We start from the raw sequence: 576,716 nt of genomic DNA, 5'->3' as shown, positions 1-576,716 counted from the left end.
CCAACAAAGACCATACACTCCCCCAAAATTACAGACCAATCTCTGTCATAAATAATGACCTTAAAATATTCAGCAGACTCCTAGCTAACAGACTTTCCTCTATTATCCCTACTCTCATTTCCCCCTTCCAATCAGGCTTCATCCCCGGAAGACAAATCACAGATAACATCAGGCTAGTCACAAATATAGTCCAGGATGCCAAGTTACATTCCAACCCTGTTTTGTTACTCAGCCTTGATATAAACAAAGCCTTCGACAGTGTACATTGGTCATTCTTGGACAGTGTTCTACATAAATATGGCTTCACTGGCGAATTCTTACACGCATTTCATGCACTCTACCATAATCCCTCCACCAGAATACGTCTCCCGGGTTGTAACTCTGAATTTTTTAAAGTAGGCAAAGGTACTAGACAGGGCTGTCCCCTTTCCCCTTTACTTTTTGCACTAGCAATTGAACCACTTTCCACAGCAATCCTCACCAACCCAGATATTAAAGGTTACTCATCTGGACCCGATACATATAAACTAAGCATGTATGCAGATGACATGCTACTCTTCCTCACACAACCGGTTAATACACTTCCTAAACTTCTACAAACCCTCAACAATTTCGCATCCGTTTCAGGCCTCACAGTCAACGTCTCAAAATCAATAGGCATGCCCATCAACATCCCCCCACTGGAATTAGACTCCATACGCTCCTCCTTCGAATTTTCTTACACCCCAGACTCTCTTCCATACCTAGGTATTTATCTCACCCCTAATCTTGATGACCTAGCAGGTAAAAAATACATCACAATGATTCAAAAATTAAGGGCGACACTTAAAATGTGGAAATCTTTTAAGATCTCTTTCCTCGGTAAAATCACAGCGATTAAAATGACACTCCTCCCAAAATTACTTTATCTATTTAGAGCACTCCCCATTAGAATTAATAAATCCCTTATCACCAAATTCCAATCTGATATTAACAAATTTGTTTGGTCGGACTCTCATCCCCGTTCTCCTAGACAAGTCTTGCACAACTCTCAGAGATCTGGCGGCCTCGGCCTCCCAGACCTTTGGTTATACTACCTTTCAGCAAGATGGACCCAAACAGCACAATGGCACATCCCGCATTCCAAGATCCCATGGATAGCTTTCGAGAAATCCTCAATATCCCCATTCACCATCTCGGGTATTCTCTGGGGAAATAAAATCTCAATTCCATCCCTAAACTCCCGTAACCAAATTGTAGCACATTCTTATCACTTATGGAAGCTCCATAATGGAAAATATAACCTCATCTCTAAATCCCCACCGTTTGCTACATTTTTAGGAGACCCAAAATTCAAACAAAACTCTCCAATAGACCTTTCATGGTGGAAGACTAAAAACCTCACTACACTTAACAAATTTATTATAGGTACGAACTTCATCCCCTTCTCCACCCTGAAAGCTAAATATCAGATTCCGGACTCGGAATTCGACAATGTCATCCTTATTAAACAATTCTTCGAAACTCACTTCAAAACCACAAACACCCAATCCCCCTCTCATTTTGAAAAACTCTGTCGCGATTCCCCCAGGAAGAAAGGTTTCATCTCAGAACTTTATTTCATCATGTCTAACAACACAGAGCCCAATAAATTATCATATATGCTAAAATGGGAACAAGACCTTAACTTTACGTACTCCCCATTAAACTGGGACAACTGTATAACCAATTTACACAAATGCACCAAATCTATTGCAATCAAGGAAACAGCCCTAAAAGTGTTTATCAGATGGTATTATACCCCGACCAAACTCCACGCCATTTTTCCCTCAATCTCCTCCTCATGCTTTAGAGGATGCGATGAACCGGGTTCTTTCCCCCACATTTTCTGGTCTTGCGATAAGGTCAAGAATGTTTGGTTACAGCTTGAAAGCTTTGCCTCCAAAATTTCAGATAAACCAATCACCCTTACAATACATAACTGTTTACTTTTCTCCCCCATCACGGACCTTTCCACATGCCATATGAGACTCATCCATACAATATGTGTAGCCATACACTGGCTGATTGCATCTCAATGGAAATCTCCAATAATACTCCTAAATCCACTCAAACACAGGATTAACGAGATAAATTTGATGGAAAAAATCTCACATACGCTACAAAACACCATGCACATTTTCAACAATAAATGGTCCCCCTGGTCTGAATATTCACCTCTCTTTTTTAATACAAACTAATTCCTTTATTATACCACATTCCTTTTAACATGGCTTCCCTCAATATTCTTTCAAGATCCTCCATGGTTTTTTCCCATCTCTAAGAAAAGCCTGTTAACCCCAATTGCTTTGCTGTGTCATATTATATTTCTGTTTCTGATAAGAACTTACCGCAACTTTTATAATTATGCTGTATTTTTATATATTTCCAACTATGTACCGCTCTCTATCTTTTGCAATAAAAGTTTGTAAACAAAAAAAAAGTACAGTGGATCACAAAAAAACATGCGGTTTAGTAATTATGCATATGAGCGTATCATTTTTTTTTTTGGTGGAGGAGTGGATCTTGGGTGGGAGTTCCCACACTTTTTTCCCCAGGACTTGACCCCTGTTCGCGAACGATCGCAAATGTCCGCGAACCGCAAGTTGGCGGCGGGCCCTATTGACTTTAATGGCAGACGAATATTTAAAACCTTCAGGTCATATTTGCAGCCACAAAATACTTACTACAGTAGGTGTTTGTGATATTGTGCTTTTAGCACGACAGCGTCGCGCTGATACTCGGCGACATGGTGCCGAGATCTCGCCGACACCTCGCACTCACTGGAATAGTGACAGCACATCCCAGCAAGCGCGTCATAGAAGCGACGGGAGATCCGACTTGGATTCCCGCCAATTCTACACGTGTGCGGCGTTTGTTATGAATCCTGAGGGGGAAGTCCCCGCCGGATTTTAAATAAAAATCCGGCATGGGTCCCCCCTCAGGAGCATACCGGGCCCTTAGGTCTGTTATGGGTTGTAAGGAGAGCCCCCCCCTACGCCGAAAAAAACGGCGTAGGGGGTCCCCCTACAAGCCATACCAGACCCGTATCCAAAGCACGCTACCCGGCCAGCCAGGAAGGGAGTGGGGACGAGCGAGCGCCCCCCCCCTCCTGAGCCGTACCAGGCTGCATGCCCTCAACATGGGGGGGTTGGGTGCTCTGGGGCAGGGGGGCGCACTGCGGCCCCCCCACCTCAGAGCACCCTGTCCCCATGTTGATAAGGACAGGGCCCCTTCCCGACAACCCTGGCCGTTGGTTGTCGGGGTATGCGGGCGGGAGGCTTATCGGAATCTGGGAGCCCCCTTTAATAAGGGGGCCCCCAGATACCGGCCCCCCACCCTAAGTGAATGAGTATGGGGTACATCGTACCCCTACCCATTCACCTGCAAGAAAAGTGGTAAAAACACAAATAAACCACACAGTGTATTAAAATATTTTATTAGTCTGCTCCGGAGGCCGCCCCCTGTCTTCTTTATTAGCTCTTTTACCAGGGGGGGCTTCTTCTTTGACGTCTTCGGGTGGGTGGGGGCCGCCGTCTGGTTCTCTTCCACCGCCGGGGGGGGGGTGGCTTTTAAAAAAGCCCCCACCCCCCCGGCGGGTTTCCTCCGGCGTCTTCGGCGGGGCTCTTCTTCTTCCGCTATCCCGACGGGTCTTCTCCGCTATCCGGGGGGTCTTCTCAACTCTCCGGGGTTCTCCTTCTGTCTTCGCCGCTCTCCGTTGTTGACTCGTCGCACCCCGGTTCTTCGTCTCGCAGTCCGGTCCCTTCTTCCGTGCTGTACGTCTTCTTCTCCTTCCGTGCTGTGATGAGTTCTTCTTCCGCGCTGTGACGTCATGTTCTTCACGTCTCTCCTTCTCCCGATGTTGACACGTCGCCTTTCCTCTCTGCAATGACGGGTGCGCGGGTGCATCGGACCTATATAGGCCTCACAGTCCCATCATGCTCTGTACCTACCCATGTGATACCTACCCACGTGGGTAGGTATCACATGGGTAGGTACAGAGCATGATGGGACTGTGAGGCCTATATAGGTCCGATGCAAGGCTCGCATCCGTCATTTCAGCGAGAAGGACCGGCGTGTCAACATCGGGAGAAGAAGAGAAGTGAAGAACATGACGTCACAGCACGGAAGAAGAACTCATCACAGCACGGAAGGAGAAGACGTACAGCACGGAAGAAGGGACCGGACTGCGAGACGAAGAACCGGGGTGCGACGAGTCAACAGCGGAGAGCGGCGAATATAGAAGGAGACCCCCCGGATAGCGGAGAAGACCCGTCGGGATAGCGGAAGAAGAAGAGCCCCGCCGAAGACGCCGGAGGAAACCCGCCGGGGGGTGGGGGCTTTTTTAAAAGCCACCCCCCCCCGGCGGTGGAAGAGAACCAGACGGCGGCCCCCACCCACCCGAAGACGTCAAAGAAGAAGCCCCCCCTGGTAAAAGAGCTAATAAAGAAGACAGGGGGCGGCCTCCGGAGCAGACTAATAAAATATTTTAATACACTGTGTGGTTTATTTGTGTTTTTACCACTTTTCTTGCAGGTGAATGGGTAGGGGTACGATGTACCCCATACTCATTCACTTAGGGTGGGGGGCCGGTATCTGGGGGCCCCCTTATTAAAGGGGGCTCCCAGATTCCGATAAGCCTCCCGCCCGCATACCCCGACAACCAACGGCCAGGGTTGTCGGGAAGGGGCCCTGTCCTCATCAACATGGGGACAGGGTGCTCTGAGGTGGGGGGGCCGCAGTGCGCCCCCCTGCCCCAGAGCACCCAACCCCCCCATGTTGAGGGCATGCAGCCTGGTACGGCTCAGGAGGGGGGGGGCGCTCGCTCGTCCCCACTCCCTTCCTGGCTGGCCGGGTAGCGTGCTTTGGATATGGGTCTGGTATGGATTGTAGGGGGACCCCCTACGCCCTTTTTTTCGGCGTAGGGGGGGCTCTCCTTACAACCCATAACAGACCTAAGGGCCCGGTATGCTCCTGAGGGGGAACCCATGCCGGATTTTTATTTAAAATCCGGCGGGGACTTCCCCCTCAGGATTCATAACAAACGCCGCACACGTGTAGAATTGGCGGGAATCCAAGTCGGATCTCCCGTCGCTTCTATGACGGCTCTGTCTCCATCGCGGCAAGCCAGCTCGGCGCTGGCTCCCGCGATGGGGCTCGTAGGTGCTCAATCTCGCCGAGAAAGAGAGCGAGATTGACACAAAATCGGGTTCACCTACTGTAGCTGTGCACAAATAGTCCCACAACATGGACACTGACCTACCAGAAGTATTAAGTGAAAAACCGGATACATAAGTAAGTGTCGGCCATTACAGGCCCCAAAAATTAGCCGACAGGTGTTCACCTGACAGCAAACAACTTTGTATTCTGTGGCTGGAGGTACATTAAGCTATTCACCGGATACAGAAGTAAGTGTCGGCCATTACAGGCCTTAAAAATTAGCCGACATGCGTTCACCTGACAGCAAACAACTTTGTATTCTGTGGCTGGTGGTACATTAGGCATTCACCGGATACAGAAGTAAGTGTCGGCCATTACATGCAAAAATTAGCCCATGGCCACAGGCATTCACCTGACAGCAAACAACTTTGTATTCTGTGGCTGGTGGTACATTAGGCATTCACCGGATACAGAAGTAAGTGTCGGCCATTACAGGCTGCAAAAATTAGCCCATGGCCACAGGCATTCACCTGACAGCAAACAACTTTGTATTCTGTGGCTGGTGGTACATTAGGCATTGTAACAGCACTGGTGAACGGCGTGAACCACAAATGCGTTTAGCAAGGAATTCAATGCGATTCTCTATGCGACAACTCAGTATTAGGCCCCAGGCGTCACTCCTTGCAACAGGAGTTTGGAGGATCTATACATCATCTCTGTGTCACATAAAGAAAGGCGTTGAGCTACTAAGCATGGACACATTACAACAATGCGACCAAGGCTTAGCGTTTAAAATTAGTTCAAGGTCAATATCCCAATACACCACTACATGCAGGTGAATCTCAGTAAGGGACCCCAGGCGTCACGCCTAGAAACAGGAGTTTGGGGGTTCTCTACATCATATCAACCTTAGCATGTAGAGATTTATTTAGGCCACTAGGGGAGATGCTATGAAATAGCATCAACCCCTTGCATAGAAAAGTTAGAGCAAACATGTTCAACAATTAGGACAAGGCCTATAAGTATTTTATACTTCTGTCAAGCACGTAGTAAATTGTATTTGTAGTAACAAGTATTAATTGCATACGAGAGATAGTGTAGCTCAGGTACTTTGAGGATACATGTATAATACACAAGTTGTACTGGCAACTAATAGAAATGTATGAGAGGCAATATAGCTCAGGTACTTTGAGTGTACAAATAGTATTAGTAGTAACAAGTATTAATTGTGTATGAGAGGCAATATAGGTCAGGTACTTTGAGAGTACATATAGTATTAGTAGTAACAAGTATTAATTGCATAAGAGAGGCAATATAGCTCAGGTACTTTGAGAGTACATATGGTATGTGTAGTAGCAAGAATTAATTGCGTATGAGAGGCAATGTAGCTCAGGTATTTTGAGAGTACATATAGTATTAGCCCACGGCCACAGGCGTTCACCTGACAGCAAACAACTTTGTATTCCGTGGCTGGTGGTACATTAGGCATTCACCGGATACAGAAGTAAGTGTCGGCCATTACAGGCCCCAAAAATTAGCCCACGGCCACAGGCATTCACCGAGCAGCAAACAACTTTGTATTCTGTGGCTGGTGGTATATTAGGCATTCACCGGATACAGAAAAAAGTGTTGGTCAGTACAGGCCCAAAAAATTAGCCCACAGGCGTTCACCAGAATTTGAATTAAATATGGTCTACTGGTCACATGTGTTGAATTCCTCCGTGATCCATGCTTCATTCATCTTTATAAATGTGAGGTGGTCAACACTGTTGTGAGCTAGGCGAGTGCGCTTATCGGTCACAACCCCCCCTGCTGCGCTGAACGTCCTTTCGGACAGGACACTGGACGAGGGGCAAGCCAACACTTCCATTGCAAATTATGCAAGCTCTGGCCCGAGGTCAAGCCTGCCCACCCAGTAGTCCAGGGGTTCATCACTTCTCAGTGCGTCCATATCGGCCGTTAACCCGATGTAGTCGGACACCTGTCAGTCTAGGCGTTCCCTGATGCTGGATCCGGAGGACAGCTGTCGATTGGTCGGCTGAAAGAATGATCTTGTATCATTAGTGACTAAGACAACTTCAAACCGCCCTCTTCTTGCAGGCGCTGTTGGATTGGTACCCAAAACTGTTTCTCTGTGAGTGGAAATTCCTCTGCCAGCGCACGCAAAAGCAGAATGCAGCATTTCTCGAAGCAAGGCCTGGAAGTGCTGCATTCTGACAGCCCTCTGTGATGGTGGTAACATTTCCGCCATGTTTTGTTTGTACCGGGGGTCTAAGTACGTTGCCACCCAGTACTGGTCCTTGCCCTTTATACAGGGGTCCCTCTTAAAACACCGGAGCATGAAGGCTCCCCTTTGCACTAAACTGGAAGCGCTGTACTGGCCTGGCTCCTGCTCATCATCCAGGATAATGTTGTCCTCGTTCTCCTCCCCCATCCACGGACAACACCAGGGATCCCAGAAAGGTTTAAAGCATGCACTTCTTGCTCCTCCTCCTCCGCCCCGGCACCATCCTCCTCTGACTCCTCTTCAGACTCTCGTTGTTGACTTGTCTCAGGTGGAGTAGCCCCCCCCAGCACTGCGACTTCCTCATCTTCCTGCTCCTCGAAGGCTTGATCAATGACACAACGCAATGCACGCTCCAGAAAGAAGGCATAAGGTACGATGTCACTGATGGCGCCCTGGCTGCGACTGACCAGTTTGGTGATCTCATCAAATGGCCGCAGAAGTCTGCATGAGTCACGCATGAGCAGCCACTGGCGCGGTGCAAAAAAAAACAAGCTCTCCAGAACCTGTCCTGCCGCAGAGTTCATACAGGTAGTCGTTAACTGCACGTTTCTGCTGGAGCAGCCTATCAAGCATATACAATGTTGAGTTCCATCGCGTCGGGCAATCACAAATAAGACGTCTGACGGGCAGCTGAATGTCAGCAAGGCGAGCCATGGCTGTGTAAGATCTTCTGAAATGGACCGAGATTTTCATGGCCTGCCGCAAGACGTCCTGGAGCCCAGGGTATTTGGCAACGAATCGCTGCACGACCTAGTTCAGGATGTGTGCCATGCATGACACGTGTGTAATTTTGCCCTGTTTCAGCATGCTCAGCAGATTGGCACCGTTGTCGCACACCACTTTACCAACTGTCAAATTGAGCGGTGTTAGCCACTTATCTGCCTGTGAACGCAAAGCTGAAAGGAGTGCAGGACCAGTGTGGCTCTTGTCTTCCAGGCACAACAGATGCAGCACAGCATGGCAACGTCTCACCTGGCATGTCGAATAGGTCAGTGGCGGTTCGTCCATAGAGGGCGCTGGAGCGCCGCCCCCTCTGGCTCTCAACGCCACTGAGTCTAATAACAGATTCATTGCATTGCACAAATCTATGTTATTATCGCCGCTGCCGCTGTTCTATTCAGATGGTCGGCGCTCATGTCCGGCCATCTGAATAACGGCAGCTGGTTGGCTGTACAGAAGTGCCTATCAGAGCCAACGGCTCTGATAGGCTTTCCGAGTACAGCCCTCTGGTCCGGGAAGCTTATACAAGGAACGCACTAGGGATGCGCTCCTTGGATAAGACAGGCGTCTCAGCCAATCAGGTTGGCCTATTCTGGCTAGTTTAACCTGATTGGCTGAGACGCCTGTCAGTCATCGAGGGCGGTAGAAGACATCGATGGGACGTGGATGGCTGACTCCAGTAAAGGTAAGTGCCGGGCAGGGGGGGGGGGGAAAGGGGCACTTTACAGGGCACAGCAGCAACATCAATGTTCACAGTGGCGACAATAGGCACAGTGGGGACAATTAAAGGGCACAGCGGTGACAATTAAAGGGCACAGTGGTGACAATTAAAGGGCACAGTGGTGACAATTGATGGCACAGTGGCTGTGTTTGATGGCATGGCACAGTGGCTGCGTTTGATGGCATGGCACAGTGGTGACAATTGATGACACAGTGGCTGCATTTGATGGCATGGCACAGTGGCTGCGTTTAATGGCATGGCACAGTGGTACGAATTGATGGCACAGTGGCTGCGTTTGATGGCATTGCACAGTGGTGACAATTGATGGCACAGTGGCTGTGTTTGGCATGGCACAGTGGTGACAATTAATGGCACAGTGGCTGCGTTTGATGGCATGGCACAGTGGTGACAATTGATGGCAGAGTGGCTGCATTTGATGGGCACAGTGAGGCTGCAATTTTTTTTTGTTTGCGCCCCCCCAAAAATTTTGAGCACCAGCCGCCACTGGAATAGGTTCTGGGATCTTGGGCGGTGTAGCGGAAGACATGGTAGCATCGGAAAAGGAGGAGTCAGCCGAGGAGGAGAGGGAGGATGGAGTAGGAGGAGGAGGAGAAGAAGGGGCAGGCCTGCATGTAATCCGTGGCGGTAAAACCAAATCTACATGGGTGCCACGGTTTACATGCTTGACGGCCGTCAGAAGGTTCACCCAGTGGGCAGTGAAAGTTATATACCTTCCCTGTCCGTGTTTGCTAGACCACGTGTCTGTGGTCAGATGTATCTTGGCATCTGGGATGCCCTTCTGTGAAAAAAATTCCTTCCTGGAACCTTCCATTGTGGTGTTCCAATGGCCACAAATTTTCAAAAGGCCTCAGACTCCACCAGATTATACGGCAGTAGTTGGCGGGCTATCAAAGGGGACCCCCCAGATCCCGCCCCCCCCATGTGAATTGGTAAAGGGGTACATTGTATTAAAATTTAAAAAAAACGCACACACCGAGTTGTGACAAGTCCTTTAATAAAATAAAACAACTCCAGCGCTGTAATCCTTCTACGATCCCGGTCCCGGACCCACCACTACGAATGATACCACCTCCACCGGAGGCACCAGGCCGAATGACGCGCAAGCTGTTTGACAGTTCTTTTATAACCGAGGGCGGGGCCACCTAGATTTAGGCCACCTAGACCACCTGGTGTGATCATTTAACCGCCACTATATATCTATGGTCCTTCAAAAACATTTGGTGAACCCTTTAGGTGGACGAGGAGAGAAGATGAACCCCCCCTCCCCCATTTATATGTGACATTACGCACATCAAGAGGAGATGAAAGAGGAAGCTGTGGATACATAGTTCCCAGAAATTCCATTGTAACAATCTGTAATTCTGTATTTATAGAATGTTGTAATGCTGGAGATGTTTTTGCAAATAATATAGTTGGATGGTGATGGTAAAAACAGGGCGAGAACCCAGAACTTAGACAAACCTTCATATGTACCGTGACACGGGTAATGCTTTTGCTCTCTGATATTTGTATCTATAGGTAAAGCTACATTTATATGTCTATATCAGTATACAGTGGAACCTCGGTTTACGAGTAACGTGGTTAACGAGCGTTTTGAAAGACAAGCAACTTTTTTTAAATAAAAATCTGTCTCGATTTGCGAGTGCTGTCTCGCAAAATGAGCAGAATTCAAGCTAATGGGGTGTGCAGTACTGCATTTGGCCAGAGGTGCGGGGGCGCCGGAGCCGTTTGGAAATACTTGGAAATACTCCGTTCCCGGGTGTTTCCAAGCCTTTCCGAGGTCAGCCAAGCTGCCCCTGAGTATTTCCAAGGCTTTCCGGCCCCCACCTCTGGCCACATGCGGTATTGCATGCCATTTAAGTCAATGCGGAACAAATTATTTTCGTTTCTATTGACTTCTATGGGGAAACTCGCTTTGATATGCAAGTGCTTTGGATTACGAGAATTCTCCTGGATCAGATTATGCTCGTAATTCAAGGTTCCACTGTAGCTACTTAAAGTGGATGTAAACCCTGACAATTAACTGCTCTTATCTGCTCTCTTTTCATCCGTTGAATACACAGTAAAAGCTTTATGTTGTATCTGTTAAATAAGTACCTATTGATCTTGCCAGAAATCCAGTGAGCTTGTAACTTCCTGTGTTCTTTGTTAAGATTAATAATAACCCACCTGGGCCTAGGTTGTTGCCAACATCCCAAATTTGGAACCATATAGAAAGGGTATTCCCTAATACACAGAGGGGGCCAGATTCACAAAGAGATACGACGGCGTATCTCCGGATACGCCGTCGTATCTCTGAGTTCCGTCGGTCGTATCTATGCGCCTGATTCATAGAATCAGTTACACATAGATATCCCTAAGATCCGACAGGTGTAAGTGACTTACACCGTCGGATCTTAGGCTGCAATTCCAGGCCGGCCGGTAGGTGGCGTTTCGTTTTTTTTTACGTGACGAATATGCAAATGAGGATTTACGCCAATTCAGAAATGAAACGAACGACCGCCCGGCGCATTTTTTTACGTTGTTTGCGTTCGGCTTTTTCCGGCGTATAGTTACCCCTGCTATGTGAGGGGTATCCTATGTTAAGTATGGCCGGCCTTCCCGCGCCGAGTTTTGAAATTTTACGTCGTTTGCGTAAGTCGATTCAGAAAAGAGCTGGACGTAAGTTACGCTCACGTCGAAACCAATGACGTCCTTGCGACTTCATTTGGAGCAATGCACGCTGGGAAAGTTTATGGACGGCGCATGCGCAGTTCGTTCGGTGCGGGGACGCGCCTGATTTAAATTTTAAACGCCCCCTACCCAGCAAATTTGAATTACGCCGGGGGATTTACGATACGCCGCCGCAACTTTACAGGCAAGTGGGCCAGATTCAGAAAGATCAGCGGATCTTTCTGCTGGCGTAACGTATCTCATTTACGTTACGCCGGCGCAAGTTTATCAGGCAAGTGCTTTATTCACAAAGCACTTGCCTGTAAAGTTGAGACAGCGTAGCGTAAATCCCCCAGCGGAATTCAAATTCCGCGGGTAGGGGGCGTGTAAAATTTAAATCAAGCGCGTCCCCGCGCCTAACGAACTGCGCATGCGCCGGCCGTGACAGAATCCCAGTGTGCATGCTCCAAATCACGTCACTACTTGTCAATGAAAGCAACGTAAGCGTAACTTACGCCCAGCTCAATTGTGAATCGACTTACGCAAACGACGTAAATTACGTCTGTCCCGACGTCCATACCTAACATTGGCTGCGCCTCACTATAGCAGGGGTAACGTTACGCCGGGCGTAAGCCTTACGCAAACGATGTAAACAGATACGGCGGCCTGGCGTTCGTTCGTGAATCGGCGTATTTGCTCATTTGCATATTTAACAACGGGAACGCCACCTAGCGGACATCGTAAATATGCATCTAAGATACGATGGTGTAAGTGCCTTACGCCGGTCGTGTCTTAGCAACATTTAAGCGTATCTCATTATGAGCATACGCTTAAATTTGCGCGGGGGCAGATTAGGCCTTACGACGGTGTATCTAGTAAAACGCCCGTCGTAAGTCTTTCTGAATCTGGCCCAAGTGCTTTCTGAATAAAGCACTTGCCTGAAAAACTTGCGGCGGCGTAACGTAAATCTGCCCCCCTGTGTTCTTTGTCAAGATTAATAATAACCCACCTGGGCCTAGGTTGTTGCCAACATCCCAAATTTGGAACCATATAGAAAGGGTATTCCCTAATACACAGAGGGACTTTTAAGGCAACTAGTATACAAATATGATTAATACATTTTATTTACACCAGGGTTTGACAAATTTGCTTGGAATCTAGGAGCCAGCTAAAAAAGTTAGGAGCCAAAAAACACGCCCCGTCCCGACGAGCTCGCGTGCAGAAGCGAACGCATATGTGAGTGGCGCCCCCATATGTAAATGGTATTCAAACCACACATGTGAGGTATCGCCGCTATTGGTAGAGCGAGAGCAATAATTCTAGCCCTAGTCCTCCTCTGTAACTCAAAACATGCAACCTGTAGAATTTTTTAAACATCGCCTATGGAGATTTTAAAGGGTAAAAGTTTGTCGCCATTCCACGAGCGGACGCAATTTCGAAGTGTGACATGTTGGGTATCAATTTACTCGGCGTAACATTATCTTTCATAATATAACAACAAAAAATGGGGATAACTTTACTGTTGTCTTATTTTTTTATTAAAAAAAGTGTATTTTTCCCCAAAAAAAGTGCGCTTGTAAGACCGCTGCGCAAATACGGTGTGACAGAAAGTATTGCAACGACCGCCATTTTATTCTTTAGGGTGTTAAAATAAAAAAATATATATAATGTTTGGGGGTTCTAATTAGAGGGAAGGAGATGGCAGTGAAAAAACACATTAGGCCCCATACACACGAGAGGATTTATCCGCGAATAAGGTCCAGCGGACCGTTTCCGCGGATAAATCCTCTCGAGGATTTCAGCGGATTTCCATGCGATGGAGTGTACTCACCATCGCATTGAAATCCGCGCCGAAATCCTCTGGCGATGACGTGTCGCGCCGTCGCCGCGATTATGACGCGGCGACGTGCGCGACGCTGTCATATAAGGAATTCCACGCATGCGCCGAATTATTACGACGCATGCGGGGGATCCCTTCGGACGGATGGATCCGGTGAGTCTATACAGACCAGCGGATCCATCCGTTGGGATGGATTCCAGCAGATGGATTTGTTTAGCATGTCAGCAAATATTCGATCTGCTGGAATCCATCCCAGGGGATAAATATCCACGGAAACAGATCCGCTGGAGTGTACACACCATAGGATCTATCCGCTGAAACCCATTCGCTGGGATTTTTCAGCGGATGGATTCTATCGTGTGTATGGGGCCTTAGAATTGCTGTTTTTTGCTACTTGTAATGTAACCTGTAATGCCAACGGCCACCACAAGATGGTCACTCCTAGATTCCTTCTGCAGGCCTCAGCTTCCTTTTGTGAAGGCCGCAAAGTAGCGGCCTCAATTACCAGCCGGTCCGCGCCGGCCGGTAATTGAGGCCGCGGCTTTGCGGCCTTCTGCTGGCCTCAGCTTCCCCAGGTGCCAGGTCACCATTTCTTGTCGCAATTGCGACCTGGCGCCCGGATTTTGTTGAGGCCTGATTTACACAATATAAAAAAATGGTGCATACATCACCATATAGCAGTGATGGCGAACCTTGGCACCCAGATGTTTTGGGAGGTTTATTCTGTGCTCTGGCCATCAGGTTGCGGTAGATTTATGTTAGTTGTGGGTGGGTGTTTTTTTCTGTGCTCTGACCAGCAGGTGGCGGTAGATTTATGTTAGTTGTGTGTGGGTGGTTTATTCTGTGCTCTGGCCAGCAGGTGGGGGTAGATTTATGTTAGTTGTAGGTGGTTTATTCTGTGCTCTGGCCAGCAGTTGGCGATAGACTTATGTTAGTTGTGAGTGGTCTATTCTGTGCTCTGGCCAGCAGGTGGCGGTAGATTTATGTTAGTTGTAGGTGGTATATTCTGTGCTCTGGCCATCAGGTGGCGGTAGATTTATTTTAGTTGTGGGTGGGTGATTTATTCTGTGCTCTGGCCAGCAGGTGGCGGTAGATTCATGTTAGTTGTGGGTGGGAGGTTTATTCTGTGCTCTGGCCAGCAGGTGGCAGTAGACTTATGTTAGTTGTAGGTGGGAGGTTTATTCTGTGCTCTGGCCAGCAGGTGGCGGTAGATTTATGTTAGTTGTAGGTGGTATATTCTGTGCTATGGCCATCAGGTGGCAGTAGATTTATGTTAGTTGTAGGTGGTTTATTCTGTGCTCTGGCCAGCAGGTGGCGGTAGACTTATGTTAGTTGTGGGAGGGTGATTTATTCTGTGCTCTGGCCAGCAGGTGGCGGTAGATTTATTTTAGTTGTGGGTGGTTTATTCTGTGCTATGGCCAGCAGGTGGCGGTAGATTTATGTTAGTTGTAGGTGGGAGGTTTATTATGTGCTCTGGCCAGCAGGTGGCGGTAGACTTATGTTAGTTGTGGGAGGGTGATTTATTCTGTGCTCTGGCCAGCAGGTGGCGGTAGACTTATGTTAGTTGTAGGTGGTTTATTCTGTGCTCTGGTCATCAGGTGGCAGTAGATTTATGTTAGTTGTAGGTGGTTTGTTCTGTGCTCTGGCCAGCAGGTGGCGGTAGACTTATGTTAGTTGTGGGTGGTTTATTCTGTGCTATGGCCAGCAGGTGGCGGTAGATTCATGTTAGTTGTAGGTGGTTTATTCTGTGCTCTGGCCAGCAGGTGGCGGTAGACTTATGTTAGTTGTGGGTGGGAGGTTTATTCTGTGCTCTGGCCAGCAGGTGGCGGTAGATTTATGTTAGTTGTTAATGGCTTATTCTGTGCTCTGGCCAGCAGGTGGCGATAGATTTATGTTAGTTGTGAATGGTTTATTCTGTGCACTGGCCAGCAGGTGGCGGTAGATTTATGTTAGTTGTTAATGGCTTATTCTGTGCTCTGGCCAGCAGGTGGCGATAGATTTATGTTAGTTGTAGGTGGTTTATTCTGTGCTCTGGCCAGCAGGTGGCGGTAGATTTATGTTAGTTGTAGGTGGTTTATTCTGTGCTCTGGCCAGCAGGTGGTGGTAGATTTATGTTAGTTGTGAGTGGGAGGTTTATTCTGTGCTCTGGCCAGCAGGTGGCAGTAGACTTATGTTAGTTGTAGGTGGGAGGTTTATTCTGTGCTCTGGCCAGCAGGTGGCGGTAGATTTATGTTAGTTGTAGGTGGTTTATTCTGTGCTCTGTTCATCAGGTGGCAGTAGATTTATGTTAGTTGTAGGTGATTTATTCTGTGCTATGGCCAGCAGGTTGCGGTAGATTTATGTTAGCTGTAGGTGGTTTGTTCTGTGCTCTGGCCAGCAGGTGGCGGTAGACTTATGTTAGTTGTGGGTGGGAGGTTTATTCTGTGCTCTGGCCAGCAGGTGGCGGTAGATTTATGTTAGTTGTTAATGGCTTATTCTGTGCTCTGGCCAGCAGGTGGCGATAGATTTATGTTAGTTGTGAATGGTTTATTCTGTGCACTGGCCAGCAGGTGGCGGTAGATTTATGTTAGTTGTTAATGGCTTATTCTGTGCTCTGGCCAGCAGGTGGCGATAGATTTATGTTAGTTGTAGGTGGTTTATTCTGTGCTCTGGCCAGCAGGTGGCGGTAGATTTATGTTAGTTGTAGGTGGTTTATTCTGTGCTCTGGCCAGCAGGTGGTGGTAGATTTATGTTAGTTGTGAGTGGGAGGTTTATTCTGTGCTCTGGCCAGCAGGTGGCGGTAGATTTATGTTAGTTGTTAATGGCTTATTCTGTGCTCTGGCCAGCAGGTGGCGGTAGACTTATGTTAGTTGTAGGTGGTTTATTCTGTGCTCTGGCCAGCAGGTGGCGATAGATTTATGTTAGTTGTAGGCGGTTTATTCTGTGCTCTGGCCAGCAGGTGGCGGTAGACTTATGTTAGTTGTAGGTGGTTTATTCTGTGCTCTGGCCAGCAGGTGGCGGTAGATTTATGTTAGTTGTAGGTGGTTTATTCTGTGCTCTGGCCATCAGGTGGCGGTAGATTTATGTTAGTTGTAGTTGGTTTATTCTGTGCTCTGGCCAGCAGGTGGAGGTAGATTCATGTTAGTTGTAGGTGGTTTATTCTGTGCTCTGGCCAGCAGGTGGCGATAGATTTATGTTAGTTGTAGGTGGTTTATTCTGTGCCATGGCCAGCAGGTGGCGGTAGATTTATGTTAGTTGTAGGTGGTTTATTCTGTGCTCTGGCCAGCAGGTGGCGATAGATTTATGTTAGTTGTAGGTGGTTTATTCTGTGCCCTGGCCAGCAGGTGGCGGTAGATTTATGTTAGTTGTAGGTGGTTTATTCTGTGCTCTGGCCAGCAGGTGGCGGTAGACTTATGTTAGTTGTAGGTGGTTTATTCTGTGCTCTGGCCAGCAGGTGGCGGTAGATTTATGTTAGTTGTGAGTGGGAGGTTTATTCTGTGCTCTGGCCATCAGGTGGCGATAGATTTATGTTAGTTGTAGGTGGTTTATTCTGTGCTCTGGCCAGCAGGTGGCGATAGATTTATGTTAGTTGTAGGTGGTTTATTCTGTGCTCTGGCCAGCAGGTGGCGGTAGATTTATGTTAGTTGTAGGCGGTTTATTCTGTGCTCTGGCCAGCAGGTGGCGGTAGACTTATGTTAGTTGTAGGTGGTTTATTCTGTGCTCTGGCCAGCAGGTGGCGGTAGATTTATGTTAGTTGTTAGCGGCTTATTCTGTGCTCTGGCCAGCAGGTGGCGGTAGACTTATGTTAGTTTTAGGTGGTATATTCTGTGCTATGGCCAGCAGGTGGCGGTAGACTTATGTTAGTTGTAGGTGGTATATTCTGTGCTATGGCCAGCAGGTGGCGGTAGATTTATGTTAGTTGTAGGTGGTTTATTCTGTGCTCTGGCCAGCAGGTGGCGGTAGACTTATGTTAGTTGTAGGTGGTTTATTCTGTGCTCTGGCCAGCAGGTGGCGGTAGACTTATGTTAGTTGTGTGTGGGTGGTTTATTCTGTGCTCTGGCCAGCAGGTGGCGATAGATTTATGTTAGTTGTAGGTGGTTTATTCTGTGCTCTGGCCAGCAGGTGGCGGTAGATTTATTTTAGTTGTGGGTGGTTTATTCTGTGCTCTGGCCAGCAGGTGGCGATAGATTTATGTTAGTTGTGAATGGCTTATTCTGTGCTCTGGCCAGCAGGTGGCGGTAGATTCATGTTAGTGGTAGGTGGTTTATTCTGTTCTCTGGCCAGCAGGTGGCGATAGATTTATGTTAGTTGTAGGTGGTTTATTCTGTGCTCTGGCCAGCAGGTGGCGGTAGATTTATATTAGTTGTAGGTGGTTTATTCTGTGCTCTGGCCAGCAGGTGGCGATAGATTTATGTTCGTTGTGGGTGGGAGGTTTATTCTGTGCTCTGGCCAGCAGTTGGCGGTAGACTTATGTTAGTTGTGGGTGGTTTATTCTGTGCTCTGGCCAGTAGGAGGCGTTAGATTTATATTAGTTGTAGGTGGTATATTCTGTGCTCTGGCCAGTAGGTGGCGGTAGATTTATGTTAGTTGTAGGCGGTTTATTCTGTGCTCTGGCCAGCAGGTGGCGGTAGACTTATGTTAGTTGTGGGTGGGAGGTTTATTCTGAGCTCTGGCCAGCAGGTGGCGGTAGACTTATGTTAGTTGTAGGTGGTTTATTCTGTGCTCTGGCCAGCAGGTGGCGGTAGACTTATGTTAGTTGTAGGTGGTTTATTCTGTGCTCTGGCCAGCAGGTGGCGGTAGACTTATGTTAGTTGTAGGTGGTTTATTCTGTGCTCTGGCCAGCAGGTGGCGGTAGACTTATGTTAGTTGTGTGTGGGTGGTTTATTCTGTGCTCTGGCCAGCAGGTGGCGATAGATTTATGTTAGTTGTAGGTGGTTTATTCTGTGCTCTGGCCAGCAGGTGGCGGTAGATTTATTTTAGTTGTGGGTGGTTTATTCTGTGCTCTGGCCAGCAGGTGGCGATAGATTTATGTTAGTTGTGAATGGCTTATTCTGTGCTCTGGCCAGCAGGTGGCGGTAGATTCATGTTAGTGGTAGGTGGTTTATTCTGTTCTCTGGCCAGCAGGTGGCGATAGATTTATGTTAGTTGTAGGTGGTTTATTCTGTGCTCTGGCCAGCAGGTGGCGGTAGATTTATATTAGTTGTAGGTGGTTTATTCTGTGCTCTGGCCAGCAGGTGGCGATAGATTTATGTTAGTTGTGAATGGTTTATTCTGTGCACTGGCCAGCAGGTGGCGGTAGATTTATGTTAGTTGTTAATGGCTTATTCTGTGCTCTGGCCAGCAGGTGGCGATAGATTTATGTTAGTTGTAGGTGGTTTATTCTGTGCTCTGGCCAGCAGGTGGCGGTAGATTTATGTTAGTTGTAGGTGGTTTATTCTGTGCTCTGGCCAGCAGGTGGTGGTAGATTTATGTTAGTTGTGAGTGGGAGGTTTATTCTGTGCTCTGGCCAGCAGGTGGCGGTAGACTTATGTTAGTTGTGGGTGGGAGGTTTATTCTGTGCTCTGGCCAGCAGGTGGCGGTAGACTTATGTTAGTTGTAGGTGGTTTATTCTGTGCTCTGGCCAGCAGGTGGCGATAGATTTATGTTAGTTGTAGGCGGTTTATTCTGTGCTCTGGCCAGCAGGTGGCGGTAGACTTATGTTAGTTGTAGGTGGTTTATTCTGTGCTCTGGCCAGCAGGTGGCGGTAGATTTATGTTAGTTGTAGGTGGTTTATTCTGTGCTCTGGCCATCAGGTGGCGGTAGATTTATGTTAGTTGTAGTTGGTTTATTCTGTGCTCTGGCCAGCAGGTGGCGGTAGATTCATGTTAGTTGTAGGTGGTTTATTCTGTGCTCTGGCCAGCAGGTGGCGATAGATTTATGTTAGTTGTAGGTGGTTTATTCTGTGCCATGGCCAGCAGGTGGCGGTAGATTTATGTTAGTTGTAGGTGGTTTATTCTGTGCTCTGGCCAGCAGGTGGCGATAGATTTATGTTAGTTGTAGGTGGTTTATTCTGTGCCCTGGCCAGCAGGTGGCGGTAGATTTATGTTAGTTGTAGGTGGTTTATTCTGTGCTCTGGCCAGCAGGTGGCGGTAGACTTATGTTAGTTGTAGGTGGTTTATTCTGTGCTCTGGCCAGCAGGTGGCGGTAGATTTATGTTAGTTGTGAGTGGGAGGTTTATTCTGTGCTCTGGCCATCAGGTGGCGATAGATTTATGTTAGTTGTAGGTGGTTTATTCTGTGCTCTGGCCAGCAGGTGGCGATAGATTTATGTTAGTTGTAGGTGGTTTATTCTGTGCTCTGGCCAGCAGGTGGCGGTAGATTTATGTTAGTTGTAGGCGGTTTATTCTGTGCTCTGGCCAGCAGGTGGCGGTAGACTTATGTTAGTTGTAGGTGGTTTATTCTGTGCTCTGGCCAGCAGGTGGCGGTAGATTTATGTTAGTTGTTAGCAGCTTATTCTGTGCTCTGGCCAGCAGGTGGCGGTAGACTTATGTTAGTTTTAGGTGGTATATTCTGTGCTATGGCCAGCAGGTGGCGGTAGACTTATGTTAGTTGTAGGTGGTATATTCTGTGCTATGGCCAGCAGGTGGCGGTAGATTTATGTTAGTTGTAGGTGGTTTATTCTGTGCTCTGGCCAGCAGGTGGCGGTAGACTTATGTTAGTTGTAGGTGGTTTATTCTGTGCTCTGGCCAGCAGGTGGCGGTAGACTTATGTTAGTTGTGTGTGGGTGGTTTATTCTGTGCTCTGGCCAGCAGGTGGCGATAGATTTATGTTAGTTGTAGGTGGTTTATTCTGTGCTCTGGCCAGCAGGTGGCGGTAGATTTATTTTAGTTGTGGGTGGTTTATTCTGTGCTCTGGCCAGCAGGTGGCGATAGATTTATGTTAGTTGTGAATGGCTTATTCTGTGCTCTGGCCAGCAGGTGGCGGTAGATTCATGTTAGTGGTAGGTGGTTTATTCTGTGCTCTGGCCAGCAGGTGGCGGTAGATTTATATTAGTTGTAGGTGGTTTATTCTGTGCTCTGGCCAGCAGGTGGCGATAGATTTATGTTCGTTGTGGGTGGGAGGTTTATTCTGTGCTCTGGCCAGCAGTTGGCGGTAGACTTATGTTAGTTGTGGGTGGTTTATTCTGTGCTCTGGCCAGTAGGAGGCGTTAGATTTATATTAGTTGTAGGTGGTATATTCTGTGCTCTGGCCAGTAGGTGGCGGTAGATTTATGTTAGTTGTAGGCGGTTTATTCTGTGCTCTGGCCAGCAGGTGGCGGTAGACTTATGTTAGTTGTGGGTGGGAGGTTTATTCTGAGCTCTGGCCAGCAGGTGGCGGTAGACTTATGTTAGTTGTAGGTGGTTTATTCTGTGCTCTGGCCAGCAGGTGGCGGTAGACTTATGTTAGTTGTAGGTGGTTTATTCTGTGCTCTGGCCAGCAGGTGGCGGTAGACTTATGTTAGTTGTAGGTGGTTTATTCTGTGCTCTGGCCAGCAGGTGGCGGTAGACTTATGTTAGTTGTAGGTGGTTTATTCTGTGCTCTGGCCAGCAGGTGGCGGTAGACTTATGTTAGTTGTGTGTGGGTGGTTTATTCTGTGCTCTGGCCAGCAGGTGGCGATAGATTTATGTTAGTTGTAGGTGGTTTATTCTGTGCTCTGGCCAGCAGGTGGCGGTAGATTTATGTTAGTTGTGGGTGGTTTATTCTGTGCTCTGGCCAGCAGGTGGCGATAGATTTATGTTAGTTGTGAATGGCTTATTCTGTGCTCTGGCCAGCAGGTGGCGGTAGATTCATGTTAGTGGTAGGTGGTTTATTCTGTTCTCTGGCCAGCAGGTGGCGATAGATTTATGTTAGTTGTAGGTGGTTTATTCTGTGCTCTGGCCAGCAGGTGGCGGTAGATTTATATTAGTTGTAGGTGGTTTATTCTGTGCTCTGGCCAGCAGGTGGCGATAGATTTATGTTCGTTGTGGGTGGGAGGTTTATTCTGTGCTCTGGCCAGCAGTTGGCGGTAGACTTATGTTAGTTGTGGGTGGGAGGTTTATTCTGTGCTCTGGCCAGCAGGTGGCAGTAGATTCATGTTAGTTGTAGGTGGTTTATTCTGTGCTCTGGCCAGCAGGTGGCGGTAGACTTATGTTAGTTGTGGGTGGGAGGTTTATTCTGAGCTCTGGCCAGCAGGTGGCGGTAGACTTATGTTAGTTGTAGGTGGTTTATTCTGTGCTATGGCCAGCAGGTGGCGGTAGACTTATGTTAGTTGTAGGCGGTTTATTCTGTGCTCTGGCCAGCAGGTGGCGGTAGACTTATGTTAGTTGTGGGTGGGAGGTTTATTCTGTGCTCTGGCCAGCAGGTGGCAGTAGATTCATGTTAGTTGTAGGCGGTTTATTCTGTGCTCTGGCCAGCAGGTGGCGGTAGACTTATGTTAGTTGTGGGTGGGAGGTTTATTCTGAGCTCTGGCCAGCAGGTGGCGGTAGACTTATGTTAGTTGTAGGTGGTTTATTCTGTGCTCTGGCCAGCAGGTGGCAGGATGCTGGTGTTGGAGGGATGATTCATTCTTTCCTACAGTCAGCTGGTGGTGGTGTAAAGTCTGAAGAAGGGGTCTACAGCATCCTGAAAGCTTGCATCTATAATAATTAGCCATCAAGGATCAGCACTTAAACTCCTAACTGACTGCAGTAATCAATGAATAAGGCAGTACAGTACAGCACTACTCCTAAGAAGGAAATCATAGAAAGGTATTGGTGTAATCATTCATAATATATTGCTGGTATTTAAATAGCGGGATAAAATAGTTTAAGTTGTCCACTGTAGCTGATATTATTGGTGGTCTGTATTGCACAGCCTAGGGTGACCACATTTCCAAACTACCATTCAGGGACACAGTGGCGTCACTAGGGTTGGTGTCACCCGGTGCGGTAAAACATGGTGTCACCCCCCCCCTCTGTCTAGGCTGCCCAGCACCAAGCAGGCAGCCCACAGGCACGGGGCGCACCCAAAACCAGCCCCTGTAAATGATAGTATAGGGCAGTATAGTGGCAGGTTAGGGTAGTATAGAGTGGTATAGTGGCAGGTTGGTGTAGTGGGGTGGTATAGGACAGGTTAAAGCGGTGGTTCCCCCTAAAACACATTGCTAACAATAGATTCGTAAGACCCGTTACACTGCGGGTAGGCTGGCTTTTTTTTTTTTTTTTTTAGTACATACCGATATCTCCCCGTCTCGTTCCTTGTCGGTGGGCGTTCCTAGTTGATTGACGTTCCTCGGACGGGCGCGTACGTGACGTCACGACTTTCCGAAAGAAGCCGAACGTCGCTGCGCATGCGCCGTATAGAGCCGACTCTATACGGCGCATGCGCAGCGACGTTCGGCTTCTTTCGGAAAGTCGTAACGTCACGTACGCGCCCGTCCGAGGAACGTCAATCAACTAGTTCCGCCCACCGCCTAGGGACGAGACGGGGAGATCTCGGTATGTACGAATAAAAAAAAAAAAAAAGCCAGCCTACCCGCAGTGTAACGGGTCTTACGAATCTATTGTTAGAAATTAGTTTTAGGGGGAACCACCGCTTTAAGGTGGTATAGGGCATGTTGGGGTGATATAGGGTAGTTTGGGGTGGTATAGGGCAAGTTAGGGTTGCATATGGCAGGTTGGGGTGGTATATGGCAAGTTATGGTGGCATAGGGCAGATTGGGGTGGTACAGGGCAAGTTAGGGTGGCACAGGGCAAGTTGGGGTGGCATGGGAAAGTTTGGGGTGGCACAGGGCAGGCTGGGGTGGTACAGGGCAGGCTGGGTGGTACAGGGCAGGCTGGGGTGGTACAGGGCTGTTGGGGCGGGGGTACAGGGCAGGCTGGGGTGGTACAGGGCTGTTTGGGGGGGGGGGTACAGGGCAGGCTGGGGTGGTATAGGGCTGTTTGGGGTGGTACAGGGCAGGCTGGGGTGGTACAGGGCAGGCTGGGTGATACAGGGCAGGCTAGGGTGGTACAGGGCAGGCTGGGGTGGCACAGAGCAGGCTGGGGTGGTACAGGGCAGGCTGGGATTGCACAGGGCAGGCTGGGCATGTCAGCTAAAAAAAAAAATAAAAAAAACAAAAAAAAACGGGATGGTGTCACCCCTCTAGCGGGTGTCACTCGGTGCGGACCGCACCCCCTAGCAACGCCTGTGCAGGGACACCCTCCCTTCCCAAAAATCAGCATGTGGTGTAACGAATCACAACACTGTGATTGGACACAAGAGGCGGGATTTATTATTTCTCCAATCACAAGCAGAGGGCGTGGATTGTGTTCTTCCAGGCATTCCCGGCCAGTACTGTCAGTGAGTAAAGCGGTGATGTGGCGGCCTTTTTTTGGGGGCATCAGATTGGCCCGGGGGGGGGGGGGGGGGGTTGGCTGTGTCAGTTTCATTCCGGGACACTGTATTGTCCTGGAATGAAGATGCCCGGGACAGACCTGCAAAATGCGGGACTGTCCCGGGCAATCCGGGACACGTGGTCACCCTAGCACAGTCTGATGTTCTACCTATATGTGGAAAGCTTTTGGAACAATCCGTTGGAATTTTTGTATTCTTGGCAACCACTTTGTATATTTTTTTCGGCAATTTTACCTAATTGCCTACACAGCCCCTGAGATGAAGCCGGGGATGGCAGTCCCCACACTGATCATCACTGACTGAGCGGTGTGATCGTTCAGCCTCCACCTTATGTCTAATGCACTCCAATCAGGCAACCCACTTTCTATGGACAAGCAGAAAAGACACCCTCCCCTGTGTACTGTGACATTGTGTGCATGTGGGAGAGGAAGAGGAAGCTGCGGGCACATGGTTCTCCGAAAATCCATTCTGTTGTAACCGTCTGTATTTATAGAATGTTGGAAGTCTGGTGAAGTTACATTTTTTCATATGGTTGGATGGTGAGCCGAGAACAGGGCGAGGAACTAGATCCTACACAAACCTCCCCGTGTGCAATACACAGGTAAGGGTTCTGCACTTATGTATTATGTGTTATTCCTATCTATATGTAGATTTATATTTGTATATCAGTATATCTACCTATAGGAAGAGAAAAATGGCAGGCTTGAACCTCCCACTCAGCTCCATAAATCTGCCTTTGGATTCTGATCAGTGGCGGCTGGTGCTCAAAAGTTTTGGGGGGGCGCAAACGTAAAAAGAAAAAAATTGCAGCCTCACTGTGCCCATCAAACACAGCCACTGTGCCATCAATTGTCACCACTGTGCCATGCCATCAAATGCAGTCACTGTGCCATCAATTGTCACCACTGTGCCATGCCATCAAATGCAGTCACTGTGCCATGCCATCAAACGTAGCCACTGTGCCATCAATTATCACCACTGTGCCATGCCATCAAATGCAGTCACTGTGCCATGCCATCAAACTCAGTCACTGTGCCATGCCATCAAACGCAGTCGCTGTGCCATGCCATCAAACGCAGTTGCTGTGCCATGCCAAACGCAGTCACTGTGCCATGCCATTAAACGCAGTCACTGTGCCATGCCATCAAACACAGCCACTGTGCCATCAATTGTCACCACTGTTTCATGCCATCAAACGCAGCCACTGTGCCATCAATTATCACCACTGTGCCATGCCGTCAAACGCAGCCACTGTGCCCCTCAATTGTCGCCACTGTGCCAATTGTCACTACTATGCCCCTCAATTGTCGCCACTGTGCCAATTGTCACCACTGTGCCCTTTAATTGTCGCCACTGTGCCCATTGTCACTACTGTGCCCATTGATGCCACTGTGCCCATTGTCACTACTGTGCCCATTGTTGCCACTGTGCATGTCACTGTGCCCTCTAATTGTTTCCACTGTGCCCATTGTCACTACTGTGCCCTTTGTTGCATCTGTGCCCATTGTCGCCGCTGTGCCCTGTAAAATGCACTCACCTTAATCCTTCCACGTCCCTCGATGTCTTCTCCCGCCTTGGTGACGCCTCAGCCAATCAGGCGAACCTGATTGGCTGAGACGGCCATCAGTCTTATCCAAGGTTCCCTGGATAAAGCATCCGGGAGACGAGGGCTGTACTCGGAAAGCCGCTGGCTCTGATAGGCACTTCCGCACAGCCAACCAGCTGCCGTTATTCAGGTGGTCGGCACTCAATGTCCGGCCACCTGAATAGACCAGCGGCAGCTGGCAACAATTACATACATTTATGCAATGCATGAATGTATGTTTATTTCAGTGGCGGTGCGGAGCCAGAGGGGGCGGCGCTCCAGCGCCCTCTATGGACGGAGCGCCACTGGTTCTGATGTACTGTTGGGTACAGTAGGCATTTGTCTATAGGCAGCGGAGGAGAAGAGTTAACTTTTCCTTTAGTGTAGCTACTGACCACACTATTTTATTCATAAGTATTAATACAAACATCTAACATACTGTAAGTATATTTTGCACATTGTTACCAAATTCTTGGTCGGGTAAGACCAAATTTACACCATTGAATTATGGCAATGGTCAGTAACAAGCATAAGTTGTAATCCAGGGGTGCCCAGCCAGTGGCCCGGGGGCCACAGGTGGACTGCGGAGCCCTCTGATGTGGCCCGCGACCTCCTGCTCTTGGGAGGCTGGTTGGCAAGCCCAGATTGCCGACCCGCCATCCAAAAGCATCAGGCCGCGTACACACGATCAGTCCATCCGATGAAGCTGACTGATGGTCCGTCGCGCCTACACACCATAGGTTAAAAAACCGATCGGGTCAGAACGCGGTGACTTAAAACACAACGACGTGCTGAAAAAAACGAAGTTCAATGCTTCCAAGCATGCGTCGACCTGATTCTGAGCATGCGTGGATTTTTAACCGATGCTTTTGCATACTAACGATCGGTTTTGACCTATCGGTTAGGCGTCCATCGGTTCAATTTTAAAGCAAGTTCTAAATTTTTTGATCGAAGGTTAACTGACGGATGGGCCATACACACGGTCGGTTTGGACCGATGAAAGGGTCCTTCAGTCCGTTTTCATCGGTTTTGACCGACCGTGTGTACGCGGCCTAAGTGTTGTAAATGAAGCCGGCGGCAGAGGAAGCAAGCGGCTTTTCAGAAAGTGCACCACACCTGCAGGATATAATAGACGTCTATGGCAAAGTGCAGCTAACCGGCGGGAAAACCATACACTGCGCCACAGTAGACTGCAGACCCACATTGTAGCTATTTGTTGCTGTTGTCATTGGCCCGGATTCACAAACAGCGGCGCATATTTATGCCGCCGTAGCGTATCTTCTTTACGCTACGCCGACGCAGCGCAGAGAGGCAAGCACTGGATTCACAAAGCCAGTGCTGCCAAATCTGCGTTGGGTTTCCTAGGCGTAAGCCGGCGTAGGTGGAAGTGTGCGTGAGCCATGCAAATGAGGCGTGACCCCATGCAAATGATGGGCTGAGTCTCAGACAGATGCGTATAATGAACGGTGCATGCCCTGTCCCGTGGACGCATCCCAGTGCGCATGCTCAGAATCACGTCGGATCTACTCCCTAAGATACGCCGGATCACTGCCTACGGCGTGAACGTAACCTACGCCTAGTCATATTCACGCCCTACGTAAAATACGTCGGCTTGTGCTCCCTGGTGCAGCCCTTTGCATGGATGCTGCTGAGTTACACCTCCTTTATGGGGCTTAACTTTACACCGGACGTATGACTTTACGTGCACTGCGTCGGACAGACGTACGTTCGTGAATCGGCGTATCTCCCTCATTTGCATATGTGAATAGAAAATCAATGGGTGCGCCAAATACTTTGGGACAGATTCTCGTAGAATGGCTTAAAAATGCGGCGGCGTAACGTATCTCATTTACGTTACGCCGCCGCAAGTTTTACGGGCAAGTGCTTGATTCACAAAGCACTTGCCTGTAAAGTTGTGGCGGCGTAACGTAAATCCTCCGGCGCAAGCCCGCCTAATTCAAATGATCCGGGTAGGGGGCGTGGATCATTTAAATTAGGCGCGTTCCCGCGCCGAATGTACTGCGCATGCGCCGTCCCTAAAATTTCCCGACGTGCATTGCGCTAAATGACGTCGCAAGGACGTCATTGGTTTCGACGTTAACGTAAATGGCGTTCAGCGCCATTCACGGACGACTTACGCAAACAACGTAAATTTTCACATTTCGACACGGGAACGACGGCCATACTTAACATTGACTGCGCCTCATAGACCCAGGGGCAACTTTACGTGTCGCAAATTTTACGTAAACGTCGTACCTTCACTGCGTCGGTCGGGCGTACGTTCGGGAATTCGCGTATTTTGCTAATTTGCATACTCGATCGGGAAAACGACGTCGGCGACACCTAGCGGCGAAACAAAAAAATTGCATTTAAGATCCGACAGCGTAAGAGCCTTACGCCTGTCGGATCTAATGGTTTTCTATGCGTAACTGATTCTAAAGAATCAGTCGCATAGATACGACGGCCCAGATTAGGACTTACGACGGCGCACATGGCGTTGCGCCGTCGTAAGCCCTTTCAGAATCTGGGCCGTACAGCGTAAATATGCGCCCACTCTAAGCCGGCATAGGCGAGTTATGTCGGTCGGATGAAGCCTATTTTCAGGCGTATCCTAGTTTTGTGGGCACGGCGCACAGATACGACGGCGCATATTTGCACGTATCTCGAGATACGTCGGCGCAAGTGCTTTGTGAATCCGGGCCATTGTATTTACTAGAAAGCAGCGTGATGTCTATTCTTCTCCAGGTAAGCCCCGGAGGAATGTTGGTAGGTGCGTGTGGAATGTTCTTCCGTTGTCTTGTAGCCGCGGAGTAACTGTTTGCGTGACATCCAAGCCGTGTTGACAAGGCAGCCGGATCATTTCTACACTCTGTAAGACGTGTTGCTGAGACATCATACAGATAAAGAATATATAATGATGTACTACTGCTAACTCCAATTAGTGTGAAGATTTATTTAGAGAAAGAGCACATCTCCTACGGGACGCATGTTCTGCCCCTGATGAATTTCACCCATAATTGGGATTAGTTGAGTAGAAGGAGAATTACAACGAAGCCCAATTAGAGGTGAAATGCATCGGAGGGGGAAGCCTGCATCTGGCAGGCGATGCACTCATTCTCTGAATGAACGATGGACTGGCTGGATTAAGCAGAATGTTGGCTCTGGTCTTCTCCATTCTTGCTATGTTTGAATCTGGGAGAGTCTTGGCAACGTCATAGCGATAAGGCAGGATTGGATGATGCCATTTTTTAAGCCAGGCTTTGGGAGGTATGTATATGACCTACACCTACAGAAAAGACATTATTAAAGTGTTACTAAACGTAGGACCCTGCATTCACTATATCTGGTCTCCCCAGGACTCTGCATTCACTATATCTGGTCTCCCCAGGACCCTGCATTCACTATATCTGGTCTCCCCAGGACCCTGCATTCACTATATCTGGTCTCCCCAGGACCCTGCATTCACTATATCTGGTCTCCCCAGGACTCTGCATTCACTATATCTGGTCTCCCCAGGACTCTGCATTCACTATATCTGGTCTCCCCAGGACTCTGCATTCATTATATCTGGTCTCCCCAGGACTCTGCATTCACTATATCTGCCCTGGTTACTGCTGATACTAGTGCAGCCTGGGGGTGCAGCATTTACTAGAACTGGGCTGTATTTTTACAACCGCTGTGCCCATTAGGGGTTCCCACCATCCCTGTGCTGAGTTCCCAGGTCTGTACACCTGCTGTGCCCATTATGAGGGGGTCCCACCATCCCTGTGCTAGAGCACACGTCAGTCAGGGGCGCCGTACTGATGCCCCCCACCACCTCCAGCCTCAGTGACTGACCTCCCCCCCCAAAAAAATGGTAGCAATCTAAAAAAGATGGGGTATAGATGGGCAGGAAAAAGGGGGTGGAGTCAGGGGTGGAGCCAAAGGGGGGGCGCAAAATGAGGTTTCGCCTAGGGTGTCAAAAATCCTTGCACCAGCCCCGTCTGCCCCCACCCCCCCCCCCCCCCAGGACACTGCATTCATTATATCTGGTCTCCCAGGACTCTGCATTCACTATATTTGGTCTCACCAGGACCCTGCATTCACTATATCTGCCCCCCCCAGGACACTGCATTCACTATATCTGGTCTCCCCAGGAACCTGCATTCATTATATTATGTCTCCCCAGGACCCTTCTTTCACTATATCTGGTCTCCCCAGGTCCCTGCATTCACTATATCTGGTCTCCCAGAACTCTGCATTCGCTATATCTGGTCTCCCCAGGACCCTGCATTCACTATATCTGCCCCCCAGGACACTGCATTCATTATATCTGGTCTCCCAGGACTCTGCATTCACTATATCTGGTCTCCCCAGGAGCCTGCATTCACTATATCTGGTCTCCCCAGGACCCTGCATTCACTATATCTGCTCTCCCCAGGACTCTGCATTCACTATATCTGGTCTCCCCAGGACCCTGAATTCACTATATAATGTCCCCCCAGGACCCTTCTTTCACTATATCTGGTCTCCCCAGGACCCTGCATTCACTATAACTAGTCTCACCAGGACTCTGCATTCACTATATCTGGTCTCCCAGAACTCTGCATTCACTATATTTGCCCCCCCCCCCCCAGGACAGTGCATTCACTATATCTGGTCTCCCCAGGACCCGACATTCGCTATATTTGGTCTCCCCAGGAGCCTGCATTCACTATGTCTTGTCTCCTCAGGACTCTGCATTCACTATATAATGTCTCCCCAGGACCCTTCTTTCACTATATCTGGTCTCCCCAGGACCCTTCTTTCACTATATCTGGCCTCCCCAGGACCCTTCTTTCACTATATCTGGCCTCCCCAGGACCCTTCTTTCACTATATCTGGTCTCCCCAGGACCCTTTATTCACTATATCTGGTCTCCTCAGGACCCTTTATTCACTATATCTGGTCTCCTCAGGACCCTTCTTTCACTATATCTGGTCTCCCCAGGACCCTGCATTCACTATCTCTGGTCACCCACAGTACACAGAACATGGAAATGCAATTATTTTAGTAACTATAAACTGCGAAATACCTTTTCTCATCAGCAGTGTCTGGCCAATCACTGGTTAAAGCTTGTAGGAGGAGTTTTCATTCCCCCCTGATTGACCTATGAGGATGCAGGACTCCTGACCCTCTATATGAACAGCGCTGATTGGCCCTGTGCTGATCACATGCACCCTCCCAAGAAAGGAATAAAATAAATCCCTAGCAATACACACCAAACTGAGCATGTGCAGAGTGCTCCCCAAGGCTCTGTACCAACAGGGGATGGACTGGTGACAGTGGAAGAAGGGGAGGATTAGAGAAGACAGGATCAAACAGCCTTTTTACACAATGCGCAGGATTAAACCTTTAGGTTCCAGAGTGAGTATAACAAGCATGCTTTACGGCACGTACATATGATATGCATATGATTTTACTGTTGTTGGTTTAGTAACACTTTAAACTTTAGTTACAGAGCAGAACCCTTTACATTGCAGCCCCCCCCCTCTTAAAGAGTAGTCCCCTTTTATTACAGTGCCCCCCTTTAAAGAGCAGTTGCCTTTACATCGAAATGCCCCTTAACAGTGAAGTCCCCTTTACATCACAATATCATTAATACAAAGGGGACTGCTCTGTAAAGGGGACTACTATGTAAAGGGGGCACTGTCATAGGTGTGCGCAGCCTATTGCATTAAGGTGTGCACTCCAAAGCTCAAACACACACTACCAATCACTTACTGTGCTCATTCATAAAGTGAAGGGGCTGGTAAATTATATATTTACCGGCCCCTTCCCCCACTCCTTTTAAAACTTCCCATGTGTGCCAGCAGCCGCAGCAGCTTTTGGGAGAGAAGAGGAATGAGCCAGGGCAGTAGGGGCGATCTGCACTGCACAAGGTGATTAGGGTGTGCCCAGGCACACCTGGCACACCCTGTGCGCACGCCTATGCTTAGAACCCTGCACTCTGTACAAAGCTCATCCCAGAACCCTGCACTCTGTACAGAGCTCATCCCAGAACCCTGCACTCTGTACAAAGCTCATCCCAGAACCCTGCACTCTGTACAAAGCTCATCCCAGAACCCTGCACTCTGTACAGAGCTCATCCCGGAACCCTGCACTCTGTACAAAGCTCATCCCAGAACCCTGCACTATGTACAAAGCTCATCCCAGAACCCTGCACTCTGTACAGAGCTCATCCCAGAACCCTGCACTATGTACAAAGCTCATCCCAGAACCCTGCACTCTGTACAAAGCTCATCCCAGAACCCTGCACTCTGTACAGAGCTCATCCCAGAACCCTGCACTCTGTACAGAGCTCATCCCAGAACCCTGCACTATGTACAAAGCTCATCCCAGAACCCTGCACTATGTACAAAGCTCATCCCAGAACCCTGCACTATGTACAGAGCTCATCCCAGAACCCTGCACCCTGTACAAAGCTCATCCCAGAACCCTGCACTCTGTACAAAGCTCATCCCAGAACCCTGCACTCTGTACAGAGCTCATCCCAGAACCCTGCACTATGTACAGAGCTCATCCCAGAACCCTGCACTCTGTACAAAGCTCATCCCAGAACCCTGCACTCTGTACAGAGCTCATCCCAGAACCCTGCACTCTGTACAGAGCTCATCCCAGAACCCTGCACTATGTACAAAGCTCATCCCAGAACCCTGCACTATGTACAGAGCTCATCCCAGAACCCTGCACCCTGTACAAAGCTCATCCCAGAACCCTGCACTCTGTACAAAGCTCATCCCAGAACCCTGCACTCTGTACAAAGCTCATCCCAGAACCCTGCACTATGTACAAAGCTCATCCCAGAACCCTGCACTATGTACAGAGCTCATCCCAGAACCCTGCACTATGTACAAAGCTCATCCCAGAACCCTGCACTATGTACAGAGCTCATCCCAGAACCCTGCACCCTGTACAAAGCTCATCCCAGAACCCTGCACTCTGTACAAAGCTCATCCCAGAACCCTGCACTCTGTACAAAGCTCATCCCAGAACCCTGCACTATGTACAAAGCTCATCCCAGAACCCTGCACTCTGTACAGAGCTAATCCCAGAACCCTGCACTATGTACAAAGCTCATCCCAGAACCCTGCACTATGTACAAAGCTCATCCCAGAACCCTGCACTCTGTACAAAGCTCATCCCAGAACCCTGGACTCTGTAGGTAGCTCATGCCAGTACTAATGCACTCCAAAACCCTGCATTCTTTTATCCTTTTCTTTAAATGAACGTGCTGGGGTTTGTATGTATCCATGAGACTTGCTTGTGGAACACTAATAAAAGCATATTTTATAGGTTCGAGGTGTTGCAGATGCAGATGTCTGGCGTGTTGTCTAACAATGCTTGACCCGCATGCGTCACTACATTCCATAGAGTGTTATGCTGACTAGGCAAGATCCAGCCCCTTCTTCATAGTGAGGCTTGACCCACATGCACAAGCGCCATTTTGTGAAATAGAAAGTGACCACAGTTATACATAATGTGGATGCTCCATTTATTTAATCATTACAGTGCCCCTTTACAGTACAGACAGCTTTATATCGCAGTGCCCCCTTTACAGTGCAGTCCCCTTGAAATCACAGACCCCCTTTACATTAGAATGTCCCCCTTACAGAGCAGCACCCTTTACATTACAATGTAGTCCATTTTACATTACAGTGCCCATAGGCGTGCGCACAGGGTGTGCCAGGTGTGCCCAGGCACACCCTAATCACCCTTTACAGCACAGATTCCCCTATTTCCCTGGCTCCCTCCTCCCCCCTGCAGGGCTACAAGCTTCCCTCCTCTCCCGCCAGCTGGTCCTGCAAGGATGTTTTAGGATGAGTGAGGGAAGGGGCCGGTAAATATGTAATTGACCATCCCCTTCCCTTTCTGAATGAATATCGTGAGTGATTAGTAGTGTGTGTTTGAGCTTTGGGGTGCACACCCTAATGCAAAAGACTGCGCACACCTATGTAGGAGAACCGATCCTTCTCCTGCAGCTTCTGAAAGTCATTCCCGTACCTATGGCGTACCTATGGCCTCTAGCCCCGCCTCCCACCTCCGCCCCCAGCTCAACAAGTGCACTCCGCTGAGAACGCTGGACCTCTCTCATAGTGCTGGTGTGCTTGTTCCCGGCAGGAGAAAGATCGGGGTCAGGTAAGTAAATCGGGGGCTCAGGGGGGGGGGGGGGCCTGCAGCACCACAGAAGGTTTTTTCACCTGAAAATGTTAATTTATTGGGTTTAGAGACACTTCTCTGTTCTTTGTAATGTATTGAAAGATTTGGGTAAAAAAAGAAAGAAATATAAGCCGAGGCACCTAATTTTACCACAAAAAAAATGGGAAAACGTATTGACTCCAGTATAAGCCTAGGGTGTCCATCTGCATGCCTCACTGTGCCTCACTGTGTCTATGTGCATGCCTCACTGTGCCCATGCCTCACTGTGCCCATGCCTCACTGTGTCCATGCCTCAGTGTGCCCATGCCTCACTGTGCCCATGCCTCACTGTGCCCATGCCTCACTGTGTCCATGCCTCAGTGTGTCCATGCCTCACTGTGCCCATGCCTCACTGTGCCCATGCCTCACTGTGTCCATGACTAGACCAACGTTTAACATAGGAGTCAATGGAAGGGGTGCCCGGTTTGAATAATATGTGCTCCCCGGTCGTAGGTCTCCCAGACAACAAACTTTGTAGAGGAGAAATGAGCAGGGCCGATCCTAGGGTCACAGGCGCCTGGGCGCAAAAATATTTCTGGCGCCCCCTCATGGGCGTCGTCATGTTACTAACTCCTCCCCTTTACAAATGATTTCTATGGCAACGACTCAACCACAGAGATGCTCCCCCACAAAGTCTTCATTAACCTGGGATCCTTACATGATCTCTTAACAATAAACAAAATACAGGAAGAGGATACAGAGAGGGCTTCTGTTAGAGAGTCTGTTAGATGTTTGGCGCCCCCACCTCTGCAGGCGCCTGGGTGCAATGTACCCTGTGCACCCTGCCTAGGATCGGCCCTGGAAATGAGGCTACACGTGTGCCAAGTTCCGGGTCTAGGAAACCTACGACTGGTCGGTACCGGGTCCCCAAATTCACTGGAGAAAGGAATATGGAAGGGGTGCCTGGTTTTGAAAATCAGTGCTCCCCGGCCGTAGGTCCCCCGGACAACAAACGGTGCACACTTATAGAGGAAGAGTGGGGCTATATGTGTGCCAAGTTTGCGGTCCATGGACCTACGGCCGGCCGGTACCAGGTCCCCAATTTTGGGAGATCAGGTGCAAAAAAGGTGACCCGAGTATAAGCCGAGGGGGGCATTTTCAGCACAAAAAAATGTGCTGAAAAATTCGGCTTATACTCGAGTATATACGGTATATTAGAAGAAATAGGAACGAGATTAGCATCAAAAGGGTTAATTAACTGAGAACACCTACTAATAGCCTAACAAGACACACCCAATTAGATGAAATGAACCAATTGTATTGGGCGTGTGTGCTATTATCAAAAAGAAAACCACAGTCACCATAGCGCCAGTTGCAGTTTAGATATGCAGGTATTTATTATCGCTATTTGCGGTGCAACGTGCGCTGGTTTGCACGTTCGATTAACAATTTTGGCGCACCAATTAATGTATGAACTGGTGCAGCGCCTTCTCCTTAGTGAATGACCCTCCCCGCTGCTGTTTTGCCCATCTGGTGCCTCTAAGGTCTCGCACATACGACCGAACATGTCTGCTGAAACTGGTCCGTCGGGCCAGTTTCCGCGGACATGTCCGACCGCGTGTAGGGCCTACCGGACAGTTTTCCGGCCTAGCGGACAGGTTTCCAGCGGACAAAAGTTTTTTAGCATGCTAAGAAACTTGTCCGCTGGAAGCCTGTCCGTCGGACATGTCCGATGGTTAGTACGACGCATCGGACATGTGCGCTGGCCCGAAATCCCGCACATGCGTCGAATTGCTTCGACGCATGCGTGGAAGCATTGAACTCCCGTGTCAGAGAACGTCGGTGTCTTCTACGTCACCGCGTTCTCTGTCCGCGGGGATTTTGGTCTGATGGTGTGTACACACATCAGACCAAAAGATCCCAGCAGACATGTCCGATGAAAACGGTCCGCGGACCGTTTTCATCGGACATGTCTGCTCGTGTGTACAAGGCCTAACTTTTTAATATTTTTCCTTACAGGATAACATGCCTAGGTGAGATTCATAGAAACGCATATAATGGAAAACACGAGAAGGAAAGCCAAAAGTCTGGTTCAAGCGGACAGCATAGAGCTTCAGGATTCCAACTTTCAACAAGCCAGCTTTTGTACCCCGTACCAACCCACCACTGCTAAAGCCAAGAAGAAGAAGAAGAAACAGAAGAAGACCAACCCACTCCTCCTGGATGGAGCCAAGGTTTGAAACATCATGATCAAAATACTTATGCCGCGTACACACGACCGTTTTTCGGGTTGTAAAAAATTAAGTTTTTAATGGTCTAGAAAAAACAACGTTTTTTTCAACCTGATCGTTAAAACAGCGTTGCCTACACACGATGGTGAAAAAAAATGCTCCAGCAAAGCGTGGTGACGTACAACACGTACGACGGCACTATAAAGGGGAAGTTCCATTCGGATGGCGCCACCCTTTGGGCTGCTTTTGCTGATTCTGTGTTAGTAAAAGACGATTTGCGCTTTTCTGTCTGTTACAGCGTGATGAATGTGCCATCTCCATTACGAACGCTAGTTTTACCAGAACGAGCCCTCCCGTCTCATAACTTGCTTCTGAGCATGCACGTTTTTTTCACGTCGTTAAAGCCCACACACGACCATTTTTTACAATGGTAAAAACGACAACGTTAACCACTTAAGACCCGGACCAAAATGCAGCTAAAGGACCAGGCCCCTTTTTGCGTTTCAGCACTGCGTCGCTTTAACTGACAATTGCGCGGTCGTGCGACGTGGCTCCCAAACAAAGTTGGCGTCCTTTTTTTTCCCACAAATAGAGCTTTCTTGTGGTGGTATTTGATCACCTCTGCGGTTTTTATTTTTGCGCTATAAACAGAAATAGAGCGACAATTTTTGAAAAAAATTAAATGATTTTTTACTTGTTGCTATAATAAATATCCCCCAACAATATATAAAAAAACTATTTTTTTCCTCAGTTTAGGCCGATACGTATTCTTCTACCTATTTTTGGTAAAAAATAATCGCAATAAGCGTCTATTGATTGGTTTGCACAAAATGTATAGCGTTTACAAAATAGGGGATAGTTTTATTGCATTTTTATTATTTTTTTTTTTTTACTACTAATAGCGGCGATCAGCGATTTTTTTTCAAGACTATGGCGGACACTTCGGACAATTTTGACACATTTTTGGGACCATTGTCATTTTCACAGCAAAAAATGCATTTAAAATGCATTCTTTACTGTGAAAATGACAGTTGCAGTTTGGGAGTTAACCACTAGGGGGCGCTGAAGGGGTTATGTATGACCTCATGTGTGTTTACAACTGTAGGGGGGTGTGGCTGTAGGTGTGACGTCATCGATTGTGATTCCCTATATAAGGGATCACACGATCGATGACAGCGCCACAGTAAAGAACGGGGAAGCTGTGTTTACTCACACCTCTCCCCGTTCTTCAGCTCCGGGGACCGATTGCCGGACTCCAGCGTCGATCGGGTCCGCGAGTCCCGCGGTCACGGAGCTTCGGACCGGGTCGCGGGTGCGTGCCGTGGGCACGCGCCCGCGACCCAAGGCTGGGCATTATACAATCACGTACAGGTACGTGATTGTGCCCAGCCGTGCCATTCTGCCGACGTATATCGGCGTTAGGCGGTCCTTAATTGGTGAAAAACAACGTGAAAAATTAGAGCACATTCAAAAAATTTTAATGCCCATTTGTGAAAAAAGCTCTGGAGCCCACACACGATTGTTTTTCATGACATTAAAAAAATATATATTTTTTTACAACCCGAAAAACGGTCGTGTGTACGCGTCATAAGAAATATTAAAGAAACACTAACCTAAAATATATATATATATATATACAGTGGCCCAGATTCAGGTAGAATCGCGCAATATTTGCGTGGGCAAAGAGCAAATTTTTTTCTCTGCGCCCACGCAAATATTGCGCTTTGCCCGCGATTCACGGACCTTTTGCTCCGTAAATTGTGCGGGCAATATGCTAAACAGCCGGGCGCAAGGCTGCCTAATGTAAATGATCCCGCCGGGGGCGGGAATCATTTAAATTAGGCGCGCTCCCGCGCCGAGCGAACAGCGCATGCTCCGTCGGGAAACTTTCCCGACGTGCATTGCGGCAAATGACGTCGCAAGGACGTCATTTGCTTCTAAGTGAACGTGAATGGCGTCCAGCGCCATTCACGGTTCACTTACGTAAACGACGTGAAATTTAAATTTCACGGGCGGGAGGCGCAGCTATACTTTAGCATTGGCTGCGCCTGCTATTAGCAGGAGCAGCCTTATGCTAAAGGCGCCGTACGGAAACTCCGTACCTTGCGTACGCAGGGCCCGCGCAACTTTTGTGAATCGGTGGTAGTATGCAATTTGCATACTATACGCCGATCACAAAGGCCGCGCCCCCTAGCGGCCAACGCAAGAATGCAGCCTGGGATGTGAAGGCATAAGGAGGCTTATGTCTGTCACATCCTAGGCTGCAGTCGGTGTAACGAGGTTCCTGAATCAGGAGCACTCGTTACACCGGAGCAAGTAAGCACTTGCGCCGCGCAACTATGGTTGCGCGGGCGCAAGTGCTTCTTGAATCTGGGCCAGTGCCTTGAAAAAGTATTCATACCCCTTGAAATTTTCCACATTTTGTCACGTTACAACCAAAAACGTATATGTTTTTTGGGGGATTTTGTGTGATAGACCAACACAAAGTGGCACATAATTGTGAAGTAGAAGGAAAATGATAAATGGTTTTCAATTTTTTTTTACAAAAAAATATCTTAGAAGTGTGGCATGTGCCTTACGGCAACGTTGTGACATTTTGCATTGGACAAGACCCCTAAGTGCTCACACATGAAGCTCCCTCATATGTTCAGCACCGTACAGCACCGAAAAAAGGGGTCCTGATAGCTATCAGGGATACTGTCTCGTTAAGGCTTGTTTTGGACGAGCATGGCAGATTCATTGTTCTTATTGTTGAAGTGAACAATGTGTTAGGCCGCGTACACACGATCTGTGCTGTCACACAGCTTTTACTGTCTAGCAGTTATTACATGTTATGTTATTATGTTATTTGGTATGATCCTTACCCCCCCTGCTGTTCTGACTAGTTTGGTTGCTCCCACCCACCATTTCCTGCTGTAAACCCCATCTTTGCTTAGTTGCTTGAAAAGTCTGCAGAGTGTGGGAGCTGTGTATCTTCATTGGAAATTTACCTATGGAAAAGCCTCTATGTTTATACCCTTGTTACCTTGAAGCATAAAGAAGCATTGGAAAACACCTCTGGAGTCTTTATTCATTGAGTAAGCTGTCTGTTAAAGTCATCATTCAACCTGCTGCCTACATCCTTACAGACTGGGTCTACAAGAAGCTTGTCACAGGTACAACCGATGCTGATACAGAACAGTAAATTTCCAGTAAATTTCCAGAAGAATCCATCACACAGCTATCTCTGCAGCTTCAGAAACGTGAGTAACCACGTGTGTGTGTGAAGAACAAACATCCTAACACAGGATACCATCTGCAGGCTGTGCACTGAGAGTTAGGCCCGAGTGTCACTGCTGCAGCCCCAGAAGCAATACTGTATGAAGCCAGCCTTCTACTGAATGCTCCATAACTGTTCACTGCCAGGGACTTTTGCCTTTATTGGAGAGCAATGAGTACCTTTTGAACTGCTCAAAGACTGTATCATAGCTTCATCAAGTCCCTAGGATTTATCATTGTCAAGCTGTTTTTGGTTGTGAATCCAATACCTGAATCTACTGAAATAACTGTGTATTCCTGCCTGTATAAAGTGATAGTGAGCTGAGCCATCCAGTCTGAAACAGTTGCAGCACTAGATGTCACAAATATCCAGCTCCTCAGTTCAATCTGCCTAATATCAGAAGTCACTACAGAGCTCAGCTCTGGCAGATTTGTAACAAGACACCAAAACTACAGCACTTGTCATTATGTCTGACAGAGATCCCACAGAGTCACCTGCATTTAGCCAAGATAAAGCAGACTCCTTACTTCATTCTGCTCGTCCCGCTAGAGGCCCTCATCCATCCTTGAAGGCAAGAGAGGTTTATGAAGCAAGTAAGGAAGAAACATATAGTAACCTGACTGCATTATGGCATAAGACTTTAAGTTGTATAAAAAACGCTAACGAAACTAGCAACAATCCTGAGCAATTGAACACTGCTCTCTCAAGGGTTAAGAAGGCATTTGAGAATTATAAAAGACTTTCTGAAAAGTTCTTTTCCCTATTGTCACATTCCAGCATGGAGGAAGCCGCAGTGGAATTAAAGGACTTTACTTCTACTGACCAGCAGAGGCATAGCACATATCTTGAAGCAAAGGCACAGATAGAAGGTAGATTAGCACAGCTACATGAAACTACATCCTGTAAATCTGCTTCTTCCAGACACTCAGGAAAATCTTCTAGATCTGCCCGCTCCTATCATAAATCCTCTTCTAAGTCACTGCGGTCCTGCTCTGTAAGGTCAACACTGAGCCACCAAATAGTCAAAGCTCGCCAGAAGGTCGCAGCAGCCCAGGTTCAAGCCGCCTGCTCTGAAAGAGAAGCAGCCATCAAAGCTCAGCTAGAAATCCTTCAGAAGAGTAAAGAAAAGGAAGTAGCATTGGCGGAATTATCCGTCTTGGAACAAGCCCTATTGGAAGAAGAAGGAGCAGCTTGTCCCAGCTTGGCTGCTTGTCAAGACCCCATTGAAAGGACCCTACAGTTCGTCTTAAGCCAGAACCACGACATCACAGTCCCACCTACAGTTGGAGATTTTTCTCATAATCATCCAGCATGTGGACCAGAAGGCAACGCGTCACAAAATCAAGCTGGTCAACTAGACACACCTGCTAACAGAGACACTCCGCAACTACCGCATGTCACAAAATCAAGTGAGTCAACCTACGCGGCACACGTGCCACCGCAACCCTATGCGAATAGAGATTACAAGGGTACAGCAAAAGACTACAGGATGAACTCTATGACCCCTGTGATACAGTTCTCTTCAACTTCAAATGCTCAGAGACATTCAGACATCAGACCCTTACCTAGATTGAACCCATCTGCAACACCTTTCGCTCCACCAACCAGCCAACTTCAGATACCAACCATGGCTCAAGTCGGCGCACCATCAGTATCCCCGGTGGCTATAAAAACTGAAAGCATCAACGCTACGGAGCTCAGCAAGAGTATGGCTCTACAAAAATTGATCACAACTGGACTGTATAAATTTGATGACCGCCCAGAGAACTACAGGAGTTGGAGATCTACATTTAAGGCGGTAATCAAGAGCTTGCCCGTTGAACCTCAAGCAGAACTCGATTTACTAATAAGGTATTCGGGGCGACAATCTTCAGAACAAGTAAAGAGACTTAAATCTGTTTACATCTATAACTTTAACGCAGGCCTTGATGCTGCCTGGGAACGTCTAGATCAAGACTATGGGAGTCCCGAAGTCATTGAATCTGCCTTATTCCAGAGACTAAACGACTTTCCTAAGATCTCTGTTAAGGACAATCATAAGCTTAGAGAGTTAGGCGACCTCCTTCATGAACTTGAAATTGCTAAGCTAGATCCTAGTTTACCAGGTCTTAGCTATTTAGACACTGCTCAGGGCGTGAATCCTATTGTAGCAAGGTTGCCTAGTTATCTTCAGGGAAAGTGGACTAGTGTAGGATCAAAATATAAGTATGAACATCATGTTTCCTTCCCTCCCTTTTCTTATTTTGCAGAGTTCGTGCGGAAGGTTGCAAAATCCAAGAATGACCCAAGCTTCTTCTATCCAGATACAACCACCACTCCTTTAACCACCTCAAGGGGTATTGCCACCAACAGTAAGTTCAAGGATTTAAAGTATCCTATTGCCGTGAGGAAGACAGAGGTAGCATCCAACGTCTTGGCTACAGGCATTAAGGCAAGCAATCTCAATCAACAGTGTCCTATCCATAATGCGCCACATTCTCTCTCCAAATGCCGTGCATTTAAGGATAAGCCTATTGAAGAACGCAAGTCATTTCTCAAAGAGCATAATATCTGTTTCAAGTGTTGTGCATCCTCCGATCATTTAGCAAGAGACTGTAAGATCACCATCAGATGTTCTCTGTGTAACAGTGCCAAACATGTGGACGCTCTTCATTCAGACCTGTTCAAAAGGAAACCTTCACCCGGCAGCAACCCCAAGCCTACATCAGATGATGGCGGGGAGAGAAGTGAGCAACATGCCAACCCCGTAACCACAAGGTGTACAGAGGTATGTGGAGAAGGGCTTCATAGCAAGTCTTGTAGCAAGATATGTCTTGTAAGGGTTTTTCCTGAAGGATGCCCACAAAATTCCATAAAAATGTATGCCATACTCGACGATCAGAGCAATCGCTCATTGGCCAGTCCAGAATTCTTTGACCTATTCAACATTCATGGAGAGGCCTGGTCCTATACCTTGCAGACATGTGCAGGAAAGATCAATACTTCTGGAAGAAGAGCCCATGGCTTCATAGTGGCATCAGAATATGAGGACATAGAGTTTCCTCTTCCGACTCTAATCGAATGTGATCAGCTACCGAACAACAGAGAAGAAATCCCCATACCAGAGGCTGCACGTCATCACCCCCATTTAAGCCACATTGCTGACTACATTCCACCACTTAACAAGGATGTTAAGATCTTGATTCTACTAGGGAGAGACGTTCCTAGAGTCCATAAAATAAGAGAGTTATGTAACGGTCCAGACGATGCTCCTCAGGCCCAGAAACTTGATCTTGGATGGGTGATAATAGGAGAAGTCTGTTTAGACCAATCTCACAAGCTCTTGGATGTAGCTTCTTACAAAACCAATGTTGCCTATCGGTCGATGAAATGTCCATTGCATTATTATGTGAAGGAAAGACTTGATTTTAAAAACGAAGTTCCATATCAACCACTCCAAAGTATAAACTGCAAGCTCACTTCTCAGAAGGACCTTGGCGATTCAGTGTACCAGACTACTTGCGATGACAACAAGATTGCCCCTTCAGTCGAAGACAAGGAGTTCATCAAGATTATGGTTGAAGAGTTCTTCAAGGACAATTCCAACAGTTGGGTAGCTCCATTATCCTTCCGAGTACCAAGGCTTACTATCCCTAACAATCGAGGACAAGCTATAACCAGATTTGCTGCACTTAAGAAGACTCTCTGTAACAAACCTGAGATCCAAGAGCATTTTCTAGCATTTATGCAGAAGATTTTAGATAACCTTCACGCTGAACCAGCACCAGACCTGTTGCCTAAATGGGAGAAATGGAGAAACTCCATGAAAGTACTGAAAAAACTTAATATCCCACGCTGCTATTCACCCACTTCAACTTCAAGAAGTCTGAGGAAAGAGATTCACGTCTTTTGCGATGCATCTACCGAGGCTATAGCGGCTGTCGCTTATCTCAAGATCATAGATCCCTCTGGGAGATCCAATGTCGGTTTTCTACTAGGAAGAGCCAAGTTAGCTCCAAAACCTGCTCACACTATTCCAAGATTAGAATTGTGTGGCGCAACCCTAGCTGTCGAAGTCACAGAATTCCTGCAAAATGAAATGGACTCTGAAATTGATCAGGTTAAGTACTACACCGACAGCAAGGTCATACTTGGCTACATATGCAACAGCGTAAGGAGGTTCTATGTGTACGTGGCTAACAGGGTAGAACGAATAAGAAAAGTCAGTAGACCTGAACAATGGAACTATGTCCCAACTGGTTTGAATCCCGCAGACATTGCAGTGAGGTCAGTGCCAGCAGGTGTCCTCACGCAAACCATTTGGTTTTCAGGACCCAAGTTTTTATCGGACCAGTCTTCTACAAACTCAAAAGAAGATATCGATTTCCACCTGGTGGATCCAGATACTGATCCAGAAATCCGCCCTGAAGTGATAACATTGAGTTCCAACATCTGCTCAAGAAGAAACTTGGAAGCGATACGCTTTAAACGTTTCTCTTCTTGGAAAAGATTGGTCAAGATTATAGCAAGATTGAGACATATTGCTCAGACTTTCCGCAAGCCCAATCAGACATCGTCTTGTCATGGATGGCACACTTGCAAGGAGTCACCCAATGCGTTAGAGTACGAGAACGCAGAATTGTTCGTCATACGTCTTGTGCAAGAAGAAGTCTTTGCAGAAGAGATTAAATGCTTGAGAGGCAATAGACCAGTCTCAAAGAGTAGCCCACTATTCCAACTGAATCCAATAATCGACAATGAAGGCATGCTTCGAGTCGGTGGATGACTAAATAAGTCAAACCTGCTAAAAGACCAGAAAGCTCACCGTATCCAGTGGCCAGTTGGACTTATTACAAAGGCCATCACCAGTGATGATGGAAGAGTCCGAAGTGTGGAAGTCAGGATCGTTAAGGATGGGGCTTCAAAAACCTTCCTGAGACCAGTCACAGAGACAGTCCTAATAATGCCTGCTTCCAAAAATTCTGATTCAGTGTTATGTGAAGGAGTCACTTAAGACCTTTAATATAGCCAGCTTATAGACTTGAGAAGGCTAGATAGCATGTTACTGTATGCAATGTTAATAATATGTAAAAGAAAACAGAGTATAGTGGTATCTCACGATACCAGGCGGGGAGTGTGCTGTCACACAGCTTTTACTGTCTAGCAGTTATTACATGTTATGTTATTATGTTATTTGGTATGATCCTTACCCCCCCTGCTGTTCTGACTAGTTTGGTTGCTCCCACCCACCATTTCCTGCTGTAAACCCCATCTTTGCTTAGTTGCTTGAAAAGTCTGCAGAGTGTGGGAGCTGTGTATCTTCATTGGAAATTTACCTATGGAAAAGCCTCTATGTTTATATCCTTGTTACCTTGAAGCATAAAGAAGCATTGGAAAACACCTCTGGAGTCTTTATTCATTGAGTAAGCTGTCTGTTAAAGTCATCATTCAACCTGCTGCATACATCCTTACAGACTGGGTCTACAAGAAGCTTGTCACAGGTACAACCGATGCTGATACAGAACACGATCGGTCAAACTGATGGACTGTTTTCATTGGACCAAACCGATCGTGTGTAGGCCCCATCGGTTATTTATCCATAGGTTAAAAAAAAGCAATCTTGTTTTAAATTTAACCGATGAATACCTAACCGATAGAAAAAAAAATGATCGTTAGTAGGCACGTCCATCGGTTAAAAATCCACGCATGCTCAGAATCAAGTCGACGCATGCTTGGAAGCATTGAACTTCATTTTTTTCAGCACGTCGTTGTGTTTTACGTCACCGCGTTCTGACACGATAGTTTTTTTAACTGATGGTGTGTGGGCGCGACGGACCATCAGTCAGCTTCATCGGTTAACCGACAACAACGGTCCTTCAGACCGTTCTCATTGGATGGACCGATCATGTGTACAGGGCATTATACACCATAGTTAATTTATATGCCCCCAATAAGCACCCCATATGCGTCCAATGGGATTGCCTGTCCTTTCAGCCAATCGGGTGACGGGTCTCAGGACCCGCTCCCTGATTTTCTGTGAGGAGGATCAGTGTGACAATGCAGAACATTCATTTGATATTGTCCCACGACTGGTTGGGCTCAGGGCGTAGTGCTCTGCGCCCTGTGCCCACCCTCTTTTGAAGCCTATTAGAGCCTCTGGCTCCAATTACGTGCTTAAAAAACAAACAAAAAAACATCGGAATTCATGCGTCCGGCGCCCTTCATGTAGATTAGGGGCCGGACGCATGGATGGAGGGGGGGTGGCGCCCGTGCACCCCTAATGGATGGGCTGCCACTGTCGGCTACTACTGTTTGGTGTACCAACAAGGCATATACGAGTGGCTCAAAGCAGAGTTCCACCCAAAAATGAAACTTCCGCTTTAAGTGCAGGTGACCCCCAGATTTTGCATGTCATTTTTTGGGGGGAGGAGCAAGTACACTGTTTTTACTAACACCCAGCTCCCACTTCCTCCCCTGGCTCCTCCGCGCTGGAGGGAGGTTCACCTCTAGCCCCCTCCCTCCCTGCAAATTTTCTCGGAAACGTCACAGGTCCCAAAAGATTGCCTGGCCATTCACAGGGCGCAGCGCGGTGAGCGGTAACACAGTGCGTACCCGGCTGTGAAGCCACAGCCAGACGCCCACAATTGGAATGCCGGCGCCTCGGAGAGGAGGGGGAGAGGAGCAGGGCTTCATGCGCCCGTAACGCTGGACCGTGGGACAGGTGAGTGTCTGATTATTAAGCGTTTGGCGACTATTATTAGGAACTACAAGGCCTCCAGGATGGACGACCCAAGTATAATAGCCGCATTAACTGCATGGTCCCTCCTTACTGCATTTATACCCCCAACCAGTTCAAACATATAAGGTCAATATTCCCCTTAAAGCAAACACTTTCCTGATTCCTTACTTCTATTTCCAGAGCTGGGCAGAAAGGTGTGTAAACTTCATAACAGAAGTACAGTATTGCACCTCTGGATCTGACACTTCCGCAGAAAACTAAATTCTGCATTTTCATACTGATCAACCTAACCGAAAGGTAGACGTCCCCCTACTGGTTTGAAAATATACTGGTTCAGAAAACTAACACCACACATCACGCTGAACACATCATCCCCACTGTGAAACATGGTGGTGGCAACATCATGTGGTGGGGATTCTTTTCTTCAGGAGGGACAGGGAAGCTGGTCAGAGTTGATGGGAAGATGGATGGAGCCAAATACAGGGAAATCTCAGAAGAAAAACCTGTTAGAGTCTGAAACACACTTGAGACTGGGGTGGAGGTTCACCTTCCAGCAGGACAACGACCCTAAACATACAGCCAGAGCTACAATGGAATGGTTTACATCAAAGCATATTCATGTGTTAGAATGTCCCAGTCGAAGTCCAGACCTAAATCCAATTGAGAATCTGTGGCAAGACTTAGAAATTGCTGTTCACAGCAATTTTGCATAGACTAATGGGCAAAAACTTCACTATCTAGCTGGTAGAGAAATACCCAAAAAGATTTGAAGCTGTAATTGCAGCGAAAGGTGGTTCTAGAAAGTATTGACTGAATACAAATGCATGCCACACTATACACATATTTATTTGTAAAACATTTTGAAAATCATTTATCATTTTACTTCCACTTTACAATTATGTGAACCAACAATGCACTAGCTTAACCACTTCCCGCCCGGTCAATAGTAAATTGACGTCCGGGAAGTGGTTGTGTAATCCTGACTGGACGTCTATTGACGTCCAGCAGGATAACATGCCGACACAAGCCCGTGGGGGCGCGCGGCGATCGGTGATGCGGGGTGTCTGTCTGCCACCCTGCATCTCCGATCTTGGTAAAGAGCCTCTGGCACTGACTGGCAACATGGGCACTGACTGAAGTGATGCCCAGCAATGCCATCAGTGCCACCCCTCAGTGTCCATCAGTGACACCTCTGAGTGCCCATCCATGCCCAGTGCCCACCAATCAGTGTCCATCTGTGCCACACATAAGTACCCATCAGTACCACCCATAAGTGCCGCCTATGAGTGCCCATCGGTGCCGCCTATGAGTGCCAATCAGTGCCGCATACTAGCGCCGCCTTTCAGTGCCGCCTATCAGTGCCCATCAGTGCCACCTCATTGGTGCCCGTAATTGAAGAAGAAAACGTACTTATTTACAATGAAATTAACAGAAAAAAATAAAAAGGAATTTTTTTTCAAAATTTTCGGTCTTTTTTTAGTTGTTGCGCAAAAAACAAAAAGAGGTGATCAAATACCATCAAAATAAAGCTCTATTTGTGGGAACAAAATGATAAAAAAATTGTTTGGGTACAGTGTAGCATGACCACGCAATTGTCATTCAAAGTGCGACAGCGCCAAAAGCTGAAAATTGGCTTGGAAGGTGCGTAAGTGCCCGGTATGGAAGTGGTAAAAGGAATCTATTTAGAAAAAAAACAAAAACCTTTACAACCCCTTTAACTGTTTACTAGATAGTGTCCTTGGTTAGGTTTAATTGCTCCAAGACCCACCCTAATCCCTATTCTAGTTCTTCAAATAATAAAAAAAAAAACATAAAAAGACATTAAAAAAATCTGCCAGCTCATCGTGTGAAAGACTGAGTGAAAATTTGTGCACCCTGTTAAAAATACCTGGTAAATGACTGTTCTGCACTAAATTGGGATCAGAACCTGGGTTAAAGGAGAAGTCCAGCCTGAGCTGGTTTTGGCTCGGCTTCCCCTATGAATCACAGGAGTGCAATTCGTTTTGCACTCCTGTGATCCGTTTTCAGCAGAGAGTGGTCTGAAGTCCACTCTCTGCTGACATCACAGAAATCAGTCCACGCTTGAAAACCGTCGGATGGAGAAATGTCCGCCGAAAAATTTCCGCTAGGCCGTACACACAACTGGATTTGTCTGCTGGAACTGATCCGCGGATAAATCCCAACGGACAGATCCGGTCGTGTGTACGAGGCCTGAACCTTGTTGCCTGTTATATTTTTGAAGGGCTAGATTCAGGTAGGGCGGCGCATTTGTACGGCGGCGTAACGTATCGTATTTACGCTACGCCGCCGTAAATCAGAGAGGCAAGTGCTGTATTCACAAAGCACTTGCCTCCTAAGTTACGGCGGCGTAGCGTAAATGGGGCTGGCGTAAGCCTAATTCAAATGAGTATGAGGGGGGCATTTTTTATGTAAATGGGTGGTGACCCAACGTGATTGACGTTTTTTTACGAATGGCGCATGCGCCGTCCGTGTACATATCCCAGTATGCATTGCTCCAAAGTACGCCGCAAGGACGTATTGGTTTCGTCATGAACGTAAATTACGTAAAAAATTCACAACGTCCATACTTAACATTGCGTACGCCTCATAGAAGCAGGAGCAACGTTACGCCGAAAAAGCCTTACGCAAACGGCGTAAAAAAATTCCGCCGGGCGCACGTACATTTGTGAATCGGCGTATCCAGGTCATTTGCATATTCTACGCCGAAAACGACGGAAGCGCCACCTAGCGGCCAGCGTAAGTATGCACCCTAAGATACGACGGTGTAAGAGACTTACGCCAGTCGGATCTTAGCCTAATTCCAGCGTATCTTGCTTTCTGAATACAGAAAGAAGATACGACGGCGCAGATTTGAATTTAGGCGGCGTATCTATAGATACGCCGGCGTAATTCAATGCTGAATCTAGCTCGAAGTTTCTGGTGGGATTCTGATGTCAGATTGACGTCACAGGGTGGGGGCGGTGTAGTGATATAAATGTATAGTGGAGTCAGATCAGATAATTGATATTTAGGTATTAGTATGATGACTATAAGTTATGTCCCGCAGCAATACCCCAGGCTCTTCAGAGAGTGCATTTATTTGATTTCCAATACAGAACAAAGTCCAAATTCCACAGATGATCCAACAGAGTAATTCAGAATCCCATCTTTTCCTAGACCTGTGCCATATTTCTCAGTGACAAGACTGACTGAATGCCAGCTTGAATGTCTCAAATACTGGTCTCACACTGGAGGGAGGGGTTCTTCCAGGTGGACCAAATGTTTCCCTGAATGAATACCCCCTCAAGTCTAATTACCATCAATAAATACTTCCTAGGTTGTCTTGCATAAGATTAACACATCAAAGGGTCTTCAGCTGTCCCTTTGATATGTTAGAATTCAGCTGGCTTGGACAGTTCAACTGAATTCCTGGTCAATATGGTAATGCAATACACTATATTGTGCAATACATACCTACACATAAATATTAATAATACTACAGGCGGTACCATTCTCTTCTATTTATTTCAATTTTTGCATCTTCTGATTGGTGGATAATGTATATATATTCTGCTCTGACACTGTTGCACTTTATCACATGCCTGACAAAGGGGCCCTGCGCGGCTCTGAAACGTTGGATCTTCCAGGTGCCTGGACTGATGCCGCCTCAGCCTCTCAGCGAGCCGCTGAGACGGCCGCTCCCCGTCCCTCCACAGTTCATTCTTACAATGAGCAAGGACTCGGAGGAGCAGAGCGGAGAGCTGCTGATTGACAGTCAGCAGCTCTATGCTTGAGGAGCTGTGAGAGCTGAGCCATTGGCGGTGTTCAACCGCTCGGTTCCCAATGCAGAGGCATCAGGGGACAAATGCTGCATCCACCGAGGTAAGTATAAACCTGCAAAAAAAAATCCTTTACTTCTCAGCTGGACCAAGTAAAAGGTCTGCACTACATTTCTGTGAAGCCTTTTTTTTTTCCTTTTTTTATAATCAGAATGTTTTGTTTTTTTTTGGTCGCTTTCAAATTTACTATCATTCATTGACAGGCTGGTGAACTTAATTCCTGGGTTTCAAAACATATTAAGAAAAAAGAGTGTGTTGTTTTCATCCCACAAGAGTCTAGCAAAGAGTAAGTACATCATCTGCCATAAAGTTCTTTTTTTTTATATATTTTGGCTGAAAGTGATAAAAAATATTGATCTATTCTTTAAAGCTTCATTACTACATATTACTCTACTATGCTAGGTCACAGATGTTCTGTCCCTTTAACCAGTTCTATAGCCAAAAGACTGCTACATGGTCGTCCATTACTGGGAGGGCATCCATAGGCATCCTCCCAGAAGCCCGCCCCCGAGCACCTTCTGCTGCACACATCTGACGCGCTCTGTGATCGCTTTTTGTTTCGGACACAGCTGGTCACAGATCAGGGTAAAGAGCCAATCACAGGGGCCCTTTACCATGTGATCAGCTGTTTTCAATCACAGCTGATCACATGTAAACAGACTTGCCAGTTATCAGCTATCCTCTCCTCCCACACTGTGTCTGTGTGAGGAAAGGAGAGCCGTTAACTGGCATGCCCGTCAGCACATCATTTACATTGATTATCAGTGTAGCCCCCATCAGTACAAAAGCAAAACAAACGTATGTGCTGCACGCTGGTAAACTGGGTTGTCCAGGAATATAATAAAAGTAAATGGATGGGAGGGTAAAAAAAAATCTTTCTTTCAAGAAATCCATAAAGTACTTTTCTGTGTGTAGCAATGAGATAAGAATGCAGGGCCAGATTCTCGTACATCCACGTATCTTTGCGACGGCGTTTACGTATCCGATTTACGTTACGCCTCCGCAACTTAGACGGGCAAGTGCTGTATTCTCAAAGCACTGGCTCTGTAAGTACGGCGGCGTAGCGTAAACCGGCCGGCGTAAGCCCGCCTAATTCAAATTTGGAACAGGGGGGCGTGTGTTATGTAAAATAACCATGACCCGACGTGATTGACGTTTTTCACGAACGGCGCATGCGCCGTCCGTGGAAATCTCCCAGTGTGCATTGCTCCTAATACGCCGCAAGGACGTATTGGTTTTGACGTGAACGTAAATTACGTCCAGCCCCATTCATGGACGAGTTCCGCAAACGACGTAACATTTTTAAATTTTGTCGCAGGAACGACGGCCATACTTAACATTGGTACGCCGCACTTACGCCACCATATAGCAGGGGTAACTTTATGCCGGGAAAAGCCTAACGTAAACGGCGTAACTTTACTGCGTCGGGCGTACGTTCGTGAATTCACGTATCTAGCTGATTTACATATTTTGATGCGTAAATCAGCGTACACGCCCCTAGCGGCCAGCGTAAATATGCAGTTACGATCCGACGGCGTAAGAGACTTACGCCTGTCGGATCTAAGGGAAATCTATGCCTAACTGATTCTAAGAATCAGGCGCATAGATACGACGGCGCAACTCAGAGATACGGCGGCGTATCTGGTGATACGCCATCGTATCTCGGTTGTGAATCTGGGCCGCAGTCTTTGTAAAAGTGTGCAGTCATTTTTTTTTGGTTTACTTGCGGTAAAATCAAGGGTCTGTAAACACATACCAGCCAGGGAAAGTCCAAAGTAAACACACCAGGTTGCGGCCACTGGAGACGTCTGGCTCTAATTCAATGTGTAAACAAGCAAGGACCCACCAAAAAGATGGCCACTCTGTGTAATCCACAGGACCTGGAAGTGATGTCATAGGCAGTGCTGTGGAACAGGGGTGATTAAGTCACCGCCAACCCGCAGTGGGTTGTGGGAGTGAACCCAGGGCCACTCTTTCACCAATGAGATGACGCGTTTCAAAGCTCCTCACCTTATCAAATCCAAATAGGTGAGCAAGAGAGGGGAATAAATAATCACTACAGATCACATGGGGAGATGGAGTGACCAGCTTATTGGTTCACGGACCCATCTATCCTGACACCAAGCACTGTTCACAAATACTCAAGTCTAGTACACACCACAATATTTTATTCCTTTAACACAGCTCCAGTCTGAGCCGCTGTACTAAAGCTTAGTACACACAGGCCAAATGTTGGTCAATATTGGCCGGTTCAATAAAAAAAACGGCCAACATTCGGCCCGTGTGTATGACAGCCGGTCAGACAGAAGCAGGCCTATCTGCCAGCTTCTCTCGGACTTTGTCACGTACCTTACCAGAGGCCGAAGTGCTGAGAGGGCTTCCCTTGCGACTAAGTGCAGAACGCCCCCTGGAGGTGACACAGGGGAAGCTATGCCCAGAGATGCAGGAGTTGCCAGCTGCGACTTGCTGAGTAGATGTTGGCGATCAGCTGTAGACCAGGATACGCAGTCAGGCAGGGGTACCACGGAAGTAGTAGATGAGGTGGACTGGCAGGAAACCCAGGGGTGGGAGTCAGGAGCCGAGCCGGTAGTCATACACAGGAAGCAGGAAGTGACTGGAACAGGTCAGAAGGCAAGCCAGGGGTCATGCACGGAAAAGTCTGGTCAGGCAAGCCGGGTCGTCAACAGGAATACAAGGAGAACAGGAACACGGATTCAGGATCACATCAAGGGCTGAAGATCATGCAGCAGTTGGTGACTGCTGCAACAAGCTTTAAATAGGGCACTGACGCCAGGAGTCCCGCCCGCATTGCGTGCGTAATGGCGCACGCGCGTGCGTAGTAAAGAACAATGGGCTGGATTCATGAAGCAATTGCGCCTGTGTAACCAATTGCCCCGGCGTAACGAATGCTCCTGATTCAGGAACCTCGTTACGCCGACTGCAGCCTAAGATATGCGCAGCATAAGGCTCTTATGCCCGCATATCTTAGGCTGCATTCTTGCGATGGCCGCTAGGTGGCGTTCCCGTTGTGCTCAGCGTATAGTATGCAAATTGCATACTAAGGCCGATTCACACCGTTATGCGAGCCCTGCGTACGCAGTATACATCGTTTCCGTACGGCGTCTTTCGCGTAAGGCTGCCCCTGCTATTAGCAGGGGCAGCCAATGTTATGTATACCCGTCGTTCCCGCGTCGCAAAATTTCAAATTTACGTAGTTTGCGTAAGTGATTCGTGAATGGCGCTGGACGCCATTCACTTTAAAGCAAATGACGTCCTTGCGACGTCATTTGCCGCAATGCACGTCGGGAAAGTTTCCCGACGGAGCATGCGCTCTACGATCGGCGCGGGAACGCGCCTAATTTAAATGATTCCCGCCCCCTACGGGATCATTTCAATTGCGCGCGCTTATGCCGGGCATTTTGCCGGCGCGCCCACGCAATTTACGGAGCTACTGCTCCGTGAATCAAGGGCAGCGCAGTAAATTTGCGGGGGCGCAGGGCAAAAACGTTGCCCTGCACCTCCGCAAAAAAAGCGCAAATGTACCTGAATCCAGCCCAATGTATTTATGGTGTTGTTGCCCGTATGCGCGCGCATGCGCCTTGTGCTCGTATGAGCGGGCATTGTGCTCGTATGCGCGCGCATGCGCACTGTGCTCGTAGGTCCGTGCAAGACAGGTCTGCCAGTTCTTCCACGGTTGGTTCTCTGACAGACTTGCATGTTGGAAAACCAGCATCTGAGTGGCTCCAAATCAGCACTCTCAGCCAAATGGCTGAGAGCGTTGTCCGAAGTGTTCTGGCGGGGGGCACCATCCCCTTGTCAGAACACCCCTTCTCAGCACCCCTTCTCTACCCGCCCTCAGCTTATTTCCACTCTCCCAATGTGAGCAGTAGGGTGGGAATTTTGAGGGTTGTCTATAGGGTCCTATACATTTATTATTTGATGTGTGGTGGGATAGGTCTTAAGTGCTGGGTTCAATTTGTCTATTTAAATATAGCAATCACATTATGTTGAAAATATTTTATAGATGCTCTATTGCTCACTTAGGGAGACCTGTGGATGTGGTTACACCAGAGGAACCCATTTACATGACACCTCACATCCTATTAGGCCACCTGAAACCAGTTGGGACCCTCAGAAACATGTCGAAGAATTCCCTAGTGATGCACATGGGGACATGTCATTTACAGGAACCACCAGGACCCGGGCCAAGGTAAGCTTGTTGGGTGGTGTAACGGTCACCACCGTTTACTACCTTCCATCACATCCAAGACAGCTTATCGACACTCCAACCAACAGGACCCGATCCATCCCATTTGCCCAGAATCAAGACGAGACACGCAGCTCTGTACGTGTTCCAAATGTAAGACAACTTTTAATGGTAACTTTCAGTCTTATATACAGTACAAGGCATTAAAGGAACAATCAACTCCCCACCCACACATCACACCGTGGGGGGCTTCAATCACATTCTTTGAGCTAATTACTAAACATTCTAGACATGTCGGCGCCGGCCTATAATTATCATGACCTAATCACTGCACATTCCTTCATTAACAGAACTCAAACAAAACACCATCACACAATGAGTTCCCTTCAATCCACATCTTTAGACAGATGTTCTGTCTCCGACAGACAGGTAGTCACACCTTTACACAATGGACAATGAAATGTCTAGGAGTAGATGCAATTAACACCTTTCAACAGAATGTGTCCCCACATTGAATAAGCCAACAACTTGTGATATCTCAAGACATAATTTCTCAGTCACCCTATGGCCCTATCGGACATAAGGTGACCCTAGACATAAGACTCCTTGGTGACGCCTGTAACGGTCACCACCGTTTACGACCTTCCATCACATCCACGACAGCTTATCGACACTCCAACCGACAGGACCCGATTCCCATTTCATTTGCCCAGAATCAAGACGAGACACGCAGCTCTGTACTTGTTCCAAATGTAAAGATTTTTTAATGATTTCTCTCAGTCTTTTTATATAGTACAACAGGTCACAGAATTTACAGGAACAATCAAACTGTCCCCCCCCCCCCCAATCACACACTAAGGCTAATTACTAAACATTCCTCAATTACTAACAACAAAAGCCTTCACCCACTCCGTCTCCGCATACCTCTTGACACCTCTGAGCATCAATAGATTGTAGACAGGGTTATCACACGTAAGCAGTCTTTAGTATGCATAATTAGAGTTCTGGGAGCAGACCTGGGATTAACACCTGTCCGTTACAACACCTTTACACAAGGACAATGGAATGTCCTCCAAGCCCTGATGCAATTAGCATGTCACTAGACTAATCATAGAAATGAGTGATAGAATATTGACTGGTTGGGGTCACAATTAACCAACATCTTGTAGTCTCTCAAGATCCTGCAATATGAACTGTCCGTGATGTCAAATCTCATGTAATCCATGAATTACGATTCACTTGCCACTCCATGCCCAAAGGGCACAGAGTGGACTCAGACCCAAGAGTTATCAGTGACGCTGACACAGGAGTATCCTCCATCCTCACAAAGTCTCTGTTTGTCCCGGGTCATTCCGTTACATCTCTCCCCTTTCGGTGGGAGACTGACACAGGAGGAGACCCCGAACGGGTTGACTCCGAAGTCAGTCAGTAGATCCAGTCCTCCAATGCTGGTATCCATACCGTACCCCAAATAAATGGCTCCAAACAGAGCATTACTCACCCAACCAACCTCTGTCTCTCTCAGAGAATCTGCCTGCCGCTGGGGAGAGGCCTGGACTGGCCCTTCTCCCTGGAGTCCTTTCAGCCGCTGGAGAGAAGACAGGGTGACTGGGCTCAGTTCCTCATGCTGCTGGGGATCTGGGCCAACTGCCCCCCATCCCTGGGGTATACCAGTGGAGACTGAAGTCCCATCCACTGGTGGTAGAAAATCCCCTGATGCTTGCAAAGCCAAGCCGACATCCTCCTGTCTCGGTGACGCACCATTTTCTGGGGTTGTGTCAGTGGAGACCACAGTCCCATCCACTGCCACAGGAACTCCCTCTTCCATTAGTAGAGAGCAGAGGCTTGTGGCACTCTGCTCTGTTGCCAGCTCTTCTGCTGGGTCGCTTGGAGTGGAGACCACAGTCCCATCCACTCCCACAGGAACTCCCTCTCCTGCTAGGTGAGAGCAGAGGCTTGTGGTGCTCTGCTCTGTTGCCAGCTCTTCTGCTGGGTCGCTTTGGGGGGAGACCACAGTCCCATCCCCCGATGTCAGCTCAAGCTGCAGTTGTGTGCCGCAGCCAGTAGCATCCTGCCCTGCCGCCAGAGATTCAGCTGGGAGTAAATGCTTTACCACCACAGCTTGTTGCTGGGGAGAGGGGCCAATTGCCCCGGCTCCCTGGAACTCCACTTCCATGGTGACTGGCATCTGTACCTCTCCCCTCTCTTCAGTTGGTGCTGCTGTGACTTCTGCTGCTGCAGCACCTCTTTGCTCTAGCCAAGTGGCATCCACAGCCGCTATAACCCGGTCTATGATCTCCGGTGGAGGATTAGGTCCATACTATGCCAGTCCACGTCTAACAGCCCGGTCCCAAAACTCTTCATCGGGTGTCCTGTCTGTTACGCTGGGCCTCTCAGCTCTATCCATTTCGACAAGTTGTGCGATAATGTCCCTTCTCTTACGGTTGCAGGCCGATCTGCCCCGGCTCTCCAGTAAGTCCTTGAGGGAAGAGAGCTTCAGCCGTTCATACAGCGTCTCCATCGTCCTGTGTCCTTGTCGCCGTCCTTTAAGCGATGGAATTATCCCACTGCTGTGCCACCACTGTAACGGTCACCACCGTTTACGACCTTCCATCCCATCCACGACAACAGCTCATCTGACACACAGACAGACCAGCAGGCATCCCATTTTCCCAGAATCAAGACGAGACACGCAGCTCTGTACTTGTTCCAAATGTAATGATACTTTAATGATTTCTCTCAGTCTTTTTATATAGTACAACAGGTCACAGAATTTACAGGAACAATCAAACTGCCCCCCCCCCCCAATCACACACTAAGGCTAATTACTAAACATTCCTCAATTACTAACAACAAAAGCCTTCACCCACTCCGTCTCCGCATACCTCTTGACACCTCTGAGCATCAATAGATTGTAGACAGGGTTATCACACATAAGCAGTCTTTAGTATGCATAATTAGAGTTCTGGGAGCAGACCTGGGATTAACACCTGTCCGTTACAACACCCTTACACAAGGACAATGGAATGTCCTCCAAGCCCTGATGCAATTAGCATGTCACTAGACTAATCATAGAAATGAGTCATAGAATATTGACTGGTTGGGGTCACAATTAACCAACATCTTGTAGTCTCTCAAGATCCTGCAATATGAACTGTCCGTGATGTCAAATCTCATGTAATCCATGAATTACGATTCACTTGCCACTCCATGCCCAAAGGGCACAGAGTGGACTCAGACCCAAGAGTTATCAGTGACGCTGACACAGGAGTATCCTCCATCCTCACAAAGTCTCTGTTTGTCCCGGGTCATTCCGTTACAGGAGTACCCCTCATCCTTACAAAGTCTCTGGGTGTCCCGGGTCATTCCGTTACATCTGGTAAAGCACATTACTGTATGCAGTAGAAGACTAGACTGCCGCTGGCCACCTTTTATCATATTAATGGTTAGGTTTAAACATCTTGCTGTTTAAGTGACTTTAGGCTCTGTTTCTCAACAGTATGTGCGCGCATCCTGCGACACTCATCCCAGCAAATTGTTTGAGCTGATGACAGAGCAGTGGGAGCTTTGTGTACCAAGTCTCCTTATATCTGTGACAGGAGGAGCCAAAAACTTCAACATCAGTCCAAGGCTGAAGACTCAGTTCAGTCGGGGCCTTGTGAATGCTGCACAAAGCACAGGTAACGGTGGCCTTCTACAATGACCATCCTTCTGTTTAACTGTCACTGCTATCCTCACTTGTAATCAGTGGCGTCGGGAGGGGGGGCTGGAGCCCCAAATGGGGCTCCAGCCCTGTGTTTGATGGCACAGTGGCTGTGTTTGATGGGCACAGTGGCTGCGTGTGATGGGCACACTGGCAGCACACTGGTGGCAATTGATGGGGCAAACTGGCAGCACACTGGCGGCAATTGATGGGGCAAACTGGCGGCAGTTGATGGGCACACTGGCGGCAGTTGATGGGCACACTAGCAGCAATTGATGGGCACACTGGCGGCAATTGATGAGGCAAACTGGCAGCACACTGGCTGCAATTGATGGGCACACTGTCGGCAATTGATGGGGCAAACTGGCAACAATTGATAGTTACAGTGGCTGTGTTTGATGGCACAGTGGCTGCGTTTGATGGGTACAGTGGCTGCGTGTGATGGGCACAGTGGCTGTGTGTGATGGGCACAGTGGCTAAGTTTGATGGGCACAGTGGCTGCGTGTGATGGGCACAGTGGCTGTGTGTGATGGGCACATTGGTTGCGTTTGATGGGCACAGTGGCTGCGTGTGATGGGCACAGTGGCTGCGTGTGATGGGCACACTGGCAGCACACTGGTGGCAATTAATGGGGCAAACTGGCATCACACTGGCGGCAATTGATGGGGCAAACTGGCAGCACACTGGCGGCAATTGATGGGCACACTGGCAGCACACTGGTGGCAATTGATGGGCACACTGGTGGCAATTGATGGGCACACTAGTGGCAATTGATGGGCACACTGGCGGCAATTGATGGGGCAAACTGGCAGCACACTGGTGGCAATTGATGGGGCAAACTGGCAGCACACTGGTGGCAATTGATGGACACACTGGCGGCAATTGATGGGGCAAACTGGCAGCACACTGGTGGCAATTGATGGGGCAAACTGGCAGCACACTGGTGGCAATTGATGGACACACTGGCGGCAATTGATGGGGCAAACTGGCAACAATTGATGGTTACAGTGGCTGTGTTTGATGGGCACAGTGGCTGCGTGTGATGGGCACAGTGGCTGAGTTTGATGGGCACAGTGGCTGCGTGTGATGGGCACAGTGGTTGCGTTTGATGGGCACAGTGGCTGCGTTTGATGGGCACAGTGGCTGCGTGTGATGGGCACAGTGGCTGCATTTGATTGGGACAGTGGCTGCGTTTGATGCGCACAGTGGCGACATGTGTTGGCACAGTGGCTGCATGTGATGGCACAGTGGCTGCGTTTGGTGGCATAGTGAGGCTGCAATTGATGTTTTTTTTTTTTTCTTGCTAGTCAGAGAAGGCAAGCATGGCTCAAAATAACACACACAAAAACATTTTTTTTTATCTGCCATTTTTTATTAACAAAGTGCTGGTCACCTCAGTCAGACACCACCCAACTTAAGTAAGAAAGTGGGTGATGATATGGGTGGGCACAGAGGATTACAGCGCAGAGAGTGAAATGATCCCAGGCACTAGGAATACTCTGTTTTTCCTATAACCGATCTCTCCTCCTTTTCTTACATACAGGGGCCTGGATCATCACCGGAGGGACTCACGCTGGGGTCATGAAGCACGTAGGTGAGGCCATACGAGATTTCAGTAGAGGCGAAGAAGACTCAGAGATTGTCCTGATAGGCATTGCCACCTGGGGCATCGTCCACAACCAAAAATCACTGCTCAGTGAGGCGGCAAGTATACATATTCTACAGCATATAGAATATTACCTTCATAGAAATACTCTGAACTAGCTGAGGTTACAATTAATCAGCGTTGTTTGTGACCTTTTCTTTATGGAACACGAGATTTAAGAATTAGGGGAAGCTACACATCTGTTATTTAGCTTAGAAAAGAATTCTCCAATAAAATGTTGGAGTTTAATGTCCTGTACACACGAGCGGAATTTCCGTTGGATGTTTTTTTCCGACGGAATTTCGCTCAAGCTTGGCTTGCATACACCACGGTCACACAAAAGTTCTCTGAACTTTCAAGCGTTAAGAACGTGGTGACGTACAACACTACGACGAGGCGAGAAAAAGAAGTTCAATGCTTCCGAGCATGCATGATTTTATTCCCGTTGGAAAAGCATACAGACAAACGGATTTTATGATAGGAATGCAAGTCCGTCGGAAGTTACGTCAGAAAAAGTCAGATGAAAAGCTCCCATCAAGCTTTTTCCATCGAAAATTCTGACCGTGTGTACACGGCATTAGTGAAAGTTAATCGTGTGACACAATGCTGCTTGTGTATGGCGGCTACTAGCCTTTACAGTGTAGTATCTCTATGAATAAGCTCCGGCAGGAATGAAACGTGTGGCGGCTTGCAGCACCGGCTGGAACAGTTTGTGCATTGAGCTTTTGATTAGGTATACAAGGGGCTTCTAATGCATAGGGCTTCCTTCATTTTCCTTTCTTGTTCCATTCGGCCCCACATCCAATCAATATCCAAAATGCTGCCACCTCAACCTCTGCAGCATCTCTAAAATACGCCCCTTCCCTTCCTAACCAATTACACCGCCAAGCTCCTAGTTCACTCCCTGGTCATCTCTCACTTTGACTACTGCAACTCCCTCCTCATTGGGTTAGCTTTACATAGGCTACCCCCCCCTTCAGTCCATCAAAGTTACATAGTTAGTCAGGTTGAAAAAAGACATAAGTCCATCAAGTTCAACCATAAGAAATAAAATAATAATAATAATAATAATAATATCGTACAATCACATATACCCAATTCTATACCCACAGTTGATCCAGAGGAAGGCAAAAAAAAACAGCAAAGCATGAGATCCAATTTGCTACAGCAGGGGAAAAAATTCCTTCCTGATCCCCCGAGAGGCAATCGGATATTCCCCTATAAATGTTGGTACTCAGTTATATTATGTACATTTAGGAAAGTATTCAGGCCTTTCTTAAAGCAGCTTACTGAGCTGGCCAGAACCACCTCTGCAGGGAGTCTGTTCCACATTTTCACAGCTCTTACTGTGAAGAAACCTTTCCGTATTTGGAGGTGAGATCTCTTTTCCTCTAGACGTAAAGAGTGCCCCCTTGTCTTCTGTGTTGACCGTAAAGTGAATAACTCACCACCAAGTTCACTATATGGACCCCTTATATATTTGTACATGGTGATCATATCCCCCCTTAATCTCCTCTTCTCAGGAGTGAATAAATTCAGTTCCTCTAATCTTTCCTCATAGCTGAGCTCCTCCATGTCTCTTATCAGTTTGGTTGCCCTTCTCTGCACTTTCTCCAGTTCTCCGATATCCTTCTTGAGAACTGGGGCCCAAAACTGAACTGCATAGTCCAGATGAGGTCTTACTAATGATTTTTACAGATGATATTCTCTCTCTGGAGTCCATACCTCTCTTATACAAGAAAGGACTTTGCTCGCTTTGGAAACCGCAGCTTGGCATTGCATGCCATTATTGAGCTTATGATCTACCAAAACCCCCAGATCCTTCTCCACTACGGATCCCTCCAGTTGTACTCCCCCTAGCATGTATGATGCATGCATATTCTTAGTCCCCAAGTGCATAACTTTACATTTATTAAAATGAAACCTCATCTGCCACTAAGGCCGCGTACACACGATCAGTCCATCCGATGAGAACGGTCTGAAGGACCGTTCTTATCGGTTAACCAATGAAGCTGACTGATGGTCTGATGTGCCTACACACCATCAGTTAAAAAAACGATTGAGTCCAATGCGGTGACGTAAAACACAACAACGTGCTGAGAAAAAGAAGTTCAATGCTTCCAAGCATGCGTCGAGTTGATTCTGAGCATGCGCGGGTTTTTAACCAATGCTTTTGCATACTAACCGTCGGTTTTGACCTATCGGTTAAGCGTCCATCGGTTCAATTTAAAAGCAAGTTCTAAAATTTTTGAGTGAAGGATAACTGACCGATGGGGCCCACACAGCATCGGTTTGGACCGATGAAACGGTCCTTCAGTCCGTTTCCATCAGTTTTGACCGCCCGTGTGTACGCGGCCTTAGTCACCCAATTAGACAGAGCATTGAGGGCGGCTTGTAAATTGGCGACATCCTGTAAGGACGTTATTCCACTGCATAGCTTGGTGTCATCTGCAAAGACAGAAATGTTACTTTTGATCTCAGACCCAATATCATTTATAAATATATTAAAAAGTATGGGTCCCAGCACTGAACCTTGGGGTACACCACTGATAACCTTGGACCATTCAGAGTATGAATCATTAACCACAACTCTCTGAATTCTGTCTTTTAGCCAGTTTTCTATCCATTTACAAACTGATATTTCCAATCCTGTAGACTTTACCTTACACATGAGCCGTGTGTGGGGAACTGTATCGAATGCTTTTGCAAAATCCAGGTATACCACGTCCACCGCCAGGCCTCTGTCCAAGTATACCACGTCCACCGCCTCCCCTCTGTCCAAGTATACCACGTCCACAGCCACGCCTCTGTCCAAGGTTATACTTACCTCTTTATAAAATGAAATCAGGTTTGTCTGACAACTTCTGTCTTTCTTGAATCCATGCTGTCTGTTGCTTGAATAGTTTTTTTCCATCAAGAACTCATCCATGTGGTCTTTTATTAACCTGCCTGGCGGTATTCCCGAGTCTGACTCAGGGTTAGATTTTCCTGCTGCGAGCGGTAACCCCGAGTCAGACTCGGGCTTGCCTCGCTAGATCCACAGGCACTGTTTACTTACCTTGTCCCTGGATCCAGCGATGCCACCGCGCTGTGTGAGCGAGCGGGACCTCGCTCGATTCACACAGCGTCCTCCTGTGCCGCCGATCTCCGTTCCCTGCGACGTTACGACGCACGGGGATGGAGAACGGCGCCAAATTCAAAAACGTAAACAAACACAATACATACAGTATACTGTAATCTTATAGATTACAGTACTGTATGTAAAAAAAACACACCCCCCTTGTCCCTAGTGGTCTGCCCTTTGTCATGCATGTTCTTTTATAAAATAAAATCTGTTCTTTCTCCCTGCAAACTGTAGATTGTCCATAGCAACCAAAAGTGTCCCTTTATGTCAAAAATAGTTTAAGATCAGCTAAAAAACAGCGATAATAAATTATAATCACTTGCAGAATTGTGCGATAGCGATTTGTGGGGAAATTCGTCATAAAAAAAAAAAAAATAATGACAGCGACAATTCTGCAACTGAGCAAATTTCAGTGATTTTGATTTGATTACATTATTGAATATTTTTTATTATAATTATATTATTATTTGTTATAATTATTTATAATTATTTATTATATTATAATTTATAATTTTGTTTTTAAAAAAATGTCATACCCGGGATGCCTATTAGAATCTTCTTTGGTCAGATTTAAGTGAGTTATTTCTAAAAATTACAGACCTACAATATAAAACTCCAAATTTCCTTGCAAATAATGGTACCGCTTTCAGCATGTTTTTCCTGAAAGAATCATACCGCCAGGGAGGTTAATCTCTCCAGTATCTTCCCAGCTATAGAAGTTAAACTAACAGGTCTATAGTTACTTGGTAAAGACTTTGTTCCCTTTTTAAATATGGGCACCACATTGGCTCTACGCCAATCCAGTGGTACTATTCCCGTCATTAATGAGTCCCTAAAAACTAGATACAGTGGCTTTGAAATGACAGAGCTCAATTCTTTTAGGATCCATGGGTGGATGCCATCTGGTCCACCCATAAAGCATCCACCTTTATTCTGTCTAAATATTTCTGGACCATATCACTTTTGAGCCATTGTGGATCATTTGGGACTTTGTCACTACCACCCCCATTATGGACAAAAGCTCCCCCATGCTCCTTTGTATACACAGAGCTGAAGAAAGTATTTAATAAATTTGCCTTCTCTTTGTCCCCAGTGACCCACTCTAGAATATTTTGTAAAGGGCCTACATGCTCAGACTTCACCTTTTTACTATTAATATATTTGAAACATTTCTTGGGGTTTGTCCTTCTATCTTTTGCAATCTGTCGTTCATTTTGAATTTTTGCATCCTTGATTTCCTTTTTACATATTCTGTTATATTCTTTATAACATTTAAATGACACTAGTGTTCCTTCATTTTTATATTTTTTAAAAGCTCTTTTCTTATAGTTTATAGCTTTTTTAACTTTGGCCGTGAGCCACAAAGGTTTTATTTTTAGCCTTTTAAACTTATTGCCCATGGGAATATACTTTGCAGTGAGTTCACAAACAGTCTTTTTGAGGAATTCACATTTCTGTTCTGTGCCCATTGATGCCAATTATTCTCTCCCAGTCTAAGTCCTGGAGAGCAGCCCTCATCTTTGGAAAATTTGCTCTCTTGAAATTGAGTGTTTTTATCTTTCCCGTATGTGGTTTTTGCTTACAGCTAACATCAAATGAAATCATGTTATGGTCACTGCTACCCAGGTGTTCCTTTATCTGAACATTAGTAATACGTTCTGCATGGTTTGAGATTACCAGGTCCAACAGAGCATCATTCCTAGTTGGGGCCTCAATAAGCTGGACCATAAAATTGTCCTGCAATAGGTTTATCAATTTTTGCCCTTTAACTGTCCCAGCAGTGCCATTATTCCAGTCAATTTCTGGGTAGTTAAAATCCCCCATTATTATCACCGTCCCAGCCATTGCAGTCCTTTCCATCTGTGCAAGGAGCTGAGTCTCCACCTCCTTATTAACATTGGGTGGTCCATAACAAACTCCAATGATTAACTTTGAACTACGCACATCTGTATGCAGTTCCACCCATAATGCTTCAGACTCATCACACCACCAGGTCCTCTTTCACACTCGCTTTAAAGCGGATGTGCCACTAAAAAACTATATTAAAAGCAAGCAGCTACAAATACTGCAGCTGCTGACTTTTAATATAAGGACACTTACCTGTCCTGGAGTCCAGCGGTGATCGCAGCAGATGACGAGCCGATCGCTCGTCACCCTGCTGCTCCCCCCTCCATCCACGGTGAGGGAACCAGGAAGTGAAGCGCTCCGGCTTCACTGCCCGGTTCCCTACGGCGCATGCGCGAGTCGCGCTGCGCCCGCCGATTGGCTCCCGCTGTGTGCTGGGAGCCGAGTGTTCCCAGCATACAACGGGGGGGGCGACGGGAAGCGGAGGAAAAACCCGTCCTTTGCCCGTATCGTAGGGCCGGAAGTGGGTGCAGATACCTGTCTGTAGACAGGTATCTGCTCCCCCCTCCCCCCTGAAAGGTGTCAAATGTGACACCGGAGGGGGGGAGGGTTCCTATCAGCGGGACTCCACTTTAGAGTGGAGATCCGCTTTAAGATCACTTCTCACATAGAGACAGACCCCTCCACCTTTCCTTTTTACCCTGTCTTTCCGAAAGAGAGCATAGCCAGGAATATTAATAGCCCAGTCATGTGAGGAATGAAGCCAAGTTTCAGCAATACCGATTACATCATAGCTCTCCTGAGCTTCCAACTCACCTATTTTGCTTGGCAGACTTCTGGCATTGGTAAACAAACACTTTACTGCATTAATATATTTTGACCGGTCACATACTATCCTCTTGGATGTTCCGAGATTGCTGATGCCAGACTCTTCCACCTTACCAGCCGCTCAGTGTCTGCCACCTCTCTCCGCCAATCCCTCTACTGGCTTCCACTCATAAAGTGAATTAATTTCAAAATACTAACAACAACTTAAAAAGCCATCCACAACTCGGTCCCCAGCTATGTCTCTAACCTAGTTTCAAAATACAAACCTAAGCTTTCTCTTCGTTCCTCCCAAGGCCTCCTGCTCTCTAGCTCCCTTGTCACCTCCTCCCATTCTCACCTCCAGGACTTCTCCCGAGCCTCTCCGACTAGCTCCTACTCTGTTCACTTTTAGATGATCCCAGAAAACTCTCCTCTTCAGAGACCTACTCTGCCCCCCCCCCCCCAGCAACTGTTTTTCCACTTTCTCCATCAGCTCATTCCCCACAGTTAAGACTGCAACGAGCCCCTGCTCACTCAGTTCCACTCTCAGTATTCCAAGGTTCATGACAATACTCCCCCCTGGGAAATAGTCCAACAGCCACAGTGGGACCCCGAACGGGTCAACACGAGCATGTTGGAAAAGTAGTCTTAAGGTTCCAGGTTCGTCTGCCGGGATAACCCATCCGCCTTCCCGTTTTGAGGCCCTGGCCCATAATCGAAAGCCAAGAGGCTAGCATTCAGTCCTCTCCAAAAGCCTCTGTCTCGGCTAGGTCTGTCACAAAGACCCTTTGGCCCAGATTCACAGAGATCGGCGTATCTCATTTACGTTACGCCGCCGCAAGTTTTTCAGGCAAGTGCTTTATTCACAAAGCACTTGCGTGTAAAGTTGCGGCGGCGTAACATAAATCACCCGGCGGAATTCAAATTCGGCGGGTAGGGGGCGTGTATCATTTAAATGATGCGTGTCCCCGCGCCGAACGAACTGCACATGCGCCGTCCCTAAAATATCCCAGCGTGCATTGCTCTAAATGACGTCGCAAGGACATCATTGGTTTTGACGTGGATGTAAATTACGTCCAGCACCATTCACGGACGACTTACGCAAACGACGTAATTTTATAAATTTTCGACGCGGGAACGACGGCCATACTTAACATTTACTGCGCCTCATAGACCCATGGGCAACTTTACGCCGGAAAAAGCCTAACGTAAAATGTCGTAACTTTACTGCGTCGGCCGCGCGTACGTTCGGGAATTCGCGTATCTAGCTAATTTGCATACTCGACGGGGAAATCGAAAGAAGAACCGCAACCTAGCGGGCAAAAAAAAATTGCAGTTAAGATCCGACGGCATAAGAGACTTACGCCTGTCGGATCTACTGAATATCTATGCGTAACTGATTCTATGAATCAGACGCATACATACGACGGCGCAACGCAGAGATACGACGGCGTATCTGGAGATACGCCGTCGTATCTTGGTTGTGAATCTGGGCCTTTGTATCTACAATGTAAAGTAGTGAGTGTACAGCTTGCATAACAGTGTAAATGTTTCTGTCCCCTTAAAATAACTCAACACACAGCCATTAGTATCTAAACCACTGGCAGCAAAAGTGAGTACACTCCTAAGTGAAAATGTCCAAATTGGGTCCAAAATTTCAATATTTTGTGTGGCCATCATTATTTTCTAGCACTGCCTTAACCCTCTTGGGCATGGAGTTCACCAGAGCTTCACAGGTTGCCACTGGAGTCCTTTTCTACTCCTCCATGATGGCATCACGGAGCTGGTGGATATTAGAGACCTTGCGCTCCTCCACCTTCCGTTTGAGGATGTCCCACAGATGATCAATAGGGTTTAGGTCTGGAGACATGCTTGGCCAGTCCATCACCTTTACCCTTAGCTTCTTTAGCAAGGCAGTGGTCGTCTTGGAGGTATGTTTGGGGTCATTATCATGTTTGAATACTGCCCTGCGGCCCAGTCTCCGAAGGGGGGGGGGGGAACATGCTCCGCTTTAGTGCTTTAGTATGTCACAGTACATGTTGGCATTCATGGTTCCCTCAATAAACTGTAGCTCCCCAGTGCCGGCAGCACCCCTGCAGCCCCAGACCATGACACTCCCACCACCATGCTTGACTGTAGGCAAGACACACTTGTCTTTGTCCTCCTCACCTGGTTGCAGCCACACACGCTTGTCACCAAATATGTTTATCTTGGTCTCATCAGACCACAGGACATGGTTCCAGTAATTCATGTCTTTAGTATGCTTGTCTTCAGCAAACTGTTAGCAGGCTTTCTTGTGCATCATCTTTAGAAGAGGCTTCCTTCTGGTATGACAGCCATGCAGGCCGATTTGATGCAGTGTGCGGCGTATGGTCTGAGCACTGACAGGCTGACCCCCCCACCCCTTCAACCTCTGCCGCAATGCTGGCAGCACTCATACGTCTATTTCCCAAAGACAACCTCTGCATATGACGCTGAGCACGTGCACTCAACCTCTTTGGTTGACCATGGCGAGGCCTGTTCTGAGTGGAACCTGTCCTGTTAAAATGCTGTAATGTCTTTACCACCGTGCTGCAGCTCAGTTTCAGGGTCTTGGCAATCTTCTTATAGCCTAGTCCATCTTTATGTAGAGCAACAATTCATTTTTTCAGATCCTCAGAGAGTTCTTTGCCGTGAGGTGCCATGTTGAACTTCCAGTGACCAGTATGAGAGAGTGAGAGCGATAACACCAAATTTAACACACCTGCTCCCCATTCACACCTGAGACCCTGTAACACTTAGGCCTCGTACACACCAGCGGATCTGTCTGCTGAAAACGGTCCGCCGGACCGTTTTCAGCGGACATGTCCGCTGCCGGATTTCTTTCTGATGGTTGTACACACCATCAGACAGAAATCCGCACGGACACGATACGCGGTGACGTGGCCGCGATGATGACGCAGCGACGTGCGCTGCCCTGGAAGGTCAATGCTTCTACACATGCGTCAAATCACTTCGACGCATGCGAGGGCTTTCGGCCGATCGGACATGTCCGGTGAGTCTGTACAGACGACCGAACATGTCCGACGGACAGGCTTCCAGTGGACATGTTTCTTAGCATGCGAAGAAACATTTGTCCGCTGGCAACTGTCCGATCCGCCGGACAATTATCCAGTCGGCCGTACACAAGACTGAACATGTCTGCTGAAACTGGTCCGTCGGACCAGTTTCAGCGGACATGTTCGGTCGTGTGTACGGGGCCTAACAAGTCACATGACACCAGGGAGGGAAAATGGCTAATTATGCCCAATTTGCACATTTTCACTTTTGTTGCCAGCGGTTTACACATTAATGGCTGTGTGTTGAGTTATTTTGAGGGGACATTGGGAAGAGTCCAATTTAATGTGGAGAGGAAACTACATATCGGACAATTGTTTATGGTCGTCCCCAAAATGGACACTGCAGCAGGCAATTCATTTAACTCTCCTTGTGTCACAGGGAAGGAACAAAGCTTCCAAACATGGAAAATCTTTAACCATCGGCAAACCTGGCAACATAAATTTTCTCTTTTTTATGTAAAATTTTCTGGAGGGGGGAGCTCCTGCCCTGTACCCCATGGATGAAGGATCACAGGGGAAGTTGTGCTGTCTGGACAACAATCACACACACTTCATACTGGTGGATGATGGGACACATGGACGCTATGGGGTGGAAATCCCACTGAGAACTCGCCTGGAGAAGTTTATCTCTGAACAGACAATGCACAAAGAAGGTGAGTGAGTGAGTGAAAAACTTATATAGCGCAACACATGCAAACTGAATCGCCTCTGGGCGCTTAGTATCCATTCCCTGAGTAAACTTTTTGATCTCAGAAGAGATATTTTTTGATCTTTCTTCTGAAGGCCAAGTGGTTCACCTCCAACCGGATGGTGGTTGGTAGAGCGTTCCACAGTCTAGGTCCTTGGACTGCAAATCTTCGTTCTCCTTTGGACTTGTATCTGGCTTTGGGTATCTGGAGTAAATTTTGGTTGGTGGATCGCAGAACGCGATTGGGTTTGTGAGCTTTTAGTTTTTCGCATAGCTATTGGGGGGCGTTTCCTTGGATACACTTATGCTTTAGACAGAGTGCTTTGAAAGTGATTCTGTCTTTTACTTGCAACCAATGAAGGGATCTCAGAGAAGGTGAGATTGATTCCCATGTTTTTTTGCCAGTCACTAGTCGAGCGGCCGTATTTTGAACGACTTGCAGACGAGTGATTTGGTATTTGGGGAGTCCGAGATAGAGGGCATTTGCATAGTCAAGGTGAGGGGGAGATAGCATGGAGGTTTAGCTGGCAAATCAAGCAGATTTGGTGACACAATGAATAAACACGGAAGAGATTGTATGGCTTGGTACCTTGAGTTAAGAGGTATCTTAACTACTTGCCGACCTGCCGCCGTCATTTTACGGCGGCAGGTTGGCTCCCCTGCGCGAGAGCCCGTAGCTATACGTCGACTCTCGCGCAGGTCACTAGGGGCGCGTGCGCACCGCTGGAGGCGCACGCGCCCCCCGCTCGCCCCTGATTTCCCCTAGTGAGGCCACCCCCCCCTACAGTTAGAACACACCCAGGGAACATACTTAATCCCTTCCCCGCCACCTAGTGTTAACCCCTTCACTGCCAGTGGCATTTTTATAGTAATCCAATGCATTTTTATAGCACTGATCGCTATAAAAATGCCAATGGTCCCAAAAATGTGTCAAAAGTGTCAAGTGTCTGCCATAATGTCGCAGTACCAAAAAGAAATCGCTGATCACCGCCATTACTAGTAAAAAATATATATTAATAAAAATGCCATAAAAATACCCCCTATTTTGTAAACGCTATAACTTTTGCGCAAACCAATCAATAAACGCTTATTGCGATTTTTTTTTTTTACGAAAAATAAGTAGAAGAATACGTATCGGCCTAAACTGAGGAATTTTTTTTTTTATATATATATTTTTGGGGGGTATTTATTATAGCAAAAATTAAAAAATTATAATTTTTTTTTCAAAGTTGTTGCTCTATTTTTGTTTATAGCGCAAAAAATAAAAACCGCAGAGGTGATCAAATACCACCAAAAGAAAGCTCTATTTGTGGGAAAAAAAGGACGCCAATTTTGTTTGGGAGCCAAGTCGCATGACCGCGCAATTTTCAGTTAAAGCGACGCAGTGCCGAATCGCAAAAAGTGCTCTGGTCTTTGGGCAGCAATATGGTCCGGGGGTTAAGTGGTTAATATAGCGCAGTCTTACCCCGAAGGGTCCCGACGCGCATAGCAGAGTTCCTGGGAAAAGAGGACCCAGGAACCAAAAGCAACACAGAGCGGCAGAAAGGGTGGAAGAGAGAGCGTAGCAGGAAAGGCTTGCGTGAAAAGCCAAGTCTTTAGTAACCTGCGGAAGACCGGGATAATAGGGGCCTCCTGGAGCATGGCAGGGAGGCTATTCCATAATACGGCACCCTGGTGGGAGAAGGCCCGACCACCACGTAGGATCTTCTTGGGCACCGAGATGTAGAGGAGATCTCTGCCTGTAGATCTGAGAGATCTAAACTTGAAGGCCAACTCATCAGAATTATCCACTCCTGCCATTATATTGTAGAGCAGGGGTGTCCAAACTTTCTAAACAAAGGGCCGGATTACTGTCCTCCAGACTTTAAGGGGGCCAGACTGTGGCCATCATGAGTACACAATCCCCCATCATTGGTGTCATTGGGAGGAATTCTGCCCCATCACTGGGAGGAATTCTGCCCCATCACTGGGAGGAATTCTGCCTCATCATTAGTGTCATTGGGAGGAATTATGCCCCATCATTGGTGCCAATGAATAAAAAAGCAGCACCCCAAGGGCCAGATAAAATCAAGCAACGGGCCACATTTGGCCCCTGGGCCGCAGTTTGGAGACCACTGTTGTAGAGAGACATATTATAAGGACCATTCAGAAGACACACTTGTTTAATAAAACTAATAATAATAATAAATAGATAAACATAGTCAAAACATAGCCAGAGTTAGAGCCGGTTCACACAGGAGCAACACGACTCTGGCGAGATTTTGCGAGGCGACCTGGACACGACCTGAGCGTGCACCACAGCGCAACTTGGGGCGACTTACAAGGCGACCTCAAGTCGCCTCCAGGACAGGCGACCTCCCAGTTGACAATCAAACAACAATCAGCTCTGTGGGAGGGAGGGGTTTGCCTGAGAAAATAATTTTCTCTTCCTGTATTGTTGCTTCAGTTAAAGTGGATGTAAACCCACTGTCATCATTTTTAAAGAATTGCCACATTTCAAATATATAAGGCTTTACATGCCCCCTGCAGTTGTCCTTATATTTTTATTGTCACTCCCTCACCTGCTAGGAGCCCCCGCAATATTCCCGAATCTGTTTTAGTTCTCGGCGCTCGGTGGGTGGAGTCGTGACGTCAGACGACTGCTCCGCCCACCACTACACTGCCCTGGCCAGCCAGCGTTGGGAGGACGAGCCTCGCGCCTGGTGACACTGCCGTGCATGTGCAGGAGTGACAGAGCGCGTTCTGTGAAGAAGCAGAATGCGCTCGCGGCCCCCTGTCACTTCTTCACACATGAGAATGTCCATGGGATGGGATGATCGGTGCGACGCTTCTTCTCTCCCTCCCGCGGCTTTCACCTGAAAAGCTATGTATGGGGGATCGCGGTGTTCACAGCTATCCCTGCTGCACCGATCATCCGCGACTTTCCTCCATTTCTGCCTCCTCAAGCACCCCCCTTCTTCTTCTCTGGCCCCTTCTCATCCGCCTGCTGTGTCTTTCCCCTCCACCTCCTCAGCCGCCAGCTTCCCTCTCCTCTCCCGCAGGCTGGGGGGGGGGTTTGGGAAATCTGTTACAATGGAGAGCGGAGAAACGGGCCAATTACCAGCCACTGACACCGACCACTGCCCCACTGACACCGACCACTGCCCCACTGACACCGACCACTGACACCGACCACTGACTCACTGACACCATCCACTAACACCGACCACTGCCCCACTGACACCATTCACTGACACCGACCACTGACCCAGTGACACTGTCCACTGACACCATTCACTGACACCGACCACTGCCCCACTGACACCGTCCACTGACACCATTCACTGACACCGACCACTGACACCGACCACTGACACCGACCACTGACACCGACCACTGACACCGACCACTGACACTGACCACTGACACCGACCACTGCCCCACTGACACCGACCACTGCCCCACTGACACCGACCACTGCCCCACTGACACCGACCACTGCCCCACTGACACCGACCACTGCCCCACTGACACCGACCACTGACTCACTGACACCGACCACTGACACCATCCACTGACGCCGACCACTGCCCCACTGACACCGTCCACTGACACCATCCACTGCCCCACTGACACCGACCACTGCCCCACTGACACCGACCCCTGACTCACTGACGCCGACCACTGCCCCACTGACGCCATCCACTGACACCGACCACTGCCCCATTGACACCGACCACTGACACACTGATACCGACCACTGACACCGACCACTGACACACTGACACCGACCACTGACACCATCCACTGACACCAACCACTGACACCATCCACTGACACCATCCACTGACACCAACCACTGCCCCACTGACACCGACCCCCTCAGCCGCCAGCTTCCCTCTCCTCTCCCGGGGGGGGGTTGGGAAATCTGTCACGATGGAGAGCGGAGAAACGGGCCAATAACCGACCACTGACACCAACCACTGACACCGACCACTGACCCACTGACACCGTCCACTGCCCCACTGACACCGTCCACTGCCCCACTGACACCGTCCACTGCCCCACTGACACCGACCACTGACACCATCCACTGAGACCGACCACTGCCCCACTGACACCGACCACTGCCCCACTGAGACAGTCCACTGACCCACTGAGACCGTCCACTGACACCGACCACTGCCCCACTGACACCGACCACTGCCCCATTGACACCGACCACTGCCCCACTGACACCGGCCACTGCCCCACTGACACCGGCCACTGCCCCACTGACACCGGCCACTGCCCCACTGACACTGACACCGACCACTGACCCACTGATTCACTGACACCGTCCACTGACATCATCCACTGACATCGACCACTGCCCCACTGACACCGACCACTGACCGATTGACTCACTGACACCGACCATTGCCCCATCCCCCACCCCCTTTCCCAAAAGCACTGTGAAAAAATATATTTAAAAAATAAAACCCCACCCTCCCTTCAATAGTACAAAAATAAATAGTAACAAAAATTAAATTGTAAAAATGTATGAAAAAAAAAAATCCACTGGTCTCAAAAAACCTTTTGAAAAAAAAAAAATTTATTGTAAAATAAAAAAATAATCTGACACTATCCACTATCCTGACACCATCCTGCACGTACTACTCACCACTGTACACTCTGCATTCCTGTGGTTCGCACCGCATTGCTGTTCAGATCACATGCAATGTCTGTGCGATGCGATTTCAGCCATACAAACTGTATGGCTGAAATCGCATCACATTCGGACCAAACACGCACAGGACCCTTTTTTTGGTCCGCACCAGAATCGCATAGGTGTTCACACCTATGCAATTCGATTCATGTCGAATCGCACCAGTGTGAACCAAGCCTCAAAGCATACAGCCTACAAATGTCACCTGACTGCTCCCACCAAGGCTCGGTTCACACTGTGGGTTCCCACATCGCACCCGACTCGCACGGCAGTTCACACTGCCATATGCAAACTGCTGGAGAGTGTCATACAATGGTAATGACACCCCCATTTCAGCTCGCATATCGCACTGCAAACTGACAGTTAGGACATGAATCGGATCGCATGGGTGTGAACACCTATGCGATTCTGGTGTGGACCAAAAAAAGGGTCCTGTGCGTGTTTGGTCCAAATGAGATGCGATTTCAGCCATACAGTTTGTATGGCTGAAATCGCATCGCACAGACATCACTTGCGATCTCGCACAGCGCACTAATGTGAATCAGCCCTAAGTTCATTCAGCCTTACTGGGTGTAAGTATAAAAAGTGAGAAATCCACCCCTCCCCCACATAACACATCCTGGTAATATAGGTGACCTCCGACACACACACTGCAATATAACAATAATAAGATCACTCAAGCTCAGACTAAATACATCTCCCCTAATCACTTGTCTATGTATATTCTGATGGCTGTTCACTGGAGAATTTCCTCATCACACTGAACTGTAAATCACCCCATATTTTAAAAACATTTAATCAAAACACAGGACAGACAGCCAATCCTAGGAGAGCTGGAGGGGAGGGGAGAGGAGAGGAGGAGAGGGCATGGGGATGTGAATTGTGCACTTTTTACAGAAGCTGTGCATGTCTGCAAGCTAGTGCACAAGATATGTAAATAACCTGTCACTCAAAGCAAGGACTTTGTTTTTTTTTAGCGGCAAGTCTGTTTTATTTCACTGAACAATAAAAATAGGATTGCTCAGAGCTGGATTAACTCTGTGTGGCAAGACTGGGCACAAACGATAGAAAAACGTATTCTCTACATTGTGACATCAAAAATAAATAAATAATTTTTTGGGTTTACATCCACTTTAAGACACGATCCGACTTTGGAGGCGACTTCCATTGAAATCAATGGGTACCAGTCACCTAGAAGTCGGATTAAGGTAGTACAGGAACCTTTTCTGAAGTCGGAGCGCCTTCAGTAGTGTACATTAAGACGGGTCTCATTGACTAACATGGAATTTAAAAAGGCCCCTGTGTGAACCGGCTCTTGAGGAACTGGATAGTCAGACAAGCCAAACGTCAGGGAGCCAAAGAAGAACGTAGTAGAACAGCAAGCAGGATCAGGAGCCAGAAGGGGTGTCAGCCAAGCAAGTCTTCAACAGGAGATAGTCACTGTGATGTTGACCAAGGCGAAGGCAGAGAACATCTGAGCTGGACGTCTTAAGTAGGCAGGACTGACGAGCAGGATCATCAACAGGTGGGTCACTGTGGAGAGATAGGAGCTGGCAATTAGTCGACAGCTGAGCGGCCAGCTCAGAGAAGGAAGGGCTGAGCCCAGCCCTGGCAATTGACCATTGTCTTGGAACAGAAAACAATAGGAAGTTAAATAAATGTCAACAGTAAACAGGGATTAAAAAGGCAGAACAGGGATTAAAGGGAAATCTTTGAATAGAGACACCAGTTCTGGTGCCATCCTAAAGGGTTATCTCGCTTCTTAGCAAATCTAGAACAGTGGGACACAGAAAAAAAAACAAAAAATCATGAGTATGGTTTCAAACATTCCCTTCCCACCCTATCAAAAACAAAAAAAAGGTTTGACATTAGATATGTTATCTCTCCAGCATCCACCAGACAGCGAAATGTCAGTTCTGGGTTAAGATCATTATCTGCTTGCCGACCAGTGCACGACTATATACGTCGACAGCATGGCACGGACAGGCAGAAGGACTGTAATCAGAAGCGGTGATCACTGTCTTGTGACACGTAGCCCATCCCCCCTACAGTAAGAACCACTCCCTAGGGAACACTTAACCCCTACAGAGCCACCTAGTGGTTAATCCCTTCACTGCAAGTGTAATTTTCACAGTAACAGTGCATTTTTATAGCACTGATCGCTGTAAAAATGGCAATGGTCCCAAAAATTTGTCAAAAGTATCCGATGTGTCCACCATAATGTCGCAGTCACAATAAAAATCGCTGATTGCTGCCATTACTAGTAAAAATAATTAATTAAAAATGCCATAAAACTATCCCCTATTTTGTAGACGCTATTAGCCAGATTCAGAGAGAGTTACGCCGGAGTATCAGTAGATACGCCGTCGAAACTCTGAATCTGCGCCGTCGTAAATTTAAGTGTATTCTCAAATTGAGATACACTTAAATCTAGCTAAGATACGACCGCGGGCGCCGTCGTATCTTAGCTGTCTATTTAGGCCGGCCGCTAGGGGCGTGTACGCTGATTTACGCCTAGAATGCGTAAATCAGCGAGATACGCCTATTCACGAACGTACGCTTGCCCGTCGCAGTAAAGATACGCTGTTTACGTAAGGTGTTTTCAGGCCTAAAGTTATTCCACCAAAAAGATGGTGCAGCCAATGTTAAGTATGGACGTCGGACCCACGTCGAATTTTTACATTTTTACGTCGTTTGCGTAAGTCGTCTGTGAAGGGGGCTGGGCGTAATTTACGTTCACGTCAAAACCAATAAGTCTTTGCGGCGTAATTTGGAGCATGCGCACTGGGATATGTCCACGGACGGCGCAATCACGTCGGGTCACGATTCATTAGCACAAAACACGCCCACCTCTTCACAATTTGAATTAGGCGCGCTTAGGCCGGCACATTTACGCTACGCCGCCGTAACTTAGGACGCAAGTGCTTTGTGAATACAGCACTTGCCTCTCTAACTTACGGCGGCGTAGCATATATGAGATACGCTACGCCTGCCTAACGTTAGGCTCATCTACCTGAATCCAGCTATATAACTTTTGCGCAAACTGATCAATAAACGCTTATTGCATTTTTTTTTTTTACTAAAATTTGTAGAATACGTATCGGCCTAAACTGAGGGAATTTTTTTTTTTTTTATATATTTTTTGGGGAATATTATTATAGCAAAATAAAAAAAATATAAAATTTCTTTCAAACTTGTCGCTCTATTTTTATTTATAGCGCAAAAACTAAAAACCACAGAGGTGATCAAATACCACCAAAAGAAAGCTCTATTTGGGGGGAAAAAAGAACGTAAATTTTGTTTGGGAGCCACGTTGCACGACCGCGCAATTGTCAGTTAAAGCGATGCAGTGCCGAATCCCAAAAATTGGCCCGGTCATTGACCAGCAAAATGGTCTGGGGCTTAAGTGGTTAAAAGGATATCCGCACAGATTATTCATTTTAAATATATATATACAATGTGCTCACAGATTGCCAATTTATGACAGTAACAGTAGGATGTATCCATATCACAATAAGCTGAGGTGTATGTTTATGTTATTTTGTTTCTTCCCAGGAACCGCCATTAAAACAGTGTGTGTGGTGCTGGAAGGAGGTCCTGGAACATTGGATGTAAGTTCCTAAATGCCCAACCAGGTCTATATTTGCTGTATTGTAAATATAAATGCATTTTTTGAGCACCAAATGCCTTTGCAAGCTCAGTCACTACCCTGTAAAAATAGCATCAAGATTCAAGAAAGTATATACTGTACATGCCTCTTGTAGATATACAATACCCGCTAACCCCAGAGTTCATCTTCTACTGAGAAGCCTATATGTCCTTATAAAGCCACAGTTGGCCTTCCAATGCCCCCTGTACTTGGATCTGACCACTATTGTTTCTTTTCAATAAAGCTACGCACTACACATTGTAACTATTTTGAATTCTATTTCCGTATTTTCCGGCGTATAAGACGACTTATTGCATCTAAAATCATGCCCCAAAAGTCGGGGGTCGTCTTATACGCCGGGTACCTGTCTGTCAGACGGCGGCCATCCATTATTCAAAAGCCGCGCCTCCTCCTCAGACTGTTCCGTGACAGGCGGAACACTAATTTTCCAAGCAGAGCCTCTGTTCAGTGTTCCGCCTATCATGGATGCCTTCTCATCCTCGGACGAGAGGACATCCGTGATAGGCGGAACACTGAACAGAGGCTCTGCTGGGAAAATTTGTGTTCCGCCTATCACGGAACAGCCTAAGGAGGAGGTGCGGCTTTTGAATAATGGATGCCCACCGTCTGACATACTCTGCAAACAGGGGAAGGTAGGGAGATCGTCGAGGCAGGGAATGGAAAGGTACAGTGAGGTCAGCAATGGCACAGTGAGGCATGTAATAATTGCACAGTGAGGCATGTAATAATGGCACAGTCTGGCATGTAATGATGGCACAGTGAGGCATGTAATGATGGCACAGTGAGGCATGTAATGATGGCACAGTGAGGCATGTAATGATGGCACAGTGAGGCATGTATAATGGCACAGTGAGGCATGTATAATGGCACAGTGAGGCATGTAATGATGGCACAGTGAGGCATGTAATAATGGCACAGTGAGGCATGTAATGATGGCACAGTGAGGCATGTAATGATGGCACAGTGAGACATGTATAATGGCACAGTGAGGCATGTATAATGGCACAGTGAGGCATGTATAATGGCACAGTGAGGCATGTATAATGGCACAGTGAGGCATGTATAATGGCACAGTGAGGCATGTAATAATGGCACAGTGAGGCATGTAATGATGGCACAGTGAGGCATGTAATGATGGCACAGTGAGACATGTATAATGGCACAGTGAGGCATGTATAATGGCACAGTGAGGCATGTATAATGGCACAGTGAGGCATGTATAATGGCACAGTGAGGCATGTATAATGGCACAGTGAGGGGTCGTCTTATACCGTGAGTATATCCCAAAACCAACATTTTAGCTGGAAAATTAGGGGGTGGTCTTATACGCTCAGTCGTCTTATACGCCGGCAAATAGAAAAAGAGAAAGTGTTGGGACTTTAAATGAGATGCGTGTTGATGGAAACAGTATGTTTAAATAAATAAGTAAAGTTGTATAACGTAATAACCAGGCTCGAACTTACCAACCAAACTGCAAGCCGAATTCAACTATCTAACTTTGCAAATATATGAATAAGCCACAGGCCGCTTACAAGGCTCTCTGCATTCCTGTGGTCCTAACTAAACTTTTTTCTCAGTGGAGGCATACAAGTGCTAATGAGTAGATGGAGAGCAGGTGACTAGGGGTGTGTGTCACCAGCCGGCTCCATCTAGCATTGGTATAGCAATAAAGAGCACTGGAAAAAACGCATGAGGCCCCGTACACACGACCGGATCTATCCGCTGGGATTTATCCACGGATCAGTTCCAGCGGATAGATCCGGTCGTGTGTAGGCCCGAGCGGACAATTTTCGGCGGACATTTGTCCAGCCGATGGATTCCCAGCGGATAAAAATTTCTTCGCATGCTAAGAAATCTATCCGCTGGAATCCTGTCCCTCGGACTTATCCGGTCGTCTGTACAGACTCACCGGATAATTCCGTCCGATCCCCATCCCTCGAATGAGTCGGAATGATTCGACGCATGCGTGGAAGTATTTACCTTTCAGCGTCGCGCACGTCGCCGCGTCATTGTTGCGGCGACGGCGCGGACACGTGACCGCGGATGTTTTCCGCGCGGATTTTGATCTGATGGTGAGTACAAGCCATCAGATCAAAATCCGGAGGAGAAATGTCCGATGGAAACGGTCCGGCGGACCGTTTCCATCGGATATCTCCTCGTCTGTACGGGGCCTAAGAGTAAATAAGAGGGGGTGCCCAAGAAGGACAGCAATCTGGCAGTTATGTTCCCCCAGCTGCAGCATGCTGCCAGGTTTTCTACAGTGATGAGGAGGGAGGGGATGATGAGGTCACTGACTCTACGTGGGTGCCTGATTGGAGAGAGTAGAAGGAGGAGGCACATCTCCAACGAGGCAGGATGCCCTAAAGGGGCCAGCTTATGGGCAGCACACCGACTGCATCACAACGCATGTGCAGGGCGCTGCTGTCTCTCAGCGTTATTCCAAAAGTTCTTTGGTGTGGGCTTTTTGAGACGAGTACATCAGATCGCACCGCTGCTATTTGCAACATATGTCTCACGCGTATCTCGCATGGCCAAAACATCACCTGCTTGGGCACCACATGCTTGACCAGACATATGTCGACTTGCCATGCAGTTCATTGGCAAGCGTACATCAAAGATCCACACCAAAGAAAAAAGCGGACCTCTCCTTGTTCCTCATCAGCTGGGATCTCCAACCCCACTATACCCTCAGTCCTCTCTGAAGCCTGCACTGATAGGACTGAAGGTGTAGAATTAGGTGTGTCACAGCCAAGTACTTGCGGGCAATCTACTATCGGTACACCGATGGCAGATTGTACCAGGCAAATTTCCCTGCCCCAGCTGCTGCAGCTCCAAAAGAAGTTCTCTCCCAGCCATCCACATGCCCAGCCGTTGAATGCTAGCTTAGCTAAATTGCTAGCACTTCAACTGCTGCCTTTTCAGTTGGTAGATTCTGCCCCCTTTCGTGAGTTTGTGCAGTACCTCAGTGGCAAGTTCCCAAAGGCCACTTTTTCTCACGGAAGGCGATTCCGGCTCTCTACCGGCATGTAGAAGGCAATGTGCATGCCTCATTGGACAGAGCAGTCAGTGGTAAGGTGCATATTACCGCTGACCTGGACAGGGACATTTTCTATCTTTCACGGCTCATTGGGTGACTCTGCTGGTAGCTGGGAGGGACACAGGACAAGGTACAGTGGTGTTGGAGGTTGTTCCGCCACCACGCCTCCAAAATGCTACTACTGGTTGTGACACACCTCTCTCCTCCACCCCCTCCTCTTCTTCCTCTGTGGCCTCTTCCTGTGCGGATATGTTCTCGGAACCAGCGGTGCTTCGTAGGCGTTCAAGGGACTACGCAGGTACGCAGGCAAAGAGATGCCATGCGTTGCTTGAGCTGGTGTGCTTGGGGGACAGGAGCCACACTGGGCCAGAGGTTCTGTCAGATCTGCAGGGGCAGACTCAGAGGTGGTTGACGCCACGCCAGCTTAAGCCAGAAATGGTGGTTTGCGACAATGGCACCAACCTCCCCTCCGCCCTGCAACAGGGACAACTGACCCATGTGCCCTGTTTTCCTCATGTCCTTAATTTGGTGGTGCAGTGGTTCCTGGGCAGGTACCCAGGCTTACAGGATGTCCTGAAGCAGGCCAGGAAACTCTGTGTGCATTTACGACGGTCATATAATGCCAGTGCTCGGCTGGCAGACCTCCAAAAGGAATACAACCTGCCCAAGAACCGCCTAATCTGTGACATGCCCACCAGGTGGAACTCTACGTTGGCCATGCTGCAGCAGCTGCACACGCAGCAGAGGGCCATCAATGAGTATCTGTGCCAATGTGGCAGCAGGACAGGGGAGCTTGTTTTTCCCCCACGCCAGTGGGCCATGATCAGGGATGCATGCACTGTCCTGTCACCATTTGAGGAGGCCACGAGGATGGTGAGCAGTGACAGTGCATGCATCAGTGAGACTGTCCCTCTTATTCAGCTGTTGGAGCACACGCTGCGTGGAATAATGGACATGGCCCTTGAGGCAGAACAGAGGGAGAAAGAGGACGGCCTTCCTTACCTCTCAAGGCCCCCTTTATCCAGATAGTGTTCCTGCTTGCCCGCCTATCACACAGGAAGAGGACAAGGAGGAAGAGGAGGAGGAGGATTGTGTCGGCATGGAGGTGGAGCCTAGCACTCAGCATCAGCAGCAGTCTTCAAGGGATCAATTACGGTCCCAAGAAACCCATGGACTTGTACGTGGCTGGGACTAGGTGGCTGCGGATCCTGTCGCCCTCAGTGACCCAGAGGACTCCGCACCAAATGCCTCAGCAAACCTACGCTGTATGGCCTCCCTGATCCTGTAAAGCCTGCGGAAGGAGATCCTCGTATTCGTGCTATCAAGGAGAGTGTTGATTACTGGCTGGCAACCCTCCGTGATCCACATTACAAGAGTAAGGTTGCAGACCTTATCTTGCCGGCGCAGAGGGAGCAGAAGATAAAACATCTTCGGGAGGCCTTGCAGAAAGGTCTGTGCAATGCGTTCCCAGAGACTGGGAGGTTACAAAATCCTGGTCCTGGACAACATGTTGCTGAGGCTTCGGTCAGTTACAGAAGGAGCGGTGGAGAAGGTGGCCGTCTGACCGATGCATTCAGACAATTTTTAGTCCGCAGCCCCAAGGTATGACCGGTTCCAGCAACCATCGCCAGCGTCTGTTTTACATGGTGCGGGAATACCTAGGGGCAAGATCAGACTTGGACACCTTTCCCACCGAAAATCCTCTGGCTTACTGGGTCTTGAGGATGGATCACTAGCCAGAGCTTGCACAGTACGCAATTGAGCTACTGGCTTGTCCTGCATCGAGCGTTCTTTCAGAACGCACATTCAGTGCTGCTGGAGGCTTTGTGACCGATCACAGGGTGCGCCTCTCCACCGACTCGGTCGATCGACTGACCTTCATAAAAATGAATCCGGCTTGGATCACCACCAGCTACCAAGCACCTGATGCTGATGTAACTGAATAATTGTTTTTGAAATGTCAGATCCCTTCAAGACTGCCTATGCTGATGCTGAGTGACTATCCTTTTATGCTGAGTGACTATCCTTTTCCTCCTCAATGATCATGCTGATAGCTTGTAAGAACATTTTTGGTTCTGGGCACTGCCACCAGTGCCTAAGGCCCAATTTTTCTGCCCCTGTTTAACAGGGGTGTGTAATTACAATATTTGATGCAATACTTTGCAGCGGGCTCATTCCTGTGCTCCAACTAGAGTATCTGTGAGGGGTTGCAGTGTTGTGGCACCAGTGCCTAAGGCCCTATTTTTCTGCCCCTGTTTAACAGGGGCGTGTAATTACAATTTTTGATGCAATATTTTGCAGCGGGCTCATTCCTGCGAGCAGGGCCATCTTAATAGCATCATGGGCCCCTGGGCAAAGTAATGCACTGGGGCCCCTGCCAGCCTGCCCCAAATGTACGCACCTACTCAAGAATTAAAGTATAAATAGTTGATAGAATTAAACATATATATATATATATATATATATATATATATATATATATATATATATATATATATATATATATATATATTAGTACTTTTAATAAAATTGATTTTAAACAATAAGAAAACATGCCATAATTCAAAGACTTAATCAACACAAAGAGCACAGGGGGGGGGGGGGGCAGAAGTGCAGAAGGAGAACAAAGTACAAGTTCTGGGAAGGCCATCCTAGGAAAACTTAGTAAAATGCATAACTATCCTAGCAGATATAGGACTTTTGGCAAATATGATGTAATGCAAGACTATCATGGGGCCCCCATGCACCTGGGGGCCCCTGGGCAGTGCCCAAGTGTGCCCAGGCATTAAGACAGCCCTGTCTGTGAGGGGTTGCAGTGTTGTGGCACCAGAACTAGTGCCCAAGGCCCAATTTTTCTGCCCCTTTTCAACAGGGGCATGTAATTACAATTCTTGATCTAATATTTCACAGCCCATTCCTGCGCCCACCAAGAGTATCTGTGAGGGGTTGCAGTGTTGTGGCACCAGCACCAGTGCCTAAGGCCCAATTTTTCTGCCCCCGTTCAACAGTGGCATGTAATTACAATTCTTGATCTAATATTTCACAGCAGGGCCCATTCCTGCGCCCACCAAGAGTAACTTTGAGGACTTACAGTGTTGTGGCACCAGCACCAAAGGCCCAATTTTTCCACCACTGTTCAACAATGACATGTAATTACAATTCTTGATATAATAGTTCACACAGCAGGGCGTTCCAGCGCCCACCAAGACTAACTGTGAGGGCTTACAGTGTTGTGGCAACACCAACACCTAGGGCCCAAATTTATGCAGAGTATATACGGAAGGCCCCTACTTTCAAACATCCAACTTACAAATGACTCCTACTTGCAAACGGAAGGACACAACAGGAAGTCAGAGGAAATCTACCCCTAGGAAGGGAAATTCTCTTCTGTAAGAGGTGTCTCCTGTCCACTGATGCTTTATCACCAATCTTTGTTTCACTAAAAAATTTTTTTTTTCAAAAAATCATTTGTCATTGGGACAGAAAGTGAATTGAAATCTTCTGAACAGATGCACACAGACAGCAAAACAAATGTTACAGGGGTGATAACCCTTCTCTATGTTTTCAGAAAAGCTTAAAAATTGATTTTATGGCAGTGAGGCCCGGAGCAACTGGAAGTCAGTGTAGGGCCGGCCATGACAGGGTTAACAGAAACCCTAGTAGCTGTGGGGGGAGGAGCAGAGGAGGGGAGGAGAGATCACAGATATCTCTTACCCTCAGTTTCCCGGGCAGTGGCAGCGTGGGGGAGCGAAGTTGCTGCTGTGTCTGCTCAGCCTGCAGTGAATTCGCTTGTCCCAAATAGTCATGGCGATGGCGGCGATCGAGGATTTGTTTGGGAGATTGAGGGCGGAGGCGGCTATCCGGGGTGAGGACTGGCTGCAGAGGCAGTTGGGGGCACTTTTACCGCAGGATGGAGGGGACATGGGGCGCATGGCGTCGGGGCCTAGCCGCGTCCAGACCGGACAAGCAGCATCGGGGCCGGAGCACACAGGTGCGGTGCGGGCGGAGTCGGGGGCCTGAACGGTCAGTCCGGGGGGCAGCGCGGGCACACGGGGACACAATTCAGGCCGCATCGGGGCCTGATCACACAGGCGTGGGAGCAGCGTCGTCGGGGCCTAGTCACACAGGCCGGGGGGCCTCGCGGACGCGCTCGTCCCGCCCCCCCCGCCGGTATTCGCCCAGTATATCCCCGGGACGGCAGAGGGGGGATAGTGGACATAGCAGGGCCCCTTCGGGCCCCCCCGCGAAGCGTGCGGCGGGTACTGTGTCGGAAGGCCCAGCCGGGGGCACCAGGAGTAGCGTGGGTGCGAGGGGGGGACGGCCAGGGGGCTCAGATGCGGCGGCCTTGCCCGCCCGGCGTGTGGAGCAGGCAGTGACGGGCCCGGTGGTGGGGTCTCGGCGAGTGGGATCGCAGGCCACGGTGGCTAGCCCCCCAGCTTCCTCGGCTAGCCACTTGCAGGAGGTGGAGCGCGTCGGCAGCAACAGGGTTACGCCAAGCAGGAAAGCTTCGGCAAAATCGCCGCACGGGTCCAGGGCCCGCAGGGGGAGTGAATCCGGCCCTGGGCCTTCGGCCTCCGGGACCGAGCCGCCTGGTGGGTCATCATCGGAGGAGGATCGGTCGGAGGGAGAGCGGTCGGGATCTGAGGACGAGGTCTTGCCCAGGACGGTACCAGCAACGAGGGATTCGAGACGGTCGGCTGATGGGATTGCTTCCACGCAGCCCGGTAAGTCATTTTACACTGATGTTTCTAATAGGCAATGTGTTGATGTGGTTGAGAGGAATGTGGTTGTTGCACCGGCGTCCCAGGTTACGGATGCACAGGTGGGTATTGCTGGAGGGGATGTGGGTTTGCAAAGGTTTTTGTCGGGGTTAGAGGCTCTGGTCAGTCAGCTAAAAGGGGGGGACAGACCTCCCGCAAGCCCGGCGGCGGCTTGGGGGCCGGTCGGGGGAGCTACGGGGGTGGCGGCGGTGGCGGCTGCCACTACGCCGTTGGTGGTAGATGGAAAGGAGGCAAGTGGGGGCGGCTTGGGGGCCGGGGCATCGGTGCAGCCGGAGATTACTGCCGAGTCTGCGGGGGCCGCTTCTAAGAAACGGGATTTAGTACGGTTAGCGGATGAGGCTAGGGGACAGGTTTACACCTGTTACGATGCGCCGCTGGGGTCGCATCTGAAACAGGAGGTACGGGAAAAGATCTGGAAGAGCGAGTACGTGGAGATATTCGCGCTGTTACCGCTGGAAAAATTCAATTTGGACAGGGTAAAACCAGAGGATTCCAAGAAGGAAGATGAGGAGAAGAGGAGGTACAGGCTAATACCTCGCACGTTTGCAAACTGGTCGCAGGTGTATTCCATTTTGGCCAGTGTGATTGGCGAGAAGAACCCCGAGCACTGCTCGGCGCTCTTCAGTTACCAGGAGGCGATCAGTGAGGCCTACAGGTGCTATGGGGGCACAGGTTGGCTTAGATATGACGAACAGTTCAGGCAACGTCGGGCGATCAGGCCGGAAATTCGTTGGGACGCCAAGGACATTAGCCTTTGGATGCGGCTTATGACGGCTCCGAGGACGTCGGCGCCGTTTTTTCAGGGGGGGGGCGGCGGAGCCTCTTCCCTGGGACAGTCGGCCGGAAAGAAAAAGGGGGTTTGTTGGCAGTTCAACGAGGGTAGCTGCAAGTTTGGGGGGTTGTGCCGATACAAGCATGAGTGCTCCGGGTGTGGGGGTAATCACCCCTCTTCCCGCTGCTTCAAGCAGGGCAAGGGACGTCCCGGGGATTCTTCAGGTAAGAGGGAGCACCCCGGTGAGGGTGAGAAGGATGCTGCCGTTTCTCGGTAGGTATCCGGACAGAGCGGCGGCTCAGCTCCTGGAGGAAGGTTTTACTGTGGGGTTCCGTATTCCTTGTAGCTTGACGGTGGTTCCGCCGCTGTCTAAGAATTTGCGTTCGGCTCTCCAACACCCCGAAGTGGTTTCTGAGAAACTACGGAAGGAAGTGGGGCTAGGCCGCATGGGGGGCCCGTTTGAATCCCCCCCTTTGGAGGGTCTGGTGGTATCACCGTTGGGGGTGGTACCGAAGAAGGAACCAAACAAGTTCAGACTCATTCACCACCTCTCATTTCCGAAAGGGGGGTCGGTCAATGATGCGATTGATGCGGGTGATTGTTCGGTGTGCTACACATCGTTTGACGCGGCGGTGGGATGGGTCAAGAAATACGGTCGGGGGGCGTTGATGGCCAAGTCGGACATCGAGGCGGCCTTCCGGCTGTTGCCGGTGCACCCGGACAGCTTCAGATTGTTGGGGTGTCACTGGGGAGGGGAGTTCTATGTGGACAAATGTCTGCCCATGGGCTGCTCGGTATCCTGTGCGTTGTTCGAACAATTCAGTTCCTTTTTGGAATGGGTGGTGCGAGACGTGGCGGGAGTGAATTCAGTCATCCACTATCTGGATGACTTTCTCTGCATTGGACCGGGGGGGTCACGGATTTGTGCGGTTTTGTTATCTACGCTAGAACACATAGCGGAACGTTTTGGGGTGCCTTTGGCGCCCGAAAAGACGGAAGGTCCTAGGTCTGTCATTCAATTCCTGGGCATAGTCATAGACGCCGAGAAGATGGAATGCCGTTTGCCGCAGGATAAGCTAGAAGGCCTCAAGGCGGAGGTCAGGGGTATGATTGGAGTGCATAAGGTGCAGCTGCGGGCTTTGCAGTCGTTGTTGGGTAAGCTGAATTTTGTCTGCAGGATTATCCCGATGGGGAGGGTTTTTTGTCGTTGGCTGTCGGCTAGCACTGCGGGTGTTAGGTTGCCCAATCACTATGTGCGGCTCGTGAAGGAGCATAGGGAGGACCTGCCGGTATGGCACTCTTTTCTAGAGGGTTTTAACGGCAGGGCCTTGTGGATGTCCGGCCCGGTCAGCAATTTTGACCTGGAGCTGTATACGGATGCGGCCGGGGGTGCGGGCTTTGGGGCCTTCTTTCAGGGTCAGTGGAGCGCTGGCTCTTGGCCGCAGTCTTGGGTGACTGCGGGCTTTACAAAGAATTTGGTGCTGCTGGAGCTGTTTCCAGTGGTGCTGGCGGTTGAGTTATGGGGCACGTCTTTCCGGGATCGGAAGGTGCGCTTCCATGGGGATAACTTGGGGGTCGTGCAGGTGATCAATCGAGTTACCGCGTCTTCTCCCCCAGTGATTCGTCTCCTGAGACACTTGGTGCTGCACTGTATGCAGCTGAATGTGTTTGTGTATGCGGTGCACTTACCGGGTGTGGACAATGTCATGGCTGACGCTTTGTCTCGGTTTCAGTGGGACAGGTTCCGGGAGCTGGTGCCGGAGGCAGAGGAACGGGGGGTCCCTTGTCCGGAGTGGCTGTGGCAGATTCCATTGGAACAATCTCCACCTGGATTAGGAAATCGTTGAGTGCGGGTACTTGGGCGGCCTATGAGAAGGTATGGTCGGAGTGGAGCGTTTTGGTGAGGGAATCGGAGGTTCACCTTTCGGGACCGGAGGTGAGGACACTGGTTCTGTATTTTTTGTCTAGAAACATGGAAGCGGGAGTGTCGCCGTCGGCGTTGGATAAGAAATTGGCCGGGTTGGCATTTCTGTTCAAATGGCAAGGGTGGCCGGATCTTACAAAGGACTTCTGGGTGCGACAAGCTCTGAAAGGGTACAGGAAACAGGGGCGGCGACCTGACGCTCGCCGCCCGGTGTCTTTCGAAGTTTTGAGAGGAATCCTGGCTAAAGTGGGGGCGATATGTTCATCCAGGTTTGAAGTTACATTGTTCCGCGCGGCATTCGCGCTGGCATTTTTTGGGGCCTTTAGGGTGGGCGAGCTGGTGAGCCCGTCGAAATTGGTCCGGGGGGGCATGGGAGTCGCGGTTGTCGGTTGGACCCCGGAGGGGGTCACGTTGTGGCTCAGAAGGTCCAAAACGGATCAGAGTGGCAAGGGAAGGGCGGTTCACGTGTTCCCAATTGAAGGGTCGGAGTTGTGCCCGGTCGGGCTGGTAAGGGACTACCTGGACATACGTCCGGGGGTGGGGGGCGCTTTTTTGGTACACGAAAATGGGTCTCCGATGTCACGATATCAGTTTGTGGCAGTGTTTAGGAAGTGTCTGGGGGCATTGGGCCTGGTGGCAAAGGAGTTCTCGGCTCATTCCTTTAGGATCGGGGCAGCTACGGAAGCGGCAAGGAATGGACTGGGTGAAGAGGCAATAAAGAGGATAGGGCGTTGGGAATCCAGGCGGTTTCAATTATATGTTAGGCCGCAGCTGGTGGCTAGTTTGGGTTGAAGGTCTGGGGAGTGGGTTTTGAGTTACGGGTCAAAGGGGGTGACAGTGATTACTCAAAAGCGGGTTATCTCTATGTGGGTATGTTGGTGACGTGTTTTTTGTTTACTGTTTTTCAGGTACTGGACCGCTTTTGGTCTGGATAATGGGCCACTCCTATGTGGTTCGGGGGGCCAGACGGGCGGACGATCGCCCGACCGGTCGCCAGCTGGGAATATCGAGACAGGAGGCGAGTGTAAGGTGGTTGGGGGTCCCCGGGATGTTATGGAGCAAGGTGGTGCCGGAGGTGCACAAATTTGCTCGGCTGGACAGGCCACCGGAGGTTCTGGTTATTCACGCCGGGGGGAATGATCTTGGAGTGAGATCGATGATGGAGATAGCACGGGACATTAAATTTGACTTCCAACGGATCCGGATGTCCTTTCCGGATACGATAGTGGTGTGGTCAGACATGGTGGCCAGGTCAACATGGAGGATGGCCAGGTCGGTAGAGGGGGTGAATCGGGCGCGCAGGAAGATAAACAGAAATGTGGGGCGGTTTGTGCTCAGGAACGGGGGGCTAGTGGTTCGGCACCCCGAATTGGAAGTGGACACATGGAGATACCTCAGGAGTGATGGTGTTCACCTCACGGACGTGGGGATTGATATGTGGGTGTTGCGTTTAGAGGAGGGGGTACAGCAAGCGATGAGGGTGTGGAGGTGCTCCCATAGGTAAGGGGTTACCTTTGGGTGCTGGTGGCGGGTGTTTTTGGACTTTGCAGGAGAAGATATTACCCCAAAGATGGACGCCAGTACCCAGCGGTGGGAGGGGTCCTGAAGGGGTTTCTAGTTGCCAGTCTACTAATGTAGCTGGAAGGTTGGTGAATGGGGGCACTGCGGTCAATGGTCGTCTTTGAGCCAGCTTCGGCTTGAGGCCTATGACCAGAGGTTAGGACACAGCAGTGCCAAAAAAGTGTTACATAGTTACAAAGTTTAAAGGTTAACGAGTTAAGGGTTAATGGGTCCTGCAAAGTCCAGCACCATGTTAGAGAGGTTATTATCTCAGGAAATAAGTGTTTTTTCTCTATGTGTTATTGGTTTTTGTTATTGGTTATTTATGATTATTTAAAGAGTATTTAAAATAAAGGAGGCTGCTACGGCCAGTTTTTACTCCAACACTAAGTAGTGGTCTCATTATTTATTAAAGGTTAAGTGGGGGGTATTAACTGTAAAGGGGCTTTAGCGGTCAGGGTGAATTCTGGTATACCATAGTCAAGTGAGGCCCGGAGCAACTGGAAGTCAGTGTAGGGCCGGCCATGACAGGGTTAACAGAAACCCTAGTAGCTGTGGGGGGAGGAGCAGAGGAGGGGAGGAGAGATCACAGATATCTCTTACCCTCAGTTTCCCAGGCAATGGCAGCGTGGGGGAGCGAAGTTCCCACCCACCCTCCCTTTATTCTGGGGTTTTATTGATTACGGTATTGATGGTATATGGATAAATTGGTATGTGGTTTGGTGCTGTTTTGGTGTTTTCTTTTCTTTCAGGTTTATGGATCACGTTGTCGTGGCAGTGGCGGGTGTTTTTGGACTTTGCAGGAGAAGATATTACCCCAAAGATGGACGCCAGTACCCAGCGGTGGGAGGGGTCCTGAAGGGGTTTCTAGTTGCCAGTCTACTAATGTAGCTGGAAGGTTGGTGAATGGGGGCACTGCGGTCAATGGTCGTCTTTGAGCCAGCTTCGGCTTGAGGCCTATGACCAGAGGTTAGGACACCGCAGTGCCAAAAAAGTGTTACATAGTTACAAAGTTTAAAGGTTAACGAGTTAAGGGTTAATGGGTCCTGCAAAGTCCAGCACCATGTTAGAGAGGTTATTATCTCAGGAAATAAGTGTTTTTTTCTCTATGTGTTATTGGTTTTTGTTATTGGTTATTTATGATTATTTAAAGAGTATTTAAAATAAAGGAGGCTGCTACGGCCAGTTTTTACTCCAACACTAAGTAGTGGTCTCATTATTTATTAAAGGTTAAGTGGGGGGTATTAACTGTAAAGGGGCTTTAGCGGTCAGGGTGAATTCTGGTATACCATAGTCATGGAGCTACACTTTAAAAAAGTACCAGTTCAAAATTATAAACAGATTCTACTTAACAACAAACCTACAGTCCCTGTCTTGTTTGCAGCGCCTGTATACTGCTGTTCAAAGTATATAGGGCCAAAGGGGCTTGTAATGACCTGCTATTTTTCTCAATGATTTTCATCCATATTGCAGGGACCAGACATTACATTAAAGCCGCAAGCAGTTTTAAATGACATTTTTCTTATAGTAATCTCATTTTGTGCAGGGACAGTTCTAAACACGTGCCACTTTAGGAAACATATTATAGACACTTAGCAGGTACGATATTTAAAGACATTTTTCATTTTTTTTCTTTCACTTTAAGCATCATTAAAATCACTGCTCCAGAAAAAACGACCGTTTTTAAAACTTTGTTTTACATTGATACATGTTCCCTGGGGCAAGACTCGGGTTCTTAAACCCGTTTTACGACAATAACTTACATATTAGGCTTTAAAATTAGCACTTTTGAATTTGAACGTTCGAGTCCCATAGACTTCAATGGGGTTCTAAATGTTCGCGCAAACGTTCGGTCCGTTCGAAGGTTCTGGTGCGAACCGAACGGGGGGGGGGTGTTCGGCTCATCCCTACTTGCAAACACAGAAACCAGACTTCTGTGTTTACAAGTGATTGTGGTGAGCAGGCCCCCCCAAGGGTCTGAGCCAGAGGTGGTGGAACTGAGTTCCACCAAGTTCCCCCTGAAAAAAAACCCTGGCCAAACTCAATGTGATAGTACCAGAAATGGAGCCAAAGGTGGTGGAGAAATGGCTGTCCCGCTTCCGTGAGGGCTGTGGACAGAAGGGGCTACAGACCAAAAATGGGAAGCCTGAAAACACTTTCCAACAGCTGGGAGCGGTGACCATAACCATAGACAGGCTACATCAGAGAGGGGAAAGGCTGGATCCAGATCCAGGAAGCACGATCACTGTATGACCAGAGTGGAAAATGGCAGCGCCGCTGCAGTGGCAGGTGAGACCAAAGATGGATTCTGGAGGTGTAGCGGGTACGAGGCTGAGCTGCAAGGTGTCCGGACACCACAGAACTCCTCCCCGGCCACATCACATGCTCTGAACGCAGGCAGACATCGGCAAAGCCTGATGGATCACACTGGCGTGTTATCTGAGGAAGGGGTTAAACCCCAAAACATGCAATCCTATACTACTCATCACATCCCCTCCTCTGATCCATTTGATCCATCAGGCTTTGCCAATGTCTGCCTGTGTTCGGAGCATGTGACGTGGCCGGGGAGGAGTCCTGTGGTGTCCGGACACCTTGCAGCTCGTTCCCGCTGCCCCTCCAGCATCCATCTCTGTCTTCACCTGCCGCGGCAGCAGCTCTGCCATTTTCCTCTCTGGTCATACAGTGATTGCGCTTCCAGGATCTGGACCCAGCCTTTTTTTCCCTCTCTGATGTAGCCTGGCTATGGTTATGGTCACCGCTCCCAGCTGTTTGAAAGTGGTTTCAGGCTTCCCATTTGTGGTCTGCAGCCCCTTCTGTCCACAGCCCTCACAGAAGCAGGACAGCCATTTCTCTGCCACCTTTGGCTCCATTGCTGGCACTATCACAGTGAGTTTGGCCATTCTGACGATTTTTCCCATTTGTACTGTGTATTGGTTACATATTTTATCAGCAATAAACTGTTTTAAATGTCACATGGATTCCATTTCCAATTGATTCCTTGCCACCTCCTGGATCTGCGCTTCCCAATTCTTTTGTTTTTGACTGATACGCATACACCTTCACAGGTTGAACTGGATGGACTATTGTATTTTTTCAGCCTTACCGACTATGTAACTATGAGCCAGATTCAGTAGATACGCCGTCGTAACTCTGAATCTAGGCCGTCGTAAATTTAAGCATATTCTGGAAACCAGATACGCTTAAATTAGGCTAAGATACGAGCGGCGTAAGTCTCCTACGCCGTCGTATCTTAGGGTGCATATTTACGCTGGCCGCTAGGTGGCGCTTCCATTGAGTTCGGCGTAGAATATGCAAATTACTAGATATGCCGATTCACGAACATACGTGCGCCCGTCGCAGTAAAGATACGCCGTTTACGTAAGGCGTTTTCCGGCGTAAAGTTATTCCAACAAATAGCTGGCCAGGCCAATGTTAAGTATGGTCGTTGTTCCCGCGTCGAAATTTGAAAATTTTACGTTGTTTGCGTAAGTCGTCCGTGAATGGGGCTGGACGTAATTTACGTTCACGTCGAAACCAATACATCCTTGCGGCGTACTTTGGAGCAATGCACACTGGGATATGTACACGGACGGCGCATGCGCCGTTCGTAAAAAACGTCAATCACGTCGGGTCACCAATCATTTACATAAAACACGCCCCCCTCATCCTCATTTGAATTGGGCACGCTTACGCCGGCCCCATTTACGCTACGTCACCGTAACTTAGGAGGCAAGTGCTTTGTGAATACAGCACTTGCCTCTCTGACTTACGGCGGCGTAGCGTAAATACGCTTCGCCGCCTGAAAGATGCGCCGCCCTACCTGAATCTAGCTATATGTATGTAACTATGAAATTAGTAGGTCTAGCAAAGCATTATTTAGAGTTGGGGCTTCCACCAAAGGATACATTAAATTGTCCTGCAAGACATTCATGGAAAAACAAGCCCAGTCAATATTAAGATAATTAAATTCCCCCATGATAATAACATTGCCCTGATCACACAGCTCCTGGCATCCTTACATGGACCTTGTTGTCCTCTTCTCCTGTTCCCGTTCGCTGATCACATGGCCCCAGGTGTACTTTTCTCTTGCTTTCACTCTCTGTTCACATAGCCCCCTGTCTCCTCTCCTCTTGCTCACTGATGACACAGCCCCTGGCATCCCCTCCTCTTTCCGTTTGAAACAGCCATTTACCACGAGTGTACCAAAACCCATTTCCCACAGTAGAGTGTTGTAGGTAACCTTCTTCTCTCCAATGTTTTAATTGTTCCCTCTTACAGACCATCTACAATTCAATGTGTAACAACACACCGTGTGTCATTGTGGAGGGATCTGGTCGAGTTGCTGACATCATAGCACAAGTGGCAAATCTTAGTTCCTCCAGGATTACCGTCAACCTCATTAAGGAGAAGCTAAAAAATCTTTTCTCAGAGTCGTATGACAGTTTCACAGAGGATCAAATCATCATGTGGACCAAGAAAGTGAGTGATGGTCACACAATAACTCATCTTTCCCTTTTTCACTTCTTCAATATATATTGTTTAATACCTTTTACAAAGTTCAGCCATGTGCAATATCATGGTTACCCCAGTGTATAAGTTTACTTCTGAGTTCACATTAACCACTTGCTGACCACAATACGTATCCATACATTGCAGTTTGCAAGTGGCTTACCGGGATCATGGCTGAAGATATTAACCATAACTCCGGTACTGTTTTTTGCAGCCGGCGGTTGGCTTTCTCATGAAAGCATTCCGAGCGACTCATGAGCTGCTGAAATAGTTTCCAAAGTGCCGGGTGGGGACGTCCCCTCACCTCCAGCTGCTCACCGGTGTTTCTCGGGCTTGCCGCTTCCGCAACTTTGCCCGAGAAACGAACCAACAGTGCTGCTGGCTGCTCCCATTGGCGATCAAAAAGTAGATACTCTTTGATCAACTCTATGGCCTTGGAGAACTGGAGTGATGTCCTGGTCCAGGCTGAAAGAAAATATACAATATGGCCCAGATTCACAAAGCACTTACGCCGACGTATAACAAGTTACGCCGACATAAGCGCAAATGTTTTTTTAGGTGCTGAAAGCGGTACAATTATTTTTGCATGAAAATTTGGCGTTTATATATTGTAGGCCTGTAATTCTTAGGAATAACTCACTTAAATCTGCCCAAACAAGAGTCTAGTAGACATCCCGGGTATGATAAAGTTTGAAACACAAAATCATAAATTATAATATAATAAATAACTATAAATAATTATAACAAATAACGTAATTCTAATAAAAATTATTCAATAATGTAATCAAATCAAAAACACAGAAATTTGCTCAGTTGCAGAATTGTCGCTGTCATTACTTTTATTGTTTGATGACGAATTTCCCCACAAATCGCTATCGCTCAATTCTGCAAGAAGATTCTAATTTATTATCGTTGTTTTCTAGCTGATCTAAAACCACTTTTGACATAAAGGGACACTTTTGGTTGCTATGGACAATCTACAGTTTCCAGGCAGAAAGAACAGTTTTTATTATATAAAAGTGCATGTAGGACACTGGGCAGACCACTAGGGACAAAGGGGTGTGTATTTATTTCATACAGTACTGTAATCTATAAGATTACAGTATACTGCATGTGTACTGTGTATTTACTTTTTTGAATTTGGCGCGGATCTCTGCCCCCGTGCGTCATAACGTCGCAGGGAACGGAGCTCGGCGGCACACGGGCACTGTGTGAAGCGTGCAAGGAGGCAGCTCGATCACACAGCGGGGAGGCATTGCAGGATCCAGGGGATCCAGGGGACAAGGTAAGTAACTCTGCCTGCCTGGATACTGTGATGCGATCCCAAGTCTGGCTCGGGGATACCGCTAATGGTACAGGATTTCCACCCCGAGCCAGACTCGGGAATACCGCCAGGGACGTTAAAGTGCACTTGCAAAACCACTGCACAAATACCGTGTGACATAAAAAAATCACCATTTTATTCCCCAGGGTGTCTGCTAAAACAATGTATAAAGTTTGAGGGTTGTAAGTAATTTTATAGCAAAAAATACGGATTTAAATGTGTAAACAAAAAGTGCCAGAAAAAAACTGGTCTTTACTACAATACCTAAAGGTTCTGGTTTTGTTCCTCTACTAGCTCTGAACGATGACCAGATTGAGTCTTTGCTTTGGCTAAAACATACTGCAGATATTCATATGTCTCCAAATTTCTACACAGATTCAAGATATTGTCCGCATGGAGTCTCTGCTCACTATCCTCCGGGAAGAGAAGGTTGGGGATCAAAGGATGGATGTAGCAATCCTACAAGCTTTGTTGAAAGGTCAGAGATTGACACCATCAGAAAAAACATTGCTCTGAGGCTCGTTGCAGAGAAAGTATCCTCTTTCCACTAAACATTTTGGGGCAGATCCACAGAGCCAGTACGCCGGTGTATCTACTGATACGCCGGCGTACTTTCAAATTACCCGTGTCGTATCTTTGGTTTGAATACTCAAACCAAGATACGACTGCATCTGGGTTAGATCCGACAGGTGTACGGCTTCGTACGGCTTCGGATCTAAGATGCAATACTTCGGCGTCCGCTGGGTGGCGTTCACGTCGTTTTCCGCGTCGGGTATGCAAATTAGCTATTTCCGACAATCCACGAACATACGCGCGGCCGTCGCATTCTCTTACGTCGTCTCTAGTCGGCTTTTTCCGGCGTATAGTTAAAGCTGCTGTTTTGCGGCGTATAGTTAGACTTGCCATGTTAAGTATGGCCGTCGTTTCCGCATCGAAATTTTTTTTTTTTTTTTTGCGTAAGTCGTCCGTGAATCGGGATGGACGTAATTCACGTCTAAGTAAAAAAATGGCGTTGTTGCGATGTCATTTAGCGCAATGCACGGCGGGAAATTTAGGGACGGAGCTTGCGCAGTTCATTCGGCGCGGGGACACGCTTCATTTAAATGAAATACGCCCCCTAATCGCCAATTTGAATTCCGCCGCCAGAGATAGAATACGCGCCGTAAGTTACGGCGGCGTAGTGTTTCTGGATTCAAACCAACAAAAAGTAAGTTACAGCGGCGTAGCGTATCTCCCATACGCTGCGCCGGTGCAGATCTCTGTGAATCTGCCCCTTTGTAGATACCTGACTTGCACATTAAAGTGAATCCACAGACAGATTTTTTTTTTTTTAGTTTTAGATAGATGATTAAAAATTGTGGCCTAAGACAGGGGTCCCCAACCCCCGGGCCACGGACCAGTACCGGTCCGTGGCTAAGGTATTAACCAGGCTGCCGCCGCACAGTAGGGATGAGCCAAACACCAACCGTTTGATTCGCACCAGAACCTGCGAACAGACCAAAAATTTGTGTGAACTTTAGAACCCCGTTAAAGTCTATGGGACTCGAACGTTTGAAATCTAAAAAGCTCATTTTAAAGGCTAATATGCAAGTTATTGTCCTAAAAAGTGTTTGGGGACCCGGGTCTTGCCCCAGGGGACATGTATCATTGCAAATAAAAAATGTTTTAAAAACTGCAGTTTTTTCGGGAGCAGTGATTTTAATAATGCTTAAAGTGAAACAATAAGTGTGAAATATTTCTTTAAATTTCGTACCTAGAGGGGGGGGGGGTGTATAGTATGCCTGTGAAGTAGAGCTTGTGTCCCGTGCTTAGAACTGTCCCTGCACAAAATGTAATTTCTGAAGGAAAAAAAAGTAATTTAAAAGTACTCGCGGCTATAATGAATTGTCGGCTCCCGGCAATACAGAGAAAAGTCATTGATGAAAAAAAAATGTGTGGGGGTCCCCCCAAATTCAATTACCAGGCCCTTCAGGTCTGGTATGGATATTAAGGGGAACCCTGCGTCAAATAAAAAAAAAATTACGTGGGGTTCCCCCCAAAAATCCATACCAGACCCTTTATCCGAGCAAGCAACCTGGCAGGCCGCAGGAAAAGAGGGGGGGAAAGAAAGCGCCCCCCCTCCTGAACCGTACCAGGCCACATGCCCTCAACATGGGGAGGATGCTTTGGGGGGTCTGTGACCCCTTAAAGCACCATGTCCCCATATTGATGGGGACAAGGGCCTCATCCCCACAACCCTTGCCCGGTGGTTGTGGGGGTCTGTGGGCGGGGGGCTTATCGGAATCTGGAAGACCACTTTAACAAAGGGGACCCCTAGATCCTGCCCCCCTATGTAAATTGGTAATGGGGTACATTGTACCCCTACCGTCTCACAAAGAAAGTGTAACAAATTGTAAAAAAAAAAAACACAGACACCATTGGGAAAGTCCTTTATTAAAAATAAAAAAATAAAAATAAAAAAAAGATTCCAGCGGTGGTAATCCACTCTCGGTCTCCGCTCCAACGCTGTCGGTATCCTGCGATGGGTGAGATGTCCGCAGCGCAGCGCATCCTGTCTCCACCGGAGACAACCCGGGGAATGATGCGGCGGGAGCCAATGACAGCTTTTTCTAGCAAAACAATTATAATTTTTACATGAAGGAGACAAGTGCAAGAATAGGCCCGCTATGGAAGTGGTTAATGTGTACAAAGTCCAGAAAATAAACAGGGGGTCATAAAAACACGATGGTAACCCGATAAGTAAAGTCCTCATAGAAGTAAGAAAACAACATAATGATGACTACTGATATCTGTTTTTCAGCCTCTCACAATGCTAATCACAATGGCCAGGAGAACTGGGACCATCAGCTGAAACTCGCCGTGTCCTGGAACCGACCAGAGATTGCAGAGACTCAGATCTTTTCTGAAGATTGGATGTGGAAGGTAGTATTGTTAACATGGTTAGGTTGTATATTTAAAGGCCAAACCTATTTTGGCTATATTTCTCCTGTAGGTCACAGGAGTGCAGTTTATTCTGCACTCCTGTGACCCATTCTCAGCTCACAGTGGGTGTCACGGAACCGCTTGGCACCCCGACTGGATGCTCCCTTCTGCCAATCAACGCTTCCTGCCCTCCAAACATTTTCGAGCAGACAGAGAGCTAATACCAGCCAAACATTGTACACAGACGTGGGGTAAAATCCAAAGAAATTACTGTTTATTGAACAAAAATACAGGCTTTTTATACACTTCAAAAGTAGGTCAGTCATCACATGAACAATAACCCAAATGTAGCACTACCCCCGAAGAAGCTGCTGATTATTTTTGGGTGGCATGTTACCTCTATCTTCTCGCCGTCCAGGGTGAAGTGAAAGTCTGAAGACTTTCAATGTCCACACAATGCACTTATTTTTTTGGGATTTATTTGTAGAACTTCAACAGAAAGAAGTGGGAAGGGGTAGAAAGGTAGATAGGTTTAGGTGTATAGTCACAAAAAGGAAACAGTCCTGCTTCCAGCATGCACAGTTCTCTTCACCACTCTAGCCAGAGTGGGTATTGCTCACCCAGATAGGTCCCTCTCACTGGCCTAGCAGCCAGGATGGCGCACAGAATAAAGTACAGTCTCTGCCACAGACCTTCCTTTATGAGGAGACACTTTTGGTCCAAAATCCCCTGCCACAGGATTCAGCACCCGGAACTCTCCAGCTTAGCTTCAGTAAAACTTTAGACCTGACAGGCGACACTGTCAAGCCTCTCAGTGCACGGTGCATCCTTTGATTAAGTTTCCAGGCTTAAGTTTCCCAAGATACCAGCCTCTTGCATGGTCCTCCCCTGGCTTCCTTCATCAAGTGGCTTCCTCCCACAGGACGGACCACACATGATCACCTCTGAAAAAGAGCAGGCCCCAGTCTGACTACTGGGCCTACCAGGCGAAGCCGCGACCCCTGACCAATGTGGTCCCGGGGCCAGAACACAGGACACGCACCCTAGGCCAGGCTGGCCACGAGGCGTGTACGCCGGACATTGCACCAATGGCGTCTGTCGCTTAAGTACCCCTCCCCAGCATGCACAGTAGGGTGACCACTCCCACTGATTCGCTGCCAAGGGGGACACCCAATACACCCTGACCTTGCTGCTCTAACCCTTGGCCTGGAGTGGTAATGACACCCCCAGGCGACCAATGGTCGGAACTCCCAACACAGCCAGGGCTGGAACAGAGGCTAAATTTGCCATTAATCAAATTAGTCTGAGCCCAGATAACAGCTCAGACCCCACTAAATTTAAAGAAGTGCCTGTTCAACAGGACCAGGCCGCTACACAAATATTTACCCAAAACATCACACAATGGTTTAGATCAGGGGTCTCCAAACTTTCTAAACAAAGGGCCAGTTTACTGTTCCTTAGACTCTCTGGGGGCCGGAATGTGACCAGTGTGGGTAGAAAATGCGTTGGCGTCAGTGGAAGTATACAATGCTTCATCATTGGTGTTAGTAGTAGGAATAGTGCCAATTGTTGGTCTCAGGGGAAGGATTAGTGCCCCATCAATGGTGTCAGTGGAAGAAATGGTTCCCCATTGTTGGTACTCAAGTGCCAGATAAAGGCAAGCAAAGGGCCACCGGGCCGCAGTTTGGAGACCACTGGTTTAGATCATCTCCAGTCCTCATGGCGCCCCAACAGGGCTTATTTCAGGCTTTGCATTATTTTGCACAGGTGATTTGATCAGTTTCACTGCCTTAGTAATTATCACAGCCATTTAATCTAAAGAGAAATCCTGAAAACATGACCTGTTGGGGTTCCTTAAGGACTGGAGTTGAAAAACACTGGTTTAGATAATGAGGCAAACCTGACTCATGGCTAATCCCATCATAGAGGATCCTCCAAGAGTTAGTCAAATTAGCCAACATACTAGAAACATTACGTTGATTAAACAACTAGTCACCTGGACAATGTTGTGATCAATCAGAGATCTCATTCCAGGTCAGACTTCCCGGCCCCAAGGTCACAAACAAAGTACATTACACATAAAAAAAGAGAATGTTGGGACTTTATGTGAGGCCATGACTATTGCAATACATTGGTCTCCATCCCTAGTTATTTGTAAAGGAAGAGGAAATGGGGAAAGTAGTGGGACTTTATATGAAACACATCACTGGGGTAAAACAAATCAATATTAATATATGTAGTATTTATTAGTACAAATGAGCATAGTGCAAAGTAATATAATATTAATATAAATTCAATTAGTACAATACAAAATTATAATAAACATGATTAGTAAATCACATAATATTAAATTGAATTGCATAATATTACATTGTTTCACATGATTAATAATAGACTAGCAGTATATCCTGATATGTACAAACATGATTAGTGATATATATATATATATAATTTAATTGATGATTCAAACAGGTAAAAACCCATAGTAAACGCATGATTGCTGTGACATAGCATCAATGAGAGCTCAACGTGTTTTGTGGATTATTTCCACTCATCAGGAGCAGCTGTACACTGGATGTGTCTATAATAAATTGTAAATTGATTGTAAATAATAATTACTAAAACAGGAAGAGAGAGAACAAAAAATCTATGGTACTAGCACTCTTAGCTATGGGTAGAATCTAAATTAAAGGGTGTAGATAAGGGTAATAATGATTGGAGGCACTGTGGGAAGAATCCCACTACACCCTTCTTTTCCCCATTTCCCCTTCCTTTATAAAGTACATTACACATCCCATCCCACAATAGTTTGCTAACAGACAGAAACAATAGGTGAGTTAATTAGCACAATAAACAATGGTTGAAAGACACTTGGGAGGCACACTAGACCTACTTACGATAAACACATTATATTAGGTGACCCTAAACAGGTGGCCTGAACTGATGATCTCAACTTCTGCTATGAGTCTCAGTCAGAGAAAGTGTAATTCATTCATCTTCACATATTTCTTGAGGGATATTCTTGATAAATATTTCTGTCCCAAGAAATAATCCAAACCAGGCTCTCAGGGTACATTAAGTAATTGTCCCTCACTTTCTCGGTCACCCTGTGCCCCTAATAGACACATGGTAGCTTACACATAAGAGGGGCCTGGGGAGCTGAAACAGGAGTTTCTCAACCTCTCTAAGGTAAGCTGGGTTCCACAAGCCCCTCCCCCCGCCCAAAGTGTACTAAAGCTTGCTGCTGGCTGACATCACTTAGCCGGTCCAGGCTCTAGAAAGATCCTGACTTTACAGTCGGGATACACCCAGGTGCCTGGATTGGCAGCTGGCTCAGCCTCCCAATGAGCCGTTGGCCGACTGAGCCAGCTTCTCCAACCCCCTCCACAGCCCAACACTCCAGTGAGTGCTGGTGGGGCAGAGCAGAGAGTCAGTGTCTGATGGTCAACTCGCTGAAAGCTTAGAACCAAACGATCAGCAATCTTTGATCGCTCAGTTCTCAGTTTTAGAAGCGGCGGGGCAGAGAGGATTAGTGATGTATTGTTTTTTGTTTGTTTTTTCCATAATACATGTATTGTTATGTTATTTACTGATGTTGATTTTTCAATTCAGAGCTTCTTCTTGCTTGTCTTCTAGCCCTCCGATCTGTATCCCAGCCTGACATTGTCACTCATTGAAGACAAACCTTCATTTGTGCGCCTGTTCCTGGAGCGTGGAGTCAATCTGGCGCAGTACCTCACCTGGGACACTCTCACCGAATTGTACAACAATACAGACCCGTCCAGTTTAATTCACAGCAAACTTGAGAGACAAGCCAAAGCAGAGAGATCAAAGGAAGTAACTAAAATAGAACTTCATCACGTCTCCCGTGTCCTGCAGGATCTTCTGGGAGACGTAACAGAATTATTATATCCAGAAGCCAAGCCTAAACACATTTGGAGCCTAGCAGAAATCAGCATCAAGGTCAGCAATGTGGCCTTATTAAAGTGAGAAGAACCTCAAATTCTCAGACATAAGATGTCATTCATAGAACCTGCCAGGATTTTAGATAGTGGGAAATGTTCATGGAAATTTTTGGATTTAGTGCTATTATATAACAGGTTATGGTCGCCTGTGTCTCAAAAGAGTGCCTGATATGGTGGCTTTGCAGCAGATACAGATGTAGCATTTACCCCCCCAAAGGAGCCATTGTTTTCTCAGTTCCCCTGTTCTCAGTGCCCATGACTCTCTAAACAGTACCATGCACTTTGACACACAAGAGATTAAGGGTAAAAATTTTATATATAATAATAATTAAACAATCAAAGATGGAAAATGGCAATAAATACTTTAAAGGGGGTTGTAAAGGTAATAAAAAAAAATCCCTAAATAGCTTCCTTTACCTTAGTGCAGTCCTCCTTCACTTACCTCATCCTTCCATTTTGCTTTTAAATGTCTTTATTTCTTCTGAGAAATCCTCACTTCCTGTTCTTCTGTCTGTAACTACACACCGTAATGTGAGGCTTTCTCCCTGGTGTGGAGAAAGCCTCTTGAGGGGGGAGGGGGCGAGCAGGAGTGTCAGGACGCCCACTACCACACAGCTCCTTTCTCTATCTGCCTGCTCGCCCCCTCCCCCCTCCAGAGGCTTGCCCCCTCCACACCAGGGAGAAATTACTGTGTGGAGTTACAGACAGAAGAACAGGAAGTGAGGATTTCTCAGAAGAAATAAGGACATTTAAAACGCAAAATGGAAGGATGAGGTAAGTGAAGGAGGACTGCACTAAGGTAAAGGAAGCTATTTAGAGAACAAAAATTACCTTTACAACCCCTTTAACAAGTATGTGAAACAGTTCTAAATGAACATTGTAATGGTCAGGGGTTAACACCGTTTACGATATTCCATTCCACCAACCCACGACATGCTTATATGACACTCCACAATCCAGCAGACACGATCCATATGTATTTTGCCCCCCAGAATAACGAGAAACAAGCTCTGTCTCTGGTTCCAAACGAATGAATCTTTAATAGTAAACTCAGCTTGTTATATACAGTTACAAAGCATGCTGCAGTAAGAAAATGGACAATGACACTCCACCCACAACATCACACAAAGGGGTGCTAACGAGTCCCCCTCAATCCACATCTTAGACAGACTTTCTGCTTCCGCGATTAACTATTCCCACCTGCTACATAATCCACATTCCTTTAGTAAACATAATTGACATGCTAATCCACTACACCTGAAAGGCCAGACATCTGACCTTTCAGACTGCCAACACATATCTATCATCAACAGAACTTTCACACAATACAGGGTTAGTTAGCATAGCACCATGAAATATCTTAAGAGCCAGGCTTAATTAACACAATAGACAATAGAATGCAATCACAGCAAGCTTTCCTCACTACAGCCAGGTAGCTGGAGGCGATTAACATCAATTAACATCTTAACAGTAGCAGACTTAATTAGCGCCTCAACAGTCTATGTTCCACATTGAAGGAGACACTCTCCTATTGATCTGTTGTGGTCAGAATTAACAACTTGTAATATTTCAAGATATCCTGCAATACATGAATTATCATTACTGTCCCATCTCATGTAATGCATGATATCATTTCTCAGTCATCCTATGCCCTTTTGGACATAGGCTGACCCTAGACACAAGAGTCATTAGTGAAGCTGGCACAGGAGTACCCCACATCCTTCAAAAGTCTCTGGGTATCACAGGCCATTCCGTTACAAACATATTCACTTGTCATAAACAAGCAGACCAGTGACTGTCTTCTTATCCCTACACTATAGAAGGTGCTGTCTAAGGGGAGATGCTAGGACAATGGTCTGGCAGTCTTTGGCAAACCCTCCTCCACTGGCCAGTGTGTTAGGACCTAAATCCAGCATTGCAGAGCTCAAACTTAAGTCCCAGGTGTAGGTGTGTGAATGGTGTCCCCAGTAAGCAATACTGTTTCTCTAAGTAGGGTAAGACCAGCAGGCTCTCACTAACTCCCAGGGTGATGACCTTTCTCCTCCCGTTTTCCACCTGAGGCTCAGCAATGGCAGCTGCAGTGATGTCCTCTCTATGATCAGGCAGAATTTTGTGGAAATTGAGCTGCTTTAGCCAAAATTTGCTGTTTTTTTAAAGAATTTTCATTATTCACAGGGTGTTTGTTTTTAGAGAGTGTATTTAGAGCACTATTTTTATACTGTTGCTTACGTTCTTTTAATTTGACTTTTTTTCACTGTCTGTGCATTCTTTTTGTGAAAAAAAGATTAATAAAGAGCTGTTTTTTTTTCCATAAGAACAGATCTGGGATAGGTAAAAATGAGCTTCTGTCCCTCAGTAGCAATTTAAAAGTAATTGCACCCTTAAAACCAGCAAACACTACCTCTAATGTCCTTATGGCAACATGTCACCTTAATCTTCTGATTACCACTGACATTTCAGGGAAATAAAAACTCTCCATTTCCTTTATCCATATCTTAATTGATTGGTACCTGTCTCTTAGGCCCCTTTCACATGTGCGGACCGTATGTCCGCATTTTCATCCATTCGTTGCGGATGAAAACGGGACATACATTGGTCCCTATGTGATTGCGGGTGTCAGCGGATGACCATCCTCTGACACCCGTAATCACCCGCCTCCACAAAGATCCGATTTTTCGGACGGAAGAAAATCCTATTTTTCTTCTGTCTGGTGGATCGAATCGGGTGAACACGGACATACGGTCCGTGTTCATCCGATCCCTCCATAGGGGAGAGCGGAGGAAAGACAGGGCCGTCCCTGCACAGTGTGCGGGGACCGCCATGTCAGCCGACGACTCAGCAGGGATTTTACAGAGGATCCCCGCTGAGCTTGTTGGACACACGGAGGCGGATCATTACTGATCCACCCGGTGTGAAAGGACCCTTAGGCCTCATTCACACAGGCGGACAGTGTCATCTTAAGAGCATTATAGGCCCCCGGGCAATACAGTGCACTGGGGCCCTGTCTACACAATCACGCACGAGAATTTACTGACAAAAATTATAAAATTTACTGGCAGAACCACATTTTTTACTGCCACTGCAAAAAAAGTAACTAAAATTACAGTTTTCAGTGCCGAACAATGCAAATGTCAGTATTTAAACTATAAACATATAGCTAATGCTATTAGCAATGTGTTTAAGTTAAACAAAAGTAAAACAAAAAAAATGTCTTCATTGACATGAAGGTCAGGTTACTATAACCCAGCCAGCACAGAGTTTCCTCTTAAATCAGAGTCTGCAGGATTCCCCCTTACAGTGAAAGGGAACTCTTATGTAAAGGGGAACGCTGCAGATCATGATCTAAGGGGGGAACTCTGATGTGGAGGGGGGCTCTAGTGACCAGAGACCACCTTATATCAGAGTCCACTGCTTTCTCTTTCCCACTTACATCAGATTGCGCAGACTGAGTTCCCCCTTGCATTTTAAGGGGGGATCCTGCAGACTCTGATGTAAAGGGGAACTCTGATGTGGGGGGCACTCTGGTGACCAGAGACCACCTTCCGTAGAGTAAATACACTAAGGTAAGGGGGGTCACTAATATAGAAGGGGGAACCTTTATATCAGTGCCCCCTTACATTTTTGAATTCACTCCCCCCTTACATCAGCAACCCCCCGCATTAGTGGAGGACCTGATCTTCTCTGTGATTTCCGCAAACTGGGCATGGGCAGTTCTAACCCGTCACTCTCCACAATTTTTTACTGGGGTTGCTGGGCAGCCGGTGGGGCCCCCCAGGCAAGCAGGGCCCCCGGGCAACTGCCCAGCGTGCCCAATGGAAAAGATGGCCCTGCAGGCGGACTCTGTCCCTACGGAGTCCGCCTGCTCCCGTCAGCTCAGCGGGAGATCAGTCCGCAGATCTTCGCTGAGCCGACGGATGACAAGCTCCTCTCTGCTCACTGAGCGGGGAGGGGCTTGTCGGGGCACCGCTGTCTCCCTATGGAGCGATCTGATGAAAACGGACAGCATGTCAGTTTTCATCAGATCTTACCCGATCCGATCCGCATGGACGGATAGGGACGTGGCCCCCATACGTCTGTTTTTTAGCGGATCGGATTGGGTCAGATGTCAGCGGACATGTCTCTGCTGACATCCAACGCTCCATAGGGATGCATGGAGCTGCCGTTCAGGTCCGCCGTCAAAACTGACAGGTGGACCTGAACGGTCCGTAGTGTGAATGAGGCCTTATTTGTACTCCTTCCAAACTCTTCTAACTTTTGTTTCTCTGTAGCTTTTAGTTCTTTTTTTTTTTTATTATTATTATTATTATTATTATTCAGATTTTATTTCGGAAATTGTTATATCAAATAAACAGCAAAATAACAAAAAACCTTTAGTCCTTAAACAGGCTGTGACGGAGTTTGTGATGGGAGTCACTCAAGGGGGGCGGGTGGAACCCAGCTTACCTTAGAGAGGTTGGGAACCTGTCTCGGCTCCCCATGCCCCTCTAATGTGTAAGTTCTCCTGTGTCTATTAGGGGCACAGGCTGACCAAGCAAATAATGGACAACTTCTTAATGGATGCTCAGAATGTGGTTTGGATTACCTATTGTCTGCTAGCAAACTACTGTGGGGATGTGCTTACACTTGTAATAATGTGTATAGTACAGGTCTCGACAAAATCCGGTCGCAATTGCGACAAGAAATTGTGACCTGGCGCCCACAAATTGTGGCCTGGCACCACAAGATGGCGCCAGGTCACAGAAGGAAGCTTGGGCCTGCAGAAGGCCCGCAAAGCCGCGGCCTCAATTACCGGCCGGCACGATCGCGGTGGGGGAGGTGGGAGGCGCCGGTAATTGAGGCCTTCTGCAGGCCCAAGCTTCCTTCTGTGACCTGGTACCATCTTGTGGTGGCCGTTGGCATTACAAGTAAGGCCCCGTACACACGACCGAACATGTCTGCTGAAACTGGTCCGCGGATCGGCCGCCATCCCTCGCACTGATTCGACGCATGCGTGGAAGCTTTGAACTTCCAGGGCCGCGCACGTCGCAGCGGCAACGGCGTGGCCACGTCCCCGCGTATTGTTTACGCGCAGATTTCTGTCTGATGGTGTGTACAACCATCAGACAGAAATCTCCGGGCGGACATGTCCGCTGAAAACGGTCCGGCGGACCGTTTTCAGCGGACTGTCCGTCCGTGTGTACGAGGCCTAAAACAGCAGTTCTAATGTGTTTTTTCACTGCCATCTCCTTCTCTCTAATTAGAACCCCCAAACATTATATATATTTTTTATTCTAACACCCTAGAGAATAAAATGGCGGTCGTTGCAATACTTTCTGTCACGCCGTATTTGCGTAGCGGTCTTACAAAAAATACACTTTTTTTAATAAAAAAATAAGACAACAGTAAAGTTAGCCCATTTTTTTTTATATTGTGAAAGATAATGTTACGCCGAGTAAATTGATACCCAACATGTCACTCTTCAAAATTGCGTCCGCTCGTGGAATGGCGACAAACTTTTACCCTTTAAAATCTCCATAGGCGACGTTTAAAAAATTCTACAGGTTGCATGTTTTGAGTTACAGAGGAGGTCTAGGGCTAGAATTATTGTTCTCGCTCTAATGATCACGGCGATACCTCACATGTGTGGTTTGAATACCGTTTACATTTGTGAGCGCTATTCATGTATGTGTTCGCTTCTGCGCGCAAGCTTGGCGAGACGGGTCGCGTTTTTTGGCTCCTAACTTTTTTAGCTGGCTCCTAGATTCCAAGCAAATTTGTCAAACCCTGGAATAGTACTTTGTGAGCTTGATGCTGGCAAGTCTGACCTGGAATGAGATATCTGATTAGTCACAACATTGTCCAGGTGGCCAGTTTAATTAACTTAATTTTTATAGTGTTAATTATGTTTCTGTATACAGTTGCATTTGCATGTGATAATGTGATCAGCCTCACCTGAGTGTGTAGTGTATAAAAAGCCTGTATTCTTGTTTAATAAGAAGTTGTGCGTTCGGCATGAAAAAAACGATGTTTTTCGGCATGTAGAAAAAACGAAGTTTTTCCAACTTCATCATTAAAACGCCGTTGCCCACACACCATCGTTTTAAAAAAATGCTCTAGCAAAGCACGGAGACGTACAACACGTACGACTGCACTATAAAGGGGAAGTTCCATGCGGATGACGCCACCCTTGGGGCTGCTTTAGCTGATTCCTTGTTAGTAAAAGACGATTCGCGCTTTTCTGTCTGTTACTGTGCGATGAATGTGCTATCTCCATTACGAATGGTAGTTTTACCAGAACGAGCGCTCCCGTCTCATAACTTGCTTCTGAGCATGCGCGGGTTTTTAACATCGTTTTAGCCCACACACGATCATTTTTTACAACCCGAAAAACGACATAGTTTAAAACGATGTTAAAAAATGCAGCATGTTCAAAAAAAAAATTGTGTCGTTTTTCAGAACCTGAAAAATTATGTGAAGCCCACACACGATCATTTTAAATTACATTTTTTAAAAACAACGTTTTTTTCATGCCGAAAAATGATCGTGTGTACGCGGCATTACAGTTTTGCAGCTAAACTAGTCCTGCCTAGTTCTTGGTTGAAATATGTGACTATAATATCTGATTTCTATATTGATACTGACGGAAGCACTCAAGCAGAGTGTGGGACGCTTCCGTCAGAGAGTTATCGGCCCGGATTCAGAAAGCAGTTACGACGGCGTATCTCCAGATACGCCGTCGTAACTCTGAGTGCGGACCGTCGCATCTCGGCGTCTGATTCATAGGCCGCGTACACACGGTCGAACATGTCCGCCGTGTGTACGGCCTAGTGGACAGGTTTCCAGAGGACAAAAGTTTCTTAGCAAGCTAAGAAACTTGTCCGCTGGAAACATGTCCGTCGGACATGTCCGATGGTTAGTACACCTAGTCGGACATGTCCGCTGGTTATGACGTGTAACCAGCGTCCCGAAATCCTGCGCATGCGTCAAATTGATTTGACGCATGCGTGGAAGCATTGCACTTCCGTGTTTGAGAACGTCGGTGTCTTCTACGTCACCGCGTTCTCTTTCCGTTGGGATTTTGGTCTGATGGTGTGTACACACATCAGACCAAAAGCTCCCAGGAGACATGTTCGATGAAAACGGTCCGCGGACCGGTTTCATCGGACATGTCTCCTCGTGTGTACGGGGCCATAGAATCAGATACGCCTCAATGTTGCCTAGATACGAGCGGCATAAGTCTCCTACGCCGTTGTATCTTAGGGTGCAATATTTACGATGACCGCTAGGGGCGCTTCCCTAGACTTCTGCATTGAATATGCAAATTAGGTAGATACGCGGATTCAGAAACGTACGTCCGCCCGGCACATTTTTTGATGTTGTTTGCGTAAGGCTTTTTTCGGCGTAAAGTTACCCCTCATAAAGCAGGGGTAAGTCATGTTAAGTATGGACGTCGGAAACGACCGAACAGTGTCGTATTTTACGTCATTTACGTAAGTCGTTCGCGAATAGGGCTGTACGTAAGTTACGTTCACGTCGAAAGCATTGACAGTTTGCGGCGTAATTTGGAGCATGCGCACTTGGAAACGTTCACGGACGGCGCATGCGCCGTTCGTAAAAAGCGTCAAATACGTGGGGGTCACAATTAATTTACATAAAACACGCCCACATCATCCACATTTGAATTAGGCGGGCTTACGCCGGACCACATACGCTACGCTGCCGTAACTTAGGGCGCAAGTTCTTTATGAATACGGAACTTGCGCCCTAAGTTACGGCGGCGTAACGTATCTGAGTTACGTTACGCCCGCCGATAGATACACTATTGTATCTGAATCCGGCCCCTCATCTTTAATGTTGTTGTGCTTTTTTAAGGTCATATTTACCTGCACAGTAATTTACTTTGAATTCTTTTATAATGAAGATATTTTTAAATACAAGACAATCTATATGCCATAGTCTATAATATGAAACTTATTCACGGAGACGTATGATCATATAAAATAGCTAATTTATTGGTAGACAAATTATGAATATTTACATGAAATTAAAATACCAGTTGCGTTACATTAATGACTTGAAAATCAATAAAATACCCCCAAAATGGGCATGCAATACCTTTGATTTGTGTCATGGTAAGTTCTCAAGATAACTTTATGTAAATGACAATGAAAAAAAGCGTCTATTTCACAACCGTGTGAAATATATTGGACGTTTGTTTTGTCAATAAAATTGGAACTATGTAAAAATAAAAATATAATAAAAATTGTACTCTTTAAGAAAAAATTACCAGTTATTGATGAGAACAAACCATAACTACAGGATATTCAATACTTCAATATTTCACCATTTCTAGGGAGCAACAATAGATTTCAGATAAAATCAAAAATGACATAGTTACCAATTCCCAAAATGGCTATTTCCTACTGGCAAGTGACCAGAGCTAAAATGGTTGCAGTCTGCATGCATTGTGCTTCAGTCATTGCTCCTGGGCGCTCATGGGGTGCTCCTATTGATGGGGTCTTCCTTCATTGATCCCCTGGGCTCCCTCCCCCAGGCTGATCCATTCCTTTCTTTTTTCTCCTTTTTTTAGCTCTCTCACTCTCTAATTTTATATTGATCAGAACAATAGGACCATAAAGATCATATTCATTTCTGCCCATCTGACAACTGTCCTTAACTCATAGGCCTGTGGCACATATGGGCGTTCCTGTCAAGACGTGTCTGGTTTCTATTGGCTGACAGCTTAATAATTAACTTGTTCTCTGGGATTGGAGAACCTCAAGTAATATCACTTCCAACCACTAGGTGTCTCACCTTTATTGTGAGGTAATCCATTCGCTAATATTTATATTTTTGGGGAAACTATCTATATATATATATATATGTATACATAGATATATCTATATATACCTATACACATACCCATTCTGGCAACTCTACATTTCATAAAATACAATTAGTATACCTTTGCATCCCACATAAAATGCTTATTTATATTCCTGTATAACCGCATATTTCCCAACAACATTCTTTCCAATCATGCATAGGTTTATATTTCAATCAATGCGAAATAATTATTAATGTGGATACATGAATCATTTTTATATGTGTTTTATGGATATGTGTTACAGGTTAATTCACATTTTTATCATCACAATGTGATATCTTTCATCATGTTGATTAGCTTCTTCAATGCACTTCTATTTATAAAACATTTCTCATATAATTCTTTCTTCTACAAATTTCTAAATTAGCGGATGCGATTGTCATATATTTCCCTCGGTCCTAAGATGTCATTGATCATCTAAACATAAATTTTTATGTCAACGTTAAAATATATCCTTTTAATATCAAGCGTATTTTAAGAGAATTTTGACTAGTTTCAGTTCAGACTTTGGGCTAGGCATCATTCAAGGATATTTTAAGAGTGACACAGCGTGTTTAAACATTTCTTTACTTTAACACAATGGTTCTTGATGTGAGATGAACTGGGTTTCTCTGCTATTGTCTAAAAGGCAGCTGAGACAATACTGCCCGTTTACCTTAGGGCCACCTGAAGCTGTTATCATTGTTTTTCAACTTTCTGAGTACACATCAGGCCTGGTCAGTTTTAGCTATCTGTAGAAATATCCCTTATTGTGGCTTGTCTCCTTAAACATCGCTTGTTTGCCTGCGAAAAGAGGTCATTGTTCTAACTTTCACCCGAGCTTGTAAAAGTTATAGATAGCTGATTTGTTGGGGCTTTGTACATCTGAGCCAAATGTGGTCCTTCTTCACTGACTGAATGACTTCCATATATAATTGTTACGATCAAATTTGAGGCCTAATGGCCTTTTCATATTTTTGCTGAATAATATTGAATATATTATTATTATCTTCGCCAAAACCCATGACAATGTGTATATTAGCTTTTATCATTTCCCCCATTTCATCTTCTCCTAATATTCTCACCCCCTATTTGTTTAGCTCAATTGGTGTTGATGTGGTTGAAGTTAATAGAACAGGAAAATGACATGATGTTGACCACTTTTGTTGAGTGCTAGAAGTAACATTTGATATCCTTTACTGTTGATATCCTGAAGTGGTGCATGAAAGGAAAATAGCAATATGAATTAAATGAATTCTGTATCCTCAGATGACTGGGAAAGTAAGAACTATGAAGCACAGAAACTACCAGTTGGACCACCCTGTGAGGGATCTCCTCATCTGGTGTATCGTGCAGAACCGTGCTGAAATGGCAGATGTTTTCTGGAATCTGGTAGAGAAATGTTGTTCCCTCTTATCCAATCATTTTTTTTCCAATCTTTTCCCGAATTGTTGCTGTTTTGTACCCGTCCTTAGTGATCAGAAAATTATAAAAATGGACTTTGATTATGGTGGGCTTTGACACTCACGAAAAAAATAAATGTCTATAAACCAAAATTATTTTGTGTCCATAAGCTGCTGACCTGTCCATGACTCCTATGGCACTGTCCATGAAATATTATATAATGGTTTGTCTAGACAACACCATCAGATAGTTGTTATGGGTATGTATGGGAGAACGGTTTTGCCCAAGCATTCGTTTCAGCCGTGGCGTACTTAACAACCGATGAGTCATTAGCTGTCAATGGGTTTCTCCGCTCAACAATTAAAAAAAAATGGTGGTTAAAAAAATCAAGAAAAATAAATGTATGGGGTCCCCCCTAGTCCATACCAGGCCCTTTGGGTCTGGTATGGATTTGAAGGGGAACCCCATGCCAACAAAAAAAAAAACGCTGTGGGGGTCCTCCCCCCAAAATCCATACTAGACTCTTATATGGGCATTCAGCCTGGCAGGTCAGGCACTTTCTTGTCCCCCACTCCTGAACCATACCAGACCACATGCCCTCAACATGGGGGGGTGCTTTGGGCAGGACCCCTACCTCAAAGCACCTTGTCCTCAAGGGCCTCATCCCCACACTTGTGACCAGTTGTTGTGGGGGTCTGTGGGCGGGGGCTAGCACTCCTACTTGGTTCTAATCAAGGCATTGCACTCCCTGGAGCAGCAGATTCCTCTTCTTTTTATTTAGAAGCCCCCTTTAAGATGGGGGGGGCAGATCCCGCCTCCCCCTCTTATGTGTACATAGTACCCCTACCCATTTGTCCAAAAAGTAAAAAAACATGAGACAGTTTTTGACAAATTCTTTATTAAAAAAAAAAAAGTGTCCCCCAATGTTGTGGGGTTAAGGCCCTTGCCCACATCAACATGGGGACAGGCACCCATGTTGAGGGAATGTGGCCTAGTATGGTTCAGGAGGGAGGGGGCACTTGCTTGCCCCCCCTTTCCTGACCTGCTGGACTGCATGTCTGGATAAGGGCCTGGTATGAATTTTGGGGGGAACCCCACGCCGTTTTTTGTCTTATTTTGGTCTGGGGTTCCCTTCCAAATCCATACCAGTCCCGAAGGGTGTTGCTGTTCAAGAGCCATGGCAATTTGGAACATTGTGTAATGCCTCAAAGGAGCATGATGTGGGTGATGCTACTGCAAGACTGCTGCTGTAGGCCAGGCCTTTTGTGTCCTATACAGAGAGCCAGAAAAACATTTTCTGGTATTGTGACATCAGCTTTTTCTCCCAATCTGTCTCCCAGGCAATACACATCATCTGTTAATGCATCCCATATAATTCTGTGCCTACTTCACTAATGCCGTGTACACATGGAAAGTCTGCCAGGAAAAGTACGATGTGAGCTTTTGATCAGAAATTCTGACCGTGTGTAGGCTCCATCGGACTTTTGCTGTTGGAATTTCTGCCAGCAAAAGATTGAGAGCTCGTTCTCAAAAAAAATTCCGATCGTCTGTGGCAATTTCGACGCGCAAAATTCAGACGCATGCTCGGAAACAATTTGACGCATGCTCGGAAGCACTGAACTTAATTTTCTCGCTCGTCGTAGTGTTGTACGTCACCGCGTTCTTGATGGTCGAAAGTTCCTAGAACTTTTGTGTGACCGTGTGTATGCAAGCCAAGCTTGAGCGGAATTCCGTTGGAAAAACCATCCAAGGTTTTTCCGACGGAAAATCCAATCGTGTGTATGGGGCATAAGAGTCCAAAGTGATATATTTATTAAATTTTACGTTGCACATATGTAGAGCTACCCCCGAAGGAGCCACTTGGTAGATTGGCTGGAGTGCTTTCCCCAATAGTTGTCCCGCAGCCAGGCACACAGTCACAATCACCCTTTGGTTCAATGAACAGCCCAGAGGTTTTCTTTCTGATGTTTTTGGGGTAGGTTAGTAAATACACAATATGCTTAGTGATGCATGTGCAGAAATGTTTAATAGGATACACACATCTGCCACATGTGTCGTACTGGCACACCACACTTTTTACATGGGTACTAGCCAACCAATTTGTTATCAAGCAATGTCCTTTCACTAGGGATGAAACAGATTAAGCTCTTCAGGAAACTGGTCATTATGTCCCCTTTACACATGCAGTTTCCTCTAACACATGAGGGATAGCCCTTGCCCACAGTCTCTAGGATCTCCCCGTTCTTCAGCTCCGGGGAGCGATCGCGACGGATCGGCTATAAATTAATAGCCGCGCCGTCGTCCCGGATCGCTCCCCGCGGGAATCCGACCGCCACATGTAGCGGGGGGGGGGTCCCGATCGGACCCCCGTCTAGGCAGGGACGTACAGGTACGCCCATGTGCCTGTACGTGCCATTCTGCCAACGTATATCTACATGCGGCGGTCGGGAAGTGGTTAACTGGATACAGTGAGCCATAACTAAATTTACCTAATCATAGCACCTATCTACAGAGGCGGCTCTTTAATTAGGTGGTCGCCTAAGGCCTCACACTCACAGGGGCCTCGTGGCCACCTAACTTGCCCAATGCATTACTGCAGTTTTGAGGGACAGGGGACCTTAACACTGATGTGCTCAGGCAGCGTTAAGATACCTGACTCAGGAGCGGGGCCGCCAGCGTCCCTAACAACCAGTGAATATCGGTGGCACCACCCCTTGTGATGTCAATGACTCAGCATGCCCTCAGTCAATGATATCACAAGGGGGTGGGTTCACAAGGTGACATCACCGGGTGGCCCCCGGACCCTTAGTTAATAAAGAGCAGGATCTGGGGGCCACCTTGTTAAAGGGGGCTTCCAGATTCCTATAAGCCCCCTGCCCCCAGACCCCCACAACAACTGGCCAGGTGTGTGGGGAAGAGGCCCTTGTCCTTGAATTATTTTTCCCATCATAGGTGTGAGTGGGGCCCCATGTCAAGTTTTTGCCTAAGGCCTCACAAAGCCTAGAGCCGCCTCTGCCTATCTATCAGAAAGTATAAAAATCATTACTTCTGTGTCATTAAAACTGTCATGGTGTCATGCTTTGACTTGTTATTTTCTCCTCCCAACAGACTCAGGATAGTGTAGCTGGAGCCCTGGCCTGCACCAAGATCCTGAAGGCTCTCTCTAAGGAGGAGGAAGACTCTAAGGAAAAAGAGGAGATGACAGCACTTGCCGACCTTTATGAGGAACACGCTGCAGGTAAGACAAATGTGTTAAGATGATAGTTTACTATCTAATAGGGAATATATGAGAGTCCAGAAAAGCCCGGAGCCAATGGAAAGCGGGAGTTCACCCGGAAATTTTTTTTTACCCTTAGGCCCCGTACACACGACCAAACATGTATGCTGAAACTGGTCTGCGGGCCAGTTTCAGCAAACATGTTCGGTCGTGTGTAGGCGCGAGCGGGCCGAATTCCAGCAAACATTTGCCCGCCGGGCCTTTTCCCAGCAGACAAATATTCCTGGACGTGTTTTAAAACCGTCCGCTGGAATCCTGCCCGCTCGGACATGTACGGTCGTCAGTACAGACCTACCGTACATGTCCGAGCGCCCGCCATCCCTCGCATGCGTCGAATGACTGACGCATGCGTGGAAGCCTTTAAATGGCAGGCCCGCCCACGTCGCCGCGTCATCACCGCGTCGACGACGCGGACACGCCCCGCGTATTGTTTATTGGTTAGTACAACCATCGTACAGAAGCCCTCTGGCAGGCATGTACGGTGAAAACGGTCCGACGGACCGGTTTCATCGTACATGTTTGCTCGTGTGTACCGGGCCTTAGATTGATGCTTATTTTGTCTAGGGGAATCGGGTAGTTTTTTTTTTTAAATCGAAGCAGTACTTACCGTTTTAGAGAGCGATCTTCTCCACCGCTTCCGGGTATGGGCTGCGGGACTGGGCATTCCTATTTGATTGACAGGCTTCCGACAGGCTTCCGACGGTCGCATACATCGCGTCACGAGTAGCCGAAAGAAGCCAAACGTCGGTGCGGCTCTATACGGCGCCTGCGCACCGACGTTTGGCTACTTTCGGAAAATCGTGACGCGATAGATGGGACCGTCGGAAGCCTGTCAATCAAATAGGAACGCCCAGTCCCGCAGCCCATACCCGGAAGCGGCGGAGAAGATCGCTCTCTAAAACGGTAAGTACGGCTTAGATTTGAAAAAAAACTACCCGATTCCCCTTGACAAAATGAGCCTCAATCTAATGTTAAAAATTAACTTTTCGGGGGAACCTTCACTTTAAGTGCAGGGCTGGCATGACTAGGGGAACGGTGGACGTAGTAAGGGGTAACAGGATTGGATGGCTAACGGGGGGTGGAGACAGAGAGGCTAGAAAAGGAGCTGTTCCCGCCCCCTGGGTACGCAGTGAGGAGCAAAGTTCCGTCCACCCTCCCCTGAGTTTTTGTTACGTGTATGTGTGTCAGTTTGTGGTTGTGTTTTGTGTTCTGCTTGGTTTCATACAGGAGTATTTTGCTGAGTTGTCGTGGCAGCGGCGGGTGTTGGTCTCTGCGGGTGAAGGATGACACCTCGGAAAGGAGAGTTCAGGACCAGTCGGTGATGGGTACTGATGTTGGGATTTCAGATAACGGAGGTTAGCTGGAAGTATTGGTAATGGGGCACTGCGGTCACAGTTTGTCTCTGAGCCAGCCGGTCGGCTTGAGGCCTATCAGCATATTGAGAGAGACCGTAGTGCAATTTATTTACATGATGGTGATCGAGGTTTTCCTGCAGAGACCAACACTAGTTTGGATTTACGGGTTATAACAGATGTTTTTTATGTTAATGTTAATTTATGAGTTGTGTTAATAAATAAGGCTGCTACGGTCTATTGGCTAGATACAAAGAGATGGGCGCAACTTTGCGGCGGCGTAGATTAGCGTGTTTAGGCTATGCCGCCGTAAATTAGCGAGGCAAGTACTTGATTCTCAAAGTACTTGCCTGCTAAATTACGGCGGCGTAGCCTAAAGCGGGCGTGCGTAAGGGCGCCTAATTCAAATTCGGCTGAGGGGGCGTGTTTTATGATAATGAGGCTTGACCTGACGTGATTGACGTTTTTTTTTAACTGAGCATGCGCCTGGCGCCTACATTTCCCAGTGTGCATTGCGGCTAAGTCCGCCGCACGGGCCTATTGATTTCGACGTGGACGTAAACGACGTAAATCCCTATTCACGGACGACTTACGCAAACGACGTCAAATTTTCGAATTTCGAAGTGGGAACGGCGGCCATACTTTAACATTACTATTCCATCTAATAGATGGAATAACTTTAGGCCTGATAATGCGTTACGGAAACGGCGTAAATGTACTGCGGCGGCCGGGCGTACGTTCGTGAATAGACGTATCTACTGATTTACATATTCTACGCCGACCGCAATGGAAGCGCCACCTAGCGGCCAGCCTAAATATTGCAACCTAAGATAGGACGGCGCAAGCCGTCGTATCTTAGATATGTTTAAGCGTATCTCTGTTTGAGAATACACTTAAACATAGGTCGGCGCAGATTCTGAGTTAGGTTGGCGTATCTACTGATACGCCGACCTAACTCTTACTAAATCTAGCTATATGTTTTCCCCAACCTACGGTGTGGTCTCAAATTAATGAGGTTGGGGGTTTTGGGAGGTTTGGAAATAAATGGGTTGGTTACAAAGGGAAGTGCATCTGTTATACTATAGTCATGCTCACTACAGCTTACATCCAGTGAGGAACTGGAGGTATGAGGTTGCTACTCATTACAGCTTTCAGTCTAAAATGAAACAGGAGATATGAGGGTCCTACTCATTAAAACTTACAGTCCAATAGGGAACAGGAGGTATAAGGATCTTGATTGTCACAGCTTACATCTAATAGAGAAGAGATGGAAGGTCATATTTATTACATCTTTGAGGCTAATAGAGAACAGAATGAATGTCAGGAATCCTTAAAAGCAATGTATACCCTGTTTCCCCGAAAATAACACCTACCCCTAAAATAAGACCTAGCGTACTTTTCCAGGAGGACTGCAATATAAGCCCTACCCCGAAAATAAGCCCTAGTTTAAAATCCTATAACCCACTCTATTACAGTAGTACACAATGTACAATGTGTGTGTTTCTGTAACATAAATGTAGGGAAAAGAGCTCCGGCAGGTCACAAAAGCGCAGAGCGGCGCTATAATGAAGGTATTTGGCACAATTATATTACATAAATACACACATTGTACATTATATAATACTGTAATAGAGTGGATTACAAGATTTTACAAGCATTTTAACTAAGTTCACACTGGGGATTCCTAACAGCCAGGGAGGGAGAGGGGAAGAGAAGACAGCACATTACATGATAAGACCTACCCCGAAAATAAGCCCTACTGTGTCTTTTGTTGCCAAAATTAATATAAGACCCAGGCTTATTTTCGGGGAAACACGGTATAGACCCCAAACTGAACATTTAAATAGAATGTATATTTACTTATATATGTTTTCTTTATTTGGCCTCTCACACGGTCTGTCTGATCTGCTCTGATCAGCAGTGGATCTGTGAGAGACAATACTTCTAGTTGCTGAAGTACCTCCCCTTAGGGAGAGAGCCCACCAAAGCCATATCATACACTGCCATGTTTGAACACATGTGTAGCACCCTGCTCCCGTTGAGTGGGCGCTATGTGTAAAATTATAGTTGCCTGAGCAGTGATCCAAACACAGTGGGCGGAAGGTGTTTAAAGCTAAAGCTTTGTTTTTTACATAGTTGCATTGGTCCAATGTAAGCATACTCTGTCACCTTCCATGGGATCCCACAGGTATGTCAATCACTATACTAGGCACCGCTACTACAGTGGGCCAAGCTGGACCAATGTAATGGTCTTAAAATTGCCCTACCTACACTTCATCTTTAAACTTATTTTCCACTTTCTCATTTTACTACATTTTAAAAAATGCTCATCAATCTTTCCATGCATCCATTTCCATCAATTTCTCTTTTCCTGTACTCTGAACAGGAGTGTTTTCTGAATGTTATCACAGTGATGAGAAACGGGCAGAACTTCTTTTGATCCATGTGACCCCCAAGTGGGGAAGGACCACGGCCCTGAAACTGGCTCAGCAGTCTCAAGCTCTGTCTTTTATGTCACAAGGAGGTGTCCAGGTTTGTCAGAAATGCCTTTTTACCTTACCTGATACATATCCAAAACAGAAAGTTGTAGCCTTTATGATGAAGAGACAAAAAATAATTAGTGGTCTAACAATTACTAGTAAAACAATGGATAGAATTGTACAAAAAGTGTCCAGAGGAGAGACTTAAACTCAAGGGCCCGGATTCACATACATTGGCGCATATTTATGCCGGCGTAGCGTATCGAATATACGCTATGCTGACGTAGCGCACAGAGGCAAGCACAGTATTCACAAAGCACTCGCCCCCAGTCGCTGTTAAAGATACGCTGGGTTTCCTCAGCGTAAGCCAGCGTAGGTGGAAGTGGGCGTGAGCCATGCTAATGAGGCGTGACCCCATGTAAATGAAGGACTGAGCGTCATAAAGTTACGAATAACGTACGGCGCATGCGCCGTCCCGTGGACGCATCCCAGTGCGCATGCTCAGAATCACGTCAAAACAACTGCCTAAGATACGTCGAATCACTGCCTACGACGTGAACGTAACCTACACCTAGCCCTATTCACGTACTACGTAAACAACGTAAAATACGACAGCTGTGTTCCCTGGTCCATACCTTTTGCATGACTTGCGCCTCCTATATGGGGAATAACTTTACGCCGGACGTAGGACTTACGCAAATCGCGTATATTATGTGCCGGGCGCAAGTACGTTCGTGAATCAGCGTATCTCCCTCATTAGCATATGTGAATAGGAAATCAATAGAAGCACCACTTGCGGCCAGCGTAAATATGCACCCAAGATACGCCGGCGTAGGAAAGTTAGTTCGTTTGGATGAAGCCTATTTTCAGGCGTATCTCAGGTTGTGGGCACGGCGCATAGATACGACGGCACATAGATAGACTTACACGGCGTATCTCGAGATACGTCGGCGTAAGTGCTTTGTAAATCCGGGCCAAGGTTGGCAGTGTATATTTGGCTATGTAACATGATGTCACAATGGCTTTTTATGTAGAAAATCTATTCCAACACCAAATCTTAATGCACAATCTATATTCCTCCTGTTACAGTTGTAACATTTGGAAAATTAAGTAACCCCAGTGGATGTTATGAGGTAAAAAAAACACCAGTCTTAACAAGCATTAACCAGTTCCCTTGAGTCACCTTTTTATCCCCACCAGTAAATCCCAGTATTCACAAGTCACCTTTTAGTTTCCATTCAGCACCTGCATTCTCCTCCCATTCCTCCTAGTCCTCTGGAGTCCCCACCAGTCTTCAGCAGCCTCCTCATATTCTGTCCAGTCTCTTCTTGTCCCCTCCAGTTTCCTCCAGTCTTTACCTGTACCCTCCAGCTTCCTATAGTATGTATTCTTTTCTCATCCAATTACTTTCAGTCTTCTCCTGCCTCCATCCAGTCTCATCCCATTCCCTACAGTCTTCTTCTGTGCCTTGCAGTTTTCACTTGTCCCATTCAGTCTCCAACAATCGCCTCCTGTCCCCTCCAATCTCCCTTATACCCCTCCAATCTCCTCCGGCCTTCTGTTTCCTCCAGTCTCCTCCATCTCTCTCCAGTCTTCTCCTGTATTTTGTTGTCTATTCCAGTCCTCTATTGACCCCTCCAGTCACACTATGTCTCCCCTAGTCTTCACCAGTCACAACCAAACTCCATCAGTCTTTTTTCTCAACTCCCGTCTCCTCAAGTCTTCACCTGTCCCATTGAGTCTCCTCATGCCCCCCTCCCATTCTCTTCCAGCCCTCTCCAATCATCTTCAGTCACCTCCAGTCTTTCCTGCCTCCTCCTGTCCCTTCCAGTCACTTCCACTGTCTTCCAGCACTTTCCAATTATCATTTGTCCGCTCCAATATCCTTTAGAATTTTTCTGTCTGCTCCAGTTTTCCTCATCACCTCCAATTTCTTCCAGCCTCCTCTAGTCAACTCCTGTTTCACCGTTCTTCTTCAGTCTCTTCCAGTCTTCTTTGTTCTCCTCCAATCACTTTCATTCTCCTTCAGTCTCTTCCAGTCCCCTCAAGTCTTTTATTCTCCTCCAATCACTTTCATTCTCCAGTCTCTTCTGTGCTCCTCCTGTCACATCCAGTATTCTCCCTCTCCTCCTGTCCGTTCTAGTTTTCTCCAGGCTGCTTCAATTTCCCTTCCCAGTCATCTCCAGTTTCCTCCAGTCTACTTTAGTGTTACCAGTTTCCTCATGTCCCCATCAGTCTCCTCCACTCTCCTCATGACTATGGTATAACAGATGTCCCTCTATTTTTCACCACCCTCTTTATCCCCAATATCCAACCAATCCCCCGTACTTATTATAAACTGAAAACCACACCGAAAGTTGGGGGAAATATATAGGCCGTAGCAGCCTTACTTTATTAATGAATTTAAATTAACATAAATATTAGACATCTGTTATTCACTCCACCTCGTGTTGATCTCTGCAGGAAACCTATCCAATATATATAACTATGAATTGCCCTGCGGTCTCTAAATCAAACTGACTGGCCTCAAGCCGACCGGCTGGCTCAGAGACAAAACCGAAACTAATATTTTCCGATAACCTCCTCTCTCTGAAAATTCCCAATATACGGACCTATCTCACCGACAGGTCCTAACTTCTGTTATTGAAGGTACCATTCCTCACCCGCAGAGACCAAACACCCGCTGCCACGACAAACTCTCCATCGATTCCTGTGCAGTGAAACAAAGCAGACACAAACTACACCGAAGACACACACACACACAAAAAAAAAACATAAACATAACCATAGGGGAGGGTGGGCGGGAACTTCTCCTCACGCCGTGTGGTCACGAGGGCAGGCTCCGTCCCCCCTTTATGACCTCCCATTCTCCCCCCACCTCCTCCAGTCCAATCCCGCTGCTTGTAACAAAGCAGCCAGCTTACCAAGGGAAAAACACCATCCAATCCAGCTGCTTGTAACAAAGCAGCCAGCTTACCAAGGGAAAAACACCATCCAATCCAGCTGCTTGTAACAAAGCAGCCCCAGCTTACCAAGGGAAAACACTGTTCCCCGTTAACCCCGTCATGCCAGCCCTTCTCCTATTTCACTATGTTTCATTGCTCCAGGCTTTTCTTGTCACTTCCAGTCTTCTCCAGTACCTTTCAGCCACCTCCAGTACTTTCCAGTCTTCTTCTGTCTTCTCTAGTGTCATCCAGTCTCTTCAGCCACCTACAATCACATCAAGTTAGGTCTAGCCTTTTCCTGCCTCCCCAAGTCACTTCCAATCCTCTCCAGTCACTTCCATTCCCCTTCAGATACCTACAGTAATTCAAGCAGTTCTTGCCTATTTTAATTTTGACCATAGATTCAGTTTAAGTTTAATAGGTAGTTCAAATTATTGAGCTTACAGATTAGCCATATCGATAATTATTCTGCAGCTCATTGGTCTGATTTCTGGCGCCACGTTAGACAATAAAACCATAGCCTGTCTATTGTATTTTCACAGACATTCCTCACGAAGACCTGGTGGGGGAAACTTTCCGTGGACAATGGCTTCATCCAGCTTTTGCTGTGTATGTTGCTTTTCCCTCTAATCTACAGCAACTTCATCATCACCTTCAGGTCAGTCTGCCATCATTTCTTAGTGATTTATGGATTTTGGCGTATACTGCTGTCAAGATGTCTGGTCTATGGAAAGCCAGGCTGTTTGAATATAAGTGGTGAAAGGTAGATGGATGGTTAGCAATGATAGATACTTTTGGAATCAGGGCCCAGAGCCAGAGGCGGCTCTAGGCTTTGTGAGGCCTTAGGCAAAACTTGACATGGGGCCCCACCCACGCCCATGATGGGAAAAATAATTCAAGGACAAAAGCCTCTTCCCCAATACCCTGGCCGGTGGTTTAACAAGGTGACCTCCAGATCCTGCTGTTTAATAACTAAGGGGCGGGGGCCACCCGGCGATGTCACCTGCTGAACCTGCCCCCTTGTGACGTCATTGACTGAGGGCATGCTGGGTCATTGACGTCACAAGGGGTGGTGTCACCGATATTCACTGGTTGTTATGAACACTGTTGGCCTCGCTCTTGAGTCAGGGCTCTTAACGTTGCTTGAGCACAGCAGCGTTAAGGTCCCCTGTTCCTCAAAACTGGGGTAAAGCATTGGGTAAGTTAGGCTGCCTGTGAGGCCCCTTTGAGTGTGAGGCCTTAAGCGACCGCCTAATTTGCCTAATTTAAGAGCCGCCTCTGCCCAGGGCATGCAGAGCACTTTCCACGTCTGTAGTAACTAGTGAGGAAAAGACATCAATGCTTGTTAGTTTTCTTACATATTTTGCTTTTCTTTTTTTACTTTCGGGTAACTGTTTGGACAAATCTTGCAATAATGCAGAGGAAATCAACCTAATTGTATATAAATGTGCTTTTAACAAACAAGAATGCTGCATGAATATGCATCTACTTACAGGTACAGGAAAACATGACATACAAAGAACAACAAATATGCATAGTGGAGACATTAATAAAATGTCTTGTTATGCTTAGATATGCACTCAGTTTCTATTGTTTATTTCAGACAATTCTACCTGTGCTTTTTTTGTTGTAGGAAAGGCTTTACAAATTCCCCATCATTGCTCAATGAAGGTCCAAATGAGCGGAGAAAACAAAATATCCGTGAAGATTCCAGAAACAAACCAAAAAGGTAAGACAGAGAGAGACTGTTATTATTTTACAAAGTCATGATTAAAGATTATCAGTGCTGACAATGACAGCTTTTATATGGCTGAGCATAGATGATTCGTTTTTTTCAATCAGCCACAGGACTGATAAAAAAAAAGAACTGATTCCCCCATCCAAGTTACTGCGACGCTGATCAGTTTTGTCATGGATATGCAATAGTCTGGCAGCTTACCTGTTTCCATCTGTCCATTAAGAGGCCTGACTATGTTATGGTTACCTTCTTATCTCCTCTACTTCCTGTATGGCCCCACCCAGGCCATCCCAGGAAGTCTATATTAACTGTTGCACTACAGGCCTGCAGTGCTGTTCAACAGTGTTGCTTTGCTTAAGTTCCTGTTTGCAGTGTGCTACGTGTATCTCCCTGTGTACCGTTTTTGGCTTGTCCCTGACTTCTCCCGTTTGCCTGTGCCCTTGACCTGTCCCCCGGTTACCCTGTCTGCCTGTTGCCCTGACCTCGGCTTACCCATCACTTCTGTTTGTCTTGCTTGCTGCTTCCCCTCTCTCTCTCTGTGGAGCATGACTAGGGTTGCCACCTCATCCCTTTAAAACAGAACACATATGAATTACACAGGTTCTGAGGCTAATTTAATTTAGATAAGGCTCCACTTGAGTTCAATTACCACCTTAATCAGCCACAGAACCTGTGTAATTCATATGTGTTCTGTTTAAAAAGGGATGCAGTGGCAACCCTAAGCATGACCTAGGGAATCCTGTATCCAGCTGCGGCGAAGGCCATCCTCACCACTAGAGGCTCTGGTGAACACAAAGCTGGGTCTTAGACTCCGCGCCCTGGGCGATCTTGGGTTCACGCTTCCTCTCAGATAGCAGCAGTCCGCTATAGGGTTCACTACCCTGAGGTGCATCCTTGACCCCAACGGGGTGCACTTGTCACCTGGCCACAGGTGACATGACAAGTGTATTCTGACATTGGAGGAACCCCTGCAGTCAGAATACAATAGCACAGCAAGAATTCCTCCTCTGTCATAATACACTAATCAGCGCTGCAGCTTATTAGCTGCAGCTACTGATCAAATGCAAATTTTCCAACATTCCTGATTGACAAAAGTCAGTTGTGAGGTTGACCCCGGCCCGTGTGCCAGTATGCATTCTTTCATGGCATTCAGTAGGCGTTTAAGAGGTACATTTTGTTTATATTATATTTGCGTATCATTTAGAAGATAATTGGCTGGTGAATCTGCAAGATAACTGGCGTTCCTGGCTCCTCCTCTTCATCGGGTGCCCCGACGGAGTGCCGCTTTCCATGAGGGCACCTGTGCGGGCGCGCTCCCGAGTCCTGCTGCTGCGTCCATTGACACAGGCAGCAGGACTCAGCCCCGCCCCCGGCTCCTGTGTCACTGGATTTGATTGACAGCAGCGGGAGCCACTGCTATCAATATATCCAGTGAGGACCCAAGACAGCGGCTGGAGCTCCTGTGCTTGTGCTCATCGCTGGAACAATTGGGTTCAGGAAAGAAAAAAGGGGCTCTGGGGGCAGCTGCAGTACAGAAGGTTTTTCACCTTAATACATAGAATGCATTAAGGTGAAAAACCATGAGGGTTTACAACTGATTTAATTTCAGATCAAAAAGTAGTGAGCACTGGTCATTCTTTTGGTGGTATTTAATCGCCACTGTTTTCCTGCTTCTTTCTTACAAAAAACGACAGAATAAAAAATGTGTTTTTCTTAGTTTCTGTTACAGAATTTTGCAAATAAAAAATCTTTCTTCACAAAATGTATTCTGCTACATTTCTTGGAAAGTAGACGGTCCAAGATGTTTAGTAAAAGGCATGGCAATTTTTTTAAAGTTGTAATTTTTTGTCACAATTATTTGGAAAATAAAGACATTTTAAAAAACACACTGTCATCAGTGCAGTACAGCGTTATCATATAAGGGGCGTGGCAGTGATTAGGGACACTGACTGGTGACAGTATGTAAAAAATAAAATAATAATACAGTAAATATGTATTTTTGTTTGAATTTTTTTCTCTTTTTTTTTTTTTACAATATTTTTTTTCTAATACACCGTGACTAGAGCACCTCCATTATCAATACCTCCACCCAGGTTTCCATTATAAACACCTCTACCCAAGTCTCCAACATAAACAACTTATAATATCTTATATCCATTGTGTCAGTCCATTTTCTGATTTACTCAGTTGGGGCCAGATTCACCAAAGAGATACGACGGCGTTTCTCTTGATACTCCGTCGTATCTCTGTTTCTATCTATGCGACTGATTCATAGAACCAGTTACGCATAGATAGCCCTAAGATCTGACAGGTGTAATTGTTTTACACTGTCGGATCTTAGGATGCAATACCGCGGCCGCCGCTGGGTGGAGTTCGCGTCGTAAACCAGCGTCGGGTATGCAAATTAGCAGTTACGGCGGATCCCCGACGGATTTTTGCATTTGCTACGTCGCTGCTAGTCTAGTTTCCCGTCGCAAAGTTAGTCGTCGTTTGACCTGCCCTAACTTTAGTCAGCAATCGTATTGCTGTCTAAAGTATGGCCGTCGTTCCCGCGTCGAAATTTAAAATTTAACGTCGTTTGCGTAACACATCCGGGAATACGGAAGTACGCTACGCGCGTTGCCGTTCGAAAAAATTACGTCACGGCGCGCAAAGCACGGCGGGAGTTAGGAAACGGAGCATGCATAGTAGGTCCGGCGCGGTAGCGCGCCTAATTTAAATGGCACGCGCCCATTTGAATTGGCCCGCCTTGCGCCGTAGTTTTTATCGCAAGTGCTTTGTGAATCAGGCACTTGCGATGAAAACTTGCGGCGGTGTAACGTATCTACGATACGTTACGCCGTCGCAGTTCTATGTGAATCTGGCCCATGGTGCCCAACATCCTCTCCAAAACAACCATTCATCAAATACATTCACATCTTTGGACTCATCACCCAAAGTTCTTTGAGTTCTGCTCAGGCCCCCAGTACTGAAGATGATTGTGAGGACTTTGACTTGGAGGACGACACTATAGTCCCTGTATCTGATGCCCCACGCAATTCCAATCTTAGAATAAAATCATTAAAGATGCCGGCATTGTCAAAACACAAATGGATCCAGCTTTTCCTGGAACAGGTACAAAAAGACCTGTCCAGGATTAATTGGAACTGGAGAGGGATTGATAACATTACCAAAGAGGAGAGAAAGGCATGTAGGGAGCTGGAGATGGCTACAGATATAGTTATCAAGAGTAGTGACAAGGGGGGCAATACGGTCCTACTGCCCCAACAAATGTATGAAAATGAGGTGATGCGCCTTTTGGGCGACAAAAATACCTATCAAAAACTTGCGAGTAACCCCTTTGTCGCTATTATTGATGATCTCAACTATAGACTTAGGTTCGCCCTTGAGGAACGTTTACTAACAAAGCGAGAATATGAATATATAAGGGTCACTGAATTTAACACTCCCACCTTTTATATTATTCCTAAGCTCCACAAATCAGCCACTAATCCCCCTGGGAGGCCTATAGTGTCAGCAGTTAAAGGACCCCTGGAGAGAGTCGGGAAATATATTGATGCACTCATCAAAGATCTGGTTCATGGGCTATCCTCTTATGTTCAGGATACTCGGGATGTTCTGAGTCATCTTGATGGGGTGGTCTTACCCCACGGGGCCCTACTCGTGGGGATCGACGTTGAATCCCTGTATACGTCGATACCCCATGAGTGGGGACTCAGGGCGGTGGACCACTTTCTTTGCCAAAAGTTCCCCAACCTGGCAGCACAGAATGAGTTCATCATTGACACTCTGCAATTCATGCTTGAGCATAACTGCTTCCAATTCATGAATACAAACTATCGCCTGACTAGGGGAACCTCAATGGGAGCCCCTTGGGCTCCATCCTATGCATGTTTACATCTAGGGCTTTGGGAACATGAAATAGTGTACGCCTCATCTTTGTACCTCGGCCACTGCTGTCTGTGGCTGAGGTACATAGATGACGTGATCATGATCTGGGTGGGTACCCCCCAAGAGCTAGATTCATTCATGGAAGAACTAAACCAGAATGAGAGGAATATAAGGCTGACCTATACTTGGCATAGGGAATCCTTGTCTTTCCTTGATCTAACCCTATTCGCCCAAAATGGAAAAATCCTGACCAAAACCTTTAGAAAAGAGACTGCGGCGAATACACTCCTCTATGCTACCAGTGACCACCCTAGATCGCTTATTCATGGTATTCCAGTTGGACAGTTCCTCCGAACTCGAAGGAACTGTTCTAACGAAAATGACTTTGCATCTGAATCGCAAGACCTGTACAGCAGGTTTAGGGAGAGAGGATACTCCCATAACTGCATTCGTAAAGCCAAGAAACGTGCATACCAAACGGATAGAAAGGATCTTCTTGCTAAACGAAGTGTGGATAGGTTACAAGCACCTAAAACTCAAACCACCCCAATCAGAATAATAACAAAATATGGTGAACAGTGGGAAAAGGTAAAATCCATACTCAATCAGCACTGGCACATATTATCTGAAGCACCCATCTTGGGAAGTTTTGTTGGTGATCGTCCCCTTCTAACAGCAAGAAGATCCACTAACTTAAAAGACTGTCTGGTACACTCTGAGTACCAGAGAACTACTAAACCCAACTGGCTTACAGATCTGCCACCTCTAAAAGGGATGTATCCCTGTGGTAGATGCTCCATGTGTAAATATATAGAAAAAACTGATACCTTTCATAGTGCCGATGGCACTAAACACTTCAGAATCAACAGTTTCATTAACTGCTCGACTACTCGAGTAATCTACCTACTCACCTGTCCGTGCGGTCTGATGTATGTCGGTAAGACTAAACGTCAACTGAAAATCCGCCTAAGTGAACATGTCCAAAGCATTAACAAAAAAGATGACGATCGACCACTATCTCTACATTTTCTAAAATACCACAATGGTGTCCCGGATGGACTTAGATGTAGGGGTATCTACAGGCTTAATCTACCCCCAAGGAGGGGCGATTTTGACAGGATTCTCTATCGCAAAGAGAAAATGTGGATATACAATATAGGCAGTCTCCAGCCTCAGGGGTTAAATAATGAATGCAATCTAGCGGTCTTTTTGGACCCCTAGATCGCCCTTTATGGGTCACAGGTATTACTATGGTTGTTGAAATACCCTCTATGTCTAGCTTAAATTACCTAGGGTACATGACCTATGCTGCCATATTGAATGGAATATTACTGTGGGTCATCCTATCCTCTTCAAGTTTAGCTGATCTTTTGCCTATATATACCCCCCCATTTTAATGGGATGACTCTAAAAAAATGTTCAATCTAAGTATTCTGTATGTTTTCATGAAAAAGGCATCCATTACTGGCAATTTGTTATTCTACTATAGCTAAACTCCCTGCCTCATCTCACCCCATAATACTCCATCTCCTCCCCCCCCCCTTTTTCTTTCCTGATCTGCCTGTACATGAGACTTATACCTGAGTGCCTTCAAACTATATGCAATACCTGTGTGCAAAATCGGAAGATATGGCACTGAGTGAGGAATGGAAATCTATGTAAATTATCCCTTTGCGACGTAAATGGTTAATAACCTCATTGGTTGATATATACCTTTTAGATTTACCTATACCATTTTTCCTCAAACCAGTGTCATCTTCCCTATTTACAGGATACACCCTGCTATACAATCTTTATTTCTAATGTGATAAGATAATAATTATTTATATTCACTACTTTTATTTTATTTTTTACTTGGGTATTTAAAAAATTCCGGCAAAAGCTACCATATCACTCCACTAGTTAGTCTGTTTGTCTTGAATGTCACTGTGTTGGATGTATCTGATTTCTAATTAACCCAGCTGAAATCAAACAATTACTAATGACCCTGGGCTATTTAATGGGAGATCTTGAACACACATCTATGCTCCGATGAAGATCTGTTAGGATCGAAACATGTAAGCATCACGCCTATCAGCGATGAAGCAGGACTGACCACCACTACAGCCACCTGATTATATTTTTACTGGGGGCCTTCTCTCCCAACTTAAGAATCTATTTTTACTGCAGCATACACCACTGCACGGACATCACTTTGAGACATACAGCAAGTATTTAAAACTGCATGCTGACTTCTTATTGCCTATCTACACTGCCATCTACTGGCATTCAAAGACATTACAAAGGCATCTATTCACCCTGGAACTGAATGGTCTGGCCTTGGTATGCAGAGGACCTGATTTGAGGGCGCACCTCCCACCATACCACTGAAGGAATCTGCAAAAAAACGCCGGCCTCTGTAACCAGAGGAATCTCTGAAATCTACAGATACTGACTACTTTCCAAGGGTGGTAAGATCTAAGCAATAAGCAGTTTTTGATATTGTGATCTGGTTTTTCAGCTGTACCGAAGTATGGTACATCTTGCCAGGGCTGGACTGGGACAAAAATTTGGCCCTGGACTTCATCCAGACCGGCCCACTTTAATTCAATAAAATGTGGGAATGAGAGCGAGAGAGAGGGAGGGTTGAGGGAAAGGGGGTGAGTGTAAGAAAAAGAGAGTGAGTGTAAAAGAGAGGGGGTGAGTGTAGGACCCCTTTCACACTGAGGCGTTTTTTAGGCGCTTTTGGGCTAAAAATAGTGCCTGTAAAGCGACTGAAAAACGCCTCCGCTGCAGTCCCAGTGTGAAAGCCTCAGTGCTTTCACACTGGGGCGCTGCCAGGGCGTTAAAAAAGTCCTCCAAGCAGCATCTTTGGGGCGGTGTACAAACTGCTCCTGCCCATTGAAATGAATGGCCACCGCAGCTGAAGCACCTGCAAAGCACTTCGGCAGCAGCGCTACACAGGCGCATTTAACCTTGAATTCGGCTGCTAGTGGGGGTTAAAAGCGCCTGCTAGACGCCGAAAAGTGCAGCTAAAACGACAGTAAAGTGCTGCTAAAACTAGCAGTGTTTTACTGTCAATGCCTGCCCCAGTGTGAAAGCAGCCTAAGAGTCAGGGAGTGAATGAGACAGAAGAGGGAGCTGAGAGACAGAGGGGGGGTCTGAGAGACAGAGGGGGGGTCTGAGAGATAGGGGGGGTCTGAGAGATAGAGGGGGGGTCTGAGAGACAGAGGGGGGGTCTGAGAGACAGAGGGGGGGTCTGAGAGACAGAGGGGGGGGGACTGAGAGACAGAGGGGGGGGGGGACTGAGAGACAGAGGGGGGGGGACTGAGAGACAGAGGGGGGGGGACTGAGAGACAGAGGGGGGGACTGAGAGACAGAGGGGGGGGACTGAGAGACAGAGGGGGGGTCCGAGAGACAGAGGGGGGGTCCGAGAGACAGAGGGGGGGTCTGAGAGATAGAGGGGGCTGAGAGACAGAGGAGGGGGCTAAAAGAGGGGGGGGACTGTGAGACACAGGGACTGAGAGACAGAGGGAGGGGACTGAGAGACAGAGGGGAGGGGACTGAGAGACAGAGGGGAGGGGACTGAGAGACAGAGGGGGGGACTGAGAGACAGAGGGGGGGACTGAGAGACAGAGGGGAGGGACTGAGAGACAGAGGGGAGGGACTGAGAGACAGAGGGGAGGGACTGAGAGACAGAGGGGGGGGACTGAGAGACAGAGGGGAGGGGACTGAGAGACAGAGGGGGGGACTGAGAGACAGAGGGGAGGGACTAAGAGACAGAGGGGGGGGACTGAGAGAGTCTCCGTTTAAAAAACGGCCCACTGAGCCATCGGCCCACCGGGAAACTCCCTGTAGTCCCTATGGCCAGTCCATCCCTGCATCTTGCTGATTGCAGCCTCTACAGCAATCCTTGCTTGGTTCAAACAGATCCCATTATATGGTAAAAAGTGAAAAAGTGCGCTTCTCTAAAACAATACAAAACAGCTGCAAACTCAAAATGTTTATACAAACAAAAATTGCTATGAAAAGAAGGAATGGAGTTGCGCTAAAAAAGTGACTTATCAAAAAATAGTGAGCACTATAAAGTCCCAAAGAGAAAAGAAAAATCTTCTTTAGTCAAATATAAACTCTGTGAAAGTTCTGTGTATAATTAAATTTTCATTAAGAATCACAACGAGTGAAAAGATCTGGATCCCTGTTCCCTGAACATACTGACCCTTACCAGATTTTCAGATCCAAAGGATCAAGCCAAGCAGAATAGCCAAACACCTGGGCTGCACAGGAGATCAGGATCTTGATAAAATCTTCCCAGCAGTGGATCAGTGGAACATCCAGAAAGCAAACAAAGAAAAATAAAACTAGATAGTGTGATATTGTCAGGTAATCACACAACAACAACTCCCCTGGTGACTGGCAAACGGACAGTGTGACATGCAAACCACCACCAATATGCACACTGACCCTTACCAGAGTTCTGAATTAGATAGATCGAAAACACAGGGGGGATGTAGGCAGCCACTGCAAAGAACTTCTCCCAACTACAGTCCTCGGATTCACCAGGATGCACCAGACCATCAGCAGTCATGGAGGAGAAACTCACAATGGTGTGATAACGTTTAAGGCATTTATTAAACAAAAACGTAGTACACTTACATCAAATGACTTAAAAACAGCAAAAAAGGATCCGGCCGGCAGTAGAACGTGTAGTCCTCAAATTTCGGTGACGTCAGTACGTCTCTCCAGGGAGGAGACGTACTGACGTCACCGAAATTTGAGGACTACACGTTCTACTGCCGGCCGGATCCTTTTTTGCTGTTTTTAAGTCATTTGATGTAAGTGTACTACGTTTTTGTTTAATAAATGCCTTAAACGTTATCACACCATTGTGAGTTTCTCCTCCATGACTGCTGATGGTCTGGTGCATCCTGGTGAATCCGAGGACTGTAGTTGGGAGAAGTTCTTTGCAGTGGCTGCCTACATCCCCCCTGTGTTTTCGATCTATCTAATTCAGAACTCTGGTAAGGGTCAGTGTGCATATTGGTGGTGGTTTGCATGTCACACTGTCCGTTTGCCAGTCACCAGGGGAGTTGTTGTTGTGTGATTACCTGACAATATCACACTATCTAGTTTTATTTTTCTTTGTTTGCTTTCTGGATGTTCCACTGATCCACTGCTGGGAAGATTTTATCAAGATCCTGATCTCCTGTGCAGCCCAGGTGTTTGGCTATTCTGCTTGGCTTGATCCTTTGGATCTGAAAATCTGGTAAGGGTCAGTATGTTCAGGGAACAGGGATCCAGATCTTTTCACTCGTTGTGATTCTTAATGAAAATTTAATTATACACAGAACTTTCACAGAGTTTATATTTGACTAAAGAAGATTTTTCTTTTCTCTTTGGGACTTTATAGTGCTCACTATTTTTTGATAAGTCACTTTTTTAGCGCAACTCCATTCCTTCTTTTCATACCCATTATATGGTAATCACACCTATCACTGCCAAACTAGCAGTGTTTCCAATAACTTACTTGCTGCTGTCTACCATTGAATTGTAGTTCTATCTACTTCATCTCCATGTGGAATTTGTCCTCTATGAACTGGTGATAGAATTGATTGGAACTGTATCCAGCTTCACAGATTTTTTTGCAGCTATACTATCCTCAATCTAGCCCTGTGATTTATATATTCTTTATCATGCCCCAGTTTTTTGATTCCTGCAGGTGTATGTAAGCTGTGCGTATGATTGTGGTGGCCACTTGTCCTTGTTTAGACTAACGTCTAATTTTATTAGTGCTGTGGAGATACTGGCACTTTTTGTGTTATTAATGTGTTTTTTTATGTGGATAATTAATAAATTGCAGTCATATTTATCCGTATTCCTTTTTGACCAATTCTTTTTTTCTCTCCCAATTTTTGATATGCAGTACTAATTCAGAGGAATGCAGATGGTAGTATTTAATATTATATCTATGACCACCATCAAATCGGATAAGATGATCTGGTTAGTGTGACTAATGCAGGATTGCCTCTTGTCACCTAACTTTGACTGCTTTGGATGAGTCACCATTGCCTATATTTTTGTGAATTATTTTGGTTACTGAAGATGATTGTTTCTGTATATTAGTAATTAGTGAATTAGGTCATTGCGCAAACATTATAAATAGATACATAATAAATGTGGATAAAAAATGTGGAAAAGTGGTAGAAAGTGGTATAAGTGACCGAAAAAAATTCTAACATAAACAACCACGAATGAAGTCCATAAGTGAAATGGCAGTCAACACTGCTAAAGAAATAGATGTCCACCAGTCCCAAAGAGAAATGAGAAACTCCACCAAAGACACCGGTCTGGTCTCCCAGAACTCTCACCTCAGCCAAGGATTAAATCAGCAGTACAGCGCAAAATGTATCCACCACACACGTGGGCAGACGTACACCAGGAGTGACGTGAGACGGCGCAGAGGACGCCACTGTTCATGATTTTATGCATTAGTTTATGTTCTTTCATGTAAGCGCATTTTTACGTAAATAAATGTTCCTTTAATCTTATACTACACCATTGGAGGCCCTTGTTTGTCCCCCTTTTGTTCCCTGGTACGGAGAGCATACAGGTACTTTGTTAAGGGACCGGGTGTAGCATCTGCTACTTGGACCGTGAGATACCAAGGAAACCAGTGTGTGGTGGATACATTTGGCGCTGTACTGCTGATTTAATCCTTGACTGAGGTGAGCGTTCTGGGAGACCAGACCAGTGTCTTTGGAGTTTCTCATTTCTCTTTGGGACTGGTGGACATCTATTTCTTTAGCAGTGTTGACTGCCATTTCACTTATGGACTTTATTCGTGGTTGTTTATGTTAGAATTTTTTCCGGTCACTTATACCAGGGCTCGACAAATCCCGGTCGCCAGGTCGCCATGGCGACTAGAAATAGCATCCTGGCGACTTGGCTTGGAAGGTGGGCAAAAAAAAAAAAAAAAAGTTTTATTTATTTTGTGAGCTGGCGCCATCTGGTGGTGAGCCTTTGGTATTACAAGTTATTACCACCAGATGTGTGAGCTGGCGCCATCTGGTGGTGGCCGTTGGTATTACAAGTTAAGCATTACAAGTTAAACAGCAATTCTAATGTAATTTTTCACTATTTTCACTGCCATCTTCTTCCCTCTAATTAGAACCCCCAAACATTATATATATTTTTTATCCTAACACCCTAGAGAATAAAATGGCGATTGTTGCAATACTTTCTGTCACGCCGTATTTGCGCAGCGGTCTTACAAGCGCACTTTTTTGGGAAAAAATTACACTTTTTTAAATTAAAAAATAAGACAACAGTAAAGTTATCCCCATTTTTTTTAATATTATGAAAGATAATGTTACGCCGAGTAAATTCATACCCAACATGTCACGCTTCAAAATTGCGTCCGCTCGTGGAATGCCGACAAACTTTTACCCTTTAAAATCTTCATAGGCAACGTTTAAAAAAATCTACAGGTTGCATGTTTTGAGTTACAGAGGAGGTCTAGGGCTAGAATTATTGCTCTCACTCTACCAATCGCATCGATACCTCACATGTGTGGTTTGAACACCGTTTACATATGCGGGCGCTGCTCACGTATGTGTTCGCTTCTGCGCGCAAGCACGTCGGGACGGGGTGCGTTTTCTGGCTCCTAACTTTTTTAGCTGGCTCCTAGATTCCAAGCAAATTTGTCAAACCCTGACTTATACCACTTTCTAACACTTTTCCACATTTTTTTCCCACATTTATTATGTATCTATTTATAATGTTTGCGCAATGACCTAATTTACTATTTACTTATTATTGTTGTGTACAGGCATACCCCACTTTTAAGTACACAACGGGACCAGAGCATGTATGTAAAATGAAAATGTACTTAAAGTGAAACAATACCCTTTTTCACTTCTAGGGTGTAGTGGGGGGTCAGGGTCTGTAGTGGGGGTGTCAGGGGCACACTGGAACAGGGTGGGGTATGCTCTCAGAGCTTCAGCTCCTTCTACTGCGGCTGCAAAATGTCCGTACAGTACTTGTAAGGCACTTTACATACACTTTCAGGTATGTCCTTACTCGCGAGTGTATGTAAAGTGAGTGTACTTAAAGCGGGGTATGCCTGTATACACTGCGTAGTTGTTGCTGCAATCATTCTATACTGTATATTTTGGTTGATTTATTCACTCAGTAGCGCAGAAGCTTTTTCACATTATTGTACATTAGTAATTACTGAACTCTGCTGACCAACTCTGTCCTAATTTCTCCTACAGACTTAAACCGTACAGCTGTCTCTGGAAGCTTCAAGCTTTCTTCAACGCTCCGATTGTGAAGTTCTATTATAATGTTGTGTCGTATATTGGATTTTTGTGGCTTTTTGCATATGTTTTAATGATTGATTTCCAAACCTATCCATCCTGGAGGGAATATCTCTTGTACGTTTGGGTCTTTTCCATCTTTACCGAGGAGCTACGTCAGGTATTGTTATTATATTGGATTTCTATAGCTCCATCAGTTTTCTCAGCGCTTTACAAATTAAAATGAGACATTAGAGTTACAATACTGTTCAAGACATGAGGTTTAAAGGGGTTGTAAAGGTAAAAAAAAATTCCCTAAATAGCTTCCTTAGTGCAGTCCTCCTTCACTTACCTCATCCTTCCATTTTGCTTTTAAATGTCCTTATAGTGGAGTTCCACCCATAAATATAACATTACATCAGTAGTTTTAAAAAAATGTCATTAGTCCTTTAAGAATTTTTTTTTTTTTTTAGATGCCTTCAAAGTGTTGTTGCTAGGCAGAATAGTTAATCTTCCCTCTTCCTGCACCTAGGTGCTTAAGCTTCCTAACCTACACTGCACAGACTCCTGGGAATGTAGTGAGTGTAACTTTCCAGGAGTCTGTGCACTCCCCAGTCTTGAAGAATCATGTGACTTGGACAGTACAGGTGCTGAAACCTGATTTGAAACCTATTACACTGCTTGTGCAGCACTGAGCATGTGCGAGATCTGCAAGGCTGAAATCCAGGAAGTCATACAGTCTGGCTTCATGATGCCCACACTTAAGATGGCCCCAGTCAATTTCTATTTTATAAAGTGTCTAAATGCTGTAACAACCTAACAAAACGGACCTTAGTTTACAGACTAACTTTACTAGAATACATTAAGCTTGTGTATTACAGGGGTATTTATATTTAAAAAGTGAAATTGTGGCCGGAACTCCGCTTTATTTCTTCTGAGAAATCCTCACTTCCTGTTCTTCTGTCTGTAACTACACACAGTAATGCAAGGCTTTCTCCCTGGTGTGGAGAAAGCCTCTTGAGGGGGCAAACAGGAGTGTCAGGACGCCCACTAACACACAGCTCCTTTCTCTATCTGCAAAGTAGAGAGTGTCCTGACTTGCCTGCTTGCCCCCTCCCCCCACAAGAGGCTTTCTCCACACCAGGAAGAAAGCCTCGCATTACTGTGTGTAGTTACAGACAGAAGAACAGGAAGTGAGGATTTCTCAGAAGAAATAAGGAAATTTAAAAGCAAAATGGAAGGATGAGGTAAGTGAAGGAGGACTGCACTTGGGTAAAGGAAGCTATTTAGGGAAATAGGATGCCCACACTGGACCACCAGGGAAGCCGCCAGGACCACCAGGGAAGGGGGCAACAATAAAAAAAACAATAAAAAAATTAGCACAGTAGATGCCAATCAGTGCCCACAAATGGGCACTGACTGGCAACATGGGCATTGACTGGCCCAAATTAGTAAAAAAAAACAAGTGATGCCCAGCAATGCCATCAGTGCCGCCCCTCAGTGTCCATCAGTGCCACCCCTCAGTGTCCATCAGTGCCATCTCTCAGTGCCTATCCATGCCCAGTCCCCACCTATCAGTGCCCATCAGTGCCGCCTATGAGTGCCCATCAGTGCTGCATACCAGTGCCGCCTATCAGTGCCGCCTCATCGGTGCGCCTCAGTGCCGCCTCAATCGGTGCCCATCAGTGCCACCTCATCGGTGCCCATCACTGCAACCTCATCGGTGCCTATCACTGCCACCTCATCGGTGCCTATCACTGCCACCTCATCGGTGCCCATCACTGCCACCTCATCGGTGCCTATCACTGCCACCTCATCGGTGCCCGTAATTGAAGAAGAAAACGTACTTATTTACAAAAAAAATTAACAGAATAAAAATAAAGAAAATAAATAGTCGCGCTAGATCAGATGGCTTATGTAATAAATATATATGCTACCACTGAGGGAGTATAACAAGTCTATACATTTGACCCATACAGTATGTATATGTGTACCTAATCTATATATATAAAACTCAACGTGTGTGTGTATGTATGTATGTATGTATGTTCCAGCATCACGTCCAAACGGCTAAAGATATTAACATGAAACTTGGCACACATGTTACTTGTATGTCAGCCACAAACATAGGATAGGTGGTTTAACCCTTACCACCCCCATTTGCCATGGTCGGGGTTTTCCTTTAAAGTCCCATTCAACCCTATGTGAAATACATGTTACTTCATAACTTCCAAACGGCTGTAGATATTTCGATAACACTTGGTCACATGTTACTTATATGTCCACTTAAACTATAGGATAGTTAATTTATCCCTTAACTACCCCCATTTGTGAGTGTCGGGGGTTTTTGTTTAAAGTCCCATGCAAATCAATGGGAAATGTATGTTCCGACATAACTTCTGTACGCCTGGAGATATTTCAATAATACCTGCTACACATATTACTTATATGCCAAATAAAAATATATGACAGTTAAATTAACCCTTACCTACACCCTTATATAAAAGATGGGTATATTTATATTACTATGATTTTCCTCCCCAAAAGGTTAAGATAGGAAGACCGGGCAACGCCGGGTATTCAGCTAGTGTTAAATAAACTTGAGTAAATTACACATGAACCATATAGTGATAAAGTATTAAGCAAGAGATACTACCACTGAAGAGACATATCTTATGCATATATCACCAAATTAATAAAAAAACGTGAAACAATACAACATAAGTGCTAAATCTTCAGTAAACGACTTATGACAATAAAGCAAAGTCCTTGTGAATCTATTAGGTATATTGAACGGTGACACATAAAGTCCATCAATTTAGATATGTGAAAGAGTCCATAAAGTTGTGTGACATCTTATACACCCGTGCATACTCCAAACGACTGTATTCTTGTGATCCCGTATGGAGCCCAGTGTGAATCCACCACCATTATCCAAATAATCTGCTTACCAGATCCTAAGGTCCTAATGGACCAAAATCAGCATGTAAAATCCAGCAGGATAATGATATCAGCTGAGTCCGCAGTGTGGTATCATGTCAGATGGACTCCAAACTCAAATCTCTCAATGGCAGTTCGATCATGTAAGGAAGGAGAAGCCTCACATAGCATAAAACCAGGGTGATTTATTAATAAAAAGTAAAAACAGTATACAACTCACATTTCTGTGAACTAAGACAAGCCTTGAGCCTGTTGCGCCGGCCAGACGCTAAACAGGCAAACCCGTCCGTATAGAGATCAAGCGAATGAGGGTGACGACGTCATTGTTAATTGTTTATTGTTGTGCCCTTATAATGTGGATGTTTTACTGTATTGTAATGATCTGATGTTGTTGTCGCTGCGGCACGTGCGTGGGCCAGTTCCCCTGACATAAATAAAAAAAAAAGCAGAAATCCATCATTGCACAATATATTTGTGCTTTATTATATATAAAAAAGTATAAAAAATGCTCACTCGTGGAAGGCTGACCGCAGGTGTTTGTAGGAGGAGTCTGGCCATATAAAGCCTGCCCTCCTTTCACCTCCTCGTCCGTGGTCGTTGGGTCTCGTATGAATAGCCTGTCTTTGGCCGGGCGACGCTGACGTCATTTTCGCGTGCCGCATCGTCACTTCCGGTCTCGAGATACGCGTGGAGGTGTCGGACGGCGGCGGTGTGTCTCTCGGCTTTTTGATCCGGATAGCGGAGGTCTTTCCCAGCTGGGTCACGTGCGCCGCGGGCGCAGGTAGGGGGAAGGCTGTCTTCCCAATTCAGTTAGTTCGGGGTCCACGTCGGGGGGGGTGCGGGGGGTCTGCTGGTTGGGGATTTGCCTGTTGATTTTATCCCGCAGAAGGTTCACATGTCACTTCACGGTCAGCTGGGGTCATCCATGGGGTCTGCTCTAGGCTTGAGGGTCACAGGGGTGGGCTGTTGAGCCCCCACACCAGGCACGGACTATAGCAGGGGCTCGCTTGTTCTTTTTTCTGTGGTTCCTGAATTACGTTCATTAGGCTTCATGTTCCTTTTTCCCTCAGTTGGTGCTATTTCTGCCGGAAGCACAGAGTTGCATTCCTGAGTGGGCCTTGTTGTTCCAGTCAGGTAGGCATTGGGGCTTCCCTCACTCCTGGTCAGGAGTGACGTCTTCTTATATTCAGAGAGGGGGCAGGGGTTAATGGTTCAGGTTCTTCATATTTCTTTTAAATTATTGTATATTGTGTTCTTTCCCCAGTGGTGGTGTTCCTAGCTGTTCAGGTACGTATGGCCTGATGTGACTCATTTCACACGGCCGGTAGTATTTTTTATTTTCCACTGCAAATTTCCCATCACGTCTATGGGTTCAGCTGGTTGTTTCGTTTTTTAATTGGCTTGGTTCAGTGGCAAGTCTTCTCATCCGCTTCTCACGCAACTCATGTTTCACGTAAAACTCACGTCTCGTTCCATGTTTCTGTATCATACAATTTGGGGTTCTCATGCGGCCACATTTCTCATGCATTCACGTTCTCATACTAATTCACGTTCCTCATGCAATGCACGGTTATGCAATTTACGTTTTCATGCGATCTACGTTTCTCTTACGATTTACGTTTCTCTTGCAATTCGCGTGTTTCGGGCGATTGGCGTTTCTCATGCGATTCACGTTTCTCATGCGATTTATGTTGCTCATGCGATTTATGTTTCTCATACGAATCATGTTTTTCATGCGATTTACGTTTTTCTTTAGGCATTTTACGTTTCTCTTGCGCTTCACGGTTTTCATGCTTTTCACGTGTCATGCCTATTTCGTGTCTCATGCCATCCACTTTCATTTCCATGTGTCTCACGGTTGCATAGGTATCACCTTGCTCACACCAATTTTTTCATGTCTCATGCTGTACACATACGTTTTCTCATGCGATTTTACATTTTTCGTGTTTATGTTCTCGAGTGGTTTTTACATATTCTCGGGCAAGTTACGTTCTCATGCGATTTTACGTCTCTCATGCGATGTTACGTTTCTCGTGCAATTTACGTTTTTTTTTTTAAGTTACATTCTCGTTGTGTTCTCATCACTCCTGGGTAGGCAGTCTGCAGTTCACGGCTTGTACACGCATCTTTTATACACTCATGGGTTTCATCCAGGCTCTACCTCATCTCATGTATGTTGTTATCATTCATGCCTACCTGGTTCATCATCTTTAGGTTCAGGCGGCTCCACTGCTCGGCTCCACTGCTCGTTTCCTATCACGTTTATAGGATCACATGGATTGAGCTGTTCGTTTTTAATTGGCTTGTTCAGGGGCAAGTCTCCTCATCCATGACTCATACGTTGCATTATGTGCATTTCATGTTACCTCACTCATACATAGCCTGACACGTCTTCAGGTTCACAGGCCTGAGTTTACGTTTTTAATTCACCTGTCACGCCGCAGGTAACTCGGCCTGTTCATTTATTCAGTTTGTCTGTTCATTTTCACATAGTCTCAGGTGTGGGGGGTTGTGGTTACTAGATAGTAGGTCATGTGATTTTTGTCATTTCTGGCATGTTCTTTTATTTTTGGTTTTTCAGGTCATGTCGCAGGCTGGAGACATTGAGGAATTCGCCTCTAACACAGCTTCTCCAGCCAGGGTGTCGCACCGCAGCAGTTCACCTTCTCTTAGGTCCTGGACCATCCCAAGACTCACGGCGGAACTTCGCAGTAGGGGTATTCCTTTCCCGGCGACCGCCCGGAAAGCCCAGCTCTTCAGATTGCTCTTCCCTAACACACAGGACGCTAGTGCAGAACAAGTTTCTCTGCGGACTGTAGTTGCTTCGTTGGCTCAAATTCATGCGACCCTCACTACCCTGGCCACGTCTTGTCAGGACCTTCAAGATAGGGTACAGGTGTTAGAGAATCCACTCATCGTTGCTCCAGCAGTTGCGGCAGGTCCAGGGGTAGTGGCAGGTTCCAGTATTCCCCCGGTTCCCTTACCTGTTCTTGCAGGACCAGGTAATCTTTCTGCTCCCCCGGTCACGCCTGCTCATTTCATCCCTGCTAACCTCAAGAAGGACATCCTGGAGGGCAAGGATGTCAATTTGGCATCCCTGTTGATTGCAGCGCATGATGTAGCAGACAATAGGTCCTACGCTTGCGGAGATGCCTCTGTTGTGGTAAAAACCAGGGATCATAGACTCAACCGCAAATTGTCCATCCCCGAATTCGTCCTAGCATTCAGTCTTTACAGAGACATCATGTTCTGTCAGTCCTCTCAGGAGGGAGGAGTTGGACCTATATCTTTTTACTGTGGTCGAGTTAGGCCACAAGTACGGGGGGTCCAACTTCTACGACTATCATCGCTCTTTTTCGGACAAAGCCGCGGCCCGGTTTGCCCAATTCAAGGTAGCCACGCTATGGAGCAGCATTGACACCGAGTTATTTTGCCGACACTTTGCTGGGCTCAGATCCCCTGTGTGCTCGACGTGTCAATCCTCTTCTCATACCGCGTACTGGTGCCCGAATTCGGAGGTTCCGGCCCTACCCAGTACATCCAGGGGTCTGGGGCTTCCTCCCCCGGCGGCAGGCCTTCCTGCTCCGGTGGATAAATTAGGCCGGCCCATTCACTTTCTTGGTAAGTCCCAGTTGTGCAACAACTATAATCATGGCATATGTAATTTCAGCCAGTGCCGGTTATTGCACATTTGCACAGGGTGCTTCAGGGCTCATCCCAAGTCGGCCTGCTCATTAAGGCAGCCCAAAGCTCCATGACTAAGCCGCATCAATGTGGCTTTGTTGCAGGAGTACTTAGCCGACCATCCGTCACCTTCCTTGAGCTGTTTTCTGGTCAAGGGGTTTTCGGAAGGGTTCCACACCGGGTTAGTGTCCTTACCCTTAATTAGCGTAGAATGTCCCAATCTCAGGTCTTCGGCCATGGATTCCGAGGTGGTGGACCTACTGTTGCAAACTGAGTTGGATAAGGGGTTTATCATTGGGCCATTCACAACTCCTCCTTTTCTAGTTTGGAGGGTTAACCCACTGGGGTTGGTGAGGGGCAAGTTTTCTAATAAACCTCAGTTAATTTACGACTTGTCTGCCCCTCATTCTTCGCACACACCTAGCTTGAATTCACTGATACCGTCAGAAGAGTTTTCCCTCAAATACGCTTCGGTTGACCAGGCCATTCAGTCCATCATCAGGGTAGGCCCTGGCGCTTGGCTGTCTAAAGCAGATATCGCTGACGCGTTTAAGCTGCTGCCAATTGCACCTGCACTTTGGCAATGGCATGGGATCAGGTGGAGAGGCAACTATTATTTCGCCACCAAGCTCACATTTGGGTCCAAAAGCAGCCCTTGGTTGTTTGATTCGTTTGCCCAGGCCCTTAGCTGGATCCTGACGTACAGGGTAAGTTGCAACAAGGTTATTCATTACCTCGATGACTTTCTCCTTATTGAAAGGGGCGGTCAGAGGCCCACCGATCTCCTGAAACTCACGTCCGTTTTCTCGGCTCTGAATGTCCCTCTGTCAGTTAAGAAGGTGGAAGGTCCCGTCACCAGGTTGACGTTTCTGGGTGTCACGCTGGACTCGCAATCTATGCAGGCCAGTCTCCCTCCAGACAAGCTGGATAGGATCAGAGATCGCATCCATGTTTTTTCTGTCTCTCAGGTTTGCACCAGGGTAGAATTACAGTCACTTCTAGGGATGTTAAATTTTGCAATGAGAATCATCCCCCAGGGTAGGACTTTCATCGCCAGGTTGCTTTCCTTGTTACCGTCTGCACCTTGTCCTGAGTCTCGGGTCATCCTGGATCCATCCGCCCTATCAGATCTCCTGATGTGGGATGAGTTCCTCCAAGGGTGGAATGGGGTTTCCATGTTTATCCCTATTGTGTCCAGTTTGTCTCCTCGGGTATCAACAGATGCAGCAGCCTCTAAAGGGTATGCGGCTATTTTTGGGTCACACTGGCTGGCTGGGTCTTGGTCCAAGGAAGTCTTGGCTATTCCCCGGTTTGCTGAAACTTCGGCTATGTTTGAGATCTACCCCATTGTTGCAGCAGCTCGGGTTTGGGGGCATTTGTGGGCAGGGCAGACGGTGTTTGTTTCCACAGACAATCAGGCTACAGCTGATATCATCAACAGTGGCAGGTCCAAGTCATTGCGGATCATGGGGTTTGTTCGTAGGCTTGTTTGGCTGTCTCTCCGCTTCAAATTTCATTTACATTGTAGTTTCATTAGTGGTTCTCTTAATGTGGCAGCTGATGCTTTATCAAGGTTTAATTTCCCACTTAATTTTTCAGCAGGTCCCGGACGCAGACGCTTGCGCTACACCTTCACCACCATTCCAGCTGTTAGTGTTGGATTGAGTACCCATCGAGCAGACGCAGCGGCCTTGATCGATAAGTCATTATCTGTCAATACCAGCAAGGCTTACCGTACTGCGTGGAATGCGTTTCTGGCTTTCCAATCGTCTTTTCCTAGTCCTGACTGTTATAATATCCAATACCTGTTAGCTTTCACTGCTTTTTGCCACTCCCAACTAAAGTTGGCCCATGGTACCATCAGGACATATCTTGCTGGCATTCAGCACTTCATGGCATTAGAGGACCCTAGCAGACCCTCCATTTTCACGGCACATCCCATCAAAGCTATACTTAGATGAAGTATAGCTAAAGAGCAGTCCCTCTACTGGGGTCATTAGACTTCCTAGCATGTCGGATATCCTCACGAGGTCCCCATTTGGGTTCCTGCCTAGCCTAGTGCTCAAGGCGGCTATATACCTGGCATTTTATGGGTTCTTGAGGCCGGGGGAGTTCACAGTTTCGGGCCCAGGTTCACGGGTTCTCCTGGTCAGCCATTTAGTCAGACACCCCGGCCTCTTCTGCTTGCATCTACAAGCCTGCAAAACACAGCAGACGGGAGGGGGCACCGACATTAGGTTTTTTGAGACCGGCAAGACTTGGTGTCCAGTGTTGGTGTTAGACCAGCTCACCAGGGCTTTGTCGGACAAGCCCAAGGAGGGTCCTCTTTTACCTTTCCCGTGTGCTCCCCTCTCCGCGGCTCAGTTCATTTTGCATTGCCGCATTCTTTTGGCTGGCATGGGTCTGGACCCCAAAGCGTACTCTGGCCATTCGTTCAGGATAGGCGCGGCGTCTGCAGCATCTCGCCAGGGGGTCCCGACCCATATCATTCAGAAATTGGGAAGGTGGAAGTCTTCTTGTTATGCTAGGTACATCCCGGAACCTCTGGTAGAGATGTCTCAAGCCTTTGTTAACTTATCAAATTAAATGATATATGTGTTGCGCACAATACATTTTTGGAGTTACTTCCTCCTACTGTGGTTATTTTTGCCCCCTTTTAGGCATACCGTCCAGGTGACCTCAGCACACTTCAGGTCTATGTGTTGGGTTCTGTGTTTTGTTGTGTTCTGTGTTTTCGTTATCTGTTTCCATCCTCGGGTGGACTACGAGTACAAGTGGAAGGCTGACCGCAGGTCAGCCTGTGTTTGTAGGAGGAGTCTGGCCATATAAAGCCTGCCCTCCTTTCACCTCCTCGTCCGTGGTCGTTGGGTCTCGTATCCCACCCACCCGTTCCCCTTTTTTTCTTTTCATTTCATTTCATTTCATTCATTCTTGGGTATGCCCCCTTTTAGGCATACCGTCCAGGTGACCTCGGCACACTTCAGGTCTATGTGTTGGGTTCTGTGTTTTGTTGTGTTCTGTGTTTTCGTTATCTGTTTCCATCCTCGGGTGGACTACAAGTACAAAGTTTATGTGCCTAAAGACCGCCACCAATACTCTATGGAGCTGGTGTGCGGTCCAAGCCTTGATTCCATGCGGATTACGGCAGGAAGTGACGTTGACGTTATCCAGAAGCCTCTATGCATTTCGCAATCAGTCTTCGCCAGCCACGGGGAAACACACCCTATACACCAGCTCCATAGAGTATTGCTGGAAAGACTCGGTTCCAGTCTTTAGGCACTTAAACTTGTGAGTGAGCATTTTTTATACTTTTTTTTATATTTAATAAAGCACAAAAATATTGCACAATGATGGATTTCTGCTTTTTATGAGATCTTGAGATTGACAATTACGGCGATATATGAAGTGAATATTGGTATGCCAGTTGGACAGACTACAAATTGGTTCCCAATTGTGGACTAGTTAACCCTGAGATAGACCAAAGGCGTTTTGGCATCCAATTTGAATACAGGATACAGTTGAGCATCTCTGAAGAGATACACTGGCACTATTTATAATTATAATTTGACACAAGTTTGGATTTTTGTTTTATTTCCTCTAGGTATATGTGAATGTACATTAGTCCAGTAGTGTTCGTCTAAATGCATTTTCGTACGAATTTCGTGTATTTTCATTATCGTTTTAACAAATGAATGCGCAGAATCTGAAATCCGAAAGATCCGACATAAAAAATACTTTATTTTCGTTTTCGTTGCTACAACAGTTCGATATAGATAGGAGATTTCGACATGACGCTGACAATAGCAATGTGTGTCTATCGAATCTGCGGTCAAATGTGCCTAACCTTAACTCTATTAGTCCAAGATTATTCTACATAGAGGGCCAGATTCGCGTAGATCAGCGGATCTTTAGATCCGCTCGATCTACCTGATTTAAGATCCGCTCCCGCAAGTTTGCGAGGCAAGTTTGTTATTCACAAACCACTTACCTCCAAACTTGCGGCGGCGGATCGTAAAACCCCCGGCGGAATTCAAATTCCGCGGCTAGGGGGAGTGTACTATTTAAATCAGGCGCGTTCCCGCGCCGATTTAAATGCGCATGCGCCGTCCGCGAAATTTCCCGGCGTGCATTGCTCCCACTGACGTCGCTAGGACGTCAGTGGTTTCGACGCTTACGTAAACGACGTCCATCCGTATTCGAGAACGACTTACGCAAACGACGTAAAAAAATTCAAATTCGACGCGGGAACGCCGGCTATACTTAACATTGGCTGCGCCTCATAGAAGCAAGGGTAAGTATACGCCGGGAAAGCCGATACGGAAACGACGTAAGAACACTGCGTCGGGTCCGCGTACGTTCGTGAATTTGCGTATCTCGCTGATTTACATATTATTTAACGTAAATCAGCGGGAACGCCCCCGGCGCCATTTTTTTAAAATTGAAAATAAGATCCGACAGTGTAACACAGTGTAACACAGTCGGATCTTAGCCCTATCTATGCGTATCTGATTCTATGAATCAGGCGCATAGATAGGACCAGTTTAAGTCAGAGATACGACGGTGTATCTGGAGATACACCATCGTATCTCTTTGTGAATCTGGCCCAGAGAGGGAAGATTCGACATTATAGATACAGTGTTGGGGTAGACCATTCGACATGAACGACGAAGCAGCGAAAAACATACAAACGTTGAATCTGTCATTGAAGGCTTATGGTGTCTGTCGAAAGTTCTAAGAAAATTCAACGGCGCAGCTAAACTGTAATCATTCATTTCCGGGCACATGCTCGGCCCATAGGCTATAGAAGAATTTGAATTTTAGTTGACTAGTAATAATAATTAATAAATATAATTATTACTAGTCATACAACATTAGAATTCTTCTAGCTTGTAGGCTGGATATTCGACCGGAAATGTACGATTGCGGTGTAGAACTGTTTAGCTGCTCCATCAAATCTTCTTAGAACATTCGACAGACACTGAGGGCCAGATTCTCGCACCTGCGGCGCAGCGTAACGTAACCCGTTTACGTTACACCGCCGCAAGTTTTCAGTCTAAGTGCCCGATCCACAAAGCACTTACCTGTAAACTTGCGGCGGTGTATTGTAAACACGTCCGACGCAAGGCGGCCCAATTCAAATGGGGCGGGTACCATTTAAATTAGGCGTGCTCCCGCGCCGGACGTACTGCGCATGCTCCGTTCGCAAATTTCCCGACGTGCTTTGCGCGAAATTACGACGCGCCGACGTGTTGAGAATCGCGACGTGCGTAACGTACTTACGCCGGGAAAACAAAAAAATTCAAAAGCAACGCGGGAAAGACGGGCATACTTTAACATGGTGGAGTAATTTTACACCATGTTAAAGTACCCCTAACTTTGCGACGGGAAACTAAGACTTGCGCCGACGTAACGACGGGAAAAACCTTCGTGGATCGCCGTAACTGCTAATTTGCATACCCGACGCTGGTTTACGACGCAAACTTCCCCCAGCGGCGGCCGAAGTATTGCATCCTAGGATCCGACGGTGTAATTCAATTACACCTGTCGGATCTTAGGGCTAGCTATGCGTAACTGATTCTATGAATCAGTCGCATAGTTTATGCTATATTATTTTTTCTTTATTTGCTATTTATTTTTTTCCCCCACAATAGTGGAGATACCCTTTTTTTTTTTTTTTTTTAAACTTTTTTTTATTAGTTTTCACAAGTACAAGTACAGTTACAGTGGTCCAAAAAGTATTGGCACAGTAGTTGGAACAATACAGGCATATCATGGCACACAGAAATGCAACCAATTCCCTTCCCTCCACTGTACTTCCCTCCCACATCAGTCGCATAGTTAGAACGGCCCTAAAACAGAGATACGACGGCGTATCAGGAGATACGCCGTCGTATCTCTTTTGTGAATCTGGCCCTATAAGCCTTCAATGACAGATTTGACCTTAATTCGGATTTTCGGGCGATTGCATTTTTTAACGAAACAAAGTAAAGAAATACAAATTTCGGGAGTAACTAAATACATTTATTTTTCGGACGAAAACTAAATTTCTGAAACAAAATATTTCAGTGTGCACATGTCTAGGGGACATCACTTGTTTTAGAGGTTTTTCCCTTTTTTTCATTTTTGTCCATGGAATAGCACTATGCTAATTATTTGTTAATTAATATTTAATGCTATTCACAGTGGTAAATATAAGCATTATTATTAAATGGTTGGCACAGTTACTACTTCTTTTTACATGAAGTAAACATACCCTTGCAAATTTTTTTTTTTTTTTTTTCTATCTTCTTGTCTATCATCTCTGTTATGTTCCTACCAGCCTGGCTGTTTGTATAGATCTTAGGACACATTCTAATTCTTTGACTGCCCTGTCCTCTGCCTCCCAGCTGTTTTATGACCCGGAGCATCGTGGCTTTGTGAAGAGTTCTATCCAATACATCTCAGAGTTTTGGAACCAGGTGGATTCGCTGGCTTTGGGGTTATTCGCTGTTGGGCTGATATGCAGGTGAGGAATTTAGCAATAGTCCTTTCACTGTAACTTTACAAAAGTGAACTTCTATTTAAGCAGTAAGAAACAAAAATTATTCTTGGGATTTTTAAGGTGCCAAACAACTATACATAACGGGCCAAATTCACGTAGAATCGCGGCGGAGTAACGTATCCTAGATGCGTTACACCGCCGCAATTTTTTATCGCAAGTGCCTGATTCACCAAGCACTTGCGATGAAAACTACGCCGGCGGCCTCCGGCGCAAGGCGGGCCAATTTAAATGGGCATGTGCCATTTAAATTAGGCGCGCTCCCGCGCCGGACCTACTGCGCATGCTCTGTTTCTTAACTCCCGCCATGCTTTGCGCGCCGTGACGTCATTTTTTTGAATGGCGACGCGCGTAGCGTACATCCGTATTCCCGGACGGCTTACGCAAACGACGTTAAATTTTTAATTTCGACGCGGGAACGACGGCCATACTTTAGACAGCAATACACTTGCTGACTAAAGTTAGGGCACCCAAAAAAACGACTAACTTTGCGACGGGAAACTAGACTAGTGGCGATGTAGCGAACGCGAAAAGCCGTTGTGGATCCGCCGTAACTCCTAATTTGCATACCCGACGCTGGTTTACGACGCAAACTCCCCCCAGCGGCGGCCGCGGTATTGCATCCTAAGATCCGACAGTGAAAAACAATTACACCTGTCGGATCTTAGGGATATCTATGCGTAACTGATTCTATGAATCAGCCGCATAGATAGAAACAGAGATACGACGGCGTATCAGGAGAAACGCCGTCGTATCTCATTTGTGAATCTGGCCCAACATTTTTAGTAGATGTTTCCATAAAATCAGAAAGTATCTTTAAATCATCCAAAAAAAAAATGCACAGCATATTGCATGATTTCAATAATGCGTATGATACGTTAGACAGTTTTTAAAAGTATGTTGCTCCAAGTAATTCTCTCAACATGTTTTGCCTTATATACAGCTTCCTCAGGAGAGTATGCTGCAAAATACAGGTTGCATCAAAAAACTCTAAATAGGATAATATAGGAAAACAATTGTTTAGGACTAGACGACATACTGTATACATTTTATACAGCAACTTAAAAAAAAATACATAATAATAATTACTGGAGTGTTATGAATGGCTTCTCCCTAAATTACTATATGCAGATATGTAAAAAATCAGACAACATGAGTGAAGAAAGTGGTTGGTTCATACAACTACATTGACACCAGACGAGACACCCGACAACCTCCAGGTGGTGTAAGCAAGCCTGTGTCTCTGGAGGTCATTAGGTGTCAATGTAGTTATAAGGCCCTTTTAATATGATTTCTCCCATCTGGCCGGAGAAGACAGCACAGGGTCAGGTAACCTTTATAAATGGGATAGACTCCGATGAAAAAGTCAAATTACAGATGTCATTCTGTATAAACCAGGGGCGGATCCAGAGTCTAGTCTCGGGAGGGGCACTGCCAGAAAATATGGGGCTAGATTCAAGTAGCCCGCTGTAAGTTTGTGCGGGCCGCAACTTAGACGGGCAAGTGCAGTATTCACAAAGCACTTGCTCCGTAATTTGCGGCGGCGTAGCGTAAATCAGCCGGCGTAAGCGCACCAAATTCAAATTTGCAAGAGGTGGGTGTGTTTTATGTAATTAAAACATGACCCCACGTAAATGACGTCTTTAACGAACGGCGCATGCGCCATTCGTGAAAGAATCCCAGTGCGCATGCTCGAAATTCCGCCGCAAATCGTCATTGCTTTCAACGTGAACATAAATTACGTCCAGCCCTATTCGCGAACGACTTACACAAACAACGTAAAAAAATTCAAAATTCGACGCGGGAACGACGTCCATACTTAACATTGCGTACGCCTCATAGAAGCAGGAGCAACGTTACGCCGGAAAAGCCTTACGCAATCGACGTAAAAAAATTCCGCCGGGCGCACGTACGTTTGTGAATCGGAGTATCTAGGTCATTTGCATATTCTACGCCGAAAACGACGGAAGCGCCACCTAGCGGCCAGCGTAAATATGCACCCTAAGATACGACGGCGTAAGAGACTTACGCCGGTCGGATCTTAGCCTAATTTCGGCGTATCTTGCTTTCTGAATACAGAAAGAAGATACGCCGGCGCAGCTTTGAATTTACGCAGCATATTTATAGATACGCCGGCGTAAATTCTTGCTGAATCCGGCCCATGATTTTTTGCGGGCAATTTATTGAGGAAATGGGTAGTGTTGGTGCTTCAATCATCCTGGCAACATGGTTGTTATGGTGTCAGGATGATTGAAGCGCATTATTTCTATTATTACATTGTAATATAAAATGAAATAGTTCAACTCACCATAATGCAGAATCAGTGGGAGCCATGAGTGTGTCACTTGCCACCATCATCTGCCACAAGTTGCGGATTGTCACTTGCCACGTCGCCTGTCACCAGATGCAGATTACCGCTTGCCACATCACCTGCCACAAGTTGCGGATTGTCAATTGCCACGTCGCCTGTCACCAGATGCAGATTACCACTTGCCACGTCACCTGCCACAAGTGAGAGTTGATGTCATCTCTCTGCTCCCCCTCCCGCCGAGCCGCCTGCTCACTCACCCATGCACCGAGCTGCCCACCCTGAACTGCTTACTATAAGAAAGTCAGAATCATTTTGATTTTGCTGTTTCATATAAATGAAGCCCTGTGTAAGGAAAGGACGGAGTGTCAAGGAAATGTCCGTAGAAGAAGTACTGGCAATCTTGCCAGTAGAAGAAATGGCCATGGAAGAAGTACTGGCAATCTTGCCAGTAGAAGAAATGGCCATAGAGGAAGTACTGGCAATCTTGCCAGTAGAAGTAATGGGAGCCATAGGCTCATCATGTGACAGGAAGATCCTTCCTGCTGCCTATTTAAAGAGAGCTCTGATCATCAGGCGGTGCTGACTGGTCTTCAGCAGTTCCCTGATTTCCTGACACCTGTATTATCTACCAGATTCCTGTTACCGACCCGGCTTCCTTGACTCTCCCTCTGGACCCTGATTCCTCCTGAATACCTGGCTTCTGATCCCGGCTATCCATTTGACCTTGCTCCTGCTGATCCTTGTGTACTTCGCTGCCCGTCTGTTATCAAACCCGGCTATCCTCTGACCACTGCATTCCGGACGTTCCCGCTACTTGTTCAACTTGACTCTGCAAGTGGGTTGGAGTTCCTCTTAACTCCAGCTGTTCTCTTCACACCACCTTGCCCGGTGCCTGCTGCTCTACCAGTGTCTTCTGTCTTCACCTCCACCTGACAGCACTCCAAGCAACACTCACAGGCACTCGTGTTCCTCCTAACCTGAACCGCCATCTGTCCCATCCTCAGAGGGGTTCTGGGCTGGAGATACAAGGGAGGCCGACCTCGTCACATCAGACTCCTACCAGGTACGTGACAGTACCAGTCAGCCAGGAATGGAGTCTGAAAGGGAGGCTTCTCCATCAAGGGACATTCTTGGGACAATTTCTGCACTTGCTCATATTGTGCAGAATTTACAGAAGGACCTCAGTCGCATGGACGAGCGATTCTCGCACAAAGAAAGTGTTGCACCAGCCCCTGATTCTCCTTCAGTCGCAGATGCCTCTACTCAAGTTGAGTCAAGCTCTCCCTATGGATTTATTCCTCCTCCTCCGGAACCCAGGGTGCCTATCCCCGAGCGATTTTCTGGAAATCGTGAAATGTTTAGAACTTTCCGCAATTCCTGTGAACTTTACTTTTCCCTGTTACCCCGGACCTTTGTTTCTGAGGACATTAAGGTGGGGTTTGTAATCACACTCTTGTTGAATGAACCCCTTTCCTGGGCTCATCACCTCCGTGAGCAGCTTGACCCTGCCCTGGCTACCATCGATTCTTTCTTCTCAGCCATGGCTCAGTTATATGCCGATCCCTTCTGTCAACAGTCGGCAGAATCCAGGCTTCATAAGCTACAACAAGGGTCAAGACCCGTCGAGGACTATATCACAGACTTCCGTGTTCTAAGTACTGACACCCAATGGAATAGTCCTGCCCTTCGCCACTGGTTTCGTCATGGTCTTTCCGATTCCTTAAAGGATGAACTAGCCAGAGTTGAGATCCCAGCATCCTTGGAAGATCTGATTAGTCTGACCACTCAGATCGACCGCCGGTTACGTGAAAGACAGGTGGAGAAAACTGAAGGGATCCTTTCTGTGGCTTCAAGGCCTGATCCATCTACCACACCTCCCAGCCAGAAGGCTCTACATAAGACCTACAACAGGAGCTTTCCAAGAGCACCCCTTACCCCGGCAGAACGTCTCAGACGACGACGTGCTAACTTGTGTCTATATTGTGGGGAGGCAGGTCACTTTTTACAGACTTGTCCAGCAAGGACCACCAGAGCCTGTTTCCAACGACCCCACTTGGAACATCTTCTCGGAGAGGGTCGGTCCCAACTTTCCCTTCCAGTCATCCTCCAGTTTGCCGGAAAGACTCTCCCTGTGTCAGCAATTATAGACTCTGGGGCCTGCAGCTGTTTTGTGGATTCCACATTTGTCTCTCTGCATCAGCTTCCCGTTTGTACTAAGAAACAAGAATTCCATGTCCACTTGGCTGATGGCTCTGGCATCAAATCTGGCCCGGTCACACAAGAGACTGCACCTATTTTTTGTCACACCCCTTCAGGTCACCACGAATTCCTCCGGTTGGATGTCATAGCCTCACCCATGTTTCCCATCATCCTTGGTGTTCCATGGCTAAGAGCCCATAACCCGCACATTGACTGGCCTACCGGGGTTGTCACCTTCTCTTCCAACTACTGTCTGGAGCACTGTTTTCCGGAAAAGCCTGTTAACACCGCTCCCCTTCTGAGTCTTCAACCTGACCCTGAAACCATTAAACTGGTACCTCCGGCTTACCATGAATACCTGGGCGTGTTCAACAAGAAGGGTGCAGACACTCTTCCGCCCCACAGGACATATGATTGCCCTATTGAGCTATTACCAGGAGCCGAGATTCCTTTTGGCCGGATCTACCCACTCTCGGAACCCGAACTGGAAGCCCTACGTGCCTACATAGATGAAAGTTTGGAAAAAAAGTTCATCCGACCCTCCACGTCACCTGCAGGTGCCGGTATATTCTTTGTGGAGAAGAAAGATCACTCCTTAAGACCCTGAATTGATTACCGGGACCTTAACAAGATCACTGTTAAAAACAGGTACCCTCTTCCCCTGATCCCCGAACTGTTCCAGAGGCTGCGGGGGGCACGGATATTCTCAAAACTAGACTTGAGAGGGGCATACAACTTGGTTAGAATCAGGGAAGGGGATGAATGGAAGACGGCCTTTCGAACACGCTTCGGTCACTTTGAGTATCTAGTCATGCCATTTGGACTCTGCAATGCCCCAGCCACCTTCCAACATCTAGTGAATGATGTTTTTCGGGACTATCTTGACTTATTTGTCATAGTTTATTTAGATGACATCCTGATCTTCTCTGAATCCCTCGAATCTCATCAGATCCATGTCAAGAAAGTCTTGGACCGACTCAGGAAACACTCTCTCTACGCAAAAGCTGAAAAATGCGATTTCGAAAAACAAATTACACATTTCCTTGGACTTGTTATTTCCGCTGATGGGATCTCAATGGACCCGCAGAAAGTTACATCTGTTCTGGAATGGCCTGCTCCTACTGACAGGAAAGCCGTTCAGCGGTTCGTGGGATTTGCCAATTTCTACAGGAAATTCATTAAGAACTTTTCTGGCATTATTTCCCCCATCACGCAATTAACCAAGCAGCATATTCCTTTCCAGTGGACACCCGAAGCTCAAGAGGCCTTTGAGCAACTAAAGATCTTATTTACCTCAGCTCCCATCCTGAAGCACCCCGACCCTGCCTTGGCCTTTGTATTGGAGGTTGATGCCTCCGAAAATGCAGTCGGGGCTATATTGTCCCAACGTCAGGGTCCTAAGTCCCTGCTTCACCCTGTGGCCTTCTTCTCCAAGAAGCTAAACCCGTCCGAGAGGAACTATGACGTTGGGGACCGGGAATTGCTTGCTATTAAAGCTGCACTTGAAGAATGGCGCTACCTCCTGGAAGGAGCCTCTCATCCGATTCTCATCTTCACGGATCACAAAAATTTAGAATATCTAAGGACGGCTAAACGGTTAAGACCTCGACAAGCAAGATGGGCATTGTTTTTCTCTCGTTTTGTGTTTCACATCACCTTTCGCCCCGGCTCTAAGAACGGTAAGCCAGACGCCTTGTCTCGAATGTTTAAAGATCCTGTGAATTCCGCAGAGCCTGATACCATCCTCCCGGCTAAAAATTTTTTGATCCTTCAAGCAGATCTGATGTCTCAGATAAAGGCAAGTGTGATCAACCAACCACCTCCACAGGACTTAGCGCTTCAACTAAAGAATGGCCTTTATCTCCATGGGGAACAAGTCTTTATCCCTGAACAATTCAGAGTATCCATTTTGGGACGTTGCCATGACCACCCCTTAGCCGGTCACTACGGAATCCGTAAGACTGCCGATTTGGTCGCACGCTCCTTCTGGTGGCCAGAATTATTGCAGGACTGTAAGAGATATGTTAAATCTTGTATTACATGTCTTCGAAATAAGACGGACAGAACCAAGACTTGGGGTCTTCTGGAACCTCTCCCTGTACCTAAGAAACCATGGAGCATGATCTCCATGGATTTTTTCGTGGAACTTCCCCCATCTGAGGACTTTAATACCATCTTTGTCGTGGTGGATCGCCTCACTAAGATGGCTCACTTTGTACCCTTGCAAGGCACTCCTTCTGCTACAGAAACGGCTACGGCTTTCATCAAGGAGATTGTCAGATTGCATGGTATTCCCGACAGTATTATTTCCGACCGAGGGGTACAATTCACCTCTAGATTTTGGAGGGCCTTATGTGAAGCACTAAATATTGAACTTCGTCTGTCCTCTGCATATCATCCACAAACCAACGGTCAGACTGAGAGGACGAACCAAACCCTTGAGCAGTACCTACGGTGTTTCTCCTCCTTCGCACAAGACGATTGGCTATCCCTCCTTCCGCTTGCAGAGTTCTCATATAACAACACCATGCACTCAGCAACCAATCAATCCCCTTTCTTCGCTAATCTTGGCTATCATCCATCCTTTCTACCAGAACTACCTGTTGAATCTCCCGTACCTGCTGTACAAGACCGGTTAAACTTATTTTCTACCAACAATCAGGTGCTACAGGATGCAATCTCTAAGTCTCAAGCAAGTAACAAAAAGTTCTTTGACAAGAAGAGAAGAGGCAATCTGAACCTGGAGCCTGGGGATAAAGTCTGGCTATCCACGACCAATCTTAAATTAAGTTGTCCCTCGAGGAAACTTGGTCCCAAATTTTTGGGCCCCTTCCCTGTGAAACGGAAGATCAATGCAGTGGCTTTTGAATTGGTGTTACCCAAGAATCTGAAGATGCACCCGGTATTCCACGTTTCCTTATTGAAACCAACCATGCCAAACCCCTTCCCTAACCGGGTCTCGGAAGTTCCCTCTCCTGTGCTAATTGAAGGGAATGAGGAATTTGAAGTAGAGTCTGTATTGGACTGTAGACGTAGAAATAATCTTACTCAGTTCCTTGTCAAATGGAAGGGCTACGGCCCGGAAGAAAATTCTTGGGAACCGGCTTCTAACATACATGCACCAAGATTGGTGCAAGCCTTTTTTCAACGCCACCCAGAGAAGAGAGCCCTGAGGGGCATCCAGAGGCTGCCCGTAAGGGGGGGGCAATGTAAGGAAAGGACGGAGTGTCAAGGAAATGTCCGTAGAAGAAGTACTGGCAATCTTGCCAGTAGAAGAAATGGCCATAGAGGAAGTACTGGCAATCTTGCCAGTAGAAGTAATGGGAGCCATAGGCTCATCATGTGACAGGAAGATCCTTCCTGCTGCCTATTTAAAGAGAGCTCTGATCATCAGGCGGTGCTGACTGGTCTTCAGCAGTTCCCTGATTTCCTGACACCTGTATTATCTACCAGATTCCTGTTACCGACCCGGCTTCCTTGACTCTCCCTCTGGACCCTGATTCCTCCTGAATACCTGGCTTCTGATCCCGGCTATCCATTTGACCTTGCTCCTGCTGATCCTTGTGTACTTCGCTGCCCGTCTGTTATCAAACCCGGCTATCCTCTGACCACTGCATTCCGGACGTTCCCGCTACTTGTTCAACTTGACTCTGCAAGTGGGTTGGAGTTCCTCTTAACTCCAGCTGTTCTCTTCACACCACCTTGCCCGGTGCCTGCTGCTCTACCAGTGTCTTCTGTCTTCACCTCCACCTGACAGCACTCCAAGCAACACTCACAGGCACTCGTGTTCCTCCTAACCTGAACCGCCATCTGTCCCATCCTCAGAGGGGTTCTGGGCTGGAGATACAAGGGAGGCCGACCTCGTCACATAAGACTCCTACCAGGTACGTGACACCCTGGAACCACAATCTTAGATTCTACCGGTAAGAATGTTCTAATATTTCACACTTCTAACGGCCCTTTTTCTGTTTCCAGATTGGTTCGGCCAGACACTGTCTATCTGGGCCGTGTGTTCCTGTCTCTAGACTACATGATATTCTGCATCCGCCTCATGTACATGTTCACTGTCAGCAGAGTTCTGGGTCCTAAGATTATCATCCTCCGCCGAATGGTAAGATAGTGATCTAAAGCAGGTTGTAAATATCTACTTATTATTCTTGAGAGATAATTTGTCATCCTACAGTTATGGTATATGACTAATGTTTGTGCACACCTGACCATCACACCTACATGAGCTTGTTGAATATCCTGTTCCAAAATCATAAGCATTAAACTGGGTTCCTCTCCATTCCTCTTTGCAGTTATAACAGCCTCCGCTCTTCTGGAAAAGCTTTCCAAAAGTCATAAAACCTTGTCTTTTTTAGAGTTGGCTTTGTGCACAGGTGTACACATAGCTCCCAACTGTCCCTGATTTGGACAATGTCCCTCTGTCCCTCTTTCTCCTCATTTGTCCCTCATTTTGGTCTGATCTATATAGTTGTATATAAAATCAGGGCCGGCGCTAGCGCAAGGCAACATGGGCACTTGCCTTACGGCGCCAGCGCCGGCCCTGGGGGGGCGCCAAAAAAAGCTCCTTGCTCGTAAGAAATTAAAACCGACTCCTACGATGCAGCCGCCTCCCGCACTATAGCCCCGGCGGCACGGCACTTCACTTGGGCTCCGTTCTGTTTTTTTTTCCGTCTGGTGGTCTGTCTCCCGGCCTGCTGTAAACACAGCACCACGTCCCATATGGCCAATCACCACAGAGGCACAGCGCCTCCCACTCTGCCGCCCGCCAATCGTGCACAAACAAACCTAGAAAAAAAACTTTCCCCGCCCACCTACATCTAAAGCATCCAGCAGCACGGTAAGCAGGGGAGGGAGAGACAGTGAGCAGTGCTGAGTAGAGAGCTCTCAGCTGCTGAAGCTAACATAAGTAAACCAGCAGGTGATTGCCCTCTGTTCAGAGCTGCTCACTGTCTCTCCATCTGCATGATTAATGTAGGAAGGGACAGAGCTGGGGGGTGTCTGTGTAAATCTAAAGGGGTCTAGTGGTGCTGTGTAATGTAAAAGTGGTCCAGAGGTGCGGTGCTGTATAATGCAAAAGGGGTCCAGCGGTGCTGTATAATGTAAAAGGGGTCCAGAGGTGCGGTGCTGTATAATGCAAAAGGGGCCCAGAGGTGCGGTGCTATGTAATGTAAAAGGTGCTCAGAGGTGCAGTGCTGTGTAATGCAAAAGGTGCCCAGAGGTGCGGTGCTGTGTAATGCAAAAGGGGCCCAGAGGTGCGGTGCTGTGTAATGCAAAAGGGGCCCAGAGGTGCGGTGCTGTGTAATGCAAAAGGGGTCCAGAGGTGCGGTGCTGTGTAATGCAAAAGGGGTCCAGAGGTGCGGTGCTGTGTAATGCAAAAGAGGTCCAGAGGTGCGGTGCTGTATAATGCAAAAGGGGTCCAGAGGTGCTGTGTATTGTAAAAGGGGTCCAGAGGTGCGGTGCTGTGTGATGTAAAAGGGGTCCAGAGGTGCTGTGTATTGTAAAAGGTGTCCAGAGGTGCAGTGCTGTGTGATGTAAAAGGGGTCCAGAGGTGCTGTGTATTGTAAAAGGGTTCCAGAGGTGCGGTGCTGTGTGATGTAAAAGGGGTCCAGAGGTGCGGTACTGTATAATGCAAAAGGGGTCCAGAGGTGCGGTACTGTATAATGCAAAAGGGGTCCAGAGGTGCGGTGCTGTGTAATGCAAAAGGGGTCCAGAGGTGCGGTGCTGTGTAATGTAAAAGGGGTCCAGAGGTGCGGTGCTATGTAATGTAAAAGGGGTCCAGAGGTGCGGTGCTATGTAATGTAAAAGGGGTCCAGAGGTGCGGTGCTGTGTAATGTAAAATGAGGTGAGGTTTCTGTGGAGGACAAGACAGAGAGAAGACTTGCAATTAGGGGAACCCCAAAGCCAGGCAGGGCAGCAGCACACTGGGATGTGGCGCCATCGGCAGTAAAGCGCCGCTATTTTAGCGGCACTTTACTGACGTTTTTGCGGTGCTGTGCATGTGTGCCGGGGGGGGGGGGGGGGGGGGGGGGGGGGAGGCGGCAAAATGCACCTTCGCCTGAGTTGGCAAAAATCCTTGCACCGGCCCTGTATAAAATGCACTTTTTAGTTCTCATGCCTTGTACCCACGATCGATTTTCATGACGAGAAAACTGCAATTTTTTATATTGGTCGTGAAAACCGGTCGTGTGTATGCTCCCTAGCAGTTTTCTCAATGAAAAAACTGGCTGCAAAAAAAATTGAAACCAGCTCTCTTTTTTCTCGTGTTTCCCGTCAGTCTCTTTCTCGTCGCGAAAAACGGTCGTTTGTATGCTTTTCCGAGGGGAAAAAAACTTGCATACTCAGAGTCAAGTATGCAGCCCAAAAGAAGCCCAAATGGTGGCGCCATTTGAAAGGAACTTTCCCTTTATAGTCCTGTCGTACGTGTTGTACGTCACCGCTCTTTGGTCGCATTTTTTTTTTGCATGAACGTGTGTATGCAAGTCAGGCTGGATAGGAATCATATCGGGAAAAACGTCGTTTTTTTTTCCTGCCGAGAAAAATGGTCGTGTGTTCGAGGTAATGCTCTCCCGCCACTCTATTTATTTATTTTTCCTTTCTGCTCGCTCTGAGCCTCTGCTTCTTTCTTTCCACTTCTTCAGATTTTTCTCTACTCAAGTGTTCTATGGTTTAGAGGTCATGGGCCAGATCCACGTACATCGGCGCATATATGCGTCGGGCGTAGCGCATCTCTGATACACTACGCCGCCGTAACTTATTATTATTTTTTTTAATCCTCAAAGAATGTGCGCCGTAAGTTACGGCGGCGTAGTGTATCTTTGGTGGCGTAAGGGCGCGCCATTCAAATGGATGTGATGGGGGCGTGTTTTATGTAAATACGTCTTGACCCAACGTAAATGACGTTTTTTTTCAACTGCGCATGCGCCGTCCGTGGGGGTATCCCAGTGCGCATGCTCGAAATTAAACCGGAACAAGCCAATGACCGGTGATGTAATTCTACGCAAAGCCCTATTCGCGAACGACTTACGGAAATGACGTAACATTTTCAAAATTCGATGCGGGAACAACGGCCATACTTAACATTAGCTTTGCCTCATATAGCAGGGGTAACTTTACGCCGAAAAAAAAAGCCGAACGCAAACGCTGTAAAAAAATGCGCCGGACGTACGTTCGTGGATCGCCGTATCTAGCTAATTTGCATACTTGACGCGGAATTAGACGGAAACACCACCTAGCGGCCAGCGGAAAAATGCACTTAAGATCCGACGGGGGTACTAAGACGTACGCCTGTCGGATCGAGCCCAGATGCAGTCGTATCTTGTTTTGTGGATACAAAACAAAGATACGACGCGGGAACTTTGAAATTACGCGGCGTATCAATAGATATGCCGGTGTAATTCGTTTGTGGATCTGGCCCCTAGTGTGCAATATTTTGGGTTGTGTTCTGAAATTGAAGTTCCGATATGAGTCTCTCCCCGGCTGATGGGGTTTGGAAGAATGTGAGGGTCTAGGATCCCCCCTCCAGCACAGTTAGATCCCACTCGGGAAGTTGGGGGGGCGGAACCCGCCTCCAGTATTAATTTGTTTCTCTATAGTCTTGCCGACAGTTGCTAATATATTACAATTCAGAACGGTCCAAAGACCTGAGCTCTTGTTCCTATCTGTTACAGCTATTCACAGTTTCCACTCCTCTGCTTGTTTACTGCCGTTTACTTATGTATGACTTATGCTTAATGTTTAACTTATGCATTTTGAACTAAAAAAAATTGACATAAAAAACAAAAACTTTCAAAAAGTGTTTCCCAGTGCCAAATCTTTCATCCAATTTCAAAATGTCTGCATTTGTCAATTTTAAAAGCCAATATAGTGGTAAAAAAAAGCCCTTGTGGATTTAACTATCCTTTTTTCTGGGATAATTCTCCTTTAAGGGGGTGTGGCAGTGGGCATGTCCCATGCCTACATACATTTGCTGGTAGGTGTCCCTCATTCCCATCTCAAAATGTTGGGAGGTATGGGTCATGCTGGAACGTAAATAGAACTTTTCCAAACTGCTGCAACAACATTGAAAGTGCATCATTGTCTAAAAAAAATTGTATGTTGTAGTATTAAAGGGGTTGTAAAGGTAAAACATTTTTTCCCTAAATATCTTCCTTTACCTTAGTGCCGTCCTCCTTCACTTACCTCATCCTTCCATTTTGCTTTTAAATGTTCTTATTTCTTCTAAGAAATCCTCTCTTCCTGTTCTTCTGTCTGTAACTCCACACAGTAATGCCAGGCTTTCTCCCTGGTGTGGAGAAAGCCTCTTGAGGGGGGAGGGGGCGAGCAGGAGGGTCAGGATATTCTCTACTTTGCAGATTGAGAAAGGAGCTGTGTGTTAGTGGGCGTCCTGACACTCCTGCTCGCCCCCTCAAGAGGCTTTCTCCACACCAGGGAGAAAGCCTTGCATTACTGTGTGTAGTTACAGACAGAAGAACAGGAAGTGAGGATTTCTCAGAAGAAATAAGGACATTTAACCACTTCATTACTGGGCACTTAAACCCCCTTCGTGCCCAGACCAATTTTCAGCTTTCAGCGCTGACGCATTTTGAATGACAATTGCGCGGTCATACAACACTGTACCCAAATTATATTTTTATCATTTTTTTCCCACAAATAGAGCTTTCTATTGGTGGTATTTGATCACCTCTGCGATTTTTATTTTTTGCGCTATAAACATTAAAAAACAGAAAATTTTGAAAAAAACACAATATTTTTTACTTTTTGTTATAATAATAATAATATCCCAATTTTTTTTAAAAAAAATATAAATTTCCCTCGGTTTAGGCCGATACGTATTCTTCCACATATTTTTGTTAAAAAAAAATCGCAATAAGCGTATATTGATTGGTTTGCGCAAAAGTTATAGCGCCTACAAAATAGGGGATAGATTTATGATTTTTTTTTTTTTTTTTTTTTTTACTAGTAATGTCGGCGATCTGTGATTTTTTTTGTCAGGGCTGCGATATTGCGGCGGACTTATCGGACACTTTTGACACAATTTTGGGACCATTCACATTTATACAGCGATCAGTGCTATAAAAATGCACTAATTACTGTATAAATGTGACTGGCAGTGAAGGGGTTAACACTAGGGGGTGAGGAAGGGGTTAAATGTGTATCCTGGGTGTGTTCTTACTGTGTGGGGGGAGGGGACTGACTGGGGGAGGTGACCGATGCTGTGTCCCTATGTACAAGAGACACAGATCGGTCACCTCTCCTCTGACAGCACGTGGAGCTCTGGGGAACCCCAAAGCCAGGCAGGGCAGCAGCACACTGGGATGTGGCGCCATCGGCAGTAAAGCGCCGCTATTTTAGCGGCACTTTACTGACGTTTTTGCGGTGCTGTGCATGTGTGCCGGGGGGGGGGGGGGGGGGGGGGAGGCGGCAAAATGCACCTTCGCCTGAGTTGGCAAAAATCCTTGCACCGGCCCTGTATAAAATGCACTTTTTAGTTCTCATGCCTTGTACCCACGATCGATTTTCATGACGAGAAAACTGCAATTTTTTATATTGGTCGTGAAAACCGGTCGTGTGTATGCTCCCTAGCAGTTTTCTCAATGAAAAAACTGGCTGCAAAAAAAATTGAAACCAGCTCTCTTTTTTCTCGTGTTTCCCGTCAGTCTCTTTCTCGTCGCGAAAAACGGTCGTTTGTATGCTTTTCCGAGGGGAAAAAACTTGCATACTCAGAGTCAAGTATGCAGCCCAAAAGAAGCCCAAATGGTGGCGCCATTTGAAAGGAACTTTCCCTTTATAGTCCTGTCGTACGTGTTGTACGTCACCGCTCTTTGGTCGCATTTTTTTTTTGCATGAACGTGTGTATGCAAGTCAGGCTGGATAGGAATCATGTCGGGAAAAACGTCGTTTTTTTTTCCTGCCGAGAAAAATGGTCGTGTGTTCGAGGTAATGCTCTCCCGCCACTCTATTTATTTATTTTTCCTTTCTGCTCGCTCTGAGCCTCTGCTTCTTTCTTTCCACTTCTTCAGATTTTTCTCTACTCAAGTGTTCTATGGTTTAGAGGTCATGGGCCAGATCCACGTACATCGGCGCATATATGCGTCGGGCGTAGCGCATCTCTGATACACTACGCCGCCGTAACTTATTATTATTTTTTTTAATCCTCAAAGAATGTGCGCCGTAAGTTACGGCGGCGTAGTGTATCTTTGGTGGCGTAAGGGCGCGCCATTCAAATGGATGTGATGGGGGCGTGTTTTATGTAAATACGTCTTGACCCAACGTAAATGACGTTTTTTTTCAACTGCGCATGCGCCGTCCGTGGGGGTATCCCAGTGCGCATGCTCGAAATTAAACCGGAACAAGCCAATGACCGGTGATGTAATTCTACGCAAAGCCCTATTCGCGAACGACTTACGGAAATGACGTAACATTTTCAAAATTCGATGCGGGAACAACGGCCATACTTAACATTAGCTTTGCCTCATATAGCAGGGGTAACTTTACGCCGAAAAAAAAAGCCGAACGCAAACGCTGTAAAAAAATGCGCCGGACGTACGTTCGTGGATCGCCGTATCTAGCTAATTTGCATACTTGACGCGGAATTAGACGGAAACACCACCTAGCGGCCAGCGGAAAAATGCACTTAAGATCCGACGGGGTACTAAGACGTACGCCTGTCGGATCGAGCCCAGATGCAGTCGTATCTTGTTTTGTGGATACAAAACAAAGATACGACGCGGGAACTTTGAAATTACGCGGCGTATCAATAGATATGCCGGTGTAATTCGTTTGTGGATCTGGCCCCTAGTGTGCAATATTTTGGGTTGTGTTCTGAAATTGAAGTTCCGATATGAGTCTCTCCCCGGCTGATGGGGTTTGGAAGAATGTGAGGGTCTAGGATCCCCCCTCCAGCACAGTTAGATCCCACTCGGGAAGTTGGGGGGGCGGAACCCGCCTCCAGTATTAATTTGTTTCTCTATAGTCTTGCCGACAGTTGCTAATATATTACAATTCAGAACGGTCCAAAGACCTGAGCTCTTGTTCCTATCTGTTACAGCTATTCACAGTTTCCACTCCTCTGCTTGTTTACTGCCGTTTACTTATGTATGACTTATGCTTAATGTTTAACTTATGCATTTTGAACTAAAAAAAATTGACATAAAAAACAAAAACTTTCAAAAAGTGTTTCCCAGTGCCAAATCTTTCATCCAATTTCAAAATGTCTGCATTTGTCAATTTTAAAAGCCAATATAGTGGTAAAAAAAAGCCCTTGTGGATTTAACTATCCTTTTTTCTGGGATAATTCTCCTTTAAGGGGGTGTGGCAGTGGGCATGTCCCATGCCTACATACATTTGCTGGTAGGTGTCCCTCATTCCCATCTCAAAATGTTGGGAGGTATGGGTCATGCTGGAACGTAAATAGAACTTTTCCAAACTGCTGCAACAACATTGAAAGTGCATCATTGTCTAAAAAAAATTGTATGTTGTAGTATTAAAGGGGTTGTAAAGGTAAAACATTTTTTCCCTAAATATCTTCCTTTACCTTAGTGCCGTCCTCCTTCACTTACCTCATCCTTCCATTTTGCTTTTAAATGTTCTTATTTCTTCTAAGAAATCCTCTCTTCCTGTTCTTCTGTCTGTAACTCCACACAGTAATGCCAGGCTTTCTCCCTGGTGTGGAGAAAGCCTCTTGAGGGGGGAGGGGGCGAGCAGGAGGGTCAGGATATTCTCTACTTTGCAGATTGAGAAAGGAGCTGTGTGTTAGTGGGCGTCCTGACACTCCTGCTCGCCCCCTCAAGAGGCTTTCTCCACACCAGGGAGAAAGCCTTGCATTACTGTGTGTAGTTACAGACAGAAGAACAGGAAGTGAGGATTTCTCAGAAGAAATAAGGACATTTAACCACTTCATTACTGGGCACTTAAACCCCCTTCGTGCCCAGACCAATTTTCAGCTTTCAGCGCTGACGCATTTTGAATGACAATTGCGCGGTCATACAACACTGTACCCAAATTATATTTTTATCATTTTTTTCCCACAAATAGAGCTTTCTATTGGTGGTATTTGATCACCTCTGCGATTTTTATTTTTTGCGCTATAAACATAAAAAAACTGAAAATTTTAAAAAAAAAACATAATTTTTTACTTTTTGTTATAATAATAATAATATCCCAATTTTTTTAAAAAAAATAAAAATTTCCCTCGGTTTAGGCCGATACGTATTCTTCTACATATTTTTGTTAAAAAAAATCGCAATAAGCGTATATTGATTGGTTTGCGCAAAAGTTATAGCGCCTACAAAATAGGGGATAGATTTATGATTTTTTTTTTTTTTTTTTTTTTTACTAGTAATGTCGGCGATCTGTGATTTTTTTTGTCAGGGCTGCGATATTGCGGCGGACTTATCGGACACTTTTGACACAATTTTGGGACCATTCACATTTATACAGCGATCAGTGCTATAAAAATGCACTAATTACTGTATAAATGTGACTGGCAGTGAAGGGGTTAACACTAGGGGGTGAGGAAGGGGTTAAATGTGTATCCTGGGTGTGTTCTTACTGTGTGGGGGGAGGGGACTGACTGGGGGAGGTGACCGATGCTGTGTCCCTATGTACAAGAGACACAGATCGGTCACCTCTCCTCTGACAGCACGTGGAGCTCTGGGGAACCCCAAAGCCAGGCAGGGCAGCAGCACACTGGGATGTGGCGCCATCGGCAGTAAAGCGCCGCTATTTTAGCGGCACTTTACTGACGTTTTTGCGGTGCTGTGCATGTGTGCCGGGGGGGGGGGGGGGGGGGGGGAGGCGGCAAAATGCACCTTCGCCTGAGTTGGCAAAAATCCTTGCACCGGCCCTGTATAAAATGCACTTTTTAGTTCTCATGCCTTGTACCCACGATCGATTTTCATGACGAGAAAACTGCAATTTTTTATATTGGTCGTGAAAACCGGTCGTGTGTATGCTCCCTAGCAGTTTTCTCAATGAAAAAACTGGCTGCAAAAAAAATTGAAACCAGCTCTCTTTTTTCTCGTGTTTCCCGTCAGTCTCTTTCTCGTCGCGAAAAACGGTCGTTTGTATGCTTTTCCGAGGGGAAAAAACTTGCATACTCAGAGTCAAGTATGCAGCCCAAAAGAAGCCCAAATGGTGGCGCCATTTGAAAGGAACTTTCCCTTTATAGTCCTGTCGTACGTGTTGTACGTCACCGCTCTTTGGTCGCATTTTTTTTTTGCATGAACGTGTGTATGCAAGTCAGGCTGGATAGGAATCATGTCGGGAAAAACGTCGTTTTTTTTCCTGCCGAGAAAAATGGTCGTGTGTTCGAGGTAATGCTCTCCCGCCACTCTATTTATTTATTTTTCCTTTCTGCTCGCTCTGAGCCTCTGCTTCTTTCTTTCCACTTCTTCAGATTTTTCTCTACTCAAGTGTTCTATGGTTTAGAGGTCATGGGCCAGATCCACGTACATCGGCGCATATATGCGTCGGGCGTAGCGCATCTCTGATACACTACGCCGCCGTAACTTATTATTATTTTTTTTAATCCTCAAAGAATGTGCGCCGTAAGTTACGGCGGCGTAGTGTATCTTTGGTGGCGTAAGGGCGCGCCATTCAAATGGATGTGATGGGGGCGTGTTTTATGTAAATACGTCTTGACCCAACGTAAATGACGTTTTTTTTCAACTGCGCATGCGCCGTCCGTGGGGGTATCCCAGTGCGCATGCTCGAAATTAAACCGGAACAAGCCAATGACCGGTGATGTAATTCTACGCAAAGCCCTATTCGCGAACGACTTACGGAAATGACGTAACATTTTCAAAATTCGATGCGGGAACAACGGCCATACTTAACATTAGCTTTGCCTCATATAGCAGGGGTAACTTTACGCCGAAAAAAAAAGCCGAACGCAAACGCTGTAAAAAAATGCGCCGGACGTACGTTCGTGGATCGCCGTATCTAGCTAATTTGCATACTTGACGCGGAATTAGACGGAAACACCACCTAGCGGCCAGCGGAAAAATGCACTTAAGATCCGACGGGGTACTAAGACGTACGCCTGTCGGATCGAGCCCAGATGCAGTCGTATCTTGTTTTGTGGATACAAAACAAAGATACGACGCGGGAACTTTGAAATTACGCGGCGTATCAATAGATATGCCGGTGTAATTCGTTTGTGGATCTGGCCCCTAGTGTGCAATATTTTGGGTTGTGTTCTGAAATTGAAGTTCCGATATGAGTCTCTCCCCGGCTGATGGGGTTTGGAAGAATGTGAGGGTCTAGGATCCCCCCTCCAGCACAGTTAGATCCCACTCGGGAAGTTGGGGGGGCGGAACCCGCCTCCAGTATTAATTTGTTTCTCTATAGTCTTGCCGACAGTTGCTAATATATTACAATTCAGAACGGTCCAAAGACCTGAGCTCTTGTTCCTATCTGTTACAGCTATTCACAGTTTCCACTCCTCTGCTTGTTTACTGCCGTTTACTTATGTATGACTTATGCTTAATGTTTAACTTTGCATTTTGAACTAAAAAAAATTGACATAAAAAACAAAAACTTTCAAAAAGTGTTTCCCAGTGCCAAATCTTTCATCCAATTTCAAAATGTCTGCATTTGTCAATTTTAAAAGCCAATATAGTGGTAAAAAAAAGCCCTTGTGGATTTAACTATCCTTTTTTCTGGGATAATTCTCCTTTAAGGGGGTGTGGCAGTGGGCATGTCCCATGCCTACATACATTTGCTGGTAGGTGTCCCTCATTCCCATCTCAAAATGTTGGGAGGTATGGGTCATGCTGGAACGTAAATAGAACTTTTCCAAACTGCTGCAACAACATTGAAAGTGCATCATTGTCTAAAAAAAATTGTATGTTGTAGTATTAAAGGGGTTGTAAAGGTAAAACATTTTTTCCCTAAATATCTTCCTTTACCTTAGTGCAGTCCTCCTTCACTTACCTCATCCTTCCATTTTGCTTTTAAATGTTCTTATTTCTTCTAAGAAATCCTCTCTTCCTGTTCTTCTGTCTGTAACTCCACACAGTAATGCCAGGCTTTCTCCCTGGTGTGGAGAAAGCCTCTTGAGGGGGGAGGGGGCGAGCAGGAGGGTCAGGATATTCTCTACTTTGCAGATTGAGAAAGGAGCTGTGTGTTAGTGGGCGTCCTGACACTCCTGCTCGCCCCCTCAAGAGGCTTTCTCCACACCAGGGAGAAAGCCTTGCATTACTGTGTGTAGTTACAGACAGAAGAACAGGAAGTGAGGATTTCTCAGAAGAAATAAGGACATTTAACCACTTCATTACTGGGCACTTAAACCCCCTTCGTGCCCAGACCAATTTTCAGCTTTCAGCGCTGACGCATTTTGAATGACAATTGCGCGGTCATACAACACTGTACCCAAATTATATTTTTATCATTTTTTTCCCACAAATAGAGCTTTCTATTGGTGGTATTTGATCACCTCTGCGATTTTTATTTTTTGCGCTATAAACATTAAAAAACAGAAAATTTTGAAAAAAACACAATATTTTTTACTTTTTGTTATAATAATAATAATATCCCAATTTTTTTTAAAAAAAATATAAATTTCCCTCGGTTTAGGCCGATACGTATTCTTCCACATATTTTTGTTAAAAAAAAATCGCAATAAGCGTATATTGATTGGTTTGCGCAAAAGTTATAGCGCCTACAAAATAGGGGATAGATTTATGATTTTTTTTTTTTTTTTTTTTTTTTTACTAGTAATGTCGGCGATCTGTGATTTTTTTTGTCAGGGCTGCGATATTGCGGCGGACTTATCGGACACTTTTGACACAATTTTGGGACCATTCACATTTATACAGCGATCAGTGCTATAAAAATGCACTAATTACTGTATAAATGTGACTGGCAGTGAAGGGGTTAACACTAGGGGGTGAGGAAGGGGTTAAATGTGTATCCTGGGTGTGTTCTTACTGTGTGGGGGGAGGGGACTGACTGGGGGAGGTGACCGATGCTGTGTCCCTATGTACAAGAGACACAGATCGGTCACCTCTCCTCTGACAGCACGTGGAGCTCTGTGTTTACATACAGAGCTCCACGTCCCTGCTGTCACCGCCGATCGCGGGTGTCTGGCGGACATCACGGCCACCAGGCACACGCATCGGCTCCAGAGCGATGCACCGGGCACGTTGTTTCCCCGCTGCGCGCCCCCAGCGGCGCGCACGGGGAATGACAACAACAGGACGTCCAAAGACGTCCACTTGGCACTTGAGAGCCGCGTTGTGGACGTCTTTCGTCCATAGCGCGGATCCCAAGTGGTTAAAAGCAAAATGGAAGGATGAGGTAAGTGAAGGAAGCTATTTAGGGGGAAAAAATTCCTTTACAACCCCTTTAACAGGACCCTTCACTGGAAAAGCCTGAAATCAATAATTTGGAGGTATGCCAGCATAATTATGTTCATGTAGTAGGTGTGATGGTCAAATGTTTGTAAACCTTTGGGCATACAATGCATAACCATCAGTTGATATAATACAACTGGGTATTAAAGTGGAAGTAAACCCTCCTATCGTTTTCAGTCAAGGAAGCGGCCATCTTGACCTCTGTTTAATCTGCAACTGCCATGATGCTGTACATGTGACCTGTTATGAAACCAGCCATTGGATGGTTTGGCAGTTTGGTTGCGAGCACAAACAAAGGTGACAGCTAGCATTTCCGGCATGCCGGGAATGTTAACTGTTTTTGTAACTATCAAATTGAAGGGTTTACTTCCACTTTAAGTAAAAAAAAAAAAACATATGCTATAATTTTAAGATCTTTAATTATTCATCACATCCAGGTTAAAGACCTCTTCTTCTTCCTCTTCCTCCTGGCCATTTGGATTGTGTCGTACGGAGTGGCAAAGCAGGCGATTCTAACCACCAACGAAGAAAGGTTGGACTGGATTTTACGCAACGTGATCTATGACCCCTACCTCACCCTCTTTGGCGAAATCCCATTAGATATAGACAGTAAGTTGGCTGGTGCTTTTTGTGGTGAGTTGATGACAAGATGGTTGAAGGTCATTATGATTGGGTGTACATAATCTCTGTGTTTTTCAGGTTTACATTTTGACCCAACAAAATGTTCTGAAAATGGCACCGACCCAACCATGCCTAAATGTGTTGTCAATGATGGAACCAATGTTCTCTTCCCAGAGTGGCTGACCATAATTCTCATGTGCCTATATCTTCTTATGGCCAATGTCCTTCTGCTCAATCTACTTATTGCCATATTCAGGTAAGAAGAGGACTGTTCATTTACAACTGGTGAAGTACACTGTATAGTGCAGCTACACTCTGCAGGTAGAACTTTGGTTTAGGGTTGAGCTTTTTATAACAGGTGAAAAACACTGCATCCAGTTCTTGCTGTTATACAATTATCTTCTTCCTGACACTGTTCCCTGAAGACTTGCAACAAATCCTACACCCTACCATGCAGAAACAGGCAGTTGAAGGGATAAAGAGTGAAGCTAAATTACAACAAATGGTTGATGAGCACCAACCAATATATTTGAGGACTGGCTGGTGAGCAAGCATTTCCGTCCTTGCAACACACGGGCGGATCAGTAATGATCCGCTCCGTGTGTCCACAAAAGCTCATCGGGGATCCTCCGTAAAATCCCTGCTGAGCTGGCAGCTGACAGGGCGGTCCCCGTCCTGTCTTTCCTCCCCTCTCCCCTATGGGGTATCGGATGAACACGGACCGTATGTCCGTGTTCATCCGATCCGATTGGGCAGACGGAAGAAAAATAGTATTTTCTTCCGTCCGCAATTGCGGATCTTTGCGGAAGCGGACGATTAAGTGTGTCAGCAGATGGTCATCCGCTGACACCCGTAATCACATAGGGACCAATGTACTGTATTTATTCGCGTATAACAATCAGGGCCAGATTCACAGAGCAGATACGATGGTGTGTCTACAGATACACCATCGTATCTCTGATTTTTACTGGTCCTATCTATGCGCCTGATTCATAGAATCAGTTACGCATAGATAGGGCTGAGATCCGACAGTGTTACACTGTGTTACACTGTCGGATCTTTTTTTGGATTTAAAAATGGCGCCGGGGGCGTTCCCGCTGATTTACACTGAATAATATGTAAATCAGCGAGATACGCGAAATTCACTAACGTACGTAACACGCTGTGTTCTTACGTCGTTTCCGTAGCGCGGTACCCGTCGTATACTTACCCCTGCTAAAAGCAGGGGTAAGTATTGTTAAGTATGGCCGTCGTTCCCGCGTCGATTTGTATTTTTTTTACGTAGTTTCCGTAAGTCGTTCTCGAATACGGAACTACGTAGTTTGCGTACGCATCGAAACCACTGACGTCCTAGCGACGTCAGTGGGAGCAATGCACGCCGGGAAATTCCCCGGACGGCGCATGCGTATTTAAATCGGCGCGGGAGCGCGCCTGATTTAAATAGTACACTCCCCCAGCCGCGGAATTAGAATTCCACCGGGGGAGTTAGGATCCGCCGTCGCAAGTTTGGAGGTAAGTGTGTTGTGAATTTGACACTTTCCTCACAAACTTGCGAGGGCGGATCTTAAAACACATAGGTTACACGGATCTAAAGATCCGCTAACCTTTGTGAATCTGGCCCTCACTTTTTTACCCTGAAAATAGAGGATAAACTGTGACTGCGTGTTATACGCAGGGGGCTTTGGAAAGTTTTTTCCCTGAAACTTCTCTCCTAAAGTTAGGGTGCGTGTTATACGCCTGTGCGTGTTATACGCCGATAAATACGGGTATGTCCCATTTTCGGACATACGGTCCGCACGTGTGAAAGGGCCCTAAGTGTGACAATGGTTTTAATGTGAAGCAGTTGAGTTAGAACCACTGCCAGGTGTAAATAACCCAATAATCCCAACTGAAGACACAGCAAGAGGTGGTAAGATGCACATGAAAGGGCAACACACATCACAAACAAACAGAGATTTCCCAGCACACTAACCAGCTAGCCTGCAAAACAACAAAGTTGACCCTGTCTAGTTGGGGTCAGTGTGGTTGTTTTGCAGGCTAGCAGGTAAGTGTTATGGGAAATCTTTGTTTGTGATGGACTCTGAAACTACAGACCAAGCAAAACCTTTATTTTTAGGTACATTTATTTTACTGGCTCTAATCGGGCGCTTCCAAAAAACACCCCTGCCGCTGTAATTTAGGTGCCCGGCGCTGGAAAAGGGGTTGGACACCTGAATAGGGGGTGTCAGCAATGCATGAATCTATCTATGGTGATAGAGCGGTGATTTTGTGCAGGGACAGTTCTAAGCACGGGAAACAATCGCTACTTCACAAGCATACTAAACACCCCCCTAGGTACGAAATTTAAAGGAATATTTCACTTTTATTGTTTCACTTTAAGCATTATTAAAATCACACCCAAAAAAAATTAAATTTTTAAAACTTTTTTTTGCATTGATACATGTCCCCTGGGGCAGGACCTGGGTCCCCAAACACTTTTTAGGACAATACCTTGCATATTAGCCTTTAAAATTAGCAAATTTCGATTTTAAACGTTCGAGTCCCATAGACTTTAACGGGGTTCTAAAGTTCACACAAACTTTTGGTGTGTTCGGCTCATCCCTAACGACCGGTTTTCCAGATGGGAAAACTGCCATCTTTGCTTTTTGTCTGGAAAACCGGCCATGTGTATGCTCTGTAGCAGTTTTCCCGAAGAGAAAACAACTTGTGTGTTTGCTTTTCCGAGGGGGAAAAAAACGTGCATGCTCAGAATCAAGTATGATACGGGAGCGCACGTTCTGGTAAAACTAGTGTAGCGCCTCCTTACTTTCAGTATGGGCACTACGCTAAAGTTAATAGGAATGGGAGAGTTAGTTTACTTCCATTCACAATCTATTGAAATTTGGGCTGTTGTCAATTTAGAACTGTCCTGTAGGTCAGTCTGCGCTCCAGGGGTGCGTTACCACCTAGAGACCCACCTTCCCCAGCAGCCAATCAGAGGAGTGTTTCCCTCTTTGGGCATGCTGCAGGGGGGTATATCTGTGGCAACCGCCATGTTCTGTTCTGTGCGGGGCCCGAGTTCCAGGTGCGGTATCCACCTTCAGGGTACGCGCATCCATGGGCCCCACCACCGTGGTCTACTTGACCGAAGTTGCGCACCATGCGGAGCTTCACCCTGACATTGAGAGGGGCCCCAGCGACTTGCTGGGTCCCAGACCTTCATTGAGAGGATCCTAAGCTGAGAGCTGCACGGTGGGGGAACGGCTCGGGGAGAACCTAGAGATAGAGGTTGTCCAGGAGTCCTAGACGAACCATCGGGGATCCGGTCATCACGTTGCATGACAGGTACACTAAAGCTGTCAATTGGTGACCCTTATTTAAACTAACTGGGAGGATTAGCTCCATTCAATCCTTCATATCCAAAATTGTTAAGCCTGTGGCAGAGGCCTTGAGTCGGGCCTGTGGCAGAGGTCTGTTCCTCCCAGTGATTTGCAAGTGGCGCTCCGGCTGCCAGGTCTGTGACAACCGCCTGTCCGGGGGCACTTTACCCACTCTAGTTGGAGTGGCGACGAGTTGAGCTAAATTATTGCCGAGAGCAGGCTTGCTCTCCTTCATATCCAGGGCCTGATACTAAAGTTCTCTCTATGCTCATCAACCTTTCTCTATTGTGTGCCATGTTGATGTTGGCCGTGTTGGGCCTTGGAATAAAGCATTTAAAACTTAATTGATGTCTGGACACTCGCTCTGTACCTACACTCACAAGTGTCACCCCTAGACTAAAAGAAAGAGGGTAACTTAATACGCCGATCCCAAACTATCCAGCGGCTCCTTCGGGGGTGAGCGCTACACTAGCTTTCGGAATGGAGATAGCACATTCGTCACGCTGTAACAGACTAAAAAGCACGAAGACTGAAAAGCGTGAATCGTCTCTCACCAAACTTTTACTAACACAAGGATCAGCAAAAGCAGCCCAAAGGGTAGCGCCATTTGAATGGACCTTCCCCTTTATAGTCCCGTCATACATGTTGTACGTCACCACGCTTTGGTCGGGCGGAATTTGGCATGGCAGGCTGGAGAGGAATCACGTTGGGAAAAACATTGTTTTTTTTCCTGACAGGAAAAACGGTGGTGTGTACGAGGCATTAGAGTTGCATTTTTAAATAATACAGTGTGTTTCAGTAGCTGAATCTGTAATAGGGTGACCAGACATTCCCGGTTTCCGGGGACAGTCCCTGTATTGAGGACACTGTCCCCCGTCCAAGTCTGTCCCGGATTGGATTTGAACAGGGGCTGGAGCAATTTCAAAGACTAATCAGTACAGAATAAAAAAAAAATCTGAATTACACACCTTGGCTCCACTAGCTTAGGGGGGTGTATTTTTCCAGTTGTCTGTGCCCCTTTCTGATGATCATGTGCTGGTCAGAGCAGAGGGAATATTTCTTTGGTTTCGGGTGCATGCCCATTCAGCTCCACTCACATTTTCTTCTGCCTTGACTCAAGCCCCAGGCCAGCTGCCTGCCTGCTTATCTCATTTCCTTCCCTGGCGGAGGGATCTTCCTCCACTCCCCACCCAGTAGTAGCCGGGGCCCGGAGAGTAAGACTTGATAGGCTGTGAGGCGGGGGGCAGAAAGTCGCTGATTGCCGCCATTACTAGTACAAAGAAAAATATGTCCCCGGATTTCATTTTAAAAATCTGGTCACCTTAATCTGTAAGGATGTTATAAACATAATTCTGATAGCAGTGGAGGGTAACCACATTTTCTTTTCTGTCTGACAGTTACACATTCGCAGATGTGGAGAATAACACAGATCAGGTTTGGAAATTCTACAGATTTGGTCTCATTAAAGAATATAATGAGCATCCCGCAGCTCCTCCTCCTCCGTTCATCCTACTCACTCACTTATATGACCTCCTTAAACATGGAATTTGTAGGTACCCAGCCCACGGCCACAAAGTTTTAAGTAAGTGTGAATCAGTGGGAACACCAAACACATCACCAGGCACGTTGCTAATAATACTGGCCTCACTTTGGCCTTTGCCATTGTGCTCCTTCCAGATGACCAGATGTTTGGGGATAAACCAAACATCAAACTTGGGATAAGAAGCTAGAGCTGCATAAATGCTATTCTGGACTTTCAGATTTGTTATGTTATGGGCTTATTCCAAAATGGATTAAATTCATTGGGCTAGATTCACGTAGCTCTTACGTCGGCGTATCTATAGATACGGCGCGTAAGTAGAAAGATGTGCCGTCGTATCTATGCGTGCCATTCTGGGAGCTAGATACGCCTGAATTCTAGCTTCCTCCGATCGACATAAGTGTTAGTACGCCGTCGTATCTAGGGTGCATATTTACGCTGGCCGCTAGGGGCGCTTCCGTAGATTTACGCGTAGAATATGTAAATGACCTAGATACGCCGATTCACGAACGTACTTGCGCCCGATACGCCATTTACGTAAGGCTTACGTCTGGCGTAACGTTACTCCTGCTATATGAGGCGCAGCCAATGTTAAGGTATGGATGTCGGAACAGCCGTTGAATTTTACGTTGTTTACGTAAGTGGTACGTGAATGGGGCTGTGCGTAGGTTACGTTCACGTCGAAAGCATTGAGCCAACGTACGGCACCAGATCTTTCTGAATACTGGTCTGGGCTCACTATTTTACGTCGGCGTAGCGCATATGAGATGCGCTACGCCAGCCAAACTATACGCCGAGCTACGTGAATCTAGCCCATTATTTTCCAAAAAATTCTACAAACAATACCCCATAATGACCACTTAAAAGAAGTTGGTTTGAAATCTTTGCAAATTTATAAAAAAAAAAATCTGAAATCCCATGTACATAAGTATTCACATCCTTTTCTCAATTCTTTAGTGAAGCACCTTTGGCACCAATTACAACCTCAAGTCTTTTTGAGTATGATGCTTGGCACACCTATGTTGGGGCAGTTTCTCCCATTCTTCTTTGCAGGACCTCTCAAGCTCCATCAGGTTGGATGGGGAACGTAGGTGCACAGCCATTTTCAAATCTCTTCAGAGATGTTCAATCAGGTTAAAGTCTAAGCTCTGGCTGGGCCACTCAAGGACAATAATAGAGATGTCCCATAGCCACTCCTTTATTATCTTGGTTGTGTGATTTGGGCAGGGATGGACTGGCCATTGGGACTACAGGGAGTTTCCCGGTGGGCCGATGGCTCGGTGGGCCGGCTTCAGTGACAGCGGACTGCCGCCCCCCTCCGCTCCTCTGTCTCTCCCTCCCCACAGCGATCACCTGGGGGGGAACAAAGAAGCAGGGGGAGGACCAGAGGAGCAGGGGGGAAGACAGAGGTGCATGGGGGGAGGGGACAGACAGCTGTCTTAACAGCTATGGCCTGGGAGTTTCTCACTTCTACCTAATCTTGTCCCATAAGGGGGGGCACCGAACTGATTCTTTGCCCCGGGTGAAATAATGTCTAGCTTCCCAACTGGTACTGCCTATAAGAGTACCAGTATCTAATAAAGTAGAATGGCTAGTGGCTAGTGAAGGGGAAGAGGGGGTGCGGAAGTTGTCCGGCCGTCAAAGTGGGCCAGTCTGGATGAAGTCCAGGGCCAAATTTCTGTCCCAGTCCAGCCCTGGATTTGGGTCATTGTCCTGTTGGAAGATGAACCTTCCCCCAGTCTGAGGTCCAGAGTGCTCTGGAGCAGGTTTTCATCAAGCATGTCTCTGTACATTGCTGCATTCATCTTTCCCCCTATCCTGATTAGTCTCCCAGTCCCCCCTACAGTATGATACTGCCACCACCATGCTTCACTGTAGGGATGGTATTGGTCGGGTGATAAGCGGTGCCTGGCTTCCTCCAAACATGATGCTTGCCATTCAGGCCAAAGAGTTCAATCTTTATTTCATCAGACCAGAGAATTTTGTTTCTTATGGTCTGAGAGTCCTTCAGCTGCCATTTGGAAAACTCCAGGCAGGCTGTCATGTGCCTTTTATTGAGGAGTGTCTTCCATCTGGCCACTCTACCATACAGGCCTGATTGGTGGATGTAGTGATCTAGATGTATAGTGTCCAGTAGTCCGGTTAGATAATTGATATCTTAGATGTTAGTATTATGACTATAAATTTGTTGTTTCGCAGCAACACACCAGGCTCTCCAGAAAACGCAAAATTTAATTAACTTCCAATAACATACAAAGTCGATACAAATCCAACAGAGTATATAATTCCTAGACATGTGCCATATTTCTCATTGAAGACCAGACTGAATGCCAGCTTGACTGCCTCTAATGCTGGTCTCACATAGGAGGGAGTGGTTCTTCCAGGTCAATGGAAACTTCCCCAAGTCTAATTACCATAAATAAATACTTCCTTATGTATGTAAGGAAGTACCAGGCCATTTCACACACCTAGTCTTAGATAAGATTAACACATCAAAGGGTCTTCAGCTGTTCCTTTGATCTGTGTTTGACCACTAACCCCTTTGGTCAGCAAACACCCTTTGATGAGTAACCTTGAATGCCTGTATGTCACACATAAATACCATGCCATACACATAACACAATATTTTAAATACCTACACATCTATATTAATATTACAACAGTGGAGTGCTGCAGAGATGGTTGTTCTTCTGGAAGGTTCTCCTCTCTCCACAGAGAAACGCTGGAGCTCTGACCATCGGGTTCTTGGTCACCTCCCTGACTAAGGCCCTTCTCCTCTGATTGCTCAGTTTGGCAGAGAGGCCCACTCTAGCAAGAGTCCTGGTGGTTCAAAACTTCTTCCATTTCTGGATGATGGAGGCCACTATGCTCATTGGGACCTTCAATGCTGCAGAAATTATTCTGTATCCTTCCCCGGATCTGTGCCTCGATACAATCCTGTCTTGGAGGTCTACAGGCAATTCCTTGGACTTCATGGCTTGGTTTTGTGTTTTGACACGCACTGTTACCTGTGGGACCTTCAATAGACAGGTGTGTGCTTTTCCAAATCATGTCCAATCAGCTAAATTTACCACAAGTGGATGCCAATCAAGTTGTAGAAACATCTAAGGCTGGGTTCACACTTGTCCTACAACGGTCCTACATTGGGAGCTCATGTAGCATGACGTGTGAAAATCAATGTTTCCCTATGAGAGCTGTCTTAACTGGTCCGACACAAGTCGGTCCGACTTTGAAACTACTCCCTGTACTACTTTGGTCCTACTTTGATCCTACATCAGCCCATTGAATATCATTAAAGTAGGATCAAAGTAGGAGCCTTGTCCTAACCATCCGACTTTTGACATCCGACTTGTGATTACAGCAGCAGTAAAAGGAATTTATCTCACTCTGGGATTGTTTTGATTGGTCAAAGAACAAGTCAGACTATCACAAAGTCGGATCAAAGTAGTATCCTGTTCATGAAAGTAGGATGGATGTAGGACCAATGTAGGATCAATGTAGGACCAATGTAGGACCAATGTAGGATCAGTGTAGGACCAATGTAGCAGAGCAAAGTAGGATGAAAGTAGTGTAGTAGTGTGAACCCAGCCTCAGGCTGGGTTCACACTACTACACTACTTTCATCCTACTTTGCTCTGTGTTCAATGTTTCTCTATGAGAGCGTCTTGTAGCGTCCTACACAAGTCGGTCCGACTTTGAAAATGCTCCCTGTACTACTTTTGGTCCTACATTGATCCTACTTCAGGCCCATTGAATATCATTGAAGTCGGACCAAAGTAGTATCCTGTTCATGAAAGTAGGATGGATGTAGGACCAATGTAGGACCAATGTAGCAGAGCAAAGTAGGATGAAAGTAGTGTAGTAGTGTGAACCCAGCCTCAAGGATGATCAGTAGAAACAGGAGGCACCTGAGCTCAATTTTGTGTCATGGCAAAGGCTGGGTTCACACTTGTCCGACAAACGGTCCTACATTGGGAGCTCATGTAGCATGACGTGTGAAAATCAATGTTTCCCTATGGAAGCCGTCTTAACTGGTCCTACACAAGTCGGTCCGACTTTGAAAATGCTCCCTGTACTACTTTGGTCCTACATTGATCCTACTTCAGCCCATTGAATATCATTGAAGTCGGACCAAAGTAGGAGCCTTGTCCTAACGATCTGACTTTTGACATCCGACATGCTGATTACAGCAGCAGTAAAAGGAATTTATCTCACTCTGGGATTGTTTTGATTGGTCAAAGAACAAGTCAGACTATCACAAAGTCGGATCAAAGTAGTATCCTGTTCATGAAAGTAGGATGGATGTAGGACCAATGTAGGATAAATGTAGGACCGATGTAGGACAGATGTCGCAGAGCAAAGTAGGATGAAAGTAGTACTGCTGTCCTGTAGTATAGTGTGAACCCAGCCAAAGGCTGTGAATACTTATGTACATGTGATTTTTTTTGTTTTTTTTATAAATTTGCAAAGATATCAAACAAACTTCTTTCACATTGTCATTATGGGATATTAATTGTAGAATTTTGAGGAAAATAATGAATTTAATCAATTTTGGAATAAGACTGTAACATAACAAAATGCGGAAAAAGTTAAAGGGGTTGTTAAGGTTAGTTTTATTATTTTCTAAATAGGTTCCTTTAACCACTTAACCCCCGGACCATATTGCTGCCCAAAGACCAGAGCACTTTTTGCGATTCGGGACTGCGTCGCTTTACCTGACAATTGTGCGGTCGTGCAACGTGGCTCCCAAACAAAATTGGCGTCCTTTTTTTTCCCACAAATGGAGCTTTCTTTTGGTGGTATTTGATCACCTCTGCGGTTTTTATTTTTTGCGCTATAAACAAAAATAGAGCGACAATTTTGAAAAAAAATAATATTTTTTTCATCTTTGCTTTAATAAATATAAGCGTTTATTGATTGGTTTGCACAAAAGTTATAGCGTTTACAAAATAAGGGGTATTTTTATGGCATTTTTATTAATATTGTTTTTTTACTAGTAATGGCGGCGATCAGCGATTTTTTTTTCAGTACTGCGACATTATGGCGGACACTTCGGACACTTTTGACACATTTTTGGGACCATTGGCATTTTTATAGCGATCAGTGCTATAAAAATGCATTGGATTACTATAAAAATGCCACTGGCAGTGAAGGGGTTAACATTAGGGGGCGGGGAAGGGGTTAAGTATGTCCCTGGGTGTGTTCTAACTGTGGGGGGGGGTGGCCTCACTAGGGGAAATCACTGATCTTCTGTTCATACATTGTATGAACAGAGGATCAGCATTTCCCCCCCCCCTGACAGGACCGGGAGCTGGCACGCGCTCGCGACCTTAGTATCCTGCGAGAGAGCCAACATAGAGCTACGGACTCTCACGCAGGGGAGCCAACCTGCCGCCGTAAAACGACGGCGGCAGGTCGGCAAGTAGTTAGGCTAGTGCATTGTTGGTTCACTTACCTTTTCCTTAAATTTCCTTTCTAAATGTTTTTTTTCTTTGTCTGAATTTCTCACTTCCTGTTCCTCCTCAGTAAGCTTGCCCCCATCATCCGAGCCGTTCTGGCTGGAGGTTAGTAAGCGTGCTCGTCCCCTCCCTTGGGACTACATCCCTGCGGGGAGATGCTGTGAACATAAGGATGAAGTCCCAAGGGAGGGGACGAGCACGCTTACTAACCTCCAGCCAGAACGGCTCGGATGATGGGGGCAAGCTTACTGAAGAGGAACAGGAAGTAAGAAATTCAGACAAAGAAAAAAAACATTGAGAAGGGAAATCGAAGGAAAAGGTAAGTGAACCAACAATGCACTAACTTTAACCCCTTAACGCCTGCCGCACGACTATTTATGTCCGCACAATGGCACGGACAGGCAGAAGGGCGTATATATACATCCTTGCCTTCTAGCGGGTGGGGGGTCCGATCGGGACCCCCTCCGCTGCGTGCAGCGGGCGGATCCCCTCGGGGAGCGATCCGGGACGACGGCGCGGCTATTCGTTTATAGCCGCTCCGTCGCGATCGCTCCCCGGAGCTGAAGCACGGGGATAGCCGTATGTAAACACGGCTTCCCCGTGCTTCACTGTGGCGGCGTATCGATCGAGTGATCCCTTATATAAGGGAGACTCGATCGATGACGTCAATCCTACAGCCACACCCCCCTGCAGTTGTAAACACACACAAAGTGAACCCTAACTCCTACAGCGCCCCCTGTGTTTAACTCCCAAACTGCAACTGTCATTTTCACAATAAAGAATGCAATTTAAATGCATTTTTTGCTGTGAAAATGACAATGGTCCCAAAAATGTGTCAAAATTGTCCGAAGTCTCCGCCATAATGTCGCAGTCACGAAAAAAATCGCTGATCGCTGCCAATAGTAGTAAAAAAATAAAAATTAATAAAAATGCAATAAAACTATCCCCTATTTTGTAAACGCTATAAATTTTGCGCAAACCAATCAATAAACGCTTATTGCATTTTTTTTTTACCAAAAATAGGTAGAAGAATACGTATCGGCCTAAACTGAGGAAAAAATAATGTTTTATATATGTTTTTGGGGGATATTTATTATAGCAAAAAGTAAAAAATATTGATTTTTTTTCAAAATTGTCGCTCTATTTTTGTTTATAGCGCAAAAAAATAAAAACCGCAGAGGTGATCAAATACCACCAAAAGAAAGCTCTATTTGTGGGGAAAAAAGGACGCCAATTTTGTTTGGGAGCCACGTCGCACGACCGCGCAGTGCCGAATCGCAAAACCTGGCCTAGGCATTTAGCTGCAAAATGGCCTGGGGCTTAAGTGGTTAAGGAACCTATTTAGAAAAAAATAAAATAAAATTGACAACCCCTTTAACCTCCCTGGCGGTCTTCCCGTGTCTGACACGGGGTTAGATTTTCCTGCTACGATCGGTAACCCCGTGTCAGCCACGGGCTTGCCTCGCTAGATCCACAGGCACAAGTTACTTACCTTGTCCCTGGATCCAGCGATGCCACCGCGCTGTGTGAGCGAGCAGGACCTCGCTCGATTCACACAGTGCCTCCGTGTGACGCCGATCTCCGTTCCCTGCGACGTTACGACGCACGGGGACGGAGAACGGCGCCAAATTCAAAAAAGTAAACAAACACCTTACATACAGTATACTGTAATCTTATAGATTACAGTACTGTATGTAAAAAAAAACACACCCCCCCTGTCCCTAGTGGTCTGTCCTGTGTCATGCATGTCATTTTATATAATAAAAACGTTTCTTTCTCCCTGCAAACTGTAGATTGTCCATAGCAACCAAAAGTGTCCCTTTATGTCAAAAATAGTTTTAGATCAGCTAAAAAACAGCGATAATAAATTATAATCACTTGCAGAATTGTGCGATAGCGATTTGTGGGGAAATTCGTCATAAAAAAAAAAAAATAATGACAGCGACAATTCTGCAACTGAGCAAATTTCAGTGATTTTGATTTGATTACATTATTGAATAATTTTTATTATAATTATATTATTATTTGTTATAATTATTTATAATTATTTATTATATTATAATTTATAATTTTGTTTTTAAAAAAATGTCATACCCGGGATGCCTATTAGAAGCTTGTTTGGTCAGATTTAAGTGAGTTATTTCTAAAAATTACAGACCTACAATATAAAACGCCAAATTTCCTTGCAAATAATGGTACCGCTTTTAGCATGTTTTTTCTGACAGAATCATACCGCCAGGGAGGTTAAGCACTGTGAATACTTTACAGATGTACTGTATGTTAGAACATTTCTATTCCTTCTTGATTGTACATAACACTTGCGCAGGTTGTAATACATTTCTATACATTATAGTCATTCTTATAATTATTATTATTTTTGCTTATACAGGATTTATATAGCGTCCACAGTTTGCACAGCGCTTTGCAACATAAGGTCAGGCAGTACAATTACAATATAATTTAACACAATTGAAATCAGAGAGCCCCGCTCGTTAGAGCTTACAATCTAAAAGGCAGGGTCAAGAGATACAAAAGGTATGGGCTGATGGTGAAAATAAATGTACAGTTGTTATGTGGGGGCCGGACAGACCTCTCTGAAGAGATGCGGTTTCAGGGATCGTCTGAAAGTGGACAGAGTAGGAGATAGTCAGACAGATTGGGTTAGGGAGTTCCAGAGGATGGGAGAGGCTCTGGAGAAGTCCTGCAGGCGAGCATGGGAGGAGGTGACATGGAAGCTAGAGAGCAGGAGGTCTTGGGAGGAATGAAGAGAATGATTTTGTTGGTATTTTGAGACTAGGTTAGTGATGTAACTGAGGGCAAAGTTGTGGGTGGCTTTGTAGGTTGTTGTTAGTATTTTCAATTTAATTTGTTGGTTGAGCAGAAGCCAGTTGTGGGGTTGTCAGAAAGGGGCAGCAGATACTGAGTGGTTTGTAAGGTGGATGAGCCTGGCAGCGGCATTCATGATGGACCGAAGGGAGGGATAGCCTATGTAAGGGTAGAGGAGGGAGTTGCAGTAGTCGAGGAGAGAGATGACTAGGGAGTGAATTGGCTTTGTGGTGTCATTGGTCACGGAGGGGAGTATCTTGGAGATGTTGCAGAGGTTGAGGCGGCAAGCTTTAGGTAGTGATTGCATGTGGGGCAAAAAGAATAGTTCAGAGCGCAGAAATATACCTAGCACCCTGGCATGTGGAGACGGCATGATTACACTGATTGGTGCCACTTTCTACCTTCTGGCAGGGTGGGAGCTAGATGAAGAACAAGAGGCCTCGCTGCTCTCCTGGGAGTCCTACATGAAGGACAATTACCAGCAGATGAAGCAACAGGAACATAATGAAAGGTAAGATATGTAATCTCTGCTGCTTATACTTTAACCACTTAAGACCCGGACCTTTAGGCAGCTAAAGGACCTGGCCAGTTTTTGCGATCCGGCACTGCGTCGCTTTAACTGACAATTGCGCGGTCGTGCGACGTGACTCCCAAACAAAATTTGCGTCCTTTTTTTCCCCACAAATAGAGCTTTCTTTTGGTGGTATTCGATCACCTCTGCGGTTTTTATTTTTTGCGCTATAAACAAAAATAGAGCGACAATTTTAAAAAAAATGCAATATTTTTTACTTTTTGCTATAATAAATATCCCCCAAAAATATATAAAACATTTTTTTTCCTCAGTTTAGGCCGATACGTATTCTTCTACCTATTTTTGGTAAAAAAAAATCGCAATAAGCGTTTATCGATTGGTTTACGCAAAATTGATAGCGTTTACAAAATAGGGGATCGTTTTATTGCATTTTTATTATTATTTTTTTTTTTACTACTAATGGCGGCGATCAGCGATTTTTTTCATGACTGCGACATTATAGCGCACACTTCGGACAATTTTGACACATTTTTGGGACCATTGTCATTTTCACAGCAAAAAATGCATTAAAAATGCATTGTTTAATGTGAAAACGACAATTGCAGTTTGGGAGTTAACCACAAGGGGGCGCTGAAGGGGTTAAGTGTGACCTCATTTGTGTTTCTAACTGTAGGGGGTGTGGCTGTGGGTGTGACGTCATTGATTGTGTTTCCCTATAAAAGGGAACACACGATCAATGATGGCGCCACAGTGTTTACACACAGCTCTCCCAGTTCTTCAGCTCCGGGGACCGATCGCGGGACTCCAGCGGCGATCGGGTCCGCGGGTCCCGCGGTCACGGAGCTTAGGACTGTTGGCACTTCAAGAGGACGTACCTGTACGTGCTTGTGCCCAGCCGTGCCATTCTGCCGACGTATATGTGCAGGAGGCGGCCCTTAAGTGGTTAATGGGTAACTACAGAGAATGGTTTTATTTAAGACACTGTAGGGCCCAGGGCAAACCAGGACATGTTCTCATGTTGTCTGCTAGCATGGCAGAGTGCTTTAAATTGTTTGTGCACGTTAAAGATACATAGTAGGTGAGCTTGAAAAAAGACACAAGTCCATCAAGTCCAACCTATGTGTGTGATTATATGTCAGTATTAGTGAATGTAAACCTAATTCTTGCCTACCCTGTGCAGTGGTTTTGCAGCCCCAATCCTCCTCTTCTCGGGTCCCTGGCTGGAGCTCCTGTCCCCTCCCCCTTTTTCAGTGCCCCCACAGCAAGCAGCTTGCTGGCTTGCTGGCCTGCATGCTCATATAAGGGGTTGGTATGGACCAAGCCCTGGCTGAACACGGACTGATAATCACAAGAAAATCCAGGAGGCTGGTTGTACTCAAGTTGATCGATCGATCAACCGGGTACAATTAGTCTTCCCATTAACAGTACGAATCTTGTCCGGTTCCTGCTGAACCAGGCGAGATTTGAACCACGTATGGCCGGCCTTAGACTGAGCATACAGACACTGGCCCAGATTCAGTAAGATTTGCGCATAAATTACGGAGGCACAGGGCAACGATATTGCGCCGCTGCCCTCGATTCACGGAGCAGTAGCTCCGTAAATTGCGAGGGCGCGCCGGCAAAATTGACGGAGCAGTAGCTCCGAAAATTGCGAGGGCGCGCCGGCAAAATTGCCCGGCGTAAGCGCGCGCAATTTAAAAGATCCCGCAGGGGGCGGGAATCATTTAAATTTAGGCGCGTTCCCGCGCCGATCGTAAAGCGCATGCGCCGTCGGGAAACTTTCCCGACGTGCATTGCGGCAAATGACGTCGCAAGGACGTCATTTGCTTCAAAGTGAACGTGAATGGCGTCCAGCGCCATTCACGAATCACTTACGCAAACGACGTGAAATTCAAATTTTGCGACGCGGGAACGGCGGGTATACTTTAGCATTGGCTGCCCCTACTATTAGAAGGGGCAGCCTTACGCTAAACACGCCATATGGAAATGACGTAACTTGCGTACGCAGGGCTCGCGCAACATTGTGAATCGGTGTTAGTATGCAATTTGCATACTACTCACTGAGCACAATGGGAGCGCCCCCCTAGCGGTCATCGCAAGAATGCAGCCTAAAATCTGCGTGGCATAAGAGCCTTATACCACGCAGATTTTAGGCTGCAGTCGGCGTTACGATGTTCCTGAATCAGGAGCATTCGCTACGCCGGAGCAAGCAAGCAATTGCGCTGCGTAACTTATGGTTACGCAGGCGCAATTGCTCTCTGAATCCGGGCCACTGGTAACAAAATGCAACTGTAACGGTATGGACCGTGGGACCCAGAGGCTCTTGAAGGATATGGGGTACTCCTGGTTCAGCTTCACCAATGACTCTTGGGTCTAGGGTCATCCTATGTCCACTAGGGGCATAGGATGACTGAGAAATTATATCTTGAATTACATGAGATGGGGACAGTAAGGATAATTCACAATGTATTGCAGGATATCTTGAAATATTACAGGTGGTTAATTCTGAAAACAAACGGTCAATAATAGTGTTACATAGTTACATAGTTAGTCACGTTGAAAAAAGACACAAGTCCATCCAGTTCAACCACAAAAATAAACAAACACAATAAAAAACACAATACAATCCTATACACCCAACTCCATACCCACAGTTGATCCAATGGAAGGCAAAAAACCCCAGCAGAGCATGATCCAATTTGCTACAGCAGGGGAAAAGAATCCTTCCTGATCCCCCCGAGAGGCAATCGGATTTACCCTGGTAGTGCGATTCATTCAATGTGGGGACACATACTGTTAAGATGTTAATTGATGTTATTCACCTGCAGCTACCTGGCTGTAGTGATAAAGCTTGCTGTGATTGCATTCTATTGTCTATTGTGTTAATTAAGTCTGGCTCCTAAGATATTTAATTGTGCTGTGCTAATTGACACTGTATTGTGTGAAAGTCTATTGATGATAATATGTGATGTGAGTTGGCACACTCTAAAGGTCAGACGTCTGACTTATGTTTACTAAAGGAATGTGTATTGTGTAGCAGGTGAGAATAGCTTATCGTGGAGTCAGATAGCCGGATTCAGGAAGAGCTGCGTATGTTTAAGCCGGCGTAACGCATCCCATTTGCACTACGCCGACGTAACACAGTGAGGCAAGTACTTGCCTCCTAAGTTATGTCGGCGTAACCCCATCTAATTCAAAGTAGGCATGTAGTGGGCGGGCTACATTTAAATTACCCGTGACCCCATGTAAATGAGGGCCGTTCGTACTGCGCTTGCGCGCGCATGCTCAGAATCACATCGCAAATACGTCACGACGTCGGCTCAATGCTTTCAACGTGAACGTAACCTACGCCCAGCCCCATTCACGTACGCTTACGCAAACAACGTAAAATACGACAGCTGTTCCGTCGTCCATACCTTGCATGGGCTGCGCCATCTTTTTGGTGGTTTATCTTTACACCGGCGTATGTCTTACGTAAACGTCGTATCTTACTGCGACGGGCGTACGTATGTTCCTGAATCAGCGTATCTTGCTCATTTACATATTCTAGGCGTAAATCCACGTACAAGCCCCTAGCGGCCAGCGTAAATATGCAGCTAAGATACGACGGCGTAGGAGACTTACGCCGGTCGTATCTTAGCAACAGAGAAGCGTATCTCAGTTTGAGAATACGCTTAAAGATACGACGGCGCGCTTTCGGACTTACGACGGCGCATCTACTGATACGCCGTCGTAAGTCTACCTGAATCCGGCTAAGAATGTCTGTCTAAGATGTGGATTGAGGGGGACTCGTTAGTACCCATTGTATGATGTTGTGGGTGGAGGGTGTCATTGTCCCTTTGATTACTGCAGCATGCTTTCAACTGTATAAAAAGAGCCTAAGTTTACCATTAAAAGGTCTATCCGTTTGGAACCAGAGAACAGAGCTGTGTCTCGTTTGTCTGGGGAATTCTTATGGGTCCTGTCTGCTGGATTGTGGAGTGTCGAGAAGCTGTCTTGGGTTGGTGGAATGGAATATTGTAACAGCGTTCTTAGTTTAGTACTCAGGAGTCATCTATTCATTTTAAATTTTCAAAACCGTACACAAATTACATGTACAATGATACAGTTACAAGAAAAAAAAAGACAAAATGTGTCTATCAAATGAAAGAGAAGAACAGAAATAAGCTTTACCGTTTGGGCATATGAATTATTCTGCTAGTGTAGTGGAAGCACGCCAAGAAAACTCCGCAGTCTGCTGTGTTCAGAATAGGCTCCCAGACTTATACAAAGCCTATGATTCTTGTGCATTAATTTATTAAAGGGGTTTTCCACCCTTTTTTTAAGTTTATTAAAAGTCAGCAGCTACAAAAAGTGTAGCTGCTGGCTTTTAATAAACAGACACTTACCTGCTCCACGGCTCCAGCGACGCGCCGGCCGCGGCTCCGCTCCTCGCCCCCCCTCGCCGGCCGGCGTCTTCATGCCTAGTGTGGGCACCCGGCAGTGACAGCTTTCGGCTTCACGGCCGGGCACCCACTGCGCATGCGCGAGCGGCAGTGCGCATGCGCGAGCGGCACGGCACCGTCCGATTGGACAGGCACTCGCCTACAGGGAGGGGCTGTGAAAAGGCGATTAAGCTAATCACCTTTCCAGTCCCTCGGCGGAAGGAGGAAGTCCCCTTCTCCTGAAGCCCCCACTCCCCCCCCCAAAAAAATTACATGCCAAATGTGGCATGTAAGGGGGCGAGGAGTGGGTTAAGAGGAAGTTCCATTTTTAGGTGGAACTCCTCTTTAAGGTATAGAGGTGGGTTGGAATCTAACTTTTGGGCAATCCTATGTGGGGGGACTCCATCTCACCTTCTGGGAGGAGAGGTTCTGTCTTGTGAAGTGGCCATAGGTAATATGGAACAGCCGGATCTGATGACTGGATCGGTGTAATGATTTCCAACATGATCGAAACAAGACCTCTCACAGCATGGCTGCTGCAAGTAGGCCCCATATAATCTTTGTTGGTCACTAGAGGATCCATTACAAATAGTGGCGTGCCGTCCATTAGGGGCGCTCGAGCGCTGCCTCCCATATCCATGCGTCGGCCCCCTGATCTACATACAGGATTTCCATGGGGGGGGGTTAAGCAGGTGATTAGAGCCAGAGGCTGTAATGGGCTTCAAAAAAGGGTGGGCTCCGGGTGCAGGGCACTGCACTCCGAGCCCACCCAGTTGTGTGACAATAGCGAATGAATGTCACATTGATTCTCCTCCTGGCCAATCGGGAATCGAGTCGTGAGATAAGGGATAAGGGGAGGAGGTGTGGGGACAAGAAAGCCCCAAGTGTCTCTAGGGTGTGCAAGGTGGGCAGGGCAGGACTTAGGGTGGTGGGGCCCCTGGGCTTAATAATCGGAGAAGGGGGGGTGACCGCCGACCGATCATGGTTGTTGAGAGCGGGGGGGGGTAGTGTGCCGACCGATCATACTTGTTGAGCGGGGGGGGGGGGGGGCAGCCGCTGGATGGACTGCTTACCTCTTCCCAGGGCCGCGGGCCCTTACACAGCTGGAGCATCGGAGTTGTTGAGGGGGGGGCTGCTGAGAATTCCATCCATCCACCGAAGTTGTTGAGCGGGGGGTGCTGAAATTTTTGCGATTGCTGCGAAATTGCGGGAGGGGATTGCCGCGAACAGGGGATTACCGCGGAATTGTGGGAGAGGATTGTCGCAATTGCCACGAATGGGGGGTTTCCGCGATTGAGCCCGGGGCCCCCTATTGGGCGGGGCACATGTGCTTGAGCCCAGTCAAGCCCAATGGTACGTCCTGCCCTGAAGGTGGGGCACATCAAGGAACTTTCCATTAACCACTTGATCACCGCCTCCATGGACGTCCTCCCAGAATCGCGCTCCAGAGGACCCGGCGCATCACGGATCGCGGTAAATTGCCGCTGATAGCGGCCGTTTACCACGTGATAGCGCCTGCAAACTGCGCCAGTGTGAAAGGGGTCTTAATGTTTACATTTCATGTGTTCTAGGATTTGCAAACAAATTTTTACTTTTGTATTAACTTTAATGTGCTGGACTATTTCTAGAATTTAATATATTTTTGACCCTATATAATTTTGGGGACTAATGCCCGGCCTATTCACAATTCAGCGTTTTGTAGCTCAAAGCCCCAAAATGCTGGTTCCCATCTCTACTCCAAGTGGCCAGAAGCTCAAAAAAAGTTCTGGAATTTTTTTTTCGTAGCTCAAATTGGGCAGATTTATGCATTTTTGATGAGTTTTTATTCCCATGAAAAAATAAAAATCGAAACGTACATTTTTGCACGATTTTCTGCACAAATATTTTTTTGGGGATATTATATTAATAAATATGAATAAATAAATGTATAATAAATACACAAATAATTAAAAATCATTATAAATAATACATAAATAAATTACATAGTTGCATAGTTGGTACAGTTGAATAAAGACAACAATCCATCCAGTTTAACCTGTGTGTGTTAATAATATGAAATAATAAACAACTAATAATGAACCCGTAGCCTTAAAAATAATATTAATAAAATATTAATAAATAAAACACCCCCCCCCCCCCCCCAAATGAAATAAATAATAATTATATTTATTTATTTTGTGCTAGGGTGTTTATGTATTAATATTTTAATAATAGTATTATTTTTATTTATTTTTTAAGGATTAAGAGGTTAAGGTTAAGGGTTAATTTTTTATGTATTACATAGTATTCATGTATTGTATTTATTTACGATTATTTTTGTGTATTCATTTTACATTTATTATTTTTAGTAGTTGAAGTAACATCCTAACCCTAAAAAAATAAATAATAATAATAATAATAATAATAATAATAATAATAAGACCATAAATAAAATATTAAACCCTAATCCTAAACCTAACCCCGAATCCTAATCTTATTCTAGCTCTAACCCTTTACCCTAAAAAAATATATATATATTAATAATAAATGAATAATAATAAAATAAATAAAAGCTGATGGAAAAGCTAAAAAAAAAAAGCTGAAAAACCTAGCAACAAACGATGCAACAAATAATAGTTTTCTCTATTGGCTAATAAAAAAAATTCTACGTGTAAATGCAGCCTAAGAAGTAGAGTCTACACCGAGGGCCAGATCCACGAAGCGCGGCGCTTCTTTACGGCCGGCGTAGTGTATCTCAGATACACTACGCCGCCGTAACTTACAGCGTATTTCCCGTATTCTCAAAGAATTTGCGCCGTAAGCTATGGCGGCGTAGTGTAACTGTGTCGGCGTAAGGGCGCGCAATTCAAATGGATGAGATGGGGGCGTGTTTTATGGTAATACGTCTTGACCCGACGTAAATTAATTTTTTTCTGAACGGCGCAAATGCGCCGTCCGTGGGGGTGTCCCAGTGCGCATGCTCGAAATTAACCCGCAACAAGCCAATGCTTACGACGTGAACGTCATTCTACGCAAAGCCCTATTCGCGAACGACTTACGCAAAATTTTCAAAATTCGACGTGGGAACGACGTCCATACTTAACATAGGATACGCCTCATATAGCAGGGGTAACTATACGCCGAAAAAAGCCTTACGGAAACGACGTAAAAAAATGCGCCGGATGTACGTTCGTAGATCGCCGTATCTAGCTAATTTGCATACTCGATGCGGAAATCTACGGAAACGCTACCTAGCGGCCAGCGTAAATATGCGCCTTAGATCCGACGGCGTACTAAGACGTACGCCTGTCGGATCTAGCCCAGCTTCAGGCGTATCTTGTTTTGTGGATACATAACAAAGATACGCCGGAGCAAACTAGAAGTTACGCGGCGTATCAATAGATAAGCCAGCGTAAACGCTTTGTGGATCTAGCTCCAGGTTTTTACTGAATATTTTTAATACAATAACTGATATATACCACTGACTCCTCCTCAAAAGAATATCTAAAATTAAGCAACTTTGATAAGTTTCTTACAGTAATTCATGTTTGAAGTCAGTGGGCTTTGAGGACTTTTTATTATTTTTTTTTTTTGCTTATTCTAAACTGTGACAAATTGCTACACTGACCGCCGAATTAAGAAAATGCTGTACCTGTAATCTCATACAACTTTTACATGTTATATAATGTATTCCTGACATGTCATATTTGTTTTTGGTGCAGTGTCTTCGCTGTGCTGCGTCTGCTGGAGAAAAGGGTGACTGCGCTGGAAGAGCAGGTAATATTCCTCAGTTCCCCTCTACAGTCCTATAACGGAGGGTATGACCCCCTCTACAGTCCCATAACGAAGGGTATGGCCCCCTCTACAGTCCCATAGTGGAGGGTATGGCCCCCTCTACAGTCCCATAGTGGAGGGTATGGCCCCCTCTACAGTCCCATAGTGGAGGGTATGACCCCCTCTACAGTCCCATAACGGAGGGTATGGCCCCCTCTACAGTCCCATAACGGAGGGTATGGCCCCCTCTATAGTCCCATAGTGGAGGGTATGGCCCCCTCTACAGTCCCATAACGGAGGGTATGGCCCCCTCTACAGTCCCATAGTGGAGGGTATGGCCCCCTCTACAGTCCCACAGTGGAGGGTATGGCCCCCTCTACAGTCCCATAGTGGAGGGTATTGCCCCCTCTACAGTCCCATAGCGGAGGGTATGGCCCCCTCTACAGTCCCATAATGAAGGGTATGGCCCCCTCTACAGTCCCATAACGAAGGGTATGGCCCCCTCTGCAGTCCCATAACGGAGGGTATGGCCCCCTCTACAGTCCCATAACGGAGGGTATGGCCCCCTCTACAGTCCCATAGTGGAGGGTATGGCTCCCTCTACAGTCCCATAACAGAGGGTATGGCCCCCTCTACAGTCCCATAGTGGAGGGTATGGCCCCCCTCTACAGTCCCATAGTGGAGGGTATGGCTCCCTCTACAGTCCCATAACGGAGGGTATGGCCCCCTCTACAGTCCCATAGTGGAGGGTATGGCCCCCTCTACAGTCCCATAACGGAGGGTATGGCCCCCTCTACAGTCCCATAATGGAGGGTATGGCCCCCTCTACAGTCCCATAACGAAGGGTATGGCCCCCTCTACAGTCCTATAACAGAGGGTATGGCCCCCTCTACAGTCCCATAGTGGAGGGTATGGCCCCCCTCTACAGTCCCATAGTGGAGGGTATGGCTCCCTCTACAGTCCCATAACGGAGGGTATGGCCCCCTCTACAGTCCCATAGTGGAGGGTATGGCCCCCTCTACAGTCCCATAACGGAGGGTATGGCCCCCTCTACAGTCCCATAATGGAGGGTATGGCCCCCTCTACAGTCCCATAATGGAGGGTATGGCCCCCTCTACAGTCCCATAACGGAGGGTATGGCCCCCTCTACAGTCCCATAACGGAGGGTATGGCCCCCTCTACAGTCCCATAACGGAGGGTATGGCCCCCTCTACAGTCCCATAACGGAGGGTATGGCCCCCTCTACAGTCCCATAACGGAGGGTATGGCCCCCTCTACAGTCCCATAGTGGAGGGTATGGCCCCCTCTACAGTCCCATAGTGGAGGGTATGGCCCCCTCTACAGTCCCATAGTGGAGGGTATGGCCCCCTCTACAGTCCCATAGTGGAGGGTATGGCCCCCTCTACAGTCCCATAATGAAGGGTATGGCCCCCTCTACAGTCCCATAACGAAGGGTATGGCCCCCTCTGCAGTCCCATAACGGAGGGTATGGCCCCCTCTACAGTCCCATAACGGAGGGTATGGCCCCCTCTACAGTCCCATAGTGGAGGGTATGGCTCCCTCTACAGTCCCATAACAGAGGGTATGGCCCCCTCTACAGTCCCATAGTGGAGGGTATGGCCCCCCTCTACAGTCCCATAGTGGAGGGTATGGCTCCCTCTACAGTCCCATAACGGAGGGTATGGCCCCCTCTACAGTCCCATAGTGGAGGGTATGGCCCCCTCTACAGTCCCATAACGGAGGGTATGGCCCCCTCTACAGTCCCATAATGGAGGGTATGGCCCCCTCTACAGTCCCATAACGAAGGGTATGGCCCCCTCTACAGTCCTATAACAGAGGGTATGGCCCCCTCTACAGTCCCATAGTGGAGGGTATGGCCCCCCTCTACAGTCCCATAGTGGAGGGTATGGCCCCCCTCTACAGTCCCATAACGAAGGGTATGGCTCCCTCTACAGTCCCATAACGGAGGGTATGGCCCCCTCTACAGTCCCATAGTGGAGGGTATGGCCCCCTCTACAGTCCCATAACGGAGGGTATGGCCCCCTCTACAGTCCCATAATGGAGGGTATGGCCCCCTCTACAGTCCCATAATGGAGGGTATGGCCCCCTCTACAGTCCCATAACGGAGGGTATGGCCCCCTCTACAGTCCCATAGTGGAGGGTATGGCCCCCTCTACAGTCCCATAGTGGAGGGTATGGCCCCCTCTACAGTCCCATAGTGGAGGGTATGGCCCCCTCTACAGTCCCATAGTGGAGGGTATGGCTCCCTCTACAGTCCCATAACAGAGGGTATGGCCCCCTCTACAGTCCCATAGTGGAGGGTATGGCCCCCCTCTACAGTCCCATAGTGGAGGGTATGGCCCCCCTCTACAGTCCCATAGTGGAGGGTATGGCCCCCTCTACAGTCCCATAGTGGAGGGTATGGCCCCCTCTACAGTCCCATAACGGAGGGTATGGCCCCCTCTACAGTCCCATAATGGAGGGTATGGCCCCCTCTACAGTCCCATAACGAAGGGTATGGCCCCCTCTACAGTCCTATAACAGAGGGTATGGCCCCCTCTACAGTCCCATAGTGGAGGGTATGGCCCCCCTCTACAGTCCCATAGTGGAGGGTATGGCTCCCTCTACAGTCCCATAACGGAGGGTATGGCCCCCTCTACAGTCCCATAGTGGAGGGTATGGCCCCCTCTACAGTCCCATAACGGAGGGTATGGCCCCCTCTACAGTCCCATAACGGAGGGTATGGCCCCCTCTACAGTCCCATAATGGAGGGTATGGCCCCCTCTACAGTCCTATAACGGAGGGTATGGCCCCCTCTACAGTCCCATAACGGAGGGTATGGCCCCCTCTACAGTCCCATAACGGAGGGTATGGCCCCCTCTACAGTCCCATAGTGGAGGGTATGACCCCCTCTATAGTCCCATAGTGGAGGGTATAGCCCCCTCTACAGTCCCATAGTGGAGGGTATGGCCCCCTCTACAGTCCCATAGTGGAGGATATGGCCCCTTCTACAGTCCCATAGTGGAAGGTATGGCCCCCTCTACAGTCCCATAGTGGAGGGTATGGCCCCCTCTACAGTCCCATAGTGGAAGGTATGGCCCCCTCTACAGTCCCATAACGGAGGGTGTGGCCCCCTCTACAGTCCCATAACGGAGGGTGTGGCCCCCTCTACAGTCCCATAACGGAGGGTATGGCCCCCTCTACAGTCCCATAGTGGAGGGTATGGCCCCCTCTACAGTCCCATAGTGGAAGGTATGGCCCCCTCTACAGTCCCATAACGGAGGGTATGGCCCCCCTCTACAGTCCCATAGTGGAGGGTATGGCTCCCTCTACAGTCCCATAACGGAGGGTATGGCCCCCTCTACAGTCCCATAACGGAGGGTATGGCCCCCTCTACAGTCCCATAGTGATATGGCCCCCTCTACAGTCCCATAGTGGAGGAGCTTAAGGCTCAAGACCTCTCCGCTCTTCTCAAGATGTCCTACTCTCAAGCTCTCTCGTCTCCTCCTCCCATGCTTGTCTCCAGGATTTCTCTAGAGCCTCTTCCATCCTCTGGAACTCGCTACCTCAACCTGTCCGGCTATCCCCTACTCTAGCTACCTTCAGGCGATCCCTGAAAACTCTTCAGGGAAGCCTATCACACCTCCAACTAATCTTTCACCACTTCCATCAGCTCACTTGTCCCACAGTTACAACCTTTTGTACCACCTGCCCCACCCTATTAGATTGTAAGCTCTTCTGAGCAGGACCCTCTTAATCCTCTTGTATTTTATTGTATTATAACTGTATTGTCTCCCTTTTATATTGTAAAGTGCTGTGTAAACTGTTGGCACGCTATAAATCCTGTATAATAATAATAATAATAATAATAATACAGACTGCTGCAGATAAACAGGTACAACTTAGGAGCATGTGCTTCATCTCTGTATATCTCCTGAGGCCAGTCACTTCGCTGGGTATACGTAAGGGTTTATATAACCACTTTAAAGTGTTTACCCTTACAACACACTTTCACCTACAGGTAAGCCTAGTTTAAGACTTACCTGTAGGTGCAACAAATATCTCCTAAACCTCCATAGATATTTGCAAAAGAAAGGCACCTCTGTCTCCGGCCCATGCGTCGTAGACAACGGCACGCAGGCGCACTCAGAGTGAAGAAGCCGTGATGGGAAGCCGCAAGTGTTGGCACCCACGCGCATGCGCGGGATTGACGTCATCGCGGCTCCGGACAGTCACAGTGTCGGAGCCGCGATATGCGGAAGTGAGACCTGAAGAGATGGCGCAGAGGGAGGAGGTGTCCGAGCACCGCTGCGGGGGCTTCGATCTCAGGTAAGTGCTTCATAATGAGCAAGTATGCTATGCATACTAGCTCATTATGCCTTTGCCTTGCAGGGTGACTTTGTAAATGTAATCACATAGGGGGTCTGTCTCCTTTAAGCCAAAGCAGTCCTGCACCCCTGTAATTCTAAAGCTGACCACACACAATATGATCATGCAATCCCCTTTAGATCCACCATCAGCTATGTAGAGCAGTGGTTCTCAACCTCTTAGTGCCGTGACCCCTTGATAGAATTTCAAGGGTTGTAGGGACCCCTAACATTATTTTCAGCACCCAAGGCAAGTAATTTGCGCCCCCTAACCTGCGGACATTTAGCTCTCCCCGAGTCCCTTCCACTCGTACAGTATTATAACCCCTTATGCAGTGCCGGCCCAAGACATTGTGCTGCCTGGGACCAAGAATAAAATGCTGCCCCCCCCCCCCCCGAAAAAAAATCACGCCAACCAAAAGGCCCCCACATTCATTATTTTATATCATGATAACTAAAGGGGACCCGTCATGGCTCTATACATGCATAAAGAAGTATAAAGAGGACCCGTCATGGCTCTATACATGTATAAAAGAGTATAAAGAGGACCTGTCATGGCTCTATACATGTATAAAGGAGTATAACGAGGGCCTGTCATGGCTCTATACATGTATAAAAGAGTATAAAGAGGACCTGTCATGGCTCTATACATGTATAAAGAAGTATAAAGAGGACCTGTCATGGCTCTATAAATGTATATAGGAGTATAAAGAGGACCTGCCATGGCTCTATACATGTATAAAGGAGTATAACGAGGGCCTGTCATGGCTCTATACATGTATATAGAGGACCTGTCGAGACTCTTTACATGTAAAGGAATATAAAGAGGACCTGTCATGGCTCTATACATGTATAAAAGAGTATAAAGAGGACCTGTCATGGCTCTATACATGTATAAAGGAGTATAACGAGGACCTGTCATGGCTCTATAAATGTATATAGGAGTATAAAGAGGACCTGCCATGGCTCTATACATGTATAAAGGAGTATAACGAGGGCCTGTCATGGCTCTATAGATGTATAAAGAGGGCCTGTCATGGCTCTATACATGCATATAGGCGTATAAAAGGACCTGCCATGGGCTCTATACATGTATCCAGGAGTATAAAGGGACCTGTGAATTGCCGGCGGCCACAATGTCTTTTGCGCAAACTAATCAATGTACGCTAATTGTGGGTTTTTTGGTACCAAAAATATGTAGAAGAATACATATTGGCCTAAACTGAGAAAATAGTTTATTTTTCTAAATTTTGGGGATATTTATTATAGCAAAAAGTTAAAAAATATATATATTTATAGCACACAAAATTAAAAACCGCAGAGGTGATCAAATATCACCAAAAGAAAGCTCTATTTGTGGGAAAAAAAAGGACATCAATTTTATTTGGGTAGCGGAGCTGGCGGAACGGGCTGGTGGGCATCAGTATGCTGCCCCCCTAAAAGTGCTGCCTGGTACCCATGGTACCACCCGGTCCCATCATAGGGCCGGCCCTGCCCTTATGGTATATTTTAGGATGTTCCCCTCTTTCTCTTTGTTCTCCTTTCTTTCCCTTTTATCTCTCTCTATCCCAATTTCTTGTTTTTTTTCCCCCTCATCCCTCTCTCTAGCCGTCTTTCTTGTTCTTTCTCTTATTCTTCCTCTCCCTTTTTCTTTGTTCCTTCCCTCTTTTCTCTCCAATCCATGTATTCTCTATTATCATTCCTTCTCTTACTCCGTGGTGGGTGGAGGGAATGGCATGAGTGGCAGTGCAGGGGGGGGGGGGGGGGTTCTGATCAGCCAATTTGGGTGCTCTTGATGAAGGTCATCTGCTGATCTGAGAACTGCAGTGGGGACTTTAAATGGCAACTCTAATCACGTTACTCATGTTAATAACTGTGTCTTCGATATTGTGGTGTCTTGCAGCAGTGACACCTATCCCAAAATCAGGGGATAGGGTCTCCTCCAGCCCCTCCCACTTCACATTCCTCACCAGTCAGCTGACCTCTAGTCTCTGCCCCCCAGCCACGCCGCAAACTGAATGGGTGGCTGCAAAGAGGCTGAGTGGGTGGCACAGGCTCCAAGAACAGCCCAGGATTTGGTGACCCCTGGCAAATCACCATTTGACCTCCAAGGGGGTCCCGACCCCCAGGCTGAGAACCACTGATGTAGAGCAAGGACCTGTCTCATTTGATAGAAAAGTATTTGGTTGTTTTGGTTTTCCTTCATATCATATAGTTTTGGTAAATCTAAATGTAATTGTATAGAGATTGTCCATCTTAACTGTGGTTTCTTGCATTACATATGGATCAGTCTACACTAAAACTGAACTGGATCATCACAGCCCTGACGGAGAAAGGTGCCAGCACTAAGACACACATATTAGGTAAGATTGGTCTGGTCTGTATTGCATATAATGATATGGTGGGTTCTGTTATTATATCTCTCTTGTCTTCCCGGTCAGTAGATAGCAACTCCCAGAACAAAGAAGATAAGACTGCAGCAAGCCCAAATGGAAGTGGAGAGAAGCACTGTCTGTACCACGTGAACTCTCGGATCCTGCAGTACCCAGACTCTAAAATGACCCGCTACCCAGTGCCTGATGAGTTTGTGCCTTGGGAGGTGAGTATCATAACAGTGTCTAGTTATGATTGAAAGCCAGAGAGGTGGGCTCCTGATCATTGGACAATTGTGACAACCGATTGGGAAGTCCATCCCAATCCCACCCCCCACCACCCTTTAAAGGATAAGTTCACCCTTTTTTTTTTTTCTAAATTCCAGCTCTCCTTTGTACCAATATACCATTAGTGTACTTCTTTTTCAGAAGTAAAAAGCTTTTTATTTATCTTACACACCCCTTAGTTCTGTGTCTGGCACATTTTTACTGGTATTTCACAAAAGTTCCAAATTTACATTTTTAGGTGCACATTTCAGTATTTAGGCTACAAACAAGTACACTAGGCAAATAGCAATGTGATTTAAGGTAGATATTAAGGTAAAAAAACATATTTTTGTTATTTTCGACATATTAAGGGCAAATTATTTAGTCCAATCACCTCCTGCCCCCATCATCACCTGCCACAACCCCCCTCTGCCACCATCACACCCTGCCACCAATGTACCATTCCCCTCTGCCACCAACGCATCATTCCCCTCTGCCACCACTCCCCTCTGCCACCACCACACCATCTCCCTCTGCCACCATCTCCCCCTGCCACCAACACCCCCTGCCACCAATGCACCATTCCCCTCTGCCACCATCACCCTCTGCCACCAATGCACCATTCCCCTCTGCCACCACCACCCCTCTGCCAACAATGCACCATTCCCCTCTGCCACCAATGCACAATTCCCCTATGCCACCATCCCCCTCTGCCACCACCCCTCTGCCACCATCATCCCCTGCCACCAATGCACTATTCCCCTCTGCCACCATCATCCCCTGCCACCAATTAGAGCCGATCCGCCCTATAGGCTCACTATGCAAGGCACTTAGGGCCCCGCCAAGCTGCGAAGGGCCCCCCAAATTACTAGTGGCCCTGCCTGGTGAGAAATCATTTTCGCCCCCTCACCCCGCTTCTCAACTCGCTGGCTGCATGGGAGAAGAGGTAAGAAGTCAGCAGCACCCCCCGCTTCTCAATTTAATGTAAGATGTCATTTCCGACAGCAGAACACCCCCTCCCCCCCGCTTCTCAACTTTCTTTAATGTGACATGTCTCTGTCGTCAGCGCCCCCCGCTTCTCATTTTTAATGTGCCATGTCATTTTGCTTAGGGCCCCCAAGGAGGTCAGGATCGGCACTGCCACCAATGAACCATTCCCCCCCTGCCACAATTGGCTACGCACAATCGAAATTTCCGAGCAAAACTTTTGTTGTCGGAAAAATTGAGAACCAGCTCTCAAACATTTGTTGTCGGAAATTCTGACAGCAAATGTCCGATGGTGCCTACACACGGTCGGATTTTCCGACAACAAGCTCACATCGAACATTTGTTGTCAGAAATTCAGACCGTGTGTACGCAGCATTATGGTATAATGGTACATAGGGGAGCTGGAATAATAAAACAAAATGAACTTACCCTTGAAGACCCAGTTGAAGGACTGCATTGGGTGGGCAGAAAGGGGTTATTGACTAAGGCCTCGTACACACGGACGGACTGTCCGATGAAAATCCGTGCGGACACGATACGCGGTGACGTGGCCGCGCCGTCGGCGCAACGATTACGCGGCGACGTGCGCGGCCCTGGAAGCTCAATGCTTCCACGCATGCGTCGAATCACTTCGACGCATGTGAGGGCTTTCGGCCGAGCGAACATGTCTGGTGAGTCTGTACAGACGACCGAACATGTCCGACGGACAGGCTTCCAGCGGACATGTTTCTTAGCATGCTAAGAAACATTTGTCCGCTGGAAACCTGTCCGATCCGCCGGACAATTGTCCGGTCGGCCGTACACACGACCGAACATGTCCGCTGAAACTGGTCCGCGGACCAGTTTCAGCGGACATGTTCGGTCGTGTGTACGAGGGCCTTAGAGGGTGAATATCTTGGGGCATGTAAAAGACTACCACAGAATGACGGCAACACAGAGGAGAAGTGGTGACCATGGAGAAGTTCCTGATATGAAAGTGATCAGCTTACCTCGTACATTATCCACAGGTGGAGTTCCCAGGATATAATCCTCCCCTATACAATGCTGAGCGGAATGACCGTGGGATGTATGATCCAAAAACTGAGTAAGTGGTTAATTTTTTGCATTTTATCACTTCAATTTACAGAAAAAAATATTTTGGTAAATTTAGAAGAGAATTGATTCTTCTTTCTTTGTATTGTGGATAAGGCCTCGTACACACGATACGTTAACCAGAGGACAACGGTCTGAAGGACCGTTTTCATCGGTCAAAACCGATCGTGTGTGGGGGTTATTTAACCATAGGTTAAAAAAAAGACAACTTGCTTTAAAATTAACCGATGGATTCCTAACCGATAGGTCAAAACCGATCGTTAGTAGGCATGACCATCGGTTAAAAATCCACGCATGCTCAGAATCAAGTCGACGCATGCTTGGAAGCATTGAACTTCGTTTTTTTCAGCACGTCGTTGTTTTTTACGTCACCGCGTTCTGACACGATCGGTTATTTAACCTATGGTGTGTAGGCGTGACGGACCATCAGTCAGCTTCATCGGTTAACCTATGAAAACGGTCCTTCAGACCGTTGTCCTCTGGTTAACCAATCGTGTGTACGAGGCTTAACATTACCAAGGGGGACAGACAGCAATTTGACAGCATGAAGAGCAGAGTGGTTTATAAGAGAGACTAAGGGCCAGATTCACATACCTTTGCGGCGGCGTAACGTATCGTCTTTACGTTACACTGCCGTGAGTTTTCAGCGCAAGTGCCTGATTCACCAAGCACTTGCGTGTAAACTTACGGCGGTGTAACGTAAAGCAAGCCCGCCTAATTCAAATGGGGCGTGTACCATTTAAATTAGGCGCGTTCCCACGCCGAACGTTCTGCGCATGCTCCATTAGGAAATTTCCCGACGTGCTTCGCGCGAAATTACAGCGCCCCGACGTATTTTTTGAACGGCGACGTGCGTTACCTCGTTTCGTATTCCCGGACGTCTTACGCAAAAAAATAAATAAATTGAAATTCGACGCGGGAACAACGGTTATACTTTAACATGGCTGTTCTAAATGTAAGCCATGAAAAAGCAGGCCTAAGTTTGCGACGGGAAAAACCGACTAGCGACGACGTAAGAGATTGCGACGAACGCGCGTATCTTCGTGGATCGCCGTAATCAGCTAATTTGCATACCCGACGCTGGAAAACGACGCAAACTCCACTCAGCGGCCGCCGGAAAATTACACCTAGGATCCGAAGGCGTACGCCTGTCGGATCTTAGCCAAAAGCCGTTGTATCTTTTTTGTGAATTACAAATAAAGATACGACGCGGCAAATTTGAAAATACGCCGGAGTATCAGTAGATACTCCGGCGTATTTCCTCTGTGAATCTGGCCCTAAGTATATTGCTGAAATGAAACAAAATCTTAATATCCAAAGAATACTCTGATGGCCCCGTACACACGATCGGATTTCCCGTCGGAAAAACCTTGAATTCCGCTCAAGCTTGGCTTGCATACACACGGCCACACAAAAGTTCTCTGAACTTTCGGCCGTCAAGAACACTACGGCGAGCCGAGTAAATTAAGTTCAATGCTTCCGAACATGCGTCAAATTGTTTCCGAGCATGCGTCGGAGTTTTGCGCGTCAGAATTGCCGCAGACGGTCGGAATTTCCGATCAGAATTTTTTCCGTCGGAAAAATAGAGAACCTGCTCTCAGTCTTTTTTTGGTGGAAATTCCGACAGCAAAAGTCCGATGAAGTATACACACGGTCGGAATTTCCGACGAAAAGCTCACATCGGACTTTTGCTGGTGGAAATTCTGACCGTGGGTACGGGGCATAATAATATGAATCTACTATATGATGGGAGAAAGAATAGAGAATTTTGCCAGCATACAAGACTTCATGAAAACTAAATATGACACAATGCACATTGTGATATAAGTATCCATAAACACTATTAGCCAGATTCATAAAGACTGGCATAACTTTGAGGCGGCGTAGCGTATCGCATATACGCTACGCCGCCGTAAGTCAGAGAGGCAAGTGCTGTATTCACAAAGCACTTGCCTCTTAAGTTACGGCGGCGTAGCGTAAATGGGCCGGCCTAAGCGCGCCTAATTCAAATGTGGAACAGGGGGGCGTGTTTTATGTTAATGACTGGTGACTCGACGTGATTGGCGTTTTTTACGAACGGCACATGCGCCGCTCGTGAAAGAATCCCAGTGCGCATGCGTCGGATAGAACGCCTAAGATATGTCGAACACTGCCTAAGACGTGACGTAACTTACGCACAGCCCTATTCGCTTACGACTTACGCAAACAACGTAAAAAGATAGGCCTGTTCCGACGTCCATACCTTGCATGGGCTGCGCCACCTAGGTAACAGCTTTATTTTTACACCGGCGTATCTCTTACGTAAACGGCGTAACTAATTGTGACGGCCACACGTATGTTCGTGAATCGGCGTATCTTGCTCATTTGCATATTCTGCGCTGAAAATCTAAGGAAGCGCCACCTAGCGGCCATCGTAAATATGCACCCTAAGATACGACGGCGTAGGAGACCTACGCCGCTCGTATCTTAGCCTAATTTAAGCGTATCTGGTTTTCAGATTACGCTTAAATTTACGACGGCGTAGATTCAGAGTTACGACGGCGTATCTACTGATACGCCGGCGTAACTGTCTCTGAATCCAGCTATATACATTATATATGCTATATGGCATAGCATTGTGGACATATGACCATCACACCCACTTATATGGCCAAGTGTAGTAGAATCTCCCCTTCCAAGTTATTCAGGTGTTTACAGTGAAGGGTACTGGTAATGCATCAGCATGCAAATACATTTTAGACAAAAAAAAGTTATAGCGCCTACAAAATGGGGAACAGAATTATGTTTTTTTTTTTTACTAGTAATGGCGGCGATCTGCGATTTTTATTGAGACTCCGATATTGCGGCGGACGTATCGGACACTTTTGACACAAATTTGGGACCATTCACATTTATACAGCGATCAGTGCTATAAAAATGCACTAATTACTGTATAAATGTGACTGGCAGGGAAGGGGTTAACACTAGAGGGTGAGGAAGGGGTTAAATGTGTATCCTGGGTGTGTTCTAACTGTGTGGGGGGAGGGGGGACTGACTGGGGGAGGTGACCGATGCTGTGTCTCTATGTACAAGGGACACAGATCGGTCTCCTCTCCCTGACAGGATGTGGATCTCTGTGTTTACACCCCATCATTACACACAGAGCTCCACGTCCCTGCTGGGTTCCCGACGATCGCGTGTACCCGGCGAAAATCGCGGCCGCCAGGCACACGCATCGGCTTCCCAGCGATGCGCCGGGACAGTGTTTACCCGCTGCGCGCCCCCCAGTGGCGCGCGCGGGTAATGCACATAAAAGGACGTCTAAAGACGTCCACTTGGCACTTGAGAGCCGCGCTGTGGACGTCTTTTGTCTATAGCGCGGATTTCAAGTGGTTAATATAACTTTACGATCTCAGGGAACCCCAGGTAAAAAAAATTGGATATCTACAACTCACGATACATTGGTCAGTGAGAAGGATGCTCCTTACACATGTGGCCATTGTGAAGAATTCTCCCCGTTACCGATAACTAAAAAGATCAAGGGGGTCAGTGGGAACTTATCTGAGAGACAGAAATTGTTTATTGCTCTTTGTTTATGAAGAAGGACATTATGCATGTTACATGAATATTTTATAGATAGAATTTGTTATTTTGATGTAGGTTTTGTCATGCATGTTATATTTTGAATACGTTTGATCGCATATCATAGGACAGCGCTGCACTGAGATAACAAAATGCTCAAGGAACCCAACTTGAGAAACCCTAGTCTACACACTTATGGACATATAGCTGGATTCAGGTAGGGTTACGCTGGGCGTATCAGTAGATACGCCATCGTAACTCTGAATCTACGCCGGCGTAAATTTAAGCGTATTCTGGAAACCAGATACGCTTAAATTAGGCTAAGATACGAGCGGCGTAAGTCTCCTACACCGTCGTATCTTAGGGTGCAATTTTTCCGCTGGCCGCTAAGTGGCGCTTCCGTTGAGTTCGGCGTAGATTATGTAAATGACTAGATATGCCGATTCACGAACGTACGTGCGCCAGTCGCAGTAAAGATACGCCGTTTCCGTAAGAGGTACGCCGGCGTAAAGATAAAGCTCCTCCCTAGGTGGCGTAGCCAATGTTTAGTATGGCCGTCGTTCCCGCGTTGAAATTTGAAATTTTTACGTTGTTTGCGTAAGTCGTCCGTGAATGGGGCTGGACATAATTTATGTTCACGTCGAAACCAATACGTCCTTGCGACGTACTTTGGAGCAATGCACACTGGGATATGTACACGGACGGCGCATGCGCCGTTCGTAAAAAAACGTCAATCACGTTGGGTCACCACCCATTTACATAAAACACGGCCCCTCATCCTCATTTGAATTAGGCGCGCTTACGCCGGCCCCATTTACGCTACTCCGCCGTAACTTAGGAGGCAAGTGCTTTGTGAATACAGCACTTGCCTCTCTGACTTACGGCAGCGTAGCGTAAATACGATACGCTACGCCGCCGCAAAGATACACACATGTACCTGAATCTAGCTAATAGAGCGTATTTCACATGTAGTTTTGCCTCTCTATTTTACGTTGGCGTAGCGCAAATGAGCTGCGCTACGCCTGCTTAAACATACGCCGATCTACGTGAATCTGGCTAAATGCGAACATTTGCTGTGCTGTCTGCATTCATATGTTGAGGAAAGGTTACATAATTTCTTCACGTAACCTACAGAGGGCATCACACAAAAAACTTTTGGTGACAGTGTCTAATGCCTCGTTTCCACTGAGCGGATCGGTTCGGTACGGTTCGGTACGGTACGCTTTTTTGGGTGTTTCCATTATGAAAGCGTGCCATAAAAGCGAACCGTACCGGACCATTCTGGGTCCTGCTTCAGATGTGGGGCCATAGAGAATGGAACGGTTCCATTAGGGCGGACCTACAAATACATCTCACTAATTGGTGGATGTGCTAGGCTTTTTTTCTAAACCTTGCATGGTCCCGGATGGTCCGATTTGCAGTGGAAATGCTCTGCAGAATAGACCGGACCATTCTAACCCGTTCCATTCTAAGCGACCCGAACCGATCCGCTCAGTGGAAACGAGGCATAAGAGTAATTGTATAAATGAATAAAGAGGTCCTGTCCTGTGTACAGCCTCTGCACTTAACCTGTGTTCTCGTCGTATCTCTCCTGAATCTAGGATGGAGCAGAAGAGCTGCAAGTACAATTCTATAGATGGACTCCATGACTTCCGCAGTTGCTGTGGCACCTGTACAGTCAAGGATGGTTTGCCCCTGTGAGTCCAATGTGTTTAATGTTGTCTTTTGTCATTTAGAGCAGATCTGTATCTGTCCCAATCCCTGACCCTGACCCCCTTTAGAGGTGTCTGGGGGGCCCCCTGACCTCATATATGTACAAATGATAAAAGAAGAAAATGGTGAAAGTGAATTTTATTCATGTGGATTGTACAGAGTCCAAGAGAGGGCAAGCAGCTGGTCGGAGCAAGGCAGTCACCCACTTGTGGTTTGTAACAGGGCTCAAGTCCTGCGGGAACGCGTGGGAACAGAGTTCCTGCACTTTTTTCACAGCAGGAACGCAGTTCCCTTTGCAGGACTAGAGCAGCCGAGCCGCCCAAGCCAATTCTTCATTAAGCGGCGATGCCCAGCTCGAGTCACTGTCAGGGGCAGGGGCAGGCAAACCTTAGTAATCCTTTATGTTACTGCCCGCTTCCTGTATATGGATTCATCGGGTAGTGTGCGGGTATTCCGCCACTTCCTCGATGCCGCAATGTCTCCTGGGAGCTTTTCATTGTTCCCAGGAGGCATTGCGGAGGTCTGCCCAGAGTTATCGTGGAATTTAGAAAGAACTTGCGGTTTTGTAATTATGCATATGAGCGTATCATTTTTTTTTTTTTGGTGGGGGGAGTGGATCTTGGGTGGGAGTTTCCACACTTTTTTCCCCAGGACTTGACCCCTGGTTTGTAATCAAGATGTCTCCAAACTAATGATAAGGTCTTTGGAGGACAAGACTATGGCAAGTGTCAAAAACTTCGGGTTTGACACTTGCCATAATTGTAACAGTGGCTTTACCCTAAATCAACAATGTACCAGGGGCTTTATCACTGTCTGACCACCAATGTCACAGGGCTTTGATCCTGAGTACCAATGTCATCAACAATATACCAGGACATAGTCAATGCCATGACCACCAATGTCAAGCAGCCATCATCACTGGCCACCAGTGCAGCAGGGCCTTTGCGACGGATTAGCCATTTAACAATGGCTTTGCCACTGGTCACCAATGTAACTGTGGTTTCTTCACTGATCACAGTGAATTGGAGACCTCGCCACTGACCATTAAGTCAATGGGGGTTTTGTTACTGGCCACCAATGTAATGTAGGCTTTGCCACTGACCTCTAATCTAACAAGGGCTTCACTACTGACCACCAACGTAACTGGTGTTTTGTTACTGACAATCAATCAAAAAATGGCTTCACTGCTGGTCAGCAATATTATTGGCTTTTCCATGGACTACCAATATAAAAGGGGCTTTGTCATTGTCCACCAATGTTATCAGGGCTTCGCCACAAACCACCAATACAGTATGTAGGAGGCTTTGAACAAAGAAGGACAAAGGTGGGACTTTAATTGAGGCAACAACCATGTATCCATGAGGCCGCCACTTGGGACTTTTAGCTCTCCACTGGATATTCCATAAGTGTGGCGGGGTCAGTCCACCTCAGCTCCCGGGGGCTGTCACCTTCCCGGCCACCTTTCTGCCCTCCTAGCCTATGCCCATAGTCATTGACATATCTGTATGTACCTTGGGGAATAGTTACTACTCTATCTCTTTCTCCATAACTGGATCTACTATATATATCTTTACCTAAAATGATATTGTTTAAATATTTACAGACTTCTACTTCATACTTTGCTCCTGAAGAGTGGCAGTAGCCACGAAACGATAGATAGCCAATAGATGCCCCCCTTCATACTCGCTGCTACTGTACCACCTATCATTTTATATATCGATTTAATTTATTTATCATTCAATCATGGCTATAATTATTACGGAGACATTTTAATTAATTTGGTTTTGTACAATGTCTATATTATGAACCAATTATATATTACTAGGAGCCAATAGATGCCCCCTTGGTCAATATATGACATTTTAATTACCAACCATTTCTTTCTATATCAATTGGACTGTACCAACGTATCAAGATTATATTTATATATCATGGAGACACGTTCCAATGATTTGGCTTCTTTTTATTGTTTCTAGTATGAAATAATCATGTTATTTTATCTCTATTATTGATACTATGAATTATTGGAATTTATGCAATATCAAATTCTTTGACTATTGTACCAGGGTTATCATTCTATTATTGTATCTGTTATATTGTTACACTATTAAATAACAGACTGTCAATTGTTGTTATGCAATGCCTTCATGTTATGTGTTTAGTTCTACTGGATCAGTAACCTGCCATATTCAATTGTCATCGTTAATCTCCTGGGGTGCATGCCTCAATTAAAGTCCCACCTTTGTCCTTCTTTGTTCAAAATATTGGGGATGGAAGTGCTTGGCTTTATGCCTTGCGCCTCATTTAAAGTCCCACCCTTTTAGTTTTTCATATACATGTAGGAGGCTTTGCCAATGCCCACAAATGTAACAAGGGCTATACAAATGACAACCAGTGTAAAGGGACTAACCCTTTACAATGATGGTCCATGTGGAAGCCATTAACATAAAGCGGGCTTCGCTACTGACCACCAACGTAAATGAGGCTTGGTCGCTGACAAGGGGCTACACCAATAACCACCAACCTGAATGAATCTTCACTAGAGTTGAGCGGACACCTGGATGTTCGGGTTCAGCGGGTTCGGCCGAACTTCGGAAAAAAGTCCGGGTTCGGGACCCGAACTTGACCCGAACCACATAAAAATAAAATTAGAACTGTCCCTGCGCAAAGTGTCATTTCTGAAAGGAAAAAAAGTCATTTAAAACCGGCTTTGCGGCTCTAATGAATTGTCGGCTTCGGCAATTCAGAGAGGATTCATTCATAAAAATTCAATTACCAGGCCCTTCAGGTCTGGAATGGATATTAAGGGGAACCCCACCGTCAATTTAAAAAAAAATTACGCGGGGTTCCCCCCAAATATCCATTCCAGACCCTTCAGGTCTGGTGTGGATTTTAAGGGGAACTCCACCCCATTTTTTTTTTAAAATGGCGTGGAGTTCCCCCCAAAATCCACACCAGACCCTTATCCGAGCACGTTAACCTGGCCGGCTGCAGAAAAGAGGGGGGGACAGAGTGCGCCCCCCCTCTCCTGAAACGTACCAGGCCACATGCCCTCAACATGGGGAGGATGTCCCCATGTTGATGGGGACAAGGGCCTCATCCCCACAACTCTTGCTCGGTGGTTGTGGGGGTCTGCGGGCGGGGGGCTTATCAGAATCTGGAAGACCGCTTTAACAAAGGGGACCCCCAGATCCTGGCCCCCCCCATGTGAATTGGTAATGGGGTACATTGTACCCCTACCATTTCACAAAGGAAGTGTAAATTCTTGTAAGAAAAAAAACACACAGACACCGTAGAAAAAAGTCCTTTATTAATAAAAAAAAAAAACTCCAGCGGTGATAATCCTGCTCCAATGTTGTCCTGATCCAGCGACGGGTGCGGGTGATCTCCAGCGATGAGAAGATCCATCCATCCAGAGCGCAGCATCGCCGACCTCCTCTCACCGCTGGACACAGCCCAGCGAGTGACGCGTCTCAAGCTGTGACATTTCTTATATAGGGGAGGCGGGGCCACCCGTCATGTGACCCCCGCACCCTCTGACGCACCCTCTGCTACGTCACTGGGGAAGCCCAGGAAGGGGGAAGATATTTGGGGGGAACCCCGCGTAATTTTTTTTTTAAATTGACGGCGGGGTTCCCCTTAATATCCATTCCAGACCTGAAGGGCCTGGTAATTGAATTTGGGGGAACCCCCACGCTATTTTTTAAATTTATGAATGAATCCTCTCTGAATTGCCGAAGCCGACAATTCATTATAGCCGCAAAGCCGACAATTCATTATAGCCGCAAAGCCGGTTTTAAATGACTTTTTTTCCTTTCAGAAACGACACTTTGTGCAGTGCCATTACATAGCCGAACTCCGAACCCGAACCCGAACTTTCAGCAAATTATTCGGGTTCGGGTCAAAAAAAAAAAAAAAAAATTCAGTACGAACCCGAACTTTACAGTTCGGGTTCGCTCAACCCTAATCTTCACCCTTTTCCATCAATGTATCATGGGTTTTGCCTCCAACTACCATTGTAATGAGGACCTTTATCCTGACACCAATGTATTGGGCCACTTTGGAATGTGTGTGCCTCTCATTGACATTTTGTTATGGGACTCTGCGAATAGTAGTTTTGACTGTAATCAGAACTGATATTTAAAAAAATGATATATTGATTTTTCCACATTTATAAATAGCCTCTCTCAGCATGCCACACAGCTCCACTGTCGTTTTACATATCATGACTGCCATTTATCCCTTTAACTCTATGTCATATTACAGTGGAGTAAAGAGGTGGCAGATAATTTCTTCACTTACAGTAGACCAGGGTCGAGGTAGCAGCCATGATGGTTTAGTGGCATTATCTTCCTGCAGGGTAGTCCTAGCTATGACTTCTCTACAGAATACAAATGGTGGCTTTAATAGGCCAGTTATATGAATTACAAAGCACAGTCAGTATGTACTACTTTTCTGCTCAGGAGAAGCCCTTACACTTTCTAAATGCTGGAAATCATATGCAGAGTTTTTTCAGGGCTAATAACTGGACAAGGAATTCCCCCTGTCCTCATCATTTGAATGATGAACAATGGGACCAGGTATACTCTGTGCTCAAAAAGACAATCTTGTCACTTTATGCAGAAACCCGATGGGACGAACTGGGCTGAAAGGAGTTGGGAGTCTGCGTTGGTTTGGACCAAACCATTCTTTGCACCCTGTACTGACACGGTGAGCGGCAATCCATGATTTTTTTTTTGTATACCCTTTTCTGTATAGTTGATGACTAGATATGCATCTCAGAAATTAGAACTGAGCACGATAGTATAGAAGGAAAGAATAGGGAGGATTGAGTAGATCTTGGCAGTACAGCACAGAGGGCAAAGCAGGAGCCCACATGTGGCAGAACAGAACAGCACAGAAGGCCAAGCAAGACAGCACAGAGGGCCAAAGAGAACAGCTAAGAGGGCTGAGCTGAACAGCTAAGAGGGCCAAGAAGTACAGCACAGAGGGTTGAGAAGAACATCACAGAGGGATGAGCAGGGTAGCACAGAGGGCTGGGCAGGACAGCACAGAGGGCCGGGCAGGACAGCATAGAGGGCCGAGCAGTACAGCACAGAGGGCCGAGCAGTACAGCACAGAGGGCCGAGCAGTACAGCACAGAGGGCCGAGCAGTACAGCACAGAGGGCCGAGCAGTACAGCACAGAGGGCCGAGCAGTACAGCACAGAGGGCCGAGCAGTACAGCACAGAGAAACCGAGCAGTACTGCACAGAGGGTTGAGAAGAACATCACAGAGGGATGAGCAGGGTCGCACAGAGGGATGAGCAGGGTCACACAGAGGGATGAGCAGGGTCACACAGAGGGATGAGCAGGGTAGCACAGAGGGCTGGGCAGGACAGCACAGAGGACTGGGCAGGACAGCACAGAGGACCGAGCACTACAGCACAAAGGGTTTAGCAGAACAACACAGAGGGCCGAGCAGTACAGCACAGAGGGCCAAGCAGTACAGCACAGAGGGCCGAGCAGTACAGCACAGAGGGCCGAGCAGTACAGCACAGAGGGCCGAGCAGTACAGCACAGAGGGCCGAGCAGTACAGCACAGAGGGCCGAGCAGTACAGAACAGAGGGCCGAGCAGTACAGCACAGAGAAACCGAGCAGTACAGCACAGAGAAACCGAGCAGTACAGCACAGAGGGCCGAGCAGTACAGCACAGAGAAACCGAGCAGTACAGCACAGAGAAACCGAGCAGTACAGCACAGAGGTCCGAGCAGTACTGTACAGAGGGCCAAGCAGTACAGCACAGAGAAACCGAGCAGTACAGCACAGAGAAACCGAGCAGTACAGCACAGAGAAGCCGAGCAGTACTGCACAGAGAGCCGAGCAGTACTGCACAGAGGGCCAAGCAGTACAGCACAGAGAAACCGAGCAGTACAGCACAGAGAAACCGAGCAGTACAGCACAGAGAAACCGAGCAGTACAGCACAGAGGGCCGAGCAGTACAGCACAGAGGAACCGAGCAGTACAGCACAGAGGGTTGCGAAGAACGGCATTAAGGTCTAAGCAGGACAGCACAGAATACACAGCAGGACAGCACAGAGGGCAGATCAGGAAAGTCCAAAATTCAGGGTAGACAGTGCAAAGGAGCCAGCAGGACAATACAGAGGACAGAGCAAGACAGCACAGAAGGCAGGGTAGACAGTATAGAGGGAGCAGCAGCACAGTAGAAAGAATAGAGCAGATAAACCCGTAGTACACAGCAGAGAGAACCACATAGATCAGTGCAGATGATGGAACAGATATAGGACACAGCAGGGCAGCACAGAAAATTGAGCAAGATAAAGCACAGTGTTGCACAGCACAAAAGACAGTATGCAGAATCCTTGTACAGTATACATACCTCTGGGCAGGCTGATTTAAGACATCTAGTAAGAGGGTCCAGAACAGAGTTAGTGGCTCCTGGGGTAAATTGCATCTTTTCATGGTATCTAACATTCTTGTTTTCGGCAAACACATTGTAATGCGACTGCACTTACTGACCAATTTGTCTTGTGACTTCATTGCTAGATGGAGCACCAGCTTGGACAATGGCCCCAACCGGAAAGCATCCAAGAATATGCTGGAAGTTCTGGTAGTGAGGTGGAGAGGGAATGAGCTTTGGTCATTACCAGGGGTAAGGTAAAAAGATATACTAAATAATTATTATTGCTCACAGAGGGAATAATGTATGCCAGTTTGATATTAAGTAGGTGTTTGGGGACTCTGATGCCGCGTACACACGATAATTTTTCGGGTTGTAAAAAACAATGTTTTTCAGGCTCTAGAAAAAACAAAGTTTTTTTTCAACCTGATCATTAAAACGGCCTTGTCTACATACGATCGTGAAAAAAAAAATGCTCTAGCAAAGCGCGGTGACGTAAAACATGTACAACGGCACTATAAAGGGGATGTTCCATGCGGATGGCGCCACCCTTTGGGCTGCTTTAGCTGATTTTGTGTTAGTAAAAGACGATTCACGCTTTTCTGTCTGTTACAGCGTGATGAATGTGCTTACTCCATTACAAGGTAGAGCATCGTAATCTATCTAAGGAGTTATCCAGCACCGTATTATAGTCCCCCGCTATCAATAAAGGGCCCTCCGCTATCGCCAATATGGAGTTCATCACCCGTTCAAAGAACAGTTTAGTGAAGGGTGGCGGGGGATATATACTAGTCACCGTGTATGGCCTACCCATAAGCTCAAGCACAAGAATTACGAAGCAACCATTAGGATCGAGTTTGACATGTTTTATACTAACAGGTGCTGATTTGGCTATGAGGATGGAAGTGCCCCTGGCATATGTGGAGTATGTGGAATGGATTGCGTAACAGGCAGAACAACCCTAACCCTCCCGGCCCCCAATACCCAACACATGGGGGCTTTGATCCCAGGAACAGAACCGTGAAACAAGGGGGACATGGTGTAATCCCGTACGCATTGGCACCTTCACATTGTAACCCTATAGAGGCACTCTTGATGAAACAGGTGCAGAAAAATTGGTCTTGCTTTGGGTGTTAATTGTGCCCATGAAACCTACGCCCAAAAAATTATTCCAGATGAAAGCAACACCCACAATGCTAGGCAGCCTAGAAGTCCTGCAGAGATTCCACATCCCAAAAACACTTAACCAGCGAAATCAGGGGCTTCATAGCTGCTGGTAATCCAGGATTGATTCATTAAAAAAAAATGTCAGATGGTCCACCAAGTCTGTGAACAGACGCTTTCTATTATTGGTAACAAAACCTCAAGCAGCACTGAATGCCCGTTCGTAAAGCACGTTGGATGCAGGGCAGCCCAGCAGCTTAATTTCATACTGGGCAAGTTCTGGACAGTGGTCTCTTCGACTGGAAAGCTCTCCATCTCTGTTTTCGTCCCTAGATAATCATCCACCATGTGATGTAGATTCTGCAGATGGGATGTGGAAGCTGACAGCCCTGGCTGGCGAGGACTAAAAAAATTGTAAAATGCATCACTTTGGGGAGGCCACCTTCTCTACCACTCCTCTCTTGACCAACAGAAGCCTCAAAATGACGTTTTCCACAACACTGTAACCTACCAGAGTCGGGAAAAGCATTAGATAAACTCCTCTTTAAGGTGTCCTCAAGAGATTTCATCTTTTGCACTCTCTGTGGGGACGGGATGAGTTCTTAGACTTTCCCCTTGTAACGGTGGTCAAGGAGGGTTGCCAACCAATAGTGATCCTTCTCCTTTATGCCACGTATTCTTGGGTTCTTTCGCAGGCTTTAAAGCATGAGGGAGCCCATGCACCGCAGACTTGCGGAGGCGTGAGTAGCAGACTCCTCGGGGTCACTGAGGATTATAAAAAAATTGAGAATTCTAGTGGGTGTGGCGCTGCTCTGTTTTAAGTGTATTCTTATTTAGGTGCTATTGCTTACATTCAATTCTTATGCAGTTAAAAACTTTGTGACTCTGTAGTGCAATACAGTTTAAAACAATTCATTTTTGTAATAGACATATAGATATGCACTTACATTGGTTTAAAATGAGTTAGCAATAAGAAACTGGAAGTCCTTGATTCCCATGCATTCCACGGACCAAACACAAAGTGACGCAATGACGCTATGGCTCTGCCCTACGTGTTTGGTCATCAAGACGTCATTGGGAGCAGCTGAATAGACGAAAATATGTCTATTACAAAAATAAATCAAGTTAAATAGTATTGCACTACAGAGTGTTATTTCGGTTTGCATATACTGTGCATTAACGAGGTGAAGGGGCCGATAAAGAATACTACTATCGGAGGTCTGTGTCTAATTATACAGCAGTGTGGCTGTAACGGCACAACACCCCCTAGAGGGGGAATAGCTCCTTGAATGCTTAGGGGGTACTTGTGGTTCCTAGAAAAATTCAGCAGAGGAGGGCATGGAGGAGGAGGAGGAGGAGGGGGTAGAGCTGACAAATCTTGCATCATCACCATTACTGTATGGAGATGTGGGGGCACAACAAGCTATAGCACTGAGCCCTGTCCTGGATTCCTTCTGAGTTGCAAGCAGCATTACCCAGTGTGCTGTGAACAAAATATATTACCCCTGACCATGCTTGCTGGACCACGTTGGCAGCAGTAACATGGACTTTGTGGCTGACTGCCTTGGCCAACAATGCCAAAACATGGCCTTCCACGTGATGATATAGAGCTGGAATGGCCTTGCGTGAAAAGAAATAGCAACCGGGAACCTTCCATTGTGGTAGAGCACATTCTGCAAATTCACGGAAGGAGGCAGAATCCACCAGATGGAAAGGCAAAAGTTGTAGAACCAGCAGCTTTGACAAGCTTGCATTTGGACACTGGGCATGTGTGTGGCAGTAAATGTTTTTTTTTTTCCTTTGCTGCGGCAAATGGGACAGAGAAATATGCCGGCTAAAGTCTTCAGCTGATGGTGTGCTTCTGGCAGATGTGCTGCAAGGACCTGGGACACCCTGCACTATACCATCAGTGGCTGGGAGGTCAAAGCCACTGGTCTATAATCCTTGAAGCCACAAGGACAAGTCGAGCGCCCAGATAATTTGGCTGTTTGGCGAATGTGCGAACAGCCAATGTTCGGCCCAAACTCATGCTCAGGCCGAACTGTTCACTCATCCATAGTAACTAGATACACTGTATAGCCAAAGGTTTGTGGACACCTGACAATAACATCTATATGAACTTGCTGGAAGACCTTTTCTAAAACCATACAGTGTTGCCCACTCCCCCCACCCCATGCCTTTGCAGCTATAATGGCCTCCGTTCTTTTGGGGAGGCTCTTCAAAAGATTTTGAATTGTGTCTGTGAATATTTGTGTGCATTCAGCCAAAGGAGCAGGTAATGATTTTGGATGAGAAGACCTGGATCATCAGCATTCTAGTTCATTCCATTGGTATCCAAAGTGGTTGAAGCCAGGACTCTGTGGAGGACACTTGAGTTGTTCCTTGCCACACTGGTCAAATAATGTATGTACTATGCTGCAGTCCCCTTTGCTGTAAATGCCAACTTCCAATGCAGAGCATACTGAGTAATATATTTCTTCTGTATTCTGTGGTTATTTTTTTCAGGGCACACTAGATCCTGGACAGCAGGTTCCCAGTAAGGTCCAGGCACTGCTAGATCATAGATACTTGAGCGAATTTCTGGCATTGCTAGGCTCTGGGACAGAGGTTGGTATTCTGCTGCTTCAATGTTGGTACACTGATCAGGGTAATAACTGTAAGATACAACAACATATCTGTCTTCTCTAATAGGTCTTCCATGGGTACCTGGATGATCCTCGAAACACAGACAATGCCTGGATAGAGACTCTTGCCATCAGCATCCACCTGGACACAAAGGAAAATTTGGACAAAGTGCTGCAGGTACACAAACATTTTGTTTTATTATTGCCACATCTCTCCTGACGCTGTTGTGTCCAGGTGTACTTATGAGCTGTGGGACACCTGGTTGTATTCTAATTGACGAAATATTGAAAAGCAAAGAGCATGGGGAGATGGATACTGCCAGTAGGGACATAAACCAAAAAAAATGCAAAAAACAACTTTAAAAATACCATTCGGTAGACAACATTAAAAATAAGCAAATAATTTAAATAACATGCTTTACAGATGCATTTATCTGTTATGTTATATTAAAGAACATTACAATTCTCTGGGACAGCACCAGTGCCACTGTATTCTGTCATCACATAAATTGCATGTGTAATAGTTTTATTCACTTTTACAATATTGCTTGGTTTTCATACAGCAGCAGCAACCCAACATTATTGACTTCCACAAAAAAAATATTTATTGGGCAGCTGCTGCAAAAACAACAGATTTTTTTAATGTTACAATAATAGGACAGAATTGAGCAGTGGAAGTAGCAGACACAATTGCCCGGATTCAGAAAGGACTTACGACGGAAGTTACGCCTGAATTTGGCCAAGATACGACCGACGTAAGTCTCCTACGCCGTCGTATCTTGGGTGCATAGTTACGCTGGCCGCTAGGGGCGCTTCCGTTGATTTACGCGTCGAATATGCAAATTACCTAGATACGCCGATTCAGAAACGTACTTGCGCCCGTCGGATTTAGCTACGCCGTTTATGTAAGGTGTCGGTCCGGTGTAAGTTTACCCCTCATAAAGCAGGGGTAAGTCATGTTAAGGTATGGACGTCGGAAACGTCGGAACAGCGTCGTATTTTACATCGTTTGCGTAAGTCGTACGTGAATGGGGCTGGGCGTATGTTACGTTCACGTCGACAAAGCATTGAGCCGATGTATCTTAGGGAGTATTTGCGACGTGACTCTGAGCATGCGCGCGCATGCGCCGTTCGATCGGCCATGCATTTACATGGGGTCACGCTTCATTACAATACAACATGCCCACTGCCTTGCTACTTTGGATTACGCGGGCAGCCATGATTCAAAAGCCGCGCCTTCTCCTCAGACTGTTCCGTGATAGGCGGAACACAAATTTTCCCAGCAGGGCCTCAGTTCAGTGTTCCGCCTATCATGGATGTCCTCTTGTCCGAGGATGAGAAGGCATCCGTGATAGGCGGAACACTGAACAGAGGCCCTGCTGGGAAAATTTATGTTCCGCCTATCACAGAACAGTCTCAGGAGGAGGCGCGCCTTTTAAATCATGGATGCCCGCAGCCTGACGGAGTCACGGAGACTGTCATCTGCGTATAAGATGACCCCCGACTTTGGATGCATTTTTTTGCATTTTTCGAAAATACGGTAATCATTAATTGGTATTGCATTTTGGTGGTCATGACAATAAAATTATGCCTACTGCTCCTCAGTGGGAATTTTTTTTTGGTCTGAGGCAGGCTAAATGATGCTGTTTGTGTCAGGACCCAAATCTGAGCCCAGGACCTCTGTAGCATTTGGCAGTAGCCTTCTTACTGTGCCACCTGAGGTGTTGAACAGCTCCCTGCCTGATCGCTTGGAAAACCTTACTTTTGGTCTTGCTTCTGGTGAACCTTGAAAGCCTTACTCCTCCTATGGATTTCCTATTTAAGCTATGCCTTTGCACTTTCTGTTTACCAGATAATTGTGCTCTTCTCCAGCAAATATCTTGCTTCTTGCACCCCTGCTGCTATCCATATCTTCAGTACCACCTTTGGCTTGTTTTCCCACCTCTTAGTGGGGAGATCCTGAGGAGCGCAACTTTGTACTAGTATGTGGCAAAATCTCAACAGCAGTAGCTCTGGTAAGACTGGAAAATGCTTAGACCCTTACGCCTCAGGTAAGCCCATGTCACCTGCCGGGGACCGGCTTGTGCACTATCCTGTTGGTTTCTGTGTCACTTGCCCCCACTGTGCCATCACTTGCCATCACTTGCCCCCACTGTGCCATCACTTGCCTCCACTGTGCCATCACTTGCCCCCACTGTGCCGGCCAAGACGATCTCCCTACCTTATTTTTTTGCAGATTCTGGCTTCCAGGCACCATCAGGTTGAGTAAGTGTGCCAAGCAAGGCAAATGTATGATCTTTTTTTCGCGAAGGGTGGACAGCTGGTTGGTTCCATTGTCACACACAACCTTTCTTGGCACAAGACAACATGAGGTTAGCCACCCCTGGGTATTTCCCTGCAAAACTGACAAAATCGCTGCCCCAGTGTGGCTCCTGTCCCCCAGGAATAACAGACGCAAAACAGTGTGACAGTGTTTTGCTTGAGGTACAGTAGGTGTTTGTGATATTGTGTTTTTAGCACGACAGCATCGCGCTGATTCTCGGCGACGTGGTGCCGAGATCTCGCACTCACTGGAATAGTGACAGCACATCCCAGCAAGCGCGTCATAGAAGCGACGGGAGATCCGACTTGGATTCCCGCCAATTCTACACGTGTGCGGCGTTTGTTATGAATCCTGAGGGGGAAGTCCCCGTCGGATTTTAAATAAAAATCCGGCATGGGTTCCTCCCTCAGGAGCATACCGGGCCCTTAGGTCTGTTATGGGTTGTAAGGAGAGCCCCCCTACGCCGAAAAAAACGGCGTAGGGGGTCCCCCTACAATCCATACCAGACCCGTATCCAAAGCACGCTACCCGGCCGGCCAGGAAGGGAGTGGGGACGAGCGAGCGCCCCCCCCCTCCTGAGCCGTACCAGGCTGCATGCCCTCAACATGGGGGGGTTGGGTGCTCTGGGGCAGGGGGGCGCACTGCGGCCCCCCCACCTCAGAGCACCCTGTCCCCATGTTGATGAGGACAGGGCCCCTTCCCGACAACCCTGGCCGTTGGTTGTCGGGGTATGCGGGCGGGAGGCTTATCGGAATCTGGGAGCCCCCTTTAATAAGGGGGCCCCCAGATACCGGCCCCCCACCCTAAGTGAATGGATATGGGGTACATCGTACCCCTACCCATTCACCTGGAGGAAAAATGTAAAAGTTAATAAACACACAAGGGTTTTTAAAATAATTTATTTTTCAGCTCCGGAGGCCCCCCCTGTCTTCTTTATTAGCTCTGTTTACCAGGGGGGGCTTCTTCTGTGACGTCTTCGGGTGGGTGGGGGCCGCCGTCTGGTTCTCTTCCACCGCCGGGGGGGGTCGCTTTTAAAAAAGCCCCCACCCCCCAGTGGGTTTCCTCCGGCATCTTCGGCGGGGGGGCTTCTTCTTCCGCTATCCCGACGGGTCTTCTCCGCTATCCGGGGGGTCTTCTCAACTCTCCGGGGGTCTCCTTCTATGTTCGCCGCTCTCCGCTGTTGACTCGGCGCACCCCGGTTCTTCCTCCAGCTGTCCGGTGCCTTCTCCTTCAGCGCTGAACGTCTATCTTCTTCTTCCGTGCTGTGAAGTATTCTTCTTCTTCCGGGCTGTGACGTCATCTTCTTCACTTCTCCAGATGTTGACACGCCGGCTCTTCTCACTGAAATGACGGATGCGCGCCTTGCATCGGACCTATATAGGCCTCACAGTCCCATCATGCTCTGTACCTACCCATGTGATACCTACCACGTGGGTAGGTATCACATGGGTAGGTACAGAGCATGATGGGACTGTGAGGCCTATATAAATCCGACGCAAGCCGGGCACACGTCATTGCAGCGAGAAGAGCCGGCCGGCGTGTCAACATCTGGAGAAGACGGAAGACGAGAAGAGAAGAAGATGACGTTACAGAAGAGCGGACTGACCGCCGCCAGTATAGCGGCGGCCAGCCCTGAAGGAGAAGGAACCGGATAGCGGGAGGAAGAACCGGGGTGCGCCGAGTCAAGAGCGGAGAGCGGCGAATAGAGAAGAAGACCCCCCCAGAGCTGAGAAGACCCCCGGAGCGGAGAAGACGTCACAGAAGAGCTGAGAAGACCCCCGGAGCGGAGAAGACGTCACAGAAGAGCGGTGAAGACCCCGGAGAGCAGGAGAAGACCCCCGGAAATCGGAAGAAGAAGCCTACCCTGGTAAAAGAGCTAAAGAAGACAGGGGAGGCCTCCGGAGCAGACTAATAAAATATTTTAATACCCTGTGTGGTTTATTTGTGTTTTTACCACTTTTCTTGCAGGTGAATGGGTAGGGGTACGATGTACCCCATACTCATTCACTTAGGGTGGGGGGCCGGTATCTGGGGGCCCCCTTATTAAAGGGGGCTCCCAGATTCCGATAAGCCTCCCGCCCGCATACCCCGACAACCAACGGCCAGGGTTGTCGGGAAGGGGCCCTGTCCTCATCAACATGGGGACAGGGTGCTCTGAGGTGGGGGGGCCGCAGTGCGCCCCCCTGCCCCAGAGCACCCAACCCCCCCCATGTTGAGGGCATGCAGCCTGGTACGGCTCAGGAGGGGGGCGCTCGCTCGTCCCCACTCCCTTCCTGGCTGGCCGGGTAGCGTGCTTTGGATACGGGTCTGGTATGGATTGTAGGGGGGCTCTCCTTACAACCCATAACAGACCTAAGGGCCCGGTATGCTCCTGAGGGGGAACCCATGCCGGATTTTTATTTAAAATCCGGCGGGGACTTCCCCCTCAGGATTCATAACAAACGCCGCACACGTGTAGAATTGGCGGGAATCCAAGTCGGATCTCCCGTCGCTTCTATGACGGCTCTGTCTCCATCGCGGCAAGCCAGCTCGGCGCTGGCTCCCGCGATGGGGCTCGTAGGTGGTCAATCTCGCCGAGAAAGGGAGCGAGATTGACACAATATCGAGTTCACCTACTGTATTGCATAGCCTACGGTACAAAAAAGTGGCAACCAGCCGAACCTATACCCATTTTTTGCAGGAAGGTACACATTTGCATATATATGGCAGCTAGCTAGCTGCTGCCATAACAACGATATTCCTCTTCAAAGTACTGCCATATAAAGACGGTGGGCGGTCCATAAGAAGTTAAGTTGGCACAATTGGATTTTGAAAATGTTGGGTTGTCGTGGAAACAAGGATTGGTGATAAAGCGTCAGTGGAGACATCTTTTTCCCATGATAACTCTTATAGGAGTGAATTTCCCTTCCTTGGGGTAGCTTGCCTCTCACTTCCTGTTAGGGACAGGAAGTGAGATTAACCACTTCCCATTGTCGCTGGACTTTCGGTGGTTATACCAGGATGATGCCTACAGCTGCAGACATCACTCTAGTTTAATTTTTTAGAGTCGGCAGTCTGCTCATTTGTAAAAGCAATCAAAGTGGCTATCTAGCCACTCAATTTCTATTACAATCAGTGGGAGGGGACACCCCCGCAGCCTTCTGGGTTTTTTTTGGGGCTCTCCCGTCCTGCTGGGAGACTCAAGTGACCAGACAGCGTGTCCGCTGGTTGGCCAAACAGCTAAGCAATGCCAGGATTGGCTTTGCTTGGCTGTTTGTAATGGTAAAACAGAAGGAAAGACATTACATATTTTCTGGTTTACTCTAAAACAATTGGCGCCATTTAAAAAAAATCTAAAGCATTCAAAAACACAGGTCTTTGTGTTTTTGAATGTTTTTAAGTGCAGAGAAGGGACTTGGAGTCTTATATTCCCCAGATCTCCCCATAAAAAGGACCTGTTACATGCCTGTTGCTGTCACAAAGATGTTTACATTCCTTGTTACCAAAAGTGATACAATTTTTTAAATAAGGCAACATTGTAAAAAAAAAAAAAAATAATAAAATAAATTATTAGTTAAAGAAAAATAAAAACAATTTAAGTGCCTCCATCCTCCCATGCTCACGCGCAAAGGCGAATGCGTTCGTCAGTCACGCACGCACGCAAACATTGATTGTTCCCCACATGTGAGGTATCACCGCAAACGTCAGATCATGGGCAGTAATTCTAGCACCAGACCTCCTGTGTCAATCAAAAAGTGGTAACATGTAAAGGCTTTTAAAGCGTCGCCTATGGATAATAACATTTACGTTGTTTTACAGGGGTGCGCAGTTTTAAAGCGTGACATGTTTGGGATCTATTTACTCGGCATAATATAATCTTTTATATTTTACCCAAAAATTGGGTTATGTGTTTTTTTTTGCATTAAAATTAAAAAAAGAAATTCCCATGAATTAGTACTTGAAAAACCTCTTTGCAAATACCATGCAACATAAAAAATTGCAAAAACCCACCAATTTATTATCTAGGGCTTCTGCTTTAAAAACATATAATGTTTGGGATACAGACAGCAGTAAAAATCAGTACTGCTTGGACCTCGAAGAAGGGGGCATACCCCGAAAGCTTGTCCTGAAAAATAGTATGTTAGTGCAAATAAAAAAAGTATCACGGACAGTACACAATTGTTCCAGGGCTTCCAATAATGTTATAGGTAGTCAGGAAATTAGATGCATAATTTATGCTCCTTGAAAGCCCAAAGGTGCTCCTTAGATTTTGGGCCCCTATATGCATCTAGGCTGTGATAAAGTCTCACACGAAAAATTGTGACAAAAAAATTACAACTTAAAAAAAAACTCACCATGACTCCTACGTGGATTGTGTACTTTTTTTTGTTTCAGAACCTTAAGAAATCAGATGATGAGATAACACTGCGATGGCAACTCCTGGATTACAAGATTCCTCTTTATGCCAATGAGAATGAGATTCTTCAGAGGACAGCTGAGCACCTCCATGCTCATTATAAATGTATTGTTTAAAGCTGTTTTTTTTTTGTTTGTTTTTTATGGTTATATCTTATGTCCCTGATTTTTTAAATACCATATTTTTGATTCAGTGGCATTTTCACTGGGTTTTTGTTCTCAATTCAAGGCAGGCAGATCAAGGCTGGATAAAGCCAGGGGTGCTGATCAAGCAGACATTTTCCAACAGGGCGGTTGTACAGAACCCTGCCCAAACATGGATCAAAATGTTCCCAGTCTTTGCTTAAAGGAGTTGTAAATGACTGTTTACAGGGTATAGAGACATAATAGTTAACTGATTCCTTTTAAAAACGATTAAAAATAGATAAAATCAATCATATAATGTACCTGTAGTTTCTAGTTTCGTTTTTGCATGTTGTTTCCTGCTTCTGTGATGTACAGAGCCACAGAGCCAATACAGGGCAGTGATGGTTTGGAAAACTAAACTGATTGGTGCTGAGGGGTTTTAGACACACACAGTAATCACACCTCCTTGATTAGTGACCACAGAGAGAAAGCTCCCAGTACTGTGGTTATCAGGAAACAGACAACCAGGAAGTGTGGAGATCAGAGAAGAATTACAGCAACTTGAGAGCAAAAATGAACAATGAGGACATGAAAACAGCACTTTATTAAGGAAAAGGGAAGCTATTAATATAAAAAAAAAATCCTTTACAAACCCCTTTAACCTCTCCTTGCCCGTAGAATGTCATACGACGTCCTGGACTTTAAGTGGGTGTACCGGGTTGATGCCTTCAGCTACAGGCATCATCCTTTTTTTTTTCAGCCAGCAATTCCCTGTCATGTAATAGCCATCTGAGTGGCTAATTAGCCACTGGGTGGCTTTTACAAGCAACAGGAGGAGAGGTCCCCCCTCCTTCCACCCACTGGAGCCTCTCCAGTGTGATTGGGGAGCCCGGTATCCAATACAGTGGTTTGGCAGGGTTATCATAAAGCTGGCCTTGGATCGGATGGTCTCCGGCCATCTCTATGGTCATGGGTGGCCAGAAGCGATGTTATTATATTGCTTCCGGTTCTGACAGTTGTAAACACTGACATTTTTTTGCAGAAATCAACAGGGAACCTGGACACGTGAACTAACTCACCATGCGGGCTTAGTGAAGGCAACCCCATCTATTCATGTGAAGCATCAATAGGATGATATAAATGGTAAGGAGGGGTGATGGCGCTACCTCACATTAAATGCTCGTCAAATATCAGTGAGAGAGGTGTCTAAACACCAATATGAAATATAAATCCTCGTATATTACCAACAAACAGTGAAGCCTCCTGACGGGGCTGAAAATACAAACAAATGTGATCCTCAGTAGAATCTATATATAGACCAGCAGTTGTGTATATATAATACAATGTATAGACCATGCACAAAATTAACTAAAGTGCATCAATATAATAAAAAAGTGTCCATCATAAATTTTGCTCTAGGCTCATTTGTATTAAATTATCCACCCATATGATCTCGTTATTGTGTGAAGGGAGAGCGGTGAGGCAGGTTTTTTTCAATCACCCAGGGTTACATTGGTAAATAATTTAGTCCGCATAGAGGACAACCCTATTGGCGTGGCCAGTATGGTCTCTCACTCGCGATTGGATCACCTTTTAGTAATGGGAGGGCCCCGCATCACCGCCCTTCTTAAAAGGCGTAGTGGGAATTTGCATGGCACCGCCTCAGACGACGTCCAATGACGAAACGCGTAAGTGGGAGCTACGCAAAAAACGTGATCACGCCAGAAGGTCCTGAGAGCAAGTGGTTGGAACACACGGTGAAGCGCACGCCATGTCACCCATGCTCCGGACCATAGAGACTGTCTGAAGTTTTTAATGTATCTGCTGTTGCGGTTTGTATACCGCTGTGCTTTTTATAAATCTTGCTTTTTTGATTTTTGATTTTATAAACATATTTTTAATAAATGGCTACTGTTAATATGGATTACACTATGGGAGCCTTCTTTTTGCCTTTGTGAGGAACCGCTATTTGCCCTGGCCAGTGGATCTGTTTTCTGAATACCTGTATGAGCGCAGGAGTGACCGCTTCAGTTTGGACACAAGGACCCTCTGGGTGGACAAGTCAGAACTTTACTCGATTTGCCTGATACCCCTTTAGGGGTTCTAGGAGGTGGTAAGCGGGGACACAAGATGGGTCACAGAAGTCACCTTTGCCATTAAGAGCACCTATGTCACTTGGAGCCATTTTGAGGAACTTACCTGTTTTGTGTTTATTTATTGAATTCAATCTGGATCTTATACCATATAGCTGCCATTTAGTACATTTCTTTGGTGGTACGCACCATTGCTGCCTTGGACACTTTATAATTTTATATTTATTAATTGATGATTTAATTTATGTTGATGGACACTTTTATTATATTGATGCACTTTAGTTAATTTTGTGTGTAGTCTATACATTGTATTATATCAGACATGTGCACACCGAAATATTTTGTTTCGGAATTTCGTTAATTAATTTATTTAGTTACTCCCGAAATAAATTTTTATGTATTTTGTTTTTCGTTAGAAATTGCATTCGTCCAAAAATCCGAATGAATTAAGGTTGAATCTGCCATTGAATACTTATGGTGTCTGTCGAATGTTCAAAGAAGATTCGACGGAGCAGCGAAACTGTACGTCGAATCGTACATTTCCAGTCGAATGTTCCGCCTACAAGCTATAGAAGAATTCTACTGTTGTATGACACTAGTAATAATTATATTTATTAATTATTATTACTAGTCAACCAACATTCAAATTTTTCTATAGCCTATGGGCCGAGCATTTGACCAGAAATGTCGTACAGTTTAGCTGCGCCGTCGAATCCTCTTTGAACGTTCGACAGACACCATAAGCCTTCAATGACAGATTCGACGCTTGTATGTTTGTATGTTTTTCCATGCTTTGTCGAATCTTCGTCGTTCATGTTGAATTGTCAAGTTAGTTCTAGCTATTTTACTGCTCCTCCTCTTTGGTTTACAATCAGCCAATAACATTCATCATCATCATCATCATCATTATTTTTATTTTACTTCCCCCACCCAATTCCAGCAGCGATCTTTTCTCTCTATGTCAAATCTTTTCTCTCTCTAATGTCGAATCTTTTCTCTCTCTAATGTCGAATCTTTTCTCTCTCTAATGTCGAATCTTTTCTCTCTCTAATGTCAAATCTTTTCTCTCTATAATGTCAAATCTTTTCTCTCTATAATGTCAAATCTTTTCTCTCTATAATGTCAAATCTTTTCTCACTATAATGTCAAATCTTTTCTCACTATAATGTCGAATCTTTACTCTCTATAATGTTGAATCTTTTCTCTCTATAATGTCGAATCTTTTCTCACTATAATGGCGAATCTTTTCTCACTATAATGTCAAATCTTTTCTCACTATAATGTCGAATCTTTACTCTCTATAATGTTGAATCTTTTCTCACTATAATGTCGAATCTTTTCTCACTATAATGGCGAATCTTTACTCTCTATAATGTTGAATCTTTTCTCACTATAATGTCGAATCTTTTCTCACTATAATGGCGAATCTTTTCTCTCTATAATGTCGAATCTTTTCTCACTATAATGGCGAATCTTTTCTCTCTATAATGTCAAATCTTTACTCTCTATAATGTTGAATCTTTTCTCTCTATAATGTCGAATCTTTTCTCACTATAATGTCGAATCTTTTCTCACTATAATGGCGAATCTTTTCTCTCTATAATGTTGAATCTTTTCTCTCTATAATGTCGAATCTTTTCTCACTATAATGTCGAATCTTTTCTCACTATAATGTCGAATCTTTTCTCTAATGTCGAATCTTTTCTCTCTCTAATGTCGAATCTTTTCTCTCTCTAATGTCGAATCTTTTTTCTCTCTAATGTCGAATCTTTTCTCACTATAATGTCGAATCTTTTCTCTCTCTAATGTCGAATCTTTTCTCTCTCTAATGTCGAATCTTTTCTCTCTCTAATGTCGAATCTTTTCTCTCTCTAATGTCGAATCTTTTCTCTCTCTAATGTCGAATCTTTTTTCTCTCTAATGTCGAATCTTTTCTCTCTACAATGCCAAATCTTTTCTCTCTATAATGTCGAATCTTCTCTCTCTATGTAGAATAATCTTGGACTAATAGAGTTATGCCCTGTACACACGATCGGTTCGTTTTTTTTCCCATCGGTGAAAAAAAATAGAACCTGTTTTAAAATTTTCTGATGGTTAAAAAACTGATAGAAAAAAAAAACGATCGTCTGTGGGGAAATCCATCGGTCAAAAATCCATGCATGCTCAGAATCAAGTCGACTCGGAAGCATTGAACTTCATTTTTCTCTGCGCGTTGGACACGATCGGATATTTAACTGATGGTGTGTAGGCAAGACTGATGAAAGTCAGCCTTATCGGATATCTGATGAAAAAATCCATCGGTCCGTTTTCATCAGATGAACGGATCGTGTGTACGTGGCATTAAGGTTAGGTTCATTCGACCGACGAAAAACGAAAATAAAGCAATTTGTTTATGTCGGATCTTTCGGTTTTCATATTCTGCACTTTCGTTTTCGTTTGAGAAAACAATAACGAAAATAGCTGAAATTCGGATGAAAATGTATTCGGACGAAAACGACTACACATGTCTATATTATATATACACAATTGCTGGGCTATATATTGGCATATATATATAGATTCTACTGAGGATCACATTTGTTTGTATTTTCAGCCCCGTCAGGAGGCTTCACTGTTTGTTGGTAATATACAAGGGATTTATATTTCATATTGGTGTTTAGACACCTCTCTCACTGATATGTGATGAGCATTTAATGTGAGGTAGCGCTATCACCCCTCCTTACCATTTATACTCTTAGGCCCGGATTCACAAAGCACTTACGCCGACGTATCTCGAGATACGGCGCGTAGGTGTAAATATGCACCATCGTATCCATGCCCACGCCGTGCCCACAAACTGAGATACGCCTAAAAATAGGCTTCATCTGACCGACGTAACTTGCCTACGCCGGCGTATCGTGGGCGCATATTTATGCTGGACGCATCTGGCGCTCCCATTGATTTCCTATTCAAATACGGAAATGAGGGAGATACGTCGATTCACGAATGTACTTGCGCCCGGCGCATAATATACGCGGTTTGCGTAAGTCGTACTTAAGTTATTCCCCATATATGAGGCGCAACCCATGCAAAGGTATGGACCAGGGAACTCAAGCCGTCATATTTTACGTTGTTTACGTTGTATGTGAATATGGCTGGGCGTAGGTTACGTTCACGTCGTAGGCAGTGATCCGTCAAATCTTAGGGAGTATTTCTGACTTGATTCTGAGCATGCGCACTGTGATGCGTCCACGGGACGGCGCATGCGACGTTCGTTATTCGTATCTTTATGGCGCTCGGGTCATCATTTGCATGGGGTCAGGCCTCATTTGCATGGCTCACGCCCACTTCCACTTACGACGACTTACGCCGAGGGAACCCAGCGCAGATTTGGTGGCGAGTGCATTGTGAATTAAGTGCTTGCTTCTCTGTGCTACGTCGGCGTAGCGTATATGAGATAAGCTACGGCGGCATAAATATGCGCCGATGTCTGTGAAGCTGGGCCTTATTCTCCTTAGGGAGTCTCTAGGGGGGCTGCAACCTTTGTTTGGCTTACCTAAGCGCGGATTTATCACTTTTTCTTATCAATAGGATGATCATGTCCAGTTTGGATGATTTGGAAGTGACTTTTTACTATGAATGAATGACTTGTATAGCGCAACTCATGCGAACTGAATCGCCTCTGGGCGCTTTTTCCAGCCAGAGTCTGCTTGGCTGGTGCGTTCATTTTACCCCGTAGGATTGTGACACGCTTGGGACACACAGTCATACACACAGAATACATATACTATGATAGATGTTGCAGGCCTTTTTATCTATTGATTATACAACTGTGTCCTTAATTGCTCTTATTCCCTCAAATCAAGTGGATGGATAGTATATTAACTGCTACTGGACCTACACAAGTTGAGAATCTGTCACCATTTATTCCACACTTGAGGAGGGTTTCCCTCTATGATCCAGCACCCGCCCCAGGGAACCACTGTGCCGGTGCTATTCTGTGCGGAGATGAGTGCTGCATGGTTTTCATGAACCCTGATGAAGCAAAAGTCGGTGAAATGCGTCAGTACATAAAGACCCTTTTGTATTAGCATTCATGCCTGATGCATATCTAACACACAGTGAATTGTATCAGCACTGTTGTTGTTTTAAAATACTGGGACATATATGTTTGTATGAACTCTTTTTATCTGTGTTATCAATAAATTGTATGATTTTATAACGATTTTCGCTCCTTGTGTGGCCTGTACAGCCCAATATCTTTCTGCCCATTTTCTATATCTAATGTTCTTTTTTTTGTTTTGTTTTTTATCTCATGCTTTCCAGAGCAGAGGAGAGATGTCTCCATAAAGATGACCTGTCATGCCTTACTTTTATCACAAGGGATGTTTTTACGTTTCTTGTCATATGAATAAAAGTAATAAAATAAAGGGACAGTGTAAAAAAAAAAATAATATTTTTTAAAAATGTAAGTGCCCCCGTCCCCCCCGTGCAGTGTTGAACACATACGTAGGTCGTGCCCACATGTGTAAACGGTGTTCGCACCACACGTGAGATATCGCAGCAAACGTGTGACATTGAATGAATGACTTGTATAGCGCTACACATGCAAACTGAATCGCCTCTAGGCGCTTTTTGCAGCCAGTGGGCTAGATTCAGGTAGCTGTTACGGCGGCGTATCTCCAGATACGCCGCCGTAATTTCAAATCTGCGCCGGCGTATCGTTACGCCGATTCTCAAAGGCAGATACGCTTAAAAAATAGGCTTCCTCCGCCAACGTAACTTGAATGCGGCGGCGTATAATTGTGTGCAATATTAAGCTGGCCGCTAGGGGCGCCTCCGTTGTTTTCGGCGTAGAATATGCAAATTACCTAGATACGCCGATTCACAAACGTACGTACGGCCAGCGCAATTTATTTACGCCAGGCTTTTTCGGTGTAAGGTTGCTCCTGCTATTAGGTGGCGCAGCCAATGTTAAGTATGGACGTCGTTCCCGCTTCGAAATTTGAATTTATTATGTCGTTTGCGTAAGTCGTTCGCGAATAGGGCTGGACGTAATTTACGTTCACGTCGAAAGCAATGACGATTTGCGTCGGAATTTCGAGCATGCGCACTGGGATTCTTTCACGAACGGCACATGCGCCGTTCGTAAAAAACGTAAAATACGCTGGGTCAACCTAATTTAAATAAAACACACCCCCCTCAACATCATTTGAATGACGCGCGCTTACGCCGGCCCCATTTACGCTACGCCGCCGTAAGTTAGGAGGCAAGTGCTTTGTGAATACAGCACTTGCCTCTCAAACTTACGGCGGCGCAGCGTAAATACGATACGCTGTCGCCGCTGTAAGAAGGGGCTCAGCTACCTGAATCTAGCCCAGTGTCTTCCTGGCTGGTGCCATCATTTTCCCCATGGGATCTCGACATGCTTGGAACACACAGTCAGGGCCGCCATCAGGGGGGTACAGGCAGTACACCTGTATTTTTTTAATTTCTTTTTTTTTTTCTTTTTATTAAAGGGCCCAGAGGTCCCCAGAGGCCCGAGGTCCTCAGGGCCCCAGATGGCAACCACCCTTTTTGTTGAATTTTTTTGTTCATGCTTTTTTTCTATTACAAGGAATGTTTACATTCCTTGTTATAGGAATAAAAGTGACACATTAAAAAAAGAACAGTGTGAAAATAAAAATAAAAAGGTAAAATACAGTTGTAAATAAGAAAAAAAATGTTTTAAGAGAGCCCCGTCTCTCTGAGCTCGTGTGCAGAAGCAAACGCATACATGAGCAGCGTCCGCATATGAAAACGGTGTTCAAACCACACATGTGAAGTATCGCCGCGATTGGTAGAGCGAGAGCAATAATTCTAGCCCTAGACCTCCTCTGTAACTCAAAACATGCAACCTATAGAATTTTTTAAACGTCGCCTATGGAGATTTTTAAGGGTAAAAGTTTGTCGCCATTCCACGAGCGGGTGCAATTTTTGAAGCGTGACATGTTGGGTATCAATTTACTTAGCATAACATCATCTTTCACAATCTAAAAAAAAATGGGCTAACTTTACTGTTGTCTTATTTCTTTATTTAAAAAAGTGTATTTTTTGCCAAAAAGGTACGCTTGTAAGACCGCTGCCCAAATACAGTGTGACAAAAAGTATTGCAATGGCCGCCATTTTATTCTCTAGGGCACAGGTGTCAAACACAAGGCCGGCGGGCCGAATCCGGCCCTTCAGGCTATTTCATGTGGCCCTCGCACGTCTCCTGCAGCTGCGGGAGAGCTCCAGCCTTCATTTGGTCCTTCTCCAGACCAGGGGCCCTCAGCCAATAGGAGATTATGGGCCCCCCAGGCAATAGGAGATTATAGGGCCCCCAGGCAATAGATTATGGGGCCACACAGTATACACACACACATACAGTAGTATACACATACAGACACACAATAGACACAAACAGTATATACGCACAGTATACATGCAGGGGTCTGGAGCAGAAAACACATACACACACTGGCCCAGATTCAAGAAGCTATTGCGCCCGCGCAACCATAGGTTGCGCGGCGCAATAGCTGTTTTGCTCCCGCGTAGCGAATGCCCCTGATTCAGGAACATCGCTACGCGGACTGCAGCCTAGGATATGACAGACATAAGCCTCCTTATGCCTTCATATCTCAGGCTGCATTCTTGCGTTGTCCGCTAGGGGGCGCGGCCATTGTGATCGGCGTATAGTATGCAAATTGCATACTACCACCGATTCACAAAAGTTGCGCGGGCCCTGCGCACGCAAGGTACGGAGTTTCCGTACGGCGACTTTAGCGCAAGGTTGCTCCTGCTAATAGCAGGGGCAGCCAATGCTAAAGTATAGCCGCGCTTCCCGCTCGTGAAATTTAAATTTCACGTCGTTTACGTAAGTGATTCGTGAATGGCGCTGGACGCCATTCACGTTCACTTAGAAGCAAATGACGTCCTTGCGACGTCATTTGCCGCAATGCACGTCGGGAAAGTTTCCCGACGGAGCATGCGCTGTTCGCTCGGCGCGGGAGCGCGCCTAATTTAAATGATTCCCGCCCCCGGCGGGATCATTTACATTAGGCGCCCTTACGCCGGGCTATTTAGCATAGCGCCCGCGCAATTTACGGAGCTACTGCTCCGTGAATCGCGGGCATATCAAAATATTTGCGTGGGCGCAGAGCAAAACTCGTTGCCCTTTGCCCACGCAAATATTGCGCGGATCTACCTGAATCTGGCCCACTGAAAACGTAATGGAGAGGCGGGGGATTTTTTTAAAAAAACATAGATTTTTACATACTGTCCCTGGTTTTACTGAGGCTGGCAACCCTGATGGGGCCCCCTAGTGGCATGGGGACCTCGGGCAGTGCCCGAATAGTCAGTCCACCCCTGCTCCAGACCCCTACTTTCTGCTTTCAAGCAATGCATCCAGCTTCTTCCCAGCAGTAGCATAAGGAAAGGGGGGTGCCCTGTGATGTAAGGGAGAGTGGGGGACTCAACTTCTGATGGTGGGGTGGGTCTTGGCATCTAATGTTTGGGGGTTCTAAGTAATTTTCTAGCAAAACAAAAATGTTTTTAGCTTGTAAAGAACATATGTGAAAAAGAGGCTCGCTCCTTAAAGGGGAGTTCCAGCCTTTTTTTAAGTTTATTAAAAGTCAGCAGCTACAAAAAGTGTAGCTGCTGGCTTTCAATAAACAGACACTTACCTGCTCCACGGCTCCAGCGACGCGCCGGCCGGGGCTCCGCTCCTCGCCCCCCCCTCGCCGGCCGGCGTCTTCATTCCTAGTGTGGGCACCCGGCAGTGACAGCTTTCGGCTTCACGGCGCGGCGCCGTCCGATTGGACAGGGAGGGGCTGTGAAAAGGCGATTAAGCTAATCGCCTTTCCAGCCCCTCGGCGGAAGGAGGAAGTGGGACAGGAAGTCCCCTTCTCCTGAAGCCCCCACTCCCCCCCCCCCCCAAAAAAAATGACATGCCAAATGTGGCATGTAAGGGGGCGAGGAGTGGGTTAAGCGGAAGTTCCATTTTTAGGTGGAACTCCGCTTTAAGTGGTTACTGATTGGAGATGGAGTTAAAGGGGGTACTACTAACCCTGTACTGAGCGGAGAGTTGGGGGGGTCTAGTAATTACATTTCGATAACCGCCATTTAGCCTAGGTTCACACTGCTGCGAATTCAAAATCGCGGTAAAATCGCGCATTTTACCGCGATTTCGCGGCTGCGATTTTGCCGCGATTTCGCGGCTGCGATTTTGCCGCGATTTCGCCCGCAATTTAATGTAAATCGCGGCCCGAAATCGCAAAAAGTAGTACAGGAACTACTTTTTGAAATCGCAGATGCGGCGTCGCACTGATTAGGACAGTGCCATTGCCGACAATTGCCGCCGATTTGAGATGCGATTTGACATGTCAAATCGTTCCAAATCGTACCCCGTGTGAACCAGGGCTTACTCTTGACTGATTGGAGATGGAGTTAAAGGGGTACTACTAACTGAGGGGTGATAGCAGGGGCGGACTGACAACTCATGGGGCCCCCGGGCAATAGAAGATTATGGGGCCCCCCCCCCGGGCTTACAGATGGCCACCACGCCAGGAGGCAGTGCAGAGGCGGGGCAGCTAAAATCTCGGGATTTTCACATCAAAAGCATGTCATTTTCGGACATATCGGGGACAGATGTAAAAAAAACACAGATTTTTACATACTGTCCCTGGTTTTACAAAGCCTGGCAACACTGATGGGGCCCCCTAGTGGCATGGGGCCCTCGGGCAGTGCCCGAGTGACTCAATGGTCAGTCCGCCCCTGGGTGATAGGGTTTTGGGGTCTAGGAATGGAATTTACATAATTAACCCTTTATTGATTGGAGATGGAGTTTAGAGGCTGCACTACTAACCCTGTACTGAGCGTAGATGGCAATAGGGATCTAGTAATGGAACTTGTTTTACCCACCATTAACCCTTTACTGACCAAAGAAACTGATTAGGTTGCAGTGTAAGTATTATTATTATTTAGTACTTTAAACCTTTGCTAACTAAACCTAGGATATTATAGGGGATTGCACAGTATAGTATCTAGTATTACCTAGAGTTGCCTAATCCTAACCCTTGTATTACCTAACCCCTTCCTCACCATACACACTATGAAGGGTGCCATTATCCAGAACAATTAACCCTTTATGGACTAAAGCCAACTTAGGAGTTATTGGGGTCGATTCAGGTAGGGGCGCGCACTGCTACGGCGGCGCAGCGTACCGTTTTTACGCTACGCCTCCGTAAATTACTGGAGCTACGCTTCATTCACGAAGCATTTGCTCCGTAATTTGCGGCGGCGTTTCGTAAAAAGGGGCCGGCGTAAGCGCGCATCATTTAAATGATCCCGTAGGGGGGCGTGGATCATTTATATTGGGCGCGTTCCCGCGTCGAACGTACTGCGCATGCTCCGTCGGGAAAATTTCCCGACGTGCATTGCGGTAAATGACGTCGCAAGGACATCATTTGCTTCGACGTGAACGTAAATGGCGTCCAGCGCCATTCACGATCCACTTACGCAAACGACGTAAATTTCTAAAATCGCAACGCGGGAACGACGTCTATACTTACCATTGGCTGCGCCTCCTAGTAGCAGGAGCAGCCTTACGACGAAAGCGACGAACGCAAACTACGTAAAACACGACCGCCGGGCGCGCGTACGTTTGTGAATCAGCGTGAGTATGCAGTTTGCATACTCTACGCTGACAACTGCGGGAACGCCATCCAGCGGCCAGCGGCAGAATGCAGCCTAAGATACGACGGCATAAGAGCCTTATGCCAGTCGTATCTTAGGCTACAGTCGGCGTATCGAGCTTTCTGCGCTACTTAGCAATTACGCTGCGTATCTATGGATACGCAGGCGTAATTGCTTGCTGAATCTACCCCACTGTTCCCTGGCACTGCCATTTACTGATTTAATCCTGAATAATAGATTTTATTATTTAGCAATCTTAACCATTTCCTGACAGAAGCCAGAATTGTAGCTACTAGTGCCCAGCGATATTAACACGTTATTGACTGAAGCCAGAATAGGAACTATAATTGCCTGACACTGTTAGCCTATACTGCATTATTAACCCCTTACAGACTAGAGCCAGTGATTTATTTAATTATTTTTTTGGGGGGGGTGGGGGGGGTGTTTCTAGTATAACAGCTCTTGTGATACTTTTGGCCAGGGTCCAATGATGGGAAGCTGCTGTACAATATAGGTGCAATTACTACATGGCACTATTAACCCTTTACTCACACCTCCCAACTTTCTGAGATGGGAATGAGGGACACCTATCAGGAAAAGTATGCAGGCATAGCACACGCCCCATTGCCACGCCCCCTTAAAGGAGAATTGTACAAAAAAAATAAGATTGGTTAAACCCACAGGTGCTTTTTTTACCACTACTATTCCTTTATATTGGCTTTTGGAATTTACAAATGCAGCCATTTAAAAATCAGATGAAAGATTTAGCACCGGGAAACACTTTTTGATAGATAAAAAGTGCATTTTATATACAGCTATATAGATCAGACCAAAATGAGGGACAAATGAGGAGGAATGAGGGACAGAGGGACATTTCTCCAAATCAGGGACAGTTGGGAGCTATGTTTACTGACAAAAGCCAGTGTTAGAGGGCATAGTATAGATTCTTTAATTACCAAGCACTATTACCACTTAAGACCTGGGGCCTGATTCTCAAAAAAGTCTGCCTAACTTAACTTTCAGCAGTTAAGTTACACTGACTTAAAATCTCTACCTAAGTGCCCGATCTTCAAAGCACTTACCTAGAAATTTCAGGCCGTGTAACTTAAGTGCCGCCGTCGCAAGGCGGTCCTCCTCTCCGGGGGGCGTTTAAAATTTAAATGAGGCGCGCTCCCGCGCCGGCCGTACTGCGCATGCGTGTGACGTAATTTTCCCGACGTGCAGCGCGCGAACGTAATTGACGCCGGGCGGCTTTGAAGATTGCGACGGGACACTAAAGTTGCGACGGGTGAAAAAAAATATACGCGCCGGGAAAACAAATAATTATAAAAAAAAATGACAGCATCGCTCAGCATGCATTCCTGAGAGGGAGAACTCCATGCCAATTTTCAAAGAAAAAACCGGCATTGGGTCCCCCCCCCAGGAGCATACCAGGCCCTTAGGTCTGGTATGGGTTGTAAGGAGACCCCCCCATGCCGAAAAATCGACGTAGGGGGTCCCCCTACAATCCATACCAGACCCGTATCCAAAGCACGCTACCCGGCCGGCCAGGTGATGGGAGTGGGGACGAGTGAGCGCCCCCCCCCTCCTGAGCCGTGCCAGGCCGCATGCCCTCAACATGGGGGGGTTGGGTGCTCTGGGGCAGGGGGGGGAAGTGCGGGCCCCCCCACCCCAGAGCACCCTGTCCCCATGTTGATGAGGACAGGACCTCTGCCCGACAACCCTTGCCGTTGGTTGTCGGGGTCTGCGGGCGGGGGCTTATCGGAATCTGGGAGTCCCCTCAAATAAGGGGGCCCCCAGATACCGGCCCCCCACCCTAAGTGAATGGATATGGGGTACATCGTACCCCTACCCATTCACCTGGAGGCAAAAAGTAAAAGTTAGTAAACACACAACACAAGGGTTTTTAAAATAATTTATTATTCTGCTCCGGAGGCCCCCCTGTCTTCTTTATTAGCTCTATTACCAGGGGGGGCTTCTTCTTCCACTCTCCGGGGGTCTTCTTCCACTCTCCGGGGGTCTTCTTCCACTCTCTGGGGGGGGGGGTTTCTTCTTCCGCTCTCCGGGGGGCGGCTTCTCCGCTCTCTGGGGGTCTTCTTCTCTCTTCGCCGCTCTCCGCTGTTGACTCGGCGAACCCCGGTTCTTCTCCAGCTCTCCGGTGCCTTCTTCTTCAGCGCTGGCTGCCTGCTATGTTTGTGTGTTAGCTCAATTAGTAACAGGCAGCCGGCGCGGTCTTCTGTGACGTCAGGTTCTTCTTCTCCCCTCTTCCGATGTTGACTCGTCGCCTCTTGTCGCTGTAATGATGGAAGCGCGCCTAGCATCCCATTTATATAGGCATCACCGTCCCATCATGCTCCGGTAGGTACCCACGTGGTGGGTGCACGTGGGTAGGCACCCACCACGTGGGTACCTGCCGGAGCATGATGGGACGGTGATGCCTATATAAATGGGATGCTAGGCGCGCTTCCATCATTACAGCGACAAGAGGCGACGAGTCAACATCGGAAGAGGGGAGAAGAAGAACCTGACGTCACAGAAGACCGCGCCGGCTGCCTGTTAGAAATTGAGCTAACACACAAAGATAGCAGGCAGCCAGCGCTGAAGAAGAAGGCACCGGACAGCTGGAGAAGAACCGGGGTTCGCCAAATCAACAGCGGAGAGCGGCGAAGAGAGAAGAAGACCCCCGGAGAGCGGAGAAGCCCCCCCCCGGAGAGCGGAAGAAGAAACCCCCCCCCGGAGAGTGGAAGAAGACCCCCGGAGAGTGGAAGAAGAAGCCCCCCCTGGTAATAGAGCTAATAAAGAAGACAGGGGGGGGCCTCCGGAGCAGAATAATAAATTATTTTAAAAAGCCTTGTGTTGTGTGTTTACTAACTTTTACTTTTTGCCTCCAGGTGAATGGGTAGGGGTACGATGTACCCCATATCCATTCACTTAGGGTGGGGGGCCGGTATCTGGGGGCCCCCTTATTTGAGGGGACTCCCAGATTCCGATAAGCCCCCGCCCGCAGACCCCGACAACCAACGGCCAGGGTTGTCAGGAAGAGGTCCTGTCCTCATCAACATGGGGACAGGGTGCTCTGGGGTGGGGGGACCCGCAGTGCGCCCCCTGCCCCAGAGCACCCAACCCCCCCATGTTGAGGGCATGCGGCCTGGCACGGCTCAGGAGGGGGGGGGCGCTCGCTCGACCCCACTCCATTCCTGACCGGCCGGGTAGCGTGCTTTGGATACGGGTCTGGTATGGATTGTAGGGGGACCCCCTACGTCGATTTTTCGGCGTAGGGGGGGTCTCCTTACAACCCATACCAGACCTAAGGGCCTGGTATGCTCCTGGGGGGGGAACCCATGCCGGTTTTGAATTTAAAAATTGCCGTGGAGTTCTCCTTCAGGAATGCATACCAAATGCCGTCGCTTGAATGGGCCTTTACAAGGTGTGACTAACTTTACACATTGTAAAACCAGCCCTAGTTTTGCGCAAGCAAAATCGGAACTTACGCAGAAATCACAATGCTGAAAAGCGTTGTGGATCTGCTTAAGTCCTCATTTGCATACTCAAAGCGGCATTTCAATGAGAAATGCCCCCAGTGGCGGATGCGGTACTGCATCCTAAAATCTGACCGTGTAAGTGTCTTACACATGTCAGATTTTCTGCCTAACTTTGGAAAAAGCCTTTTGAGAATCGTTTCCAAAGTTAGGCACAGGGATACGCAGGCTGAACAGCAGTTAAGTCTGCGTATCTCTTTTGGGAATCAGGCCCCTTGACCTTTAGGCAGGTAAAGGACCTGGCCAGTTTTTGTGATTCGGCACTGCGTTGCTTTAACTGACAATTGCGCGGTTGTGCGACGTGGCTCCCGAACAAAATTAGCGTCCTTTTTTCCCCACAAAAAGAGCTTTCTTTTGGTGGTATTTGATCACCTCTGCGGTTTTTATTTTTTGTGCTATAAACAAAAATAGAGCGACAATTTTGAAAAAATGCAATGGGCTAGATTCAGGTAGGGGCACGCATTGTTACGGCAGCGCAGCGTATCGTATTTACGCTACGATGCCGTAAGTTAGAGAGGCAAGTGCTGTATTCACAAAGCGCTTGCCTTCTAAGTTACGGCGGCGTAGCGTAAATGGGGCCGGCGTAAGCGTGCCTAATTTAAATGAGGGTGAGGGGGGCGTGTTTTATGTTAATTCTTGGTGACCCGACGTGATTGACGTTTTTCCCGAACGGCGCATGCGCCGTCCGTGGAATTTTTCAGTGTGCATTGCTCCAAAGTACGCCACAAGGACGTCATTGGTTTCGACGTGAACGTAAATTACGTCCAGCCCTATTCGTGAACGACTTACGCAAACGATGTAAAAAAATTCAAAATTCGACGCGGGAACGACGTCCATACTTAACATTGTGTGCGCCTCATAATAGCAGGAGCAACCTTACGCCGAAAAAGCCTAACGTAAACTACGTAAAAAAATAGTGCCGGGCGTACGTAAATTTGTGAATCGGCGTATCTAGGTAATTTGCATATTCTACGCTGAAAACGACGGAAGCGCCACCTAGCGGCCAGCGTAAATATGCACCCTAAGATACGACGGTGTAAGAGACTTACGCCAGTCGGATCTTAGGCTAATGTCGGCGTATCTTGCTTTCTAAATACAGAAAAAAGATACGCCGGCGCAGCTTTGAATTTACGCGGCGTAAATTCAAAGCTCTACAAAGCTTTTGTAGAATGTAGAGGACCCAACGAGCCCACCTGATACAGCTGGGCTCATCAAGTCCTCCCAGCAGGACTCCCAGCACTCCCCCTAGAGGTACAAACTGGAATAAAGCCTGAACCTAGGTGATATATACACTGCATCCTGGATGCAACCAGGGAACGGAACCTGCCTGCTGCCACACTAGATAAAAGAAAGCCCGTAGACGTGGTGTATCTGGATTTTGCAAAGGCATTTGACACAGTTCCCCATAAACATTTACTGTACAAAGTAAGGTCCGTTGGTATGGACCATAGGGTGAGTACATGGACTGAAAACTGGTTAGAAGGGCGCGTTCAGAGGGTGGTGATAAATGGGAAGTACTCGGAATGGTCAGGGGTGGGTAGTGGGGTCCCCCAGGGTTCTGTGCTGGGAACCAATCCCGTTTAATTTGTTCATAAACGACCTGGAGGATGGGGTGAACAGTGCAATCTCTGTACTTGAGGACAATACTAAGCTAAGCAGGGCAATAACGTCTCCGCAGGATGTGGAAACCTTGCAAAAATATCTGAACAAATGAATGGGGGGGAGGGGGGGGCAACTACATGGCAAATGAGGTTCAATGTAGAACATTTTTAAAAAATGCATTTGGGTGGCAAAAATATCAATGCAATCTATACACTGGGGGGAGAACCTCTGGGGGAATCTGGGATGGAAAAGGACCTGGGGGTCCTAGTAGATGATAGGCTCAGCAATGGCATGCAATGCCAAGCTACTGCTAGCAAAGCAAACAGAATATTGGCATTAAAAATGGGATCAACTCCAGAGATAAAACGATAATTCTCCCGCTCTACAAGACTCTGGTCCGGCTGCACCAGGAGTATGCTGTCCAGTTCTGGGCACCAGTCCTCAGGAAGGATGTACTGGAAATGGAGAGAGTACAGAGAAGGGCAACAAAGCTAATAAAGGGTCTGGAGGATATTAGTTATGAGGAAAGGTTGCGAGCTCTGAACTTATTCTCTCTGGAGAAGAGACGCTTGAGAGGGGATATGATTTCAATTTACAAATACCGTACTGGTGACCCTACAATAGGGATAAGGGAGTTTAACAAGATACGTGGCCACTCATTAAAATTAGAAGAAAAGAGGTTTAACCTTAAACTATGTAGAGGGTTCTTTACTGTATGAGCGCCAAGGATGTGGAATTCCCTTTCACAGGTGGTGGTCTATTAGATAAGCACCTGAACGACCACAACATACAGGGATATACAATGTAATACTGACATATAATCACACACATAGGTTGGACTTGATGGACTTTTTTCAACCTCACCTACTATGTAACTGTGTGACATTTGCTGACAGAAGCCAATGGTTAGTGGGGTTAGTAAAGGACGTGATTTTGTATTGTTATTATCATTATCTATTAACCACTTAAGGACCAGTGCATGACTATTTACGTCGACACAGTGGCTCCTGTAGGCATATGGGTGTACAGGTACGTCCCCTTTAAGAAGCGGCATTGTGGACATGCGCGCGCCTGCCGCCGCAAGCTCCAAGAGTCCGACCGCCGGTCCCGTGGACTCGATGTGCACGGGAATACCCGCAATCGTCTCACGAAGAGGAAGAACAGGGAAATGCTGATGTAAACAAGCATTTCCCCAGTCTTCCTAGTGACAGGACACTGATCACAGCTTCCTGTGATCGGGAGCGGTGATCGGTGTCGTGTCACACACACAAAACCCTTTCAGCACCCCCTACTGGTTCACCCCTTCACTGCCAGTGTAATTTTTACAGTAATTAGTGCATTTTTACAGCACTGATCGCTGTATCAATGACAATGGTCCCAAAATGGCGTCAAAAGTGTCTGATGTGTCCGCCATATTGTCGCAGTCACAATAAAAATCACTGATCACCGCCATTACTAGTAAAAAAAATTATTAATAAAAATGCAATAAAATTTCCCCTTATTTTGTAGACGCTATAACTTTTGCGCAAACCAACCAATAAACGCTTATTGCGATTTTTTTTAACAAAATATTTAGAAGAATGCGTATCGGCCTAAACTGAGGAAAACATTGTTTTTTATATATATTTTTGAGGATATTTATTTTAGCAAAAAGTAAAAAATATATAGCCAGATTCACGTAGTCCGGCGTATTTTTAGGCGGGCGTAGCGCAGCTCATTTGCATTACGCCGACGTAAAATAGAGAGGCAAGGGCAGTATTCACAAAGCACTTGGGGCCAGATTCACGAACAATTACGGTGGCGTAACGTATCCCCTTTACGTTACTCCGCCGCAAGTTTTCGTCGTAAGTGCTTCATTCACAAAGCACTTGCGTGTAAACTTGCGGCGGCGTAGCGTAAAGCCGTCCGGCGCGTGCCCGCCTAATTCAAATGGGGCGTGTACGGCTGTACATCCATGATGCGGATCTCCCATTCAACCACATCCCAAAGGTCTCTATTGGATGAGATGTGGTGAGTGTGGAGGCCATTGGAGGACAGGGACCTCATTGTCCAGTGGTGAGATGATTGGAGCTTTGTGACATGGTGACATTATCCTGCTGCAAGGAGCCATCAGAAGATGTGTACTGTGACTGTAGTCATAAAGGGATCAGCAACAATACTCAGGTAGGTCGTGGTTTTTAAACGATGCTCAGCTGGTATTAAGGGGCACAAAGGCCCAGATTCTCAAAGGGTTTACGATGGCGCGACGCCATGTACGCCGTCGTAAGTCCTAATCTGGGCCATCGTATCTATGTGACTGATTCTTAGAATCAGTTACACATAGATAAGCATTAGATCCGACAGGCGTAAGGCTCTTACGCCGTCGGATCTTAAATGCAATTTTTTTTTTGTCCGCTAGGTGTCGCCTCCATCGTTTTCCCCGTCGAGTATGCAAATTAGCTAGATACGCGAATTCCCGAACGTACGCGCGGCCGACGCAGTAAAGTTACAACGTTTCCGTTAGGCTTGTCCCGGCCGTCGTTCCTGCGTCATTTGGAGCAATGCACCCTGGGATATTTTACGGACGGCGCATGCGCAGTACGTTCGGCGTGGGAACGCGCTTAATTTAAATGCTACACGCCCCCTACCCGCCTAATTTGAATTAGGCGGGTTTGCGCCGGATGATTTACGCTACGCCGCCGCAACTTTACACGCAAGTGCTTTGTGAATAAAGCACTTGCATGAAAAACTTGCGGGGGCGTAACGTAAATGAGATACATTACGCCCGCCCAAATTTACTCCATTCTACGAGAATCTGGGCCAAAGTGTGCCAAGAGAATATCCCCCCCACCATTACACCACCACCAGCCTGAATCAGTGACACAAGGCAGGATGGATCCGTGCTTTCATGTTGTTTATACCAAATTCTGACCCGACCATCTGAATGTCGCAGCTGAAATGGAGACTCATCAGACCAGGCAACGTTTTTCCAATCTTCTATTGTCCAATTTTGGTGATCCTGTGCCAATTGTAGCCTCAGTTTCCTGTTCTTGGCTGACAGGAGTGGCACCCGGTGTGGTCTTCTGCTGTTGTGGCCCATCTGCTTCAAGGTTGGATGTGTTGTGCGTTCAGAGATGGTATTCTGCATAACTTGGTTATAGCGGGTCTTTTTTTGAGCTACTGTTACATTTCTATCATTTCAATCGTCTGCCCATTCTCCTCTGACATCAACAAGACATTTTCATCCACACAACTGCCGCTCACTGGATATTTTCTCTTTTTCTGACCATTAGCTCCAGTTAGTGAAGGGTTAATAGTACTTGGGTAACAACAGCTCCCAGACTGGACCTTGCCAGCTCAGGTTAGAGCAACTAAAAGGTTAATGGGGCAGGATAGTGCTGGGTAATAGGAGTTCTAAAACTAGACCCCCCGCCAAGTACCTGGCCGCACTCATTAAATGGTTACTAGCACCAGATAATAATGGCTCCTATACTAGACCCCATTATTGGCTCCAGTCAGGAAAGGGTCAATATCTCTGGATGATTATGGCAGCTGCTATGATGGGATATTACAGTAATGGGTTTCAGACTGTCTACTCAGCAGAGCCCTCCATGTCATGTGTTCAATGTATGATTACCAGTGCAGAGCTGTGCGAGGATTGTCCATGTCCATGCATCTGAAGTGCTGATGCCAGTGAGTGTGTGGGGTCTTCCCATCTATAGGTACGTGCAAAAGAGGGGCTGGGGTGCCACTGATTCTAGAATTAGCATTACCTGTGTGCCACCCCCTACATTCTGCCACCCAAACCCAGCAATTCCTCCTCCTCCAGCCCTCCAGTAATCCTTCGATCTTCCCACTATTCTACCTTCCTATCCACCTGTCTTCCAATCCTTCTACTCTCCAATCCTCCCACTCTACAGTAATTCTATCCTCGTATCCCCCACCCTTCATCCCTTTATTCCCAGGTGCCCTTCACCTTTTAATCCTTGTGCCCTCTTACAGCATACCCTCCAATAATTCTACCCTCCTGGCTGTCCACCCTCTACTCCTACTCTCCATTCCCCTCCTATTTGTCTTCTCTTCAATCCCTCCACCTACCAATCCTTCTACTCTTCAATCCCTCCACCTACCAATCCTTCTACTCTTCAATCCCTATCAATCCTTCTACTCTTCAATCCCTATCAATCCTTCTACTCTTCAATCCCTATCAATCCTTCTACTCTTCAATCCCTCCACCTACCAATCCTTCTACTCTTCAATCCCTATCAATCCTTCTACTCTTCAATCCCTCCATCTACCAATCCTTCTACTCTTCAATCCCTCCACCTACCAATCCTTCTAGTCTTCAATCCCTCCACCTACCAATCCTTCTACTCTTCAATCCCTCCACCTACCAATCCTTCTAGTCTTCAATCCCTCCACCTACCAATCCTTCTACTCTTCAATCCCTCCACCTACCAATCCTTCCACTCTTCAATCCCTCCACCTACCAATCCTTCTACTCTTCAATCCCTCCACCTACCAATCCTTCCACTCTTCAATCCCTCCACCTACCAATCCTTCTACTCTTCAATCCCTCCGCCAACCAATCCTTCCACTCTTCAATCCCTCCACCTACCAATCCTTCCACTCTTCAATCCCTCCACCTACCAATCCTTCCACTCTTCAATCCCTCCACCTACCAATCCTTCTACTCTTCAATCCCTCCACATACCAATCCTTCTACTCTTCAATCCCTCCACCTACCAATCCTTCTACTCTTCAATCCCTCCACCTACCAATCCTTCTACTCTTCAATCCCTCCACCTACCAATCCTTCTAGTCTTCAATCCCTCCACCTACCAATCCTTCTACTCTTCAATCCCTCCACCTACCAATCCTTCTAGTCTTCAATCCCTCCACCTACCAATCCTTCTACTCTTCAATCCCTCCGCCAACCAATCCTTCCACTCTTCAATCCCTCCACCTACCAATCCTTCCACTCTTCAATCCCTCCACCTACCAATCCTTCTACTCTTCAATCCCTCCACATACCAATCCTTCTACTCTTCAATCCCTATCAATCCTTCTACTCTTCAATCCCTCCGCCTACCAATTCTTCTACTCTTCTTCAATCCCTCCACCTACCAATCCTTCTACTCTTCAATCCCTCCACCTACCAATCCTTCTACTCTTCAATCCCTCCACCTACCAATCCTTCTACTCTTCAATCCCTCCACCTACCAATCCTTCTACTCTTCAATCCCTCCACATACCAATCCTTCTACTCTTCAATCCCTCCGCCAACCAATCCTTCCACTCTTCAATCCCTCCACCTACCAATCCTTCCACTCTTCAATCCCTCCACCTACCAATCCTTCCACTCTTCAATCCCTCCACCTACCAATCCTTCTACTCTTCAAACCCTCCACATACCAATCCTTCTACTCTTCAATCCCTCCACCTACCAATCCTTCTACTCTTCAATCCCTCCACCTACCAATCCTTCTACTCTTCAATCCCTCCACCTACCAATCCTTCTAGTCTTCAATCCCTCCACCTACCAATCCTTCTACTCTTCAATCCCTCCACCTACCAATCCTTCTAGTCTTCAATCCCTCCACCTACCAATCCTTCTACTCTTCAATCCCTCCGCCAACCAATCCTTCCACTCTTCAATCCCTCCGCCAACCAATCCTTCCACTCTTCAATCCCTCCACCTACCAATCCTTCCACTCTTCAATCCCTCCACCTACCAATCCTTCCACTCTTCAATCCCTCCACCTACCAATCCTTCTACTCTTCAATCCCTCCACATACCAATCCTTCTACTCTTCAATCCCTATCAATCCTTCTACTCTTCAATCCCTCCACCTACCAATCCTTCCACTCTTCAATCCCTCCACCTACCAATCCTTCTACTCTTCAATCCCTCCACATACCAATCCTTCTACTCTTCAATCCCTCCACCTACCAATCCTTCTACTCTTCAATCCCTCCACCTACCAATCCTTCTACTCTTCAATCCCTCCACCTACCAATCCTTCTAGTCTTCAATCCCTCCACCTACCAATCCTTCTACTCTTCAATCCCTCCACCTACCAATCCTTCTAGTCTTCAATCCCTCCACCTACCAATCCTTCTACTCTTCAATCCCTCCGCCAACCAATCCTTCCACTCTTCAATCCCTCCACCTACCAATCCTTCCACTCTTCAATCCCTCCACCTACCAATCCTTCCACTCTTCAATCCCTCCACCTACCAATCCTTCTACTCTTCAATCCCTCCACATACCAATCCTTCTACTCTTCAATCCCTATCAATCCTTCTACTCTTCAATCCCTCCGCCTACCAATTCTTCTACTCTTCTTCAATCCCTCCACCTACCAATCCTTCTACTCTTCAATCCCTCCACCTACCAATCCTTCTACTCTTCAATCCCTCCACCTACCAATCCTTCTACTCTTCAATCCCTCCACCTACCAATCCTTCTACTCTTCAATCCCTCCACATACCAATCCTTCTACTCTTCAATCCCTCCACCTACCAATCCTTCTACTCTTCAATCCCTCCACCAACCAATCCTTCTACTCTTCAATCCCTTAACCTACCAATCCTTCTACTCTTCAATCGCTCCACCTACCAATCCTTCTACTCTTCAATCCCTCCACCTACCAATCCTTCTACTCTTCAATCTCTCCACCAACCAATCATTCTACTCTTCAATCCCTTAACCTACCAATCCTTCTACTCTTCAATCGCTCCACCTACCAATCCTTCTACTCTTCAATCCCTTAACCTACCAATCCTTCTACTCTTCAATCGCTCCACCTACCAATCCTTCTACTCTTCAATCCCTCCACCTACCAATCCTTCTACACTTCAATCCCTCCACCTACCAATCCTTCTACTCTTCAATCCCTCCACCTACCAATCCTTCTACTCTTCAATCCCTCCACCAACCAATCATTCTACTCTTCAATCCCTTAACCTACCAATCCTTCTACTCTTCAATCGCTCCACCTACCAATCCTTCTACTCTTCAATCCCTCCGCCTACCAATTCTTCTACTCTTCTTCAATCCCTCCACCTACCAATCCTTCTACTCTTCAATCCCTCCACCTACCAATCCTTCTACTCTTCAATCCCTCCACCTACCAATCCTTCTACTCTTCAATCCTTCCACCTACCAATCCTTCTACTCTTCAATCCTTCCACCTACCAATCCTTCTACTCTTCAATCCCTCCACCTACCAATCCTTCTACTCTTCAATCCCTCCACCTACCAATCCTTCTACTCTTCAATCCCTCCACATACCAATCCTTCTACTCTTCAATCCCTCCACCTACCAATCCTCCTACTCTTCAATCCCTCCACCTACCAATCCTTCTACTCTTCAATCCCTCCACCAACCAATCCTTCTACTCTTCAATCCCTTAACCTACCAATCCTTCTACTCTTCAATCGCTCCACCTACCAATCCTTCTACTCTTCAATACCTCCGCCTACCAATTCTTCTACTCTTCTTCAATCCCTCCACCTACCAATCCTCCTACTCTTCAATCCCTCCACCTACCAATCCTTCTACTCTTCAATCCCTCCACCAACCAATCCTTCTACTCTTCAATCCCTTAACCTACCAATCCTTCTACTCTTCAATCGCTCCACCTACCAATCCTTCTACTCTTCAATCCCTCCACCTACCATTCCTTCTACTCTTCAATCGCTCCACCTACCAATCCTTCTACTCTTCAATCCCACCACCTACCAATCCTTCTACCCTTCAATCCCTCCACCTACCAATCCTTCCATCTACTCTTCAACCCCTCCACCTACCAATCCTTCTACTCTTCAATCCCTCCACCTACCAATCCTTCTACTCCTCAATCCCTCCACCTCCCAATCCTTCTACTCTTCAATCCCTCCACCTCCCAATCCTTCTACTCTCCAAAGCTCTACCTTTTAATCTTAGCACTATACAAATAATACATGCAAAAAACTTGCCTCCTATCACTCACCCTTTAATAATTCTACATTTCAGCACCCCCCCCCTTCCAGTCTTACTCCCCAATTCCCTTCTGTTCTGATCTCTAATGCTCTCCACATTTCAACCCATGTACTGCCCCTTCCCCCACCCTCCCAATTTTCTACTCTAGAATCCCCCATCCAAACCTTTCACTCGCAAATATCCTCACTATCCAATTCTTGTGCTCTCTAATCCCCTCCACTTTTCAACTCTTGTATCTGCGCTCACCCTACAATAATTGTACCCTCCTATTCCCCTACCCTCCAACCCTTTTACAGTCCAATCCTCTTCATCTTTCAAAATGTGTACCCTCCTTTCAGGGCTGGGACAAGGCCATTTGGTGCCCAGGGCGAAGATGGCAAACTGCGCCCCCCCCCCCGTTTTTAAGAAAGAATCAATGTTGTTTCAAAACTGGCGGTAATTGATGGGGCAAACTGACAACAAGTGATGGTTACCATTGTTGCCAGTTTGCCCCATCAATTGCCGCCCGTGTGTTCTGCCTGTGTGCCCATCAATTGCCGCCAGTGTGCTGCCAGTTTGTCCCATCAATTGCCGCCAGTGTGACCATCAAACGCAGCCACTGTGCCATCAAACACAGCCACCTAGTGGCTGTGTTTGATGGCACGGTGGCTGCGTTTGATGGGCACAGCTGAGTGGCTGCGTTTGATGGGCACGGTGGCTGCGTGTGATGGGCACAGTGGCTCCGTGTGATGGGCACAGTGGCTGCGTGTGATGGGCACAGTGGCAGCGTGTGATGGGCACAGTGGCAGCGTGTGATGGGCACAGTGGCTGCATTTGATGGGCACATTGGCGACAATTGATGGCACAGTGGCTGCGTGTGTTGGCACAGTGGCTGCATGTGATGGCACAGTGGCTGCATGTGATGGCATAGTGAGGCTGCAATTGATGTTCTTTTCTTTTTTTGCTAGTCAGAGAAGGCAAGCATGGCTCAAAATAACACAAACACTTTTTTTTTATTTGCCATTTTTTATTAACAAAGTGCTGGTCACCTCAATCAGCCTCTTCCACCAGCATACTGGTGGCAATTGATCGGGCAAACTGGCAGCACGCTGGCGGCACTTGAGGGGCACAGTGTGGCAAACTGGCAACAATTGATGGTTACAGTGGCTGCGTTTGATGGGCACAGTGGCTGTGTTTGATGGGCACAGTGGCTGTGTTTGATGGGCACAGTGGCTGCGTGTGATTGGCACAGTGGCTGCGTGTGATTGGCACAGTGGCTGCGTTTGATCGGCACAGTGGCTGCGTTTGATGGGCAAAGTGGCGAGAATTGACGAGTGGCACAGTGGCTGTGTGTGTTGGCACAGTGGCTGCGCGTGATGGCACAGTGGCTGCGCGTGATGGCACAGTGGCTGCGCGTGATGGCACAGGGGCTGCATGTGATGGCACAGGGGCTGCGTTTGATGGGCACAGTGGCTGCGTTTGATGGGCACAGTGGCGACAATTGACGAGTGGCACAGTGGCTGCGTGTGATGGCACAGTGTCTGCATGTGATTGCACAGTGGCTGCGTGGGAGAGGCACAGTGTCTGCATGTGATGGCACAGTGGCAACAATTGATGGCACAGTGGCTGCAATTAATGTTTTTTTTTTTTACAGAAAAGGCAAGCTCAAAATAACACAAAATCATTTTTTTAAACTGCTTTTTTATATTAAAAAAATTCAAATTTTTTTATTAAAAAAATTATGGTCATCTCAGTCCAATAACCCCCCCCCCCCCGCCCCCCCCGCCGGCCCGCCGATAAAAAAATGAGTTTGTTATTTGTATTACACTATTTTCTTACTTTTTACAGTCAGTAGTAGCAGGCGCAGCTAGTGAAGGCAGGCGCAGCTCTGCAACAAGCTCCTCGTGGCTTGTTCTTCACGCGCCGACACAGCGAGTCCCTGTAGGCTGCGCGAGTCCTCCTCCCTCTCTCACCTCTCACCTCGCCTCCGCCGGATTCAACCAAATTAATCCTCCATGGGGGGGGGGCGAGGAAACGCAGAGGAGGAAAGGGAGCCCGAGCCAGGAGCGCAGTCGGTCGGCACAAAATTTCTAAAGTGCCACTGCGCTGTCTACGAAACGCACTGCCACTGACACACTGATCCAACTAGTGTGTCGGCCGCGGCTGATTGCGCCCGCCTCTTGTACAAAATGGTAGCGCCAAGGGCACTCGCCCCTCCCGCCCCTGCCTTGTACCGGCTCTGCCTCCTTTGCTTGCACTCTTCAGTAATTCTACGCTCTTATTTCCTCACACTCCTACTCTATAATCCCCTACCCTCCAATCGTTCTGCTCTCTAATGCTCTCTACTTTTAAATCCTTGTAATGCCCGACTTCAACCCTCTAATCTCCAGTCCCACCACCCTCCCACACTTTCTACTCTAGAATCCCCCACCCTCCAATCCTTCTATTCTGCACCCCCTCACCATCCAACATTCATACTCTCTAATCCTCTCCACTTTTCAATGATTGTACCCTCCCCACCCTACAATAACTCTACCATTAATTCTCTCACCCTTCAAACCTTATTTTCTCAAATCCTCTTCATCTTTAAATAGTTGTACCCTTTACCCTTTAATCCTCACCCTCCAGTCTTTCTACTGTCCAGTCCCACCACCATCCAATTCATCTACTCTCTATCCCCCCACTTCTCAATCTTTGTACCCTCCTTATTCCCCACCCATCAATAATTTGGCCCACCAGCCTCCAATTCTTCTGTTCTCCAATCCCACTACCCTCCAATTCTTCTACTCTCCAATCTCCCCACCCACCAATACCTCTTCTCTCCAGAGTTTGATATCCTTGTTTCTTCCTATCACTCACCCTCCAATAATTCTACTTTCTAGTCCCCTCCCCTCTCCTTCCTCCAGTGCTTCTATTCTTGAATCCCCTACTCTCCAATCCTTCTGCTCTCTAATGCCCTCCACTTTTCAATCCCTTTACTGCCCCACCCCAACCCTATAATCTCCTGTCCCACCATCCTCTCACCATCCGACACTTCTACTCTTTAATCCCCACAATTTTTTAATTATTGTACCCTCCCCATCCTACAATAACTCTACCATTAATTTCCTCGCCCTCTAACCCTTCTATTCTCCAATCCTCTTCATCTTTCAATATGTGTGCCCTCATATGCCTGCACTTTCCAGTAATTCTATCCTCCTATTTCCTTACCCTCCAGCCCTTTTAATCTCAATCCCCTCACCCAGCAATCATTCTACTCTCTAATCTCCTTTACACTTTAATCCTCATACCCTCCTTTCACTCACCCTCCAGTCCCCTCCCCCCCCCCCCACCATCCAATCTATCTACTCCCTACCCCCACTTCTCAATCTTTGTACCCTCCTTATTCCCCACCCACCAATAATTTGGTCCACCAGTCTCCAATTCTTCTTTTCTCCAATCCCACTACCCTCCAATCCTTCTACTCTCCAATCCCCCGCCTCCAATTCTTCTGCTTTCCAGTCTCCTCATCCCCCCCCCCCCCAATCTTTCTACTCTCCAGTGCCCTTCACCTTTCAATCCTTGTTCCATCCCATCCCTACCTTCCAATAATTCTATTCTTAAGTCCCTTTTCCTTGAATCCTTCTACTCTCCAATCCCCCTACAATTCAATCCTTCTACCCTTTAATGCTCTCTTCTGGTTCTGATTCAGGAAGTCAATGCATTTCTCTATGATCATGTATGTCCCCTTGAACCTTTTAGTTGTTAAAATTGCTACAAAATATTGAATATTTTTAGACTTTTGGATAAAAGATTGAGATGTCCACCAAATGCATAAGTGTCAGAGTCTAAAAGTGCCCTGGGGCCTTAAACCAGGCACACATCCTTCTTAAACAGGTCCCTAGGAGCAATTATCTTCAGGAAAAGTGTCAAAAATGAATGTAAAGAAAAACAGCAAGGCTGCTAGGGATTCTGGGCCAGATTCACAAAGCAGATACGACGGCGTATCTCTCCTGATACGCCGTCGTATCTGTTGTTCTATCTATGCGACTGATTCAGTTACGCATAGATAGCTATAAGATCCGACAGGTGTAATTGTTTTACACTGTCGGATCTTAGGATGCAGTACCGCGGCCGCCGCTGGGGGGATTTTGCGTCGTAAACCAGCGTCGGGTATGCAAATTAGGAGTTACGGCGATCCACGACGGATTTTCGCGTTCGCTACGTCGTCGGTAGTCTAGTTTCCCGTCGCATAGTTACACTTTTTTTTTTGGTGCCCTAACTTTACACAGCAAGCGTATTGCTGTGTAAAGTATGGCCGTCGTTCCCGCGTCGAAATTTAAAAAATAACGTCGTTTGCGTAAGCCGTCCGGGAATACGGAATTAGGCTACGCGCGTCGCCGTTCGAAAAAATGACGTCACGGCGCGCAAAGCGCGGCGGGAGTTCGGAAACGGAGCATGCGCGGTAGGTCCGGCGCGGGAGCGCGCCTAATTTAAATGGCACACGCCTATTTAAATTGGCCCGCCTTGCGCCGGAGGCCGCCGGCGTAGGTTTTCATCGCAAGTGCTTGGTGAATCAGGCACTTGCGATGAAAAATTGCGGCGGTGTAACGTATCTACGATACGTTACGCCGCCGCTGCCCTACGTGAATCTGGCCCTATATTCCTACATTAGTAGTGGATAGAGTGTGAAATGGGAAGAGCTCCATTCAGGTTTTTATTGTAGTCTGTGTCCCCGTGGGGAAAACTCATCCTCTCTATTTGTTGTCACCAAGACAGAAAGTAATGGACAATCCAAAATATTACTGTTATCATTGCAACAGGAGGTGAGGGAAGATCATCCAATGAGGACACCGGTTTCAGTAATTCAGTGATGACCGTCTAAGATGGTATTTCCTCACTTTGGGAAGATTTCCGCTCCCTTTCTGTTGTGTCTATCGGAAGGAGAGGAAGGGAAAGCTTTTCAATGTCACATGAAATGCAACTACCTCTACCTGTTCCTTACTCTTTCCAAAAATACACTTTAATAATGAAATGCCTGGGCTTTGGTCAGATCTGTTGTTTCAAGTCAGTTATGGACTGAATTCAAGCAGGACTTCTGTGAGCAAGTTTACTCAACGCCATTCTCAAGGTACATGCGGTGGACCCAAAGGGTTATTGGTAGACAATATTAAAGTTGGATGGTAAAAGGATAGATGAAATATTTTCAGAATGTCCACTCCACAGTGACAGGCACATAGATAATTTTTTTTCTGGTGGTGAAGTCATAATACCAGATGAAAAATGTATAAAGCAACAGTGGAAAAGTGATGCCGCGTACACACGGTCGTTTTTCGGCATGAAAAAAAATGTCGTTTTTCAGCATGTCCAAAAAACAATGTTTTTCCAACTTCATCATTAAAAACGATGTTGCCCACACACCATCGTTTTTGAAAAATGATGAACAAAGCGCGGTGACGTACAACACGTACGACGGCACTCTGAAGGGGAAGTTCTATTCGCCTTTGGGCTGCTTTTAGCTGATTCCTTGTTAGGAAAAGACGATTCGCGCTTTTTTGTCTGTTACAGCGTGATGAATGTGCTTACTCCATTATGAATGGTAGTTTTACCAGAACGAGCGCTCCCGTCTCCTAACTCGCTTCTGGGCATGCGCGGGTTTAAAACGTCGTTTTAGCCCACACACGATCATTTTTTACAACACAAAGCCGAAAAACGATGTGAAGCCAACACACGATGATTTTAAATGACGTTTTAAAAAACAAAATTTTTTTTCATGCCGAAAAACAACCCTGTGTACGCAGGCATGAATGTTCCTTACTCCACACTATTAGTAGAAAGCATACCTCCAACTTCTATACAACCCTTCCAGATTACAAAGTCACTCACAGGCTAAATAGCAAAGGTCCTACAGTAGAAATTACTCTCCAACATTCTAATAAAAACTGTCTGAGATATACTTTGTTTTAAAAGAAACACAGCCATCTTTTAAATTTAATTTTTTTAATCTGTATGGAACAAAATAAAAGCTAAGGTTGTTATGAACAATGGCACCAGTTGACATCTTGACCAGTTGAGAACTTGTCTCAAACACTTTTTATTAATTCCCCTTACTGTCTCTCAGCATAACCCTCCCATAAGCCCATTTGCACTTGAAGCCTCAATTCCAGTCCAACAGTACCAGAGCTCACTCTCAATGGCAGCAATAGACACTTATGGACATCCACAGACCTTCCAGGGGTTCCACCATCACTTCTGATAAGTTGCTCCTTCCCTACCTTGCACGGAATACTCCAGAGAGCTACCTGCCAGTGTTGTGGCTAGAACCTAGCTTCTGCACTACAGATGCTCTGGAATTTTCCCTCCCTTCTCTCCCCTCCAGCACAGTGGAGCTCTTATTAACCCAGCATGGGGTGCAGAATAGACAATGGACTGGTCCGCCAGCTGACTGGTGCATTTCTATTTCATGGGGGGAGATAAAAAAACCTCTCAAAGATTAATGTGGCAGAGACGCCCTTGGTCATGTGGTATAATGATCATGGAGGGTTCAAAGTTATCGAAAGTATAAAAAACAAATTTATTGGTAACACCTGTAGCGCTACCCCCTCAGGAGCCGCTGGTTAGATTTGGGATCGGCATATTTAAGTAGTGTTGAGCGGAATACGCCATATTCGATTTCGCGATATATCACGAATATATAGCCGAATATTCGTGAAATATTCGCTAAAATCGAATATTCGTGATATTTTATCAAAAAAAAATTATTGCGAAATTTCGCTAATGCGAATGCGAAACTGATTGCGAAATTTCGCTAATGCGAAATTGATTGCGAAATTTTGAAACATTCAATTTCACCTGCCCTTTGGAAAAAGTGTGGTTTTACGTAATGGACCCTGCAACTAACAAGGTATTAATAAAATAAATACATTATTATATAGATTTGAGGGTTTACTTTGACCAATTTGTATATTGATTAGTTTAATAAATATTGAATAACGATAGATTTGGAAAATACAAGTAAACCGTTTACGTTGACATCTCTTAAATGTCTTTATGTTAAACAGTTATTATTCTCATTAAAGAGGTGAAATGCAAATGATGATGACACGGGACAAAAGATGGAAAATTCTCTGAAGATGTGATACACTGGAAAAACGCACAGGAACACTCCACTCTCTCCTATGACAACTGTGGTAGGAGAACTCTGATTGGCTCTGATGCAAAAGAAGGGCGGAGAAAGTATTCGCGAATATTCGGAAATCGAATATTCGCGATTGCGAATATTCGGCAACATAAAAGGATCGCCTCAGCTTAGCTACTCGGCCCAGGGTCTCTAATCATACCAGCAATGCTTTTAGACGTCGATGGAGATCACTAGGATGTGATCTGTTTTAAAAATAAAATTGAAAAAATACGAATATTCGGAATAGCGAATATTGGCCGCGAAATTCGAGTTATTCGCGAATATTCGAATATGCCATATTCGTAACGAATATTCGCAATGCGAATATTCGTGAGCAACACTATATTTAAGTTACCTCCGTGATGTGTCTAGGGGTGATGATGGCAGTGAGAGCAGTGACAGAATGTCCAGACAGTTGGTTGACGTTTTCAATGCTTTTATTCTGGCCCAACACAACCAACAGTCAACTTAAGGTAGATAGGACAGATTGGTGAAAGAAAGAATAACCTTGCAGATCCAGGCAATGGATGAACAGAAGCAGTCCTGCCTCTTGTAGTAACTCTTTCTCGTCGCCACTTCAGCTGAAGTGGGTAAAGTGCCCCTGGACAGGTCCCTCTCACAGGCCTGGCAGCCAGAGCGTCACTTAGCTTTCCCGGGAAGGAACAAGTCTCTGCCACAGACTTGGCTCTAATAGAATTAGGATTTCTGGGTAAGACCTCTGCCACAGGCCTAGTGCTTCAAAAGTTAGATAGTAGAGCGAATCCTCCCGGTGTGTAAATTGGGGCCACCGACTGACAGTTTGCCACATACAACCTGTCAGTGTCCGGTGCCCAGATCCCCGATGGTTCGTTCAAGCCCCGTTGGATCACCTGCCTCCGGGTTCTCCTCAGACCGACCCCCCACCGAACAGCACAACTCGCTTGGGATCCTCTCAATAGAGATGGGGAACCCAGTAAGTCACTGGGGCCCCTTTGCAGCATCAGTTGCTCCGGGCCATGAGGGCCCAGAGTCAGGAACTCCGCGTAGCACGTGCGCCTCGGCCTGGTAGGCCATATCGCCGGGGCGCGTGATGTGCGCACACCCTAAAGGTGGGTGCCGCACCTGGAACCAGGAACCCGCGAAGAGCCCCGAGCAAAGGCCTCCGCCACAGAAATACCCCTCCCCAGCATGCTCCGCGAGGGAAAACATCCTCTAATTGGCTGCTGGGGAGAAGCGGCTCCGCCCGGACCCCTCTGGCGCCACATGCCTCCCAGAGACGAAACTGCATCTCTGAAACACAGAATGACCCACAGGACAGTTCAGGGCTGGCGACAGCCAAATTTAAATGAATCAACACAGATGAGAGCAAGTAAGTCTCTCATCCTACTAGATTTAACAATAGCACCTGTACTGATAAGTACACAGGCGCTACACACCATAGACATACACCAAGAATTGATAAGCAACCAGGAGGCACTGAACCTCTGTAAAGCTCCACATAAACTGATGAATTAGCTTATCAACCATGAAAAACTTTGTTGGTGTTACCAATAAATGTCTGTTTCATACTTCTGATTACTTTGACCCTTCCATGACCATCCCACCACATGATAAAGGACCAAGTAAATCAAAATACAGGTCATTTGAGATCAGGGAAGGAGTTCTTGTGGAATTGAAGGAAGGATTTAAGGAACCATGGGATAGAACCAGGTGTTCTGGGGTAAGGAGGAATAGAATGGGGTGTTCTGATTAGTTTAAAGAGGGTTTCTGGGATCTGCTGGGATTGGAGAAGGAGTTTTGTCATTAGGTGATAATGAAGAAGGCGCTTTGGGAACCAGTGGGATAAAACAAGAGTTTCTGGGATCTCGTGGCATAAAAAGGGGTTCTAGAATTGGGTGGTATCAATTGAGCGGTTTTAGGATCTGGTGGAATTATGAGAGACATTTTTGGATGTATTTGAATCTAAGGCCCCGTACACACCATAGAATCCATCCGCAGATAAATCCCAGCAAATGGGTTTCAGCGGATAGATCCTATGGTGTGTACATGCCAGCGGATCTTTTTCCGCGGATATATCTCCCCTGGGATGGATTCCAGCAGATCGGATATTCGCTGACATGTACAGACTCACCGGATCCATCCGTCCGAAGGGATCCCCCGCATGCGTCGTAATGATTCGACGCATGCGTGGAATTCCTTATATGACAGCGTCGCGCACGTCGCCGCGTCATAATCGCGGCGACGGCGCGACACGTCATCGCCAGAGGATTTCGGCGCGGATTTCAATGCGATGGTGAGTACACTCCATCGCAAAGAAATCTGCTGAAATCCTCGAGAGGATTTATCCGCGGAAACGGTCCGCTGGACCGTATCCGCGGATAAATTCTCTCGTGTGTATGGGGCCTTAGAGAAAGTTCAAGGTTCTGGTGGGATGGGGGGAGGGTCTCTGGGATCCAATTGGGATAATTAGAATGGTTCTGGGGTTTAGTGGGATCAAAGAAAAGGTTCTAGGATTAGGTTGTATCAATGAAGAAGTTCTGAGATCTGGTGGGATGGAAAGAGAGGTTCTTGGGTATACTGTGAGGAAAATAAAGGATTCTGGGATCAGAAGAGGGGTTCTGGGTTCTGGTGGGATCAAAAGATGGGTTCTAGGATTAGGTGATATCAAAGGATAGGTTCTGAGATCTGGTGGGATCAGAAGAGGATTCTGGTCAGATCAAAGAAGGGTTAAAGGATATGGGGGGGGGGGGGTAGGAAGAGGTGTTCTAAAGAGTTCAAAAGGGATTCTGCTATTTGTTGGGATCGGAGAAAGAGTTTTCTTATCAGATGGTATTGATTGATTGGTTTGAGGCTCTGGTGGGTTTAGTAGAAGGGTTTGGGGATCTAGTGAAATTAGGGTAGGATTTCTGGGGTCTGATGGGACCATAGTAGAGGTTTTAGAATCCAGTATGTTCAGATGAGGAGTTCTGAGCACTAGCGGGGTTAAAAAAGGGTTCATTGGATCACTTAAGAACAGGAGGTTTTAATGGATCAGAGAAGGGATGCAAGGATTAAGTCGGACTGAGCTAGGACTCTCCTGTGCTTTCCTAGAACGTTGAATTGGTATTGATTTTATATGCAAGAAATTGATGGAGTCAGATATGCTTTTATAATGTAAAGGAAAGATCACATTACACACTCAGACCAGACATATAGGCTCCTTAATGGAAGGCCCTCTGTGCTAATAATAACGGAATGAAACAGGATTAACCCACTCCCAGAATTCCTCTATCACCAACCTGCAGACAATGGCTGGGTTGGATGCATTATTAGACCTATCATGACCCAAGTATAACAGATGTACATTACCCAACTTAAATAACACCTTAAACCAACCCCAACTTAATTCCCCCCCCATTAACATGGAGACCACACCATTTTCTTGGGTAAATAATAGGCCGTATCAGCCTTAATTTATTAAAGATAATAATAATAATTTTTAACAATTTTAACGTAAACACCTGTCATACTGACTAACTGCCTATTTGGTCTCCGCAGGCGAAAGCCTATAATTGTAAAACCTAAATTGTATATATAAACATATATACATAAACATATATACATATAAACATATGTATCCCAACTCTCTAATTGCACTGCGGTCCCTCATGCCCTTCTGACAGGCCTCAAGCCGATGCTGGCTCAGAGACCTTACGACCGCAGTGCTCCATGCTCATTCCCCAGGTAACCTCCGTTCTCTGGGCATCATATATCCCCTGTCACCGACAGGTCTTCAATCCTTTATTGTAACCCGGCTCCTCCTTCACCCGCAGAGACCAAAACCAAGCCACAGCACCCAAGGGTAAAACCTTATCTTTGGGTGCCCCTCCACACCCTAATGGCCCTCTGAATCCCGTCCTGTAATCCCAGAACCCACATGTCGATGCCCACATCTGTAAGGTGCACCCCATCGCCCCGCAGGTATCTCCAGGTCTCTTCCTCCAATTCCAGATGCCGGACAACCAGTCCCCCATTTCGAACCATAAACCTGCCCACGTCTCGGTTGATCTTCCTTCGGGCCCGATTGATTCTACTGACTGACCTCGCTAGTCTCCATGCGGTCCGAGCAATAATGTCGGACCAAATAATTACCATATCCGGGAAAGCCATCCTCAATCTGAGGACATCAAATTTGATGTCCCTCGTGATCTCCAGCATGGACCTGACCCCCAGATCGTTTCCCCCCACGTGTACTAACAGCACGTCGGGTGCACGGTCCAGGCGTGCATAGCGGTGCACCTCTCCCACCAACCTTCCCCACAGCATTCCCGGGACCCCCAGCCAGCGAACACAGGCTTCCTCCCTTGGGAAGCCCATCTGCCGACCTTCCGGCCTAGCATCCGCCCGCCTAGCTCCCCACGCCACATAGGAGTGGCCCAAGATCCACACCAGGGCCGGAATCCCACCTGTAAAGAGATTTGTACAAACGGGGAAATACACTGCGCATCCTCACACCGACATACACACACATCACCACCTTCAAAAACCCCCGAATGCTCCACCCTCTTCCTCTGCCCCCCCCCTTACCGGAATTAACCGTCCAGGAGGTGGGGGCGCACATAGCTCTGGAATCGCCTGGATTCCCACCTGCCAATCTGTTTCACTGAATGAATGAATGAATGAAGAATTTATATAGCGCGACGCATGCGAACTAAATCGCCTCTGGGCGCTGGTTGTTCCTGTCTCCTTTGATATCAAAAGAGATGAGTTTTGATCTTTCTCCTGAAGGCTAGGTGGTTCTCCTCCAACCGAATGTTGGTTGGTAAAGCGTTCCATAGTCTGGGACCTTGGACCGCAAATCTTCTTTCTCCTTTGGACTTGTAATTGGCTTTCGGTATTTGGAGCAGGTTTTGATTGGTGGATCGCAGAATGCGATTGGAGTTGTGAGCTTTTATTTTGTCGCATAGATAATGGGGAGCATTTCCATGGATACATTTATGCGTTAGACAGAGTGCTTTAAAGACAATTCTGTCTTTTATTGGCAACCAGTGTAGAGTTCTCAGTGAAGGTGAGATTGATTCCCAAGGTTTTTTCCCAGTCACAAGTCTGGCGGCCGTATTTTGATGGACTTGCAGACGAGCGATTTGGTACTTTGGGAGTCCGAGGTAGAGGGCGTTTGCATGATCCAATCTGGAGTTTACAATAGCTCCCACCACGGCCGCTATGTCTTCTTTGGGAATAAAAGGAGTGAGTTTGCGTAGTAGGCGCAGCAGATGGTGAGATCCGCTGACTACTGACCCTATTTGAGCGTCCATTGTCATGTAGGTGTCAAAGATGACCCCAAGACTTTTGACTTTGGCGCTAGGGGTGATGATTTTGCCCAGAATGGGCGGGGGTATCCATGTTGTTGCAGGTTGATTCATGCGCTTGGCGTGAAACAGGAGAAGTTCTGTTTTTGCTCCGTTGAGTTTAAGGTAACTCTTATGCCGCATACACACCATCACTTTATGTGATGAAAAAAAAAACGACACTTTCTGTGAAGTAAAAAATGACGTTTTTGAAACTTCAATTTTCAAAGACGAAGTTGCCTACACACCATCGTTTTCTCACAATGATCTTGCAAAGTGAGGTTACGTTCCACCACGTTTTACCATTGAAGCTTGCTTCTGGGCATGCGTGGATGAAAAAACGTCTTAGAAAACGACGTTTTTTGCTACACACGGTCAATTTCTGTGAAGTAAAAAGTGCACTTTTGAAAAACGACACATAAAATTGAAGCATGCTTCAATTTTTTTTGGTCGTTTTTTACAAGACATAAAACGACGTTTTCCCCCACACACAGTCAATTAAAGTGACGTTTTTAAAAACGTCATTTTTTTTCATCACATAAAGTGATGGTGTGTACGCGGCATTAGTCATCCAGTTCTCTATCAAAGAGAGGCATGTCTCTAGATTGAGATGGTGATCTTTTTTGTTGCAAATACGGAAATACAGTTGCGTGTCATCAGCATATGAGTGATAAAGCAGTTTTTGGCTGCTAATGATTTTAAAGAGGGGACGAAGATAGATGTTAAACAGCACCGGTGATAGAGGCGATCCTTGTGCGATACCGTGCGTTTCTCAGAAGTGAAAGGTCCCAGTTTCAATGTTTGTGATCGGTTTTCCAAAAAAGAGGAAAACCAAGATAAATCACCTTCTGCGACTTTGGCTACGTCCGTTAGCCGAGTTAGTAATAGTTTGTGGTCTACCGTGTCAAAAGCCGCGCTTAGGTCCAGCAGAACCAGGAGACAAGATTCTCCTTCGTCTGCGGCCTCGAGAGCGTCGTCCCATATTTTGAGCAATGCTGTTTCCGTACCGTGTCCGGGACGGAAGCCAGATTGAAATGGATCAAGTAGGTTGTGGGTATCTAGATGCTGTTGCAGCTGTTGTACCACTACTTTCTCCATGACCTTCGAAAGAACGTTTAGACCTGTTATGGGATGGCGATGAAGTGGGTCCTTGGGGTCTAAGGTGGGTTTCTTCAAGATGGGTTGGATTATGCCCTCTTTCAGCTGGGAGGGCACCATGCCCTCCTTGAACGAGTGGTTTATAAGCTGCGTGATAGGAGATGCCAAGATGTCGGCGCATTCCTTCAGCAGTTTAGTGGGGATGATATCATTTGGCGGGTGCTGTTTCGCAGAGTACCGATGATATTTTTAGTGGCCTCGATGGAGATGGGTTCTAGAGTGAACTTTCCTAATTGCGGTGAATTTCTGTGGGTGTTGTGTGAGTAATTGTGGGGGGGGTTCAGGGGGGTATTGTTTTGCTGAATGCTTTCCCGGATTCCCTCGATTTTATTAATGAAGTAATCCGACAATTCATTGCAAAATTCTTGGGTGTCAGAATTGGGGGCTTCAAGACAGACAGGATTCATGGTCTGAGTGACCAGCTTGAAGAGTTCGCGGGGGCGATTTAAGGCGCTGTTGATAGCCTTGGAAAAATAATTTTTCTTGGCTTTGAAGATTTCTTTATGATATTTTCTTGTTGCTACCTCCACTCCCAAACCACTCCTAGCTGCTTCAGTTGCCACACCAATGCGAAAAGAGTGAGAAGAAAAACCTTTCTCTGTCACTCCCAACGCCCGTAGACCTTTCTTAAAGATGGCTATGAATTGGTACTTAGACAGTGGAGACCCGTCCCCATGTATCAGAAACGAACCTCCCACTTGTGGGCGCATATTTAGGAAAGCCTGCACCGCCCCCACTGGGCACAACGGAGAACCTGGTAACGCAAAGACCAGCACCTCCCTACCCTTACCTGCCTGGTCCGTCTTGGACCTGCGCAGCCATATGGATACCCTGTCCTCACCGCAACTCACCTCATGGGCTCCCAAGCCATCGTGTTTCTTCTTGGACGGACTAACCAGCTCCCCTATCCTAAAGGCCCCGAAGAAAGCTAACGAGAAAGCCACCGTAAATAGCCCCACTTCGTACTCCGAAGAACATATTGACGGCAATTTCTCCAACAGCCCCTGTAGTACTGAAAACGACACCGGGCGTCTCGAGTCTCTAGAAACATTCGCCTTCCTATACCCCTTTACCGCTTGTCTCACCCAAAAATCCTTGGTAAAGTCCTGACAACCCCTTAGCTTAAATAGAAACGCCAGCCCCGCCAGCTTTTTATTTAACGCCGCCACTGACACCCCATCTTCCATGTTCCTAGAAACAAAATAAAACAACAAACCCCGCGCCTCCGACCCAAAGGGTTCCGCTGCTGCCCAGTCCGCCAAGGTCTCCCAGTCCCGCCATACCTTACTGTACGCCACCCATGTGGTCTCGCTCACCGACTTTCTAAGCCAACCAGAGATCACGCCAACGCAATCCTCCATAGCCCTTCCGGACAAGGTACTCCATGTTGTTCCGATTCCGGCATCAACTCTCGGAACCTGTCCCACTGAAAGCAAGACAATGCGTCAGCAATAACATTTTCCACCCCAGGGATATGCACTGCATGAATAAAAACATTCAATTGCAAGCATCTAAGTACCAAATGTTGCAGAAATCGCACCACCGGCGGCGACGATGCTGATACCCGATTAATCGCCTGCACCACCCCCAGATTGTCGCAATGAAACCTCACCTTCTTGTCCCTGAAATCCTCCCCCCACAGTTCCACTGCCAGCACTACTGGAAACAATTCCAGCAGCACCAAGTTCCTTGTCAATCCCGCCGCCACCCAGCTCGCCGGCCACGGGCCCGCACTCCACCTGCCCCTAAAAAATGCCCCAAAGCCTGAGGAACCTGCCGCGTCGGTGTAGAGTTCCAAGTCAAAATTGCTAACCGGGCCGGACATCCACAACGCCCTACCATTAAAGGATTCCAAGAAGGAGTGCCAAACCCGCAAGTCTTCCCTGTGTACTGTTTGTAAGGTAACGAAGTGGTCCGGGGACTCCACCCCCGACGTGCTAGCCGACAGCCGTCAGCAAAAAACCCGTCCCATCGGCAAGATGCGGCACGCAAAGTTCAGCTTGCCCAGTAAGGACTGAAGCTCCCTTAGCCGAACCTTGCGTACCCCCAACATGCCTCTAACTTCCGTCTTGAGCGCCAACACTTTGTCCTCCGGCAGCCTACCTTCCATGGCCTCGGAATCCAACGTGATCCCCAAAAACGTCATCACCGTGCGCGGACCTTCCGTTTTTTCAGGGGCTAAGGGAACCCCAAAATAGTCAGCCATATGCTCCAGCGTGGCCAAAAGTATCGCGGCCACTCTGGAGGAAGCCGGCCCTATACACAGAAAGTCATCTAAATAATGGATAACTGAATTGAGGCCCGAAACATCCCTCACCACCCACTCCAAAAAGGAGCTAAACGTCTCAAAAAACGCACAGGAGATGGAACACCCCATGGGAAGGCACCGGTCTACATAAAACTGCCCCTCCCAGTGACACCCCAACAATCGGAAGCTGTCCGGGTGTACCGGCAGCAAATGAAACGCCGCCTCGATATCCGATTTCGCCATCAACGCCCCCTGCCCATACCCGCGAACCCAGTGAACCGCTGCATCAAATGACGTGTAACTGACCGCGCAAGCCTCCGGATCAATGGCGTCATTGACCGACCCCCCCTTCGGAAACGAGAGGTGGTGTATCAACCTAAACTTGTTGGGCTCCTTTTTGGGCACCACCCCCAATGGAGAGACTACCAAATCCCCCCCCCCATGGAGCTACCGGAAAGGGATCGGCCATGCGCCCCAGCGCCACCTCCTTTCGCAGTTTCTCCGAAACCACTTCGGGATGAAGCAACGCCGATCTCAAATTGCGCGGCACTGGAGGGACCGTCTCCATCTTACACGGAATAAGGAACCCCCTGTCCGGATATCTACCGAGAAACGGCCGCATCCTTTCCACCCTCACCGGCGTCTCCCCCCTTGTTCGCAGGCTCTCCTCCACGGCCCTTGGCTTGCTTGAAGCACTTGGAAAGTGGGTGGGAGCCTCCGCAACCTGAGCATTCGTGCTTGAACCGACAGTTGCCCCCAAACTTACAGGTGCCAGAGTTGAACTGCCAGCACACCCCTTTTGCCCGACTGGCCGGTTGCCCCTGGGTAGAGGGACCACCGGCCCCTCCCTGAAAAAACTGTCCCGGGGCCCTGGCCGCCGTCATCAAGCACAACCACAGGTTCATGTCCTTTTGATTCCAGCGCAGGTCCGGGCGCACGGCCATCCTCTGACGAAACTGTTCGTCATAGCGTAGCCACGCCGATCCCCCATAGACCCTCTGAGCTTCCCCGATTGCATTTTGGTAGATGAATAAACCCGAACAGCACTCCGGCTTTTTCTCACCCACCACACATGCCAAGATACTAAAGGCCTGCAACCAATTTGCGAAAGTGCTGGGTATCAGCCGATACCGGCGCCTCTCGTCCTCCTCTTTTTTAGACTCATCAGGCTTCCCCCTATCCAGATTAAATTTTTCTAGCGGGAGGAGAGAAAAAATTTCCACATACTCACCTTTCCATATTTTTTCCCTGACCTCCGCCTTGAGGTGGGTCCCTAACGAAGCCTCGTAACATATGTAAACCTCACACTTAGCTGCGTCCGCTAGACGTATAATCTCTTGTTTTGCTGCTGCATCCCCCGCCCCCTTTCCCTCCCCGGACACTCCTGCTGACGCCGCACTTGCCGTGGCCACAGCGGGGGCTACCACCGGCGGGGGCAGGCTTGCCCCCACCGGCGGAGCCGCAGACGCCGCAGAAGCCACCACCGCACTAGGCCCCGGCCCGGCGGGATCCACCCAAGCGGCCGCCGGCCCCGGAACCCCCCCCCCCTGTGCCTTCAAACTGACCCACCAGTGCCTTTATGCCCGCCAAGAACCCTGCAAACCCCCCCAACCCCGAGTCCACCCCCCCCAAACCCGTGCCAGGAGGGGAACCCCCCGCCGCCCCCGATACCACAGGCACCCCTTGTCCCAACATACCCAACCCCGCATTCAAGATAGCAGGAGAAGCTGACTTACCATGCTGCCTAGGGGTCGGACCACTAGCCGATCTCACAGTCTCCACCGCCGCCACCCCCCTCCTGGGGGGGAGATCCTCCTCCGATTCACTCAGCTCACCCTCCGATCGGACCGTAGCAGGCCCTTCGCCCTCCTCGGACAGCCCGCCAGGGGAAGGATCCCTGGCTGCCGCGAGCCTGGCGGCGACAAGCGCGCCAGACCCGTTCGCGGATTTCTCCGACGCTTTCCGCGGGCCGGGGGAGGCGCCCCCAGCCCCGACGCCTCGAACACCGCTGTCACCCACAATCGCTCCATCCGTCTCCACCTGAGCCGTGCTGCCGGCAGTGGAGGATGAATGCCCAGCAGCAGTGCTCCGCTGCCTCCCCCGCTGAGGCCCCGCACCCCGCGCTGCAACGCAGGGGGGGAGCCCGCCGATTCCGACTCAATGCGCCGTGCGGGATTAGGGGCCGCCCCAGGGCTGGCGGAGCGGCCGCCCGCCGAGCCCCGTCCTCGGATGGGATTCCTCCCGGTCCCCCCCCCTGCCTGTCACTGCTACGCGCTTCGCGGGGGGGGCCCGGATTCCGCCCCCCCTCGGTATTTGCCGTGGCTGTCCCCCCCAGAATGGGCCGCAGCTGGTCCTGGAGCCAATCCGGGCCGTGGATCGCCGCTTCTGCCTGCAGCTGGGCCCAAATAGTATCAAGATCAGCCATGGTGTCTCTATCTAAAACTTTCCTGCGCGTTCTGCTTACTCTGGGGGCGGGGACTTACCCTTTTATCACCTCCTTTCTCGGCCCCCCCGCCCCCCCCGAGAGCCAATGGTTAATTTGCCCTGTTAACTGTGTCATGTGTGCCCTCCACCAAGTCCCCTTGGTCCTAGCTCCGGGCTGTCTGGACCAGAAAGCATACACAGTCACACTGTGTGTTGTTTCACATTTTATTCCTCATACCTGTTGGTGAATTGGGGAGCACACGGTATAACGTTTAGAGTTTCCCCAGGTTCCCAGTCTTTCATAGGGTAACATGTTCTTGATCTTGACAAGTCTGTCATTGCCTAGAATAATATAACAATGTTCATTGTGCAGAAATCATAAAGTAGGCGTTACCCCCAGGGGTCAAGTCCTGGGGAAAAAAGTGTGGGAACTCCCACCCAAGATCCACTCCCCCACCAAAAAAAAAAAATGATACGCTCATATGCATAATTACTAAACAGCATGTTTTTTTTCCGATCCACTGTAAAGATACAGGTCTGCCGCGAGTTATCGCGGGAACTTTAAGCAAGTTCTTTCTAAATCCCGCGATAACTCGCGGCAGACCTCCGCAATGTCTCCTGGGAACAATGACAAAAGCTCCAAGGAGACATTGCGGCATCGAGGAAGTGACGGAATACCCGCACACTACCCGATGAATCCATATACAGGAAGCGGCCAGTAACATAAAGGATTACGAAGGTTCGCCTGCCCCTGACTCGAGCTGGGCATCGCCGCTTAGTGAAGTATTGGCTCGGGCGGCTCGGCTGCTCTAGTCCTGCAAAGGGAACGGAGTTCCTGCTGTGAAAAAAGTGCAGGAACTCCGTTCCCACGCGTTCCCGCAGGACTTGAGCCCTGGTTACCCCGCATTTTCCGGATCTAATAAAGAGAACACACAGCCACTTGACCTCCAGAAGATTTACCCCTCTTCATAACCAGGTCATTTTTTGCAATATGGCACTGCGTTACTTTAACTGACAATTGCTCAGGATTAGGGTTGAGGGAACCCAAACTGTAAAGTTTGGGTTCGGTACAGACTTTGGTTTTTTTTGTACCCGGACCCGAACCCGAACAATTTGCTGAAAGTTCGGGTTCGGGTCCGGTGTTCGGCAATGTTATGGCGGGCTGCAATCGCCATTTGTTTTAGTACTGTGACTAAGAAGAGATCACAGCCATGCCTACTAATGGCATGGCTGTGATTGGCCAGTGCAGCATGTGACCCAGCATGTGACCCAGCCTCTATATAAGCTAGAGGCACATTGCACTCTTCTTTAGTTAGGTGAGGGAAAGGCTGCTGCTGCTGATGCTGCTCTCAGGGAGAGATTTAGATAGGAGTCAGACTGTCTTGTCCTGCTTCAGAAACACCAGCACTGCATATGTCACTATGAGATACTCTGCAAGATAGGTTAGGGGAAGGTTCCTGTTTGTGCTTCTAGGGAATAGAAATATATAGGAGTCTGTCCTGTTTCTAAAATCTAATTACACCAGCACTGCATATGTTACTGTAAGATACTCTGCAAGATACTTTTCTTCTATTGTACTATTCAAAAAACATCCATTTAGGGCAAACAAATATATTTTGCAGTTTTCCTCCAGTGTTTGCCGTGTTTCCTCCATATCTGTAAGTGTGAGATAAACACTTTAGCTACTGTTCTTCTGTTGTTCTATTCAAAAAACACCCAGTTTAGTGCAAAAAACATATTTTGCAGTGTTTCCTCCAGTGTTTGCAGTGTTTCCTCCATATCTGTACGTGTAAGATAAACACTTTAGATACTGCAGCCAGTGTATTATCTGAACGTGTATTTAGCACGGCAGGGGGCGTTTTTACAGACAAGCGCAGCCGCCTGTCCAGAGACAATGTGGACAAGCTCACGTTCATTAAAATGAACCAGGCATGGATCCGTACCTTGTGCAGAATAGACACCGGGCCGGCCTTACCCAGCCATTCTTGTTTTTCTGATCTTTCTAGGGTTGCCACCTCATCCCTTTAAAAGCGAAAACATATTAATTACACAGGTTCTCTGGCTAATTAAGGTGCTGCTAATTAAACTCACTTGGTGCCTTATCGACATTAAATTAGCCCCAGAACCTGTGTAATTACTATGTGTTTGGGTTTAAAGGGATGAGGTGGCAACCCTAGATCTTTCTCACTCTTTTGGGGTGTACCCTAATTTAAAAAATAAATCAATTAAAAACCAAAACCTGCTGTGTTGGCTACCTCGTCCTCCTCCACCGCCGCTTCCACCTACACCGCCACATCCACCGCCACCTCAACCTCCTACTCCATATGGACCTCGTCCTCCTAGGTCAAGATTCTTTTTTTCTTTTTTTTTCTTTTTTTTATGTTATTTTAAGTTATTTCCCTATCCACATTTATTTTCAGAGTACTTACATGCTCTTACCGACATTGTGCTGCCATTTGCAGCCCTCTAGCCCTTTCCCTTAGTGTTTTAGAGACATTTTTGTACTGAAAAGTTCGGGTCCCCATTGACTTCAATGGGGTTCAGGGTCAAGTTCGGGGCCCGACTTTTTTCCGAAGTTCGGCCGAACCTGTCGAACCCGAACATCCAGGTGTCCGCTCAACTCTACTCAGGATACTATAAAGGGGATAGGAGGGAAGTCTGGGGACAATTTCAGGGGTAGGGTATAATATAAAGGGGATAGGAGGGGAGTCCAGGGACATTATCAGGGGTAAGGTATAATATAAAGGGGATAGGAGGGGAGTCCGGGGACATTATCAGGGGTAAGGGATAATATAAAGGGAATAAGAGGGGAGTCCAGGGACATTATCAGGGGTAAGGGATAATATAAAGGGGATAGGAGGGGAGTCCGGGGACATTATCAGGGGTAAGGGATAATATAAAGGGGATAGGAGGGGAGTCCGGGGACATTATCACGGGTAAGGGATGATATAAAGGGGATAGGAGGGGAGTCCAGGGGACATTATCAGGGGTAAGGGATGATATAAAGGGGATCGGAGGGGTGTCCAGGGCACATTATCAGGGGTAAGGGATAATATAAAGGGGATAGGAGGGGAGTCCGGGGACATTATCAGGGATAAGGGATAATATAAAGGGGATAGAAAGGGAGTTCGGGGACATTATCAGGGGTAAGGGATAATATAAAGGGGATAGGAGAAGTGAGCGGAGAGTCTCTAGAAGTGTGTGTCCTGCACGGCGGCGGAGTATTTGGGACTCTCTGCCTCAGGTGGTCATTAGTGCTGTCAGTCTCGGGAAGGGTGTGGAGAGATCTCTGCACTCTGACAGTGTTGGGTGTCACTTGTTTGGGGTCTTTTGTTCAGAATGTAATGCGACTCCTTAGTTACAGGTGAAGGTTGGTGACACAAAAGTGTGACAAGTCTGCAATGTCACCTCTCTCCGGCACGGTGACATCTGACTGTGAGTATCATTTCATTTCCTCTGACCACCCACTGATAGCTGTATGAGGGGGACGGGTACTTCCGGCACTATACCTATATATTCCAATATACACATAGTACAGTATAGAGTCTGGCTACATCATATCACATCACATAGATCGTATTCAGTCACGTATAAGAATGGTATAGTAATATCTGCCAGCTAATCTCCCACCTCTCTAATGCCTGTCATCTGTATCATGTGTATAATATTAAAAATGGATATGCAGCTAACATATTCTGTAGTACTGAACACCAAGACAGTCACATCAGTCTCTGCACCAGAGGAGCTTACACTCTAATGTCCCCCCACAGTCACACACTATTATTATTATACATTTATATAGCTCTGACATATTACGCATGGTTGTTCAGAGAACACAGAGGCATAATGCACCAGAGGTTCATACATGCTAACAACTCACTAAAGTCACACACTATTATTATACATTTATATAGCTCTGACATATACCGCAGTGCTGTACAGAGAACACAAATCGAGGTCACATCAGTCTCTGCACCAGAAGAGCTTACAATCTAATGTCCCCCCCCCCCCATAGTCACACACTATTATTTTTTATAGTACATTTATACAGTATAGCTCTGACATATAGCGCAGTGCTGTTCACAGACCGCTGAGCCAGTCACATCCGTCTCTGTACCAGAGGAGCTTACACTCTAATGTCCCCCTCAGTCACACACTATTATTATTATTTATTTATATAGCTCTGTCATATACTGTAGTTCTGTACAGAAAACACTGAGCCGTTCCCATCAGTCTCTGCATCAGAGGAGCTTACACTCTAATGCGATTTTTTTTATTATTATTATTATACATTTATTTATCTCTGACATATAATGTAGTGCTGTACAGAAAACACTGAGACAATCACATCAGTCTCTTTACCAGAGGAGCATAGGCGTGCGCACATGGTGTGCCAGGTGTGCCCAGGCACACCCTAATCACCCTGAGCAGCACAGATTCCCCCTACTGCCCTGGGTCCGAATCTTTCCCCCCGCAGCGCTGCCAGCTTCCCTCCTCTCCTATTGGCTGTTGCTGCTGGGATGTTTTAGGAGTGGGGAAGGGGCCAGTAAATATGTAATTTACTGGACCCTTCTCTTTCTGAATGAACATCGTGAGTGATCGGTAGTGTGTGTTTGGGCTTTGGGGTGCACACCCTAATGCAATAGGGCTGTGCACACCTATGCAGAGGAGCTTACACTCTAATGTCCCCCCCACAGTCACACACTATTATTTTTGTTTTAAATGTTTTTATTGAAAAGAATGGTTACAGAACAGGGGATGCAATGCATTGTCATTAGTCAGTAAAATGCATATTTGCGGGCGCAGCCGCTGCGTAAAGATTATAGTGAAAACAGTACAAACAGTACAAACAATCACGAAGGCATAGAAAATCAAAACTCTCAATGAAAACATGCGTGTGGTAAGTGACGCATCAAAGGGAACAGGAACCAAGAGGAAGTGACCTAGGGGTCGTTGATTGGTCATCCAAAGTCAAGGGCCTATGAGAACAGTGAGGAAGTAGGTCTATTAGTAAGGCTGCATTCACACCTGAGCGTAGGTCGTTCGGTCGTTTATTCGGGCGTTTTTTTTTCAGCATTTTGTCGCGTGTATTCATGCTTATTTGCACGTTTGCATACAGCGTCGTCCGACGTTTTTGTACTTCGACGTTTTTTATTTTAGCCAATAGGAAAAATGATCATCTTTTCATCACTTGTTGCTATATTGGTAGATTTTTGTTATCTTCTGCCTGGGTGAAATGTTCTATTGATTAAAGCGGCGAAACGCCCGTAGCAAACGCTTGTTGTCGCGCTAGTCGCTTGAATCAAGCGTTTCCATTACTTTCTATGGGAAATGGAAACGCTCAAAAACGCCCAAACCGCCCGATAAGCGCGACAAAAAAGGGTCCGGAACTTGTTTGAGCTTCAGGCATTCGGCCGTCGGGCGTTTTGGAGTGGAGATGTGAACCATCTCTATAGGGAATAATGTATTTTTTCCCCTCTAGCGTTTTTGAGGGTCACGCTTCAGGCGACAAAGCGCTCAGGTGTAAATGCAGCCTAAGGCTGCATTCACACCTTGGCGTACAAAATCGCGGCGTTTTATCCCGCGAATTGCAGCGTTTTGTACCGCGATTGTGAATGCAGCCTTACCCCCTCTATGGAGATGGTTCACATCTATGCCGAACGCCGGAAGCCGCCTGAAAAAAAGGTCCGGGACTTGTTTTCAGGCGGCAGGCGTACGGCGTTCAGCGTGGAGATGTAAACCATCTCCATAGAGGGCAATGTGAAATCATCCCTCCAGCGTCTCGGGGACGGCTGCGGCGTCGCACTACAGGCGTATATATACGCCTAGGTGTGAACGGGGGCTTAGAGTAGGGTTAAACAACCTGGAGAGTGAGAGGGTTGCATGGGAGAATGTATGTGGACGGGTCAGGATAAGGAGTAGGTACGGTAGGTAATAGGAGATCTGAGAGGGGTGTCATCATGTGTATATGTGTATTAGGTTGGCACTGGAGAGAGAGGGGTGGATAAGAGAAGGGAGCATGGAAGAGTAGTCCAGAAGGGGTGGAAATTATAAAAAGGTGTGGGAGTCGTGCGGTTTCCCACCACAGCTCTCGGAAATCGATCACGAGTTAGAAGCTTTATATTCGTCCGTCGTGGTAAAATGTAGCCAGCAAGCCCATATTTCGGTGTATTTAGATGGCGTGTCGTGTGCCTGATGTATCAGTTCCTCCATGTCAGATAAAGATGGTGGCTCTGGTGATTTCCATTTTGAAGGGATACAGAGCTTTGCTGCGTTAACTAGGAGCATGGCCAGGGACCGTATGTAGGTCTTTGGTGGTATGTTGGAGTGGTGGAATAGAAACTGTGCTGGCGAGAATTCAAGGTTGTAGGTGGTGATATGGTTAGTAATTAGATGGACCTCCTTCCAGAAAGGTTGCCGTTTAGAACATGACCACCAGATGTGGTAGGAGCGAACCAATCTCAGCTCCACATCTCCAACATTGTGGGGAAACAGAGGGGTAGATGTTATGTAGCCTAAGGGGGTCCTGTACCATCTTGAAAATATTTTAAAAGCATTTTCTTGGGTACATTTACCATTCCCTTATGTATGCAGGAGTATACAGCTTCCCAGTCCCGGTCCGTTAGGTCGATGGAAAGTTCTGTTTCCCATTCATGGCTAGCCCAGTTGAGTTTTAGACGTTGGTCTAGGAATAGAATTGCATATATAGACGAGATCAAGTGAGTTAGAGGTTCAGCACTCAGGCAGAGTGCCTCGAAGGGGGTGTGTCGTCGGGACCACTCAGGTTTTGGGTTGGGTCTGTCAAAAAAAATTCTAATTTGAACATGAGTCCAAAAGGGAAATGATCCATTCACCATTTTGGTTTCTAGATTCGCATGGGAAACGAGATGGTAATTTTCCAAAAAGTGTTCCGCACGGACATGTGTGTGAGGCCAAATATCTAACTGTAGCGCTACCCCCTCAGGAGCCGCTGGTTAGATTGGGACAGCATAATTATGTTACCTCTGTGATGTGTTTAGGGATGATGATGATGCAATAACGCAATGTCCAAACAGCAGGGTGTCGTTTTTGGTGCTTTTATTTCTTGCCCAACATGGCAAACGGTTAACTCGAGGTAGATAGGGAAAGGTTGGTGAGAGGAGAATTTGCAGATTCAGGCTTTTGGATAACGGAAGCAGTCCTGCCTCCAATGGGACTTTAACTCACGTCGCCACTCCAGCCGGAGTGGATAAAGTGTACCTGGACAGGCCTCTCACCCCGACCTGGCAGCCAGGGTATCACTTAGAACTTCTGAGAAGGAACAAGTCTCTGCCACCGACTTGGCTCTAATGTAATTTAGAATTTGAAGTGGAACCTCTGCCACAGGCCCTCTACTCAGGAACGTGGATAGTAGAGCGAATCCTCTCAGTGAATATAATTTGCCTGAATTACTTCTTAGTTTGGGGTCACCGACTGACAAGTTACTGCATACAACTTCTCAGTGTCCGGCTACCCAGATCCCCGATGGTTCGTCTAAGCCCTATTGGATCACCTGCCTCCGGGCTCACCTCAGACCGACTCCCCACCGAACAGCACAACTCGCTTGGGATCTTCTTCATAGGATGTGGGGACCCAGTAAGTCACTGGGGCCCCTTTGCAGCTTTAGTTGCTCCGGGCCATGAGGGCCCAGAGTCAGGAACTCCGCTTAGCACGTGCGCCCCGGCATGGTAGGCCATCTCGCCGGGGCCCGTGATGTGCGCACACACTAAAGGTGGGTGCCGCACCTGGAACCAGGATCGGGCGAAGACCCCACAAAATGGCGTCTGCTACAGAAATACCTTCCCCCAGCATGCCGGCAAAGGGAAACACTCCTCTGATTGGCTGCTGGAGAAAGACGCCTCTGCCTGGACCCCTCTGGCGCCACTTGCTAACCAAAGATGGAAACTAGGGCTGTGCAAATTAACTTTTAATTAATCGATTAATCTTTAATTTTTTTGATCGATCAAAATCTTTTTGATCGATTAAAATTCTTTTGATTGGTACTCACCTCTCTGCCGGCTTCAGGGAGTTCCGTCGGAGATCCAGTAACATAACGGACACCGGCAGGGCTTGCCGTGTCCATCTGAAGGGCTCCTTTGCTGTGCCTTCATATCTGCATGCCGGCGGGACCTTACTATCTGCCACACACAAGGGCTGTTACACTTCCCTCTATCACTTCCCTCTATCAACCTGGAATTCTACAGCCATCCACTGGGAGTTGTGATAGTTCCCTTCATGGGACATCTACATGCCGACGGTCTGATGTTAACCCCTCCTCATCTGGATTCAGCAGTGGTATTGTTGTACACATTTTTATACCAGTATCATACCTAGCTACATGTTTTTATGACTGCTTTTGGTACCGTTTAGTATTACTCGCACCATTTTTACAGTTTATGTAGCTACATCGATTTTATCTCCAGTGCAATATTTATTTGGTTACCTACTTGAAGACTATAAAAGTTGTAATGCTATTCCCATCGAGCGCTGCCTTTGTGTGTTTTTTGTATCCTGCTATCCATTTGTCCAGTGGTTGGTAGCTGCACTGGCAATCAGCCTGCAAGGAGATCAGCTAAAAGTAGTTGGATCTGTATGTGCGTTATAATTAATCGAAATTAGTCGATTAATCGATAATCGACTAATTGCTTGGGGCCCCCCCTCGCAACTCTATCGCTGCACGGGAGGAATAAGGAGGATGAGGGAGGAGGAAAAAACTAAGATGTCATTTTCGACAGCAGCACCAGCCCCCCAGCTTCTGAACTTGAAAAAACTCAGCAACACCCCGCTTCTCAACTTGAAAACAAATGTCATTGTCCATTTTGCTTGGGGCCCCCAAATTCCTTCAAATGGCCCTGATTGCGGCTGCTCTGCCAAACCAAGAGAAGAGCCCCGTGGACCAGTTTTTAAGGTCTTTCAGTATGTTTTGTAGTAGCAGGAGATAGTTAGTGGAATATAGATCCATCAAGGAGGATGGGAGATGGATACCCAGGTAAGTAAGCGAGTGAGCGTTCCATTTGAATGGGAAATTAGCTTGACATATGTCGGGGGGGGGGGGGGAGAGTGATATTGAGGGCATTGGATTTCGCAAAATTGATTTGCAAGTTAGTCAAATGATTAAAAGTGTTGAGATCTGCAAGTAGGTTAGGGAGCGTTGTGATAGGTTCCGTCAGGAAGAGGAGAATATCGTCGGCGAAGGCCGCTACTTTGTAGTTGTGGTGATCGATATCAATCCCCTTGATATTCGGGTTGGCTCTGAGGCGACATAGGAGTGGTTCAAGGTCACACACTATTATTATACATTTATATAGCTCTGACATATACTGCAGTGCTGTACAGAGAATTGTGTATAGTGTTCAGGGGTTCTAAGTAGGGATGAGCTTCGAGTTTGAGTCAAACTCATGTTCGACTCAAACATTGTCTGTTTCGCCGATTTGGGGTGTTCGCAGCAAATTCAAAAAGCCACAGAACACCCTGGAAAAGTTTATGGGAGAAATCTAAAGTGCTAATTTTAAAGGCTTATATGCAAGTTATTGTCATAAAAAGTTTTTGGGGACCTGGGTCCTGCCACAGGGGACATGTATCAATGCAAATTTTTTTTTAAAAACAGCAGTTTTTTCGGGAGCGGTGATTTTAATAATGCTTAAAGTGAAACAATAAAAGTGAAATATTCCTTTTAAATTTCGTACCTAGGCGGGGTGTAAAGTATGCCTGTAAAGCAGCGCTTGTTTCCCGTGCTTAGAACTGTCCCTGCACAAAGTGTCATTTCTGAAGGATAAAAAGTCATTTAAAATCACTGCCCCCGAAAAAACTGCAGGGGGGTGGTGGACGGCTCATCCCTAGTTCTAAGTAATTTTCGAGCAAAAAATACTGGGGTAGATTCAGGTAGGGGCGCGCAATCTAACGGTGGCGCAGCGTATCGTATTTACACTACGCCGCCGCAACTTACAGGAGCAAGTGCAGTATTCACAAAGCACTTGCTCCGTAAGTTGCGGCGGCGTAGCGTAAATGGGGCCGGCGTAAGCGCGCCTAATTCAAATGTGTAAGGGGGGGCGTGTTTTATTTAAATTATGGTGACCCCGCATTTTTTACGAACGGCGCATGCGCCGTTCGTGAAAGAATCCCAGTGCGCATGCTCGAAATTCCGACGCAAATCGTCATTGCTTTCGACGTGAACGTAAATTACGTCCGGCCCTATTCGCGAACGACTTACACAAACGACGTAAAAAAATCTAATTTTAAGGCGGGAACGACGTCCATACTTAACATTGGCTGCGCCACCTAATAGCAGGAGCAACGTTACGCCGAAAAAGCCTTACGCAAACGACGTAAACAACTAACGCCAGGCGCACGTGCGTTTGTAAATCGGCGTAACTAGGTAATTTGCATACTCTATGCCGAAAATGACGGAAGCGCCACCTAGCGGCCAGCGTGAGAATGCACCCTAAGATACGACGGCGTAATAGAAATACGCCAGTCGGAACTTAGGTTAATGTCGGCATATCTAGCTTTCTGAATACAGAAAGTACATACGCCGGCGCAGCTTTGAATTTACGCGGCGTATCTATGGATACGCCGGCGTAAATCGTTGCTGAATCCGGCCCACTGATTTTTACAAAAAGTGTCAGAAAAAAGGCCTGGTCAGCAAGTGGCTGGCTCCTCGTATTTAATCTTTTTCAGGTCTTTCCTATTTATCCAGAATAGTCTATTTTTATTCCTGATAACATTGTAGCAGATCGTTGCTGTTTGCATTGTATTAGTTACTGAAAAGCAGCACAATGACTATTCTTCTACAGGTAAGCCGGTGAGGAATGTTAGTAGGTGGGTGTAGAATGTTATTCCGTTGTCTTGTAGCAATCTCCCTCTGTACAATGAAGTTGGACATTTTCCGTTGTTGCCTAGGGGGTAACTGTTGACACGGCATCCAAGCCATGGCTGACATGTCACACATAGAAAGAAAAATAGAGATGCACTACAGCTAAACCCAATGGGCTAGATTTAGTAAGACTTACGACGGGCGTATCAGTAGATACGCCGTCGTAAGTCCGAATCCGCGCCGTCGCAACTTTAAGAGTATGCTCAAATTGAGATACGCTTAAATGTTGCTAAGATACGATCAGCGTAAGTCTCTTACGCCATCGTATCTTATAGCTAGATTCACATAGAGTTAGGCCGGCGTATCAGTAGATACGCCGACCTAACTCGGAATCTGCGCCGACCTAAGTTTAAGTGTATTCTCAAACAGAGATACACTTAAACCTATCTAAGATACGACGGCTTGCGCCGTCGTATCTTAGGGTGCAATATTTAGGCTGGCCGCTAGGTGGCACTTCCATTGCGTTCGGCGTAGAATATGTAAATCACTAGATACGCCGATTCACGAACGTACGTCCGCCCGTCGCAGTAAAGATACGCAGTTTACGTAAGGCATTTTCAGGTGTAAAGTTATTCCATCAAATAGCTGGACTAGTAATGTTAAGTATGGCCGTCGTTTCCCGCGTCGAAATTTGAAATTTTCACGTTGTTTGCGTAAGTCGTCCGTGAATAGGGCTGGACGTCATTTACGTCCACGTCGAAACCAGTACGTCCTTGCGGCGTACTTTGCCGCAATGCACACTGGGATATGTACACGGACGGCGCATGCGCCGTTCTTAAAAAACTTCAATCACGTCGGATCACAGTTAATCAACATAAAACACGCCCCCCACATCCTCATTTGAATTTGGCGCGCTTACGCCGGCCTATTCACGCTACGCCGCCGTAACTTAGCAGGCAAGTACTTTGTGAATACAGTACTTGCCTAGCTAACTTACGGCGGCGTAGTGTAAATACGGTACGCTACGCCGCCGCAAAGATGCGGCGGTCTATTTGAATCCACCTATCAGGGTGCATATTTACGCTGGCCGCTAGGTGGCGCTTCCGTTGATTTTGGCGTAGAATATGCAAATGAGCTAGATACGCCGTTCAGAAACGTACGTGCGCCTGGCGCATTTTTTTACGTAGTTTACGTAAGGCTTTTTCCGGCGTAAGGTTACTCCTGCTATATGAGGAGTAACCAATGTTAAGTATGGACGTCGGGACAGCGTCGAATTTTGCGTCGGTTGCGTAAGTCGTTCGCAAATAGGGCTTTGCGTAAATTACGTTCACGTCGAAAGCATTGACTATTTGCGACGTGATTAGGAGCATGGGCCGTTCGTTAGAGGCGTCGTTTACGTGGGGTCATGTTTTATTTACAAAAAACACGCCCACCTCTTGACAATTTGAATTTGGCGCGCTTACGCCGGCAGATTTACGCTACGCCGCCGCAACTTACGGAGCAAGTGCTTTGTGAATACTGCACTTGCCTCTCTAAATTGCGGCGGCGTAGCGTAAATAACATACGCTACGCCCGCACAAAGTTACGTCGCCCTACCTAAATCTAGCCCAATCAGTCCGTAGTTTATTTAGCGAATGAGTATGCGTCCGGAAGAATATGTACAAATTTTCTGAATAAGCTGCTCACTGATTGGATTTAGCAGTAGTGAGGCTCTATTTTTCTTTATTCTTTCTTCATGGGTATGTTCTGTAAATGGTATAGATAGGCAACTCCTATCCTCGTATTGATCAGTGGTTCCAATTTTACATTTTCAGTACATTTACTGCGGCAGGTCGGCTCATAGAGGCACGGTCACTTACCTTTATGGCTTTTTTTCTGAGCAGTGGTGGCCGGTCCATAAGGGGGCGCAGGGGTGTGGCTCCTCCCCCCTACTCTCTATGTGGGGCGCCGGACGCATAGAATTCTACGGGCCAGATTCTCAAAGAGATACGACGGTGTATCTCCTGATACGCCGTCGTATCTCTGAGTTCTGCCGGTCGTATCTATGCGACTGATTCATAGAATCAGGTTACGCATAGATATTCCTAAGATCCGACAGGTGTAACTGTGTTACACCGTCGGATCTTAGGCTGCAATTCCAGGCCGGCCGCTAGGTGGCGTTTCGGGGTTTTTTTACGCGACGAATATGCAAATGAGGAGTTACGCCGATTCAGAAACGAACGACCGCCCGGCGCTTTTTTTTACGTCGTTTGCGTTCGGCTTTTTTGATAGTTACCCCTGGGTCTATGAGGCGCAGCCAATGTTAAGTATGGCCGTCGTTCCCGCGTCGCGATTTGAAAAATTAACGTCGTTTGCGTAACTCGTCCGTGAATGGGGCTGGACGCCATTTACGTTCACGTCGAAACCAATGACGTCCTTGCGACGTCATTTAGCACAAAGCACGTCGGGAAATTTTAGGGGCGGCGCATGCGCAGTACGTTCGGCGCGGGAACGCGCCTAATTTAAATGCTCTACGCCCCTTTCCCGGCTCATTTGAATTACGCGGGCTTGCGCCGGAGGATTTACGCTACGCCGCCGCAACTTTACAGGCAAGTTCTTTGTGAATAAAGCACTTGCCTGTAAAACTTGCCGCGGCGTAACGTAAATGAGATATGTTACGCCGCCACAGAGATACGCAGATCTCTGAGAATCTGGCCCTACAAGTTTTTTTTTTTTTTTAAGCACATGATTAGAGCCGGGTCTCTAATTGGCTTTTAAAAGGGTTGGGCTCGGGGCACAGAGCACTTCGCCCCGAGTCCACCCACTTGTTACATTAGCGAACCAACATTCGCTATTGTCTTCCTGCTTCTCCTCCCGGGCCAATCAGGACAGGAAGTGGGTCCTAAGACCGGATTGGCTGGGAGGAGAAGCGACCGGATTGGCCGGGAGGAGAAAACAGGGAAGCCGCCCGTGACCTGGATGGGGTAAGTGCGGGGCTGGCGAGCAGGCAAGCGGGTGAGTCAGCGGGGGGGGTCATGGGGGTTTGTTTGCCGCCCGTCCCAAAAAATTTAGCGCCAGCCGCCACTGCTTCCGCGTCATGCTGTGCTGTCATTTGCTGCAGTACAAGCCGGTCAGCGGGTCTCAGCCAGTGATTTAAGGCTGGGATCAGCTGAGCGAATGACAGAAGAGAGCCCTGTGTGAGTAAACAACACAGGGCTCTCTACAGACAGCAGTAATGTGCCATTTTGTTTCTCCCTACTCCCCTACTCAGCACATTGCTGAGTAAAATCATCACACAGTACACAGACATTGGGCTAGATTCAGGTAGCTTTGCGCATTGTTACGACGGCGCAGCGTATCGTATTTACGATACGCCGCCGTAAGTCAGAGAGGCAAGTGCTGTATTCACAAAGCACTTGCCTCCTAAGTTACGGCGGCGTAGCGTAAATGGGACCGGCGTAAGCGCGCCTAATTCAAATGAGGGGGCGCGTTTAATGTTAATTATTGGTGACCCGACGTAATTGAAGTTTTTCCCGAACGGCGCATGCGCCGTCCGTGGAATTTCCCAGTGTGCATTGCTCCAAAGTACGCCGCAAGGACGTCATTGGTTTCGACGGGAGCGTAAATTACGTCCAGCCCCATTCACGGACGAGTTACGCAAACAACGTCAAATTTTCAAATTTCGACGCGGGAACGACGGCCATACTTAACATTGCATACGCCTCCTAATAGCAGGAGTAACCTTACGCCGAAAAAGCCTAACGTAAACGACGTAAAAAAATAGCGCCGGGCGTATGTACAATTGTCAATCGGCGTATCTAGGTCATTTGCATATTCTACGCCGAAAACTACGGAAGCGCCACCTAGTGGCCAGCGTAAATATGCACCCTAAGATACGACGGCATAGGAGACTTACGCCGCTCGTATCTTAGCCTAATTTAAGCGTATCTGGTTTCCAGAATACGCTTAAATTTACGACGGCGTAGATTCAGAGTTACGGCGGCGTATCTACTGATACGCCGGCGTAACTCTCTCTGAATCTAGCCCTATATATTATTAGTCACACTTTTTACCCCTTCATCACCCTAGATGCTAACCCCTTCACAGCCAGTAGGGCTACTGTTAGAAATAGTGGGGCCCCATACAGCCTACCTGACAGGGCCTGCCCCCCCCCCCCCGAGGACCTAGATTTATCATTCGTTTTCTCTGCAGTCTCAGCGGCACAGATGAATAAATAGGAAATGCTCTGAGGCTTCCTGTTCATTCACGAAATGAAGCATAGTAAATACTTTACTATGCTTTAAAAAAAACACTCACTGCATTCATTCAGGAAGGGAAGGTGGCCTCACCCCTTAGCTTTTTAAGAGCTATCAGATGGTGGAGTTGGCAGGCAGCGATGAGACCGAGGTTTTTTTCTTTTTTCGGGTCGGCGGTAGAGGCGGGCGTTGTCATTGACGATAGATCTACACCTGGGGACATTGTTTTGGGATTTTAAATTTTTTTAATAAAGGACTTGCCAAAAACTTGTGTTTTTATTTACTTTTTACATTTTTTAGTGAATGAGTAGGGGTACTATGTACTCCTACTCATTCACATAGGGGAAGGGCTGGGATCTATTAAAGGGGACTTCCAGATTCCAATAAGCCCTCCACCCACAAACCCCCAAAACTACTGGCCAGGGATTTGGGGAAGAGGCCCTTGTTCCCATTAACATGGGGACAAGGTGCTTTGGGGTGGGGGGCCCCCTGCCCCAATGCACCCCCAATGTTGAGGGCATGTGCCTGGTATGGTTCAGGACAGGGGTTGACAAATTTGCTTGGAATCTAGGAGCCAGCTAAAAAAAAGTTAGGAGCCAGAAAACGCACCCCGTCCCGACGAGCTTGCGCGCAGAAGCGAACACATACGTGAGCAGCGCCCGCATATGTAAACGGTGTTCAAACCACACATGTGAGGTATCGCCGCGATTGGTAGAGCGAGAGCAATAATTCTAGCCCTAGACCTCCTCTGTAACTCAAAACATGCAACCTGTAGAATTTTTAAAACAATGCCTATGGAGATTTTAAAGGGTAAAAGTTTGTCGCCATTCCACGAGCGGACGTAATTTTGAAGCGTGACATGTTGGGTATCAATTTACTCGGCGTAACATTATCTTTCATAATATAAAAAAAATGGGGATAACTTTACTGTTGTCTTATTTTTTTATTTAAAAAAGTGTAATTTTTTTCCCAAAAAAGTGCGCTTGTAAGACCGCTGCGCAAATACGGCGTGACAGAAAGTATTGCAACGATCGCCATTTTATTCTCTAGGGTGTTAGGATAAAAAATATATATAATGTTTGGGGGTTCTAATTAGAGGGAAGAAGATGGCAGTGAAAAATACTGAAAAATTACATTAGAATTGCTGTTTAACTTGTAATACCAACGGCCACCACCAGATGGCGCCAGCTTACACATCTGGTGGTAATAACTTGTAATACCAACGGCTCACCACCAGATGGCACCAGCTCACAAAAAAAAAATGGCGACCTGGCGACCGGGATTTGTCGAGCCCTGGTTCAGGAGAGGGGGGGGTGCTCGCCAGATCCCCCCCCTTTCCTGGCCTACCAGGCTGCATACTTGGATAAAGGTCTGGTATGGATTTAAGGGAGGACCCCATTCTGTTTTTTTTTTCAGAATTTTTAATTGCTGGCATTCTTTTGTTTACATTTCATCTGTCAGTGAAGCCTGCTGACAGCTGATGAGTCAATGGTTGGTAAGGACACAGCAGCCAGCTTCCCTGCCGGCTCCTTAACAACCAGCTAGTCTTCACACAGAATTTGAACCGGTCGATCATTTTTCCACCGATCAGAATTCAAATCTTTCCGAAAATTTGAAATTCATTAGAAAATGTATAAACGAAACAAGATAAAATGAAACAAAAATAAACCAATTCTGAATTGAATCGTCGAAAAAAAAAATTGTAATATATAAAATCAATCCACAACTAAACAAAACAAATGTTTCCGTTGTGCACATGTCAAGTATGAAGGGACTTTATGAAAGAATGAATGAAAAGAATGACTTTCACCCCAAGGGATGGAGTCTTTGGGCCAGATTCTCGTAGAATCGGCGTTGGCGTAGCGTAAGCCATTTACACTACGCCACCGCAACTTACTGGAGCAAATGCCGTATTCCTCAAGCACTTGCTCCGTAATTTGCGGCGGCGTAGTGTAAATGGCCCGGCGTATGGCCGCGTAATTCAAAGGGGGCGGCTTGTATTCAAATTAAGCGCGCCCCCGCACCGATTGAACTGCGCATGCGCCGGGCTAAAAAATAGCCCAGTGCGCATGCTCCAGCTCACGACGGAAAACGTCAATGACGCCGACGTGTGCGTCATTGACGTAAAGTCGTATTCAAGAACGACTTAGTAAAACGACCTACCCGACGGAAAAAGACGACGCGGACCCGACGCCATAATTAACATGACATACGGCGGACTGGCGTAAGGTTACCCCTCGTATAGCAGGGGTAACCTTACGCTTACGGAAACGACGTACGCGACGACTACGCGACGCAAATTCATTCGGGAATCGGCGTATCAGGCTCATTCGCATAGTCAAATGAGACCTGAACGTAAACGCCACCTAGCGGTCAGCGTTGTATTGCATTTAGGATCCGACGGTGTAAGTGACTTACACCAGTCAGATCCTAGCCTAATTCGGGCGTATCTTGTTTTGCGAATACAAAACAATGATACGCCGGCGGGAAATTCGAATTACGCCGGTACATCTGTAGATACACCGGCGTAACTCTTTTGAGAATCTGCCCCTTTATTTTTGCCTCTATTGCTGTTTTGCCCATCTGGTACCTCTAACGCCCTCATCTGTTTCCTTTCAGAATGACATGCTTGGTTGGGATCCAAAGAAACACAAATAATGGGGAATACAAAAAGTAAAGCCAATGGAAAGGATCAAGTGGATGGCATACAGCATCACCACCAAGCCAACTTACATCAGGCCAATTTACGTTCCCCATACCGACCCATGACTGCCGATGCCAAGAAAAAGAAGAAGACTACCCCACTTGTCCTGGATGGAGCCAAGGTTCGACACATCATTATAAAAATACAAGGAATATCTCAGAAACCTAGCGCTAACTACTCATATTTAAAACCCAACTCTAGTCCAAAAAAATGTTTTTTTTTGCATGGAGCAGGGAGGGATTAGAGCCTCTTTTTTTCATTGGTGTCTGTATTCCCACTGGTTATTACTATTAGTACTGTATATATACTCGAGTATAAGCCGACTCTAAATATAAGCCGAGGCACCTAATTTTACCACAAAAAACTGGGAAAACGTATTGACTCGAGTATAAGCATAGGGCAGAGGTCGATAATATCCGGGCGCCAGGTCGCATTGGCGACAAGAAATTGTGACCTGGCGCCCGCCAGTATTTAAGGGCACGGCTTTGCGGCCTACAAGGCCGCGAAGCCGCGGCCTCAATTACCGGCCGCCGCTTTGCGGCCTTGTGAAGTCCCAAGCTCTTCGGAAGCTTCTGTGAGCTGGCGTCATCTGGTGGTGGCCGTTGGCATTACATTGCATTGGCAATGGCATTGCAGCAATTACCGTATTTATCTTGCTATAACGCGCCCAGGCGTACAACGCGCACCCTCGAACTTGAAGGAAAATTCCTGGAAAAAAAAAATTCTTACAGTTTGGATGCCCCTCGTCGGTGTCTTGCCCGTCGTCCATCGCGTCCTGCCCGTCGTCCATCGGCGGCCTCGTCCGGTCCGGCGTCCTTCTGCGGCCATCGTGGTGTCCTCCCCGCTTCCCGCGCTGTGTTTAAACCACTGCGCCGACGTATACCGAGCGCAGTACACTCGTGTATAGTCGGGCAGGCTCGGCTCCTCTCGCGTAAAGGACGTACAGGACGTGACCGCGAGAGGAGCTGAGCCTGCCCGACTATACCCGAGTGTACTGTGCTCGGTATATGTCGGCGCAGTGGTTCAAACACAGCGGGGGAAGCGGGTATCGGCGTATATCGCGCACCCACGTTTTTGCCCTTTCAGGGCAAAAAAGTGCGCGATATACGCCGATAAATACGGTATGTGTGTCATTTTTCACTATTTTCACTGCCATCTCCTTCCCTCTAATTAGAACCCCCAAACATTATATATATTTTTTATTCTAAGACCCTAGAGAATAAAATGGCGACCGTTGCAATACTTTCTGTCACGCCGTATTTGCGCAGCGGTCTTAAGGCCGGGTACACACGGACAAACATGTATGGTGAAAGCGGTCCGTCGGACCGTTTCCACCATACATGTCTGCCAGAGGGCTTCTGTACGATGGTTGTACACACCATCGTACAGAAGTCCGCGCGTAAACAATACGCGGGGCGTGTCCGCGGTGTCGCCGCGTCGATGACGCGGTGTCGCCGCGACAATGACGCGGCGACGTGGGCGGCCCGCCTTTAAAATGCTTCCACGCATGCGTCGAAGTCATTCGACGCATGCGAGGGACGGCGGGCGCCTGGACATGTACGGTAGGTCTGTACTGACGACCGTACATGTCCGAGCGGGCTGAATTCCAGCGGACTGTTTTAAAACAAGTCCAGGAATATTTGTCTGCTGGGAAAAGGCCCGGCGGGCAAATGTTTGCTGGAATTCGGCCCGCTCGCGCCCACACACGACCAAACATGTCTGCTGAAACTGGCCTGCGGGCCAGTTTCAGCAGACATGTTTGCTCGTGAGTATGGGGCCTTACAAGCGCACTTTTTTTGGGAAAAAAATACACGTTTTTTAATTAAAAATTAAGACAACAGTAAAGTTATCCCAATTTTTTTTTTATATTTTTTTTTATATTGTGAAAGATAATGTTACGCCAAGTAAACGCTTCAAAATTGCGTCCGCTCGTGGAATGCCAACAAGCTTTTACCCTTTAAAATCTCCATAGGCAACGTTTAAAAAAATCTACAGGTTGCATGTTTTGAGTTACAGAGGGGGACTAGGGCTAGAATGTTTGCTCTCGCTCTAACGATCGCGGCGATACCTCACATGTGTGGTTTGAATACCGTTTACATATGCGGGCGCTACTCACGTATGTGTTCGCTTCTGTGCGCGAGCTCGTCGGGACAGGGCGCATTTTCTGGCTCCTAACTTTTTTATCTGGTTTCTAGATTCCAAGCAAATTTGTCAAACCCTGGCATTGGGGTGTCCATCTTCATGCCTCACTGTGCCTCACTGTGTCCATGTGCATGACTCACTCTGTCCATACCTCACTGTGTCCATGCCTCACTGTGCCCATGCTTCACTATGTCCATGACTAGACATGGGGGGCATTTTCAGCACAAAAAATTTTGCTGAAAAACTTGGCTTATACTCAAGTATATTTGGTATATTATTATACAGGTTATTACATCTATTAAAAAGATTCCATCAGTGACATAATTTTACTTCAGAATATATATCAATATCCATTTGTACCGATACCCCCATAGGAGCTGCTGGATTAATTTTCGGGTCACTTTTCACCGTCCCAGAACTAAGAGTCTATGTTAGAACAATGTCAGACAGATGTAAGCGCCAATCGTTTCAGTTTTTTTCCAAATGCTTTATTAACCACTTGCTTACTGGGCACATATACCCCCCTCCTGCCCAGGTGAAATTTCAGCTTTCGGCACTGCATCGCTTTAACTAACAATTGCGCGGTCGTGCGACGTGGCTCCCAAACAAAATTGACGTCCTTTTTTCCCCAGAAGTAGAGCTTTCTTTTGGTGGTATTTGATCGCCTGTGCGGTTTTTATTTTTTGCGCTATAAACAAAGAAGTGAGACAATTTTGAAAAAAATACAATATTTTTTACTTCTTGCTATAATAAATATCCCAATTTAAAAAAAAAAAAACATATTTTTTTCTCAGTTTAGGCCGATACGTATTCTTCTACATATTTTTGGTAAAAAAAAAAAAAAAATCGCAATAAGCGACTGGTTTGCGCAAAAGTTATAGCGCTTACAAAATAGGGGACAGAATTATTTTTTTTTAATTATTTTTTTTTACTAGAAATGGCGGCGATCTGCGATTTTTAATGGGACTGCGACGTTATGGCGGACACATCGGACACATTTTTGGCGCCATTCACATTTATACTGCGATCAGTGCTATAAATATGCACTAATTACAGTATAAATGTGACTGGCATTGAAGGGGTTAACACTAGGGGGTGAGGAAGGGGTTAAATGTATCCCTGCTTAGTGTTCTAACTGTAGGTGGAGGGGGGGTGACCGATCTGTGTCTCTATGTACAAGAGACACAGATCGGTCTCCTCTCCAGAGACAGCACCGCTGTCTCTGTGTAAAACGGCAATGAGAGATGATCTCATATGTTTACATATGAGATCCTCTCTCATTGGCCGCACAGATCGCCTCACGAACGGCCACTCTGATTGGCCGTTCGCGGCGATCTGTAATTGGCTGTGTCCGAGGGACACGGCCAACACAGATTTTCCCCGCAGCGCGCTCTGGAGCGCGCGCGGGGAACGCCCAAAGGGGCGGCCGTCAATTGACGGCAGTTTGGAAATTGGGATCCGCACTGTAGCCGTCAATTGACGGCAGTTTGGAAATTGGGATCCGCACTGTAGCCGTCAATTGACGGCAGGCGGATCCCAAGTGGTTAAACAAACTTCAGGTAGCAGTAGGATAGAGGGTTAGGGGAAGTTCAGATACCTTATTTGCAGATCACGGATTACCGTATTTATCGCGGTATAACGCGCTCTGGCGTATACCGCGCACCCCCAAAGTGGCCCCCAATCCTGTGGGAAAAAAAGATTTTTTGTTTTTTTGTACTTACAGTTTTGATGTCTTGCGCGGCGTCCATCTGCGGCCTCGTCGGGTCCGGCGTCCTTCTGCGGCTTCGGGTGTCCTCTTCGGCGGGTCCGGCGTCCGTCTTCGGCGGGTCGGGCGTCCATCTTCGGCGGGTCGGGCGTCCATCTTCGGCGGGTCGGGCGTCCATCTTCGGCGGGTCAGGCGTCCATCTTCGGGTCGGGCGTCCATCTTCGGCGGGTCGGGCGTCCATCTTCGGCGGGTCGGGCGTCCATCTTCGGCGGGTCGGGCGTCCATCTTCGGCGGGTCCGGTGTCCATCTTCGGCGGGTCCGGTGTCCATCTTCGGCGGGTCCGGTGTCCATCTTCGGCGGGTCCGGCGTCCTTCGGCGGCGTCCTCCCGCTCGTTTCCCGCCACGACTTTGAATACTGCGCCCGCATATAGCGAGCGCAGTACACTCGTGAATCTTCGGGCAGGCTCGGGCGCCTCTCGCACTGACGTCCTGTACGCTCAGGACGTCAGTACAAGAGGCGCCGAGACTGGCCGAAGATTCACGAGTGTACTGCGCTCGCTATATGCGGGCGCAGTATTCAAACTCATGGCGGGAAAGCGGGTATCGACGTATATCGCGCACCCACGATTTTGCCCTGATTTTCAGGGCAAAATAGTGCGCGGTATACGCCGATAAATACGGTACTTTCTTGGATCCAGAGAACAAACAGCTTTCTGTCACTGGATCTTTGCAACAAACGGATAGGCCTCTCACACCGACCAAGCAGCCGGTACGATGCACAGACAAAGTCCCTGCCACAGACTTAGCGATCGGTATAATGCACAGACACAGGGGTAGATTCAGGAACAATTTCCGCCGGTGTAGACTGAGATGCGCGGCGTAAATGCCAATTTGCGCCGGCGTATCTCCGCGCCGTATTCAGCAAACAATATTACGCCGTAACGTATTACGCCAAACTCACTCATTTATGTCTTTATGGTCCTTGCTTTGTGGACTGGTCCAAATCATTTGATGAAAGGGGGGATTATGGTGGGGGGTTGTTTTTCAGGGGTTGGGTTGGCCCCTTAGTTCCATTGAAGGGAACTCTTAAGGCGTCAGCATACCAAGACATTTTGGACAATTTCATGCTCCCAACTTTGTGGGAACAGTTTGGGGATGGCCCCTTCCTGTTCCAACATGACTGCTCACCAGTGCACAAAGCAAGGTCCATAAAGACATGGATGAGCAAGTTTGGGGTGGAGGAACTTGACTGGCCTGCACAGAGTCCTTACCTCAACTCGATAGAACACCTTTGGGATGAATTAGAGCAGAGACTGCAAGCCAGGCCTTCTTGTCCATCAAAAAAATATAATTACAAATATATTAAAAAATATATATATTTTTTTTTTTAAAAAAGGGTGGTTCCTATCTGGGCCCCTGGGGACCCCCTGGGCCCTTACAGGTGTACTGCCTGTACCCCCCTGATGGCGGCCCTGGTCATAAGTCTCCATTGCTGTTATGAGGGCTGACATCTCCTGGGTGTTAAAGTTTTTTTTCCTCCTCTGCCTGTGGGGAACGGGAGTAGCCATCTCACAGCAAATGTACCTTCCCTGGGGGGGGAATAAAACTGGATGTACATTTGCATCGGCTGGGCGTAAGTTGGGCCGGCGTATCTCTGTAAGTTGGGCCGGCATAGTTGTGAGCATGCTCAGAAGGGAACGAACGTACTGAGCATGCTCCGTTCAAGATACGCCGGGCGTAAATCACTGCTCCACGTTCAGAACATCATTTGCATAAGGTCACACCCACTTCCACTTACGCCGAGGAAATTAAGTTAGGCCGGTGCAAAGTTAGGCACAAGTGCTTTGTGAATACCCTACCTGCCTCTCCACGCTGGTCCGGCGTAGTGTAAAAAAGATGCACTACGCCGGTCCAAAGATGCGCCATTGTACATGAATCTGGCCCACAGTCTCTGCCACAGACTTAGCAGTCGGTATAATGCATGGACAAAGTCTCTGCCACAGACTTAGCGATCGGTATAATGCATGGACAAAGTCTCTGCCACAGACTTAGCGGTCGGTATAATGCATGGACAAAGTCTCTGCCACAGACTTAGCGATCGGTATAATGCATGGACAAAGTCTCTGCCACAGACTTAGCGATCGGTATAATGCATGGACAAAGTCTCTGCCACAGACTTAGCGATCGGTATAATGCATGGACAAAGTCTCTGCCACAGACTTAGCGATCGGTATAATGCATGGACAAAGTCTCTGCCACAGACTTAGCGATCGGTATAATGCATGGACAAAGTCTCTGCCACAGACTTAGCGATCGGTATAATGCATGGACAAAGTCTCTGCCACAGACTTAGCGATCGGTATAATGCATGGACAAAGTCTCTGCCACAGACTTAGCGGTCGGTATAATGCATGGACAAAGTCTCTGCCACAGACTTAGCGATCGGTATAATGCATGGACAAAGTCTCTGCCACAGACTTAGCAATCGGTATAATGCATGGACAAAGTCTCTGCCACAGACTTAGCGGTCGGTATAATGCATGGACAAAGTCTCTGCCACAGACTTAGCGGTCGGTATAATGCATGGACAAAGTCTCTGCCACAGACTTAGCGATCGGTATAATGCATGGACAAAGTCTCTGCCACAGACTTAGCAAACGGAATAATGCATGGACAAAGTCTCTGCCACAGACTTAGCGGTCGGTATAATGCATGGACAAAGTCTCTGCCACAGACTTAGCGGTCGGTATAATGCATGGACAAAGTCTCTGCCACAGACTTAGCAAACGGAATAATGCATGGACAAAGTCTCTGCCACAGACTTAGCGATCGGTATAATGCATGGACAAAGTCTCTGCCACAGACTTAGCAAACGGAATAATGCATGGACAAAGTCTCTGCCACAGACTTAGCGGTCGGTATAATGCATGGACAAAGTCTCTGCCACAGACTTAGCGGTCGGTATAATGCATGGACAAAGTCTCTGCCACAGACTTAGCGATCGGTATAATGCATGGACAAAGTCTCTGCCACAGACTTAGCGATCGGTATAATGCATGGACAAAGTCTCTGCCACAGACTTAGCGATCGGTATAATGCATGGACAAAGTCTCTGCCACAGACTTAGCGGTCGGTATAATGCATGGACAAAGTCTCTGCCACAGACTTAGCGGTCGGTATAATGCATGGACAAAGTCTCTGCCACAGACTTAGCGATCGGTATAATGCATGGACAAAGTCTCTGCCACAGACTTAGCAAACGGAATAATGCATGGACAAAGTCTCTGCCACAGACTTAGCGGTCGGTATAATGCATGGACAAAGTCTCTGCCACAGACTTAGCGGTCGGTATAATGCATGGACAAAGTCTCTGCCACAGACTTAGCAAACGGAATAATGCATGGACAAAGTCTCTGCCACAGACTTAGCGATCGGTATAATGCATGGACAAAGTCTCTGCCACAGACTTAGCAAACGGAATAATGCATGGACAAAGTCTCTGCCACAGACTTAGCGGTCGGTATAATGCATGGACAAAGTCTCTGCCACAGACTTAGCGGTCGGTATAATGCATGGACAAAGTCTCTGCCACAGACTTAGCGATCGGTATAATGCATGGACAAAGTCTCTGCCACAGACTTAGCAAACGGAATAATGCATGGACAAAGTCTCTGCCACAGACTTAGCGGTCGGTATAATGCATGGACAAAGTCTCTGCCACAGACTTAGCGATCGGTATAATGCATGGACAAAGTCTCTGCCACAGACTTAGCGGTCGGTGGATAATCCTCTGCCACAGGATGGTGTAACCAGAGGTTAGTAGGGATGAGCTTCGTATTCGAGTCGAACTCATGTTTGACTCGAACATCGTATGTTCGATCATTCGTCGAAATACGAACAAAACGGGTCGTTCGCGCCAAATTCGAGTTTCGTTTCACAGACCATAATTCACTGCGGCATCGATGGCTGATGATTGGCCAAGCATGCACTATGTCCCGCATGCTTGGCCAATCACAGCTTGCAAAAAACGGAGAGCCATAATTGGCCAAAGCCAGGGTGGCTTTGGCCAATTATGGCTCAGGGGGTCTAGTACACGCCCCACACTATAAAAGGCTGCCTGCAGGTCGGCCTTGTGTAGTGTGTTGCGGAGGTTAAGAGCGAGAAGACAGAGAGAGAGATAGAGAGAGAGAGTGTCATTTTTTGCAGCTAGATAGAGCAGGCAGGCAGGCTAGTCAGTTAAAGTTACAGGAGCAGATCCACATACATATACTGCGCCCGGCGCAGTTGTGAGATACGCTACGCCGCTGTAACTTACCTGGTTTTGGTTTGAATCCTCAACAAATTTGCGCCGTTAGTTACGGCGGCGTAGTATATCTCTCGCGGCGGAATTCAAATTGGGCGGGTAGGGGGCGTGTTTCATTTAAATGAAGAGCGTCCCCGCGCCGAACGAACTGTGCATGCGCTGTCCGTAAAAACTCCCAGGGTGCATTGCTCCAAATAACGTCATTGTTTTCAACGTGAACGTAAATGGCGTCCAGCCCCATTCACGGACGACTTACGCAAACGACGTAAAATTTTCAAAATTAGACGCGGGAACGACGGCCATACTTAACATTGAGTACGCCACCAGATAGCAGCTTTAACTATACGCCAGAAAAAGCCGAACGGAAAGGACGTAAAAAATGTGACGGCCGGTCGTACGTTCGTGGATCGTCGGAAATAGCTAATTTGCATACTCAATGCGGATTACGACGTGAACGCCACCTAGCGGACGCCGAAAAATTGCATCTTAGATCCGACGGCGTACGAAGACGTACGCCTGTCGGATCTAACACAGATGCCATCGTATCTTGTTTTGTGGATACCAAAACAAAGATACGACGCGCAAAATTCGAAATTACGCGGCGTATCAAGAGATACGCCGCGTCATTTCTTTGAGGATCTGCCCCACAGTGTGTAGAGGATATATATACATCCCAGGTGTTGTACATATATTTATACACTGTATAGTTTTAGCTAGATCAGTTCTTCCTAATTTACTGGCAGGCAGGTGATTGTGCTAGCTGCAGTATTCTCACTTCTGGGCCTACTTGTAGTAACGCAGCCTCGAGCCAGCAGGGCCCAAGGCAGAAGAGAGCAGTTGTCACATACCTTAGGCCAGGAGGGCCATGAAGTGAGAGAGACATTAATCATGGCATCTGTCCCTTAAATATCCTTTCCCAGAATGCCCAGCTACAAAGAAGCTCCTGATTGGGCTGTTTATGGGGAAAGAATAGCCAATACACTTAGCTTGCTGTATTTCTCACACTGGCCTGTGGTGACAGCGACACCTACTGGCAACAGTGAGAACACACAACACAGCTAAACTGGAACAGAAGCTAATTTAGCTTTGAGAAGTCAATTTCGAACTATTTACAATTCCAACAAACACTAGATTTGCATTATAGCGCCTATTCATTAGGAACAGGGCGCTACACATTATTCTAGATTTATTTTCCCAATACCATCTTCAAGTTTTCATTTTCACTTCTTTTTTTTTAAAGTAAACCTTTTCTCTATTCCTCTTCTGTCTTTTTTTTTTTTTTTAATCTCTCTATTACTTATTCTCCGATTTTATTTATTTTGCTTTTTCTCTTTCTTTCTTGCCATTCTTGGACTCTTTTGGGTAGATTCACGTAGGGGCGCCTAAAATTAGGATGGCCTAGCCTACTCTTTTTAGGCTACACCGCCGTAAATTATTTAGGTTAGTAGTGATTCTCAAACCACTTGCATTCAAATTTTCGGCGGCGTAGCCTAAAACGAGCGGGCGTAAGTGCGCCTAATTCAAATGACTGGGAGGGGGGCGTGTAGTATGGAAATGAGACTTGACCTCACGTTTTTTGACGTTTTTTACACTGCGCATGCGACGGGCGACTACATTTCCCAGTGCGCATTGCGGCTAAGTAGGCCGTACGGGCCTATTGATTTCGACGCGTACGTAAACGACGTGATTCGCGGACGACTTGCGCAAACGACGTAAAAAATTCGAACCTCGTGGCGGGAACGGCGGCCATACTTAACATTGTTATTCCACCTCATAGGTGGAAAACCTTTAGGCGGCCTATCGCGTACGGAAACGACGTAATGCGACGGTGTAGGCCCGGCGTACGCTCGTGAATTGTCGTATCCCCTCATTTCCATAATCTAGGCCGGCCGAAATGTAAGCGCCACCTAGCGGCCAAAAGAAACATTGCAACCTAAGATAGAATGGCGCAAGCCAGCCTATCTTAGATATGTTTAATTGTATCTCTGTTTGAGAATACACTTAAACATAGTCCGGCTTAGATTCAGAGTTAGGTCGGCTTATCTGTAGATAAGCCGGCCTAACTCTTTGTGAATCTACCTATGTGACTCCTCTGAAGATGCTTTACAAGTTTTTATCTCCTTTACCATCAAGCATTGTGTGACCTCCATTCAATACAACCCTTTCTCTTCTTTGACTATGCTTAGTGTTCTCTTGACTCCTAATGTTGTTTCTCCATCTCTTCAATATGTTTTTTTCCCACCTCTCTGTTTCTCCTTGTGATTTTTCTTCTCACCCCTTCTCCTCTCTAGTAGGGATGACCCGAACACCCCCCACCCCCCCGGTTCGCACCAGAACCTGCAAATGGACCAAAAATTTGCACGGACTTTAGAACCCCATTAAGATCTATGGGACTCGAACGTTCTAAATCAAAAGTGCTCATTTTAAAGGCTAATATGCAAGTTATTGTCCTAAATACTGTTTGGGGACCCGGGTCCTGCCCCAGGGGACATGTATCAATGCAATTTTTTTTTTAAAACTACCGTTTTTTTTGGGAAGCAGTGATTTTAATGATGCTTAACCGGTTGCCGCCCGCCGCATGTACATGTACGTCCACAGAATGGCACGTACAGGCATATGGGCGTACATGTACGTCCCTGCCTTTCCGCGGGTCGGGGGTCCGATCGGTAACCCGCGGGGAGCGATCCGGGACGACGGCGCGGCTATTCGTTTATAGCCGCCCCGTCGCGATCGCTCCCCGGAGCTGAAGAACGGGGAGAGCCGTGTGTAAACACGGCTTCCCCGTGCTTCACTGTGGCGGCTGCATCGATCGAGTGATCCCTTTTATAGGGAGACTCGATCGATGACGTCACACCTACAGCCACACCCCCCTACAGTTGTAAACACACACTAGGTGAACCCTAACTCCTTCAGCGCCCCCTGTGGTTAACTCCCAAACTGCAACTGTCATTTTCACAATAAAGAATGCAATTTAAATGCATTTTTTGCTGTGAAAATGACAATGGTCCTAAAAATGTGTCAAAATTGTCCGAAGTGTCCGCCATAATGTCGCAGTCACGAAAAAAAATCGCTGATCGCCGTCATTAGTAGTAAAAAAAAAATGCAATAAAACTATCCCCTATTTTGTAAACGCTATAAATTTTGCGCAAACCAACCGATAAACGCTTATTGCGATATTTTTTTTTACCAAAACTGAGGAAAAAAATATGTTTTTATATATTTTTAGGGGATATTTATTATAGCAAAAAGTAAAAAATATTGCATTTTTTTCAAAATTGTCGCTCTATTTTTGTTTATAGCGCAAAAAATAAAAACCGCAGAGGTGATCAAATACCACCAAAAGAAAGCTCTATTTGTGGGGAAAAAAAGGATGCCAATTTTGTTTGGGAGCCACGTCGCACGACCGCGCAATTGTCTGTTAAAGTGACGCAGTCCCGAACTGTAAAAACCCCTTGGGTCTTTAGGCAGCATATTGGTCCGGGGCTTAAGTGGTTAATACTGTATACATATAAAGTGTGCAACAAGTCTCAAGTCTGTCTAGCTGACAGTCTTAAAGTGGTTGTATCCCTTAAAAACAAATTCCTGTTCCTTTAAAGCATGAAATAAATCAATAAAATGTTTTGTAAAAATGTCCTATGTCTTCTCCTCCCCTGCCACCCCCTCCCCCCTCATTGTCAGGTCAGGAGAATGTTTTTTTAATCATTATGACATTATGTAGTCTGTTTTACTGGTATATAGTGCAGTGTGCCCACAGTTTTATATAAAGTACCTTTTATAACCGGAGGAAAGAGTCGAGCCGAGAGTGTCGCTGACGTCGGCCCGCTCCATGAACTGAAGAGGGAGCGACGGGCGACATCAGCAGGGAGGGGGGGAGGAAAGAGAAGAGCCGAGATTCGCTCTGTCAGCCGTCCCGTGAACTGAAGAGGGAGGGGCGGGCGACATCGGCGGGGAGGGGGGGAGGAAAGAGAAGAGCCGAGATTCGCTCTGTCAGCCCGTCCCGTGAACTGAAGAGGGAGGGGCAGCAGACGTCAGCTGGGAGAAGAGAAGCGGACCTCCGGCGGGTGTAAACAAGGGATTTTTAACACAGCAACAAACAGACACTGCCCCAGTTTTACAAAACAGATTACTGGATTTTTAATGAAATTTACTAGGGCTTATTTTCGGGGTAGGGCTTATATTGCAGCCCACCCTGATAATCACGCTAGGTCTTACTTTCGGGGTAGGGCTTTTTTTCTGGGAAACACGGTAGCTCATTATGCTTTTGTATTGCAGGTTTTTTTTCGGGGGGAATTTTTGGACGAGGGTTTCTTCCCCTTTCAGGGCGCAGGCGCCAGTAACATCGCCAGCGGCTTCACAAGTAAATATCTCCTGAACAGTGCATGTTTAGGAGATATTTACTGTACCTCTAGGTAAGTCTTATTATAGGCTTACCTAACTGTATAACCAACAAAGATCCTCAAGGAAAGCGCTGAGGGATTCTATAAGTCTGTACAGCCACAAACCAGTGGTGTGAAAGCTGGTGGCTGGTAGCTGTAGTTCCACATATTTCAGTGCTTTCCTTGAGGATCTTTTTTGGTTATATTGCTATGCTTGGTCATCTTAATTGGTGCTCACAGTTTACCTCCCAGCTGTGATAGATTTCAGTTTTTGTTCCACTATTTTATGAGCTGAGTATCATTGCACAGCGCCTGAATTGTCCATTTTGTTCTCACTTTAACAGTTGTTTCTCCCGCTCTCTCACTCCTCTTGAGCTCGTTCGTTCTGGCCCTCCTTGAGCTGGTGTGTCACCTCTTTTCGGCCTCGTTGAGCTGATGTCTCCTACCGGTGTATCTTCTCCATTGCTGGCCCTCATCTTTTTCATCTGTCTCCTTTCTGGTCCTTTTCGATCTTCTTTAGTCCTCCCTTTCTTCATTTTTTAACAAATTTGTGTGTCTTCTATGTGCTGTCCATTCTGAGTTTGTCGTTTTTTTGTGAAGCTTTTTTTCTTCTCGGACAATTAGAATGTTCTTTGTCTTTGTTGCCCTCAAATTTGCTATCATTCATTTACAGATTGGTGACCTTAATTCCTGGGTTTCAAAACATATTAAGAAAAAAGAGTGCGTTGTTTTCATCCCACAAGAGTCTAGCAATGGGTAAGTAGAGTTCTTACGTTTTTTGGAACATTTTGGCTGGAAGTGATAAAAGATATCAATCAATGGGGTGGATTCAGATAGATTTGTCTATCTATCTGCTGGCGTAACGTATCTGCGATACGTTACGCTGCCGTAAATTAGGGCGCAAGTTCTGTATTCAGAAAGGACTTGCGCCCTATGTTATGGCGGCGTAACGTATGTCGTCCGGCGTAAGCCCGCCTAATTCAAATGTGTTTGATGTGGGCGTGTTTTATATAAATTCACTTTGACCCCACGTATTTGACGTATGCGCCATTCGTGAAAAAATCCCAGTGCGCATGCTCAAAATTACGCCGCAAAGCCTCATTGGTTTCGACGTGAACGTAACTTACGCAAAGCCCTATTCGCAAACGACTTACGCAAACGACGTAAAATTTTCAAAACTCGGCGCGGGAACGACATCAATACTTAACATTAGCTACGCCTCATATAGCAGGGGTAACTTTACGCCGGAAAAAGCCTAACGTATTTTTTACTTTTTGCTATAATAAATATCCCCCAAAAATATATATAAAAAAACGTTTTTCTTCCTCAGTTTAGGGCGATACGTATTCTTCTACCTATTTTTGGTAAAAAAAAATCACAATAAGCAATAAGCGTTTATCGCTAGATCCGACAGGCGTATGTCTTAGTACGCCGTCGGATCTAAGCTGCAATTTTTCGGCGGGCGCTAGGTGGCGTTTCCGTTGAATTCCGCGTCGAGTATGCAAATTAGCTAGTTACGGCGATCCACGAACGTACGATCGGCCGGCGCATTTTTTTACGTTGTTGTCGTTCGGCTTTTTCCGGTGTATAGTTAAAGCTGCTGTTATGAGGCGTACTCAATGTTAAGTATGGCCGTCGTTCCCGCATACAATTTTGAATTTTTTACGTTGTTTGCGTAAGTCGTTCGCGAATAGGGATTTGCGTAGAATGACGTCACCGTCGTGAGCATTGGCTTGTTCCGGGTTAATTTCGAGCATGCGCACTGGGATACCCCCACCGACGGCGCATGCGCAGTTAAAAAAAAACGTTGTTTACGTCGGGTCACGACGTATTGACATAAAACGCGCCCCCATCACAGAGATTTGAATGGCGCGCCATTACGCCGCCAAAGATACACTACACTGCCGTAACTTACCGCGCGGATTCTTTGAGGATTCGCTAGATACGCTAAGCCTGGCACAGAGGTACGTGGATCTGCCCCTATATGGTTGGTTTATAGATGCCATACCGGCATGGTTATTGGTATTTTGAAGGTTATTATACTGTTATGTTCAATAAAGCTGTGGCCTTGCCCTACTTTAAAGTGGTCTATGTGTCTTCTTTGGGGGGCAAGGTTTGTTGTGGTTTAAAGAAGTGGGTGTTAAGACAAGTCTAATCTTCTCAGCAGTCATGTTTTCTGATGAGGCCTACGCATCATGCCATAAATGTGTCTATAGGATCATATGCATTCAAAGTTTGTTTTGTCTTATGGAATAGGACTTCAGTCCTGGGTTCGGTTTGTCCATTTGAATATACCGTGTTTCCCCGAAAATAATCCCGGGTCTTATATTAATTATGCCAACAAAAGACACAGTAGGGCTTATTTTCGGGGTAGGTCTTACCATGTAATGTACTCTCTTCTCTCCCCCTCTCCCTCCCTGCCTGTCAGGAATCCCCAGTGAGAACTGAGTTAAAATGCTTGTACAATCCTATAATCCACTCTATTACAGTATTATATAATGTACAATGTGTGCGTTTCTGTAATATAATTGTGCCAAATACATTTGTTATAGTGCCGCTCTGCACTTCTGTTACCCACCGGAGCTCTCTTCCCCGCAATTATATTACAGAAACACACACATTGTACATTATAAACTACTGTAATATAGTAGATTATAGGATTTTACAAGCATTTTTAACTAGGACTTATTTTCGGGGTAGGGCTTATATTGCAGCCCTCCTGGAAAATAACGCTAGGTCTTATTTTCAGGGTAGGTCTTATTTTTGGGGAAACAGGGTAGCAATCACAATTAGCTGGGAATATTTTATAAATTCTCTATTTCTCACTCAGGGAGACCTGTGGATGTGGTTACACCAGAGAATTCCATGACATCTCAAGTATTTCTGTACCGCCTGAAACCAAGTGGGACCCTCACAAGCATGTCACAGAATTTCCCAGCGATTCACATGGGGACATGACATTTACAGGAACCACCAGGACCTGGGCCAAGGTACATAAAAAAAATCGCAATTGCTCTTTGAAGCTGAAAGCTTGTTGGGTGGTGAAGAACATTACTGTATACAGTATAAAACTAGACTGCTGGTGACCACATTCCATCAGATTAATGGTCGGGTTTGCACATTTTGCTTGACTAATGGATGTGCAGATTACCGAGGCTCCGAATTTCCCCCAAAAGGCTACAAGCAACAAAAAAGAAACCCCCATCCTTACACTCTAAAATTGACCACTCGACACACACTCCTTTTTGGAGTCGAATGGCCATAGCAGCCATTTGTTTATTACAAAACAATAATACAATACAAAAATTATTCAACATACAATTTTAATGCATATAATACATCTTGCATAAACCGTTACAACTAGGGTTGTCCCGATACCACTTTTTTAGGACCGAGTACAAGTACCGATACTTTTTTTCAAGTACTCGCCGATACCGAATACCAATGCTTTTTTTTAAATGTGTACCCAAATGCCGCCATGTCCCCCCACAAATGCCGCCATGTCCCCCCACAAATGCAGCCATGTCCCCCTCATAAGCAGCCATGTCCCCCTTATAAGCAGCCATGTCCCCCTTATAAGCAGCCATGTCCCCCTTATAAGCAGTCATGTCCCCCCTTATAAGCAGCCATGTTCCCCCTTATAAGCAGCCATGTCCCCCTTATAAGCAGCCATGTCCCCCCTTATAAGCAGCCATGTCCCCCTTATAAGCAGCCATGTCCCCCTTATAAGCAGCCATGTCCCTCTTATAAGCAGCCATGTCCCCCCATATATGCAGCCATCTCCCCCCCCCCCCCTTACCTGCATGCTGCCGCGCCACTTAGTTAATACGAGCGGGGAATATCACAGCTTTCATTTGAATAGCTGTAATGTTACGCGCTGCGTATAGACACTCCCCCTTGCTCGGGATTGGACAAATCACCCGAGCAAGGGGGAGTGTCTATATGCGGCGCGGCGGGTAACACTACAGCTATTCAAATGAAAGCTGTAATGTTCCCCGCTCATATTAACCAAGCGACGGCGGGATGCGGTGTAGCGGCGGTGGCGGGTGGTGGGGCGGCTGAGTATTCTATTTAGGCATCGGCGGTATTTGCGGGAGTACAAGTTTTCCCGCAAATACTCGGTATCGGTCCCGATACCGATACTAGTATCGGTATCGGGACAACCCTAGTTACAACCAAAACAAACTGGGTTTTTAATCCATCCTGGTCTAGAGATCTTTGAAGGACAATTCTCTTTCTTAAATAGTTGTATCTGTACCCCATTAACCAAAAAGGCCTCATGCCGTATATTACGCCAGCTCGGGGACAATTCCAATTTACCTCCTACCTACCGAAAACCATTGTTCCCATTTGTCTGGTTAGTAAGGGAAGGCACACCCATACCTCCAGATGGGCCCAACCCCCCTAAACCTCCATTAACTTCTCAACAACACCGCCTTCAAAGACCCCATAGACCTCCCGCTGCTACGACTTGAGAACGCTAGAAAATGAAAATTCCACCCCTACCAATAGCCTAAAGAACCCTGGAAACCCAAAAATCCCAAAAAAGGGGCTAAGAAATAACAAAAATTAGATCCAAAAAATGGGAAGGGTGGGTGGGAAATTTGTTGTTTCTTCTTCTGCCACGAGCTCCGAATGAAGCTGGTGGCCTAAGAAACACCCCTTTTGCGACCCCCCCCCCCTTAGCAACCTCCCCCAACCACCTGACTGCCCCAACCCAAAACAACCTGACCCAGCAACTCAGAAGAAAAAACTCCCTTTAAAACATACTCTACCTACTCCGCCTCACTGCCCCCCTTAGTCATGCCGGCCCTCCTCCTAGTTGCACTTTTGATACGGGCCTTTCTTTATAACTTACTTTAGACTCTGTTTCTCAACAGTATGTGCGCGCATCCTGCGACACTCCTCCAAGAAGATTATTTCAGCTGATGACAGAGCAGTGGGAGCTTCGTGTACCAAGTCTTCTCATATCTGTGACAGGAGGAGCCAAAAACTTCAACATCAGTCCAAGGCTGAAGACCCAGTTTAGTCGGGGCCTTGTGAATGCTGCACAAAGCACAGGTAACGGGCCTTCTACAACGGGCACTCTACAACGGGCACATCATCTTTGTGTTTCTTCTGTCCTCACTTTTAATGCTAGGAAGAAACACTTTATATACTGGGCATTTTCACCCCCTTCCTGCCCAGGCCAATTTTCAGCTTTCGGGAATGTCACGCTTTAAATGACAATTGCGCGGTCGTGCGACGCGGCTCCCAAACAAAATTGACGTCCTTTTTTCCCCACAAATAGAGCTTTGTTTTGGTGGTATTTGTTCATCTCTGCGTTTTTAATTTTTTCCCTTACAAACAAAAATAGAGCGACAATTTTGAAACATAAACAATGGGCTAGATTCAGGTAGGGGGACGTAAGTTTGTGCGGGCGTAGCGTATGTTATTTACGCTACGCCGCCGCAATTTAGAGAGGCAAGTGCAGTATTCACAAAGCACTTGCTCCGTAAGTTGCGGCGGCGTAGCGTAAATCTGCCGGCGTAAGCGCGCTGAATTCAAATTGTCAAGAGGTGGGCGTGTTTTATGTAAAACGCATGCGCCGGCCATGAATGTATCCCAGTGCGCATGCTCCTAATCACGTCGCAAATCGTCAATGCTTTCGACGTGAACGTAATTCACGCAAAGCCCTAAACGACTTACGCAAATGACGTAAAAATTCAAAAATTCGATGCGGGAACGACGTCCATACTTAACATTGGCTATGCCTCATATAGCAGGATTAACATTACGCCGGAAAAAAGCCTTACGCAAACGACGTAAAAAAATCCGCCGGGCACACGTACGTTTCTGAATTGGCGTATCCAGCTCATTTGCATATTCTACTGACGAGGCCGCCGATGGACGACGGGCAGGACGTGACGGGCAAGACACCGACGAGGGGCATCCAAACTAAGTATTTTTTTTTTCCAGGAATTTTCCTTCAAGATCGGGGGTGCGCGCTATACGCCGGGGCGCGTAATAGCAAGATAAATACGGTATATTTTTTTTCTCAGTTTAGGCCGATACGTGTTCTTCTACATATTTTTGGTAAAAAAAATCTCAATAAGCGTTTATTGATTGGTTTGGGCAAAAGTTATAGCGCCTACAAAATAGGGGATAGATTTATGACATTTATTTTTTTTTTTTTTTTTTTTTACTAGTAATGGCGGCGATCAGTGATTTTTGTCAGGACTGCGATATTGCGGCGGACAGGTTGGACACTTTTGACACTATTTTGGGACCATTCACAATTATACAGCGAACAGTGCTATAAATATGCACTGATTACTGTATAAATGTGACTGGCATGGAAGGGGTTAACACTAGGGGGCGATCAAGGGGTTAATGTGTTCCCTAGGGAGTGATTCTTACTGTGGGGGGAGGGGACTCACAAGGGGAGGAGACTGATCGGTGTCCCTCTGTACAAGGGACACACCATCGGTCTCCTCTCTCCCTGACAGGATGTGGATCTCTGTGTTTACACACAGAGATCCACATCCCTGGCTCTGTGACGAGCAATTGCGGGCACGCGCATCAGGCTCCACACTGCGGGAATCCCAGGACGTCATATGGCGGCCGCCCGGAGGAACGACAGGCTCCTGCGGCCGTCATATGACTATGGGCCGGGTACAGGTTTAGGAGATAGTCTTTATACCTACAGGTAAGCCTTATTATAGGCTTACCTGTAAGTAAAAGTGGTAGTAAAGAGTTTACTACCACTTTAAGGGACATGGGGCACTTCTCTCTTAAACAATAAACAACATGTTACACTTATCCGCTCTGTGTAATAGTTTTGCACAGAGCAACCCCCGATCCACCTCTTTTGGGTTCCCCGCTGGCGCTCCTTTCCCCTGCCATGTGCCCCTATAGCAAGCTGCTGAGTAACATCAGCTGACCTTGTAAAAAAAAAACATTCAGTTTACAATAGAAATTAAAGGCAAAACATTTATCTATAGGAATAAAAAAACATTATAAATACTTTTATTTCCTTTTTTGTAAGTGATCACTTCTCCCCTGTTCTCAGCTGCATAGGAGCTGGGGGAGGAGTAACAGCGGCACACTGGTGTGGAGGGGAGCAGGCGGAATACTTAGCGCAGCTAGAGAACTGACCACAGTGTATTCTCCTGCTTATTAAAAACAGAAAAAACTGCGCTTGGACAAAATAATAAAAAAACAAAGGCAGCAGCACTAGTGAGATACACACAATTAGAACAGATACAAGAGGAGGGGCTGTGACAATAAAAAATAAAAAAATTCACATCAGTCCTTAGATGACATAAAAAAGTTGGTATATACCAATCCTTGAGAGGACATAAAAGATTTTTTATGTATACCATACACCAATAAAAATCAATATATCAGAGAAGGTCATAGGCTATACAGTAGTTCATATGTCTTGTATGATGACACCACAGTGCTTGATACAAATGGAGTGGCCACCACCATAAATCAAATGGCTGCTTACCAGAAGGCAAGCAAAGACACGCATTCGGCTATAACCCGTCCGCGGCCTTTAGTAATAACAGGACACAGAACAGACACCCGGGACATTTCTCCAGTGTATCATACACTCCTTGGCTGTAGCACAAGCTCCGTATTGCAATTGGAACAACGTAAAAGGAAGGAGAGGGACCATAGGGTAATATCGTCTAAACTGGTTTAATAGTTGTAAAAGTAATGTACTTACAACAATATGGAGTTCTGAAAGCATAAAAGTTTGCCTCTTCAAATGGCATGGTGACGTCACTGCATGCCACCCCAGATGCGTTTCATCACATCTGACATTCTCAATGGGGATGCGTGTTCTCCCCAGACGCGTTTCGTCACATCTGACATTCTCAGATGTGACGAAACGCGTCTGGGGGGCATGCAGTTATAGCCAAATGCTTGTCTTTGCTTGCCTTCTGGTAAGCAGCCATTTGATTTATGGTGGTGGGCACTCCATTTGTATCAAGCACTGTGGTGTCATCATACAAGACATATGGACTACTGTATAGCCTATAGCAGTGATGGCAAACCTTTTTTGAGCCCGAGTGCCCAATCTGCGACACTAAACCAACTTTTTTTTTCAAAGTGCCAACAAAGAAATAAACCTACCAGTGGCTCTGTACAGAGGATGGGACTGATTATCCCTCTGAATGAGCCGTAAGGGACCAAAAACGTACGATTCTGCCAGATTTGCTCAGAAAACAGGGTCTAGGAATGCGTTGTGCTCAGAATGCACCGTGCAACATGCACTTACCTATCTGACCATAACACTCACCTACCTGAGCATTACAATCACTTACCTGACCATTACACTAACCTACCTGACCATTACAATCACTTACCTGACCATTACACTCACCTCCCTGACCATTACAATCACTTACCTGACCATTACACTCACCTACCTGAGCATTACAATCACTTACCTGAGCAATACACTCACCTACCTGACCATTACAATCACTTACCTGATTTCGCGCATTGCGCACTGGGATACCCCACGGACGGCGCATGCGCCGTTCGTTCAAAACGTCAATCACGTCGGGTCACGATTTATCAGCATAAAACACGCCCACCTCTTCACAATTTGAATTAGGCGCACTTACGCCGGCACATTTACGCTACGCCGCCGTAACTTAGGACGCAAGTGCTTTGAGAATACAGCACTTGCCTCTCTAAGTTGCGGCGGCGTAGCGTAAATGAGATGTGCTACGCCGGCGCGGATGTACGTGGATCTAGCCCTAGGAATAAAAAATCAAAACATTTTCTGCCAGCAAGGCAGTATTATAATGTGCTAGCATGCTAGTAAGACGTACCTTAAAACACAGCTCTCCAGCGGTGTGCTGTCACCAATGAAGAGGCTTCCATCTTCACCCAGTCTTCCTTCCAGGTTCACGGACTGACTGTACCGCAGTGACGTCACTCCCGCACATGCATGAGGGAGTCTCAGCCGTGGCACATAGATCTGAAGGAATAGCATGGGTATGCTGTTCCTTCAGAGCACATGTGCCAGTGACGTCACCGACTGCTGCTGGGTAGAATATCTCCTAAACCGTGCACATTTAAGAGGTATTCATTTTACCTACAGGTAAGCTTTATATCAAGCTTACCCGTAGGTTAAATATAAAAACCCATGGGGTTTACTACCACTTTAAAAGAGCACCATTGTCTAAAATATCTTTGCATAATGCGGCATTAACACAACCCTTCATTGGAAACACCTGAACTCAAACATTTGGAGAGGTGTGCATATTCTTTTGACCATATAATTTAGTAAGTAAGGAAGTGGGTGATGATATGGGTAGACACTGAGGTTAGCAGAGCAGAGGGGGAGATGACCCAATAGGTAGGAGGTCTTGTTTTTCCTATAGTCAACCTCAGCACCTTTTGTTCCATACAGGGGCCTGGATCATCACAGGCGGGTCTCACGCTGGGGTCATGAAGCACGTAGGGGAAGCCGTACGAGATTTCAGTGGAGGCGAAAAAGACTCTGAGATTGTCCTGATAGGCATTGCCACCTGGGGCATCGTCCACAACCGAAAATCACTACTCAGCGAAGCGGTAAGAACGAAACATATTCTACACCAGGGCTCAAAATTTCAAGTCCTGAGCTACTAGCCAGGCCTCAAGAGTTACTCGCCACCAGTTGCCCCACCTAATTCATACACTGCCCTGCGCCTAATTGCACCCGTAAACACGCCCTCGTAGATTATCTCATGGAATGACAATGTTTTATGCAGAATCAAGTTACAAAATTAAATATTACCAACAACAACTTTAACAAAATGGGACAGAGCACTGGGGGCAGACCAGAGGGACAGGGCACTGAGGGCAGACCAGAGGGACAGGGCACTGGGGGCAGACCAGAGGGACAGGGCACTGGGGGGCAGACCAGAGGGACAGGGCACTGGGGGCAGACCAGAGGGACAGGGCACTGGGGGCAGACCAGAGGGACAGGGCACTGGGGGCAGACCAGAGGGACAGGGCACTGGGGGCAGACCAGAGGGACAGGGCACTGGGGTCAGACCAGAGGGACAGGGCACTGGGGTCAGACCAGAGGGACAGGGCACTAGAACTGGGTCTCTTCCCCATTCTCTTGCTGTCTCCTCTGCAACTCCCATCCATCCTCTCTCTCTCTCCCATTCATCTCATCATCAGGAGCCTGTGTGTGCGGCTCCACGCTTGTATGTCCCCACTTCCCCCTTTTATTCAGGCTGGCGGAGAGGAGAGGAGCTGCAGCACAGCGGGAGGGAGTACAATCCAGCGCTGAGATCCACACAACTGCACAGCCATTGACACCATAGCACAGCGCACACTGACAGCGCACAGCACACATTGAGACCAGTCTGTTCACAGTGCTCAGGCTAAACTTACATAGAGCACAAGGAGAAGAAAACTGCACAAACTGGAAGGCTGCCGCTCTCATGTCAGGGCAACTTTCAGTGAGCGCTGCACCGGAGTGGTAATTTTTGCAATCCTCCACCTCACTCATTACTTTCTGCTCTCCAGCTACATTGGTTGGGGCCCGGGGGAGGGGGGCAGGCTCAGAGAGGTCATACTGTTGGGTCCCATGGCTTAATGAGAATTGTAAGGAGAGCACCTGTGTACTGCTCTGCCTGTGCGCGGCTCACCAGACTACTTTTCCCGAGCATGCACCTTTCCTCTTCGGCCGCCAATCTCATCGGGACTCTAAGTGTAGGAACAGATTGGAGGGAGATTGGTCATGCAGCCCTGTCATCACTCGCCCCCAGCTTAAATCCACTCGCCAAATGCTAGCAGGCGAGTGGAAATTTTGAGGGCTGTTCTACACAACTACATTACTTTTATAGAAATACTAGCTGTCATTACCATAAGCTGATGATCACATGAGAGTTCCTTTCACAGAAATAAAATCCTTAGCAGTGGTGGCTGGTGCTCTAAATTTTTTGGGGGGGGGGGCACAAACAAACTGTAGAAAAAAAACATTAATTGCAGTCACTGTGCCCAAACACAGCTACTGTGCCCATCAATTGCTGCCACCGTGCCATCAAATGCAGCCACTGTGCCCATCAAACGCAGCCACTGTACCCATAAATTGCTGCCACTGTGCCATCAAAGCAGCTACTCAATTGTACCCATCAATTGCAGCTACTCAATTGTACCCATCAATTGCTGACACTGTGCCCATTAGTTGCTGACACTGTGCCCATCAATTGCTGCTACTGTGCCCATCAATTGCTGCCAGTTTGCTCATCAATGGCTACTACCGTGCCCATCAGTTGCTGCCAGTGTGCCCATCAATTGCCGCTATTGTACCCATCAACTGCTGCCAGCGTGCCCATCATCTGCTGCTACTGTACCCATCAACTGCTGTCAGTGTGCCCATCACCTGATCATACCAGATTACCATACAACACGCCCACTACAAGCCTACTTTGAATTACGCGGGCTTACGCCGGTTTACGTTACGATTTACGTTACGCCGGCGCACATATGGGAGCAAGTGCTTTGTGGATACCCTACGAGCCACTCTGAGTTACGGCGGCGTATCGCATATGAGATGCGCTACGCCCGCCTAAATATACGCCCGTTTTTGTGGATCTGGCCCTATGTATTCAATACGATGGTCTTGATCCTTTAATCCTGTAATACTTTATTTCCTAATCTTTTATTCTTATTGATCCAAAACCTGAAACTTAACTTGGTTCGTTGATTTTTTAAATTCATTTTAGAATCTAATGAAGATTTATTGTTTTAAAAAATAAATAAAGAAAAGGGGGAATTTTGTATTTTGTTTGTAAGTTACTAGTTCCATCCATCCAACATGTAATAGAAAGGAACAGATTAGGGTTCTTTTGATTTATTTATTTTTTGTTTTTATGTTTTTTTTTCTTCTTACTCCCCTCCCCCACCTAATCCAATCTTCACCCAAATCTAAATAGACCTAATTCAGTCCCCGACTAGTCGCCAACAATTAGGAGGATTTCATTGGCCTGAGTATTTACCTATTCAACCAGCGTACCCTTTACCCTACACCCAAAAAGTTTCAGCCTTCCACCCCCTAGGGACAGGGGTAGGTCTCTCAGATAAGAAGTCCATAGGACACCACACTTCAAACGCAACATATAGACACATTTGCTCATATTGATCCAGTGTTAACCATTCTGAAGCAAGTATATGCACTTTTATGAAACGTATTACTCACTTTTCATTGATTTACTTATCATAGTTGCCAACATTTGAAAAAAAATTCCAGGGACACTTTGCAGCACAGCTATTAATTAATTACCACACTCACTTCCCCGAAGCTCCACCCACTCCGCAGTATGTACAGGAGAGGAGGAGTGCAGAGGGTATGATGGGGGGAGTGTGTACAGGAGAGGAGGAGGAGTGCAGAGGGTATGATGGGGGCAGTGTGTACAGGAGAGGAGGAGGAGTGCAGAGGGTATGATGGGGGCAGTGTGTACAGAAGAGGAGGAGGAGGAGTGCAGAGGGTATGATGGGGGCAGTGTGTACAGGAGAGGAGGAGGAGTGCAGAGGGTATGATGGGGGCAGTGTGTACAGGAGAGGAGGAGGAGTGCAGAGGGTATGATGGGGGCAGTGTGTACAGGAGAGGAGGAGGAGTGCAGAGGGTATGATGGGGGCAGTGTGTACAGGAGAGGAGGAGGAGTGCAGAGGGTATGATGGGGGCAGTGTGTACAGGAGAGGAGGAGGAGGAGTGCAGAGGGTATGATGGGGGCAGTGTGTACAGGAGAGGAGGAGGAGTGCAGAGGGTATGATGGGGGCAGTGTGTACAGGAGAGGCGGAGGAGTGCAGAGGGTATGATGGGGGCAGTGTGTACAGGAGAGGAGGAGGAGTGCAGAGGGTATGATGGGGGCAGTGTGTACAGGAGAGGAGGAGTGCAGAGGGTATGATGGGGGCAGTGTGTACAGGAGAGGAGGAGTGCAGAGGGTATGATGGGGGCAGTGTGTACAGGAGAGGAGGAGTGCAGAGGGTATGATGGGGCAGTATGTACAGGAGAGGAGGAGTGCAGAGGGTATGATGGGGGCAGTGTGTACAGGAGAGGAGGAGGAGTGCAGAGGGTATGATGGGGGCAGTATGTACAGGAGAGGAGGAGTGCAGAGGGTATGATGGGGCAGTGTGTACAGGAGAGGAGGAGTGCAGAGGGTATGCTGGGGCAGTATGTACAGGAGAGGAGGAGTGCAGAGGGTATGCTGGGGCAGTATGTACAGGAGAGGAGGAGGAGTGCAGAGGGTATGCTGGGGCAGTATGTACAGGAGAGGAGGAGGAGTGCAGAGGGTATGCTGGGGCAGTATGTACAGGAGAGGAGGAGGAGTGCAGAGGGTATGCTGGGGCAGTATGTACAGGAGAGGAGGAGGAGTGCAGAGGGTATGCTGGGGCAGTATGTACAGGAGAGGAGGTGGAGTGCAGAGGGTATGCTGGGGCAGTATGTACAGGAGAGGAGGAGGAGTGCAGAGGGTATGCTGGGGCAGTATGTACAGGAGAGGAGGAGGAGTGCAGAGGGTATGCTGGGGCAGTTTGTACAGGAGAGGAGGAGTGCAGAGGGTATGATGGGCACAGTTAGTACGGGAGAGGAGTTTGGAGGGTATGGCGGTGGCATAATGGGGAGGGATTTCTTGTGGTGTCTATGGGGTAATCAGGAAGTGATGTTGGGAAGATAAGGGAAGGTAAGTGACCATGGAATGATGTCCCTCAGCAGGGGGGGGGGTAGGAAGCTCGGAGTGATGTCTGTATGATGTGATCTGGGGGTGATGCAAGCTGGGGGCAGTATGTACAGGAGAGGGGGACTGAGAAGTGGTCAGATAGCGATGTATATAATAAAAAAAAACTCATCCACTAAAAACATTTAAAACAATGAATCATACAACAGTACTAGATGTAAGTACAAACAGACAGATAGTATGTACAGATCTATGTAATCCAGTTTATAGCACTCTGTATCCAATCCAATTGCTCAGACTAGATAATGTGGGGTCATTTATAGCCATTCATGTAACCTGTGTGTGTAAGTGGTGAGTTCACACTTCTGATTGCACAGACTCAGAACCTGTATACATGTACAATCAGAGGTGTGAACTCACCACATACACACACAGGTTACATGAATGGCTATAAATGACCCCACATTATCTAGTCTGAGCAATTGGATTGGATGATGTTTGCACAGTGTTCCTGCTTAGAAGTGATCTGTCAAAATGTGTTTGGGCTGCAGACCTCAGCCCCCTCCCCCTCACTATCTCCTTTGATCCTTCTCCTAAGAAAAAATCTCCTTGAAAGTGTGTACTACTACTACTATCCACCCTAGGAAACTTCTCCCAGAAAAGTTCAGCTCACTCACCTCCTCCCTTCCTCTGGCCAGCCGACAGGAGCTACAGTGAGCTCCGCCTCCCAGGTCTCACAGCACACCGCGCTGCTGATTGGAGGGGGAGGCTGAGTCAGAGATAACAAGGATCCGCACAGCACGAGACTGGAGGGAGGGAGGGAACAGAAAGGAGCTTTGCATCCTGAACACACAGCGCAGGCTCAGGTCCCTGCTGAGACCCAGAAGCCGCACCTGCCTTCCCCAATAGCCGGGACAAGTCCCGGCAGGCTAAATTAGCTGGGACTAGGTCCCAAATAACGGGACTGTCCCTTTAAAAACGGGACAGTTGGCAAGTATGACTTATGCATTTTCATTAATATGTATGATACCCATTACCTACGTTCAGGCCCGGATTTACTCCCTTTGCCGCCCCAAGGCCAGGTCCTTCAGATCCAGATTCAGATTGTCCACTTGCCACACATTGCGGATTGTCCACTTGCCACGTAACCTGCTACACGTTGCAGATTGTCACATGCCACACCTAGCGGATTGTCCACTTGCCACGTCACCTGTCACACCTTTAGGATTGTCCACTTGCCATGTCAATTGCAACACGTTGCAGATTGTCACTTGCCACGTCACCTTCCACACCTTGCGGATTGTCCACTTGTCATGTCACCTGCCACACCTTTAGGATTGTCCACTTGCCACGTCAATTGCCACACCTTGCGGATTGTCCACTTGCCATGTCACCTTCCACACCTTGCGGAATTGTCCACCTGCCATGTCACCTTCCACACCTTGCGGATTGTCCACTTGCAACGTCAATTGCCACACCTTGCGGATTGTCCACTTGTCATGTCACCTTCCACACCTTGCGGATTGTCCACTTGTCATGTCACCTTCCACACCTTTAGGATTGTCCACTTGCCATGTCAATTGCCACACGTTGCAGATTGTCACTTGCCACGTCACCTTCCACGTCACCTTCCACACCTTGCGGATTGTCCACTTGTCATGTCACCTGCCACACCTTGCGGATTGTCCACTTGTCATGTCACCTTCCACACCTTGCGGATTGTCCACTTGTCATGTCACCTGCCACACCTTGCGGATGGATTGTCCACTTGTCATGTCACCTTCCACACCTTGCGGATTGTCCACTTGTCATGTCACCTGCCACACCTTGCGGATTGTCCACTTGTTATGTCACCTTCCACACCTTGCGGATTGTCCACTTGTCATGTCACCTTCCACACCTTGCGGATTGTCCACTTGTCATGTCACCTTCCACACGTTGCGGATTGTCCACTTGTTATGTCACCTGCCACACCTTGCGGATTGTCCACTTGTCATGTCACCTTCCACACCTTGCGGATTGTCCACTTGTTATGTCACCTGCCACACCTTGCGGATTGTCCACTTGTCATGTCACCTTCCACACCTTGCGGATTGTCCACTTGTTATGTCACCTTCCACACCTTGCGGATTGTCCACTTGTCATGTCACCTTCCACACCTTGCGGATTGTCCACTTGTCACGTCCCCTTCCACACCTTGCGGATTGTCCACTTGTCACGTCACCTCCCACACCTTGCGGATTGTCCACTTGTCATGTCACCTTCCACACCTTGCGGATTGTCCACTTGTCATGTCACCTCCCACACCTTGCGGATTGTCCACTTGTCATGTCACCTTCCACACCTTGCGGATTGTCCACTTGTTATGTCACCTTCCACACCTTGCGGATTGTCCACTTGTCATGTCGCCTTCCACACCTTGCGGATTGTCCACTTGTCACGTCCCCTCCCACACCTTGCGGATTGTCCACTTGTCATGTCACCTTCCACACCTTGCGGATTGTCCACTTGTCATGTCACCTCCCACACCTTGCGGATTGTCCACTTGTCATGTCACCTGCCACACCTTGCGGATTGTCCACTTGTCATGTCACCTGCCACACCTTGCGGATTGTCCACTTGTCATGTCACCTGCCACACCTTGCGGATTGTCCACTTGTCATGTCACCTCCCACACCTTGCGGATTGTCCACTTGTCATGTCACCTGCCACACCTTGCGGATTGTCCACTTGTCATGTCGCCTTCCACACCTTGCGGATTGTCCACTTGTCACGTCCCCTTCCACACCTTGCGGATTGTCCACTTGTCATGTCACCTTCCACACCTTGCGGATTGTCCACTTGTTATGTCACCTGCCACACCTTGCGGATTGTCCACTTGCCACGTCACCTTCCACACCTTGCGGATTGTCCACTTGTCATGTCACCTTCCACACCTTGCGGATTGTCCACTTGTTATGTCACCTGCCACACCTTGCGGATTGTCCACTTGTTATGTCACCTGCCACACCTTGCGGATTGTCCACTTGTTATGTCACCTTCCACACCTGCGGATTGTCCACTTGTCATGTCACCTGCCACACCTTGCGGATTGTCCACTTGCCACGTCACCTTCCACACCTTGCGGATTGTCCACTTGTTATGTCACCTTCCACACCTTGCGGATTGTCATTTTCCTGCTTAGGTGGGGAATGGGGATTATCACTTTCTGTATCCCAAGGTCAGGCAGCAGAGAGATAATGTAATCTCTCTGCTGCCTGCACAGTGAGTGAGGGCGGAACTGCCGGGATGCAGGGCGGGCGCCGGGCAGTGAGAGAGGATGTCATCTCTCTGCTCCACCACGCGCTGATTGGCCTGTCCACCCACCGAGCCAGCAGCTTCGTCTCTCTCACCCACCCGATGAGCCACCTCCGCTTGCACAGTCAGTGTGACTGTGCGAGCGCCGAGTGGACAGGTAGCTTAACGGCTCACCCACGGCGTCGCCAGCACAGTCACTTGTACGCCGAGCCACCCGCCGGTTCAACCACCACGCCACCCGCACACTCACCCGCGACTAACTTCCCCTGGATCCGCCCCTGCACCAACTGCCGCCCCGAGGCCTGGCCTTGGTGGCCTTGTCAGGAATCCGGCCCTGCCTACGCTCTTATACATTTAGGATATGTTCCATTATCTTGCTACTACTAATATCGGAAATTGTTACTTTAGGCTTCAATTCTATTGTTGCACTGTTGTACCCCTTTTCTTGTATACCCTTCCATAAAAAAACAGTTTTGGAAAAAAAAGAAAGGAACATAGGCAGACATTTTTTTAAGTCCAGTCTGTGTGACAACCATTGCTCCATCCATCATAGCTCCCAACTGTCCCTGATTTTGAGGGACTGTCCCTGATTTGGAACAATGTCCCCCTGTCCTTCTTTCCTCCTCATTTGTCCCTAGTTTTAGGCTGATCTATATAGTTGTATATAAAATGCATTTTTTATCTTTCAAAAGTGTCTCCCAGTGCTAAACCTTTCATCCAAATTTTAAATTGCTGCATTTATAAATTTAAAAAGCCAATATAAAGGAATAGTAGTGGTAAAAAAAGCACTTCTGGGTTTAACTAATCTTTAAACTAGTTTTTACCTGTATAATTCTCCTTTAAGGGGCGTGGCAGGAGGATGTAACCACTTAGCTGGATTCAGGTAGATTGCCGCATCTTTCAGGCGGCGTAGCGTATCGTATTTACGCTACGCCTCCTTAAGTCAGAGAGGCAAGTGCTGTATTCACGAAGCACTTGCCTCCTAAGTTACGGCGGCGTAGCGTAAATGGGGCCGGCGTAAGCGCGCCTAATTCAAATGAGGATGAGGGGGGCATGTTTTATGTAAATCATTGGTGACCCGACGTGATTGACGTTTTTTACGAACGGCGCATGCGCCGTCCGTGTACATATCCCAGTGTGCATTGCTCCAAAGTACGCCGCAAGGACGTATTGGCTTCGACGTGAACGTAAATTACGTCCAGCCCCATTCACGGACGACTTACGCAAACAAAGTAAAATTTTCAAATTTCGACGCGGGAACGACGGCCATACTTAACATTGACTAGGCCAGCTATTTGTTCGACTAACTTTACGCCGCAAAAAGCCGTACGTAAACGACGTAAAAAAATGCGCCGGGCGCACGTACGTTTCTGAATCGGCGTATCTAGTCATTTGCATATTCTACGCCCAACTCAACGGAAGTGCCATCCGTGTACATATCCCAGTGTGCATTGCTCCAAAGTACGCCGCAAGGACGTATTGGTTTCGACGTGAACGCAAATTACGTCCAGCCCCATTCACGAAAGACTTATGCAAACGACGTAAAATTTTCAAATTTCGACGCGGGAACGACAGCCTTACTTAACATTGGCTAGGCCAGCTATTTGTTTGACTAAATTTACGCCGGAAAAAGCCGTACGTAAACAACGTAAAAAAATGCGCCGGGCGCACGTACGTTTCTGAATCGGCGTATCTAGTCATTTGCATAATCTACGCCAAACTCAATGGAAGCGCCACCTAGCGGCCAGGGTAAATATTGCACCCTAAGATACGACGGCGTAGGAGACTTACGCCTCTCGTATCTTAGCCTAATTTAAGCGTATCTGGTTTCCAGAATATGCTTAAATTTGCAACGGCGTAGATTCAGAGTTACGACGGCGTATCTACTGATACGCCAGCGTAACCCTACATGAATCTAGCTATATGTCTACAACATTTTGCTAATAGACGTCCCTCGTTCCCATCTCAAAGTTGGGAGGTATGCTTTCATGGATACAATGAAGGAATGAGTGTAGACATGAAGGTACAGGAAGTGTGTTATTCATATTAATACCAGGTAAAGTAAAGCAGATTAAAGCCTCAGAATAGAAAACTAACACAGCCACCACATCTAAGGACGCACTCTCTGGATGGCCATTTCAGTTTCCAAAGTGGCTGTTCACCACTAAATAAGTATGGGTAGCTATTAGGGTTGTCCCGATACCACTTTTTTGAGACCGAGTACAAGTACCGATACTTTTTTTCCAAGTGCTCGCCGATACCGAATACCGATACTTTTTTTAATGTCATGTGACAGTGGCGGTATTTTTTTTTTATTTTTTTTTTACACAATTTTCTTTTTTACTATTTATTAATTTTTTTACTGTGAATTGTCAGTGTGTTTTTTTTTATTATCATTATTATTATTTACATTTTATTTTTTTAAATTATTTATTGCAATTTTTTTTTTTTTTTTTTAATCAGTCCTGTTGGGGGGGGGGGGGGTTTGGTGAGATATCGGGGGTCTTAACAGACCTCTGACATCTCCCCTTTTAGACAGAGAAAGGGACTAAGGACACAGATTCCCCAGTCCCTTTCTCTGCAGCCTCAGCTGAAATGAATGGAGAGAATATAAGCTCCTCTCCATTCATAAACTGAAGCATCGTAAACACAGGTTACGATGCTCAGTTATGTGAATGGACAGAGTTAGTGATTACTGACTCTGTTCATTCGGAAAAGGTAGGAGCCGGGTTTAGCGGCTCCTACCTCCACTCTCTATCCTGACAAATTGAGGGGGGAAAGCGGCACGGAGGGGGGAGAAGACGGCACAGGGGAGAGCAGCACGGAGGGGGGAAGACTGCACGGGGGAGAGCGGCATGGAGGGGGGAGAAGACTGCACGGGGGGAGAGGTGCACAGAGGAGGGATAAGACTGCACGGGGGAGAGCGGAACGGAGGGGGAGAAGACGGCACGGTGGGAGAGCGGCACGGAGAGGGAGAAGATGGCACAGGGGGAGAGGTGCACGGAGGGGGGAGAATACTGCACGGGGGGAGAGCGGCATGGAGGGGGAGAAGACAGCATGGGGGGAGAGGTCCACGGGGGGGACAAGATATCACGGGGGACAAGATATCACGGGGGAGAAGATGGCACGGGGGAGAGCAGCACGGAGGGGGGAAGACTGCACGGGGGAGAGTGGCACGGAGGGGGAGAAGACGGCACGGGGGGAGAGGTGTACAGAGGGGGGAGAAGACTGCATGGGGGGAGAGCGGCACGGAGGGGGAGAAGACGGCACGGGGGAGAGGTGCACGGAGGGGGGAGAAGACTGCACGGGGGGAGAGCGGCACGGAGGGGGAGAAGACGGCATGGGGGGAGAGGTGCACGGGGGGGGACAAGATATCACGGGGGACAAGATATCACGGGGGACAAGATATCACGGGGGACAAGACAGCACGGAGGGACAAGACAGCACGGAGGGACAAGACAGCACGGGGGGACAAGACAGCACGGGGGGACAAGACAGCACGGAGGGGAGAGCGGCATAAAGGGGGAGAAGATGGCACGGGGGAGAAGACAGCACAGAGGAGAAGACGACACGGGGGGAGAAGACAGCACGGAGAAGACTTGTAACTCCCCCCACCACCCGATACCTGACTGCCCAGGTAATTGGGTGAAGCATCGGAGCATTTCCCCCGAGTACAAGTACTCTGGAAATGCTCGGTATCGGTACCGATACCGATACTCAGGGCTTTTTTTTTCAGGGGGAACTTGGGGGAACTCAGTTCCACCACCTTTGGCTCAGACCCTTTGGTGCCTGCTCACCACAATCACTTGTAAACATATAAGTCTGGTTTCTGTGTTTACAAGTGACAGCTTTTTAACCCCCTGAACTCTGCACTCTGTATGTACAGTAATGCAATTCTGGTATTTAATGCCCCTTTAAGACCCTTCTACTGTTTGTGAAATCTGAACAGGTCGTGGTTGAGTTCCTGCACCTATTTTCTGAGAAAAAAAGCTCTGCCGATACTAGTATCGGTATCGGGACATCCCTAGTCGAATCTTTCCACTCTATAATGTTGAATCTTTCCTCTCTATAATGTTGAATCTTTTCTCTCCATAATGTTGAATCTTTTCTCTCTATAATGTCGAATCTTTTCTCTCCATAATGTTGAATCTTTTCTCTCTATAATGTCGAATCTTTTCTCTCCATAATGTTGAATCTTTTCTCTCTATAATGTCGAATCTTTTCTCTCCATAATGTTGAATCTTTTCTCTCCATAATGTTGAATCTTTTCTCTCTATAATGTCGAATCTTTTCTCTCCATAATGTTGAATCTTTTCTCTCTATAATGTCGAATCTTTTCTCTCCATAATGTCGAATCTTTTCTCTCTATAATGTCGAAACTTTTCTCTCTATGTAGAATAATATTGGACTAATAGAGTTAAGGTTAGGCACATTCGACCGACGAAAACGAAAATAAAGCATTTATGTCGGATCTTTCGGTTTTCGTATTCTGTGCGTTGGTTTTCGGTTGTTAAAACAATAACGAAAATACCTGAAATTCGTACGAAAATGCGTTTGGACGAAAACGAATGCACATGTCTATAGTGTCCACTAGCACTCACATTTCTACAAAAGTGCCATGACCTGATGTCGGATACTATTAATTTTTTTTTTTTATGTGAATTTGTCTGTAGGGGGGAGCTCCTGCCCTGTACCCCATGGATGAAGGATCACAGGGGAGGCTGTGCTGTCTGGACAACAATCACACACACTTCATACTGGTGGATGATGGGACACATGGACGCTATGGGGTGGAAATCCCACTGAGAACTCGCCTGGAGAAATTTATCTCTGAACAGACAATGCAAAGAGGAGGTAAGGGGAAGATGATATGGAGGTTCTGCTGGCAAACCAGGCATTTGTGGTGACATGATGAAGAGATTTGGATGAATTTATTATATTGGATGGATTTGTACCTGGAAGGAGAACTTGTGAGAATTCTCTGTTCCTACCATTGGCAAAGATTACCATTATATGGCAGAGAGACATATCATATGGATGGTCCACAACAGTGGCGGCTGGTGCTCCAAATTTTTGGGGGGGCGCAAACAAACGAAAAAAACAAAACAATTGCAGCCTCACTCACTGTGCCCATCAAATGCAGCCACTGGGCCCATCAAATGCAGCCACTGTGCCATCAATTGTCACCACTGTGTCATGCCATCAAATGCAGCCACTGTGCCATCAATTGTCACCACTGTGTCATGCCATCAAACGCAGCCACTGTGCCATGCCATCAAACGCAGCCACTGTGCCATCAATTGTCACCACTGTGCCATGCCATTAAACGCAGCCACTGTGCCATCAAATGTCGCCATTGTGTCCTTTAATTGTCGCTACTGTCCCCTTTAATTGTCACCACTGTGCCCTGTAATTGTCGCCACTGTGCCCTGTAATTGTCACCACTGTGCCCTGTAATTGTCGCCACTGTGTCCTGTAATTGTCGCCACTGTGCCCTGTAATTGTCGCCACTGTGACCTGTAATTGTCGCTACTGTGCCAATTGTCACCACTGTGCCCTGTAATTGTCGCCACTGTGCCCTGTAATTGTCGCCACTGTGCCCTGTAATTGTCGCTACTGTGCCAATTGTCGCCACTGTGCCCTGTAATTGTCACCACTGTGCCCTTTAATTGTCACCACTGTGCCCTTTAATTGTCGCCACTGTGCCAATTGTCGCCACTGTGCCAATTGTCGCCACTGTGCCCTTTAATTGTCACCACTGTGCCCTGTAATTGTCGCCATTGTGCCCTGTAAAATTCTGCCCCCCCCCGCCCGGCACTTAACTTTCTGGGGTCGGCCATCCTCCTTCAATGGTCCCTTGATGTCTTCTCCCGCCCTCGATGACGCTTCAGCCAATCAGGTTACCGGTACCAGAACCGGTGAACCTGATTGGCTGAGACGCCTGTCAGTCTTATCCAAGGAACGCACCCCCTGTGCGTCCCTGGATAAGTATTTGGAAGCCTATTACAGCCAACCAGCTGCCATTATTCAGATGGCCGGCGCTCACCAGGGGGCCGGCCATCTGAATAGTCGGCAGCAGCGGCAATACATAGATTCATGCAATGCATGAATCTATGTATTGTATTCAGTGGCGGTGCGGGAGCGAGAGGGGGCGGCACTCCGGCGCCCTCTATGGACGCACCGCCACTGGTCCACAAGTGACCTTATGCCTTTCATACACGATCAGAGTTTCCGTCGGAATAAACTCTGACGGGTTTTCCCGAAGGAATTCCGTTCAAGCTGTCTTGCATACACACTGTCACACCAAATTCCGACCGTCCAAAACACGGTGACGTACAACACTACGACGAGCCGTGAAAAATTAAGTTCAATGCTTCCGAGCATGTGTCGACTTGATTCTGAGCATGCGTGTTTTTTTCTCCGTCGGAGTTCCATACAGACGATAGTAATTTGCGCTCAGAATATTTTCATCGGGAAAAAAATTGAACATTAATTAATTAACAGCCAGACCCCTAGACAAGTCTTATCAGTATAGCCTGGTACACACTATCACAAAAAAGCTGTCAGCTCCGGTTTAGAGCCGTTGTATTAACTATTCGATGTTAGTACAGCGATCTCCCCCGCTTGAACTATTGTGTTCTGACATGGGCACGGTCCCCCCGCCAGAACACTCCGGTCAGCGCTCCTAGCCATTGGCTGAGAATGGTGATTGGGAACTGGTCGGCTGCTGGTTTTTCAGCATGCGCATCCGTCAGTCAGAGTGGCTGCCATATACACGGGCCGAAGGTCGGCCGGGTTTTATTGCAGCATGGGCATTCGGCCCATGTGTACTAGGCTTATGACTAGCAGTCAAAGCACATTCCCCACCCCAGACAATCGGGCACCAGTAACCAAATATTCAAAAAGACCCAGGGCTGTCCAAATCTCATTAACCAGCTTTCTTTTCACATCTTCTCACTGAGTTTCAAGTTGGCAGAAACCGTCATGTCTTCCTTGACTGTTAAATGTGTTAACCACTTAACGCCCGCCGCACGCCTATTTAAGTCCACAGAATGGCACGTACAGGCAGATGGGCGTATATATACGTCCCTGCCTTCTAGCGGGTCGGGGGTCCAATCGGGACCCCCTGCGCTGCGTGCGGCTTACCTTGGGGAGCGATCCGAGACGACGTCGTTTCTAGCCGCCCCGTCGCGATCGCTCCCTGGAGCTGAAGAACGGGGAGAGCCGTATGTAAACACGGCTTCCCCGTGCTTCACTGTGGCGGCACATCGATCGAGTGATCAAATTTTTATTTATAACAGGAAGATCGGCCCGCACAGGCCATGATGGTACAACAGTTCAACTTGTGTGATACCACACATCAGGTTACAGGGTCAACAACTGTGCAGCCTATCATCTCATGGGACATTACAGATCAGTTATTGAAAGACTGTATTATCTACTGGTAGTATCATCAAGCAACATCGTGTGTCTAAATATAAGACGTCTCTAGAGAGTCCCTGGGTGTATGACCCCATTTAGAGTGGCAGCGTGTGTGCTATTGAGAGGCCTAAAAATCTGCCTGCCAATCTACGTGTGATGTCCCTCGCATGGATCCCCTCAGGGGTCCGCACGAGCATCACGTATGCCCCTCGGCCTAGGGGGGCCCTTAGGTAGCTTGACCCATGCCGAACCAATCTCTCCTTCATTTTCCAAAGTATTTAAATAATAAGAAATTAGAAAGACCAGGTACTGGTGTACCGAAAGAGAAGAAGAAGAGCAAAGAGAGAGAAAAGAGAGGTGACAGGGGGTTGGGGGGGATTCCTGGGGGGGGGGGGGGGGGGTGCGGTCAGGCAGTCTGGGGAACGTACTAATCGGCGTCTCCTGCTTGCTCTTCCCTAAGGCTCCGTCCTTCAGAGGAGTATTTAAACACATTCCACAGTTGCCATGTGTTTTTGTATGCTTCCTGTCTATTTTGGCCGGTGAGGATAAGATCCTCCAAACGGTTGATACTATCGACTTTGTTGAGCCAGAGGGCTAGTGTGGGTGGGTTCTGGGATTTCCAAGTCAGCGGGATGCAGGCCTTAGCCGCATCTAGCAGGTGGCGTACCACCGATTTCTTGTAAACCCGCAGAGGGGTGTCCGTCGCGTGAAGCAGGAAGAAAGCTGGGTTGTCTGGGATTTCCCGGTCACTGAATTTCTGTGTTATGCGACATACTTCGCTCCAGAATCCCCGTAGACGGGTACAGGACCAGAAAACATGTAGGAGGGTACCTCTCTCCTCCCGACAGCGCCAACACAGGTCCGACGCCTCCGGAAAGAGAGTGTGCAACAGCACCGGGGTCCTGTACCATCGAGTCAAAATTTTATAATTCGTTTCTTGGGTCCTGGAGCATATGGAGGACTTGTGGGTTAGCTCAAGGATGCGTTGTTTTTTACCCGTGGAGAAGGAGCAGCCCATGGGACAGGATGCATGGGACAGGGCTGTCAGCGGGCGGGACGTTTAGTATACCGTACATCAGTGACAGAGTGTGAGATACCATCCCGGACCCCATACACAACTCCTCCAGGGGCGTGAGTGGTTGCTGTGTGCCATCAGGAGGTGGCATGCTGCTCAGGACATGTCCCAGCTGAAGCGCTCTCATGTGGTCCAACCCATAAGGACCCGTGGGATCCGCCAGCTCCGCGGCGGTCTTCCATTTCCCCTATCGCTAAAGTGTGATGCCTGGCTAAACCCGGCCTCACGTAATTCAAGGAATTTTTTATCCAGCAGGCCCGGGGAGAATTGGGGATGGCCCAGTATTGGTTTCAGCCTGGAGTTGCGCGTTGTGAGCAAGGGCTTTATCCACAATTGCGAGCAGATCTTAGTTGTCGTACCTATCAGCGGGTGACTCTTTAGACCCGGCGGCAGCGCCGCAAAGCACCCCGGGGCTCCGCGTAGTGGGATAGAACTCTGGCTCTGCTCAATCTGTGTCCACAGTTTGGTGTCTGTGTTACAAGTGATCCCTTTTATAGGGAGACTCGATCGATGACGTCAGTCCTACAGCCACACCCCCCTACAGTTGTAAACACACACTAGGTGAACCCTAACTCCTACAGCGCCCCCTGTGGTTAACTCCCAAACTGCAACTGTCATTTTCACAATAAAGAATGCAATTTAAATGCATTTTTTGCTGTGAAAATGACAATGGTCCCAAAAATGTGTCAAAATGTCGCAGTCACGAAAAAAATCGCTGATCGCCGCCAATAGTAGTAAAAAAAATTTTTTTTTATAAAAATGCAATAAAACTATCTCCTATTTTGTAAACGCTATAAATTTTGCGCAAACCAATCGATAAACGCTTATTGCGATTTTCTTTACCAAAAATAGGTAGAAGAATACGTATCGGCCTAAACTGAGGAAAAAAAATGTATATATGTTTTTAGGGGGATATTTATTATAGCAAAAAGTTAAAAATATTGCATTTTTTTCAAAATTGTCGCTCTATTTTTGTTTATAGCACAAAAAATAAAAACAGCAGAGGTGATCAAATACCACCAAAAGAAAGCTCTATTTGTGGGGAAAAAAGGACGCCAATTTTGTTAGGGAGCCACGTTGCACGACCGCGCAATTCTCTGTTAAAGCGACGCAGTGCCGAAACGCAAAACCTGGCCTGGGCATTTAGCTGCCTAAAGGTCCGGGGCTTAAGTGGTTAATAACATGTCATCTTGCATTACATAACAGGACATCTTCCTGATTGCTCGTAGCTCCCTCAAATGCCAGGGTCCATAGTCAGTAGACAAGAGGCTACCCATCAGTCCTCTCCAAATCCCCCTGTCTCTGTTGGGTCTTTCACAAAAAAAGTATTGTTTCTGAGAGTTACAAGAAGTAATTAGTTGGGTTTAAGTGTATCTAAAGCTCAACCCTTAATAGAGTAAGTACTGGTTAGGTCCTCTGTCAGGTTTTATTGCTCTCTGTGTCCTCTATTTTTAATGTTGACCATTGTCTTGGGATAGAAAGTGATAGGAAATTCAACATTTTATGGCAGTCACCAGAACAGGGGTTAAAGGGAAATCTTTGAATAGGGACACTGATTTTAGTGCCAGATAAAAGGGTTTTTCCCCTAATTTTTAAAGAAGTCTATTAATTTACATTCATTTACTCTCCATTATCCACCCTACACAAAGGGATTGATTTACTAAAACTGGAAAGTACAAAAGCTGGTGCAGCTCTGCAAAACAATCAGCTTCCATTTTTTGTTGTTTTTTATTTTTGTTAAAGCGGGAGTTCACCCGAAAAAAAAAAATATAACATTAGATTGACACTCATTTTGTTAAGGGGAATCGGGTGTTTTTTTTAAATCAAAGCCGTACTTACCGTTTTAGAGAGCGATCTTCTCCGCCGCTCCTGCAGGGCCGGCCCTATGATGGGACCGGGTGGTACCATGGGTACCAGGCAGCACTTTTAGGGGGGCAGCATACTGATGCCCGCCAGCCTGTTCCGCTACCCAAATAAAATTGATGTCCTTTTTTCCCTACAAATAGAGCTTTCTTTTGGTGATATTTGATCACCTCTGCGGTTTTTATTTTTTGTGCTATAAATATATATATTTTTTTACTTTTTGCTATAATAAATATCCCCCAAATTTAAAAAAAATTAACTATTTTCTTCAGTTTAGGCTAATATGTATTCTTCTACATATTTTTGGTACCAAAAAAAACAAAACACAATTAGCGTACATTGATTAGTTTGCGCAAAAGACATTGTGGCCGCCGGCAATACACAGGTCCCTTTATACTCCTGGATACATGTATAGAGCCCATGGCAGGTCCTTTTATACGCCTATATGCATGTATAGAGCCATGACAGGCCCTCTTTATATATCTATAGAGCCATGACAGGTCCTCTTTATACTCCTATATACATTTATAGAGCCATGGCAGGTCCTCTTTATATTCCTTTACATGTAAAGAGTCTCGACAGGTCCTTTATATACATGTATAGAGCCATGACAGGTTCTCTTTATACATGTATAGAGCCATGACAGGTTCTCTTTATACATCTATAGAGCCATGACAGGCCCTCGTTATACTCCTTTATACATGTATAGAGCCATGACAGGTCCTCTTTATACTCCTATACGTGTATAGTGCAATGACAGGTCCTCTTTATACTCCTTTATACATGTATAGAGCCATGACAGGTCCTCTTTATACTCCTTTATACATGTATAGAGCCATGACGGGTCCCCTTATCATGATTTAAAATAATGAATGTGGGGGCCTTTTGGTTGGCGTGATTTTTTTTCGGGGGGGGGGGGGCAGCATTTCATTCTTGGTCCCAGGCAGCACAATGTCTTGGGCCGGCACTGCGTTTCCGGGTATGGTCTTCGGGACTGGGCGTTCCTATTTGATTGACAGGCTTCCGACGGTCGCATACATCGCGTCACGAGTAGCCAAAAGTCGGTGCGGCTCTATACGGCGCCTGCGCACCGACGTTCGGCTACTTTCGGAAAATCGTGACGCGATGTATGCGACCGTCTGAAACCTGTCAATCAAATAGGAACGCCCAGTCCCGCAGCCCATACCCGGAAGCGGCGGAGAAGATCGCTCTCTAAAACGGTAAGTACTGCTTCGATTTAAAAAAAAACACCCGATTCCCCTTGACAAAATTAGCCTCAATCTAATGTTAAAAATTAAGTTTTTGGGTGAACCTCCACTTTTCTGAACCCTCCCCCCCTCCGGTGTCACATTTGGCACCTTTCAGGGGGGTGCAGATACCTATATAATACAGGTATTTGCACCCACTTCTGGGAATAGACTCTTTGCGTCACCCTTCGATGTCTTCTGGGAAACACACTTGTCCCAGGAGACAATGGGGACCAGAGAGGGTGCGCCGCATGGCTCGCGTATGCGCAGTAGGGAACCGGGCAGTGAAGCCGCAATGCTTCACTTCCTGATTCCCTCAATGAGGATGGGGGCGGGGGCACCCGAGGGCCGAGCGATTGCTCGGCCTCGGCTGCCGACATCGCGGGCACGCTGGACAGGTAAGTGTCCATTTATTAAAAGTCAGCAGCTGCAGTATTTGTAGCTGCTGGCTTTTAAAAAATAAAAAAATCGGGTGGACCTCCGCTTTAATAGAACAAGCTGAAGTTAGATGCTGATTGGCTATCATGCACCAGATTTTGCACTCTCCCGTTTTAGTAAATCAACCACAAAAAATTTAAATTTGGGGTAAAGCAGAAGTAAACCTATCCATAAAACAGTTTCATTTCTGGCATGTGCCGGAAATGTAACACTCCCATTGGTTGTGCTCTCAACCAAACTGTCAAACCATCCAATAGCTGGTGTCATGGCAGCATCATGGCATTTGTAGATTAAACAGAGGCAAAGATGGCATCTTCCTTGGCTGAAAACGATAGGGGGGGGTTTACTTACACTTTAAATGAGCATTCAAAGGATCATGGCTCAGCACAGATTAATTGTGAACATTTATATACAATACACTCACAGACTGCTTATTTGGGTCTGTAACAGTAAGACATATTCATCCCACAAAAAAGCTAAATGCAATTTTATGTTATTTTATTTTTCTATCCCAGGAACCGCCATTAAAATCCCCATAGTGTGCGTGGTGCTGGAAGGAGGTCCCGGAACATTGGACGTGAGTTCATAAATGCCCAATAAGGTCTATAGTCGCTATATTGTGGGTATTGTAGCACCAAATACCTTTGCAAGCTCCGTTATTAGTTTGTAAAGCTAGCAGCAAGATTCAAGTGCGAAAACATGACTCTTGTAGTTAAACAGTATCTGCTTATCCCAAAGTTCATCTTTTACTGAGAAGCCTGTAAATCTTTATACAGCCCATGTTGACCTTCCAATGTCCCCTGGACTTGGATCTGTAGACTCTAGTTTCACACTGTAACCCTCTTGGATGCTATTACTCTATCTTAGGCCCCGTACACACGAGGGGATCTCCGGCGGACCGTTTCCAGCGGAGATTCCTCCTCCGGATTTGGATCCGATGGCTTGTACTCACCATCGGATCAAAATCCATGCGGAATTCATCCGCGGTGACGTGTCGCGCCGTCGCCGCGATGATGACGCGGCGACGTGCGCGACGCTGGAAGGTAAGTACTTCCACCCATGCGTCGAATCATTACGACGCACGCGAGGGAGGGGAGCGGACGGATTGATCCGGTGAGTCTGTACAGACCACCGGATCAATCCGCTGGACACGATTCAAGCGGATACATTTCTTAGCATGCTAAGAAATTTATATCCGCTTGAAATCGATCGGGCCGAGAAATGTCCGCGGATAAATATCCGCTAGGCCGTACAGACGACCGGATGTATCCGCTGGAACTGATCCGCGGATCAATTCCAGCGGATAGATCCGGTGGTGTGTACGAGGCCTAAAGGTAGTTTACTGTTTTTTTTTTTTTTTCATGGAACGTGCATGTGTGTCATTACCATTTGTTAAATACCATTTTTCTGCAGGACTAGGATTTGGACGGAGAGTGATAGAAAACAAATCTTTTTCCTAGGTGGTAAATAAACCATTCTAGTTTCAGATTGGTGCTGGAAAGTCTTAGGGTTGCCACCTATCCAGTATTCACTCGGACAGTCTGGGTGTCGGGTCACCTGTGGCCAGGTGACAAGTGCACCCCGTTGGGGTCAGGGATGCACCAAAGGGTAGTGAACCCTATAGCCGACTGCTGCTATCAGAGAGGAAGCGTGAACCCAAGATCGCCCAGGGCGCGGAGTCTAAGACCCAGCTTTGTGTTCACCAGAGCCTCTAGTGGTGAGGACGGCCTTCGCCGCAGCTGGATCCAGGTCGCGACCCCTGGGATCCCTCAGGTCACGCTCTGCAGAGAGAGAGGGGAAGCAGCAAGTAGGACAAATGGTAGTGATGGGTAAGCCGAGGTCAGGGCAACAGGCAGACTAGGGTAACCGAGGGACAGGCAAAAGGTCAAGGGCACAGGCAAACAGGAGAAATCAGGGACGAGCCAAAAACGGTACACTGGAAGGTAATCGTAGCACACTGCAGACAGGAACTTAAGCAAACAACACTGTTGAACAGCATTGCAGGCCTGTAGTGCAACAGTTAATATAGACTTCCTGGGATGGCCTGGGTGGGGCCATACAGGAAGGAGAGGAAATAAAAAGGTAAGCAGAAAAGAGTCAGGCCTCTAATGGACAGATGGAAACAGGTAAACTGCCAGACTATTGCATATCCATGACACTGGGTTTGGAATCAGAGAGGAAGCGTGAACCCAAGATCGCCCAGGGCGCGGAGTCTAAGACCCAGCTTTGTGTTCACCAGAGCCTCTAGTGGTGAGGACGGCCTTCGCCGCAGCTGGATCCAGGTCGCGACCCCTGGGATCCCTCAGGTCACGCTCTGCAGAGAGAGAGGGGAAGCAGCAAGTAGGACAAATGGTAGTGATGGGTAAGCCGAGGTCAGGGCAACAGGCAGACTAGGGTAACCGAGGGACAGGCAAAAGGTCAAGGGCACAGGCAAACAGGAGAAATCAGGGACGAGCCAAAAACGGTACACTGGAAGGTAATCGTAGCACACTGCAGACAGGAACTTAAGCAAACAACACTGTTGAACAGCATTGCAGGCCTGTAGTGCAACAGTTAATATAGACTTCCTGGGATGGCCTGGGTGGGGCCATACAGGAAGGAGAGGAAATAAAAAGGTAAGCAGAAAAGAGTCAGGCCTCTAATGGACAGATGGAAACAGGTAAACTGCCAGACTATTGCATATCCATGACACTGGGTTTGGAATCATGTGTCTGGGTTTCATTATCCTGAAACCCAGACACATTATTCAAACTAGACTGTAGTTGAGGGATGGACAGTGTTGGGGTACTCAATACAATTCAGGGGATAATGGGAAGGACAATCAGTGGTCCCCCTCCCCTCACTCCCAGTTTCTGGCTTTTCATCCTCACGAATCCCTGGCAGAAGATGTTGGTGGTATTGGCCTGAATCCCGGACACATTATTCAAACCAGACTGTAGTTGAGGGATGGGCAGTGTTGGGGTACTCAATACAATTCAGGGGATAATGGGAAGGACAATCGGTGGTTCCCCTTCTCTCCCGGTCCCCCTCCCCTCACTTCCAGTTTCTGTCTTTTCATCCTCACGAATCCCTGGCAGAAGATGTTGGTGGTATTGGCCTGAAACCCAGACACATTATTCAGACAGGACTGCGGGGGTAGCTTCAGGGAGCCTGTGCCCCCTTCCTGTTACACATTTACTAGAACCAATTGGCTGTATTTTACTTCTGCAGCAACTGACTGTCGGCTTCTCCTCCTCTCCCTCTTCTTGGCATTCAGCTGCTGCAGGAGGAAAATACAGGGGATCTGTTTTAGTAAACGCCGCCTCCGCTACCTTTCCTGTCCAGCTTCCAGCTACCTTTCCTGTCCAGCTTCCTCTTCCTTCTGCTGCCCCCGGGCTCCTGTGTGCTCCCCTTTGCTGTGCCCATCTAAAGTGTTTGGGTTTGGCTTGAAGAAAAGGTGGCAACCCTAGAAATGTATGCTTTGGAAGCATATGTAATACGGACCATTCTATGGCTAATGTTTCCATATGCAGATGTTTATACTACGTACAGGCAGTCCCCGAGTTACAAACACATTAAGGACTGTAGGTTTGTTCGTAAATGGAATATGTTCATAAGTCAGAACACTGCTTGTAAGTGCAACTTCCGGCTGTGCAGGGATGTGGGATGTTCCGGGCGCTTCTGGGGCTCTTCTGGCCATGCAGTACATGAAGTACTGCAGTGTGGAATGTGGCAAGATAGCTGCTCGGAGGTATCCAGGACCAGCGTGGAGCACAAGCAGAAGGGATTGAACGCGTTCGTAATTAGGAGTCATTCGTAAGTCGGGCGTTCATAAGTCAGGGACTGCCTGTATATTTAAAAATGCCTTAGAACACATATGTCGAACACAAGGCCCACGGGCTGATTTCGGCCCCCCAGGCCTTGTTCTGTGGCCCTCACTGCCAGAAATTTTCCGCCACCTTCGGCTCTCACCTTTCATTCCCACGGCGGGAACAGATCTCGAGATCTCCCCGCAAGGCGAGGCAGAGCCGCCTACACAGGGAGGTACTAGAGCCAGGCCAGGTAGGAGGGAGAGATGCAAGGAAGCTTTAAGGGGGTTGGGGTTGCATGCACACGCCTGCACTCTGTATGTAGCGCAACCCAGATACAACCGGCCCTTTGAGGGCAACCATACTACTGACCCAGCCCACAATGAAATTGAGTTTGATACCCATGCCTGACACTTGAGTGTGCCAATACCTATTTTCCACCAGAGAGTGTAGTAGGTAACCTTCTTCTCTCCGATGTTCTAATTTAGGGGTCCTCAAACTACGTCCCTCCAGCTGTTGCCGAACTACACATCCCATGAGGCATTGTAAAACTCAGACATGGCTAAGCATGGTGGCAATTGTAGTTCCTGAACAACTGGAGGGCCATAGTTTGAAGACCCATGTTCTAATTGTTCCCTCATACAGACCATCTACAGTTCAATGTGTAACAACACACCGTGTGTCATTGTGGAGGGATCTGGTCGAGTTGCTGACATCATAGCACAAGTGGCGAATCTTAGTTCCTCCAGGATTACCATCAACCTCATTAAGGAGAAGCTGCAAAATCTTTTCTCTGAGTCCTATGACAGTTTTACAGAAGATCAAATTATCATGTGGACCAAGAAAGTGAGTGATGCTGTTGTGAAAATTTCACGATGTATTTAATATGTACTGTCATAGTGTCACCCAGTGTTAGTACTTCCGCAACCCACTCTAAAGAGCTGACTGGCGCAGTCTGAGACTGGTTGAGATAAACTTTCTGATTTGAAGAAGGGTGTTTGCGGAGTGGGGACGTCGGCCGACGAAAGGGCCCCTGTATGATGCACAGAAATTCGCCTGTGGGGATGCGTCCACTCTGCAAACGCATTGTCTATTTTTGCGGATGTGTGCTTTTGTCATCTCTCAGTGTCCGATCAACATTGTATTATGGCGTGAGCATACACCCGCAGATAAGCTCCCCTCATCAGGAACTGTGTTCATTGGTTATTGTATTATTACTGTATCGTATCGTGTTGTTATTGTATTATTATTATTGTATCGTATCGTGCTGTTGTTGTTGTATTATATTGTATTCATGTATTGTATGTATCTAAATATCCCTGTTAGAAGGGTTATCATGTATTATCACATCCTGTGTTGTCAAATCCATATATGGGCATCTGCTGGGTGGAGCTCACACCCTGTGAGCTCACTTCCTTTGGAGGAGGTCACATGCTGTGACATCACTTCCTATGGAGGAGGTCACATGCTGTGAGCTCACTTCCTATGGGGGAGGTCACATGCTGTGACATCACTTCCTGCTGGGTTTTTAATAAAACCGCTTGTGAGGGCGTCGGCAAGCCAGTGATTGCTGGGATGCTGAGCTGATAAGCACAGTCTGATGATGTCTGTGACTTGATTGAATGGCAGATCAAATGAATGGTGAGTGAACTTTAGCTTTAAAGATGGATTATTTCACTGAGAAGAAATGTGCTACTATTAGAGACACGTAGGTAGATTCACAAAGAGTTAGGCCGGCTTATCAGTAGATAAGCCGACCTAACTCTGAATGTCCTCGGCGTTTGTTTAAATGTATTCTCAAACAGAGATACACTTAAACATATCTAAGATAGGACGGCTTGCGCCGTCCTATCTTAGATTGCAATGTTTTGGCTTACCGCTAGGTGGCGCTTCCATTGCGGCCGGCGTAGATTATGTAAATGAGCATTTACGACGATTCCCGAATGAACGCGAGCCTGCCGTACGCGATAGGCCGCCTAAAGTTATTCCACCTATGAGGTGGAATAACAATGTTAAGTATGGCCGCCGTTCCCGCCGCGAGGTTCGAATTTTTTACATGGTTTGCGCAAGTCGTCCACGAATCGGGATTTACGTCGTTTACGTACACGTCGAAATCAATAGGCCCGTATGGCCTACTTAGCCGCAATGTGCACTGGGAAATGTAGTCGCCCGACGCATGCGCAGTGTCAAAAAAGTCAAAAAACGTGAGGTCAAGCCTCATTTCCATACAACACGCCCCCCTCCAAGTCATTTGAATTAGGCGCCCTTACGCCCGCTCGTTTTAGGCTACACCGCCGTAGATTAGCAGGTAAGTGGTTTGTGAATCACTAATAGCCTAACTAATTTACGGCGGTGTAGCCTAAAAAGGCTAGGCCGCCCTAAAGTTAGGCGCCCCTACGTGAATCTACCTCCGCAAACAGCCTGATTTCGCTAACAATGGTCACACAGTGGCTCATCGATTCTTTTTTAACTTCATCAATATTTGCTGCAAAACACCTTTTGCAAAGCTCAGCCATGTGCAATATCATGGCCAGCTCTAGTGTATTTGTTTAGTCTTTATTCATAGAAAAGTATATTTCCGAAAGGTTCTGGTTTTGGGCCTCTATTAGTTCAGAATTATTACCAGGGAAGCAGTCTTTGGCTAAAGAATACATGTAATCCCATTTCAGATATTCATATGAGTCTCCAAATTTCTCTACAGATTCAAGATATTGTCCGCATGGGGTCTCTGCTCACTATCCTCCGAGAGCAGAAGGCTGGCGATCAAGGGATGGATGTGGCAATCCTGCAAGCTTTGCTGAAAGGTCAGAGATTACTAGCAGAAAAAAAAAAAAAACATTTCTCTGAGGCTCCATAACAGGAAAAAGTATCTGCTTTCCATTAGACGTTTTTCAGACTTGCACATTAAAGCGGATGTTCCACCCCAAAAAAATATTAAAAGCCAGCAGATACAAATACTGCAGCTGCTGACTTTTAATATAAGGACACTTACCTGTCCTGGAGTCCAGCGCCGTCCGCAGCAGAGCACGAGCGATCGCTCGTCACCCTGCTGCTCCCTCCGCCATCCACGCTGATGGAACCAGGAAGTGAAGCGCTGCGGCTTCACTGCCCGGTTCCCTACGGCGCATGCGCGAGTCGCGCCACGCCCGCCGATTGGCTCCCGCTGTGTGCTGGGAGCCGAGTGTTCCCAGCACACAATGGGGGGGGGGCGACGGGATGTGACGGAATGCCCGTCTTTTGCCCGTGAATGCCGGGCCGGAAGTGGGTGCAAATACCTGTCTTTAGACAGGTATCTGCACCCCCCTCCCCCCTGAAAGGTGTCAAATGTGACACCGGAGGGGGGGAGGGTTCCGATCAGCGGGACTCCACTTTAGGGTGGAGGACCGCTTTAAAGTGTATAAACTGTGGCCTAAGATACACTTTTAAAAAAACATGTTAAACTTACCTGCGCTGTGTAATGGTTTTGCACAGCTTGCTATGGGGGCAGCCGAGCCAAGCCACAGCTGTCTGTGTCCATTCAGACACAGAGCCTCTGTTTGGCCCCGCCCCTCTCTCTCCTGATTGGCTAACTGACGTTGATTGACTGCAGCGGGAGCCAATGGTGTCACTGCTGTGTTTCAGCCAATCAGGAGGGAGAGACTGGGGCACTCGTGCACAGCACTGGAGGAAGATCAGGCTCAGGTAGGCATTAGAGGGGCTAAGGGGGGTTTCTACACACAGGTATTTTTTCATCTTAATGCATAGGATGCATTAAGATAAAAAAACCTTCTGCCTTTACAGACACTTTGGGCCAGATCCACAAAGAAGTTACGTCGGCGTATCTATTGATACGCCGCGTAACTTCTAGGTTGCTCCGGCGTATCTTTGTTTTGTATCCACAAAACAAGATACGCCTGAATGGGGGCTAGATCCGACTGACGTACATCTTAGTACGCCGTCGGATCTTAGGTGCATATTTACGCTGGCCGCTAGGTGGCGCTTCCGTTGATTTCCGCGTAGAGTATGCAAATTAGCTAGATACGCCCATTCTCAAAACGTACGTCCGGGCGGCGCATTTTTTTACGACGTTTACGTAAGGCTTTTTTCGGCGTAACGTTACCCCTGCTCTATGTTAAGTATGGACGTCGGGCCAGCGTCGAATTTTCCGTCGTTTACGTTGTTTGCGGAAAACGTTCGCGAATAGGGCTTTGCGTAAATTACGTTCACGTCGAAAGCATTGACTATTTGCGACGTGATTTCGAGCATGCGCACTGGGATACCCCCACGGACGGCGCATGCGCCGTTCAAAAAAAACATAATTTATGTGGGGTCAAGTTGAATTACCATAAAACACGCCCACATATTTGTCATTTGAATTCCGCGCCCTTACGCCGACACATTTACACTTACGGCGCAAATTCTTTGTGGATAAGGATCCTCCGCTCTAAATTACGGCGACGTAGTGTATCTGAGATACGCTACGCCCGCTTATATTTATGCCGAGGTACGTGGATCTGGCCCTTTAAGGTAGAATTTTTTTTTAACCTTTAGAACCATTTAAATGACTGTAGAAGCATTATTTGTATGTTCACTAAGTGCTGCTTACTATGTGGCATTTCTTGTCAGTCACCCCTGAAGAGAACTCATATAATACAAGTAAAGCATGCACAACTTGAGGGTTTTACCTCAATGGTAATGGTCATGCACATGTATGACCATTCCTCATTCTTCAAAAAAGGTAATATCCTCAAGTTTGTTTTTACATATCACCTATTTGTTACACCATTAGATTGTTGCTTAAAAAATACAAAATTTTACAGATTTACCACAAGAACGGGGATAAAGTACCTCTAGTGGGACACAGATTTGGATGGAAATTTTTGCTTAGCAGGTCAGGATATAGTGGTCAATTCTCTCATCCATTCCCCAGTGTTACTGATTAAAGGGGTTGTAAAGGTTCCCTTTTTTAAAATAACAAACATATCATACTTACCTCCACTGTGCAGCTCGTTTTGAACAGAGTGGTCCCGATCCTTCTCTTCTGGGGTCCCTCGGCAGCTGTCTCAGCTCCTCCCCACAAAAGCTAACCCCTTCTGGGAAATGCTCTCCCAAGGAGGGTTAGATTGCGGGCATGCTCCCGTGTGATACAGTGGCGGCCATAGCCGCCGACTGTGTCACTCGGCCCCGCCCCCGGCACACCGCATAACTGATTTGATGGACAGCAGCGGGAGCCAATGGCTGTGCTGCTATCAGTCATCCAATGAATGAGCCGAGAAGAGCTGAGAAGCCAGCACGTTCACGACACAGGACTTTCTAGGGCTCAGATAAGTAAATGGGGGGCTGGGGGCCACTAATCATTGGATGTTTTTTCACCTTAATGCATAGAATGCATTAAGGTGAAAAAACATGTACCTTTACAACCCCTTTAGGGTTTAAGAAGCCAGAAAATAAATGAAGGGACATATAAACACTACGCTAACTTAATAGGTAAAGTCTTTATTGAAAGTGGAAAAAAAACACATAGTGATGACCATTGATATCTGTCTTTCAGCCTCCCACAATGCTGATCACAATGGCCAAGAGAACTGGGACCATCAGCTGAAACTCGCCGTATCCTGGAATCGGTCAGACATTGCTGAGACTCAGATCTTTACTAAAGACTGGACCTGGAAGGTTGGACAAACGTATTCTTTGTTGCTTTCCCACATTTTGACTATTGTGGCAAAATATATGCACTCACCACCAAGCACTTTATTAGGTACACCTTGCTAGTACCGGGTTGGACCCCCTTTTGCCTTCAGAACTGCCTTCATTCTCCGTGGCATAGATTCAACATGGTGTTGGAAACATTCCTCTGGGATTTTGCTCCATAGTGACCATGGGCGCCCGCAGAACTTTTTTCAAGGGCGGGCATCATTTTAAGGTCACCCATGCTCCACCCCTTTTTGACAATGTCATGATCACGGTCAGAGACTGAGGACATTGTACAGATACACCCAGATACATTACACCCCCCAAACACACAGATACATTACACTACCATACACACAGATACATTACACTACCATACAAACAGATACACACAGATACATTGCACCCCCCATACACACAGATACATTACACCCCCCAAACACACAGATACATTGCACCCCCCATACACAGATACATTACACCCCCCAAACACACAGATACATTACACTACCATACAAACAGATACACACAGATACATTGCACCCCCCATACACACAGATACATTACACCCCCCAAACACACAGATACATTACACTACCATACAAACAGATACACACAGATACATTGCACCCCCCATACACACAGATACATTACACCCCCCAAACACACAGATACATTACACTACCATACAAACAGATACACACAGATACATTGCACCCCCCATACACACAGATACATTACACCCCCCAAACACACAGATACATTGCACCCCCCATACACACAGCTACATTACACCCCCCAAACACACAGATACATTACACTACCATACAAACAGATACACACAGATACATTGCACCCCCCATACACACAGATACATTACACCCCCCAAACACACAGATACATTGCACCCCCCATACACACAGATACATTACACCCCCCAAACACACAGATACATTACAGTCCCATACAAACAGATACACACAGATACATTGCACCCCCCATACACACAGATACAATACACCCCCCATCAGGGCAGGACTTAGGATGGTGGGGCCCTGGGCTTAACAATGGAAGGGGCCCCCTGGAGCAGAGAAGCGGGGGGGTTGTTACCGCCGACCGATCATAGTTGTTGAGGGGGGTTGGGGGGCTGAATCCGCCGGCTGACCTATCAAAGTTGTTGAGCGGGGGGCAGTGCGCCGACCGATCATACTATCATACTTGTTGAGCGGGGTTGGGATTCACTGGCCGACCGATCAAAATTGTTGAGGGGGGCAGCCGCTGGACAGACTTCTTACCTCTTCCCAGGGCCGCCTTCAGTAATTTTGGGGCCCCTTACACAGCTGCAGTAAAGGGGCCCCCTGGAGCATCAGAGTTGTTGAGCGGGGGGGCTGGGGGCTGCCGAGAATTACATCGATCCGACCAAAGTTGTTGAGGGGGGGTGCCAAAATTGCTGCGAACGGGGGATTGCTGCAAAATTGCAGGAGGGGGTTGCCGCGAAATTGCGGTAAGGGGGTTGCCGCAAAACTGGGGATTGCCGCAGAATTGCGGGAGGGGATTGCCGCGAAATTGCGGGAGGAGGTTGCCGCGATTGGGCCCGGGGCCCCCTATTGGGCGGGGCCCATGGGCTTGAGCCCAGTCAAGCCCAATGGTAAGTCCGGCCCTGCCCCCATACACACAGATACTTTACACCCCCCATACACACAGATTACACCCCGATAAATTACACACACAATCATTAGTATGGAGAATTCCCCTCCAATCAATTTGCAACCTTCAGGTGACAGAGAGAATTTAATGGATTACTAACCCCAGAAAAGGCAGATGGAAGGCTACAACAGCTGCACATGCCAAGCAGCTCAGATTAGGCTGGGGCCCCATGCAGCGAGTGTTCTTGGGGCCCCTATCTAGAAGGGAGTGCTGGGACTCTCACACATGTCCAGGCAGAGCACACACAGCCGGCAGTCCGAGCCAAGGAGGAGGAGAGGAGGGGAGATAAATAATAAGTGATCTGGTCGGGTTGAGCATTAGCAGACGCTGTCCAGGCAGCAAGTGAAAGGTAACAGGCAAGCTGCGGGAGAGCTTTGTATTTCCTGCCTATGACAGCGCTGCCTCCCCCAGCTCAGCTGCCGTAAACACCATCACTCCCTGACACTCCATGTTGTATATGTGACTCCCAGCCCTGGGACATGCAGCGCGGTGCCCCCGAATGAATTGTGCGCACTTGCTTATAGGTAGCACCAGCCCTGCCGGGGGGGGGGGGGGTAAACTTGACCCACCTTGCCCCTACCTTTGGAGTTTGGACGCCCATGATAGTGACATGATAACATCACACAGTTGCTGCAAATCTCACGTTCCACTATATCCCAAATGCGCTCTATTGGATGAGATGTGGTGAGTGTGGAGGCCATGGCAGTACAGGGACCTCATTGTCCAGAGGTGAGATGATTGGATCTTTGTGACATGGTGCATTATCCTGCTGGAAGGAGCCATCAGAAGATGGGGACACTGTAGTCATAAAGGGATGGACATGGTCAGCAACAATACCCGGGGAGATTTTGGTGTTTAAACAATACTCAATTGGTACTAAGGGGCCCATAGTGTGACTAAAAAATATCCCCCCCACCATTACACCACCAGTCTGAACCAGTGATGCAAGGCAGGATGGATCCAGGCGTTCATGTTGTTTACACCAAATTCTGATCCAAAATGTCGCAGCTGAAATCAAGACTCTTCAGACCAGGCAACATTTTTCCAATCTTCTATTGTCCAAATTTGGTGAGTTTGTGCGAATTGTATGTGAGAAGGGGGAAAAATACTGTGCTGAACCAAAAAGTAAAAGAGAATAAAGCTGCTAACACTCAAACAAACAAAGTCTAATGTGAATGGTGAGAAAATTTGTGTAGCGCTAAATTGAGTAGCGTGGAGTGCACATGAATAACAAAAATAAAAAGTGAAAAGGTATAAACCACTAAAGCACAGTTAGCCAGATTCAGAGAGACTTACGACGGCGTATCAGTAGATACGCCGTCGTAAGTCCGAATGAGCGCCGTCGTATCTTTGCGCGCATTCTTAAAATGAGATAAGCCTAACTGTTGCTAAGATACGACCGACATAAGTCTCCTACGCCGTTGTATCTTATGTGCATATTTACGCTGCCCGCTAGGGGCGTGTATGTGGATTTACGTGTCGAATATGTAAATGAGCAAGATACGCCGATTCACGAACGTACGTATGCCCGTGCCCGTCGCAGTAAGCTACGCCGTTTAAAGAGGTGGTTCCAGAAAGTTAAATGGCGGCAAAAAAACTTCCGGTTCGCCCATTTTCAGGGGGGGAGTGGGCGGATACCATCAATTACAGTCGACCATAGAGGGGTATAAATATAGAGCCCAGCAAAAGTACAGCAGCTTCCTGATGACGCAATACAACTTGTGAAACGCGTAGAGGCTGCTGATACCCTGAGGACACCATACCGATCGCAAGAGTTTTTTTCCACTTGCGCCAGTAACACTCTGTCAGGGGATGCCTACGCAGGCATCTGAGTACTGGGTAACAGGTCAATGGGCTGCACTAACGGAAATAGGCACCAAGATAGTGAAAAATATATGTTTATTAAAGGTTAAGCACACGTGCAAAACAATCATAGGAAACCCCCAAGACAAGCAAGCATGACACAGCAAACTATAAACCACCAGAACTAGTGAATGAATATATACCAGAAATCAGAGCGTAACTAGCAGGTAATGCAGGGATGAGACACAAGCAAGTCCAAGGTTCAAGCCGGGGGTCCAGGATAGGAGAGAGCAGCAAAGTCCAAAAGTACAAGCCGGGGTCAATAAGCGACAAAGGGGAGAACCAGAGTCCAGGGCAGGGAGCAAATCAGGAACAGGTTGGCTACAGCTATCAGATCAGGCAGGGAACAGGCTGTCAAGCAAAATACTGAAGCACTGAACTGTAGTGAAGGGCAGGGTTATATACCTGTAGCAGTTCACCTTAATTGAGAGGAGTCATCCCATGGGAGACACCCGCTGGTGGACACCAGAACTGCACCCCTGTTACTGGGAGAAAGTGCCACCAGCAGGTGACCAAAGCCATGACACAGATCATGACAGTTCCCCCCCCCCCCAAGGAGTGGCCTCTGGACACTCCATTCTGCCCTTGCCCTGGTAGTGCATGTAGATGCGGAAAGGTCCCAAAAAGTCTTCTGGTCAAAGTCTCTTAACCCATTGGGAGACAAGCCCCCAGAGTCCGAAAACAGAGCATGCCTCCTACCACCACCAGGGTCTGGAAGTTTGGATCTAGCGGTGAAAACAGGCAGGGCAACATGTATAAACCTCTCGGGGGCCGACAACACGAGAGCATCATAATCAGACTGATGATAGGACAGAGAAGAATCAGCGGCAAGCTGAGCATCCGGAACTGGTTTAACAGGTACCAAGACATCAGGCTGGGCGGAGGGCACCGGATCATAAGGCTGGGTAGCGAGCTCCGAGACGACAGGCTGGGAAGATGACACATCAGGCTGAAAGGCAGCAGACGGTGGCAGATCAGGCTGGACAGCAGACGGTGGCAGATCAGGCTGGACAGCAGACGGTGGCAGATCAGGCTGGACAGCAGACGGTGGCAGATCAGGCTGGACAGCAGACGGTGGCAGATCAGGCTGGACAGCAGACGGTGGCAAATCAGGCTGGACAGCAGACGGTGGCAAATCAGGCTGGACAGCAGACGGTGGCAAATCAGGCTGGACAGCAGACGGTGGCAAATCAGGCTGGACAGCAGACGGTGGCAAATCAGGCTGGACAGCAGACGGTGGCAAACCAGGCTGGACAGCAGACGGTGGCAAATCAGGCTGGACAGCAGACGGTGGCAAATCAGGCTGGACAGCAGACGGTGGCAAATCAGGCTGGACAGCAGACGGTGGCAAATCAGGCTGGACAGCAGACGGTGGCAAATCAGGCTGGACAGCAGACGGTGGCAAACCAGGCTGGACAGCAGACGGTGGCAAATCAGGCTGGACAGCAGACGGTGGCAAATCAGGCTGGACAGCAGACGGTGGCAAATCAGGCTGGACAGCAGACGGTGGCAAATCAGGCTGGACAGCAGACGGTGGCAAATCAGGCTGGACAGCAGACGGTGGCAAATCAGGCTGGACAGCAGACGGTGGCAAATCAGGCTGGACAGCAGACGGTGGCAAATCAGGCTGGACAGCAGACGGTGGCAAATCAGGCTGGACAGCAGACGGTGGCAAATCAGGCTGGACAGCAGACGGTGGCAAATCAGGCTGGACAGCAGACGGTGGCAAATCAGGCTGGACAGCAGACGGTGGCAAATCAGGCTGGACAGCAGACGGTGGCAAATCAGGCTGGACAGCAGACGGTGGCAAATCAGGCTGGACAGCAGACGGTGGCAAATCAGGCTGGACAGCAGACGGTGGATCGGACTGGATAGCAGGTACTGGAACTTTAAACTGGGCAGCAGGTACTGGAACTGTAGACTGGGCAACGAGCACAGACACTGGCACATCAGACAGAACAGCAGGTGCTCCGGACTGGATAGCAGGCACTGGAACTTTAAACTGGACAGAAGGTACTGGAACTGTAGACTGGGCAACGGGCACAAGCACTGGCACATCAGACAGAACAGCAGGTGCTGGCACAACAGGAAGAACAGCAGGTGCATCGGACTGGATAGCAGGTACTAGAACTTTAAACTGGGCAGCAGGTACTGGAACTGTAGACTGGGCAACGAGCACAGACACTGGCACATCAGACAGAACAGCAGGTGCTCCGGACTGGATAGCAGGCACTGGAACTTTAAACTGGACAGAAGGTACTGGAACTCTGGACTGGACAACGGGCACAGACACTGGCACATCAGACAGAACAGCAGGTGCTGGCACAACAGGAAGAACAACAGGTGCATCGGACTGGATAGCAGGTACTGGAACTTTAAACTGGGCAGCAGGTACTGGAACTGTAGACTGGGCAACGGGTACAGGCACTGGCACATCAAACAGAACAGCAGGTGCAACAAGCTGAGCGGCTGGCACTGGAACAGGCTGAAGCAGGTTGGCTAAAGTGGATGCAGATTGGGTTAATGGCAGGATCGAGTGGGTTGGAAAAAACTTTTTCTTCTTCTTTGGTTTCACCACTGAGGATTTGTATATGGGTATAGGGTTGGAGGTAATGGATACAGCTGGTAGGGGTGAAGAGCGGAGGGGTGGTGAAACAGAGGGTCCCAACCTTGAAGAGGATTTTGGTGGAACAAACGGAGGCAGTTGAGAAGCAGCAAAAGGGTTAAAGGCAGGGTAAGTGCAGCAGGAGGAAACAGAGGACTTGTACTTTGCTGTTAGCAGAGTGTATTGTTCAGCAAAAGTGGGAATTGGGGGTAAAGAAAAAGACATCCCAGCAGGTTGGTAACTAGAAATGGATGGTTGGAAGCTGGCAGGGGCTGAGTACAACAAACTGGACCAGGCTTGTAATAATGGCTGTACAAAATCAGGTTTGCACACAGCTTGTCTGACCAGAGACTGCACAGAATCAATGCATGCTGCAAGCACCTGTTGAGGACAAGCTGAGTACTGCTCATGAAAGAAGGCTGAATCATCCTCCAACAGCCACACCAAAGATTCTACCTGAGCTGCACTAAAAGGAGGTGTGTAATCGTCACGCCCAGTAGCAGCACCAGACTGAGCCAACTCTGTGCAGATCCGAATCAATGGCTGCACATCATCAAACAAAAAACTGCCATGATCAACAAAAACATGAGCCATACGGATACATTCCAATAACTCCTCTCTAGTGTATTCACTTAATTCCTGATAGCAGAAATCTCTGTCATCTGTTGCCAGGAGTGACAGGTACAAAATATCTTCCAGATGCATTTTATAAAAGCAAATGCCCAAAGCCAATTTCCCAAGTGCAGCCGACCTGTTTATAGGGCTTCAGTATTATGTCAGGGGATGCCTACGCAGGCATCTGAGTACTGGGTAACAGGTCAATGGGCTGCACTAACGGAAATAGGCACCAAGATAGTGAAAAATATATGTTTATTAAAGGTTAAGCACACGTGCAAAACAATCATAGGAAACCCCCAAGACAAGCAAGCATGACACAGCAAACTATAAACCACCAGAACTAGTGAATGAATATATACCAGAAATCAGAGCGTAACTAGCAGGTAATGCAGGGATGAGACACAAGCAAGTCCAAGGTTCAAGCCGGGGGTCCAGGATAGGAGAGAGCAGCAAAGTCCAAAAGTACAAGCCGGGGTCAATAAGCGACAAAGGGGAGAACCAGAGTCCAGGGCAGGGAGCAAATCAGGAACAGGTTGGCTACAGCTATCAGATCAGGCAGGGAACAGGCTGTCAAGCAAAATACTGAAGCACTGAACTGTAGTGAAGGGCAGGGTTATATACCTGTAGCAGTTCACCTTAATTGAGAGGAGTCATCCCATGGGAGACACCCGCTGGTGGACACCAGAACTGCACCCCTGTTACTGGGAGAAACAGTGCCACCAGCAGGTGACCAAAGCCATGACACAGATCATGACACACTCGTACTATACTATACAGTTGCCTGTAGTTATTTCTAGAGAAAGAAAGAAAATAGGAGGGCTCACCGACCTAGTGCTCACGAGCTACCACGGACCACCTAGGCTCTGAAGAAAGGGGGTATGCCCCAGAAATGCGTCAGCCGTCCAGACGTTTGAGGTATCATTTGATCCTCCTTGTCATCAAGTTCTACTGGCAGGTGCCATGAGATCCAGCTTAACTGTCTGAAAAGCACTTCCCTAAGCTTCTTTTGTGAGTAGGATCGTTGCTTTTATTCTATTTTTAATAAAACTTTTAAGTGGTAATGCACTAGGTCAGTGCGCCCTCCTTTTTTCTTTCTTTCTCCAGCCATATGAACACCCATTGTTCTGAGGAGGGCTGCAAGACTCTAGACCTTGCCTTGACTAAACTACACTACCTGGGTTTGGCGAAACACCAGAGAGCAGGAGAATTTTGTTTTGTAGTTACTTCTACAAATTCTCAGAAATAAATGAGTTGGGTACTCTTACCAGCTAAGATGGACACACATGCCATACGGCAGTGGGTCAGTAAGGCTTGTGAACCCTTGGCTCCTCCGAATCCAATGCCGTGTGGATGGGAAGGCCAGATGAAACCAGACGATGGGTCCCGGATTCTCGACCAAGCAACACAACAGCGATGGCAAGCCGACAGTGGGATCGATCCAAAGGTGAGTAATGAAGATGGGTGTTCTCATCACAGGCTCCAACTAGGAATGAAAAATGAAAAGTGCTCCATTTGGTGCAGATCAACCAATTAGGTTTATTAAAAATAAATGTCATACATCAAATGACATTAACACTGCTCAAAAAAATTAAAGGAACACTTTGAAAACATATCAGATCTCAGCGGGCAAAAATCTCATGCTGGATATCTATACTGATATGGACTGGGTAATGTGTGATGCCGCGTACACACGGTCGTTTTTCGGCATGAAAAAAAACAACGTTTTTAAAAACGTCATTTAAAATCATTGTGTGTGGGCTTCACATTGTTTTTCGGCTTCTGAAAAACGTAAAAAAAAAAAAATCGAACATGCTGCATTTTTTAACGTTGTTTTTTAAAATGTCGTTTTTCGGGTTGTAAAAAATGATCGTGTGTGGGCTAAAACAACGTTTTAAACCCGCGCATGCCCAGAAGCGAGTTATGAGACGGGAGCGCTCGTTCTGGTAAAACTACCGTTCATAATGGAGTAAGCACATTCATCACGCTGTAACAGACAAAAAAGGGCGAATCGTCTTTTACTAACACGGAATCAGCTAAAAGCAGCCCAAAGGTGAATAGAACTTTCCCTTCAGAGTGCCGTCGTACGTGTTGTACGTCACCGCGCTTTGTTCATCATTTTTCAAAAACGATGGTGTGTGGGCAACATCATTTTTAATGATGAAGTTGGAAAAACTTTGTTTTTTGGACATGCTGAAAAACAATGTTTTTTTTCATGCCGAAAAACGACCGCGTGTACACGGCATTAGGAATGAAAGGATGGCACATCATTTGATGGAAATGAAAATTATCCACCTACAGAGGGCTGAATTCAAAGACACCCTGAAAATCAAAGTGAAACAATTATGCAACAAGCTAGTCTATTTTGCTGAAATTTCATTGCAACAACTCAAAATGGTCCCCAAGTGCTTGTATGCATGCCTGACCACATCAGGGAATGCTCCTAATGAGTCGACAGATGGTGTCCTGGGGCATTTCCTCCCAGATCTGGACCAGAGCATCACTGAGCTCCTGAACAGACTGAGGTGCAACCTGGTGGCACCGGATGGACCGAAACATAATGTCCCAGAGGTGTTCTTTTGGATTTAGGTCAGGTGAGCATGGGGGCCATTCAATGGTATCAATTTCTTCATCCTCCAGGAACTGGCTGCATGCTCTCGCCACATGAGGCCGGGCATTGTTGTGCACCAGGAGGAACCCAGGACCCACTGCACCAGCGTAGGGTCTGACAATGGGTCCAAGGATTTCATCCCGATACCTAATGGCAGTCAGGGTGCCATTGTGTAGCCTGTAGAGGTCTGTGCGTCCCTCCATGGATATGCCTCCCCAGACCATCACTGACCCACCACCAAACCAGTCATGCTGAACGATGTTACAAGCAGCATAAAGTTCTCCGCGGCTTCTCCAGACCCTTTCACGTCTGTCACATATGCTCAGGGTGAACCTGCTCTCATCTGTGAAAAGCATGGGGCACCAGTGGCGGACCTGCCAATTCTGGTGTTTAATGGAAAATGCCAATCGAGCTCCACAGTGTCCGGCAGTGAGCACAGAGCACACTAGAGGACGTCGGCACCCCCATGAAGTCTGTTTCTGATTGTTTGGTCAGAGACATTCACACCAGTGGCCTGCTGGAGGTCATTTTGTAGGGCTCTGGCAGTGCTCATCATGTTCCTCCTTGCAAAAAGGAGCAGATACTGGTCCTGCTGATGGGTTAAGGACCTTCTACGGCTCTGTCCAGCTCTCCTAGTGTAACTGCCTGTCTCCTGGAATCTCCTCCATGCTCTTGAGACTGTGCTGGGAGACACGGCAAACCTTCTGGCAATGACACGTATTGATGTGCCATCCTGGAGGAGTTGGACTGCCTGTGCAACCTTTATAGGGTCCAAGTATCGCCTCGTGCTACCAGTAGTGACACTGACCCTAGCCAAATGCAAAACTAGTGAAAAACAGTCAGAAAAGATGTGTAAGGAAAAAAATGTCAGACACCTCCATCTGCAAAACCATTCCTGTTTTGGAGGTCATCTCATTGTTTCCCATCTAGTGCACCTGTTGTCAATTGCAATTAACAGCAAAGCAGCTGAAACTGATTAACAACCCCCTCTGTATAGACCCCTCCCCCTCTGTATACACCCCTCCCCCTCTGTATACACCCCTCCCCCTCTGTATACATCCCTCCCCCTCTGTATAGACCCCTCCCCCTCTGTATACACCCCTCCCCCTCTGTATACACCCCTCCCCCTCTGCTACTTAACTGACCAGATCAATATCCCAGGAGTTCTGATTCAAAAGTGTTCCTTTAAATTTCATTTTGAGCAGTGTATATAAAAGTGATCACAAATGGATAAAATATATAAAAGCAATGTGGAAGGCAGAAAATTCTGGCCAGTATGGTCGAGAATCCGGGACCCATTGTCTGGTTTCATCTTGCCTTCCCATCCACACAGCATTGGATTCGGAGGAACCAAGGGTTCACAAGCCTTAGGCCGCGTACACACGGTCGGACAAAAACCGATGAGAATGGACCGAGGTTCAGTTTCATCGGTCCAAACCGACCGTGTGTATAGCCCATCGGTCTGTTTTCCTTCGGTCCAAAATTTTAAAACATGCTTCAAAATCGAACCGATGGACCGCTGCCCGATCGGTCCAAACCGGTGGTTAGTACAGAAAGCATCGGTTCAAAACCCCCGCATGCTCAGAATCAAGTCGAGGCATGCTTGGAAGCATTGAACTTTGTTTTATTCAGCACGTCATGTGTTTGACGTTACCGCGTTCTGACCCGATTGGTTTTTGGAACTATGGTGTGTACGCACATCAGACCATCAGGCCACTTCAACGGTGAACCGATGGAAATGGCCCGTCGGACCATTCTCATCGGTTTGGAACTACCGTGTGTACGCGGCCTAACTGACCCACTGCCAGTTGGCATGTGTGTCCATCTGAGCTGGTAAGAGTACCCAACTCATTTATTTCTGAGAATTTGTAGAAGTAACTACAGGCAACTGTAGAGTCTACTGCAAGTATATGGCGGCATCTGCTTCTGGAAGAGGACCTCCCTTCTTGTTTCTGTGGACTTAATTGTGTGTAGAAATTACACGATTTTGTTTCCTTTTATAGTGGATTCACATTCATTTGTGTATTTGTATCTTATCACTGCACACACCGTGCTTTAGTGGTTTATACCTTTTCACCTTTTATTTTTATTTTTGTTATTCATGTGCACTTCACAGTACACAGATGTACTTTTTTTAGCGCTACACTAATTTTCTCACCTGTGCGAATTGTAGCCTCAGTTTCCTGTTCTTAGCTGACAGGAGTGGCAGCCAGTATGGTCCATCTGCTTTAAGGTTCAATGTGCTGTGCGTTCAGAGATGGTATTCTGCATACCTTGGTTGTAACAAGTGGTTATTTGAGTTACCGTTGTCTTTCTATAATGCCAAACCAGTCTGCCCATTCTTCTCTGACATCAACAAGGCATTTTCCTCCACGCAACTGCTGCTCACTGGATATTTTCTCTTTTTAGGACCATTCTCTGTAAACCCTAGAGATGGTTGGGCATGAAAAAAACAGTAGATCAGCAGTCTTTGAAATACGCAGACCAGCCCATCTGGCACCAACAACCATGTTGCATTCAAAGTCACTTAAAGCGGAGTTCCACCCTGAAAAAAAAATTCACCAAAAAAAAAAAAAAATGTTTACTTACCCTAAATAGCTGTTGCTATGCGGAAGTGCTGAATCTGCCTCTTCATCCTCCACGGTGAATTCTCTTCCTCCTTCCTTCCTTCCTCCTCCCTTCCTCTTCTTGTGAATGGGGCGCGCTGCATTCTGGGAACTGTGTGTATCCCAGAAAGCAGCCGGCCCATTCACAAAGCGCCGCTCGCGTATGCGCAGTAGGAAACGGGCAGTGAAGCCACACGGCTTCACTGTCTGTTTCCCTTACTGTGGATGGCGGCACCTGGAACTGCCAGGATCCAGGATCGGCCTCGGCGGGGGCCGACATCGCTGGCGACTAGGACGGGTAAGTGTCCTTATTAAAAGTCAGCAGCTACAGTATTAGTAGCTGCTGACTTTTAATTTTTTTTTTTTTTTAACGGACCTCCGCTTTAAATCCCCTTTTTTCCCCATTCTGATGCTCAGTTTGAACTTCAGCAAGTCGTCTTCATCACATCTAGATACCTAAATACATAGGGCTAGATTCAGCAAGAATTTACGTCGGCGTATCTATTGATACGCCGCGTAAATTCAAAGCTGCGCCGGCGTATCTTCTTTCTGTATTCAGAAAGCAAGATACGCCAAAATTAGGCTAAGATCCAACTGGCATAAGTCTCTTACGCCGTCGTATCTTAGTTGCATATTTACACTGGCCGCTAGGTGGCGCTTCCGTCGATTTCAGCGTAGAATATGCAAATGAGCTGGATACGCCCATTCAGAAACGTACGTGCGCCCGGCGGAATTTTTTACGTAGTTTGCGTAAGGCTTTTTCCGGCTTAACGTTGGTCCTGCTATATGAGGAGCAACCAATGTTAAGTATGGACGTCGGGCCAGCTTCGAATTTTGCGTTGTTTACGTCTTTTGCGTAAGTCGTTCGCGAATAGGGCTTTGCGTAAATTACATCCACGTCGAAAGAATTGACTATTTGCGACGTGATTAGGAGCATGCGCACTGGGATACGTTCGCAGAGAAACGTAATTTACGTGGGGTCATGTTTTATTTACATAAAACACGCCCACCTCTTGACAATTTGAATTCGGCACGCTTACGCCGGCAGATGTACGCTACGCCGCCGTAACTTAGGGCGCAGATTCTTTGTGAATCCAGCCCCAGCCTCACTAAGTTACGGCAGCGTAGCGTATCTGAGATACGCTACGCCCGCACAAACTTACGGTGGGCTTTCTGAATCTAGCCCATTGAGTTACTGCCATGTGATTGGCCGATTAGCAATTTGTGTTACCAAGCAATTGAGCAGGTGGTCGGTGAGTGTATATTGTCTTTTGCTAGTCATGCATTATATTCTGATATGACTAAAGGTATGGATAAAATGCATAAAATACATTTAAAATGCTGCAGCAGAATTTGTTGTGATTTGCTATATTATAATTGTCTTGTTTCTTTATGTTCATATTTCAATTTAGAGCTTCTTCTTGCTTGTCTTCTAGCCCTCCGATCTGTATCCCAGCCTGACGTTGTCATTAATTGAAGACAAGCCTTCATTTGTGCGCCTGTTCCTGGAGCGTGGAGTCAATCTGGCGGAGTACCTCGATAGGGACACTCTCACCGAATTGTACAACAGTACAGACCCATCCAGTTTGATTCACAGCAAACTTGAGAGGGAAGCCACAGTGGAGGGATCAAAGGAAGTTGTTGTATCTACCATAGAACTTCATCACGTCTCCCGTGTCCTACAGGATCTTCTGGGAGATCTAACCGAGCCCCTATACCGAGATGCAAAGCGTAAGCTAAGGAACCTGGCGCATGTCAACATCAAGGTGATTAATGCGGTCTTTGTAAAGTGAAAAGAACCTCAACTTCTCAGATACAGGGTGACATTCATGGAACCTAGGAGGAAATCAGACAGTGGGAACTTTGGGATTGGTAGTATTACATTACCGGTTGAGGTCTTCTATCTCTCAGAAGAGCACCTAATATAGTGGGCTAGATTAAGAAAGATCAGCGGATATTTCTGCGGGCGAATCAGTTTGGTTCCCCCCGCCTTATGGGACAAGATTAGGCAGAAGTGAGAAACTCCCAGGCCATAGCTGTTGAGTCAGATGTCTGTCCCTTCCCCCATGCTCCTCTGTCGTCCCACATGTTCCTCTGGTCCTCTCCCTGCATCTTTGTTCCCCCGAGGTGAGCGCTGCGGGGAGGGAGAGGAGGTGAGTGCTGTGGGAAGGGAGAGACAGAGGAGCGGAGGGGGGCGGCGGTCCGCTGTCACTGAAGCCGGCCCACTGAGCCATCCGCCCACCGGGAAACTCCCTATAGTCCCAATGGCCAGTCCATCCTTGCATCCCTGTTGGTTTTAGTTATGAAACAGGCTGTCAGTCATGAAGGGGGTACAAACATATCTATCCTATTGGGACAGTTATAATCTGTAATCTGTATATTCTCTTTTGCAATTTTATCTTTCACCCATCATCCTCCTCCTACTCTCACCTCCTGCTTCTTGAGATTGGCTGGTGTTGATGTAGGTGGAAGTAAATGGAACAGGAGAAAGACATGATATTGACCACCTCTGTTGAGCGCTGGAAGTAAATTTTGACCTCCTTTACTCTTGACCTGCAATGGTGCATGAAAAGATATTAGCAAAGATATATTAGCCTTGATTAAAACATGAGTCTGATATGAAATTTGTATCCTCAGATAAATGGGAAAGTGGGAGCTATGAAACACAAGAACTCCCAGAAGTTGAAACACCCTGTGAGGGATCTTCTCATCTGGTGCATTGTGCAGAACCGAGCAGAGATGGCAGACATCATCTGGAATCTGGTAGAGAAATGTTCCCTTCCATCCAATCATTGTCGCTGTTTTGTACCCATCCTCAGTGATCAGAAAATTACAAATAGCCTAAAAAAATTAACTTTGATTATGGTGGGCTTTCACACCTTTCCAATGGCGTCACTAAGGGGAGCCAAGAGGGGGCCCTGACTCCCCCAACATTATGCTGTGTCCCACCATGTGTCCCACCAATTAAAATGTATTTTTTTTTACGTAGGGTCTGTCCCGCAACCTTCTCACGCCGATGCCGGGTGTACACTGGCTCTCTTCAGAGGCAGAGCGTCCCTGGCAGCTCCTGCAGGCCTTTCCATGATTCGTATAGCCCTGTCCATGAAGTATTATATCTTGGTTTGGCTCCAAACAACATCATTAGATAGCTGTAACGGAACATCTGCTTGAGTGCTTCCATCATATACCGCTTCTTATCAGTCTGGATATAGATATCAGATATTCCAGCTGCTCACAAGCACACAACGAGACTAGACTTGTTTGTCTGCTGAACATGGAGTGTTTAATAGAACCAATAATACAATCTTATATACAGTTAAAGAGGAGGTAACCAGAACATAAATTAACATGAGCTAATTAACTATTAATTTACCCAGACTAGGTGACTCATAGATATGACCTCACTCACCTGCTATTCAATACACATTATCATAAGTGTAAACATAGGACATCTTCACACAATAGCAGGGTCAATTAGCACAGAGAACAGACAGATGCCTGGAGGTGACGGCATTAGCATCTCCTTACACTGCATGTCCCAACAGTATGAATCAGTCACTCTAATATGGCATATACAGGGTCCCCAGGCATACAGCTCACAAAGAGCACTGTTCCCCCAAATGTCAGGGCCCATGATCGCATAGCAAGAGGCTAGCATTCAGTCCCCTCCAAAAGCCTCTGTCCCAGGTGAGTCTGTCACAATAGCTATCATGGGTTTAACCCTGAAAAATCAGGTCTGAATTTATACTTGCTTCCCCGATAGTGCAACTGTTTTGTGCCACTCCCCCCCAAGCCAGCAGACTGGCTAAGTCTATTACATTAATAAGATCAGACACCATAGTAGCCACACAAGGCCAAGGCTGAGGGCACAGTGGATACAAGAGACAATTTTCCAACTATGATTTGGTAATCCCAGAATTGATCTTTAGGATTGTTAGGCAAACCATTGTCCTACTCTAGCAGAGTAGAGAGCCAAGGTGGGTGAGATATAAGTAGACTATGCCACCAGGGAATATACACAGGCTGTTAAAAAAAAAGCAGCAGTACAGTTCTAGCAAGACGGCAATTTCAATTTTGAGCCGTGTGTCAACAGAAGCCAAACGGAATTTGTCAGTTTTTTTTCATTTAACCCACTGGTTGAAGAAAAAAGAACCTGTCTGTAACGCCGTTCACGATATTCCATTCCACCAACCCAAGACAGCTTATCCGACACTCCGCAATCCAGCAGACAGGACCCATTAGATTTCCCCCAGAAACGGGACACACAGCTCTGTCTCTGGTTCCAATACGAATGAACACTTTAATGGTAAACTCAGGCTGGTTATATACAGTTACAAAGCATGCTTCAGTAATCATAGGGACAATGAAACACTCCACCCACTCCACCCACAACATCACACAAAGGGGTGCTCAATACACATTCCGTTAATACGGAATTCAGATGAGCTAATTACTGATCATTACCCAGACGTTCTGACTCTGCGATAGGTTATTCTCACCTGCTACATAAAACACATTCCTTTAGTAAACATAATTGACATGCTAAACCACTACACCTGAAAGGACAGACATCTGACCTTTCAGACTGCCAACACATATCTATCATCAATAGAACTTTCACACAATACAGGGCTAGTTAGCATAGCACAATTAAATATCTTAGGAGCCAGGCTTAATTAACACAAAAGACAATAGAATGCAATCACAGCTTTCATCACTACAGCCAGGTAGACTTAATTAGCACCTCAACAGTCTATGTGTCCCCACATGAATGAGTCACTCTGCTATTGACCTGTTGGGGTCCCACTACACCTGAAAGGACAGACATCTGACCTTTCAGACTGCCAACACATATCTATCATCAATAGAACTTTCACACAATACAGGGCTAGTTAGCATAGCACAATGAAATATCTTAGGAGCCAGGCTAAATTAACACAAAAGACAATAGAATGCAATCACAGCTTTCATCACTACAGCCAGGTAGACTTAATTAGCACCTCAACAGTGTCCCCACATGAATGAGTCACTCTGCTATTGACCTGTTAGGGTCAGAATTAACCACCTGTAATATTTCAACATATCCTGCAATACATTAATTATCATTACTGTCCCATCTCATGTAATCCGAGATATCTCTCAGTCATCCTATGCCCCTATTGGACATAGGATGACCTTAGACCCAAGAGTCATTGGTGAAGCTGGCACAGGAGTACCCCGCATCCTTCAAAAGTCTCTGGGTATCACGGGCCATTCCGTTACACTGTCCATGACTGATAATAGCATGATGGGGTGATTGAGTTGGGAATGGGAACTTAAGGTTCCCATCCTGCCTTCCAGACAATACACCATACCTGTTACTAGTGCACTTCCTATAATATCATTCTGTGTCTACTTTACTAGGAGTCCAAAAATAATACATTTATTTAATTTTATGTGGCAAATATTATCCAATAAGTTTAAAAAACAATTACTTACAGGTCTGGTGTCATGGGCGTCATGCTGTGGTTTGATAGTTCTTTTCTCTTCCTGACAGACTCAGGATAGTGTAGCTGGAGCCCTGGCCTGCACCAAGATCCTAAAGGCTCTCTCTAAGGAGGAGGAAGACTCTAAGGAAATCGAGGACATGACAGCACTTGCCGACCTTTATGAGGAACGAGCTGCAGGTAAGATAAATGCTAAAGGCCCCGCTCGCTTTTCACGATCTGGGATTGAAGGCAGAATTGCTGCAAATTGTTAGTAGAACATGTGATGTGCTTTTGGGTGTCATTATTCTTCATTTGGCACCCCAAACACAATGGGATTCTGCTGCGACCATCGTGCAACGAGTTCAAGTTTTAAAATTGTGCTGCGCTTGTCACCCAAAAAGGAGCGTGAGGTTTCTTGACCAGTGTAGATAAAATGTCCCACCTTGATTTGTGTCTGCCCGACCATGAGTACTCACCACCCGCCTTGCTATTAACTAAAGTAATAAGACCACACATGAATTGGAGTACAAATGGCCATAGCAGCCTTTTTATTAACAAAAACAACTTATCAGCCTGTTGGTCTTATGACGGCACACGGAATTCCAACCTGTAACATAGCGGGACCTTTTACCATACCAGGCCTCCAGCCGTGACACACCAGCTCGGAGACAACCCACACCCGCAGTGCACCATTACCGTATTCCAGCTAACATTAGTAACTGTGTGACGGATTAGGGTAAAATTCCTAATTTTGAGTTAAGCTAATTATTTTATTAGAATCACTGAAATGTTTTCTCTTTCTTATATTCCTTATACTGTTTTTATATTCATTATCCATATAAGATATATATTGTCGTGGAAGAATTCCCTTGGGCTTTGTACACAAATCCACACCGCGCCAAAATGTGCACTTCCAGCGTCTCAATGAACACAAAGCACCAAACAATTCCTTCGTGCTTAAAAGCACGTTTGTATCAAGCTCTTTGTACAAGGATTGTGAAGTACTTCATGGCACCAGGAAGAATCAGAAAACAATGCTGCTTCTAGCTGGAATCTCAAGCTTCTGCCCTCAGCACAGGAAACCCAAAATCCTTTATTCATTGCAAACAAAAGAATAACAAAGCAGGAAGTGATGGCCCCAACAGCGAATCACTTCCCTTAATACAAAATCACATGGCAGGAAATGACAAACAAAAAGGGGAGGGCACTCAAAGAAAGGCAGGGGAAAGAAAGTGCACACACCCCATCTTGGCCAGCATGGATCCCATTCAGACATTGTTCAAAGTAAAACAATATCTGAATAAAGATCATTCTAATTGTTCATATAGGCTTCAGACAATCTGCGGGGACACTGCTACTGCTGTTGTCAATATACGGTACAAGTACACCAACAAGGCAGATATCAATGTCCTCTCACACAGATATGTATCCATAAGGGATAACGAAGTCTGCAAGAGAGATATAATAGGTTTCTCTCGTTATGCGGACTTCGCTTCTCTAATGTGTATAGTTATTGGAAAGCAAGCAGTCCAGCGCATTGCGCTTGATATCTACAAACTAATAAATGCCCACACACACAGAGAACACGTATCAATCCCATAAGAAGGTTTTCATACTGACCGTTTTACTGCTGGTCGTGATTCAACCCAAGTGCGCTCTGCTAGAGCGCTCCTCGATTAAACATCAGATACAGGGAGACAGATGACAATCTATAAAACACATATCCTAGAATATAAATGTCCACATATATAAAATTTTCCACAACAATATGCATATGTATGTATGGGTATTTGTTGCAATACAGATATTATCCTTACATGAAGTTATGACAGATAATGTTTTAAGGATACAGTACAACACAGCATTTGAAATGGAGTACGAAAGGACTATTATCAAAAGCAGATGTGTCATCCACTCACTCCTCATTCTCACACCATCCCCCCTTCCCCCTACTGCATTTCTTAAATGGACTTCAACCTTCCCTCCCCCTTCTCCTCATTTCATTGAAGGAATTTTGTGTCTCATGATGAAAAGAACTGTTTCCAAATATGGACTTCCACCCCCTGCTCCTTGTCCTCCGCCCCCCCTTCTACTGCACTCCTAAACAGCTCCTCCCATAGCCCCCACCACCGAGTGAAGAAGATGGCCCCCAAGGACTTTGGAATGTGTGCCATGTGCTGAGGATAGACTTACAGGGGGGCGGGCTGCCATGACGTCCTTTGCTCCTATTGCACCTGCAAAGAGATAGATTAAACCAAGCAAACAAAACACAGGGGGGGTGTTACACTGCTTGCTTGTCACCTGTCCCTTCTCTGCTGTCCAGGAGACCCCAGGTATCCTTTAACTAACTACCACAAACCCCTTCTCATCCTGTTGCTCCAACCAAGCCACTTCTCCCCCCATTCTCCACCTACAATCCTTAACCCCATAGTTGCTTCCCCTTCTCATACAGTCATGTCGGCCCTGCACTATCTTTCATTTTATTTTCTCTCACTCCGAGCCTTACTTTCATGCGACAAATGCGCATAGAGCAGCCTATAAAGTGAATAGACTAACATTTGTGCAACACGTGTGTAGGCAGGTCGAAACGTGTATAGTCTCGTGAACAAGCAGCTGTCCCAGGCTGGGGAAAGGGTTAAATGTTTCTAGCTTAGTTCCCGGGCTTTTGGTCTTAGCCAGCCCACCTGTGATATAAAAAGGGTGACAGCTGAAGTGCACGAGTTCCAAGTTGCAGGTTTTCGATGGGTCCAGTGAGCTCCGGGCAATCCTTTTGTGCTGCTGAAGGAACTGGGATTTTCGGAAGACATCCAAGTTATGGACAATGCCATAATGGACTCTAACCTCATTCAAGTATGCCTGGGGCCACTACACTATTCAAGTTAGGATTAGGGAAAGAACTTTGGGCCAAATCCTCAAAAGGGATACGCAGGCGGAACTGCTGTTCAGCCTGCGTATCCCTGAGCCTATCTTTGGAACTGATCCTCAGAAGCAGTTTTCCAAAGATAGGCAGAAGATCCGACATGTGTAAGAGACTTACACTGTCAGATCTTAGGATGCAGTACCGCATCCGCCGCTGGGGGCATTTCGCATTGAAATGCCGCTTTGCGTATGCAAATGAGGACTTACGGAGATCCACAAAGCTTTTCAGCTTTGTTTTTTCTGCGTAAGTTTACGTTTGCATACGTAAAATTAGGGCTGCTTTTACAAAGTGTAAACTAGTTACACCTTGTAAAAACAGACCTTTTTTTCGATCGCCGCGATTTTTTTTTAAATTTGATTTTTTTTTTTTCGCTGTATCTTTTTTTTAACCCGTCGCAATTTTTTAACCCGGCGCGATCCTCAAAACTCGACGTATCGTAAAAACACGCAATGCACGTCGGGAAAAATGACATCACGGGCATGCGCAGTACGTCCAGCGCGGGAGCGCGCCTCATTTAAATTGTAATCGCCCCCTGGAGAAGAGGACCGCCTTGCGCCGGGAGAATTTAAGTTACACGGCCTGAAATTTCTAGGTAAGTGCTTTGTGGATCAGGCACTTAGGTAGAAATTTTAAGGCAGTGTAACTTAAATGGGAAAAGATAAGTTAGGCAGGATCTTTGAGGATTTGGCCCTTTGTTCATATTGAGCTGGTGAATTTCTTCAGTAAAGTTACACTAACCGTTCTGAGCCTTGTCTGAGGTTATTCAAAGGGGTACACACCTAATCACATACAAAGCTCTCAACCGAAGTCATAAGCAGAAATGCTTGTTCATGCTACGCAAAAGTGTAAATGCAGCCTTAAGATTACAGCTTTTTAAAATTGCATGTAGCGCCCCCTTGCTTTCAGCATGGGCACTACGCTAAAGTTAGTGGGGAATGGGAGAGTTATGTTGCTCCCATTCGTGATTTGTTCAAATTCTGGGACCTCTGTCATTCCAGAAATGTCCACTGGGTCAGTCTGTGGTCCAGGGGTGTAATACCGCCCCTGGCCGGCAGTTGGCGCCAGAGGGGTTCTGGCAGAGCGAGTTTTCCCCAGCAGCCAATAAGAGGAGTTTTTCCCTCGCAGGGCATGCTAGGGGAGAGTATATCTGTGACGGGGGTCATGTGTTAAAAAACTTTCCGCGGGGTCCCGTTCCAGGTGTGGTACCCACCTTCAGGGTACGCGCATCCATGGACCCCGCCAGCGCGGCCCACCTGGCCAAGGCTCGGGACTGCATTGACCCTCATCCTGAGGAGAAAGGGGACTCCAGTGTTAAGCTGGGTTCCAGAATCTATTGAGAGAATCCCAGTCTGGGATCGGGTGTCCGGACCACTGATTGCTGTCATCCGGGGACCTGTTTAGGAAAAAGTCTACTGGGAGGAGAGGCTCTCTATTCACCTAAGTCCTTTATTGAAATTGGCCTGTAGCAGAGGGCCTAGAGCCGGGTCTGTGAGACAGACCTGTTCCTCCCAGACAGTTCAGAGTGACACTTCGGCTGCCAGGCCTATCATAGGGGTCTGTCCGGGGGCACTTTACCCACTCTAAGTAGAGTGGCAACGAGTTATAGAAGTTGGTGCTATGCAGAGCAGTACTGACTGCTCCATCCAATATCCAGGCCTGATACGGCAAGGTTCTCTCCTCCTATCCTTTTCATCAACCTGGTCCTTCCGAATTGATGTTGATGTTGGCCTGGAAATAAAGCATTAAAAACTTTTCGATCACTGTCTGGACATTCGCTCACTACTTGTTCTACCACCGCACCCCTTGGAGCCATGTCAGGGTAACTTAATTTGCAGATCCCAAAAATCAATCAGCGGCTCCTTCGGGGGTGAGCGATACATACAGTTTTCTGGAGTGAACGTAGAGGAGGAAACTGAATAACACAGCATGTTTTTAGGCGCAGAGTTGATGCATATTTCACGGAATAAGAAGTGAAATGGATTGTATATTATTTGGTATAAAAGACAACATCAGTCTCCACTCTAATTCATCCCAAAGGTGTTCTATCGGCTTGAGGTGAGGACTCTGTGCAGGCCAGTCAAGTTTTCCTTCCCCAAACTCGCTCATCCATGTCTTTATGGACCTTGCTTTGTGTACTGGTGCGCAGTCATGTTGGAACAGGAAGGGGCCGTCCCCAAACTGTTCCCACAGAGTTGGGAGCATGAAATTGTCTAAAATGTCTTGTTATGCTGACACCTTAAAGTGGCTGTACACCCTATACAACCACTTTTACCTACAGGTAAGCCTAGATTAAGGCTTACCTGTAGGTGCTGGAAATAGGTTTAGGTTTAGGAGATATTTACAATAGAGACTTGTGCCAATGTCTATGGCCAATCACAGCACCGGAGCCGTGATATCGGGAAGAAACTCTGGGATGATGTTGCCGGCCAGTGCTGTGTCAGGCACCGCTACCACTTTGAGTTCCCTTCACTGAAACCCAACCCAAGCCCAACCCCTGAAAAACAACCCCACAACATTATCCCCCCTCCACCAAATAATTTGGACCTGTGCACAAAGCAAGGTCCATAAAGACATGGATGAGCAAGTTCCGGGTGGAGGAACATAACTGGCCTACAGAGTCTTGACCTCAACCTGACAGAACACCTTTGGGATGAATTAGAGTGGAGACTGCGAGCCAGGCCTTCTCGTCCAACAACAGTGCCTGACCTCACAAATGAGCCAAGAAAATATTAAAGCTATATTTTGCTAACAAATCTAAAAGACAAAACTGAGTTAATAAATAAAAATATACAGGCTGGGTAGTTGGAGCTTCGGGATCAAAAAGACAGAGGGAGAGAAACAAAGTAACAGAGATAACAATCTCAGCTGCAGAGCTAACATTAGAGCCAGTGCTGGGGGGGGGGGGGTGCTGTGCAAGCAGGGGGATTAGTGAGGGACGACTGTCTCTTTCTCCATAGATAAAAGCTGTCAGCAGGGAGAGGGGGAGAGACCCGCTTTCAGCTGCTGGAGGAAGAGTTCGGCAATTGTTGTCTATCACTAATTCCCTTCCCTGTATGGGACCCCCTGTGTGCTCAGGCCCCCTACAAGAGGACAGGTCCCCCCTATCAGCGGCCCTGCTTTGCACAGATCCTGGTAGATAGTGGAAATCACTTTAGTAGTGATGCAGTAGCGGTGCCTTCTACAGTGATTTCCAGCTTCCATTGGGAATCCCAGTGTTATGTATGGCACATATATGCTTACTGTACATTGGTCAAAGCCAGACCACTGTAACTATGTAAAAATTGTCATACCCAAACTTCAGCTTTAAACTTGTTTTTCACTAACTTCTAACCATGTTTAAAAAAATGCTAGGCAATCATTCCATCCATTCCTTTCTCTTTCTCTGAACAGGAGTGTTCTCTGAATGTTATCGTAGTGATGAGAAACGGGCAGAACTTCTTTTGATCCATGTCTCCCACAATTGGGGAAGGACCACCGCCCTGGAATTGGCTCAAAGTTCTCAAGCTCTGTCCTTTATGTCACAAGGAGGTGTCCAGGTTTGTCTGCCATGCCTTTTTCCCTGATCTGATATAATGTACCCAAGACAGGAAGTTGTAGCCTATCATTATGAAGAGACAAATACCCAGTAAGAATTATACGATTGGGAAGCTTATAGCGGATCTTCACTGCATCTGAGCACCACAAACCAAAAACACTATTAAATTCATTTTTAATATTCAAAGCAAACTCCCCCATCCATCCATGCTTTATTTTTCTGAGATATCACTTTGAAAAACACTCCCCTAGCATTTCTGCCCGTGGCCAGCTTGAGTAAGGGAAGATGGTTCATGTAGCATTTACTTCCTGGAATCCTCTCCTCCCCTTCTGAAGACTTCTGGGATGTATGACATCATTTGTCTAGGCACGAAACCAGGAAGTAACTAAAAAGATTAAAAAAAAAGTTTGACTTACAGCTCCCTCCAACTGCCATCACTACTGCGTTCAACATCCCCGGGAGATCTTCGGATCAGAGGAAGCTCTTACTCCCACCTACGCAGACTGTAACCACCAGCCTCCCCGCCAGTACCTGGAGCATCAAGGGGTGGCAGCCCCAATGCCTCCCCTGCACACCATAGGGCTTGTCACAACTAGATAACCTGATCACGCAATACTCCCTTCAGAGTATAATACGTTGTGTTCTGCTTTGACTATCTGATTCCCTTTTCTTGGAAATCTTTCTCATATCAAACACCTACTACTCTGGCTTTGAAGGAAGTGAGCCTCTCTCCCGATCAAGCCGGACGCTATGGCTCATACCTTTTCTTTTTATTTCTTTTTTTATTTATGTAAACTTACACACTATCTTGCTCTTGCTCACTTTTTTGGGAGATTAGCTCCCCGATCCTGAACTTCAATGTCTACTTTCTCACAGCCGGCTCTCAGGCTCTCTCACCCTGAACCTTCTACTTCAGCTGGAACTAGCCTTGCCATACAATGAAAAGAAGATGCTTCTCTCTTCCGTCAGACTTCCCACTGCACAACCTTGCCCAGTCACACAGGTTTAGAGTTTAGTCTAGTGCTGTCTCCCCTGCCCCCCCCCTTTTTTTTTTACAACCTCATTTCCTAGAGTGTATGCCTCTTCTGACCTCCCTCTTATGTCCTGTACACATGTAGCGCCTATTTACTTTATAGTAATGGTGCTAGTGAAATTTAAGGGTAGATCAGAGTGTAGTAGACTCTGATCCAGATTGTTAGTAGCAAAATGCGGTCTCTGTCTCAGCTTGGCTGTACTATGAGCCCATACTGTTGTACTGGGGTGTTCTTCCAACTCCGGTGTTGCGGGTGGCAGCAGTGGAGTCAAGGTTTGGGTGCTCTTTCCCAGCAGCCAATCAGGAGGGTTTGTCCTCGCTGTGCATGCTGGGAGGGGCATTTATGGGGCAGACGCCATTGGTTCTGGGTCTTCTTCGTCCAGTGTGGCACCCACCTTTAGGGTGGCCACATCACGGCGCCCCGGCGTTATGGCCTACCTGGCCAGGGCGTGCATGCCACGCCGTGATCCTGGTTCCGGGGCCATGCTGACCCGGAGCATCTGAACCGTGGCGGGGATCCAGTGAGTGACTGGGTCCCCATTCTTGAAGATCCCAAGCTGTACTGCTGTTCGGTGGAAAGTTGGTCTGAGGAGCGCCATTGAGAGGCTGGCAGTCCAAAAGGGCCTCGACAATCCACCGGGGATCAAGGTAGCCGTAAACCGAGGGATTGATCACCTGTCGGTCGGTACCTGGGCGACAAGTTGAAGGAGATCCAGACGTAACTCAATTAAGGAGGCATATCTCCAAGAATCCAACCCAGAGGGGACCTGTGGCAGAGGTATCTTCTGGGGCTTTCTGAGAGGGGTCTGTGGCAGAGACTTTCTCCCAAGTTCAAGTTCACCAAGGAGGGTCTGTGGCAGAGACTTTATCCTACAATTGTCCGAGTGATACTCCGGTTTCCAGGTCAGTGAGAGAGGCCTGTCTGGGTACACTAAACTCCGGCAGGAGTGGTGTAAAGAAGTGTTACGTTTGGGAGCAGGACTGTTTCCTATCATTACGCCTGAATCTGCTATTCTCCCATCTTCTTCAGCTTTACTTTCCTCACCACAAGTTTACTGTTTTTACCCGGCTGGGTAATAAAGAGCACAGCAAAGAGCACCTGTTGTGGATATTCCTTTACTTCTACTACATGCTATACGCAACATTCACCCCTAGGAATTTCGGAGGAGCCATGAGGTAATGTGCTGCCCAAACATCCAGCAGCTCCACTGGGAGTAATGCTACACACACGATCAGGCTTTAGCCCGACCAAAATCACATCGGAGGAAAAGAGAATATGTTCTCTATGTAATCTCCGATGGAATTCATTGGAATTTCCGATGGGACATACACATGGTCGGAATTTCCGATGGAAAAAGTCTGTCTGAATTTTTCCATTGGAAATTCCGATCATGTGTACGAGACCTTAAACCTCGCACACACCGATGTAGACTCATTAATCAATTTCCTGATACAATCTCAGGGCTATCCATTTCTGCCGGAAGACCCAAATTACTATGGGTGAAACAATGCAATCTTATGGAGAAAGAAAGATTCACATGCTCACCTCTGGCTCGATTCCAACAACAGGAAGGAGAAATCCTCCTCTCTTTAGCTTTATTAAAAATACAACATTAAAAAAATGCATTCTCATTCGTCAACCCACACAATTCACACCCATTTCACCCAACCTCTGTGAGTCCGTCATTGGCCAGTTCATATAGAAGGGAGGTTCCCTATTTCATGTTCTTCTTGAAAATCCACGTGACATAAACGTTCTCTCAATAAAGCAGACCAGTTTACATAGAATTCCTTTTTGGTGGGCTGAAGACAGGATGATGGGGGGAAGGGTACTTTCTTTCGAAAATATCCAGGAATGCAGGGGAGGGGTGAATAGAGACACATATGTAACACGAGGGAAATGAAGAGAAGATGGGGGGGGCAAAGTCACAGTTTCTTCTTGAAGCTATGGAAAGCTATACAGGAAATGCAGTGGGGACTGGGAGAACAGGCTTGTCCTTCAATTTCAATGCTGACTTCATTACTTTAAAAAAACATCATATATGATTCCTAATATCTGACAAAATCTTTATCAGGGAAAATAAGCAATATTGATCATTCTCATACATACATACATACATACATACATACATATATAAAAATAAATATTATCCGAAATTAAAGAAATATAAACCGAAAAACACTTTAATAGTTCTAATTAATAACATAAAATTTTCATTTTAGTTTCAAGTCCATCACAACACGTTCGGTTTAGTCGGCAAGAACCAGCAAGAAAACTGCTGGCAGAGCTTTCTTGCCGAGTATACCGTGCGTGTGTACGAGGCTTTCAGGTTTCTGGACAAGAAAACTGCCTAGAATCAAGACGAGAAAAATAGAGAACATGTTCTCTATTTTCTCGTTGTGAGATTCTCGGCAGTGATTTCCTGCCGAGAAACCCGAGAGTGTGTATACTTACCTGTCGCCGTGGAAACCCGCGCATGCTCAAAATGGGTGTAGCAAGGTGGCGGCGACGGCATCGAATGTGACGAGCGCATGCTCGTGTAGTCGATGACGGCACCGCGTTTCTTCCATTTAAAAGAACAGAGGTTCTTTTGAATGGAGTGTCTGTACACTCGGGCGGCAAGAGATTCTTGCCAAGAATCTCGTCAGTAAAAACAACGTTTTTTTCCTGACGAGATCCTGGCCCGTGTGTACAGGGCTTAAGAGTACATCCCATGTCTGCCTTACACCTCCCTCTTTGTCCCTTTCTCCCCCTTACCCCTTCTAATCAACTTCCTATACCCCCCTTTTGTACCCTTACATGAACGGATTTTCTGTTGGAAAAAAATGGGATGGTTTTTCCGACGGAATTCCGCTCAAGCTTGGCTTGCATAAACACGGTCACAACAAATTCCGACCGTCAAGAACGCAGTGACGTACAACACTACGACGAGCTGAGAAAAATGAAGTTTAATGCTTCTGAGCATGCTTTGAATGGTTTCTGAGCATGTGTGTTTTTTTTTCCCGTCGGAATTCTATACAGACTAATGGATTTAATCTAAGTTTCCGACGAAAAAAGCCGATTGGGCATACACAAGGTTGAAATATCAGATGAAAAGCTCCCATCTGACTTTTTCCATCGGAAATTCCGACCGTGTGTACGCGGCATAATACTATGTATGTCCTTGACTCTATAAACATGAGTTTACGTTAATGTGCAATACTGTGTGCGTTCCATAGGCGCCTACTCCTTCCCTTTTCTTGCCGGGCCCCCTCCCTTTTTCTTAGACCCTATAACACACAGTATTATTAGCTATATTCTTATTTCTACTATGCAGTATTTACCACATTGCCCTGGGATGAGCTTCGAGTTTGAGTCGAACTCATGTTCGACTCAAACATTGCCTGTTCGCCTGTTCCGCGAACAACGAACAATTTGAGGTGTTCGAGGGAAATTCGAAAAGCCACGGAACACCCTGTTAAAGTCTATGGGAGAAATCTAAAGTACTAATTTTAAAGGCTATTATGCAAGTTATTGTCCTAAAAAGTGTTTGGGGACCTGGGTCCTGCCCCAGGGGACATGTATCAATACAAAAAAAGTTTTAAAAACTGCAGTTTTTTCGGGAGCAGTGAATTTAATAATGCTTAGAGTAAAACAATAAAAGTGAAATATTCCTTAGCATGTGAAATATCGCATGTTTCCCGTACTTAGAACTGCCACTGCACAAAGTGTCATTTCTGAAAGAAAAAAAGTCATTTAAAACCGGACTTGCGGCTATAATGAATTGTCGGCTCCCGGCAATTCAGAGAGGATTCATTCATTAAAAAAAAAACGTGGGGGTCCCCCCAAATTCAGTTACCAGGCCCTTCAGGTCTGGTGTGGATATTAAGGGAAACCCCGTCGTCAATGTAAAAAAATAAATGGCATGGAGTTCCCCCAAAAATTCACACCAGACCCCATATCCGAGCACGTTAACCTGGCCGGCCGCAGAAAAGAGGGGGGGACAGAGTGGGCCCCCCCCTCTCCTGAACCGTACCAGGCCACATGCCCTCAACATGGGGAGGATGTCCCCATGTTGATGGGGACAAGGGCCTCATCCCCACAACCCTTGCCCGGTGGTTGTGGGGGTCTGCGGGCGGGGGGCTTATCAGAATCTGGAAGACCCCTTTAACAAAGGGGATCCCCAGATCCTGCCCCCCCATGTGAATTGGTAATGGGGTACATTGCACCCCTACCATTTCACGAAGGAAGTGTAAATAGTTGTAGAAAACACACACACACCGTAGAAAAAAGTCCTTTATTAATAAAAATTTTTAAAATAAATCCAGCGGTGGTAATTCACTTGGTGCCGGATCCCTGCTCCAACGTTGTCTGTATCCAGCGACGGGTGATCTCCTCTCCAGTCCAGCGATGAGAAGATCGTCCGGGATCCAAAGCGCAGCATCGCCGTCCTCCTCTCTGACACTCTGCAACACCGATCTAGGTAAATAGTCTCTCACGGAGACTCTTTACCACGTGATCAGCCGTGTCCAATCACGGCTGATCACGATGTAAACAGGAAAAGCCGGTAATCGTCTTTTCCTCACTCGCGTCTGACAGACGTGAGTAGAGGAGAGCCGATCGGCTGCTCCTCTGACATGGGGGGGGGGGGGTTGTGCTGATCGATTATCAGCACAGCCCCCCCAAGGATGCCCACTGGACCACTGTAAAACAAAGGTATGCCACCCTAGACCACCAGGGATGCACAAATACACAAATAATGCATGCCAATCAGTGCCCGCAATGGATGCCAATCAGTGCCCACAATGGGCATCACTGATTGGCAGGCATTGTTTAGCACTGATTGACATCCATTAGTACAACACATACATTAGTACAACACATACGTTAGTGCCACCTATCAGTGCCCATCTATGCCCATCTATGCCCATCTATCAGTGCCCATCCACTAGCTGGACTAGTAATGTTAAGTATGGCCGTCGTTCCTGCGTCGAAATTCGAACATTTTACATAAGTCGTCAGTGAATAGGGATTTCCGTCATTTACGTCCACGTCGAAACCAATAGGACCGTGCAGCGTACTTAGCCGCAATGCACACTGGGATATGTACACGGACGGCGCATGCGCCGTTCCAAAAAAAACTCAATCACGTCAGGTCAACCCAAATTGACATAAAACACGCCCCCTCAGCCTATTTTAAATTAGGCGCGCTAGCGCCCGCCGCATTTACGCTACGCCGCCGTAACTTAGCAGGCAAGTACTTGTTGAATCATGTACTTGCCTCGCTAACTTACAGCGGCGTAGTGTAAACACGATACACTACACCGCCGCAAAGTTAAGGCGGGCTTTCTGAATCCAGCTAAATGACTTTATGGATGACATGTGAATTTAGAATGTTTTTGACGCATCACATTCGTTATGAACTCGCATCAGCGTGAAGCAGGCCTACATGTTGACAATAGAGATGCTTCAATAAGTAATTCAACTTTCATGAGCCTGGATCTCTGAGCAGGGGGTAGCCATATTCATAGAGTATTATTTTGTAGCTCGCCAATCTGATTTCTGGCACCCCACACCCTGCGCCACGTTTGACAATATAATGAAAACCTGTCTATTGTCTTTTCACAGACATTCCTCACAAGGACCTGGTGGGGGAAACTTTCCGTGGACAATGGCTTCATCCAGCTTTTGCTGTGTATGATGCTCTTCCCTCTAATCTACAGCAACTTCATCATCACCTACAGGTCAGTCTGCCATTGTTTCTCACAATACAAATGATAGTGTTTTATGGACTCTGGAGTATTCTGCCATCAGAATGTCTGGTCTATGGAAGACCAGGCTGTATGAATATGGGTGGGGGGTTAAAGGATCATTAAAGGATTTTTTTTTTTTTAACCACTTAAGCCCCGGACCAAAATGCAGCTAAAGGACCTTGCCCCTTTTTGCGATTCGGCACTGCGTCGCTTTAACTGACAATTGCGCGGTCGTGCGACGTGGCTCCAAAACAAAATTGGCGTCCTTTTTTTCCCACAAATAGAGCTTTATTTTGGTGGTATTTGATCACCTCTGCGGTTTTTATTTTTTTGCGCTATAAACAAAAATAGAGCGTCAATTTTGAAAAAAATGCAATATTTTTTACTTTTCCTATGCATTAAGGTAAAAAAACATCTGATAGCACCGCCCCCCCCCCCCCCCGAGCCCCCGTTTTACTTACCTCTCCACTCAAAAGTCCCGGGCGCGTTCTCGTCTTCCTATTCGGTTCCTAGCCTGGCCGTTGATTGGCTAGGCTGGGCGGATTGATAGCAGCACAGCCATTGGTTGGCGCTGCTGTCAATCACAGCGGATGATGCAGCGCGCCGGGGGGGCGGGGCCGAGTGATACAGTCGGCGGCTATGGCCGCCGCTGTATCACGGGAGCGCGCTCGCAAAAGCTTTCCACCATGCGAGGGAGCTCGCATGAACGTGGAAAGCTTTTGCGAGGAGGAGCAGAGACAGCCGCCCAGGGACCCCAGAAGACACGGATCGGGGCCACTCTGTGCAAAACGAGCTGCACAGCGGAGGTAAGTATAAGATGTTAGTTATTTTTAAACAAAAAAAAATCTTGCCTTTAGTGTCCCTTTAAGTGGTTAAAGAGTGGTATATATTTGAAATAACTTTTTATGTTAGTCAGCTATGATTAAACACTGGGAATAGTGTGAAATGCGTCAGCTGTCCAGTTTGCTGTTGCTGTGGCTTGTAGTGCTGTTTTGGATTTTACCAATAAAGGCAACGATTGTTTGGAGTGCGGCTGTCCAGAAAAATATATTTTTTTCTACCTTACCTAGATGGGGTAAGAGCTTGCTGGATGACTGACCGTGAGACCCCTGGGGGGGGTTGTTTGTCCCCCAAAAAAACAAAACAAACACCAGCCGCCATTGTTTACTAGAGGGTTTACAACCACTTTAAATTTTATTTTATGACATCTAATGAATACTAAACTGTTCAAAAAGATTGTTGTGCCTTTAATTCTGTTTTAGGCACAATGGAAAAGAATGTAGGTGGTGGTATTGGAAAGGGTCAGTTGCAGTTTAGCAACCAGGGGAACTTCCTTGTCCTCTCCCATGCCAGGCCTCCTGGATATCACCCGACAGGCCAATCAGTAGTCCGGACCTGATCTCCAGACTATGGAAGAAGTTACAGATGAAGAAATCAATAGAATTTCTTGATGTTATGCACTGGGTTCCTTTTGCTCTATTTCAGCCAATTCTTGCTTTGCTTTTTTGCAGGAAAGGCTTTACAAATGTTCCCTCTTTCCTTGATGGAAGTCGGAGAAATCGAAGTATCCGCCAAGATACCAGAATCAAATCGAAAGGGTAAGGCAAAGAGGAGTGCCTCAAATAATATATTGCAGAATCCTGATTAGAGATGGGCCGAACACCCCCTTGTTCGGTTCACAGCATAACTCCCGAAACAGGGGAAAAGTTCTGTCCCGAACAGCGAACTCCATTGAAGTCTGTGGGAGATGAACATGAATAGAAATTTTTTGTTCTCTTTCTAAGGCCCCATACACACGATAGAATCCATCCGCTGAAAAATCCCAGCGAATGGGCTTCAGCGGATAGATCCTATGGTGTGTACACTCCAGCGGATCTGTTTCCGTGGATATTTCTCCCCTGGGATGGATTCCAGCAGATAAATATTTGCTGACATGCTAAACAAATCTATCTGCTGGAATCCATCCCAACGGATGGATACGCTGGTCTGTATAGACTCACCGGATCCATCCGTCCGAAGGGATCCCCCGCATGCGTCGTAATGATTCGACGCATGCGTGGAATTCCTTATATGACAGCGTCGCGCACGTCGCCGCGTCATAATCGCGGCGACGGCGCGACACGTCATCGCCAGAGGATTTCGGCGCGGATTTCAATGCGATGGTGAGTACACTCCATCGCATGGAAATCCGCACAAATCCTCGAGAGGATTTATCCGTGGAAACGGTCCGCTGGACCGTATTCGCGGATAAATCCTCTCGTGTGTATGGGGCCTTAGTCTGTCGGAATATCCGATGAAAAAATTCCATACGATTTTTTCCATCAGAAATTCCGATCGTGTGTACAAGGCATTAAAGTTCAACCCTGCTAAAAATTTGTGGCATGTTATCCTTGCTATCTGGCTTCTTTTAATTTTTGTTTAAAAACCTCTTTAAAACAAGAATCCATCCCCTCCACTTGCATCCTTGGACTCGCCACATCATGACCTGAAGTCTTCTGGAAAAAGCAGTTCTTTGTGTTCTTCTCAGGCCTTCAATACTGAAGATGATTGTTTCTGTATACAACATTACCTTGGATTACAACCATAATCCATTCCAGAAGAATGCTTGTAATCCAAAGCACTCGTATATCAAAGTGAGTTTCCCCATAGGAATCAATGGAAACTCAGATAATTTGTTCCACAGCCACGGCTTGTCTATGCAGTACCACATGTTGCCAGAGGTGGGGGGGCATCAGAGACACTCATAAACACTCCAAAGAGGCTTGGAGATGCTCAGAAACACTCAAGCCTCGTACACACAACTGAGGAACTCGACAGGCGAAACACATCGTTTTGCTCGTCGAGTTCCTTGTTAGGCTGTCGAGGAACTCGACAAGGCAAGTTTCTCCATTCCCGTCGAGGAAAAAGAAGACATGCTCTCCCTCGAGTCAGGATTTTCACGAGTAATGCGAAATCCGCATTTCTCGCAATCCGAGGGTCCACTGTATTAGTAATGACTGAACTCTGCTAACAGACTATGTTCTTATTTCTCCTACAGACTTAAACCGTACAGCTGGTTCTGGAAGCTTCAAGCTTTCTTCACTGCTCCGAATGTGAAATTCTATTATAACGTTGTGTCATACGTTGGATTTTTGTGGCTTTTTGCATATGTTCTGACAACTGACTTCCAGACCTATCCATCCTGGAGGGAATATTTATTGTACGTTTGGGTCTTCTCCATCTTTACTGAGGAGCTACGTCAGGTATCGTTGGTCATATTGTTATGATTATTATATTGGATTTACAGTATATAACCCCAACAGTTCGTGCAGCTCTTTACATAGACCGCAGTTCAATTCAGAACATGAGGACAAAACTGGCCATACATGGCTCTCTTTTTTTTGTTCAGCCAGTAAGATGAATTAAAAAAACTGAACCAATTCCCCCCTCCACCTTGATAGACCAAGGGAGTAGATTTTTTTGAGGAGGAGCAGATGGTCAACGATATCAAAGGCAGCAGGAAGGGCTTATAGTATGGTAACTCAAGCCTCGTACACACGCTCGGTTTTCTCGGCAAGAACCAGCAAGAAAACTGCTGGCTGAGCTTTCTTGCCGAGTAAACCAAGCGTGTGTATGAGGCTTTCAGGTTTCTCGTCTGGAAATCTGCACAGAATCTCGACGAGAAAAATAGAGAACCTGCTCTCTATTTTCTCGTCGAGATTCTTGTCGGCCTGTTTCCCGACGAGAAACCCGGGTGTCTGTATACTTACGTGTCGCCGTGTAAACCCGCGCATGCTCGAAATGACTTTGGTGCATGCGCGGTAGCTTCCACGGCACATGTAGGGTGCAGCAAGATGGCGGCGACGCCATTGAATGTGACGAACGCAAGCTCGTCGTACGCAATGACGTCATGCGTTCTTGCCTTTCAAAAGAACCGCGGTTCTTTTGAAAGGAGTGTGTGTGCACTCGGGGGACAAGAGATTCTTGCCAAGAATCTCGTCAGGAAAAACAACGTTTTTTTCCTGATGAGATTCTGGCCCGTGTGTACGAGGCTTAAGTAGTAGCCATTGGTTGCAGCAGTTATTAAGTCAAGAAACTTGTTATTAGGGAGGTAGCAGTTCAGACTAGGCATTCTAGAAGTTTGGAGAAAAGAGATGGGACTTAAAGCGGGGGTTCACCCTATAAACAAAAAAAAAAAAAAAAAAATTTCTTCTAGCATAAAATGAGGCATAGTAGCGCAAGCTACAGTATGCCTGTCTTCATTTTTTTATCCCCGTACTCACTGTGCAATCCTACATTGAAGATTCTGTCTCCCCACGGGGAATGGGCGTTCCTATCCAGACGGAGGATGATTTACGGCCGGCTCTGGCACGTCACGCTTCTCCGGAAATAGCCGAAATAGGACTTGGCTTTTCACGGCGCCTGCGCATAGTCTGTGCGCAGGTGCCGTATATCGCCGTGAAGAGCCGAGACCTACTCCGGCTGTCTTCGGGGAGCGTGACGTGCCAGAGCCGGCCGTCAATCATCTTCCGTCTGGATAGGAACGCCCATTCACCGTGGGGAGACGGAATCTTCAATGTACGATTGCACAGTGAGTACGGGGATAAAAAAATCAAGACAGGCATACTGTAGCTCGCACTACTATGCCTCATTTTATGCTAAACAGCTGCTATGGAGGGTGAACCACCGCTTTAAGGCTCATACACACGATCCGATCGTACTTTTTCACAACAAATGTCCGACGGACCTGTTTGATCGGACAATCCGACCGGGTGTACGCTCCATCAGACAAACTTTTTGTGTTTTTCATCGGACAAATATTCGCTGTGCAAACAGACAAACTTTCCGGGAATAAATGTCCGACGGAGGATAATCCGATCGTGTGAACAAAGTCTAAAGTACAAACACTCATGCTTAGAACAATGCTAAAGATCAAACAACAATAGCAGAAGTTGCCCAAAGGGTGGCGGTAAAGAGCTGAAAAAAACACATGATTTAGTGAAAGTTGGCTGAAAAAGAACAAGTTCACAACCAACGTCCTTCGAACAAAAATCCAAGAAAAAAGTCTGATGGGAGTCCGATCATGTGTATGAGGCTCAAAGGTGTTCGGACTGATGGACTATATGTCCAAACAGTATGGCCCCGTACACACGACCGTGTTTCTCGGCAGAATTCAGCCAGAAACTCGATCGGAGCCGTATTCTGCGGAGAAACCCGGTCGTGTGTACACTTTTGGCCGAGGAAACCGACGAGGAACTCGTCGGGCCAAATAGAGAACATGTTCTCTATTTCCTCGTTAGTCAATGAGGAAACTTGGCTCGCCGAGATCCTCGGCGGCTTCACAAGGAACTCGACGAGCAAAACGATGTGTTTTGCTCGTCGAGTTTCTCGGACGTGTGTACGGGGCCTAAGAATGAGTCACTCTTTCTAATATGGCATATATTCTGATATTGTCGCTAAATATTACTGTCCCATTTTAAGTAATCCAAGACTTATTCTTAATGTACACTATTTTCTTGCTCACCCTGTGCCCCTAATAGACATAGGGTGATTTAGACATAAGAGGTGCATGGGGAGCTTTCGAAGGGATTCTGGGTTCCACAGGCCCTCCTGTTACACATATATATGTGTAGCGCTACCCCCGAAGGAGCCGCTGGTTAGATTTGGGATCAGCGTATTTAAGTTACCTCCGTGATGTGTCCAGGGGAATGATAATGGAGCCGGAGTGGGTAAAGTGCCCCTGGACAGACCCCTCTCACAGGCCTGGCAGCCAGAGCGTCACTTAGAGCTTTCTGGGGAGGAACGGGTCTCTGCCACAGACCCGGCTCTATTGAATTTTTAGATTGGTAAGGGACCCCCGCCACAGGCCCGGTGTATCAAGAGCGTGAATAGTAGAGCGAATCCTCCCTGTCAATGATCAGCCTAAATCTCCCTTAGGTAGACCTTGTGTCCTTGAGTCACCGACTGACAGTTTGCAGCATACAACCTGTCAGTGTCCGGCCACCCAGATCCCCAATGGTTCGTCTAAGCCCTATTGGATCACCTGCACTCCGGGTTCACCTCAGACCGACTCCCCACCGAACAGCACAACTCGCTTGGGATCTTCTTGGTGAGGGATGGGGAACCCAGTCAATCACTGGGGTCCCTTTGCAGCATCAGTTGCTCCGGGCCACGAGGGCCCAGAGTCAGGAACTCCGCATAGCACGTGCGCCCTGGCCTGGTAGGCCATATCGCCGGGGGGCCTGTGATGTGCGCACACCCTAAAGGTCCAGGGACCAGGAACCCGCGAAGAACCCTGAGCAATGGCCTCCGCCACAGAAATACCCCTCCCCCAGCATGCTCCGCGAGGGAAAACTCCTCTAATTGGCTGCTGGGGAGAAGCGGCTCCCCCTGGACCCCTCTGGCGCCACCTGCCATCCAGAGATGAAACGGCATCTCTGAAGCACAGAATGACCCACAGGACAGTTCAGGGCTGGCGACAGCCAAATTTAAATAAATCAACATAGATGAGAGCAAGTAAGTCTCTCATCCCACTAAATTTAACATAGCACCTGTACTGATAATGTACACAGGCGCTACATATGTAACAAAATGTATTCCTGGAATGGACTGAGGTGGTCTCGTACACACCACCGAACATGTTTGCTGAAACTGGTCCGCGGACCAGTTTCCGCGGACATGTTCGGTCGTCTGTACGGCTGACCGGACAGGATTCCCGGCCGAGCGGACAGGTTTCCAGCGGACAAATGTTTCTTAGCATGCTAAGAAACATGTCCGCTGGAAGCCTGTCCGTCGGACATGTTCGGTCGTCTGTACGACTCACTGGACATGTCCGCTCGGCCGAAAGCCCTCGCATGCGTCGAAGTGATTCGACCCATGCGTGGAAGCATTGACCTTCCAGGGTCGCGCACGTCGCCGCGTCATCGTCGCGGCCACGGCGCAACCACGGCACCGCGTATCCTGTCCGTGGGGAATTTGGTCTGATGGTGTGTACAGCCATCAGACCAAATGATCCCAGCGGACCATTTTAATCGGACAGGTCCCGTCGTGTGTACGAGGCCTAAAAGGAACGTTCTCTCGTGGTGGAGAATCTATTTGTCAGGTCAAAGTTCTGGTCTTTCAGAATTTCCAAGTAACAATGTTGGTTGAGCGTTGAACCTTTGTTATATGAACTAATTCTGAACTATTCCCTCTGGATTAAAAAAAAACACACCAGCACCACAAACAGCTTTCCCCTTATATAGAAAAAGGGTGAGGCTACAAAGGAACCCATACCTTGGGAGGTGGTAATTTAACAATAAAGAAAAGCCCCCCTTACATTGATGAATGTGGTAAAAATTTCACTATGCAAGGAATTGACGTCTGCCGGCTCTGTCATGAGTTCATACATATGGTGACGGGTATGATACATGTACTATGTAATTTCAACGTTTTCTTGTTATGTATAAAGACAATTCTTGCAATATTTTGAAACATGTCAATTTATGTCATATACAGTGTGACCCCACATGGACACTGGCCCCTGATGAAGGGACAAGGTCTTGAAACGCGTAGGGCCTGAATGAACCCCTGTGGACTAGTCAGACACCTACCTATGAACTTTGTTTTTTAACATTTATATTTTTGTATTTATTGTATAAATAAACTTTTATTTATTTATGTTTTTTGAATTAATGAGCTGTTACCGCTAAAGCCCCACCCTGGGGGATTCCTTTCTTTCCTACTATGCAAGGAATTGCGTGGAAGGAAAATATGAAAACGGTATATTTGTTTGCACATGATTGGATGGTGGAAGTTACCAAAGCTTCACCTCATTCACTAAGCTAAAGAAAAATTCCCTTGCCAAGTGAACAGTTTTTTTTGTGTTTAGTAAATCAATCCCGCGGTATATCTACACATCATTTGTTGCATTTTTATCTTCTTGTCAATTGTCTCTGTGCTATGTTCCTGCTGATCTGTATGGATCTTAGGACGTGTTCTTTGACTGCCCTGTCCCCTGCCTTCCAGCTGTTTTATGACCCGGAGCGTCGTGGCTTTTTGAAGAGTTCTGCCCAATACATTTCAGAGTTTTGGAACCAGGTGGATTCGCTGGCTTTGACGTTATTCGCTGTTGGGCTGATATGCAGGTGAGGCATCCAGCAATAGTCCTTTAAAAATGAACTTCTATGTAAAGCATTGTCTAATTATACTTGATGCAATTCACCAAGACAATGAGGCCCCGTACACACGTCTGAGGAACTCGACGTGCCAAACACATCGAGTTCCTCGTCGAGTTCAGTGTGGAAGCCGCCGAGATCTCGGCGGGCCGACTTTCCTCATTGAACAACGAGGAAATAGAGAACATGTTCTCTTTTCGGCCCGACGAGTTCCTCGTCGGCTTCCTCGCTGAAAAGTGTACACACGACCGAGTTTCTCGGCAGAATCCAGCTCCGACCGAGTTTCTGGCTGAATTCTGCCGAGAAACTCGGTCGTGTGTATGGGGCCTCACAGATCCCCAGGAAAAGTCACACGCACTCCAGATATCTTTCTTCAAAAATCTTTTTTTATGAAAACTGGTGCCAAGTGCCAGTAGCAATAAAAAACACCAACAATGCCCTGGGCCCGCTACACAAAGATTTCCCTGACGCCCTGATTGATTTCTCTCTGCGTGTTTGACATCCGCACTGATATTATATCTATTTCTCCTTTCCTCTCTCTGTCAGCCAGGGCCGATCCTAGGGTCACAGACGCCTGGGTGCAGAAATATTTCTGGCGCCCCCTCATGGGCGTGGTCATCTTACTAACTCCTCCCCTTTACAAATGTTTCTATGGCTACAACTCAAACACAGAGATGCTCCCCTAAGAACTCTTCATTAGTGTCCCCCATCAGAGCCCCCCAGCAGGTGTCCCCCATCAGAGCCCCCCCACAGCAGGTGTCCCTCATCAGAGCCCCCCTACAGCAGGTGTCCCTCATCAGAGCCCCCCAGCAGGTGTCCCCCATCAGAGCCCCCCAGCAGGTCTCCCTCATCAGAGCCCTCCACAGCAGGTGTCCCCTATCAGAGCCCCCCAGCAGGTGTCCCCCATCAGAGCCCCCCAGCAGGTGTCCCCCATCAGAGCCCCCCAGCAGGTGTCCCCCATCAGAGCCCCCCAGCAGGTGTCACCCATCAGAGCCCCCCAGCAGGTGTCCCTCATCAGAGCCCCCCCCAGCAGGTGTCCCCCATCAGAGCCCCCCAGCAGGTGTCCCCCATCAGAGCCCCCCATCAGAGTCCCCCCAGCAGGTGTCCCCTATCAGAGCCCCCCAGCAGGTGTCCCCCATCAGAGCCCCCCAGCAGGTGTCCCTCATCAGAGCCCCCCCCCAGCAGGTGTCCCCCATCAGAGCCCCCCCCAAGCAGGTGTCCCCATCAGAGCCCCCCACAGCAGGTGTCCCCATCAGAGCCCCCCACAGCAGGTGTCCCTCATCAGAGCCCCCCCACATCCGGTGTCCCCATAGATCAGTACTTGTCCAATAGATCCATGTAGCTCGGGCGCACTGGGAGCAAAAGCACATTATAGGGGGGCGGGGCATACGTGGCATCTTTGGTTACTTGGAGGGTGGCACTCGGAGAGCATTTCTGGGAGTGCACGGGATGATTGGCAGCAGCTCCGGCCAACCCAGAAGCCTCTCATCACACCGCCTATGGGAAAAGAGCCGACACATGCAGAGGGGGTGGGGCAGACAGGAGACTGCTCCATGCACACCGGACAGAATTAATTAGTGGAGCCTAGTACCGGAATGTGTTCCGGTACTAGGCTTCGCTGTGGTACCCAGCCTGGATTCTGGGGACAGCGGGAGGTATGTGCTCTTGTCAGTTGCCAGCGGAGAGAGCAAGCGGGATGGGGAACCGCAGCACCCGCTATATGCGCTCCGCCTCTGGACACAGACAAGGAGGAGGGAGGGGAGCACTTTGGAGCTTTCGCTCCCCCACCTCTGCGGCGCCTGGGTGCGGAGCACCCCGTGCACCCTGCCTAGGATCGGCCCTGCTGTCAGCCTTTTACCTCTTTCTTCTCTCTCCTTTTTTGTTTTAGACAACTGATATGTCAAGTAATGTATGGATAGGCACTGGGGTCTCAACCCCTTGAAGGCACTGCACACCCTTCCCCTTACCAAAAATATGTAGAAGAATACGTATCGGCCTAAAATCTTTTTTTTTTTTTAATTGTGATATTTATTAAATCAAAAAGTAAATAATATTGTGTTTTTTTTTTTTAAATTGTTGCTCTTCTTTTGTTTATAGCACAAAAAATAAAAACCGCAGAGGTGATCAAATACCACCAAACGAAAGTTCTATTTGTGGGGGAAAAAACATAATGGGCCAGATTCACAAAGAGATACGCCGGTGTATTATCTACAGATACACCATCGTATCTCTGACTTAAACTGGTCCTAACTATGCGCCTGATTCATAGAATCAGTTACGCATAGATATGGCTAAGATCCGACAGTGTTACACTGTGTTACACTGTCGGATCTTATTTGAATCTGATTTACGTTGAATAATATGTAAATCAGCGAGATACGCGAATTCACGAACGTACGCGGACCCGACGCAGTGTTCTTACGACGTTTCCGTAGCGGTTTTCCCGGCGTATACTTACCCCTGCTTCTATGAGGCGCAGCCAATGTTAAGTATAGCCGTCGTTCCCGCGTCGAGTTTGAATTTTTTTACGTCGTTTGCGTACGCCGATTCAGAAACCCGTGCGTCGCTAGTTACGCTCACGTAGAAACCACTGACGTCCTAGTGACGTCAGTGGGAGCAATGCACGCCGGGAAATTTCGCGGACGGCGCATGCTCATTTAAATCGGCGTGGGAACGCGCCTGATTTAAATAGTACACTCCCCCTAGCCGCGGAATTTGAATTCCGCCGGGGGTTTTACGATCCGCCGCTGCAAGTTTGGAGGTAAGTGGTTTGTGAATTACCCACTTGCCTCTCAAACTTGCGGGAGCGGATCTTAAATCAGGTAGATCGAGCGGATCTAAAGATCCGCTGATCTACGTGAATCTGGCCCCAAGATTTCATTTGTGTACAGTGTAGCACGATTCAAATTGTGACAGCGCTGAAAACTAAAAATTGGTCTGGGCAGGAAGGGGGTGAAAATGCCCGGTATTAAAACATGAATTGCTTGCTATAGGCAAGGTGGGCACATTTTGATTTTGTTCTCTCTTATAAATGAAACCCTGGGACCACAGTCTCACATTATTTGAGATAAGACTTGAATTGCATTGCACACTTCTAACAGCGTTCTTTCTGTGTCTAGATTGGTTCGGACAGACATTGACACTGTCTATCTGGGTCGGGTGTTCCTGTCTGTAGACTTCATGATATTCTGCATCCGCCTCATGCACATCTTTTCGGTCAGCAAAGTTCTTGGTCCTAAGATTATCATCCTCCAGAGAATGGTAAGACGTGATCTAGAGCAGGTCGGAAATATCTACTTGTAATTCTTGAAGGATAATTTATCATCCTGCAGTTATGGCAAATGTTTTTGGTTATCTGACTAGAGATGTAAAATTTCACCAAATTTTAAAGCCATGGGGAAAAAAAAAATTCCCTGGGCCAGATTCTCGTAGATCGGCGTATCTTTGTGCGGGCGTAACGTATCCTATTTACGTTACGCCTCCGCAACTTAGACAGGCAAGTGCTGTATTCTCAAAGCACTTGCTCCGTAAGTTGCGGCGGCGTAGCGTAAATAGGCCGGCGTAAGCCCGCCTAATTAAAATGTGGAACACGGGGGCGTGTTTTATGTAAATAACTTGTGACCCGACGTGATTGACATTTTTCATGAACGGCGCATGCGCCGTCTGTGGAACATCCCAGTGTGCATTGCTCCAAAGTACGCCGCAAGGACGTATTGGTTTTCGACGTGAACGTAAATGACGTCCAGCCACATTCACGGACGACTTACGCAAACGACGTAAAATTTTCCAAATTCGACGCGGGAACGACGTCCATACTTAACATTGGTACGCCGCATGTACGCCACCATATAGCAGAGGTAACTTTACGCCGGGAAAAGCCTAACGTAAATGGCGTATCTGTACTGCGTCGGCCGGCAGACGTTCGTGAATTCGCATATCTAGCTGATTTACATATTTCTAGGCGTAAATCAGCGTCCACGCCCCTAGCGGCCAGCGTAAATATGCAGTTAAGATCCGACGGCGTAAGAGACTTACGTTGGTTGGATCTAATAGAAATCTATGTGTAACTGATTCTAAGAATCAGGCGCATAGATACGACCGCTCAGACTCAGAGATACGACGGCGTATCTGGAGATACGTCGTCAAATCTCCTTTGAGAATCTGGGCCCCTGTGTTTTTTTGGAAAAATGTTAAGAAAATTCAGTGTGGAGTAGTTCTACAAATTGAAAGTCATTCCGTAACACTGGGAAGGTGAAATATACTGGGGGTTATTTACTAAAGGCAAATCCACTTTGCACTACATGTGCAAACTACAAGTGCAAAGTGCACTTGAAATTGCACTGAAGCCCTGTACACACGCTCGGTTTACTCGGCGGTAAAAAGTCTGCCAAGAAAACCGAGGGGAAAGCAAGGAACCCGGCAGGAATCCCAAACGTGTGTATGCTCCATCGGCACTGCCTCGCAATGTTTTTTTCCAGTAGTAGATCTGGAGAAAAAACAGGTTCTCTATTTTCCCGCCAGGATTCCCGGCTGTTTTCCTGACGGGAAAACTGCGAGGAAGCATACACACGTCCGGGTTTTCATGGCCAAAAGCTCTCCTGGCTGTTTTCCTGCCGGGAAAACCGGTCGTGTGTAAGAGGCCTCGTACACACGACCGAGGAACTCGGCGGGCGAAACACATCGTTTTCCTCGTCGAGTTCTTGTTAGGCTTGTCGAGGAACTCGACGAGCCAATTTTCTCCATTCCCGTCAAGGAAATAGAGAACGTGCTCTCTTTTTGGCTCGACAATTTCCTCGATGAAAAATGTACACACAACCGGTTTCCTCGGCAAAAAATCTCTCCCACCAAGTTTCTTGATGGATTCTGCCGAGGAAACCGGTCGTGTGTACGAGGCCTGAGGCTTGAAAGTGCACTTGGAAGTGCAGTCACTGTAGATCCGAGGGGGACATGCAAGGAAGATAAAAAACAGCATTTTAGCTTGCACATGATTGGATAATAAAATCAGCAGAGCTTCCCCTCATTTCAGATCTACCCCTCAGATTAAGGCCCCATACACACCATAGAATCTATCCGCAGATAAATCCCATCAAATGGGTTTCTGCGGATAGATCCTATGGTGTGTACACTCCGTCGGATATCTATCCGCAGATAAATCTCCCCTGGAATGGATTTCCAGCAGATAAATATTTGTCGACATGCACAGAATATCTATCTGCTGGAATCCATTCCAACGGATGGATCCGCTCGTCTGTACAGACTTACCGGATCCATCCGTCCAAAGGGATTCCCCGCACGCGCCGTAATGAATAGACGCATGCGTGGAATTCCTTATATGACAGTGTCGCGCCCGTCGCCGCGTCATAATAGCGGCGACGGCGCGACACGTCATCGGCAGAGGATTTCAGCGCGGATTTCAATGCGATGGTGTGTACACGCCATCGCATTGAAATCCTCTGAAATCTTAGAGAGGATTTATCCGCGGATACGGTCCGCTGAACCGTATCTGCGGATAAATTCTATCGTGTGTATGGGGCCTTACAGCGACTGCACTTCCAATTGCACTTTCAGAGCAATTTCAAGTGCACTTTGCACTTGTAGTGGATTTGCCTTTCGTAAATAACCCCCACTGTGTATAAAAGTATTATGCTTGAAAAGTACAGCTTATTCAGTAAATAAACTTGATTTTTAAAATTGTATTGTTTATTATAAATGGAGTAACAAGGACTGAATATGTTAAGAACATTTCAACTATACATGAGAACAGGTAACCACCCCTTTCCCTCATAATCGTGTAGCGCTTACCCCCGAAGGAGCCGCTGGTATAGATTGGGTGGCATGTTACCTCGGTGACTCCGCCGTCTAGGGTAGTTGATGAGAGTCAAGCAATGGAATGTCCACACAGCAGGTGTCCCTTCTTGTGCTTTATTTACCCAACAAGGTAAAACAGTAAACTTGGTAGAGAGTAAAGATGTATGAGGAGAAGAAATAGCAGATTCAGGCGTAACAGTACGGAAACAGTCCTGCTTCCAACAACACTTTGCTTTCGTCACCACTCCAGCCGGAGTGGGTATAGTGTACCTGGACAGGCCTCTCACACCGACCTGGCAGCCAGGGTAGCACTTGGAACTCTGAGGGAAACAAGTCTCTGCCACAGACCCTCCCTTTTTCTTAGCTCATGTAGGAAATTCTCCTCAGTAGACTTTAGGCCTAAATCTCCTTCAGGTAGTTATTTTCTATTAGGTTACCGACCGACAGGTTGCCGACATCCAACCTTTCAGTGTCCGCTTACCTTAATCCCCGATGGACTGTCGAGGCCCTGTTGGATCGCCAGCCTCTCTTGGCTCTAATGAGGCGGACTCCCCACCGAACAGCTATCTCGCTTGGGATCTTCTTAGAATTAGGGCCCCAGTAGACGCACTGGAGCCCCGCCACAGTTTTAAATGTTCCAGACCAATGTGGTCCCGGAACCAGGAACACTGCATGGCTCACGCACCCCGAACTGGTAGGCCATCTCGCCTGTGGTCACCCTAAAGGTGGGTGCCACCTCAGGAAAAGAACCCCGCCCTCATGGCGTCTGTTCCAGAAGTACCCTCCCCCAGCATGCCCCGCGAGAGAAAAACCCTCCCGATTGGCTGCTGGCAAGAGGCACCCCAGCCTGTACTCCACTGGTGCCACCTGTCGCCCCGGGGTGGTACAACACCCCGGAAACACCAGATTGAGCCCACAGCACAGCCCAGCCGAAACAGAGACTCCTTTTCGGAATTGAAATCAGAATCAGAGTCTGTACACTCTGATTACCCTCAAAATTTTGTCAGCACCGGTACTTAGAAGTAACCAGGCGCTACAATAATGTATAGGCTTCCTGCCAGTATGCATTTTCAGGTCCTGACAATGCTGATCCAGAAGCATATATTGCCCTATAAAGAGCTTGATGAATGTTCTCCTGCTTTTCAGGTGTAATTTTATCTATAAATGAAGGGATTGTGGATTTTTGGAAGGCTGTGGTTTGTAACATTTCCTTACTTGAAGATGCTGCTGGTGAAGAAACACTTTGTGATGATCCAGAAGCAGCAGAAAGAGTGTTTCTGGAATGAGAACTATGGAGGGAAAATATCCTCCTGCTTTCATTCTGGTCCCCATATTTAATTCCATAAAGTATTTTTAATGTCTTTAGGGTACCTCTGGCATGCTGGGATGTGTTTTGTCATCCTTGTAGCATTTGGAAAATAATATTTCTTCTGACAATATTTGAAGACTGCAGCTTTGCTCTCAGCAGATTATAGGGTGACATTATGCTGTGATGGTAGATAAAATTACTAGGAATCATTTAAATGTTTTAAACTAATTTGTCAGATACATTTACCCTATTACCTGACAATTAAGGCCTGTAAGGACAGAAACTATCATCTACTGTATCCCAACAATCACCCAGCTGTAGGAGGTGCAAGATGGAGTCCCCAATCAAACTAACCTTAGTGGCAGAAATGCAAATTTCTCTTGTTTGATAACTGCTTTGAAAAGCACAGTGTTACTTGAACTGTATTCCAGGATTTGCTTGTCTTCAGCTAAGAGAACTTGCAAAAGTTTAAGACTTTGCATAAAGTCTCAGAAATCTTTCATGAGGTCTTCATGTTATATAGTTTGAATACTATGTCTTAGATATATTACAGTGCCATGAAAATGTATATATACCCCTTGAAATTTTGTCATGTTACAACCAAAAACATACATTTATTTTATTGGGATTTTATGTGATAGACCAACACAAAGTGGCACATAAGTGGAAAGAAAATTATAAATGGAAATAAAATGATAAATGGTTTTCAAATTGTTTTACAAATAAATATCTGAAAAGTGTGGCGTGCATTTGTAGGAAGTCGGTACTTTGTAGGAACACCTTTAGCTGCAATTACAACTGCAAGTCCTTTTGGGGATGTCTCTATAAGCTTTGCAGTCTTGCCACAGATTCTCAATTGGATTTAGGTCTGGACTTTTACTGGGTGATTCTAACACCTGAATACGCTTTGATCTAAACCATTCAATTGTAGCTCTGGCTGTATGTTTAGGGTTGTTGTCCTGCAAGATGGTGAACCTCCCCCCCAGTCTCAAGTTTTTTACAGACTCTAATGCCTCGTACACACGATCGGTTTTCCTGTCAGGAAAAAAAACGTTGTTTTTCCCGACGTGATTCCTCTCCAGCCTCCCTTGCATACAGACGTTCATGCCAAATCCCACCCGACCAAAGCGCGGTGACGTACAACACGTACGACGGGACTATAAAGGGGAAGTTCCATTTAAGTGGCGCCACCCTTTGGGCGGCTTTTGCTGATCCTCGTGTTAGTAAAAGTTTGGTGAGAGACGATTTGCGCTTTTCAGTCTTCGTGCTTTTCAGTCCGTTACAGCGTGACGAATGTGCTATCTCCATTACGAGCGCAAGTTTTACCAGAATGAGCACTCCCGTTTCATACTTGATTCTGAGCATGCGCATTTTTTTCCCCTCGGAAAAGCATACTCACTAGCGGTTTTCGCGTCGGGAAAAAGACCGCTGGGAATCACGACGGGAAAAAGGAGAGCTGGTCCTAATTTTTTTTGCGGGCAGTTTTCTCGTCTGGAAAACTGCTATGGAGCATACACAGGGCTGGTTTTCCAGACAAAAAGCAAACATGGCAGTTTTCCCGACGGGAAAACCGATCGTGTGTACGAGACATAACTGGTTTTCTTCTAAGATTGCCCTGTATTTGGCTCCATCCATCTTCCCATCAACTCTGACCAGCTTCCTTGTCCCTGCTGAAGAAAACCATCCCCACAACATGATGCTGCCACCACCATGTTTCACGGTGTGGATGGTGTGTTCAGGGTGATGTGCAGTGTTAGTTTTCCACCACATATAGCATTTTGCTTTTAGGCCAAAAAGGTAAATGCTGGTCTCACCTGACCAGAGCACCTTCTTCCACATGTTTGCTGTGTCCCCTCCCCCACATGGCTTCTCACAAACTGCAAATGGGACTTCTTATGGCTTTCTTTCACCAATGGCTTTCTTCTTGCCACTCTTCCATAAAGTGCAGATTTGTCCTAATAGTTGTCCTGTGGACAGATTCTCCTACCTGAGCTGTGGATCTCTGCAGCTCCTCCAGAGTTACCATGGGCCTCTTGGCTGCTTCTCTGATTAATGCTCTCCTTGCCCGGCCCGGTCAGTTTAGGTGGACGGCCATGTCTTGGTAGGTTTGCAGTTGTACCATACTCTTTACATATTTAGATGATGGATTGAACAGAGCTCCGTGACATGTTTAAAGCTTGGGATATCTTTTTATAACATTCATGATGCTGTTTGTTCACTAAGGTTCTCTAACTTAAAGTGGATGTAAACCCGAATTTTTATTATTTATTTTTTGATGTCACAATGTAGGGTATAAGATTTCCTATCATCTGTGCCAGTCTTGCCACACAAAGTTAATCCAGCTCTGAGCAATCCTCTTTTATTGTTCAGTGAAATAAAACGGACTTACAGAGAAAAACCTTAGTCCGTTCCGCCCCCTTGCTGTGAGTGACAGGTTATTTACATATCTCATGCACTAGCCTGAGACAGAGGCACATCCTGTGTAAAAAGTTCACAATTCACATCCCTATCCTCTCTCCTCCTCTCCCTTCCAGCTCTCCCAGGATTGGCTGCATTTACTGTATTTTGACTGGATGTTTCTCATCATGGGGTGTGATCCACAGTTCAGTGTGACAAGGAAATGCATGTATATTGCAGTGAAAACACAGAACAGAAAGCAGAATATACACAGACAAGTGATCTGATTTAGGTTAGATGTATCTAATGAGAGCTGGGCAGAGGAGAAGCTCGAGTGATCTGATTGTTATATTGCAGTGTGTGTGTCTGAGGTCACCTGATAACAGTTGCAACATCAGGTTATTTACATATCTCATGCACTAGCCTGGAGACAGGCATTATTTTTAAATTCCCACCCCCCACTCCTTTTCTGAAGTCATGTGGTTACTTTTCTGGATTTTGACTGGATGTCAGTGATCATAGCAGAATTTAGTGTAAGGAATACACAGGAGAAAATGCATGTTGACAAGGGGAGTGTAGAGGTGGGCGGGGAGTCTACTGACATCACGACTCCACCCACAGAGCTCCAAGCAACAGACTCACCCACAGAATCTGCAGTTTTTCGGGTCTCATAACAGACAGAGGGAAGACATTTGACAGGCAAGGATAAATGCAGGGGGCATCTATATCATTATAGATCAGCACTATGGCAGTAGTTTAGAAAGGATGAGAGAGGGTTTACATCCACTTTAACAACTGGTAGTTAGCCTTATGAATTGTAGTGAGAAAAAGAGAGCGAGAGCGGTACCAAACAGAAAAGAAGAGTAATACCCCCAGTGTGCATAAAACTGGAGTAGTGGATGCAGTAAGCTTGTGAATAATAATAAGAGGGTGGGGGGAAGGGGAGGGAGGGGAGGGCAAGGGGTAAAGAGGGCATCTTAAAGTGATTCAATGCATATATATTGTTACATTTTAAGCAGATATTTTGTATTGGTGAAAACAATAAAGAATATATTTAAAAAAAAAAAGACATAAGGTTCTCTAACAAACCATTGAGGGCTTCACAGAACAGCTGTAATAATACTGAGATTAAACTACACACAGGTGGACTCTATTTACTAATTAACTTCTGAAGGCAATTGATTCCACTAGATTTTAGTTAGGTGTATCAGAGAAAAGGGGGGCTGAATACAAATGTACACTACACTTTTCAGATATTTATTTGTAGGAAATTTTGAAAAACATTTATCATTTTCCTATCACTTCACAATAAGGATGGGCCGAACACCCCCCAGTTCAGTTCGCACCAGAACTTGCCAAACAGGCAAACAATTCATTCAAACACGCGAATACCGTTAAAGTCTATGGGATACGAACATGAAAAATCAAAAGTGCTCATTTTAAAGGCTAATATGCAAATTATAGTCATAAAAAGTGTTTGGGGACCTGGGTCCTGTCCCAGGGGACATGTATCAATGCAAAAAAAGTTTTAAAAACTGCAGTTTTTTCGGGAGCAGTGTTTTTAATAATGCTTAAAGTGAAACAATAAAGGGAAATATTCCTTTAAATTTTGTACCTGGGGGGTGTCTATAGTATGCCTGTAAAATGGTGCATTTTTCCAGTGTTTAGAAAAGTCCCTGCAATAAAATTACATTTCTAAAGGGAAAAAGTCATTTAAAACTGATTGCGGCTGTAATGAATTGTTGGGTCCTGACAAAATTGCTAATTTTAAAGGCTAATATGCAAGTTATTGTCATGAAAAGTGTTTGGGGACCTGGGTCCTGTCCCAGGGGACATGTATCAATGCAAAAAAAAGTTTTAAAAACGGCCATTTTTTGGGAGCAGTGGGCCAGATTCAGAAAGAATTACGTTGCTCCACGGTGGCGTAACGTATCCCATTTACGTTACACCGCTGCAGGTTTACAGCGTAAGTGCCTGATTCACAAAGCTCTTACCTGTAAACTTGTGGCGGTGTAACGTAAATGCGCTCGGCGCAAACCCGCCTTATTCAAATGGGGCGGGCACCATTTAAATTATGCGCGTTCCCGCGCCGAACGTTCTGCGCATGCTCCGTGTTCAAATTTCCCGGCGTGCATTGCGCGAAATTACGGCGCCCCGACGTTTTTTTTCAAATGCGACGTGCGTTACGGCGTTTCGTATACCCGGACGTCTGACGCAAAAAAAAAAAATTCGAAATTTGTCGCGGGAATGACGGCCATACTTTAACATGGCTGATCTAAAGATAAGCCACGTTAAAGCAGGTGTAACTTTGCGACGGGTAAAAACGACTAGCGACGACGTACGGGATTGCGACGAACGCGCGGATCTTCGTGGATCGCCGTAACTAGTCATTTGCATATTCTATGCCGACCGCAATGGCCTCGCCACCTAGCGGCCGGCATAGAATTGCATTTCTAAGATCCGACAGTGTAAGTCAATTACACCTGTCGGATCTTATGGCTATCTATGCGTAACTGATTCTTTGAATCAGTCGCATAGTTAGGACGGGCGGATCACAGAGATACGACGGCGTATCAGGAGATACGCCGTCGTATCTCTTCTGTGAATCTGGCCCAGAGATTTTAATAATGCTTAAAGTGAAACAATAAAAGTGAAATAATCCTTTAAAATTCGTACCTGGGGGGGTGTCTATACTATGCCTGTAAAATGGCGCATGTTTCCCATGTTTAGAACTGTCCCTGCACAAAATGACATTTCTAAAGGACAAAAAGTCATTATAAACTACTCGCGGCTATAATGAATTGTTGGGTCCCGGCAATACAGATAAAAGTAATTGAAAAAAACAACATGGGTTCCCCCCCCCCCTCCACAGTCCATTACCAGGCCCTTTTGGTCTGGTATGAATATTAAGGGAAATCCCAAACCAAAATTAAAAAAAATTGCATGGGGGTCGCCCCCAAATTCCATATCAGGCCCTCCAGGTCTGGTATGGATATTAAGGGGAACCCTGCGCCAAATAAAACAAAATAATGGCGTAGGGGCCCCCCTCAAAATCCATACCCTTATCCGAGCACGCAACCTGGCAGGCGCCCCCTCCTGAACCATACCAAGCCACATGCCCTCAACATGGGGAGGATGTCCCCATGTTGATGGGGACAAGGGTCTCATCCCCACTTATGCTCGGGCCGAACCGTTCCCCCATCCCTATCAATGCAAGAAAAGTTTTAAAAACTGCCATTTTTCGGGAGCAGTGATTTTAATAATGCTTAAAGTGAAATAATCCTTTAAAATTCAAACCTGGGGGGTGTCTATAGTATGCCTGTAAAATGGCGCATGTTTCCCATGTTTAGAACTGTCCCTGCACAAAATGACATTTCTAAAGGAAAAAAAGTCTACTCGCGGCTATAATGAATTGTTGGGTCCCGACAATACAGATAAAAGTAATTGGAAAAAAAACAACATGGATTCCCCCCCACAGTCCATTACCAGGCCCTTTGGGTCTGGTATGAATATTAAGGGGAACCCCAAACCAAAATTAAAAAAAATTGCATGGGGGTCCCCCCCAAATTCCATATCAGGCCCTTCAGGTCTGGTATGGATATTAAGGGGAACCCTGCGCCAAATTTCAAAAAAATAATGGCGTAGGGGCCCCCTCAAAATCCATAAGCTTATCCGAGCACGCAAACCTGGCAGGCGCCCCCCCCCCCCCTCCTGAACCATACCAAGCCACATGCCCTCAACATGGGGAGGATGTCCCCATGTTGATGGGGACAAGGGCCTCATCCCCAATTATGCTCGGGCCGAACCGTTCGCCCATCCCTACTTCACAATTATGTGACACTTCGTGTTGGTCTATCACATAAAATCCCAATAAAATACATTTACATTTTTATTTGTGAGATGAAAAAATATGGAGAATTTCAAGGGGTAGGAAAACTTTTTTTAAGGCACCATATTTATCATTGTAAAATAGCATATTCCATACTTTTTTTTTAAAAAAATCTAGAGGAAAAACAAAACAAAAAAAGCTTTGAAAAAAAAAATGGGCTGTCCGGTCTCTTTACCTGACCATCACACCTTGAGCTTGTTGGACATCCTCTTTCCAAAATCATGAGCATCAAATTATGTTACCCCCCATTCCTCTTTTGCAATTATAATAGCCTCCACTATTCTGGGAAAGATTTCCAAAAGATTTTGAAGTGTGTTTGTGGGAATGGATGTTGGTTGAGTTAGAAGACCTGGCTTACAATCGGTGTTCTAGTTTATCCCAAAGGTGTTCAGAAAGGGTTGAGGCAGGCCACTCCAGTTGCCCCACACCACAATCAGTCATGTTGGAGCAGAAAGGGGACTTCTCCAAACTGTTGTCACAACATTAAAAATACAGTAACGGTCACCACCGTTTACGATATTCCCATTCCATCGCCCCTTGACAGCTTATCTGACACTCCACAATCTAGCAGACACGATCCATCCCATTTCCCCAGAAATAACGAGACAGAGCTCTGTTACTGGTTTCAAAATGTATGAACTCTTTTAATGGTATCTTAGTTTTCTTATATACAGTACAAGCATGTTAACCATTTCCCGACCGCCGCATGTATATGTACGTCCACAGAATGGCACGTACAGGCAAATGGGCGTACATGTACGTCCTTGCCTTTCCGTGGGTCGGGGGTCCGATCGGGACCCCCCCCCCCTGCTACATGCGGCGGTCGGGTTCCCTCGGGGAGCGATCCGGGACGACGGCGCGGCTATTTGTTTATAGCCGCTCCGTCGCGATCGCTCCCCGGAGCTGAAGAACGGGGAGAGCCTTATGTAAACACGGCTTCCCCGTGCTTCACTGTGGCGGCGTATCGATCAAGTGATCCCTTATATAAGGGAGACTCGATCGATGACGTCAGACCTACAGCCACACCCCCCTACAGGTGTAAACACACACTAGGTGAACCCTAACTCCTTCAGCACCCCCTGTGGTTAACTCCCAAACTGAAACTGTCATTTTCACAATAAACAATGCAATTTAAATGCATTTTTTGCTGTGAAAATGACAATGGTCCCAAAAATGTGTCAAAATTGTCCGAAGTGTCCGCCATAATGTCGCAGTCACAAAAAAAATCGCTGATCGCCACCATTAGTAGTAAAAAAAAAATAAAAAAATAAAAACTATCCCCTATTTTGTAAACGCTATAAATTTTGCGCAAACCAATCGATAAACGCTTATTGCGATTTTTTTTACCAAAAATAGGTAGAAGAATACGTATCGGCCTAAACTGAGGAAAAAAAAAATGTTATATATATTTTTGGGGGATATTTATTATAGCAAAAAGTAAAAAATATTGCATTTTTTTCAAAATTGTCGCTCTATTTTTGTTTATAGCGCAAAAAATAAAAACCGCAGAGGTGATCAAATACCACCAAAAGAAAGCTCTATTTGTGGGGAAAAAAGGACACCAATTTTGTTTAGGAGCCACGTCGCACGACCGCGCAATTGTCTGTTAAAGCGACGCAGTGCCGAATTGTAAAAAACCCTTGGGTCATTTAGCAGCATATTGGTCCGGTCCTTAAGTGGTTAAGATCTTTAATCTTTGGTTTCATCCAGGTCAAAGACATCTTCTTCTTCCTCTTCCTCCTGGCTGTGTGGATTGTGTCGTACGGAGTGGCGAAGCAGGCGATTCTAACCACCAACGAAGAAAGGTTGGGGTGGATTTTCCGCAACGTGATCTATGGACCCTACCTCACCCTCTTTGGTCAAATCCCATCAGAAATAGATAGTAGGTTGGCTGGTGCTTCTTGTGGTTAGTTGATGGTAGGATGGATGAAGGTCATTATAATGGGGTATACTGTACATAACCTTTGTGTTTTTCAGGTTTAAATTTTGACACGACAAAATGTACACAAAATGGCACTGACCCGGGCTTGCCAAAATGTGTCGTCAATGATGGAACCAACGCTCTGTTCCCGGAGTGGTTGACCATAATTCTTATGTGCCTATATCTCCTCCTGGCTAACATCCTTCTGCTCAATCTACTTATTGCAATGTTCAGGTAAGAAGAGTTCTTATTCACTTATAGCAATAGCTGATGTCATGGAGACTATCCCGTGGCCTTCTAGTTGTCCTTCCCACATATTGTATTCAACAGATTTTACAGGTGATCAGCTATATCAGGCATAGGGCAGCACAAAACCTAAATACACTACTGGTGGGAGGACTGAACCTTTGCTACATTGCTGGGATCCAAAGCTGTTCTCCGTACTACTTGGATGGGTGTAAGTGGTACACGTGCAACTTTGGCCTTTGCCGCATTTACGCTGTGGGAGTTATCTGAGTGGGACAGAAACGCACAGCAGTCTGTTTCTATTCTGGGGAACTACGTGATCTCTGAGTGGAAGGGCTGCCACTCTCTCTTTGTGTGGAGGATTGGATTCGCTGGATAGCTGGCTCTTCTCCCCTGGAGATTTTTCCCTTGGATGATTGTGTTCAGGATTCCTCCGGATTGGTTATCAACACAGAGCGGTGTATCTTGCTCAAGGCTATTCCCTCTTAGCTATCTGGTTACCCTGTTTCCCCAAAAATAAGACCTACCCTGAAAATAAGACCTAGCGTTATTTTCCAGGAGGGCTGCAATATAAGCCCTACCCTGAAAATAAGCCCTAGTTAAAAATGCTTGTAAGATCCTATACTCCACTCTATTATAGTAGTATATAATGTAAAATGTGTGTGTTTCTGTAATATAATTGTGGGGGAAGAGAGCTCCGGCGGGTAACAGAAGCGCAGAGCGGCTCTATAACGAAGGTATTTGGCACAATTATATTACAGAAACACACACATTGTACATTATTTAATACTGTAATAGAGTGGATTATAGGATTTTACAAGCATTTTAACTGAGTTCACACTGGGGATTCCTGACAGGCGGGGGGAGAGAAGACATCACATTACATAGTAAGACCTACCCCGGAAATAAGCCCTACTGTGTCTTTTGTTGGCATAATTAATATAAGACCCAAGGCTTATTTTCGGGGAAACACGGTATGTGGTGGTGGCTTCACTGATTTGTAATACCTCTCACTGTGGTGTCTTCAGAATCCAGCTGTATAGTTTCCTGCTGCATATCCAGTGTCTTTATTCATCAGGACATTTATTTTGGACTAATTCATTTATTATTCACTTTTTCAAAATCTGATTTTATGTTTTAATTTATATTGAACATTTTTTCCAGTTTCATAGCTGGCTTATAGAGTTGGCGCAGTTTTTCTTTTTCCTAGATCAGCTATATCAGGTGTTTAGTATTACAATGCAAGAAGTTTCTAACTTTATAGATTTTTCCACTAACTATAGAAACAAAGTACCCTGTTTCCCCAAAAATAAGGCCTACCCTGAAAATAAGACCTAGCGTTATTTTACAGGAGGGCTTCAATATAAGACATACCCCCGAAAATAAGCCCTAGTTAAAAATGTTTGTAAAATCCTATAATCCACTCTATTACAGTAATATATAATGTACAATGTGTATGTTTCTGTAATATAATTGCGGGGAAGAGAGCTCCGGCGGGTCACAGAAGCGCAGAGCGCCACTATAACAAATGTATTTAGCACAATTATATTACAGAAACGCACACATTGTACATTATATAATACTGTAACAGAGAGGTTTATAGGATTTTACAAGCATTTTAACTCTGGGGATTTCTGACAGGCAGTGAGGGAGAGGGGGAGAGAAGACAGCACATTACGTGGTAAGCCCTACCACGAAAATAAGCCCTACTGTGTCTTTTGTTGCCAAAAATATAAGACCCGGGCTTATTTTTGGGGAAACACGGTAAAAATGGGCAGACAGGCAGGATTTTTAATGCAGAAGAGACATGCTTTGTCTTTTCTGCATTAAAACGACTTACCTGACTGTCCGCCCATGTACAGCAAGCTTATTAGCTATCAATAGCAATATAATACAACAGAGTACTCCATCAGATCAGGGGAATGGATGGAGTAGGGATGGGATCGGGGGATGGATGGAGCGGGGATGGGATCGGGGGGTGGATGGAGCGGGGATAGGATCAGCTGGGATGGATGGAGCGGGGATAGGATCAGGGGGGGTGGATGGTGCAGGGATAGGATCAGGGGGGATGGATGGAGCGGGGATACGATCAGGGGGGATGGATGGAGCAGAGATAGGATCAGCTGGGATGGATAGAGCGGGGATAGGATCAGGGGGGATGGATGGAGCAGGGATAGGATCAGGGGGGATGGATGGAGTGGGGATAGGATCAGGGGGATGGATGGAGCGGGGATAGGATCAGGGGGGATGGATGGAGCGGGGATAGGATCAGGGGGGATGGATGGAGCAGGGATAGGATCAGGGGGAATGGATGGAGCGGGGATAGGATCAGGGGGGATAAATGGAGCAGGGATAGGATCAGGGGGGATGGATGGAGCAGGGATAAGATCAGGGGGGATAGATGAAGCAGGAATAGGATCAGGGGGAATGGATGGAGCAGGGATAGGATCAGGGGGGATGGGTGTAGCAGAGATAGGATCAGGGGGGATAAATGGAGCAGAGATAGGATCAGGGGGGATGGATGGAGCAGGGATAAGATCAGGGGGGATAGATGAAGCAGGAATAGGATCAGGGGGAATGGATGGAGCAGGGATAGGATCAGGGGGGATAGATGGGGCAGGGATAAGATCAGGGGGGATGGATGGAGCAGGGATAGGATCAGGGGGGATGGATGGAGCAGGGATAGGATCAGGGGGGGTGGATGGAGCGGGGATAGGATCAGGGGCGATGGATGGAGTGGGGATAGGATCAGGGGGGATGGATGGAGTGGGGATAGGATCAGGGGGGGTGGATGGAGCGGGGATAGGATCAGGGGGGATGGATGGAGCGGGGATAGGATCAGGGGGGATGGATGGAGCGGGGATAGGATCAGGGGGAATGGATGGAGCGGGGATAGGATCAGGGGGGATGGATGGAGCAGGGATAGGATCAGGGGGAATGGATGGAGCAGAGATAAGATCAGGGGGAATGGATGGAGCAGGGATAGGATCAGGAGGGATGGATGGCTCAGGGACAGGATCAGGGGGGATGGATGGAGCAGAGATAGGATCAGGGGGAATAGATGGAGCAGAGATAAGATCAGGGGGAATGTATGGAGCAGGGATAGGATCAGGAGGGATGGATGGCACAGGGACAGGATCAGGGAGGATGGATGGAGCAGGGATAGGATCAGGGGGATGGATGGAGCGGGTATGGGATCAGGGGGATGAATGGAGTCGGGATGGGATTGGGGGGATGGATAGTGCCGGGATGGGATTAGAGGGATAGCTGGAGTGGGTATGGGATCGGGGGCTGGGTGGAGCTGGGAAGGGATCGGGGGAATGGATTGAGGCAGGATGGGATCGGGGCGAATGGATAGAGCCGGGATGGAATCAGGGGGTTGTATGGAGCGAGGATAGGATCAGGGGGATAGATGGAGTGTGGATGTGATCGGGGGGGATGGGTGGAGCTGGATGGGATTGGGGGGTGGATGAAGCCGGGATGGGACCTTTGATTTGGGGGGGTTAAAGGATATGTGTTAGGGGGGTGCTTTGGGAGGGGAGAGGAATTGCACTAGGGGAGGGGTCAAACGTCATATCTGCACCCCCTAGCACCTATTCTCTAACCCCCCCTAAAATAACTCCTGGCAGCATAATTGTTACCTGCAAATGCCCCCCCCCCCCCAACCACTATGTCCCCCTCCTCTGCAATACAGTACTCCTGTAGCATACCTCAGAGAAGGTGCTGACTGTAGCGTGGATGGTGTCACATGGTGCCTGTGTAAACTTCCGAGCTGAGGAGAAAGCTGCAGTAAGAAGAACAGAGTTGTGGCCGCGCTGTGTCGCCGTGTGTGTGGGGACGGTCGGACCCCAGGCACCCAGTCGGTCTCTGCCTCACTCCCTCCTCCCCCACTCTCTCCGCACATTGCAAGGAGCAGAGGAGATCCCGGAAGAGAAGGAGGGAGCCGCGGCACCCCTCTCAATGCGGCGCCAGTCTGAGCCGGGTGTCACCCTCTGGCGGGTGTCACCAGGGTGTGGGCCGCACCCCCCCGCACCCCCATAGCAACGCCACTGCAGCACCAGCATCAAGCACCAGGTGGATGGCGGCACGCCATGGTAACACTGATGGGAAAACTTGCCTCTATCCCTTTTCACCAAACAGGAATCTAATCAAAGACATCCAGTTTTCAGGTTCAAGCCTCGTACACACGACCGTTTTCCTTGACAGAATCCATCAGGAAACTTGGTGGCAGAGCTTTTTTTGCCGAGGAAAACGGTCGTGTGTATGTGTCACGTACCTGATGGGAGACTGATGTGACGAGGTCGGCCTCTCTTGTATCTCCGGCCCTGGTACCGCTGGAGGTGAAACAGAGGACATTAAGGGACAGGAGGAACACGAGTGCCTGCAGATGTAGACCCAGACAGCAGTAGCGGGAGAAGCGAGCCGGGATGAGTAGGAGGAGCATCAGACCACGGAGGATAGCAGTACACTGGACGTCAGATGAAGTGTAGTTCCTGGAAGACTTGCAGCAGGAAGTCGCAGAGAGTCGCAGGACCCAAGTCGCAGACACTCGGAGGTTGCCAAGGCACAACACAGGAAGCAGATGCAGGGTCAGACGGATAGCCGGGTCAAGTGGTAGGCGGGCAGCGAGGTACCAAGCAGCAGGCGGAAGCAGCGTCAGATGGGTAGCCAGGATCGGAAAACCGGGAGTGAGGCCCCGTACACACGGCCGAGAAACTCGATGAGCAAAACACATCGTTTTGCTCGTCGAGTTCCTTGTGAAGCCGCCGAGGATCTCGGCGAGCCAAGTTTCCCCATTGACTAACGAGGAAATAGAGAACATGTTCTCTATTTGGCCCGACGAGATCCTCGTCGGTTTCCTCGGCCGAAAGTGTACACACGACCAGGTTTCATGACAGAATCCAGCTCCGATCGAGTTTCTGGCTGAATTCTGCCGAGAAACTCGGTCGTGTGTATGGGGCCTCAGAGTTTAGGCAGAGTTCAGGAACAGGGTCAGGGCAAGCCAGGTTCAGCAACAGAAAACAAGCAGGATTACAACAGGGTTCAAGTATCAGGTAATAGTTGCAGACCAGTCAGCCAGGGTCTGGGGTCAGGGCACCTCCTTAAATAGGCAGTCTGGCGCCAATTGGCGCTAGGGGCTCGCACCTGAGCGTGCACGGCGTCCGTTGCGCGCGTGCGTGCGCATTGGCGCACCAAAGTATCTCAGAGAGCCCGTGTGCCCTCCCACATGCGCATTGGTGTGCCTAAGCATCTCAGGGCGCCCGTGTGCGCACGCATGCGCCAGAGAGCGCCTTGGACGGAAGGTAACAGTTCTCTTACAGTATGTTTTTCATCGAGAAAACTGTCGAGGAACTTGACGAGAAAAAAAGAGAACAAGAGAAATTTCCTCGTCGTGTTTCTCATCGGGCTGGTTTTCAACGAGAATCACGTTCGTGTGTATGCTAAGAAACCCGCGCATGCTCAGAATAAAGTATGAGACGGGAGCACACCTTCGGTAAAAGTAGCGTTTGTAATGGAGATAACACATTTGTCACGCTGTAAGGCCTTGTACACACGACCGAACATGTCCGCTGAAACTGGTCCGTCGGACCAGTTTCCGCGGACATGTTCAGTCGTGTGTAGGGCCGACCGGACAGTTTCCCGGCCTAGCGGACAGGTTTCCAGCGGACAAAAGTTTCTTAGCATGCTAAGAAACTTGTCCGCTGGAAGCCTGTCCGTCGGACATGTCCGATGGTCAGTACGACTCATCGGACATGTCCGCTGGCCCGAAATCCCACGCATGCGTCGAAGTGATTCGACGCATGCGTGGAAGCATTGAACTTCCTGGTGCGCGCACGTCGCGGCGTCATCGTCGCCGCCACGTCACCGCGTATTCTGTCCGCGGGGAATTTGGTCAGACGGTGTGTACACACATCAGACCAAATGATCCCAGCGGACATGTTGGGTGGTGTGTACGAGGCCTAACAGTCTGAAAAGTGCAAATCGTCTCTTACCAAACTTTTACTTAACACGTAGTAACATGAGATTAGCAAAAGCAGCCCCAAGGTTTGTGCCAGTGGAATCGAACGTCCCCTGCGGTCGTACGTGTTGTACGTCACCGCGTTTGAGAACGACGAGATTTGGTCTTGACAGTGTGTACGCAAAGCAAGCTCGTCAAGTTTCTCCACAAGTCTGACAAGGAACTCGTCGAGGAAAACGATGTTTCATTTACGACGAGTTCCTGGGTCGTGTGTACGAGGTCTGACTGTGCTTAAACTCCCACTCATAAGTACAATACCACTTTTTGGACCGCAGCGGCTCTGCGCTCTGCTTGTTTCTTGCCTCAAAATGGCGCATGCGCAATTGATGCAAACGGGATTGTCTTTCACAGGATACCGATCTTCAAACACTGTACAGAGCAGGTAAGTATAACATGTTTATTTTTATTTTTTTAAAGCTGAACCTTTCATACCAGTTGGTATTTAGAGACAAGGGGCCATATTCTCAGAAGAGTTACGACGGTGTATCTCAGGAAACACCGTTGTATCTCTGTTTCTGAGCCCGGGTATCTATGCGAGTGATTCCTAGAATCATTTTCGCATAGATACGGCCAAGATCCGACAGGTGTAAGTCACTTACACTGTCGGATCTTAAATGTAATTCGCCGCCGGCCGCTAGGTGGCGTTTACGTTCAGGTCTCATTTGACTATGCAAATGAGCCTGATACGCCGATTCCCGAAACGAATTCGCGTTGCATACTCGTCGCTTACATCGTTTCCGTAAGCGTAAGGTTACCCCTGCTATATGAGGGGTAACCTTACGCCAGTCCCCCGTATGCCATGTTAAGTATGGCGTCGGGTCCGCGTCGTCTTTTCCCGTCAGTTACGTCGTTTTCCTAAGTCGTTCTTGAATACGACTTTACGTCAATGACGCACACGTCGGCATCATTGACGTTTTCCCCCGTGAGCTGGAGCATGCGCACTGGGCTATTTTTAGCCTGGCGCATGCGCAGTTCAATCGGCACGGGGGCGCCCTTAATTTGAATGCTAGCCGCCCCCTTCGAATTACGCGGCCATACGCTGGGCCATTTACACTATGCCGCCGCAAATTACGAAGCAAGTGTTTGGGGAATACGGCGCTTGCTCCTGTAAGTTGCGGTGGCGTAGTGTAAATGGCTTACACTACGCCCACGCAGATTCTTACAGAATCTGGCCCTAGGTCAGTGATATAGCTGAGGGCAGAATTTTGGATGGCTTTGTAGGTCGTAGTTAGTATTTTGAATTTAATTAGTTGGGCGAATTAAATTCAAAATACTAACTACGACCTACAAAGCCATCCACAACTCTGCCCCCAGCTACATCACTGACCTAGTCTCTAAATACCAACTTAATCGTTCTCTTCGCTCTTCTCAAGACCTCCTGCTCTCTAGCTCTCTCATCACCTGCTCCCATGCTCGTCTACAGGACTTTTCCAGAGCCTCTCCAAGCCTATGGAACTCCTTACCCCAAATTATTCGTCTATCTCCTTCTCTATTAACTTTTAGAGGATCCCTGAAAACCCTCCTCTTCAGAGAAGCCTATCCTACCCACATCTAACAACTGTATTTTAATTTTGATCACCCGATCATCTAATCACCCCCCACATCTACTACCCTTTGTTCCACTTGACCCTCCCTTCTAGATTGTAAGCTCTAACGAGCAGGGCCCTCTGACCCCTTCCTGTATTGAATTGTATTGTAACTATAATGTCTTCCCTGATGTTGTAAAGCGCTGCGTAAACTGTTGGCGCTATATAAATCCTGTATAATAATAATAATACCACTTTAAATAATACAGCGTGTTTAATGAGCTGAATCTGCAAAATTGTTATAAACATGTACAGTGTATGTTATAATGCAGTGGAGGGTAACCCCGTTTTCTTTCCTGTCTGACAGTTACACATTCGCAGATGTGGAAAGTCACACGGATCAGGTCTGGAAATTCCACCGATTTGGTCTCATTAAAGAATATAATGAGCGTCCCGCGGCTCCTCCTCCATTCATCCTACTCACGCACTTACATGATCTTGTGAAACACGCAATTTGTGGATATCCGGCCCATGGCCACAAAGTTCTAAGTAAGTGTAAATCCCTGGGAGCACCAAGCGCATTACTAGGCAGGCTGCTGATGATACCGGCCCCAGGCCTAACCACTGAGGCCTCTGCCATTGTGCTCCTACCTTGTGGGATCTAGTTTCAGAATAAATCAGGCACATTAACCACTTAAGACCCGGACCATTATACAGGTTAAAGGGGTTGTAAAGGTAAATGTTTTTTCACCTTAATGCATCCTGTGCATTAGGGTGAAAAAACATCCTTCGGTACCGGCCCCGAACCCCCGTTTTACTTACCTAACCCCTCGAAAGTCCCGCGCGCGTCCACATGATCCTCTTCGGTTCCCAGCCTGGCCGTTGATTGGCTAGGCTGGATGGATTGATAGCAGCGTAGCCATTGGCTGGCGCTGCTGTCAATCACAGTGGATGACGCGGCGCGCCAGGGGGTGGGGCCGAGTGATACAGTCGGCGGCTATGCCTGCCGCTGTATCACGGGAGCGCGCTTGCAAAAGCTTTCCACCATGCTCGCTCGCATGAAGGTGGAAAGCTTTTGCGAGGAGGAGCCGAGACAGGCGCCGAGGGACCCCAGAAGACAGGGTTAGGGGACACTCTGTGCAAAACGAGCTGCACAGTGGAGGTAAGTATAACATGTTTGATTTATTTAAATTTGGCTGTCGCCAGCCCCAAACTGTCCCGTGGGTCACTCTGTTCTCCAGAGATGCATTGAAAACGTCAACTATTTGTCTGGACATTCCGTCACTGCTCTCACCGCCATCATCACCCCTAGACACATCACAGAGGTAACTTAAAGCGGAGGTTCACCCTCAAAATTTACTTTTTACCTAACCTATCTCTAGCCTTAATAAAGGCTTGTAGCGTTGTCATTTTTTTTTTAAGTCTGATCACTTACCTGTCTTCAGCCGCACTTCCGTGTCTTCTTCCTTGCGGGGAGTGGGCGTGTCGCTCCTTTTCCCCGACGGGGAGCTCTGCGCAATGTCTCCTGGGAGTGAGTGTTGATCCTCCCAGGAGACGATTGACGTGCGGGTAAAGCGCGTCATCGCCTTCCGAAAATATCAGACGGGGACTCGGCTCTTTGCGGCGCTATACGGCGCCTGCGCCTGCTGTGCAGAGCTGACTGCGCAGGCGCCGTAAAGTGCCAATTTCCCCTCGGATATTTTCGGAAGGCGATGACGCGCTTTACCCGCACGTCAATCATCTTAGGAACGCCTACTCCCCGGGGGAGCGAGAACCCGGAAGCCGGGTGAATAGAACAAAAAAAACGTAAGTACAGCTGAAAAAAAAAAAATCCAGCATACTGTTGATGTCAGCAGTATGCTGGATGTAACTGTATATACTGTAGATGTTTTAGGGTGAACCCCCGCTTTAAATATGCCGTCCCAAATCTAACCAGCGGCTCCTTCGGGGGTAGCGCTACACAAGCATCGACTGTTAAATTTATGAATTGGCCACCTCCAACAATGACCCCAAGGGTCAGACATGGCTCATCAGATAGTCAGATAAGGAATCTTGCTGATGGATCTGTGAAGGCATCCAGGTCCCAGGGGAAGATGAAGAGCTACGTCCAAAACTTGGCATCAAAACATCTTGGGTAATTCCACATATATAGGAAACAGCTTGTTCCAAAGAAATTACACTTCTTGTATAAATGGCGCTCAAAAGAAACAAAGAACAGCCATAGTGCAATATTGCCAAATTGAAAGTAAATTTATTTAGTAAAAAACTGCTTACATCAAGTAAGGATAAAAACCGCAGTAAAAAACAATGGGAGTAGTGACACACAGGCCTCCTCACCGTACTTCTGTTAAAACACCACTGGAACTGACGTCACAAGGCTCCACCCAATGCGTTGCGTCAGTGGTCACGTGAATTCCTCAGGGATAGGAGCCAAGTGACAAGCGCCGGGTATTTGTACCCCTTCTAACTAATGGGTTGGCCTTAGTGAGAGGTGAGTCATCAGTTTATCTGTGTCCAATATAGTTAATTGGCCAATAAGAAAAAACATCCATCATGGCCATAAAGGAAGTCACATGATCATTTATATGAACCAACTCCTACTATTGGGCTTTAGTTGGACTTTATTCACATTTATTTATTTATGTGTATGTTTGGATACTCATCATATTTTTTCTTTGAGTATATTACTTTATGGCACATTATTGAATAAGCGCACCATTCCCATCTTTTTCTTTTATAAAAATGGACTCCCGCCATTCCTGTTGGATTTTATATTTATTTTTTTATTGTGGAGAATTTACCAGGGGCACTGGAACACACAAGGGTGGGTGGAAAAAGCCCAAAACTCCCAAGTGGGCAGAAACAGAGTTGGGAATTTTAGAAGAGCGATCTTGTTGAGTATCCCAGAATTATAGTTGGGGGCTGACTCTGCCCACCAGGTTTCACTTCTTATTTTTGAGAGGACTGCTCCTTTTTGGTATTGCATAGGAAATGTAGGGTTGAGGAGTTCAATACAGTGGCGGTGCGCCCCCTCTCTCGTGCCACCTCTCCTTTACCATAGATAGATTCATGCTCTCACTGCCACCCCCTATTCAGGTGTCCGGCCCCTTGTCAGGCGCAAGGCACCTGAATTACAGCAGCATTTTTTTTGGAAGCATCTGATTAGAGCCGTAGGCATCAAACGCACAGTGGCTGCATTTGATGGGCACAATGGCTGCGTTTGATGGCACAGTGGCTGCGTTTGATGGGCACAGTGGCTGCGTTTGATGGGCACAGTGGCTGCGTTTGATGGCACAGTGGCTGCAATTGATGGCACAGTGGCTGCATTTGATGGGCACAATGGCTGCGTTTGATGGCACAGTGGCTGCATTTGATGGGCACAATGGCTGCGTTTGATGGCACAGTTGCTGCGTTTGATGGGCACAGTGGCTGCGTTTGATGGCACAGTGGCTGCATTTGATGGGCACAGTGGCAGAATTTGATGGCACCGTGGCTGCGTTTAATGGCACAGTGGTAGCGTTTGGTGGCACAGTGGCTGCGTTTGGTACAGTGGCTGCATTTGATGGGCACAGTGGCTGCGTTTGATGGCACAGTGGCTGCGTTTGGTACAGTGGCTGCTTTTGATGGCACAGTGGCTGCGTTTGATGGCACAGTGGCTGCGTTTGATGGCACAGTGGTTGTGTTTGATGGGCACAGTGGCTGTGTTTGATGGCACAGTGGCTGCGTTTGGTACAGTGGCTGCGTTTGATGGCACAGTGGCTGCGTTTGATGGCACAGTGGCTGCATTTGATGTTTTTTTTTTTTTCAGAATCTTTCAGTTTGTTTTCACCCCAAAAAATTTTAAGCACCAGCCCCCACCGATAGTAAGAAAATAAGGCACAGAGTAAAGTTGCCGGAAATCTCAAACCAGAGATGTTTAGTAAGATTGCATTGTCAAGGAGGGAAGTACCATTCTCCTCTTCAATGACGTCTGTAGATTACAAAAGGAACAGTAAGTTAATTATTTTAAGGTTCTCAGGTACAATTTTGATAATATTTAGGTAAACCTGGCTGGGCACATTCAATTATTTTTTATATTCTATTCAGGTTGTTGTGCTGGGTTTTTATGACTGCAACTTGTCCTATTGAAGTTCCCTGGTTTCTTTCATACCCAAGCAACATGAATGTGTCTTGTCTTACCCAAGCACCGTGACTTCATTCTTTCCTTCCAAAGGACCACATCTTGCCCCCTCCCAGCACTATGATTTTGTTTAGCCCATCAAAGCAACCTGTCCGTATCTTGTCCTATCTGGAAATCGTGTCTACCCAGCAATTATAACCATATATTTTCCTATCCAACCATCTGAGCACCATTGGCCAGATTCACGTAGAGCCGCGTATCTTTTAGCCGGCGTAGCGCATCCTATTTGCACTACGCCGACGTAACATAGTGAGGCAAGGCCAGTATTCACAAAGCACTTGCTCCGTAAATTACGTTGGCGTAGCGCAAATGGGCCGGCGTAACCCTGCTTAATTCAAAGTAGGCATGTAGTGGGCGGGCTACATTTAAATTAACTGTGACCCCATGTAAATGAGGGCCGTTGGTACGGCGCATGCGCGCGCATGCTCAGAATCACGTCGCAAATATTCAATGCTTTCTACGTGAACGTAACCTACGCCCAGCCCCATTCACGTACGCTTACACAAACAACGTAAAATACGACGGCTGTTCCGTTGTCCATACCTTGCATGGGCTGTGCCATCTTTTTGGTGGTTTATCTTTACTCCGGCGTATGTCTTACGTAAACGGCGTAGCTTACTGCGGCGGGCATACATATGTTTGTGAATCGGCGTATCTTGCTCATTTACATATTCGACGCATAAATCCACGTAAGGAATCTTAGCAACAGTGAGGCGTATCTCATTTTAAGAATGCGCGCAAAGATACGACGGCGCTCATTCGGACTTACGACGACGTATCTACTGATACGCCGTCGTAAGTCTCTCTGAATCTGGCTACATGACTCTCTCTTGCCCTATCTGAGCACCATGACTCTATCTTGCCCTATCTGAGCACCATGACTCTATCTTGCCCTATCTGAGCACCATGACTCTATCTTGCCCTATCTGAGCACCATGACTCTATCTTGCCCTATCTGAGCACCATGGCCCGGATTCACAAAGACTTACGCCGACGTATCTAATGATACGCCAGCGTAAGTCCACGGATGCGCCGTCGTATCTATGCACCTAATTCACAGTACAAGATACGCCTGAATTTTGACTTCCTACGACCAACGTAAGTCTCCTACGCCGTCATATCTTGGGTGCATATTTACGCTGGCCGCTAGGGGCGCTCTAATTGATTTACGCATTGAATATGTAAATGAGCAAGATACGCCGATTCACGTACGTACTTACGCCCGTCGCAGTAATCTACGCCGTTTACGTAAGGCGTACGTCCGGCGTAAGTTTACCCCTCATGAAGCAGGGGTAAGTCATGTTAAGGTATGGACGTCGGAAACGTTGGAACAGCCGTCGTATTTTACGTCGTTTACGTAAGTCGTACGCATATGAGATGCGATACGCCGGCACAAAGATACGCCGATGTATCTGAATCTGGCCCCATGACTCTATCTTGCCCTATCTGAGCACAATGATCACATCTTGTCATCTCCCAGCATCATAATCACATCTTGTCCTTGCTCAGCGCCATGATTACGTCTTGCATACTCAAACCTGTTACTTTATCTTATTCTGCGTACCATGGCTGCCTGTTGTCCTATACCAGCACTTCCCACCAAGGCCATGGATGAGGGGGTACCACCAGTCCACCAGTCCTGTAACAGGGCCACCAGTCCTGCACAGGGCCCAGGCCATTGGGGGGGGCCCAGGCAACAGGGTGAATCAGATGTGGGTAGGGAGGGTGATTGACATGACAGGGGGGCAATTATTGGAACCGATCCCTTAAAGCTAGCATATTCTCTCCCTCCTGACGGCTTTTAGCTGCTGCAGAGAGAGCCCCTGTTAAATTCTCCACAATATAAAAAAAAAATATGAAATCCAACAGGAATTGGACATAGAAGGTGTACAGAGTGACCCAGGAACTCATCAAAGAAATCTCACCAACAGAGTCTCCGCGAGGTAAAAGACACCAAAGAATACACTTACACCTTGCCCCAGGCCCCCACAGTGCTGCTGGCTTCCCTCTTATCCTTCTCGCTGGCAGTTGCAAGCATACAAAAGGATCCTTCAGGATCCTTCAAGGTGTCATAATTTCCATCCCCTTCCTTTTCTGAGTAAGCACAATGAGTGATTGTTACCAATCACTCTATGTGTTCATTCATAACTGAAGCATAGTAAACTGCGTTTATTTTTTTGGGGGGGGTTTGGCCCTGTCAGGTTGGCTGTATGGGGCCCCCGTGGTTCCCTGCTTCCCACCCCCCCCCCCCCTGTTTATAAATCAGTGAGTGTCAACAGGAAGAAAGATGAACTTGGTACAAAATTTTCAAGCCAAAGACAGTTAATAATAGATACTATTTACAAATGATCCATTTTTTTTAAATGTTCCTATTTGTTTAAATTTAATCCTGAATGAAAATAATGTAGCAACCATAGGCGTGAGCAAGGGGTGTGCCAGGTGTGCCTGGGCACACCCTAATCCTGGAGTTGGCAACCTGTCAATGGTGGGCATGTGATAGGTAAACTGCCGACCCTCAGAACCTGGACAGGAGAGGTGGCGGGGGTTGAATTTAGTGGAACCGATCTGTATTTTCTTCCTGCAGCAGCTGAAAGTAGGCTTCTCCTCCTCTGCCTTTTGTCAACATTCAGCTGCCACAGGAGGAAAAGATAGGGGATCGGTACTAATATTCCCTATTCCTCTTCCTTCTGTTGCCCGGGTCCCCCATGTGATCCCTGGCTCCCCCCTTCCTCCCATTGTTTCAGGATGGAGAGTGGGGAAGAGGCCAGTAAATATGTCAAAGGCATATTTGTTAGAGCTTTGGGGTGTAACATGTTGTGCACACCTATGGTAGCAACCATAGGTGTGCATAGCCTATTGCATTAGGGTGTGCACCCTAAAGCTCCAACACATATGCGTTTGACATATTTACTGGCCTCTTCCCCGCTCTCCATCCTAAAACAATGGGAGGAAGGGGGGGCTCGTGCAACAGAAGGAAGAGGAACAGGGGTGGCATATATTGGTACCGATCCCCTATATTTTCCTCCTGTGGCAGCTGAATGTTGACAAAAGGGAGAGGAGGAGAAGCCTACTTTCAGATGCTGCAGGAGGAAAATGCAGATTGGTTCCACTAAATTCCACCCCCACTACCCCTCCTGTCTAGGTTCTGAGGGTCAGCAAGGAAGGATTGTGATTTATCTGGCATCTGCCCACCATTGACAGGTTGCTAACCTCAGGATTAGGGTGTGCCCTGGCACACCTGGCACACCCCTTGCTAATGCCTATGGTAGCAACATGTGTGTGTTGAGGATTTTAGAATGGGATGAGTCACCTGCATAGGCTTGCAGCACTCATGTATACTAGGCTACTACTGGCTGCTCTGCAGTCAGCATAGGGAGTCTGTTGGTTGTCAGGCCTTCCTGCATTTCTGCTGTACCGATCTTAAATACAGAAGTCACGGTCCAGCAGAGAAGCCCACGGGCCTCATTCAGCCTCCAATGTTATCCAACTTCCTCTCAAAATATATTAGAACATTTCCATTCCATTATGGTCATTATTGTAATAAAAATGTTGGATAATTGCACTGAATAAAGTCACTTTCTACCTCCCGATAGGGCGGGACCTAGACCAAGAACAAGAGGCTTCGCTGCTCTCCTGGGAGTCCTTCATGAAGGACAACTACCAGCAGATGAAGCAACAGCAAGATGATGATAGCCAGGAGAATCTGGTGAAAGGGACAGCTGATAGGTAACGTCTGTCATCTTTGTTGCCCTGCTTGCTGCAACATTAATGGGTAACTATAGAGAGTAGGTGAGGTTCAGGAAAATGTACCCAACTTGTGACATACCACAAAAAAGCCACGTTGACAGTAAGTTTATCTTGTATTACGTTGAACAGGATTATACACAGTACAGTAATACCTTGGCTTACTAGCATAATTAGTTCCAGAAGAATGCTTGTAATCCAAAGCACTTGTATATCAAAGCGAGTTTCCCCATAGGAAATAATGGAAACTCGGATAATCCGTTCCACAGGTACCACATGTGGCCAGAGGTGCGGGGAAGCTGGAGAAACTCAGAAACACTCGGAGATCACGCGGAGACACTCAAAGACGCTCGGAGACACTCAGAGACACAGAGTGTTTCCGCACGGCTCCGAACGTCTCAAAGCGTCACCGGCGCCCCCACACCTCTGGCCACGGAGGCTTGAATCATGCTCGTCTTGCGAGACAACGATAGCAAAGCGAGTCAGGATTTTTTTTTTTTTTATGTGTTACTCGCAATCCTAGGTTTCACTGTACTAGTAATGCACTGGGGGGATCCGTAGTGGAGAAGGATCTGGGGGTTTTGGTAGATCATAAGCTCAATAATAACATGCAATGCCAAGCTGCGGTTTCCAAAGCAAGCAAAGTCCTTTCTTGTATAAGAGAGGTATGGACTCCAGAGACAGAGATATCATCTGTACAAATCATTGGTGAGACCTCATCTGGAATATGCAGTTCAGTTTTGGGCTCCAGTTCTCAAAAAGGATATCAGGGAACTGGAGAAAGTGCAGAGAAGGGCAACCAAACTGATAAGAGACATGGAGGAGCTCAGCTATGAGGAAAGATTAGAGGAACTGAATTTATTCACTCTTGAGAAGAGGAGAATAAGGGGGCATATGATCAACATGTACAAATATATAAGGGGTCCATACAGTGAACTTGGTGTTGAGTTATTTAATTTATGGTCATCACTGAGGACAAGGGGGCGCTCTTTACGTCTAGAGGAAACAAGATTTCTTCTCCAAATACGGAAAGGTTTCTTCACAGTAAGAGCTGTGAAAATGTAGAACAGACTCCCTCCAGACGTGGTTCTGGCCAGCTCAGTAGATTGCTTTAAGAAAGGCCTGGATACTTTCCTAAATGTACAGAATACAACTGAGTACTAAGATTTGTAGGTAAAGTTGATCCGGGAAAAATCTGATTGCCTCTCGGGGGATCAGGAAGGAATTTTTTCCCCTGCTGTAGCCAATTAGATCATTCTCTGCTGGGGTTTTTCACCTTCCTCTGGATCAACCGTGGGTGTAGAATTGGGTATATGTGATTGTATGATATTATTTCATTTTTATTTGTTTTTTTATGGTGGAACTGGATGGTCTTGTGTCTTTTTTCAACCTGACTAACTATGTAACTATGATCAGAAAGGTACAATAGAACGGCTGTAACAGAAGGCCAATTTCACAATTACAAGTACCGAAGGAGTATTTCCACAGGAGGATGGTAATTTCAAACTATGAGACTGATGACATAGATACCTGCCATATAAGGCTGTCCAGTCTTCCCGTCTTGGGTAGGGATGAGCCGAACACCCCTCCCCCCCCCCCCCCCCATTCGGTTCGCACCAGAACTTGCGAACACACCAAAAGTTTGTGTGAAATTTAGAACCCCATTAAAGTCTATGGGACTCGAACATTTGAAATCTAAAGTGCTGATTTTAAAGGCCAATATGCAAGTTATTGTCCTAAAAAGTGTTTGGGGACCTGGGTCCTGTCCCTGGGGACATGTATCAATGCAAAAAAAAAAAAGTTTTAAAATCTGCAGTTTTTTTGGGAGCAGTGATTTTAAATGACTTGTTATCCTTCAAAAAAGGCACTTTGTGCAGGGACAGTTCTAAGCACGGGAAACATGCGCTGCTTTACAGGCATACTTTACACACACCCCCCCCCCCCCCCCCCAGGTACGAAATTGAAAGGAATATTTCACTTTAATTGTTTCACTGTAAGCATTAATAAAATCACTGCTCCCAAAAAAACAGCCGTTTTTTTTTTTTTACTTTTTTTGCATTGATACATGTCCCCTGGGGCAGGACCCAGGTTCCCAAACACTTTTTATGACAATAACTTGCATAAAAGTCTTTAAAATTAGCACTTTAGATTTCTCCCATAGACTTTTCCAGGGTGTTCTGCGGCTTTTCGAATTTGCCGCAAACACCCCAAATTGTTCGCTGTTAGGCGAACAGGCAATGTTCGAGTCGAACATGAGTTTGACTCGAACTCGAAGCTCATCCCTAGTCTTGGGTATCAGAATGTAATATAGACAGCAGGATGGCTTCTGGTACCTCCCCTCTGCTCTATAAATCTTGGCGGGCCCAGGGAAAACTTGTGCCTCTGTCTTTATTAACATGTTTGCAGGACATGTGTCCCAACTAAACAAGGAGAGGACCTTTTTTTTAGTGGAGGAGGAACGAGGGTAGAGCTTATTCTGAACAGGTAAACCCAGTTGTCAAAGCCCACGACACCCCTAGACATGACTGAGATGGACATCACCCAATCTAGCTAGCTGGCCACAACAGCAGATACAAATCTTACATGCAATCTGGTGCATTCTAAGGGTTGGGGAGCAGCTAAGTAACTATAGCACTTTTGGGTGGAACTCCGCTTTAACAACAAGCATAGACCAAGCATACAGACATTAGTAGGGGTGCAACAATCTCTTTTGGAATATGAGGTCTTATAGTTTTGTACCTGGAAGTCATTTATCACATTTATTACATTGGTAAGGTTGAATAAAGACACCAGTCCATCCAGTTCAACGTGTGTGTTTATATATTTATATGTCTACCACTTCTTATATCCTGGTGTGTTGTGTTCAATAAGATGCCCATCTAAACGTTTGTTGAAATTAGTAACATTACCCGCTGAAACCACAGATTTCAATCCGCCCAGCCTAGCCAATCAACGGCCAGGCTGGGAACCGAGCAGGATGACAAGCACGCGCCCGGGACTTTCGAACGGTGAGGTAAGTAAAACGGGGGCTCGGGGGGGGGGGCGGTGCTGTCAGATGTTTTTTTACCTTAATGCATAGGATGCATTAAGGTAAAAAAACTTTTACCTTTACAACTCCTTTAAAGGGGTTGTAAACCTTCCTGTCTTTTTCACCTTAATGCATCCTAGGTGAAAAAACACCTTGCTGTGTTCGGCCCCCCCCCCCCAGCCCTCTCCCCCCTCCCCCCATTTTAGTTACCTGTGGCCCAAATTTCCGTGGGCACGATCCCGTGACGCTCTCCACGGCTTCTCGGCTCTTCGTTGGCTAGATTGATAGCAGCGCATCCATTGGCTCCCACTGATGTCAATCAAATGCAATGATGCGGCCGCCGGGGGTGGGGCCATACACTCGACAGCTATGGACGCCTAGCGTATGACACGGACCCGTGCCTGCAAGGTAACCCCCTCGGGAGAGAGCTTCCCAGTGGGGGGTTATCTATGGCGGGGAAGAGCCACCGTGGGACCCAAGAAGAGGACGATTGGGGACACTCTGTGCAAAACAAACTGAACAGTGGAGGTAAGTATGTTTGTTATAAAAAAATAACCTATAGTATCACTTTAAGGCTGAATAGTTTCCTCCCTATGCTGGAATCACCATCAATATATTTGTATATCGCCATCTTATCCCCTCTTAAGTGTATCTTCTCCAGGAAAAATACGTTTATGTTTGTAGTTGTTCCTAATAACTGAGATCCTCCAGTCCCCTTATTAGTTTTGCTTCCGTTGTGTGGACTCTCTCCAGTTCCAACACATCCTTCTTACGGACTGTTGACCAGAACTGGATGGCTTACTCCAGACGTGGCCGAACCAGAATTTTGTAAAGTGGTAGAATCATAGTCTTATCTCTTTAGTAAATACCCTTTTTAATACAGTAATACCTTAGTTTGAGAGTAACTTGGTTTGAGAGCGTTTTGCAAGACAAGCAAAATGTTTTAATACATTTTGCCTTGATATACAAGCGATGTCTTGATATAAGAGTAAAGTCATGTCACAATGGAGTATGAAATAGAAAAGAGGAGCCTCTAAGTGTAGCAATATGGTTACATTTAATGAAGGTACAACATTTAGCAACTTATTGCTACACTTAGAGGTGCCTCTCTTCTCTTGTATACCCCTGTAAAAAAAAAATGCTTTGATATACAAGTGCTTTGGATTACAAGCATGTTTCTGGAACGAATTATCCTCGCAAACCAAGGTTTTACTGTACATGCTAATATTCTGCTGGCCTTGTTTTCTGCAGCTTGGCATTGCATGGTATTGCTGAGGCTGTCATCAATTTGGACCCCCAGATCTTTTTTCAATCCTCAATTCCCCCAGACATTGTCCCCCTAGTGTAGGGGTCTCCAAACTGCGGCCCGAGGGCCAGATGTGGCCCATTGCTAGCCTTTATCCGGCCCTTGGGGCACAATTCCTCCCTCTGACATGAGGCACTATTCCTCCCATTAACACCAACATTAGGGCACTATATTATCCACTGATACCAATGATGGGATACTGTTCCTCCTACTAATAGGGGGAATACTCCTCTTCCTATTGACCACCAACCCTGAGGCCATATTTGTTCTCTCTCATGCCGGGCCCGTGACATTTTCTTCCCTTGCTGGCCCCAATCCGGCCCTCCTAAAGTCTGAAGGGCAATAAAGTGGCCCTTTGTTTGAAAAGTTTGGAGACCCCTGCCCTAGTGTGTAGCTTGCATTCATATTTTTAGCTCCCAAGTGCATTACCCTATATTGAGCCTCATTTGCCATGTGTTTGCACACCCCTGTATTTTATTGAGATCTGCCTATAAAGTTACTTTATCCTGTTATTTCCCTGCTTAGCTTTGCATCATCAGCAAATACTAAGCATAAAGTCTTTGTCCCAACCTCTATATCATATATAAAAAAAGTTAAACTGAATTGGTCCCAGAACAGAGCCCTGGGGTACCCCACTGATAAATCCAGACCATTCAGAAGATATACCATTTATCACTGCTCTTTGTACACATTCCCTGTAACCAGTTTTCTATCCAGGAACATACACTATCATCAATGCCAGCAGATCTCAATTTGTGAATTAAGCGTTTATGGGACTCTGTAAAAAGCTTTGGCGGTGTCTAGATACACTACATCCTTAGGCCTTCCTTTATCTAAATTGCAGCTCATTTCCTCATAAAATGTTATTAGGTTGGTCTGGCAAGAAAAATCTTTCATAAATCCATTCTGGTTACTACCAATGATACTATTCTTATCAGCAAATTTTTGGATATGGTCCCTTATCATCCCCACCAATAGTTTACAAACTAGTGATGTTAGGCTGAATGGCCTGTAGTTTCCAGGTATGTATCTCAGACCATTATTAAATATTGGTACCACGTTAGCTTTTCACCAATTGGCTGGTACCATTCTGGTCATTAAGCTTTCCTTGAATATTATAAATAAATGGTCTAGCAATGACCTGGCTAAGTTCTTACCGTGCTCTACTACATGAGATAGGGGATAAAATTGAAAAAAAAAATTCACACCTATCTGATGTAGAGCACAGTTGTAGGGAGAGCGATGTATAGATGACCTGACTGCACATCTGATATGACCTCTTGGACTATGTGAAACATTTTTTAAACACGCCCCGTCCCACCGAGCTCACGTGCAGAAGCAAACGCATAGGTGAGCAGCGCCCGCATATGAAAACGGTGTTCAAACCACACATGTGAGGTATCACCAAGATCGTTAGAGTGAGAGCAATAATTCTAGCCCTAGACCTTCTCTGTAACTCAAAACATGCAACCTGTAGAATTTTTTTAAACGTTGCATACTGAGATTTTTATTAGTTATAATAGTTTGTTGCCATTCCACGAGCGGGCGCAACTTTGAAGCGTGACATGTTGGCTATCAATTTACTCGGCCTAACATCATCTTTCACAATATAAAAATAAAATTGGGCTAACTTTACTGTTGTCTTATTTTTCAATTCAAACAAGTTATTTTTATCTAAAAAAAAGTGCTCTTGTAAGACCCCTGCGCAAATACAGTGTGACAAAGAGTATTACAACAACTGCCATTTTATTTTCAAGGGCAGTGATGGCGAACCTTTTTGAGCCCGATTGCCCAAACTGCGACACAAAAAATATATATTTTTTTAATACTGCAATTAATAACAGCCACAGATAATGGCCGCAGGGGCCTCTCACCAATCCCAGCGACACAGCAACAACGCTTCCTCTGAAAACAGATGACCTCTCACTCTCGGTTGCCCGTTGCGACACCCGCAACTGGCACTGCAGCCTCTGTCCCCTGGCTCACAGTATGCTGCTTCAGTCTCTCTCCCTTGCAGCAATGACTCCTCCCTCTCTCTCTGGGTGGTGATGCTGGGCTGGACATTAAAATGAACCCATAGCTTTCCGGGACTACATGTCCCATGGTGCACCTGTCTTGGCTCCTCATTGGTCCCTGGCTGCCGCAAATGGGATCTCTGCAAGCACCGTTCTGTCCCTGCCCAGCGCTGCTTGACAGAAGAAGTGGGGCGAGCGGGGGATATACACTGACAACCCACGCTCGCTTCTCCCCTTGTCACAATGCTGCTGCACTTCTCACTCCCGCAGCTTCGCCGTGCGGCGGGGAGGATTAGAGAGTGCAGACAGTAGTGACTTCACAGTATAGCTGGTGTGCCCACAAGGAGGGCTTTGCGTGCCAGTTGTGGAACGCGTGCCATAGGTTCGCCATCACTGTTCTAGGGTGTTAGAAAAAAATATATATATCATGTTTGGGGATTCTAAGCATTTTTTTAACTTGTAAACACCAAATCTCAGAAAGAGAGGCTCGGTCTGGTGCCTTCCGTCTGAGATACCCTGTCTCTTCTGATTCTGCAGCCAACAGTCTGGTCAGGTGATCCCTTCATCTGCACACAAGACTGTCTGTAATACCATTGAATAAAAAGAATATCTGAAAATATCATACCATTTTACATTTACGTTACATAATGTATTCCTGACGTGTCATATTTGTGCCTAACGTAGTGTCTCCGCCGTGCTGCGTCTGATGAAAATTGAGAAGGGCAGCGAGGGATACCAGCTGGAGGGAAGGCTTACTGAGCTGGAAAAGCAGGTAATATTCCTCAATTCTTCTCTACAGTCCAGTGTATGCCCCCCAGTGCCGGCCCAAGACATTGTGCTGCCTGGGACCAAGAATGAAATGCTGCCCCCCCCCCCCCCCCCAGAAAAAAAATCACGCCAACCAAAAGGCCCCCACATTCATTATTTTATATTATGATAACTAAAGGGGACCCGTCATGGCTCTATATATGTATAAAGGAGTATAAGGAGGACCTGTCATGGCTCTATACATGTATATAGAGGACCTGTCATTACTCTTTACATGTAAAGGAATATCAAGAGGACCTGTCATGGCTCTATAAATGTATATAGGAGTATAAAGAGGACCTGCCATGGCTCTATACATGTATAGGACTATAAAGAGTACTTGACATGGCTCTATAAATGTATATAGGAGTATAAAGAGTACTTGACATGGCTCTATACATGTATAAAGGAGTATAACGAGGACCTGTCATGGCTCTATAGATATATAAAGAGGGCCTGTCATGGCTCTGTACATGCATATAGGCGTATAAAAGGACCTGCCACGGCTCTATACATGTATCCAGGAGTATAAAGGGACCTGTGAATTGCCGGCGGCCACAATGTCTTTTGCGCAAACTAATCAATGTACGCTAATTGTGGGGGTTTTTTTTGGTACCAAAAATATGTAGAAGAATACATATTGGCCTAAACTGAAGAAAATAGTTTATTTTTCAAAATTTTGGGGATATTTATTATAACAAAAAGTTAAAATATATATATTTATAGCACAAAAAATAAAAACCGCAGAGGTGATCAAATATCACCAAAAGAAAGCTCTATTTGTGGGATAAAAGGACATCAATTTTATTTGGGTAGCGGAGCTGGCGGAACGGGCTGGCGGGCATCAGTATGCTGCCCCCCTAAAAGTGCTGCCTGGTACCCATGGTACCACCCAGTCCCATCATAGGGCCGGCCCTGATGCCCCCTCTATAGTCCATCATGATGGGGTTGGTGAATGGAGTCAGCACAAAACAAAAAACTGTCAGTATTTGAATTGATAGAGTCGTCTGATTTAATAAGACATCCAATGACTTTATTTCACTTAATAATAAGCATTTTGTAGCTTTGAACCTAAGTCCACATCTGCGCTTGATGCGTTTTTCAGGCACGCTTTGTAGGGCTTTTTGCGTTTTTAAACCTGCGTCTTTTATGCGTTTTTTGCATGCAGTTTTTTCGTGGATTTTGCATTTGCTTTTTTTTCTCCTTTCTTTAAACACATTTTAATAGCTGGTTGCATGGGCATCCGCAGGTAGGGGCAAGGGGGGGCTAGTGCCCCCCCCCCCCCGGAATTGGCAAGGTGTGTGGTCCCAGTGGCCTCGCTATGGGGGTGCGGGGAGGGCAACCGCACACAGGTGACATCATCAAGGAATCTGGTGTAGCGGGTGCTTTGGAGCCCCCCCACCATATGTGAAGTGGTGACAGGCAGCGACGCTGTGATAGGGGAGAGCTGTGGGCCGCTGTCTGAATGTTTCCCCCTCCTTTCTCATGCCGGCAGCACGGGAGAAAAAGAGAAATCTTCCTGCCGCTCTTCTTCCCTCCCCATTGGGCACAGCGGAGGGCCATTCAGAAGAAGCTAGAGGGGCATCATGGGAAATGTACTCCCAGAAATTAGTGGCTTAATTGTTCTGCACAGTGAGCAGGCTACTGCCCCCAGCATGCACTCTGCTGGAGGGAAAAGAGAGAACCCGGAAAAAAAGCTGAGGGAGTGAATGCTACACTGCAGCAGCTACAGGAGACATGGAAAAAGAAACAGAGGTCTGTGCTGGGGGAACTAATGGACCCAGCACCACCAAATAGAGCCACGCTGTACCCTCACCACCAGAGAGAGCCACGCTGCACCAGAACAACCAGAGAGAGCCACGCTCTACCCACACCACCAATGAGATCAACGCTGCCAGAGAGAGTCATGCTGCACCCGCACCACCAGAGAGAGCCACGCTGCACCCGCACCACCAGAGAGAGCCACGCTGCACCCGCACCACCAGAGAGAGTCACGCTGCACCCGCACCACCAGAGAGAGCCACACTACACCCGCACCACCAGAGAGAGCCACACTGTACCCACACCACCAATGAGATCAACGCTGCCAGAGAGAGTCATGCTGCACCCGCACCACCAGAGAGAGACATGCTGCACCCGCACCACCAGAGAGAGTCACGCTGCACCCGCACCACCAGAGAGAGCCACACTACACCCGCACCACCAGGTGAGAGCCACGCTGTACCCACACCACCAATGAGATCAACGCTGCCAGAGAGAGTCATGCTGCACCCGCACCACCAGAGAGAGCCACGCTGCACCCGCACCACCAGAGAGAGCCACGCTGCACCCGCACCACCAGAGAGAGTCACGCTGCACCCGCACCACCAGAGAGAGCCACACTACACCCGCACCACCAGGTGAGAGCCACGCTGTACCCACACCACCAATGAGATCAACGCTGCCAGAGAGAGTCATGCTGCACCCGCACCACCAGAGAGAGACATGCTGCACCCGCACCACCAGAGAGAGCCACGCTGCACCCGCACCACCAGAGAGATCAACGCTGCCAGAGAGAGTCATGCTGCACCTGCACCACCAGAGAGAGCCACGCTGCACCAGAACAACCAGAGAGAGCCACGCTGTACCCACACCACCAATGAGATCAACGCTGCCAGAGAGAGTCATGCTGCACCCACACCACCAGAGAGAGCCACGCTGCACCCACACCACCAGCGAGAGCCACGCTGCACCCGCACCACCAGAGAGAGCCACGCTGCACCCGCACCACCAGAGAGAGCCACGCTGCACCCGCACCACCAGAGAGAGCCACGCTGCACCCTCACCACCAGAGAGAGCCACGCTGCACCAGAACAACCAGAGAGAGCCACGCTCTACCCACACCACCAATGAGATCAACGCTGCCAGAGAGAGTCATGCTGCACCCGCACCACCAGAGAGAGCCACGCTGCACCCGCACCACCAGAGAGAGCCACGCTGCACCCGCACCACCAGAGAGAGTCACGCTGCACCCGCACCACCAGAGAGAGCCACACTACACCCGCACCACCAGGTGAGAGCCACGCTGTACCCACACCACCAATGAGATCAACGCTGCCAGAGAGAGTCATGCTGCACCTGCACCATCAGAGAGAGCCACGCTGCACCAGAACAACCAGAGAGAGCCACGCTGTACCCACACCACCAATGAGATCAACGCTGCCAGAGAGAGTCATGCTGCACCCGCACCACCAGAGAGAGCCACGCTGCACCCACACCACCAGAGAGAGCCACGCTGCACCCGCACCACCAGAGAGAGCCACGCTGCACCCGCACCACCAGAGAGAGCCACGCTGCACCCGCACCACCAGAGAGAGCCACGCTGCACCCTCACCACCAGAGAGAGCCACGCTGCACCAGAACAACCAGAGAGAGCCACGCTCTACCCACACCACCAATGAGATCAACGCTGCCAGAGAGAGTCATGCTGCACCCGCACCACCAGAGAGAGCCACGCTGCACCCGCACCACCAGAGAGAGCCACACTGCACCCGCACCACCAGAGAGAGTCACGCTGCACCCGCACCACCAGAGAGAGCCACACTACACCCGCACCACCAGGTGAGAGCCACGCTGTACCCACACCACCAATGAGATCAACGCTGCCAGAGAGAGTCATGCTGCACCTGCAGCACCAGAGAGAGCCACGCTGCACCAGAACAACCAGAGAGAGCCACGCTGTACCCACACCACCAATGAGATCAACGCTGCCAGAGAGAGTCATGCTGCACCCGCACCACCAGAGAGAGCCACGCTGCACCCACACCACCAGAGAGAGCCACGCTGCACCCGCACCACCAGAGAGAGCCACGCTGCACCCGCACCACCAGAGAGAGCCACGCTGCACCCGCACCACCAGAGAGAGCCACGCTGCACCCGCACCACCAGAGAGAGCCACGCTGCACCCTCACCACCAGAGAGAGCCACGCTGCACCCGCACCACCAGAGAGAGCCACGCTGCACCCGCACCACCAGAGAGTGCCACACTGCACCCGCCCCACAAGAGAGAGAAAGACTGAGCCACTGCCAGGGTATAGACATGCTACTCTTCTGACCAGAGTCACCCCAGGCAACCCAAAGTGAGCGAATGTCCAGCCGGAGGGATCGCACCTTCCAATTCTACCTTTTCCTGTTGGATTTGTCAGGTTATTGCTCGAGCTTATGGTTTGAAAGGGAAGGTTACTCCCTTTTAGGTGCCTCCTAGGCTATTCATTATCAAACTTCTGTAGCTCAACTTTGAAGGCCACTCTTCAGTTCACTTGATTCCTTCCGTCTTACAGAAAAATATTTTGTATCCCATTTGGGACCTTGCTTTGTTTGTTTTTTTTTACGTGGAAGGTTATGTTTTATGATTGTCATCAGGATATTTATTATAGCAAAAAGTAAAAAAATATTGCTTTTTTTTTTTTAAATTGTCGCTCTATTTTTGTTTATAGTGCAAAAAATAAAAACCATAGAGGTGATCCAATACCACCAAAAGAAAGCTCTACTTGTGGGAAAAAAAGGATGTAAATTTTGTTTGGGTGCCACGTCGCACGGCCGCGCAATTGTCAGTTAAAGCGACGCAGTGCCGAATCGCAAAAAATGTCCCGGTCATTGGGCAGCCAAATCCTCTGGGGTTGAAGTGGTTAACTGTGGTGTCTTGTGTTGCAGATGGATCAGTCTACACACTTTCTGAATTGGATCATCTCCGCCTTGATGGAGAAAGGTTTCAGCAGTAAGACACGGCTATTAGGTAAGTGTGAGTGCAGACTGGTACATTATGGGTATAGTGATATCACTAGGTGGGGTTCCGTTATGATATCTCTCCTGTCTTCCCGGCCAGTCCACAGCAGTTCACAGGAAGAAAAGTTTGCAGCAGGCACAGATGGACGGGCCGAACCGCACTGTCTGTACCACGTGAACTCTCGGATCCTGCACTACCCGGGCTCTAAAATGAACCGCTACCCAGTGCCTGATGAGCTGGTGCCATGGGAGGTGAGTCCATCCTGGTGGCACTATAACCAGGGCCGCCATCAGGAATTATGGGGCCCCTTACACAGCTTCAGACATGGGCCCTCCAGTAGCAGTGAACCGGGGGGGGGGGGGGGTTCGCGAATTGAGAAGCGGGGGGCCCTTTACACAAAAAAGAAGAAATAAAGAAAAATATATAATAAAAAAAGGGGGGTAGCCCTCTGGACCCTTTAATAAAAAGAAAAAAAAAAAGAAAAAATATAATTGTATTTATTTTAAAAAGGGGGGTTGCCATCTGGGGCCCTGGGGACCTCTGGGCCCTTTAATAAAACACATATATATATATATATATATATATATATATATATATACATACACACACAAATTATTTACCTCTGGGCCCTTTAATAAAAAAAATTTAAAAAAAAGAAACCTCTGGGCCCTTTAATAAAAAATAAATTAAAAAAAATATATAAAAAATAAATAAATAAACATTTATAAAAAAATAAAAAAAAGGGGATTGCCAGGGGACCTCTGGGCCCTTTAATAATAATAATAATAATAATAATAAAAACATTTATAAAAAAAAAAAGGGGGGGGGGTTTGCCACATGGGGCCCTGGGGACCTCTGAGCCATTTAATTATATATATATATATATATATATATATATATATATATATATATATTAAAAAAATAAAAAAAATGTTTTTATAAAAAAAGGGGGGTTGCCATCCGGGGCCCTGGGGACCTCTGGGCCCTTTAATAATAATAATTATATATATATATTAATTTAATTAATTAATTAATTTAAAAATATATATATAAATAAATATATAAAAAATAAATAAACAAAATTGTTTTAATTTTTTTAAACGGGGTTGCCATCCGGGCCCCTTACAGGTGTACTGCCTGTACCCCCCTGATGGCGGCCCTGACAATGACTACTGAAGTTCCAGGATAAGGTTCTCTGGCACTCAAGGCAATGATGCCAAGTGTGCCCCCTTCTCCCTGAACTTTTAAGTTTGGCACTCCAAAAATGTGGAGATGGATTAGCGTTCCTGTCAGGTTTTTATTACTGCCTGTACCCCCGAGAGGTAGCAGACCCCCTTTATTTGTCTTGTTTACCATTATCTTTCAAAGTGAAAATAAAAGAAAATCTCATGTGGGTTGTCCTCAGAAAAGTAATAGAGGGGGAATCTTCTAATGGGGACACTACTTCTGGTGGCCTGGGGGTCCCCAATTTCCAGGGGTTTACTCTCAGGAAGTAAATGGAAATCTCCCCAATGGGACACAGGGGTGATGACGCTATCCCAGTGTTTCTAAACCTTTTTTCAGTTAAGGCACCCTTTAAAAGTTATCGAGGCACCCTTTAACCACTTCAGCCCCGGAAAGATTTACCCCCTTCCTGACCAGAGCATTTTTTTGCGATTCGGCACTGCAACGCTTTAGATGACAATTGCGCGGTCGTGCGACGTGGCTCCCAAACAAAATTTACGTCCTTTTTTTCCCCACAAATAGAGCTTTCTTTTGGTGGTATTTGATCACCTCTGCGGTTTTTACTTTTTTGCGCTATGAACAAAAATAGAGCGACAATTTTGAAAAAAAGTCAATATTTTTAACTTTTTGCTATAATAAATATCCCCCAAAAATATATAAAAACAAATTTATTCCACAGTTTATACCAATATGTATTCTTCGCAATAAGTTTATACTGATTAGTTTGCACAAAAGTTATAGCGTATACAAAATAGGGGATAGATTTATGACATTTTTATTATTATTTTTTTTTACTAGTAATGGCAGCAATCGGCGATTTTTATCGGTACTGCGACATTGTGGCGGACACCTCGGACACTTTTGACACTATTTTGGGACCATTATCATTTATGCAGCGGTCAGAGCTACAAATACCCACTGATTACTGTATAAATGACACTGGCAGGGAAGGGGTTAAACACTAGGGGGCGATCAAGTCGTTAAGTGTGTCCTAGGGAGTTATTCTAACTGTGGGGGGATGGTCTCACTACAACATGACAGAGATCACTGCTCTCGATGACAGGGAACAGAAGCTCCCTGTCATGTTGCTAGGCAGAATGGGGAAATGCTTTGTTTACATAAGTATCTCCCCATTCTGCCTCTCCATATCATGATCGCGGGCCGCCGGCGAAAATCCAGCTTGCAGGGCACGCGGCGGGCGTGCTCGCGCTAGGCAGAAAATTCAAAGGGACATACAAGTACGCCCATTTGCCTGCCCATGCCATTCTGCCGAAGTAAATCGGCGTGCGGCGGTCGGCAAGTGGTTAAAAATCATGGACAGTCTCGAGGCACCTCCATTCTAAATGTAAAAATTACTCTAAGAGTACATAATGTAGCAACATCCACACAAGTAGGACACCCAACGTTGGAGGTGATTTATTCTTCCAAAGCAAATACACTTTTGTTCACACTGGTACTGACTAGTATTCCAATGTTTCTCTTCTCCCTCAGTTTTTCTCCATCACTCAGCTAATTGAACCCAACGCTGATGCAGAGGGGGACAGGGGGGAATCAAAAAAGATACTATGCAAGCGACTGACATCCTCCATATCAACCGATGATGCCATTGGTTGTTAGGATGCTGGCAGCTAGAAGGTTGTAATGGTGCACAATGAAAACCCAAGACTTTGTGTAGACCAGGGTTTGACAAATTTGCTTGGAATCTAGGAGCCAGCTAAAAAAGTTAGGAGCCAGAAAACGCACCCCGTCCCGACGAGCTCGCACGCAGAAGCGAACACATACCTGAGTAGCGCCCGCATATGTAAACGGTATTCACACCACACATGTGAGGTATCGCTGCGATCGTTAGAGTGAGGGCAATAATTATACCCCTAGACCTCCTCTGTAACTCAAAACATGCAACCTGTAGAATTTTTTAAACATCGCCTATTCCCCGAGCGGACGCAATTTTGAAGTGTGACATGTTGGGTATCAATTTACTCGGCGTAACATTATCTTTCACAATATAAAATAAAATTGGGATAACTTTACTGTTGTCTTATTTTTTTATTTAAAAAAGTGTATTTTTCCCCCAAAAAAGTGCGCTTGTAAGACCGCTGCGCAAATACAGTGTGACATAAAGTATTGCAACGATCGCCATTTTATTCTCTAGGGTGTTAGAATAAAAAAATATATATAATGTTTGGGGGTTCTAATTAGAGGGAAGGAGATGGCAGTAAAAACAGCGAAGAAAACACATTAGAACTGCTGTTTTACTTGTAATGCTAACGGCCACCACCAGATGGCGCAAGGTCACAGAAGTAAGCTTGGGCCTTCGCAAGTCTGCAAAGCCGCGGCCTCAATTACCGGCCATTGTGGGCCCGCCACGGAGACACAGGATCCTGTGCCTCCGTGTGCCCCCACCTATCGCTCGGCGGCCGGTAATTGAGTCCGCGGCTTTGCGGCCTTGTAGTCACAATTTCTTGTCGCAATTGTGACCTGGCGCCCGGATATTGTCGAGCCCTGGTGTAGACTAAAAGGCAGGATCATTCACACACCAGCTTGTATACAATTTTTATTCAATTTTAAGGCATTTTATCACGGCACCCCTGAAGAAACATCAAGGTACCCTGGTTGAAAAAGGCTGCTTTATCCAAAACGAAAAAAAAAATAAAAGTTTTGCCTATAGTTGTACCTTAAGTAAAATTACTAAGGGAATAAAATTGGCAAAAAAAAAAAACACACACACACAAAGTGGTGACATGGAAATATTCCTGATATGAAATGATCAACTTGCCTTGCATATCACCCACAGGTGGAATTCCCAGGATATAATCCTCCCCTATACAACGCTGATAGGAATGACCGCGGGACGTATGACCCAAACACTGAGTAAGTCCTATCATTTTCAGTATTTTACCCCTCACATTTACAGGGAGAAAAAGCACAAAAAATAACTATCCTGAAGTTCAAGGTAAAACCGATTCTTCTGACTTTGTTTTAAGGAGAATATTACCAAAAGGAACAGCCAGCAAGTTACCAGCATGAAGAGCATAACGGTCAAAAATGTAACATTATGTTCTAAAAGCTACAATGGGGTCAATTCACAAAGCTTTATTTCCAGATTCCGGTCGTTATTTTAACGATTTTGCACGTTATTGAAGCTAGTTCAATTCACTAAACGATTTAACGCTTTGAAAAAATCATCAAATAACGTTTCACTACACGGAACCGATATTTTAAGGTGTGGATCGTTATATAACGATCCGATCGTTGTTTTAACAAGTCAAATCGTTAAATATGTACAGAAGTGCAATTCACAAAGATTTTTTTGACATTTATCGATCGTTAATTAATCGTTACATATCACCTCCCTCAGGGTGTCGTTATAACATTTCCCTGGCGATATTTCATTGTTAGAGGAAGCTTTTGGCGATTTTTGTAGTGTAGTGACGTTTTTAGTAATTTTGGGCAATATGGAACCATGCTCTATTTTAGGGTTGTCCCGATACCACTTTTTTAGGACTGAGTACAAGTACCGATCCTTTTTTTTATGTACTCGCCGATACCGAATACCCGATACTTTTTTTAAATGTCCCCCACATATTGCAGCCATGTCCCCCACATATTGCAGCCATGTCCCCCACATATTGCAGCCATGTCCCCCACATATTGCAGCCATGTCCCCCACATATTGCAGCCATGTCCCCCACATATTGCAGCCATATCCTCCACATTCCAGCCATGTCCCCCACATTCCAGCCATGTCCCCCACATTCCAGCCATGTCCCCCACATAATGCAGCCATGCCCTCCACATAATGCAGCCATGTCCCCCACATTCCAGCCATGTCCCCCACATTCCAGCCATGTCCCCCAAATTCCAGCCATGTCCTCCACATTCCAGCCATGTCCCCCACATTCCAGCCATGTCCTCCACATTCCAGCCGTGTCCCCCACATTCCAGCCGTGTCCCCCACATTCCAGCCGTGTCCCCCACATTCCAGCCATGTCCTCCACATTCCAGCCGTGTCCCCCACATTCCAGCCGTGTCCCCCACATTCCAGCCATGTCCCCCACATTCCAGCCATGTCCCCCACATTCCAGCCGTGTCCCCCACATTCCAGCCGTGTCCCCCACATTCCAGCCGTGTCCCCCATACCTTGATGCCGCCGTTAATCAGCGTGCGGGGAACAGCTTTCGTTTGAATAGCTGTATCCCCGCCGCGTATAGACACTCCCCCTTGCGCGGGATTGGATAGATCATCCGTCCAATCCCGCGCAAAGGGGGAGTGTCTATATGCGGCGGGGATACAGCTATTCAAACGAAAGCTGTTCCCCGCACGCTGATTAACGGCGGCGGCTTTGCGGCGACGGGTTTGCGGCGGCGTTGGCGGCGGCGGGGGGGGGTACCAAGTATTCTATTTTAGTATCGGGGGTATTTGCGGGAGTACGAGTACTCCCGCAAATACTCGGTATCGGTCCCGATACCGATACTGGTATCGGTATTGGGACAACCCTACTCTATTTAAACTTAAAATTATCCAGAGGCGAAGAAGAACACATTAGAATGTTGTTCAGATTTATAAACGTGTATTCCGTTCACGTACTATTTTGGATGACTTTTCTGAAACCCAGGTGATGGCTAAATTCCGATTATAATCTCCCATGATTTATTCTCTGTATGAGGAAATACACATGGCTTTAGAAAAACGCACACAGAGAAGTTATGCACATTACATGCTCAATCTCCATGTGTGTCTTGCTTGTGTCTCTCTCTCTGCATCTGCTCTTTTCCACATGCAGCTGTTCTCCTCCCCTTCTGCTCCCAGAATGCATCTCTCAAGCGTTATATAACGATCTTAGACGTTATTATTACGATTTGGGACGTTAAAATAACTCTTGAGTAGTTAGCATAACGATTGGATAACGAGTCAGTTGAAAACCATAACGACTATGTTGAATAACGATTATAGCTTTCGTGAATGTTTGCTAGCGTTAAATAAGGAGCGGTAATTTAACAACTGAAGGAAACCAATAATGTTTCTCTTTGTGAATTGACCCCAATGTATATTGCTGCAAAAGTTAATTTTCCAAAACATATACAGGTGATACTCGAAAAAGTAGAATATCGTGCAAAAGTTCATTTATTTCACTAATGCAACTTAAAAAGTGAAACGAATATATGAGAGAGACTCATTACATGCAAAGCAAGATAGTCCAAGCCGTGATTTGTCATCATTGTGATGATTATGGCTTCCAGCTCATGAAAACCCCAAATCCACAATCTCCGAACATTAGAATATTACATGCAATCAATAAAACAAGGATTGTACATAGAACAATATCGGACCTCTGAAAAGTAGAAGCATGCATATGTACTCAGTACTTGGTTTGGGCCCCTCAATGCGGCGTGGCATGGAAGCGATCAGCCTGTGGCACTGCTGAGGTGTTAGGGAAGACCAGGATGCTTCAATAGCGGCCTTCAGCTCTTCTGCATTGTTGGGTCTCATGTCTTTTATCTTTCTCTTGGCAATTCCCCATAGATTCTCTATCATAGATTCTCTTTGGGGTTCAGGTCAGGCGAGTTTGCTGGCCAATCAAGCACAGTAATCCCACGGTCATGTGACCAGGTTTTGGTGCTTTTGGCAGTGTGGGGGAGGTGCCAAGTCCTGCTGGAAAATGAAGTCAGCACCCCCATAGAGCTCGCCTGTGGAAGGAAGCATGAAGTGCTCCAAAATCTCCTGGTAGCCGGCTGCGTTGCCCCCGGACTTAATGAAGCACAATGGACCAACACCAGCAGATGACACGGCTCCCCAAATCATCACAGACTGTGGAAACTTCACACTGGACTTCAAGCATCTTGCAGTGTGTGCCTCTCCATTCTTCCTCCATACTCCGGCTCCTTGGTTTCCTCCATTCCTCCTCCATACTCCGGCTCCTTGGTTTCCTCCATTCTTCCTCCATACTCCGGCTCCTTGGTTTCCAAATGAGATGCACAATTTGCGCTCATCAGAAAAGAGGACTTTGGACCTCTGAGCACCAGACCAGGCCTGTTTTTCTTTAGCCCAGGTAAGACACTTCTGACGTTGTTTGTTGTTCAGGGGGCTTGACAAGAGGAATACGACATTTGAAGCCCATGTCCAGGATCTGTCTGTGTGTGGTGCTCTTGATGCCCTGACTCCAGCCTCAGTCCACTCCTTGTGAAAGTCCACAACACTTCTGAATGGCCTTTTCCTGACAATCCTCTCCAGGCTGCGCTCATCCCTGCTGCTTGTGCACCTTTTTCTTCCACACTTTTCTCTTCCACATAACTTTCTATTAATGTGCTTTGATACAGCACTTTGGGAACATCCAACTTCTTTTGAGGCTTTCCCTCCTTATGGAGGGTGTCAATGATGTGTTTCTGCACAACTGTCAGGTCAGCAGTCTTTCCCATGATTGTGATTCCTACTGAACCAGACTGAGAGACCATTTAAATGCTCAGGAACCCTTTGCAGGTGTTATGGCTTAATTAGCTGATTAGAGTGGGACACTTTCAGCCTAGAATATTGCACCTTTTCACAATATTCCAATTTTCTGAGATTGTGGATTTGGGGTTTTCATGAGCTGTAAGCCATAATCATCACAATGATGACAAATCACGGCTTGAACTATCTTGCTTTGCAGTTGTGCTCTTGACCTTGTGGTACCAGTTTGGTGAAGACACGTGACTATGCCCCTGTGCACAAAGCCAGCTTCCATAAAGATATATAGGTAGATTCACAAAGAGTTAGGCCGGCTTATCTACAGAAAAGCCGACCTAACTCTGAATCTAAGCCGACCTATGTTTAAGTGTATTCTCTAACAGAGATACACTTAAACATATCTAAGATAGGCTGGCTTGCTCCGTTCTATCTTAGATTGCAATGTTTCTTTTGGCCGCTAGATGGCGCTTCCATTGCGGCCGGCGTAGATTATTTAAATGAGGGGATATGCCGATTCACGACCGAACGCAAACGTATGCCAGGCCTACGCCGTCGAATTACGTCGTTTCCGTAAGGGATAGGCCGCCTAAAGTTAGAGCTATGCTCTAGTGGCCTAGCCAATGTTAAGTATGGCCGCCGTTCCCCCCGCAAATTTCGAAATGTTAAAGTCGTTTGAGTAAGTCGTCCGCGAATCAAGAGTTACGTCGTGTACGTCCGCGTCAAAATCAATAGGCCCGTACAGCCTACTTAGCCGCAATGCGCACTGGGAAATGTAGTCGCCCGGCGCATGCGCAGTGTAAAAAAACTTCAAAAAACGTGAGGTCAAGCCTCATTTCCATACTACACGCCCCCCTCCCAGTCATTTGAATTAGGCGCCCTTACGCCCGCTCGTTTTAGGCTACGCCGCCGAAAATTAGCAGGTAAGTGGTTTAAGAATCACTACTAGCCTAAATAATTTACGGCGGTGTAGCCTAAAAAGACTAGGCTAGGCCAACCTAAAGTTAGTCCTCTGTACGTGAATCTACCTAATGGTGTGACCAGACCAGTTTGTTGAGGATGAATCTGAGTGCCCTGACCTCAACCCTAAGGCTGGATTCACACCTATGGCATTTTTAGTGCTTCTTGCATTTTACAGATTTGCACTACAGTCCTATGGAGCATGGTTTCCTATGGAACACGTTCTGTAGTGCAAATCTGCAAAATGCAAAAAGCACTAAAAATGCCATAGGTGTGAATCCAGCCTAATGGGGTGAACTGAAATGTCAATTGCTGGCCAGGTCTTCTCATCCAACATCAGTACCTGACTTCACTAATACTGTTTTGGCTGAATGGGCACAAATTCCCAAAGACACACTCCGAAAATCTTCCCAGAGGTATGAAGGCTCTTATTGGAGCAATGGGGCACCTACTCCATAATACTGTAAGTTCCATGATTTTTTAAAGGGATTTCCATCAAGCAGTGATAGTCGTATGTCACATTTTTAGCCATAGAGTGCATTCCACATGTAGTTTTGCCATCAGTGGCGTCACTAGGGTTGGTGTCACCCGGTGCGGAAAAACAATGGTGTCACCGCCGCACCAACTATAGTCCCCCCTCAGTACAGACCCTCCTCCACTAACTACAGACCCCCCTCCCGCAGTATAGATCATCTTCCCTCAGTGCATACCCCCTCACTCAGTACAGACCCCCTCCCTCAGTATAGACCCCCCCCACTAAGTACAGACCCCCTCCATCACAGACCTCCCTCCCTTAGTATAGACCTCCCCCTCAGTACAGACCCCTCCATCGGTGTAGACCCCTCCATCAGTGCAGACCCCTCATTAGTACAGACACCCCCACCCAAGTGCAGACCCCCATCAGTATAGACACCCCCCACATTGGTGCAGACCCTCCTCCACTAACTACAGACCCCCCTCCCGCAGTATAGATCCCCTTCCCTCAGTGCATACCCCGTCCCTCAGTATAGACCCCCCCCACTAAGTACAGACCCCCTCCATCACAGACCCCCCTCCCTTAGTATAGACCTCCCCCTCAGTACAGACCCCTCCATCGGTGTAGACCCCTCCATCAGTGCAGACCCCTCATTAGTACAGACACCCCCACCCAAGTGCAGACCCCCATCAGTACAGACACCCCCCACCTTGGTGCAGACCCCCATCAGTACAGACACCCCCCACCTCAGTGCAGACCCCACTCAGTACAGACACCCCCCTTCAGTGCAGACCCCCCCTCAGTACAGACACCCCCAGCAGTGCAGACCCCCCAGCAGTCCAAACCCCCTGCAGTGCAGACCCCCCCAGTGCAGACCACCCCCTCAGTACAGACCCACAGCAGTACAGACCCCCCTCAGTAGTACAGACAGTAAAGACGCCCCCCCTTACATACCTCAGAACAGCGCTAACAGATAGCGGTGTGTGTCCCTCAAGTGTAGGCTCCTCCTCCTTTGTGGAAGTAAACCGATAGGAGGGGGAGGCAGCTTCAGTCTGCTCCGCTGAGGGACACAGCGGCGCAAGGCACAGCTAATCAGTGCAGCGGGCGCTGTTAGTGGTGCCACTAACCACGGGTGTCACCCCTCTGGCGGGTGTCACCCGGGTGTGGCCCGCACCCCCTGCACCCACCTAGCAACGCCACTGTTTGCCATGACCCAAATGGTGAAAATAAATATACAAAATGAACACTTTACTCACAAATCCATTCAACACTAAGCAGAATATGGACCTCTGTCGTGGTGTCTGCATTCATATGGTGAGGAATGGTAACAATTTTCCTCCATGTAACCTACAGAGCATCACATTAGTTACAATCTCTTATTCTATGGATTAAAGAGGCCCTGTTCCCTGTACAGCCTCTGGACTTAACCCGTGTTCTCTTTGTATCTCTCCTAAATCCAGGATGGAGCAGAAGAGCCGCAAGTACAATTCTGTAGACGGACTCTATGACTTCCGCAGTTGTTGTGGCACCTATACAGTCAAGGATGGTTTGCCCCTGTGAGTCCAATGTGTTTAATGTTGTCTTCTGTAATTCGGCACAGCTCTGTATCTACCCCAATCCCTGACCTCCGTGAGGGGTGTCTGATGGACTCCCTGACCTCATATGTGTAAAATGGTAGAAGTAGAAAAAGGTGAAAGTGAAATTTGTTGATGTGGATTGTACAGAGCACAAGAGAGGGCAAGCAGCTAGTCAGGGCAAGGCGGTCACCCACGTGAGGCTTGAAACTGAAATGCCTTCAAACTAATGGCAATGGACCGCCCACTGTATATATATACGTCGGCACTTTAAAGATGGTTGTCTCAGTTATGACAGCAGCTGCTGCCATAACCGAGGTAGCCATTTTTTCCATTTACGATAATGGTGATCTCTGCGGCAGATTCGCCGAAAAAGATCACCATTATGGGCAGCGGGACGGAGGGTACGGGAGGCGATCGGGTCTTTCTCTTTCCTGGGTATGGAGACGAGTGAGGGCAAGATGGCCCCCACCTGTCTCCATACCATAGCACGGTGGAAGCGACGTAAAAACGTCACTTTCGCCCATAGCTCTTAAAGGGCCATTTTTTTTGTCATTTTTTCAAATTACTTTTTTTTTTATTATTATTGCATTTAAGCCCAAATATGAGATCTGAGGTCTTTTTGACCCCAGATCTCATATTTAAGAGGACCTGTCATGCTTTTTTTTAATTACAAGGTACCGTATTTATCGGCGTATACCGCGCACTTTTTTGCCCTGAAAATCAGGGCAAAATCGTGGGTGCGCGGTATACGCCGATACCCGCTTTCCCGCGCCGAGTTTTGAATACTGCACCGACATATACCGAGCGCAGTACACTCGGGTATAGTCGGGCAGTCTCGGCTCCTTCCGCGCTGACGTCCTGGACGTACAGGACGTCAGCGCGGGTAGCCGAGCATTGCCGACAATACACGAGCGTACTGCGCTCTGTATATGTCGGCGCAGTATTCAAACTCGGCGCGGGAAACGAGCGGGGAGGACGCGAGGATGCCGCAGAAGGACGCCGGACCAGCCGAAGAGGACACCGGACCCGCCGAAGAGGACACCCGACCCGCCGAAGACGGAGCCCAGACCCGCCGAAGAGGACACCGACGCCGCAGAAGGACGCCGGACCCGACAAGGCCGCCGATGGACGCCGCGCAAGACACCAAAACTGTAAGTACAAAAAAAACAAAAAAACTTTTTTTCCACAGGATTGGTGGCCACTTTAGGGGTGCGCGGTATACGCGGGAGCGCGTTATACCGCGATAAATACGGTATGTTTACATTCCTTGTAATAAAAATAAAAGTGACCCAATTTTTTTTATTTTTAAAACACTTTTAAAATCAATAAAATATTTTTAAAACACTTTTAAAATCAATAAAATAAAGTAAAATAAATAATAATAAAAAAATATTAAAGCTTAAAGCTCTCCATCCTGAAGAACTCGCATTCAGAAGCAAACGCATATGTGAGCAGCGCCCACATATAAAAAAAGGTGTTCAAACAACACAAGTGAGGTATCGCCACGATCATTAGAGCGAGAGCAATAATTCTAGCCCTAGACCTCCTCTGTAACTCAAAATATGCAACCTATAGAATTTGTTAAACGTCGCCTATGGAGATTTTTAAGGGTAAAAGTTTGACGCCATTCCACGAGCGGGCGCGATTTGTTGGGTATCAATTTACTCGGCGTAACATTATCTTTCACAATATAAAAAAAATTGGGCTAACTTTAAAATTCCTATCGGGAATCACGGTCGTCTGTATGCAATTACGACGCAAAAAAAACAAAAAAAAACACGCATGCTCAGAATCAAGCAGAAGAGCCAAACTGCCTATTGAACTTCATTGATCTCGGCTCATCGTACGTGTTGTACGACATTCGGAATTTCAGCCAAGATTTGTGTGACCATGTGTATGCAAGACACATTTCAGCCTTCTTCCTGCTGAAAAAAAAAACATGGTTTTCCTGTCGGAAAAACTGATCGTGTGTACAGGGCATTAGGGGTTTATTTATATATAATTTTTTTTAAATTGTTATTTATTTGTGTATTTAATTTCCATTTATTTATTCATTTATCATTATTATTATTAGTAGTCGTAGTATCATTAACACCCTAACTTTTACCCCAACTTCTAATCCTAACCCTAACCTAACCAAAAACTTTAACCCCTTACCCTAATAAAAAAAAAAAAAAAAGAATAATACCGTACATACTCGAGTATAAGCCGAGTTTTTCAGCACATTTCTTTGCTGAAAATGCCCCTCTCGGCTTATACTCGAGTCACCTTTTTGCACCTGATATCCCGGACTTTGGGGACCTGGTACCGGCCGGCCATAGGCCCCCTGGACCCCACTCTTCCTCTACAAGTGTGCAAAGTTTGTTGTCCGGGGGACCTACGGCCGGGGAGCACCGATTTTTCAAAGCCAGGCAACCCTTCCATAGACTGCCATTGTAAACGGTAATTTCTCCAGTAACTTTGGGGACCCGGTACCGGCCGGCCATAGGCCCCCTGGACCCCACTCTTCCTCTACAAGTGTGCAAAGTTTGTTGTCCGGGGGACCTATGGCCGGGGCGGGGAGCACCGATTTTTCAAAGCCGGGCACCCCTTCCACAGACTCCCATTTTAACTGGTCATTTCTCTGGTAACTTTGGGGACCCCGTACCAGCCGTTTGTAGGTCCCCTGGACCAGGCACACATGTAGCCCCATTTCTCCTCTACAAGTGTGCAAATTGTGTTGTTTGGGGAGCATCGATTTTTCAAAGCTGGGCACCCCTCCCATAGACTCCCATGTTAAACGTCAATCTAGTCATGGGCACGTTGAGGCATGGGCACAGTGCGGCATGGGCACAGTGAGGCAAACACATGGGCACAGTGAGACACAGTGAGGTATGCACATGGACACAGTGAGGCAAAGCGAGGCACAGTGAGGCATGCACATGGACACAGTGAGGTATGGGCACAGTGAGGCATGCACATGGACACAGTGAGGCAAAATGAGGCACAGTGAGGCACAGTGAGACACAGTGAGGCATGCAGATGGACACAGTGAGGCAAAGTGAGGCACAGTGAGGCATGCACATGAACACAGTGAGGCAAAGTGAGGCACAGTGAGGCATGCACATGGGCACAGTGAGGCAAAGTGAGGCATGCAGATGGACACCCTAGGCTTATACTCGAGTCAATACTATTTCCCAGTTTTTTGTGGTAAAATTAGGTGCCACGGCTTATATTCTGGTGGTCGGCTTTTATTCGAGTATATACGGTAATAAAAAAAGAAATAAAATACCTATCAAAAAATGATGCAACAGATATTAGTTTTCAATATTGGCTAATAAAAAATGCCAAAGCTCAAAAACGCTGTATAGAAATCATGCATAAAAAAACGCCAGAAAAACGTTTGAAGACGCTACGCTCAGGTGGGAGTGCAGCCTTAGCAAAGAGAAGAGGTGATAGATAATTCCTCTACTTACAGTAGACCAGGGCTGAGGTAGCAACCATGATGTTTTATTGGTATTATCTTCCTGTGGATAGTCATGGCCAGGGGCGGACTGACCATTTGGGCACTCAGGCACTGCCCGAGGGCCCCATGCCACTAGGGGGCCCCATCAGGGTTGCCAGCCTCAGTAAAACCAGGGACAGTATGTAAAAATGTGTGTTTTATTTACATCTGTCCCTGAAATATCCCTTACCGACATTCCTTTTGGTCTAAAAATCCCAAGATTATAGCTGCCCCGCCTCTCTGTATTCTGTGTGTATGTATACTGTGTGGCCCCATAATCTATTGCCCGGGGGCCCATAATCTCCTATTGCCCAGGGGCCCCATGAGTTGTCAGTCCGCCCCTGGTCCTGGCTTTGGGTTTTCAGGGTATAAATGATGGCTTACATGGGCCAGTGATATAAAATAAAAAGCAGAGCCATTATGCACTGGTTTGCTGATTAGAAGAAGTCCTACCACTTTCTTTATCCTGGAACTCAAATGTAGAGTATTCTTTGGGGTAAATGAACAAGGATTTCTGTCCCCATTGCTAGAATGATGAACAATGGGACCAGGTATACTATTATTTCAGGGTTTGACAAATTTGCTTGGAATCTAGGAGCCAACTAAAAAAGTTAGGAGCCAGAAAACGCGCCCCGTCCCGACGAGCTTGCGCGCAGAAGCGAACACATACGTGAGCAGCGCCCGCATATGTAAACGGTGTTCAAACCACACACGTGAGGTATCGCCGCGATTGGTAGAGCGAGAGCAATAATTCTAGCCCTAGACCTCCTCTGTAACTCAAAACATGCAACCTGGAGATTTTTTTAAACGTCGCCTATGAAGATTTTAAAGGGTAAAAGTTTGTCGGCATTCCACGAGCGGACGCAATTTTGAAGCGTGACATGTTGGGTATCAATTTACTCGGCGTAACATTACCTTTCATAATATTAAAAAAACTTTACTGTTGTCTTATTTTTTAATTAAAAAAAGTGTATTTTTTTCCCACACAAGTGCGCTTGTAAGACCACTGCGCAAATACGGCATGACAGAAAGTATTGCAACGATCGCCATTTTATTCTCTAGGGTGATAGGATAAAAAATATATATAATGTTTGGGGGTTCTAATTAGAGGGAAGAAGATGGCAGTGAAAATAGTGAAAAATGACATTAGAATTGCTGTTTAACTTGTAATGCTTAACTTGTAATACCAACGGCCACCACCAGATGGCGCCAGCTCACACACCTGGTGGTAATAACTTGTAATACTAACGGCTCACCACCAGATGGCGCCAGCTCACAAAAAAAAAAAAAGCCACAAGCCAAGTCGCCAGGACCCTATTTCTAGTCGCCATGGCGACCTGGCGCCCGGGATTTGTCGAGCCCTGTATTATGTGTTCACAAAGACAATCTTCTCACTTCACGCAGAAACCCGATGGGACGAACTGGACTGAGAGGAGTTGGGAGTCTACGGTGGTTTGGACCAAACAATTCCTTGCACCCTGTACTGACACGGTGAGCGGCAATCATCTTTATTTATAAGTTTATATGTGTTTATTTGTCTAGTACAGGGATATGCAATTAGCGGACCTCCAGCTGTTGCAGAACTACAATTCCCATGAGGCATAGCAAGACTCTGACAGCCACAAGCATGACATCCAGAGGCAGAGGCATGACGGGACTTGTAGTTTTGAAACAGCTGGAGGTCCGCTAATTGCATATCCCTGGTCTAGTAGATGAGATTCCACGCTTTTCCTGAAGAAGCCGTATGGCGAAACATGTAGAAAAACCAAGCGTGGAAAAAAAGATTTTACATCGTACAAATGCGTGATGCGCATTTACTGTATGCAATGATTTTAAATCAATTTTTTTTTTTTCAAATAAAAGTATTTTTCTTAACACTTAATGTGTGATATTCATGTAGAAACACACCTATAAAGTCCCAAATCTCCCCAAAAACTGCTTTCTATATACAAATTAGGGGATGTTGGTGCCTTTGTATTACATTATTGGATTCTGGAACTGACCACAATTTTTTTTATATATTTATTTATATAACCTTTTTTGGAAAGTTGATGACTAGAGGTGCTTATCAGAACGGAGAACTCAGCAGGACAGTACAGAATACTTGAATAGAAAATCAGAGATGATTGAGTAGGGAAGAACAGAGGACTGAGCAAGAGCACACAGATGGCAGAGTAGGATAGCGCAGAAGGCAGAGTAGACAGCACAGAGGACAGAGAAGGATAGTATAGAGGATTGAATATGAGAGTGTTACGGTCAGGGGTTAACACCGTTTACGATCTTCCATTCCACCAACCACGACAGCTTATCCGACAATCCAGCAGACAGGACCCATTCCATTCCCCAGAATAAAGATGAGACACACAGCTCTGTTCTTTCTGGTTCCAAACTAATGAATCCTTTAACCACTTCCCAACCGCCGCACAGAATGGCACGTACAGGCAAATGGGCGTACAGGTACGTCCCCGCCTTTCCGCGGGTCGGGGGTCCAAACGGGACCCCCCCCGCTACATGCGGCGGTCGGGTTCCCTCGGGGAGCGATCCGGGACGACGGCGCGGCTATTCGTTTATAGCCGCTCCGTCGCGATCGCTCCCCGGAGCTGAAGAACGGGGAGAGCCGTATGTAAACACAGCTTCTCCGTGCTTCACTATGGCGCTGCATCGATCGAGTGATCCCTTATATAAGGGAGACTCGATCGATGACGTCATTCCTACAGCCACACCCCCCTACAGTTGTAAACACACACTAGGTGAACCCGAACTCCTACAGCGCCCCCTGTGGTTAACTCCCAAACTGCAACTGTCATTTTCACAATAAACAATGCAATTTAAATGCATTTTTTGCTGTGAAAATGACAATGGTCCCAAAAATGTGTCAAAATTGTCCGAAGTGTCCGCCATAATGTCGCAGTCACGAAAAAAATCGCTGATCGCCGCCATTAGTAGTAAAAAAATAATAATTAATAAAAATGCAATAAAACTATCCCCTATTTTGTAAACGCTATAAATTTTGCGCAAACCAATCAATAAGCGCTTATTGCGATTTTTTTTTACCAAAAATAGGTAGAAGAATACGTATCGCCCTAAACCGAGGAAAAAAAAATGTATATATGTTTTTGGGGGATATTTATTATAGCAAAAAGTAAAAAATATATAATTTTTTTCAAAATTGTCGCCCTATTTTTGTTTATAGCGCAAAAAAAAAAAAAAAAACGCAGAGGTGATCAAATACCACCAAAAGAAAGCTCTATTTGTGGGGAAAAAGGGACGCCAATTTTGTTTGGGAGCCACGTCGCACGACCGCGCAATTGTCTGTTAAAGCGACGCAGTGCAGAATCGCAAAACCTGGCCTGGGCATTTAGCTGCCTAAAGGTCCAGGGCTTAAGTGGTTAATGGTACACTCAGCTTGTTATATACAGTTACAAGCATGCTACAGTAGTCACAGGGACAATGAAACTCTCCACCCAAAACATCACACAATGGGTGGTTAACGAGTTCCCCCTCCAATCCACATCCCAGATAGACATTCGGGCACCGCATCTAGAGGAGTTAATTACTACAGCTGACATGGCAGGCATTATGACTCCAGCTTGTCGCACCTGCTACATAAAACACATTTCTTTTAGTAAACATAATTGACATGCTAATCCACTAAACCTAAGAAGCCAGACATCTGACCTTTCAGACTGCCAACACATATCTATCATCAATAGAACTTCCACACAATACAGTGTCATTAGCATCCACAATGAAATATCTTAGGAGCAGACCTAATTAGCACAATGGACACAGAATGCAATCACAGCAAGACACTTAAAGTGGAGTTCCACCCATAAATATAACATTACATCAGTAGTTTTAAAAAAATGTCATTAGTCCTTTACGGATTTTTTTTTTTTTTTTTAGATGCCTTCAAAGTGTTGTTGCTAGGCAGAATAGTTAATCTTCCCTCTTCCTGCACCTAGGTGCTTAATGCTTCCTAACCTACACTGCACAGACTCCTGGGAATGTAGTGGGTGTAACTTTCCAGGAGTCTGTGCACTCCCCAGTCTCAAAGAATCATGTGACTTGGACAGCACAGGTGCTGAAACCTGATCTGACACTGCTTGTGCAGCACTGAGCATGTGCGAGATCTGCAAGGCTGAAATCCAGGAAGTCATACAGTCTGGCTTCATGATGCCCACACTTAAGATGGCCCCAGTCAATTTCTATTTTATAAAGTGTCTAAATGCTGTAACAACCTAACAAAACGGACCTTAGTTTACAGACTAACTTTACTAGAATACATTAAGCTTGTGTATTACAGGGGTATTTATATTTAAAAAGTGAAATTGTGGCCGGAACTCCGCTTTAAACATCCCATAATAGGCAGCCAGACTGGCTACCAAGCTCCAATTCACATCACCACAGTAGCAGACTTAATTAGCATCTCAACAGTCTATGTTACACATTGAATGAGACATTCCTATTGACCGGTTGGGGGTCAGAATAAACAACCTGTAATATTCCAAGATCCTGCAATACATGAATTATCATTAATGTCCCATCTCATGTAATCCGAGATATCAGTTCTCAGTCATCCTATGCCCAAAAGGGACATAGGATGACCCTAGACCCAAAAGTCATTAGTGAAGCTGGCACAGGAGTACCCCTCATCCTTCAAAAGTCTCTGGGTGTCACGGGCCCTTCCATTACAGAGAGCATGGAGGACAGAGCAGGGCAGTAGAGAGGATAGAATAGGACAGCACAGAGGACATAGCAGGACAGTAGAGAGGATAGAATAGGACAGCACAGAGGACATAGCAGGACAGTAGAGGGGATAGAATAGGACAGCACAGAGGACATAGCAAGACAGTAGAGGGGATAGAATAGGACAGCACAGAGGACAGAGCAGGACAGTAGAGAGTATAGAATAGGACAGCACAGAGGACAGAGCAGGACAGTAGAGAGGATAGAATAGGACAGCACAGAGGACATAGCAGGACAGTAGAGGGGATAGAATAGGACAGCACAGAGGACATAGCAGGACAGTAGAGGGGATAGAATAGGACAGCACAGAGGACAGAGCAGGACAGTAGAGAGGATAGAATAGGACAGAACATGACATTAGAGAGTATAGAATAGGACAGCACAGAGGACATAGCAGGACAGTAGAGGGGATAGAATAGGACAGCACAGAGGACAAAGCAGGACAGTAGAGAGTATAGAATAGGACAGCATAGAGGACAAAGCAGGACAGTAGAGAGTATAGAATAGGACAGCACAGAGGACAGAGCAGGACAGTAGAGAGGATAGAATAGGACAGCACCAAGGACAGTAGAGAGGATAGAATAGGACAGCACAGAGGACAGAGCAGGACAGTAGAGAGGATAGAATAGGACAGCACCAAGGACAGTAGAAGGCATGTTTCCATGTTCATATCTCTCTGCAGGCTGATTTACGGCATCTAGTAAGAAGACTCTAGGTCATGTTAGTGGCCCCTGGGGTAACTTTCACCTTTTTAAAGGTTCTATAACAGTTTTGTTTTTAGCAAACACATTGTAATGTATCTGACTGATTCCTCTTGTGACTTCATTCCTAGGTGGAACATGAGCTCAGCCAACGGAACCATCCGAAAAGCATCCAAGAATATGCTGGAAGTTCTGATAGTGAGGAGGAGAGACAACGAGCTTTGGTCATTACCGGGGGTGAGGGAAAAAACACTATACTACCCAATTATTGATCACAGTAATGATGACAGAGGGAATAATCTATGCCAAAGGGCTGTTTGGTCCTGACTCTGTGTTTGGGGACTCTGGCCCAGATTCTCAAAGGGCTTACGGCGGCGTATCGCCATGTACGCCGTCGTGAGTCCTAATCTGGGCCGTCGTATCTATGCGACTGATTCTTAGAATCAGTTACGCATAGATATCCATTAGATCCGACAGGCGTAAGGCTCTTACGCTGTCGGATCTTAAATGTACATTTTTTTTTGGCCGCTAGGTGTCGCCTCCGTCGTTTTCCCCGTCGAGTATGCAAATTAGCTAGATACGCAAATTCCCGAACGTACGCGCGGTCGACGCAGTGAAGTTACAACGTTTACGTTAGGTTTGCGCGGCGTAAAGTTGCCCCTGCTATATGAGGGGCAACCAATGTTAAGTATGGCCGTCGTTCCCGCGTCGAAATTTGTAAAAATTTACGTTGTTTGCGCAAGTCGTCCGTGAATGGGGCTGGACGCCATTTACGTTCACGTCGAAACCAATGACGTCCTTGCGTCGTCATTTGGAGCAATGCACCCTGGGATATTTTCCAGACGGCGCATGCGCAGTACGTTCGGCACGGGAACGCGCTTAATTTAAATGCTCCACGCCCCCTACCCGGCTAATTTGAATTAGGCGGGCTTGCGCCGGGTGATTTACGCTACGCCGCCGCAACTTTACAGGCGAGTGCTTTGTGAATAAAGCACTTGCCTGTAAAACTTGCTGCGGCGTAACGTAAATGACATACGTTACGCCGCCGCAGAGATACGCCGGATCTACGAGAATCTGGCCCTCTGAGTTTACACTGTATTACAAGTCATTCTGGTTGATTATGGGTAAAGTTGAGCCTCCAGGATCATTAGTGTTAGAGGGCGATTTCTCTGGATTGCAAATTGTTTTTTTGTGATTTTTTGCATTTCAAAGCTTTCTGGGTAAAGCAAACTAACAAGATAAATCGTACGCTGCCGTTGAAGCAGATGCAATTGTAAAACACTCTCATTCAAAAAATCACAAGCTCACGTCACTGCGAATATTTGATCTATTTCGGTGACCTTCTCTGATCATGTTCACTGCATAGGTCATACTAGACATGTGCAGACTGGAATATTTTGTTTCGTTTTTTCGTTTTCGTTTGGAAAATAAATTTATTTAGTTACTCCCGAAAATCGTTTTGATTTATTTCGTTTTTCGTTGGGGAATAGCTTTCGTCCGAAAATCCAATAATACTTGGTTTCTGTCGAATGGTCAAAAGAATATTCGCCGGAACGTCGAATCTTTTTGGTTTCTGTCAAATGGTCAAACGAACATTCGACGGAACGTCGAATCGTACATTTTCGTTCGAATATTCCGCCTACAAGAATTCTAATGTTGTATGACTAGTAATAATGTCGAATAATGTCGAATCTATTTTCTATTTTCTATTATAGATAATGTCGAATCTATTTTCTCATAAATCGAAATCTATTCTCTGTAATGTCGAATCTATTATTTCTATAGTGTCAAATCTTTTCTCTATAATGTCGAATCTTTTCTCTATAATGTCGAATCTTTTCCCTATAATGTCGAATCTCTCTATATCGAATTTTTACCGCAACGAAAACGAAAATAAAGCATTTTTTATGTCGGATCTTTCGGTTTTCGTTTCTTGCACTTTCGTTATCGTTTGTTAAAACGATAACGAAAAAAAAACAGATTTTCGGACGAAAATGCATTCTAACGAAAACGAATGCACATGTCTAGGTCATACATCAGAAGGCGGCAATATCAGACACATGGGTGTAGCATAAGGGGTTGCAGGGGTCTTAATTGCAACCCGCCCCTAGCTCCAGGGGGCCTCTTCAGCCTCCTTGTCATATTATCATCTCTTCCACAAAGTCCAGCTCCGAACTGCCCTAGGGCCCCACTGTCACGCTCCAGTACTGGGCTTCCACTTTGCCTTCCACAGTCCACACCCCTCTGTTCTCATTGGCTGGGAAGAAGCTGTGAGACATTTCCTGAAAGGAGAGGAGCACAGGGTGAGAACCGCCTAGGATGGGGAAGTGTCTGTGCTGTGTGCTGGCAACATGGAATGGTAACCGAGTTTAGCGAGGCAAGAGGAGGAGAGTGCCGTCCTGTAGCCACAATTGGAACGATCTCACTAGTGAGGTAAGACACCACTCTGTTTCTGCTAGTCGACAGCTGGCATTCTCTGTACCCCCCAACTCGCGGATGTCCGCTTACCCCACACCTGCCAACACTGACAGATAAACCGTCAGAAAATGTTAACCACTTGACCACTGGGCACTTCAACCCCCTTAAAGGGGAGTTCCACCCACAATTTCACTTTTTAAATATAAATACCCCTGTAATACACAAGCTTAATGTATTCTAGTAAAGTTAGTCTGTAAACTAAGGTCCGTTTTGTTAGGTTGTTACAGCATTTAAATAGTTTATAATCTAGAAATAGACCGTGGCCATCTTAAGTGTGGGCATCATGAAGCCAGACTGTATGACTTCCTGGATTTCAGCTTTGCATATCTCGCACATGCTCAGTGCACAAGCAATGTAATAGGTTTCAGTCAGGTTTGCAAGGACTACTGGGAAACATGATGCCTATCCCAGAAACCCTTGCAAATAGCCTAGGCAAATAAGGAGGAGGAAGTAATGAAGGACTACAAAATAAAGGTATTTACAAGCAACAAATTAAATAAAAATTGTCCATTATGAACACTATGAGATTAGAGCATGCAGCACAGACAAACATAAAAAATGGGTGGAACTCCACTTTAATAACCAGACCAATTTTCAGCTTTCGGTGCTCTCACATTTTGAATGACAATAACTCGGTCATACAACACTGTAGCCAAATGAAAAATTTGTCCTTTTTTCCCCCACAAATAGAGCTTTCTTTTGGTGGTATTTGATCACCTCTGCGGTTTTTATTTTTTTCGCTATTAATGAAAAAAGAACGAAAATTTTGTATGTAAAAAAAAAGGAATTTTTCTTGCACTGATGGGCACAGGTGGCACTGATTGGCAAAGGTGGCACTGATGGGCACAGGCGGCACTGGTGTGGCACTGGTGTGGCTCAGGTGACACTGGTGCGGCACTGGTGTGGCACTGGTGTGGCTCAGATGACACTGGTGCGGCACTGGTGTGGTACAGGCGGCACTGGTGTGGCACAGGCGGCACTGGTGTGGCACAGGCAGCACTCGAGGGCACAGGCGGCACTCGAGGGCACAGGCGGCACTCGTGGGCACAGGCGGCACTCGTGGGCACAGGCGGCACTGATGGGCACAGTTGGCACAGGTGGCACTGATGGCACTGATGTGGCAGTGTTGTGGCACTGGTGTAGCACAGATGGCACTGGTGTGGCACAGGTGGCACTGGTGGGGCACAGATGGCACTGGTGGGGCACAGATGGCGCTGGTAGGGCACAGATGGCGCTGGTGGGGCACAGATGGCACAGATGGGGAACAGATGGGGCACAGATGGGGCACTGCTGGGCACTTACGTTTTGTCACTAATCTCTCTCCTCTTCTCTCACGCTGCAATGGTGTGAGGAGAGGAGAGAGATGACCTGCAGGTGACCCCTCCGCCCGTGTTTGTTTACATTTGTGATCGCGCCGTCATTGGACGGCGCGATCACGTGGTAAGGAGCCGCTTCCGTTGGCTCCTTACTGCGATCCTTGTCGCTGCGGGTCCCGTGGACCCGGCGAGCGCCGGTGATCGCATGTGCGCGCCCGCTCGGGCGCGCGGGTCTGATTCTCTGGGAGGACGTATATTGACGCCCTCCCAGAGTTAGGAAACCGCCTTGTAGCCGTATTTCGGCTATAGGGCGGTTACTAAGTGGTTAAAACAAATCCCTTAACACCTCCTGAAGGGCAGCAGGCTCCAGATTTAGTGTCACCGTCCCGTGGACGCATCCCAGTGCGCATGCTCACAATCACGTCGAAAATACTCCCTAAGATACGTCGAATCACTGCCTACGGCGTGAACGTAACCTACGCCCAGCCCTATTCACGTACTACGTAAACTACGTAAATTACGACGTCTGTGTTCCCTGGTGCAGCCATTTGCATTGATGCTGCTGACTTACACCTGCTTTATGAGTCGTAAATTTACGCCGGACGTACGGCTTACGTAAACCGCGTATATTAATGCGCCGGGCGCAAGTAAGTTCGTGAATCGGCGTATCTCACTCATTTGCATATTCAAATCGTAAATCAATGGGAGCGCCCCTTGCGGCCAGCGTAAATATGCGCCCACGATACGACGGCGTAGGAAACTTACGTCGGTCGGATGAAGCCTATTTACAGGCGTATCTTGCTTTCAAAGTCAGGCGCATAGATACGACGGCGCATCTGTGCACTTACGCGGCGTATCTCGAGATACGTCGGCGTAAGTGCTACGTGAATCCGGGCCTGTGTGTATAAAGGAATGTGATTTCAGCCCTGTGTAGGGTGGGGGAGGGGGAGCTGTATACAGTGCCAGGTCCCTGTCCTCTGATTCTCCCGCGGTGATCCCTGTCCTCTGATTCTCCCGCGGTGATCCCTGTCCTCTGATTCTCCCGCGGTGATCCCTGTCCTCTGATTCTCCCGCGGTGATCCCTGTCCTCTTATTCTCCCGCGGTGAGCCCTGTCCTCTGATTCTCCCGCGGTGAGCCCTGTCCTCTGATTCTCCAGCGGTGATCCCTGTACTCTGATTCTCCAGCGGTGATCCCTGTCCTCTGATTCTCCAGCAGTGATCCCTGTCCTCTGATTCTCCAGCGGTGATCCCTGTCCTCTGATTCTCCAGCGGTGATCCCTGTCCTCTGATTCTCCAGCGGTGAGCCCTGTCCTCTGATTCTCCAGCGGTGATCCCTGTCCTCTGATTCTCCAGCGGTGATCCCTGTCCTCTGATTCTCCAGCGGTGAGCCCTGTCCTCTGATTCTCCAGCGGTGATCCCTGTCCTCTGATTTTCCAGCGGTGATCCCTGTCCTCTGATTCTCCAGCGGTGATCCCTGTCCTCTGATTCTCCTGCGGTGATCCCTGTCCTCCGATTCTCCCGCGGTGATCCCTGTCCTCCGATTCTCCATTGGTGATCCCTGTCCTCTGATTCTCCCGCGGTGATCCCTGTCCTCTGATTCTCCCGCGGTGATCCCTGTCCTCTGATTCTCCAGCGGTGATCCCTGTCCTCCGATTCCCCAGCGGTGATCCCTGTCCTCCGATTCTCCCGCGGTGATCCCTGTCCTCCGATTCTCCATTGGTGATCCCTGTCCTCTGATTCTCCAGCGGTGATCCCTGTCCTCTGATTCTCCAGCGGTGATCCCTGTCCTCTGATTCTCCAGCGGTGATCCTGTCCTCTGATTTTCCAGCGGGGATCCCTGTCCTCTGATTCTCCCGCGGTGATCCCTGTCCTCTGATTCTCCCGCGGTGATCCCTGTCCTCTGATTCTCCAGCGGTGATCCCTGTCCTCTGATTCCCCAGCGGTGATCCCTGTCCTCTGATTCTCCCGCGGTGATCCCTGTCCTCTGATTCTCCCGCGGTGATCCCTGTCCTCTGATTCTCCCGCGGTGATCCCTGTCCTCTTATTCTCCCGCGGTGAGCCCTGTCCTCTTATTCTCCCGCGGTGAGCCCTGTCCTCTGATTCTCCCGCGGTGATCCCTGTCCTCTGATTCTCCAGCGGTGATCCCTGTCCTCTGATTCTCCAGCGGTGATCCCTGTCCTCTGATTTTCCAGCGGTGATCCCTGTCCTCTGATTCTCCCGCGGTGATCCCTGTCCTCCGATTCTCCATTGGTGATCCCTGTCCTCTGATTCTCCAGCGGTGATCCCTGTCCTCTGATTCTCCAGCGGTGATCCCTGTCCTCTGATTCTCCAGCGGTGATCCTGTCCTCTGATTTTCCAGCGGGGATCCCTGTCCTCTGATTCTCCCGCGGTGATCCCTGTCCTCTGATTCTCCCGCGGTGATCCCTGTCCTCTGATTCTCCCGCGGTGATCCCTGTCCTCTGATTCTCCCGCGGTGATCCCTGTCCTCTGATTCTCCCGCGGTGATCCCTGTCCTCTGATTCTCCCGCGGTGATCCCTGTCCTCTGATTCTCCAGCGGTGATCCTGTCCTCTGATTCTCCCGCGGTGAGCCCTGTCCTCTGATTCTCCCGCGGTGAGCCCTGTCCTCTGATTCTCCAGCGGTGATCCCTGTCCTCTGATTTTCCAGCGGTGATCCCTGTCCTCTGATTCTCCAGCGGTGATCCCTGTCCTCTGATTCTCCAGCGGTGATCCCTGTCCTCCGATTCTCCTGCGGTGATCCCTGTCCTCCGATTCTCCCGCGGTGATCCCTGTCCTCCGATTCTCCATTGGTGATCCCTGTCCTCTGATTCTCCCGTGGTGATCCCTGTCCTCTGATTCTCCCGCGGTGATCCCTGTCATCTGATTCTCCAGCGGTGATCCCTGTCCTCTGATTCCCCAGCGGTGATCCCTGTCCTCCGATTCTCCCGCGGTGATCCCTGTCCTCCGATTCTCCAGCGGTGATCCCTGTCCTCTGATTCTCCAGCGGTGATCCCTGTCCTCTGATTCTCCAGCGGTGATCCCTGTCCTCTGATTTTCCAGCGGGGATCCCTGTCCTCTGATTCTCCCGCGGTGATCCCTGTCCTCTGATTCTCCCGCGGTGATCCCTGTCCTCTGATTCTCCAGCGGGGATCCCTGTCCTCTGATTCCCCAGCGGGGATCCCTGTCCTCCGATTCTCCCGCGGTGATCCCTGTCCTCCGATTCTCCATTGGTGATCCCTGTCCTCTGATTCTCCAGCGGTGATCCCTGTCCTCTGATTCTCCAGCGGTGATCCCTGTCCTCTGATTCTCCAGCGGTGATCCCTGTCCTCTGATTCTTCAGCGGTGATCCTGTCCTCTGATTTTCCAGCGGTGATCCCTGTCCTCTGATTCTTCAGCGGTGATCCTGTCCTCTGATTTTCCAGCGGGGATCCCTGTCCTCTGATTCTCCCGCGGTGATCCCTGTCCTCTGATTCTCCCGCGGTGATCCCTGTCCTCTGATTCTCCAGCGGTGATCCCTGTCCTCTGATTCCCCAGCGGTGATCCCTGTCCTCCGATTCTCCCGCGGTGATCCCTGTCCTCCGATTCTCCATTGGTGATCCCTGTCCTCTGATTCTCCAGCGGTGATCCCTGTCCTCTGATTCTCCAGCGGTGATCCCTGTCCTCTGATTCTCCAGCGGTGATCCCTGTCCTCTGATTCTCCAGCGGTGATCCTGTCCTCTGATTCTCCAGCGGTGATCCCTGTCCTCTGATTCTCCAGCGGTGATCCCTGTCCTCCGATTCCCCAGCGGTGATCCCTGTCCTCCGATTCTCCCGCGGTGATCCCTGTCCTCCGATTCTCCATCGGTGATCCCTGTCCTCCGATTCTCCAGCGGTGATCCCTGTCCTCTGATTCTCCAGCGGTGATCCCTGTCCTCTGATTCTCCAGCGGTGATCCCTGTCCTCTGATTCTCCAGCGGTGATCCTGTCCTCTGATTTTCCAGCGGGGATCCCTGTCCTCTGATTCTCCAGCGGTGATCCCTGTCCTCTGATTCTCCAGCGGTGATCCCTGTCCTCTGATTCTCCAGCGGTGATCCCTGTCCTCTGATTCTCCAGCGGTGATCCTGTCCTCTGATTTTCCAGCGGGGATCCCTGTCCTCTGATTCTCCCGCGGTGATCCCTGTCCTCTGATTCTCCAGCTGTGATCCCTGTCCTCTGATTCTCCAGCTGTGATCCCTGTCCTCTGATTCTCCCGCGGTGATCCCTGTCCTCTGATTCTCCAGCGGTGATCCCTGTCCTCTGATTCCCCAGCGGTGATCCCTGTCCTCCGATTCTCCCGCGGTGATCCCTGTCCTCCGATTCTCCATTGGTGATCCCTGTCCTCTGATTCTCCAGTGGTGATCCCTGTCCTCTGATTCTCCAGCGGTGATCCCTGTCCTCTGATTCTCCAGCGGTGATCCCTGTCCTCTGATTCTCCAGCGGTGATCCCTGTCCTCTGATTCTCCAGCGGTGATCCCTGTCCTCTGATTCTCCAGCGGTGATCCCTGTCCTCTGATTCTCCAGCGGTGATCCCTGTCCTCTGATTCTCCAGCGGTGATCCCTGTCCTCTGATTCTCCAGCGGTGATCCTGTCCTCTGATTCTCCAGCGGTGATCCCTGTCCTCTGATTCTCCAGCGGTGATCCCTGTCCTCTGATTCTCCAGCGGTGATCCCTGTCCTCTGATTCTCCAGCGGTGATCCCTGTCCTCTGATTCTCCAGCGGTGATCCCTGTCCTCTGATTCTCCAGCGGTGATCCCTGTCCTCTGATTCTCCAGCGGTGATCCCTGTCTTCTGATTCTCCAGCGGTGATCCCTGTCCTCTGATTCTCCAGCGGTGATCCCTGTCCTCTGATTCTCCAGCGGTGATCCCTGTCCTCTGATTCTCCAGCGGTGATCCCTGTCCTCTGATTCTCCCGCGGTGATCCCCGTCCTCTGATTCTCCAGCGGTGATCCCTGTCCTCTGATTCTCCAGCGGTGATCCCTGTCCTCTGATTCTCCAGCGGTGATCCCTGTCCTCTGATTCTCCAGCGGTGATCCCTGTCCTCTGATTCTCCAGCGGTGATCCCTGTCCTCTGATTCTCCAGCGGTGATCCCTGTCCTCTGATTCTCCAGCGGTGATCCCTGTCCTCTGATTCTCCAGCGGTGATCCCTGTCCTCTGATTCTCCAGCGGTGATCCCTGTCCTCTGATTCTCCAGCGGTGATCCCTGTCCTCTGATTCTCCAGCGGTGATCCCTGTCCTCTGATTCTCCAGCGGTGATCCTGTCCTCTGATTCTCCAGCGGTGATCCCTGTCCTCTGATTCTCCAGCGGTGATCCCTGTCCTCTGATTCTCCCGTGGTGATCCCTGTCCTCTGATTCTCCCGCGGTGATCCCCGTCCTCTGATTCTCCAGCGGTGATCCCTGTCCTCTGATTCTCCAGCGGTGATCCCTGTCCTCTGATTCTCCAGCGGTGATCCCTGTCCTCTGATTCTCCAGCGGTGATCCCTGTCCTCTGATTCTCCAGCGGTGATCCCTGTCTTCTGATTCTCCAGCGGTGATCCCTGTCCTCTGATTCTCCAGCGGTGATCCCTGTCCTCTGATTCTCCAGCGGTGATCCCTGTCCTCTGATTCTCCAGCGGTGATCCCTGTCCTCTGATTCTCCAGCGGTGATCCCTGTCCTCTGATTCTCCAGCGGTGATCCCTGTCCTCTGATTCTCCAGCGGTGATCCCTGTCCTCTGATTCTCCAGCGGTGATCCCTGTCCTCTGATTCTCCAGCGGTGATCCCTGTCCTCTGATTCTCCAGCGGTGATCCTGTCCTCTGATTCTCCAGCGGTGATCCCTGTCCTCTGATTCTCCAGCGGTGATCCCTGTCCTCTGATTCTCCAGCGGTGATCCCTGTCCTCTGATTCTCCAGCGGTGATCCCTGTCCTCTGATTCTCCAGCGGTGATCCCTGTCCTCTGATTCTCCAGCGGTGATCCCTGTCCTCTGATTCTCCAGCGGTGATCCCTGTCTTCTGATTCTCCAGCGGTGATCCCTGTCCTCTGATTCTCCAGCGGTGATCCCTGTCCTCTGATTCTCCAGCGGTGATCCTGTCCTCTGATTCTCCAGCGGTGATCCCTGTCCTCTGATTCTCCAGCGGTGATCCCTGTCCTCTGATTCTCCCGTGGTGATCCCTGTCCTCTGATTCTCCCGCGGTGATCCCCGTCCTCTGATTCTCCAGCGGTGATCCCCGTCCTCTGATTCTCCAGCGGTGATCCCTGTCCTCTGATTCTCCAGCGGTGATCCCTGTCCTCTGATTCTCCAGCGGTGATCCCTGTCCTCTGATTCTCCAGCGGTGATCCCTGTCTTCTGATTCTCCAGCGGTGATCCCTGTCCTCTGATTCTCCAGCGGTGATCCCTGTCCTCTGATTCTCCAGCGGTGATCCCTGTCCTCTGATTCTCCAGCGGTGATCCCTGTCCTCTGATTCTCCAGCGGTGATCCCTGTCCTCTGATTCTCCAGCGGTGATCCCTGTCCTCTGATTCTCCAGCGGTGATCCCTGTCCTCTGATTCTCCAGCGGTGATCCCTGTCCTCTGATTCTCCAGCGGTGATCCCTGTCCTCTGATTCTCCAGCGGTGATCCCTGTCCTCTGATTCTCCAGCGGTGATCCCTGTCCTCTGATTCTCCAGCGGTGATCCTGTCCTCTGATTCTCCAGCGGTGATCCCTGTCCTCTGATTCTCCAGCGGTGATCCCTGTCCTCTGATTCTCCCGTGGTGATCCCTGTCCTCTGATTCTCCCGCGGTGATCCCCGTCCTCTGATTCTCCAGCGGTGATCCCTGTCCTCTGATTCTCCAGCGGTGATCCCTGTCCTCTGATTCTCCAGCGGTGATCCCTGTCCTCTGATTCTCCAGCGGTGATCCCTGTCCTCTGATTCTCCAGCGGTGATCCCTGTCTTCTGATTCTCCAGCGGTGATCCCTGTCCTCTGATTCTCCAGTGGTGATCCCTGTCCTCTGATTCTCCAGCGGTGATCCCTGTCCTCTGATTCTCCAGCGGTGATCCCTGTCCTCTGATTCTCCAGCGGTGATCCCTGTCCTCTGATTCTCCAGCGGTGATCCCTGTCCTCTGATTCTCCAGCGGTGATCCCTGTCCTCTGATTCTCCAGCGGTGATCCCTGTCCTCTGATTCTCCAGCGGTGATCCCTGTCCTCTGATTCTCCAGCGGTGATCCTGTCCTCTGATTCTCCAGCGGTGATCCCTGTCCTCTGATTCTCCAGCGGTGATCCCTGTCCTCTGATTCTCCAGCGGTGATCCCTGTCCTCTGATTCTCCAGCGGTGATCCCTGTCCTCTGATTCTCCAGCGGTGATCCCTGTCCTCTGATTCTCCAGCGGTGATCCCTGTCCTCTGATTCTCCAGCGGTGATCCCTGTCTTCTGATTCTCCAGCGGTGATCCCTGTCCTCTGATTCTCCAGCGGTGATCCCTGTCCTCTGATTCTCCAGCGGTGATCCTGTCCTCTGATTCTCCAGCGGTGATCCCTGTCCTCTGATTCTCCAGCGGTGATCCCTGTCCTCTGATTCTCCCGTGGTGATCCCTGTCCTCTGATTCTCCCGCGGTGATCCCCGTCCTCTGATTCTCCAGCGGTGATCCCCGTCCTCTGATTCTCCAGCGGTGATCCCTGTCCTCTGATTCTCCAGCGGTGATCCCTGTCCTCTGATTCTCCAGCGGTGATCCCTGTCCTCTGATTCTCCAGCGGTGATCCCTGTCCTCTGATTCTCCAGCGGTGATCCCTGTCCTCTGATTCTCCAGCGGTGATCCCTGTCCTCTGATTCTCCAGCGGTGATCCCTGTCCTCTGATTCTCCAGCGGTGATCCCTGTCCTCTGATTCTCCAGCGGTGATCCTGTCCTCTGATTCTCCAGCGGTGATCCCTGTCCTCTGATTCTCCAGCGGTGATCCCTGTCCTCTGATTCTCCAGCGGTGATCCCTGTCCTCTGATTCTCCAGCGGTGATCCCTGTCCTCTGATTCTCCAGCGGTGATCCCTGTCCTCTGATTCTCCAGCGGTGATCCCTGTCCTCTGATTCTCCAGCGGTGATCCCTGTCTTCTGATTCTCCAGCGGTGATCCCTGTCCTCTGATTCTCCAGCGGTGATCCCTGTCCTCTGATTCTCCAGCGGTGATCCTGTCCTCTGATTCTCCAGCGGTGATCCCTGTCCTCTGATTCTCCAGCGGTGATCCCTGTCCTCTGATTCTCCCGCGGTGATCCCTGTCCTCTGATTCTCCCGCGGTGATCCCCGTCCTCTGATTCTCCAGCGGTGATCCCCGTCCTCTGATTCTCCAGCGGTGATCCCTGTCCTCTGATTCTCCAGCGGTGATCCCTGTCCTCTGATTCTCCAGCGGTGATCCCTGTCCTCTGATTCTCCAGCGGTGATCCCTGTCTTCTGATTCTCCAGCGGTGATCCCTGTCCTCTGATTCTCCAGCGGTGATCCCTGTCCTCTGATTCTCCAGCGGTGATCCCTGTCCTCTGATTCTCCAGCGGTGATCCCTGTCCTCTGATTCTCCAGCGGTGATCCCTGTCCTCTGATTCTCCAGCGGTGATCCCTGTCCTCTGATTCTCCAGCGGTGATCCCTGTCCTCTGATTCTCCAGCGGTGATCCCTGTCCTCTGATTCTCCAGCGGTGATCCCTGTCCTCTGATTCTCCAGCGGTGATCCCTGTCCTCTGATTCTCCAGCGGTGATCCCTGTCCTCTGATTCTCCAGCGGTGATCCTGTCCTCTGATTCTCCAGCGGTGATCCCTGTCCTCTGATTCTCCAGCGGTGATCCCTGTCCTCTGATTCTCCCGTGGTGATCCCTGTCCTCTGATTCTCCCGCGGTGATCCCCGTCCTCTGATTCTCCAGCGGTGATCCCTGTCCTCTGATTCTCCAGCGGTGATCCCTGTCCTCTGATTCTCCAGCGGTGATCCCTGTCCTCTGATTCTCCAGCGGTGATCCCTGTCCTCTGATTCTCCAGCGGTGATCCCTGTCTTCTGATTCTCCAGCGGTGATCCCTGTCCTCTGATTCTCCAGTGGTGATCCCTGTCCTCTGATTCTCCAGCGGTGATCCCTGTCCTCTGATTCTCCAGCGGTGATCCCTGTCCTCTGATTCTCCAGCGGTGATCCCTGTCCTCTGATTCTCCAGCGGTGATCCCTGTCCTCTGATTCTCCAGCGGTGATCCCTGTCCTCTGATTCTCCAGCGGTGATCCCTGTCCTCTGATTCTCCAGCGGTGATCCCTGTCCTCTGATTCTCCAGCGGTGATCCTGTCCTCTGATTCTCCAGCGGTGATCCCTGTCCTCTGATTCTCCAGCGGTGATCCCTGTCCTCTGATTCTCCAGCGGTGATCCCTGTCCTCTGATTCTCCAGCGGTGATCCCTGTCCTCTGATTCTCCAGCGGTGATCCCTGTCCTCTGATTCTCCAGCGGTGATCCCTGTCCTCTGATTCTCCAGCGGTGATCCCTGTCTTCTGATTCTCCAGCGGTGATCCCTGTCCTCTGATTCTCCAGCGGTGATCCCTGTCCTCTGATTCTCCAGCGGTGATCCTGTCCTCTGATTCTCCAGCGGTGATCCCTGTCCTCTGATTCTCCAGCGGTGATCCCTGTCCTCTGATTCTCCCGTGGTGATCCCTGTCCTCTGATTCTCCCGCGGTGATCCCCGTCCTCTGATTCTCCAGCGGTGATCCCCGTCCTCTGATTCTCCAGCGGTGATCCCTGTCCTCTGATTCTCCAGCGGTGATCCCTGTCCTCTGATTCTCCAGCGGTGATCCCTGTCCTCTGATTCTCCAGCGGTGATCCCTGTCTTCTGATTCTCCAGCGGTGATCCCTGTCCTCTGATTCTCCAGCGGTGATCCCTGTCCTCTGATTCTCCCGCGGTGATCCCTGTCCTCTGATTCTCCAGCGGTGATCCCTGTCCTCTGATTCTCCAGCGGTGATCCCTGTCCTCTGATTCTCCAGCGGTGATCCCTGTCCTCTGATTCTCCAGCGGTGATCCCTGTCCTCTGATTCTCCAGCGGTGATCCCTGTCCTCTGATTCTCCAGCGGTGATCCTGTCCTCTGATTCTCCAGCGGTGATCCCTGTCCTCTGATTCTCCAGCGGTGATCCCTGTCCTCTGATTCTCCAGCGGTGATCCCTGTCCTCTGATTCTCCAGCGGTGATCCCTGTCCTCTGATTCTCCAGCGGTGATCCCTGTCCTCTGATTCTCCAGCGGTGATCCCTGTCCTCTGATTCTCCAGCGGTGATCCCTGTCCTCTGATTCTCCAGCGGTGATCCCTGTCCTCTGATTCTCCAGCGGTGATCCCTGTCTCCGGTTTGTAAGGAACTCAAAACTCTTAGGCCACTTTGAGTATCTTGGTGTGCGGTGGGTGTATCTACACGCACGCAGTGGCGTAACCAGAGTTCTGGGCGCCCGGGGCCCCCTTACATAAATTCGCCCCCCCCTTACATAAACATCCACGTTTATATGTGCGTAAACGTGGGGGACTTAAACATTTTGGAGCTTTTTTTAAAACTTTTTTATAGTTACTTATTTTTTTTCACTCTTTTTATGTTTTTTTTTTTTACACTTGATGTCATTGCTATTACATAGGGGGATAAAAATCCCCCTATATAATAGTACAGGTACACTGACGGGTCCTCTTTATGGAGACATTAGGGGTCTCTAGGACCCCTAATGTCACCTGGGGACCCCAAAAGAAGCTGATGAAGCACAGATCTGCTTCTTCTCTCTGGCTATAGCAGCCAGATGACTGACAGGTGAATGCGGATGTAATACACATCACTTCTGCATTCACAGCCTGGAGGGAGATCAGCAAGGAGGAAGATGCTGGTCTCCCTCCCATCTTACCTCCTGACACCCTCCCGAGCCGGTCCCGGGCCGCAGATGGGGCAGCGGATCCCGGGATTGAAGGTGAGGGGCCAGGAGGGGGGGGCGGCGGCAGTACTGGAGGGGGGTAGGGGGGCACGCAGCCAGCACATATACACAATTGGCAGGCTATAGAGCCGCTGATCGTGTATATGTGAAAGTTTAACCGGTAATGGCACTGACCCCCGACCCCTACACTGACACCTACACTGACCCCTACACTGACACCGACACCTACACTGACACCTACACTGACACCTACACTGACACCTACACTGACACCGACACCTACACTGACACCTACACTGACACCGACCCCTACACTGACCCCTACACTGACCCCTACACTGACCCCTACACTGACACCGACACCTACACTGACACCTACACTGACACCTACACTGACACCTACACTGACACCGACCCCTACACTGACCCCTACACTGACCCCTACACTGACCCCTACACTGACACCGACACCTACACTGACACCTACACTGACACCTACACTGACACCGACCCCTACACTGACCCCTACACTGACCCCTACACTGACACCGACACCTACACTGACACCTACACTGACACCGACCCCTACACTGACCCCTACACTGACCCCTACACTGACCCCTACACTGACACCTGCACTGACCCCTACACTGACCCCTACACTGACACCTACACTGACACCGACCCCTACACTGACCCCTACACTGACACCTGCACTGACACCTGCACTGACACCTGCACTGACCCCTGCACTGACCCCTGCACTGACCCCTACACTGACACCTGCACTGACACCTGCACTGACACCTACACTGACCCCCTACACTGACCCCCTACACTGACCCCTACACTGACACCTGCACTTACCTGACACCTGCACTGACCTGACACTTGCACTGACACTTGCACTGACACTTGCACTGACCTGACACCTGCACTGACCTGACACCTGCAATGACACCTGCACTGACACCTGCACTGACCCACCTAACTCCTACTTCCTGCAATACTCGCACCCCCCTCCCCCCAGCTTGGTGAAAATGCAGTCCTCCTTACCTCTCTGTCTGCTCTTCTCCAGAGACTCTCCTCAGGACGGACAGGACCCCAGAATTGCTTCGGAGTCCCGACTCTCTTCCCCGCCGGCCGCCAGCGCCATCCACCCGCAGCCCGCTCCATGCTGCAACTCCCTCCACACAGCGCCGTACCGCAGAGCACCAGAGCGGAGGGGAAGACGGCGACTCACACTTTCTCCCGCCGCCATGTTCAGACTTTCCCGGCGCTCTGTGATTGGGCGTATGTGGTCATGTGCGGAGGCGGGACTTCCAGCCCCACTCCTCACATGACCCCCATATGCCCAATCACAGGGCGCTCGCTGGATATTAAACATGGTGGCCGCTGGCCGGTCTGGCGGACATCCGTGTCGGTGACACAGGGAATTAAAATTAGGAGGAGGCACGGAAAGTCGCCCCCCTAAATGTCTCGCCCGTGGCCACAGCACCCCCTGCTATGCCAGTGCACGCACGGTAGAAGTGGTAGTGGGGGGGGGGGGGAGCCCAGGTCAACTTCTGCATCGGGGCCCACAAGCTTCAAGCTACGCCTCTGATCAGACGGTAATAGTTGGTCACCTCGGGTGCTGTGTGTAGGCATAAGACTGATATAGTACTACATCACCGGGTGGCATTTCAAAGCACCCAAAGCACTTTTACCCATGAAAGCAGGAGGTGGTGTCGATTATTATGAAGGCTATCAGAGGACAAGAAGCAATAGAATATAAACCTTCTAGGAATTAGTTTCTGATTTATTTTTATTTTTTTTCATTTTTTAATATAATCACAGTAGCTAGATGCACTGTATAGCCAAAGGCTTGCGGACACGTGACCATCAGACTATTTGAGCTTGTTGAACACCATATAAAAACCTGTGAGTGTTAATATAGAGTTGCCCCCCATCTGCCTTTGCAGCTACAGCATAACGGCCTTCATTGTTGTGGGCAGGCTTTCCATAAGGTTTTGGAGTCTGTGGTAATTTGTGCCAAAGGAGCATTTGTCAGGGCAGGCACATATGTTGGACGAGAAGTCCTGGCTCATTGTTCAATCCAGTGGTGTTCAAAATGATCGAGGTCAGGGCTGTGTGCAGGACACTTGAGTTCCTTCACACCACACTGGTCAAATTATGAACATTAGGGGCCAGATTCAGGTAGACTTACGACGGGCGTATCAGTAGATACGCCGTCGTAAGTCCGAATCCGCGCCGTCGCAACTTTAAGTGTATGCTCAAACTGAGATACTTAAATATTGCTAAGATATGGCCGGCGTAAGTCTCCTACGCCGTTGTATCTTAACTGCATATTTACACTGGCCGCTAGGGGCGTGTACGCTGATTTACGCCTAGAATATGTAAATCAGCTAGATACGCCTATTCACAAACGTACGCCCGGCCGTCGCAGTAAAGATACGCCGTTCACGTAAGGGGTTTTTAGGCGTAAAGATAAACCACCAAAAAGATGGCGCAGCCAATGTTAAGTATGGACGTCGGAACCGCGAAAAAGTTTTCAAATTTTACATCGTTTGCATAACTCATCCGTGAATGGTGCTGGCCGTAATTTACGTTCACGTCGAAAGCATTGACGATTTGCCGACGTCATTTGGAGCATGCGCACTGGGATACGTCCACGGATGGCACATTTACGTGGGGTCACACTTAATATACATAAAACATGCCCACAGCTTCAACATTTGAATTAGGCGGGCTTACGCAGGCCCTAATACGCTATGCCACCGTAACTTCGGCGGCAAAATCTTTGAGAATGCCATACTCTTCTCTCAAAGTTGCGGCGGCGTAGCGTATAGAAAATACGCTACGCCCGCCTAAAGGTATGTGAATCTAGCCCATTGAGCTCAATTTGTGCAAAGGGGCACTGTCATGCTGGAACAAAGAAGGTCCTTCCCCAGTGGTGGTTTGTCCATAAAGGGCGCAGGAGCACCGCCCCCTCTCTCCTGCACCGCTCTATCACCATAGATAGATTCATGCATTGCATGAATCTGTCTATGGTCCCTGCTGACACCCCCTATTCAGGTGTCGGCCCATTTTCGGGCGCAGGGTACCTGAATTCTAGTGGCAGGGATGTTTTTTGGAAGCACCTGATTTGATGGGGCACAGTAGCGGCAATTGATGGGCACACTGGCAGCATCTGATGGGCACAGTAGCGGCAATTGATCAGCCCACTGGCAGCATTTGATGGGGCACATTAGCGGCAATTGATGGGCACACTGGCAGCATCTGATGGGCACAGTAGTGGCAATTGATGGGCACACTGGCAGCATTTGATGGGGCACAGTAGCGGCAATTGATGGGCACACTGGCAGCATCTGATGGGCACAGTAGCGGCAATTGATGGGCACACTGGCAGCATTTGATGGGGCACAGTAGCAACAATTGATGGGCACACTGGCAGTGGCAGCATTTGATGGGGCACACTGGCGGCAATTGATGGGCACAGTGTCAGCAATTGTTAGGTACAGTGGCTGCGTTTGATGGCACAGTGGCGGCAATTTATGGGTACAGTGGCCGTATTTGATGGCACAGTAGCTGCGTTTAATGGGCACAGTGGCTGCAATTGATGATTTTTTTTCTCAGTTTGTTTGCACCCCCCCCCAAAATTTTAAGCACCAGTCACCACTGGTCTTCCCCCAACTATTGCCACAAGTTAAGAGCTCAATTGTCCTCAGTCTGTTGGAAAGGTGTAGATGCTTGGTGTGCTATAATGTATGTGCCATGCTGCAGTTCCCTTTGCTGTAAAATGTTAATCATTCCACTGCAGAGCATTCTGAGTGATGTTCTTCCCAATTTTGGTGATATTTTTTTTTAGGGCACGCTGGATCCCGGACAGCAAATACCCATTAAGTTGCAGGCCCTGCTGAAGCACACATACCTCGGCCAGTTTCTGGCATTACTGGGCTCTGCGGAAGAGGTTGGTAGTTTGCTGCTTACATGTTGGTTCACTGATCTGGCTAATAGTAGTAATACACAAACAACATATCTTTCTTCTCTCCTAGGTCTTCCACGGGTACCTGGATGACCCTCGAAACACAGACAATGCCTGGATAGAGACTCTTGCTGTCAATGTCCACCTGGACAAAAGCGAGGATTTTGACAATCTGATGCAGGTGAATGAACGTTTTGTGTTAATATTGTTGGGCTTGTGGCGCCGCTCAAAGCTAGAGGGTCGAGGATTTCCCTGCCAGAAATCAGAATGTGGAAGCAGGCGTCTGCGCACTAATCCAGAAGTGCTGAGAGGGAGACGCCACTCAGAATGACCAGAAGCTTTTACTGTGTGTGGCCTCAGCCAGCCTTGCTCCAGACACGCCCCTGATGCGTTTTTCCCTGGCCACCGGGGCAAAACGCATCATGTGGGCATGTCTTGAGCATCGCTAGCTCAGGCCACACACAGCGGGAGCACCATATTGGTTTAACCACTTAAGCCCCGGACCTTTAGGCAGCTAAAGGCCCAGGCCAGGTTTTGCGATTCGGCACTGCGTCGATTTAACAGACAATTGCGCGGTCGTGCGACGTGGCTCCCAAACAAAATTGGTCGCCTTTTTTTCCTACAAATAGAGCTTTCTTTTGGTGGTATTTGATCACCTCTGCGGTTTTTATTTTTTGCGCTATAAACAAAAATAGAGCGACAGTTTTGAAAAAAATGCAATATTTTTTACTTTTTTCTATAATAAATATCCCCCAAAAATATATAAAAAAAAATGTTTTTTCTCAGTTTAGGCCGATACGTATTCTTCTACCTATCTTTGGTAAAAAAAAGATAAGCGTTTATCGATTGGTTTGCGCAAAATGTATAGCGTTTACAAAATAGGGGATAGTTTTATTGCATTTTTAATATATATTTTTTTTTACTACTAATGGCGGCGATCAGCGATTTTTTTCGTGACTGCGACATTATGGCGGACACTTCGGACAATTTTGACACATTTTTGGGATCATTGTCATTTTCACAGCAAAAAATGCATTTAAATTGCATTGTTTATTGTGGAAATGACAGTTGCAGTTTGGGAGTTAACCACAGGGGGCGCTGTAGGAGTTAGGGTTCACCTAGTGTGTGTTTACAACTGTAGGGGGGCGGGGCTGTACGTGTGACGTCATCGATCGAGTCTCCCTATAAAAGGGATGACACGATCGATGCAGCCGCCACAGTGAAGCACGGGGAAGCCGTGTTTACATACGGCTCTCCCCGTTCTTCAAGTCCGGGGAGCGATCGCGCGGGGGGGGGGGTGGCTAGAAACAAATAGCCGCCCCCTCATCCCGGATCGCTCCCAGACGATTACCGAGCGCCGCATGTACCAGGGGGGTCCGACCCCCGACCCACATCTAGGCAGGGACGTATAGGCACGTCCATCTGCCTGTACGTGCCATTCTGCCAACGTATATTTACATGCGACGGTCGTTAAGTGGTTAAATGGCGTCCCCTTCTCGGTTTGCCTTAATATTGCCACATGTCTCCTGAAAATTGCTGTGTCCGGAATAGGGTGACCACATTTCCAAACTACCATTCAGGGACACCCTCCCTTCCCAAAAATCAGTGTGTGCTGTAACGAATCACAGCACAGTGATTGGACACAAGAGGCGGGATTTATGATTTCTCCAATCACAAGCAGAGGGCAGGATTGTGCTCCTCCAGGCATTCCCGGCCAGGACAAGTACTGTCAGTGAGTAAAGCAGTTATGTGGCGGCCTTTTTTGGGGGCATCAGATTGGCCCGGGGGGTGGCTGTGTCAGTTTCATTCCGGGACACTGTATTGTCCTGAAACGAATGTGCTCGGGACAGACCTGCAAAATGCGGGACTGTCCCGGGCAATCCGGGACACGTGGTCACCCTAGTCTGGAAATGCCTTATGATAGGGTGACCAGACATCCCCGGTTTCAGGGGACAGTCCCCAGATTGAGGACACTGTCCCCAGACAAAGTCTGCCCCCAGTTTTGTCCCCGGATTGTATTTCAACAGGGGCTGGGGCAATTTCAAAGACAGTCAATGCAGAATTAAAAAAAAAAATCGGAATTACACCCCCCCACTCCACCGCGCCTAGTAGCTTAGGGGGGGTATTTTTTCCCATTATCTGTGCCCCTTTCTGATGATCATGTGCTGGTCAGATTGGAGTGAATATTTCTTCAGTTTCAGGTGCATGCCCATTCATCTCTGCTCGCATGTTCTTCTGCCTTGGCTCACGTCTCGGCCAGCCGCCTGCCTGCTTATCTCCTTGCCTTCCCTGGCAGAGGGATCTTCCTCCGCTCCCCACCCAGTAGTAGCTGGGGCCCGGCGAGTGAGACTTGACAGGCTGTGAGGGGGGCGGTGGCGGGCAGAGAGTCGCTGATTGCTGCCATTACTAGTAAAAAAAATATGTCCCCTGATTTAATTTTAAAAATCTGGTCACCTTACCTTATGAGCTAAGATGTGAAGAGGAAAACAGTTAATACGGCCACCCAGGTGTAATTCCGGTACTTTTTTTTCCCTAAATAGCTTCCTTTACCTTAGTGCAGTCCTCCTTCACTTACCTCATCCTTCCATTTTGCTTTTAAATGTCCTTATTTCTTCTGAGAAATCCTCACTTCTGTCTGTAACTCACCACCATAATGCAAGGCTTTCTCCCTGGTGTGGAGTGTCGTGTTTGCCCCCTCCCTTGGACTACCGGAGAGTCAGGACGCTCTCTACTTTGCAGTAAGAGAAAGGAGCTGTGTATTAGTGGGTGTCCTGACTCTCCTGTAGTCCAAGGGAGGGGGCGAGCACGTCACTCCACATCAGGGAGAAAGCCTTGCATTACTGTGTGGAGTTACAGACAGAAGAACAGCTGTGTTAGAACAGCGAATGAATGGCCTGGTGGCAGGGGGCAAAAGGAAAGGGGCCGAACCTCTAATTGAGTTTGCCACAGCAAAGTCAGCTGGAAGTGGGAGCGGGTACAGGTACCTGCTAGACATGTGCAATTCGTTTTGTTTCTAATTCGTTTTTTTACGGAAATTCGTTAATTACGAATTTTCGTATTTACAAATTTTTTATTTCCGAATTTTCGGGAAACCTCCAAAAATTTTGAATTTACGAATTTTCGTATTTCCGTATTTTTTTAAATTTCCAAATTTTCGTATTTACGAATTTCGAACTTTTCAATTTTCGAACTTTTCAATTTTCGAACTTTTCAATTTTCGAACTTTTCGAATTTTTCAAATTTTTCAATTTTCGGATTTTCGTAAATACGAAAATTCGGAAATACGAAAATTCGAAATTCGGAAATTGAAAAAATCGAAATTTGAAACATTTTTCAATTTTCGAATTTCACATTTTTCAATTTTCGAAATTTCGGAAATACAAAAATTGGAATTTTTCAATTTTCAAATTTTTCAATTTTCGAATTTTTCAATTTTCGAACTTTTCAAGTTTGAAATTTTCGAATTTTTTAATTTTCGAATTTTTCAATTTTCGAACTTTTCAAGTTTGGAATTTTCGAATTTTTCAATTTTCGGATTTTCGTAAATACGAAAATTCGGAAATACTAAATTTGGAAATTGAAAAAAAATCGAAATTTGAAACATTTTTCAATTTTCGAATTTCAAATTTTTCAATTTTCGAAATTTCGGAAATACAAAAATTGGATTTTTTCAATTTTCAAATTTTTCAATTTTCGAATTTTTCAATTTTCGAACTTTTCAAGTTTGAAATTTTCGAATTTTTTAATTTTCGAATTTTTCAATTTTCGAACTTTTCAAGTTTGGAATTTTCGAATTTTTCAATTTTCGGATTTTCGTAAATACGAAAATTCGGAAATACTAAATTTGGAAATTGAAAAAAAATCAAAATTTGAAACATTTTTCAATTTTCGAATTTAAAATTTTTCAATTTTCGAAATTGAAACCTCCATGCCCAATATTAATTTATTGATTAAAGCTGGTTTTATTATGGTCATGTGATGCTGAATCTCTAAAATTGAAAAGAAAAACTGAAAACCAATGGATGGAACCAGCGGGCCAGAGGCAATAAAACTGGGGAGGTAGGAGCTAGATGATGCTGTGTTCTCTGGCCACAAAATGAGGGCAGGCGCTAGCTGAGAAATTTCGAACATTTTAGTACAGCAGAGGAGTCTGTGCAAGACTCAAGGGAAGAGTTCAGCTTTAACGATTAGCTTACCAGCGCCACTTAATGCAAAACCAAAGCAAACAAAAGCTTGAGGTGTAGAAAAAGGGAGATAAAAACGCGTGATGCCGGAATAGTATTGCCTTTGTATCAATGACCTGTAAGGACATGTGATTTTTGAAGAGGGTTCAGGGTCAGGTAAATTAGAGCCCAACTCTCTCTCCATGTTCCCCCAAGATCGATCCCCCTACCCCATCCTGATTCATGAAGCGCAAGGCCAGTCTCGTTTGCGCTCACAACCGAACGTTCGTTTTTCGAAAGTGGGGAGCGAATTTTTCAATTTTCGAATTTTTCAATTAGAATTTTCGAACTTTTCAAGTTTGGAATTTTCGAATTTTTCAATTTTCGGATTTTCGTAAATACGAAAATTCGGAAATACGAAAATTCGAAATTCGGAAATTGAAAAAATCGAAATTTGAAAAATTTTTCAATTTTCGAATTTCAAATTTTTCAATTTTCGAAATTTCGGAAATACAAAAATTCGAATTTTTCAATTTTCAAATTTTTCAATTTTCGAATTTTTCAATTTTCGAACTTTTCAAGTTTGGAATTTTCGAATTTTTCAATTTTCGGAAATACGAAAATTCGGAAATATGAAATTTGGAAATTGAAAAAAAATCGAAATTTGAAACATTTTTCAATTTTCGAATTTCAAATTTTTAAATTTTCGAAATTTCGGAAATTTGAAAAATTCGAAATCTGAAAAATTCGAAATTTGAAAAATTCGAAATCTGAAAAATTCGAAATCTGAAAAATTCGAAATCTGAAAAATTCGAAATTTGAAAAATTCCAAATCTGAAAAATTCGAAATTTTTTAATTTTCGAATTTTTCAATTTTCGAAATTTTGAAATTTCGTATTTCCGAATATTTTCGTATTTTCGAATTTTCGTATTTCGAAATTTCTTTTTTTCGTTTCATTCGTTTTTTTCGTTTTTTGCTTTTTCGGAAATCCGAAAATTTTACGAATTTCCGGAAAAAAAAAAAACGAATGAAACAAAAACGGAAAAAAAGATTTTTTTGAATTTCCCGAATTTACGAAAAAATAAAAAAAACGAAAAAAACAAACGAAAAAAACGATTTTTTTGGCAGTGCACATGTCTAGTACCTGCTCCTCCCAAAAGGAGCCAAATGTGGCAGCAGAGGGTGGAGGAGGCAAAGCAAGCGGATATTCCCATTTTGGGTGGAGTTCCGACTAAAAAAAAAAATATTGCAGCCGATGACTTTTAATAATCGGACACTCACCAATCCTAGAGAAGATTTTGCCATACAGCCTCGGTTTATTAATATTAACTGGTACATAGGAAGCGTGGAACTGACAACCAGGCACCAGTTATTACAGGATGGGGGTGAGAATAGTTTCCATTTAAGATTTTGTACTGGTACTGGTTACCGGGTCATCAGTATCAGGAACATTGGGACCCAACACATTTAGTGGCTCCTTTGGGGGGTGGTGCTACATTCATTATTATCACTATAGGCTTCACATCTCCATCATCACTCTGGGTCAGAGGCATTCCACTTCCACTTGTTCAGTCTTTATATTCCAGTATTTTGTCATTTCAGAACCTGAAGGAATCAGATGATGAGATAACACTGCGGTGGCAACTCCTGGACCACAAGATTCCTCTGTATGCCAATGAGAAGGAGATTCTCCAGAGGACAGCCGAGCACCTCCATGTCCAATATTAATTTATTGATTAAAGCTGGTTTTATTATGGTCATGTGATGCTGAATCTCTAAAACTGAAAAGAAAAACTGAAAACCAATGGATGGAACCAGCGGGCCAGAGGCAATAAAACTGGGGAGGTAGGAGCGGGATGATCAGGGAAAGGGAGTCACCGCTCCAGGTGGATATGCTGAGTAGTGTTGAGCGGAATACTCCATATTCGATTTCGCGATATATCACGAATATATAGCCGAATATTCGTGAAATATTCGCTAAAATCGAATATTCGTGATATTTTATAAAAAAAAAAAAAATTGCGAAATTTCGCTAATGCGAATGTGAAAATGATTGCGAATTTTTGATAACTGTGGTAGGAGAACTCTGATTGGCTCTGATGCAAAAGAAGGGCGGAGAAAGTATTCGCGAATATTCGGAAATCGAATATTCGGAATATTTTATCAAAAAAAAAAATGTTGTGAAATATTTTGACAACTGTGGTAGGAGAACTCTGATTGGCTCTGATGCAAAAGAAGGGTGGAGAAAGTATTCGCGAATATTCGCGAATACTTTCTCCACCCTTTTTTTGCATCAGAGCCAATCAGAGTTGTCAAAATCTCGCAATCAATTTCGCATTAGCGAAATTTCGATAAAATATCACCAATATTCGATTTCCGAATATTCGCGAATACTTTCTCCGCCCTTCTTTTGCATCAGAGCCAATCAGAGTTCTCCTACCACAGTTATTGGCCGCGAAATTCGAGATATTCGCGAATACTCGAATATGCCATATTCGAGCCGAATATTCGCAATACGAATATTCGTGAGCAACACTAATGCTGAGCAATCAAGAACCTCTCAGGAAACCAAGGGTGCCGGCAATGCACAAGGCAAATAGTGGAAACTTCAAAAAGATGGACAGCCGCACTCCGAAAAACTCTTGAGTTGTCTTTATTGTACAATAAATGATAAAATACACTACAAGCAGCAGCAAAAATAAGGAAAACAGCCGACGCGTTTCACACTGGATGAGTGCTTAGTCAGGAGCTAGATGATGCCGTGTTCTCTGGCCACAAAATGAGGGCAGGCGCTAGCTGAGGAATTTCGAACATTTTAGTACAGCAGAGGAGTCTGTGCAAGACTCAAGGGAAGGCTAGAGTTCAGCTTTAACGATTAGCTTACCAGCGCCACTCAATGCAAAACCAAAGCAAACAAAAGCTTGAGGTGTAGAAAAAGGGAGATAAAAACGCGTGATGCCAGAATAGTATTGCCTTTGTATCAATTACCTGTAAGGACATTTTTGAAGAGGGTTCAGGGTCAGGTAAATTAGAGCCCAACTCTCTCTCCATGTTCCCCCAAGATCGATCCCCCTACCCCATCCTGATCCATGAAGCGCAAGGCCAGTCTCGTTTGCGCTCACAACCGAACATTCGTTTTTCGAAAGTTCGTTCGGACGATTTTTCGTGGAGTGTATGGCCAGCATTACTCTCCGGGCCCCCGGCTACTACTGGGTGGGGAGCGGAGGAAGATCACCAGACATAATTCTGAGCAGCCCAAGTCATTCAGTGGAGGTGCCAGTATGTAGATTGAGCAACTGAACTTTGTGCATAATGCAGAGTTTAATGCAGGGGCGGACTGACCATTCGGTCACTGCCCGGGGGCCCCCATGCCACTAGGGGGCCCCATCAGGGTTGCCAGCCTCAGTAAAACCAGGGACAGTTTGTAAAAATCTGTGTTTTAGTTGTATTATGTATACTGTGTGTGTGTGTGTGTACTGTATGTATGTATACTGTGTGTGTGTATACTGTGTGTATACGGTGTAAGTGTACTGTGTGTGTGTGTGTATACTGTGTGTGTGTATACTGTGTGTGTGTGTATACTGTGTGTGTGTATACTGTGTGTATGTATACTGTGTGTATGTATACTGTGTGTATACTGTGTGTGTGTATACTGTGTGTATATGGTGTAAGTGTACTGTGTGTGTATACTGTGTGTATGTATACTGTGTGTGTGTATACTGTGTGTATGTATACTGTATGTGTGTGTATACTGTGTGTGTGTATACTGTGTGTGTGTATACTGTGTGTATACTGTGTGTGTGTATACTGTGTGTGTGTATACTGTGTGTATATGGTGTAAGTGTACTGTGTGTGTATACTGTGTGTATGTATACTGTGTGTGTGTATACTGTATGTGTGTGTATACTGTGTGTGTGTATACTGTGTGTGTGTGTATACTGTGTGTGTGTATACTGTGTGTATACTGTGTGTGTGTATACTGTGTGTGTGTATACTGTGTGTATATGGTGTAAGTGTACTGTGTGTGTATACTGTGTATGTGTATACTGTGTATGTATACACTGTGTGTGTATACTGTATGCGTGTGTATACTGTGGGGCAGATTCACGTAGAGCCACGTAAAAAAATTGTGCGGGCGTAACGTATCCGATTTACGTTACGCCTCCGCAACTTACACGGGCAAGTGCTGTATTCTCAAAGCACTTGTTCCGTAAGTTGCGGCGTAGCGTAAATCGGCCGGTGTAAGCCCCGCCTAATTCAAATTTGGATCAGGGGGCGTGTTTTATGCCAAACGACTGTGACCCGACGTGATTGACGTTTTTTCGGAACGGCGCATGCGCCGTCCGTGGAATTTCCCAGTGTGCATTGCTCCAAATTACGCCGCAAGGACGTCATTGGTTTCGAACATGAACGTAAATGACGTCCAGCCCCATTCACGGACGACTTACGCAAACGACGTAACTTTTTCAAATTTCGACGCGGCAACGACGTCCATATTTAACATTGGCTGCGCCTCATATAGCAGGGGCAACTTTACGCCGGGAAAAGCCTAAAACGTCGTAACTTTACTGCGTCGGCCGCGCGTACGTTCGGGAATTCGCGTATCTAGCTAATTTGCATACTTGACGCGGAATTCGACGGAAGCGCCACCTAGCGGTCAAAAAAAATATGCAGTTTAGATCCGACGGCGTAAGAGACTTACGCCCGTCGGATCTAATGGATATCTATGCGTAACTGATTCTAAGAATCAGGCGCATAGATACGACGGCGCAACTCGGAGATACGCCGTCGTATCTCGGTTGTGAATCTGGGCCTGTGTGTGTGTGTATACTGTGTGTGTGTACTGTGTGGCCCCATAATCTCCTATTGGCCTGGGGCCCCATGAGTTGTCAGTCCGCCCCTGGTTTAATGTGAATGCCATGACTAATGATGCCCTAAACACTGTAGGTGGGGGGGGTCTGTGATAGGGTTTTTTTTTTACCCTTCCCCTCCCCCATAAACATCTGATCTACAGCATGTGGTGACTTGTATATTAATCCCCTTTGCCTCCTCTTCTAGTAAATTCCCTCCAGAGCTGGCACTAGCCAATGCCACGTCAAGCACCAAGCCACCAAATGATATCCACATTAATTTCATGGAACGGTAAAAGTCTCAGTTACATTGTGCCAGTCATCCATCGGATATTCAGTGTCTGAAATATACACTATATTATTAAAAGTATTGGGACACCTGCCTTCATACACACATGTAGCCGGATTCAAAAAGACTTACGACGGCGTATCAGTAGATACGCCGTCGTAAGTCCGAATGCGCGCCGTCGTATCTTTAAGCGTATTCTCAAACTGAGATACGCTTCTCTCTGTTGCTAAGATACGACCGGCGTAAGTCTCCTACGCCGTCGTATCTTAGCTGCATATTTACGCTGGCCGCTAGGGGCGTGTACGTTGATTTACGCCTAGAATATGTAAATGAGCAAGATACGCCTGTTCACGAACGTACGCCCGGCCGTCGCAGTAAGCTACGCCGTTTACGTAAGGCGTTTTTCAGGTGTAAAGATAAACCACCAAAAAGATGGCGCAGCCCATGCAAGGTATGGACGTCGGAAGTGCCGTCGAATTTTACGTCGTTTGCGTAAGCGTACGTGAATGGGGCTGGGCGTAGGTTACGTTCACGTCGAAAGCAAAGAGTATTTGCAACGTGATTCTGAGCCAACGGCCCTCATTTACATGGGGTCACGGGTAATTTACATGGAGCACGCCCCCTACCTGCCTATTTTGAATTAGGCGGGGTTACGCCGGCCCATTTGCGCTACGCCGATGTAACTTAGGAGGCAAGTGCTTTGTGAATACAGTACTTGCCTCACTATGTTACGTCGGCGTAGTGCAAATGGGATGCGCTACGCTGGCATAAAGATACGCGCCTCTACGTGAATCTGGCCAATGGACTTTAATGGCATCCCAGTCTTAGGGCCAGATTCACAAAGAGATACGACGGTGTATTATCTACAGATACACCATCGTATCTCTGACTTACACTGGTCCTATCTATGCGCCTGATTCATAGAATCAGATACACATAGATAGGGCCAAGATCTGACAGTGTTACACTGTCGGATCTTTTTTTCAATTTAAAAATGGCGCCGGGGGCGTTCCCGCTGATTTACGATAAATATGTAAATCAGCGAGATACGCAAATTCACGAACGTACGCGGACCCGACGCAGTGTTCTTACGTCGTTTCCGTAGCGGTTTTCCCGTCGTATACTTACCCCTGCTTTCATCAGGCGCAGCCAATGTTAAGTATAGCTGGCGTTCCCGCGTCGAATTTGAATTTTCCAACGTCGTTTGCGTACGCCGATTCACGAACACGCGCGTCGCAAGTCCCGCTCACGTCGAAACCATTGACGTCCTAGTGACGTCAGTGGGAGCAATGCACGCCGGGAAATTCCCCGGACGGCGCATGCGCATTTAAATCGGCGCGGGAACGCGGCTGATTTAAATAGTACACTCCCCTAGCCGCGGAATTTGAATTCCGCCGGGGGATTTAGGATCCGCCGTCGCAAGTTTGGAGGTAAGTGGTTTGTGAATTAGCCACTTGCCTCCTAAACTTGCGGGAGCGGATTTTAATTCACGTAGATCGAGCGGATCTATAGATCTGCTGATCTACGTGAATCTGGCCCATTGTCTGTAGGGTCCAATATTGAGTTGGCCCCGCCCTTTGCAGCTATAACAGCTTCAACTCTTCTGGGAAGGCCGTCCACAATGTTTAGGAGTGTGTTTATTGTACTAAATATATGTAAGACTATATGCTGTAAATATATGATGATGGTTTTCATATATATATATATATATGTATATCTGTTGTGTATAGGTAAACCCCTGTAATATCTCTATAAAAATAATATTGTAACCAGGAGTGTGTCTATGGGGATGTTTGACCAATCTTCCAGAAGTGCATTTGTGAGGTCAGGCACCGATGTTGGAGAGAAGGCCTGACTCGCAGTCTCCACTCTAAAGCCTCGTACACACGGTCAGACTTCAAAAAAACGTTTCTGTGGATTTTTGTCCGAAGGGAGTTGGCCGGGCACACCCATAGCATACACACAACAGGACTTTTCTGCAAAATTTCCCAACATCACATGTTTTTTCTGCTCTTTACCGCCACCCTTTGGTCAACTTCTGCTATTGTTGGTCGATTTTAACATTGGTTCTGGGCATGCGTATTTGTACTTCGGACAAAAGTCTGATGGATTTCTGTACACACGATAGGACGTTGCACCGTAGGACTTTTGTTGCCGAAAGGTTTGTCCGTTTGCAGAGCGAACTTTTGTCCGATGAAAACCGAAAAAGTTTTTCCGATGGAGCGTACACATGGTAGGAATTTTTTTGAAAACGTGCTCATTTTGAAGTAAGTTGTCAAAAAGTCCTTCCGTGTGTACGGTGCTTTATTCATCCCAAAAGCGTTCTATAGAGGTTGAAACATATAGAAAGAAAAGGAGGGTGCACCGACTTTGTGCATTACCAAAGATAACATTTTCATTTATAAAATATAACAAGAATAATAATCACAAATGAGCGTAAAACAAGGCGGACTACTGCTGTGGCTGAAGAGGGTTCTCCCTTGTAACGCGCAAGCCGTTTGTGATGCTGTCTGGTTCCTCCCAATATCCAGTCCAGGTTGCAGGCATCTAGAGATACTGGCCCGGATTCAAGTAGCAATTGCGCCTGTGTAACCATAGTTACACAGCGCAATTGCTTACTTTCTCCGGCGTTACGAATGCTCCTGATTCAGGAACATCGTAACCCCGACTGCAGCCTAAAATCTGCGTGGCATAAGGCTCTTATGCCACGCATATCTTAGGCTGCATTCTAGCGATGACCGCTAGGTGGCGCTCCCATTATGCTCAGAGTATAGTATGCAAATTGCATACTAACACCGATTCACAACGTTGCGCGAGCCCTGCGTACGCAATTTACGTCGTTTCCGTACGGCGTGTTTAGCGTAAGGCTGCCCCTTCTAATAGCAGGGGCAGCCAATGCTAAAGTATACCCGTCGTTCCCGCGTCGCGACGTTCGAATTTTACGTAATTTGCGTAAGTGATTCGTGAATGGTGCTGGACGCCATTCACGTTCACTTTGAAGCAAATGACGTCCTTGCGACGTCATTTGCCGCAATGCACGTTGGGAAAGTTTCCCGACGGAGCATGCGCTCTACGCGCCTAATTTAAATGATTCCCGCCCCCTACGGGATCATTTACATTAGGCGCCCTTACGCAGGGCAAGTTTACACAGCGCACACGCAATTTACGGAGCTACTGCTCCGTGAATAGCGCAGTAAATTTGCGGGGGCGCAGGGCAAAAACGCTGCCCTGCGCCTCCGCAAATAAGGGGCAAATCTACCTGAATCCGGGCCACTGTTCATAATTGCTGGAGCACTGTTAAAGTGGATGTAAACCCCAAAATTTGTATTTATTATTTTGATGTCACAATGTAGAGAATAAGATTTCCTATCATCTGTGCCCAGTCTTGCCACACAGAGTTAATCCAGCTCTGAGCAATCCTCTTTTATTGTTCAGTGAAAATTAACTTCCAGATAAAAACTAAATAAAAAGTCCTTTCCGTCCCCTTGCTTCGAGTGACAGGGTTTTTACATATCTCGTGCACTAGCTTGGACACATGCACATTCCTGGATGTTTATCCTAATATGGGGGGTGATCCACAGTTCATTATGAGAGGTAATGTATGTCACTCGAAGCAAGGGGACGGAAAGGACTTTTTATTTAGACTGTAAGTATGTTAATTTTCACTGAACAATAAAAGTCTCCTTTTTGTGGGAAAAAAAGGACGCCAATTTTGTTTGGAAGCCACGTCGCAATTGTCAGTTAAAGCGACGCATTTCCCAAATCGCAAAAAGGGGCCTGGTCCTTTACCTGCATTTTGGTTCGGGTCTTAAGTGGTTAAGGTAAAAAAAAGAAAAAAACGATTTACCTTTAGAACCACGTTAAATACCACCAAACAAAAGCTCTATCGGGCTCAAAAATATATAAAATGAATTTGGTTACATTGATGAATGACGGAGTCATTGTCAGTCAAAGTATCACAGCACTGAAAACTGCAGAATGTCCCTGAGCTGCAGTGTCTGGGAGGGGTCGGTGTGAGACACAAAGAAAGATTTGGCTCAGTCAGGGGGGTAAAGGAAGTTTTCCGTTTACTTTATGATACTCGTGTATCACATAGTGTCTGAATTTGGTCCTACAGGAGCCTTAGCTGCACTTTAACCACTTAAGACCCGGACCAAAATGCAGCTAAAGGACCTTGTCCCTTTTTGCGATTCGACACTGCGTCGCTCTAACTGACAATTGCGCGGTCGTGCGACGTGGCTCCCAAACAAAATAGGCGTCCTTTTTTCCCCACAAATAGAGCTTTCTTTTGGTGGTATTTGATCACCTCTGCGTTTTTTTTTTTTTGCGCTATAAACAAAAATAGAGCGACAATTTTGAAAAAAATGCAATATTTTTTACTTTTTTCTATAATAAATATCCCCAAAAACATATAAAAAAAACTTTTTTCCCTCAGTTTAGCCCGATACGTATTCTTCTACCTATTTTTGGTAAAAATAAAAAGTCGCAATATGCGTTTATCGGTTGGTTTGCGCAAAATTTATAGCGTTTACAAAATAGGGGATAGTTTTATTTGCATTTTTATTCATTTTTTTTTTTTACCATTAATGGCGGTGATCAGCGTTTTTTTTCGTGACTGCGACATTATGGCGGACACTTCGGACAATTTTGACACATTTTTGGGACCATTGTCATTTTCACAGCGAAAAATGCATTTAAAATGCATTGGCCCAGATTCAGGTACATTTGCGCTTTATTTGCGGAGGCACAGGGCAACGATTTTGCCCTGCGCCCACGCAAATATTTTGCGCTGCCCTCAATTCACGGGGCACTAGCTCCGTAAATTGCGAGGTCGCGCCGGCAAAATTGCCCGGCGTAAGCGCGCGCAATGTAAATGATCCCGCCGGGGGCGGGAATCATTTAAATTAGGCGCGCTCCCGCGCCGAGCGTAGAGCACATGCTCCGTCGGGAAACTTTCCCGACGTGCATTGCGGCAAATGACGTCGCAAGGACGTCATTTGCTTCAGAGTGAACGTGAATGGCGTCCAGCGCCATTCACGAATCACTTACGCAAACGACGTAGATTTTAAATCTCGCGACGCGGTAACGTGGGTATCCTATAGCATTGGCTGTGCCTGCTATTAGGATGTGTAACGTTACGCGAAACCCGACGTATGCAAACTACGTAATTTGCGTACGCAGGGCTCGCGCAACGTTGTGAATCGGTGTTAGTATGCAATTTGCATACTATACACAGATCACAATGGGAGCGCCCCCTAGCGGTCATCGCTGGAATGAGCCTTATGCCACGCAGATTTTAGGCTGCAGTCGGCGTTACGATGTTCCTGAATCGGGAGCATTCGCTACGCCGGAGCAAGTAAGCAATTGCGCCGTGTAACCTATGGTTACACAGGCGCAATTGCTTCTTGAATCTGGGCCATTGTTTATTGTGAAAATGACAATTGCAGTTTGGGAGTTAACCACAGGGGGCGCTGAAGGGGTTATGTATGACCTCATATGTGTTTCTAACTGTAGGGGGTGTGGCTATATAAGGGAACACACGATCGATGACGGCGCCACAGTAAAGAACGGGGAAGCCGTGTTTACATACAGCTCTCCCCGTTCTTCAGCTCCGGGGACCGATCACGGGACTCCAGCGGCAAACGGGTCCGCGGGTCCCGCAGCTTCGGACCGGGTCGCGGGCGCGCGCTCGCGACCCACCGCTGGACAATAGCACAGCACATACCTGTACGTACATGTGCCCAGCCGTGCCATTCTGCCAACGTATATGTGCAGTAGGCGGTCCTTAAGTGGTTAAGTTGAATGGCCCTTGTGACACAACCACTGACATATCTATGACAAGGTGCCGACCCCGAGACAGGACAGGTCCACTTCATAGCTGCTCAGCCAGTTAAATGGATTCTAATGGGAAAAAAAATCGAAACCCAAAACAATTCAGCAAAATGTCTTCATTGCACAGACAGACGGTTTGCAAACAAAATATTTATTTGTGTTGTGTCAGAACATGGTTCAATAAAATGACAAAATGTATATATTTTACATCCCAGTAAGAAAATAATGATCTTTCCAAAAACAAGACATTTTACAAAATTTAGGATTAGTAAACCCGTCACATGAGACGTGTCAGTGAGGTATAGTAGTGTCGTTATTCACAGGGGAGGAGCCCCCTGGCAGTGAGACGGAGAAGTGCATCGAGACCGGTACGTGATCCGACAATCCCGCCAATTGTGTGATGAACTGGAACTTGTTCACAGCCTTGAAATAGAAATACAAAGAACAATCAGGACATGCAAGGAGTGTGCAGACAGGGAATATTACTAAATAATTATCAAATGACCAGTGTTTGTAGGAAAACCAGACCATGTACAGCCACAGGGATGGTAAATTACAGATATACATGTAGCGCCTGTGTGCTTTCAAGTACCGGTGCTATTCTAAATTCAAGGGGGATGAGAGAGTTAGCTCTCATCCAGTTGATTGGTTCAAATTGGGTCTCTGCTTTAGCTGGGCTGTACTGTGGGCTCATTCTGTTGTTGCTGGGGTGCTATACCACCCCGGAGCGACAGGTGGCGCCAGTGGAGTTCAGGCTAGGGTGCCTCTTGCCAGCAGCCAATCAGGAGGGAGTTTTCCTCGCGGGGCATGCTGGGGGAGGGTACTTCTGGAGCAGACGCCATGAGGCGGGGTTCTTCTTGTTCCTGGTGTGGCGCCCACCTTTAGGGTGACCACACCCTCACGGCTCCCCGGCGAGATGGCCTACCAAGCCGGGGTGCGCGTGCCACGAGGTGTTCCTGGTTCCGGGACCATGTTGACCCGGAACATCTAAAGCTGTGGCGGGGCCCCAGTATTCGACTGGGTCCCCAACTCTGTGGAGATTCCAAGCAAGTTTAGCTGTTCGGTGGGGAGTCCATCTGAGGAGCGCCAATGAGAGGCTGGCGGTCCAACAGGGCCTAGACAATCCACCGGGGATCGAGGTAACTGGACACTGAGGGGGGTGGATGTTGGCCACCTATCAGTCGGTAACCTAATTGGAACTACCTGAGGAAGATCTAGGCAAGAAAAAGTCTACTGAGGAGAATAGTCTCCATAATCTAAGTTCTGAGGCCAGGTCTGTGGAAGAGACCTGTTCCTCTCAAAGTTTCGAGTGATACCCTGGCTGCCAGGTCGGTGTGAGAGGCCTGTCCAGGTACACTATACCCACTCCGGCTGAAGTGGCGACGAAAGCAAAGTGTTGTCTCAAACCGGATTGTTTCCGCACCGTTACGCCTGGATCTGCTTTTCCTTCTCCTACTACTTCTCCACCTCAAGTTTTATTGTTTGCTGTGTTGGGCAAAATAAAAGCACAAGAAAAGACACCTGCTGTGTGGACATTCCATTTTCCAAAGCTCTCATCATCTACTCTAGACGCTCACAGAGGTAACAGGCCATCCCAAATATAACCAGCGGCTCCTTCGGGGGTGAGCGCTACATACAGTAGATCTGAAAATAAAGATCCCTATTCTTCTGTTAAAGCTCTGTGAATTGAGCCCTATATGCACCACTTTGGTATCTTAGTAACAACAAAGTGACTAGGGCAGCGGTCTCAAAGTACCGGCCCGCGGGGCATTTGCGGCCCGCGGACCAGTTATAAATGGCCCGCAGGCAGGGTGGAAGTGGGGGGAGCAAAGAGGAAATTTTTATTTTTATTTTTTTTGTGAGCTGGCGCCATCTGGTGGTGAACCGTTGGAATTACAAGTTATTACCACCAGATGTAAGCTGGCGCCATCTGGTGGTGGCCGTTGGTATTACAAGTTAAGCAGCAATTCTAATGTCATTTTTCACTATTTTCACTGCCATCTTCTTCCCTCTAATTAGAACCCCCAAACATTATATATATTTTTTATCCTAACACCCTAGAGAATAAAATGGCGATCGTTGGAATACTTTCTGTTACGCCGTATTTGCACAGCGTTCTTACAAGCGCACTTTTTTGGGAAAAAAATACACTTTTTTTAATAAAAAAAATAAGACAACAGTAAAGTTATTCCCATTTTTTTTTAATATCATGAAAGATAATGTTACGCCGAGTAAATTCATACCCAACATGTCACGCTTCAAAATTGCGTCCGCTTGTGGAATGCCGACAAACTTTTTTACCCTTTAAAATCTTCATAGGCGACGATTAAAAAAATCTACAGGTTGCATGTTTTAAGTTACAGAGGAGGTCTAGTGCTCGAATTATTGCTCTCGCTCTACCAATCGCGGCGATACCTCGCATGTGTGGTTTGAACACCGTTTACATATGCGGGCGCTGCTCGCGTATGTGTTCGCTTCTGCGCGCAAGCTCGTCGGGACGGGGTGCGTTTTCTGGCTCCTAACTTTTTTAGCTGGCTCCTAGATTCCAAGCAAATTTGTCAAACCCTGACTTACACCAGTGCTGGTGGTAATAATGCGCTCGCTGACACCAGTGCTGGGGGTTAATAATGTGTTCGCTGACACCAGTACTGTTGTTTTTGAAGTTTGAAAGTTTGCATGCGGCCCCCCATGGCATATGAAAACTTGTCTTGTGGCCCTCAGGTAATTTGAGTTTGAGACCCCTGGACTAGGGGGAGCTAGGGAGGTGGAATCCTTATGGGTAGAGCTACAAAGGGATGAAGCCAAGGAGAAAATAATACTGGGAGTATGCTATAGTCCCCCTAACCTGAGGGAGGCGGGGGAGACAGATCTCTCCTATCACAATTTGGATTAGCAGCAAGGATGTGTTATCATAATGGGGGATTTTAATTATCCAGACATAGACTGGGCGGAGGAAGCCACACATCCGTCTAAGGCTCTCCAGTTCCTAAATGTCTTGCATGACAATTTCATGGGTCAGATGGTAGACGCACCAACTGGAAATAAAGAGTTGCTGGATCTACCGATTACCAACAATACAGACCTGATCACGGATGTGGAAATACGGGGCAATTTAGGAAACAGCAATCACAGGTCAATTGGCTTCAGTATAAATCACACAAATAGGAAACATAAGGGGAATACAAAGACACTGAATTTCAAAAGAGCCAACTTCCCTAAAACTACGAACCTTGCTAGAAGGCATAAAATCTTATGAACATAGAACACGGAGGAGAGTTGGGTTTGCTTTAGAAGCATATTAAATAAGGGCATTAGCCAATGCATCACACTGGGTAATAAATTTAAAAGAGCGAACAAAAGTCCTGAATGGCTTAACTCCAATGTAAAAATGAATATAAAAGCAAAGGAGATGGCCTTAAAAAAAATACAAGGTTGAAGGATCATCATCAGCATTCAGATTTTTTAAAGAATGCAACAAGAAACGTAAGGGTGCAATTGGGGCAGCTAAGATAGAACACGAAAGACACATAGCGGAGGAGAGCAAAAAAAAAAAAAATCCAAAAAAATTCTTTAACCACTTGCCGACCGCGCTATAGCAAAAATACTGCTACAGCGCGGTCGAGTTACTGTGACAGGACGTCCCTGGGACGTCCTCGTGCACTTCCGCGTTTGCGCGTCCCCTGGGGCGCGCTCGCGGGAAGTGTCCGTGCTCGCCGGGTCTAGAAGACCCGGCGCATCACGGATCACGGTAAATTGCCGCGAATCGCGTCTGTTTACCACGTGATCGCTCCGTCAAATGAAGGAGCGATCACTTGTAAACAAACCGGCGTCATTTGATGACGCCGGTTCCTCCCTCTCCTCTCTGTACCGTTCGGTACAGTGCGAGAGGAGAGGAGAGGAGGGGGGGGGGGAGCGCAGGGTGTCAGCAGTGCTGTGGCTGGATCTGTGACAACTGCAGTCACAGATCCAGCCATCCATCCCTCCCAGCTCAGCTATCCCTGCGCAATACTCTGCCATACCCCATACTCTGCCATACTCTGCCATACTCTGCCATACCCCGATACTCTGCCATACCCCGATACTCTGCCATACCCCGATACTCTGCCATACCCCGATACTCTGCCATACCCCGATACTCTGCCATACCCTGCGCAATACTCTGCAATACCCCAATACCCTGCGCGATACTCTGCAATACCCAAATACTCTGCAATACCCCCAATACCCCAATACTCTGCAATACCCCAATACTCTGCAATACCCCAATACTCTGCAATACCCCAATACTCTGCAATACCCCAATACTCTGCAATACCCCAATACTCTGCAATACCCCAATACTCTGCAATACCCCAATACTCTGCAATACCCCAATACTCTGCAATACCCCAATACTCTGCAATACCCCAATACTCTGCAATACCCCAATACCCTGCGCGATACTCTGCAATACCCCAATACCCTGCGCGATACTCTGCAATACCCAAATACTCTGCAATACTCCGCAATACCCCAATACTCCGCAATACCCCAATACTCCGCAATACCCCAATACTCTGCAATACCCCAATACTCTGCAATACCCCAATACTCTGCAATACCCCAATACTCTGCAATACCCCAATACTCTGCAATACCCCAATACTCTGCAATACCCCAATACTCTGCAATACCCCAATACCCTGCGCGATACTCTGCAATACCCAAATACTCTGCAATACTCCGCAATACCCCAATACTCCGCAATACCCCAATACTCCGCAATACCCCAATACTCCGCAATACCCCAATACTCCGCAATACCCCAATACTCCGCAATACCCCAATACTCCGCAATACCCCAATACTCCGCAATACCCCAATACTCCGCAATACCCCAATACTCCGCAATACCCCAATACTCCGCATATATAATGTTTTGGGGTTCTATGTAGTTTTCTAGCAAATAAATTGTGATTTTTTCCATGTAGGAGAGAAATGTCAGAATTGGCCTGGGTGCTCCAGAACGCCTGATGGCGCTCCCTGCATGTTGGGCCTCTGTATGTGGCCACGCCGTGTAAAAGTTGCACACATGGGGTATCGCCATACTCGGGAGGAATAGCAGAATGTGTTTTGGGGTGTCATTCGTGGTATGCATATGCTGTGTGTGAGAAATAACCTGCGAATATGACAGAAACAAGTTTTTTTTTTTTTTTTTTTTACAGAATTTTCGGTCGTTTTTCTTTTATAGCGCAAAAAATAAAAAACCCAGAGGTGATCTAATACCACCAAAAGAAAGCTCTGTTTGTGTGAAAAAAAGGACAAAATTTTCAAATGGGTATAATGTTGTATGACGGAGTAATTGTCATTCAAATTGTGAGAGCACCGAAAGCTGAAAATTGGTCTGGTCAGGAAGGGGGTTTAAGTGCCCAGTGGTCAAGAGGTTAAATATGTAAACAGTAAAAAAGGGAGGTCGGATCATATCGGTCCCATAAAGAATGAGGAAAGACATCTGGTTACAAAGGATGGGGAGATGGCGAAGGTATTGAATTTATTCTTCTCCTCGGTCTTCACAAGGGAATCAGGGGACTTCAGTAACTAAAAAACTAAAACTTCAGTGTTTATCCTCATGACACATCACAGGAAGCACCTCCATGGTTAACAGAGGACAGAATTAGAATTAGACTTGGGAAACTTAACATTATTAAATCACCGGGCTTGCACCCGAGGGTACTTAGGGAACTCAGTCAAGTAATTGCCAGACCATTGTTCCTAATTTTTACTGACTGGAATGGTACCAGCTTTTTGGAGAAAAGCCAATGTAGCTCCAAAATTTAAAAAGGACCCAAAATACATCCCTGGGAATTACAGACCAATTAGCCTAACATCAATAGTATGCAAGCTCTTGGAGCTATAATATTTTAGTAATGAGAACGGTATAAGCAGTAATTGGCATGGATTCATGAAGAATCGTTTTTGCACAACCAATCTATTAACCTTTTATGAGGAGGAGAGTTGCCATCTAGATAAAGGAAAGCCCGTAGACGTGATGTATCTGGATTTTGCAAAAGCATTTGACACAGTTCCCCATAAACGTTTACTGAACAAAATAAGGTCCGTTGGCATGGACCATAGGGTGAGTTCAGAGGTTGGTGATAAATGGGGAGTACTTAGGAATGGAAAGGGGTGGGTAGTGGGGGTCCCCCAGGGTTCTGTGCTGGGACCAATCCTATTTAATTTGTTCATAAACAAACTGGAGGATGGGGAAAATGGCTCAATCTCTGTATTTGTGGATGATACTAAGCTAAGCTAGGCTTCTCCGCAGGATGTGGAAACCTTACAAAAAGATCTGAACAAATACATGGGGTGGGCAACTTACATGGCACATTAGGTTTAATGTAGAAAAATGTAAAATAATGCATTTGGGTGGCATAAATATGAATGTCATCTATACACTGGGGGGAGAACCTCTGGGGGAATGGATGGAAAAGGACCTGGGGGTCCTGATAGATGATAGGCTCAGCAATGGCATGCAATAAAAAGCTGCTGCTAACAAAGCAAACAGAATATTGGCATTAAAAAGGGGATCAACTCTCGAGATAAAAACGATAATTCTCCCGCTCTACAAGACTCTGGTTCGGCCGCACCTGGAGTATGCTGTCCAGTTCTGGGCACCAGTCCTCAGGAAGGGTGTACTGGAAATGAAGGGAGTACATAGAAGGGCAACAAAGCTAATAAAGCATACAGAGTATATGAGTTATGAGGAAAGGTTGCGTTCACTGAACTTATTCTCTCTGGAGAAGAGACGCTTGAGAGATATATGATTTCAATGTACAAATACTGTACTGGTGACCCCACAATAGGGAGAACACTTATTTTGCAGAAGGGAGTTTAATAAGACATGTGGCCACTCATTAAAATTAAAAGAAAAGAGGTTTAACCTTAAACTACGTAGAGGGATCTTTACTGTAAGAGCGGCAAGGATGTGGAATTCCCTTCCACGGGTGGTGGTCTCAGCGGGGGGCATCGATGGTTTCAAGAAACTATTAGATAAGCACCTGAACGACCACAACATACAGGGATATACAATGTAATACTGACATCTAAATCACACACATAGGTTGGACTTGAGGGACTTGTGTCTTTTTTCAACCTCACCTATTATGTAACTACAATGTCCATCGGATAGGAGGGCACTATGCAACCTCCAAAAGACTGGACAGCCCAATGCAACCTCCAAAGGACTGGACAGCCCAATGCAACCTCCAAAAGGACTGGACAGCCCAATGCAACCTCCAAAAGGACTGGACAGCCCAATGCAACCTCCAAAGGACTGGACAGCCCAATGCAACCTCCAAAGGACTGGACAGCCCTATACAACCTCCAAAGGACCGGACAGCCCTATACAACCTCCAAAGGACCGGACAGCCCTATCCAACCTCCAAAAGACTGGACAGCCCTATGCAACCTCCAAAGGACTGGACAGCCCTATGCAACCTCCAAAGGACTGGACAGCCCTATCCAACCTCCAAAAGACTGGACAGCCCTATGCAACCTCCAAAAGACTGGACAGCCCTATGCAACCTCCAAAAGACTGGACAGCCCTATGCAACCTCCAAAAGACTGGACAGCCCTATGCAACCTCCAAAAGGACTGGACAGCCCTATGCAACCTCCAAAAGACTGGACAGCCCTATACAATCTCCATAGGACTGGACAGCCCTATCCAACCTCCAAAAGGACTGGACAGCCCTATGCAACCTCCAAAAGACTGGACAGCCCTATGCAACCTCCAAAGGACTGGACAGCCCTATACAATCTCCATAGGACTGGAAAGCCCTATACAATCTCCATAGGACTGGACAGCCCTATCCAACCTCCAAAAGACTGGACAGCCCTATGCAACCTCCAAAGGACTGGACAGCCCTATCCAACCTCCAAAAGACTGGTCAGCCCTATGCAACCTCCAAAAGGACTGGACAGCCCTATGCAACCTCCAAAAGACTGGACAGCCCTATGCAACCTCCAAAAGACTGGACAGCCCTATGCAGCCTCCAAAAGACTGGACAGCCCTATACAATCTCCATAGGATAGTCTTAAGCAAACCCATAGGTAAAAGGAAAGCCTGCTGCAAAATCTCCATTGGTTAGCCCCATACATTCTCCATATGACAGAACAACCCCATACAATCCCCATAGGATATATACCTATACAACTGCCATAGGATAGGACATCCTTATATATTCTCCACAGGATAGGTGTCACCTATACAATTTCCAGAGGATAGGACATTCTCCATAGGATAGGCTAACGCCATGCAATCTTCATGGGATTAAACAGACCTATACAATCCTCATAGGAAAGGATTGTCGCATACATTCTTCAAAGGGTAGGAGAGCCCCAAACATTCTCCATGGGTTAGGATAGGTCTATATAATCCCCATAGGATAGGAGAGCCTTATACAATCTCTAAACAGTAGCCCCATACATTCTCACAACACAGACATGCTTCTCACCAGAGAAAGTAAGGAATCTCTGTACAGGATATAATCTATTCTTCGCCCCGTCCAGTGCACACCACTCCCATCAATTCCTTCAGGAAGAGGTGGAGCCACGTATAATTTTCGCTCGGCCTCTGAATCCAGGGTCCTGCAACAGAACATAGAGTGAGATTCCAGCATGAACACGACAAGTCAAATATTCCACCGATTCCCAATGAGCCCCATCTCACCTCTTCAGACTGGCTGGAGTGTTGATAGCCTCGTGGTAGAGACAGTCCCATCTGAGGAGGGTGCCTGGGACAAACAAGAAGCCATTGTTATAGGTCTGCCTCCAGAGGACCCAACATAACCCTCCAAACACCAATCTGAGTCACTGCAATTTACACAAGCTTCATAGGACAGGAGAGCCCTATACAAGCTTCATAGGACAGGAGAGTCCTATACAAGCTTCATAGGACAGGAGAGTCCTATACAAGCTTCATAGGACAGGAGAGCCCTATACAAGCGTCATAGGACAGGAGAGCTGTATACAATCATATGATAGGATAGCCCTATACAAGCTTCATAGGGCAGGAGAGCCCTATACAAGCGTCATAGGACAGGAGAGCCCTATACAATCTTCATAGGACAAGGATAGCCATATACAAGCTTCATATGACAGGAGAGCCCTATACAATCGTCATAGGACAGGAGAGCCCTATACAAGCGTCATAGGACAGGAGAGCCCTATACAAGCTTAATAGGACAGGAGAGCCCTATACAAGCTTCATAGGACAGGAGAGCCCTATACAATCATCATAGGACAGGAGAGCCCTATACAAGCTTCATAGGACAGGAGAGCCCTATACAAGCTTCATAAGACAGGAGAGCCCTATACAATCATCATAGGACAGGAGAGCCCTATACAATCATCATAGGACAGGAGAGCCCTATACAAGCTTCGTAGGACAAGGAGAGACCTAAACAAGCTTCATAGGACAGGATAGCCCAATACAAGCGTCATAGGAAAGGAGAGCATTATACAATCATCATAGGACAGGAGAGTCCTATACAATCATCATAGGACAGGAGAGTCCTATACAATCTTCATAGGTCAATGAGAGCCATATACAAGCTTCATAGGACAGGAGAGCCCTATACAATCATCATAGGACAGGAGAGCCCTATACAAGCGTCATAGGACAGGAGAGCCCTATACAAGCTTCATAGGACAGGAGAGCCCTATACAATCTTCATAGGACAAGGATAGCCATATACAAGCTTCATATGACAGGAGAGCCCTATACAATCTTCATAGGACAGGAGAGCCCTATACAAGCGTCATAGGACAGGAGAGCCCTATACAAGCTTCATAGGACAGGAGAGCCCTATACAATCATCATAGGACAGGAGAGCCCTATACAAGCTTCATAGGACAGGAGAGCCCTATACAAGCTTCATAGGACAGGAGAGCCCTATACAAGCTTCATAGGACAGGAGAGCCCTATACAAGCTTCATCGGACAGGAGAGCCCTATACAATCATCATAGGACAGGAGAGCCCTATACAATCATCATAGGACAGGAGAGCCCTATACAATCATCATAGGACAGGAGAGCCCTATACAAGCTTCGTAGGACAAGGAGAGACCTAAACAAGCTTCATAGGACAGGATAGCCCAATACAAGCGTCATAGGAAAGGAGAGCCCTATACAAGCTTCATAGGACAGGAGAGACCTATACAAGCTTCATAGGACAGGAGAGCCCTATACAATCATCATAAGACAGGAGAGCCCTATACAATCATCATAGGACAGGAGAGCCCTATACAATCATCATAAGACAGGAGAGCCCTATACAATCATCATAGGACAGGAGAGCCCTATACAAGCGTCATAGGACAGGAGAGCCCTATACAAGCTTCATAGGACAGGAGAGCCCTATACAAGCGTCATAGGACAGGAGAGTCCTATACAAGCTTCATAGGACAGGAGAGCCCTATACAAGCTTCATAAGGCAGGAGAGCCCTATACAAGCTTCATTAGGACAGGAAAGCCCTATACAAGCACTATACAAGGATAGCACTATATGACTGCCATAAAATAGCTGAATACAATTTTCAGAGAATAGAATAACACTGTACAGGCTTTACAGAACAGGATAGCCCTATACGATCTCATGGAATAAGAAAGGAGGAAGTTTGTTTAGGGTTATCCTACCCTATATAGATTGCGTTGTGCAGATTTTTATGCAGATTTTCAGGGGCTATCCGATCTTATAAAACACTATATAGGGGAAGAGGGGGAATGGGACCATCATGGCCTATCATACCTGGAACTGGATTACATACCTCATATAAATGCCAGCGATGTATTCTCTGGGTCTCTCTGCACTACAGACCCACCATGACTGCAGGGAAGGGCTAACAGGATTCTCAATATTATTTCTGAAAACATCACAGCACCCTGCCTCAGTACTCCTCTCAAGAGCCTTCAGCCCTGATGCAAGCAGCATCGCATACTAGCACATTATGAAATACTTACCTTAGAAACTAGCACATTATAAAAAACTAACCTTAGAACGAAGCCCGCCGTCCTCCTCCTTGGTCACACCACAATGACGTCTCTCCCACACATGCGCGCGGGAGCCACGGACTTCAGCACAGAGCTTTGAAGGAACGGCACGGGTATACTTTCCCTTCAGAGCACATGCGCCAGTGACGTCACTTGCTACATGCAGTGTGAATATCTCCTAAAAGGTTTAGGAGCTAATCACAGTCACCGACTGACAGGTGGCTGACATCCACCCCTTTCAGTGTCCGGTTACCTTGATCCCCGATGGATTGTCGAGGCCCTGTTGGATTGCCTGCCTCTCTTGGCTCTCCTCAGGCGGACTCCCCACCGAACAGCTATCTTGCTTGGGTTCTTTCCTCAGAATTGGGGACCCAGTCGATTACTGGGGCCCCGCCACAACTTCAAATGTTCCGGGCCAACATGGTCCCAGAACCAGGAACACCGCGTGGCACACGCACCCCAGGCCTGGTAGGCCATCTCGCCGGGGGGCCGTGATGTGTGGTCACCCTAAAGGTGGGCGCCACACCGGAAAAGAACCTCGCCTCAATGGCGTCTGTCCCAGAAGTACCCTCCCCCAGCATGCCCCGCGAGAGAAACTCCCTCCTGATTGGCTGCTGGCAAGGACCCACAGCACAGCCCAGCTGAAACAAAGACCCTTTGTGAAATTGCAATCAGAGTCAATTACACTCCGATTATCCCTTAACTTTTAATAGCACCGGTACTTGGAAGTACACAGGCGCTACATGTACAACTGTGCAAGACTGAAGGGAAGGCTGGAGGTGAACTTCAACATTTCCTATTATCCTGATGACACTGGAACAAAGAAAGATATACTATGACCATGTATACTTTAACTCAGGGATCTTCAATGTACGGCCCTCCAGCTGTGGTGGAACTACACTTCCCATGAGGCATTGTAAAAATCTGACATTCACAGACATGACTAGGCATGATGGGAATTGTAGTTCCTGAACAACTGGAGGGCCGTAGTTTGAAGACCTTGTCAGCCATTTAAAGCTTTCAAAAGTTCTGCTTAAAATGTATATTAAAAAAAAAAACATATATATATTTTTCTTTATTCCTTCTTTTTTTTGTAAAGCCCCCCCCCCCCCCCCGCTTCTCAATTTCAGGCGGCAGCAACCCCCCCTCTGCTTCAGAGGGCCCATGCCTGAAGCTGTGTAAGGGGCCCCATAATTCCTGATGGCGGCCCTGCATACCTTTAAAGGGTACCATGATAGAGAAGGGGTTGAGAAACGTTGGTGAAGACCATCCGGGGTGTCTCTATACTCACCCACTGTTCCTCTTCTGTCCTGGCCGGCGCAGTCTCTACACGGATCCTTATATACGGAGAACAGTTGATGCTTCTGCTCCATGCAGTCATCTGAAATAGGAGACACATGGGGGGTAAACGCACACATGATCTGGGTGTCAATATGTAGGGTAAAAAAAAAAAAAAAAAATCGGCATTAGGTTTAGGAGGTCAATAATGACTATATTCTCAGACCAAATGTATGTGTCAGTAAGCTAGACAATAAATCTAATTTGTTTACCTACATAAACATTTGACATTTTTATCCTAAACGACAAAGACGGCTTTTTTTATATACCAGTTTAATAAAATGACCTGAATATTTTTTTCTTTTAAACTTAATATAAGCTGACAAATGGACAGATGTGAAAATATATATATATATTTTTTTTTTTACTCACTGCAGGGGAGATCCCGATTTCTGACTGTTGGGTTTTGGCACCCCCTTCAGCAGTAGGACACTAGGCACAAAAATAGAAGCACAGCCTAGGTGTGGTCCCTGGCCATGACCATACCCCCCACCATAGAGGCGGCTCAATTAAACACAAAAGCAGTACATACAGGGTAGGTGCAAGGATTTTTGATACCCTAGGCGAAACCTAATTTTGCCGTCCTCCCCTGCTCCACCCCTGACCCCACCCCCTTTGCCCTGCCCATGTATACCCCCCTTTTAATGAAGTGCCAATCAAATGCAGCCCACCAGCGCCCTTCAAATGCAGCCTCGCCAGTGCCCATCCAATGCAGCCTCGCCAGCGCCCATCCAATGCAGCCTCGCCAGCGCCCATCCAATGCAGCCTCACCAGCGCCCATCCAATGCAGCCTCACCAGCGCCCATCCAATGCAGCCTCACCAGCGCCCATCCAATGCAGCCTCACCAGCGCCCATCCAATGCAGCCTCACCAGCGCCCATCCAATGCAGCCTCACCAGCGCCCATCCAATGCAGCCTCACCAGCGCCCATCCAATGCAGCCTCACCAACGCCCGTCAAAAGCAGCCTCCCCAACGCCCGTCAAAAGCAGCCTCACCAACGCCCGTCAAAAGCAGCCTCACCAACGCCCGTCAAACGCAGCCTCACCAGCGCCCGTCAAACGCAGCCTCACCAGCGCCCGTCAAACGCAGCCTCACCAGCGCCCTTCAAACGCAGCCTCATCAGTGTTCTTCAATAGCAGCCTCACCAGCACTCTTCAATAGCAGCCTCACCAGCACTCTTCAATAGCAGCCTCACCAGCACTCTTCAATAGCAGCCTCACCAGCGCCCTCTCAAACGCAGCGTCACCAGCGCCCTTCAAATGCAGCCTCACCAGTGCCCATCAAATGCAGCCTCACCAGCGCCCTTCAAACGCAGCCTCAACAGCGCCCTTCAAACGCAGCCTCACCAGCGCCCTTCCAACGCAGCCTCACCAGCGCCCTTCCAACGCAGCCTCACCAGCGCCCTTCCAACGCAGCCTCACCAGCGCCCTTCCAACGCAGCCTCACCAGCGCCCTTCCAACGCAGCCTCACCAGCGCCCTTCCAACGCAGCCTCACCAGCGCCCTTCCAACGCAGCCTCACCAGCGCCCTTCCAACGCAGCCTCACCAGCGCCCTTCCAACGCAGCCTCACCAGCGCCCTCTCAAACGCAGCCTCACCAGCGCCCTCTCAAGCGCAGCCTCACCAGCGCCCTTCAAACGCAGCCTCACCAGCGCCCATCAAATGCAGCCTCACCAGTGCCCTTCAAATGCAGCCTCACCAGCGCCCGTCAATAAATGGTTGCTTGTTCCATCAAGTGAAGTATAATGTTCAAAGCTGAACAGCCCGATTCATCCTAAGGTGGATCCTAGATAAAGTACAGTAAAACCTTGGATTGCGAACATAATTCTTTCTGGAAACATGCTTGTAATCCAAAGCACTTGTATATCAAAGTGAATTTTCCCATAGGAAATAATGGAAACTCAAATGATTCGTTCCACAACCATTTATTCATAAATCGTTCAGTTTATAGTCCATATAAAAAGATTATGGCAATGTGATAAGTTGTGTAACCATAAAATGTCCATCCACAAATGGAAGCCTCCACAAGGGGATTAGAAGGAAAATCCAGCAGGTGCTCCAGAGTATAAAAGAGAAGAGAGGCGCCTCTAAGACAGTGGTTCTCAACATGGGGGTCGGGACCCCCCTCGGGGGTCGAATGATGATTTGCCTGGGGTCACTGAATGCTGGGCTGTTTCTGAAGCCTGCACCCTCTCCCAGCTTTTTCGTGGTCGCCCAGTGGGGCTGTCCCCGGAGCCTGTGGCTGGCTGACCAGCGGGGCTGTCCCCGGAGCCTGTGGCTGGCTGACCAGCGGGGCTGTCCCCGGAGCCTGTGGCTGGCTGACCAGCGGGGCTGTCCCCGTAGCCTGTGGCTGACCAGCGGGGCTGTCCCCGTAGCCTGTGGCTGGCTGACCAGCGGGGCTGTCCCCGGAGCCTGTGGCTGACCAGCGGGGCTGTCCCCGTAGCCTGTGGCTGGCTGACCAGCGGGGCTGTCCCCGGAGCCTGTGGCTGACCAGCGGGGCTTCCCCCGGAGCCTGTGGCTGACCAGCGGGGCTTCCCCCGGAGCCTGTGGCTGACCAGCGGGGCTGTCCCCGGAGCCTGTGGCTGGCTGACCAGCGGGGCTGTCCCCGGAGCCTGGGGCTGAGCAGCGGGGCTGTTCCTGGAGCCCACTGCCACCCATGCACCCTCTTCGCAGCCGCCTATTTAGTTCACGGCATGGCTGGGGGGCAGAGACAAGAGGTCGGCTGATTGGTGAGGAATGTGAAGTGGGAGGGGCTGGAGGAGACCCTATCTCCTGATTTCGGCATAGGTGTCACTGCTGCGTGACACCACAGAGCTGGAGACACAGTGAGTAACACTACCTGTTGCTATAGTTAAAAAGTAAGAAATAATGCGCAACCTGAAAAATCGCATTAATCAGCGAATAAAATCGGATGATCAGCGACTAATAAAGTGAAGTGAAAATATGGGTGTAAATATAATCATATAAAATTATAAAAATTGAGGTGGAAGTGATCTCAATATAACACATGTAATGAAGGAAAGCAAGCTGCAGTGTTAATTAGCAAACCCTCAACAGTAGTTATGAATGGTCATTCAAGTCCAAACAAAAAATATGAAATATAGCAACTTGGGAGTTCAAAACGTAGCAAAAAAGATGTAGCAAAGAAACTGCAGGTATTCAATCAGAACACACAGGAGCAGGGATATGAATCTTCAGTTTAAAGCTTCCATGAAATCACACAAGGATTAGAGGACCAATCCTTTTGTGCTGAGCTCGCATGATCTCCGTAAAAGAGGTCCATCTGAGTCGGTAAGCGGCCATTTATCTACCTTATTTGATGGAAGCTTTAAACTGAAGATTCATATCCCTGCTCCTGTGTGTTCTGATTGAATACCTTCAGTTTCTTTGCTACATCTTTTTTGCTACGTTTTGAACTCCCAAGTTGCTATATTTCATATTTTTTGTTTGGACTTGAATGACCATTCATAACTACTGTTGAGGGTTTGCTAATTAACACTGCAGCTTGCTTTCCTTCATTACATGTGTTATATTGAGATCACTTCCACCTCAATTTTTATATGATTATATTTACACACATATTTTCACTTCACTTTATTAGTCGCTGATCATCCGATTTTATTCGCTGATTAATGCGATTTTTCAGGTTGCGCATTATTTCTTACTTTTTCACTTTCATTTTTAGTTTACTATTCAAACTAATTCATAATTGCAGCACCTTGTCACTTGTTTTTTTCTGCACTTTGTGGCACTATTATACACCTTTTTCTTTTTCTTGGGGATAGCGCGGATCAACTCCATTTACTGTTATTATAGTTGCCATTAAAAGTCCCCACTACAGTTCTCAGATGACTTTCATCAAGAGAGCACCCAAGTTGGCCAATCAGAACTCCCCCCAGCACTGCCACTGATCCCATTTACCCCCCCCCCCCCCAAGGAGTAAGAGAAGGAATACAAAGACAATGCACTGAAGGGAGAGGAAAAGAGGGGGAGGAACAAAGAAAAAGGGGGAGAAAGAATAAGAGAACAAGAAAGATTAATAGAGAGGGATGGGGGGGAATAAGAAATTGGGAAAGAGAGATAAAAGGGAAAGTAAGGAGAACAAAGAGAGAGGTATGTTCTAAAATGTACCATAAGGGGTTTAATACTGTACGAGTGGAAGGGACTCAGGGAGCGCTAAATGTTTTTGGGTTAGGGGCGGAAATTACTTGCCTTGGGTGCTGACAACCCACGCTAAGAAAAAATTACTGTTAGGGGTCCCCACAACTTGGGACATTTTATCAAGGGGTCATGGCACTAGAAAGGTTGAGAACCACTGCTCTAAGAGCCCTTTCACACGCACGGCCACGTCAGCGGTAAATCGCCGCTAGCTTTTTCAGTCGGTCGAAGATCGGATGATCTTATGTATGTAAAAATAAGATAATACGGTATAACAATGTATACAAATAGGTACGAGTTTAGAGATCAGCGCTTCCTAGTTAGGAGACGACACTTACCTGTGGAACAATTGTCAAAGTTCAAGTCTCCACAAAGGACATCAAACGCAACCAGATCGCCATCTTCACCGTATTGCGACTGGAAGTCCAAAACCCATTGCAGGAGCAAAGACATCTGATCACAGCGGATGACCGCATCACCTAAATGCAAAGAGAGGTTTGATTGGTGCGGGGGTATCTGTACACACAATGACACCCAATCACAACATACCCCGGAATCCATACAGCTCAAGCTTATTCTGATTATATTTCCCTGGTTCCAGGGATCCATCCAGTTGCCTTACTGACACAAGGCTGAGAGCCATCCATGCCCGCCTCCTCCCCAGCCTGTCACTCCAGTAAGCACAGGAGGAGCAGAGCACCTTCTATCCTCCACTGCGGTTATGTGATCTGTCAGCTTTCACTTTTATTTTTTTACTGACACCAAAATGTTTCTTCTTTAACCACTTCCATACCAGGCACTCACGCACCTTCCCGCCCAAGCCAATTTTCAGCTTTCAGCACTGTCGCACTTTGAATGGCAATTGCGCGGTCGAGCGATGTGGCTCCCAAACAAAATTGGCGTCCTTTTTTCCCCACAAATATATATTTCTTTTGGTGGTATTTGATCACCTCTGCGATTTTTTTTTTGCGCAACAACTAAAAAAAGACTGAAAATGTTGAAAAAAAATTACGTTTTTATTTTTTTCTGTTAATTTTTTTGTAAATAAGTACGTTTTCTCTTTCAATTACGGGCAGTGATATGGCGGCACTGATGGGCACCGATGAGATGGCACTGATGGACATCGATGAGGTAGTACTGACGGGCACAGATGAGGTGGCACTGATTGGCGGCGCTGGTATGCGGCACTGATGGGCACACATAGGTGGCACTGATGGGCACACATAGGTGGCACTGATGGGCACTCATGGGCAGCACTGGGCACTCATAGGCGGCACTGATGGATACTTATGGGTGGCACAGATGGGCACTGATAGGTGGGCACTGGGCATGGATGGGCACTGTGGGGTGGCACTGATGGACACTGTGGGGTGGCACTGATGGACACTGTGGGGCAGCACTGATCTACCCATGTTGCCAGTCAGTGCCCCAGTCAGCCGCCGATCGGCTCTCCTCTACTCGCGTCTGTCAGACGCGAGTGAGGAAGAGCCATCAATGGCTCTTCCTGTTTACATCGTGATCAGCGATTTTTTTCGTGACTGCGACATTATGGCGGACACTTCGGACAATTTTGACACATTTTTGGGACCATTGTCATTTTCACAGCAAAAAATGCATTTAAAATGCATTGTTTATTGTGAAAATGCCAATTGCAGTTTGGGAGTTAACCACAGGGGGCGCTGAAGGGGTTAAGTGTGACCTCATTTGTGTTTCTAACTGTAGGGGGGTGTGGCTGTAGGTGTGAGGTCATCGATTGTGATTCCCTATATAAGGGAACACTCGATCGATGATGGCGCCACAGTGAAGAACGGGGAAGCTGTGTTTACACACAGCTCTCCCCGTTCTTCAGCTCCGGGGACCGATCGCGGGACTCCAGCGGCGATCGGGTCTGCAGGTCCTGTAGTTTTGGACGTAAATGTGCAGGAGGCGGTCCTTAAGCGGTTAAAGTAAATGTTCCAAACTCAAAAAAGCCCCTTCTAAGTTCCTCAGCTTCCTCCAAATTCCTTTTTTTTGCTGCTGTGATCGGACTTCCTGTTAGAAGGTGGCTACGTTTGTTCTCCATGGTCCCGTCATTATTCGGTGGCTGTTGAACAGGGAATACCATTGTTATGGCAGCAGATAGCTGCCATGACCCCCGTACCGTTTTAAATAGCGGGTGGTCCGCTTTCAGATGAAAGTGGTCTCTGCGGTGGATTCGCTCTCGCGGCATACCAGAGCTGTCAGTATCGACGGAGACGATCGGGTCCTCTCCCCTCAGTAACATGGAGCCAAGTGAGGAAAAGATGGTAACCTGTAGAAATTTTTTATACGTCGCCTATGGAGATTTTTTTTTAGGGGTCAAAGTTTGTCGTCATTCCACGAACGGGCGCAATTCTAATCTTTCCCTCCCCCCCGGATGCTGTGCCGTGTTCAGCAAGCTCTCTCCCCCCCCCCCCCCATCCTTGTACTGCACTCAGCCTCACACAGCACATATAGCAGCTCCTACCCATATTGCATTCTTGTACAGATAAAACATTGATCTGCATTGTGTGTAGCCGGCTGTTGCAGTTCTTCCCTGTGAAATCCTCATATTGGAAAGGTACCAGAGCAGCAACAGCCAACTACACATTGATTGGAGGACTGTGTGTAAAATAATCCATCCTCAGCTGTGCGCAGCGTGGGAAGGAGCAGCTTTGCCAGCAGTGACCCCCATCCCCTTCCCTACTGAGCACTGAACCATGTCCTATACCGTGCTGAACCCATCCCCTACCACACCGACTCTTGTCCTATACCTTGCTGAGCCCATCCTCTGCCCTGCTTACCTCACAGCCCGTCCTTGGCCCCGTTGACCCAATCTCCTGCACTGCCCCATCTTGTGCCCCATTGACCCCATCCCCTGCACTTCTGACCCCTTGTCCTATGCCCTTCTGACTCCCTTGTCCTATGCCCTTCTGACCCCATCCCCTGCACTTCTGACCCCTTGTCCTACGCCCTTCTGACCCCCTTGTCCTACGCCCTTCTGACCCCCTTGTCCTACGCCCTTCTGACCCCCTTGTCCTACGCCCTTCTGACCCCCTTGTCCTACGCCCTTCTGACCCCCTTGTCCTACGCCCTTCTGACCCCATCCCCTGCACTTCTGACCCCTTGTCCTATGCCCTTCTGACCCCCTTGTCCTATGCCCTTCTGACCCCCTTGTCCTATGCCCTTCTGACCCCCTTGTCCTATGCCCTTCTGACCCCCTTGTCCTATGCCCTTCTGACCCCCTTGTCCTATGCCCTTCGGACCCCCTTGTCCTACGCCCTTCTGACCCCCTTGTCCTATGCCCTTCTGACCCCCTTGTCCTATGCCCTGTTGACTCCATCCCCTCTGCTTTTCTGCCTGCCTCAGTACACTACCCTACAAACTGTCGACCCCTATTCTCTACTCTGCTGACTTCCCTTCCTCTGCCCTCCTGACCTATTTTTACTGCACCCCCCACACCAGACAGGCTAGATTTAGTCCTGGTCTTGGGTCAGACGCCCCAAGCTCCCTGCTCTGATTTTGGACCTGTAATTAACCAGCTTTTGGCAATTACTAATTTTCAGATGCAGGAACTGGGACTGATCTGACATGTGATGATGCAAGCATTGGAGCCATTATCAGGTGTGGAGGCGCAGAGATAAATTGGGGTTATCTGAACTGTGAAGATGCAGGAATTGGGGTGATCTGAGGTGTGAAGGTTCAGGAATTGAGGTGATCATAGGTGTGAAGGTGCAGGAATTGGGGTGATTTGAGGTGTGAAGGTGCAGGAACTGGGCTGATCTGAGGGGTGAAGGTGCAGGAATTGGGGTGATCTGAGGTGTGAAGGTGCAGGTATTGGGGTGATGAGAGGGGTGAAGGTTCAGGAATTGGGGTGATCAGAGGGGTGAAGGTGCAGGAATTGGGGTGATCAGAGGGGTGAAGGTGCAGGAATTGGGGTGATCAGAGGGGTGAAGGTGCAGGAATTGGGGTGATCAGAGGGGTGAAGGTGCAGGAATTGGGGTGATCAGAGGGGTGAAGGTGCAGGAATTGGGGTGATCAGAGGGGTGAAGGTGCAGGAATTGGGGTGATCAGAGGGGTGAAGGTGCAGGAATTGGGGTGATCAGAGGTGTGAATGTTTAGGAATTGGGGTGATCAGAGGGGTGAAGGTGCAGGAATTGGGGTGATCAGAGGGGTGAAGGTGCAGGAATTGGGGTGATTTGAGGTGTAAAGGTTCAGGAATTGAGGTGATCTTATGTGTGAAGGTGACGGAATTGGGGTGATCATAGGGGTGAAGGTGCAGGAATTGGGGTGATCAGAGGGGTGAAGGTGCAGGAATTGGGGTGATCAGAGGTGTGAATGTTTAGGAATTGGGGTGATCAGAGGGGTGAAGGTGCAGGAATTGGGGTGATCAGAGGGGTGAAGGTGCAGGAATTGGGGTGATTTGAGGTGTAAAGGTTCAGGAATTGAGGTGATCTTATGTGTGAAGGTGACGGAATTGGGGTGATCATAGGGGTGAAGGTGCAGGAATTGGGGTGATCATAGGGGTGAAGGTGCAGGAATTGGGGTGATTTGAGGAGTGAAGGTGCAGGAACTGGGCTGATGTGAGGGTGCCGCGGTCTGTCCTGCTCTGTGAGTACACCTTGTGGCTGCACCACCCAGTCTACAGGATGTAGCGTTGTGACTTTGGGGAGCAAGAGGGAGGCAGTGCTTCAATCATTTGCTTGGATATGCCAATGACTGATGGAGTACATTCACTATAGACTCTGTATAAAAATGTTTTAGGAAACTTGAACCCCCCCCAACAAAAGAAAAAAATCCCGCTATCATTGGTGGTCAGTGAATATCTCCCCGCCTTCTGGTTTCACCGACACAAGCTGATGTGGCAAGCCCTCTCTTCCAGCGATGTGGCCCCCTTCCAGCCCACCAGTACAGCTCCTCCCTGCCCTGCTCAACCATGCACACAAGGTGGGGGCACTCTGAGCTTCCAGTGAAAGCGGTGGGCTTGTACGTGAATCTGGAAGTCAAAGGGCCTGCCCACCCCCGAGCTGGGACCAGGCCTCTTTTACAAACAAGCCCACCGCTTTCACCTGGCAGCCGAGAGTGTGGCCTGCCTGCCCCCACCTTACGTGCACGTGCAGCCACTTTGAGTATCTTGGCATGCCGCGGAAGAAGCAGCGGGTGGCAGTAGAGGGGGCACAGGTCAACTTTTGCACTGAGGCCCATAAGCTTTAAGTTATGCCCCTGCCCCCAGCCTTGATTTTTCAGTGTATAATTAGTCACTATCCAGATTATCTGGAATCTACTTACTCTCTGGCGCGTGTAAATGCGTGCAATTTATATATCCCACAATTTTTTGCTTTTGTTTCGTCATTCCAATGAAAACCTGTGTGAAAAAAGGAACAAACAATTGGAGATTAGAAGTGAACGTCCCCTTGGTGTACCTCAGAGAGAAGATCTCACACAGGACAGAGTCACAGACACTCATCATCACTCATCTGAACTCTGTGTATTACAACTAGGGTTGTCCCGATACCGATACTTTTTTGAGACTGAGTACAAGTACCGATACTTTTTTTCAAGTACTCGCCGATACCTAATACCGATACTTTTTTAATGTCATGTGACCGTGGCAGAATTTTTTTTTTTTTTTTTTACACAATTTTTTTTTTCTATTTTTTTTTACAGTGATTTTATTTTTATTTTTTTTTAGAGGGGGGGTAGTGGATTGTCAGTGTGTTTTTTTATTATTATTATTATTATTTACATTTTATTTTTTAAATTATTTATTGCAATTTTTTTTTTTTTATCAGCCCTGTTGGGGGGGGGGGGGGGGGGGCTTTGGTGAGATATCGGGGGTCTTAACAGACCTCTGATATCTCCACTTTAAGACAGAGAAAGGGACTAGGGACACAGATTCCCCAGTACCTTTCTCTGCAGCCTCAGGTAAAATGAATGGAGAGAAGCTCCTCTCCATTAATAAACTGAAGCATCGTAAACACAGGTTACGATGCTCAGTTACGTGAATGGACAAAGTCAGTGATTACTGACTCTGTCCATTTGGAAAAGGTAGGAGCTGGGTTGAGCAGGCACGGGGGGATAGCGGCACGCACGGGGGAGAAGACTGCACAAGGGGAGAGCAGCATGGAGGGGGAGCAGACTGCACAGGGGGGGGGGGGGCGTCACGGAGGTGGAGAAGACTGCACGGGGGGAGAGCGGCACGGAGGGGGAGAAGACTGCACGAGGGGAGAGCAGCACGGAGGGGGAGAGCGGCACGGAGGGGGAGAAGACTGCACGGGGGGAGAGAAGACATTACGGGGGGGGAACAATACATCACAAGGGGGACAATACAGCACGGGGGGGGGGGGGGGGAGAGCGGCACGGAGGGGGAGAAAACGGCACGGGGGAGAAGACTAGTTCCGTTATCGGAACACAGGTTACGATGCTCAGTTATGTGAATGGACAGAGTCAGTGATCACTGACTCTGTCCATTCGGAAAAGGTAGGAGCTGGGTTTAGCATGCACGGGGGGAGTGCGGCACGCACGGGGGAGAAGACTGCACGGGGGGAGAGCAGCACGGAGGGGGAGAAGACTGCACGAGGGGAGAGCGGCACGGAGGGGGAGAAGATGCCACGGGGGGAGAGCGGCACGGAGGGGGAGAAGACTGCACAGGGGTAGAGCGGCACGGAGGGGTAGAAGACTGCACGGGGGAGAGCGGCACGGAGGGGGAGAAGAAGACTGCACAGGGGGAGAGCGGCACGGAGGGGGAGAAGACTGCACAGGGGTAGAGCGGCACGGAGGGGGAGAAGACTGCACGGGGGGAGAGCGGCACGGAGGGGGAGAAGATGCCACGGGGGGAGAGCGGCACGCATGGGGGGAGAGCGGCACGGAGGGGGAGAAGACTGCACAGGGGGAGAAGACTGCACGGGGGGAGAGCGGCATGGAGGGGGAGAAGACTGCACAGGGGGGAGAGCGGCATGGAGGGGGAGAAGACTGCACGGGGGAGAGCGGCACGGAGGGGGAGAAGACATCACGGGGGGGACAATACATCACGGGGGAGAGCGGCACGGAGGGGGAGAAGACTGCATGGGGGGAGAGCGGCACGGAGGGGGAGAAGACTGCATGGGGGGAGAGCGGCACGGAGGGGGAGAAGACAGCACGGGGGGGGAGTGGCACGGGGGGGAGAAAACTAGTACCGGTATAGGGACATCCCTAATTACAACAGACTGGAACGTTCCTCATTTTTCAGTACCAAATATGTAAAACACAGACCTTTGTATATTATGAGATATAAGTGACTTAAAAATTCCAAATACTTCTAGATCTCCCATTATCCAATATCAATTTATTGCTTTTACTTGGAAAAACACGGACCCTTCGAGATCAGCCTCTTTCAACTTTGTTCTCCCAGAAGAACCATTGGGGTTATTTTCTAGTCCTTGGGAACCCCTGCGAAAAATCCACAGCTTATGGACTATTACAGTGATCACTAAGTTGTAGATATTATTTAGTACCGCCAAGAATGGATCAGGACTACACCACCTGAGTTATACAACAGAAGTAGTTGTAGTAAAAGAAAAATCACCATATTAAAATGAATAATAATAATAATAATGACGGTTAGAAAAAAAAGTGTATGGTCTCCTTACAATGGTGGCCAGTGTAGAGCTTCTTATGTAGGTGGTCAGTGAATGAAGTGCTCGCCATGATAGTGGTCAGTGCAACATCTCCTTACATTTGTGGCCAGTTTGGTGTCCCCTTACATTCCCAGGCAGAGTAACGCTCCCTTACATTGGCGGTCAGTGTAGTGTCTCCTTACATTGGTGGTCAGTGTAGTGTCTCTTTACATTGGCGGTCAGTGTAGTGTCTCTTTACATTGGTGGTCAGTGTAGTGTCTCTTTACATTGGCGTACAGTGTAGTGTCTCTTTACATTGGCGTACAGTGTAGTGTCTCCTTACATTGGTGGTCAGTGTAGTGTCTCTTTACATTGGTGGTCAGTGTAGCGTCTCTTTACATTGGCGTACAGTGTAGTGTCTCCTTACATTGGCGGTCAGTGTAGTGTCTCTTTACATTGGTGGTCAGTGTAGTGTCTCTTTACATTGGTGGTCAGTGTAGTGTCTCTTTACATTGGCGTACAGTGTAGTGTCTCCTTACATTGGCGTACAGTGTAGTGTCTCCTTACATTGGTGGTCAGTGTAGTGTCTCCTTACATTGGCGGTCAGTGTAGTGTCTCCTTACATTGGTGGTCAGTATAGTGTCTCTTTACATTGGCGGTCAGTGTAGTGTCTCTTTACATTGGCGTACAGTGTAGTGTCTCCTTACATTGGTGGTCAGTGTAGTGTCTCTTTACATTGGCGTACAGTGTAGTGTCTCCTTACATTGGCGTACAGTGTAGTGTCTCCTTACATTGGTGGTCAGTGTAGTGTCTCTTTACATTGGTGGTCAGTGTAGCGTCTCTTTACATTGGCGGTCAGTATAGTGTCTCTTTACATTGGCGGTCAGTGTAGTGTCTCTTTACATTGGTGGTCAGTGTAGTGTCTCTTTACATTGGTGGTCAGTGTAGTGTCTCCTTACATTGGTGGTCAGTGTAGTGTCTCTTTACATTGGTGGTCAGTGTAGCGTCTCTTTACATTGGCGGTCAGTATAGTGTCTCTTTACATTGGCGGTCAGTGTAGTGTCTCTTTACATTGGTGGTCAGTGTAGTGTCTCTTTACATTGGTGGTCAGTGTAGTGTCTCCTTACATTGGTGGTCAGTATAGTGTCTCTTTACATTGGCGGTCAGTGTAGTGTCTCTTTACATTGGCGTACAGTGTAGTGTCTCCTTACATTGGTGGTCAGTGTAGTGTCTCTTTACATTGGCGTACAGTGTAGTGTCTCCTTACATTGGCGTACAGTGTAGTGTCTCCTTACATTGGTGGTCAGTGTAGTGTCTCTTTACATTGGTGGTCAGTGTAGCGTCTCTTTACATTGGCGGTCAGTATAGTGTCTCTTTACATTGGCGGTCAGTGTAGTGTCTCTTTACATTGGTGGTCAGTGTAGTGTCTCTTTACATTGGTGGTCAGTGTAGTGTCTCTTTACATTGGCGGTCAGTGTAGTGTCTCTTTACATTGGTGGTCAGTGTAGTGTCTCTTTACATTGGTGGTCAGTGTAGTGTCTCCTTACATTGGCAGTCAGTGTAGTGTCTCCTTACATTGGCAGTCAGTGTAGTGTCTCCTTACATTGGTGATCAGTGTATTGTCTACTTACATTGGCGGTCAGTGTATTGTCTACTTACATTGGTGGTCAGTCAGGGGCGGACTGACCATTGCGACTTTCGGGCACTGCCTGAGGGCCCCATGCCACTAGGGGGCCCCCATCAGGGTTGCCAGGCTCAATGAAACCAATGACAGTATGTAAAAATCTGTGTTTTTTTACATCTGCCCCTGCTATGTCTTAAACCGACATGCTTTTGATGTGAAAATCCTGAGATTTTAGCTGCCCCGCCTCTGCACTGCCTTCTGGCGTGGTGGCCATCTGTAAGCCCAGGGGCCCCATAGTCTTCTATTGTCCGGGGGCCCCATGGGTTGTCAGTCCACCCCTGTGGTCAGTGTATTGTTTACTTACATTGGTGGTCAGTGTAATGTCTATTTACATTGGTGGTCAGTGTAATGTTTATTTACATTGGTGGTCAGTATTGTAAATCCTTACATTGGTGGTCAGTGTACTGTCTTCATAAATGGGTGGTCAGTATTGTAAATCCTTACATTGGTGGTCAGTGTACTGTCTTCATAAATGGGTGGTCTGTATTGTAAATCCTTACATTGGTGGTCAGTATTGTAAATCCTTACATTGGTGGTCAGTGTACTGTCTTCATAAATGGGTGGTCTGTATTGTAAATCCTTACATTGGTGGTCAGTGTAGCATCTGGTCAGTGTACTGTTTTCAAAAATGGGTGGTCGGTATTATGAATCCTTACATTGGTGGCCAAGATAGTGGCTCACTTACAATGATGGACAGTGTAGTATCTCATTACATTGGTGGTCATTGTAGCGTGGTATTACCTTGGAAATGCAAGGGGTCACCAAATAGAGTAGCACCTCCTTACCGTTAACAGGGCCGATCCGCCCTATAGGCTCACTATGCAAGCCGCTTAGGGCCCCGCAAAGCTGCGGAGGGCCCCCCAAATTACTAGAGGCCCCACCTGGTGAGAAGTAATTTTTGGCCCCTCACCCCGCTTCCCAACTCGCTGGCTGCATGGGAGAAGAGGTAAGAAGTCAGCACCCCCTGCTTCTCACTTTAATGTAAGATGTCATTTCTGACAGCAGAACACCCCCTCCCCCCGCTTCTCAACTTCAATCTTTAATGTGACATGTCACTGTCGGCAGTGCCCCCCCCCCCTGTCATTTTGCTTAGGGCCCCAGGGAGGTCAGGATCGGCACTGACTGTCAACATAGGCAGCACTACACCTACCACCATACACCACCTACATTGGTGGTCAGTGCTCTACATTGATGGCTATGCAGCAGATCAATCTGCTTACTGCTCACGAAACTCTTTGCAACCTCAGAAGGAACCCTAAGGCCAAGTACAAACACACCAAAAGTCGGCCAGTTCAGCAGGAACCGACCCACATTTCAGTATACATGTGTACCAGTGTCTGTTCAACAGAAGTCGGTCTAACAACTAGTTTCTGTTGAACGGTCACGCTAGAAAACCAGCATTCAATCAGCGCTGGCATCCAATGGCTGCAAGCACCGATCATTGTATTCTGGCAGGGGGTCCCCCTATCAGAACACAACAGCACAGTGAGAGAGATCCTTGCATTACGCAACGTTGTGCTGATGTGATCTGTCCGTTTTTTCATTCAACCTGCTGATTGGACAAAAAACAAATAAAAATAGTTAACGTGTACACTCAGCTAAAGGTTTTATTGGAACCCTTGTTGAGAATGTTTGTCCTAGAATAAATAAACCAAATAATCGCACATTATATAAAAAACCTACAAGGATAAACATGGATAGAAGTACAGACTAGACAGGTGCACCCAGGCCCGGATTTCCCACAAGGCCACTGAGACCAGGCCTTGGGGTGGCAGGGCGCCAAGGGGCGGCAGTGGCATGGATTCCCCCGACGCCCGTAACATACAGTTATACAGTTAAGTTATGGGGGAATCCGCTCGCTCGTTAACAAGTGATTGCGGCAATGTCGCCGAAATCACTTGTAAAATGTGTGCTTCCATCCTCCCCCCCCCCCCCCCCACCCCACATACCTCTCTCTGCTGGCTCTGTCTTCGGGACTCCGTCCTCCCCCCGGCCACTGAGTCTGTCTCCTGTCCCTGCTGCCGATGTACACAGTGAAAGGGGGGTGAGCTGTGCTCTTCCCATCTCAGCTGTGACAAGAGTTCTAGCACAGTGCTAGGACTCCTGTTTTGGAGGTGACAGGGTCAATAAAGAGAACATCTCACCTCCAATTGCAATCACACAGGGAATTGTTTTCTCCTGTATGATAGGAAAAAAGTTAAGTGAAAAAAAAATTGATAAAAAAAATTAAAAAATAAGAAACAATAATTAAAAAAATAAAAAAGTAATTAAAAAGTAAAGAATAAGAAAAATAATAAGAAAATTATACACAAATAAAAAAAAAGTAATTGACAAGCTACAAATAAATAAAAATAAAAAAGTGATAAAAAAGTAAAAAAAAGAAAAAAATATTTGAACTAACAGTGCAGCCCCCGCCATCCGGTTGCCATTCCCCGTTGATTTGGGGGAGGGGGGGGTAGTTTGGTTGACGGGTAGGGGGTGCATTGGGGAACCTGGCCTTGGGGCGGCAGGGAGAGCAAATCCGGCCCTGTGTGCACACTGAAATATTTTCATTTCTTTATTTTGTTTTCGTTCCGAAAAAATTATTTAGTTACTCCCGAAATTTGTTTTTCTTTATTTCGTTTCGTAAAAAAAAGGCATTTGTCCAAAAATCCGAATTAAGGTCGAATCTGTCAATTGAAGGCTTATGGTGTCTGTCGAATGTTCTAAGCAGATTGACGGAGCAGCGAAACTGTACGACGCCGCAATCGTACCAGTCAAATGCTCCGCCCACAAGCTATAGTAGAATTCTAAGGTTGTATGACACTAGTAATTATTATATTTATTCATTATTATTAATAGTCAACCAACATTAGAATTCTTCTATAGCCTGTGGGTGGAGCATTTGACCATAAATGTCCGTTTGTGGCGATCGTAGGTTTTTAGCTGCTTCGTCGAATCTTCATATCTCTATAATGTCGAATCTTTCCTCTCTATGTAGAATAATCTTGGACTAACAGACACATTCGACCGCAGGTTCGATAGACACAGATCGCTATTGTCACCGTCATGTCGAATCTTCTATCTATATCGACCTGTTGTTGCAACAAAATGAAAATAAAGCATTTTTTATGTCGGATCTTTCGGAATTCGGATTCTGCGCATTCGTTAGCGTTTGTTAAAACTAATTAGAAAATCCCCGAAATTCGGTCGAAAACAAATGCACATGTCCAATATGCAAATTATGGGAAAATTTGCTTTGATATACAAGTGCTTTGGATTACAAGCATGTTTCTGGAACCAATTATGCTCGCAATCCAAGGTTTTACTGTACTCCAAATAGAGCTACTCTACGTAGTCTCGTAACTCTGATGCCCTGTACACACGAGCGGTTTTCCCGTCGGAAAAAGTCTGATGAGAGCTTTTGGTTGAGAATCCCGGCCGTGTGTATGCTCCATCAGACTTTTTCCAACAGAAAAACAGTCGGAAAGAGAGCTGGTTCTCCATTTTCCCGGCGGGAAAAACTGTTCGGGGTAGATCCAAAGAAATTACGCCGGCGTATCAACTGATACGCCGGCGTAATTTCAAAATTCCTGCGTCGTATCTTTGTTTTGAATCCTCAAAACAAGATACGACGGCTTCTCGGCTAGATCCGACAGGTGTACGTCTTCGTACGCCGTTGGATCTTAGATGCAATTTTTCGGCGTCCGCTAGGTGGCGTTCCCGTCGTAATCCGCGTTGAGTATGCAAATTAGCTATTTCCGACGATCCACGAACGTAAGACCGGCCGTCGCATTTTTTTACGTTGTTTCCGTTCGGCTTTTTCCGGCGTATAGTTAAAGCTGCTATCTGGTGGCGTACTCAATGTTAAGTATGGCCGTCGTTCCCGCGTATAATTTTGAAAATTTTACGTTGTTTCCGTAAGTTGTCCGTGAATAGGGCTGGACGCCATTTACGTTAACGTTGAAAACAATGACGTCCTTGCGACGTCATTTGGAGCAATGCGCAGTTCATTCGGCGTGGGGACACGCTTCATTTAAATGAAACACGCCCCCTACCTGCCGAATTTGAATTCCGCGCCCTTACGCCGCGAGAGATACGCTACACCGCCGTAACTTATGGTGCGGATTCGTTGAGGATTCAAACCAACTCAAAGTAAGTTACAGCGGCGTAGCGTATCTTAGATACGCTGCGTCCAGTGCAGATGTATGTGGATCTGCCCCTTCGTCTGTATGCAATTTCAATGCGCAAAATAACACGCATGCTCAGAATCAAGTCGACGCATGCTCGGAAGCATTGAACTTCATTTTTCTCGGCTCGTCGTAGTGTTGTACGTCACCACGTTCTTGACGGCCGGAATTTGGTGTGACCGTGGGTATGCAACACAAGCTTGAGCGGAATTCGGTCGGGAAAACCATTGCCTTGTTTTCCGATGGGAAAACCGCTCGTGTGTACGGGGAATTTAAACACATTGGGCCAGATCCACAAAGAAGTTACGCTGGCGTATCTATTGATACGCCGCGTAACTTCTAGGTTGCTCCGGCGTATCTTTCTTTTGTATCCACAAACAAGATACACCTGAAGCTGGGCTAGATCCGACTGGCGTACGTCTTAGTATGCCGTCGGATCTAAGGTGCATATTTATGCTGGCCGCTAGGTGGCGCTTCCGTCGATTTCCACGTTGAGTATGCAAATTAGCTAGATACGCCAATCCACAAACGTACGTCCGGTGCATTTTTTTACGTCGTTTCCGTAAGGCTTTTTCCGGCGTAAAGTTACCCCTGCTATATGAGGCGTATCCTATGTTAAGTATGGACGTCATTCCCGCATCAAATTTAGAAAATTTTTACGTCGTTTGCGTAAGTCGTTCGAGAATAGGGCTTTGCGTAGAATTACGTTCACGTCGAAAGCATTGGCTTGTTGCGGGTTAATTTGGAGCATGCGCACTGGGATACCCCCAAGGACGGCGCATGCGCCGTTCAAAAAAAAAGTCATTTACGTTGGGTCAAGACGTATTAACATAAAACACGCCCACAACTTAGTGATTTGAATTGCGCACCCTTACGCCGACACATTTACACTACGCCGCCGTAATTTACGGCGCAAATTCTTTGTGCAGGGATCGACAAATCCCGGGCGCCATGGCGACTAGAAATAGTGTCCTGGCGACTTGGCTTGGAAGGTGAGCTGGGAAGGTGAGCTGGTGCCATCTGGTGGTGAGCCGTTGGTATTACAAGTTATTACCACCAGATGTGTAAGCTGGCGCCATCTGGTGGTGAGCCGTTGGTATTACAAGTTATTACCACCAGATGTGTGAGCTGGCGCCATCTGGTGGTGGCCGTTGGTATTACAAGTTAAGCATTACATTAAACAGCAATTCTAATGTAATTTTTCACAATTTTCACTGCCATCTTCTTCCCTCTAATTAGAACCCCCAAACATTATATATATTTTTTATCCTAACACCCTAGAGAATAAAATGGCGCTCATTGCAATACTTTCTGTCACGCCGTATTTGCGCAGCGGTCTTACAAGCGCACTTTTTTGGGAAAAAATTACACTTTTTTTAATTAAAAAATAAGACAGCAGTAAAGTTATCCCCATTTTTTTTAATATTATGAAAGATAATGTTACGCCAAGTAAATTCATACCCAACATGTCACGCTTCAAAATTGCGTTAGAACACCGTTTACATATGCGGGCGCTGCTCACGTATGTGTTCGCTTCTGCGCGCAAGCTCGTCGGGACAGGGTGCGTTTTCTGGCTCCTAACTTTTTTAGCTGGCTCCTAGATTCCAAGCAAATTTGTCAACCCCTGTCTTTGTGGATACGGGAAATACGGTGCAAGTTACGGCGGCGTCGTGTATCTGAGATACGCTACGCCGGACGTAAGAAAGCGCCGCGCTACGTGGATCTGGCCCATTATCTGTTCATAGAACACTTCACTTGACTTTCACACTTCATTCCATTTTAGGGTCTATTATGTGAATTTACCTTGACACAGAGAAGACCTTTGGAAGCCAAGGCATCCTCCCCACGTGCATTCGGGTAGAAATAATATTTGGCCGCCATGAACGGGTGCCGACTGGCCAGGAACAATCCACTCCTGAAGAACCTAAAACCGCAGCCATGAGGTCCTGAGGGCCCAATATCATACAAAATGTGAGGAAAGGTTGACCCAAGGCAATTGCGTAGTTTACGTGACGCTCGGCCATCGAACACTTCCTGCAGGCACACAAAGTCAGCATTTTGGGGGAAGACGACGGACACTTCAAATGGCACATCTCCTTCTGCACTGGCGTCTATCTCCGTCTTGTAAGGTATCTCGATCATCGGCAGGACATCTTCTGTGCTACACATTGGCACCGTGTCTTCAAAGTTATTCTTGGCAGGCTCGGAGGAGGAACACAGGAGCCGGGAAATGGCGAGACTGCGACGTTGAGTGTGGTGCAGATTACTAAACCGTGCCAAGCCATCGGGCAGAAGGCAGAGGTTGGCGCTGATGAAGATGAAGGAGCAGTCGCCCTCGAGTATCTTCTCCGGGACATTGCGAGTCTTTACAGAGTTCTGATAGGAGAAGGGACGGCGAAGCTTCTGCAAAGGAGCCCAAAACAGGAAACCAAAAAAACCTAGTGGTAGAGAAAGAAGGAAGAGAAGGAAGAACAATGGGACCCCAAGGAGCAAGCAGAGGAACCTCAGGCCTGGGCGGTGCAAGCGCTCTATGCTAGTGAAAACCGCACAGGACAAGAGACGATCGATAAACCAGTAAGAAGGGAAAAGCAGAGCGGAGCTCAGAGAGAAAAGGAATTGTAGGCAAAGGCAACTGAATGGCGACTCGGACAGAGACATCGAGGCTACATGAAGCTTTCATAGAAAAGCAAGACTGAAACAGAGAAAAGGGGGGGGAGAGAGAAACACACAGAAAACCATTAACATCAATCAGCATCTCCGCATTCATTGAAATGACAATGATTAAAGCAGAACTAAAGCCAAAACTTTTTTCAATTTTGGGCTGAGAAAGGCAGGGTTATTACTAGGGATGTCCCGATACCGATACTAGTAATCGGGACCGACACCGAGCATTTCCCCGAAAAGGGCGAGGACTTTTTAACGCAAAGCGGTGCCATTTTGTTTTTTGGGTTCAATATACTTCAATGGAGAAGCTGCAGAAAAGCATGCGAGGTGTTTTTGCGGCAATTTGTGTTTTGTAATCTGCCCGACAACAAATTGGCCCAAAAAAATTCTATTTTTTTTTTAAGGCTATTATCCGATTAATCGAAACAATCGGCCAACTAATCGATTTCGAATCGAATCGTTAGTTGCAGCCCTAAAGGACATAGAAAAATAATATTAATTAAACCAGTAGTAAACCCGCTGAACCTTTTTTTCTGTAACCCTGTAAAGTAAAAGGCATAATGAGCTAGTATGCACCACATACTAGCTCATTATGAAATACTTACCTTAGAACGAGGCGTTGGAAACTTACCTGGTCCACGGCGAGGTAGCCGACATGTTGCCTTGGCATGTTTTCCGGGTATCACGGCTCCAGCGCTCTGAGTGGCTGGAGCCGCGATGTCGTCACTCCCGGGAATGTGCGCGGGAGACTTCTTTCCGCCAAGGTCCGGCGGCCGCCGGGCCTTAAGGCCGAAAATCCCCTGTGATCATTCGCCGCTGCATTCAGCGGCTCATCGCGAGGGGAATATTTTTATAGGCTTATTATAGGCTTACCTGCAGGTAAAAGTTACAAAATTACCTATACAAACCGCTTTAACCACTTAAGCCCCGGACCAAAATGCAGCTAAAGGACCCGGACAGTTTTTGCGATTCGGCACTGCGTCACTTTAACTGACAATTGCGCGGTCATGCGACGTGGCTCCCAAACAAAATTGGCGTCCTTTTTTCCCCACAAATAGAGCTTTCTTTTGGTGGTATTTGATCACCTCTGCGGTTTTTATTTTTTGCGCTATAAACAAAAATAGAGCGACAATTCTGAAAAAAAATGCAATATTTTTTACTTTTTGCTATAATAAATACCCCCAAAAATATATTAAAAAAACATTTTTTTTCCTCACTTTAGGCCGATACGTATTCTTCTACCTATTTTTGGTAAAAAAAAAAACGCAATAAGCGTTTATCGGTTGGTTTGTGCAAAATTTATAGTGTTTACAAAATAGGGGATAGTTTTATTGCATATTTATTAATTATTATTTTTTTACTACTAATGGCGGCGATCAGCGGTTTTTTTCATGACTGCGACATTATGGCGGACACTTCGGACAATTTTGACACATTTTTGGGACCATTGTCATTTTCACAGCAAAAAATGCATTAAAAATACATTGTTTATTGTGAAAATGACAATTGCAGTTCGGGAGTTAACCACAAGGGGGCGCTGAAGGGGTTAAGTGTGACCTCATCTGTGTTTCCAACTGTAGGGGGGTGTGGCTGTAGGTGTGACGTCATTGATCGTGTCTCCCTATATCAGGGAACACACAATCAATGACGGCGCCACAGTGAAGAACGGGGAAGCTGTGTTTACACACAGCTCTCCTCGTTCTTCAGCTCCGGGGACCGATCACGGGACTCCAGCAGCGATCGGGTACGCGGATCCCGCGACCGCGGTCATGGCCCGCGACCCACAGCTGGGCACTTAAAGAGGATGTACAGGTACGTACATGTGCCCAGCCGTGCCATTCTGCCGACATATATGTGCAGGAGGCGGTCCTTAAGTGGTTAAAATACGGTAATACCTCGGATTGCGAGAAACGTGGTTTACGTGCGTTTCGCAATACAAGCTTTTTTTGTTTTAAATCCTGACTCGGTTTTCGAGCGTTTTCTCACAAGGTGAGCAGGATCCAAGCCAATGGTGGAGTGTGCAGTATCACATTTGACCAGAGGTGGCGCCCGTGACACCTACGCCACGCACTACAATCTGGGCGCTAAATACAGGCTTATCTGTCACGTAGAGCCGAGTCCATTTCAGCGATTACCTTTTCACCGCCGGTTCTTCTTCAGGCATGCTGGAAAACAGATCAGAACATATCATGAGTTGAGATTCTGGGTGGAGCAGAGCCTCATATCAGCGTATCTCAGTTTAGGACGATACAGATTCTTCTACATATTTTTGCAAAAAAAATAAAAAGAAATCGCAATAAGCGTTTATTGATCGGTTTGTGCAAAAGTTATAGCGTCTACAAAATAAGAAATAGTTTTTTGGCATTTTTATTAATATGGCGGCGATCAGTGATTTTTATTGTGACGGACACATTTGAGACATTTTTGGGACCATTGTCATTTTTACAGCGATCAGTGCTATAAAAATGCACCGATTACTGTGAAAATTACACTGGCAGTGTGCCCTGATGAGTGCTTCTAACTGTACGGGGGATGGGCTGTGTGCGACAAGACAGTGATCGCCGCTTCCAATTACAATGTCGCTGTCATTGTCACATAAGCATCTCCCCGCGGGACGATCGCGGGTATCCCGATCGAGTCCGCGCGACCCGCGCTCGAACTCACAGAGAAGGCGGCAGGGTCACATCTTAAAGGGGACGTACCTGTACGTACCTATGCCTGTCCGTGCCATTCTGACGACGTAAAAAGTCGTGAGATGGTCCTTAAGTGGTTGATTATTAATTGTCCGTAATTCATGTTTTAGGAAAATCAACCTCGCAATCGTTAAACTAGATATAAACCCAAGTCACAAACATCTCACGTCATGTGACACCTGATGACATCAGACGTGCTGACGAAACGCATTGGGTGCGGTCAAGCGTGATGCATCACTCCCGCCCAGTGGAGCGTTCCTGCTTCCGTTTCTTATCTTTTTAATTGTTTGTTCCAAGTGCTTAACGCAGCGCTAATTATATACAATACATCCTACGTATTTCACTATGGTAGGCAGTCTTTCCTTTTATGCCTTGCATTGACATCTGGAGGTTTAACCTGCTTACTCCGGCTACTGAAGCGCTGCAGCATCTATTGAGAGATCATCCGCTGTATGCGACTCCTGCGATTCTAGTGAGTAGGCTGTGTGACAGGTGTTGGTGTCCTCGGACTTTAGTCACTTTTTGATGGATAAGGCAACTTATGCACCATTGGAAGTCCCTTTGATGGACACTTTTTTTTTTTTTTGGACATTTATGTATTTTTTGGACACTATGGCCAAGATTCTTAAAGGGCTTATGACGGCGCAACGCCATGTACGCCGTCTTAAGTCCTAATCTGGGCCGTCGTATCTATGCGACTGATTCTTAGAATCAGTTACGCATAGATAAGCATTAGATCCGACAGGCGTAAGGCTCTAACGCCGTCGGATCTTAAATGCATTTTTTTTTTTTTGGCCGCTAGGTGTCGCCGACGTCGTTTTCCCCGTCGAGTATGCAAATTAGCGAGATGCGCGAATTCCCGAACGTACGCGCGGCCGACGCAGTGAAGTTACGACGTTTACGTTAGGCTTGTCCCGGCGTAAAGTTGCCCCTGGGTATATGAGGCGCAGCCAATGTTAAGTATGGCCGTCGTTCCCGCGTTGAAATTTGAAAATTTACGTCGTTTGCGTAAGTCGTCCCTGAATGGGGCTGGACGTCATTTACGTTCACTTCTAAACCAATAACGTCCTTGCGACGTCATTTGGAGCAATGCACCCTGGAGTATTCTTCGGACGGCGCATGCGCAGTGCGTTCGGCGCGGGAACGCGCTTAATTTAAATGCTTCACGCCCCCTACCCGGCTAATTTGAATTAGGCAGGCTTGCGCCGGGTGATTTACGCTACGCCGCCGCAGCTTTACAGGCAAGTTCTTTGAGAATAAAGCACTTGCCTGTAAAACGTGCGGCGGCGTAACGTAAATCAGATACGTTACGCCCGCCCAGTTTTAGGCAATTCTACGAGAATCTGGGCCTATTTCTATTTAGAACAGCTGCAGATATTTGGTGGTAGTCACAGTTAATGTTTTTGCACCGATACACTTTAGAGTGAATATTGTTTGTCCACTTCCAGCCCGAGGACGTCATATGGCGTCTTTGACTTTCAGTGGGAATATCTGAACAGGCATCATTCAGATATCCTTGTTTCCAGCCAGTGTTTCTGTGCGCCATAAGAGTGATCATAGCGACAGTTCCGGCACGTGATCGTTCTTACAGGTGATGGATGGGAACATCCCCCGCCCTCCCACCGCCATCCGGTGCTTCTCTGGGCTCTCCCGGAGAAAGAATGGGCCGCCGCCGCCGGATGACTACCATAGAGACTCCTGGTGACCAGATGGTCACCAGTCATCTCTATGACCGTCGGAGGCCCGGGGACAACGTTATGACGTCACGTCCGGGCCGCGATTTTTGCAATCGCGGCCTGGACGTGACGTCATAATGTTTTCCCCGGGCCATCGACGGTCATAGAGATGACTGGTGACCATCTGGTCACCGGGAATCTCTATGGTCGTCATCCGGCAAGCCGCGACCGCAGCTAGTAAGCATGGAATCGTTAATTTTTTTATATTTTTTTTGATCTCATGCTTTCCAGCCTGGAGGAGAGATGTGGGGTCTTATTGACCCCGCCTCTCTACATAAAGAGGACCTGTCACACACATTCCTATTACAAGGGACGTTTACATTCCTTGTAATAGGAATAAAAGTGATAAAAAATGTTTTTTAACCACTAGCCGACCACGCACCGCCGTTCTACGTCGGCTCGGCTGGGCGAGAGCACGTAGTATAACGTCCTCTCTCTCAGCCGCCACTAGGGGCGCGCGCGCGCCGCCCGCTCGCCCCCGACTCCCGTGCGTGTGCCCGGCCGGCGCGATCGCCGCTGGGCACACGCGATCGCTCGTTACAGAGCGGGGACCGGGAGCTGTGTGTGTAAACACACAGCTCCCGGTCCTGTCAGCAGGGGAAATGCTGATCTTCGGTTCATACAATGTATGAACAGAAGATCAGTGATTTCCCCTAGTGAGGCCACCCCCCCCCCCCCCCCCACAGTAAGAACACACCAAAAATGTGTCAAAAGTGTCCGAAGTGTCCGCCATAATGTTGCAATACCGGAAAAAAAAAAAAAAACGCTGATCGCCGCCATTACTAGTAAAAAAAATATATTAATAAAAATTACATAAAAATACCCCCTATTTTGTAAACGCTATAACTTTTGCGCAAACCAAATAAACACTTATTGCGATTTTTTTTTACGAAAAATATGTAGAAGAATACGTATCGGCGTAAACTGAGGAAAAAAAAAGTTTTTTTATATATTTTTGGGGGATATTTATTACAGCAAAAAGTAAAAAATATAATTTTTTTTCAAAATTGTCGCTCTATTTTTGTTTATACCGCAAAAAATAAAAACCGCAGAGGTGATCAAATACCACCAAAAGAAAGCTCTATTTGTGGGAAAAAAAGGACGCCAATTTTGTTTGGGAGCCACGTCGCACGACCGCGCAATTGTCTGTTAAAGCGACGCAGTCCCGAATCGCAAAAAGTACTCTGGTCTTTGGGCAGCAATATGGTCCGGGGGGTAAGTGGTTAAAGGAATGTGTCAAAATAAATAAAATAAAGTAAAAAAATAAATAAATACATTTTAAACGCCCCTGTCCCCGGTAGCTCACGATCAGAAGTGAACGCACACCCAAGTCCAGCCCACATATGTAAAACGGCGTTCAAACCACACATGAGGTATCGCCGCGTGTGTGCGTTCGAGCGAGAGCAATAATTCTAGCACTAAGACCTCCTCTGTAACTCTAAACTGGTAACCTGTAAGAAAAATTAGAAGCGTCGCCTATGGAGATTTTTAAGTACCGAAGTTTGGCGCCATTCCACGAGTGTGCGCAATTTTAACCATTTAAGCCCCGGACCATATCGCTGGTCAAAGACCAGAGCACTGTTTGCGATTCGGCACTGCGTCGGTTTAACTGACAATTGCGCGGTCGTGCGACGTGGCTCCCAAATAAAATTGGCGTCCTTTTTCCCCACAAATAGAGCTTTCTTTTGGTGATATTTGATCGCCTCTGCGGTTTTTAGTTTTTGCGCTATAAACAAAAATAGAGCGACAATTTTGAAAAAAAAAATATTTATTACTTTTTACCATAATGAATTTCCCCCACAAATATATAAAAAAACGTTTTTTTTCCCTCAGTTTAGGCCGATACGTATTCTTCTACATATTTTTCGTAAAAAAAAAAATTGCAATAAGCGTTTATTGATTGGTTTGCGCAAAAGTTATAGCGTTTACAAAATAGGGGATAGTTTTATGGCATTTTTATTAATATTTTTTTTTACTAGTAATGGCGGCGATCAGCGTTTTTTTTTTTTTCCGGTACTGCGACATTATGGCGGACACTTTTGACACATTTTTGGGACCATTGGCATTTTTCCAGTCCAGTCAGTCCTGATTTTGGCTACAATTAGAGAGACATCTGTGGAGGTTTCTGCACACATGTCAATGTAAATCGCAGACCGAAATCGCAAAAAGCAGTACAGAAACACAGCATTGTACACAGATATCACACACACACACACACAGCATTGTACACACAGCATTGTACACACACACACAGCATTGTACACAGATATCACACACACACACACACACACACACACACACACACACACACACACACACACACACACACACACAGCATTGTACACACACACAGCATTGTACACAGATATCACACACACACAGCATTGTACACACACACACACAGCATTGTACACAGATATCACACACACACACACACAGCATTGTACACACACACACAGCATTGTACACAGATATCACACACACACACACACACAGCATTGTACACCGATATCACACACACACACACAGCATTGTACACAGATATCACACACACACACACACACAGCATTGTACACCGATATCACACACACACACACACACAGCATTGTACACAGATATCACACACACACACACACACAGCATTGTACACCGATATCACACACACACACACACACAGCATTGTACACAGATATCACACACACACACACACACAGCATTGTACACACACACACAGCATTGTACACACACACAGCATTGTACACAGATATCACACACACACACACACACACACACAGCATTGTACACACACACAGCATTGTACACACACACACAGCATTGTACACAGATATCACACACACACAGCATTGTACACAGATATCACACACACACACAGCATTGTACACAGATATCACACACACACACACACAGCATTGTACACACACACACAGCATTGTACACACACACACACACACACACACAGCATTGTACACACACACACAGCATTGTACACAGATATCACACACACACACACACACACAGCATTGTACACACACACACACACACACACACACACACACACACAGCATTGTACACACACACACACACACAGCATTGTACACAGATATCACACACACACACACACACAGCATTGTACACACACACACACACACACACACAGCATTGTACACAGATATCACACACACACACACACACACACACACACACAGCATTGTACACAGATATCACACACACACACAGCATTGTACACACACACACACAGCATTGTACACACACACACACACACACAGCATTGTACACACACACACACACACAGCATTGTACACACACACACACAGCATTGTACACTGATATCACACACAGCATTGTACACAGATATCACACACACACACACAGCATTGTACACCGATATCACACACACAGCATTGTACACAGATACCACACACACACACAGCATTGTACACATATATCACACACAGCATTGTACACCGATATCACACACACAGCATTGTACACAGATATCACACACACAGCATTGTACACCGATATCACACACACAGCATTGTACACCGATATCACACACACAGCATTGTACACCGATATCACACACACAGCATTGTACAACGATATCACACACACAGCATTGTACACCGATATCACACACACAGCATTGTACAACGATATCACACACACAGCATTGTACAACGATATCACACACACAGCATTGTACACCGATATCACACACACAGCCTTGTACACTGATATCACACACACACAGCATTGTACACTGATATCACACACACACACACAGCATTGTACACCGATGTCACACACACACAGCATTGTACACCGATATCACACACACAGCCTTGTACACTGATATCACACACACACAGCATTGTACACTGATATCACACACACACAGCATTGTACACCGATATCACACACACAGCATTGTACACCGATATCACACACACAGCATTGTACACTGATATCACACACACAGCATTGTACACCGATATCACACACACACAGCATTGTACACTGATATCACACACACACAGCATTGTACACTGATATCACACACACACAGCATTGTACACTGATATCACACACACACACACAGCATTGTACACCGATATCACACACACACACACACAGCATTGTACACCGATATCACACACACACACACACAGCATTGTACACCGATATCACACACACACACACACACACACACACACACACAGCATTGTACACCGATATCACACACACAGCATTGTACACCGATATCACACACACAGCATTGTACACACACACACACAGCATTGTACACAGATATCACACACACACACACACAGCATTGTACACACACACACACACACACACAGCATTGTACACAGATATCTCACACACACACACACACAGCATTGTACACACACACACACACACACACAGCATTGTACACACACACACACACAGCATTGTACACAGATATCACACACACAGCATTGTACACAGATATCACACACACACACACACACACACAGCATTGTACACAGATATCACACACACAGCATTGTACACAGATATCACACACACACACACACACACACACACACACACACACACACAGCATTGTACACACACACACACAGCATTGTACACAGATATCACACACACAGCATTGTACACAGATATCACACACACACACACAGCATTGTACACAGATATCACACACACAGCATTGTACACCGATATCACACACACAGCATTGTACACCGATGTCACACACACAGCATTGTACACCGATATCACACACACAGCATTGTACACCGATATCACACACACAGCATTGTACACCGATATCACACACACAGCATTGTACACCGATATCACACACACAGCATTGTACAACGATATCACACACACAGCATTGTACACCGATATCACACACACAGCATTGTACAACGATATCACACACACAGCCTTGTACACTGATATCACACACACACAGCATTGTACACTGATATCACACACACACACACACAGCATTGTACACCGATATCACACACACACAGCATTGTACACTGATATCACACACACACAGCATTGTACACTGATATCACACACACAGCATTGTACACCGATATCACACACACAGCATTGTACACTGATATCACACACACAGCATTGTACACCGATATCACACACACAGCCTTGTACACTGATATCACACACACACAGCATTGTACACCGATATCACACACACACACAGCATTGTACACTGATATCACACACACACACACACAGCATTGTACACCGATATCACACACACACACACACAGCATTGTACACCGATATCACACACACACACACACACACACACACACACAGCATTGTACACCGATATCACACACACACACACACACACACACAGCATTGTACACCGATATCACACACACACACACACACACACAGCATTGTACACCGATATCACACACACACACACACACACACACACACAGCATTGTACACCGATATCACACACACAGCATTGTACACACACACACACAGCATTGTACACCGATGTCACACACACAGCATTGTACACCGATATCACACACACACACACAGCATTGTACACCGATATCACACACACACACAGCATTGTACACCGATATCACACACACACACAGCATTGTACACCGATATCACACACACACACACACACACAGCATTGTACACCGATATCACACACACACACACACACAGCATTGTACACTGATATCACACACACACAGCATTGTACACCGATATCACACACACACACACACACACAGCATTGTACACCGATATCACACACACAGCATTGTACACCGATGTCACACACACAGCATTGTACAACGATATCACACACACAGCATTGTACAACGATATCACACACACAGCATTGTACACAGATATCACACACACACAGCATTGTACACAGATATCACACACACAGCATTGTACACTGATATCACACACACAGCATTGTACAACGATATCACACACACACAGCATTGTACACCGATATCACACACACACACAGCATTGTACACCGATATCACACACACACACAGCATTGTACACCGATATCACACACACAGCATTGTACACCGATATCACACACACAGCATTGTACACCGATATCACACACACAGCATTGTACACCGATATCACACACACAGCATTGTACACCGATATCACACACACAGCATTGTACACCGATATCACACACAGCATTGTACACAGATATCACACACAGCATTGTACACCGATATCACACACACACTCACACACACAGCATTGTACACTGATATCACACACACAGCATTGTACACCGATATCACACACACAGCATTGTACACCGATATCACACACACAGCATTGTACACCGATATCACACACACAGCATTGTACACCGATATCACACACACAGCATTGTACACCGATATCACACACAGCATTGTACACAGATATCACACACAGCATTGTACACCGATATCACACACACACTCACACACACAGCATTGTACACTGATATCACACACACAGCATTGTACACCGATATCACACACACAGCATTGTACACCGATATCACACACACAGCATTGTACACCGATATCACACACACAGCATTGTACACCGATATCACACACACAGCATTGTACACCGATATCACACACAGCATTGTACACAGATATCACACACAGCATTGTACACCGATATCACACACACACTCACACACACAGCATTGTACACTGATATCACACACACAGCATTGTACACTGATATCTCACACACAGCATTGTACACCGATATCACACACACACACAGCATATATTAGAAATACACACAATACAATATAACACACAAGATACAATGTACACAATTCTCTAGAACTTCTACACACACTGATGTCTTCTCACCTCCCAGCTCAGCAATCCAGGAAATGTTGGTGTGGAAGTCACATGACCATCTGGGCGGAGCCACAACTCAGGACTTGACAACTCATTCATTTTCTGACTCCGCTGTCATCATCACCATTCATTTATCCCCTCCCCCCCTCATCATAGAATTATCCTATCATAGGACAGAACTCCACACTGACTGCCACATTTCCCGGAGAAGGGCGACAATGTTTTATACGCGGAACTCTGAATGAAACATAACATTGGAGGAAACAAACCAGCCATTACACACAGTGGGGTAGATTCACGTACCTGCGCTTCTTCTTACGGCGGCGCAGCTTATCGTATTTACGCTACGCCGCCGTAACTTACAGGAGCAAGTGCTGTATTCACAAAGCGCTTGCTCCGTAAGTTGCGGCGGCGTAGCGTAAATGGGGCCGGCGTAAGCACGCGTAATTCAATTGTGGAAGGGGGGGGGGCGTGTTTTATGTAAATGTATGATGACCGGCATGCGCCGTCCGTGTACATCTCCCAGTGTGCATTGCTTCCAAGTACGGCGCAACGACGTATTGGTTTCGACGTGAACGTAAATTACGTCCAGCCCTATTCGCGAACGACTTACGCAAACGACGTAAAAAAACTACCGCCGGGCGCACGTACGTTTTGTGAATCGGCGTAACGAGGTAATTTGCATAATCTATGCCGAAAACGACGGAAGCGCCACCTAGCGGCCAGCGTGAGAATGCACCCTAAGATACGACGGCGCAAGAGACTTATGCCAGTCGTATCTTAGGTTAATGTCGGCGTATCAAGCTTTCTGAATACAGAAAGAAGATACGCCGGCGCAGATTTGAAGATACGCCGGCGTAAATTCTCTCTGAATCTACCCCAGTGCAATCCCATTCACTATCAAACAACACAGGAATTCTGTACAAGTCCCAGAGCTACGGTATATGTCAGAGCTATATAAACGTATAATAGTAATAGTGTGTGACTGTGGGGGAGGGGACATTAGAGTGTAAGCTCCTCTGGTACAGAGACTGATGTGATTGGCTCAGTGACAAGCTGCATTTGGTGGCAAGTAACACCGTCACCACAAATCCCCCCACACACACACATGTGAAACCACAGTGCCCAGGGCAGCCGCCCCCCCCCCCCCAGCTCTGGGTCAATGAAACACTTTTCCCTCAATGGATGAGCCCGTGGAGCTTACAGTGTGTGACAGGCACCCCCTCCTCCCTCAAATGACAACGTTCAGGGCGTGGTGATTGGCCCTTTAGGCCCAAATGCTGCATGCTGGGAGGAGTCACATGCTTGGAGCAGAATGAGTGGGTGAAGGGGGTAGGTTACATACCAACATGCCCATGATATTATTCAATAAAACCTGTTAATATTACATGAGTTATTTTTATTCCCAGTGAGTCGATAAATGCACCGCTCCATGGTTGGCACTGACTGTACCTCAAGCTGGGACGGGTGTAGAGTGAAGGGGGCAGGGATGGGGGAAGGGATGGGTGTAGAGTTCAGGGATGGGTGAAGGGGGCAGAGACGGGTATAGTGTGAAGGGTTGGGTGAAGGGGGCAGGGATGGGTGTAGAGTGCAGGGGGCATAGATGGGTGAAGGGGGCAGCATTGGGTGAAGGGGGCAGGGTTGGGTGAAGGGGGCAGGGATGGGTGTAGAGTGCAGGGGGCAGAGATGGGTGAAGGGGACCGCATTGGGTGAAGGGGGCAGGGATGGGTGTAGAGTGCAGGGGGCATAGATGGGTGAAGGGGGCATAGATGGGTGAAGGGGGCAGCATTGGGTGAAGGGGGCAGGGATGGGTGTAGAGTGCAGGGGGCAGAGATGGGTGAAGGGGGCAGGGTTGGGTGAAGGGGGCAGGGATGGGTGTAGAGTGCAGGGGGCAGAGATGGGTGAAGGGGACCGCATTGGGTGAAGGGGGCAGGGATGGGTGTAGAGTGCAGGGGGCATAGATGGGTGAAGGGGGCAGCATTGGGTGAGGGGGGCAGGGATGGGTGTAGAGTGCAGGGGGCAGAGATGGGTGAAGGGGGCAGGGTTGGGTGAAGGGGGCAGGGATGGGTGTAGCGTGCAGGGGGCAGGGATGGGTGTGCAGGGCAGGGGGCGGAGACAGGTGTAGAGCGCAGGAGGCAGAGACAGGTGCACAACGCAGGGGGCGGAGACAGGTGCACAGCGCAGGGGGCGGAGACAGGTGCACAGCGCAGGGGGCGGAGACAGGTGCACAGCGCAGGGGGCGGGGACAGGTGTACAGCGCAGGAATAGACACAATATATATATATGATCTGACTGATGATCAGAATTGAATATATAACAGAATAGACTATAAAAAATAATAGAATGAATCTAGCCGTCTTCCGAAGTTTGAATTGATTAAAAATATATCTGTATTGTAAAGTTCTGCGTAAACTGTTGGCGCTCTATAAATCCTGTATAATAATAATAATAGGGGGGGTGTGTGGTGCACATCTCTCAGGTGTCAATCACACAGTCTCTGCACCCCACATAGGATGTGTACACAGCCCCCCATATGATGTGTACACAGGCCCCCCATAGGATGTGTACACAGGCCCCCCCATAGGATGTGTACACAGGCCCCCCATAGGATGTGTACACAGGCCCCCCCATAGGATGTGTACACAGGCCCCCCATAGGATGTGTACACAGGCCCCCCCATAGGATGTGTACACAGGCCCCCCATAGGATGTGTACACAGGCCCCCCCATAGGATGTGTACACAGGCCCCCCATAGGATGTGTACACAGGCCCCCCCATAGGATGTGTACACAGGCCCCCCATAGGATGTATACACAGGCCCCCCATAGGATGTGTACACAGCCCCCCATAGGATGTATACACAGGCCCCCCATAGGATGTATACACAGGCCCCCCATAGGATGTGTACACAGCCCCCCATAGGATGTGTACACAGCCCCCCATAGGATGTATACACAGGCCCCCCATAGGATGTATACACAGGCCCCCCATAGGATGTGTACACAGCCCCCCATAGGATGTGTACACAGGCCCCCCATAGGATGTATACACAGGCCCCCCATAGGATGTATACACAGCCCCCCATAGGATGTATACACAGGCCCCCCATAGGATGTATACACAGACCCCCCATAGGATGTATACACAGGCCCCCCATAGGATGTGTACACAGCCCCCCATAGGATGTGTACACAGGCCCCCCATAGGATGTGTACACGGGCCCCCCATAGGATGTGTACACAGCCCCCCATAGGATGTGTACACAGGCCCCCCATAGGATGTATACACAGGCCCCCCATAGGATGTATACACAGACCCCCCCATAGGATGTATACACAGGCCCCCCATAGGATGTATACACAGGCCCCCCATAGGATGTATACACAGGCCCCCCATAGGATGTATACACAGGCCCCCCATAGGATGTATACACAGGCCCCCCATAGGATGTGTACACAGGCCCCCCATAGGATGTGTACACAGGCCCCCCATAGGATGTGTACACAGGCCCCCCATAGGATGTATACACAGGCCCCCCATAGGATGTGTACACAGGCCCCCCATAGGATGTGTACACAGGCCCCCCATAGGATGTGTACACAGGCCCCCCATAGGATGTGTACACAGGCCCCCCATAGGATGTATACACAGGCCCCCCATAGGATGTGTACACAGGCCCCCCATAGGATGTGTACACAGGCCCCCCATAGGATGTATACACAGGCCCCCCATAGGATGTGTACACAGGCCCCCCATAGGATGTGTACACAGGCCCCCCATAGGATGTATACACAGGCCCCCCATAGGATGTGTACACAGGCCCCCCCCATAGGATGTGTACACAGGCCCCCCATAGGATGTGTACACAGGCCCCCCATAGGATGTGTACACAGCCCCCCATAGGATGTATACACAGGCCCCCCATAGGATGTATACACAGGCCCCCCATAGGATGTGTACACAGGCCCCCCATAGGATGTGTACACAGGCCCCCCATAGGATGTGTACACAGCCCCCCATAGGATGTGTACACAGCCCCCCATAGGATGTGTACACAGCCCCCCATAGGATGTATACACAGGCCCCCCATAGGATGTATACACAGGCCCCCCATAGGATGTATACACAGGCCCCCCATAGGATGTATACACAGGCCCCCCATAGGATGTATACACAGGCCCCCCATAGGATGTGTACACAGCCCCCCATAGGATGTATACACAGGCCCCCCCATAGGATGTGTACACAGCCCCCCATAGGATGTATACACAGGCCCCCATAGGATGTGTACACAGGCCCCCCATAGGATGTGTACACAGGCCCCCCATAGGATGTATACACAGGCCCCCCCATAGGATGTATACACAGACCCCCCCCATAGGATGTATACACAGGCCCCCCATAAGATGTATACACAGGCCCCCCATAGGATGTATACACAGGCGGATCACCAAGAAGATGTCCCGTTCCCCATGGCAACCAGAACAGAAAACTATAGAAGAACTCTGATAGGTTGCTTAGTATAGTACTCTTTACTTTTTCCCCATGCCAGTGGGCGGATCCACACCGTGACAGTGACCCGCCCACTCTGCAGACCACGCCCCGAAGAAGGTAAAATATGACATAAGAGGATCGCTAATAACAGGGGGGACTCACTCCTCGTACGGGCTGCCTCATGTCGGCCCTCTGCACTCATACTGCGGACACACAGCACAGCGCTCTCTATATGGGGGACACCGGAGCGACCGGGCAGAGTAAAGGGGGCGGAGACACCGGGGGACACACATCTCCACCAATCACAGCCCTAGAAAACAGGTTACCTTAGTATAGCACAACCTACGTGTGAAGAAAAGGCGGGGCGATGACGTAGGAAGGGCGGAAGAGGAGGTGACGTCATCAGAGAGGGCGGTCCGAAGGATGACTGCAGGTAGAGAGAGCTGTGTGTGTGTCAGTGTGATATCAGTGTGTGTGAGGAGAGAGGGGGAGGGGATACGCTGATCACTGTACACCTATATACTGACTGTATACACTGATCACTGTACACCTATATACTGACTGTATACACTGATCACTGTACACCTATATACTGACTGTATACACTGATCACTGTACACCTATATACTGTATACACTGATCACTGCACACCTATATACTGTATACACTGATCACTGTACACCTATATACTGACTGTATACACTGATCACTGTACACCTATATACTGACTGTATACACTGATCACTGTACACCTATATACTGACTATACACTGATCACTGTACACCTATATACTGTATACACTGATCACTGCACACCTATATACTGACTGTATACACTGATCACTGCACACCTATATACTGACTGTATACACTGATCACTGCACACCTATATACTGATTGTATACTCCATATACTGATCACTGCACACCTATATACTGTATACTCCATATACTGATCAGTGTACATCTGTATACACTGATCATTGTACACCTATATACTATATACTCCATACACTGATCACCTATATACTGTATACTCCGTACACTGATCACCTATATACTGACTGTACACCTATATACTGTATACACTGATCACTGTACACCTATATACTTTATACTTCATATGCTGATCATTGTACACCTATATACTCCATATACTGATCACCTATATACTGTATATTCCATATACTGATCACCTATATACTGTATATGCCATATACTGATCACTGTACACCTATATACTGTATACTCCATACACCGTATACTGACTGTACACACCATACAGGGGCTCAATTTCAGGTCCTGAGCTACTAGCCAGGCCTCAAGGGATGCCGGACCTTCAGAGGACATGTGCCGCTGATGTCAGTAGCTGGATGCGTAGGGGAAGGTCTCCCGATCTGTACATGTTCAGGAGATGATATCACTTTCCCCTGCAGGTGAGCCTCATCATAGGACAGAGGTTAGCGGCGCAAATGGAAAGAAACTCGTTTTCTCTGCATTGAGTGATTTGCTGCCATCATACAAAGGGTGTCGCTCACTCGGCGGTGGTTTTACCCCCAAAATAAAATGAGTGAAAAATATGGATTGCGCTACCGTGAGTATTCAATCCTGTGTAATGCACACAATTACCACCTATAAGTGTTACTTTGTGTAATTCCACCGCAAATAAGTGACAATCCATTAGAACAGGGATACGCAATTAGCAGACCTCCAGCTGTTGCAGAACTACAACTCCCATGAGGCATAGCAAGATTCTGACAGCCACAAGCATGACACCCAGAGGCATGATGGGACTTGTAGTTTTGCAACAGCTGGAGGTCCGCTTATTGCATATCCCTGCACCAGAACAACATTTTTTGTATGTGTTCTTCTAAAAAAACGTCATCTGTATATATAGAGCGCACATCAATACCTGCGTGTGTTTATATATCCCAAGTCAAGCTCACTAAATGACACGCTCATCCCCCCCCCTCCCCCTTACCAAGTGTTCAAAATTACAAATCTTTACAACAAAAAACGTAAACGACAATCAGGTGTGTGTTCTAGTATCACCAGACCATAACTGATATGGTGAGAAAAGTATAAATATAAATGCGTGAAAGAGGCTTCCTACGTGGAGCCTCTTCCCTTTATTAACCACTTAAGACCCGGACCTTTTAGGCAGGTAAAGGACCCGGACAGTTTTTGCGATTCGGCAATTGCGCGGTGGTGCGACGTGGCTCCCAAACAAAATTGGCGTCTTTTTCCCCCCCACACAAATAGAGATTTATTTTGGTGGTATTTGATCACCTCTGCGGTTTTTATTTTTTTTGCGCTATAAACAAAAATAGAGCGACAATTTTTTAAAAAAATTCAATATTTTTTACTTTTTGCTATAATAAATATCCCCCAAAAATATATTAAAAAAACGTTTTTTTCCCCTTAGTTTAGGCCGATACGTATTCTTCTACCTATTTTTGGTAAAAAAAATCGCAATAAGCGTTTATCGATTGGTTTGCGCAAATTTTATAGCGTTTACAAAATAGGGGATAGTTTTATTGCATTTTTTTTTATTTTTACTACTAATGGCGGCGATCAGCGTTTTTTTTTTCGTGACTGCGACATTATGGCGGACACATCGGACAATTTTGACACATTTTTGGGACCATTGTCATTTTCATAGCAAAAAATGCATTAAAAATGCATTGTTTACTGTGAAAATGACAATTGCAGTTTGGGAGTTAACCACAAGGGGGCGTTGAAGGGGTTATGTGTGACCTCATATGTGTTTCTGACTGTAGGGGGGTGCGGCTGTAGGTGTGACGTCATTGATTCTAATTCTCTATAAAAGGGATCACACGATCAATGACGGCGCCACAGTGAAGAACGGGGAAGCTGTGTTTACACACAGCTCTCGACGTTCTTCAGCTCCGGGGACCAATCGCGGGTCCGCAGGTGTGGTCACGGAGCTTCGGACCGGGTCGCGGACCACAGCTGGGCACTTAAAGAGGACGTACAGGTACGTGCTTGTGCCCAGCCGTGCCATTCTGCAGACGTAAATGTGCAGGAGGCGGTCCTTAAGTGGTTAAAGAAAGAAAAGTCCCAATATGGTAATCAGGTACTCTTAATCAATATTCCTTCTGTGAGATATTCAAATGCCACGTGATTTCACCACTTCTGTGATCTTCCCATCACCGTAAAAAAATGCCCACTCACCAGATCCCATTCATCTTCCCATCACCATAAAAAATGCCCACTCACCAGATCCCATTCATCTTCCCATCACCATAAAAAATGCCCACTCACCAGATCCCATTCATCTTCCCATCACCGTAAAAAATGCCCACTCACCAGATCCCATTCATCTTCCCATCACCGTAAAAAATGCCCACTCACCAGATCCCATTCAATGAATGCCTTTGGTTCATTCCCAGGATCACCGATCGTATTTTATATCACCACAGTTGTCGGGTATCTTGGATGTTTAGGTGCCGTGTCTCTTCCTCTATAAAAGCTCACAGAGAAGAGACGCCCAACATCGTGTAGTAGGTAAAAAAATGTATTCAGTTTAAAATACAGAACAAGTATTGCGCTCACATTTCGGTGTGCCTATTTGCCGGCACCAAGCTTCTTCCAGCCGTGTATGCAAATGTGTAGAAGAAAAAAATTACTCCTCGTTCCCCCCGGTCCTTTCTTGCGACCGGTATGAGGAGCCAATAGCAGGTCAGAGGAGGAGCCAATAGCAGGTCAGAGGAGGAGCCACTGCAGGACAGAGGAGGAGCCACTGCAGGACAGAGGAGGAGCTAACAGCAGGACAGAGGAGGAGCCAACAGCGGGTCAGAGGAGGAGCCAACAGCGGGTCAGAGGAGGAGCCAACAGCAGGACAGAGGAAGAGCTAACAGCACGTCGGAGGAGGAGCCACTGCAGGACAGAGGAGGAGCCAACAGCAGGACAGAGGAGGAGCCAACAGCGGATCAGAGGAGGAGCCAACAGCGGATCAGAGGAGGAGCCAACAGCGGATCAGAGGAGGAGCCACTGCGGGACAGAGAAGACAGTTGTTCTTTAAAAACTATGAATTAAATCAAATCCACCCTGATTTGTACAGCACATCACAAGTTATAGGCTTTATGTGTGTATAGTGATCTGTAGGTCTCAGCAGCCTGTACGCGTTTCGCAAATTATAATGCATCGTCAGGCTTCCTTTTGATAGACAGATCACCCGTCTATCACAGTCCTCTCTCCTTCTGGCCCGGCGACAGGAGGGAGGAGCCCCAGCCGTGATGTCAATATCCTTGGCTGAGGCTTGCAGAATCGGCAAAGAATACCTGTCAAAGATGGGTATCCCTCCCCGCCCCCCCCCCCCCCGAAAGGTGCCAATTGTGGCACCGGAAAGGGGGGGTCCAATGAGCGGAAGTTCTACTTTTGGGTGATTCTAAGATTCTAAGTTACCAGCAAGAATAAGTCCTTACATTTAAAGAGCACCTGTCACCGGTCCACTCACCTGCTGCCACTATATCCCTCACTGTGTTGTGTTACTGCCGCATCACCAGCCGTCCCATTAAAGTGAATGAGACTGTCGTGAGCCAACAGCGCGTCAGAGGGGGAGCCAACAGCGGGTCAGAGGAGGAGCCAACAGCGGGTCAGAGGAGGAGCCAACAGCGGGTCAGAGGAGGAGCCAACAGCGGGTCAGAGGAGGAGCCAACAGCGAATCAGAGGAGGAGCCACTGCTGGTCAGAGGAGGAGCCAACGGCGGATCAGAGGAGGAGCCAACAGTGAATCAGAGGAGGAGCCAACAGCAGGTCAGAGGAGGAGCCAACAGCAGGTCAGAGGAGGAGCCAACAGCGGGTCAGAGGAGGAGCCAACAGCGGATCAGAGGAGGAGCCACTGCGGGACAGAGAAGACAGTTGTTCTTTAAAAACTATGAATTAAATCAAATCCACCCTGATTTGTACAGCACATCACAAGTTATAGGCTTTATGTGTGTACAGTGACCGCTTGTAAGGCGCCCCCCCCCCCCCCCCGGGTACATTCACTAATACTGTGCATAATACCGTACATTTACATGCATCTTTATATTTGTTACCTGACTTGTGTGGGCGGAGGTTTCCTGTTTTTATTTCAATGACACGTGGATTGTATATGAACAAAGAGAACAAATAGTGGGAACCCCCCATAATGGGCACAGCAGGGTACAGACCTGGGAACTCGGCACATGGATGGTGGGAACCCCTCATAATGGGCACAGCAGGTGTACAGAACCTGGGAACTCAGCACAGGGATGGTGGGAACCCCTCATAATGGGCACAGCAGGGGTACAGACCCGGGAACTCAGCACAGGGATGGTGGGAACCCCTCATAATGGGCACATCGGGTGAACAGACCTAGGAACTCAGCACAGGGATGGTGGGAACCCCTCATAATGGGCACAGCAGGTGTACAGACCCGGAAACTCGGCACAGGGATGGTGGGAACCCTTCATAATGGGCACAGCAGGTGTACAGACCCGGGAACTCAGCACAGGGATGGTGGGAACCCCTCATAATGGGCACAGCAGGAGTACAGACCCGGGAACTCAGCACAGGGATGGTGGGAACCCCTCATAATGGGCACAGCAGGTGTACAGACCCGGGAACTCAGCACAGGGATGGTGGGAACCCCTCATAATGGGCACAGCAGGTGTACAGGACCTGGGAACTCAGCACCTCTGCAAATCCTTCATCATTTTCTTTTTCCTGTTCCTCTCCTCAGTACACGTGTACTTGTCTGCTCAGACTGACTGAATACACTGCATGGCTGGTTTTATCTCAGCGGCTGTTGTGCTGACTGACTGCCTGAGACACAGATATTTGCACATGAATGAAAATACAGTACAGCAAGCTTGTAGATTGTGAAGATTTGTTAAAAACTATTTCCAGGCAGCCCTCACACTAAGGTCACTGAATGTGATCCTCTGATTATGCCAATGCCCACAATTTGTACAACGACCACCCGATACAGGAAAGAACGGTTCTGTCCTGTCAGCGGGGACCAAAGAATAAAGTGGTGGGGGACAGGAAAGGACGGTTTTGTCAGCGGGGACCAAAGAATAAAGTGGTGGGGGACAGGAAAGGACGTTTTTGTCAGCGGGGACCAAAGAATAAAGTGGTGGGGGACAGGAAAGGACGTTTTTGTCAGCGGGGACCAAAGAATAAAGTGGTGGGGGACAGGAAAGGACGGTTCTGTCAGCGGGGACCAAAGAATAAAGTGGTGGGGGACAGGAAAGGACGGTTCTGTCAGCGGGGACCAAAGAATAAAGTGGTGGGGGACAGGAAAGGATGGTTTTGTCAGCGGGGACCAAAGAATAAAGTGGTGGGGGACAGGAAAGGACGGTTCTGTCAGCGGGGACCAAAGAATAAAGTGGTGGGGGACAGGAAAGGATGATTTTGTCAGCGGGGACCAAAGAATAAAGTGGTGGGGGGGTAATGACAGTCACAAACGTTGTTTTTAGTAACCCGAGTCTCATTCTTTTTTGCAGCGGTCGAATGATCGTCAAGCCGTGGCGCAGCAGGGAGGAGTATGCAGGACGCGGAGGGCCCTGGGGATGGACCCTCAAATGCCCCTGTGTGTGGTGAGCATTGTACACGTCACTTATGATCACTCTTCTTATAACTGTACTTTTGTCCTATTTCAGAAGGCGGAGCCCCTTCACTTTACTGTAAATGAATTCTGATTGGCTACCTTGGGTTATTGCACTTTACTCAATGCTCTGTGTCAAATTAACCCTTTCGCTGCCTGGGCCATTTTTGCCTACATTTTTTGTTAAAAAATAATATATATATTTTTTTTAAATAATAATATTTTATTTTATTTTTAGATTTTGTTATAGAATTTTGCAAACAGGTAATTTTTTTTTCCTTCATTGATGTACGCTGATTAGGGCTGCATTGATGGGCACTGATAAGGCGGCACTGGTGGGCACACTGATAGGCGGTGTAGTGTCACAGCTTGCTGCCTATCGTAGAATGCTCCTGAAGTCACGTGGCGGCCAACTGCGCATGCGCGATGCGTTCCAAACGCAAATGCCATGCGTTCCAATGGATTCACGACAGTACACACCAGTGATACCTCGGTCGGCATCCAGGCTCTTTCCTTAACATCCCCGTGGATTGGAGGATGTTAAAAAAAGAGCCAGGAGGCCGAGCGAGCGGAGCCGACTGGCCACTTTCCTCTAAATCCACGTCGCCCTGAATGCCGGGTTCGCTGGTGTGTACTGTCGTAAATCCATTGGAACGCATCGCACTTGCGTTTGGAACGCATCGCGCATGCGCAGTTGGCCGCCACGTGACTTCCGCAGCATTCTACGATAGGCAGCAAACTGTGACACTACAGCGGCACTGAGGGGCATTGATAGGTGGCACTGGTGGGCACAGAGGTGGCACTGATCAGCACTGGTAGGCAGCACTGCTGGGTGGCACTGATGAGGCACTGATTGGCACCACTCCTAGGCATTGATAGGTTGGCACTCGTGGTCATTGATAGGTTGGCACTGTGGGCACTAGCAGGTGACACTGGCAGCCGGTAATGGTGGGCACAAATGACGCAGACGTGCCTCTTCGGGACCGATGTCCCTTACACATAAGACGATGATCAGCTTTTTTTTCTCCTCACGCTGTCAGCGTGAGGAGAAAAAAACAAAACGATTACCAAGCTTGGCCCAGATTCACAAAGCACTTACGCCGACTTATAAAAAGTTACGCCAATGTAAGTGCAAATGTGCGCCGTCGTATCTGTGTGCCAGACCCACAAACAGATATACGCCTAAAACCAGGCTACACCCCGCCGACGTAGCTTGCTTACGACGGCGTAGAGTGGGCGCACATTTAGGCTGGGCACATGGTGCCGCTCCCATTGATTAGCCACTCAAACATGCAAATGAGGGAAATACGGCGATTCACGATCACGCCATACGCTGTGATCCGGCGTAGTTTAGGCAGTTGTACCGACGTGGTTGTGAGTAGGCGCAGGGGGATGCGTCCTCGTCACGGCGCATGCGCAGTTCGTGATACGTATCTGTCTGGCGCTCGGCCCATCATTAGCATGGGGTCACGCCTCATTTGCATGGGTCACGCCCACTTCCACCTACGCCGGCCTATGCCTTCGAATCCCACGCCACGCTGGCGCAGCGTTGGGAGCACTGGCTTGCTGAATGCATTGCTTGCCTCTCTGCGCTGTGTTGGCATTGCGTACATTGGTTACTCTACGGCGGCGTAATGTGCGCCCGCTCTCTGTGAATCTGGGCCCTTTTGTTTGCATCACGTGATCAGGTGTCATTGGCTGACAGCTGATCACGTGGTAAGGGGCTGGGATCGTCCCCTTACTCGGATCTGTGACTGCAGGGCACGCGCGGGGAGCGTGCAAAGGGGAGGATGTCTATTGACGGCCTCCCGGCAAAGCCGTTATTTGGCGCGGATCTGAAGTGGTTAAGAGCCAAGCAGTGGGTTGGCTTTTGGGAGGAGTTATGCAAACATTAACTACTTGCCGCCCATATAAGTTAAACGGCTGTAACGTGGCACCGGATCACATACCTAGTACATGGGGGGGGGGGGGGAAGTATTTTCTTCCCTGCTGATTTTGTGAGACTGACAAAGAAATGATCAGTCTATAATTTTAATGGTCGGTTTATTTTTTCAGTGAGAGACAAAATAACAACAAAAATATTCAGAAAAACACATTAAAAAAAAAGTCATAAATTGATTTGCTTTTTAATGAGTGAAATAAGTATTTGACCCCTTCGTAAAACATTATGGCCCGGATTCAGAAAGGAGTTACGTCGGCGTATCTCCAGATACGCCGTCGTAACTCCGAATGCGGGCCGTCGCATCTCGGCGCCTGATTCATAGAATCGGATACGCCTCAATGTTGCCTAGATGCGAGCGGCGTAAGTCTCCTACGCTGTCGTATCTTAGGGTGCAATATTTACGCTGACCGCTAGGGGTGCTTCCCTAGACTTCCGTGTAGAATATGCAAATTAGATGGATACGCCGATTCAGAAACGTACGTCCGCCCGGCGCATTTTTTTTACGTCGTTTACGTAAGGCTTTTTCCGGCGTAAAGTTACCCCTGCTATATAAGGCGTAGCCAATGTTAAGTATGGACGTCGGGCCATCGTCGAATTTTGCGTTGTTTGCGTAAGTCGTACGCGAATAGGGCTGTGCGTAAGTTACGTTCACGTCGAAAGCATTGACTGTTTGCGGCGTGATTTCGAGCATGCGCACTGGGATACTTTCTCGGACGGCGCATGCGCCGTTCGTTAAAAGCGTCAATTACGTGGGGTCACGACTAGTTTGCATACAACACGCCCCCTACCCGCCTATTTTGAATTAGGCGGGCTTATGCCGGCCCATATACGCTGCGCCGCCGTAAATTCAGGCGCAAGTTCTTTCTGAATACGGGACTTGCCTGTCAAAGTTACGGCGGCGTTGCGTACATGAGATACACTACGCCCGCCTAAAGATAGGCATTTGTTTCTGAATCCAGGCCTATATATATAGGGTTTGACAAATTTGCTTGGAATCTAGGAGCCAGCTAAAAAAGTTCGGAGCCAGAAAACGCACCCGTCCCGCCGAGCTCGCGCGCAGAAGCGAACACATACGCGAGCAGCGCCCGCATATGTAAACGGTGTTCAAACCACACATGTGAGGTATCGCCGCAATTGGTAGAGCGAGAGCAATAATTCTAGCTCTAGACCTCCTCTGTAACTCAAAACATGCAACCTGTAGATTTTTTAAACATCGCCTATGAAGATTTTTAAGGGTAAAAGTTTGTCGGCATTCCATGAGCGGACGCAATTTTGTTGGTATTGAATATGCGACCGCCCCTGATAACCTATACCATCACTGCGCCAATGAAAACTAACGTGAAAATGGTTAAAGCAGCCTCTTAGTGAAAATGTGATAAATATCTGAGATTAAACCTATTAACCGCTTAAGCCCCGGACCATTATGCAGGTAAAGGACCTTGCCCCTTTTTGCGATCCGGCACTGCGTCGCTTTAACTGAAAATTGCACGCTTGTGCGACGTGGCTCCTACCTAAGAGTAAACACAGTTGATTGATAATAAACGGCTTCAGCCAAAACACCAACCATGAGTGAGAGAAAAGTTTTTGTGTTATCATTCATATTCTCTGAAAAATGGCCAAGAAGTTATAAATTCTGCCAGGGTGTGTAAACTTATGAGCACACCTGTATACTATGGCAGGTTGGCTCAGCTGCGCAAATCATCATAGGTGTACGACGTCGGGCTCGTACACAGCGATTTGTGGGCATGCGCGCCCGTTGGCCAGCGGGGGAGCCAATCGGCAGGTCTGGCGGACTCTGTGTCAGCCGGCCGCCTGTGATTGTTCCCTGCAGTGAAAGAACGGGGATCTGCCATAGTAAACAAGGCAAATCTCAGTTCTGACAGGGGAGATCACACAGATCCTGTGCAGAAAGACGGATCTGTGTGTCGTTCAAGGCAGAGCCCATCCCCCATACAATTAGAACACACAGGCCCAGATTCTCATAGGGCTTAAGACGGCGCAACGCCATGTACGCCGTCGTAAGTCCTAATCTGGGCCGTCGTATCTATGCGCCTGATTCTTAGAATCAGTTACGCATAGATATCCATTAGATCCGACAGGTGTAAGGCTCTTACGCTGTCGGATCTTAAATGCATTTTTTTTTCGCCGCTAGGTGTCGCCTCCGTCGTTTTCCCCGTCGAGTATGTAAATTAGCCAGTTACGCGAATTCCCGAAACGTACGCACGGTCGACGCAGTGAAGTTACGACGTTTACGTTAGGTTTGCGCGGCGTAACGTTGCCCCTGCTATATGAGGGGCAACCAATGTTAAGTATGGCCGTCGTTCCCGCGTCGAAATGTAAAAATTTTACGTCGTTTGCGTAAGTCGTCCGTGAATGGGGATGGACGCCATTTACGTTCACGTAGAAACCAATGACGTCCATGCAACGTCATTCGGAGCACTGCACCCTGGGATATTTTCCAGACGGCGCATGCGCAGTACGTTCGGCGCGGGAACGCACTTAATTTAAATGCTCAACGCCCCCTACCCGGCTAACTTGAATTAGGCGGGCTTGCGCCGGGTGATTTACGTTACGCCGCCGCAACTTTACAGGCAAGTGCTTTGTGAATAAAGCACTTGCCTGTAAAACTTGCGGCAGCGTAACGTAAATCAGATACGTTACGCCCGCCGAGTTTTACGCCCATGTACGAGAATCTGGGCCACAGTGAGGGAACACATTTAACCCCTTTGATCGGCCCGTGATGTTAACCCCTTCCCTGCCAGTGTCATTAGTACAAGAACAGTGCATATTTTTAGCACTGAGCACTGTAATAATGTCACTGGTTCCCCAAAAAAAATGTCAAAAATGGTGTCCGATCTGTTTGCTACAATGTTGCAGTCCCACTAAAAATCGCTGATCACTGCCATTGCCATTAAAAATGTAATAATAAAAATGCCATGAGTCAGGGTTTGACAAATTTGCTTGGAATCTAGGAGCCAGCTAAAAAAGTTAGGAACCAGAAAACGCGCCCCGTCCCGACGAGCTCGCGCGCAGAAGCAAACGCATACGCATATGTAAACGGTATTCAAACCACACATGTGAGGTATCGCCGCGATTGGTAGAGCGAGAGCAATAATTCTAGCCCTAGTCCTCCTCTGTTACTCAAAACATGCAACCTGTAGATTTTTTTTAAACGTCGCCTATGAAGATTTCAAAGGGTAAAAGTTTGTTGCAAACTTTACTGTTGTATTATTTTTTTATTTAAAAAAAAGTGTATTTTTCCCCAAAAAAAGTGTACTTGTAAGACCGCTGCGCAAATACGGTGCGAAGAAAGTATTGCAACGGCCGCCATTTTATTCTCTAGGGCAGGGGTCTCCAAACTTTCGAAACAAAGGGCCAGTTTATGGTCCTTCAGACATGAGGTGGGCCGGACTTTGCTCATTGGGTGTAGAAAAGGTCCAGATGTCAGTGGAAAAAAAACAATGACCCATCTTTGGTGTTGTTGGGAAGAATTGTGCCCCATCGTTGGCGTAATTGGGAGAGATTGTGCCCCTTCATTGGTGTCAGTGGGGGGAATTATGCCCCACTGTTAAATATCAGTGAATGAAATAGTGCCCCAAGGACCAGATCAAAGTAAGCAAAGGGCCACATCTGGCCCCCGGGCCGCAGTTTGGAGACCACTGTTCTAGGGTGGTAGAATAAAATCACAGAAGGAAGCTTAGGCCTGCAGAAGGCCGCAAAGCCGCGGCCTCAATTACCGGCCAGCGCGGGCCCGCTGCGATTGCGCGGCGGGGGAGGTGGGGGCGCACGGAGACACAGGATGGGGGTATCCTGTGTCTCCGTGCGCTCCTGGGCCCGCGGCTTTGCGGCCTTCTGCAGGCCTAAGCTTCCCCGTGCGCCAGGTCGCTATTTCTTGTCGCAATTGCGACCCTGCCATAAATCTATCCCCTATTTTGTAGAGGCTATAACTGTGCAAGCCAATCAATATACGCTTATTGAAAAATATCGCCTCCGAAAACTAAAAGTGATCAGCAGCTCTTCTAGAATAAAAAACAATAAAAACAGAAAAGAAGTGACAATGAGTGGAAATTCTGTGAAAAAATTTCCTATGAAATAGCAATGCTGAGAAGTGTCCATAAAGAATGAGCGATCTTCCAAAGGGTGATAAAGTCTTCACACAACACCATGCGTGTCTCACAACTAGAGGTCGACCGATATGGGTATTTCTCTGGCCGATGCCGATATATGGGCGGCCGATGGCCGATATATGATGCCGATTTTTGCGGCCGATATTTTAGGCCGATGTTTTTTGTTTTTTTTTGGGGCACTAATTGGCACTGGAAGATGGCACTAGCAAAAGGCACTTATTGGCACTGGCAGGTTGCACTGGATGGCACTGAAAGATGGTACTAGCAGATGGCACTGATTGGCAGGTGGCACTGGCAGGTGGCACTAATTGACACTGGCAGGTGGCACTGATTGGCAGATGGCACTGGTTGGCACTGGCAGGTGGCACTAACAGGTGACACTGGCAAGTGGCACTGACTGGCAAGTGGCACTAATTTGCACTGGCAGGTGGCACTGGGTGGCAATAGTTAGCACTGGTTTGCATTGGCAGGTGGCACTGATGGCTTTAGTTGGCACTGGCAGGTGGCACTGGGTGGAAGGTGGCACTAATTGGCACTGGATGGTGGCACTGGTATTGGCAGATGGCACTGGATGGAAGGTGGCACTAATTTGAACTGGATGGTAGCACTGGTATTGCCACTGGCAGATGGCACTGGATGGCAAGTGGCACTAATTGGCACCGGCAGGTGGCACTGGTGCAAAAAAAATGGTGTAATTTCCCTCAGTACAGACCCCCTCTTCCCCCAGTATAGACCTCCCCCTGCTACAGACACCAGAGAGCGGTCTATGTCCCACGAGCGCAGGCCCCTCCTCCTCTGTGGGCGTTAACAGAGAGGAGGGCCGCCACGCTGGGTGTACCAAGATGGCCGCGGCTCCGGAGCTAGGCCGAAGCCGCGGTCTTTCCTGATGCTGTGACCACGGCGGCAATCCGCGGATTGCCGCCGCGGTCACAGCATCAGGAAAGGCCGCGGCTTCGACCTAGCTCTGGATATGTGGCACCGCTAGCGGCCATGTAAAATATTGGCCTAATTTGGATAAAAATCGGCCGATGCTGATTTCTCCAAAACGGCCAAATATCGGCCGATATATCGGTCGACCTCTATTCACAACCCTCTCCCCGTCGGTGTTGAACTTCCCAAAAAAATATTGCCTAAAGCCTCGTACACACGATCGGATTATCCAACGGGAATTGTGTGACGGCAAGCTGTTGTCGGAAAATCCGACCGTTTGTACGATCCATCGGACAATTGTTGTCGGATTTTCCGCCAACAAATGTTGGATAGCACGCTTCAAAATTGTCTCCCAACAAATGTCCATTGTCGGATTATGTGTTTGTTGTGTACACAAGTCCGTCACGCAAAACTCCAAAGTACAAACACACATGCTAACCATAACTCAACATTAGCAGAAGTTGCCCAAAGGGTGTCGCTAAAGAGCTGAAAAAACACGTCGTTTCGTGTTTGTTGGTCAACATATTCATTGCTGTTTGTATGCAAGTCACGTTCACGGCCAACGCCCTTCAGACAAAAGTCCTACGCTTTGTCCACGGAAATTCCGACTGTGTGTATGAGGCTTAACACTCTCGCGTTCGGCAACGGCACATTACCCATAAAGGGTTGAAGCAACAATCTGCTCCTCTTTTGTCTGTTGTTTGCAGAGGTTTCTGACGTCGTTTTCTTCCTGTTGCTTCGCTGGTTGCTGCTTGAAGTTGTATGCAGGCCGGGCAGCGATCTCCCCCGGGCACTGCGCTGTCTAATCCGTGTGCAGCGGCAGGGATGTGTACAGGAGTGTCTGCCTTGTGTTCCACCACCATGGGAGCTTCTCAGCATTGCTATTTCATATGGACTTTTTTCCATTCATTGTCACCTTTTTTGTGTGTTTTTTTATTGTTTATTATTCTATAAGTGCTGCTGATTACTTTTAGTTTTCTGAGGTGATATTTTTACATTTGATTTATTTACAAGTTGCTGCTATTTTAAAAACAAATTCATCTAGAGGTAATTTTATCCTGAGCACAACAGTGAATTGTTAAGCACTTAACCCCCGGACCATATTGCTGGTCAAAGACCAGAGCACTTTTTGCGATTCGGCACTGCGTCGCTTTAACTGACAATTGCGCGGTCGTGCGACGTGGCTCCCAAACAAAATTGGCGTCCTTTTTTTTCCCACAAATAGAGCTTTCTTTTGGTGGTATTTGATCACCTCTGCGGTTTTTATTTTTTGCGCTATAAACAAAAATAGAGCGCCAATTTTGAAAAAAATGAATATTTTTTACTTTTTGCTATAATAAATATCCCCCAAAAATATAAAAAAAAACGTTTTTTTCCTCCAGTTTAGGCCGATACGTATTCTTCTACATATTTTTCGTAAAAAAAAATCGCAATAAGCTTTTATTGATTGGTTTGCGCAAAAGCAATAGCGTTCACAAAATAGGGCATAGTTTTATGGGATTTTTATTAATATTTTTTTTTTACTAGTAATGGCGGCGATCAGCATTTTTTTTTTTCGGTACTGCGACATTATGGCGGACACTTCGGACACTTTTGACACATGTTTGGGACCATTAGCATTTTTATAGCGATCAGTAGCATTGATTACTATAAAAATGCCACTGGCAGGGAAGGGGTTAACACTAGGGGGCGGGGTTAAGTATGTTCCCTGGGTGTGTTCTAACTGTAGGGGGAGTGGCCTCACTAGGGGAAATGACTGATCGCTTTTCATACATTGTATGAACAGAAGATCAGCACTTCTCTCCCTGACAGGACCGGGAGCTGTGTGTTTACACACACAGCTCCCGGTCCTCGCTCTGTAACGAGCTATCGCGTGTGTCCAGGGGCAATCGCGCCGGGAAGGGCACGCGCACGGGAGTCAGGGGCGAGAGCCGACGTATAGCTACGGGCTCTCTCGCAGGGTAGCCGACCTGCCGCCGTATGACAGTTATACGGCGGCTGGTCGGCAAGCAGTTAAAGATTAAAGTTGAGAAGCGGGGGGAGGGGGTGTCCTGCTGTCGGAAATGACATCTTACATTAAAGTGAGAAGCGGGGGGTGCTGACTTCCTACCTCTTCTCCCATGCAGCCAGCAAGTTGAGAAATGGGGCGAGGGGCCGAAAATGACTTCTCACCAGGCAGGGCTTCTAGTAATTTGGGGGGCCCTCCGCAGCTTTGCGGGGCCCTAAGCGGCTTGCATAGTGAGCCTATAGGGCGGATAGGCCCTCGTTCTCATGATCATTAAAACTTTGAGGTGAGATCTTCCATGGAGCCCCAGACTAAGGGAGATTGATAGTTATTTTCTCACCTCGTCTTTCAGGACAGCACCTGGACAGCACCTGGAGAGAGCGCAGCTCCACCCACTTCCCAGGAAACACTGCAGTCAATGCTATAACTTCCGCCCCCTTCCACCATGGCCTCAGTTGTAGTGTTTCCTCCGGCCATGGTGGAAGCGCTGCAGGGAACCAGGGGTGTGCTGTTCTCTCCCCAGGCGGGGAAGGTGGGTTTTTTTGAGGCATACCGGTGTTTGATGTATTAGGAGGTGATCCTCCAGGAGGCGGACTCGACTTCTCCCCTGACGTGCGGGTGAAGGTCGGGTGCTTCTCCTCTTCGGTCCGGCGAGGACAGAGGCTGCTGGGGGTCCCGCTCCCTGAGTCCGGGCATCGTAGCTTGCGGGGGGGCGGTCAGGTGCCGTTCTTCCGGCATACGAGGTCCCGGAGCGGAGGGCGTAGTGACGTCCTTTCCGGGTGGAGGCGGGACTTCCGGCGGCGCGTGGCGGCTTCCGGTTCCGGCCGCCTGGAACGCAGGAGGAGGAGTGGCCTCGGCGGTGCTATTTCCTGGGTCTCGCAGCGGCGAGAAAGAACCGGGAAATTCAAAAAGCTGTCGCACGCCCGCAGCGTTCTGGGACCATGGAGTCAGAAGACGCAGCGGAGGTGGCGGGAGCAGGAGCCACAAGCACCAGCCCAGCCCAGGTAGGAGACCCAGCGGTGGTCAATGTGCCAGGGTATTGTTATGTCCCTCTTTTCTGCCCCTTCGGGGGAGGGGAGCCTGCCTCACTCACCCTAGTCACTTCTTTGGGTGTGTGTAGTTTTTTCTGGTACAGCGGTGATGGGTTCTGGTGTTAATTGTTCACTAGCTGTGTGCACTTGTGTGATTTGTTGGCTGGCATACAAAGGTTAAACATAGCGTTGTTGTCCTTTGTGTCGTTTCAGAAAGTTAAAGAAAAACTTAAAGTGGTAGAACCTCCTCCTTCCAAGAAGCGGTGTGCTACTTGTAAAGCTTCCCTTAAAGGGAACTGGACCAAACCTTTATGCAAAACTTGTATTGCGGAGATTGTCAGGGGGGAGGCCTCTACTAGTTCGGCCTCTGAGCAGCCCACCGTCAAGGGTACGGGGGAGTTGCTCTCTTCATTTAGGGAGGAGTTGCACCAGACTTTCCAGTCTTTTCGCTCCTTCCTGGACAAGGGTCCGACTAAGGGATCTAAGGCCAGGGCCAGTACCCCCTCCACATCTAGAAGGTTAGACAGTGAGTCCGAGGAGGAGGAACCTGAAAATGTTGTTTCAGGATCAGAGGCGGAGGAAGAAGAAGAAAGGGATACTTCTTCCTCGCGCTATAAACTGTCCTTAGAAGAGGTTGATGACCTATTAAGGACTATTCATTCTACCCTAAACATTAAGGAAGATGCGACTCAGCTGTCCTTGCATGACAGGATGTACCAGGGCTTGGATGAGGTGAAACATCGTACCTTCCCAGTACATAAAGTATTGTCCGAGACAATTAAAAGAGAATGGAAGGACCCAGAAAAGGCACCCTTCTTTTCTAAATCTCTGAAAAGGAGATTTCCTTTCGATGAAGATCCAACGCAGGCATGGAATAAAAGGCCTAAACTGGATGCAGCATTCTCAAAAGTTTCTCGCAATACGGACCTAGCTTTTGAGGATACAGGTACCCTTAAAGATCCCCTGGATAAAAGAGCAGATACCCTGCTCAAGAAAGCCTGGGATACCAGCTTGATTAATCTCAAGCCAGCTATGGCATCCACTGTGGTGGCTAGAAACCTTGAACATTGGCTGGATCAGCTTAAAGGTCACATCGAGGCTGGGACCTCTCGTAGAGAGCTTTTGGAGTCCTTTCCAGTCCTTATGAAAGCGGTAGGCTATATAGCAGATGCATCTGCTGAATCCGTGAAGCTCTCCGCCAGATCCTCGGCGTTGATAAATTCAACCAGAAGGGCCTTATGGGTTAAGACCTGGCAGGGGGACACAGCCTCTAAGCTGAAACTGTGTGGATTACCTTTTGAAGGAGACTTGGTGTTTGGCACAGGGCTAGACGCCGTTCTGGATAGGACGGCGGATAGAAAGAAGGCTCTTCCTTTAAAAAAGGTAGATTCAGGACCCAAGAAAAATTTTCGTCCTTTTTTCCAAGCCAAGGGTCCTAAGGATGCGCAAAGAGGCCAGGGTGGTAGACCCTGGCGGTCCCAGAGGGGCCGCGGGAAGCCTGGGGTGTTATTTCGCTCCCCCAGCCAGCCTGCTAAGCCCCAGTGACGGTCTCCCAGCTGTGGGAGGTCGGCTCCAAGCCTTCCTTCCACAGTGGGCAGAGGCGACGTCCAGTCCGTATGTCCTCAAACTGATTGCAGAGGGCTACGCACTGGAGTTCTCGGGAAGACCACTGTCGCGGTTTTATGTGACCCAATTGCCCAGGGAGCAAGAGAAATCTCGGGCAATGCTGGCATTAGTGGAAGATTTTCTCCAACAGAGGGTGTTTACGCAAGTGCCCCAGAGAGAACAGGGGAACGGCTGTTATTCCCATATATTTCTAGTAAGGAAGCCGTCGGGCAAATTCAGGTTAATTTTAAACCTAAAAGTCCTGAATCTAGCTATCCGGTACAAGAGATTCCGCATGGATTCTATATACTCGGTGAGAAAGCTTCTTCCTCGGGGATGCTTTCTAGCATCGATAGATTTAAGGGATGCATATTTGCACGTCCCGATCAGGACTTCCTCTCAGCGCTATCTGCGCCTAGCCATCAGAACAGAGAGCGGAGTGAGACATTTCCAATTCAGAGCCCTCCCATTCGGCCTTTCCTCCTCTCCCAAAATCTTTTCAAAGGTGGTGGCAGAGGCCTTGGCACCCCTAAGGCTCAGGGGGATTTCCATAATTCCATACTTGGACGACCTCCTGGTGTTCGCCAAGTCGGAGAAGCAGCTTCTCCTGGACCTGAGGAGGACCCAGGCTCATTTGGAAGGGCTCGGGTGGATTCTGAACAGAGAAAAGTCAAATCTAGTGCCCTCCCAGAGGATAGTCTTTCTAGGATACACTATAGACTCTGTTCAGGGGAAGATTTTTCTACCAGAAGAAAAGATAGAGAAAGTTCAGGCTGCGGTGAAGACAATTCAGACAAATGTGCCGATTTCTGTTCGCTCAGCCATGTCCACAATGGGCTTACTCACGGCTGCCATGCCGGCGGTGCAGTGGGCTCGTCTTCATTCAAGGGACCTACAACAGGCTATCCTTCAGAATTGGACCCATGGGGAATCCCTAGAGAAAAGATTCAGAGTTCCGTCTTCAGTGAGAAGGAAACTTTGGTGGTGGAGAGGCCAGGCAAATCTGCGCCTAGGCCTGTCTTGGTCCTTCCCCACTACAAGGGTCCTAACTACGGACGCGAGTTCGTGGGGATGGGGTGCTCACCTAAACGGGCAGATGGCACAGGGATCCTGGACGAGGGAAGAGTCCAGAAGGTCCTCCAATTGGAGGGAACTCAGGGCCATTTGGTTAGGGCTAAGGGCCTTCCAGGAGCTGATTCTGGACCAACATGTCCAGATTCTGTCAGACAACGCCACAGCAGTGGCGTATGTTTCCAGACAGGGGGGCACGAGAAGCAAGGTACTCCTCAATCTGGCCTTACAGACTCTGTCCTGGGCAGAGGGGAACTTGGCTTCCCTATCGGCAGTACACCTAAAAGGCAGCTTAAACCTTCTGGCAGACTTTTTAAGTCGAACGAGGGTTCTGGAATCAGAATGGTGTTTATGCCCGGATGTCTTCCAAGAGCTAGTAAACAGGTGGGGAACCCCTCAGATAGACCTGTTCGCGTCCCAGTCCAATGCCAAGGTTCCGGCTTATTTTTCTCTCAACAGAATGGACCAGGCAGAGGGTCTAGATGCGTTAGTCCAACGCTGGCCCTTCCGCCTGTGCTATGCCTTCCCCCCAGTTCAGATCATCCCTTTAGTATTACGGAAGCTTCAGGAGGAGAAGACTACTCTGATCCTGATAGCCCCGTACTGGCCCAAGAGGCCTTGGTTTTCGAGTCTGTTGGAGCTGGCAGTAGGAGATCCCTGGGTACTGCCAGTCAGAAAAGATTTACTTTTTCAGGGCCCTCTACTTCATCCAGACGTGAGTCGGTTAAGACTCACGGCCTGGTTACTGAAGAGCTAATTCTTAGCAGGAAGGGTTTATCCAAACGTTTGGTAGATACGCTACTTAGTAGCAGGAAAGAGGTCACGAGGGCCATCTATTTCAAGACTTGGAAGGTTTTCAATTCTTGGTGTGAAGGTAAAAAATTTTCTCCTTTGAATACTTGTTCCGTCTTGGAGTTTTTACAAGACGGTATGGATAAGGGTCTGGCAGCCAGCACCTTGAAGGCGCAGGTGGCGGCTTTGTCAGTCTTTCTAGAGAGACGTTTATCTCTAGAGCCCTACGTCATCAGATTTTTTAAGGCCTTAGCCAGGGCTAGGCCTTCCCCGTTTAAATTTTTCCCCAAGTGGGATTTATCAGTAGTTCTGGGGGGTTTGACTAAAAAGCCCTTCGAACCACTGGTAGACGCCTCTATAAAATTTCTGACTTTGAAATTGGTGCTTTTGGTAGCGGTCACCTCAGCGAGGAGGGTTAGCGAGCTTCAGGCGCTCTCCATTTTGAAGCCTTTTTTGTCAATCTTCCCTGATAGGGTAGTATTAAGAACTGATCCGAGTTTTCTTCCGAAGGTAGTGTCAGTATTTCATAGGACTCAGGAAATAGTGTTACCTACCTTTTGTCCAACTCCTTCTTGTCCGAAGGAGAGAGAATTCCATTCCTTAGATGTCAGGAGATGCATTAGACGCTATCTAGAGGTCTCTAGTGAGTTCAGAAAGGCGAATTCGCTTTTCGTTCTGTTTTCAGGATCCCGCAAGGGGCATGGGGCTTCCAAGAATACTCTGGCTAGATGGTTACGTATGGCTATCCATGAGGCATACAAAGCTAAAGGTTTGGATCCTCCTCCAGGAGTAATGGCCCATTCTACTAGGGCGGTGGCAACTTCCTGGGCAGAACGGGCTGGAGCTTCACCAGAACACATCTGTAAAGCGGCAACGTGGACGAGCTTTTCCACCTTCGCTCGTCATTATAGGATGGATTTGCTCTCTGTGTCAGAGCAGTCTTTTGGCAGGAAGGTCCTGCAAGCGGTGGTCCCACCCTAGAGTAAGTACTCGGTTATCATCTCCAGGTGCTGTCCTGAAAGACGAGGTGAGAAAACCTTAGTTAGACTTACCGGTAACGGTATTTCTATGAGTCTTTCAGGACAGCACCGATAACCCGCCCTTTTATTATTAAAGATAATATATATATATGCTAATGCGTGTAGTTTCTATGTTCTGCTTATCTAATTTCAGCGTGGCCGGAGGTACTCGTGAACAACTGAGGCCATGGTGGAAGGGGGCGGAAGTTATAGCATTGACTGCAGTGTTTCCTGGGAAGTGGGTGGAGCTGCGCTCTCTCCAGGTGCTGTCCAGGTGCTGTCCTGAAAGACTCATAGAAATACCGTTACCGGTAAGTCTAACTAAGGTTTTTTGTTTCTTCCATTTGCGAATAATCGCACCAACTGTTGTCACCCTCTCACCAAGCTGCTTGGCGACGGTCTTGTAGCCCATTCCAGCCTTGTGTAGGTCTACAATCTTGTCCCTGACGTCATTAGACAGCTCTTTGGTCTTGGCCATGGTGGAGAGATTGGAATCCGATTGCTCCTGTGGACAGGTGTCTTTTATACAGGTAACAAGCTGAGATTAGGAGCACTCCCTTTGAGAGAGTGCTCCTAATCTCAGCTCTTTGCCTGCATAGTATACACCTTGCAGCCAGAAATCTTGCTGACTGATAGGGGATCAAATACTCTTTTCACTCATTAAAATGCAAATCAATTTATAACTTTTTTTGAAATGCGTTTTTCTGTTGTTATTCTGTCCCTCACTGATAAAATAAACCTACCGTATTTGCCGGCGTATAAGACTACCCCCTAATTTTCCAGCTAAAATTTTGGTTTTGGGATATACTCGCCGTATAAGATGACCCCCTTCCTACTAGCCTCGCCTCACTGTGCCATTACATGCCATTACATGCCAGACTGTGCCACCATTACATGCCAGACTGTGCCACCATTACATGCCAGACTGTGCCACCATTACATGCCAGACTGTGCCATCATTACATGCCAGACTGTGCCACCATTACATGCCTCACTGTGCCATTACATGCCAGACTGTGCCACTACATGCCTCACTGTGCCATTACATGCCAGACTGTGCCACCATTACATGCCTCACTTTGCCATTACATGCCAGACTGTGCCACCATTACATGCCAGACTGTGCCACTACATGCCTCACTGTGCCATTACATGCCAGACTGTGCCACTACATGCCTCACTGTGCCATTACATGCCAGACTCCCTGTGCCCCATTACATGCCTCACTGTGCCATTACATGCCAGACTGTGCCACTACATGCCTCACTGTGCCATTACATGCCAGACTCCCTGTGCCCCATTACATGCCTCACTGTGCCACTACATGCCTCACTGTGCCATTACATGCCAGACTCACTGTGCCCTATTACATGCCTCACTGTGCCATTACATGCCAGACTCACTGTGCCCTATTACATGCCTCACTGTGCCATTACATGCCAGACTCACTGTGCCCCATTACACGCCTCACTGTGTCACTGCATGTCTTGACGATCCCTTACCTTATCCTAAGACATGCAGTATCTGTCAGACCACGGCCGTCCATTTTTTCAAAAGCCGTGCCTCCTCCTTCTGCTGTTCCGTTCCGCCTATCACGGAACAGCAGAAGAAGGAGGCGCAGCTTTTGAAAAATGGACGGCCGCGGTCTGCATGTTAGGTTACCGGCGTATAAGATGACCCCCGACTTCTAAGAAGAATTTCAGGGGTTAAAAAATCGTCTTATACGCCGGAAAATACGGTACCATTAAAATTGTAGACTAATAAAATACCTTTTTTCCCTCACTGTAAACTTCCTTTGTGAAAGCAATACACAGAGACAGGTAGGCCTGGATTCACATACATCGGCACATATTTATGCCGCCGTAGCGTATCTCTTTTACGCTACGCTGGCGCAGCGCACAGAGGCAAGCACTGGATTCGCAAAGCACTCGCTCCCACTCGCTCTTAAATATACGCTGGGTTTCCTTGGCGTAAGTCGGCAGTGGGCGTGAGCCATGCTAATGAGGCGTGACCCCATGCAAATGATGGGCCAAGCGCCATAGAAATACTTAAAATGAACGGTGCATGCGCCGTCCCGTGGCCGCATCCCAGTGCGCATGCTCAGAATTGCGTCGAAACAACTGCCTAAGATACGTCGAATCACTGCCTACGACGTGAACGTAACCTACGCCTAGTCATATTCACGTACAACGTAAACGACAAAAGATACGACAGCTTGTGTTCCCTGGTCCATACCTTTGCATGAGTTCATGAGTTGCGCCTCCTATATGGGGAATAACTTTACGCCGGACGTACGACTTACGCAAACCGCGTATATTATGCGCCGGGCGCAAGTACATTTGTGAATCGGCGCATTGCCCTCATTTGTATATGTGCATAGAAAATCTATGGGAGCGGCAAATGCGCCCGGCGTAAATATGCGCCCAAGATACGACGGCGTAGGCAAGTTACGTTGGTCGTAGGAAGCCTATTTCTAGGCGTATCTCAGATTGTGGGCACGGCGCACAGATACGACGGGGCATAGTTACACTGACGCGGCGTATCTCCAGATACGTCGGCGTAAGTGCTTTGTGAATCCGGGCCTGTGTGTGTGGTAAGACGTGCTTTTGACACTTGAAAATGCTTGTAACATCCCCCACAGATCTGTTAGTACATACTAGGGGGAGTACAACTGGGGGAATCAATGGTGGAGAAGGATCTGGGGGTTCTGGTAGATCATAAGCTCAATAATAACATGCAATGCCAAGCTGCGGTTTCCAAAGCGAGCAAAGTCCTTTCTTGTATAGAGAGGTATGGACTCCAGAGACAGAGATATAATTTGCCCCCCCTGTACAAATCATTAGTAAGACCTCATCTGGAATATGCAGTTCAGTTTTGGGCCCCAGTTCTCAAAAAGGATATCGGGGAACTGGAGAAAGTGCAGAGAAGGGCAACCAAACTGATAAGAGGTTAGGATGAAGGAAAAAAGCTGGGACAGCCGCACTCCAAAAAAACTCCTCCTTTAATTAAAAATCACAAAATACATGCCACAGCAAAAAACAGCACAACAAAAGAAAAGCTGACGTTTCGCACTATGCCTTAGTGCTTCTTCATAGCCTATGAAGAAGCACTAAGGCATAGTGCGAAACGTCAGCTTTTCTTTTGTTGTGCTGTTTTTTGCTGTGGCATGTATTTTGTGATTTTTAATTAAAGGAGGAGTTTTTTTGGAGTGCGGCTGTCCCAGCTTTTTTCCTTCATCCTAACCTGCATTTTGATTGCACTGCCTGCACCCTTGGCTCGGACCACAGGAATCAGATTACCTGGTTCTCTTTGAGCGGTTACCCACTCTCTCAAACTGATAAGAGGCATGGAGGAGCTCAGCTATGAGGAAAGATTAGAGCAGGGGTTTCAAACTGGCAGCCCTCCAGCTGTTGCGAAACTACAAGTCCCATGGGGCATTGCAAGGCTGACAGTTACAAGCATGACTCCCACAGGCAGAGGCATGATGGGACTTGTAGTTCCGCAACAGCTGGAGGGCCACAAGTTTGAGACCCCTGGATTAGAGGAACTGAATGTATTCTCTCTTGAGAAGAGGAGAATGTGACGAGATCCTTTCTCGCCCAGTTCTGCTCTCCCGACACTCCTCTGCTACCAGTGAGTCAGCTTGCAGATTGCAGCGTCTGATGGTCCAGTCATCCAAGGTTCCGGGGTCCGAACTACAGCTATGTGCCGTTCAGACCCATTAAGAACAAACACCAGGCAGGCTGTATGTAAGTTCAAAGTTTTCAAGTACACAGCACACTTTTATACAGAATTTTGGAACATCCCACTCCCAACAACCGCTTTCCTATTGGTCAATTGTAAAGTATATGCAGTCTTCACTCAGGTCCTCCTTGACCATGCAAATGAGGACTTGAAATTGTCAACAGGGATTGGTCCAATAGCTTGGATAGAAAGACTTGTGTATTGAGACAGAAGCCCCAGGGGGTAATCAATGTACACAATAACCCGGTCTACTTAATTACTACCTCTGAGAGGTTACATTGCTTTAGACAATAGAATGCTAATTCAATACAGCTGACAGGAGGCTTCTGACCTTTAGAACAATATAAAGTCCCTTAGCATAAACACATACATCTTCAGACGGGCTGTCTCCGACACCCGCTCTTAACCTGCAGAACACAATAAAAGGTATTTCACAAGCTGGTTCCACTTAGCATGTCAAAAGCCTTGCATTGAATGTCCCTCTCCTGTGTAACAGATGTCAAGTAGAAACACTTTAATATCTCAAGGTCCATGGCATTACTTCCCCTGGGAAACAGTCCAACAGCCGCAGTGGGACCCAAACGGGTCAACTCGAGGATGTTGGAAAAGTAGTCTTAAAGTTCCAGGACTGTCTGCTGGGATGACCCATCTGCCTTCCTGTTTTGAGGTCCTGGCCCATAATCGGACGGCAAGAGGCTTGCATTCAGTCCTCTCCAAAAGCCCCTGTCCCGGCTAGGTCTGTCACACATCTCCCCCTTTGGCAGGAGACTAACACTGGGAGAGACCCCAATTCCGGTACCCACCCAGTACCCCAGATAACTTGTCCCAAACAGAGCATTACTCACCCAGCCAATCTCTGCCTCTCTCAGAGAACACGCCTGCCGCTGGGGAGAGGCCTGGACTGGCCCTTCTCCCTGGAGTCCTTTCAGCCGCTGGAGAGAAGACAGGGTGGCTGGGCTCAGTTCATCATGCTGTTGGGGATCTGGGCCAACTGGCCACCATTCCTGGGGTATACCAGTGGAGACTGAAGTCCCATCCACTGATGCTAGGTGAAAATCCCCCGGTGCTTGCAAAGCAAAGCCAACATCCTCCTGTCTCAGTGCTGCACCATTTTCTGGGGTTGTGTCAGTGGAGATCGGAATCCCATCCACTACCACAGGAACCCCCTCTTCTGTTAGTTGAGAGCAGAGGCCCGGGGCACTCTGCTCTGTTGCCAGCTCTTCCGCTGGGTTGCTGTGAGTGGAGACCACAGTCCCATCCACCGATATCCGCTCAAGCTGTAGTCGTGTGCAGCAGCCAGTAGCATCCTGCCCTGCTGCCAGTGATTCAGCTGGGAGTAACAGCTTTACTACCTCAGCTTGTTGCTGGGGAGGGGGGCCAACTGCCCCGGCTCCCTGGAACTCCACAGTTGGTTCCGGTGCTGGGCAGAGATTGCTAGCACTCTGCCCTGTTGCCAGCACTTCTGCTTTGGGAATGGCAAGCTCCCGATTTTCCACTGCTGATTCATCAGCCAGGATTTCAGCTTTGTCAGCTGATATTTCCTCATAGTCCCAGGCAAAGGGAGCCCCATCCTGCTGCTGAGCGGAGTCTAGCAGCTGTTTGTAGGCGATTTCCAGCTCATGTTGCCGCTCTCGTTCTCTCTGTTGCCGCTCTCGTTCTCTCTTTTGCCATTCTCGTTCTCTCTGTTGCCGCTCTCGTGCTCTCTGTTGCTGCTCTCGTGCTCTCTGTTGCCGCTCTCGTTCTCTCTGTTCCTGCAGCTGGAGGTCTCTAATGGTATTCTGTATGGCCGTCTCTGATGGGTTAGCGCCATATAATGCCAACCGTTGTTGAACTCGCTGCTGGAACAAGTCTTCAACTGACCGGGGTCCTGCATCACCATCCCTCTGATCCATCTCGGCTAGCGCAATGATCAGGGTGGCCTTGTTCTTCCCACCGGTCCCTCCACGGCTCTCAAGCAAGTCTTTTAGCATGGTTCTCGTCCAGGCTGCATAGCTGGTCATTCATGGTGGTGGTTTGGAGTTGTCCCAGTAACTGGAGAGCAAATCCCACCGCTGCCAACCAATGTGACGAGATCCTTTCTCGCCCAGTTCTGCTCTCCCGACACTCCTCTGCTACCAGTGAGTCAGCTTGCAGATTGCAGCGTCTGATGGTCCAGTCATCCAAGGTTCCGGGGTCCGAACTACAGCTATGTGCCGTTCAGACCCATTAAGAACAAACACCAGGCAGGCTGTATGTAAGTTCAAACAGGACTCTTTATTTTCAAGTACACAGCACACTTTTATACAGAATTTTGGAACATCCCACTCCCAACAACCGCTTTCCTATTGGTCAATTGTAAAGTATATGCAGTCTTCACTCAAGTCCTCCTTGACCATGCAAATGAGGACTTGAAATTGTCAACAGGGATTGGTCCAATAGCTTGGATAGAAAGACTTGTGTATTGAGACAGAAGCCCCAGGGGGTAATCAATGTACACAATAACCCGGTCTACTTAATTACTACCTCTGAGAGGTTACATTGCTTTAGACAATAGAATGCTAATTCAATACAGCTGACAGGAGGCTTCTGACCTTTAGAACAATATAAAGTCCCTTAGCATAAACACATACATCTTCAGACGGGCTGTCTCCGACACCCGCTCTTAACCTGCAGAACACAATAAAAGGTATTTCACAAGCTGGTTCCACTTAGCATTTCAAAAGCCTTGCATTGAATGTCCCTCTCCTGTGTAACAGATGTCAAGTAGAAACACTTTAATATCTCAAGGTCCATGACAGAGAATAAGGGGGGATATGATCAACATGTACAAATATATAAGGGGTCCATATAGTGAACTTGGTGTTGAGTTATTCACTTTAATCACAACACAAAAGACAAGGGGGCACTCTATACGTCTAGAGCAGGGGTCTCCAAACACCAGCCCACGGGCCACATCCGGCCCGCTTGTGTGGTTTATCCGGCCCGCCTGCCCTCAGCTGGCAGGTCCTGACAGGTCCTGCAAACAAAGAAACCAAGCCGCACACCCGCCCATGCTGCCACGCCGTTCTTTTGGATTGGCTGCTGGGACCGCCAATGTCCCGGCAACCAGTGACATCACTCCCCTCTTCCCGCCCACTGTTTGAAATAACGATCCTTTCACGTGTGTAGCAGCGGGCGGGAGTCGGGAGTTACAGAGAAGCTGAAGTCGGCTAGTGCGGAGGCAGCAGGTAAATGTGTTCCACAATGCCGATGGGGACATTGATGTGCTAATCGGGACACTTCTGATGGGGACACTTCTGATGGGGACACTTCTGATGGGGACACTTCTGATGGGGACACTTCTGATGGGGACACCGCCGATGGGGACATCGCTGATGGGGACACGGGTCCCCATCATCGATAATGGGGACGCTGCTGATGTGGACATCAATGATTGGGTCACTGCTGATGGGGACACATAACTGATTTTTTTTTTTTCGGCCCCCGAATACTTGTAAAATCTACAATGTGCCCCTCATGTTGAAAAGTTTGGAGACCCCGGGTCTAGAGGAAAAAAGGTTTCACCTCCAAATACGGAAAGGTTTCTTCACAGTAAGAGCTGTGAAAATGTGGAACAGACTCCCTCCAGAGGTGGCTCTGGCCAGATCAGTAGATTGCTTTTAGAAAGGCCTGGATTCTTTCCTGAATGTACAGAATATAACTGGATACTGACATTTATAGGTAAAGTTGATCCGGGGAATATCCGATTGCCTCTCGGGGGATCAGGAAGGAATTTTTTCCCCTGCTGTAGCAAATTGGACCATTCTCTGCTGTTTTTTTTTTTTTGCCTTCCTCTGGATCAACTGTGGGTACAGAATTGTGTATATGGCATTGTAGCATTATTATTATTATTATTACAGTGGAACCTTGGATTGCGAGTAACGCAACGTAACGAACGTTTCGCGAAACGAGCGCTGTATTTAAAAAAAAAATCCTGTCTCGTTTTGCCAGTGTTGTCTCGCAAAACATGCAGGATTCACGCCAAAGCGGTGTGCAATACCGTGTTTCGGCTGAGGTAGGGGAGCGCCATGGCCGAGCAGCGCTGTTCGTAAATGCTTGGAAAATTGCGCAAATATTCAGTTTCTGAGGTTTTCCGAGTTCAGCCGAGGTGTCCTTTGCCCTTTCCTAGTGTTTACGAGGCTCTCTAGTGCCGCCCCCCACCTCTGGCCACATGCAATATTGCATGCCATTGAAGTCTATGCGGAATTAATTATTTTCGTTTCCATTGACTTCAATGGAGAAATTCGCTTTGATATGCAAGTACTTTGGATTACGGGCATTCTCCTGGAACTATGGATTATGCTAGGAATCCAAGGTTCCACTTTATTATTATTATTTTAAATTTTTTTGGTTGAACTAGATAGACTTTTGACGCCAAGTATGCATTACTTCACTGCCCAATTCCGGGCCTCTTCTCTCATCAGCAGAAATTAGCCACATACCTATTTATCGCTGCCAAGCGGACAATAGCGAGGGCCTGGAAAAAAACTTCTGTTTCATTTTCAGAGGTCAAGAATACCCTGACGACTCTTATGGTCCATGAAAAGATGTCTAGCGTCCTCCTAGACTCCCATACGAAATTTCTTAACCACTTCCGGACCGCCTCCTGCACATATACGTCGGCAGAATGGCACGGCTGGGCACAAGCACGTATATATACGTCCTGTACTTGTACCCAACCGTGGGTCGTGGGCGCGCGCCCGCGGCACGCTCCCGCGGCCTGGTCCGACGCTCCGGGACCCGATCGCCGCTCGAGTGCGGCGATCGGTCCCCGGAGCTGAAGAACGGGGAGAGCCGTGTGTAAACACGGCTTCCCCGTGCTTCACTGTGGCGGCGTATCGATCGCGTCATCCCCTTTATAGGGGAGACACGATCGATGACGTCACACCTACAGCCACACCCCCCTACAGTTGTAAACACTCACAAAGTGAACCCTAACTCCTACAGCGCCCCCTGTGGTTAACTCCCAAACTGCAACTGTCATTTTCACAATAAACAATGCAATTTAAATGCCTTTTTTGCTGTGAAAATGACAATGGTCCCAAAAATGTGTCAAAATTGTCCGAAGTGTCCGCCATAATGTCGCAGTCACGAAAAAAATCGCTGATCGCCGCCATTAATAGTAAAAGAAATTAAAAAAATAAAAATGCAATAAAACTATCCCCTATTTTGTAAACGCTATAAATTTTGTGCAAACCAACCGATAAACGATTATTGCGTTTTTTTTTTACCAAAAATAGGTAGAAGAATACGTATCGGCCTAAACTGAGGGAAAAAAAAATTATATATGTTTTTGGGGGATATTTATTATAGCAAAAAGTAAAAAATATTGCATTTTTTTCAAAATTGTCGCTTTATTTTTGTTTATAGCGCAAAAACTAAAAATCGCAGATGTGATCAAATACCACCAAAAGATAGCTCTATTTGTGGGGAAAAAAGGACGCCAATTTTGTTTGGGAGCCACGTCGCATGACCGCGCAATTGTCTGTTAAAGCGACGCAGTCCCGAACTGTAAAAACACCTTGGGTCTTTAGCCAGCATATTGGTCCGGGGGTTAAGTGGTTAAGATATGGGCCCCATGGTGGTCCCATACACTCCCTAGTTTGCACCCGTCCAGTCTGGGACTCTAAATTTAATTTGTCCTTGTCCAGCCTGAGGGTTCTTCCTCTCTACTCCTTTGTTTCTGAGCTTTTGCTCACTGTTCTGCTCTATTCCTTTCCTCTTTCTCCTTCTGTTGTGCATGTTTTTTATTATTTTTTTTGGTTTTTGTTTTATTTTTTCCTTTTTTATTTTATTTTTCTCCCCTGTTTTGCGAATAACTCCGCCCCCCTCCCTTTTTTTTTACCTGCCTTGGCCCCTGGGTCTTCTGGCTCAGGCATAACGCACTGCCCCCCGGCCCCCGGCTGGGGAGACAGTGGTAATTTATAATTTGTTCCCTTAATAGTATATATTCTATTATGTGCCTTTATGTGTACCTATGTTTTACGTCCATATCCCCTGCGTGGGAACTTGTCTGTTTTTCCTCTTTTTTTATATATATTTTTTTAATAAAAATATTGTACCAGAACTAGATAGACTTTTTTCAACCTAACTATTAGCTAGATTCAGGTAGGGTGTCCTAACTTTGCAGGCGGCGTAGCTTAGCGTGTTTAGGCTACGCCGCCGTAAGTTAGCGAGGCAAGTACTTGATTCTCAAAGTACTTGCCTGCTAAGTTACGGCGGCGTAGCCTAAAGCGGGCGGGCGTAAGGGCGCCTAATTCAAATTTGTCTGAGGGGGCGTGTTTTATGATAATGAGGCTTGACCCGACGTGATTGACGTTTTTTTTTAACTGCGCATGCGCCGTCCGCCTACATTTCCCAGTGTGCATTGCGGCTAAGTCCGCCGCACGGGCCTATTGATTTCGACGTGGACGTAAACGACGTAAATCCCTATTCACGGACGACTTATGCAAACAGCGTAAAATTTTCGAATTTCGAAGCGGGAATGGCGGCCATACTTTAACATTACTATTCCATCTATTTGATGGAATAACTTTAGGCCTGATAAAGCGTTACGGAAACGGCATAAATGTACTGCGTCGGCCAGGCCTACGTTCGTGAATAGGCGTATCTAGTGATTTGCATATTCTACGCCGACCGCAATGGAAGCGCCACCTAGCGGCCAGCCTAAATATTGCACCCTAAGATAGGACGGCGCAAGCCGTCGTATCTTAGATAGGTTTAAGTGTATCTCTGTTTGAGAATACACTTAAACTTAGGTCGGCGCAGATTTAGAGTTAGGTCGGCGTATCTACTGATACTCCGACCTAACTCTACCTGTATCTAGCTAAATGTTACTATATTCTAGGCTAATGTTACTGCTAAAGGTAATTCTTGTTTTTTATTTTTTTTATTCCACAGAGTCTAAAGGAATAGATGGAGCCCCAAGAACGGCGCCCTCCCTGTGTCAGGAGAGGAATAACACCAAGCGGAGCTTAGCAGATTACCCCAGGCGTAGGAGAAAGCCGACCAAAACACATCGCAACCCAAGCAGCAGCTCTCCAGAACAAATGTCTCTGAACGTTGCGAATGAATTTGATGCTTCTGGTCAGGATAATGAGGCAAGTGCCAATCATTCCTCAAACAAGCTGCTGAGTGGGTACAAAATAGAGGCCCGCGACAATGACCTTTCAGTTGGTGAGTTGAAGACTCACACAGGGGAGAAGAATGAAACCAACAACAATGGAGGACCGGAGTGCCCTGTACCATCCTGCGGGTCACGATTTTCCACTAGCCGAATGTTCCGATCTCAGAAGGGAACCGGCACAAAAGCCAAGCCCTTCCTGTGCACAGTGTGCGGGAAATGGTTCAGCCAAAAATCCCTGCTCATCCAGCATCACCGTAACCACACCGGCGAGCGTCCCTACCCATGCATGGATTGCAGCAAAAGTTTCACCTCGTGCTCTCTGCTCATCCGCCACCAGAAGATTCACACTGGTGAAAAACCCTTCGCCTGCTTGGACTGCGGCAAACGTTTCAGCGAGAGTTCCCAGCTGGTCCGCCACCAGCGCACTCACACCGGAGAGCGCCCGTACACGTGCATAGAGTGCGGCAAGAGCTTCAGCGAGAGTTCCAAGCTAGTCATCCACCAGCGCACTCACACTGGCGAGCGGCCGTATTCCTGCAGCGACTGCGGCAAGAGCTTTAGCGTGCGCTCACACCTTATCACGCACCAGAGGACTCACACGGGTGAGCGCCCCTACACCTGTAACCAGTGCGGCAAGAGCTTTAGCGAGAGCTCCAAGCTGGTGATGCATCAACGCATTCACACCGGCGAGCGCCCTTACACATGTGCCACCTGTGGCAAGAGCTTCAGCCAGCGCTCCGTCCTGGTGACCCACCAACGTATACACACGGGCGAAAAGCCCTACACCTGTCCCGAGTGCGGCAAATGTTTCATCGACAAGGTGGGCTGCGACCGCCACCGCGTCACGCACAGCGACGAGAAGCCTTTCCAGTGCCCCCTTTGCGGCAAGAACTTCAGTCGCAACTCCGACTACAACAAACATCAACGTACCCATACCGGAGAGAGGCCGTATGCTTGCCCACAGTGCGGCAAAAATTTCAGCTGGAGTTACCAACTCGTCCGCCACCAGCGCGTCCATACTGGTGAAAAGCCTTACATTTGTATTGAATGTGGGCAGAGCTTCTGCTGGAGCTACCAACTGGCCACCCACCAGAAATCGCACACGGCAGAGAACTCCTTTGTGTAAATATGTTATTTATTAAAAAAAACGTACTCACCTGTTGGGCAGTTGTCCATCCTGTACCCAATATCCAATCGTACCATAGAGAGTGTCTCATGCCCCAATTCCCCATCATATCTGTGAATGGCTGGATTTTTGTCCATCTTGTACCCAATATCCATTCACAAACATTTGGTGCAATGGCGGAATGGGGTTGGCCTGCACGCAACATTCTGAGTTGGATTGTAGATCACAAATGCTTGTGGTGTTGTCCTAAGGCCTATTGAGCCTTTCCATTAAAAGGAATGTTTACATACAGATGGCAACCTTGGGTCATTAAGACCTGCAACTTGAAGTCCACATTTAGTGGTAACCATGCCAAGCCAATATATCTTGCCATGTTATATTCACATTCATGGATTAAAAAAAAATGGAGGCAACATCCACCTCCTTGTTTTTGATTGTTTAAGCTCTCGGAAACCTCTCACAGCTTGCTTTGGAAGGGCCATGACTCTGTGTGAGGAGCAACAAGAGTTATTGTAATCTGTGGACAAAAGTTGGCCATACACTAGTAGAATAAAGGCCCATACACAACAATCTGACAACAAACCTCCGACGGACCTGTTTGATCGGACAATACGACCGCCTGTACGCTCCATCGGACACATTTTTTCGCTTTTTCATCGGACAAATGTTCTCTGTGAGAACAGACAGACTTTCTGGACACAAATGTCTGATGGAGCAAATCCCATCATGTGTACACAAGTCCATCGGAAGAGCCTGCCTAGTGTGTTACCGTTATAACAATTAATGGAATAAAAATGTAATAAAAAAACTACTCACAAAGAAAGCAGCATAGTAGGCTTATCAACAACGCTGTAGTGGATACCCTTCGAACCGCACTCCAAATGGAGGGATGAAGGTGTGTCACTGCCGGCTGACACGTTTCGAGGCTCAAAGGACCTCTTCATCAGAGCCCAGCAGTGTAGACCCTTCCACTTTATGAGTGCCCATATGTATATAAGGGGAGCTCTTGGAAGGGTCTACACTGCTGGGCTCTGATGAAGAGGTCCTTTGAGCCTCGAAACGTGTCAGCCAGCAGTGACACACCTTCATCCCCCCATTTGGAGTGTGGTTCGGAGGGTATCCACTACAGCGTTGTTGATAAGCCTACTATGCTGCTTTCTTTGTGAGTAGTTTTTTATTCCATTTTTATTCCATTAAATTGTTATAACGGTAACACACTAGGCTGGTGCGCCCTTTTCCTTTTCTTTCCTCTCTCTTGCCACCAGGATATTCCCCACCCATGAAGGGCAGCAAGGCCTTTGTTACCGTTTTTGGCACTTTTTCTATGGAACACTGACTGTTGGACAATCCACTCGTGTGCAGGAGTATTTTTTTTCTGTGTTCTAAAGTACAAGTCCATCGGACTAAAGTACAAAGTACAAAGTACAAAATGCTCAGAACCAATGCTAAAGATCAGACAACAATAGCAGAAGTTGCCCAAAGGGTGGCGGTAAAGAGGAGAAAAATCACGTGATTTGGACAACGTCCTTCAGAGGAAAATTCCGATGGAAGTCCGATCGTGTCTATGAGGCTTTAGAACCAGCAGGGCTTCACTTTTTGAGGGAAGTTCTCCTTCTATGTCTGGAATTGCATTCCAGTAGGTCTGAACAAAAGTGTATGGGTTTCCAAACAAAATAATTTTAGCTCGAAGGCGAGATTGTATGCTCTGAAGGACTACTTACGCGAACTTCCGCACAAACCAAATATCACTTGTGTATGGCCAGCTTTGGACTTCTTGGTAGACCATCAAAGTTTCTGTTGAGCTTGCCAAGTTGTCAGCTGTCCATTGATGTATTCGTAAATACAGACTTGGACTCAAACCCGTTAAGATTTATTTATTTATTTGCCAACTTCGTGAGGTTTCTCTTTTGCATTACATTTTACAGAAGGTTTGGATAATTGCGTCAAGATGTTAACCAGTGCTGGACTAGTATTAGGTCTGATGGCCTTTCACAGTGGGAGTATCCGTTGGACACTTTGACACCCCCTACTGTGTAGTTCCAGGATGAATGCTGTAACGGAATGACCCGTGACACCCAAAGACTTTTGAAGGATGGGGGGTACTCCTGTGCCAGCGTCACTAATGACTCTTGGGTCTAGGGTCACCCTGTGCCCCTTTTGGGCATAGGGTGACTGATAAATGATAATTCATGTTTTGCAGGATATCTTGGAATATTACAGTTTGATTTCATGCTGACCCCTAACCGGTCAATAATAGTGTCTACTTCAATGCTTAATTTAGGCTGTTGAGATACTAACTAAGTAGACCTTTAGACTGCTAACTCACAACACATACCGTGTTTCCCCGAAAATAAGCCTGGGTCTTATATTAATTATGCCAACAAAAGACACAGTAGGGCTTATTTTCAGGGTAGGTCTTACCAGGTAATGTGCTGTCTTCTCTCCCCCTCTCCCTCCCTGCCTGTCAGGAATCCCCAGTGTGAACTGAGTTAAAATGCTTGTACAATCCTATAATCCACTCTATTACAGTATTATATAATGTACAATGTGTGTTTCTGAAATATAATTGTGCCAAATACATTTGTTATAGCGCCGCTCTGCACTTCCGTTACCCGCCGCAACTCTCTTCCCCACAATTACATTACAGAAACACACACATTGTACATTATAAACTACTGTAATATAGTGGATTATAGGATTTTACAAGCATTTTTAACTAGGGCTTATTTTCGGGGTAGGGCTTATATTGCCGCCTTCCTGGAAAATAGCACTAGGTCTTATTTTCAGGGTAGGTCTTATTTTTGGGGAAACAGGGTATCTATCATCAATAGCATCTTCACACAATGAAAGGTCTTAGGCTCCATTCACATCTAGGCAGAAAAATTTGCGGCGTTTTGTCCCGCGAATTGCGGCGGCAAATAGCGGCGTTTTGTACCGCGATTTGCGGCGACAAAACGCCGCGATTGTCTGCCTAGATGTGCCCCTCTATGGAAATGGTTCCCAAACGCCGAAAGCCGCCTGAAAAAAGGTCCGGGACCTTTTTTCAGGCAGCAGGCGTTCAGCGTGGAGATGTGAACCATCTCCATAGAGGGCAATGTCTTTTCATCCCTCTGGCGGCAGGGCCGTCAAACTACAGGCGACAAAACGCCTAGATGTGAATGGGGACTTAGGAGAAGACATACTTACCCCCCATCCTTCAAAAGTCTTTGGGTGTCACGGGTCATTCCGTTACAAATGCCATCTTATTAAATGTCTTCATCTCTGGTGCACTTGGATATGCAGGCAGTTCAGTTACCCAAATGGCGAAGCGTCATGACCTGATTCGTTTTGCATTAATTGAGCCAATTTCGAACTGAGATCGTATGGATGAAATGCATTGCATGGGCTGAAGCTTTGCCCGTTTGCCGCACTTTTGACTTTGCCACACTCCGGCTCATCTGTAGTTCATCTATGTCTAATTCTACCCACTAAAATGTGGCCTTGTGATGCCACGTTGGGAAGGGCATGTGCTTCAAATACTAAAACTTTCAGACTGGTACTCGGGACACACAAATTCTTCTTCTGACCTGTCCTCTTCATCCCTCCGCTGTGGATATTTGATAAAGTTTGATTTGGCGCCATTTGTTGAAAAGGTTACAGTATTCACGTGAATGACCAGAAAGAGCGCCGTGGAAGTTTTGGCAACCATTGAAATATGAAAAATGGAAACTAATAAAGGCTAGAAAAAATTGACTTTTGGCGGCACACGGGTAACGAATATAAAAATCTATAAATATTTATTATAAAGATGAATATATAAAAAAGTATCTAGACTTGTAATACACTACCCTCGACTTTGGAACACTTTGCCAACCTCCATTCGGTTGGAGGAGAACCACTTGGCCTTTAGGAGAAAGATCAAAACCCACCTCTTCTGAGCTCAAGGGAGAAGTGGTCAAACAAGCGCCCAGAGGCGATTCAGTTCGCATGTGTAGCGCTATATAAGTTTTTCACTCACTCACTATTACATCAGCATGGTAACCCAACACATATTCCAATAATACTTCCAGAACCTTATACTAGTTCAAATACGTTCACACCATGAGAATGCATAAACATCAAATAATAAATATAAGGTTTGTGTCCTTGAAAATGGGTCCGGTATGCAGGATATTAATTCTTGCTTTGCTCAACATGTTTCACGTAAAAACGCTTCATCAGGAGCATGGAAATTGTTAAAAATGGCAGTAGAGGGTTAAACCGGACACTAGGGGTGCAACGGGTCAAAAAACTCACGGATTGGATCATTTTCAGATCAGCAAAAAAAAAAAAAAATGATTTATGAAAAAAAGTCGGATTTAAGTCTGGGCTCTAGCTGGGCCAATGGCTCTATATGGTAATCAGAACCCACACATTTTTTAAGTCATCCCAATCCTAACAGGTTTCCATTAAATGTGAAATTTATCTAAAAAAGGTTTTTATTTTCCCCTACAGCTTTAGTGACCTAGCTTACATATAATGAATGATGTCCCACGTCATTCAGGGTGCTGGATCCTGTAGAAATCTTCTGTGCAGGGGCCGGTCTGGTCCTCTTTCTGGCACTGAACTTCCAGCTCTGCAGAGGTTAATAGGTTCAGGTCTCTGTGCTGAACACAATAGAAGAAGCTCCCAAGGGGGACTATCCCCCCCTCTTTAACCCTTAAGCCCTGGGTCAAAAAACTTGTCGATCGGACGATCGTGACCGTGATCAAAGTAAGTACTAGGTAAGGGGCGGGCCAGGCGGTAACAGGAGAGCCAGCACCAATCAGTGAGCAGAGACGGGACATCCAACCAATCACAGCCGATCTGTGATTGGTTGGGGTGGAGCAAGATGGCCGCCGCTCCGGAGCTAGGTCGAAGCCGGGGACTTTCCTACGGCCGAGGCTCTGGAGCGCTCCACGGATCGCGTGGTGTGCCGATCCGAACGGGGTGACCCGTTCGGATCACGGATCGGTGACGATCCGTTGCACCCCTACCGGACACAGTCTGCTGGTAAGCAAAAAAGGGACAGGAAATGGCAATATCTGCCCAATCGTTCATCTAAAGAGACATAATGATAGCTAGTATACTGGCAGTATACAGGAGAGGCACTGTGGAGGACACTCTCCCTTCTCCCTCCCCAGTTGGTTTGCATTCTGGACGATTCTAGCTACCATTATCCCTCTTTGGATGAATGATTGGGCAGATATTGCTATTTCCTGTCCCGTCCAGCTAGTGCATTGATCTACATTCTATTATCTGGGGTGCCACCAGACCTATTATATTGGAGGAATCCTCCCTTTTCCCTTCTCTTTTTTGCTTACCAGCAGACTGTGTCCGGTTTAACCCTCTACTGCCTTTTTTAACAATTTCCATGCTCCTGATGAAGCGTTTTTACGCGAAACATGTTGAGCAAAGCAAGAATTAATATCCTGCATACCGGACCCATTTTCAAGGACACAAACCTTATATTTATTATTTGATGTTTATGCATTCTCATGGTGTGAACGTATTTGAACTAGTATAAGGTTCTGGAAGTATTATTGGAATATATGTTGGGTTCCTATGCTGATGTAATAGTGTATTACAAGTCTAGATACTTTTTATATATTCATCTTTATAATAAATATCTATAGATTTTTATATTCGTTACCCGTGTGTCCCGTCAAAAGTGCATTTTTTTTTCTAGCCTTTATTCGTTTCCATTTTTCACTATACTGGGACGTTGGCACATTTATACTGATGCATTCACAGTAGTAGTTAGTCACCCTGTGATGATGCACATTTAATCAAGTTCCATTTCAAAACCGTTGAAATATGTCTGCTAAGAAAGGAAAGGAGAAAAATATATACCGTATTTATCGGGGTATAGCGCGCTCCCGCGTATAGCGCGCACCCCTAAAGTTGCCCCGAATTCCTGTGGAAAAAAGTTTTTTGTACTTACAGTTTTGGTGTCTTGCGCGGCGTCCATCGGCGGCCTCGTCGGGTCCGGCGTCCGCCTGCGGCTTCGGGTGTCCTCTTCGTCGGGTCCGGCGTCCTCCCCGCTCGTTTCCCGCGCCGAGTTTGAATACTGCGCCGACATATACCGAGCGCAGTACACTCGTGTATCGTCGGGCAGGCTCGGCTACTCTCGCGCTGACGTACTGTACGTCCAGGACGTCAGCGCGAGAGGCGACGAAACTACCCGAAGATACACGAGTGTACTGCGCTCGGTATATGCCGGCGTAGTATTCAAACTCGGCGCGGGTTTTGGCGTATACCGCGCACCCACGATTTTGCCCTGATTTTCAGGGCAAAATAGTGCGCGGTATACGCCGATTAAATACGGTATTTACACTTTTGGTTTCTGTGTTGTTCAGATGTCGGTGTTTCCCATCCAGCAATGGGGGCTGTCGCTGTGCGACTTTCTGGAAGCCAGGCATTGGTGTGGGGCAGCGCGATTGGTCACTTTGCACAATTTTGTAGACCTGAGTTGTGTACCAAATTTTGCATCACTACAGGAGTGCAGCCAGAGCTTCCCCCAAAGCTGGCTATGGGCCTCGGCTGTTCCAGGTTGTAGTTACCTTGACAGTTTCTCTTTTGGGGCGGCCAATCAGAATGTATCTGCCATAGTTTAAAGCAGTCGGTATGGATGGAGATCAGTCCTGGCTGCTGTGAGTTACGCATGGCTCTTTGCCTTATTGATAATGCACTGCATTTTATCCACCTCTTATGTTCCCATTCGGGAAAGAGGTTCGTGATAAAAGTTCAGTCCATCCAAAACTGATTTCGGAAATTGGTGGCACCCCCGGGGGCAAATCACCCCTTTATTTATACATCTTTTATTTATATCCCTATTTATTTTAGATTTCCATAACTCCTAGCTCTGTTCCTGGCCACTTTAGGGTGGGTGATCCCCATTACACCATCCAGGATATACAGGGAGGGGGGGGGGGGGGGAGTATTTAACCCCCTGCTGATTTTGTACGTTTGCCCACTTACAGAAAGGATCAGTCTATAGTTTTAATCGTCGGTTTATTTTAACAGCGAGAGACAGAATAACAACAACAAAATCCAGAAAAAGCATTTAACGGGTTAACGCCCGCCGCATGTATATGTACGTCCACAGAATGACCCGTACAGGCATATGGGCGTACATGTATGTCCCCGCCTTTCCGCGGGTCTGGGGTCCGATCGGGACCCCCCCCCCCCCGCTACATGCGGCAGTCGGTAACCCACGGGGAGCGATCCGGGATGAGGGCGCGGCTATTCGTTTCTAGCCGCCCCCCCCCGCGATCGCTCCCCGGAGCTGAAGAACGGGGAGAGCCGTATGTAAACACGGCTTCCCCGTGCTTCACTGTGGCGGCGTATCGATCGAGTGATCCCTTTTATAGGGAGACTCGATCGATGACGTCAGTCCTACAGCCACACCCCCCTACAGTTGTAAACACACACTAGGTGAACCCTAACTCCTACAGCGCCCCCTGTGGTTAACTCCCAAACTGCAACTGTCATTTTCACAATAAACAATGCAATTTAAAGTGGAGTTCCACCCATAAATATAACATTACATCAGTAGTTTTAAAAAAATGTCATTAGTCCTTTACGAAATATTTTTTTTTTTTTTTTAGATGCCTTCAAAGTGTTGTTGCTAGGCAGAATAGTTAATCTTCCCACTACCTGCACCTAGGTGCTTAATGCTTCCTAACCTACACCGCACAGACTCCTGGGAATGTAGTGGGTGTAACTTTCCAGGAGTCTGTGCACTCCCCAGTCTCAAAGAATCATGTGACTTGGACAGCACAGGTGCTGAAACCTGATCTGACACTGCTTGTGCAGCACTGAGCATGTGCTAGATCTGCAAGGCTGAAATCCAGGAAGTCATACAGTCTGGCTTCATGATGCCCACACTTAAGATGGCCCCAGTCAATTTCTATTTTATAAAAAGTGTCTAAATGCTGTAACAACCTAACAAAACGGACCTTAGTTTACAGACTAACTTTACTAGAATACATTAAGCTTGTGTATTACAGGGGTATTTATATTTAAAAAGTGAAAATGTGGCCGGAACTCCACTTTAAATGCATTTTTTTGCTGTGAAAATGCCAATGGTCCCAAAAATTTGTCAGAAGTGTCCACCATAATGTCGCAGTCACGAAAAAAAGCGCTGATCGCCGCCATTAGTAGGAAAAAAAAATTAATGAAAATGCAATAAAACTATCCTTTTATTTTGTAAACGCTATAAATTTTGCGCAAACCAACCGATAAACGCTTATGCGATATTTTTTTTTTTTTCTTTTTTTTTTTTCCTTTTTTTTACCAAAAATATGTAGAAGAATACGTATCGGCCTAAACTGAGGGAAAAAAATGTTTTTTATATGTTTTTGGGGGATATTTATTATAGCAAAAAGTAAAAAATATTGCATTCTTTTCAAAATTGTCGCTCTATTTTTGATTATAGCGCAAAAAATAAAAACCGCAGAGGTGATCAAATACCACCAAAAGAAAGCTCTATTTGTGGGAAAAAAAGGACGTCAATTTTGTTTGGGAGCCACGCCGCACGACTGCGCAATTGTCTGTTAAAGCGACGCAGTGCCGAATCGCAAAACCTGGCCGGGTCCTTTAGCTGCCTAAAGGTCCGGGTCTTAAGTGGTTAACAGTGAGAGACAGAATAACAACAAAAAGATCCTGAAAAAGCATTTAAAAAAATAAGTATTTCACCCCTTTGCAAAACATGACTTAGTACTTGGTGGAGAAACCCTTGTTGGTGATCACAGAGGTCGGACGTTTCTTGTAGTTGGCCACCAGGTTTGCACACACCTCAGGAGGGATTTTGTCCCACTCCGCTTTGCAGATCCTCTCCAAGTCATTAAAGTTTGGAGGCTGACATTTGGTAACTCGAGCCTTTAGCTCCCTTTTACATATCTTCTATGGGATTAAGGTCTGGAGACTGGCTAGGCCACTCCAGGACCTTAACCACTTAAGCCCCGGACCAATATGCAGCCTAAAGACCCAAGGTGTTTTTACAGTTCGGGACTGCGTCGCTTTAACAGACAATTGCGCGGTCGTGCGACGTGGCTCCCAAACAAAATTGGCGTCCTTTTTTTCCCCACAAATAGAGCTTTCTTTTGGTGGTATTTGATCACCTCTGCGGTTTTTATTTTTTGCGCTATAAACAAAAATAGAGCGACAATTTTGAAAAAAAAATCAATATTCTTTACTTTTTGCTATAATAAATATTCACCAAAAATAAATAACATTTTTTTCCCCCTCAGTTTAGGCCGATACGTATTCTTCTACATATTTTTGGTAAAAAAAATCGCAACAAGCGTTTATCGATTGGTTTGCGCACAATTTATAGCGTTTACAAAATAGGGGATAGTTTTATTGCATTTTTATCATTTTTTTTTTTCAACTACTAATGGCGGCGATCAGCGATTTTTTTTTTTTTTCGTGACTGCGACATTATGGCGGACACTTCGGACAATTTTGACACATTTTTGGGACCATTGTCATTTTCACAGCAAAAAATGCATTTAAATTGCATCGTTTATTGTGAAAATGACAGTTGCAGTTTGGGAGTTAACCACAGGGGGCACTGTAGGAGTTAGGGTTCACCTAGTGTGTGTTTACAACTGTAGGGGAGTGTGGCTGTAGGTGTGACGTCATCGATCGAGTCTCCCTATAAAAGGGATCACACGATCGATGCAGCGCCACAGTGAAGAACGGGGAAGGTGTGTTTACATACGGCTCTCCCCGTTCTTCAGCTCCGGGGACCGATCGCGGGACTCCAGCAGCGATCAGGTCCGCTGGTCCCGCGGTCACGGAGCTTCGGACCGGGTCGCAGGCGCGCTCCCGCAAAACCATGGCTGGGCGCTAGCACATGACGTACCTATACGTGCCTGTGCCCAGCCGTGCCATTCTGCCGACGTAAATGTGCAGGAGGCGGTCCTTAAGCGGTTAAATGCGTTTTTCTGGATATTTTTGTTGTTCTGTCTCTCACTGATAAAATAAACCGATCATTAAAATGATAGAAATAATTTCTTTGTCAGTGGGCAAACATTTCAAATCGGCAGGGGATCAAATACTTTTTTCCCCTAGCTGTACATTTTGAAAAACAGGAGTGGATTGTGTGTCCCCTTTCACACGAGGCGGGACATCGCTTCATTTGTCCCCGCTGAGCCGGTGGATGACAGGCCCGTCTCCTCTCATTGTGCAGGGATGGACCTGTCCGTGCCCCACTGTTCTCTGTGGGGAGAGCGGATGAAAACGGACAGCATGTTCATTGTCATCTGATCCGCTGGACGGATGCCGAACGTATCGCCATCCGTCAGTTCTGAGCGGGATCTTATTGGAAGGCAGGCAGGTCGACCGTGTGAAAGGAGCCTATTGGTCAGAGCATTTCAGCAGAAGCAGGAACTCCAGTAGAGCCCTAAATGTATATAACTCCCAAAAACAAAAATGTCATTATATTACAGCTCGCTTGTCTTTTTATATGCGGTGGCTGCATTCGTTTTCTTTTTTCTGACGTTTCCTCTCTGTAGGGTTTACCTGTTCATGTTCTGTTCTACGTAAATAGCCTTATACGCCTTTTCACCTATAGCAGCCGCCTCTCACTTTTTTGGCTAATATGCCCACTGGTACTTGAATCCCCCCCAGGACCTTAATCACTTAAGACCCGGACAAAAATGCAGATAAAGGACCCGGCCAGGTTTTGCGATTTGGCACTGCGTCGCTTTAAAAGACAATTGCGCGGTCGTGCGACGTGACTCCCAAACAAAATTGGCGTCCTTTTTTCCCCACAAATAGAGCTTTCTTTTGGTGGTATTTGATCACCTCTGCGGTTTTTATTTTTTGCGCTATAAACAAAAATAGAGCGACAATTTTGAAAAAAATGCAATATTTTTTACTTTTTGCTATAATAAATATCCCCCAAAAATAAATAAAAAAACTTTTTTTTTCCTCAGTTTAGGCCGATACGTATTCTTCTACCTATTTTTGGTAAAAAAAAAATCGCAATAAGCGTTTATCGGTTGGTTTGCGCAAAATTTATAGCGTTTAGAAAATAGGGGATAGTTTTATTGCATTTTTATCATTTTTTTTTTTTTTTTTTTTTTTTTTTTTCGTGACTGCGACATTATGGCGGACACTTTGGACAATTTTGACACATTTTTGGGACCATTGTCATTTTCACAGCAAAAAAATGCATTTAAAATGCATTGTTTACTGTGAAAATGACAATTGCCGTTTGGGAGTTAACCACAAGGGGGCGCTGAAGGGCTTATGTGTGACCTAATATGTGTTTACAACTGTAGGGGGGTGGGGCTGTAGATGTGACGTCATCGATTGTGTATCCCTATAAAAGGGAACACACGATCGATGACGCCGCCACAGTGAAGAACGGGGAAGCTGTGTTTACATACAGCTTTCCCCGTTCTTCAGCTCCGGGGACCGATCGCGGGACTCCGGGTCCGCGGGTGAGCTTAGGAGCACAGGGTGACTGAGAACCCCAGTCTGACCTCAAGAATATATGAAGATGAAGTTCATCAGAAACCATTGCTAGATGGTTTAAGGTGGGGGTTGCTATGTGTTTGTTAGGTGTGGCTGTATCCCATTGTTATACAGGGTCAGGGCAGGCGGCAATCAGCAGCTTAACTATTACCCACACAATGATCAGGGTAGGCGGCAATCAGTAGCTTATCCCTTATCCAGGCAAGGGTCAGGGCAGGTGGCAATCAGTAGCTTATCCGTTATCCAGGCATGGTACACGGCAGGTGGCAATTAGTAGCTTATCTGTTATCCAGGCAAGGGTCAGGGTAGGTGACAATCAGTAGCTTATCCGTTTGCCACCTGCCCTGACCCATGCCTGGATAAGGGATAAGATGCCGATTGCCACCTGCCGTGTACCATGCCTGGATAATGGATAAGCTACCAATTGCCACATGTCCTGCCCGGATAACGGATAAGCTACCGATTGTCACCTGCCCTGACCCATGCCTGAATATCAGTAGCTTATCTATTATCCAGGCAAGGGTCAGGGCAGGTGACAATCGGTAGCTTATCCGTTATCCAGACAAGGGTCAGGGTAAGTGACAATCAGCAGCTTATCCGTTTGCCACCTGCCCTGATCCTTGCCTGGATAACAGATAAGCTACTGATTACCACCTGCCCTGACCCATGCCTGGATATCATTAGCTTATCCGTTATCGAGGCAAGGGTCAGGGTAGGTGGCAATCGGTAGCTTATCCATTATTAAGGCATGGGTCAGGGTAGGTGGCAATCGGTAGCTTATCCATTATTAAGGCATGGGTCAGGGTAGGTGGCAATCGGTAGCTTATCCATTATTAAGGCAAGGGTCAGGGCATGTGGCAATTGGTAGCTTATCCATTATCCAGGCAAGGGTCAGCGTAGGTGACAATCGATAGCTTATCCGTTATCAGGCAAGGGTCAGGGCAGGTGGCAATCAGCAGCTTATTCGTTTGCCACCTGCCCTGACCCATGCCTGAATAACGGATAAGCTATCGTTTGCCACCTGCCCTGATCCTTGCCTGGATAAACGGATAAGCTACTGGTTGCCACCTGCCCTGACCCATGCCTGGATATCATTAGCTTATCCGTTATCGAGGCATGGGTCAGGGTAGGTGGCAATTGGTAGCTTATCCATTATCAAGGCAAGGGTCAGGGTAGGTGGCAATTGGTAGCTTATCCATTATCAAGGCAAGGGTCAGGGTAGGTGGCAATTGGTAGCTTATCCATTATCAAGGCAAGGGTCAGGGCAGGTGGCAATCGGTAGCTTATCCATTATCAAGGCAAGGGTCAGGGTAGGTGGCAATTGGTAGCTTATCCATTATCAAGGCAAGGGTCAGGGTAGGTGGCAATCGGTAGCTTATCCATTATCAAGGCAAGGGTCAGGGTAGGTGGCAATTGGTAGCTTATCCATTATCAAGGCAAGGGTCAGGGTAGGTGGCAATTGGTAGCTTATCCATTATCCAGGCAAGGGTCAGGGCAGGTGGCAATTGGTAGCTTATCCATTATCAAGGCAAGGGTCAGGGTAGGTGGCAATTGGTAGCTTATCCATTATCAAGGCAAGTGTCAGGGTAGGTGACAATCAGGAGCTTATCCATTATCCAGGCAAGGGTCAGGCCAGGTGGTATTCAGTAGGTTATCTGCTATCCAGGCATGGGTCAGGGCAGGTGGCAATCTGTAGCTTATCTGTTATCCAGGCATGGGTCAGGAGAGGCGGCAGTCAGAAGAGTAATCTGTTATTGAAGATAACTTTTTTACCTTTATTTCTTTCTGGTGATCCTGCCAGTGATCCGCTTCTTGTTTTACAGTAGAGGAGGAGTGTTGTGCTTTTAGGCTGCTCTTCTAGTTTGCACTACAAATGCCTCCACCTCTCCTCACCATAACACCGAAGGGAGGTGTGATATATCCCAGAAGACAACTGGAAAGTTTGATAATTGTTTAGGATTTCAGGTCCGGGCATAGGAAGTCAGAAATACAGTGAAGCCACTTATAGGTATATTTCTGTAATTGCAGAAACTGTATGTAGCCAAAACAAATTGAAAACTAAAGCAGCTACCATATGTAAGGGCTGTAAAAATAAATGACATTTTTTGTTCCTGGGTTTAGATATACTTTATTTTCAGTGTCCGCCAACAACTGAAATGTGTGTTCTGGGTGGACTGGTAATAGGGTAGCGCTGTATGTACATGGTAATGTATTGCTTCCGTTGTGTATTGTGCGTCAAGTCCTGAACTTCATGCGGTCCCCATTATTTTATTAATGGCACTTTTCTCTGATGAAGAGATGCTGAGCACTTAGAATGTCTGTACCTTATAACTGTCTATTTCTTTTATAAAAAAAATAACTATTGTGAAACTGTTCCTGAGCTTCTATCTCTATTCATGACAAATGTATATCTCTGTATGTTATCTGTGTGAATGATGTGGGGGAGGGTGTAGTCTTTCCAATACTTTTTCCCAAGAGGAACACTTGAAATAATTTTGACATCTCAGGCAATCCCCTACTTGTAGCGTCCCCTTAAGCCAGGGCTCGACAAATCCCAGGCGACAGGTCGCCATGGCGACTAGAAATAGGGTCCTGGCGACTTGGCTTGGAAGCTGGTGCCATCTGGTGGTGAGCCGTTGGTATTACAAGTTATTACCACCAGATGTGTAAGCTGGCGACTTGGCTTGGAAGCTGGCGCCATCTGGTGGTGGTTGTTGGTATTACAAGTTAAGCATTACAAGTTAAAGCGGTGGTTCACCCTCCATATCACCTTTTTAGCATAAAATGAGGCATAGTAGCGCGAGCTACAGTATGCCTGTCTTTATTTTTTTAGCCCCGTACTCGCTGTTCCCCCGTAGATACAAGATTACGTCTCCCCGGGGGGAATGGGCGTTCCTATGGAGAGGGAAGGTGATTGACGGCCGGCTCTGGCACGTCACGCTCCCCGAAGACACCTGGAACAGGTCTCGGCTCTTCACGGCGCTATACGGCGCCTGCGCACAGACTATGCGCAGGCGCCGTGAAGCGCCAAGTCCTATTTCGGCTATTCCGGAGAAGCGTGACGTGCCAGAGCCGGCCGTCAATCACCTTCTCTCTCCATAGAAACGCCCATTCCCCGCGGGGAGTCGTAATCTTGTATCTACGAGTGCACAGTGAGTACGGGGATAAAAAAATAAAGACAGGCATACTGTAGCTCGCGCTACTATGCCGAATTTTATGCTAGAGGAAAAAAATTTTTTTTTTTATTAATAGGGTGAACCCCTGCTTTAAACAGCAATTCTAATGTAATTTTTCACTATTTTCACTGCCATCTTCTTCCCTCTAATTAGAACCCCCAAACATTATATATATTTTTTATCCTAACACCCTAGAGAATAAAATGGCGATCGTTGCAATACTTTCTGTCACGCCGTATTTGCGCAGCGGTCTCACAAGCGCACTTTTTTTGGGAAAAAATTACACTTTTTTTAATTAAAAAATAAGACAACAGTAAAGTTATCCCCATTTTTTTTTTAATATTATGAAAGATAATGTTACGCCGAGTAAATTCATAACCAACATGTCACGCTTCAAAATTGCGTCCGCTCGTGGAATGCCGACAAACTTTTACCCTTTAAAATCTTCATAGGCGACGTTTAAGAAAATCTACAGGTTGCATGTTTTGAGTTACAGAGGAGGTCTAGGGCTAGAATTATTGCTCTCGCTCTACCAATCGCGGCGATACCTCACGTGTGGTTTGAACACCGTTTACATATGCGGGCGCTGCTCACGTATGTGTTCGCTTCTGCGCGCAAGCTCGTCGGGACGGGGCGCGTTTTCTGGCTCCTAACTTTTTTAGCTGGCTCCTAGATTCCAAGCAAATTTGTCTAACCCTGCCTTAAGCCTCGTACACACGATAGGTTAACCAGAGGACAACGGTCTGAAGGACCGCTGTCATAGGTTAACCGATTGAAGCTGACTGATGGTCCGTCGCGCCTACACACCATAGGTTTAATAACCAATCGTGTCAGAACGCGGTGACGTAAAACACAACGACGTGCTGAAAAAAACGAAGTTCAATGCTTCCAAGCATGCGTCGACTTGATTCTGAGCATGCGTGGATTTTTAACCTACTAATGATCGGTTTTGACCTATCGGTTAACCAATCCATAGGTTAATTTTAAAGCAAGTTGGCTTTTTTTAACCTATGGGGCCCACACACGATCGGTTTTGACCGATGAAAATGGTCCTTCAGAACGTTGTCCTCTGGTTAACCTATCGTGTGTACGAGGCCTTACACTGGGGGTCAGTGGAAAAGACCGGTTTAGAGAAACATGGTGATGGAGGGGGTTCAGGAAAGTCATCTTCAGAAGTGGAGGATTCAAAATGAAGATTGAGACAAGTGCTGCTCCTGAACCTTCTCAACAGGGCTTTCATTGCATGCTCTGTTCTGTCACCCCCTCAATAGTTGTGAAATAAGATGCTAAGATTCTCTATTCACTGTTCCCCTTGATGTAGACCTGGAGGGGGGATGAAGGTACAGTGGAACCTCGGATCGCGAGTAACGCGGTTAACGAGCGTTTTGCGTTATGAGCACTGTATTTTGAAAAATCCCTGACGCGGTTTGCGAGCGTTGTCTCGCAATACGAGCAGGATTTAGGCCAAAGCGATGTGTAGTACCGCGTTTGGCCTGAGGTGGGGGGGGGGGCGCTGGGATGACGGATACACAATCGATGACGTCACACCTACAGCCACACCCCCCTACAGTTAGAAACACATATTAGGTCATACATAACTCCTTCAGCGCCCCCTAGTGGTTAACTCCCAAACTGCAATTGTAATTTTCACAGTAAACAATGCATTTTTATAGCATTTTTTGCTGTGAAAATGACAATGGTCCCAAAAATGTGTCAAAATTGTCCGAAGTGTCGCTGATCGCCGCCATTAGTAGTAAAAAAATAATAATTAATAAAAAATGCAATAAAACTTTCCCCTATTTTGTAAATGCTATACATTTTGCGCAAACCAACCGATAAACGCTTATTGCGATTTATTTTTTTACCAAAAATAGGTAGAAGAATACGTATCGGCCTAAACTGAGGAAAAGTTTTTTTTATATATTTTGGGGGATATTTATTATAGCAAAAAGGAAAAAATATTGAGTTATTTTTTTCAAAATTGGCGCTCTATTTTTGTTTATAGCGCAAAAAATAAAAACCGCAGAGGTGATCAAATACCACCAAAAGAAAGCTCTATTTGTGGGGAAAAAAGGACGCCAATTTTAATTGGGAGCCACGTCGCACAACCGTGCAATTGTCAGTTAAAGCGACGCAGTGCCGAATCGCAAAAACTGGCCGGGTCCTTTAGCTGCCTAAAGGTCCGGGTCTTAAGTGGTTAACCACTTCCCGCCCGGCCTATAGCCGATTTACGTCCGGGAAGTGGTAATGAAATCCTGACAGGACGTTTCAGAACGTCCTGCAGGATTTCATGCCGCGCGCGCCTGTGGGGGCGCGCATCGCGGCGATCGGTGATGCGGGGTGTCAGTCTGACACCCTGCATCTCCGATCTCGGTAAAGAGCCTCCGGCGGAGACTTTACCACGTGATCAGCCGTGTCCAATGACGGCTGATCACGATGTAAACAGGAAGAGCCGTTGATGGCTCTTCCTCACTCGCGTCTGACAGACGCGAGTAGAGGAGAGCCGATCGGCAGCTCTCCTGACAGGGGGGGTTCGCGCTGATTGTTTATCAGCGCAGCCCCCCCTCGGATCGCCACACTGGACCACCAGGGTGGGCAAAAAAAAAAAAAATACCTGCAAAAAAAAAAAAAAGCATTCAAAAAAGGATGCCAATCAGTGCCCACAAATGGGCACTGACTGGCAACCTGGCATAATCAGTGCTGCCCCACAGTGTCCATCAGTGCCACCCCACAGTGTCCATCAGTGCCACCCCACAGTGCCCACCTATCAGTGCCCATCTGTGCCACCCATAAGTATCCATCAGTGCCACCCATAAGTGCCGCCCATGAGTGCCCATCTGTGCCGCCTATGAGTGCCCAGTGCCGCCCATGAGTGCCCATCAGTGCCGCCTATGTGTGCCCATCAGTGCCGCCTATGTGTGCCCATCAGTGCCGCCTATGAGTGCCCATCAGTGTCGCATACCAGCGCCGCCAATCAGTGCCACCTCATCTGTGCCCGTCAGTACTACCTCATCAATGTCCATCAGTGCCATCTCATTGGTGCCCATTAGTGCCGCCATATCAGTGCCCGTAATTGAAAGAGAAAACTTATTTAAAGAAAAAAATAAAAACTTATTTTTTTTTCCAAATTTTCAGTCTTTTTTTAGTTGTTGCGCAACAAAAAAAAATCGCAGAGGTGATCAAATACCACCAAAAGAAAGCTCTATTTGTGGGGAAAAAAGGACGCCAATTTTGTTTGGGTACAGTGTAGCATGACCGCGCAATTGCCATTCAAAGTGCGACAGCGCTGAAAGCTGAAAATTGGCTTGGGCGGGAAGGTGCGTAAGTGCCCGGTATGGAAGTGGTTAAAGAAAAATAAGCTGATGGGCACTAGTAGGCAACTCTGACCGCTGCTAAGAAATTTTTAATAGCAAAATGTATGTATAGTTCATACCATAAAAAAAGATTGCTGTGCTCCGCTAAAGTGTCCGGGTTTGACCTGAAGAAAAGGTGGCCAGGCGCCTATTAAGCCCGGGTGCAGTCAGGTTTTTTAAACTGTCATCTTGATAGAGATATATTGTAGGCAGCGAAGTGCAGCCGTTATATTTATTGCAGCTGGCAGAGTCCGTGTATGTAGAAGCCGTGTCTGTGCCAACACAAAGCGCGCCCATCGTTTACCTGCCACTGAAAACTTCCTGCTCTGAGCCAATGTATCAGGAAACGGGCTGTGGTGTCCTACGTAGGAACGGGACCCGGGGACGTCCCCAATACACGGATCTTCCTGGGATTACAGGCATAAGAAAACACACACAGGAACACTTTGACAGCCAAAAATCCACCCGGGTTGCTAGTCAGGTTTTCAATTTAGCAAAACATGATGTGGACTTTTGTATTTGCAAAGTTTAGCTACACGGCTATGGTTGGGGGGGGGGGGGCTGGTGCATCCATAGCAGGGTGCCCACTTGTCCCGTATTGCCCGGGACCAGTGGCGGCTGGTGCTTAAAATGTTTGGGGGGGCGTAAACGGAAAAAAAAATTGCAGCCTCACTGCGCCCATCAAATGCAGCCACTGCGCCATCAATTGTCACCACTGTGCCATCAATTGTCACCACTGTGCCATGCCATCAAACGCAGCCACTGTGCCATCAATTGTCACCACAGTGCCATGCCATCAAACGTAGCCACTGTGCCATCAAACGCAGCCACTGTGCCATCAATTGTCACCACTGTGCCATCAATTGTCACCACTGTGCCATGCCATCAAACGCAGCCACTGTGCCATCAATTGTCACCACAGTGCCATGCCATCAAACGCAGCCACTGTGCCATCAATTGTCACCACTGTGCCATGCCATCAAACGCAGCCACTGTGCCATCAATTGTCACCACTGTGCCATGCCATCAAACGCAGCCACTGTGCCATCAATTGTCACCACTGTGCCATGCCATCAAACACAGCCACTGTGCCATCAAACGCAGCCACTGTGGCATGCCATCAAACACAGCCACTGTGCCATCAATTGTCACCACTGTGCCCTTTAATTGTCGCCGCTGTGCCCTTTAATTGTCGCCACTGTGCCCTTTAATTGTCCCCACTGTGCCCATTGATGTTGCCGCTGTGCCCTGTAAAGTGACCCCCCCCCCCCAGCCCGGCACTTGCCTTTACTGGAGTCAGCCATCCACGTCCCTCAAAGTCTTCTACCGCCCTCGATGACTGGCAGGCGTCTCAGCCTATCAGGTTACTGGTAGCCAGAACCGGCCAACCTGATTGGCTGAGACGCCTGTCAGTCTTATCCAAGGAGCGCATCCCTAGTGCGTTCCTTGTATAAGCTTCCGGGACCCGAGGGCTGTACTCGGAAAAGCCTATCAGAGCCGTTGGCTCCGATAGGCACTTCCGTACAGCCAACCAGCTGCCGTTATTCAGATGGCCGGACATGAGCGCCGACCATCTGAATAGAACAGCGGCAGCGGCGATAATCACATAGATTTGTGCAATGCATGAATCTATGTTATTAGACTCAGTGGCGGTGCGAGCCAGAGGGGGCGGCGCTCCAGCGCCCTCTATGGACGAACCGCCACTGCCCGGGACAGTCCCGCATTTTGCAGGTCTGTCCCGGGCACCTTCATTCCAGGACAATACAGTGTCCCAGAATGAAACTGACACAGCCACCCCCCCCCCCCCCCCAGGGCCAATCTGATGTCCCCAAAAAAGTCTGCCACATCACCGCTTTACTCACTGACAGTACTTGTCCTGGCCGGGAATGCCTGGAGGAGCACAATCCCCGCCCCCCTGCTTGTGATTGGAGAAATCATAAATCCCGCCTCTTGGGCCAGATTCAATAGGGAGATACGACGGCGTATCTCCAGATACACCGTCGTATCTCTGAGTTGTGGCGTCATATCTATGCGCCTGATTCTTAGAATCAGTTACGCATAGATTTGACTAAGATCCGACCGGCGTAAGTCTCTTACGCCGTCGTATCTTAGTTGCAATTTTACGCTGGCCGCTAGGTGGCGCTTCCATCGATTTACGCAAGGAATATGCTAATTAGGTAGATACGCCGATTCTCAAACGTACGTACGCCCGGGGCATTTTTTTTACGTCGTTTACTTTAGGCTTTTTCCGGCGTAAGGTTACTCCTGCTATATGAGGCGTACGCAATGTTAAGCATGGACGTTGTTCACGCGTTGAATTTTGAAATTTTTACATCGTTTGCGTAAGTCGTTTCGCGAATAGGGCTGTCTGTAAGTTACATTCACGTCTAAAGCATTGACGATTTGCGGCGGAATTTCGAGCATGCGCACTGGGATTCTTTTACGAACGGCGCATGCGCCGTTCGTAAAAAACGTCAAATACGTGGGGTTACACTAAATTTGAATAAAACACGCCCACATCATCCAAATTTGAATTAGGCAGGCTTACGCCGGAGCACATACGTTACGCCGCCGTAACTTAGGGCGCAAGTTCTTTCAGAATACGGAACTTGCGCCCTAATTTACGGCGGCGTAACGTATCTGAGATACGTTACGCCCGCGGATAGATACACAATTGTATCTGAATCTGCCCCAGAGGCTCTAATAGGCTTCTCGGTTAGAGCCTGTGGGCTCTAATCAGCTTCCTAATGGTTAAACAGAGGGCGCACTGCTGTGCGTTCCCTGTTTAAACCATGCTGTGTTAGGGAAGCGCTTCCCTAACACTGGCCCGCCTCTCAGCCAATCAGGTTCACCGGGTCTGGTTACTGGTCACCTGATTGGCTGAAGCAGCAGGCTTGGAAGGACGAGAGGAGGAGCGGGCGGGAGAAGAGTCTTCCTCATCGAGGAAGAAATGGAGGACACACCTTGCCGCCTCCCGGTATGCGGTGGGAAACGTTTGGGGCACTATGGCAACACTTGAGGCACACTGGCAGCATTGGGCACACTGGCCCATTGGCAGCATTTGGTGGGCACAGTGGCAGCGTTTGATGTTTTTTTTTTTTTTCAAATTCTTTTCAGTTTATTTTCTTTTTTTTAGCACCAGCCACCACTGTCGGCAGCACTGCCCAGTCCTGTATTGATCTTCAGTATAACCGCTTGCCGACTGCATCACGCACTTATACAGCAGCAGAATGGCATGGGCAGGCAAAGCAACATATATATATATATACGTTGCTTTGAATCTGCCGCCTAGTGGGCACACACGCCGGCCACGGTCTCCATGACCGTGCACGCGGGACCCCCGGACTCGATGTCCGCCAGTGTCCCACGATCGGGTCACGGAACGGCAGAATGGGGACACTGATGTAAGAGGCACTCCGCTGGGACACCTGATGTAAGGAGGGACTCCACTGGGGATGCCTGATGTAAGGAGGGACTCCACTGGGGACACCTGATGTAAGGAGGGACTCCACTGGGACACCTGATGTAAGGAGGGACTCCACTGGGGATGCCTGATGTAAGGAGGGACTCCACTGGGGACACCTGATGTAAGGAGGGACTCCACTGGGACACCTGATGTAAGGAGGGACTCCACTGGGGACGCCTGATGTAATGAGGGAGTCCGCTGGGACACCTGATGTAAGGAGGGACTCCACTGGGGACACCTGATGTAAGGAGGGACTCCACTGGGACACCTGATGTAAGGAGGGACTCCACTGGGGACGCCTGATGTAATGAGGGAGTCCGCTGGGACACCTGATGTAAGGAGGGACTCCACTGGGGACGCCTGATGTAAGGAGGGACTCCACTGGGGACGCCTGATGTAAGGAGGGACTCCACTGGGACACCTGATGTAAGGAGGGACTCCACTGGGGACGCCTGATGTAAGGAGGAACTCCACTGGGGACGCCTGATGTAATGAGGGAGTCCGCTGGGACACCTGATGTAAGGAGGGACTCCACTGGGGACACCTGATGTAAGGAGGGACTCCACTGGGACACCTGATGTAAGGAGGGACTCCACTGGGGACGCCTGATGTAATGAGGGAGTCCGCTGGGACACCTGATGTAAGGAGGGACTCCACTGGGGACGCCTGATGTAAGGAGGGACTCCACTGGGGACGCCTGATGTAAGGAGGGACTCCACTGGGACACCTGATGTAAGGAGGGACTCCACTGGGGACGCCTGATGTAAGGAGGAACTCCACTGGGGACGCCTGATGTAAGGAGGGACTCCGCTGGGGGCACCTGATGTAAGGAGGGACTCCGCTGGGAATGCCTGATGTAAGGAGGGACTCCACTGGGACACCTGATGTAAGGAGGGACTCCACTGGGGACGCCTGATGTAAGGAGGGACTCCGCTGGGACACCTGATGTAAGGAGGGACTCCACTGGGGACGCCTGATGTAAGGAGGGACTCCACTGGGGACACCTGATGTAAGGAGGGACTCCACTGGGGACGCCTGATGTAAGGAGGGACTCTGCTGGAGACACCTGATGTAAGGAGGGACTCCACTGGGGACGCCTGATGTATGGAGGGACTCCACTGGGGACGCCTGATGTAAGGAGGGACTCCACTGGGGACGCCTGATGTAAGGAGGGACTCCACTGGGGACGCCTGATGTAAGGAGGGACTCCACTGGGGACACCTGATGTAAGGAGGGACTTCGCTGGAGACACCTGATGTAAGGAGGGACTCTGCTGGGGACGCCTGATGTAAGGAGGGACTCCGCTGGGGGCACCTGATGTAAGGAGGGACTCCGCTGGGGGCACCTGATGTAAGGAGGGACTCCGCTGGGGGCACCTGATGTAAGGAGGGACTCCGCTGGGGGCACCTGATGTAAGGAGGGACTCCGCTGGGGGCACCTGATGTAAGGAAGGACTCCGCTGCGGGCACCTGATGTAAGGAGGGACTCCGCTGGAGACACCTGATGTAAGGAGGGACTCCGCTGGGGACGTCTGATGTAAGGAGGGACTCCGCTGGGGACGTCTGATGTAAGGAGGGACTCCGCTGGGAATGTCTGATGTAAGGAGGGACTCCGCTGGGGACACTGATGTAAGGAGAGACTCCACTGGGGACACCTGATGTAAGGAGAGACTCCACTGGGGACACGTGATGTAAGGAGGGACTCCGCTGGGAATGCCTGATGTAAGGAGAGACTCCACTGGGGACACCTGATGTAAGGAGGGACTCCACTGGGGACGCCTGATGTAAGGAGGGACTCCACTGGGGACGCCTGATGTAAGGAGGGACTCTGCTGGAGACACCTGATGTAAGGAGGGACTCCACTGGGGACGCCTGATGTAAGGAGGGACTCCACTGGGGACGCCTGATGTAAGGAGGGACTCCACTGGAGACGCCTGATGTAAGGAGGGACTCCACTGGGGACGCCTGATGTAAGGAGGGACTCCGCTGGGAATGTCTGATGTAAGGAAGGACTCCACTGGGGACACCTGATGTAAGGAGAGACTCCACTGGGGACACCTGATGTAAGGAGGGACTCCGCTGGGAATGCCTGATGTAAGGAGAGACTCCACTGGGGACACCTGATGTAAGGAGGGACTCCGCTGGGGACGCCTGATGTAAGGAGGGACTCCACTGGGAATGCCTGGTGTAAGGAGGGACTCCGCTGGGAATGCCTGATGTAAGGAGGGACTCCGCTGGGGACGCCTGATGTAAGGAGGGACTCCACTGGGGACGCCTGATGTAAGGAGGGACTCCGCTGGGAATGCTTGATGTAAGGAGGGACGCCTGATGTAAGGAGGGACTCTGCTGGGGACGCCTGATGTAAGGAGGGACTCCACTGGGAATGCCTGGTGTAAGGAGGGACTCCACTGGGGACGCCTCATGTAAGGAGGGACTCCGCTGGAGAGACCTGATGTAAGGAGG

General features: G+C 47.3%; 5 protein-coding genes across 7 annotated transcripts; 4 read left to right on the top strand and 1 right to left on the bottom strand.

The window, feature by feature from the left end:
* Positions 1 to 24,176: 24,176 nt before the first annotated feature.
* LOC120928184 (transient receptor potential cation channel subfamily M member 2-like) lies at positions 24,177 to 224,041 on the top strand. Its single transcript, XM_040339294.1, has 34 exons — positions 24,177 to 24,369; positions 35,530 to 35,744; positions 49,761 to 49,843; positions 53,602 to 53,767; positions 57,264 to 57,444; positions 59,011 to 59,171; positions 68,459 to 68,639; positions 76,917 to 76,972; positions 93,384 to 93,584; positions 95,314 to 95,416; positions 97,739 to 97,860; positions 101,497 to 101,823; positions 111,940 to 112,062; positions 115,183 to 115,312; positions 119,090 to 119,235; positions 122,671 to 122,786; positions 123,762 to 123,857; positions 136,010 to 136,214; positions 149,044 to 149,162; positions 157,681 to 157,816; positions 170,507 to 170,678; positions 170,769 to 170,946; positions 175,447 to 175,631; positions 184,286 to 184,385; positions 192,532 to 192,586; positions 199,241 to 199,313; positions 199,392 to 199,549; positions 201,584 to 201,660; positions 206,831 to 206,926; positions 211,566 to 211,652; positions 213,489 to 213,594; positions 217,012 to 217,113; positions 217,198 to 217,308; positions 223,828 to 224,041. Exons 2-34 carry the CDS (start codon positions 35,568 to 35,570, stop codon positions 223,963 to 223,965), a joined length of 4,467 nt encoding a protein of 1,488 aa, XP_040195228.1. The 5' UTR covers positions 24,177 to 24,369; positions 35,530 to 35,567; the 3' UTR covers positions 223,966 to 224,041.
* Positions 224,042 to 244,456: 20,415 nt separating this feature from the next.
* LOC120928183 (extensin-2-like) lies at positions 244,457 to 248,300 on the top strand. The gene is made up of 2 exons (XM_040339293.1): positions 244,457 to 244,507; positions 246,468 to 248,300. The coding sequence occupies exons 1-2, from the start codon at positions 244,457 to 244,459 to the stop codon at positions 248,298 to 248,300; spliced, it is 1,884 nt and encodes a 627-aa protein (XP_040195227.1).
* A 22,163-nt stretch (positions 248,301 to 270,463) lies between these two features.
* Positions 270,464 to 461,893, top strand: LOC120928841 (transient receptor potential cation channel subfamily M member 2-like). The gene is made up of 34 exons (XM_040339861.1): positions 270,464 to 270,577; positions 284,828 to 285,033; positions 298,112 to 298,194; positions 300,269 to 300,428; positions 302,319 to 302,499; positions 306,854 to 307,014; positions 319,085 to 319,265; positions 326,972 to 327,033; positions 330,890 to 331,090; positions 332,946 to 333,048; positions 335,775 to 335,896; positions 349,358 to 349,687; positions 350,559 to 350,684; positions 353,458 to 353,587; positions 359,700 to 359,845; positions 366,486 to 366,601; positions 368,122 to 368,208; positions 369,648 to 369,852; positions 374,597 to 374,715; positions 377,865 to 378,006; positions 389,859 to 390,030; positions 390,126 to 390,303; positions 398,228 to 398,409; positions 405,634 to 405,766; positions 412,818 to 412,905; positions 417,633 to 417,714; positions 417,805 to 417,956; positions 421,724 to 421,800; positions 428,266 to 428,361; positions 433,271 to 433,357; positions 437,448 to 437,553; positions 455,853 to 455,954; positions 456,040 to 456,150; positions 461,736 to 461,893. Exons 2-34 carry the CDS (start codon positions 284,866 to 284,868, stop codon positions 461,859 to 461,861), a joined length of 4,515 nt encoding a protein of 1,504 aa, XP_040195795.1. The 5' UTR covers positions 270,464 to 270,577; positions 284,828 to 284,865; the 3' UTR covers positions 461,862 to 461,893.
* Positions 461,894 to 471,239: 9,346 nt separating this feature from the next.
* LOC120928839 (sphingomyelin phosphodiesterase 5-like) lies at positions 471,240 to 519,873 on the bottom strand. Of its 3 annotated transcripts, none has more exons than XM_040339858.1 (9): positions 519,806 to 519,873; positions 505,876 to 505,905; positions 502,880 to 503,768; positions 492,918 to 492,993; positions 487,970 to 488,110; positions 483,427 to 483,516; positions 479,814 to 479,877; positions 479,599 to 479,731; positions 471,240 to 471,527 (listed from the first exon to the last, which is right to left on the bottom strand). In XM_040339858.1, exons 3-9 carry the CDS (start codon positions 503,732 to 503,734, stop codon positions 471,396 to 471,398), a joined length of 1,491 nt encoding a protein of 496 aa, XP_040195792.1. In that variant the 5' UTR covers positions 503,735 to 503,768; positions 505,876 to 505,905; positions 519,806 to 519,873; the 3' UTR covers positions 471,240 to 471,395. The 3 variants fall into 3 exon arrangements, with proteins under 3 accessions (XP_040195792.1, XP_040195791.1, XP_040195793.1); XM_040339857.1 differs by lacking the exon at positions 519,806 to 519,873 and adding an exon at positions 515,159 to 515,250; XM_040339859.1 differs by lacking the exons at positions 479,599 to 479,731; positions 479,814 to 479,877; positions 519,806 to 519,873 and adding an exon at positions 515,159 to 515,253.
* LOC120928840 (zinc finger protein 501-like) lies at positions 519,776 to 553,372 on the top strand. The gene is made up of 3 exons (XM_040339860.1): positions 519,776 to 520,076; positions 526,136 to 526,228; positions 551,421 to 553,372. Exons 2-3 carry the CDS (start codon positions 526,177 to 526,179, stop codon positions 552,770 to 552,772), a joined length of 1,404 nt encoding a protein of 467 aa, XP_040195794.1. The 5' UTR covers positions 519,776 to 520,076; positions 526,136 to 526,176; the 3' UTR covers positions 552,773 to 553,372.
* Positions 553,373 to 576,716: the final 23,344 nt, after the last annotated feature.

Source organism: Rana temporaria, chromosome 2 (assembly GCF_905171775.1).
Source record: "Rana temporaria chromosome 2, aRanTem1.1, whole genome shotgun sequence".
NCBI lineage: Eukaryota > Metazoa > Chordata > Amphibia > Anura > Ranidae > Rana > Rana temporaria.
This window is presented reverse-complemented; position numbering and strand designations above follow the sequence as displayed.

Coding starts and splice junctions, on each gene's coding strand:
- LOC120928839 (XM_040339858.1), bottom strand. CDS start 503,734: ATGTCTCTGTCCGAGTCGCCATTCAGTTGCCTTTGCCTACAATTCCTT. Junction 479,732..479,813: donor ACTCCAGCCAGTCTGAAGAG/GTGAGATGGGGC, acceptor GTTCTGTTGCAG/GACCCTGGATTCAGAGGCCG. Junction 471,528..479,598: donor GAGATTCCTTACTTTCTCTG/GTGAGAAGCATG, acceptor TTCTATTTCAAG/GCTGTGAACAAGTTCCAGTT.
- LOC120928184 (XM_040339294.1), top strand. CDS start 35,568: ATGGAAAACACGAGAAGGAAAGCCAAAAGTCTGGTTCAAGCGGACAGC. Junction 149,163..157,680: donor GCTGTTGGGCTGATATGCAG/GTGAGGAATTTA, acceptor TTCTGTTTCCAG/ATTGGTTCGGCCAGACACTG. Junction 213,595..217,011: donor AGCTTTGGTCATTACCAGGG/GTAAGGTAAAAA, acceptor TATTTTTTTCAG/GGCACACTAGATCCTGGACA.
- LOC120928183 (XM_040339293.1), top strand. CDS start 244,457: ATGGGTTTCAGACTGTCTACTCAGCAGAGCCCTCCATGTCATGTGTTC. Junction 244,508..246,467: donor CTCCATGTCATGTGTTCAAT/GTATGATTACCA, acceptor CAATCCTTCTAG/TCTTCAATCCCTCCACCTAC.
- LOC120928840 (XM_040339860.1), top strand. CDS start 526,177: ATGCAGGACGCGGAGGGCCCTGGGGATGGACCCTCAAATGCCCCTGTG. Junction 526,229..551,420: donor CTCAAATGCCCCTGTGTGTG/GTGAGCATTGTA, acceptor TTTATTCCACAG/AGTCTAAAGGAATAGATGGA.
- LOC120928841 (XM_040339861.1), top strand. CDS start 284,866: ATGGGGAATACAAAAAGTAAAGCCAATGGAAAGGATCAAGTGGATGGC. Junction 335,897..349,357: donor CTAAAGACTGGACCTGGAAG/GTTGGACAAACG, acceptor CTTGTCTTCTAG/CCCTCCGATCTGTATCCCAG. Junction 374,716..377,864: donor GCTGTTGGGCTGATATGCAG/GTGAGGCATCCA, acceptor TTCTGTGTCTAG/ATTGGTTCGGACAGACATTG.